Source organism: Anolis carolinensis, chromosome 4, assembly GCF_035594765.1.
Source record: "Anolis carolinensis isolate JA03-04 chromosome 4, rAnoCar3.1.pri, whole genome shotgun sequence".
Taxonomy (NCBI): Eukaryota; Metazoa; Chordata; class Lepidosauria; order Squamata; family Dactyloidae; genus Anolis; species Anolis carolinensis.
The window spans coordinates 135,317,450-135,750,629 of NC_085844.1; the positions used below are offsets into that span (position 1 = coordinate 135,317,450).

At 40.6% G+C, this 433,180-nt stretch overlaps 3 protein-coding genes and 2 long non-coding RNA genes across 19 annotated transcripts in view; 2 read left to right on the forward strand and 3 right to left on the reverse strand.

The window, feature by feature from the left end:
- Positions 1 to 51,251: 51,251 nt before the first annotated feature.
- Positions 51,252 to 347,824, reverse strand: LOC100556634 (protocadherin alpha-C2). 15 transcript variants are annotated; one of them, XM_016993064.2, is made up of 5 exons: positions 169,958 to 173,390; positions 112,957 to 113,015; positions 108,477 to 108,562; positions 53,472 to 53,573; positions 51,252 to 53,033 (listed from the first exon to the last, which is right to left on the reverse strand). In XM_016993064.2, the coding sequence occupies exons 1-5, from the start codon at positions 172,382 to 172,384 to the stop codon at positions 52,993 to 52,995; spliced, it is 2,715 nt and encodes a 904-aa protein (XP_016848553.1). In that variant the 5' UTR covers positions 172,385 to 173,390; the 3' UTR covers positions 51,252 to 52,992. The 15 variants fall into 15 exon arrangements, with proteins under 15 accessions (XP_016848553.1, XP_062833918.1, XP_062833919.1 ...); XM_062977848.1 differs by lacking the exon at positions 169,958 to 173,390 and adding an exon at positions 141,575 to 158,540; XM_062977849.1 differs by lacking the exon at positions 169,958 to 173,390 and adding an exon at positions 342,637 to 347,314 and having other exon boundaries at positions 51,252 to 53,573.
- On the forward strand, positions 158,528 to 161,763 carry LOC134298270 (uncharacterized). The gene is made up of 2 exons (XR_010005259.1): positions 158,528 to 158,917; positions 159,778 to 161,763. It is a non-coding gene; the product is annotated as an uncharacterized LOC134298270 (long non-coding RNA).
- Positions 196,970 to 208,343, forward strand: LOC134298271 (uncharacterized). Its single transcript, XR_010005260.1, has 2 exons — positions 196,970 to 197,105; positions 207,752 to 208,343. It is a non-coding gene; the product is annotated as an uncharacterized LOC134298271 (long non-coding RNA).
- On the reverse strand, positions 316,962 to 317,912 carry LOC134298598 (protocadherin alpha-5-like). The gene has a single exon (XM_062979317.1). It carries the CDS (start codon positions 317,910 to 317,912, stop codon positions 316,962 to 316,964), a length of 951 nt encoding a protein of 316 aa, XP_062835387.1.
- Positions 347,825 to 432,856: 85,032 nt separating the features above from the next.
- LOC100560181 (protocadherin-10) overlaps positions 432,857 to 433,180 on the reverse strand; it is a 23,476-nt gene continuing 23,152 nt past the window's right edge. The window contains exon 4 of the mRNA XM_008109019.2: positions 432,857 to 433,180. This exon is cut by the window's right edge and continues 3,126 nt beyond it. The gene's annotated coding sequence lies outside the window, so the exon portion shown is untranslated.

Consider the following 433,180-nt stretch of genomic DNA (forward strand, 5'->3'; position numbering starts at 1 on the left):
TACAAAAGCAAAAGCTGTTAGCAAAGCTAACAGAAAGTAAACTGAAATGGCAAATCTAGCATCATAACTCTCCTTTTCTTAGTGAGAAATCTTTGGTCTCTCATAGATTTGTCCTCCTGACTTTCTGAATCAGTGAAAAGAAAAAGAATTCACTCTGATATGAAACAAATTTGCAATTAGGTTCGGTTTAAGGCCTAAATGTATTTAAGGCACCAGATACTATTGGATCTTGGAAGCTAGAAGTAGTTAGTACTTCAATGAGAGACTGCCAATGACTATAATGTGCTGTAGGATGTATTTCAGAGGAAGAAATTGGTAAAACCATCTCTGAGTATTCCTTGCCTGAGAAAAACTAATGAAATTCATGGGGCCACCATAAACCAACAGGTGACCGGAAGGCACATACATATGTATGCACACAGAAAAGCAAAGCTATGTGCTTTATATTACTGTAGTTGTGAAGACTATGGATCATATGCAACCCCTGTTCTTTGGAGTGCCCCACTTACCCCCAAATAATCCTGGCACACTTATAGAGCCTCAGATTCTAGCGAATATGAACCTGCCACCATGACATCAATACCATCAATGATTCTTGAACAAGTCCTTAAAGAGTCTGTCTGTAAGTACCTTTTTTGTAAGTACAGTAGAGTATCACTTATCCAACATAAAAGGGCTGGCAGAACGTTGGATAAGTGAATATGTTGGATAATAAGGAGGGATTAAGAAAAAGCCTATTAAACATCAAATTAGGTTGTGATTTTACAAATTAAGCACCAAAGCATCATGTTATACAACAAATTTGACAGAAAAAGTAGTTCAATATTTAGTAATGCTATGTAGTAATTACTGTATTTACGATTTTAGCACCAAAATATCACGATAGATTGAAAACATTGACTACAAAAATGCGTTGGATAATCCAGAACATTGGATAAGCGAGTGTTGGATAAGCGAGACTCTACTGTACCTAAAATGCTGTTATTACTAAAAGTTAATGTGGATTTTTCAAATCACATCATGATGTACCAATTCATGATCACCCTCTCTGGTAGATTAGGGGAATGTGGCAGAGATAATATATCTTTATTTCAGTAAGATCTTTGACAAGGTCCCTTCTTCCTTGATATTCTTGAAGACACAAAGAAGAATTAGCAAAATGTTACCTCACAGCATTGAAATAACTCATATCTCAAAAACAAAGTCAGGATTTAAGATGACCTTAGCAGATTGAAGAGGTGGAATCAAACCACTAAACTTACAATATATTCCTTTTGGGTAAGAAGAAAATCAGATGCACAATTATAAGTCAGGTGGCCTGGAAGCAATATACATTAAAATGATCTAGGTATCCTGCTTGATCACAAACCTAGCATGACAACACTGTGATGTGACTGCCAAAAAAGCCAATGCAGTTCTGGGTGGCATCAAAGAAAAATCACAGTCAGCTCAAGACATATAATAGTATTTGTAATGAAGTATGAGTTTTGTATTCATGTTTGTTGTGTTTAACTATGTGTTTGTGGTTTGGTTGGGTAGGTGTGAGACGGCGGTAGCCATTTAGTGGCTCTCCTCGGAGGCAGTTGCCATGGAGATGTGGGCAGAGCCATCTGCCGAGGGGAGGAGAAGTGAAGAGGTTTTTAAAAGTGAAGCCTCAGTCTGTGCTCTGATGAGGCACAGGGAAGATTGATTCCAGGTTGATGGGATCAAGGAGATTCAATTGTTCATTTTGAGTCGGTTTCAAATAAATTTGGTGACTTATTTAATGTAGTCTGTGTCCTGGAAAGGCACAGAGAATCTGTGATAGTATATCACAGGGTTGACTGTGGTTTGAAGTCACTGGATAGTCCAAGTTTCAGACTTTGGGAACCAATCCCAGCTGGACTCACAGAGATCCATTGAAGTAACAGTTTAGAAAGGAGCAGAGGAAGAAATTTTAACTACTTTAAGTAAAAGAAGTGATACCATTTATGTGTTTTAAATGCAATTTGTTATCCTGTATTTTTGTTTTAATTGATATATTGTATTACTGTTTTATCTTTTTATAGTGTGATTTGTATTATGTTGCCTATATTTTGTCCTATGTTGTTTGGACCTCTGCCCCATGTAAGCCGCCCCAAGTCCCTGCGGGGAGATGGTGGCGGGGTATAAATAAAGTTTTATTATTATTTATTATTATTATTATTATTATTATTATTATTATTATTATTATTATTACTTTAGAGAGTTTGATTCATCTCATTCTAGTATTGTAACTGTTAATAAGAATACCTCTAAGTGAAATATCTTTTGTAACCACCAAGCTTGTGCCTGAATAAACTTGATATTGTTCTTTTTACATCAAAGCCTCTGTCGTCTATAGACAGCACAATTGCACTACCATTTTAACACCGAATAAAGTAAAAGGCTTCCTCTGAGCTATTGGGTGGTTGAGCACTTTTATAATCTAAAGGTGTCTCTCCACACAGTGGTGGCTGCATTTCCACTAATCGGTGGCAGTTATCTTTTATTATTTGGGACATCTATTCATTATTAATTGGGTCTTCTACGTTACCCTCTTTTACAGTATTGCTTTGCACTGCTTTGATCAAACTTCACCTAGACTTCTGTGTCCAAGTCAGGGCAACATAGTTGAAGAAACATATTGAGAAGCTGGAATATGTCCAGAGGAGTATGACCAAGATGGTCAAATGTAAGAAAGATGGCCATGAGACCAAATGGTGGCCAAATCTGATGAAAAAATGTTTAAATGAATTAAGGAATATTGCATAGGAGCTAGATGAGGAATTAATTATTGCATAGATTTTCAAGGAACTGCCATTGAACTGAAGATTTGGCAATAGCTTTGAAAGCTCATTCAGAGCTTACAATTGGTATTAGTATTTACAAATACTAAATCTGGATGAAAGGCAGGTGTTTCTCTGCAACAGATTCAGCTTTAAAAACCAGAGCACCACTGTTCCAAATCATTTTCAGATGCTAAATGCTCTTTCATGTGGCAAAACGGGACATTTACAAGCTAATTGCTTGAAGAACAAATTAGATGTTGATGCCAAGGCATGAGAGATACAGATTAGATTAGCACCCCAAAGACATGTCTATCTTTGAATGGACTTCATAAAATAAAGTGTTTGTTTTGTTTTTCCAAGCCATTTGTCTCTTTACTCCATAATGAGAATTTCTAACTGTTGCCCACACAATCATTATTGTCCTTTATTGTTTTATCTTTTTCACTGTTCATCACCTTTCTGTAGCTTGTTGGCTCTTCTTCAACATTCTTGTGTCTTTGGCAAACGTCATTAATGTCTCATTAGCGGGGTTTTTTTTGTACTTTGGGCCTCCATCTGCTACACGAATTGTAGGGTCATGGAATCTAGAGACATTAAGGACAATTTTTTTGTGAATGTGTGGACTGAGTGTTAGCTTGTCCACCTGACAGAGATTTTGCACCTCCTCTGAACATAAACAGTGGCTGGATATACCTGAACACTGCCCAACAATATTACCCTTTTGTAAAGGACCATATCGTTGATGCTTCCAAACTGTCTGCACCTGAATATGCCAGCCTGTCTTCTTTACTCACACAAGTACTAGGAAAATGTTGAAAGATTTATCCTTTCCTCGTGAGGGTGTATCTTCTCCTTCCCCTCCAGAATGGTCAAATTGTTTACCTAATGATCAGTGCAATGAGCCTACTCATCATGTATGTATAAGTGTCATCATAGGTGATCATTAATGACTAGATATTATTGTTTTCCAAATGTAGAGTCTTGGTGGCAGGTCCATTAATGACTGTGAAGACCTACTCTGGATCCACAGGGTCTTTCACACTGAAGACATTTCCTGGTCCTGACAAGGATTTGCTTGCTGTGCCCTCCTTTTGGCACATTTCTTCTTTTAGCTCTATTTGATTCTCTTCAAAATCCACCACACTGTTGGTAACAGCTAACCTCTAGTTAGAACGGTCGAGAGTCAGGGCTTCCCAGTCCTCAGTCTATGCCAGTTTTCAAGGCTGGCTTTAAGCCTATCTTTAAATCTCTTTTGTTGTCCACTGGTGTTCTATTTTCCATTCTTGAGAAAAAAGTAACTGCTTTTAGAGATGGTGATCAGACATTTAGACACCATGGCCTGTCTGGTGTATGTAAATATTAATATACCATCCAATAGCCATCCATGGCTCCATAATATACTAAGTTATACCAGTTGCAAACATTTTTAGATTATGTTGCACTAAAGCAGCAACTGCAGAAACCAAGTATTAGTAGATACTTGTCATTATAAGAGCCAGCATGGTTTGTAGTAGTTTAAGCATGGGATCTCCGGTGGCGCAGTATGTTAAAGCACTGAGCTGCTAAACTTGAGGACCGAAAGGTCCCAGGTTCAAACCCGGAGAGCGGAGTGAACGCCCGCTGTTAGCTCCAGCTTCTGCCAACCTAGCAGTTTGAGAACATGCAAATGTGAGTAGATCAATAGGTACCGCTCCGGCAGAAAGGTAATGGCGTTCCATGCAGTCATACCGGCCACATGAGCTTGGAGGTGTCTATGGACAACGCCGGCTCTTCGGCTTAGAAATGGAGATGAGCACCAACTCCCAGAGTCGGACACGACTGGACTTAACATCGGGGGATACCTTTACCTTAACCTAAGCATGGGATCACAACATTGGAAATTAGAGTTTGATTCTCTGCTCAGCAATAGAAACCTGCCGGGTGACCTTGGGCAAGTTATATTCTTTCAGCCACAGAGGAAGAAATGGCAAACCCCCATGGAAGAAAACCCTGTGATAGACTTACCTTATGATAACCAAAAATCAGAAACAAGTTGAACATATGCAACAAGATTGTCATTATAAAACTTGCAGGTAACCACGAGCCTTTTGCAATTTAATATTCAATGTTTTGCACAAATGCAGTTTCAAAACATATCTTTCTTATATCCCTTGATCAATGCTCCCATTCAAGTTTATTTAGAGTGGTGGAATAATAAACTTCTTCATAGTTCTTTTTATGGGTCAGTTTTAAAAGCTCCAGCTACACACTGCCTCTAAAATCTTCTATTTACACTTTGTCTTTGCATTTTCTCTTTTCCTCTCTGTTGATTCAGCTTCATGGATATATTCTCTTCTGTGTTAAGATCAAACAATTAACACCATGTTTTCCTGTGGGATTTTCATTTCATGGCTTGATTCTCTTTGTCATACACAAATACACATTCTCAGGATAAGGCTGTGCTTCCATTTGTATCCACTTATGGATGAGCATTGGTATTGCAAATTTCTTTGCGTGACTTCTTGCATGATTATTCAAATATTGAAGGTGCTATACAAATCACAAAGGTTTCCGGGGATTATAAATAATCCAAGATTTTTTCCTTAGATCTGCAGCCCTATTTATTTCTAATTCACTGTATATATTCAAATCCGTAATATTTACTTATCTTGAAATAATCTTGAATTTTATGACCAGTCATTGCTGTACATTTCATGGTGAAGATTGCAAATGGCCCAGCAGCAATTCTCCAAGATGGTCGAAAATCTAAAAGAAAGAATCAGAGAGAAAATGAACTACATAAGGATGGGTGGTGAGGGGGGCAAGTCCTTACCACTTCTGACAGGATTGTTTTCCTTCTGATGTGAAAGCCAGATTCTCTTCACAATGGACTTAAGTCTTCAGAAATTGCATGGAATTACACAAGCAGGGTCTGAGCTGTGAGCTTCCAGTCGCCATTTCCCAACCGTCTCCTCTGTCTTTCTGCAAATTCCTTGCTCATCCTCAGCACAGTGCTGGCCAGCAGTGACACGAAATGGTTGAAAGTGGAATTGCACATGTGTCACACAAAGTTGCAAACACATTTTGCTGCACAAAGATAGCAGGTGATTTCAGCAAGCTTTCTCTTAATGCCAGAATCTGAGATCTCTTGATATAGGTATGGTATAAATATTTTAATTAATAACCGTTCTTGACAAATTCAATAAACACATAAACATTTAGGTAAGTAGCCATGATGTCCAAAAAGGGTAAATAGTTGCAGGGGTAACATTTTTGCTAGAAACAAGTAAGTGACCCCAAGTTGTAAACAAGTATTCAAGTTGTCTTTAAAAATTCTTCACATTCTTCAAGGCTTCTCTCCCAAGGAGATAAAGGACTGTTGATGTCATTGCTTTTCTATTTTAAATATTTTATTGCAATTTGAATTGTAATTGTTTATATATTGTATCAAGATTTTTGTCTTAAATGCAGTGTTGCTCATAAATGTAAAAAAGATTGGAAAAGCAATGCAAAAAAATTAAATTGCAGATTTCTTTTTTTCCCCCTTTTTATTCATCCTCAAAAATGAGTTATAGTTTTCCTTTAGCCGCTTTCTCCTCTGTAGAATGGTGAGTCTAGTAGGAATTTTCAAGAGAGGAAGCATTACTAAAAACTGTAGGGTTCTCATATGATTAGATTGGTCATATTAAATCTCCTGTTCTAGGCATTGTACCCAATACCTGTTAGGACTATTAGCTGTCCTTGATTTTAAGATTTTAATAGAACAAAGCATAAGTCTATAGCATACTGAGAACAAATGCACTATAGCACATGTGTCAGACATAAGGTCCATGGGCCAAATCTGGCCTACCATGTCATTTTAGGTGTCCTGTAAAGCTTTCAATGCCAGGGCAACAAATTACATTGCCCTGGCATTGCCCTTACAACTGCCCCTTTGGAGGTAGCCATAAGGCAAATATGGTCCTCAGTGAAAATGAGTTTTCACTGGAGGACAGAAAAGGAGAGCCCTCCAGTCTTGTTTATAAATTAATCCAATAAAGTAATGAAGTGCAAGGTTGCAAAAATTACAAATAGACTACATAACTGGAAACAGAAGATAGAAAAGCTCAATTTTATCTGCAAAAACAAGAGAAGAAGCAAATTGAAGTACAGACCAAGAATTGTTAATATCAAAAATGAGAGTCATACCATATATGCAGATCTAACTTTCATGGATCTGAATATTCACAGATTATTTCCTGCTGCCTCTGCTGCTGTCCTATGCAATTTTTAATAGGGACTTTGATTATGTTGGTGTCCATCTTAACCTTTCTTCAAGTAAGCCAGGCTTTAGTCAGCAGCATAATCCTTTATCACTGGGGAAAAATTGATATGGTGGGCGGCTTGCCTAGCTCTGCAGATGTTCCCTTGCCCACTGGCTCACTCATTGACTAGCCCAGGTGTGGACAGGAAAGGTGGGAAGAGGGAGGGAGGGTGATGTGCAAGTCTTTGGGACAAAGAGAGAGAGAGAGAGAGAGAGAGAGAGAGAGAGAGAGAGAGAGAGAGAGAGAGAGAGAGAGAGAGAGAACCATCAGCATAAGAGCAGCTGTTACCATGCCTTCCCGGTGCCCTTGCCTCATCTTGCCATAATCCCACTTCCCCAACTTTCCTCCCTCCCATCCCCTGTACCACATGCTCTATCTGCCTTAGAAGGTGGGTGCATCACCCACCCTCCCACCCCATGCCATCCCCTTCCTTGCCCCTGTGAGTAAGGAAGGGGGGGGGAGGGAATGCTCACACCTGCCATCCTCCTGCCTCTTCCCCAAGGTGATATAAATAGGCACAGAATCCCAAAGTCACCTATTAAGCAACTTGTGCACAGGCACAAAGAGAATAGCTGCAATAATCAATGCAGTGAAACAAAAAACAAGCAAAAATGTCAAACAAGAAACCTTTCTGCAAGATCTGAAAAATTAAAGGGAAATTTAAATCAAGAGTAGAGATGCTATATGAACAGCAGAAGAACATACTATATGATCAAGAAGAATAAAAATATGATTGAAACAATAAATTTAAGATATATATACAAGCACTGAAAAGTTGACAAAGTAAATACAGAAATAAGTTTAAAATGGATCCAGAATTTTTAAAAAGTAAAGTGGAAGCTGCATTCAGAGCATATGGGAGAAATAAACCACGAGGAACAGATGGTTTACCAATAGAGCTTTTTCAAACTACAGAGATATAAACCACTGAAGTTCAAACTAAAAAAAGTCAACAAATATGAAAGGCAAAACAATAGTCCACAGATTGGAACCATTCAATATGCATCCCAGTCTCCAAAGGAGTACCACGGTATACAGTAAACAGGAATACTACATTCATCTCCCGTGCAGATTATATGATACTGCCTCCTCTGCATATAAGGAGAGAGAAATCCCAAATATCCTAACTGGGTTAAGAAAATAAAGAGGCACTAGGGATCATATTGTAAACATATGTTGATGAAGTTTTTTCATCCCTTTTCAAAAATACAACCCAATGTAGTAATCCATTACTCTTTTCTTTCTTGTACTGTATGTTTATTTAATCTACTAATTACTTTATTTTTATTGATATCATTTCCTAAACAGAGTTCTAGAGGGACTTCTAGACCATGAATTGTTTAGAACAGTGGCTCTCAACTTGTGGGTCCCCAGATCTTTTGGCCTTCAACTCCCAGAAATGCTAACAATTAGTAAATTGGCTGGGTTTTCTAGGAGTTGAAGGCCAAAATACCAGGGGATCCACAGGTTAAGAGCCACAGGCTTAGCATGTCTAAGGCAGATATCTCCTAGATCTCATCTTTCAAGGAAGAACTTTGCCAGTTCTTAGGAAACTTGAAGCTTTTTGTTACCACTTGCCAGATCTGGAGTGTAAGACTAGTTATATTACAGAATGCTTCCCAATGCTTGGAATCATATATTTAGAGCCATTTATTTGGAATAACTTTTTAGGATTGTAACTGAGGAGGTCCAAAAAAGTAATATTCCAGAGTTTTATTATGTGAACTTCCCATAGTCATTTCATTGTCAACTGAAAGGTAAAGACTTCTAGATTAGATAATTTCCAATAAATATACATTTGGTTAACAAGTTTCAAGTTGTTTCTAACTGCTGCATAAGAAATTCCTATCTAAAATTGCTTCTAGAAGATTTCTCTCACTCTCTGTCTACCTCAATTAATAATGATGACCTCATGAATTTTATAAGGTTTCCTTAAGCAGGGAATATTCAGAAGCAGTTTTGACTGTTCTTCTTTTGAAATAAAACCTAAAGCACCTGGTATTTGTCAGTGATCTTCCATCCAAATACTAACTACAGCGGACTACTTAGCTTCCAAGATCAAACAGAGTCTTGCGCCTTTAGGGTGTTTAGATGTTTTGACTTTTAGAAAGTTATATCTGTACAGGCAGTCTCCAAGTTCTGAACAAAATCAAATCTGTAGGTTTATTCTGAAGTTGAATTTGTATGTAAGTCAGAACAGGTACATTTTAAAGTGTAACTTCAGGTACATATTAGCTTTGGATAGCATAGGGAAGGGTTAATGGTACACCCCTGTGGCATTTGTTTTGCTGTCTGTGCGCCTGTTCAAGAGATTCCACCTCACTTCCTGTCATTGTAATAACTTGATTTTGAAAAACTGTTGAAGAAACAAGAATTGGTGATAAAGCTTCTGTGGAGACACCATCTCCCCATGAAAACTCTTCCAGGAGTTAATTTCCCTTCCAAGGGGTAGATTTTTCTCACTTCCTGTTCTTACCTATGAGTTATTTGTAAGTCAGATGTTTGGAATTTGGGGAGTGCCTCGGAGATAGGGCAGGATAAAAATAAAGTTTTGTTGTTGTTGTTGTTGTTGCTATTGTTGCTGTTGTTATTGTTGTTGTTGTTGTTATTGTTATTATTTTCACAACAAGATGAGTCCACAGAAGACACTCTGTTGGCTGTTGAATTGGATCACACGTCGGACACTTCCCAAGTGTCCAGGACTGTGTGATGTATCGGCGAATAATGCGAGCAGATCCCAGTAAGGTGGCCTTCTGCAACTGGCAGGTGGTAATTTTGTCAGCGCCAATTGTGTTTAAGTGCAGGCCAAGGCCTTTAAGCACTGCACCCAGTGTGCTGATCACCACTGGGACCACCTTGACTGGCTTGTGCCAGAGTCTTTGTAGTTCGATCTTTAAATCCTCATATCGTGTCAACTTTTCCAGTTGTTTCTCCTCATTCCTGCCGTCACCTGGGATTGCGACATCGACAATCCATACTTTGTCTTTTAACACGATAACTTTGTCTTTTAACACGATTATTATTATTTTATTATGACACAACAAACAAGATAGATATGCTGGATTTCATATCACAAAATCACAAGTCGAACACTTCCCAAGTGTCTAGGACTGTGTGATGTATTTTCGGATGATGCGCGCAGATCCCAGTAAGGTGGCCTTTTGCAGTTGGCAGATCGTAATTTTGTCAATGTCTATTGTTTCCAAATGCCGGCTGAGATCTTTTGGCACAGCACCCAGTGTGCCGATCAGCACTAGGACCACCTGCACTGGTTTTTGCCAGAGTCTTTGAAGTTCAATCTTGAGGTCCTGATAGTGGCTGAGTTTTTCCTGTTGTTTTTCGTCAATGCGACTGTCACCTGGGATGGCAATATCTTTTCCACAATTGTGGTGTCTTGTGTGTTGTGTTCCAGAACTTTGTCAGTCTGGATTCGGAAGTCCCACAGTATCTTTGCATGTTCATTTTCCAATACTTTTGCAGGTTTGTGATCCCACCAGTTCTTTGCTGCTGGAAGGTGGTACTTGAGGCATAAGTTCCACTGAATCATGTGGGCCACGTAGTTGTGCCTCTGTTTGTAGTCTGTCTGTGCAGCTGAGGAGATGATCAATGGTTTCGTCGGTTTCCTTGCAGAGTCTGCCTTTTGGGTTATCAGCTGATTTTTCAATATTGGCCTTAATTGCATTTGTTCTGATGGCTTGCTCCTGGGCTGCAAGGATCAGGCCTTCTGTCTCCTTCTTCAGGGTCCCATTCGTGAGCCACAGCCAGGTCTTCTCCTTATCAGCTTTTCCTTCAATTTTGTCAAGGAACTTTCCATGCAATGTTTTGTTGTGCCAGCTGTCAGCTCTAGTTTGTAGTGTGGTTTTCTTGTACTAGTTTTTTGTCTGCTGTGCTTTGAGGAGTTTCTGATTTTTGACTTCAATCAAAGCAGGTTCTTCACTTTGCTTTACATATTCTGCCAGGGCATGTTCTTCTTCTTTGACTGCTTGTTTGACTTGTAAGAGTCCTCTGCCCCCTGATCTTCTAGGCAGATATAGCCGGTCAACATCACTGCGAGGGTGCAGTGAATGATGAATGGTCATGAGTTTTCTTGTTTTTCTGTCCAAATTGTCCAGTTCCATCTGTGTCCAGTTTATGATGCCAGCAGTATATCTTATGACAGATATGGCCCAGGTGTTTATGGCCTTGATGCTGTTGCCTCCATTGAGCTTGTTTTTGAGAATTTTTCTGACCCTTTGTGTGTATTCTTTACTGACCACAGTCTTCACATGTTCATGCTTGATGTTGTCCAGCTGTAATATGCCCAGATATTTATAGGCCTCTGGCTGGTGACACTTTATTTGGCCATTAGGCATATTTATGCCCGCAGGTGCCACCTTGACGTGGTGGGGGGGGGGGGCTTAACCATTCTGAGGATGCTGAAGGCTGTGCTGGTGGTAGTGTAACTACCAGCAGGTCCAACCAAGCCAGAGAGGCCTCAGCTGAGGAATGAAACCAAGAGCACCTAACCCATTAGCATTATGGAGAATCAAATCAAAACGAAGTCTATACTGGCTCAGTCGTCGCCCAGGATAAAAAGGACCGCGGTGGATGCTGCTGATTCTGGATATCCATCGACAAGTGGGCTACGGAATCATCACAACCCAAATGAACAGTCACAGAGGCGGCAGAAATATACAATGCCAGAAAACCGCACGATTATTATTATTATTATTATTATTATTATTATTATTATTTGCTGTATTTATCCAATTCAATTACACTATGTAAAAAAATTTGAAAAAAAGTCTGTTCCTGTTTTGAAAGTGTTTTCCTGTTTAATTGTGTGTCATTTCCTTTGAAAGTAGTTGTTATACTCCAGAAACTTTGTTTTAGAGGCTGCCACAAATTATGTTGAATTAGTTAAAAATCTGTGAGATATTCATTGAAAAACTATAGCAAAATGTGCTGCAGGATGTCCCGCAAAAACAAAGTTTTTGAATAATTTTTTCCACGTTTTTATGATAGAACCAATTAGGAAATTACATTTATAACCCAGGAACAAAAATCATTTTTATTTTCTCTGTCATACTTACATCCTCCTTTGAGCCACCAGAGGGCAGACTTCCCATTCCATGCAGCCTGCCTGACATCATCAGAAGAGTCAAGGGACGTGCAAACTCCATTTCTAAATGAGAAAAAGGCTGCTGGAAGTGGCAAAACGAAATGCAAACAGAGGAGACAGACCGTGCACAACAGTGACGAAGAGCCACCTTTCACAGTTTTGTTTTGCAGCAAAGGGTGCTTGCGGCAAGAAAAATTCAAGGTTGCTGAATTTTTTTAAAGCAGAAAACATGCAACTTAGAAACAGGGATATGACTATAATGTCAGGGGAAACAAATCACCTTACAGGAGACATGGAAAACTTTGGCCCATTAGATTTTTTAAAAACTTTGCCAATACAAGACCTAGACAAAATACCCACTGGTGGTTCCCCATGTAAGCCGCTCCAAGTCCCTGTGGGGAGATGGAGACAGGATACAAAAATAAAGTTATCATCATCATCATCAAAGGTGAAGTTCATTAACATCTGGCTGGTCTCAGTCATCACCTCTCTCTAACCCAGTGGTTCTCAACCTGTGGGTCCCCAGGTGTTTTGGCCTACAAGTCCCAGAAATCCCAGCCAGTTTACCATCTGTTAGGGTTTCTGGAAGATGAAGGCCAAAACATCTGGGGACCCACTGGTTGAGAACCACTGCTCTAAATGCTCTTAGATAAGCTCCAGATGACCAGAGCAGAGCTGTGACCTAAAGTGTGACAAATGCAATTGCTCAGCTAGAGACGTTAACAACTGTTATCACAAAATTCAGCAGTTTATATAGTGAAAACATTCAACTGTTATTTTTTTCAAATTCAGTTCCAGATCCTATTCACTGTTTTAATAGGAGCAGTCGTGTTCATGTTTCATATCAAGAGGGAGAAGTAAGGGATGAGGGGTTATGCTGAGGAACTAGCCTGACATCACCAAAACCTCTATATTTCCATTGTCCATTCTACCGTAGTCTGTGTTCAAAAGCCAGTCTTCTTTAGTACACAAAAATGTACATAATCAAAAGCCATTTTTATAGCAAAGGAATTTCATAAACAAATAAATAACCTGCTACATCACTATTATAGTTTGATGAGGACCCTTCCTCTTTCAGGGCTCATTAAAGAAGCCAAAAAAAAAAAAAAAAAAAGAAAGAAAGAAAGAAAGAAAGAAAGAAAGAAAGGAAGGAAGGAAGGAAGGAAGGAAGGAAGGAAGGAAGGAAGGAAGGAAGGAAGGAAGGAAGGAAGGAAGGAAGGAAAGAAAAGAAATCGCTTTGAATGCGATTTCCTGCTTCTTAGCGGGGGGTTGGACTAGATGGCCCGTGAGGTCTCTTCCAACTCTACTATTCTATGATTCTATGAAAGAAAGAAAAACAAAAACCTACAACAGCCCACACCAAACCCCATACTATAGGGACTGTTACTCTGCCTATCCACTTTGGGTGCTGCTCTGACTAAAGGAAGCAGTTATAGAAACCGGGTGCCCCATTTCTTCTCCTTGCTTGCAGTTCAATAACTCCAACTAATTACAATTGGTTTTGCTCTACAGTTTTTATTGTGGTAAAGCTTCTGGACCATGCGATACTTCGGCTCACTGATCTGCCCTGAGGTCAGTACTGCTCAGTTGCTTGCATTGCTCCCAGAAGAATTAACATTGCATGAATCCTGCTTACTCATATTCTTACCAGGGTGAATCATATTTCAAAATATTTGAATGTCATCATGACGATATTATTAGGTATACAGAAATTCAGTCTGTAAAAACATATGTGTTAAATATTTACCTAAGAATTCCATACATTTTCCGGCATTATATTTTTCAGCAGGATGTGATTTACAAAGGGCCATTAGGCTGCATACAGATGTATCTGTCATGAGTGGAGAGTTTACTATGGATCAACATCAGCACCTCTTAAATGTACTTTTTTGGACCAGAATCTGAATCCCCCAGCAAATAGAGACCCTGGCCAAGCTAAACTGAATGTTTCTGTTAACTACGTACATTTTCGTGAGTGAGATACCTTCATACTGCAAAACTATACCATTATATTCCGGGGAACTATAGTTTATTATTTAGAATTCTCAATCAGAGAGCTCTAGTGCCTCACCAAACCTACTAAGGCTCCATAGGATGGAACCATGGCAATTAAAGTGGAATTATAATGCTTTAAGTGAGTATAGTATGAGGGGATGTACTGCCATGAGAACAGAAGTCCATGAATAATAGTGAACCCTTTCAAAATGAACAACTTCTACTGGAAAATACCATACAGTTGTCCTAAAAGACCTAGAAAATTCTAATGATGGCATATTTTGTTGAATGTGAGTACATGAACCCATAGACACTGTTTCTGGGGTTTTTTGGGTTTTTTTTGGGAGGGGGGGAAGGCCCCTGGTGGCACAGTGTGTTAAAGCGCTGAGCTGCTGAACTTGCGGACCAAAAGGTCCCAGGTTCAAATCCCGGGAGCGGAATGAGTAGATCAATAGGTACCGCTCTGGCGGGAAGGTTACGGCGCTCCATGCAGTCATGCTGGCCACATGACCTTGGAGGTGTCTATGGACAACGCCGGCTCTTTGGCTTAGAAATAGAGATGAGCACCAACCCCCAGATTCGGTCACAACTGGACTTAGCGTCAGGGGAAACCTTTACTATATACAGTAGAGTCTCACTTATCCAAGCCTCGCTTATCCAAGCCTCTGGATAATCCAAGCCATTTTTGTAGTCAATGTTTTCAATATATTGTGATATTTTGGTGCTAAATTCGTAAATACAGTAATTACAACATTACTGCATATTTAACTACTTTTTCTGTCAAATTTGTTGTATAACATGAAGTTTTGGTGCTTAATTCGTAAAATCATAACCTAATTTGATGTTTAAGAGGGTTTTCCTTTATCCCTCCTTATTATCCAAGATATTCGCTTATCCAAGCTTCTGTTGGCCCGTTTAGCTTGGATAAGTGAGACTCTACTGTATTTAAGACATACACATACACAACATTTACAATTCCCACCACCACCACGAGGATTGTAATCTTTTACATACTGATCTTTTTTGAGACGATCCTTCTAGATTTACATACTATATAACATTTGTATCCAATTTCTTATGGCCTGATCTCTAGACTTGCAAATAAATTCCATTATGTAATCCCTAGAGTAATTGTGGGACTATTCAATTTAGGACATACAACAAATCTCCAACCAGCAAATTGTTGAATTTGTTGAGACGATCCTTCTAGATTTACATACTATATAATATTTGTATCCAATTTCTTATGGCCGGATCACTGAACTTATTCATAATGTAATTCTTGACCCGGTTCTATCTCCAACTAGCAAATTGTTGAATTTGCTCCAAATCAACTCATTATTATGGGGAAATGTGAAAACACCTGCCGCCTGGAAATAAATGTGCCATCCAGAATCTAATCTGGATAATTTCTTTACAACAATATGCTTTACGAGATTGATTCAAAGTCACACTATTAAAATTCGACATTTTGCTTCCTAATTATGGTTCAGTTAATATTTTTCTGACACTTGAAATAGGCATTTTGTGACACTTTAAATGAAGTACAAAACCTAGGTTTGTAACATTCTGCGTTTTTCTCTGCTCCTGCGGCATCAGTTTCAAAAGGATGCCTTTAGCCTTGCACGGAATAACTCCAAGGCAGCATACAGGTGTCTAGTATTAATAAAAGGTTGAAAGGAAATTAAATACGAAGAAAGAAAATTAGATAATCAGTTAAGGAAAGGACAGTGACATTATACAAGGATAAGGTACCAAACCGAAAAAAGATTACGAGAGAAGAAAATAAGTAGCAAACGTACAAGCAGTCAAAATTCAAGCAATGTAATGAAATGGTTTAGTAAGCAAATAAATAAATTTTAGACAGTGCATATAAGAGAGAATGGCGTACTTACTCAGATTGACTCACAAATGTAGCTTACACATAAACTTTTCCTTCACAGAACTGTCACCTGGAATAAAACCTGGATAGAAGTGCTATTAGTTTTCTGATCTTCGTTCTTCTCATTTTGCTTTGCAAAACAAATTACTGTTTTTATCACTGTGGTATTCTTTTTATTGTCTCTTTCTGTTCCATCCCTCTACACCTGTGATGTTCTGCTTGCCCTCTCTGTTTATCCATCTTCTGTTCACTCTGCTGGTCACAGAGAAAGGCTGGAAGTGAGGCTACACCTCTGGAGGAGGCACCAAGATACTGTTGGGTCCCTGTGGGTAAGGCACAGTTTGAAGTACGCAGATGCTGATATATACTTCAACTTCAAAAAAGAAATAAAAAGCTGAGAACTGAAAAGTAAGCTGCATGTTTTAAACATAATGGCTGAAGTCCTGTGAATGATATAGATAGGTATAATTTATTGCTGATTGTAGATAATAAATGGAAGCTCTTACGTGTGCCCGTGAGCCCAGAGTCACCCTGAAGAATGACACACCACTCAGCTTTGCAGAACAAATAATACAGGAACTTTACTGATTCCAATAGATCTACAGAACACTGGTATTTAGAATAATCCCTTTGGTTGCTTACAGAAAACAGCAGTCATAAACAGTCCTATTTCAATCCATAAATCTGCTTCAGTGAAGAATACAATCTTGGTTCTTCATCCTCTTTTCCAGCAGCCTCAGAAATAGCAAGGCCTCTTTGAGTACACAGCCATCTTGTCTCCAGGCAGTACTCAGTAAACTCACTCACTGAAACCTGTTCAAACTGGTTCTCCAGTAGGATTTGCTATGCCAAATTATGGAAGAGAGAAGAAATCCCAGAGGAAGACGATTGGCTGATAAAGGTGCTTGACATACGTAACATGGACAGGCTGACTTTCTTACTAGCAAAACATAAAGGAGAACCAATCAAAGAAACAAACTGGGACAGAATGATGGAAAACCTAAAACGGATAGATGAGAGAAAGAAGCAAAAATAGATGATAAAGGAAAAGGAAAGACAAAATATAAAGAGAAAGAAAGATAACCTCAACAGAAAGGAGAAGGAAATAAGAAGAAAAGGAGTTAGAATTTAAGGAGAAATTAAGGAAGAAAGAAAAGGCAAATTACCTTGAAGAAACTGCCGAGAAGTCATTTTTATATTCACTTTTTTAAATCTCTTTTTCTTCTTCTTCTTCTTCTTCTTCTTCTTCTTATTATTATTATTATTATTATTATTATTATTATTATTATTATTATTTTGCATTTCCTTCCTGTCTTCTCTTGACCTTTTCTCTCCTTTTCTTTTTTGCCCAATTAGGGGTTTTTGCTTTTTATTATTCTGTTAAAACTAATAAAGATTATTTTATAAAAACAAACAACTGGTTCTCCAGTAGCAGGACAGAAAAAAGTATCAAATCAAATTCCCAGGTCTTTTGCAGGCTCAGCCAATCGGCTTCATGCACTTCATTTTCCAGTTAACACATACATCATAGTGTCTTTGCAAACCATAACATAACTGGATTAGGTAGAAGTTGTGATGGTGCAATGGTTAACCCTTGTGAACTGCTGACCTGAAGGTTGGGTTGCTGACCTGAAGGTTGCCAGTTCAAATCCACAAGATGGGATGAGCTTCCTTCTGTCAGCTCTAGCTTGTAGGGACATGATAGAAGCCTCCCAGTAACACATACTGGTATCCCCTGGGTAACGTCTCTGTAGAAGGCCAATTCTCTTACACCAGAAGCAAGTTGCCGTATGTTCTCAAGTCACTTCTGACTTGATAAAAATTTGATTAGGTCCAGGCTATCAGCCACACCATGGCTCCCAGACAATGAATGTCATGGTGGAGATGACTGAAAGTCAATTTTTTTTTCTTTTTACCACCCTTCTTTCCTTACCCAGATCACTAGTAAATTTGGGGTTTTAAAATATTTCTTTTTTTGCTTTTTTTCCTCTTTTTTCTTTTGTTTTCTCTCTCTTATTTTGTACACTTGCAGTAGTATTAACTGGTCCTACCCCCACTCCCCCACATGCCACACTTTTTATATATTATAAATATTAGAATGATGCATTCTTAATGAATAAAAAGTATTTTTTAAAAACATTACAAACTTATATATCATAAGTATCTCAATAGTACAAAAGGAAATATAGGTGATTTACACTCCCATTGAAATTATAGGAAACTGTTAATTCCAGCATTTTAGACACTGGTGTTTTGATTTATTTTACATCAAAACTTAAAGAGATGAATGGAATGGGACAAAAGGATGAACAAGTTCTCCCATTTAACCAAGATTAGAGCTTTTCCAAGGGACTTCTGCTTTGTTCCTTATTATGACAGATTGTTTTTCTTTCATTTTCCTGGATGTTTGTGGGCATGTAGAATGTAGGCTTACATTAAATGATAAGGGACTAAGATATTAAAGTGAAGATGAAAGAACAATAAGAAGATATTAGATAGAATTTGGTTTGTGTCAATAGCATGGGGAGCTGCATTAGGCTTAATAGATTCTCTCCCTTGTACATATATACACACATACCCATACACATATCCAATTTATATGGACACAGCATATTATTTGAGAACACAGAAATGCTGGACTAGTCTAACAACCATCATGTCAGATTACACAGAGAAGCCATTGAAATCCATAAGCATGTGAACAACTTCAACAGAAAGGAGGAAACCATGAAAATGAATAATATCTGACTACCAATATTAAAAAACTCTAAAACCAGGACAGTAAATAAAGAACAACACTCAAAAAACAGGGAAATTCCAGACAGGAAATAATCAGGGCCAGATAACACCTTCCAACAAAGGATTCCCCCACGCAGGAAACAGCCAGGCCTTGAAACTGCAAGGCTTTTCAATACTAATCAAGGTGGCCAGTTGCAACATTCACACTGGCCTCCAACAGACAAGTTCTTTCTCCCACCCTGAACATTCCACAGATATAACCTCACTTGCCTAGTTTCCCCACCTCACAACCTCTGCCATAGATGTGGGCGAAACGTCAGGAAAGAATGCTTCTGGAACATTGCCTTGCAACCCAGAAAACTTACAGTAACCTAAATGCACACTATTGAATCTTAGCCAGCTGAAATACGGAAATATATGCACCTTGGATGTGCCTCACACATGCTGTATAAATCTGGCTGACCTTCTGTTTGCGAAGGCACGATACATTAGAGCATAAATTGGGCACAAGTCTGGAGAGGGGAGGAGCAGCAAGGCAGTGTATTCCTGTCAAAAATATATACATTGACCTTTCATAGTAAGGAGAGTCCACATATAAGGCTGTGTGTTTGCATCCGCTGGAGGAAGGAAGGAGGACTGGACCTGCAAGAGCACAGCATGTGGCCATGGGAATAATGTCCAGGGTGGAAGAAAGAAATTTTGTCTGTTTGAGGCAGGTGTGAATGTTGCAATTGGCCAACTTGATTAGCATTGAATAGGCTTGCAGCTTCAAAGCCTGACTGACTCCTGCCTGGGGAACCCTTTGTTGGAAAGTGTTAGCTGGCCCTGATTGTTTCCTCTCTGGAATTCTGAGTATTGCAGCCAGGCTTTGAAGCTGCAAAGCTATTCAATACTAATCAAGGTGGCCTATTGCAACATTCACACTTGCCTCCAATTAAAAAAGAGTTCTTTCTCCCACCCTGGACATTATTCCACATACAGTAGAGTCTCACTTATCCAACACTTGCTTATCCAACGTTCTGGATTATCCAATGAATTTTTGTAGTCAATGTTTTCAATACATCGTGATATTTTGGTGCTAAATTCGTAAATACAGTAATTACTACATAGCATTACTGCTTATTGAACAACTTTTTCTGTCAAATTTGTCGTATAACATGATGTTTTGATGCTTAATTTGTAAAATCATAACCTAATTTGATGTTTAACCTTTCCTTAATCCCTCCTTATTATCCAACATATTCACTTATCCAACGTTCTACCGGCCCGTTTATGTTGGATAAGTGAGACTTTACTGTATATATAAACCCCACTTGCCTAGTTTCCAACAAGTCTCACAACCTCTGAGGGTGGCAGGTGAAACTATGGGTGCAACCACACTGTAGAATTAATGCACTATGGTTCCATTCTAACCAGCATGGCTCATTCATGAATCATAGGAATAATAATAATGATAATGATAATGATAATGAAAAGTTACAGAAAATGAACATGTCAAGCTACTCTGGGACTTCCGAATTCAGACTGACAGAGTTTTGGAGCACAATACTCCTGACCTCATGATCGTGTTAAAAAACAAAGTATTGTCGATGTTGTAATCCCAGGTGACAGCAGAATTGACAAGAAGCAACTGGAAAAGCTGACATGATATGAGGATTTAAAGGTCAAACTGCAAAGACTCTGGCACAAGCCAGTAAAGGTGGCTAAAGACCTTGGCCTGCACTTAAACACAATAGAGGCTGACAAAATTATCATCTGGCAACTGCAAAAGGCCACCCTATTTGGATCTGCACGCATTATTTGCCGATTTATCACATAGTCCTAGCCACTTGGGAAGTGTCCGACGTGTGATGTGTGATCCAATACAACAACCAGCATAGTGATCTTGTTTACTGTGCACTAATCTTGTTGTGTATCTATTATTATTATTATTATTATTATTATTATTATCATTATCAGTATCAGTATTAGTATTATTTTCTGGGTTTTTTAAATTGTTGAGTTAGATTGTGTTTCTGATTGGTTCCTAGTGTGCTTTACGGAGATGATGTTAGCAAAGACCTTTAAAAATGAGTGTACATCTGATTAGAATTCATCATGAAAATACGCAGATAGTATTATGATAATGTAATATTTTGTTATACCGTAATTTACTGTTACTTAAATTAATTAAATGAAGAGCCAGAATATTGCATCAGTGGATGGATGAAGAGAAACAGTTGTCTTTTAGCAAATAGATCATGCAGGTCTGTAGGAAATTACATCAGTTATGATCAAACAAATTTATCAAGTGAATTAATGACTTTCATGGAAAGGCAGGATCTGTTACTCATATAATTTCTGTTGGGAATCTAAATGTTGCATGTGGTTCTGCTTCAGGCCACGAGAGGGTGGGCTTTGCATTGTTTTCTTCTTTACTGCATCAGAGAAGCAAGGAACCTGAAATGGATTCATAACCTCCATTTTCACAGTGAACTCAGAACAGTTCTTTCTAGCAATCTCCATCTTGCATCAGATTCGAAGGTTGCAATCCCTACCCAAATGCTAACTTGGGAGTCAGCTCTGGTGAATCCAGAAGGACTTGTCTCTGAGTAAACATTAGCTACATACAGAATCAGATCATTAATGTCTTGGAGAGGCGGGTAATGTGTACAGTGAATGTATTCCTACATATTAGTATTTTTTGTCAAGCAAAACAATATAATTATTTTCTTGTGAAACAAGCAACCATGATGTATGAAGCTAACCATCTTGGATGGACTGTGGTGCCTCAGACTGGAATACATTTACAAAGGGAGTATGAACTTCAAACCAAATTAGATTTACTAAGAAAGTGGGCCAGGTGGAAAATAATATTTTTCAGTTTGTCTCTGACTGCTGCAAGAGAGGGCAGTAGAGGTATAATGGATTTAGTTCTAGCGTTGCTTCAGTGACTGTTAAACGTACAGGCGTTGCAGATTCCTGTCAATTTATAGGGCATATCAATAAATACTCTTTATTCTTGGGGAATACACATTACTTACTAATGATCCTTATAATATAAAATGACACCAATAGACGAGCAGGCAGAACACTTACCTGACTTTACAGCTTCACCATCCCTCTATTGTTTCAAGTGAAGGGCATTCAAATGATTCATCACTTCGTCTACACTGGGAAAATGCCAGAAAACTATAGATATTATTCTTATTCTTGTGTCAATAATGCCTTTTCATAACTGTCACAGGTTGCTTGCAATTGACCACAAATTAGATTTGGATGCATTCTGCTGTAAATCTGTTCATATACCAATGGAAGCATCTCGAGCTCTGAGGATTCCCTGGGAAGGAATCCCACTGGAGCACTGCAGCACACCCAGATACCTGGGAGTTACTCTGGACCGTGCTCTGACTTATAAGACGTACTGTTTGAATATCAAGCAAAACGTGGGTGCTAGAAATAATATCATACAAAAGCTGACTGACACAACCTGGGGATCACGGCCAGACACAGTGAAAACATCGGCCCTTGTGCTTTGCTACTCTGCTGCTGAATATGCATGCCCAGTGTGGAACACACATCACCACGTTAAAACAGTCAATGTGGCTCTTAATGAGACATGCTGCATTATCACAGGATGTCTATATCCTACCATTGGAGAAATTATACTGCTTAGCCGGTATTGCACCACCTGATATCTGCTGGGAAGTAGCAGCCCATAATGAAAGTACCAAGGGAGTGACATCTCCGACCTATTCCCTGTTCGGATATCAGCCTGCAAGCCAACACCTTAAATCAAGAAATAGCTTCCTAAGATCTACAGAGATACTTGTAGGAACAACTCAGCAAGCGGGAGTCCAAAAGTGGCAGGCTAAAACCCAAACCCTAAATCAGTGGCTGATACCAGATGAGAAACTCCCCTGGGCCCACAGAAGACTGGGTGACTTGGAAGGCGCTGAACAGACTGTGCTCTGGCACACGAGATGCAGATCTAACCTTAAGAAATGGGGCCACAAAGTGGAGTCCATGACATGCGAGTGTGGAAAAAAGCAAACTACAGACCACTTACTACAATGCAGTCTGAGCCCTGCCACATGCACAATGGAGGACCTTCTAATAGCAACACCAGAGGCACTCCAAGTGACTAGCTTCCGGTCAAAGGAAATCTAGTATAATGCCAAGTTTTAAATACATTATAACTGTATTCTCGGTTCACTTCTCACACGATAAATAAATAGTGAAAGAATATGAAGGATTGTCCAGGGTCATGTCTTAATATCACAACTTATGTTATGGCAATCATCTATTTTATTTCTTGGAATCCAGTTATTTTAGATTTCTGTGAATCCATCTATTTTGACTTTAGAGTAGCCACTTCAACTTGGAGAACAACTCATTGGCCTGGATTGAACAAGCCTACCACTCACTTAAAAACCGCGTTTTCTTTTTCTTTCTCATTTAACTATCCTGTCTTAACACTGACAAACTGTCTGCTTCTTGTGTTCTGTATTTACATGACATTTTTCTCACATATCACAGAGAAGCGGAGGGGGCAGGCTAAAATGTTGACAAGTACCCAAGAGAGAAGACAAATTTCCAGGACTAAAACTTTAAAAAGCCCTCTTCTGCAAGCAGTTCTTGCTTTTATTTATCTTAATCCAAGTTGGTAACTGAAAAAGGTGACTTCAGCCTCCTGGAGCATGGAAGATTTGGCCAGTGCTGACCAATGAATCTATTTTGGGATTAAGTTCAAGCTGTAAAAGGGTTATCCCAAAGTTCAGATCAGATCAGATCGTCATCCCACAGACATGGAGCCTATAGCTGGACTAGGATCAACAAGGTGCTATTCAGCACATTGCAACACAAAATCGCTTAGAATCATAGAATCCTAGAGTTGGAAGAGACCTCATGGGCCGTCCAGTCCAACCTCCTGGCAAAAAGTGGGAAGAAAGCATTCAAAGCACCCTCAACAGATGGCCATCCCCTCTGTTTAAAAACCTCCGAAGAAGGAGCCTCCATCACACTCCAGGGCAAAAAGTTCCACTGCTGAACAGATCTCACAGTGAGGAAGTTCTTCCATGTGTTCAGGTGGAATCTCCTTCCTTGTAGCTTGAAGCCATTGTTCCGTGTCCTAGTTTCCAGGGCAGCAGAAAACAAACTTGCTCCCTCCTCCCTAAGACATACCCTCACATATTTATATATGGTCTTCATCATGTCTCAGCCTTCTATTCTGCAGGCTAAACATGAATATTAAAACCCATCTATTACATTTATAAACCAAAAGCCTTGTTTGATCTGGTGCAAACTGACACATTAGGAAAATTCTGAAAATAAAAAAATTCATTTGTCCAGTATAATTATTTGTAAACATTTGTTGCTGAAAATTTGAGGTTTTTCAAGGACCCGTGGACATTGATGCCTGGCAAGATTCATTAACTGCAAATGTTTCTAATCAGGAATCTCACCAGGTTGAAGACAAATGACAGATGTGTTTATTCAGTCTGTGCAAAAGTGACATTTGTACAGCAACGGGTGCTCAAAGGGGTCAAGCGCAAAGCATAAGCAAAAAGCAGGCATCTTAATACATAGGGGTTCTCATGCATCAACATTTCTACATTTTGAAATTCGCTCCCATCTCCCCCATTGGCCAGTGCCAAGAAGCCGATGGGCATTTCCCAGGCCTCAGATTGGTTGAGAGGCAGGACTTAGTCAGTGCATGCAGTAATTGGAGGAGGTGGTGATGACATGGCTGGGGATCCCCTCCCAGTGGGGCAGGGAAACCCTGGGGCTTCCAATGGGTCAAAGGATGTGGTCTCTGGGGTGGAGAGTGTCAGAGTAATTGCAGCGCAGCAGTAGTTGGATGGAATCAGTGGAACGCAGAACGAAGAGACACCCAGAGACTTTAGTAAAACTATATACAAGTTTTACTGTAAGCAGTAATAATCAAGACAAACAGACTTGCAGACAAACACAGGACTTGACTCAACTCAGAACTGAACTGATGCAATCAATAAGCACAAACATTTGTGTCTGGACACTCCCCAGTTCCAGCCACACATCAAGGTATCACAGCTTCTTAGTAATTAACTCTTTCCAGACTATAGTACCCTCTGGATGATGCAATCAGTATTCAATACAGACAAGACACAAATTTCATTTAAACACTATCAATACACAAAACCCACATTAACAGAGAGGTCTCCAGGGTGTCCACCCTGGGTGTGTAGCAATGGAATACTGAAGACAATGAGGGTCTGAAGAGATGATTGATAGGATTATGTAGATACCGGGTCCTGGATGCAAAGACAGTGAGTACTGCATTCTCAGACATCTTCCCATGCTGGTAAGACAAAGAAAAAGTCCCAGAAATGTCTATTGCTGATAGGAGGGCAATCAAAGTTTCTGCCTAAATCTTTGTCCAGCGGATAGCTGAGATCCCTACAAGAGAAGTTCTGGGTGGCAGGCGGATGGCCTTCCGCTGGCATGTAGGAAGAGCCTTTGTCCAACAGATTGTATCTCATCTCTGGTTCCTACACAGAGTGTGGAAAGAGTATCTGGGGGGTTTGAGATTGCTCAAGAGGTTATTAAAGAGCTGTGGCTGCATGCAGGGCATGAGAGGTTATTTGCTTTATTCAACCTGTAATTTTATCCTAAATTTTAAATCTCATTCTGCCCATTTGATTTTGTTGTTTTTCAAATGTTATTATGGAATTGTAAATTTTATATGCTATCGTCTGTTTTAATGATTGTTATTTTGGTATAAATGTGCATTTGTTTTGGGATTTGGGTGGGATTGGTGTTTACTTATGTGTGTTGTATGGTATTGACTGTTTACTGTTTTGTTGTTCACCACTCTGAGTCCATTCGGGGAGATAGGACGATACATAAATAAATTATTATTATTATTATTATTATTATTATTATTATTATTATTATTATTCATTCCTCTGTGCTCATGCGCATATTCGCATAGAAAAAAAGGAAAAAGAAAAGAAATATAGATAGTTTGTATAATGGAGAGTCTGGAAATGGAGGTACATGACACATTGTAGCAGTCTGCAACTTGCTTTGGATGTGAGTGAGTGGGGCCATGAGGAGATCTTCAGCGGGGTTCCAGATGATCACAGATGCGGACTGGCTCGGGGTGAACAGCTGAACTAGGATGCGTACATGCATGGGTGGGTGGTTGTGACTGGTTCCGGGAGGCTTGAGGTACGGTGGCCATTGCCATTCATTTGACCCTCCGTCCCTGGAGAACTATAACTCCTTTGCGTTGACCTATCTCTCTCTTTTATTAGGGGTAGGGGTGGACGTGTTTAATAACACAATGAAGCAACAGCACAGTGCCCTAATCCATCTACAAACTAGAAGTCAATAGAAACAAGTTACCATGGATCTGTACCTGATGTGTTCGAGACACCAGAAAACCTCCATGCCATGAGCTCAGTAGCCAAGTTCAAGCCAGTGAAAACATCAAAAGGCCTTTTGTGGGAGGGAACTCTGAAAATGCAAGCTGGCTCGGACTGTAATGCCTGGAGGCTGGACGAACTTTCTGGATTTGAAGGGGTGTGGGTTTGGGATTGAAACTGACAAGTTACCCATGTTGTAACTTTGCTTTATAGTAGTAACATAGCATTAAAGAAATTTCCAAGATTTTCTTGTGAGTTGAATTTAATTGCTACCAAGGTTCTGCAATCATCACACAAGCATGGAAAACATATCCATGTTCTATATGATTAATATTACATACATTTTCAGTTATGTACCATGCAACCCCTTACCTGTGGATCTGATACTCATGATTTCACGCATCCAGATTTGAAAAAATAGTCACACACACCCCTTCCCAAAGTGTTTGCAGATGTCTCTAGGTTCTCCAATGCAATTCTATGACATGCTACCAGTCAAAATATAGAGTTTGCTATTGTCCACAGTTTCAGGCATGCACAGGGGGCCTTGGAACATATCCCCCACAAATATGTGAGGTTGTAGTGTATATGACTGCCTTTCCCATCCAGTAACATGTGCAGAGCACTAATAAAACCAGTGATAGTTGTAGTAGTAGTAGTAGTAGTAGTAATCTTTATTTATATCCTGCCACCATTTCCCTGAATGGACTTGGGGTGGCTTACAAAGCACTCCAGGAGCCCCGGTGTCAAAGTGTGTTAAAGCACTGAGCTGTTGAACTTGCAGACCGAAAGGTCCCAGGTTCAAATCCTGGGAGCGGAGTGAGCGCCCGCTGTTGCTCCAGCTTCTGCCAACCTAGCAGTTCGAAAACATGCCAATGTGAGTAGATCAATAGGTACCGCTCGGGTGGGAAGGTAACAGTGCTCCATGCAGTCATGCCGGCCACATGACCTTGGAGGTGTCTACGGACAACACTGCCTCTTCGGCTTAGAAATGGAGATGAGCACCAACCCCCAGAGTTGGTCACGACTGGACTTAACGTCAGGGGAAACCTTTACCTTTTTTTTACAAAGCACTCCAAGGTGCACATATAACATACAGCAAGTAAAAAAAAGGTACATAAGTATAAACAAGTCACATAAAATTATAACAACAACCCCTGTAACACATATAAGATAATGCTTATATGTGTTCAGAAGAAGCAGTATGAACTTTGCTCCATCCCTCCTTCTGTCTTCCCTGCTGTTGCTGTATTGCAGAGGTGACTGGACCTGTTTAGGTTCAGTGGTTGCAAATGTGCATGACTGAATTGAGACCAAGGTGTATATGCATAAGATATGAGTTGTCACTAACAATTAGATCACAAGGCTGACATCAACTTTGACTCATTAGAGAAATATCCTTTTCATGTGATGACTTGAAGTTCTTACTGCACTGGCCTCATAAATAAAATCTCCAACCTTGCACTATTCCCTACTGTAGAGCTTGTTTTTATGTATCACTGAGCCCAGTGCTGAGTTGGCAGCAAAACCTCAGACTAAGAGCTTAGTACCCAGCAGAGCATTTACCGGTAAGTCCCCATTTTAAATTTTGCATGAAGCTGATGCATGGTTTCCTGGCCATAATCAGATTGAGAGAGGATTCAGGATTCATTTCAGAAGAGGCTGCATTTGCAGAAGCCAACCCGTTTGTGTTATCAAAATTTGAAGTGGCTGGCTGCTGTTACAAAGTATGGGAGGAAACCTGGAGATAACTCCAGCCAGGCAATAAAAGAGATAGTATTGTCTGAGACAGCATGTTGTTCCCTTTGATGGATCTCACAGAAAAAAAATATTGACTTATCTCATGGCTATCCATGACTGACTATAGAATTATTTGGTTCTCTATCCACACCCTGCTTCTCCAATCCAGTTGTCTTCACCAATGTTATCAATATTGCTGTGATGCAAAAAGATGCAAGTGTGCCACTTGGCCAAATGTGTGGAATTACTAAAGAGAAAAACATTTGCCTTCACTAAGTCAATGTAGTTTAAGAGCAGTGCAAAATACCCAATGATACATAAGAGGGTACTTTTTTTTGGTTTTTTGACACAAGGATCCAGACCAACAAAATCAAAGTATTTCACAGCCTCCCCACTTTTAAGTTTATAAAAGAGGCAAATGGTATTTGTATGTCCTTCTCCCAAGGGCAGGGGTCCTCAAACTTTTTAAGTGGAGGGTCGGCTCAGGCTGTTGGGGGGCTAGACTATAGTTTGGAGAATGTACTGATTCCTATATACATTGCATATATCTTATCCGTAGTGCAAAAAAACCCATGAAAGACAACACAATATTTAAAATCAAGAAATTTTTTCACCAACATAAACATATTAGTGTTGTGCTTTTGTATGGAATTGCTGTTCGTTTTGTGCAGTTTCATTCGTTTCGTCTCATTCTCGTATTTTTCTTATGAACAAACAAACGTTTTCGGACCATTGGCTGCTATGGGAGTGCTTCCGAGGCCTCATTTCCCCCCCCCCCCCCACCGGCTCGGTTTTTGGACTAGAGGGGTGAAAATCGCTACACACAGAGGACATTTGAACCCCTTTTAGCCCACCAACTTTTAAAACATTTGTGTTTTCCCCAGAGTGTTGTTGTTGTTGTTGTTATTAACACCCATTGACATATCAGCTGTCATGAGGAAGCAGCCCTCTCCCAGACTCAGATTAAGGTCCCAGAATAACTGTTGTTCTTAATATTAATATTAATATTAAGACCCATTGGTACACATCATATGTAATGGGGAAGCAGACCTCTCTCAGACTCAGTATAGGGTACCAGAGTAACTATTGTTATTTATATTTATATTATTATTAATACCCATTGGTACACATCAGCTGTAATGGGAAAGCAGCCCTCTGTCAGTACCTGCTTATTGTTACAGGCCGAAACGAAAGGAAAACAAAAGCAAGCACGATGACTCTGTGGCTTTCATTTTCGTGTCGCCTCTCGCTTCCTACAAAAATGTCGTCATTCGTTTTGTGTAGACAAATGGTCAACATAAAACGATAGCACAAAGGAAACGAAGGAAAAACTTTCATGCACATCTCTAAAACATACTCGTATTTCAATGGGAAGTATGGGTCTGCTTTTGGATGATGAAATTGTCAAGTTAATTAGCATTGTTGTTGTGTGCCTTCAAGTCATTTCAGACTTACGGCAACCCTAAGTCTAAAGTTTAGGACAGGAGCCAGGTAAATGACCTTGGAGGGCTGCATTCAACCCATGGGCCTTAATTTGGATCAGGAAAACAGGCTGAAGCAAAAGAAATGTTGGGAGTTCCAAACCTGTGTAGTTTAAATCTTCCAAATAGTTTCTTTTCTTCTTTTTCGGGGTGTGGGGTGTGGAAACTATTTCACAATAGGGAATTGAACCAATTGATCTATGGCATCCATCGTGGCCCCTTGGGGAGATAGGGCGGAATATAAATAATTTTTTATTATTATTTATTATTATCATGGGGAGGTGTCACAATGGTGACTATAAGATGCAAATTGGAATGAGCACAATGCAGTTTTACAACTGGTTACCCCTGTGTGAAATAAAACCCTAGAATTTCCAAAAAAATCCCTAATTTAAACAGAGGAACTTTTATCTCAACACTTTCCAGCCTCAACTGTAAAAAAAGAATCTTTGGGTTCAGTTATTTCATTATCATTCAGAATCTGCTGTAGTGCTGTTTATATGTTTGTGTGCACAAACAGAAGTCCTCACCGACATGAATTCAACAGTATAATCTAGGCATCCACTGTTCTCAATATATACATTGGAAGTAGCCTAACATAATGTATGTGGTTTGGAGCTCATCCCCATATGATGTTTTTAAAACTCTCAGCATTCTGTACTAGCAGAAGGGCCTAGCTATCAGGGTCATTTCCATGTGGGACTTCAGAGCACAACCTCTAGTTATTCAAAGGAGCAATGAGTCTTTTGATATTCTACAATGAGAGAAGAGCCTGCATTGCCATTATTGCTAGTGTGTGTTCAATAACTCTACTAACCAAATATTCATCTCATTATTTGACAGTTTCATAAAGAATGCTGCGCCAGATTGTGTCACCTGATAGCTCCAGAATTGGACCGGCCGCGTAACATGCCTCTGAAACCTTTGATAGGACGTCCAAACCACTTCCCACCATCTTCTTAATTTCCATGATGCAGGCCATTAATTTCATGGATTTTTTCTGTTCAATCCAACACATCTGGGAAAGTTACCATCAGGCACAAGATTTGCACCTGTTGCATGTTCACGACGGCTTTGTCTCTCAGAAAAAGACTTGGTACTATCATGTATTCTCACACTTTGTGTGGCCTTTCACAACTTTACCTAAAAGAAACCAAACAAAAACATTTCCATATTTTCTTGAGTCTAATGCCCCATCGAATTTCATGTGTATCTCAATTTTCAAAACCTAGAAATCAAAATTTAAAAAATGTGACAAATGTAATGTGCAGCAGTTCTGTAGAAAATGTGCACCCATTTCAGAAAGAGTATCTCTCCAGATACACCAACTCCTACAGCATTCTGGAAGATGGCATATATAGGGAATGCTCAACTATAGATGATTTGGAGGTGAACTTGATAATGTTGATAAAAAAGATCCCCAGGAGACAAAAAGAAGATTGTGGTATAGCAGATCCCACAAATTATCTTTAAAGTTACCATAGAGGAAGGAGCAGGGGATCTCAAAAAGCTGTTTGTGTATGTCTAAACTTTAGATTGCTTTCAAAACGTTTTCTCAAGTTGACTACATTTTCTTAAGTTGTGAGTTCATCAGCACTAAAAAAAAGTCGTGGTGGTGCAATGGGCCAGCTGAACTGCTGACCTGGAGTTTGGGTTGCTGACCTGAAGGTTGCCAGTTCAAATCTATGATATGGGGTGAGCTCCTGTCTGTCAGCTCTAGCTTGTAGGGACATGAGAGAAGCCTCCCAGCAAGATGGTAACACATATGGGTGTCCCCTGGGAAACGTCTTTGTAGACAGCCAATTCTTTCACACCAGAGGCCACTTGTAGTATGTTCTCAAGTTGCTTCTGACACCATAAAAAATCCAACACTAGATTTGGCCATCTGATAACACTATGTAACATGATTTTTCTTCCTGGATTATAAATGTCTACTTTCTAATTAGTTCTATCATAAAAACATGAAAAAGGTATATTAAACTGCAAAAACTTTGTTTTTGTGGAACATCCTGCAGTTCATATTGCTATGGTTGGAGATCTCATTCAGTTTCAACCAATTCAACATAGTTTGTGGCAGCCACAAAAAACAAAGTTTCTGGAGTATAACTACTTTCAAAGTAAATACTGCACAAATAAACAAGAAATAACACTTTCAAACCAGGAACTGAAAAAATTCAATTTTTGATACATAGTGTAATCATTTAGAACCCATCTTCATATTAAATTGCACCAAATATTGACCCCCAAGCCCCACCTTCAACTTTGATTGTGCTTCATGCTGTGCTTGCAATGTTATTGCCTAATGCCTGTGATAAAAGTTCTAGTACTTTTAATTAGTTACAAATCCTAGTTTTTCAAAATGTTGGCTGCATTCCTATAATATCCGTTTCAGAGGAACCCAAACGCAGCCTCTGATGTACGGAAATCAATGAAGAGAAAGAGTTGCTGGAGATAAAGAACTTAAAGGAAATTAAATATGGGGAAAGAGAGTTTAATAAGTGTAGCCTGGGGAAAGGGAGATGAAAGGATAAGGTAAATGCCCAAGAACACACAAAGCATGTCAACAACAAAAAGAAAAGGGAGGGGCTTGGCATATGGAGTGAGACAGAACTAGAAGAGATGGTACAAAATGACTCGGGCCACAAAAACTTGCAGGCGATGTATGTCTAAATGAGAGGTGACACATTTAGAATTTGGCAACACTTAGGTATGAAATGATTATTGGGAAAAAAAGTCATTGCCCAGTGGAATAATTTATAGTTCAAAGGAAGCATGACAGGAAGCCTATGACCTTCTCTCCTCTAGTGCTATTGTCTTCATCAGCACTTTATGAATACTCCTTAGCTTCCCGTATGCCTTAATTCTGAATCCACCACTGATATATAATAGCACCTTCTGCCATCCTTCCTTTAAATCTCTTTCCCAAGCCCAGCCTTTTCTATGTGCATATTACTATTATGATTAGGATTAACAAACAGTTTTGAACTGATGTTATCATTTGAAAAAGTGAAGCACTGGCAACATTACCAGTGTACTTAAGAAGTGCGATGCTGTTTTTCTCTCCAAATTTGGCCTACAAAACCTCTTGTCAAAGCAAACCAATACAGCTTGTAGCTACTTTTTGATGGGTGGGGTATGTGGAATGACTAGACGTTTCACAACATTTACTTCGGATGAATTCGGATGGGATGAAAGCTATGATAATTGTGCCTGATAAAATAATAATAATAATAATAATAATAATAATAATAATAATAATAATATAATAAACATTGCATGGAAAGTTCCTTGACAAAATTGAAGGAAAAGCTGATAAGGAGAAGACCTGGCTGTGGCTCACGAATGGGACCCTGAAGAAGGAGACAGAAGGCCTGATCCTTGCAGCCCAGGAGCAAGCCATCAGAACAAACGCAACTAAGGCCAAGATCGAAAAATCAGCTGATGACCCAAAATGCAGACTGTGCAAGGAAACTGACGAAACCATTGATCATATCCTCAGCTGCTGTAAGAAAATCGCACAGACAGACTACAAACAGAGGCACAACCATGTGGCCCAAAAGATTCATTGGAACTTATGCTTCAAGTACCATCTCCCAGCAGCAAAGAACTGGTGGGATCACAAACCTGCAAAAGTATTGGAAAATGAGCATGCAAAGATACTATGGGACTTCCGAATCCAGACTGACAAAGTTCTGGAACACAACACACCAGACATCACAGTTGTGGAAAAGAAAAAGGTTTGGATCATTGATGTTGCCATCCCAGGTGACAGTCGCATTGACGAAAAACAACAGGAAAAACTCAGCCGCTATCAGGACCTCAAGATTGAACTTCAAAGACTCTGGCAGAAACCAGTGCAGGTGCTCCCGGTGGTGATGGGCACACTGGGTGCTGTGCCAAAAGATCTCAGCTGGCATTTGGAAACAATAGACATTGACAAAATTATGATCTGCCAACTGCAAAAGGCCACCCTGCTGGGATCTGTGCGCATCATCCGAAAATACATCACACAGTCCTAGACACTTGGGAAGTGTTCGACTTGTGATTTTGTGAAACGAAATCCAGCATATCTATCTTGTTTGCTATGTCATAATAAAATAATATAATAATAATAATTTTATTTGTATACCCCGCCACCATCTCCCCAGAGGGACTCGGGGCGGCTTACAGATATAAAACAAGCATACAGTGGTATCAAATACAAAAGCACACAAATAAAATTAAAAGGCATAAAATAAAATCACAATCATTGTAAGGCACATGTTAAAACACAGCAATAAAATCATAAAATGAACTGGGCAAAGTGCACTGAGTGAAACTTGTAAACATGAAGGAAGTTAAGATGCTTTAAGATCATGGGGAGAACCTTAAACTGGGTGAACCTGGCGTTTCGGCAGACTTTTCCACATGCATGGATTCAAGGATTCTGTGATTATTTTTAGATGTATCTTCCCATAGGTAATGTCGTTTTAGGGCCCTTCCACACAGCTGAATAAAATCCCACATTTTCTGCTTCTGACACGATAAAAAAAAAATTAGCAACATGGGGAAATTGTCATTTTTTAAAAAATAACTCTTCCAAACAGCTTTTTTATCAGTTCTATTCTGTTATTCCTCTTTTAATAGTACATAGTTCTCCCCGAAATGCATGTTGATATATTCAGAAAGCATAAATACAAAGAGGTACATAATTATGTTGATATTTAAATAATGTTTGTGTTTTATATGTGATTAATTAGGTATATTTACAAGGATCTGAAAGCCTCCAAACAAAACTGTGTCCACATAAATTCATCTATCTTATTATAAAGATGCATAATAAATATTATATTGATTTGATAGTGTTAGGCTTCTGTAAATGCAAACAGGAGAAACACGACAAAAGCTCTCAATGTGGATAACTGAGAAATAATAACCCAGACAAAATGCTCAATAGAATTGCTCTAAAATTATGGGCAGTAAAACAGAAATAAGTATAATTATTGTCGCCCATGTATAGAAAAATTGCATACAGTTCACTGCAATGCCATGCCACATCATTTTTTATCATCAACAATGACCACCTGAATTTGTGATGTGAAATATATATATGTGCATGCAAATCAGGCCTCAAAAATCCACGGAAAGAAATCTGAGTCTTGGCAGAGTAGGTACTTAAAAATGAGAGCATTCGAAGATTAAGCAGCTGTACAAAATTAGAAAACCTCATCCTAGAATCCTACAGCTAGCGCCAGAGGAAATGGGGCAATATTAGCATATACACGGTGAATATCTGTGGTAACTAAAATCAATTACAGAGTATCATACCTAAATGTTTTGTATGAAGAGGACAGCTATGCCAACCTCAGGGTCACGATGATGCAGGAAGGACGTGGTCAAAACAGCTCTGGAAGAGGGGCCAGCTGGAGAGGCCTGATTTAATTAAGGCACGTTAGACTGAGTGGGATTCACACATGAAGGATTATTCTCCGCAAATCTGATAAAAATATTGCAATATACTTATAAACAGGAGAAATGAAATTGGGGATCTACATAATCACCTGACATTTCAGACTAATTTGATACAGTGGTGTATACTAGTTCATGTAAATAGGAAGTATTTTAAAATATATTTTAATGATGTGAACTTTTAAAAGTCTCCATATTCTACTGGATTTTGACCATGTGCCCATAGGAGAGAGTATATATTGGGTACATGGTAACGGCGCTGCATGCAGTCATGCCGGCCACAGGACCTTGGAGGTGTCTACGGACAACGCTGGCTCTTCAGCTTAGAAATGGAGATGAGCACCAACCCCCAGAGTTGGATACAACTGGACTTAACGTCAGAGGAAACCTTTACCTTTACCTTTTACATGGTCAGAATCCAGTACTATCCTAGCCTTCAGATTTCCATATCAGTGTTTCGATATGTATTTATTTATTTATTTATTTATTTACAGCATTTATATTCCACCCTTCTCACCCCGAAGGGGACTCAGGGCGGATCACATTACACATATAGGCAAACATTCAATGCCTTTTAACATAGAACAAAGACAAGACAAACATAGGCTCCGAGCGGGCCTCGAACTCATGACCTCCTGGTCAGAGTGATTCATTGCAGCTGGTTTCAGCTGGCTTGCTCTCCAGCCTGAGCCACAGCCCAGGCCCCGATAGGTATTTGAGCATGGATTATATGAGGCTGAGTGGGGTGAGAGACATCCTCTTTCATCTGTTTATGCTTAGAAATGGCTATCATCCAAATGTACACATTTTGCACATTTTTGCTCTGGTCTAAAGAACATTGTGTTGTTGAAGGCTTTTATGGTCATTATCACTAGATTGCTGTGAGTTTTCCAGGCTGTATGGCCATGTTCCAGAAGCATTCTCTCCTGATGTTTCGCCCACATCTATGGCAGGCATCCTCAGAGGTTGTGAGGTCTGTTGGAAACTAGGCAAGAGGGGTTTATATACCTGTGGAATGTCCTGAGTGGAAGAAAGAACTCTTGTCTGTTTGAGGTAAGTGTGAATGTTGCAACTGATCATCTTGATTAGCATTTAATGACAAATAGTGGTGCAGCGGATTAAACTGCTGAACTTGCTGATCGAAAGGTTGGTGGTTCGAATTCGGGGAGTGGGATGATCTCCTGCTGTTAGCCCCAGCTTCTGTCAACCTAGCAGTTCAAAAACATGCAAATGTGAGTATATCAATAGGTACTGCTCCAGCGGGAAGGTGATGGTGCTCCATGCGGCCATGCCGGCCACATGACCTTGGAGGTGTCTGCCGGATCTTCGACTTAGAAATGGAGATCAGCACCAACCCCCAGAGTCAGACACAACTAGATTTAATGTCAGGGGGAAACCTTTACCTTTACCTAATATGCTTTGTCCAAATTGATTCAACAAGTGCTCTGCTATGGCTGTTTGGTCTGCGGTGTCTTTCACGTTCCTTGATTCGTGTTTGAGCAATGCTGTGTTTGTTGGTTCCTATGTAGACTTGTCCACAGCTGTATGGTATACAGTAGATTTCTACAGAGGTGAGAATCAAGGAACACGAAAGGCCCTGAAGAGAAGACAGAAATGCTGGACCACTCTAACAACTATCATGTCAGATTACATAGAGAAGCCATTGAAATCCACAAGCTGTAGACAATTTCAACAGAAAGGAGGAAACCATAAAATTGAACAAAATCTGGCTACCAGTATTGAAAAAACTCTGAAATCAGTACAGTAAATAAAGAAGAAAACTCTGAAAACAGGGGAATTCCTGACAAGAAATAATCAGGGAAAGCTAGCACCTCCCAACAAAGGACCTCACACAGGAAGCAACCAGACTTTGAATCTGCAATGCCATTAAATGCTAATCAAGATGATCAGTTGCAACATTCACACTTGCCTCAAACAGTTCTTTCTCTCAACCTGGACGTTCCACAGATATATAAACCCCACTTGCACCTCTGAGGATGCCTGCCTCAGATGTGGGCAAAACATCAGGAGAGAATGTTGTTGCAACATGGCTATACTCACAGCAACCTAAAGAACATTGTTTACATGGGCAAACATTCCCTCTGGATTCATCGTCATCGTCATCATCATCACCATCATCATCACCATCATCATCATCATAGGCTATGACTTGTGGCCAAGTATGATTGTCTCCCAAGGGTAGAGTCTTGGTGGTGGGTCCATAAGTGACTATAGAGATCTATTCTGGATCCACATGGTCTTTCGCAGTGAGGACATACATTTCCAGATGGAAGGTGGTCCCGACAAGGGTTGTCTTGATACGCCTCCTCTTGGCATGTTTCTCTTTTTCGTCCACTATGCATGACTCTTCATAATCCACAGCACTGTTGGTGATAACTGACCTCCAGTTAGAAAACTCAAGGGCCAATTTTGCCACTGGTTGATTGACTGTATGATGTTTATAACAGCCTGGTACAGAGAAAAAGCAGGTTAGTCCCAGAACCCAGGTATACCTTACAAATGACATGTTGTACACTCTAGGTATCCATCTTATGAGCATGTTTATTTCACACAATATATCATTCAATACATCATCATACATGGAACCATGTGCTGTTCCAATATGATCTGCAAAAAAACACAAGCAGAACACCTGTAATGGCACATAGCCTAAAAGACTCAACTCTACAGCCAAAAGTTTCCAGTTTGGATTTTCCAAGACCTTTTTCAATGGCTGACACAAACAGGTACTACCTAAATGCTATTTTTTTCAAATTAAGACTGTTGTTCATTGAAACCTTATTTTGAACATGCACTTTATAAACACTTTTGAATTTGGCCAATATCAACACAGCTCTCCTCACAAATACTTCCCAGATAACACAAAGAAATGAAAAATGGCAGTGATGACTAATCTCCTCACTTTATTTCACAACACTATTATCAGCTTCAGTGGTCACTTCAAAGGACCCTAATATTTAGGAGGAAATTAAAAGGAAGCTCTGCCTCCTATCTGTGCCAAAGATCACAGGCTTAGAATCATCATAATGAAACTCTTCACTGTGTGTTTATACAGCATCAGTGAACTTAGTTTGGCAGCACTATAACAGTAACTTTATACTTAGACTTACCAGTATTTTGAGAAGACAGCAGCACTCCACAAAGACTGAATGTCTACCTCCTTTGTGTATAAAGAGACATAAAAGTCAGGGGAGCTAAATTATTTTTGTATCTCAATGGTCAGTCACCTGGTTCTTCTAAAGACACCTTTCCATTTTTGCTTAGCCTATTTCCCATTCTGGATGTGGGCCAGTTGGGGGGGAAACAACAGAGATGAAGGACTGCAAGAAAGTAAGGAGGGTGGGGAAGTTTGACTCCTATTAGTGCAAACCCTTTCAGTGTTAAAATTGTTGGAATTCAACCCTACACTGCCCAAGGAGTAGTTAGTTAGAATAGGCTAAGGGAAATCCCTTCCACCCTGATTCCTGAATGACAGTTGGCATGTATCTATTTCTTCTCTCCTCTCTGTTTCTGCTCTCGTTCTGATTGGTTGTATAGAATGGATACTTTGCAGGTACATGCCTTTTGTCTTTAGCTTTCTACTTTTACATCTTTGTGTGTGCAGTGTGTGTTAAGACCTATCTCTGCTTCTGTGTCAGGAGAGATGTAATGCTTGGAGGATTTCCCCTCCCTTTGAACCGTAGAAGAGATGGAGTTTAGAGTAGCTGGGAGTCAGTTCTTTACTATTAAGAAATGTAGTTATTATTTTTGATGTAAATAACCCATTTTTCATTTAAAGATTGAACTCTGGATTTTTTTTGCTTCTTAAGCTCTAAATTCTTTACAGCCACATAGTACTTCACGCTCTGCTTGCTGTGAGCTTAATGCTCAACCATAAGTATCCTGTTTTTGCATATTTTGGATGCTCTGTTGTTTTTATCTGAGTAATTTGCAGTGCAGCAGTAGTTGGATGGAATCAGTGGAACGCAGAACGAAGAGATATCAGAGACGATGGTAAAACTATATACAAAGTTTTACTGACTTCAGTAATAATCATGACAAACAGACTTGCAGACAATAGACACAGGACTCTCACTCTAGGCAGACAGAACAGAAACAGAACTGAACTGATGCAATCAGTAATGCATACACACTTGTGTCTGGACACTCCCCAGTTCCAGCCACACATCAAGGTCAACACAGCTTCTCAGCAATTAACTCTTTCCAGACTATAGTACACTCTGGATGATGCAATCAATATGCAATACTGGCAAGACACAAATTTCATTTAAACATTATCTATACACAAATCCCACATTAACAGGTTTTTGGGTAATTTTCTCCTAACACCCACAGAAAATCCCTCACAAAAATGAAACCCTAATCTCTTAATTGCTTTTATGCTTGAACTTTATAGACACATGATTAAAGAAACATAGATGGCTCCATAATGGGTTGGTGGATGTAACGAATTGACCTACCTTGCAAGGTTGGTGTGTAAAGGCAGTTCAAGGCCTTGCTTGGAAAGGCAAAGCCAGAAAAGGGGAGGAGTGATCATGTAGCTCCATATGTGGTAGTGGAGTCTCACTGGTTGATGGAATTGGGAGTTGCTTAGCAACAAGAGGTAGGCAGGGCTAGAGAGACAGTAAGAGCTATTCATCCAGAGTTAGTTCAGTTAGGGATTGGAGTTAGAAGAGTCAGGGAGTTTTGAAGAGGAAGGAAGAGTTTGGGAACTGTTCGTGGGAAACCTCTTTGAGAGAAAAATTAAATTAGCCTTCAGGGAGAAGTGCTAAGAATTGTAGTGAGCCTCTAAGGGTTAGAGTGCTTGTGTTAAGAGTCTCTGGAAGAGAGAACTCAAAGGTTCAAAAAGCCTGTTTTTATTCTTTGTGAGGGAACGTATTTTTAAGGAACTCAAGATAAAGAACCATTCTCTGTTTAAGTAACCAGCCTGTTAATTTATTGAAACCAATACGCGAAGCAAAAAGGAAGAGGGGTCGACCAAGGGCAAGATGGATGGATGGTATCCTTGAAGTAACTGGTTTGACCTTGAAGGAGCTGGGCGTGGCGACGGCCGACAGGGAGCTCTGGCGTGGGCTGGTCCATGAGGTCACGAAGTCGGAAGCGACTGAACGAATAAACAACAACATACGCAACTTTTTTATTCAAGTGCAAATAAACATCACAATTGCTATTTTTCCTTCACCTCAAGTCTTTGTGTATCTTCCTGTTCATCATAATAAAAGGGGGGCCTGTCTGCTTATTAACCATTGCTTCATAACACAGAGTTTCCCTCCATTTTTGGGCTCTTTGTGTGCTGGCTCTGGTGAGCGGTGGTATATATGTTATTGGTGGCAGCAAAGAAATATACAATATATTTAGTGGCAGCAAACGGCCTCGCCCGCCATATTTTGGCTTCACTATAGTGGCCATTACATGCTGACACAAAAGCGGGGCAAGAAGTTGGATGCAAAAACAACAGAATGTATTTGGTCAAAGATTTCATAAGTGCCACATAATTGTTTATACCACTGAAACTTAAAACGAGTAGTGTGGTTAGTCCAGTGGAGGGGAAATGGACAATTTTGCAGAGGAAAACCACAAATAAACTACACCAAGTTATTTCCATGTCAGTTACTTATCTATCCTTAGCCATTCCTCAGAGAAATTTTGCAAGCCAGTGTCAGTTCTGAGATCAAATCCCAGATGAGAGGAAACCTTTTCAGTTGGAAAAATTACAAGGAGATACTTCAAGAGTATAGCTTGGGCTGCATGCCAACCAGGCACACCAGTTACCTCCGGCCTCCCCCACCCCATTTCTACCATGGATGGTGGAACATTCTTCCCTTTCCTCCATCCATGAGCAAAAGAAGGAAAAGTGCAACACAGCTCAGTAAATAATATGATTTTTTTTCTTTTTTATTAAAACCTTTTCCGTGGACCTATAGTTGTGAAATAACAAAGCACTAGAGGATCTGGAATGGACCTAGCAGTATCTATACCCTACAAACTCTATCATATTTATACCCTTTAATAAAAGTATCAATTTTAATGATTAATGTATACCTTGTATTCATCAATTTTATTTATTTATTTATTTATTTATTTATTTATTTATTTATTTATTTACAGGGCGGATCACATTGCACATATAAGGCAAACATTCAATGCCATAACATAGAACAGAGACAGAGACAGACACAGGCACGGGCTAGCCTCGAACTCATGACCACTTGGTCAGAGTGATTTGTTGCAGCTGGCTGCTAACCAGCCTGCGCCACAGCTCGGCCTTTTAACCTTGAAACTATCTAAACTATTATATTTGAAGCACGAGCTACAAAAAGAGGTTTCCATCTTGTGACCTAAGCAATGACCCCCAACTCTGAGGGATAACAAACAATAAGATGTTCTGCAAAGTAAAAAGGAAACTATTAGTTGGGTAAATAACCAGCTGGAAGATTTTTTGGTTCCTTAATCTTTTTTTTTTCTGTGTCAGGAGCGACTTGAGAAACTGCAAGTTGCTTCTGGTGTGAGAGAATTGGCAGTCTGCAAAAACGTTGCTCAGGGGATGCCCAGATGTTTTGATGCTTTCACCATCCTGTGGGAGGCTTCTCTCATGTCCCCGCATAAGGAGCTAGAGCTGACAGACAGGAGCTCACCTTTTCTTCCCCAGATTCAAACCACCGACTTTCCGGTCAGCAGTCCTGCCAGCACAAGGGTTTAACCCATTGTTTCAACGGAGTCTCCTCCCTTAGTATGGTATAAAAGTAAATGTTTCCCCTTGACATTAAGTCTAGTTGTGTCCAACTCTGGGGGTTGGTGCTCATCTCTATTTCTAAGATGAAGAGCTGACGTTGTCTGTAGACGCCTCTTAAGTCATGTGGCTGGCATGACTGCATAGAGTGCTGTTACCTTCCTGCCGAAGCGATACCTATTAATCTACCCACATTTGCATGTTTTTGAACTGCTAGATTGGCAGAAGCTGGGGCTAACACCGGGAGTTCACCCCATCCATGGATTCAAACCGTCAACCTTCCGATCAGCACATTTTGCAGCTCAGTGGCTTAACCCACTGCACCACCATGGGCCCTGGAAAATTTGTTGGTTTCTTAGTAAGGTATCTCATTTAATTAAGTAGCAAAATAATTAATTGCATAATACCAAAAGTATTAATGCTGTAATTTCCATTTAAGACAATCAACTCATAAGCTAATCTGAGTTCTTTTCATGGTATGTACTTAGTTTTACTTGGGGAACTAGATGGTTTCAGAACGTCTCTCAATATTCCAAGATTCTTCATATAGATAATGTCATTGAGCCGGCATGATGCAGTGGTTTAAGTGTTGGACTATGAATCCAAAAGAGATCCAGGTTGAAATCCCCACTCAACCTTAGAAACCCCCTAAGTGACCTTGAGGAACTCATTTTCTCTCAGCCTAAGAAGAAGGTCATGGGAAACTCCTTTGAATCAAAGTTGCCAAGAAAATCTAGGATATAGTTATCGTAAATCAGAGTTGACCTGAAGGCACACAGCAACAGCCAACAGTTTCAATGAGTGCAGTAAAAAAAATGCCTCTATTTGGAGTCATTCTTATCCTCTCAGGGAAAAACATTGCTTTTAAAAAAGATTGCCTTTCTTTAAAGCCATTAGTATCCTCTGTTGATTCTGACTGGGACCATAATGGGCAAACCTCAGCCCCACGGTGCAATCTAGGCCAACTCTGTGCTAAAAATAACTATAGCTGTTGCATGTTGGGATTAAAGATGCAAACGGCATCATATCTAGTTTGGCCCCAGGTTGTTAGCTCATTGTTCCACTCAAGAAAAGAACACTGTCAGCATTTTAATAAACAATTATGGGTGGAGAAGCATTGCAAAGGATATATGGGAGAGGGGCATCACAATTGCATTGCAGAACAAACCTAATAGCCCACCATTGAATGGTGAAATGTTGCCATGGAACGCAACATGAGCAGTCATAATATGAAACTTTTAGTTCTGTGGATGCGTTTTAAATGAAGGACCGGGGGTCATACATGAAGTTGAGGACCCATTCGAGTGAAGTACATTTTGATGCTACCAGAATCAGCCATATTCAGTCAGTGGAAACCACTTGTGTTAGTGAGATGCCTTTAACCGCTCTGTGCCCTATAGAAGAGTGGCTCCCCAGAGTTATACCTGGCCTTTGAATTCCAGCACCTGTCAGTTTCAATTAGATTTGCTTCTTCTCAGTGTCTAGGAGTATTTTAATGCAAAGGCATTCAGGTGCTTGGAAAATGCTCAGATATTCTGAAATCATAATTCCTTTGGGTATCGTAGTAAGAGATTTTCTTTTGAGAAGGGCTTTTTCAAACCAGCACAAGAAGTGGGGGCTGAAAGGGCTCCAGCTTTGGAGGCTGTGATTAGGGGGACCAATTTTGGGGGTCAACCAGATAAGTGAGATGAACAGAAAACAAAAAGCACATTTATGCAAGGTTGACTTTTACTTTGCCCAGCCAATTAATTTTTTTTATTAGGCACATTATCTATGATCTTTTGATTCAAATTCTGCTGGTTGGTAAATAAAAGAAAATTTAAATCTTTTTAGAAAGTTCTCCTGAAAACAATTTAGGAGTTAACTTTATAGCTGTTATTTGATTCTATATATCTGCAATTTGGTATACAGTGAGATCTTGACTTAAGAGCATCCCAAGTTAAGAGCTGTTGCTCGCCTGTAGTTGCTTTGACATATGAGTAGTGTTTTGAGTTAAGAGCGCTAGCGCCAGAATACAGAGCTTTAGGGCTTCAAGGGAGCAGCCTCCATGCCTCATACTTTGGTCTGCTTTGAGAGACTGCTGTCTGCTTTGCTCTTATCTACTTTGGAAGATTGCTGTCCACTTTGTTCTTGTCCACTTTTGAGGTTGGATTGCTGTGAGTTTTCCGGGCTGTTTGGTCATGTTCCAGTAGCATTCCCTCCTAACGTTTGCCTGCATCTATGGCAGGCATCCTCAGAGGTTGTGAGGTCCTCAGATGTTGTGAACATGACCATGCAGCCCGAAAAACTTATAGCAGCCCAGTGATTCTGGCCATGAAAGCCTTCAACAACTTTAGATTAGTTTATTTTGTGTGGTTTTATTCCTGATATGTTTGAGGGAGAGAAAGCCAGAGAGGGAGGGAGGCTGGAATGAGTACAGTATAAAGAAAATGATGCTTTTGTTTCTTCACTTTGTGCTTCCTTGCCACAACTTTGTGCTTCTACCATTTTAAAGCTGATCTTTCATTTTTTTATTGTTCCATGAAAATGAAAGGAAGAGGAGAAGCAGCAGTCAGGGGGCCTGTTGTTGCGTCTTTCATGGGTAGTCAGCCTCTCCCCTCCCGACATCCCAATTGCCTCGGCACTATAAGAGGGTTTCGCGAGACCAGTCGCTCTTGTTGCAACGGTGTAGTAACGGTGGGGCCGCAGACCATATTTTAGTTCTTGGGGACGACTGGTGGTCCACGGACCACAGGATGGGAACCACAGTTATACATAAAATAGTGGCAACATGAACAAGGCTTTGGGGAAATGTGTTTGCTTGCACCACCAATTAATAATATGGTAATATGGGTAATGATCTTGCACGTTTTTTGGCATTCATCAGGGATCCTGTAACCAAACCCCAGCAAATCCAAAAAGCTTACTGTATAAAATAGGACTTGAATATGTTGTAAGATGTTGGTCATGAAACCAAATAGCAGTGGGTGCTTAGGACGCACTCTGTGTGTGTGTGTATTTGCATGTACATACTTACAAAATTAAAAAAAAAACATGTGTGAGGACAGGCAGACAGATAGATAGACACATATACACAGACTATATATTCCCAAATGGACTGGAAAAACAGGAAGCCCCTGGTTTTGTTCTTGTCTTCTCAAAAAAAAATCTAAATGTTTTCCTGTATCCTAAAGCATTTCAAGTACCTACATGACATTTCTAGGGAACACCCAGAACTTTTGTCTTATTCCCATTCTCTAGGTCGGTTTAAATTAACCCAGCATTTTCCAAAATGACATGTACCTCGTCAAAGCTGGCTAGCTGTTTTATCCCAAAATTAGCTACGAGCTGTTGCTAAGAAACAGAATGACTGTTCCCAAGACAGGAAATTCAACAGCAAGGAAAAGAGGAATGCTGAAAATAATAGAAGGTGCATAACTTGTGTAATATTACTGAAGGATTTTGACTATGGGCTTTATCAAATGAAATGACAAACTGGTATAAAAGCAGGACAGTCACCCATGGTGATGATTCATATCTTACCATGCACAACCCCTTGCCAGTCTGCCATCTCCCTATGACAAACCTGCCCATGTGTTTGATGGATAGCCCTCATCATGACATGGTGCTGCAAGTGGATTATATGAGTCTACACTGCCAGATAATTTGGGATAACCAGATAATCTGGGATCAGATCTTGGGATATAGGGCAGTGTAGATACTGCCTGAGCTGAATGTGGTGAAAACAGTACTGAGAGATGGTTGATCAGTGACTGGGCCACTTGCCATTAATCAGTTCTGCCCCCATGTTTTTTTTTTTGATATCTACATGAAGTCATGGGGAGAAGCCATCTGGAGCTTTGAGTCTGGGTGCCATCTGTATGCGGATAGTACCCAGCTCTCTCTCTCTCTCCTTTACAACTGAGGCCAAGGAAGCAGTAAAGGACTAGATGTTGGTGACTAAGCTGAAGCTTAATTCAAACAAGATGGGAGTGCTGCTGATCCATAACCTGAAATCAGAACCAAAGCTTCTTCTAGTTGGGGTTGCTCTCCATCTGAAAGATCAGGTTAATAGCTTGGAGGTGCTCTTAGACCCAGCACTGCTCCTGGAAAGCCAGTTTGTAATAATGGGTTTTGTCAAATCTCATCTTGCTATTTTCAGCCCAACTTTGGCCTTTCCGTATCCCTTTGAATGTTGCCCATTTCTTTAGTGATGTTGGCTATGCTCTTTGGTTTTCTGTCATCTGCAAATTTGATAATCTCCCCACTACATCTTCATACAGCTGACTTATAAAAATATTACACAGTACAGGATCTATGGGGAACCCTGTGGCACTCTCTTTAAAGTGTCTGAACCATTTACTGATGACTGCTGTGTACAATTTCTCAACTAACTAAATAATATGGAGCAGACATTGAATATCTTGTTGGCCCTTGTACTCACTCACAGATTAAACTGCTGAGTTGCTGAACTTGCTTACCAAAAGGCCAGCAGTTCGAAGCCAAGGAGTGGGGCAAGCTCCCACTGTTAGCCCCAGCTTCTGCCTACCAAGCAGTTCAAAAACATGCAAATGTGAGTAGATCAATAGATACCACTCTGGTGGGAAGGTAACGGTGCTCCATGCAGTCATGCTGGCCACATGACCTTGGAGGTGTCTATGGACGTCGGCTCTTTGACTTAGAAATGGAGATGAGCACCAACCCCCAGAGTTGGATATGACTGGACTTAATGTCAGGGGAAACCTTTACCTTTTACTATCCATTTATAGATTTGATAATATGGATTGATATCCATTAATGCTCATAATGAAGTATGGATCAGTTAATCTTGAAGGAGCTATTCAATTCCATTTTCACCTAACATCGAGGTGTCTATGGTTCTTTTCTGTAGGCATTTTAGGAAGCTTGGCAATAGCATAGCCACTGCAACAATCCGAAAAAATCCCCTTCTCCATGTTTCCCATTGCCGCCAATGCCTTTGGGGAGCACTTTATCTTAAACAACATCTGCTATGGGTGAACTTGAGTGCTAGTGTCACTGTACCACATGAATGTGTGCACCTGTTTGCAGCCTCTTTGCCATTGAAGAACCAGTGAAAAATGGCATTGCGAGCTGTCATTCTGGCAGCTCCCCCCACCCCCCACCCCAAAATGCATGCTGCCAAGAGAGAAGCAGGTGGGAACAACATGGAGATAAGCTCTTTTTAAAATGCTTGCTGGAGGCAAGCAACTACATGAAAAGGGACTTGGCAAAATCACCTGTGTTGTAATGCAGATCTTTTCCTGATTTCCCTCCCTGCAGTGCCTTTGATCTATCCGAAATCTCCACCCCACAAAAAAGCTCTGCATCACCCTGACTGTCACATCAGTGACATTAAAATCAGACTTGTCACCACTGTGATTTTCTTTGCCTCTTCCTTTGAGGGACTGGACAGAGAGGACATAGTGCAACCATTCGCTGTGACAGTCCAAGAGCCAGGCTTTCCTCAGTCGAACACCCATGGAGCAGAGAAGGCAATTTTTCCTTTGTGTGCTATTGACTTTATTACTTTAAACTGACATTATTCAAAATTGTTGGGTGTTTTTGTACACTGCCATGAAATTCCACACTAAGGAGTGTGATACAAATATTTAAACTGGGATAAAATAAATAACACTAATGCATTTGTATGTTTGTTTTATGTGGTCAAGGTTACTGTGTGTGTGTATTTGTGTTTCACTGCCAGGGATATGTTCTCTCCATATCAGCATTGTATATTTCACTGTGTTTTGCTTAATCTTCCAGTTTCTTCATCTTACTTGACCCTTGCAAATTTTTCAGCAGTACTTAGGATTATGAGTTTCTAAATTCAGTTTTCTTAGGACAGATGAAGAGCCTCTAGGGTAGAGCTTTCCACACTGTGTGTTAGTGCGTTGGTTGCGGGTGTGTCACTCACATAATGAGAAACCTCTGAGTCTATACCAAATAAGCAATAAATCAAATATATTTAAAAATATGAATGAAAGACTTTCATGAAATATGTTGTATCCCCATACATTTATGTAAATGTCTATCTCTCATGAGGGGTTGATTCAACCTCTGGTTTGCTAGTAAAACTGAATTACTGTGTTGTGAAATGATGGAAAGCTCCGCTCTAGGGTATCCAGGGTAGTACATCAGATGTCCTTCAGAATGCAAAAAGATGATCGCCAATTAGGCTCCAGTGAAAGTATGATATTTCTGTTTGGGACTTTTGTAGGTCTTAAGGCTCAATTAGGCTCCCATTGGTCTAGATAGAATTAGTTCTCTTATGGACTGGACCGGTCCAACATGGCCCATTGCAGACTTGATTGGCAAGTAAAGCCTTGTACTGTGCAGTGCTCTTTGATGGTGTGTTCTGCATTATCCTGGTTTCTAGGTGTCTTGAATATAGGACTAATGTAGGACTAGTGATCAGTCTCAATTCCTATCCAGCATTTCCAGGAAAGGTAGTGGGATGGCATTGGGGGGGGGGGGGGCAGAGGCCTGGATAAGTATCAACCAGCCAAGTATCCCCCTTCAACATTGTTTGATTCTTCAGATGAAAAAGGGAAAAGAAGGTGGATTGTCTTCTGGACAGACTTGAAGTTCTGGAGAAGGCATGGGTCCCTACTAAACACTCTGTATTTCCATATAAGCAGGAAACCATGGCTGAATGTAAGACTAGTTTAGGTGCCCTGGAATAAGGGACTGGTGTGAAAATGAGTGTTTTCCCTTGGGAAGTGGAAGACGTTCCAGTGGCTGCTGCTCAAGATGATGCCAGTGAGTCTGCATTGTTGGAAACTATTTCAGATTAGAGCCTCCGGTGGCCTAGGGTATAAAAGCCTCATGATTTGAAGGTTGGGTTGCTGACCTGAAAGCTGCCAGGTTTGAATCCCACCCGGGGAGAGCGCGGATGAGCTCCCTCTTTCAGCTCCAGCTCCATGCGGGGATATGAGAGAAGCCTCCCACAAGGATGGTAAAACATCAAAACATTCCCCCCCCCTTCCCCCTCTCCCCTATTGTTTCTCTTTTTTTTTTCCTTTCCCTGCCCCCCCTCTTTCCTCCCCCTCCCGTGGTGTGTTTTTTTTTATCTTATCTGTATATAGCTATATATGTGCAAAAGTATAATAAAAATTATTTTTTAACAAAAACATCCGGGCGTCCCCTGGGCAACGTCCTTGCAGACGGCCAATTCTCTCACTCCAGTTGCTCCTGACACGAAAAAAAAACTATTTCAAATTAGCCTTCTGACACTAACACCTTCTATGCAAGTTCATATAACAGGTGGGAGTCTAAAGCATTTCAGTTTGACAAGCATCTCTGCTCTAGCAGTGGATAAGTGGGCTCTATAGGTGGTCTACTTTCCATGCAACACAATTTGGGCTAAATCTCATATGTATCCTTGGCATTGTTATCCTCAAGAGGCCTATCCTCCACAATGAGGATTTAGATTTGTAGAAGGCTGCAAGGTATGGATACATCACAGTCCCTTATGGTATTATTTCAAATGTGGAGCAGATGCTTCTCTTTGGGAGGGCATTCTATAGGATAGTGGAACATGTAAACCCTATCATAAGATTTGAATTAGGAAGAATTGGCAGGAATGTTTTTGCTCACTTTTGAGATTTCATTTTAGAGAGATGAACTGAATATCCAAGATGCTTAAATATATCTTTGGATGCAGTGGATTTCATTAGTTTGGTGTATTTTCAAGGACAACAGGGTGTCCAGACGAGGCCTGAGGAGTGGGCTCAGGCAAGTTTGTTGTCAGATATACAGTAACATTCCTGGACCCCCCTCTCCCCAACTACGGTGGCAACTCAAGATAAGAATACTGATCCTACCTACATTATAGACTGTCCCTAAACCTAATAAGGTTCAGTGGTTTCTGAGAAGTTACATTGGAGAAAATCTTTCGAGAAACATTTCTTAAAATAAAAAAATGGGATATACTTCCTAAAATCAGAAAAATTGCTCCAACTGAGACATCATCTCCCGCACTCCTCCGGAAGTTCTTCTTCTGAAAGAGACTTACCAGTTGAAGAGATTCTACAGGTGACTGAAGGCAAGTCTTCTTTCTATTCAAGAGGTTAATTCAGGATCAGAGCAGGAGAAGGATAAGAGACCCCCCCTCCCCCACAGTACCATGGAAAAGCGAGGTCAAGATTCTTCCCCTCAGATACAATCAAGATTTCAGGGGAAACACATTGAAGAACAGTGTCATTAAATATAGATGGCGATCTGGGCATTGGATGGACATCTCTGCCTATAAAAGGTTGGTAAGAACACCAGAGATTATTATTAATTATTATTACTTGCTCTCAGCTTGTGGCATATATTCATGGTTCCAGACTTCCGGATTGCTTAATGGCATAATTAGAGATAGCACCAAATCACAGGTTTTAGTCAGTGGCAAAAACCAGGACCTGAGAAGAGGTCCACATATAGATCTGTTGGACCGGAGATTTCTGCCTCCATCGGCCACACTTGCTGCTTTGTCCTGAGACTTTGCAACCCTCAAGATGGCCACTGTGGGACATTTACCAGAAATTTCAGTATTTTTTTAAAGAAAACTTAAGATGTGAATATGCATATCACTGTATAGGTTCCGTTCCTGGGCTATAGGAACTGCGCAGCTATCTGTGCAGGCAAGTTTAGCTGTGTACTTGTGCCTGGGAACTATGAGGTGCTGTTCCTGACTTATACATATCTGTTTCTCATTGCTTTTATCATAAAAACTTGGGGGAAATTGATTACATGGCAAAACCTTTGTTTGTGTGCCACAAATGTCATTAAACATGTGGAGGATGAAGTTTATCTTGCCAGGATAAAGTTTCTCCCTCTAGTCAACTGTAGCCATATTTTTAGGATACAACCAATCAGGAACCAACATGTATAACTGGGAAACAAACCAACATAAAAAAATCCCAGATTTTCTGGGTGTAGGAACATATATATAGACATTTGAAGATGCATATTTTTTGGGTCAAAACCGGGGTATTCCTACAGCTGAAAATATGTGTTTTTTAGCTGTTTGTAGCAATTGCTTCCGCATTTTCAAGGGATGATGTTTGGTCACCCTCCTTTTTGAAGCAGGAGCTCCTGGGAAAGGTACTGTATGGACGGACCCTTAGATTAAAGAGACCCCATGCATTTACACCACAGCTTTTCAAATTCCATTTCTCTGGATAGCCATCATCTTAACCTGTCTTGTGTCACCCCACCCCTTCAGAGATTTACAGCTCAACCAATGAGTGTTTATTTACAAATGAAAGGCCCATAAGGATTAATGCCAGAGAAATGTAGAAGATGGGAGATAATGAGTTTCAACCCCAAAACCAGCAACTCTAAACAATTCTATTTAAAAAGTTACTCCACTGAACAGAAGAAAACTTATGTTATGGCTTTTGCTTTTGTTTTGTTTTTTGTGATTTTTTTAAGAAGGAGAAAATTATCAATCGTTATATAGTGGAGTAGGAATGTCTCCTTTGAATCCCAGCTTTATTCTGTGGGGGGAAACATAGTTAAGCATTTGAGAACATTCCTTTAAACACGATATGAAATTCAACACACACAAAAGGTCGGCTTCTGTATATTTCCATGTGTCAGCTATGCCTTTATAAGAGGAACTTTGTAACCCTCCTACCTCTGAAATAAAACCCTGTGGTTTACTGATTTATTGATTTAAGAAAGATATTTTACTTGTGTTTCAATTCATACACAAAAAAACTGGTAACTAACAGTGCTTAAAAATATTAACACTACTCCACTTGTTCACAAGCGTACAAAAAAATGAATAATAATGGATTTACATTCAACAGTAAAGCTTAATGTCCACGCTAGGTAATAGTTCCATTGACATTCACATACACAAGCACAGCATAAATATTTCAGGATACTTATAAGAGCATATAGCATACATACAGTACTTGAGTTTTACATAATAAGTGATAGTTGTAGGGTTATAAATTTATAAACTCATAGATAAGTCAAACTAAAACCCAAGGAGGTCATGTGGGAGATAATAACACCAAGACACTGCACAGAGCTAGCAGGTTAGTAGATCTGCTTGTGTGAGAAAGGGTTTGCTTCGGCTTCCTCTGATGAAAACTGGTTTACAAATGTGGTGTACTCAAAGTGCAGAATAAGTAATGCAAAAAGAGAAAGAGAAAATCTTGTATTTCTTAATGCATGCAAGAGGCAGACCCCCCCTCCCCCAAACCAGTGACCTGACAGAATAAAGCTGTGATTGGCAGATATAATACAGATGTTTCAGGCATTTTTTTTCTAAAGCACTTCAATAGCAGCAGTTATATTTTCTAATGGCTGTAAATTGACTTCAGTTTGGGTTAAAGGAGATCGATTTTCTTTTTTCTTTTCTTTCTTTTTTTTTTTTTGATTTACAGCTATATTCCCTTTATAAATAAAGATATCAAATCACAAGTAGCATAGATCAGGCTTCTTTCTTTGTTTTCTTTCTTTCTTCTTCTTCTTTTTTTGTCCTTACTTTTGCATATGTTTTATGGAAAAGACTCTGACCTTTTCAGAGACATTATGTGCAAAAGAATGTTAAATAGAGTGGAAACAAGGACATAAAGGAAACATCACAGTCTGTTACATTCCTGAGATGTCAGCCCTTCTTTCCCTTGTTAAACTCTGAGGGCATGTCTGCACAGTGGTTTCACAAGGCACTGGATGTGCCTTGGATGGAGATCCAACTCCCTGCAGTGCATGCATGCCAAGGTCTGGGTTGCATGACCAGTTCTGTCTACATAGCTGAGCAATACAAGACGTGAGCAAGGGAATAATCCCCACTCCTGCAAAGTTCCTTTTTGATATATATATATATATATGTATGTAAGAGATAATTCTCACCCTCCAGCACTGAGTCAAGAGTGTGGGAGGCTGCCATGCAGACGTTCCCTGAGGGACATCCTTGCTAGGAGAACAAAGGCCTTACTGTGGCAATATGGCCAATGGCTTGAAGAAGATATACTTCATAGTATCTCATAAAAGTCATCTGAGTGAGTCTTTTTATTAGTATTATTATTTCGCTGGAGTGTGTATATAAAAAATATATAAAAGCTCCAGCATACTACACACTAGATTTTATGGATTATGAAAAAAATCTAATTGCAAATTTTAAGAGAGTTGCCCAGGCCATACAGCATTGCACATTAATTTCCAGGAAACTTTGTTTGTGTTTTACCAACTCTTCTTGCATCGTATTAATCTGATCTCCCATCATCTAGCCATTAATCAGCACACAAGAGTTTCCGATCAGGTACAGGGTGCACAATACCAAAAAAGTTAAGCTCCCCACCCCCACCCCATAAGTGTCATCAGAACAGGATCACAGGAACCACAATGCAAAGAGTCCAACCTCGCACTGGCTGTATTGTGAAGAGTCTCCTTTTCAGCGTAGGAGAAAAGAAACTTGTGTCTGCTTTTTAGATTCTGAAAACAAGCCAGAGTGGAGAAAAAGAGTTAACACCAGGCTTAATAAAGCTTTCAAGACAAAACCTGTTAAGCAATCTAGACAGACATTGTGAATTCCCTGCAGAGTTTTGAAGTCTTGCACATACAGGGAACTGGTTAACAGTAGGAAGAAGTTGGGAGTTGCTACATAGGAGAAATCTTCCAAGATTACAAAAATTGGCTAAGTAGATTGTTCAGTATAAACCCCTCACTGGTCACTGTTGTCAGTGGTGCTGTTGCCCTTTTCTTTTTTCTCCTGAGCCTTGTTTCCCTTCTTCTTCTTCTTCTTTTTCTTGGTCTCCTCCTTCTTGCCAAAGGTTATGAAGTCACTTTTGTCAGTTTGGCTGTTTGGTGGGTCCTGGCGGATGGAGATGATTGCCGGAGATCCTGGGATAATGAATTTGTCTGGCAACTCACCGGGACCAGGCTGCTTGGAGTTGCCAGGTCCATATTTAAAGGTCCAGCTGTTGCTGTTCACTCCAGCTCCCACTGGAGGGGACACCTCACCGGCTTCGGGTTCTGGAAGAAGTCAGAAAAAACATTAGAATCCTATGACAGAAGCAGTATATGCACAATGAACCTGCACCATAGAGTACCAAGAACTTGGGTTCTTCTCAAATAAAGGTCAGAAATAAGTCCCCATTATATGCAGAAAGGATTTATGCCATTGAACTGAAAAATTAATATATTTGATATCCTCTCAAAAAAGTGAAAAATGAAAATTACAAAACAGAACACGAGGTAATGACAGTAGAAGCCAAATAGAAGCCCCATATAGTGCAGCAGGTTAAACCACTGAGCTGCTGGACTTGTTGACTGAAAGGTCTTGGGTTCAAATCCAGGGAGCAGGGTGAGCTCCTGCTGTTAGCCACAGCTTCTGCCAACCTAGCAGTTTGAAAACATGTAAATGGGAGTAGCTCAATAGGTACCATTCTTGTGGGAAGGTAGTGGTGCTCCATACAGTCATGACGACCACATGGCCTTGAAGGCATCTATGGACAATGCCGGCTCTTTGGCTTAGATGAGATGAGCATCACCACCCAGAGTCAAACACGACTAGACTTAATGTCAAGGGAAACCTTTACCTTTACTTTCCACATAATTTAGGTGTGATACAATTATTTCAGTAAATGCACAAGCTGTAAAACATAATTACCTTTGTTGCTTCGTTTCCACAACTAGAATCTCATTTTGTACATCAAAGTAACTAATTTCTCAATGAACAGAATTTTAATTTCATGGATCTTCAAAATAAGTTCTTTCCCAATGTTTCTTGACCTGTGGGTCCCCAGATGTTTTGGCCCTCAACTCCCAGAAATCCTAACAGCTGTTAATCTGATTTCTGGAAGTTGTAGGTCAAAACACCTGGGGACCAACAGGTTGAGAACCACTGTTTTAGCCATGTTATAAGTAACTCCAATTTTATATTGTGTTCCATCTTCTTCATACAGATGTCTTTGAAAGCTGCACTTCCAAAATGTGCAAGCTTGAAAACAAAAATGCAGCCACGTGCCCTATTTCAAGAAAGCTCCTGCATCAGGTGCAGGATAAGACAACTGGCTGTTGCTAGAACAATTAGTCAATTGAACATAGCTGTTGCAACATTTTCATCAAGGCATGGAATTGTAGAGTTAAGGGCCATCTACTCTAGGCCACTGCTAATGGCAGAATCCTAAGCTAAAGAATCTCTTACAGGTTAAAGTAAGAACATTTTCTCCCATGAACATCATGCTGTCAAAATTTCAGCAATATGCTCATTCCTACACTTTCCTGCACCACAGATAAAGCACTGGTAACTCTAAGCCACACAGAAGGTACAAGACTTCAAAAATCTGCATATATTAAATGTGTGGATACATGTTTGCAGCAATAGTGGAGGGAACCACTGACATCACAACCAGGACACATCGGAAAGGGATTGATGTCATACTGTGATACTAACCAAAACATACCCTTCATGAGAAAACTGGAATCAGCACTACAAATAATTGCCTCCCAGTCCAAACAGCCGTTTCTAGAGGCAATGTTCAACTAAACCAGTGTTTCCCAAACCTTGGTCAACCAGATGTTTTGGACTTCAGCAGCTAGAATCCCTGATCATTGCTTAAGGTAGCTGAGGCTTCTAGGAACTGAAGCCCAAAATACCTGGAGAACTAGAATGTGAGAATCACTGATCTACAACCACATCATCCAGGGTTGATTTTTGCGGCATACATTGGTTCCTCTCTAGTTCAGTCACAGAGCTCACTGAGTCCCATATGACAACGTACAGGTCCTTCCAGTGGGGCTCTGTGGCTAAACTAAAGCAGAACCGGTCTATAATGCCACGGCGGCCACACGGGAGGCTTCCCACATTGCATAGAGATCAACGGGGGGAAGCTTCCCTCTGTGGGATGGGGTCTAAGATAAGTCAAGCAATGCAGGGTGTGGAGCGACGGGTTCTCCACACCTGCTAGGCACCACCGGATTTGCCATGATCCATGACGATTCCAGCAGCACATATTATGAGGTCCTTAGACTGTAAGTGGGGGGAAGGAAGGCCCTTTCCACATAGCCATATAACCCAGCATATCAAGGCAGAAGATCCCACAATATCTGTTTGAACTGGGTTATCTGAGTCCACACTGCCATATATTCCAGTTCAAAGCAGATAATGTGGGATTTTATTCAGCTGTGTGGAGAGGGCCTAAATCCTCACCTTGTATGTTTCGTTTTATATTACACATACATAGTATTACATACATTTAAATAATTTTAAAAAAGCATTAAGGATTTAACAAACTGGCCGTGTAATTTACCAAGCATGTCGACTCAAAAGTTTTCTGTCTGTAATGCCAAGTTACAAGAACATAAGTGGCATCGAAAAAACATGCACCTTGGATGTCCATTTTTTGCATAAGCTGCCAGGAAATGAGTTTCTTGGATCATGGTGTTTAATCAGAGATCAGTGTAATGTGTTCCGAGTCTGGAACAATTTTACATGATCAAAATTATTTTCTTCTTTGGCTGATGAAGAGATCCAACTACATTATGAAAGCCAATTATTCATACATGTCTAAAAACTGTCTGATAGTTATTCTTTTCTTGCAACTTTGTTTTACGTGATTCAAATTAGATTTATTTTGTGCAGCTTAATTATGATGGTCTCATTTGGGGAGATGTTTTCCATTTGTTTTGCTTTTGCATAGTTTGTTAAATGAAAATCTTACTTTACTTGATGTTAATGCTTCTGTGTGCGTGTGCGTGTGCGTGTGTGTGACACAGATGCTCCAGAAGTCACTTAAACGCACAAGGTTCTGTCATAAATCTTCAGTCCTCACTTTAACATAATTAAATATTTTTGACTGCAGATTGTGTAACTCACTCACTTCCTGGGAATAATAAATCACACTGCTGAATGTTATGTTTCTTGGCATAATACAAATCATGATCAATCAATCCTCTCCTGCTGTGCAAAATGGAAACACTTATGTTCTGAATATTAAGTTTACCCTATCTGTCAGTTAATATTGCATTGGATCATAGCTTTTCTAACTGGCACCAGAAACCTTGACCTAGATCCACAGCTTTTTTGCTTTTGCATCTGAGCAGGAACAAGATGAAGTGAGAAGGCAAGAGAATAGGAAAACAACAGGAATGCAGTTCATGAGCTGAAACTGTTTGTTCTCGTTAAAGCACTATTTGTGATCTCCATTTTTATTTTATTCCTTGACATATCCTTTATTTGCACAAGTTATCTGTCCCCAATACCAACAGTTAACTGTAAACTCTTCGACGGTTGTATTCACACTGTAGAATGAATGCATTATGTCACCACTTTAACAGCCATGGCTCAGTACTATGGAATCCTGGGATCTGTAGCTTGGTGAGGCAACAGCAGTCTCTAGAAGACAAGGCTAAAGAGCTTGTAAAACTTCAGCTTTCATGATCCCACAGCACTGGAGCATGACAGTTAAAGTGATGTCAAACTGCATCAATTCTACAATGGAGAAGCACATTAAAAGGAGGGGGGCACAGTAGCTAATGAAGCTTCTATGTCAGTGGTTTCCAATCTTTGGGCATCCAGGTGTTTTGGACAATTCCTAAGAGTTGGCAAGATGGCTGTGATTACTGGGAGTTGAAGTCCAAAACACCTGGAGGCCCAAAGGTTGGGAACCACTGATCTATTTGGAATTATGGTTCCCCAACGCTCCATGCAATCATGCTGGCCACATGACCTTGGAGGTGTCTATGGACAACGCCGGCTCTTTGGCTTAGAAATGGAGATGAGCACCAGCCCCCAGAGTCAGACATGACTGGACTTAATGTCAGGGGAAAACCTTTACCTTTACCTAACATTTATGAACCCATCCTATAATATGTTTGCCATCTAGAATATCTCACTGCAAACACATTTTAATTAAACATGATATTGTAATTATTTTAGTGCCAGAGCTACTAATAAGAATGTAAGTAGAGAAGCGTGTTTTTATCATTTTCTTTTAAAAAAACTTTTCCTTAGTAATGTTAATATGGGAGTTTCATACATCTATTGTGTATGTTATTTTTACTCCTTTATCTAGCGTGATAAGCACAATAAAATTAAAACAGACACAACACCCGAGGAAGTGATAACGAAACAAGGGGAACAACCCGGGAGACCTTGTGTTCCAGTTCTTGGCGTTGTGAAGCAAACGAAGAGTTCCTTTGAATATAGAATCTGTTATCTTGGACACTGAATATTTTTACTACAATTGACATTGGCCCAAGATTCTACGCAACTCCAGGAATAATATGGACTTGGTTGTCTCTTTATGTTTATTATTTACTTCTGATATAGTATACTTTGTGAGAGTATGACATGGATATTGTACCTTTGTTTATGAAATCCTGAAAGCAATTTTGTTATATGCAATATAGTTTGAAGAGAATTACTTTAATATAAAGTTGTAGAAACCTGAATTGTATTACATTTCTTGGGATTGTTACAAGAGTGTATATACACATACATTATTGTTCTGTATTATTATAGATATTTGTGCATTATCAGCTAATTTGAAAATGACACTAAAGAGTTAGAAGGCCTAGAAATCAGAAGAAACCCGGCTTTTTGGTATAGCAATTCACCCAAAGACTATCTCAGGAACAGAGGCCACCCTAAAGCAAGACACAACATAGCAGTGGCAGCTTGTATGGGGGCAGCAGTTAATAATGGTGGTAATGGGGGCAATGGTGCATCTCCTCCTACTTTAGGTGGCCAGCGTGCATGAGCTGCCTTTGGAAACTGCAAATGATTCCTTGTTGACTTAGCTGGATTTGTTTTCACCAAGAACAACTGCACCATGCTAGGGGTGGTGGATGTGTGTGCACAAGCTATAAAACATCTCTGCACACTCTTTTATCTACATGTTTGTACAAAAGGTACCAGAGTCTCTTACTAACCACTTTATCATGCTGGCAAACTTAGCTGTCGTAGGATGCTTTCAGCACAGTTCTGGGACGGAGCTCATGGGATCCTATCAAAAGCAGCTCCGTCCCTAAACTGTGCTGCTAGAGCAACGAGGCCAGTGTGCGGGAAGACGGGCAGTGATGCTTTCCCCGGTGGTGGGGAAAATGGCACTGCAGGGCATGAGACAATGGATTCTCCGCTGCCCCACAGATTTGCCACAGTGCTCAATGAATCTCCCTGCCGTTGCCTGTGCTAGGATATCTAATGTGATGAGGTACTTAAACTACAAAAAGTAATTAAAGTTTTCTACAGGGCCTCCAACTGTATGTTCAGATTTGAGAATTTTATTTAGTGAATTATTTTAGTCAGTTAAATTTAACTGTGTCTCATTTTCACATGGATGTACACCAGTTAAATTCAAATGCTTTACAATCCACAATTCATTGTGTTTGGGTCATTTTTTAAAAAACCTCAATGTGCTTTTTTTAACATGCTCAAAATCTCAAGATATAAAACTTGCAAAATCTCAATATTAGCTGTGATCCTGAGAACAGTTAATATAATCCCAGACCAGGATCTGGCCTTGTTCCCTTACCAGTACATTTCCATGGGATGAGAGAAGAACAGCCCAGTTATGAGGTTCTGCTCCCATATATTTCCTTGGCAACGAATCATAGTGTTTTCTGCCCAACAAAATATTTGCCCTCATATAAGGTTTTCTGTTTTCCTATGTGTAGCCACATCCAGCTGAAGAATATGGTTTTTGCTTGCAATCCATTTTAAATGAAGCAGAGTAGAACAAAGCTGACAATACAGAGTGACAAGTAAAAATAGCCCCGAACTGAGATGTCTCAATAGGCAGACAAGATGGCTGCTTATTGAACGCAAAGCAAATGCCACTCAGTCAGCAATTCAGGACTTTGGCAGCAATGCCAGAAAGAGTGTTTTTCTTCCTCCACCTCTTTTTACTGGCAGAATCTCTTCGGGAGGGGTGCGGTGGTGTCATGTGCGAGCTCTTGTAGTCTCCGCACAGCCCGTAAGTCGCAATCTGTCGTTTCCTTGGAACAGGAGGGGCTCACTCTACATAATGAAAATTATATTACAAGCGCTACATTTGCTTTCCTTTAATAAATCTCTGTCACGAGAAGAGAAGTCTTATAAAATGCAAGAGCATCCCAAGGACTAACAGTTCAGACTTCACCATGTAGCTCTCTTTCTCGGCAGAAACATTTTCATCTCTGAGTGGCACATTTAACCCAGACAGCCACCATTTAATTTGGCCCCACCTTTTTCCATTCATCATTTTCCCCCTCCTTCTCTAAGGATTGTGACACCTGGTGCTTTTAAGAAGCCAGTCAACTAAGCTTTTACCGAAACTACATTTAACGAAACATATTTTGATGCCTTAATTGTTTAAGCCCAAATACAACATATATATTCGTATCATGGCTAAGGGTCAGTGTGAAGTTATTACATTATGACAAACATGCATTAAAAAAACAAACAAAAAGTATAAAAGGAAGGCTGGGAGGAAATTGCAGACTGAATCCAATTTCTCCTCTCTTGTCTTTGTTTACGCTGTGCTGACTGCTGCTTTCCCCTCTGGCTACCATGATGAATATTCACAGCTACAGAGGAGTCCTACATTCTGCAGACTAATTCTGGAACAGCAAACAGTGTGCAAAACATGACATGCTTGCTGAGAAACATGCATGTGCCTGTGCATGAACATGCATACATGTGTTGTGTCCTATGTTCTCTGCAAGCACTCTGAATGCATTGATCTTCTCCAAACCTTTTCGGTATTAAAATATAAATGCAGTCTTTCACTGTTGATCATCACAAACAATAACAAATATTGGAACTGACAGCACAGAATGAGACGGAGGCTGAAAAATCCATCTTACATCCTGCTAGTCCTAACATTGATGAACAAGGCAATTTGTTATTTTAAGCAGGAATAAATAGACTAAGGTCTCATCTACACTGATAATTTTAGATTGGTACAAGTTTGGATCAACCCGGGAGCACCTACAAAATGCACACAGGCTATTCAGTTAACCCAGGGAAACCCACTTAATGTGGCTGCATCCTGAGTTTAAATAACTCAGGGGAAAGTTATCCTGCACCAGACCTTAATTTCTAAAAAAGGAAATGGAGGTGAACAAAGCTGAAAAAGTGTAACTCACTGAATCCCTGCTTGCCTGAAATAGATTGTCTGTAATTATATATTCACTAATCCTATGCTAGTACCTAAACAGGTTTTCTAAGTGTGCTTCTCATTGATTTATTTATTATTTGTTTACCCTATCTACAGTGTTCCCTCACTTATGCGGGGGTTACGTTCCAGGACCACCCGCAAGAAGTGAAAATCTGCGAAGTAGGGACACTATATTTATTTTAACAAATATAGCATCCCTCCCTTCCTCTTTTAATGTACTGTACTGTTTTCCTTCTTGTTCGCTGAGGTGATGAGGTGATGGTGCTACCTGTGGGTGGCTGAGGAGGACAGCGCGGGCCAGGCCTCAGCCTGGGCCATTTTGTGCCTGCAAGGGAGGGCAGGCCATATGAAAAAACCCACAAAACAGTGAATCCACAATAAGTGAATCCGCAATAAGTGAAGGAACACTGTATACCCTGCCTTTCTCTACCCCGACGGGGACTCAAGGTGGCGTACATATGCCAATTATTCAGTCTAAGGCCATTCCATAGTCATTCCACATGTTCCAAATCTATTATAGCACTGCGCTATTCTCCAAAAGCCTGATCCCAGAGCCAGGTTTTTACTTTCCATCTGAAGGCTATGAGGGAGGGGTCTTATCTAATGTCACTAGGGAGGCAGTTCCACAGCTGAGGGGCCACCACTGAGAAGGCCCTTTCTCTCGTCCCCGCCAGTCACGCTTGCGAAGCAGGCAGGACCGAGAGCAGGGCCTCCCCAGATGATCTTAATTTCTGAGGTGGTTCATAGGAGGAGATATGTTCAAACAGGTAAGCTGGGCCAGAGCCTTTTAGGGTTTGATTACAACTTGACTTATTTTGGGGCAGGGAGCACACACCAAAAACAGTACCACCATATATCCTGTTGGAAAAACATTCATGAAACCAATCCTATCATACAGAGCTTCTTAGGATCTCATCACATTCAGTCGCCCAACGCAAGGGAACAGCGAGGGATTCCCACCAGGCAGCAGGGGGGGTTGTCACCCTGCACCCTACATCGCCCGCAGCATCACCTTTCCTATCACACGGGGAAAGCATCAACTGCCCGGCTTCCCCCCGTGCTTGCCCCATTGTAGGCAACAAGAACACAAGAAGCCTCCTGTGTTCTCACTGCTCCCTCGTACAATGCTTTCGCCACAGTTCGAGAATGGAGCCCTGTCAGAAGTAACGTGATGAACTATGGGTCCCAAAGGAATTTTTTTTGTATCTTAATCATCCTACAGATTTTAGTTTGCAATAGGATGGGCCCTCTGTATCCACGGATTCAACCATCCAAGGCTTGACTTTGTTATTTTATAGAAGGGACATCGTTTTATTACACCCTTGTATATCATGGGATTTCAGCATTTGTGGATTCTGGAACTAAACCCCAGCAGATACTGAGGGCCACTGTATATTACTTAAAGGTTTTGATTTGTATGTACTTGGAAGTTAGGCATTCCCTAATTGTTACTGTTGTGATATAATTGGTCCTCCGTATCCATGGCTTCAAAAAAGTGTGATTTGTATATCTATTTTATATTCTGATATACTGCAGGGCCACATAAAAAATTTTGGGCAGAAAGAGGTTGCAAGTTAAAATAAGTTTAAGAAGCCCTGCTATAATAAATATTTGTAGCAAGGATCAGTAAAAAAAAGGCTGAAATGTACTAATGTAATTTAAGCAACTTCCCATGCATAGAAATGTGGCAGAATCTATCTTCGTCTTCTAGAATTGTCAGATCAAAGTTTTAAATGAACTAAGACAGTTCAAATATGAGGGAAAAAAATTGTGTTACACAGAAAGATAATATCTAGACATAATGCAGCTTCCCTTGTGTTTTCTTATATACGGTTGTCAACTTTTGGATCAACTTGTCAAATAACAATCTGAACTACAACAATTAGCAAGGCATAATGCACATGTTCCATGTTGCTAAATGAAAGTCTATTAACACCACATGGCCATGTGGGTTGTGAACCAGGAGGATAGTTTAGTGCCTGGAGACTGAAGAGCAAGAAATAAAAATGCACCCTCGCCAGCATGGCTCCCACTAGTGAGGGGGCAGGCAACAGCAGGAGAACCCAACTGGATGGAGACCAATGGTAGCCTTCCAGTGTGGTAAACTGCCAATACCAGCAGCTACCATTCAGACCATATTTATTCCAGCACTTGGATCACAGTTATATGGAAGCCTCTTTAATGCCTTCCATTTACCTAAGGCACCTGGTTTGCTATTTGGGTAGCCTATCATGAGCTGGCTGCCAAAGGGATGCAGGTGAGGAGGGAGAAATCATGGTGCTTTTTTTAAAAAACTTTTTCAGCAGAGGAAATAATTTTTTCCACACACGAGTCAGTTCCAGGTACCTGGGGATTGCAGATATAGCAGACTGTTATTTCCATGGGCGCAGCAAATGGAAAACTGCCTTTGTAATCATGGGAATGGCTGACAGCAGAATCTGTGATCAGCCACTTAGGATGTTTGTCTTACATGTGCCTGAGAATAATTGGAGGTGTTTTCTAGCATGGAGAGACACCCATGAAATGAACTGAAATATCAGTAAGAGGATTTATTTGGGAAGTCCAAAAACCATCCTGCTTCCTCTTTCCTACAGGAGATGAGATTATGTCCTTCTTTTCCTGTTCTGTCTGATGCTGTTTCACACAATGCAGTTAGCACACAATATTAAACCCACGCCGTATTCCTTTCTTTACCTAAGGGAGGTGGGAATGAGAGTAAACAATTGAATGGTTCCTTGGAGAACCAATCCATCTGTTGCTGTAACTTTCATAGTCTTTGTTCATTCATTACCCCCACTTCTTTCTTATAAAAAGAAAGATAAATCCATCTGTGTATTGCTGAGCTAAGGCAATAAAACATAATTGTGCATCCACTGTCTGAATACAGTTTCGTGTTATGGTAGAGGATGAAATTGTATTTGTAAGACAGATAGAGAGCTCTCCAAGGTAATTTTATAAAAATACATGTCAGAAACAGATCTTTATTTTATTCGAATACTGAAAATCTTTTTAACTGTCTTTGCTTCTTTTTTGAATAAGTTTAACTCTTTGCCCCATTATAGTTTATCATGGTCTTCCCCAGCTTAATTGAACTGTTCACATTTTTCAAACTATTGTGCCTTCATAGAGCCCTTTTAATTAACTTGCCAAAAAAGTCCATCCATTAGTAGTTTAAAAATTCTACTGTTTATAAAAATCACACCAGAGTGGCTTGAAATTTGGTATTCACAATCTACTTCCTAAGACCTACAAATATGTCAAAAATCAAGATATTGTGCTGGAAACCAATTGTCATGGAAAATACTGAAAATGTCGACAACCTCTTTTCTTCCAAATTTTGAAGAAACATTACCTTTAAATGCAAGCGCAAAAAACATTTCCAAGTCACCAGCATATCTGTTATTGGTATACCAGTGGGTTAGAATTATCACCTCACTATACAGGGTGATGTCTGATTCTAGGATGTTTCACTCTATCTAGGATGGAGGCCGACGTCGGACATCCCATGACATCGTGTAACTTCCAGCATAGGCCACGCACCCAACCAGGTGAAACCATCCATGGACACTGTCTTCAGCAACACAGGATGCCCGTATTGTGCTGGTTCCTATGTGATGGGGAAAGCATAGCCCAAAGCGAGCTGTGCACGGGGTGAAAATTTGCTCTGCTGCTCCCTCTTTCCTCCCCAGAAGCCTGGTGAAGCAGGATGCTTTGCCAGGGCTTTATGAGGAGGTCATTTATCCCTTCATTAAAATAATGTCCTTCCCAAAGAGAACTCTCACACTTTAACTGTCAGTTTCTACTCATGTTTCTTACAACCTCATCATACTTACTAAAATAAGAATATTAGGACAAACCATATAGCACTAATGCACATTAAGAGCTTTCGTTCACTGGTTTTTAGGGGGATTTTTGTCTGGCTGCCACAGTTTGAAGCTAGATTCAATTACATTAAATAGTCAGTGTAGTAAAGTAAAGGTTTCCCCTGACATTAAATCCAGTCATGTCTGACTCTGGGGGTTGGTGCTCATCTCCATTTCTAAGCCGAAGAGCCGGCGTTTTCCGTAGACACCTCCAAGGTCATGTGGCCGGCATGACTGCATGAACCGCCATTACCTTCCCGCCGGAGCGGTACCTATTGATCTGCTCACATTGGCATGTTTTCAAACTGCTAGTTTGGCAGAAGCTGGAGCTAACAGTGGGTGTTCAGTCCGCTCCCGGGATTTGAACCTGCGACCTTTCGGTCTGCAAGTTCAGCAGCTCAGTGCTTTGACATACTTCACCACCCTGGTCTCCAGTCAGTGTAGATCGGGTCAAAAACTCCTTTAAACAACACAAAGACAAATTGCTCACATTCTCTTAACTGTACAAAGAAATAATTTCACCAAAAATATTTGATCTCACTGTTCAGTTCAGAAAGACACTCTCACACAGAGTCCACCACTTTTGTTTTGATTAATTAAGAAAGTTGGTCTTGCAGAACTTTTGTCCATCAACCATCAAGCTTTTTAACATGCTTGGGTAAGATTATTATTGGTCTCCTTCATCTGCAATTGCTTACCACCAAAGAGATAATTTATCATATATACTCACTAGCTGTGCCCGGCCACGCGTTGCTGTGGCGAAGAATGGTGGTATGGGAAATAAAGTATTGAGAAATTGGTGGTAGTTAAGGTCAAGGGTAAAGGTTTTCCCCTGACATTAAGTCCAGTCATGTCTGATTCTGGGGGTTGGTGCTCATCTCCATTTCTAAGCCGAAGAGCCGTCGTCGTCCGTAGACTCCTCCAAGGTCATGTGGGATGACTGCATGGAGCAGCGTTACCTTCCCACCGGAGCAGTACCTATTGATGCACTCACATTTACATGTTTTTGAACTTCTGGGTTGGCAGAAGCTGGGGCTAACAGTGGGGGCTCTGTCAGTTCCCCCAATTCAAACCTGCGGCCTTTCGGTCCAGAAGTTCAGCAGCTCAGCGCTTTAACATGCTGTGCCATCAGGGGACATTATTTCCTAAAGGTTGTGAATATGCAATATTTCTGATTGTTTTGTTTTTTTTTGTCTGTTGGAGGCAAGTATGAATGCTGCAATTAGGAAAAATGATTAGGATGTAATGGCCTTGCAGATTTAAAGCCTAGCTGTTTCCTCCCTGAGTGATTTTTTTGTTGGGAGGTGTTAGCTGGCCCTGATTGTTTCCTGTCTGGAATTACCTTGTTTTCAGAGTGGTGTTGTTTGCGATATTTTATATGCTTCTACTGTCTGTGGCCCTGAGAAAACAGAGGATTGGCCAGACTTTGATGATGGGAATCCTTTGTTGGGAGGTGTTAGCTGGCCCTGATTGTTTTCTGTGTGGAATTCCCCTATTTTCAGAGTGTTGTTCTTTATTTAGTGTTCTGATTTTAGAGATTGTATTGTTCTGTTTTATTATACCACATTAATTTTTATATATTCTGATTTTAGTGTTTTTGAATACTTGGAGCCAGATTGTATTCATTTTCACGGTTGACCGCAACACAATAATAATAATAATAATAATAATAATAATAATAATAATAATAGTAAGGATAGTAATGATAGTAACAATAATGACTTTGGTAATACATAGTGCTTCACTGCCTTCTCAGCTTCCTTTCTGGAAGAATCCTTTCTTGGGAGGTGTTAGCTGGCCCTGATTGTTTCCTTTGTGGAATTTCCAATTTCCTTGCTTTATTTACTTTCTTTATTTCTTTATTTCTTTATTACTGTCCTGGTTTTAGAGATTATATTGTTCTGCATTATTCTATCCTAGAAATTATTTCATATCAAATAGAATCTCACTTATCCAACATTCGCTTATACAATGTTCTGGATTATCCAACGCAGTCTGCCTTTTCGTAATCAATGTTTTTGTAGTCAGTGTTTCAAATTCATTGTGATATTTTACTGGTAAATTTGTAAATACAGTACAGTAGAGTCTCACTTATCCAACATAAGTGGGCTGGCAGAATGTTGGATAACCGAATATGTTGGATAATAAGGAGGCGTTAAGGAAAAGCCTATTAAATATCAAATTAGGTTATGATTTTACAAATGAAACACCAAAACATCATGTTAGACAACAAATTTGGCAGAAAAAGTAGTTCAATACGCAGTAATGCTATGTAGTAATTACTGTATTTATGAATTTAGCACCAAAATATCACGATTTATTGAAAACATTGACTACAAAAATGCGTTGGATAATCCAGAATGTTGGATAAGCGAGTGTTGGATAAGTGAGACTCTACTGTAATTACTACATAGCATTACTGCGCATGGAACTACCTTTTCTGTCAAATTTGTTGTATAATATGATGTTTTGGTGCTTAATTTGTATAACGACTACCTAATTTGATGTTTAATCAGCTTTTCCTGAATCCCTTCTTATTATCCATTATATTTACTTATCCTGCCGGCCTGTTTATGTTGGATAAGTGAGACTCTACTGTATATTGATAATCTTATATTATCTGCTTAGAACTGGATTATATGAGGCCCTTTCTTCACAGTTGTATAAAATGCACACTGAAGTGGATTATATGGCAGTGTGGAGTCAAGATAATCCAGTGCAAAGCAGATAATATAAGATTATAAATGGGTTATATAGCTGTGTGGAAGGACCTTGAGTCTACACTGCCATATAATCCAGTGCAAATTAGATAATCTGTGGAAGAAGACTCAGTGAGGCCTAAATCTGCCTGTCCCCTAACTGAAACCTGGCTGTCCCTTGGTTGCTAGGCAACGAAGTGGGCAGAGATTAGCCCTCTAAACTGGCAGCAATTGGATAAAAACAATTATTGCTCTCCCTCTAATTAGGACTTTATTTTTCTTTTCTTTTTGTTGTATCAACCTAGAGGCGTGGATGATGGGTTGTGTTGTCAAATTTTGAGGTTGGGGGGCCTGTAGTTTTGTTGTTTTGTCCACTGCCCTGATGCCATCACTCTTTTATATATATAGATGTATAAATCAACCTCATGTATAAATTGAAGGCAGATTTGGGGGGGCAAAATGATCAATTTTCATATGACTCATGGATGAGTCGAGGGTCATTCCATGGAGAGAAGAAAGCACTAATGCCTCTAGCCCCCACCCCTGGCCATCACCACTGTCATTTCCCCATACAAGCATCCAAAAAGACCAGGAGAGGAACCATAGTGGAGGGAGTATAAGAGACTGGTACTTCTTTTATGTTCTCTTAGGACAGACAGAGCTCTTGTCTTTTCCACCTAAAGAAAGGGATGGTTTCTTTTTTTCATTGAGAAGTACAGTACTCAGTGACCCGTGGATAACACTACCCAGTTTTTTTTGGGTTGACTTTTTGACTAAAAATTCTGGACTTATCCCTGAATATATAGGCTACTCACAAGGCACGGGGCTTGAAGACTCTTGTGGAATATCCCCCTCTGCAGCAGATAGCTCATGAGAGGTGACTAAAGACCACCATATGCAACAAAGAAGTCAAGTTTATTTGAGGCGGGGGGGGGGGGGGGGGGGGGGAGATTGAGAAACACCAAGTGTTCATGGGAAAGTACTGCAATGGTCCTATGGTTAGTGCAATCCCTGATAACCTTTTGGACTGTACATTGAACATTTCCGTTCTGATTATCTCTCCCTCCCCCCCCCCCCCCCCATACACACAATTTGTTGGCATATTCCAGTTAGAATCTGAGCGTCTTCTGTCTTCTATAGCTTGAAATGGCTCTATGGGTATGCCATCTGTTCTTGGTGATTTATTTTTCCCAAGTGCTTAAAAAGTGACTTCCATTTCCCTGCCTAAAACTGTGGATTCATCAACAAAAGGTCTTTTTTAACAAATCTGCCACCCTTTCATCTCTTAATACGGAGATCTTCTGTGTACTGCTTCTGCCATATTTTTAGCCTTTTTTTTCTTTAACTTTACATTTTACCCATTAGTCATATAACATCACATTTCTTGGATCTTGTAGGAAAAGCCTCTTGTTCTACCATTTTGTTATCATATTCTATTTTTAGCAATAATTATTGTAATTTTTCTCTGTACCCCTATGCACAAGTCCCTGCACAGTTACATTAAGGATTCTGAACTTATTTCTGTTGCATTTTATTTTTTGGGTTCCAGTCAGTTAGACTTAACAGTCTAAAGCTATTCTTTACATAGCCTTTTAGTTCTTTTTAAAAGTTAACACTTACTAGTATTTATTCACACATACAAATGCATAACAACATAAAGTAAATTCAAGAAGAAAAAGAAAAAAATTACAACACAGGCAATCACCGGGAACATCTGACTTACATCCAACTCCTATTTACAAATGGGGAGAGACAACAGGAAATGATAGGAAATCTACCCCTTGGAAGGGAAATTCATTCCTAGAAAAGTTATCATGGGGAAAAGCTGTCTCCACTGAAGCTTTATCACCAATTCTTCTTTCTATGACAGCTCAAAATTTTCAAAATCCAACTGTCACAAGGCCAAAACGAAGGTGAAATCTTCTGAACAGGAGCACCTATATGCTTCTCTAGCTTTACTCTCATTTTTTTTATATCACCGGTTCATATTCTATGACACAATCTGCTCCTGGTCTTGGCTCTGCAGAGAGAATGAAGCTTCTTCATCTTATGCTTCCAGTTATAGTGGGCCCTTAGTACCTTCTGGGATTTGGTTCCAGGAGCCCTCATGGATACTGAAATATATGGGCTTTCAAGTCCCATTATATACAACATAAAGTAAAATGGTGCCCCCTTATATAAAATGGCAAAAGCAGGTGTTGTGTATAGGGATATTTTTTTAAAAGCATTTCAAGATGTGTAGAGTTGAATCTCTAAATACAAGAAAATGTGGATGCTTACTAACTGTACTTTTTATAATTTCTGTCTTGGCCATCAGCTGATGTCCCCCTATACAATCATCTTTTTAGTTTTTGTTACATTTATTCCAACTCATTTTGCAGGCAAGCCTGGTTTTCCAAATCCTTCCCTGATTTTCCTATGTAGCTTGCTAATTGTAGAGTAACACCAGTTTAGTCCAGAACTTTCTCTATTGGCTTTCTGTTTCATCTGAGTGATTTTTCCATCTCATTGGGCACTAAAACAATGTCCTAATTAATGTTTCTTGATGAAAGTAATGGCTTTTAGATAGCTTGCAGTAGATCCAATTAAACGTTCTGAAAACCTATTGCATTGGTCCATAGTATTCCTCTGGCAGGCTTCTCTCAAATGTTTGATAATTATTATACAAGCTTATTATACATTATTATCCATGTGACACTTTTGGGCACTTCCACACAGCCATATAACAAAGATAATCCACAATATCTGCTTTAAACTGGATTATCTGAGTCCACACTGCCATACAATCCAGTTTAATGTGGATTTTATACAGCTGTGTGAAAGGGGCCTTTGTTAGTCATGATTTAAGTTTCTTGAATACCTTCAATATCCACTAATGCTTCTACTATTCCATGGTGGAACTGTGTGCTCCTCTGAAGCATGGGACTATGCTGATGATAGCAATACTGTTAGCAGGATCTCCCATGTCAGACAGGTTTTTGCTGTGGAGCCATGCAAAATATGCCTATTAGTTGCTAGGGAGCAATAGTAGTAGAGAGTGACACTGCTGGAGGATCTCCCAGAGACAATAGCAGTGGCACCATGGCTTTGCTAACACTTGTTAGTACTGCACAGAGAGTTGTATTATCACAAAAACCCAATCCAAACTGAAACAAGAGTGTCAGATGATAAGACTCCCAGATTTCATGGCACTCAATGAGTGACTGGGGAAGAGTTGAAGCCAACTACAAGTAGTACAGTGGCTAATGCACAACTGGACCCAAGCCAGAAGAATGTTCAACTTTTAATGGGCTCAGAGGTGAAGGGAAAGTTCAAAGCTCCACAATACGAATTATAGGAATTTAGATCATGAGGGGCATGAGTCTGGGGAAGCTAGACATAGTAAAACAAAAAAAATTATGTATAAACATTGCATTATATAGAGTGAGCAATCTAGAATGGACAGGAATAAGACGTTCTTGGGATTGTCATCATAGTGTGAAAAGAACAGACCAATCAAGACTGCCAATAGTAGCTCAAGTGACTAAGGACCTCATCACACTGACAAAAATAAGTGTCCTAGGACGCTTAAAGCCTTATTCCGGTGCGGAGCCTCATGGAAGCCATCACACAATGCTGGCTGTGACTCCGTCCCCAACCATAGTGGAATGGAGCAAGAAAACTTCTGCCCATTTTGAGTAACGCTTTCCATGTGTGATGGGTGAAGCTTTCTTGTGAGAATCCTTATTAATCTCAGCAATAGCCAGCATCACAAAATGGAAATACAATATTCAGAATTAAGGCTTGACTGTGTTGTCAAAGGCTTTCATGGCCGGGATCACAGGGTTGTTGTATGTATTCCGGGCTGTATGGCCATGTTCCAGAAGTATTATCTCCTGACGTTTCACCCACATCTATGGCAGGCATCCTCAGAGGTTGTGAGGATGCCTCACAACCTCTGAGGATGCCTGCCATAGATGTGGGCAAAACATCAGGAGAAAATTCTTATGGAACATGGCCATACAGACAGGAATACATACAACAACCCTAAGGCTTGACTAATACTCTTTCAGTGTGCCATATTTAGGCAGCAAGAAGGGGTTAATGATTCAAGGGTTAGAAGCAAAGTAGGGAGGCCACCAAATATGTTACTCTTGAGCCTTTCAGCAATCATGGTTATTATTTTTCAGAAAACCTTTGAGCCACGGTATATCATGGCAATATGATAATAGAGGAATTCTGAGGACAGGAGAAGTTGGTCAATGTTCAATGTAGAGGTAAAGACTGTTGCAAAAGAAGATTTGGTAGACATCGCTCCCATTCCATATTTTGTTTCCTTGGTATTTCAAGGTGCAGACACAGAACTCTGCAGCTGTCCTGTGAAGTCAGATCTAATCTGGCAGAAACCCACGAGAGCAGGAAGGTTATTCATCCTTCTCACAGTAAGTGAGTCACTTTGTGTTAGCTATTTTCTACTGCTTCCTGTTAGGAACCTATCTCACTAATTCTTTTTTATGAATATACTACAAGCATAAGGCACCAAATCCTATTGCAATGAAAAATAGAGGAACATTAATTAGACATGATTGGTAACTGCTGGAGAGCACACATCACATTTATTTCCTCTCCTTTCCTCCAAGAGATTCCTCTAGGATTGTTGGGGGTACTGGAGAGGCTGACTGGTTCCGAGTGCTTTCAAAATACAAATGCCTGAATATCAAACTAAGCCTAAAATCAGATTTTGCAGCTGCTGACTTTATGCTCAAAACTGTGTGAGGGGAGGAGGAATCACAATGTGCATATAAGAGAGACAGTATACAAGAGAAAGTACAAGACAGAAAATTATTTCAGTGGGGCTTAAAGATGTATGTGTGTGTGTGTGGGGGGGGGGGGGATGTGGCTGCATTATTAAAAAGACCACCACAAATGGCAAGAGAGATTCTGCTGTATTTCTCTCTCTTTCCCAAGCCCCCCTTGGAATAACATTATCATAGGATCATTCAAGTTACTTATTTATTTACCTCATTTCTACTCTGCCTTTCTCAAGGCGGTTTACATATGGCAACCATTAGATGCCTTAAAAATACATACAGCAGAGACTAAAAAATCAATTAAAATGCCTGCACCTTTCACCTACAGTGACTGAAATCTGAGCCAGTGGCCAAGATGTAGCATGGTTCTAAGGAAAGATGGTTGGGATGGGATGCGAAGGACTGAAAGCCTTCCCACCCCTGCAAAATCCACAAATCTGCAGCTTCTGTCTCTCACTAAGCTTCCTGACTACAATTTGACAATCTAATTCCCAAATTGAAATGTCTCCCCACCCTTAATTCTACGATTAAAAATAGAAGAATTTTGTCTCAGCTCTAGAAATTCATACAAACATAATCTACCAGTGTTCCCATTAAGGAATCCCACTTACTTACAATTCATGCAGGCCATGACTGGTTACGATTTAAAATAGTAATACATTTTTTCTCTCTCTCTCTAATTACTCTAAGAGCTTGCTTCTTTTTACAATCCACTATCCTAAAATGATAATCCTTTTTCCTTTCTCAATCTCTGATTTATTACGCGATCAAAGGGTCAGTCCAAGGCTGCAGTGAGTTCAGATCACATTAAAACACTGGGATGCTTAGAGACCTTAGCTTTAACTCTCATTTTTGTCACAACCCAAATGATGGCTTGTTTGAACAGCTGCCTTGTTATTATCATTTGAATGATGAAACACTCAATAAGCAAGGTTATTGCAGGTGGTAAATCTTACTACTGTGTGGCAGGTGGAGTTGTTAACTTATATACCATCTATAAAGTGCTTTACTATTCATGGCATTGGGTTGATAAATATATTTACGCCAGTGTCCTCTGGTGTACCTGTGGTTATTGACTGGTCTTCTATGCAAACCTGTTTATCTTGTATGGACATGGAAGGTCTACCCTGTTATCCAAGTGACTCTCTGAAAGTGTTAGGTAGGTTTCAGAAACATCCAGAGGAAGCAAAGCAAATGTGCAAGGAGTTGGAAGTAATTACTTCTATATATCTCACCGGGTTTTTAAAAGATCCAAAATACAATTTTGGACAATTTGATAACTCCAGCCACACACACACACACACACAGTATATATTATACATACACACACAAACACTACAGGTGTGTTAACCCTTCCCTATGCTACCCAAAGCTTATATTTATAAGCTTTGGATAGCATGGGGAAGGGTTAACACGCCTGTGGCGTTTGTTATGCTGTCTGTCCCCCTGTTCAGAAGATTTCCCCTCACTTTCTGTCCCTGTGATAGTTCGATTTTGAAAAATTTGGCTTGTTGTGGAAACAAGGATTGGTGATAAAGCTTCAGTGGAGACACCTTTTCCCCATGATAACTCTTTCAAGAGAAAATTTCCCTTCCAAGGGGTAGATTTCTCTCACTTCTTGTTGTCTCACCCCATTCTTAACTATGGGCCATTTGTAACTCGGGGACTGCCTGTATTCCAAAGTACAGTAGAGTCTCACTTATCCAACATTCTGGATTATCCAACGCATTTTTGTAGTCAATGTTTTCAATATATCATGATATTTTGGTGCTAAATTCGTAAATGCAGTAACTACAACATAGCATTAATGCGTAATGAACTACTTTTTCTGTCAAATTTGTTGTATAACATGATGTTTTGGTGCTTAATTTGTAAAACCATAACCTATTTTGATGTTTAATAGGCTTTTTTTAATCTCTCCTTATTATCCAACATATTTGCTTATCCAACATTCTGCCGCCCTGTTTATGTTGGATAAGTGAGACTCTACTGTATTTGTTCCTGCCCAAAATGCAAGATTTTTTTTTTACAGGGATACAGTATTACATGTATAGTGACAATGCAAGTAAGTGTGTTTAATCCTTCAGTTGTATTTCCACCTTCTTCTATCCCACTGGCTCCTTTTTCTGTTTCTGTTTCTCTTGTAATTTTTTTCTAGGGACATAATTGTAAAGCTGTGCTCAGAAAGATCAGGCTGTACACAATATAGGGTTGGATCTTGGAGATTGCAGAAGACAGTGGGATGCTAGTGGAAGCTTTTCTCCGGTTGACAACCATATGTTTATGGGGACTATCTTTCTAAGCATCAAGAGCGTACTGCTTCTGCGCTAAGATGCAAGAATTACTGTTTAAGTAAAGTACAAAGTGCTATTCCTATTTCTATTTCCTAGGAATGTGGGCACTGGCACATAAACAAACACATCCTGTGGGAATTGTGGCATGTAAGGAGACTGTTTATGAGTATAGTGCAAGTGTATTGTGGGTGATCTTGTTCTAAAGAAATAAACACAGAAATCACACCATTATACTTGACCACTTTAGCAATAGAGAAATTTATATATATATATATATATATATATATATATATATATATATATATATATATATATATATATGCATTGGGGGAGAAATAGAAGGAGAATCTGTGTGAATATTGCAACAACTGGAAACACATTTGGGATGTGTGAAGGTGTTGGATACACCAACATCAGAATCCACTTTACAAGCAAGACACTCACAAATGAACTGAAATGTGCCACCTTTCCTCTATTTTTATAGTCAAGAGAGCCTTTGGGTGGGAAAGTGACAAGATGTGTTAAGAAGAATCAAGATGCAACATTATATATTGCAATATAAATTGACACAAAACACCAATCTGGTTGAGCCCGTAGTCTAATGCAGACTAAACTTTTGAAAAATTATTGGGTAGTTAAGATTTGGAGGAGAGACAAAGTGAACACAAAACAAAACACTAAAATACAAAGGAAAATACTGTGTTGAAAAATGAATTTTAAAAATTGACCAGCCTCATGTATCTTAGTAAGCTTATTCGTTTTCCACTTAAAAAAAATTAAAATAATGTTGCTATTTTCCACTGTGAGGAAAATGGCAGTTATGTCTCATTTCAAGATACAATCTTCTTGCTTGCAGCAGAATTACATCTTCTGAAATAAAATATACTCTGTGCTTTGTAATAGGGTTTGCTTTTCTTCCAGCAGGAATTTACAAGGCAAAAAATTTAAACACAAAAAATTCAATGTTGGTGTACAGTAGAGTCTCACTTATCCAAATTTCGTTTATCCAAGCCTCTGGATTATCCAAGCCATTTTTGTAGTCAATGTTTTCAATATATCATGATATTTTGGTGCTAAATTCGTAAATACATAACATTACTGCGTATTGAACTACATTTTCTGTCAAATTTGTTATATAACAGGATGTTTTGGTGCTTAATTTGTAAAATCATAACCTAATTTGATGTTTAATAGGCTTTTCCTTAATCCCTCCTTATTATCTAAGATATTTGCTTATCCAAGCTTCTGCTGGCCCGTTTTACTTGGATAAGTGAGACTGTACTGTACTTGATGTGCCACACAAACACTGAAAGAATACAGGACCTGTGATTTTGAGAATTGGTTGCATGTAGAATAATTTTAGTGTCTGGAGTACCTATTTATTTCAAAGGGGCAAACTAGACCACTGATATTATAAGTTACTTTTATGAACTTTTTGAAAAATGGGAAAAAGTAAAGAGATGAAACTTCGTAGAAGAACTGTCAAGTAATTCTGTTTTAGTAAGAAAAAAACTTTTACCAAGATTTTATCCTGAATCTGGAACTCTGGATAGGAAATGTAGGCAACATTGTTGAATGCCATACCAAAGGTATGTATATGATGTTTCACACATAAACGTTACAAAAACTGTAAGTAGTTATTCCTAGGAGTTAGAAATGGGAAGCTATGCGGACGGTTTATTTCTATTGGGGAGTCACTATTGGCAATTTTCAAGTCAATCTTTCGGTTTCTTTTCTCCAAAATAATGGTAACAGTGACTACATTACCAGGGCCATTATTGTATCACCTGACATCCATCAGGAAGTAGCAACCTGTAATGAAAAGACCAAGGCTGAGATCTCCGGCCCATTCTCTATTCGGATATCAGTCAGCGAGCCAATGCCTTAAATCAAGAAATAGCTTCCTAAGATCTACAGAGATACTTGCAGGAACAACTCAGCAAGTGAGAGTCCAAAAGTGGCAGGCTAAAACCCAAACCCTAAATCAGTGGCAGATACCAAATGAGAAACTCCCCTGGGCCCACAGGAGACTGGGTGACTTGGAAGGCACCGAACAGGCTGCGCTCTGGCGCCACAAAATCTAGAGCCAACCTTAAGAAATGGGGCTACAAAGTGAAGTCCATGACATGCGAGTGTGGAGAAGAGCAAACCACAGACCACCTACTACAATGCAGTCTGAGCCCTGCCACATGCACAATTGAGGACCTTCTTACAGTGACACCAGAGGCACTCCAAGTGGTCAGCTTCTAGTCAAGGGAAATTTAGTATAATGCCAAGTTTTTAACTTTGTGATTTTTCTATACATTATAACTGTATTCTCAATTTGCTTCTGACACGATAAATAAAATATTACCAGGGCTGTTCTAAGGCAGCTGTGGAAAGACCATGACCAAGGATCTACATATGTTTCCTCCAGCTGATTTTAAACTGACCTTTCAGAATAATAATAATAATAATAATTTTATTCTTATATCCCGCCCCATCTCCCCGGAGGGACTCGGGGCGGCTTACATGGGGTCATGCCCAGACACGACAGCACAAATCAGATAAAACATTAAACCAAGCAGTAAAACTTCAACATGATTAAAAACAGTCATAAAAGTCAATATACACAATAATATTAAAATCCCGATTTGGGTCAAAAGATCCAGGCCAAGGTGCAAAGCAATATCAAGTTATCAGGGAGGGATAATTATACAGCAGGTATAATACTTAAAGTGCTGAATGAATCCTAAAAACAATCCAGAGGGTCTACTGCTTAATAGGTAAATAACATGATCCCACAAGGATCAGTCAACGAAGGCCTTCTGGAATAGCCAAGTTTTCAGGCTCTTCCTGAAAGAAAGTAGGGTAGGGGCCTGCCTAATCTCCCTGGGGAGCGAGTTCCACAGCCGGGGGGCCACGGCGGAGAAGGCCCTCTCCCTCGTCCCCACCAACTGCAACTGCGAAGTTGGTGGAAGCGAGAGGAGGGCCTCCCCCGACGAGCGAAGAGGTTGTGCGGGTTCATAGGGGGAAATGCGGTCTCGAAGGTAGGTGGGTCCCAAACCGTTAAGGGCTTTGTAGGTGATAACCTGCACCTTGAATTGGGCTCGGAAAATAAATGGCAGCCAGTGGAGCTCTTTAAACAGCGGCGTTGAGCGCGCCCTGTAATCTGCCGCAGTTAGAAACCTGGCTGCCGATCGTTGTACTAGTTGTAGTTTCCGAGCCGTCTTCAAAGGCAGCCCCACGTAGAGCGCATTGCGGTAATCCAGTCTAGAGGTAACTAAGGCATGGACCACCATGGTCAGATCTGACTTCTCGAGGTATGGTCGCAGCTGGCGCACAAGTTTTAGTTGTGCAAAGGCCCTCCCAGCCACGGCCGACACCTGGGCCTCAAGTGTCAGCGCAGAGTCCAGGAGGACCCCCAAGCTGCGGACCTGCGCCTTCAGGGGGAGTGCAACCCCGTCAAGCACAGGTTGCCACCCAATACCCCGATCAGACGTACGACTGACCTGGAGGACCTCTGTCTTGTCAGGATTGAGCTTCAGCTTGTTCGCCCTCATCCAGGCCAATACAGCGGCCAGACACTGGTCCAGTATCCGAGGGACTTCCTTGGAATTAGGTGGAAAGGAGTAGTAGAGTTGGGTGTCATCCGCGTAGAGATGGCACCGCACTCCAAAACTCCGGATGACCTCACCCAGCGGTTTCATGTAGATATTAAAAAGCATGGGGGACAAAATGGAACCTTGCGGGACCCCACAGGTCAATGGCCAGGGGTCCGAGCAGGAGTCCCCCAGCTTCACCAACTGGGAATGGCCCTCTAGGAAGGACTGGAGCCACTGCAATGCAGTGCCCCCAAGGCCCATCCCAGAGAGCCGTCCCAGAAGGATACCATGGTCGATGGTATCGAAAGCCGCTGAGATGTCCAAGAGAACCAGCAGGGTCACACTCCCCCTGTCCAGCTCTCTGCGGAGGTCATCCAACAAGGCGACCAAAGCCGTCTCGGTACTGTAGCCAGGTCTGAAACCAGATTGCGATTGGTCCAGAAAATCCGTATCTTCCAAGAATCCCTGGAGCTGGGAAGCAACCACCCGCTCCAAGACCTTGCCCAAGAATGGAAGGTTAGAGATTGGTCTGTAGTTACTAAGGTTAGCCGGATCCAAGGAGGCTTTCTTCAAAACAGGCCTCACCACAGCTTGTTTTAGGCCAGATGGAAATATGCCTTGCTCCAAAGAGGCATTGATTATTCTCACAAACCAATCAACTAGCCCTCCACTGGCTTGTTTTAAGAGCCAAGATGGGCAAGGGTCAAGGGCACAGGTGGATGCCCTCACCGCTCCAAGAATCTTGCCCACATCATCAGGCTGCACAAGCTGAAACTCCCACAAGATTGAACAGACAGATGCCTCGGTTACCTCACCTGGCAATGCATCAAGGCCGGCATCTAAGTCGGAACGAATCTGAGCGACTTTGTCTGCAAAATGGTGAGCGAACTCGCTACACCGAGTTGACGAGATGTCGGGTGTTCCCCCGACCTGAGGAGGGTGGAGGAGCTCCCCAACAACTCGAAACAACTCTGAAGATCTATTTGTTGCAGACGCGATGCGGGCAGTCGAGAAAACTTTCCTGGCTGCCCGCAACGCTGCGGAATAGGCCCTAATAGCGGCTCTAGACCGTGCTCGGTCAGATACGTCATGAGTTGTCCGCCAGCGGCACTCTAGTCTCCTTCTCGCACGTTTCATCTCCGCCAGCTCCCCAGTAAACCAGGGAGCTGGGGCAACTCCACGCAGCGAGAGGGGACGCTCAGGAGCGATCGTGTCTATTGCCCTGGACAACTCGCCATTATAACGAGTGACCAGGGCATCGACAGGATCATCAGCTTCCATGGTAGACAGATCCCCAAGAGACCTCAGGAATCTCTCAGGATCCATAAGTCTCCTGGGGCGGACCATCTTAATTGGTCCACCACCCCTGCGGAGGTTGGAAGAGACGGTTAGTCTTAAACTGATCAGATAGTGGTCGGACCATGACAATGGAAGAATAATTTGCTCTTCCACTCCGACCAAACCGTCGCCCGCAACAAAAACCAGGTCGAGTGTATGTCCAGCTTGATGAGTGGGACCCGATATTATTTGGGACAGACCCATGGTCGTCATGGCGGCCATGAATTCCTGAGCTGCACCTGTCAAGGTGGTCTCCGCGTGAATGTTGAAGTCGCCCAGCACCAACAGGCGCTGGGAACCCAACACCACGCTAGAAACCACCTCTGCTAGCTCAGGCAGAGAGACTGCTGTGTCGCGGGGTGGACGGTACACCAGCAGAATCCCCAAACTGTCCCGGGTACCCACCTTCAAGTGGAGACACTCAAACCCAGCAGATTGCGGAACGGCGCATCTGACCAAGGCGATGGACTGCCGAAAGACCACCGCAACCCCACCTCCCCGCCCTCCTGGCCTGGCCTGCTGATGCACCCCGAAACCTGGAGGACAGAGCTGGGTAAGACTAACCCCACCCAGTCTCTCTGCAACAAGTATAGCTTCTGAAATATGATGACTGACTTTTAATAATGGATTTACAGAAAAATAAAAAGCAGGCATCGCACTCCTGACTTTTAGGATCATCAGTCAGGTGCTAGGTTTTCTTTATGTACACGTTGCTCAACCCTGATCTAAGATATTGGAGGAAGACCTGTTCAGAGTCTAAATTAAACATGACCCAATTATCCCAACTTGGTAGAGGCAGTCCCAACTGATTCTCTGTCACTGCACTTTTTCAATTACGTTTAAAATCTCCTAGAGCTGATCTTTCCAAACTGTGTGTCACGACACATTAGTGTGCCGGCCGCAGTGTGTAGGTGTGTCAGACAAACATAACAAGAAACCTCTTAGTCTACGTGAAATAAGCAATAAATCATTCATACATACACACACACATACATATATATATATATATATGAGAAAGGTTTTCATGATATATGTTGTGTCTCATACATTTTATTATTAAAGTGTATGCATGTGTATCTCTTACAAGGAGTTGGTTTAAGCTCTGTTTTTTTTCATGTCAGAAGCGACTTGCACCAAGTCGCTTCTGGTATGAGAGAATTGGCCGTCTGCAAGGACATTGCCCAGGGGATGCCCGGATGTTTTGATGTTTTTACCATCCATGTGGGAGGCTTCTCTCTGATATCCCCGCATGGAGCTGGAGCTGATAGAGGGAGCTCATCCGCACTCTCCCTGGGTTGGATTCGAACCTGGCAGCCTTCAGGTCAGCAACCCAACCTTCAAGTCACAAGTCTTTAACCCACTACACCACCGGGGGCTCTATAACCTCTGGTTTGCTAGTGCAACTGAATTACTGTGTTGCTAAATGATGAATGTCTAAAAAGTGTCTCACTAACATGAAATGATTGGAAAGCTCTGACCCCTGCATCTCTCCTCCCACCTCCCTCCTTTCTCTCCCTTTACTTATGTTATTGAAAACTGAATTCAAAGTACAACACTGTTTTACATTCAATTGGCTCAGCAGGGAGAAAAGGCGGGAGGAAAGTGTTACCTTTCTCAGTAGGCTCACGCAAAAGCAAACTGCAGTAGTCCTTCCTGGCTTGTCTACTCTCCCTCATTAACCACCTTTGCTAAATTGACCACATTAGGATGTGAAATGATGGACAGTATGAAATTTCCTAACTGCCTCATAGAGAGAATTGGTATTCCTTTGACTCAGTGGCAATTATCTTAACTCCAAAAGGAACTACTATGATTTGCAGTGCCTAATGTTGCAATCTGGTTAAATCTCTGTACAGCTTGGTGTCTAACCTACTTTAAAAGCTGTTTACTTCTTCCTTTAGCCTTCTCCTCATCCACTTTTTATTGAATTTTAAAACTATCATCATTAATATGCTCTCTTTCTCTCTCTATATATATATACCCTTATTAATTAATAAGATAGGAAAACCTCTCTGTCTGTGTCAGAGTGAAATGCGGTGTTAAATTTATACTAGCTACACCACCAACCAATTAGGTGTAAGTCCCCTGCATGCATATCTTGAAATATCACCTCTGGAAACATTGTTTTGATAGATTGCACCAGCATAACCAGTACAGTGTTCCCTCATTTATTGTGGGGGTTACGTTCCAGGACCACCCACAATAAGTGAAAATCCACAAAGTAGGGGCACTATATTTATTTTAATATTTATACATTATATTAGTAGTTAGGTGGCCTTTCTCCCCTTTGCAAGCCTTCTTCCTGCACTTCTTCTTGGCAGCCTCCTCTCTGGCACCTGCCAGTTTCCCTTTTACGCATGCGTCTCCCTCTCGTTGGCATCCAGAGTGGCCCATCTGGACATCAACGAGAGGGAGGCACATGCTCAAAAGGGAAATTGGCAGGCACCGCCACTCAGAAAAAAACCCGCGAAGCAGTGAGGGAGCGAAAAGCCAACTGCAAAGTAGGGAGGGAACACTGTACTAACACAAATACAGTCGTAGAAGCACAAGAAGGATGTGTGTCTGGGGAGACGCAATTTTACTTTTATTTCTCCTACTTGCCTTTATATATAAAGATATCCTGGTATAAAGCTTATAGACAAACAAGTGAGATAAGTAAAAACTAATTATGTCATAACTATCCAGCAATTGTATTTGCTTAATTGAACAAAAGAGCCAGGAACACATTGCCTGCAGTTGTGTGTGGAAATAAATAAGACACTTCAGCTTCATTGCTGTATTCTGTTTTTGGTTTTAGTGGATGCCTGCTTGCTGATCTCTTTCTTATTCAAAAATACATTTCTGGATTATAGAATTTTAATGATTTGCAGTGCCTTTTTTCAATAGCTTGATTTGTAGTTTTTTGAGCCTGGATTATTACAAGGATAAGATGCCTCACTGCAGTAGCTCAAAAGTGCAAAGGCTGCATATAATTTTGCTCAGTTGTGACATACATGCACTAAGGATGATAAACTGGCACACTTCAAGTTCTCGGCATTGACACACATTCGGCTGTTGCTACTGTTACTACTACTGCAGCAGCCAACAAGTTAATTAATAGCTATTTTTATCACTTCCTGCTGGCACATAGAATTGTGAGTGTTTCTTCCAAAATCATGCATAAACAATCAGCAAGTGAAATTTCAACAAGTATTTGGAAATGAAGGAAACCCAGGTTTTACAGATTTATTTATTTATTTAAGATCTACCCTATTCAAAAGGACTATAGCCAATGGATATTTAAGGTTCCTATATGCTTACCTATGGATCCTTGGGCACATATTACAGCTATACATTTAAACTGATAGGGATGCCCTAAATTCTATTTATAAAAAGAAAAATGAGACCATTGTGAAAGCTGAGTTGAGAGGTCAAAATAAAAAAGTAAAAAAAGAAATCTCCTTTGAAGAGGGAAGAATGGTTTATCTATAGGGAGAACAACACATAGCATTATAATGCTTTAACGTGCAATATATGCTAAAGATACACCCAGCTGGGGAACTTAAGAGTACAGTAGAGTCTCACTTATCCAACACTCGCTTATCCAACATTCTGGATTATCCAACGCTTTTTTGTAGTCAATATTTTCAATACATCATGATATTTTGGTGCCAAGTTAGTAAATACAGTAATTTCTACATAGCATTACTGTGAATTGAACTACTTTTTCTATCAAATTTGTGGTATAACATGATTTTTTGGTGCTTAATTTGTAAAAGCATAACCTAATTTGATGTTTAATAGGCTTTTTCTTAATCCCTCCTTATTATCCAACATATTCGCTTATCCAACGTTCTGCCTGCCCGTTTATGTTGGATAAGTGAGACTCTACTGTATATGAGGAAAACTCATTAGGGTAGTGTGTCCTGATATACACCCCAGTCAGTAGAAACACACCAGTTTAAAGCATCTGGCACAGAAAAGAGTTGCATACATGTAAACAACATCAATAAATAACTGGCATTTGTTAAATCTACTCTGAATATAAACCACCTTGTTGGAAATAGCAACCTTCTCAAGCCTCCATTAGTTATATGTTGTCTATACAATATATAATTCATATTGCTTTCTGTATTGTATATGTGTATATTGGTTTGCAGTTCTTTGTTGTGGGAAGGGCTAAGGAAAAACTGCAAACCAATATACACATATACAATTTTAGGAACAGTTCGGTTTAGACTTCAGTGGGAACAGTATGCTATTGCTTAGAGACTTCATTGGACTTTCAGACTAGACAGAGGGTTTATTAGAATCTCAGAACAGAGAGAGGCTTTAGATTATGGACTGTTGATTCTAAGAATGATGCCCTGTGTTACCTACACAAACTACTTCAAATCCTATTTGTAACTGGATTGAGAAGCAAAGTACCTGTATGCCGAATATAATGAAGTTTGTGAGTCTACTTATTTTTGTTTCTTGAGAGCATGATTAAAAGGCAAATATATTTTAAGGGAGAGTAGATGTTTTTTGGGCAACTAAAAGAACACTTCTGAAACTTTGCTATACATTTACATCTGTTTTTTTGTGCACTGGCATATCTTTGTCCCTAACAAAACAAAGAGATGTCTATGTTCATCCATTTAACAGCTAAGAAACCTAATTGCTTTGCATGAATGCCATTTCCCCAAAAGGTTATGACTCTAACAGGTCATGCTTTTTACCAAGAGGTTATGGGATAATTTTTCAAAAGGGCTATGAATTCTAACAAGGTCATGTGTTTCCAAAGATCCATTTTCCAAAACCTGGTGCTTCTAGTTGTTTGGATTTACAAATTCATGTTGTCTGGGACTTGAGGAGACGTCAAAATCCCACTATACCCGCTGCCTTCTATCCACTATGATAGAGCATAAGATAAATTCAAGGCAATTATGATTGCTTGAAAAACACTGCATAAAAAAATAGCAGCACCTGGTATTTCCATACAGAATTATAGTGCATTTGACAAATGTGGAGACTGAATCAAAGTGTGTATTTTGAACCAGTGGATTAAGCTCCTCTCTCTTTTCTCCTCTCTTTCGTAGAACCACCAGGCTCAAGGGGAGTGTGTGCGTGAGGGCTACTTGCTGTGGGATTACAAGTAAGATGATGCCATCTTCTGCTTTTGTGTAGACAGCCTGGGGAAACCCAGCTGGCCACTTTGAGAAGCAAGATGCCTGCCAGCCAGACATCTGGACTATCTCCATTAGGATATTCAGTTCTTACCTTAAACTAACCAAAGTTTCCCTCAGCAGTTGGTACAGCAGACCTTTTGGGAGACTAGTCTTGCCTTTCATCCAGAATGTAACATTTGCTTATTTGTGTTATTTTGCATTGAAACAACCTGTATGAATAGCTACAAAGGTTTGGTAGTTAACTTCACTTTACCTGTTAGCTTAATCAGTTTACATGGCTGATGTCTGTTAAAGGTGGAATGTTTGAGTTGGTAGTCCTATTCAGTAGGTTTCATCTTTTAAAAAATGGTTATATTTTGATTGTTTTAGGAAATAAAGCTATGAGCATTGTTCAACTTCTCTTTTGTAATGACCCTCATGTGTCATGACTTTGGGTGCATGGGACAATGTGTATTTTGTATTTACACCACTATCAATACAAAACTATGATCTGTATTTATTCAATAAAACAAGCATAAGTGTATTTTGTACTAAGATATAAACTACCGTCATGTTGTGGGATTCATGCACATATCCAACATACATACACCACCTAGTCAAACATCCCTCCAGGGGAAGGGTGTAATATAAATAAAGTGTATTATTATTAAGTGTGTTATTATAAAAGGAATCCCGGTGGCGAAGTGTGTTAAAGAACTGAGCTGCTGAACTTGCAGACCGAAAGGTCCCAGGTTGAAATCCTGGGAGTGGAGTGAGCGGCCGCTGTTAGCTCCAGCTTCTGCCAACCTAGCAGTTCGAAAACATGCCAATGTGAGTAGATCAATAGGTATCGCTCCGTCAGGAAGGTAACGGCACTCCATGCAGTCGTGCCGGCCACATGACCTTGGAGGAGTCTACGGACAACGTCGGCTCTTCAGCTTAGAAATGGAGATGAGCACCAACCTCCAGAGTCAGACCTGTGGGGTCCCACAAGGTTCTATTTTATCCCCCATGCTTTTTAACATCTACATGAAACCGCTGGGAGAGGTCATCCGGAGTTTTGGAGTACGGTGCCATCTCTACGCGGATGACACCCAACTCTACTACTCTTTTCCACCTAAATCCAAGGAATCCCCTCGGATTCTGGACCAGTGTCTGGCCGCTGTGTTGGCCTGGATGAGGGTGAACAAACTGAGACTTAATCCCGACAAGACAGAGGTCCTCCAGGTCAGTCGTACGTCTGATCGAGGTATTGGGTGGCAACCTGTGCTTGACGGGGTCGCACTCCCCCTGAAGGCGCAGGTCCGCAGTCTGGGGGTCCTCCTGGATTCGGGGCTGACGCTTGAGGCTCAGGTGTCGGCTGTGGCCGGGAGGGCCTTTGCACAACTAAAACTTGTGCACCAGCTGCGACCGTACCTCGAGAAGTCTGATCTGACCATGGTGGTCCATGCCTTAGTTACCTCTAGACTGGACTATTGCAATGCGCTCTATGTGGGGCTGCCTTTGAAGACGGCTCGGAAATTACAACTAGTACAGTGTTCGGCAGCCAGGCTTCTAACCGGAGCGAATTACAGGGCGCGTTCAACGCCTCTGTTTAAAGAGCTCCACTGGCTGCCATTTACTTTCCGGGCCCAATTCAAGGTGCAGGTTATCACCTACAAAGCCCTAAACGGTTTGGGACCCACCTACCTTAGAGACCGCATCTCCCTCTATGAACCCACACGTTCTCTTCGCTCGTCGGGGGAGGCCCTTCTCTCGCTCCCACCACCCTCACAGTCACGGTTGGTGGGGACGAGAGAGAGGGCCTTCTCCGTCGTGGCCCCCTGGCTTTGGAACTCTCTACCTAGAGAGATCAGGCAGGCCCCTACCCTCCTCTCCTTCCGGAAGAGCTTAAAAACCTGGCTGTTCCAAAAGGCCTTCGATGTTTAGTTGTTGCTGGATTGATCTATCTGTCCATTCCATAATAGTCCCATTGTTGTTGTCTTGCCATTTTATACAGCACTTTATTGTCCATTCAACTTGAGTTTTCCTTTCTCATTTCGTAACACTCTGCATTTCGCCTGGGATCTACGAATTAGTCTCCTGTTTTTAACACTGTATCCTGCTTGTTGATTTTAATGATTGTTTTTATTGATGTTGATGTTTTTATTGGGATAATTGTTTTATTGCTTTGTTACTGTTATTTGTTTGTTTTATCGGGCCTGGCCCCATGTAAGCCGCCCCGAGTCCCTTCGGGGAGATGGGGCGGGGTATAAAAATAAAGTTATTATTATTATTATTATGACTGGACTTAACGTCAGGGAAAACCTTTATCTTTACCTTTATTATTATTAAGAGGAGGCAGAGAAGATGGCAGCAGCAGTGATGGCCCTAAGATCTCTTACATACAACTAAAAAGAGAAGGGAGTAGTAATACAGAACACAGCTATTTTTTCAATGTCTTGTGAAGCCAAGGACATGTGGGAAAGGGGACTCAGAAAATCACTGCTCCCACTGCATAAGTGTTTTCCCCAGTTACTTCTCTCATGCATCTTTTGCTTGGAATATTTCTCTGAGGAAAGCATTAAAGAAAATGAGCTGTCCACACGTGATCACCACCTCCTTCTGGAGCAGCATGAGAGGGAAATCTAGAACCACTCCTGCTATTGTCACTATGTTTCCACCTCCTCCTTCCATGGAAGAGAGTGCATGAAGGTGTTCCATATCACCATTGCAACCATTACTACTGCAGCCGCCTCCTCCTCCTCCTCCTCCTCCTCCTCCTCCTCCTCCTCCTCCAGTGCTGTCTGTCTGTCTGTCTGTCTGTCTGGATGCATTGTTATGAACCCCTGCAATTTTAGTGGGTCAACTCTTGCATGATGTAGTAGATAGCCTCTACAATCCTTTCAAGTAGTGGAAGTCTACTTCTCACTGCTTCTTTTGCCATTTGTGTCCGAACATGTGTATGCACAGACATACACACTCACTAGGCAGGTCTTTGGGACCCAGATGTGAGGAGCAAGACCTCCTTAGGGCCTTGCTTCACATGCCCAGAAATGTGGGGTTTGGTTGGTTGTAATCAAGACAGGCCTGCTTAAGTACTGTAAGGGATCCATCATAGGGGTGGCCACAATCCATTACATGCGTTTGATTCTAATTTTTTGTTTCAAATTTAAATTGTATCATAAAATATCCTTGCTGATCTACATGCACATTATTTCTCTATGCTCCTGAAGCCTCGTGACATCAACTGAATTATACCACTGAAGAGGAAAGCTTTTGACTTCCAGCTGTTTACTCTGCCATGATAGGAATAAAGATAACAAAATTAAAACTACACTAGTGATCAATATAAAAAGATAAATATGCGCATATCTCACTGCACTCTACTGAACTGGTGCTGTCTATTCTACTAGAACTCTCTTCAGGGCCTGGAGCAAAGCATCTTCCCAGTTCTGTTCACCGCATTCCTATTAATCAGAGATATTGGGGAATGAATTTTCTTTCTCAGCTCCCTTACCCTCCTCTCCATTACAGTTTAACACTATACCATTAATTTCATCTCAAAGGGTAAATGAGTATTTATTCCTGTTAGGCATTAATAATGACTTTAACAATAACTTTCCTAGATTAATGCAATTTTAATACAATGTCAATTGCATTTTGACTTCTTTATCAACAGATGTTTAGCTTTATTTTGTTTTAGCCTAGTGAATTGCCTTAGATCCCACGCCAGGAGAAAAGCAGGATATAAATTAAATAAATAAATAAATTTCATGACAAGGCAGCTGGCTACTGAGCACCCATACAATCTGTATTTGAATCCCACTATCAATTGGGTTTTTAAGTAATGCTCATTTTGATTATATCAACAATACCAAAACAGTATAACTCTACCATAACGTTCACTGTAACTAAGCACTTTGATCATGAGTGCTCCTTCCATACACCAAATACAGTTTGCAAAGTTCTGTTAAAAAATTAAGCTCCCTGCTGAAATGTGGTGCATTCAATTAACTCTCACTCCAGGACTCGGAAATCAATGACTATGGGGTGCAATACAGTAAATGTATCTACTGAAAGCTTTCTTCAAATTTCTACAGATGCCTCGGCATTCTTCTTTACCAGTTTGGTATTATGCTCCTTCCCCAAAGGCTGCAAGGACCTACACTATTCCCCTGCATAACTGCATCTGGCACTTGACCTGAATATGTTTCTCCCAATTAGGCAATGACATTCTCATCTGGAAGCTCCATTTGTATGTGGCAGACTGTTATTTCAGTACAGAGCAGCTATTCTGGAGAAGAGGAGAAAAAAAGGGGGGTACTGTCTGGTAAGTGTTGTGCGCATATATATATATATATATATATATATATATATATATATATATATATATTCTATATAGCTGAGACTGCTAGAGGTTTCAGCAGTTGATGTGATATGGAGCCTTTCACCTCTAGATCACTGGCCTCAATTCAGATGTATGCTTTGACTGTGTCATGCCTTCTTGATCTAACTAGCTATATAAAAGTCTAAGTCTGTCTGCCTGCCTGTCTGTCTGTCTGTACCAGAAAGGCTGTTGGCCCTCTGTGATGTCATTGGATTGGCTGTTGCTATGTGAAGGGTTGGCTGTTGCTCTCTTTGATGTCACTGGGGGGGAAGGTAACATGTGTATGAGGGGAAGGGGGAAAGGTATAAGGGGAGAGAAGGAAAGAAAGAGAAAGAAGGGATGAAAGCAGAGGGGGAGCGGCCCCCCTGCCCCCGCCAACCAGGCAATGCTAGGTTTATACACTAGTCCACAATACAAATGAAACAAGAATCTCACATTGTGCACAAAATGTACGCTATGAACTGTCATCTAAGCATTCCTGATTTTTTAAAAAAGCAACAACAGTAGCTCGGTTGTTGTGAGTTTTCCCGGCTGTACAACAACAGTAGCACTGCTGATTGGTGACTCCCATGTCAGTGAGCTGGTGAGTTGGCTCTGGTTTTATTTCAATGTTTAAAGCAGTGGTTCTCAACCTGGGTTCCCCAGATGTTTTTGGCCTTCAACTCCCAGAAATCCTAACAGCTGGTAAACTGGCTGGGATTTCTAGGATTTGTAGGCCAAAAACACGTGGGAACCCCAGGTTGAGAGCCACTGGTTTAAAGGGCACCAGAACTGATTTGTAAAATAGATTCAGTACCTTGGATAGCACCTTCAGACTTTCAAGTAGATCCATGAAAGCCACCAGCTACCAGTTTTCTTTTAAAGAGGACTGACTACAGAGTGACTGTTCTAAGGATCTCAACATGGATAACTGCTTATTAATAGAACTCTAAAAGCAAACATTTTGTATGGGGGAATCTAACAATGTTTCTTCCTCAGAACAGGTTGAGTATCCCTTATCCAAAATGCTTGAGAACAGAAGTGTTTTTTTATTATCTTGGAATACTCGTGATTACATATTGTAAAACTTGGACTCAAGTCTAAACCTAAAATTCATTAATGTTCCATATAGCCCTTATACACATAGTGGTCTTCTCTCTAGGTCTCCAGTGTGGCTTCTGGCAAAAGTTGACCACAAACTGGGAGTAGCGGTATACAAGTCTAATAAATAAATACATAAATAAAATAAATAAACTTCACTGGAGATTCCTAGAAATAGCATTTTAATCAAATCCATAAATAATCATATGTGCAAAAGTCAGACTCACAAATGAGGCTTTAGTATATAGTTTTATGTAGTTTATAGTGTATTCTCATTTTTGTATTTTTGCTTTATACCTTTGTTTCTTCTCTATATTGTTTGTCAAAATGAATAAACAAATCATTAAATAAATGTAAAATCAGGAGGCATCTCCAATTATGGATAGTTACGTAGTTAGTTCTAGGCTGCACTAATAGTAGTAGTATTGTGTCTTGAGTAAGAGAAGTAATAGTATCATTTTACTCTGTTTCGGTCAGACCTCAATACTGTGCTCAGTTCAGGGCACCACAATTCAAGAAGGATATTGACAAGCTGGAACATTTCCAGAAAAGGGTGACCAAATGGTCAAAGTTTGTAAGCCAAGCCCTAAGAGGAGCCATTTAGGGAGTTGGGTATTCTAAAATGAAGAAGAAAAGGCTAGAAGGTGACATGACGGCTATGTTTAAACATTTCAAAAGATGTCATATTGAAGAGGGAGGAAGCTTATTTTCTCCTGCTCCAAATACTAGGACATGGAACAATGAACTGAAATTACAGACAATGATATTACACTTAAATATTAGGAAGAACTTCTTAATGGTGAGTACAGCTCAATAGTGGTGAGCACAACTCTCTGCCTTGGAGTGTGGTGGCATCTCCTTCTCTGGAGGTTTTTAAGCACAAGCTGGATCTGTTGTCAAAGGCTTTCATTGCCGGAATCACTGGGTTGTTGTGCATTTTCCGAGCTGTGTGGCCATGTTCCAGAAGCATGCTCTTCTGACGTTTTGCCCACATCTATGGCGGGCATTCTCAGAGGTTGTGAGAAGGTCTTCCTTAGATGTAGATGAAACATCAGTAGAGAAAACTTCTGGAACATGGTCATACAGCTCGGAAAATGCACAACAACTCACAAGCTGGAAGGCCATTTGTCAAAAGTGTTTTGATAGTGTATTCCTGCATGGCAGAGGGGTGGATTTGATGGTCACTGGAGTCTCTTCCATCTCTAGGATTCTATTTGATCACATTAATTAGACATTTACTGTAGAAAAGACTATTTTGTCTGAGTATCCACCAGCCCTTGCTATTGCAAGGTTATAATAACCTTCAAGCACAGAGTCTGGCAAAAAGTCAGCCAGACAGAAATCTGTCTCAAGCACATAATGTATGATGGTGACCGTGTGTTGCATGATCAAATACTTTGAATTTTGCTTTGAGATTGCATAAAACTTCTGATTAGTTGCAAACCTGGGCATTTTGTGATAACACCCTGTTAGTAAACTTGTTTAATTTCCAATATTTGAAATGTTCTTCTTGTTAATTTAAATCAGTCATAATGAAACACTTAATTATTTCAGTATTTTGTAGAATTGTGAATGCAGTTACAGAATGAAATCTTAGGGTTAAGAGAACTGTTCTAAGAATAAAAACAGCCAGATACGGCAGGTGTGGTGGAAATGAAAACATATTATCTGATCCAAAGACAAGTGTGTTGGCATGTAGTGAAGGTATGCCAAAACCCACTTTTTCCATACTTCATAATGTGAGGACTCTCTTCATCCTAAGTTGCTCAAACACACAAGGTAAAGAATGTGCCTTCAGAACTGTGACCTTAATAGTATTTTACTTGCTTTTCTTACATTTCATAAAGGACACAAGAAAGAAGTCACCTATGATATCCCAGTGTTTTTGATGCCGGATTATCTGAAAGTTTTGCCCTGGGCAAAGACACCTACGTCTTGCTCCCACAGACCTGGAACACACACTGGGCTTGTTCCAGCAAATAGGGCATTTTGTCCAAAGGAAAGGGCTTCATAGACGTTTCAAAATCTAATATCGTTTGGGTAAAGTAAGCTGAATTCCCCAACTGGCGTTATCAAAAAGGAAGGCCTGCAGTCAGGATTGACCCCATTTTTAATGTAAAAAGAACCCAGATGCTGCTTTCAAGCTGTCTGCAACAAATGTGATATTGTATGAAGCTCTCTCGGTTATTGTGTGATGAATAAGGGAAGCGGGTGAGATAAAAAAAGCAATGAAGTTAATTGCAGTGCCTCACATAGTCACATTTCATTTCTATGTGCTTCTGCGAAAGCAAAAGGAGAATATATATTTTAAGAAAAATATTTTACAGCAAAGACTTCCTGCCACTGTATCACTGTGATATTTTTTTCTTTCAAGTCAGTGATTGTTAGCAGTTTGCCCACTTAGCAAACGTAAAGCAGGCCATGGAAGAGCAGTCTTCCATGGGCATTGGGTATCCAGCTGTGCTTCAAACATGACCTGAATTCAACCTTCAAGGGATTCAGGCTCCCTGACCCATTAGTCTCTCCGCTAAGACTGCCAATTGTTATGCCTTAAATGAGAGTGTCTTCTCTCACGGAATGGCATGTCTGCTGAACCAGGCACAGCTTAGAGGAGTCTTCCAAAGGTGCTCTGAACACTATTTGCATAAAAGATCCTATGAACAGGTCTATTAACCCTTCTTCTTACATTCTGGGGGAAATGTAAAATGAAGGGTTAATAAATGTCACCATCAGATTCTGAATGAACCATTCCTTTCCTTAAAAGATTTAAAAATCACATTAATCTATAGATATAAAATTATTTTTTCAACAAAGATACTATTTGATACACAAAGAAATGTCAAAAACAATTTATAAAGACTTGCAAGATTTCTCACATTTTCTAAAATCAGATAGGCCTCTGCTAATACTAATAATATATTTGCATGATCTGGAATAATTAAGGCCAGTGTGACAGCTTTTTTTTTCCAGGTCAGGAGCACCTTGAGAAACTGCAAGAATTGGCCATCTGCAAGGATGTTGCCCAGGGAATGCCCGGATGTTTGATGTTTTTTACTATCCTTGTGAGAGGCTTCTCTCATGCCCAGATAGAGCTGACAGAGGGAGCTCATCCGCACTCGTCCTGGTTTCAGACCGGCAACCTTCAGGTCAGTAACCCAACCTTTGAGTCAGCAGTCCTGCCAGCACAGGGGTTTAATCCAATGAACCACTGGGGGCTTTGGATCTAACAGCTGATACTAGAACACAAGGAGAACTTTGCTGAATCTAACCAAAGACTCAGGTCCCACTGGCAATGCCATTACAATGCTGACTGAATAGCATTATATGCTCATATAATTCATTACAATGCATTAAATTACATTATATGCGTCTACACTAACCATAGAATTCAGTTTAATCTGCATTCTAATGGCAGTGTAGATGGGGCCCTAATCAAATCTAGCATTTTCTCCTCACAATGGACCAGATATCTAGCAGAGGAAGGTGTGCATTAGAGGACCCCTCCACACTGCCTTCAATAGTGGAGGGGACATATGCACTATTTGCCTGGTTGTGTATGTGTGTGTGTGTCAGGAGTGACTTGAGAAACTGCAAGTCGCTTCTGGTGTGAGAGGATTGGTCGTCTGCAAGGATGTTACCCAAGGGATGCCTTGATGTTTTTGCCATCCTTGTGGGAGGCTTCTCTCATTTCCCCGTGTGGAGCTGGAGCTGATAGAGGGAGCTCATCCGCGCTCTCCCCGGGTTGGATTTGAATCAGCAACCTTCAGGTCAGCAACCCAGCCTTCAAATCATTAGTCCTGCCAGCACAAGGGTTTAACCCACTGCACCACCAGGGGCTCCATCTTTGCCAGGTGACCAGAATTGTGTCTACCAATTCTGCCTGCCAACAAACTGTAGAATGAGAACATTCCATTTAAAGTTAGCGGATTGAATTAAATTGTACTTCTTAAGCCTTGGGCAAAAAAAATGACATCTTTCTATTTCCTGCCATTCATCTCTTTGATCTGAGAGGTCACCTCTGCGAGCTCACTGTCTGACAGCCTTTTCAGAAAATGCCAGCCAAATTTTCCCAAGGAAATTCTTCTGTCTTCCAGTTGGCACATTTTCCCAGCACTGAAGTCATAACACATTACTGCTGACAAAATACAGTTCTTTCCCCCAACTAGAGTCAGCCGTGGTGATCTCTGTGCTGCCTGAGATGTGATTGTACAGTATATACACAATTTATAGGATGCTCATAAAACTGAATGCCCTTGTTGCAATAACATGAGCTTATGTGTGAATCTAAGACTGCATGCAGAAAATATTTTTGTATGCTGTGTTGCCCTAGTTATAAAGTGAAGGTGCCGTGGTTGCCTGAGTTTCAGGACTATTTTTCTCTGGTACTATCCATCCCATTAATTCATCATTCACACTTAGGTGAAGTCCAAGACCTTTATTCTAAAAAGGGAACACTAAATATTATTTTGACATCTGAGACTGAAAATCCAACTACTTGGGATAAAAACAAATTCCCAACCCATGGAGAGGCACTATTAAATCCCTGATAATAAAATAGAAAGAATATGGTTCGGCCACAACACCGCCTAGAGAAGCTAATCTACTAAAATTGATTGAACAGAAAAAGAGACAGGGTTGTTGTGTGTTTTCCGGTTTGTATGGCTTCAGAGGTTCTCCCACCCTGGACCTTCCACAGATATATAAACCTTCCTTGCTTCGTATTTTCCAATATATCTCACAACCTCTGAGGATGCCTGCCATAGATGTGGGCGAAACGTCAGGAGAGAATGCTTCTGGAACTTGGCCATACAGTCCGGAAAACATAAAACAACCCTGTGATTCCGGCCATTAAAGCCTTAGACAACACAGAAAAAGAGGCATCAGTGAAAGAAGGAACCAAAAGGCAAATGGTAACTCTGAACGAACCAGAGAAGTCCACATCTGAGATGGGTGAAACTGCTTTTGAGACAACTATCATGCAGATGCTCTGCAGAGGTTGCTTTTTTGGAAGAGTGACAAAAAGCCATTGTTGAAAAAAATCATTATCAAAGGTCATTTGGAGTTTATTTTAAAATGTAGGAAACAGAGAACATGTGAACAACAATTTTCTGGTTTGATGAAACTAAAAGTGAAGTTTTTGGCCTTTCTGAAAAATGCATCTTACAGTGCAAAGTCAACATTGCTATTACCCTGAAAACATCATCCCTATGCAAAAACATGGCAGTGACAGCATGACATTGTGGAGATTCTTTTCCTCGGGGAAACTGTCTGGATAAAAGTAAAGATGAATGAAGCCAAGTAAAGAGCAGTTCTATAGGAAATCCTGTTTTAGCCTAGAAGAATGGTACAGAATGGAACTTGCAGGAAGTTCATCTTCCTGCAAGACAATGACCCTAGACACTTGGTTAAAGTAACAATTTAGTGGTTAAAAACAAGAACTTGTATGTCTTCGAATCTGTAGAAATATATGAAACTGGGTATTTCTAAAAGCCCCATAAAATTGGCAGAAATGAAGGACTTTTATAAAGAACTAGCTGTGCCCGGCCATGCATTGCTGTGGCGAAGTCTGGTGGTATGGGAAATAAAGTATTGAGGAATTGGTGGTAGTTAAGGTAAAGGGTAAAGGTTTTCCCCTGACATTAAGTCCAGTTGTGTCTAACTCTGGGGGTTGGTGCTCATCTCAATTTCTAAGCCGAAGAGCCGGCGTTGTCCGTAGACACCTCCAAGGTCATGTGGCCATTGGCATGACTGCATGGAGCGCCGTTACCTTCCCGCCGGAGCGGTACCTATTGATCTACTCACATTGGCATGTTTTCGAACTGCTAGGTTGGCAGGAGCTGGGGCTAACAGCCGGTGCTCACTCCGCTCCCAGGATTTGAACCTGGGACCTTTTGGTTCGCAAGTTCAGCAGCTCAGCGGTTTAACACACTGTGCCATCGGGGCCCCTTTTACACTGCCATATAATCCAGTTCAAATCAGATAATCTGTATTTTATAGGCAGTGTGGAAGAGGCCTAAGTGAGGCCTAACTCTGCCTGTCCCCTGGGCTGAGTGGGTTGCTAGGAGACCAAGTGGGCGGAGCTTAGCCTTCTAACAGGCAGCAATTGGATAAAAACAATTATTCCTCTCCCTCTAATTAGGACTTTATTTTTCTTTTCTTTTTGTTGTATGAATGTAGAGGCATGGATGAGGGGTTGTGCTGCCAAGTTTAGTGTTTTTGGGATGTGTAGTTTTGTTGTTTTGTCCTAGGCCAAAATTTCATTACTCTTTTATATATATAGATAATGGACAAAAAAGAACCAGAATCCAGATGTGCAGAGGTGACAGGTGAGACCCAAGAAAACTCACAGCTGTAATTGCTGCCAAAGGTGCTTCTATCACCGGTGTGGGCAAACTTCATCCCTCCAGGGGTTTTGGACTTCAATTTCCACCATTCTTAACAGCCTCCTGGCTGTTAGGAATGGTGGGAGTTGAAATCCAAAACCCCTGGAGGGATGAGGTTTGACCATGCCTGTTCTATCATGTATTGACTCTAGGTGGTGTACGGAATTATGAAATAAACAATATATATAACGTGTTGTCAAAAGCTTTCATGGCCAGAATTATTGGGTTGCTATGAGTTTTCCGGGCTGTATGGCCATGTTCTAGAAGCATTCTCTCCTGATGTTTCACAACAATTACACTTGCCTCAGAAACAGACAAGAGTTCTTTCTTCCACCCTGGACATTCCAGAGATATATAAACAACACTTGCCTAGTTTCCAATATACCTCAAAATCTCTGAGGATGCCTGCCATAGGTGTAGGCGAAACATCAGGAGAGAATGCTTCTGGAATATGGCCATACTCACAGCAACTCAATATATATAATCTTTATGGTGTTAAATATCTTATATCTTTATGGTATTATGTATCTTATATCTATAAAGTGGCAACAATGTCAGTTCTAGTACAACAAATATAGAAAAATCAAATGTGTATGTGTGTGTGTGTGTGGGGGGGGTAAACATTACTTTTGCAAAACATTTAAAATATGCTTTAAAATGTATAGTCAGCTGCATCACATCATGCTCAAGGCACAAACAACACACTCCAATTCAGTTGTGGTGTAGTAGTCATGTGCTGGATGAGATGATGCTGTTCACAGTTTTACGCTGCCATCCCAGCAGATCTGAATGTGTTTTAATTTGTCCACTAAGCAGAAAACTAGAAGCAAAGTGGCAAATAAGCAAAGGTCAGGCAAGGATCCCTTGGTTTTTTTCATGCTATATATCTGCCTGCCTGCATAGCAACAGCTTTCCGTTTCGCTTCAGTGCAAACAGCACAGGACAATTGCCATAGCGGTTAACAAGGGCTGCAGTCCTCTTCCAGCCACTCTTTTCTCTTATTATATGCGATGAAAGGGTTTTCAGGAAGGCAGCTGCATCTGTCTGTGGCAGCAAAAACCACAAAAAATCTTAACAGAACGTGGAGTAAGCTTTCACAGACTGCAGCCCAGTTGATCAGGTACACTGGAAGAAGAGGTTTCAGTCCCAAAAGCTTGACAGGAAATGCACGTATTAGTCTTTAAGGTGCCACAAAATTCTTTGCTGACAGACTCATGAATCAAATTGAGTAAAACAATCAAAGAGGCAGTGCAACTAGAGCCTTGGTTGGGCAAACGTATTTTTTAAAATAATTGTTTTAAGCAGTTTTGCAATTGCAGGTATAGTTAATTTTAAAAAATAGAAAGAAAAAATAAAATAAAATAAGGGCTGTCTTGGGAGCAGCACGGGTGGGAAGTGAGAAAGGAAGAGAATCCTATCCCCCCCTTTTTTCATGTCAGGAGCAACTGGAGTTGCTTCTGAAGTGAGAGAATTGGCTGTCTGCAAGGACGTTGCCCAGGGGATACCCGGATGTTTTGATGTTTTACCATCCTTGTGGGAGGCTTCTCTCATATCACCGCATGGAGCTGGAGCTGATAGAGGGAGCTCATCCGCGCTCTCCCTGGGTGGGATTCGAACCTGGCAGCTTTCAGGTCAGCAACCCAACCTTCAAGTCACGAGGCTTTTATCCCCTAGGCCAACGGAGGCTCCTATCCTATCCCCTGACATTGCTTCAGTGCTGATATGCTGGCAGAGAAACGGAATGGCTTCATCGCACAGTGTAGTTAATGGAAGTGTTGCAGAATTGGCAGCTATTACAGATTTTGCAGGGAGCCCCCAGTGGTGCAGCAGATTAAACCGCTGAGCTACTGAACTTACTGACCAAAAAATTGGCAGTTCGAATCCGGGGAGCAGGGTGATCTCCCACTGTTAGCCCCTGCTTCTGCCAACCTAGCAGTACAAAAACATGAAAATGTGAGTAGATCAATAGGTACTGCATTAGCGGGAAGGTAACGGCACTCCATGCGGTCATGCCGGCCACATGACCTTGGAGGCGTGTATGGACAATGCCGGCTCTTCGGCTTAGAAATGGAGATGAGCATCAGCCCCCAGAGTTGGACACAACTAGACTTAATATCAATGGAAAACCTTTATCTTTACCTTTACCGATTTTGCCCACCATGGCCATCTGCTGGGGATAGTTTGTTTCTATTTTCCTGCAGGTCAGAGAGTTGGACTGGATGGCCCTTGTGGTCTCCTCCAACTCTATGATTCTATGATTCTAATTCTGGGGAGGAGGCAGATCAGCAGCAGGTTGCACAGACTACGTGACAGGGATGCACATATTGTCATGCAACAGTCCTGCTTCAATGATGGCTTGCCTCCTTCGTGTGATAAAGTCCTAAATCCCCTTAATGAAGGGGATACTGCTTGAATGGTGTTCTGACTATTTTATATCCTTCACTGCATCCTCGGAGTACATACAAGTAATGACTGAATTGCTGACAGAGTTCACAGCACATTCAGCATCTTTCGGTCAATGATGTGTACATAATTAAGTTATGCGCTAGAGACAGAAAACAGCAGTGCTGCAAATTGCTGGGCTCTGCCCAGTATGTGCATTCTAACCCTGCTCTATTTTACAAGGAAACAACCAAGATATGTGTGCCAAAATATGTAATGTGCCAATAATTTCAAAAATGAAATGCCTCTATGCTTTCACAGAGCCTTCTCAGAATAGGAAAATAACACAGAAGTTCCTTCTGCAAATCTTTCCAGATTTCTCAAATGTTCAAGGCAGGAAGACATACAGGAAAACAGCTACCATTTTGTTTTTAAACAACCAAACCTTGTGAACTTGGTGTTTAATTATCACTAAAGGTAACACAAAGCAGAGGCTATTTTGTAAGTTTCAAAAAATGTGCAGATACTCAATTTGAATCAGAATGAGTGTGACACTCATCTCAAAATGCTCAAAATATGGTTTATTAGTGAAAGAGCACTTTTAAAAAACATAATTAGAGCACAATTAAAAAAAACACATTTTCAGCATCTTGATTTGGATTTCCTATTTTGCCTGTGTAGTTCATTGGATATTCCCCAGTTTATGTTGTCTCTTCCCAATCCCTGTCTGGATCAGAACCACTACATGCAGATAGCAGAGTATTAACACACACTGGGGCACACTGCAAAGTGTCATTTTCAATGGCAGCTGAAGAGACAAAAAACATCTATGGACACCAATAAAAGTCCCTTCTCATTCTTTAGTTTCCTTTAATTCCTGAAAGGTTTGCATCTCCCCTGCTCATGTGTAGTGGTTCTGATATGTTGCAGAGTACTGCACCCTAATAGTGTGAAAAAGAAAATGATCCTAAACTGTACTCTATGCATTTAACATAATGGTGTACCCACTACCACATATAACTGAACTAAAAAAAAAGTCTGCAAAGGTGAACCATGTTTGTGCATGTGTCTACATTCCATATTTTTCTCTGTGATAATATTACATTCAGATAATAGATGTGTTTTCAACAAAGCAGCATTTTTTAACCTTCAGGCTGGGATCCATAACTGGATCTCAGCCCACTTTTAGTCCACTCATCCACTGCAGCCTTTTTGCTTGAGCTCCCTGCACCAGGCTATGCAGCCTTCTAACTAATCTGACAGTAGCGCAGACCTTCGAAGTAACACAATACAAGGACATTACCTCTTAATTTGAGAAGCCAGTGCTAATCATTTCCTTAATACCAAGATATGGGGCCAGGAATAATGAGAAACTCTGCTTTCCACTTCCAACAATTTAGTGCAAAGGATATTTGGGGAGCCATTTTTAGATATTTCCCCATCTTTGTAGAATTTCTTCATGGAATCATAGATTTGGAAAGAGACCAGTTTACTAGCTGTTAGGATTTCTTGGAGTTGAAGGCTAAAAACATCTGGGGACCCCAGGTTGAGAACCACTGAGCTAAAGCATCTCCAGCAAAGAGCTGTCCTTTTTTTTTTTTGGGAAGATGACCAAATTAGCCAATTGCTAGAAAACAGCTCTTGCTGTTAATAGGGTTCATCTAATGATTCAATTTCAACCATTAGAGCTGGCCAGTACTCTCCATAGCAGTAGAGAACATGGATGTCACCACTTCTCTGTTATTGGGGTATTTAAAAAATGCAAATCACTTCTGTTGTGAGATGTGTTACCATCCTAGGCCTCACTCATGTCCCCGCATGGGAAGCTAGAGCTGACAGACGGGAGCTCACCCCATCTCGCGAATTCGAGCCGCCAACATTTAGGTCAGTAGTTCAGCCAACACTAGGATTTAATCCATTGCACCACCGAGGCTCCTAAGAATATAATCATATCATCTCTCAGACTGACTTATATCCCAGGATCTGGTCCCAGATTATCAGATTTGAACTGGATTACGTGAGTCCTCACTGCCAGATAATCTGGGATAAGATGAAAATCTGGGATCAGACTCTGGAATATAGGTCAGTGTGCTCCAGCATTGGTATTCTCTTTACCAAGCTGAACATGCCTAGATCATTCAACCTTTACTCACATATATTGTACTCCATTAATTTTATCATTCTCACTGCCCTTTTTTTAATGTGTTTTCACTTGTATATATCCTTCTTATAAGAAAGTGTCCAGAACTTAACACAGTACCCTAGATGAGGCTGATTGGTGCAGAATAAAGTAGGAATATTACTTCATTTAATTTGAAATCTATGCTTCCATTAATGCAGATTAAAATAGCATTTGCCTGTTCTGTTGCAGCATCAAACTTCTGGCTGATGTTCAATCACAACATTAATCCCAAGGGCTGTGGTAGCACAGTGGTTAAAACTGCTAGCTGCAGGAAAAGCTGCTGACCAGAGGGTTAGCAGTTTGAAGCCTCGAATCAGGGTGAGATCCTGACTGTCAGCCCTAGCTTCTGCCAACCTAGCAGTTCGAAAGCATGCAATGCAAGTAGATCAATAGGTATTGACTTGATGGGAAGGTAAAAGGACGCCCCATGCAGACATGCCAGTAAAAAGATCGGAGATGTCAGCAGGCTCCCTCGGCATAGAAAATGAAACAAGAGCAACTCCCAATGGCCGGAAGTTGAGCAGTGCCTCCAGACACCGGAGATGAAAAGGGGAAGGCTTTTACCTTATCTGTATATTGTATGTTGTTTGTTTTGTAAAAAGGCATAGAATGTTTGCCTATATGTATAATGTAATCCACTCTGAGTCCCTCTGGGGAGATAAAGCGGAATATAAATAAAGATTATTAATATTATTATTATTGTTATTACAGTATTACTACTACTACTACTACTACTACTACTACTACTATTACTACTACCCCTGAGCCATGTATCCCGTCTCCTCTGCTCCTGTAAGTGTGCATTTGGTTTTTGTGGCCGGTATGTAGAATTCCCAGTCTTCTCTTCGCCAAATTGAACATTTACAACTCTCTCAACATTTCCTTGTATATTTTGTCCTGCATTCCGCTTATCATCCTTGTTGTCCTTGTCTGAACCTTCATCATTAATGCATAATGCCTCCACAATTATCCGTTATTTCCACACCAGATTAAGATCTTTTTTTTAAAAAAAAATCACATATGCATGCCGGAATGCTTAGCTTATTGCAATTAATTTGGCTGCACTACCTGAATGTTTACTACGTTGCTTTTTATATTTCTGCTAACATAGATACATCTTGTTAACAAGCTAGGGAGGCTTTATAACAGGAAAAGCAATGTATGTTTTAGATATGCTTAAGATTAAAAAAAAACCAACTTCAATATAATTAATTACATGTGACAGGCACGAATCCATAAATCAGGGATGGACAAAGCATAGCTCTGTGACCATATGTGATTTCTTAAGACTTTCTTGTGACCCTTGGCCCACTAACCCTCCCAGTCTATCTCTCCTCTGAACTACAGGAATGAACTATGTTCTTAGAATAAAATTGCCTTTTAAATGGGTCACAGGACCCACAGTGCACAACAAATATGGGGAAAGAAAATTACAATAGTTAAAGAGGAAGAAAGGAGAACAAGAAATGGGAAGGAATGAGAAAATAGAGAACAGACAGAATGGCCAGTTGGGTGGACAGAAGAGAGGTTAAATGTTACTGTTACCCTAATAATAATAATAATAATAATAATAATAATAATAATAATAATAATAATAATAACAACAACAACAACAATAATTAGAGTTGGAAGAGACCCCTTGGGCCATCTAGTCCAAACCCCTTCTGCCTTCATGCAGCAAAAGTGCAATCAAAGCACCCCTGACAGATGGCCACCCAGCCTCAATACAAGCTTGCAGACCCAGAGGTGCCTGGGTTATTTGAAAAAGACATGGTTTGCTTTGGAATGTTATGTCATATCAGTTGGTAATTTGTAACTCTATTTCTTGGGGGGGGGGGGGGGGGCGACACTCTTTCATGTTGTTTTTTATGAATGCTCCCATTAGAAAATGCATAAGGATGTGGGTGAACTGCAATCCCCAAAACTGTGGGCCAGTCACCCCAAACCCTTCCAGTATTTATTGTTGGCCATATTGGGTCTATGTGCCAAGTTTGGTCCAGATCCGACATCGGCTGGGTTCAGTGTTCTCTTGATGCGGGCAAATTACAATTCTCATATGCCAAGGACAATCACCCCCAAACCAGGCTTGTATGCACAGTTGGCCATGTCGGGTCTGTGTGCCAAGTTTGGTTCAAGTTGGGTTCAGTACACTCATAGGAATGAACTATAACTCCCAGATTTCCAGGGCAATCACCCCCAAACGCCTGTCAGCATTCACAGTTGGCCATGTTGTGTCTGTGTGCCAAGTTTGGTCCAGATCTATCATTGGCTGCATGCAATTCCTGTTTGTTGGGTGCCATAGAAAAGAGTAGGAAAGGGTTAAGGGAGAGGCAGTGGGCAGGGCATGCAAAGTCCCCACCACTGGAGAGAGAAAGGAACACTGCAATGTCTGTTGTGGAGGAAAAACAGAAAATCTAGGAGAAAATTGTCCCCGTATGAAAGCCTTTACTTGGGTGGTGGGCAGTATGGTGTTTGAGGAAGACACTGTCAGTGTTTGGATTACATGTTTGTGGTGCTCGCTATAACCTGCAGTGTCATTGGAAGGAAGTGCTTTCGGTGGCTCCTCTGCACTGTGGGTTATAGCTGTTTATGGAGATGGGAGCCTGTCTGTGTCAGTGGACACCTCCGCCACATACAAACATACACATTTTCACTTTTATTACATGTATAGATTTTCTTGTTTTGAATAGCCCTTCCATTTTTCTCTATAGCTAGTTTCTAGTTTTCTACTCAGTCCTCCATTGCTATTTGTAATATAAAAAGTATATATATCTAACAAATATATTCAGTCAGCCATGACTTATTTTAAGCATTGCTTGACACAAGACCACCAGCTCTGCATATCAGTCCTTCCCATCAAAGAGGGCACATTTTCAGAGGGAATAATGTTAATGAATTCTCTTATCCAAAGCAGTGGAATACACTTTAGAAAATGGATTCCCTCCTGCTGACACTAATGTTATAACAGTGATAGAGGAAAATCAGATATTCAATAAGTCAATAAGAGCAGGCTCTCCGTAACTGCTTTTTCTGCTTCATACTCTGGCAACAACATTTCAGCCCATGGATTTAAAAGCAGCTCAGCCATTCTTTCCCAGCTTGGAGCACTCTTTTTCCGCCAGAGTGAAATTCAGGGCATGGCATTAGCTTAAAGGGAATAAGCATCAACAGGATAAACTCTGCTCGTCTTTGCTTAGGTGAAACTCCCTTTGAATCCGATGGAAGTTTGATCCATGTAACTGAGAACAGGCTTTAATGCTAAAGGTACAGGGCTGCTGCAATGCCATGCAAATTCAGAGTGCAGCTGTGTGCAAAGAATTAAGGATTTTCTGGCTTAACGATTAACTGCTTTATCCGTCTTAAAACTTATTATGACATCATCTTTTGAAGCTCTCATTGATTAACTCACTGATTCCTTCAGCATAAAGCACTTTGGCCAAGGCTTTTGTGGGCTGTGAAATTAAGTGAATGGTTTCACAAACAACCTATTAGAAAGAAGAAACTGAGCAAATCAACCACACAAAACGTAAGAATCTGAAATTGGGATCAGAAGCACTTGATTCAGAGATGGGAAGCTGCAGTGGGTTGTGTATGGCTGCTGAAAATGAGCAGCTATTTAATGGGTGCTGAGACACAGGTGTAACACCGTGGCAGTGGAAATGACACAGCAAAACCAAACATTTGCTTCATTTGCTTTAGCGTAATTGCATGAAATGGGTCAACAGCCTAATAATAAGCTATCCTTGAATACTTTTTTTGATGGGGTGCAGAGTGAACAGCATGAGTTCATGAACTCGAGCATCAAAACAGAAAGTAGTAACAGAAGGTGCTTCTGGAAAGAGAGTTATAATTATAACACGCGATGGATGGCTCTATTTGGAAATATGACCCATATTGCTGACACAAAAAATATACAGTACCTCTGTGTTCTCCCATGACTTTGAAAACTGTTTCAGGATTGCACTGGTGTCCCGTAAGTCCCATTGAGTTTATTGGGGACCAAAGATTGTGTAGCAGTTTGAATGTTGGACCAGGACACTGGAATACCAGAGTTTGAATCCCTGTTCGGCCATGAAAAACTGCTGGATGTCCTTGGACAAGTCACACTATCTCAGCTTGAAGAAGGCAAAGGCGAACCTCATCTGAGTAAATATTGCCCAGAAACCCCTATAATTGGGTTGTCAAAAGCCAGAATGGACTTAAAGACAATAACAATCTTGAAACCCTAATATCCACATGCAAGAGTCTACACCACAGATGTAGTTATGAATATGTTCCTATATTTCTATTGGTGCAGCCTAGAAAAGCCAATGTGATTCTAGGCTGCATTAACAGAAGCATAGTGTCTAGATCAGTGGTGCTCAACCTGGGGTCCTCAGATGTTTTTGGCCTACAACTCCCAGAAATCCCAGCCAGTTTACCAGCTGTTAAGATTTCTGGCAGTTGAAGGCCAAAAACATCTGGGGACTCCAGGTTGAGAACCATTGGTCTAGATTGAGGGAAGTCAAAGTCCCACTCTTTTCTGCTTTGGTCAGATCTCACATTGATAACTGTTTCCCAATTCTGGGCACCACAATTCAGGAAGGATATTGACTAGTTGAAATGCATCTAGAGGAAGGTAACCAAAATGATTAAAAGTTTGCTAAACAAGCCCTACAAGGAATGGTTGAGGGAGCTAGGTAATGTTTAGCTTGAAGAAAAGAAGGATGGGACAAGACATGGCAGCCATGTGAAAGTATTTGAAAGGATGTCACATTGAGAAGGTGTCAACCTGTTTTCTACTGTTCTGGAGCCTAGGGCATGGAGCAATGGATTCAAATTGCAGGAAAAAGGATTCCACCTAGGAAGAACATCCTGATAGTAAGAACTATTCAGTGGTGGGATATGCTGACCTAGAGTGTAGTGGAGTCTTTTTCTCTGGAGGCTCTTGAACAGAGCCTGAATGGCCATTTGATGGGATGCTTTGTCTGTGTGTTCCTGTACGGCAGTGGGTTGGACTGGATCGCCCTTAAGGTCTCTTTAAATTCTGATTCTATATTGTCCTGGTCCTAATTCTGCAACCTACCTTAACAGCTTGCAGCAAATTCCTTCCAAAATCTACCTCAGTAGCCAACAGCAGCACTGGGCAACAAAGTTCTGTCCTACATAGTGAGGCAGGTTATCCAAGCTAATTCCCAACAGCTACCTATTGTGTCATACAAAGGACTTCATCCCATGGTGCCTCTCCAAATGTATCTATACACTTAAAACATGGAGCCCCATGGAGCGCGACAGACTGCAAGATCGTTCTGTGTCCGTGTGTAGAAATGTGTGTAAAGAAGTCTAGGAAGTGACTCCAGATGGTTCCCTGAGCCTAGAGATGAGTTAAAATGGTGAAATTTAGCTGTGATGGGAATTGTTTTCTTTTTTATGTTCCTTCGGTTTTGTAATGTTTTCCTGTGGGCGGTCCTTAAATCCACCTCAAAGATACAGTTATTTCCATTGTACTAAGGACAGCAGACAGGTAAATATTTTTTTATTATTATTAATGAGCATTTGCAATGCTGAAGTATTGCTACTTTGCTGTAGTGTATAGGAATTGAGAAATTATCTTTTTTTTAAAAAGCGAGAGAGAAACTTTGAGGAGCTTGCACTCTCCTGTGTGATGGCAAAGCAAACAGATGATTTCCGTAGAAATGGGAGAACGAAAACACGTGTGATGGATAAGTAAGTTTTCCGGATTCTTTAGAAACAAAGCGACATGAAACACCGTGCTAAGAAGACAATTTCCATAGTTATGACAGGGATCCTCCCTCTGACTGTTGTACTGCAGCTCTGTTATTTGGTGCAACTACTGCCTGTTAAAGTAGGTTTGAGAGGACATTTGCAATTCTGGCAATAGTACCGTGCTCATAAACATGAATACGAAACAGTTACAAATGTGTAAATTTAGCTTATACATCCAGAACTGCTCAATAGGATGCCAGTTCTCACCAATCAAAGCTGCCAGATTTAATACTGGGCAAGGCTTTGGCATATTAAATAATTATGATGGAGGATTTTGTTTCCACTGTACTGTAAATGGAAAACAGAATCTGCACATGCCAAAATTTCTGTGTTTTACTTTTGTTGAAGCCATTCAGCCATGTTACACTTCACTGACAGAATGTTTATCTGGTCCTTGTCCTCTTCTCACAACTACATTTAGCATTGTGCCAGTGAGAACCAGACAGAAGAGACAAATGGCACCATCAGCCTATGATCAGAATTTGGCCTTTTTTATATTCAGAATTGATTGACATTGACCAGATTATGTGCTGATGGTTCTTATTTTTACTCCATTCCCCTCTCTTCCCCCCCCCCCCTCTTCCTTACTCCACCCCCTTCCCCATACATACACACACACACATATATATCAAAAAGCTAGATTTTAATAGCATATTTTAATATTTATAGCTCCTTGGGCTTTATTTGCTATGATTGCCCCTGCATTCCCTTTTTAAAAAAGGAAGGATTTTTTAAAGTTACTAACCAGTAAACACTAGTGAGGGCTGCCACATACTGGCAATACCATTAGAAAAAGTGAAGCAGCTGTCTCAGACAGAGGATTTAGAAAATCTTAATATCATCATCATCACTATTTTATTTCTATCCTGCTGTATCTTGCCTAAAAAGAGACCCAAAGCAGCTAACAATAAAGGAGACACAACACAATAAATAGTGTATTATTTAATTTATCATATTATTGGTAGGATGGGAAAAAGTACTTGTGGAATTATCTTCTATCTTGTGTCTAAAGAATTTGGCCAGCTTTGGATGCTATGCTCATTGAGTAATAGACTTGCATTGGAGGGCAGGCACAATTTTTTCATTGCTTCAAAATATTACGTGACAAAATATTACGTGACAATTAATGGTGTTATCTACAATTATTTAATATTAATGTGTTTGTGATTTCAGATTTTTAAATCAAGGAAATGGCAGACAATATTATTATTTTTATTGAGTAATATTTTTAATTTGTCAGTCATTATTTTGGGGAGCTGGGCTAAAACACTCTTACATCTTACCTTAATTTATTATATGATGTGGATGGATTTTAAAAACCCATTAAAAACAAGGGTTCTCCAAAGAGGAGCAGAGTCCTGTGATGTTCTCATCTTCTAAAATAATAATGGGAAATCTCTTCTGTAAGAACGATATTTTACATTTTGATTTCTATGAGCAATACGGGAGGTGGAGAAGAGGATAATAATGCTTTTTTATTTTTTTATTTTTTAGTGGGGAACAAATACTTTTCTGCATTATCTATTGAGGGAAAAGATCAAATAATATATTAACAACAGTGGAAAAAGCAAATAATGTTTCAAATCAAAATTCCTGCCCAAAATAATCCCAAATCATGATGTGATGTAGGCTGCTGGAATTCTGCCCACTATCTGGTGGCCATCTGGTATTTCTTTTGCCTGTTTATTTTTTTCTCATACATGTGTGTGTGTGTGTGTGTGTGTGTGTGTGTGTGATAGATAGATGATATCGTTGAGGGAGAATACATCCAGTTTTCAAATATGCAGCAAATAGATTATTATGAACATAGAAGCAGGAATTGTGGTTTGAACCAACACAAAGAACAGCCTCTTCACAATGAAAGATACTGACTTCCCATTATCCCTTTAACATAAAATCAACGCATTCCCTCACCTGTTGTCGCACTGGACACTGTTGGCCACTGCTGCTCAGGTCCTGGTCCTACACGTAAGGCTCCTGCCTCATCCATGTGCACAGCACTAAACAATTTTACAAAGAGATTAGGTTATGCAAGTCTCACAAAACAGGACATTTACTCTTCATATGATGTCTGTTGTCCTTTTGGCCATATATTGCCATGGCGCAGAAAGGTATAGCTGCTCACACAAATTTTCTGTGACGTAAAAATATTGTTGAACCCTCTCCTGTTTCAATTTGCAAATTCTGCAACGCTGGACCTTTGTTACATGGCTGGATTCCACATCTACGTTCAGTGACATCATGTTGCACAAGTGTTGCCTGTACAGAATGGTTTGTTTCCATTAATGAGATGTGGCGTGTCTAACATGGCTGGGAAGTCACTAACTCCCAGCAGTGTTTATGCCTTACTGTTTAAGTAAATAATGAAACACTGTCCTGTCAGTTTCAAGAATCCTCCAGCCTGCTAACATTAACCAAACTTATACAGGAAACAGTCTGGTGTAATTACAGTACCCAACAGTGATTGCACCTTGTGCCTTTGGCAAGCCAAAAGGGAGAGCATCAGGAGGAAGAGCATCAGGAATCATTCTACAGAATCTTTTTCTCATGCATCCTGTGGGGAATATTCTGCTGTGAATGACTCTGGCAGACTGAGTTGTCACAAATTATTATGCTATGAATTCAAACAACAATAAAAAAAGAGATGGGTGCAATGAAAATAAATAAGCCACAGGTTCTTATACTTATTACCCCCCACCCCCACCTGCTGACATTACATGCTGACATTGCATGCATACCCACTTGATGTAATTATCTCATGGTATATGCATAAAAATGATTGTTTATTTAGTGTGTCTATTTTTGTTTGCACACTAAACAATATAGAAAGGAGATCTATTGGTCACCAGTAGTTGGGAGCAAGTGGTGATGAAATGATGACTTTCATTGGTGATTAAGAAGCACCAAGTAATATTACAACAGTTGACAAGAGCACTTCAATGAATGAGTTTGACACTGCTTTCATGAAATGAGAAATAAATAAGAATTGAATGTCTGAAAATTTTCTCCTCTGACCCCCAACATGCTTTTAGAAACTATTACATGTCTACTGAGGGTCATACTCACACTTTGAGAACCACTGAAATAAATAAAGGCATGTGCTTTGTGTAGTGTAGAGAAATCTAGGATCCAGAATCAAAGGGTCAGCTGCTCTCTAGCATTGCTAGCAAAATTTTGTCAGTTCTATGCCAATGTTATTTAAATAGAAATTAATATCTAGGTCCAATCATTCGCCTTTGTTAATTGCATATTGTAAAATATCCCAAAGGAAGTACCAAATAATTGTGTGTGCACATGTATGTGTGTGTATCCATACAATACCTTTCTAGCTGCCTTCTAGAGATGGCCCTATAATTTCTACTTGTAGACTGTCACATGGAACAAAATGCTGGATTTATATATGACAGATCAGGAGGATTTCTGTTCTTGATTAGGCATGAAACTCATTCTGGACGTTTTCCCACCAGCATTATGGTACAGAGGCTGCCAATTGTCCAAGTTGTTCCTGCAGAATTCTGGGAAATGTTATCTTCGTGACCGCGTCATCCCCTATGAACCCACCCGATTGCTGAGATCTTCTGGGGAGGCCCTCCTCTCACTTCCGCCCTCCGCACAACTGTGTTTGGTGGGGACGAGAGAGAGGGCCTTCTCGGCCGTGGCCCCCCGACTCTGGAACTCCCTCCCCAGGGAAATTAGGTTGGCTCACTCTCTCCCTTCCTTCAGGAAACAACTGAAGACTTGGATGCTTTGGCAGGTCTTTGGAGATACAGTCATTAATTAATCAGCCCCAGAGGGTTTTTAATAATCTATCCTGTATTTATCACAGTCTTACAATTTATGTGTTTTAAATGTAATTTTTTATCCTGTATTGTTGTTTTAATTGATATATTATGTTACTGTTTCATCTTTCTTATATTGTGATTTGTACTATGTTGTTTATATTTTGTCCTGTGTTGTTTGGGCCTCTGCCCCATGTAAGCCGCCCCGAGTCCCCGCGGGGAGATGGTGGCGGGGTATAAATAAAGTTTTATTACTATTATTATTAAATGTAGTTCAGGGTGGACCCTTTGGAATTCTCAGCTAGAGAGGTCCTTGGCTTCCCTAAACGACATTTTCCAGAAGTCTGCAGGAGCAAATCTAACTATTGGCAGATGATAGCCTCCATTCTACAGTATAATGCTGTTGGAAAATGTCCTAAGTCTGGTTGTGGCTACTTGTATAGTTAATTTCCCTTCACCTAACCACATGGTTGTTAGAAAAATGCATAACAGATCCAATAGAAAAGACTACCATAAGAATAATAATGATAATAAATTAAAGCAAGCATATGGAGACATACATTCATGTAGAATCAATTTTTGTTATGGAAGAAGATGATGGAAATTATGTAGACAAAGAAGGCACTTTAATGGGATACAACAGTTCAATAGTTGAAGGAATTGATCATTATTAATGAATGGGGAGGAATGTAACCTGACTGCACAAAGATATTCTAATGTGATATAAAATTCTTATTAAATCAAGTCTGAGCAGACATGTCAGCTGCTATTTCCAATGAGGCTGATGCTCTCCTCTCAACTGTTTATAAGCTAGGCCACTGGGAAGTTCATAGCTCAAGCCAAAAAGACACGGTAATATTCTCATACAATTCCCATCCATGTCAGCAGAAAAAATGGGCAGGACAATCTCGTGTCAGATTATGCCCATTAGGCACAATCATGCAACTTTGAGTGACCACATTCCAGTCATATTGCTACCCTACTGCAGCAAGGAAGAAATCCATCTTGCCAAAAGAGAAGCTGTGTGAGGCTTCAAGTTTAAAAATAATCCTCTCTGAACCTGACTACACTGGATAACTGTCAACCAGTCTCCAACATCTTTTTTGGCAATATTCTGGAGGTTCAAGGGTTTCTGGATGAAACTGGTTATTTATATGGGATGGGATGGGATGGGATGGGAGGACACCATTTTGCAGTGATTTCAGTGGTTTTTAGAGGGTTGGAGGATTTTTGTTTGACACACATAGTCAGTGCCTACAGTAGTGGTTCTCAACCTGGGGTCCCCAGATGATTTTGGCCTACAACTCCCATAAATCCCTGCCAGTTTACCGGCTGTTAGGATTTCTGGGAGTTGAAGGCCAAAAACATCTGGGGACCCCAGGTTGAGAACCACTGGCCTACAGGATCACTTTTGTCCCCCATACTATTTGGCATGTATGTGAAACATCTGGGAGATGTTATCTGGAGTTTTGAGGTTGGGCGTCACCAGTATACTGATGACACGCAATTCTATTTCTCCATTCCATCTCATTCCAAGGGAGCTATCCCTGTGTTAAAGTAGACTCTGCTGTTGGTAATGAACTAGATCAGAGCAAACAAATAGAAATAGAATCCAGCAAGACAAAGGCGCTTCTGGTCATGGAACAGGGATTCAGCCTTCACTGTCTGGGTTTTCTCCTGGACTTGACTGGAGCATGTATGTCCAGGTACCAATGGTGGCCAGGAGGGCATTTGCACAGCTATATAACTGGTGTGTCCCTTGTTTCTGTGTACCTTGAGATATCAGATCTCACTATGGTGACACATGCCTTGATTATATCCCAACTGGATTCCTGTAATACACTATATATAGTGCTACCTTTAGAAACTGCAAGAAGGGGTTTCTTACATTTTTAAAATGATGCAGTCTGGTTGCTGACTGGAGCAGGTTATGGCTGTCATATAACCCCCTTGATGAAACAGCTTAAGCAGCTGCTGATCAATGTATTGCTGAAGGTTGGTGATCAATTTCTGGGCAGAATTCAAAGCCCAGGTGCTCACTTTTAAATTCACACATAACTTGGGTTCAGATTATTTGCAAAGCCCCCTATAAACCTGCCCATGCTTTAAGATTTGCAGGGGAAACTTTCGCTCAGTCCAACCACATGAACATTTGGTGGGAACAATGGAGGTTTCCTTCTCAGGATGCTTCTATACAGTTAACTAAATTCAGATCAAGTCTGAAGCATTGCTGGCTTGGACCAGTCCCAGATTCTGCTGAGGTGCTTGCACTTCTCCATGCCCTGTGGCACCGGTGGGAACAAAATCCTTACTGTCCAGCAAAATCTGTAAAGACCTTGTTATTGATGGAGGTGTTTGGTTTTGATACAGTGCAGCTGACAGAGTTTTTAATGGGGCTTGTTTTTAAAGCTGCTTTTAGGTTCTAATGTTAACTTGCATTTTTTAAAACAGAAATTTGCTTTAATTTTTATAACAAGAGATTTTTTTTTAGTTGTATAGTGTTTTTAAATGATTGTACAATACATCATCTTGGATAACTGTGTTGGAAAAATGCAGGGTTTTTTGCAGGTTGCAAATGAAATTAATAAATAAGAAACAGCTGTGTGAGCACATACCCTTGCATGCCAGCTCTTAAAGATGCAGAATAACGCCAGTCAGGATTGGGTGGTTTTGGCTGTAAAACAAAATGAAGAAGAGATCAATAGTAATTTCCATTTAAATGCATTTTAAAAGCAATGTAATATAATCTAGAGTTCCATCCAGAGTTCATCCAAAGTTTGTACTTCCTGCCAAAGGATAACACAAATATATTCATTTTTAAAATGCAAGAGGACTGCCTAACTCTTTGCATTATTTAGGTCACAGGGATCTTTTAATAAATATGTTAAAGCAAGGTCAAGAAACGTCTTACCATCCAAGGCTGTTTTTTGGCCCCAAAGATCCAATGTGGGCAACAACAGGCTCAAAAATGAATAAAATAAAAGAATGTGAAAGTAAACAGAAGCCTATTTCTGGATTCATTTCTTCTTTTAAAAAAACTTTTGTGGGTTTTCTGACATTTGGTGGGCCCCATTGCTTTTTAAATTCAAACTTGATCCTGCTAGGAATTTGCTTAATCCTCTGATACAACTCTATGATGACTTCCAAGTGATGTATACCACAGAATCACCTGGAGGACCTAGCAAGTTCCAACAGAAATAGTCGGCCTCAGGAAAATGAACCACAAATATGGGTTCCATTGTCACAGGGGGCTTGTTATACTTTTCAATCTCATTATTTTTAGGGTTTTTTATTTTATTTTTTGCTTCATTGGCCCATTTGTAGCAACAGGGTCTGCCCTGTATGCTTGGTCTTCACTCAAGCTAACGGTGTGATGCTGCCTTTAATGGGCAATACAGTATCTTTAATAGAGGTAATTGTGATTTAAGGGACAGTCCACATATAGTCAACAACTCTTGTTACTCTGGGCACATCCAAGTCTCCTTTCCTATTTTTATCAAGACATTTTGTGCCATTTTTAAAAAGTACTGTACACACACCTATCCATCAAGTCATTGCTACTCTTAAATATACTGTAGTGTCTTTACTTAGATTTTGTACATACTCGTACAAGAAAAGATACAGCTATCTAACAAAAGTGGTAGTTTTCTATCAACTTCATCACACCAGGGAATGGATCCACTGTAAATCTGGTTTCTGACTCCTGCAGAATTCTGGGGTGTATAGTTTAGTGAGGCCCAGGACCTGCTGACCAGTTTAAACTACACACCCCAGAATTCTGCAGGAGATAGAAACTGGATTTAAAGTGGATCCATGCTCTAGTGTGATGAGGTCTGTGGTAGAAGTGATCAGAGAAATAGGGTTAGGTGGGCCTACAAGTGATGATGAGAAAGCTATAGTCATCTTTACCCACAAATATAAGGTGGAATGAGGCCCTTTCTACACTTTCTACATATGAAATCCAGATTATCTTCTCTGAACTGGATTATATGGTGGTGTAGACTCAGATAATCTAGTTTAAAGCAGATAATGTGGATTATTTGATTTGATAATCTTAATAACTTCATCACAGACTACCCTAGTAACATCAGGATCTGCCTCCTATGACACTGCAAAGTCCCAAGGTCTCAGGGTTGAACTCTGCAATTAGGTTTAGCATACACCCTGGGCTGTAGCCAATGGGCGGGGGCGGTAGTAGTTCAAACCCCCCCCCCCCCCACCTGAAAATGTTCAGGTTTTTTTTTTTTTAATCTGACTTACTCATGAATTTTAACTGATTAACCAAATCTCCATGAGTGTCCCCTGGAGTTTATCTGTCTTGAGTGTCCACTGAAGTTTATCAATGGAGCATGATTTCTAAATTATTTTGTGTTATGGAACTACTCTTCATGATTTGCTAAAAATAAGTTTCAAACCTCCCCCCCCCCCCCAAAAAAAAATAAAATAAATTCTGGCTATGGTTCTGCATACACTTGACCTGAGTTGGCAGATGACATATGGAAGAAGGAAGTCATACACCCCTCCCTGTTTCTCCCACTTTACCTAACTATATCTTCAGGCACTTTCTTCCCTACTACTCACTTTGGGCATCAGAAATTAGATATTCTTTGTTTAAAAAATTAGCATAATAGACCATTGATGTCTGATGGGGAAGATGTTCAGATTCTTACATCTAACTGTATCCTTTTATAGTAAAGCATTGGAGCAAAAGACAGCCAGTGGATGACTGAGGGCAGGGCCGGCCCAAGGTAATTTTCAAGTGTAGGCAAACAGAATTTTGGCGCCCCCCCCCCCCCAAACCTTCGGGGTGAGAAGGGCGGGACACTAGTATGGGAAATAAATAAATAAATAAATAAAATCAGGACAGTAAAAAAAAGAACACTCAAAAACAGGGGAATTCCAGATATGAAACAATCCGGGCCAGCTAACACCTCCCAACAAAGGATCCCCCTAGGCAGGAAGCAGCCAGGCTTTGAAGCTGCAAGGCCATTCAAAGCTAATCAAGGTGGCCAACTGCAATATCCACACTTGCCTCAGACAGACAAAAGTTTTTTTGCGTTATTTCTCCCAACCTTGACATTCCATAGATATACAAAGCCCACTTGTCTAGTTTCCAACAGACCTCACAACTTCTGAGGATGCCTGCCACAGATGTGGTCAAAACATCAGGAGAGAATGCTTCTGGAACGTGGCCATACAGCCTGGAAAACTCACAGCAACCCAACAATCCAATACTCTGCTTAAAAGCCTTCAGAGATATAGGCCCCATCTACACTACCATAAAAAAACCAGATTATCAGCTTTGAACTGGATTATATATGGCAGTGTAGACTCATATAATCCAGATCAATGAAGTCAATGTGGATTATCTGCTTTGATGATCTGGATTACATGGCAGTATAGAAAGGGGGCACAAACTCCTACTACACTCTAAGGCCCCTTCCACACAGCAGAATAAAATCCCACATTTTCTGCTTTGAACTGGAATATATGGTAGTGTGGACTTAGATAACCCAGTTCAAAGCAGATATTGTGGGATTTTCTGCCTTGATCTTCTGGGTTATATGGCTGTGTGGAAGGGCCCTAAGACAACATATCCCAATGTTAAGCAGTTCTCATTGTCAGGAAGCTCCTGGCAAAGCTTTCAATCTGTCTTACTTTGCACAGAGGCACCCCAAAAGAAAACACACCCAGCAAGCCCTTTCCTCCAATCTTCCCCTAAATATTCCATAACCCATCCCTCCTCACTTGTTCCACCCCCCCAAAAAAGGCCTCCAGCAATGCCTCCTTTTTGAGAGATATCACCCCAAAAAGCATCCCAGCAAACCCTCCTTGTCCTCACTGAGACACCGCAAAAGCAAGCACCGCAAACCAATCCCTCCCTACTTCTTAGAGGGCCCCCCCAAAAGCAAGTCCTCCAAAACCATTTCCCCGCAGCCCCCCCCCCCCCCCCGGCGTGCCCAGCTCACCTTGGCCCTCTAGAAGCGGCTCATCCACAGGTCATGGATGAAGGGGTTGGGCTCCTTGGCGTGGTCCTCCTCCTTGGGGGACGCCTGGTTCGACCCCACTTCCGCCCTTGGAAGGTGGGCCCAGCGCTGGGGCCGAAGGTGGGCCCAGCGCTGGGGCGGAAGGCTGAACAAGGCCCGAAGGAGAAGGAGGCAGGGGTGGCGCCATCCTCCCGGGGGCCTCAACTGCACCCCCAGGACGATGGTACCACAGGCAAGCGCCTACTTCATCGCGCGGTTGGACCGCCTCTGACTGAGGGCCCTTCCACACAGTCTTATAACCCAGAATATCCTCTTTAAACTGGCTTATCTGAGTCCACACTGCCATATATTCCAGTTCAACGCAGATAATTTTATTCAGCCGTGTGGAAGGGGCCTAAGCTACACAGACCTGCAGCTTGAAAGCACAGCAGGACAATAATCTGCAGATTTCAGTTGGAGGCAGAAGGACCTATAGTGAGGGGCAAGGAGCACCTTGCATGCAAAAATATGGTGCAACACAAAGAGCCAATTACCCTGAAAAGTACTGAAAAGGATACTGTCAGCATAGGTTGTGGCTGGGATCAAATGGAAGCCCAGAATCGATGCTGGGGCAGCCCTGGAGCAATTGGGTCAACGCTGTTCAACTTCACAGGAATGGCAGAGCTGCCTCAGAAGAAATTATCAAAGAAGACAGGAAAAAAAACAAGGTAATGCAACTCTGCAGAGAAAGGAATAAGTGGGAAAAAATGACTGCATAGAATGAAGCAGAAGAATCTATCGTTTTCTGCTGCAGTGTATACACAATGTTTACTTCCTTGCCAGAAAACATCACAAACTACACCTGCAACAAGTTCAAATTGGTATCTTTCTTGGAAGAGAAGATCAGTGTGCTACAGCTATGAGTTGTGTCTCTTCAATGCATCAGAGAGCAGGAGGATTTTCTGCATAGGACAGAGAAAGAACTGATCATAAAAAATGGAAGGAACTGCCAAGAAAAATGAAGCTGCTTGTAAGAGTGAAGAAATACCCTAGAGGAAAGTCACCATCAGGAACAGACTATACAGAAGGGATTCGAAATGAAGCAATTTCTTTCTACATCTTCGAGAGGATAGCAACAGTGAAGATGCTCAAACAGAAAACCAGCAAAACGGGACACCACATGTCAAGAATGGAGTCAAGGTAATCACAAATCACAAGAAGAAAATAAAGGTGCTGGTAGCTAGGGAATCATTGCTCGAGGTATAGAGAGACCTGTGTACCATCCTGACAAGATGAATCAGGAAGAATGCTATCTTCCTTGAACATGCATCTGGAATGTCACTGACAATGTGCCAAAACTTATCAGTACCCCCCTTTTCTGAATGCAAGTGAGTACCAATAACATAGCCAAGAAAAACTTTGAAAATATCACCTCTTACTATGAAGGTTTGGGCAGGAAACTGAAGGAGTGTGAGGCATAGGTGGTATGCTTGCCAATTCTGCCAGTGAAGAATACAAGACTGTATAGGAAAATGGATGTGCTCAATGTAAAGAACAGGCTATGAAGATGGTGTAGAGAGAGGTGTGGCTTCTGGGACCACAAGATACAGATGTGCTGCACCTCACAATGATTGGGAAGAATGCCTTGGTAGTACCATGGTAAGTCTGATCAAGAGGGCTTTACATTAAATCAATGGTGAGTTGCAGATGATAGCTCAAACATCAGTCCAAAGGCAAGCTCTAAAAACAAGCTTGTGAATGATAGAAGAGAAGCTGAGCAAGATAATTGACTCTACAGTAAAAATGACAGTAAATTAACAGGTGAAAACAAACAAAAGCTTCCAATATCTATAAACAAATGCACAAAATTTGGGAAACAAACAAGAAGACCTTAAATCAAGCAGAAATGGAAATATCACTTTATAGGCACACTGGAGACCTGGTGGGATGATTTTCATGACTGAAACATTATAATTGAAGGGTATAAGCTATTTACAAAGATGCAGCAGAACTGTTGGTGGGGTAGCATTATATATGAAAGACAACCTCAATTGTATGGAACTCTGTAAAATTGATCAGAGTGGACCAGTTTATTTACATCATTTCTATCCCGCCTTTCTCACCTGAAGGGACTCAAGGCGGCTTACAGATCTGGCAAAAATTCAATGCTGATAAAAACAACAATACAGTAAAAACAAAATAGTTTTAAAATGATTTACATTAAGCATTAATACAAAACTTAAAAAATATAAAGTGCATAGTTCCATTCATCCGAAAACTTTGTGTATAATCCTTAATCCAGACTGTGTCGAAACCATAGAAACTTGTGAGCATAGCCAGGACTTCAGCTTTTTTCTAAAACCCAGAAGGGATGGAGCCTGCCAGATGTCACTGGGAAGGGAGTTCCACAGCTGAGGAGCCACCACTGAGAAGGTCCGGTCTCTCATCCCCACCAGTTGTGCTTGCAAAGCAGATGGGATCGAGAGCAGGGCCTCTCCAGTTAGAATCGTAAAATCACAGAGTTGGAAGAGGCCACATAGACCATCCAGTCCAACACTCTACAATGCAGGAAAAGCACAACCCCCCTCCCCTGACAAATGGCCATCCAACCTCTAAAGAAGGAGCCTTCACTATACCCTGAGGCAGAGAGTTCCACTGTTGAACAGCTCTTACAGTCACAAAGTTCTTTGTAATGTTCAGGTGGAATCTCCTTTCCTGTAATTTGCATCTATCGCTCCGGAACCTAGTCTCCAGGGCAGCAGGAAACAAGATCACTCCCTCTTCCTTATGACAGTTTTTCAGATATTTAAACATGGCTATCATGTCCCCTTCTCAGCCATCTTTTCCCCAAGCTAAATATACTCATTTCCATAAGCTGGCTCTCAAATGGTTTGGTTTCCAAACCTCTGATTGTTTTAGTCACCCTCTTTTCCAGCTTGTCAATATCCACTTGAATTGTGGTGTCCAGAACTGGGCACAGTCTTATCCCCTGTGAGATCTGACCAAGGTAGAATAGAGGGACACCATCACTTCCCTATGCTATACTCCTTTAGATGCAGCCCAAAATCCCATTGGATTTTTTAGCTATTGCATCACATGGTTGGCTCATGTTCATCTTGTTGTCTACTAAGACTCCAAGATCTTTTTCACATGTACTGCTTCCAAGCCAGGTGTCAGCCATCCTGTAACTTCACGTTTCGTTTTTTTCTGCTCAAGTGTTGTATCCTACATTTATCCATGCTAAAACTCATTTTGTTAGTTTTGGCCCAGCTCTCTAATCTATTAAGGTTGTTTTGAATTCAGTTGAGAGCATCTGGGTACAATTAAATGGAGAAATAAATTAATACAACATTGTAGTAAGAGTTTACTTCAGGCCATTAAAGCAAACAAGAAGTTGAAAATTATGCTTTTCAGAAACAAGTCTCAGCCATCTCCAGGATGCAAGAAACAGTCGTGATGGAGCACTTAGTTAACCAGCAATCTACTGGGAGAGTCACTCTGCTCAGCATAGGTTCTCCAACAAATTCCTGATGTGCCTTGAAAACCAGTTTTTATTTAAAGCATAAAGAAGGAGAAAAAATGGGGATCAGCAATCCTGGATTTTATTCTAAGAAATGGTAAAAATGGGTCACTGGAATCAAAATAGTCCATATTTTATGGGGAAGTGAACACAGAATGCTAGAATTCACAACTGCAAAACAGGGCAAAGAAGAATATAATCAAACACAGACCCTAGATTTCAGGAAAGCTTGTTGGATTAGAAGTACATTCCCAGGGCGTTAGCTTCTGTTCCTGGAAAGATGAAGACTAGTTCAATTAAGACTCAGCCTCCCTTAGCAGAGTTCACAAATGGAAGCACTGAATCTCTTGGGTCTTTCTGAGATTAGTTTTAGCAAATTAAGGCAGACAGGCAGCATGCAAACTTCAGAGCTAAAAATTTTACTAATTGCCTTTGAACATATATGCATGCAGTGCCTAAGTCCTGGCTAACTGCAGGAAAGTTTCACGAAGAGGAGCAGTTCAGCAGAGCCGGGCCTTACCATCTTGAAAGAGGAGGGTGGGGGGAGTAGCCTCTTATATGCTTGCAATAACACATAGAAATTCCTCTAATCACATGCTGTGGTTCCTTAGATAAATCCCCTTAATAGGTGACTGAGCAAATGGAAAAGAATTCTAGATACAGTATGTATACAGTAGAATCATGCAGGATAGCCTCACCATCTAAAGCCCATCAGTGGAAATTGCGGTATTGTTCCATTATCCGGGAGGAGGCCACAAGAGGGTGCTAGAGAGAGAAGGATAGTCTATTTTATGGGGGAGAGTTGAGGGAGGAAAACCATTTCCCCCATTTTCACTGATTATTCCCCCCCCCCTTCCCATATTATAAACAAGGCCTGTTTCCACGATGGAGACATGAGTGGGGGCAATAACAGGAAAACAGGGGAAATGGTTCTACTTCTTCAACCTATCTTCCACCCCCATAAAATGGACTATCCTTCTCTATCTAGTACCCCCTTGTGGCCTCTGCCTGGATAATGGAACAGTACCGCAATTTCCACTGATGGGCTTTAGATGGTGAGGCTATCCTGCATGATTCTACTGTATACATACTGTATCTAGAATTCTTTTCCATTTGCTCAGTCACCTATTAATGAGCTGAGACTGGGCTAGATAAACAAAAAGAGGACTTTTCAGATACATCTGAAGCAAGAGATTTGAACCAAGGGGATTGTAGGGCTGCTGTTCAATAAGAATGACAAAATGCTAACAGACCACAATGACAAGAATGAACTATTCAGTGCCGTTTTTGTTCAACTCCCCACAGCAACCCAGCAAAGGGAACTGTGTACTTCCATGCACCAGCAGAGAGTTGGCAATATATTAGGATTGCAAATAAAGATTGATAGGGAGTTAGTTAGGAATCATATAGTTAATTCAAATGAGATGAGATTGGTAAGACCATACAAACTGCACCCACAAAATACTGAAGGACCTTGCCATTTTTAGAAAACTTGGAGAATTGGAAAAGGGAAAACATTGTCCTCCCCTTTAAAAAAAAAAAGGATCTAAGAAACTACAAACCAGTCAGTCTAACCTCAATAGCATGGAAAATATTAGAACAGATTGCATGAAAGTCTGTATGCATGTATCTTGAAGATAATGCAGTGATCAGGAGGAGCCAACATGAGTTTGTCAAGAACAAATCCTGCCAAATTAATTTTATATCTTTTTATGATCAGGTCACTAGTTTAGTAGATAGTGCAGTTGTCATTTATCTGGATTTAGTTGATGCTGTGGTTGTCATTTATCTGGATTTGAGCAAAGCATTTGATAGGCTTCCATATATTTGGATTAGTAAACTGATTAAATATGGAATAGATGAGAACACTGTTAGATCGATCCATAACTAGTTGGAAAACCATGCTCAAACAATCAGCAATAACTGCACTTCAAAACTGGAAAGAGCTCTTGAGTGGAATGGTCCAGCCTTCAATCCCAGGGTCATTTCTCTGCAATGTTTTTTTTCAATGACTCAAGATGATGAAGTGGATGGAATTCTTATGAGGTTTGCAGATTGTGCAAAATTGGCACTGTGGCTAAAAACACTGGCACACATGGACTTAATCCACAAACTAAAAAAATGGAAAGAGTAAAATGAACTTCAGTAGAGATAAATGCAGAATTCTAATGTAAACCACAAAAACCAAATACACGCTTATAGGAAGGGGGATATATTGCCCAGCAGTGCTACTTTTGAAAAGACCTCCAGGATTAATGACATAAATTGAGCATGAATCAGCAATGTGGTGTCGCAGTAAAAAAGGGGAATGCTGTTTTAGCATGCATTAATAGAAGCATAGTTTTAAAGTTGAGAGAAATAGTAGTCCCACTAAATTCTGCACTGGTCAGGCATCTATACATTAAATTCTGGGTGCCTCATGCTACAAAGGATATAGACGGGGGGACACATTCAAAGAAAGGCAATTACAATGAAAAGGGATATGAGAACAAAATATATGATAAAAGATTTTAAGAGCTGGGCATTTTCATCTTAGGGAAGAGAAGGCTACACTAGTGGTTCCCAACCTTTTTTTTTTTGACCAGGGACCACACTCCAACATTAGTAACAAAAGGGTTACGAATCAGTTTTTGGTCAACTTTGAATGTGGTCTGGTTATTTAGGGTGCTGATTCAGAAAATTACATTGGATAGATCACATCAGCTCTAGTTTCTGATACAGAACATATGCCATCCAGTAGTCGCCATCTGCTCGCCAAAAGAAAACCAGAGGTCATGAGTTCTAGGCCAGCTGGGAGCCCCGTGTTTGTCTTTGTCTTTGTTCTATGTTAAGGCATTGAGTGTTTGCCTTATATGTGTAATGTGATCCGCCCTGAGTCCCCTTCAGGGTGAGAAGGGCGGAATATAAATACTGTAAATAAATAAATAAATAAATAAATAATCTAGAGCTGATGTGGTCTATCCAATGCAAGTTTCTGAATTATCACCCCAAATAACCTGAGGAAGAGGCCTAAAAATGAAGACACCAAGGCGCCCCCCGCTTCCAGGTGCCACATGGAATGGCTCCGCTCAGGGAGAGGGAGGAGGAGGAGAAGCAGTAGTCAGGAGGCTTTTGGTTGTGCCTTTTATGGGTAGTCAACCTCTCCCCTCCTGACACCTCCATTGCCTCAGCACTATAAGAGGGTCTCATAAGAGCACTCGCTCCTGTTGCAATTGTGTAATAATGGTGAAGCCGCGGACCATATTTTAGTTCTTGGGGACCACTAGTGATCCACGGACCAAAGGTTGGGAACCACTGCTCTACACAGACACAATAATGCAGTCCAAAGCCAGCTCAAGGCAGAGAGATGAAAAATTGAGAAAACTATATTAAGTTCCAGTGCTAAATAATTACTTGTGCAATGTGCATATATCTCCAAGTTTCCTGTCATGAATTTCACAGGATTTTCTTATGCAATGGATACTTAGAGATCATTTTGCTATTTCTATCCTCTGAAATATGACCTACAACACCTGTTATTTGTTGCAGCCTCCCATCAAAGTACTAACCAAAGCTATCCCTGCTTAGCTTCCAAGATCAGATGGAATCTGGTGCATTTGCGGTATTAGGCCCTAGAAAGCAATTACTTATTTTCAAGTAAATAATGCAAGAATTTGATTGCTATTTTAAAAAGGAATCCAAAGACAAAACATCATTTGACTTCTTTATCCTGTGAAAGTGGTAAGGGGAATGATTTTCTTTTCCTGGCAGGCGTTCCTGTTAAGTGCAGCCTACTGTGAAGAGTTGATCCGAGCCACTCTGCTTGTGATGGGTTTTCTGCTGGGGTTTATGGGCTGCAGAGAATTGCACTAGATTATATTAGGCTTGCAGACTGCAGCAGATTTTTGTCAAAAGCAGACATTTTCTCACAGCCACAGAAGCGAGTATGTCAACAGAATGTAAGCCTGAAATAGGAGGAAGAAATGAAAAAAGAACCTTATGAACAAATCAAATACTGAGCTCTTGCTACAGACATCATTGCTATATCATTACTTGGGGAAATACAAATAACGAAGAGCCTCAGGATATCATAAAAGCAACATAGCTTGGAATGAGCATCTTTTTACCTCCTATTTGTAGGATTATTTTAAGCACTCCAAGATCAAGGAAATCAATTAGCCTTGCCTTGTATGCTTTCTTCCATTGAGGCTCATGGGTTGCCCATCTTGCTTGTTGCTGTGCGCCTTCAAGTTTACAATTTGTGCTTACCCTATCACTAATCCTTAGGAGAAGACATCAGTGTGACATATACTTTGGCTTAGCACACTAGTAATAAATGCACAGAATGAAGAAAACTGGCACCTGCCTCAGATCACAATTTACATTACTTTCTGTTAAGGCCAGTTCCTAAGATCATTCTTTCCAAAAGATCATCACTTTTTCTATTTAAAAAATCAAGTACAACATAAAAAAGAAATTAACTAGGGAAATGGCTGGACATACTATGAGATGACAAATGAATTTAAGAAAATGTAGCGTTGATAATGATTGTACATAGGAACTGAATGAATTATTTCCATCTGTGAAACTGCTGGTCTTCTAAACAAAATAGAGACCTTTGAGGCTGGTTTCTGTGCTCGAGGATTGAAGAGAAACCAATATAGCATCTACTTTTTAAAAAAATTACCAAGAACAGATTGCGTACCAACAGAGCTATTTCAAGCTGCTGATGTGGAATCCATTTAAATTCTAACAAAAACGAAAACAAAAAAGACAATGGCTCACAGAGTGGAACTGTTCAACATATATTCCAGTCCCAGACAAAGACAGCACTGGGGATTGTAGTGCACACTGGACTATTGCACAGATCTCAGATGAAAACAAAATGGTGCTAAATAATTTAAAGGAAACTCCTTTATATTTAGTTAGTGCCAGGTGCCTACGTTAGTTTTGGAAAAGGAAGGAACACTAATGATCATATCACAAACACACACTAGATATAAACAGACCCAAGATTTTCAGAAGAAAGTCAACCTGTTCCTTATAGATTACAAGAAAACCTTTGACTCTGTAGATCAAGGGAAACTATGGTTCACTCTAAAAAAAAGGTTGATTGGAATGTATACTCTGGACACCAGGCCACTTTCCAAACATAACATAAAGAAATAAAATGGCTTTCCATTTTTCACACAGCCTTAAATACACACAGCATGAATGTGCTTAATGAAGACTTTGAAGTAATTAAAAATCTTATATATTATTCAAAATGGAGGCTGAAGTCAAAAAAAGTAAGTAAACTCCTGAGAAATAAGACTGAGAAACAGAACATGTTAAGATCCTTGATATAAAGATATATAACTAAAGTCAGGATCCTCCAGGCTTTAATATTTCTAATATCTGTATATGATTTTGCAAGCTGGACTATGAAGAATGCTGACAGGAAAAAAATAACGCATTTCAAATGTGGTGGGAAAAATAAGTTCTACAAACCCCATGGACTGATAAAAAGATAAATGAATAACTCTCTGGGCAAATTCAGTCTGAATACTCACTAAATGCTGTTGTACTTTGAACACATCATAAGACAACATGACTCACTGGAAAAGGCAGTAAGTCTTGGTAGTAATGCTGTAGGAAAAGAACAGGACTGCACTACAGGTGGATTGATACCATCAAGGAGATCACAGCCCTGAGTTTGCAACATCTGAACAAGACAGTTGATGTCCAGGGACTTTAGAGGTCTCTCATTCATATAATCTCCCTATGCTGAAATTGACTCAATGGGAAACAGCAACAGCAATTAAAACTACAATGACAAAGCACATAAAGGGGCAAGTTCTGTTGAAAAAGAATCCGTTTCCACAAAGATAGGTAATATGCCACTAAATGTATATAGTTTATTACAATTTCAGGAAGTGACTTAGATATGGACAAGAGCTGTACAGTATACATTAGGTTTTTGACTAAAGATTACTCATTTTTCATATCACGACCTGAAAAACTGCAAGTCACTTCTGGTGTGAGATAACTGACAGTCTACAAGGACGTTGCCCAGGGGATACCCGGATGTTTTGATGTTTTATCATCCTTGTGGGAGGTTTCTCTCATGTCCCTGCATGGAGCGAGAGCTGGGACACTCTCTCCGGGTTGGATTCAAACTGGCAACCTTCAGGTCAGCAACCCAACCTTCAAGTCAGCAGTCTGCCATCACAAGGGTTTAACCCATTGCGCCACCGGCGCTCCCTAAGATCAGCAATGAAAAAGCAAAAGTAAATTGGCAGCTCTTGCAATGGGAGTGGCATCTCCCAAGGATATGTTTTGGAACATGTACTTTTTAAATAGTTCACTAATGATCTATTAATCATTCATGATAAAGGAAGAGATTGCAGTGTCATGACCATGTTTCCGATGGCATCAGCGTATTAAAGTTGGTGATAAGGAAATGGGACAATGAACAGATCCAAAAGGGTTTCTGCAAACTTTGGGAGCAGGCATGAAAATCATTAGCACAGTTCAATTAAAGTGCTGCTGCTCATGTGGAAGCTTAGCTTTATATGTTGATGGGGCCGAAAGTTGCCAGTGACTGGTCAGAAAATGAATCTTAGAGTTTCCTTTTTTATTATTTGAAGTCCTTAGGCAGTAGGAAATGCCCTCCCACAACTCCCCATTGGGGAACCAATACACTCTCTCGACCAACACCCCTTAGCTTAGTGGTGGAAGTTTCTGAACATACTGTACATAATGAAGTATTTCTTCACACATTCAAACTCTAAAAGGATGTAGAAATGGTCTCAAACAGATGGCTTTAAAGGGGATTAGGAAAATATATGAAAGCTGAATGGCTACTGGTCATAAAAATCTGACAGCAGTCTGCATTCCCCAGAAGACATTCATTTGGATGAGAAGGATTTAACCACTAATCCAAGGACTGCACATATACAAACACATGCTGATGTATGCATATGCATGGCCCTCCTGAAAGAGCACCAAAAGAGAGAGGAATGGGATAAAAGGAAAAGGAAAGAATCTTGCTAAAGTTAGGTTGAAAAAAAGTCTGTGCAATGTGCATTACATGTGGTGGGATGAGAGCTCAAACCGAGTATATGCATTTAGACCTTTTACAAGCAGATTCCTGAATGTGGGAGACTGGGGACAAAGCTTCTTCTATTCATTTGTATGCTCAGTAGTAGTAGTACCCATCTACAAAGATCTCCTGAGTCTGATTTCATGAATAACAGGCAAAATATTCACTTGCATCTTCCAAACCCTCTTTGTTATATTCACTGGAAGGCAGTATGAATCATACATTTACTACAAACAGTAATAAAAAAGTCGGGGCTTTTGAATCCATACAAGTATACTGATCATCTGTTCTACAAAATATCTACTTTCCAATAAAAGGTGTCCAACAGTTGGATGATTAATTAATACAGCTCGGTTTTTCTCCAAGAAGTAAAGAATAAATAATTGTGGAATTCCACACATTATCTGTTTAGGCATTTTTTTATCCATTATAAATTATTTGCAGAAAAAATGGGTCATGAAATATGTACAAACTCAGCTATTTATAGCCCTAATATATGTTTCATTTTCTGGGAATTTGTGCAAAAGGCTTTAAAGAAAAACACCTAATTTGACAGCCACAAATCACAAATTGACCCTTGCCCATCTTGGCTCTTATAACAAGCCAGTGGAGGGCTAGTTGATTGGTTTGTGAGAATAATCAATGCCTCTTTGGAGCAGGGCATATTTTCATCTGGCCTAAAACAAGCTGTGGTGAGGCCTGTTTTGAAGAAAGCCTCCTTGGATCCGGCTAACCTCAGTAACTACAGACCAATCTCTAACCTTCCATTCTTGGGCAAGGTCTTGGAGCGCGTGGTTGCTTCCCAGCTCCAGGGATTCTTGGAAGATACGGATTTTCTGGACCAATCGCAGCCTGGTTTCAGACCTGGCTACAGTACCGAGACGGCTTTGGTCGCCTTGGTGGATGACCTCCGCAGAGGGCTGGATAGGGGGGGTGTGACCCTGCTGGTTCTCTTGGACATCTCAGCAGCTTTCGATACCATCGACCATGGTATCCTTCTGGGACGTCTCTCCGGGATGAGCCTTGGGGGTACTGTTCTGCAGTGGCTCCAGTCCTTCCTAGAGGGCCGTTCCCAGTTGGTGAAGCTGGGGGACACCTGCTCGGACCCCTGGCCATTGACCTGTGGGGTCCCGCAAGGTTCCATTTTGTCCCCCATGCTTTTTAATATCTACATGAAACCGCTGGGTGAGGTCATCCAGAGTTTTGGAGTGCGGTGCCAACTCTATGCGGATGACACCCAACTCTACTACTCCTTTCCACCTAATTCCAAGGAAGCCCCTCGGATACTGGACCAGTGTCTGGCCGCTGTATTGGCCTGGATGAGGGCGAACAAGCTGAAGCTCAATCCTGACAAGACAGAGGTCCTCCAGGTCAGTCGTACGTCTGATCGGGGTATTGGGTGGCAACCTGTGCTTGACGGGGTTGCACTCCCCCTGAAGGCGCAGGTCCGCAGCTTGGGGGTCCTCCTGGACTCTGCGCTGACACTTGAGGCCCAGGTGTCGGCCGTGGCTGGGAGGGCCTTTGCACAACTAAAACTTGTGCGCCAGCTGCGACCATACCTCGAGAAGTCAGATCTGACCATGGTGGTCCATGCCTTAGTTACCTCTAGACTGGATTACTGCAATGCGCTCTACGTGGGGCTGCCTTTGAAGACGGCTCGGAAACTACAACTAGTACAACGATCGGCAGCCAGGTTTCTAACTGGGGCAGATTACAGGGCGCGCTCAACGCCGCTGTTTAAAGAGCTCCACTGGCTGCCATTTATTTTCCGAGCCCAATTCAAGGTGCAGGTTATCACCTACAAAGCCCTAAACGGTTTGGGACCCACCTACCTTCGAGACCGCATTTCCCCCTATGAACCCGCACAACCTCTTCGCTCGTCGGGGGAGGCCCTCCTCTCGCTTCCACCAACTTCGCAGTTGCGGTTGGTGGGGACGAGGGAGAGGGCCTTCTCCGCCGTGGCCCCCCGGCTGTGGAACTCGCTCCCCAGGGAGATTAGGCAGGCCCCTACCCTACTTTCTTTCAGGAAGAGCCTGAAAACTTGGCTATTCCAGAAGGCCTTCGTTGACTGATCCTTGTGGGATCATGTTATTTACCTATTAAGCAGTAGACCCTCTGGATTGTTTTTAGGATTCATTCAGCACTTTAAGTATTACACCTGCTGTATAATTATCCCTCCCTGATAACTTGATATTGCTTTGCACCTTGGCCTGGATCTTTTGACCCAAATCGGGATTTTAATATTATTGTGTATATTGACTTTTATGACTGTTTTTAATCATGTTGAAGTTTTACTGCTCGGTTTAATGTTTTATCTGATTTGTGCTGTCGTGTCTGGGCATGGCCCCATGTAAGCCGCCCCGAGTCCCTCCGGGGAGATGGGGCGGGATATAAGAATAAAATTATTATTATTATATTATAATGCAGACTGAATAGCTTTATTGTCTTTAGACTACCGCACAATAAAATTAAATGCCTTCCCCACCACACACCACAAAACAACAGTGTAGACTCATATAATGCATTGAACTAGATTATATGAGTCTACACTAACCATATAATGCAATTCAATCTGCATTATATGATTAGATGGGGCCTTAAAGTACTATTATTCCACCTTAACTGCCATGGCCATATCCTATGGAATCATCAGATTGGTAGTTTGATCACAAGCAACAGAGGAGCTTCCTGACTGGGAATTTTAAGTGTATCCCCCAAACTGCTAATTCCAGAATCCCATAGGATGGAACTGCAGATAGTAATGTTTGTGTGTGTGTGGTGCTATGTTTCCACAGTCACCATCCGCACCATGCCTCCGCACTTGTAGAACCTGACACAGAAACCACCTGTTTACAATAGCATCCACTACAGTATTATAGTAGGATCTACGGTGGCACAAAGGGTTAAACCCTTGTGCTGGCTGGACTGTTGACCTGAAGATTGGGTTGCTGCCCTGAAGGTTGCCAGTTTGAATTCGCAAGACGGGGTGAGCTTTAGCTCTAGCTTGCAGGGACATGAGAGAAGCCTCCCAGCAGGATTGTAACATATCTGGGCATCTCCTTGGCAACATCTCTGTAAACAGCCAATTGTCTCACACCAGAAGTGACTTGCAGTATGTTCTCAAGCCACTTCTGACATGATAAAAAATAGCCTCCTTACATATTTTGAAAATAAAATTGTTATACGCAGCAGAACCTTGGAAATACATTTTATGTGCACCTGCCTCCCACCATGATAAGTAGCCTCTCATAAAATTTAAATTGGTAGCAGAGAAAGGCAGAGGATCTTAATGGATTTTATTCTTCTTCTGATAAATATCAGTATTTATACTAAATCCCACCAGACATTTCTTCCCCACTGCAATGTTTGTGGAGCTCTGCTGTCTTATTCTGCTGCCAAAGTGAAGCAGTTGTCATAACTGTCAAGGGAAATTGGACAAGATTAACTGTAGCTGAAGAGAGCAAGGGATGAGAAGGCAAACCAGATCAGAAGACATCTATAGTCCTCTATAGTATTCCTACGTTCTACTAATGAGGGATAGGAGAGAAAGTGTAAAACATTCAAGCAATGGCACATATTTCCTGGAAGAGGCAAGCCCACTGGTCATACGGAAAGCCCAACAGTAAGATAAGATTTCTTCTCTCCTCCAAGAAATCAGTTGCAAATTCTGGCTTTAATCTCTCAGTGTTTCAGCAGTGAAGCCAAGACAGCTTGGCAGAGCTTGTTGTTCCCCTTAGGTGATTATCCTGCCCTGACTGCCCTGTTCATCCAGCAGAGATGAATTATAACACTAGACATTCATTAAATCCTGTGCCTTGATCCTTTGCCCCTGCAGTGCCACCAACAATCTCTCTGCTGCCTGCAGGATATTGGGCTACTAAAGCTGCTGAAATGCCCCAGAACATTTCTTTTTTCTTTACACATAACTAAGTCAGTCTATTTTTAAAAATCATTTGCAGACAGACAGACAAAACATGTCTAACAGGCACAATTAAGATGTGATGGTCAGACGCCACTGAAGCTAAAATGTGTGCCCTCATGGGCAGCATTACCAGCAAGATTCTCTGCACACGCTAGCACGCACACACACACACACATCAGAGCTGGGAAACTTGTTTTCGGAAAGTAAATTCTACATTTATGTTCCTAAGGCCAAAAAAGACTAGAGAGCTAAAATCATTGTGTTGTCGAAGGCTTTCATGGCCGAAATCATTGGGTTACTGAGATTATTCTGGGCTGTATGGCCATGTTCCAGAAGCATTCTCTCCTGACGTTTCGCCCACATCTATGGCAGGCATCCTCAGAGGTTGTGAGGTCTGTTGGAAACTAGGCAAGTGGGGTTTATATATATCTGTGGAATGTTCAGGGTGGGAGAAAGAACTCTTGTCTGCCTGAGGAAAATGTGAATGTTCCAATTTGCCACCTTGATTAGCATTGAATGGTTTTGCAGCTTCAAAGCCTGGCTGCTTCCTGCCTGGGGAAAATCTTTGTTGGGAGCTGTTAACTGGCCCTGATTGTTTCTTATCTGGAATTTCCCAGTTTTTTAGTGTTGCTCTTTATTTACTGTCCTGATTTTAGAGTTTTTAAATCAGAGCACCTGATGAACCAACCTGGACACAGCGTATTATTTGAGAACACAGAAATGTTGGACCACACTAACAACCACCATGTCAGACTACACAGAGAAGCCATTGAAATCCACAAGCATGTAGACAATTTCAACAGAAAGGAGGAAACCATGAAAATGAACAAAATCTGGCTAACAATATTTTAAAAAATTCTAAAAATTTTTGAGCAACACTCAAAAAACAGGGGAATTCCAGACAGGAAACAATGAGGGCCAGTTAACACCTCCCAAAAAAGGATTCCCCCCAGGCAGGAAGCAGCCAGGCTTTGAGGCTGCAAAACCATTCAATGCTAATCAAGGTGGCAAACTGGAACATTCATACCTGCCTCAAACAGACAAGACTTCTTTCTCCCACCTTGGACTTTCCACAGATATATAAACCCCACTTGCTTAGTTTCCAACAGACATCTCACCCTGAGGATGCCCGCCATAGATGTGGGTGAAACGTCGGGAGAGAATGCTTCTGGAACATGGACATACAGCCTGAAAAACTCACAGCAACCCAGCTACCATTATGTTAGGATTTTTTTTAACTCTATATTGTCCAAAAAGATTGAAAGGAATGCCTTGTAGTTACCTTTACAAAATGGAAAGGTAAAGGTCCTGTTTTGTGGTAAATAGTTCAAGACACTACTAAAATAATACATATATGGGGTTTTTTAAAAAAAATCTACAGGATTTGTGTAAAAGTGGCACAATAGTAAGTCGAGATCTCCCCGCACCCTACGATCATGTAGGTGTGGGGCATAAGAACAAAGCGCAGAAATATAGGAACAATAGAACTTAATGCTGCTTTTAAAAATAGATCTCTCTCCTGTGTCAGAAGAACCAGTTGCTCAAAGAGCTTATTGTTGAATAAAATAAAGAGGCTTGTCAAGCCCCAAAGATTCCTTGGAGAAATTCTATGCAGTCTTGGGCTTCTTATTCCAAATTATGTCATGGCACTGAATCAAAGTATCCCTCAAATAATTCCCTTCCACATCTACCCTACTCAGAAGAAACAGAGATTCTCCTGCAATGGCTGTCTATATATACAGACTGATATGAGGAAAGTTAATCAAATGGCTATGAATTGTTGAGACAGAGAGATATACATACATTTAGGACATTTTCCTTTTCAATGCTTAACCGACGTGTGCAGACCACATTGCACAAAGAATTAAAAGACAAATGACAAAGCTCCTGACATTTAAACTATCGAAGTAACTGTAAAATCACGGAAACTACCAAAAGAGTGACATGATCCCAGTTCATAAAGATAACTTCCATATTAACAAGAGGAACTACAGTAAGTGCAAACCACCGAGTACTGTATTATATCCAGTTAGTTTTAAGCTTGCCCTAAATTCTCTGGTAGCATATGGTTCTTTTAGGACTAGAAGATTCCAGACTCTATTTCTAGCTCATCTTATTTCTGCACACTTTTATCCATAATTTTATTCTGATTCAGTTCCACATGTGTTCAGTTTTTAAAATAAAAAGCCTCTCAAAACATGAATTTAAATAGGAAAATATTATTCAAAAACATATTCAAATGTGTACCTAAGTGCATAGTTTCTACTTAAATATGAATTTAAATGCATATTTCAAGAACAGCATCTAAACATACAAGGAAGGACAAAATGCCACAGCCTTTACTTGGGACTCCCTGCAGAGTGCAGGCTCTGCAATACAGGATTGTAGTAGAGGATCTGTGACAGATGGTCTCCGAGTCTCTATCTATACCTTCCAGTGAAGGAAAACACACCACCGCCCTAAGCTGTTTGTCTCACTGCCAAAAAGCTCATAGATCGGTTTCTCTCATGTTCAAATAAAATATGTTCCGCAGTAGTTCCTATTCCCTGGTACCAGTTCTGCTTCAGGAGCAATAGGGAAGGAGTCCACCTTCTCTTCTGCTTGACAGCTCTTCTGACACCTCACAAATGCTATTGTGCCTTCCCTTACACCAGCTATTCTCAACGTGTGGGTCCCCAGGTGTTTTTGCCTACAACTCCCAGAAATCCCAACCAGTTTACCAGCTGTTAGGATTTCTGGGAGTTGAAGGCCAAAATATCCACACATTGAGAACCACTGCCTTACTCTCTTCTCCAGGCTAAATATACCAAGCTCCTTCAAATATTCCTCATAAGACAGCACAAGCCTGTCACCACCCTGATTGCTCTACTCTAGATGTGTTTTAGCTTGTCAACATTTTTCTTAAAATTGACTCAAAATGAAATTCTTGCCACCATCAAACTACAGTTCCCAGGATTCTTTCTGGGAAACCATAAGAGGGAAATATATCTGCAAAACAGATATATGAGGTTGCATATTAACTCTTGCCTTGGTAACTTCAGCATCACAGAAGCCCTCTTAAGGCACTGCATAAGGCTTAAACTGAATATGTGAGCAAGGATACTTAAATCCTTCCCAAGCACTTCTGCTCCCAGTGTCATCCAGCCCAAATAATTCCTCTATACCATTTATACAGCATTAATACAGTAGAGTCTCACTTATCCAAGCCTCGCTTATCCAAGCCTCTGGATAATCCAAGCCATTTTTGTAGTCAATGTTTTCAATATATCGTGATATTTTGGTGCTAAATTCATAAATACAATAATTACAACATAACATTACTGCGTATTGAACTACTTTTTCTGCCAAATTTGTTGTACAACATGAAGTTTTGGTGCTTAATTTGTAAAATCATAACCTATTTTGATGTTTAATAGGCCTTTCCTTAATCCCTCCTTATTATCAAAGATATTCGCTTATCCAAGCTTCTGCCGGCCCGTTTAGCTTGGATAAGTGAGACTCTACTGTATATAGAAATAATGCATTTCGCAAATAATTCTGCATATGCAAAAGGCTTCTACCAAGTAACCTAGTATCCTGATCATGCCAAATCCCCAGGATTACATCAACTGTACCTTATCATGCCTGAAGTTGTCCATCTTGAAGACATACCCTCCATACTTGAAAAGTGTGGCAAAAAACAGTCACTTAATGTGCATAATACCATGGGGGGTTGGTGCTTTCTACTACATCCAACACATGGATAGAGCTTGAATTGCAAGGCAACTAAAGGACTGTGTGGCCCAAACTACATTTTAATATCCTATTCCTGGGATACTCTGGAGATACCAGTCAAGACTTTCCTATAAAACTTGCAAAGAAAAAAATATATAGCTGGTGCTAGCCAATGTAATCTATCACTGGATGCGAGGTTCCGTTTGGAAAATCCCCTTATATTTAATCTAAACCCATTCCCTCCAAGCACTGCGTATTTCCTGTTGACTTTTTCAAACTCCAAACTTCCAGCTGCCTAACTTGGAAAGGCTTTCTAAAAATCTGAACATCAGTGACATGCTGAAAGCTACTGAGGTGTGCTCAGCACTTTTTGAAAGACTGACCTTGATTTTGATTGCTGATCACGTAAAACCCTGGCCCACATCCCAGTAAAGGTGGAATGAAGGAACACAAAGTAAACAAGAAGGGATCTTTGCTTAACTACCAATTGTTACATCCTTAGAACACTGGCTGTCCCTTTTTATACTGATCTAACACGGTACAGTTGATCCTCCGTATCTATGGATTCTGCCTCCACAGGTCCAATCAACCAAGGCGCAAAAATATTCAGAAAGATAAAGCTTGATTTTGTAAGACTCTGAAAACTATGCTTTTGGGTAGGCATACTCTGCTATAACCTTCTGACATTTCAAAGATTCTCGGGCTCATTCTGGCACTCGTTTCAGTTATTCACTTTACATAAGGAACCCATTTTACTGTACCGTTGTATATAACTAAACTTAAGCATTCATAGTATCCACAGGGTCCTGGAACAAAGCCCCAATAGATACCAAGGACCGATTGTACATAACAGATGTTCTCAAACTTTTTTCCCTGACACCCCTCTAGAGAAAAATAAATATTAATGTCAGAGGCCACCAGGTACACAATAGTAGTACAGGAGCAGAGCCAGACAGAATGGTCACAGAGACAACAGTTTGGTTAGATCAGATAGAATGTTGTATTCATACCAAAATCTTGTTTGGAAATTGTTAAAATTCTGGGATTTACAAGTTGCAGAGTTCCATAAGAACTGGTACCAGGGAATTGGGCCAGGCTGTGGCGCAGGCTGTTGAGCAACCAGCTGCAACAAATCACTCTGACCAAGAGGTCATGAGTTCGAGGCCAGCTCGGAGCCCCGTGTTTGTCTTGTCTTTGTTCTATGTTAAGGCATTGAATGTTTGCCTTATATGTGCAATGTGATCCGCCCTGAGTCCCCTTCAGGGTGAGAAGGGCGGAATATAAATACTGTAAATAAATAATAAATAAATAAGCATTCCCAAGGTTTACAGGCTCAGTTCTGGAATTATCATGACTTAAACTCCCCATTTCAGTCAGGATGTGATGATTCAAGAGCAGCCCATGGAGGACTTTAAAATTATATCACTCCCAACCATTCGACCGCCACTTCCTCCTCCCCTTCACAAATGTCTTTTGAAGGATTATTGCTTATTTCCTATCATTTCTTCTCCTGTGTTGTCAAAGGCTTTCATGGCTGGAATCACAGGGTTGTTGTGTGTTTTCCGGGCTGTATGGCCACGTTCCAGAAGTATTCTCTCCTGACATTTCGCCCACATCTATGGCAGGCATCCTCAGAGGTTGTGAGGTATACCTCACAACCTCTGAGGATGCCGGCAAATACTTCTGGAGAATAGCCATACAGCCCAGAAAACACACGACAAGCCATTTCTTCTTCTCTTCTCTTTATACCCTGTTCCCTGTACTATTCCTTCCCCTCATCCTTTTTCCTGCTCATCTGCAAAGAAAATACTGTAGATTCTCCCAATCATAGCTGCCATTTGCCTGAAAAGTAACACGCAAATTCTCAATGAGTAATGAGTACTACTATTCTCAGTCACTAACTCAATGTCTTCATATAGAGACAGCATTTACAAAAGGAGTCCCCTGTTTAATATAACATTAAACTTGTGAGATTACAGCTCAGATAGAAGGCAGCACAGGTGATCCTTTATCTGCCATTGTTATGACTGAAGGAGAAGCCTTGCCCTTGGACTGGAGCATTCATTGAACAAGGAGCCACCGGATTACGCTGCTTATGCTTATGATGGAAATCGCATCTCAAGTCAAGATCTATGTCCACATACTAATACCAAAAAAATGCTGTTTTAATTTAAATACTGCAATCCCGAATGGAATGTATATGCTAAGGCTCAAGTTCTTGTGAATATGCCATCCAGATGTACTATGGACAGCTGAGAAAATGCAAAATATTTGAAAACATAGGAGAGCAAAAAAATGTAATACCTACTGACAAAATTAGATATACACTTAGTACTGGGTGCCCACTTTCATAAGGCATGATTTCGAGGAATGTGCAAAAATATGAATTGGTTAAAAACTATTTATATGCTAATTCACCAATGCTTGTCATCAATAAGTTGACAAGACACCTATTTTGATTTAAGCTTATTATCCTATGGTCACATATATCATTTCCCCAATCCGGCAATATGAGAAATGCCTCTGAAATCGGAGACCATATGTTGGTAGAATTCCACATTTGTATATGATTCAAGTCCAGAATTTATTTATTTGAAAAATAATATGGAATATAGGGAAAACTCATACTGAAATGATTTCATCTCAAAGCTTTCACTAAAAAATATTTTTGCTGATACATATAAAAAACAAACAGTTCTCCTGCTTTCAACAGAACTGATTTTACTTTCGTCAAGGTTTAGTTGTAAAGTTTTATCAAAATACTGAAATGGAAAACAATTTGTTTCCTACTACTAACATATTTTTAAAGTAATGGCTTATAGCTGATTAACAACTTTATTTGAAAATCAAATAATTAAAACTGGACTTTTAGTAAACTATTGCAATGAAGGATGTTTCTTTTCAGAAGTCTATGCAAGCATTCATGTCCTCTGCCAATATTTTCATTTCAACTCATTTTTTGTTTTGTCTTTCCTCCTCGAAAATGCATTAAATATTCTGTGGCTAATGGGTATGTTCAGTCCTGATTGGGTTGCTTCAGTCAGTATCCGTGTATTTTTGTGTGTCTTCTACCAGCACAGCAGCATTCCCCCTAAATATTTGTTCAGTCCTGCAAAAAGTTGATCTCCTCCTAGCATTATTGCCCTTTCCTCCTGCTTCTTTGTGGCTGAATTGTATTATAACTCTGGAGGCACAGACTGTGTTTGCTATTAAGGGAAGTGATTGAAAATAATGGAATTAAAGAGATGACAGGAAAATGGGGCAGGAAGAAAAGCTTAATCTTACTTAGAACCACGGTAGGATACAAATGTCCTCCTCCCAACTTCTTTTTTTCAAAATGTAGAAATGGAAATTCCAATCATGGAAAATGCTCCCCCCCCCCCAAGTACCCTGTTCTAACAGGTTTAATGTTCATTGTTGTCATGTATTATGGTTAGGAAAGTGGTACTGGTCATCCATTCTACATGTTCAGAAGTTATTTTATCTGAATTCAAACTGAAGCAATGCATTATATCTATATCATAAACTAAGTTAGAAGCTGGCATTGTAGCTTCCGTAGATTGCCTATCACACCAAGCTCATTAAAACTATCTGCGGCATAATCCATGCTATTTCTCAGCGTGGATAATGCTAATTTACTATTTAAGTCCAATTCCAAAAATTGCAACAGAAATGCGTGTAAATGGGGTCAGTAGAATATGGGGGGAAACTCATATTGAAATGATTTCATCTCAAAACTTTCAGTAAAAAATAATTTTGCTGTGTTGTTGAAGGCTTTCATGGTCAGAATCACTGAGTTGCTGTGAATTATCTGGGCTGTGTGGCCATGTTCCAGAAGCATTCTCTCCTGACATTTCACCCACATCTATGGCAGGCATTCTCAGAGGTTGTGAGGTCTGTTGGAAACTAGGCAAGTGCGGTTTATATATCTATGGAGGGTCCAGAGTGGGAGAAAGAATTCTTATCAGTTGGAGGTAAGTGTGAATGTTACAATTGGCTACCTTGATTAGCATTTAAAAGCCTTGCAACTTCAAAGCCTGGCTGATTCCTTCCTGGGTGAATCCTTTTTTGGAAGGTATTAGCTGGCCCTGAAGCCACTGAAATCCACAAGCATGTGGACCATTTCAACAGAAAGGAGGAATCCACAAAAATGAACAAAATCTGGCTACCAGTATTTTAAAAACTCTAAAATCAGTACAGTGAATAAAGAACAACACTCAGAAAACAGGAGAATTCCAGACAGGAAACAATCTGGGCCAGTTATCACCTCCCAACAAAGGATTCCCACAGGCAGGAATCGGCCAGGCTTTGAAGCTGCAAGGCTTTTCAATGCTAATCAAGGTGATTAATTGCAACATTCACACTTGCCTCCAATAGACAATAATTCTTTCTCCCATCCTGGACCGCCCACAGATATATAAACCCCATTTGCCTAGTTTCCAACAGACCTCGCAACCTAAGGATGCCTGCCATAGATGTGGGTGAAACGTCTGGAGAGAATGCTTCTGGAATATGGCCATACAGCCCAGAAAACTCACAGCAACCCAATATTTTGGCTGATTAACTTGCTTCTTACATATAAAATACATCAGTTTTCCAGCTTTCAATTGCACTGATTTTACTTTCATTAAGGTCTAGTTGTAAAGTTTTATCAAAATACTGAAATGGAAAACAATTTGTTTCCTACTAGTTGTGTTTTTAAAACAATGTCTTATAGCTGAAAAGCAACTTTATCAGACACATGAGCACATAAACTTCCGTTCTATTATTATTATTATTATTATTATTATTATTATTATTATTTAGGAGTGTTATTAAAATTAGAAGGGTGAATGTTAAGAAAATCTTTAAGAGTGAAATTAATAGTAGATTTAATGATATTACTATGTGGCTATTAGATGTCTATTGTAATAGAAATGTATTATGCATGTATTAATTTATTTTAAATTAAAAAATAAAAACAAAAAAGTAGAAGGTGGGTATATAGTGATATTTGAAGGGAACAGAAAATAAAAAATCAACAGGTAACAAGTGTGAGACTTGCAGAGCAGTTCTTGCTGTTATATGTTTAGTGTGTGTTAATAGAGTGGGTTTGTATAGGCTAGGATGATTATTTTAGATATAATTCTGTTAGTTGTTATAGTCGAGTTCTATATATCAAGAAAACATTTTTGTTTTGTTTTAATGGGGGGTATTATTCTTGCTTTCTGAATATATATCGTGTGTGTGTGTGTGTGTGTGTGTGTGTGTGTGTGTATATATATATATATATATATTATATGTGTGTGTATATACATAGAGAGAGAGAGAGTTTGCTGTAAGTTTTCCGGGTTGTATGGCCATGTTCCAGAAGTGTTCCCTCCTAATGTTTCACCCACATCTATGGCATGCATCCTCACCACCTCTGAAGATGCCTGCCATAGATATGGGTGAAATGTCAGGAAAGAATGCTTCTGGAACTTGGCCATACAGCCCAGAAAAATCAAAGCAACCCAGTGATTCCGGCCATGAAAGCCTTCAATAACAGTTGTGTGTGTGTGTGTGTGTGTATGTTTGTATTTTATATTTCTGTACTTTTGAATAAAAAATAATGTTAAAGAGTTTCTTTTATTTCAGGAATAACTCCTTGAAGATACAAGGATTTTGAATTAGCAGCCCAAAACTCTGAATTTTAATTCCAATTATTCATTCAGTGCAATATTAACATGCATTAACTGTAACTGTTGTCAAGAGAAACCACCCAGTGCAGATTCCTGTTGTCGAGAAACCATTAAATGGCAACAGACTGGTTTACCAACAGATTCACAATACATCTTACTAAAATGGAAGTAACTTAAAGTATGATCATCTTATAATTGTACCAAAGTACTAAACAGGTTTCAATTGGGCATCAAAAGGTTATAGCTTGCTATACTGTAACAACACAGTCATCTGGCAAAATGAGTCAGCATAAGAAATATGTCACTAGATTTCCGGAAAAGGAGGCAGGAAAGAAGAAGGAAGGAGAAACAATAATGAGATGTGTGTGTGGTACATGTTCCCACTCTTCTGAAAAACATGTGTAGCTATAAAATCAAATATCCTTATAGGTGAATTAGATGACTCTCCATTCCAAAACTTTATGTTAATTTATAATATGTTAGCATGGATTTACTGCTACCAATAGAGAGGTGATAGATATACCTGAAGACAAACACACACACACACACACACACACACACACACACACACCATATTAAGCAGAAGTGTAAATGAATGGAAAGTCCTGCAATCCTTTGTTGATGTACTAGTTTTGCTTTCATTGTGATTATTAGTAATATTTAATTCAGCCTTGATTCAGGTTATTTAAGTGACTGTTTCTTAAACTGTAGGTCCTGACCCCAAATGGGAACCCATATTGGGTTCATGAAAAATTTGGCAATAATAAAAGATTACTGAATGACATCCATTTACACAAATCTGTTAGCAACGATGTGCAGGATTCACAGTTGACTCTGCAAAAATTATTCAACTGTACTCCCCCAAAAAGAAAATCACCCTATGTAACAAGCCTTGCAAATGCTGATTTCTTATCAGTACAGTGTTCCCTCACTACTTCGCAGTTCACTTTTCGCAGATTTGCTGTTTCGTGGGTTTTCAATAAACTCTAAAAGACTATTATAAATCATAAAAAATTACAATTTACAGCCTAAGGAAGGGAGGAAGGAGAAGCCAAAGGGAGAGAAAAGGAGCCCAAGCGGCAATGGGAGGAAAAGGATGTGATTTATCAACACACGATTGGTTGATAAAGACTTAAAATAGTGTATAACTACTAAAATAATGTATAAATATTAAAATAAATATAGTATCTCTACTTCACCGATTTTCACTTATTGCGGGTGGTCCTGGAACCTAACCCCCATGATAAGTGAGGAAACACTGTAAATGTCTGTTTTTTGTACCATATTATATAGCTATATATCTGGGGTACCATATAACTTTCTCAGGTGGAAAGGGGTCGCATGTGGAAAAGGTTTAAGAACCTCTGATTTAAGCAACCTCACCTCACCTCATTTGGAGTGATAGGCTCACTCTTAAATACAATCAGATTTTGGGAGCTCTGTCCACTCTGTCCGGTCAGATGTCTCTCAGGCAGCACAGCCCCTGGGTGGATTCCTGCAGGGATCCCCGTATTGTAAAACATGAAAGAGTCACTACCTGAACCCGCAGTCAAGCAGGCTTTATAGCAGTAAGTCTTGGAAAGAGACCCATTGCCCCGGACTTCAACAAAATGAGGCTGAGCGTTCAAACCGGGTGGCATTGTGGCATCAAGATGGTCGTTCGATTGTTTGTACATTTCAACCGGGTACCTTTCTCGAGGAGTCCCACAGAAACCCCCACAATAGGTCTTGCCATGCAGATTGTCTTTGTGGCACTTTATCACAGCAAGGACAACAACTGTCAGGAGAAATATAAAAGAAACTGAGCTCAGAGCGACAATCAGATAAAGGGTGATCTCCGAGTAACTTCTGGAACTTCTTATGTGCCTCCTAGTGTTAGGGATTATTTGAGAAATCCGGTCTACAACAGCAACATATATGGACACAGAGGAGGACAGGGCTGGCTCTCCATTGTCCCTCACTACGATGGTAAGGTTGAAAGTGGTTGCACTGTCCTCACCTAGTTTTCGGATAGTTCTAACTTCTCCACTGTGAACTTCTATGCTAAAGAAGCCTGGAGCTGAGGCGTGGGCCAAGTGGAAGAAGAGCCAGGCATTCTGCCCAGAGTCTGCATCGATGGCTATGATTTTGGTGACCAAGTATCCGGCGTGGGCCGAGCGAGGAATCATCTCCACTGCGACAGAGGCATTGCCTGACGTAGGATACAGAATCTGTGGTGCATGGTCATTCTGGTCCACCACGTAGATGTGCACAGTGGCTGTGCTACTGAGAGGCGGCACCCCTGAGTCTTGGGCCTGGACAACAACCTGAAATTCCCTCAGCTTTTCATAATCAAAGGAACGCACGGCATAAAGGTCACCAGTGTCAGATTTAATGGAGACAAAGGCAGCAACAGGGAGCCCTTGGATCTCTCCATTCAGCAGCGAGTAGGAAATGAGGGCATTTTCATTCGCATCAGGGTCTGTGGCCTTGGCAGTGCACAGAGCAACCCCTGGAACATTGTTCTCAGGGAGATAAACAGAGTATGTGGGTTCTTCAAACCGTGGTGGGTTGTCATTGAGGTCAGAGATGTCCACTTGGACCATTTTGTGGGAAGATAGAGGCGGAACCCCTGCGTCGGTGGCAGTAATGGTAATGTTGTAGCTCGAGGTCCTCTCCCGGTCAAGGGGCTGCTGCGTGACCAAAGTGTAAGAGTTTTTGAAGGCGTTCAGCCTGAAAGGGAGCTCCGACGAGATGCTCAAGGTGACTTGCCCATTGGGGCCGGAGTCCCTATCTGTGACGCTGATCAAGGCCACCACGGTGCCCGGTGGGGCATCCTCTGAAACGGGGCTGTACAAAGACGTCAGCGCCACCTCGGGAGCATTATCATTGGCATCCAAAACTGTCACCAGGACCTTGCAGTGCCCCGCCATGGGCACGGGGCCCCGATCAGTGGCTTGGACATAGATCTCATAGGAGGAGGCCTCTTCGTAGTCCAAGGTGCCGTTGACAGTCACCTCTCCGGAGACTGGGTCCACGTTGAAGAGGCGCCGTACTTCTGGCGGGGTGTAGCTGCTGAAGGAGTACTCTATCTCCCCGTTGGCACCCTCATCGGCATCGGAGGCGTTGACCCGTGCCACTAGCGTCCCGGGAATGGCATTCTCAAGCAGCGTGGCTGCGTAGGTGCCCCGCTCAAAGGCGGGAGCGTTGTCGTTGGTGTCCAGAACTCGGACAAAGATCTGGGCTACAGCTGAGCGAGGTGGGTGCCCCCCATCGAAGGCGGTGAGCTCCAGGTGCAGCTGGGCGGCCTGTTCCCGGTCCAGAGGCTGGAGCAGCACCAGCTCCAGGAGGGCGCTGTTGCTGCTGCTGCCTCCCCGCTGCTCAAAGTCGCGTAGGTCTAAGCCGAAGGGCTGACTTGGGCGGAGGCGGTATCCGCGGACGGTGTTGGCCCCGAGGTCCGGGTCGCGCGCGCCCTCGATGGGGAAGCGGGCCCCCGGGAGAGCCGACTCGCTGACTTCCAGGCGATACTCCGGGCGCGGGAAGCGGGGCGGGTGGTCGTTGAGGTCGCGCAGCTCCACCTCCAGCGCGTGTACTTCCACGGGACGCTCCAGCACCAGCTCCAGGCCCAGCAGGCAAGGCGAGGAAGAAGAAGGCGAGGGCTCGCACAGCGCCTCCCGATCCAGCCGCTCGGCCACCACCAGCAGCCCGCGGGCCACGTCCAAAGCGAGGAAGCGCCGGCCGCTGCCCGAAGTCAGCCGCGCCCCGCGGGAGGCCAAGAGCCCCGGGTCCAGGCCTAGGTCGGCTGCTACGTCGCCCACCACCGCGCCCCGGGGTCGTTCCTCCTCCACTGCGTAGCGCAGCTGCCCCGAGAGCAGCGGCAACCACAACAAGAGCAACAAGAGCCTGGGGCCCTGCACTCGGGGGCCGTTCACTCGGGGGCCCTGCAGCGTCATGGAGGCAGGCGGGAGACCATGCGAGCGGTCTGCGAGGCCGAGGCGCCTCTCATGCCTCTCATCCCCGCCTTGCCTGGGGAGAGGAAGCTTTCCTCTTCCTCCTCCTCCTCCTCCTCTTGGCCCTTCCTTCCCCGGCGGCTGACGCGGATGCTCCCGCCGGGAGGGGCTGGCTCCGTTTCAGCACCTTGGACAGGGACAGCGCCTTCTGGGCCAGCAGCCAAGGCCAGCAGCAGGCGAGGAAAGGGGCGGGCGGGGTCCTTCAGAGCAGTCGTGCTTTAGTGTCTCTGCCCCACCTCTGCTCTTCCTCTTCCTCTGGCTTCCAAACACACCAGGAGCTGCCTGCCGTCTTCTGCTGCGTCAGAACCGTTTGACCAGGCTTCCTGGGGGGATTTCAGCGCCAAATGTCAGCGAGAGGGAGACCTGTTGCTTCTGCCAGTCGCCCGCTGGGCGGGGCAGCTCAGCTCAGTCCGAAGGGAGCCTCTCTTCGCCAAACACCACCTCTCCTACTGGCCTCCCCTGAGCACTGCTTGGAGAGGACTAGGCATTCATTCTCCCTGCTTCTCTCCTTCCCTCCCTTACTCTAGGGTCCCCAAACTAAGTCAATTGGTCCCCACCCCTTTAGCTTGCCTTAGGGCAGAGGTTCTTAACCTGTGGCTCCTCAGATGTTTTGGCCTTCAACTCCCAGAAATCCTAACAGCTGAAAAACATGCTGGGATTTTTGGGAGTCAGGGCCATAGCCAGAAAAAAAATTGGGGGGGGGGGGTTGAAACTTTTTTAGTGAATCATGAAGAGTAGTTATAATTTAGAAATAATTTAGAAATCAAAATAATTTAGAACACAAAATAATTGAGAAATCAGGCTCCATCAATAAAGTTCAGTGGACACTCAAGACAGATAAACTTCAGTGGACACTCATGATGATTTGGTTAATCCGTTAAAATTCATGAATAAACCAGGTTTTCTTTAAAACCTGAAAATATTCCGGGGGGGGGGGTTGAACCCCTAACCACCCCCCCCCCACCCCCTTGGCTACAAGCCTGCTGGAAGCTGTAGGTCAAAACACCTGGGGACCCACAGGTTGAGAACCACTGCTTTAAGGAAAGAAAGAAAGAAAGCAAAAGGGGAGAGAAAAGGAAAAATTTACAAAGAGAGTTGTGGAGGCCTTGTAAGTGAGGCCCCTCTCATAGCCCCCTTGCTTTCCCTCAGTTGCTATCTGCTTCCACAACAGCAGCAGGCGTGCCCATCCTAACAGTGTGTGTGTGTGGGGGGGGGGGTGTTATATAATATTAAATACAGGATTTACAGCAGTACAACAAATTGAGAGCATAATATAGACATAAAACATTTTTTAAAATAACTGATCATGCTTTTGACAGAAGTGAATGAACAGAAGAGAATGTACATTCACTTCTGTAATAGCCGTTTTGTATCCCTAGCAAACCATTATGTCAAAACAAATCAGCGCAATGTGTTGTCAAAGGCTTTCATAGCTGGAATCACTGGATTGCTGTGAGTTTTCTGGGATGTATGACCGTGTTCCAGAAGCATTCTCTCCTGACGTTTTGCCCACATCTTTGGCAGGCATCTTCAGAGGTTGTGAGGTGTTGGGAACTAGGCAAGTGGGGTTTATATATCTGTGAAATAATGTCCAGGGTGGGAGAAAGAACTCTTGTCTGACTGGGGCAAATGTGAATGTTGGAATTGACCAGCTTGATTAGCATTGAATAGCCTGGCAGCTTCTAAATCTGGCTGTTACCTGCGTGGGGGAATCCTTTGTTGGGAGGTGTTAACTGGCCCTGATGGTTTCTTGTCTGAAATTCTGAAATAAAGTGTTGTTCTTTATTTGCTGTCCTGATTTTAGAGTTTTTTAAAATACTGATAGCCAGATATCAATACATACTGGTATAGAACAACACTCAGAAGACAGGGGAATTCCAGACAAGAAACAACCAGAGCCAATTAAGAAGAAGAAACAACATTGGGAAAACATAAGATTATTCTGTTAAAACATACTCTAATGACTTTTGCCATAGTTGATACATGTCTTGAGAGCCACTGATTTCCTGCAGTTTTGGGGAGTGAGGACGAAGTGTGGAACCCTTAAATATATGTATTGTTATACAGAATATACCAATGCTAGCAATGATTTCTTGCAGGTTTTATATCAATACAAATTCTCAGTGTGACTTGTTTCTCACTCAGATTATAAAATGGTGACTGGATTCAGACTGCGTTTTGTGCAGTTCCCTGACTGAATGCTCTCACATTAAAATAAAACATGCCAATATAACCTCCACACAGCACATAAAGGGGAAATGTGCAGTCTAGCCTTTCCCTGACATTTACTTTTCTCACTATGTGCCCTTTTTATCTGGAGAGGCGATATGTGTTTGCGCAAATCTCACCTGTTATACAGCCCAGGCAAAGAATTATAATCAAAGGAAACATTAGAACTGGGCATATGTTTTTTTTTTCCCCTTGCTGCTGAAACCAAATAGATCCAGAATGTTTCAGGAGACTCACCATGGAGAACCATAAAATATATATTGTTATTGTTTCTTTTTGATGGATATTTTATTACCCTAAACAAACTGTAAGTCAGTCTGTTAAGGAGCTATTCCAAAACCAGGGGTACAGATACACTGAAAAAGTAAACAGATAACATGTTTGGAGGTGAATAAGGCTCTTTATAGCAGCAGAGACTGTGGATTTGCCTGACGCTGTATAGAATTTCACTGCTGGTAATCTCCTCACAAAGCTTCTGATTCTCCCCCTTTCTAAATATATTTCTAAGCCTCTCCCGAGTTGGTGTGTATTTCTTCTTCTGCATCAGACATTTTGTTTCCTGCTCCAATCCTCTTTTGTGCAGGTCTTGCTTTTTATATATATTTTCTCTCGCCTGATGCTCTTGAACTCAGTTTGTTGTGCAGTGCAGATTTTCTTTGCATCAGTCATTGTTACCTAATCCGTTTCCAACCCGACCTTTTTATTCAAATCTCATTTCATTTAATTACTCCAAGATTTTGAGTGTCCGTGACACTTTAAATTTTTGGATTTTAAATTATTGCTGACTTGGCCATTGTTTTTTTTAAAATGCATAGTGCTGTTCAATAAATACAGTAGAGTCTCACTTATCCAAGCCTCACTTATCCAAGTTTCTGGATTATCCAATACATTTTTGTAGTCAATGTTTTCAATATATCATGATATTTTGGTGCTAAATTCGTAAATACAGTAATTACAACATAACATTACTGCGTATTGAACTGCTTTTTCTGTCAAATTTGTTGTATAACATGATGTTTTGGTGCTTAATTTGTAAAATCATAACCTAAGTTGATGTTTAATAGGCTTTTCCTTAATCCCTCCTTATTATCCAAGATATTCGCTTATCTAAGCTTCTGCCGGCCCGTTTAGCTTGGATAAGTGAGTCTCTACTGTATGAGGTTGCACTGTATGTTCCACTGTACACTAAAATGGCTTTCAGAAGCCAATAAAATATGCCCACATGGAAGGCCTATTGGTAAAGCTTTTGGGGGGCTATTCTGCTTTAAATAGCAGGTTGGGAGTTCATGGGGCTCCCAACTTGCCATTCATGCTATGCAATCATCAGTGCTGCATGCACCAGACATGCATGCATCCACACACACCAGAAGCAAGGATTAGGCTTGATCCCTGGCCCCTATGGACATTTAATTTTCTATATGCCTATTTTTATACAGAGGGGCATTACCTCGAATGAACCTCAACCATCATTCTGAAGCCTGGTGATTCTCCCTCTCACTCCCCCTCCACCTGTACTTCCTCCCTCCCCATACCATGTTCAGATCATTTAGTGATCCTTATTCATTTTCTCTCCGTGTTGCAGATGAAATGTGAACAAGCTAATTGAAGCTGAATGCAGACAAGACAAAGGTAATGATGGTTGGCAGGGACAAGAAGGACACTCATTAGGGAGGATGTTCACACACCCTCAGGTCATCCAGGTGCATAGCTACGTGATGCTCCCAGAGTTATGAAGAGAGAAGGAGACATGCCCCACTCGCCAAGCTCCCTCCTTCAGCAGGTGCCAGAGCATTTCCCAGATGCATTGTACTTATGGGGTGGACTAGCTTTCGGTAACTAGGATTAAGTAGAAGGGACTAACACGTGTTGCATACGATCATATAGTGTTTATATTAGTATTATTTTATTATTATTTATTTGTTTTATCCTGCTTTTCTCCCACAAATGGGATTTAAGTATAGAAAACCATCAAACATAAATCAACACATTGCATAAAACACAATTACAGTAGAGTCTCACTTATCCAACATAAACGAGCCGGCAGAACGTTGGATAAGTGAATATGTTGGATAATAAGGAGGGATTAAGGAAAAGCCTATTAAACATCAAATTAGGTTATGATTTTACAAGTTAAGCACCAAAACATCATGTTTTACAACAAATTTGACAGAAAAAGTAGTTCAATACGCAGTAATGCTATGTAGTAATTACTGTATTTACGAATTTAGCACCAAAATATCATGATGTATTGAAAACATTGACTACAAAAATGTGTTGGATAATCCAGAACATTGGATAAGTGAGTGTTGGATAAGTGAGACTGTACTGTACATAAATATCAATCAGCATAAAAATAATCACATATATAATTATCATTAAAATCTCTACACTTAAGGCCACTGAGGTTGTCCTAACATATTAAACTAAACTGGATGAAAAACACAATCAAAACCTAAACTTTCAATGTTATCTAGCTGTAAAAAAAGATGGCCTTCTTTACAAATATCACTTAGTCTTTTATGGCCCCTCAGCCTCTGCAGAGTCTTTGGTGTATGAACAAATTGTTGAATTCCACTTCTCCCTATATAGGGAGACCCTCACTAGGGCCCGTGGTGGCACAGTGTGTTAAAGCGCTGAGCTGCTGAACTTGCGGACCAAAAGGTCCCAGGTTCAAATCCCAGGAGCAGAATGAGCACCCGCTGTTAGCCCCAGCTTCTGCCAACCTAGCAGTTCAAAAACATGCCAATGTGAGTAGATCAATAGGTACCGCTCCGGCGGGAAGGTAATGGTGCTCCATGCAGTCATGCTGACCACATGACCTTAGAGGTGTCTATGGGCAACGCCGACTCTTCGGCTTAGAAATTGAGATGAGCACCAACCCCCAGAGTCGGTCACAACTGGACTTAATGTCAGGGGAAACCTCTACCTTTAATCAAAGAGAGCCTCATTTAGCTAGTTTTCTTCATACTAGATAAACTCTCTTCTGGAGGTAAGACTAAACATCTCAGAGCTCCAAGTCTTTGGCCATATGAGCCTTGTGTGGCCGAGATAACTGTTATTGTTTGTTGTCGGGGAAGGCCTGCTTCCATGAAAAGGTTTTATGGGAACGAAAAGACCAATAATGAGGGGGCCGAGTGTACCTTTTTGGGAAGGAGTTCCAGAGCTGTGAAGCCACCACTGAAAAGGTGTCTTGTTCCCACCAACCATATTAGTAACGGTAGTGGGACCGAGAGGAGGGACTCTCCTGATTATCTCAGGGCTCATGTGGACTGATAGGAGATGTTGTCCCTCATAACTCTATATGTTATAGAGTACTGTGTTGATTTACTCACATGTCTTTTGAATGTTGAACAGCGCGCCATACAATCATGCCGGCCACATGACCTTGGAGGTGTCTACAGACAACGCCGGCTCTTTGGCTTAGAAATGGAGATGAGCACCAACCCCCAGAGTCGGACACGACTGGACTTATCAGGGGAAACCTTTACCTTTACCTTACAATATTACAGCAAATTTATATGAAATTAGTGTATAGCATATATGCCCACCATTGCCCAGGTGTCCCTCTACTTTCTCCCTTTTCCAGCTCTGAGAGGGTCTAACTTGCAATATCTCCAAGGCAACAGTGGGCAGGCTTTTTTGTGGCTCTTTTCTTCCCCTTATACACATGACACCTCTTTTTCAGTGACATCAAAGAAGGTTAACTCATCTAACAGCAGCCAATCTGCCACCTACCAACAGCCAATTCAGTGACATCACAGAAGGCCACTTTACCTAGCAACAGCCTTTGTGGTGCAGACAGACAGATAGACAAACATACATATATACATACATACACACTTTTAATTTTATATATAGAAAGATCTTTTTGCATAGAATACATTAAGTGGAATCTCATTCTCCAATCTAAGAAGCCTTGCTTCCTATTCACAGATACCATTTGTTACAGATCATTAATGAATAAGGAATACTTTGGCTATTTATCTTTTATTTCTTTGTTTTAAGACCAAATATTCCATATGAACACAGCCATCCTGGCTCAGAAATGGGCCAACTCTAGGGGGTTAAGATTTGGCAAAAGCTATTTCTGCCAGTAGAAATATCTTTCTTTTGGGAGAACTGGAGAGATTGATGTATCAGCCAAACTACCCAAATGGCTTAAATCAGCCGGCAAAAGAATCACGAGGGGCAGGAACAGAGAAGGGGTGAGAAAAGGGAGGTGCTGACATGCTAGAACCAAGTTTTCTCTAGTACAGGGACATGACTTCTATGCTCAGCATAAAGCTAGGCCAGAGCAAGGGCAGTCCTATTTGTTTCCTCCAATGTTGGAACTAGTTTGGATTCAGCAGAATGTCAGCTGGGAGTGACCCAGCAGATCGATATCTGAGCCAGTTAAGATTCTGTTCTGGAAAGAGTTGCTTTGTTTCCCAAAACATACTGGTTGCGGCGGCTTAAATGGGAATTGGCTTTCAAAGGGGATGACATTTTATTGCCTATGAATTACATCAGAGATTGCTTCTAGGTGAAGTTTCAATTCTCCTGCAAGGGAATATTCCCATATGAATATAAACATGAGAAACTGCAAGTCACTTCTGGTGTGAGAGAATTGGCCATCTACAAGAATGTTGCCCAGGGAACACACAGATGTTTTACCATCCTGTGGGAGGCTTCTCTCATGTCCCCACATGGGAAGCTGGAGCTGACAGATGGGAGCTCACCCCGCTCCCCGGATTCAAATCTTGGACCTTTCGGTCAGCAGTCCTACCAGCCCAAGGGTTTAACCTGTCAGAGTTTTATATTATTTAGGTCATTTCTTATGTGAAAATGGATAAGTGTTTGTAAGAATCATGTCCTATCCATGTATGACCAGCAGCAATCAAGACACCTGCTAAAGACTGATTGCTATTAATAGAGACTGAGTAAATCTTGAGTTAGTGAATGTGAATGTGATGGTGAAGGTGATTGTGATGGTGGCAAAGATGGTATTGCTGTTGAAAAGCTATTGGAACCAAGTGGAACCAAAGAAAGGTTTGAAGAGGTTTGAAGATGGAGAGTCCAGAAACCAGAAAGGTTAAAGCTTGAAGATAAGAACTTTTTGTTTTTGTTGCTGATAAAAGCAAAGGACTGTTTTGTATATAAATCTTTCTTTACTGAAAGACAGTTTGTTTTGGGGTTTTCTCCTTGGACGAAGGGTGCAACTTCCGCAGAAGGGGTTGAATGTTTGGAACCCCAGTTTGATAGCTGCGACATAACCCACTGAGCCATTGGGGGCTCCATGAACATAAACAAGAAAATAGAGCAACCGATTCATGTGAAATATCCCCCTCTTCTGGGTTACTCAAAACTGGCCACCATGACAGGACTGTTAGCTATTTACACAAAAGAGGGCAAGGCCAGAGGAAAATGGTAAGCACTTCATGCATTTTCAACTTCTGCCTGGGGAACCCTGCCAGACCCCAGTGGTTTGAGGGCAGCAAGCAATCCCACCACGATTAATTCATGTGAATCAGAGTAAAGATGCCACCTGCACTGATACAAATGCTGGACACTAGCCTTTGGCTCTGTACAATACAGGCCATTAGGAATCCTACCCAAAGGGCACTCACATTAAATGATTAATTGTACCACTGATTGATCTTTCGCCTTCTCACTTTGTTACTCATTTTTAACACACTTTCCACTGCTATAGGAGTACTGCCAGACAAATATAGGTCATAAGCCCATATGCCAATCAGCTTGCATTTTGCCTTATTCAAGCCAAAACGGAACTAGGCCTTTCAGTTGTTTCCATGGAGAAACACGTTTCCTTTTCCTACTGATCAAATTTAAGGCCTCTTCATTAGGAAATCTTCAAAGCTATGTTATCAGTGAGCACAGGTAATGGTATCTGCTCCTAGTATGGGGTTTCAGTATACACAGTTACTACTTCAGTCCCAAAAGCATGGGCTAGAAATGAAATCTTTTTCATTGCTGGAAATAACAAAAAAAGCCAGTGCATCCTCATCAAATTGCACAGAGCAAATGTCTGTGAAACCATGTCTGTTGTTCTTGCCATTTTGTGGTTTTCCATCAAACCTGTGGCCTCTTTTCCATACATTTTCCCTATCCTGATGGTGCAGAGAAAGATTAGTAAGGTAAAGGTAAAGGTTTTCCCCTGACTTAATGTCCAGTCATGTCCAACTCTTGGGGTTGGTGCTCATCACCATTTCTAAGCCGAAGAGTAGGCATTGTCCATAGACACCTCCAAGGTCATGTGGCCGGCATGACTGCATGGAGCACTGTTACCTTCCCGCCGGAGTGGTACCTATTGATCTACTCATATTTGCATGTTTTCAAACTGCTAGGTTGGCAGAAACTGGGGCTAACAGCAGGCGATCACTCCACTCCCCGGATTCAAACCTGCGACCTTTCGATCCGTAAGTTCAGCAGCTCAGCGCTTTAACATGTTGCACCACCAGGGCTCCAGAGAAAGCTTATGAGAGAAAAATCAGTGGTCTGAGGAGGCTCTACTCCTGCCAGCCCCCAACCACAGATAATATGCTGTTTTGCTGTTAACAAAATCTGATTCTTTTACAAATGGAAAGTTTAAAGACACAGGCATGGGCTGCAAAGGAAACTGGAAGAAACTGATATGTAGTAAATATAAGAAAAAAACAAATAATATTGCAACCCATAATCTTGCACTTTGACACCTTGATGTCATCTATTGGTTTCTGCTTATCACTCTTGAGGGCAGCGATTCAGATGCTGAAACAGCAAAGCAACCTAGGTCAGCACCACAGGCCAGCAAGGTCTATAATGCTGAGACAATGCTGTGCAAGGATACTGCTATTTTTTCACAGGATCTAGAAGACCTCAAAACTTTGAGAAGAATCTAAAAATATTTAAGGATGTACTTAGAATAAAGTTTAGTTGAGTTAACAGAGTCATGCTAAGCTCTGATATGTGACTTATAATGGTCAGACCCTGGATTATGATTTAAACTTGTGCAATTTTAAATGATATTTTTATAATTGATGTTTTAATTGTAATTGTTTTATAACTGTTAGTTTTTGGCATCTAATGACTGCTGCTTGTGAAGCCACCCTGAGTCCACCCCCACCCTCCCGGGGTGTGTGTGTGTGTGTGTGTGTGTGAGGAGGACGGGATACAAATGTATGAAATAATTAATTAATTAATAAGCTCTTCTCGAATGTGATATTCTGATGGGTGTTGCAGGACAGTTCAATGTCTACTGTACAGGCTGTTCAAGATGGGAAGGTAGTTGTGCGTATACACATGTTGGCCCCACTGCTCCCTGGACGAATGGAGAACTGTTTCCCCAAAGGGGTACTAGATACTTCCTTACACGGACATAGGATAGTTTTGCTGTTCCATGCTCTTTATATGAGAATGAAGTATAAAATCTGATAAAAAAATATGGTATCACTCTATGAAATCTTTCTTGTATTCTGTTGCTCTGCAACTAATTTGGATTAATCTTTGACTGTCTCTTAATTGCTTCTGACAATGTCTTTGAACTAGCATAAAAACCTCGTTACTTGGATATGAACTGTTTACATTACATATTTAGATATCTGTATTGTTCCATAATATTTAGTGTATCTCATTTGGATTTGTCTTCTTCTGGACGACTGGACTGTCAATGTTAACATTATTCAATGAATCTCATCTGGATTCATACGCTCATTAATATACCATAATATATTTGGACTTCCTATATCATTTGATATTGGGCTATAACAATTGTCAGTCAATACATCTTGTCTTTGTTTACAGTAGATATTAATATACAGATGCAACTTCTTCTATTATTTATCCTTGCTCCAAATACATTTTCTTATATTTGTTCTTTTGCCAGGGGGTGTTATTTGCAGATATCTTAAAATGTCATTGTACCCAAAGAAGGATATCTTTATAAGACAAACACAAGGACATGAAAACACTTTTTTACTTACATCAACAAAAGAAGGGAAACTGCAGCTTCTATTCAACGTGGTCTAAATACCAGAGTTAAATCAATTATTTAAATCTACACAAACTTTCAGATAAACAAGCTGAGCCACAGTAATCAGACTCACCAAGGTCATGGGTGGAGATTACGCTATAGCAAAAAAAAAATCTCTTTTAATGTTTTTGGGAAAAGTTAGCTACTGCTAGCAAAGTTAAATTCAGAATAAAAGAAAGACCTTTTGTAGATCAGACTAAAGGTACACTGAGGCCGCAATTCTAAACATTAACTTTGGTGAAGAAGCACTATTGAATTTGATGAGTCTTCGAACAGTATGAAAATACCTGCCCAGGGTTATGCTATTGATCAAAGAACTCTTTCCAATATTTATCAACCAGCTGCTCCTGGGAAGTCCAGGGAACAAAAAAGGCAGTGCATGCACCATACTCTTGTTTTATGGAAACTGATATTCAATTCCCAATTTGGACCCAGAGTACCAGTTCCAGTGAGCTAACAATATCTAATAGACAATACATATTTTAAGTAAACTAGACCACATTCACCATATATATCAACCTCTGCTACAGGAAGACCCATTTATAAAATTAATTATGAATTTGCAACATATAAAGTACCAGGCAACTAAAACAGATTATATACAGAGCTACCCATGTGGACAGCATGATGGGGTTTTAAAAAGTAGCAGAAATTGGATCAAAGACTAGATGAAAGGTCCTCCAATGTACCTCCTCACTCCCATAATTTTGACATTGCAACACTGTATTGCAACACCGAGCTTTCTCGGCCTCTGCTTTACAGTCTATTGTAGTCCAAGGGTGTCTAATATTTTGTCTGGGGATTAGTGGTACAGTAGAGTCTCACTTATCCAAGCTAAACGGGACGGCAGAACCTTGGATAAGCGAATATCTTGGATAATAAGGAGGGATTAAGGAAAAGCCTATTAAACATCAAATTGGGTTATGATTTTACAAATTAAGCACCAAAACATGTTATAAAACAAATTTTACATAAAAAGTAGTTCAATACGCAGTAATGTTATGTTGTAATTACTGTATTTACGAATTTAGCACCAAAATATCACGATATATTGAAAACATTGACTACAAAAATGCATTGGATAATCCAGAACCTTGGATAAGCAAATCTTGGATAAGTGAGACTCTACTGTATTTATATATAGTCCACAACATTCAAATTAGTCAACCATAAATAAATATCTTTTTATATCAAATACCTAGCATTCTTCGGTTTTGAACCACAACCTTCCAAGTTAAACTCAAGAGTAAACCAATATGCCTGTTCTCTTCCTGAGTTTGCACAAAGTTTCATTTCCCTTGTCCCTACCAATGTCACAGGAGGTATTAATTCTAAAATACAGTGAAGGCACTTTGCTGTCAGCCTTCATTATTTGGTTGCTGAGAGATATTTCAGCTGGAGAACCAAGGGGAAAAGATTGGAATAAAGCCCACACAGAGCTGGGAATTGGCAAGAGATAGGAGGAAGGATGAGCAAGGAAGTGCTGAGAGATTCATGAAAAAGGAAAGGATGAAAAGGATATACAGGAAGAAGGATAGAGAAAGAAGTTTCAAAAGAAATAACATGGGGTCACCCCAAAATAATGTCATGGGCCACACAGGGCCTGGGGGTTTGATGCCAATTGCCATCAAGTCAAGTTGATGGCTACCTTAACTACATATTACCATGTACATTAAAATAACATGTTTTCTTTTTTAAAAAGAACACAGTCTTCTAAGCATTTAATACCGATGGGATTTTAAAAGCATAGACTAACATTTCTAATTGTTCGGAGACTGATCTCTTGTCTCTGCTCCTCTTTTTTACGGGTGTGCTATATTGCTGCCCATGCACAGCTATCAAAAGTTTACTATCATTTCTCTCTTAGGAGAAAGAATATAGAGCAAGAGAGAGGGAGGCACAACCTGCTTGAGACAATGCTTTGCAATATACGTGATGTGGGGGAATACATATTTTCTCTTTCTATGTGGCAGGGACTAGTACCCATTGGTTGCAACTGTTTCTTTCTTTCCTGGTAACTAGGCAGAGATTGAGAGCCTAAATGCCCTCAAGGCACCACAGCCCATCTGAATTTGGAAGCTAAATAGGGTTAGCCCTGGTTAGTACATAAATGGAGGCCCTTTCCACACAACTGAATAAAATCCCACATTATCTGCTTTGAACTGGAATATATGGCAGTGTGGACTCAGATAACCCAGTTCAAAGCAGATATTGTGGGATTTTCTGCCTTGATATTCTGGGCTATAGGGCTGTGTGGAAAAGGCCTGAGAGATAACTTGAAGGCACATACATATACAGGCAGCAATGCCAGTTTATGAACTCTGGATTAGCTTTATGGATCATAATTTAAGTAGCACTGAACTAGAGTAGGCTAGAAATGAACATAGGTATGTGTGACATAAGTGTTTTTTATGCCCTAGCCACTCGCTTTCTATCTGCATTCCTACTATTCTTCTTCCTATCATACTCTTGAACTGTGACTCTTAATCTTCAGTCCTCCAGATATGTTGAATTTCAGCTCCAGAAGCTCTAGCCAAAATAGCCAATGGTGAAATGTTATGGAAGTTTAAGTTTAAAACATCTGGGTAGGGCGAAGGCTGAGAACCACTGCTCTAGAATGACTTAGAAACATAATGTTAATGTGTAAACAAAAGAGTAACAATTACTGTAATAATCATAACTATCCTGAGCCTTGATTGATTTATTAGCAAAACACAATGAGGAGCCCCATATGGCGCAGCAGGTTAAACCGTAGAGCTGCTGAACTTGCTGACTGAAAGTTTGGCAGTTCAAATCCAGGGAACGGGGTGAGCGCCTGCTGTTAGCCCCAGCTTCTGCCAACCTAGCAGTTCAAAAACATGCACATGTGAGTAGATAAATAGGTATTGCTCCAGCAGGAAGCCAGCCACATGACCTTGGAGGTGTATATGGGCAATGCCAGCTCTTTGGCTTAGAAATGGAGATGAGCATCAACCCCCAGAGTTGGACACGACTAGACTTAATGTCAGGGGAAAACCCTTAACCTAACTGTTTTTGTTTTAATTCTGTTTTAATGTAGATATTTTTACCAATTGTATGTTTTAATGGCATTGAATTGTTACCAATGTGTGAAGCCATTCTGAGTCCCCCTCGGGGTTGAGAAGGGTGGGGTACAAATATGGTAAATAAATAATAAATATATTCTCCCATGCGTGCACTGGACTGTTTGTCATTACTACAGTTCTTCTAGCATATCCCACCTGTTTTCTCTATCCATATAGATAACATCTGTCAACCAGCTTCCAATATTTCACAATATTATTAAATAGATGAGATAAAAAAACAGAAAGCAAGATGTATCCACCGAGTCTGCTTTCTCTGAAATAAAGAAATGGTTGGCATGTAATCAGATGGGGAAGGAATAAAGATGTTGGGAATAAAGATGTTGTTATTATTATTATCATTATTATTATTATTGACACAAAGACATAGTGTGACACAGCAAACAAGATATATATGCTGAATTTCGTATCACAAAATCACAAGTCAAACACTTCCCAAGTGTTTAGGACTGTATAATATATTTTCGGATGATGCGTGCAGATCGTAATAAGGTGGCCTTTTGCAGTTGACAGGTTGTAATTCTGTCAATGTTTATTGTTTCCAAATGCCGGCTGAGATGTTTTGGTATGACACCCAGTGTGCCAATTACCACCGGGACCACCTGTATGCCAGAGCCTTTGCAGTTCGATTTTGAGGTCCTAATAACAGTTGTTGTTGTTGTTGTTATCTAGAAGAACAGGTCCAGTCCTGCGACATTTGCTTTCATATAAGGTTCAACTTCTCATTCTGATTTCTAGGACTTGGAACATACATGTAAAGCCAAGCAAGCCAATTTGGGATAGTTATTGTATGACTGGCAGATGTGTAAGATGAATGTTATTACATATTATTTATTATTCAACTAGCATTATAGCCTTAAAATGTCTGAATACATATTTTTTCCCCCTTAGGGTACCTTTTTCACACTAGAGAACATTTCAGGGGATGGTATCTGATCAAATATAATGAATGTGAAGCCACACCAGAAACAGTATTTGTGTTAGCCTGGCAGGAGTAGGGGAGGGAGAAGGAAAGAGCTGTAGATGGCTATCAAGAGAAAGCGAGAGAGAAGAAAAGCGCATGAAGGAGACAATGAGAAATCAATGGTCAATACGAAGGAGGCTGATGATGAGAGATGAAGGGGGTAGAGATATATTTCTCACCATCTGCTAATATCGGGTGGGGTGTGGGTGAAAAAATTCTGTCTTTAAATTTGCTACAGGTGTCTCATGCAACAAAATTAAAAAATGTTCCCGTTTTGATTTATTTTTTTCCAAAAAAGAGCTTCACCATCAATGGCTTCGTTCTACCCTAGTGGAAGAAGAATCAACATACAGCATTGCAATTGCTGGAATTTCTCACAAATAATAACAAAGCTTTGGGATGTCTTTGCGCCAATTCCTGGAGGGACAATCCAGACCTAAGTAAGTACATTTTTACTAAAGGTTTAAGGAATGAGAGAGTGTATGTGTCGTCCGTCATTTCGCCCTCCATTTTGTCATTACTTCATTTAGCAGGATAAAAAATATTTTAGAAGTTATACTGAGAGATGGTACTGAAATTTCTAAATGTGGGCTAAATTCAGCACTGTTTACTCAATTTTACATGAGGCAGAGGAGTGAGCTTACATTTTGGTTTTGTGAAAGCAGCTTCGGGCAATATAACAAAGGAGGTGATTCTGGAAATATGTGGGCTAGTGTGCCACATGAAGTATCTGAAACCAGAAGGAAGAGATCGGGACACATCTGCAGTCAGTGTAGAGAGGAAAGGCTTCGGTGCTCTGCATCTTTTCCTCTCTTTGCCTGCCAGAAGAATTGTATACAAAATAAATGGTTCTATGCAAATATGATCGATTTGCATAACTCATGAAGGTCGCAGGGTTCGGCTTTTTCCATAATGCATTTGTGAGGTTGAAGCTCGGAGTGCTTGAGTGTATGACATGTTTTTGTGCCACTGTTTCCCACACCAAGGGGCACAAATTGAAGCAAGATGGCATGACATGTAGTTCAGCTCCATCTCACTTCCTCGGCTAAAAGTCTACAGTTCTATTTTTAGAGCCATGGCCTGGATTTCAGAGACAAAACACGGCAGGATCACACATTCCCTTTATTCAAGTGGCACTGAGGCTCCACAGCCCACCCAAATGATATTGCTACACTGTCTTTCTTTTTAAAAAAAATCAGCAACAGAAAAAAGAACAAATCCTGCACTACTTAAACTGCAGGATTGCCTTTCATTTCCTGCATAGTATAAATGGACTTTGCTCATTTCATCCTTTATACAGCTCTGAAGATGTGTAGAACCTAATGATGCAGGAAAGGTGGGGAAAAAACCGCAGTTCAATCATAACACTCGCTAAAAGTCTGTTGGTTAAAATGGAATTCTTCAAAGTAAGTATACTTAGGAGAGCCTCCATTAAATGTATATGGATTTCGCAGCCCAAACAGCTAATTTTTTTTTTTGTTCTCCAGAGATTCACAAAAGCCAAACATTGATCAGGGGTAACTTTTTTCTTGGCTTTATACTTCCATAAGTGCCATCACCACAATACTACTGCTATTTTATTTATTTATTTATTTCTCTTAATAGACATTGAGTAATGAGTGCTTGTATATGAGGGCAGAAACTAATCTATAATTCATGTTGCACTACATGGTTGCATATTTAATCTGTAGGAATACTTCGACCACTCCTGAAATCCCTACCACAAGAAACCGTATGGCACCAGGTGCCCAAAAATACAATGCTGTGCATGCTGACCAAAATTTTGTTGCCATATTACACATGAGTATTTCATAGAGGGAGTTGGAAATGTTTGAGAAACAGTCATATTTAGTTCAAAGGTGAGGAAGAACAGTTATGTGTATATGGTTGCTTATGGCAAGTGAGGAAGTCCGTACACATTTGGTGATGCATTCTGTAATGAAATATGGCATTTCCCAAACTAGGTGGTACTTCTAACTCCATGATTTTTTGTGTGTCAGGAGTGACTTGAGAAACTGTGAGTTGCTTCTGACTTGGGAGAATTGGCCATCTGCAAGGACGTTGCCCAGGGGACGCCCAGATGTTTTACAATCCTGTGGAAGACTTCTCTCATGTCCCCGCATGGAAAGCTGGAGCTGACAGTCGGGAGCTCACCCCATTCCCGGATTCGAACCACCAGCCTTTTAGTCAGCAGTCCTGCCGGCACACATGTTTAAACCATTGTGCCACCGGGGGCTCCACAACTCCATGATTATAAAATGATATTCCATCTATTCAATGCAAAGTCTGAGCCAATATTTAACATCTCTTCTCTCTTGCCTATGCCCGAGCCAGCAAATAAGGGGTATTTTGTAGGCGCAGAGTTGGGGCAATGATCTGTGTTGATAACAGGACATGAAACCTGCTGACCTACATGTTAGGAGAGAGAGTAGTACTTACTCTGGAACTAGGTTTTTCTGGCAACAACTCTGTTTTATTCTGTTTTATTATACTCGCCGGTAAGAAAACTGTGCACAAGCGAACCAACAATAAACACGTTTCCCATTGATTTCAGTGATAGAGATAAGCACAGGCTTAAATCTATCCGATTAAAATCAATGGAACTTGAAAGCACTTTATTTAATTATCCCTCTGCCCTTAGATGTAGACATTTTGATGTTGCGGCATGTTAGTTTGACTTCAGTTAGCAATAATATGAAAGTTTGAGTTCAAAAAAAAGATGGTGGTGGTGGTGGTGGTGATATAGTTGAAACAAGCATGAGGGATATGGTCAAGATCAAGATGTAAAAGTTTCCCCTTGACATTAAGTCAAGTCAAGTTTGACTCTGGGGGTTGGTGTTCATCTCCATTTCTAAGTCAAAGAGCTGGTGTTGTCCATAGATGCCTCCTAGGTCATGTGGCCGGCATTTGCATATTTTTGAAATACAGAAGCTGGGTCTAATGACAGAAGCTCACCCCACTCTGTGGATTCGAACCGCCAACCTTTCGGTCAGCAAGTTCTGCAGCTCAGTGGTTTAACCCCCTGCGTCACTGCAATCCCAAAATCAAGATGAGAATCAGGAAAAACATAGTTTTGGGGAAATGCCTTATATCAACTAGGACAGCACCTGCTCTTCTCTTCCCCCACTCTCCAACCACTCCATTCAAATGAAAAAGGAAGCGATTAAAAAAAAACCTGTTCAATGCTTCAGTTATTTTTCATTTCAGAGGCATGGTGTATCTATTGATGAAATAATTCCTACCACAGTCTTGAACCAAAGTAAACTTACTCTATTTATATATATAACATTTCATTCTTGTATTTGATTAATTTCTACTTGACATTGGGTGCATAAACTTTAAAGACTTGTTAGTTTATCACCTTTAATTAAGATGACATTTATTCGGGAATGCATGGTGAGGAATACTTTCTATTAAGTAACAAATGTAGTGTGGTGGTGAAGAGTGTAACATAGAAGCCAGCAAATGTTTGATTCAACACTTGATTCAGATGTGAATTCATTAAGTATAATTTTTTTCAGCCCAAATTGCCCTGTAATATGAGGGTATTAATTTTGACCAAATTTATAAGGCTGCAGTAATGAGATACACTGAAAAAAGAGAGAGGCTTTCAATTTAGCTTTGATGATGCTGATGTCCCTCATTTCATAACATCAAACATAAAATGTATTGTCGAAGGCTTTCATGGCCAGAATCACTGAATTGCTGTGAGTCTTTCAGGCTGTATGGCCATGTTCCAGAAGCTTTTTCTCTTGAGGTTTCGCCCATATCTGTAGCAGGTACTTCACAACCTCTGAGGAAGATTGCCACAGATGTGGGTGAAACGTCAGGAGAGAAAGCTTCTGGAACATGGCCATACAGCCCGAAAGACTCACAGCAATTCAGTGATTCCGCAATCCAAACATAAAATGCTCAAGCTGGTCCTTATTCTAGACTTATATGAGGATACTGTAAGCAGTCCCTAAACTCACATACATGAGAATAGTACATTGTCTTCTCTTCTCCACCAAAATACTTTTAGTCTCCCTGTTCAATGTCTTTGACACCGGTGGATCAAATACAACAGAATCTTGCCGCATCTTAGAGATTACCAAATTAATTATAGCAATTTTTTTTCATGAACTAGAATCTATTTCATCAGATGAAATTGTTTTTAAAGATGAAGAGAGTGATTTGTTCCTGAGGCACAAGTGTTTTTTCAGAGAGAAGTCTAAATAAGGAATTAAAAAGCAGATGTACTTATATGGTTTTGGGATATATGCTAATCTGAGTTTAGCAGCATCTAAGGATCAAACTAAGCATTAATTCAAAGAAATATCTAGCAGCTGCATCTTCCTTTCCTTACTCAAAACTACAGGAGATTCCATCTGGATGTGGTGCTGTGTGTGGGGAGTATCTTTAATCCTCCTCTTCAACTAAGGTCTCAGGCAGGGGACCCTTCACATTACACAGTTATAGCACTTTGGTTCCACATTAACTTTTTTTTTCATGTCAGGAGTGATTTGAGAAACTGCAAGTTGCTTCTGGTGCAAGAAAATTGGCCATCTGCAAGGACATTGCCCAGGGGACACCCGAATATTTTACCATCCTGTGGAAGGCTTTTCTCATGTCCCCACATGGGAAGCTGGAGCTGACAGACGGGAGCTCACCTCGCTACCTGGATTCGAACTGCTGACCTTTTGGTCAGCAGTCCTGCTGGCACAAGGGTTTAACACATTGCGCCACAAGGGGCTCCTCCACATTAATTGATATGGCTGCATCAAGTGGAATTCTGGGCTTTGTATTTTGCCAAGGTACAAGAGCTCTTTAGCTAAGAACTGTAAAGACCTTTAAACTACAAATCCCCAGAATCCATAGGAAATAGCAGTGGCAGTAAAATGGAATCACAGCATCATAAGTCTTTTGTGTGTGCTGTTTACATTGCCAAATAGCAACCATTTGTTTCACTGGGGTTTTCCCCCTTGAAATTACAGGCATCTGCATTCCAGGTTAGGATTGTAGAGAGGACACTTCCTATTTGCCATGCTAGTATCCCAATCTGAATTGGATTACCATGTTTATTTTTGAGTAAGGGAACAATGTCACCTCCAGATATGTCTTTAGAAAAGTGCATTAGATGAGCCTCACTCTTGAAGTGATCCAATAAATGCAGGCGCTAAGAGACCAGGCATTAGGAAAACCAAACAGTATCCCTGCCTTGAATCCCCTTCTGGCCATGTAAAGCTCCCATTGCCTTTGGAAAAGTGTCTCTCTCTCAACAGCAGCATTATCATCTCTCCCATTCTGCTGTAACACTGACCTACCTTCCAGTACTGTTTTAAGGATTGCGATAAAATAGTGTGTTGATGTACTTCTAATACCTCAAGTGGCAAACAAATGTGAGGGATTGTCCTAAACTAGCTGCACTTTAATTTTGTGAATTTAATACACAGTGGTGATCCCTACACAAGAATGAAGTCAGGTAGAACAATCCTGCATATATATTTGGAACGTGATAGCTATTGTTTTAATTAACAATACAGTAGAATCTCATTCATCCAACCTTTGCTTATCCAACATTCTGTATTATCCAACACGGTCTGCCTTGTAGTAGTCCATGTTTTAGTAGTCAATGTTTTCAATACATTGCAAAGTTTTGGTGCTAAAGTCATAAATACAGTAATTACTACATAACGTTGCCATGTATTGAACTGCTTTTTCTATCAATTTGTTGTAAAACGAAGTTTTGATTCTTAATTTGTAAAATCATAATGTAATTTGATGTTTAATAGACTTTTCCTTAATTCCTCCTTATTATCCAAAATTTTTCTTATCCAGCGTTCTGCCGGCCCATTTATGTTGGATAAGTGAAACTCTACTGTACTTTGTTTTACTTCTGCTTTGAATACCTGTACTTGGAAAATAATTCCTTAACATTCGAACATTTCTATCTCATACTTTTCAACACCTATTTAATGTTTGTCATTCTACAAATCAGCAAGTTGGTCACTGCAACTTATTCATGTCTAACATGGTATACACAGTCTTGCTTAATGCTGAAAAATCAAACAGTTCTTTGCTAAATGCTGAAAAAAACCTACTGGAAGATTCAATTTGAGGATGTTTCATTGGAAATAGGCTAGGACTTATCTCCTTGAAACTACCCCCACTTAGGGTTGTTGTGAGTTTTCCGGACTGTATGGCCACATTCCAGAAGCATTCTCTCCTGACGTTTTGCTCACATCTATGGCAGGCAACTACCATTTGCTCCTGAAGGTGCAGTTTACAGCACACCAAGACTTTCATCAAAGCTAATACGCTGGGGATGGCTTCAGGCATGATCTCATTTCAAAACTCGTTTCAGTCCACAGGCATCAGTGCATCTAATGTCCAACATCTGAAGGTAAAAATTACCATGAGATATATTTTATGATCAATTCTCCCTGGATTTATTTGTAAAATTCCTGGAGAGACTTCAAAGCACCTAGGAACTCTTCAACTGAAGTGTGGAAAGGACAAATACAAAACACAATCCTCTATTTTTAAAAGAAGGTATCATGGGTCAGGAAACGGTTTTTAAAAGATCAAAATCAACTATCTCCCCTGACTGTACTATACTGATCAAAGTCAACCCCCCACCCTGGCACACATAAATGTTGCAGTTTTCATGTCAGTAGAGCAATTACACTGTTCCGTTATTTAACCTGAACTTAAAACAAGCTGTCCAAAGTGATGAACTCTGTCCCTAAAATAAGTTTAGAACACTTGTCACATATTTAAAGTTAGGACTAAAGACAGAACAGATTCACCACCCACTGACATGGAAGACAACTGCATTTGGTGTGATTGTGTGCAATAATAAAATTACCTTCAGAGGGGAAATAACAGTAGGTGGGGACAATTTCAAGAGAAAACTGGCACAGAACTGCATCCCAGATATATTCTCAAAATATGTTTTCTGTTGAAAAAGAAATTGGCCATAAGGTGCTGATAAAGTTCTGTTTCAATTTGGGCAATAGATCCCATCTGGTCCTGGAAGCAAAGCAGGGTCAGCCCTGGTTAGTACTTGGATGGAGGACTACCAATGTATATTAGGGGCCACAGGCTTTATTTCAGAGGAAGGAACTGGCAAAAGCAAATCTGAGTATTCATTCCTTAAGGAAACCTTATGAAATTCATGTGGTCACCATAACCAACACATAACTTGCACGCACACACGCATACACATATATCAAACATCAAATTCTTGGTTCAGCAGAACAATGTAAAATTCTTGCAATGTCATCACCATTATATTACATCCATGATAGGTATACATCAACCTTTCTTCAAGGGTGAGTTTTTCTTTTTTAAAAAAAAATAACAAAACTACATGAGCAAACTGTCAGTCTAGTTCAGTGGTTCTCAACCTGTGGGTCCCCAGGTGTTTTGGCCTACAACTCCTGACAGCCAGTTACCAGCTGTCAGGATTTCTGGGAGTTGAAGGCCAAAACATCTGGGGACCCACAGATTGAGAACCACTGGTCTAGTGTGAACATTTTACTTGTCAGAATGCTAATGGTCTGCAACTGTATTGAATGCTCACAGTAAATGGGAAATCAGGATTTCACAAATATATAGGTAAAGGTAAAGGTTTTCCCCTGACATTAAGTCTAGTTGCATCCGATTCTGGGGGGTGGTACTCATCTCCATTTCTAAGCCGAAGAGCCAGCGTTGATGCCTCCAAGATCATGTGGCCGGCGTGACTGCATAGAGCGCTGTTACCTTCCCTATCAATCTACTCACATTTGCATATTTTCAAACTGCTAGGTTGGCAGAAGCTGAGGCTAACAGTGGGTGCTCACCCCACTCCCCGGATTCGAACCGCCAACCTTTTCATCAGCAAGTTCAACAGCTCAGCAGTTTAATCCACTGCACCACCAAGGGCACCATATCTATCTATCTATACACACAAATATACACACACACATACATACACATAAAAATACCTGTCATACGAGATCTGAGATCTAATTAGTCTTAATGTTCTTTGTATATAACCACTGGACCCTGTTGATCAAAAACTACACCTGTGGACTCCAACCTACTTTTTGCTCAACCTTGTTCAACAAAGGAGTAAGGTAAGTGCTTCCCATATGTCATATAGGGCGGCTCTACACTGGCAAATAATGCAGGCCAGAACCGGCATGCAAAATGCCAGTTCTGGCCCACACTGCAGCCGGGCAAGGGCACTCTGAGTTGCCTTGGTGGTGGGAGAGAGTTCCTACTGTCCAGCCTCTGTGAAGTCCATGGGTTACCTGAGTCCAGGGAGTTCAGGATGGCTGTTAGGACACCCACAGCTGTAGGTGTCTGCACTGCCAGAACACAGGGTTGCAAGATTTGGGCTTTCCCTTTTTTAAACCTGGGGTGCAACTGCATTAAGCAGCTTTCCCCATGTTAATTCAGATAAGCCATATGTAAGCCACCTTGAGTCCCCTTTGGGGTAGAGAAAGGCAAGGTAGAAATAAAGTAAATAAATAAATAACAAATAAATAATAAGCCCATGTGTATTTTGTAGCCACCAATAAGCTGATCTGACCCCACAACGACCTAAATGGTCAGTGTAGATGGGGCCAGCTCTCCCAATCCCTTTTTGTAGCTGCCAGTGCCACCCCAGGAAACATTGGGTTCCTTAGACAAAACTTTTCTTTGAAACAATTTGTTTACACTTCTTAAAAGAATCTTTGAAATACAGTGCTTTGCTAAGTTTCCTCATCTCACTTCAAAACAGCCATTTTTAGCTAAACATGAAAATCTTTCTCCCCACATGGAGGCATTTCCAGGTCATTCCAGGTCATGGTGATATTCCAAGTCATCAGATATTCATCAGTGTGATCCACCAGGAAAGGGTAAGGTTACACAACCCAGCAGAATAAGCCCCCTCCCATTCTAAAAGTAAAGCATTAAAGTAAAATTTACACCAATTTTTAGATCTCACATCTGCATTAGCAATTGTTTCACCAAGAAAAATCCATTAAAGGAAAAATATCCCAGTCTCGCCCTGCATATTGCTGTCTGGGAACATATCTATATGATGCATTTTCTAGACCATTTCTCACACATTTTACTGAAAAATAAACATTTTGACTGCTGAAATTAATGGCCAATTCTGTCTATTCATTATCAACTAAATGGTGAAATATTACTTTTTTAAAAGAATAAAATTCTAGCTTTTTTTCTTTTTTCAAATATAGCAACTTGGCCAGTTAACATGGAAATTGTTAACTGGTTAAGTATCAATGTGTTGTCAAAGGCTTTCATGGCTGGAATCACTGGGTTGCTGTGAGTTTTCCAGGCTGTATGGCCATGTTCCAGAAGTATTCCCTGCTGACGTTTCACCCACATCTATGGCAGGCATCCTCGGAGGTTGTGAGGTCTGTTGAAAACTGGGCAAGTGGGGTTTATATAGCTGTGCAATGTTTGGAGTGGGATAAATAACTCTTGTCTTCCTGAGGCAAGTGTGAATGTTGCAGTTGGCCAGCTTGATTAGCATTGAATATCCTTGCAGCTTCGAAGCCTGGCTGCTTCCTGTCTGGGGGGATCCTTTGTTGGGAAGTGTGAACTGGCCCTGATTGTAGGTTGTGTTTCTTCGTCAGTTTCCCTATGTGGGCAGTGGTTCCCTTGATGTATGGTGAGATCTTTGTCTTTGCTGGACCACTCTAACAACTATCATGTCCTATTATACAGAGAAGCCACTGAAATCCACAAGTATGTGGACAATTTCAACAGAAAAGACAAAATCATGAAAATAAACAAAATTTGGCTACAAGTATTAAAAAATTCCAAAATCAGAACAGTAAATAAAGAACAACACTCAGAAGATAGGGGAATTCCAGACAAGAAACAAAACCTCCCAACAAAGGATTCACTCAGGAAGGAAGCAGCCAGACTTTGAATCTGTAAGGCCATTAAATGCTAATCAAAGTGGCCAATTGCAACATGCACACTTGCCTCAAACAGACACGAATTCTTTCTCCCACCCTGAAAATTCCACAGATATATAAACCCCACTTGCCTAGTTTCCAACAGACCTCACAACTTCTGAGGATACCTGCAATAGATGTGGGCGAAACATCAGGAGAGAATGCTTCTGGAACATGGCCATGCAGCCCGAAAAACTAACAGCAACCCACTAGTCAAGTATCATTTCCCACCAACTGCTAAGAGCTGACTTTATAATACCATCATAGGCTGAGTGTACGCTAACATATATTTTTTTAATAATTTTATTGATGTAATTTCTAATATACTACAAATAAAATTCTACAGGGAAGAGAATGGGGCAGGAAAGTGAGTATGGGAAAGGTTTGGGGATGGGTGGGGTAGGATGGGGGTGGGGTCGGGAATAGGGTTAGTGTACACTAACACATAATGCAGTCTGGAACTGCATTATATGGGTCTCCATTGACTATATAAAGCAGTTTCAAATCCAGCCATATATATTTGTTTATTGAATAATCAATTTTTCCAATCCATGACCCTAGGAAGCTCACAAAAAGGTTGTGGAGAAAATATTCAGCTAATCTTTTTTTTTTTTAACCCGAATCAATGAACATTATAAATAGACTAAATATTTCATATTTAGTCCTGCGGAAATCTGAGGAATGATGCTCTCTCTGTGTCATTTCTTTAATCCACGATGTGCTTTATGTGCTTTTTGCCTTAACATTCCCTTTGAAGTTGACACAGTTTTGAAATCTTGTCTTTCTTTTTGCTGTCTTTGTAATTATAGCAAAAAATACTTTAATGCTAATAAAAACAATAAAAATAAAGTAACACAGTTAATGATAACATGGAAAAATAATTGAAAATCAGGCATGACATTAAAGCAGCCACCAAGGAAATGATTCTTCGTGTCCATCAGATCCACATGTAAAAATAGTGGGGCCTTCACCATTCAACCACTGCATAGTGGAACATGGGAAGTGCCCTACTGGAACAGAATGAGGGCACGTGATAATACAGTATATGCTTCTGGGAAAAGCAGAGGTAGGGTACAGCAACCCCTCCACACACACACACACACACATACACACACTTATTTGTGTACAGCAAATGACATTCCTATCAATATGGCACACCCAATCAGCTGCCATAGCTAACAGCTGTTGGCACGCATGTCCTCCATGAACTTGGCTAATCTCCTTTTAAGAAAGCCATCTAAAAATTAATTACACATTGACATGCTTTCTCTCTGTTTTTTCTGGTCAGTCCCACATCTATTGTCTAGTAATCACAGAGTTTGAATTCTAGAGTTATAGAAGAGAAACAGATATGCTATATTTGCTCTTTGTATTTTTATTCAGTCCTTTATTTTGTGAGAGACTGGGCAAAGATTCAATGTGGCATAAAATGGCATTTTCTCCTGGCATTAATATTCTCCTTTGAATACATGGCTTTGCCATACCCCCTTCCCACCATCACCAAAACAGACATTTCTGAAAAGTAACAACCCTGCTTACCATCAGAATGGCATTAAAGTGGTCACTCTTCACCTTCTGTACTTGAATACAGGATGCTGGCACTTGTAATAATCCTGCCCCCTTGCCAAGGTTTCCGACATCTCCATTGGGCATCATGTTGTTATTGCCAGGCCCAACACCCAGGGCTGCCCGATACAAGTAGGTGTGCGTAAGTTTCCCCATCCCAGCAACTTCAACCATATCTGGTGTGAAATGAGAGCTTGGGAGCATGCGCACATTGTAGCGATACTTCTCATAATCATCTGCGGGGCAGCAGCAACAGCTGCTGGAATAGCTAGTCCTACACTGGAAGAGTCGCATGGCTAGGAGAAAAATGAGGAACCCAAGGAAGACAACGGAAAGGCAGGCCAGGCCAATGATTAAATAGAAGTTCAAGCTGGACAGCTGCTGCCCACGTGCTTCCAGGCTGTCATCAAAGTCTGGGAGCGCCTGTGGGAGAGAATCGGCCAACAGGATGCCCAGGGTCACAGAGGAGGAGAGGGGTGGCTCCCCGCTGTCCTTCACCATGACTACCACTTTGTGCTTGATGGGGTCACTAGACCTCATGGAGCGACTAGTCCTGACCTCTCCAACATTGGGAGAGACCCGAAAGAGGCTGGCATCGGAAGACTGCAAGAGGTGATAAGAAAGCCAGGCATTCTGCCCGCTATCTGGATCGTGGGCCACCACTTTGGTCACCAGATAGTCAGCATCTGCCAAGCGGGGCACAATTTCCACAGCCACAGAGCTGTTCTTCACCCCTGGGTACAGGATGATGGGGGGATTGTCATTCTGGTCTGTGATGCTGATGCTGACAATGAAGGCCGCTGCCAGAGCAGGAGAACCATTGTCCTTGGCCTCCACCTGGAAATGGAAGCTCTGGAGCTGCTCAAAGTCAAAAGAGCCCTTTGCATAGACAACTCCACTGCTGGCATCAATGCCTAAATAGCTGGACAAAGCGCTGCCTTGGATGTCAATGTCCCTGAGTAGATAAGAGACCCGGCCATTCTCCCCAAGGTCTGAATCGGTGGCCGTCACCTGTAAGAGAGATACCCCAGGTTGATTGTTCTCCGTCACGGAGACTTCACGCATCTGATTGAGGAACTTGGGGGGATTGTCGTTCACGTCTGCAATCTGCACCCTTAGCGTCTTCTGGGTAGCGATGGGAGGGGAGCCCAGGTCGGAGGCAGTGACGGTGATGTTATACTCATCGACCCGTTCCCGATCTAGAAGGCCACTGGTGACCACACTGTAGTAGTTGTCAAAGGAAGACTTGACCTGAAAGGGGATGTTAGTGGGGACCTGGCAGATCACCTTCCCGTTATCACCAGGATCTTCATCAGTAATGCTCAAGAGCGCAATCACCGTGCCCAGCGAGGAGTCCTCAGGGATGGGACTGGAAAGGGAGGTGACGGTGATCTCTGGAGCATTGTTGTTGACATCAGTGACCTCCACCAGCAGTTTGGCCACACTGGACATCCCAAAGACCCCCTTATCTTTTGCTTCCACAAACATCTCCAGCAGGGGCTTCTGGACGCCCAGAGCCCCATTGACTTTGACCTCACCTGTCTGGGGGTCGATGCGGAACATCTTCCGGAGCTCAGCCGGCGTGCTGTTGCTGAAGGCGTAGCGGACTTCCCCGTTTTGCCCTTCGTCTAAGTCCGTGGCACGCACCCGAGTCACCAGAGTGCCATCGGGTGAGTTTTCGGAGACACTGGCCCGGTAGACAGAGTGCTCAAAGACGGGCGCGTTGTCGTTCGTGTCCAGGACGGTGACCACCACCCGGGCCTCGCCGGAGCGTTGAGGGCTACCTCCATCCTTAGCAGTGAGGGCCAGGCGGTGCATGGCCTTCTGCTCGCGGTCCAGAGGCCTCTCCAGGACCAGCTCCGGATAGCGGCTGCCGTCACCGCGTGTCTGCATGGCCAGCCGGAAGTGTTCCTCAGGGCTGAGCACATAGCTCTGGACGCTGTTGATGCCCTCGTCGGGGTCCTGGGCATTGGGGAGGGTGAAGCGGGCCCCGGGGGCTAAGAACTCGGCCACGCTCAGGTGGTACTCCTCCAGGGGGAAGGTGGGCGCATGGTCGTTGACGTCCAGGATCTTGAAGTGCATCTTGTAGAGCTCCAGGGGGTTCTCCAGCACCAGCTCGTAGTTGAGGGAGCAGGTGGGCTTCAGGGCGCAGATCTGCTCCCGGTCGACGGGCTCCTGGACCCAGAGGGCGCCGGTGCTGGCATTGAGTCCGAAGTACTGCTTGCCGGAGCCGCTGATCATGCGGAACTTGCGGGCGGGCAGGCGGGAGGCATCGAGGCTCAGGTCCCGGGCCAGGTTGCCCACCGGCGCGCCGCGCTCCGTCTCCTCGGGGATGGAGTACTCCACTTGGCCGCTCACGGTGTGGGCGATAAGGCAGCACACCGTTAGGTAGACCCGCATTCTTCAAGCCCGGGCTGCCTCCGCCTCACTCAGCTCCCTGCAGATCGAGGCAATGGGGACATAATCCCGCCGCCCGCTTCGCCTTCCTCCTTCCTCCCTTCCAAGCGGATGCTAAAGGGCGCGCGGGGAGCATCGGCTCTTGCCGGCGCCGGCCCAAGCCATGGCTCCCCGCCGCCGCCGTGCTGAGCCAGCGGAGGAGCCGCTCGCCGCCTTGGCTCGCCCGAGCTGCGGATGAGATCACGCGGATGGAAGGCAGGAAGGGACAGCGCTCCTCCGCTCCTCAGGCGCCGCGCCGGAGCCGAATTGTCGCACAGCGCCGCCTACAGGCCCGAGAGAGAACTGCAGCCCAACCCAGCCTTGCAGGATTCACTCCACGTCGGGAGGAGAGGAGGCTCGACGCACAGGAAGGTGGGGCCGCCTCTTGTGTTCCCCCGTTAAGGAAAACGCCCCGCTAAGCCACGCTGCCTGCATTGCCAGCTGGCCACTCCTTTACTCACTCTCTCTCGTGAGAGGCGGCACGTCCCTGGCGGGGAGGGGGAGCAAGAAAAGGGAGGCGGATCGATCGGCATCAATCGGAGCGAGCCGAGCCTCCTGGGAGGCTTTCGGGAAGAAGCGGCGCCGAAGAAAGGATGAAATGAGGCTGTGCCAGGCGCCCTCTCCCCCCGCCCTTCCGATCCGCACTGGCAATAAGACCCCCACCCCTGGACTTTCCCAAGGACAAGGCTGGAAAGAGGACGACCTCGGAAGAGGGACAATGGGCCAGGAGGCGGCAGGAAGCAGCTGCAGCAAGTGGCGGGAGGCGAAAGACCTGGCGCTTGGCTAGGGACACACCCCAGGCCAGGTTCCTGCCAACCGTCCCTTACACCTGGCATGGGCAAACTTCGGCCCTCCAGGTATTTTGGACTTCAGCTTCCAGAAATCTCAGCCATCTTACAGGTAGTTAGGAATTATGGGAGCTGAAGTCCAAAACACCTGGAGGGCCAAAGTTTACCAACTGCTTCTTAAACTGTGGGTCCGGCCCCAAATGTGGTCCCCTTAGCTCAAGACTGGGGTTCTGAAAATTTGGCACCATGTACACCTACCTGTTAGCACAGGCATGAGCAAACTTTGGCCCTCCATATGTTTTAGTTTTCTACTCCCACAATTCCTAACAGCCTCAGGCTCTTTCATTTTCCTCCTCAGTTGCTTAAGGAAAGGGCCTGAGGCTGTTAGGAATTGTGGGAGTTGAAGTCCAAAGCATCTGCAGGGCCAAAGTTTGCCCATGTCTGTGTTAGCAGCATCATGCAGTGTTTACAGTTGGCTCTGCCAAAAACATTCCCACTATCCTCCAAAAAAAGGAAATCAGTCTATCTTAGTGGTCAATCTACAGACCCACTAAGAAAATCCAACAAATGCTATGTTCAGTGAAGGACAAGAGAGATCCTCTCACCTCTGCAGGAGTCTGCCATATCCCATGCAGCTGTGGACAAGTCTACATAGAGACCATAAAACGCAGCATTGCCCAAAAACAAATCAAGGAACATGAAAGGCACTGCAGACTAGTCAAACCAGAGAAGTCAGCTATAGCAGAGCACTTGATGAACCAACCTGAACACAGAATATTATCTGAGAACACAGAAATGCTGGACCACTCTCATAACTACACAGAGAGGCCATTGAAATCTACAAGCATGTGGACAATTTAAACAGATTTTGTTCAACCATGCACATGAACAAAATCTGGCTACCAGTATTTTTAAAAAAACTCTAATATTAGGACATTAAATAAAGAACAACACTCTGAAAACAGGAATTCCAGACAAGAAACAATCAGGGCCAGTTAACACCTCCCCAAAAGGATTGAAAAGAATGCCTTAGTTCTTTGGGTAACTCCTGGAAACAGTCAGCAGATACCTGTGCAACTAGTGGGTATACGTACAACTATTGGTAATTGGAGGCCACAATTGCACTGCACTTGGTTGCAACCAAGATAGTACCAATCCTATTCTCACTCAGTGATATAAATCTTAATCCATTGATCAATTATATCCAAATTGGTGAACCCATCACATACATTCATGTAGGGGCCTCTTTTGAAATGATATAGTTGTGTTAAATACACTGGAGAGTTATTTAAATATATTTTCCCTAGGCATCAGCTTTTCTGGAGTAATTTTAGTACTTTAAAATGCTATTAATTAAACAGATTACTTTGTAAAATCGTGCAACTGAAAAGCAGCACAAACACCATCAATTCCAACCTGAAAAACACCTCTAGGATGCCTATCCAACCTCTGTCTAAAGAGCACCAAAGTCTGCCACCACCAGTTAAGATGTTCTAGGATAAAATCCACCAAAAAGCAATATTATTTTGACTAACCAAAATGCAGACAATATACCATGCAAGCTTTCAAAGTGTCACTGGCTTCTTCATGATAGAAGTCATACAAAAGAAGAAAAATGATGATGTTAGAGTCACAGGCCTCCATTTTGTCTCAGAGGTTGTCAGTTAAAATGGTCTGAAGGGATCTCAATGCAAGCAGAGATCAATCCGTGAAACGTGGTGAATGCCCATTTGTCCGTTCTAGAGAGAAGCCTCCCAGCAGCAGGATGGTAGCACATCCAAGCGTCCCCTGGGCAACGCCTCTGTAGACGGCCAATTCTCTCACACAAGAAGTGACTTGCAGTATATTCTCAAGTTGCTTCTGACATGATAAAAAAAAACTAACAAGAAAAGTAACATCTGAGACAAATGTAGCCCTGGGATTCTAACATCGTATGATTTTTAACATCTTTGCCTGATGAAGAAGCCAGTGAAACTTCGAAAGCTTACATGAGGTATGTGATCTGTCTAAAAGTAGTGAAAATTTTTAAAACAAATTTATTGAACATACATGCAATTACAGTTTATCCCCATGAAAAATGGATTTTTCATGGATTTTTCAAGGATTCCAGCATTGCTGTCACTCTTCACAGTCGAGGAGGATGTTTTCATTTGACATGCTGTTCAAAGTTCTGATTGCAGCTGCCTAGACATTTTCAACGGTCCCAAAATGATGTCATTTGTGATGGGTTTTGAGCTTGCAGAAAGAAATCACATGGAGCCAAGCCAGTCTGGGCTGTACTTGGGTGGGGAAGCGTTCAGAACAGCCTTCACCAATAAGCCGCATTGTTCTCAGTTTGTGAAGCTGAAGGAACTGGTCCAGTTTCCTCTGCATTTTTGCCCATGACAAGACATAAAAATGACCATCCACTTTTCTGCAAAGGAGCAGACCTAACTGAGGAAGGTCAAACTGTATGCCTGAATTCTTCCTCCATGGCCTCAACCCCCCACTTTCCTTCCCAGGCTTTTGTGTTCTGTAGAAAAGAAATCATTCTTGTTACCTTTGGAACAGACATACATTTTGGTTGATCAAAATATTGCTGCTTTTTTTTTTTGGATTATTACCTTTGGTGGATTTTGCTGCATAGTACCCCCAAATATATCTCCTACTGTTTTGTTAAACTCTCCTTTCTTGTAATTTGAATCCACTATTTTTCACTCTAGCCTGCGGAGCTGCAGAAACCAGGCTTGTTCCATTTTCTAAATTATATCCTTTTAAGCAGCTATCCCCTCCCTTCTCAATCTTCCCCAAGCAAAACAACTTAAAATTCCTCATTAAAAGTCATTCTTCAACCAGTCTTGCAATTCACACTCCATCTAAATACAGAAGAGGACTCCTCTTTCGTCTCAGTATGCCTCAAAATCTTAAGATTAGAAGTCAGTTGATGATGATGCCCCAAGGCTCACTGTGAGCAGAGTGGCATCTTTGCAGCTTCTTCCCGAATCTCTCTTTGCAGCATATCTCTGCGTCCAAGGTGTCCCCATAGCAAAAAAAAAAATCTGAATTGAATCTGAAAATCTCCTTGGTGTGCAACCCATCTTTCACCCTGCTCTTGCCCCAAAGGAGGAAAAGGCGGCCTATGCCTGAAAAGTGACACAAGCTCCTAGTTAGATGACACAAGCTAATAGAAGGGGATCAGCTTCCTGGCACTGGGTGACATTCAGGAAGGAGACAAAGACCTAATCTACATGGATCATTTAATGCAGTTTCAAGATGGTATTGAAAAGTGGTTTCACTGTGCAGATTATTACGTAGGTTATCCTGGAACCAGTTTGAGGCCCAGATGGTGATTACACAACCCACAGAGAACCAATACATATGTCTTTCTTTTGTGGGAAGAGCCACCTTGTTAGATGTTTGTTGTCTCCCCATCGCCAGTTTGAAGCTAGCTTTAAACTGCATCATCCCTTGGGGAGATAGGGCAGGTTATAATGTTTATTATTATTATTATTATTATTATTATTATTATTATTATTATTATTATCATTATTATTAAGTGGTCAGTGTAGGTGGGACCAAATAAGCTGAAATCATGGCTCAGTCACCAGAGCCCATCCCTGCCACTGATTGGTACCATGTGCCTTGTGTCCTGGTTCTCTTCACTGGTGGTTTTTGGCTGAACCTTGGCAAAATGAAGGCAGTTAACACACTGACTCCTTCCCCTTTATGCAGAGCAGTGATCTACACAGTAGTATCAATGCAGTTTTACACCCCTTTAACTGCCATGCCCAAGACTGAGGAATCATGTGGTCAAAGTGTGCCAGTGTCTGACAAACTACAACTCCCAGGATTCCGCACCATTGAACCAGGGCAGTTAAAGCAGTAACAAACTTCAATAATTCTACAATATACCTACCCTCTAGGATTTCCTTGAGGCAACCCAGTAAGGATAGAGAAGCAGATTGTGTTCACAATCATGTCCTTCAAAGGCTATTCTATTCTGGAAGATGCTTTGTCCTTGAGCTGTTGAATCTTGGAGTATTGCCCTTTGTTGCCTTCTGAACTTGAGATGCAGCATCCTTCTCTCCTTACCGAACAAGGTGGCTCTTCTTGTTACACAGTCTCAGCCATAAATTGGGGTTTAGTGCCACATTTCCCTCCCCAAAGGGGCACCTTTGCCAATCTCGCCTCTGCCCCCTGACTTTCATGCTTGACTCATTTAGACCGATTTCAATATGAAATCTTGGTGTGCACATACACTGTAGAACAGAGGTGTCAAACTTGTGACCCTCCAGATGTTTGGGCCTCCAACTTGCAGAAGCCCTAGCTAGCTTGTCCAATGGCTAGGAATTCTGGGAACTGAAATCCAAAATACCTGGAGGACCATAGGTTTGACATCACTACTGTAAAATTAATGCAGTTGCACCCCGCTTTAACTGCCATGGAAATTGTAATTCTACATGGTCTTTCGTATTCCTTACCAAAAAGTGCTGGTGCCTCACCAAATTACAACTACCAGGATTCCACAGCATTGAGCCTTGGCAGTTAGTGTAAATGCACTATTGAATATGATGGAAGCACATTTGGATATGTGGAAAGGAAACAACATGCAGGTCTGTCCTTGTTGTATAATGTCAGCCCAATGGGATTTCTAGTCCCGAGGGCATTTCCAAGTAGGAGGAAGAAAGCTTTTCATGTGGAAGCATTTCCTCCTTCAAACTTTTAGAAGAGCAGCTGCTAATAACAACCAAGAGTGGGAAAACTCATGTTAGATACCACCCAGTTTATTATTGTCCAAAGTAACCAGGGGTTGGAAGGGATGGAAAGAATGCCCAGAGACCTGAGTTTGAATCCCCACTCCTCCACAGAAAGTCACAACCTCTCAGCTTTGGAGGAAAGCAATGGAAACCTCCCCTCGGAAGAAATCTGGCCAATCTCAAGGACTGGTCATGTTAAATTGGAGTCGAGGGCACCCCAGACCATCAATTGCTTCTGGATTTCACATAAGCTCATGAGAAATCCCACTGAAATCAGTTCTCTTCCTTAGCATCATCAAGAAGAGGGCCTTTGCAACTACATAACCTTTCCTCCCATCTTTTCCCTGAGTCTAAAATCAGTTCCTAATGGCATCATTAGAGGTAAAGTGGCAGATTCAGTCCACTCTTTCTCACCCTTCCCAAAGCTACTTGCTCCTAAACAAATCCAACAAAGATGGAGAATTATCCCTCCTTTAGCATTTAACATTTTAACATTAAAAACTTTGGAAAAGTGTAATATATCACCTTGCTATTAATCGAACCATTTCCCCAAATTAGCACATAAAGTTTATTACCATGCCTTCATGTTGCTGCTTCTGTTTCTCACCCAGCAGAAGTGAGGAAGAGGGAAAGAAATCTATTCTGTAGCAGCACAAACATCTTTCGAGATTTCCAAATGAATTTAGCAACAGCTAATATAAACTCCTAGTCTCATCATAGAGATCAGGGAGAGCTAAGATGTGCACTCCCAGTCTGCAATCACGCTAATAAATGAATAGAAAAACCTATAAATATCATTGAAGTTAATCATATAATATCCATCCCATTCTTCGGTCACTGCACAAACTGCTGTAATCAATCAATAACGATGTTACCAGTAGCAAATTCTCATATGATATTGCGGGAACACACTTCACAACAAATACTACATTTACATGATAACCCCAATAAGTAAACCATAGTTCTTCCCAGTTTGGGCTGCTTCCTGACCTCCAAATTGCTCCAAGTTTACTACCTATCCCCACCCCTAATAATGTGTAGATTAAGTATAGTGTGTGTGTATTCTATAAACAGATTAACTCATACATAAGTTAGGAGTTCACCGCAGTTCATGAAACTGTTAATGTACCACACAGGCTCATGTGAATTACTTCATGAGGGGTTTTTTTGTTTGTTTGTTTGTTTTTTGCATTTAGATACCCCATGGTGAAAACTGGTGAACACAATTTATCAGCAGAAATGTGCACACTTCTGGAATTAAAAGAAAAAAAAGTAAGACCAATCAAATGTGCTTGTTTGACAACTTCAAAGGAAAAAAAACATTTTAAATTGCGCAGCAAACATGCTTTAGTCAACAAAGGGATGCATCCATTAAATGTCTCATTTGAAAAATGTGCACAAATTTTATAGATTTGCTTTGTAAAAAAATCCATACACTACTGGCATGAAATGCACTTTGAACTGAAATAAAGGAATACATAGGAACAGACTTGACAGGTTTGCCGATCCCAAGCAACAGATCGGCAGAATATAACTTTTTAAAAAAAGGATAAATTGTCCTAATAATTAAATTATTGTATATTGGACATTAGCTCAAAGATACCACAAGCACTGACATCTCTCCCTCTCCCTCTCCCATCTCTCTATAAGCATATTATAAATACAAACTTCTAGGAACTTATATGGCTGTCATGAAGCAAGAGCTGGTGTTCAAAAGTTAACCATCTGTCGCATGCAACCTCTAAATTTGACATGTTTTAGTGGATTTTTTGTCCCCAGAAAGATAAATTAATCAATATGCTGTAATCCAGAGTAAAGCTACCACCTAATTCTCTTATTATAAAATCAAGAGAAGAGAAGGACAACCAGAAGTTTATGTAGAGTAGGTCTTTTAATTGGCACCAGGAACCTATTACTATTACTAACAAGGACTGCTCTTAATCACAACGAAACACTTGCGTATTATGTGACCTGTGTTGCTTAAAGACAGTGGTTCTCTACCTGTGGGTCCCCAGATGTTTTGACTAACAACTCCCAAAAAATCTCAGCCAGTTTACCAGCTGTTAGGATTTCTGGGAGTTGAAGGCCAAAACATCTGGGGACCAGCAGGTTGAAAACCACCACTTTAAGACCTATAGAACACCTAATATGGAATTCCCATAAAACAAGCAAAATCAAAACAAGCAAATTCCCAAACAGGAAAAAGCACAGGATGGATATAGTGATAAATATTTCTTGAAAATAAGATCAGGACATTGAAGCATTTACAAGGCAACAAACTGGTGGACTGAAGACAAAGGTTGCCAGTGCAGTAGCATCCATTACATTGTCCAGGCCAGGAGATTACGTTTCCAAAGCCAAGAAACAGCAGCTGGCTTCTGACCTGCATTTCTCAGACGAAGCATGGGCAGCGTCTTTGAGAATCATAGCCAATGACTAGACATTTATCACAGACAGCAGGAAACAAAAAGACAAGAAACAAAGCAGAGCCAATCATTTCTATTCCTCAGAGGACATCAAAGGAAGTGCACAGATGGGATTTCTTTACATACTGAAAAAATGTGGCAGATAAATGCTGCTGTGCCATCACAGAACCAATGCATAAGGATGCATTGAATGCAGAATAATTTCACATGAGAGGACAGATTGTAGCAGATGTACTGTAAAACAACAGTATAAAACGGGTTGTGTGATGAAGCTGAAGAACGAAAGATTAAAGATACAGATTTATCTTTGCATTTATCAGGAATTGAATTCACAGATCATTGTAGTTATAAGGGAGAAAAAACATACCGATTCGGATCATCATGCACAGTTATTTTTCATAAATGTAGAAAGAGCCCCACCTGACTTGGAAAGATTGTGGCACCTACCCTACACATAAAGGACACCTTTGGGTTACAATCCTACCACCACCTACCTTAGAGCAAGTCCCATGGCATGAAATGGATGGGGTTTGGATATTAATTAATTTTTATCTAGGTTAGAAATTATCCCCCCCCCCCAAAAAAAACCCAGCAAGAGGAAAAAAGAAAGAAAAAAGGAGGAGGAGGAGAACCTAATTCTCAGTGGCTGAATGAGGAGGAAAATCAGCCTGGAAGCTTTTTTTATAGCTACCTAGTTAGAAAATACTTCCATTCTCAAACCTACAGTCAGCAGAACGTTCATCATTTCATTGTTTGTTTTGTGATTAGAGCTGCCTCTAATGACTTTCTCTGAAAACTTCCAGAATACAGTACAGCTAATGAGTCCCAAAGAACATCACAAGATCGTAGTTGAATGCAACGAAACCCATAACCTCAGTATAATTGTAGCTTCTATGTCACTGGGACAATGCATTTGTTTCTTATTTTAAACATTAAAGGACTGAAAACGAAACACAGATTCTAAGGACTAATCTCTCTCATATACATGTTGCCACCTCAAATTCAGCACCTTGGACAGCTCCCTTAAAGCACAAGCTAGCAGAGCAGACTCTAAGCCAGGGGTCCTCAAACTTTTAAAGCAAAGGGCCGATCCACAATCCTTCAGACTGTGGAGGGGCCGAATTATCATTAAAAAAAAAAAAACTACGAACAAATTCCTGTGCACACTGCTCATGTCTTATTTGTAGTGCAAAACAACAACAATGAAAGAACAATACAATATTTTAAAATGAAAACAATTGTAACCACCATAAACCTATCAGGATTTCAATGGGAAGTGTGGGCCTGCTTCTGGCCAATGAGGTAGTCAAGTTAATTAGGGTTGTTGTTGCTGTGTGCCTTCAAGTCATTTCAGACTTTGGGCAAGCCTGAGTCTAAAATTATTTATTTATTCATTTACTACATTTATTTATTACATTTATATCCCACCCTTCTCACCCTGAAGGGGACTCAGAGCAGCTGTATGTACATACAATATATTATATTATTAGCATAGCACAATATTAGCATTATATTGAATTATACCATTATACTATAATATTATATGTAATATATAACGTACTAGCTGTGCCCGGCCACGCGTTGCTGTGGCGAAGTCTGGTGGTCTGGGAAATAAAGTATTGAGGACTTGGTGGTAGTTAAGGTCAAGGGTAAAGGTTTTCCCCAGACATTAAGTCCAGTCGTGTCTTACTCTGGAGGTTGGTGCTCATCTCCATTTCTAAGCCGAAGAGCCGGCGTTGTCCGTAGACTCCTCCAAGGTCATGTGGGATGACTACATGGAGCGGCGTTACCTTCCCGCCAGAGCAGTACCTATTGATGCACTCACATTTGCATGTTTTCGAACTTCTGGGTTGGTAGAAGCTGGAGCTAACAGTGGGGGCTCTCTCCACTCCCCCAATTCAAACCTGCGGCCTTTCGGTCCAGAAGTTCAGCAGCTCAGCGCTTTAACACGCTGCGCCATCAGGGGATATTATTTCCTAAAGGTTGTGAATATACAATATTTCTGATTGGTTTTTTTTGTTTGTTGGAGGCAAGTATGAATGCTGCAATTGGGAAAAATGATTAGGATGTAATAGCCTTGCAGCTTTAAAGACTGGCTGTTTCCTCCCTGAGTGAATTTTTTGTTGGGAGGTGTTAGCTGGCCCTGATTGTTTCCTGTCTGGGATTCCCTTGTTTTCAGAGTGGTGTTGTTTGCGATATTTTATGTGCTTCTACTGTCTGTGGCCCTGAGAAAACAGAGGATTTGCCAGACTTTGATGGGAATACTTTGTTGGGAGGTGTTAGCTGGCCCTGATTGTTTCCTGTGTGGAATTCCCCTGTTTATTTACTGTCCTGGTTTTAGAGATTATACTGTTCTGCATTATTCTATCCCAGTAATTATTTCATATTAAAGAAGAATCTCACTTATCCAACATTCGCTTATACAATGTTCTGGATTATCCAACGCAGTCTGCCTTTTCATAATCAATGTTTTTGTAGTTAGTGTTTTAAATTCCTTGTGATATTTTAGTGGTAAATTTGTAAATACAGTACAGTAGAGTCTCACTTATCCAACATAAACGGGCCGGCAGAATGTTGGATAAGCGAATATGTTGGATAATAAGGAGGGATTAAGGATAAGCCTATTAAACATCAAATTAAGTTATGATTTTACAAATTAAGCACCAAAACATCATGTTAGACAACAAATTTGGAAGAAAAAGTAGTTCAATACGCAGTAATTCTATGTAGAAATTACTGGATTTATGAATTTAGCACCAAAATATCATGATATATTGAAAGCATTGACTACAAAAATGCGTTGGATAATCCAGAACGTTGGATAAGCGAATGTTGGATAAGTGAGACTCTACTGTAAATACTACATAGCATTACTGCGCATGGAACTACTTTTTCTGTCAAATTTGTTGTATAATATGATGTTTTGGTGCTTAATTTGTATAACGATTACCTAATTTGATGTTTAATTGGCTTTTCCTAAATCCCTTCTTATTATCAAACATATTCACTTATCCTGCCGGCCTGTTTGCGTTGGATAAGTGAGACTCTACTGTATATTTCTAATCTTATATTATCTGCTCAGAACTGGATTATCTGAGGCCCCTTCTTCACAGCTGTATAAAATGCACACTGAAGTGGATTATATGGTAGTGTGGAGTCAAGATAATCCAGTGCAAAGCAGATAATATAAGATTATAAATGGGTTATATAGCTGTGTGGAAGGGCCTTGAGTCTACACTGCCATATAATCCAGTGCAAATTAGATAATCTGTGGAAGAAGACTCAGTGAGGCCTAAATCTGCCTGTCCCCTAACTGAAACCTGGCTGTCCCTTGGCTGGTTACTAGGCAACCAAGTGGGCAGAGATTAGCCCTCTAAACTGGCAGCAATTGGATAAAAAAAATTATTGCTCTCCCTCTAATTAGGACTTTATTTTTCTTTTCTTTTTGTTGTATCAACCTTGAGGCGTGGATGATGGGTTGTGTTGTCAAATTTTGAGGTTGGGGGGCCTGTACTTTTGTTGTTTTGTGAATTGCCGTGATGCCATCACTCTTTTATATATATAGATAATTAATATTATTATATGGTATTATTATTATTAGTATTATTATATTGTATAACATTATAATATTATCAATATTATATGTATATACAATATATTATAGTATTAAAATGATATAAAAATATCATATTATAAAACTGAGGGCGGGGGCCAGGTAAATGACCTTGGAGGGCCGCATCCGGCCCCCGGGCCTTAGTTTGGGGACCCCTGCTCTAAGCTAACTAGCCCTGACTGCTGCTACTTTTTTTGTTTTTCAAATAAGAACCCGGGCCTCTTCCACACAGCTGAATCAAATCCCACATTATCTGCTTTGAACTGGAATGTATGGCAGTGTGAACTCAGAAATCGCAGTTCCAAGCAGATATTGTGGGATTTTCTGCCTTGATATTCTGGGTTATATGGCTGTGTGGAAGGGCCCCCAGAATGAGAGATTTGTACCAGAAAATTAGGAGCCTCCAGTGGCCTAGGGGATAAAAGCCTTGTGACTTGAAGATTGAGTTGCTGACCTGAAGGCTGCCAGGTTCGAATCCCACCCAGGGAGAGCACGGATGAGCTCCCTCTATCAGCTCCAGCTCCATGCGGGGACATGAGAGAAGCCTCCCACAAGGATGGTAAAACATCCGGGCGTCCCCTGGGCAACGTCCTTGCAGACGGCCAATTCTCTCACTCCAGAAGCAACTCAGGTTGCTCCTGACACACACACACATACAAAAACAGAAAATTGGTGGTGCAAGAGCTTTACCTTTCATTGACACTAACCTCCTGCTCCTTTTTTCTAATTGGTTCCCAGGCTTCTCTCCTGCCCATTGCTTCTTCAGTGCAAATAGTCACTACACCCCCTGTGCTAGAATTACACTGCATGTGTATTTGAGCAATATATAGTTTTAACCAGGCCTGCAATGTCAGCACAGCAGAATCACTGAATGAAAGGGAAAAAACTGTACACACAAAGATACAGTAAGTCTTTACAGAAGATCACAAAAGAATTCAGAATAGTCATTAACAGCATTTTTGCAACATCTAAATTCCTTGTCTCTGGCATTCTACCAAAATCAATCATCGTAATAATCAAGCCCTTACAAAGCCCTTGGGCTGACACAGCGGAGGCAAAGTAGTTTCATGAGAAGGAAGATCATGTGATCATCTAATCACTTTGACTTCTCCACATTCAGGACCAGGGTCCTTCAGACTGTAAGAAAGCAAGGGCTCATCCAAAGCTTTCAGCAATCTTAGGTGAATTCAATCCCACCCCCCTTTTGCCTCATCATATGCATAAAGAAAATCTAGACTGCAGCTCCATACATAATTACTCAAGGTCAAACACTATTGAAATTGGTTGTCTTTCTAACAACAGCCATTATTGTTGTTGTTGTTATTATTATTATTATTATTATTATTATTATTATTATTATTATTATTAATTGCTCACTTCTCCTTTCAGCTTGAGGTGGGATACAACATAGTTAAATATATATATATATATAATCACATATTAAAACATAGTTAAAATACAACTATAAGAGCAAAATTCAAGAGTTTACTGAGCTCTATTTGGATGGTTAGCACTGTGCTCCTTCCTATTTGGTATTGCATTGTTACAATGTTCCAATGGATATAAGAAAAATTTCAACCATGCTTCTGTGCCACAACAGCATTCTCTACCTGAGATATTCACACAAAAGAGACGTTTGCCTATGGAAGTCTGAAATCCAAGCTAATTGTCTGCTTTACTCAGGTTGGACCAAGCTGTATAATATCACCCCATTTGAGTACAACAAGCTTTTTCTTTCTTTCTAATGAATACAAAATTCTTGAAATAAATTAACTATTTGTATTATTAGGAAGCATTAGGTTTTTCCTACTGTAAGCTCTGAACATTATTTGATTCTCCAATTTAAAATTGCATCCAGAAAAGGTAGCAGTATCTATCATAGAAAAAGCAACAAGAAACCTTGTAGCATCTAAACAAATTGGAGTGTTGTGTGGTTTTCGTACTGTATGGCTGTGTTCTAGCAGCATTTTTTCCTGACGTTTCACCTGCATGTGTGGCTGGCATCTTCAGGGGATCTTGATCCTCTGAAGATGCTAGTCACACATGCAGGCAAAAGGTCAGGAGAAAATGCTGCTAGAACACAGCCATACAGCCCGAAAACCACACAATGTTCCAGTTATTCTGGCCATGAAAGCCTTCGATAATACACCGAAATGAATTCTTTATAGTATAACCTGTCAATGAAGGAACTGTCATCATAGACTCTAGTCTATAAAGGCTTATATTGTAGTATATATGTTTTGTCTTAAAGAACTGCAGGAAGGTAAAATCTGAAAACAATGTGTGACTATATGTTCTGAAACTCTCTCCTATTAACATCAGGGGACCATCTATGAATTTGTTGTGCTTCCTATGTCTGCTGAAAAAATAGCATATTTGATTTGCTAATGAAGAATAGGCAAAAAAATCAAAAGAGAAAGGAATAGGACAAAACCATAATCACATGGGCAATCCCTGCATCATCATCATCATTATCTTTATTTTTATCTCATCATTCTTCCAATATAGAGATTCATGACAGCTCACAATAAATATAAAACAATGGGTTGCTGTGAGTTTTCCAGGTTGTATGGCCATGTTCCAGAAGCATTCTCTTCTGATGTTTCACCCACATCTATCAGAAGAAAATGTTTCTGAAACATGGCCATATCGCCCAGAAGACTCACAGCAACCCAGTGATTCTGGCCATGAAAGCCTTTGACAACACAATATAAAACGATGTTAATTAAAATGCAAAGGCATTAAAATATAAATTTCAAAAACAAATAATTTGTGCTATTAAAACTTTTAAACATTTAAATGTATTAAAACTTCATACTTATCTTAAAATCCCATTCACACCAACTTTAAAAGTTCAGCTCTTGTTTGTTGGATGGCAGATCTCCAATGAATACCAGGTGCTGTAAGTTATATATCAGGCAATGGACCTGGCAAAACCACACCTGAGGATACTTTGGTTGAGAGGAGCATATTAAATTTAAGAGATCACCAAAAGTTCACAGTCAACTTAAGGTTTACACATACACAAGCAAACAAGAGCTGGACTTTGTATGTGTGAGCCTTAAGTTGACTGTGAACTTTTGATGAACTCTTAAATTTAATATGCTCTTCTTAACCAAAGTATCCTCAGGTGTGGTTTTGCCAGGTCCTTTGCCTGATATATAACCTACAGCACCTGGTATTCATTGGAAATCTGCCATCCAAATATCAGCAAGGGCTGAACCTGCTTAGTTTCAAGATCAGAGAGGATCTGGGGTCTTTAGGGTCTCTCAGCCCTGACAAATCAATTTTACATTGGAATAAACTAGTTAATTAAAAGGCCAATTATGGTTTGTCATCACCCAGCTTCTTTGATTTGGAGATGTTGTATATCAATTATGGGGACTTCATATCTAGTGCACATTTTTTGAGAAAAGAAAAGCTTTCAAACCATTTAATTTATGCAGTTTAACAATAATGAAAGGGAATGTGTTGACCCTGAAAGTAAATTAGTTTATTCCATTTCTTATAAAAATAAAGAATACTAGCTGAGTTATCTAAGGACTTATGAAAACATCCAAGAAGCAATAAAAGTGAAGTCACTTCTCATGGTCTGAAAGCTGATTTGAGGTTGAAATAGATTAATTTTTACCCAAGGTAAGTTTAGTATCCACGATTTTGCTTTTAAATATATTGCCAAAACACCATAAAGATAAAGACAAAATGTGGAAATTAATAAATAAGACATTCATTGATCACCTAGGGAAATCTGGATTATTTGTCAGAGCACAATTAAGCTGCAAAGGGAAAAATCATAAACGGGTACCTAGAAATAAATATGATATACTTACTAGTCAGCTTTTCGTATATTACAGACATGTCCTTAGCCCAGGTCAATTCATGTAAATGGTCGTCAAAAAAGGGAAAATGTGCCATAGGACATACCATATACTACACAATACTGCATCCTGTTATATAAACATATATTTCTTGTTTCATAATCCAGTAATTATAAAGCCCTGCGATTAAGTTTGCCAAATTTAACCTGTTGAATTACACAAACAGAAACCTATTTTGTTTAATCAAAGCCTTTTCTATAAACAAGGCAACCAAAAAAACAAATAGCAGCCATACCATATTTGCCAGCCACAGATATATCAGTGACTGGTTACAGATATAGATGTATCCACTGGAGAGCAGAGTTTGACAGTGGAGAGTCAGAAATTCTTTTAGGGAGGAGAATCAGAGATGGGCAAAGTACAACATGCAGGGAAGATAACAATAATTGGACAGAGATTCTAAAATATATGACAGCCGCAATACAAGCCACGATAGCCCGAGGATGGAGGGATGATACAAAATGTGATGTAGAAACCTGGTGGGCTTATATATCAGAATATATAATTAACGATTTCATCATTCAAAAGAAAAATATATATACAAATAGCCTAAAAGATCAAGACTGGTTAAGGAAATGGACTGTTCTAATCGACAAAATAGACGGAGACGAAAGATACCGCACCTTGAACCAGGCGTTCCACACGATTAAACTGATGTATTGACAATTTTGAATGGCTGTTCCAGGGGGGTGGGGGGTATGGGGGGAGGGTGGGGGTGGAGGGTGATACATTTCTAAGAACTGTTTAAAATGCCATTTAAGAAATAGTTACCTTTGGAACAATGTATACTGAAATAAGTTATGTATGGCAAAAATAGTTAATTGTTATGATGTATCAAAAAGAAATAAAAAAATTAAAAAATTAAAAAAAACATGCAGGCTGCATGCATACCCAACAGAGGATTTTTTAATTCTACCCCATCATAAAATTTGTTTGAAAATGCCCCCAAAATGACCTCTAGCACAGGGCTTATTAAACTATTCCACTCAGGACCCCTGTTCGCCCAAGAATTTTTTACTTAAGCCTGGGTTCATAGGTAAATAAAATAAGTATAAAAATCAACCATTTACTGGTGACAAGTCAGAATTTACAAGGCTTACTAAACAGGTTGATTTTCTTTTTTTTTCTTTTTTCTTCTTCTTTTTTTTGGAGGAGTACAGCTGAAGCACCTTCTGCAGAGTCCACAGCAAACACTACACAACAGATTCATGTAAATGTCTAAAACTGCCACTAGGTGATGTTCAAAAAAAGTTGCGCTAAAACATTGCATTAAAGCAGCATTTCTCAACCTGGGGGTCGGGACCCCTGGAGAGGGTCACAAGGGGGTGTCAGAGGAGTCACCAAAGACCATCAGAAAACACATATTAATTCACAGTACTCTCCAGAGGTAGGTGAACTACATCTTCCCTAAATCGCTGTCAATATCTCCCAAATCCCTCTAGTATTTTCTGTTAGTCATGGGGGTTCTGTGTGGGAAGTTTGGCCCAATTCTATCGTTGGTGGGGTTCAAGGGGCTCTTTGATTGTAGTGAACTATAAATCCCAGGAACTACAACTCCCAAATGTAGTCTATTTTCCCCAAACTCCACCAGTGTTCATATTTGGACATATTGAGTATTCATGCCATGTTTGGTCCAGATCCATCATTGTTTGGAGTCCACAATGATCTCTGGATGCAGCTGGTAAACCAAAACCAGGCCAAAGTACCTGGGGACCCACAGGTTGAGATCTCTGGATCTCTGGATGTAGGGCATTGAAACTCAAGTTCAATGCCCACCAAACTCTTCCAGTATTTTCTGTTGATCATGGGAGTTCTGTGTGCCAAGTTTGGTTCAATTCCATCGTTGGTGGGGTTTAGAATGCTCTTTGATTGTAGGTAAACTATAAATCCCAGCAACTACAACTCCCAAATGACAAAATCAATCCCTCTCCCAATCCTACCAGTATTCAAATTGGGTGTATCGGGTATTTGTGCCAAATTTGGCCCAGTGAATGAAAACACATCCTGCATATTAGATATCTACATTACGATTCATAACAGTAGCAAAATGACAGTTATGTAGTAGCAACGAAAATAATTTTATGTTTGGGGGTCACAACAACATGAGGAACTGTATTAAGGGGTCATGGCATTAGGAAGGTTGAGAACCATTGCAGTGATCTAGCATTATAACATTATCTGGCTCAAAAACCAGAGTCAAAACTAGTAAGGTAAAGGTTTCCCCTGACGTTAAGTCCAGTCATGTCTGACTCTGGTGGTTGGTGCTCATCTCCATTTCTAAGCCGAAAAACCAGCATTGTCCGTAAACACCTCCAAGGTCATGTGGCCAGCATGACTGCATGGAGCGCCGTTACCTTCCCGCCGGAGCGGTACCTATTGATCTACTCACATTGGCATGTTTTCAAACTGCTAGGTTGGCAGAAGCTGGAGCAACAGCGGGCTCTCACTCCGCTCCTGGGATTTGAACCTGGGACCTTTAGGTCTGCAAGTTCAGCAGCTCAGTGCTTTAACACACTTCGCCATTGGGGCTCCAAACTAGTCTTTGCAAAATCCCCTCTAGGGGGTGCAAAAAGGCCAGAAATATAGTGAAAATACACCATCCCCACCAGAGGGTGCTTGGAGTGCAATTTTTAAAAATAAAGATTATTTTCAGTAATAGGCTGAATGAAGGGTTAGCCCATTCCAAGGAGTCCCAGAAAGTTAATTCATCCCATAGCCTTTAGTATTAGCCCACCCCTGATTTAGACATTTGTTCAGAATGCGAATGCATTTCAAAATTGGAACTTCTAAGAAAGCTGTGCCTTAATTGAATATCCCTTTCTTTCAACTGTTTCCTGTGATCATGTTCTATAGTTCTTGCCTTATTTGGCCTAACCCATCATTTGACATCATTCTTTTAGTTCTTCTTCCAATAATTTCCTGAAACATTTGGTTGCTGTTAAAAAAATGTTCTCTGAAAATCCTGTTACTCCCATCTGCTGCTGTTCTAAACTATGAACGGAAGCACTAATTCTGGCACATTCTTAACAGTTCAAAGCCCAAGCTTCACTCTCAGCTTATGGCAGTGTTTTGAGATAAATGCAAGGTTTTGTTCAAAATAATTTTGGATTCTACTAAATCAGTTACATTATATGATACTCTTCTATGCATGGTTATCAAAATTACTTTCTCAGCAATGATCAGCTGAAGTGACTGGATTGCTATCTCTACTCTGGAATAAAACCTGTTTATAAAAAAAGAATTTTAGCGGTATGGTGGCAAAATATTTGAGGATTTTTTTAACCCATTAACCCAAATCCTTACCATTTCAATTCTTATTTTTGTATAGATTGTAGTTCAACATCAGCTATTCTTTCTGACAAGATGCTCCAAAATCCCTAAGGCAGTGGTTCTCAACCTGTGGGTCCACAGATGTTTTGGCCTTCAACTCCCAGAAATCCTAACAGCTGGTAAACCAAAGCCAGGCCAAAGCACCTGGGGACCCACAGGTTGAGAACCACTGCCCTAAGGGATTGTTTCATGTATTTACACTCTGGAAATATGGGCATCTATGGACAACGCCAGCTCTTCAGAATAGAAATGGAAATGAGCACCAACCCTCAGAGTCGGACACAACTAGACTTAACGTCAAGGGGAAACCTTTACCTTTACCTTATAAATATATCACTGGAATGAAACTTGTAATTGGTTCAGACATTTGAAAATGTTAATGCTCTTGGAGATAGAAAACTGTTATTGGTGTTGTGTGCCTTCAGGTTATTTCCATCATTCTGCTGACCTTAAGGCAAGCCTATCACACGGTTTTCTTGCAAAATTTCTTCAGAGATGGATTGCCTTTGCCTTCCTCTGAGGCTGAATATGTGACTTGCTCAAAGTACTTCAGTGGGTTTCCACAGCTGAGCAAGGATGCAACCCTGGTTGTAGTCCAACAGTCAAACTACTATACCACATTGGCTTGGAGATAGAAATCCTATACATACAAAACAAAATTAAAAGAAGCCAACAGACAGCCTAATTTGATGTGGGAAATTTGCCAAGAGTTTCCCATTCAAGCTTAGTATAAGAAACCTAACTATATGTTACATATAATGACATTTTACCATTCGACAAGTATCTGCCATATTTAGAGAAAGATCAATTTAGTTATGGGAAGCTTTTGGGCTAAGAAACTGAGAAAAAGAGGTGTGCTTTATTAATTACCCCCTTCTCCTGCCAGTCTTTTCCCACTCCCCAGCACATGAGATTCCAGAACTGTATTTCCTTTGTAAATAAGCATTTGGGATTCAACAGGATGCAGAGCAATAATGTAGGAGGGACAATCTGGAGCTAGTTAGGAAAAGAGTTCCTCAGTTTCCTTCCTTCTCTCACACTGCTATGTTTTCTCTTATTTCCATATTTAATTCAAATTCATACTAAAGTTCATGGGAATATTAATAAATTCAAATAAATCTTAAAATCTGAATGGTAGAGTGACCATTTCTGAGGTTACCAGATTGTTAAAAGACATTTGTCCAGAAATGAGAAGAAAATACATGCAGAGAAGATGAGCATAGAATACTTAGCTGCCTTGATTCTTAGCTATAAAGTAGTTATGGACTGCACAGTACGAGGCAGCTGAGAAAAGCTGCCTCATTTCTGAATAGTTGTACAACTAAACGCAGATTGTGAATAGATGAACATATGTGATATACATCAATTCACAATGCACATCAATGTGCAGCTATGAACAATGTGTGATACATATCTTTTTGCAATATGCATCTATGTGCTATGGCACCAAATATAGAACTCTACATCCATGCATAAAATGTGAAAACTTCTACTGAGCAGTAAAAGTTCATTCAAGCACTCAAAGCATAAGGTAATTTGTACCTGTTTATATCACCAACAGGATGTTAGCCACACTCAACTGAAAGAAGACTGAACCCCATTCTCTATTACTGATAAAAAAATGTAGTCTTAAAAATGAACAAATAACTTTAAAATTGAACACTGGAGGTTTTAGCAACATGTTTTACCAGATCAAATAGTGATTTAGTTTTCACCAAAGTACATTTAATATAAATGAGAATGATACGTTTTGTGCTAGATGGGGTTAAACTCTTCCTGTAGACACAGGTCCGCAGTGTGGAGGTCGTCTTGGACTCAGCACCAAACCTAGAGACCCAGGTATCGGCGGTGGCCAGGAGGGCCTTTGCATAATTAAAACTTGTGCACCAACTGCACCCATTCCTTGAGAGGTCAGATCTGGTCATGGTGGTCCATGCCTTACTTACATTCCATCTCAATTACTATAACATGCTCTACATGGGGCTGCCTCTGAACCTAGAGACCCAGGTACTCACAAACATCAGCTTCACTACTTGCAAATTAGGGAAAAATTTAATATGGATAGCAAAATAGGATTTGCAGAAGAGGACTTTTGGGAAAAATTGATACAATCTGACAAAACAATTATAACAAATATATATAACAAATTGCTTGACTGGTCTACGGAAATTGAAGAAATAAAGAACTCAATGATTAAATGGTCCAGAAACATAGGCAGACCAATACAACTAAAGGAATGGGAAGAAATCTGGGAGAATAAAATTAAATTTACATATGCCTCAGATCTGAGGGAGAATTGGCTAAAAATGCTACATCGTTGGTACATGACGCCAAAGAAACTTGGAATGATGTATAAGAAGATGGACAATAAATGTTGGAAGTGTAAGTCTAAGGAAGGCTCATACTTCCATATGTGGTGGTCCTGTGAAGAGATAATGGGATATTGGAAGAACATTCATAAAGAATGGCAAAGAATTTTTAAAATGGATTTTGCTATGAGACCTGAATATTACCTGCTGGGAATGTTCGATACAGAACTTTTTGTGGATCGAAACAAAGATAAGTTATTTACTTATTTCATTACAGCGGCAAGTATGGTCTATGCGAAAGAATGGAAGATGGATACAATACTTGATACGAAGGCATGGATACTTAAAGTTATGGAAATTAAGGACAAGGATAAATTAACATTTCTTTTAAAGGAGAATACCAGTAAAGGCTTCAAAATGACAGATTGGTCCTCCTTTGAAAAGTATTTGGAGACGAGATCAGGACTTAATAAGGGAAAGAAATAATCTTTACACATTTTTTTATATTATGGACCTAAAACGGACGAAAGAAGGACAGAAGTTACAAACTTTACCCCTTAGCTCTCCTTACCCCACCCCACTTTCCCCCTGAAAACACCCTTCCACATCCTATTTCCCCTGCCATATTTTTTTCTTTCTAGATTTTCTCTCTCTATTTTTTCCTACTTTTCTTTACCTATAATGTTACCCCACTTTTTATGTAATTAAAACTATTTTCATCTTAATAAAAATTATATATATATATATATATATATATATATATATATATATATATATAGCTGGTAGTCTGACAAGGATTTCTGGGAGTTGTAGGCCAAAACACCTGGGGACCCACAGGTTGAGAACCACTGCCCTAGATGTTTCAGGTTCAGTCTATTTTGCAGACCGCATCCCCTTGTACAAACCTGCCTGGGCCCTGGATCTTCAGGAGAGGCCCTTCTCACAGTTCCATCTCCATCTCAAGCTCGGTTGGTTGGAACAAGAGAGAAGGCCTTCTCGGTGGCTGCTCCTAAACTCTGGAACCCCCTTCTTCTTGGGGAAGCCAGAATGGCTCCCTCCTTGCTGTTCTTATATTGAAGAAGGAGTTGTAAGCCATATACCAGAAATGCCAAAGCTATTTGTTTGGCATTAATCAAGGAACATATTGCAAAGATGGATGTTTATATTTATAGAGATACTGACATAGAGAAAGTGACTCAATATGGTAATACAAAGGTGACTCACCTGTCCATGTGCATTTGGGACTAACTCCTTTCCATTCTGCACATTCCCATTCTCAGCAAAAACAGGAATGTTGGGGCTAAAAACCATGAGGTCATTCTTTGCTCCAGCCTCTCCAGCTGCGGTTGCCAGGATGTGGCTATGGCGATTTGAGTACGACCAGCTGCCCACTTCGCTGGCACAAACCAATGTGGCTGTGCCAGGTCCATACACCACTTCCTCCTTTGGCTGACACTGGCATCGCAGTGCCACGTATACTACGATTGCCAGCAGGAACAAGCTGGACACTGAGCATATAGCGATGATCAGGTAGATATTAGAATTGTTCCCTGAGGTCCCTGGACTCACCCCCAGCCTGGGAAGATGGGTATCAGCATGAGGAGCCTGGGCAGTTGCTATCAGTGATATACTGAAGGTGGCTGTGACTGACAGTGCAGGCCTACCATGATCCTTTATGAGCACAAGAATATTTTGGATGGTATTGCCCTCGGCCTCATCCAGAGTTTGTGCGGTACTGATCTCTCCACTATACAATCCAATCCTCCAGGGTCCATGTGTTGTATCATGCAGCTCATAGCGCAGCCATGCATTGTAACCCGAGTCAGCATCTAAGGCATGAATCTTGCCCACCACATGTCCAGCTGTTATGGGAACCATCAGCATGGCCAGGGCCTCCACTGGCGCAGATACAGCAGGTGAATTGTCATTCAGATCCACCACAAAGACTTGAACCGTCACATTGCCACACAAAGAAGGCATTCCAGCATCCTTGGCTTTCACCTGGAATTCCAAAAGCTTCATCTCCTCATAGTCCAAAGGTTGCAAGGCATAAAGCTTCCCGCTTTCTGAGTGAACTGAGATGTAGCTTGAGAGTGGCCAGAGTGTCTCATCTATCCAATAGCTGATCAGGGCATTTTCAGCCATGTCTGGGTCTGCGGCAGAGACTGTGAAGATGTGAGCACCAGGTGGGTTGTTCTCATTTACAAAGATTGTGTAAGAGGCCTGTGTAAATGTGGGTGCATTGTCATTTATGTCACTGATTGGCACAACCAGGCTGGTGCTGGTGGAAAGCAATGGTTCCCCTTGATCTTGTGCCATCACCAGTAGCCTATACTCAGTCACCTGCTCTCTATCCAGAGTTTCAGACAGCACCAGAGAATAATAATTTTTAAAGTTGGACAGCAACTTGAAGGGGAGCCCTGGAGGCCACAGGGAGCAGCTGACTTGACCATTGGCACCAAAGTCTTTATCAGAAATGCTGACCAGGGCCACTACAGTTCCCAGCGAGGAGTCTTCTGGCACAGGTACTGACAAGGATGAGATCGATATCTCTGGAGCATTGTCATTCACATCCAGCACCTCAATCAGAACTTTGCAGTGTCCTCTCATTGGAGGTAAGCCTTTGTCTGTTGCTTCTACTCTAATTTCACCTACTTTCATGCTTTCAAAATCAATTTCTGAACTTAATCTAATTTGTCCATTGCTTGGATCTAAATTAACCAAAGCTCCTAAACTCTGTGGATTAACACTTCGAATTGAATATGTGATGTCTTTGTTAATTCCCTCATCAAGATCTGTAGCATTTAGACTGATAAGTAATGTTCCTTTTGTTGCATTTTCAAATAGTTTTACTTGATACACAGACTGATTAAATAATGGTGCATTATCATTTGCATCCAAAACATTTATAGTCAACTGAGCTGTGCCAGTTTGCTCTGGTTTGCCTGCATCAGTGGCTGTAAGTAACAAATGGTATACATGGCTTACCTCTCTATCAAGAGACTTCCTTAAGACAAGAACTAAAGACTCACCATGCTTCTCACTGTCCTGAACATCCAAGATAAAATAATCATTTGGGCTGATTTTGTAGCTCAGGTGAGAGTTTGAACCTATATCATCATCAGAGGCTCCCTCTAGTGGAAAAGATGAGTCCGGAAGTCTGGATTCAGAAATCATCAAGATTTGCTCAGATGCTGGAAATACAGGAGCATTGTCATTGATATCCTTGATCTCTACTTCAACATGAAAGACCTTCAAGGGTTTATCCAGGATCACTTCCAGATGAACCATGCATACAGGCATCTTGGCGCACAGCTCCTCCCGATCTATCCGTGAATTAACAAATAAAATCCCATTTTGCACATTTACCTCAAAATAATCCCCACGGCCTTGGGACATCATCCGGAACATCCGAGGCATGAGCTCTTCCACTTCTAGGCCCAGGTCCTGGGCAATGCGGCCCACAAAGGTTCCATGCTGGGATTCTTCAGGAACAGAATAATGGAGCTGCCCATTCCCCATTTCCCAGGCTCTGTGGAACAGAATCAACTGCAGCATCCAGCTCTTCACCAAGGGGCACTGGTGCAAAACAGCCATAGTTAATGGTAAGTATTATTCCTTTTCTCAAAAAATAAAATAAAATTCATTCCCCTGTCAGAAAGAAATGGTAGGACAATAGCCAGTTGTTACACGGTAATATCCATGCCATCTTCTTAGGCACCCCACATAGTTGAATCTTCTTACTGTATTTCTGGGAGGGGCTTTGATCTTTGTATAGAAAGAACATTTTGATTTTTGGTAGGTAGCGACATCTTGTGACAATCAGTATAAATGCCACACAGGCTTGGATTTTTCTTACTTTTTGGATTACTTTCTAGATTACATTTTGCAATGTACCTGCAACAAACTTCTATATTTTTCTTCTACTGTTCTGTGTGAAGCTGATCTGTTGACTTTTGAAAAAAATAATTCCCACAGTTTGGAATAAACCATTGGCCAATAACTGATTAGGCTGGGAACATTGTGTTGGATCCAAACCTAGTCTACTTAGAGGACATTGTTTGAAATCAGCTGCATAAGTGAATCAACAGATCTGCTCTATCACCAAATACCAGGGAGTTACTCTGGACCATGCTCTGATTTATAAGAAGTGCTGCTTGAATACCAAGCAAAAAGTGGGTGCTAGAAATAACATCATACAAAAACTGGCTGGCACAACCTGGGGATCACAACCAGACACAGTGAAGACATTGACCCTTATGCTTTGCTACTCTGCTACTGAATACGCAGTGTGGAATACATCTCACCATGTTAAAACAATGGATGTGGCTCTTAATGAGTCATACCACATTATCACAGGATGCCTACGGCCTACACAGCTGGAGAAATTATACTGTTTAGCCGGTCTTGCACTACCTGACATCCATCGGGAAGTAGCAGCCTGTAATGAAAGGACCAAGGCAATGACATCTCCGGCCCATCCTCTGTTCGGATATCAGTTAGCATGCCAACGCCTTAAGAAATAGTTTCCTAAGAAGTGTTCCTAAGAAATACTCTCAGGAACACCTCAGCAAGTGAGAGTCCAAAAGTGGCAGGTTAAAACCCGGAACCTCCATCAGTGGCTGATGCCAGATGACAGACTCCCTCTTGGGCACACAGAAAACTGGGCAACCTGGAAGGCACTGAACAGACTGTGTTCTGGCACCATGAGATGCAGAGCCAATCTTAAGAAATGGGGCCACAAAGTGGAGTCCACAACATGGGGAGAAGAGCAAACTACAGACCACCTACTACAATGCAGCCTGAGCCCTGCCACATGCACCATGGAGGACCTTCTTACAGTGACACCAGAGGCACTCAAAGTGGCCAGCTTCTAGTCAAAGGAAATTTAATCTAAGTTTTTTAACTTTATTTGTGGTTTTTCCTATACATTATAACCATATTCTGAATTCGCTTCTGACACAATAAATAAATAAAATCTAGATTTTCATCCATTCCATTGAGTTCTGTTCAACTAAACAGACTCAGATAAAAATAATATGGTTTCCATAAGCTTTTATATTGAGGTAATTAATGGTAGAAGATTTTGGTGTTAGTAGTACAAGGACATACTGCTATTACACTAGAATTTTATATTGCCAGTTACTGGCGACTAGAATCAAACAATCACTGCTTCTTGTCACCAAATCAAAAAAGCAACCAAAATATGGCACAAAAACCATCAGATGTCATCAATCTAGACAGCAAAGTCAGAGTATATAGCAGCCTAAGACTTGATGACTCATAAAATGTACCAAAGAAATGTCAACAGCCCTACTGAATCATAAATCCAGCATCTTATCTCCAAGGTCTCACTGGAAAGCTCACAAACAGAATATGTGTAATAGCAGCATCTTCGCTGTTTTCCTCAATGATTAGTATTCAGAAGTATGCTGTCTGATTTTGAAGGCAGAATATAATTATCGTGACTAGTAGACGTTGATAATTTTATGGATCTATCTAATCTAAGATGGTGGTTAATATCATGTGTCAGAAAACTACATGTTATTTAAAGAAGTATCTCCTTTTCTCTATCCTGAATATCCCAGCATTCTTTTCCATTGCATGACCTAAGATTCTATCATTAGAGTGAGAAAAAGACACATTTCTATCAAGTTCCTCCACAACCTTCATAATTTTGCCACTTTCTTGACTTTTCTTTGAATTACATAGTCCCAGATATTATAATTTGTCCTTAAAGCTGTTCCAGTTACCTCATTGTTTTATTTGCTGTTATCTACCCTATTCCAGGTTGAGATAAGAAAGTCTGAATGTTACAGCATTTCACTTGGGTCACCATTTTCATCCAGTTGTGTTCACTTCTCTATGGACTCTTCCATGCCTGGCAGCTTCCTCTCATGTTTCCTGTAAACAGACAGCTTCTTCTCACTATTAGGTGCATAAATTTGAAGATGGCTGTTTTGGATTATGCTTTAAATATTTTATCTCTAGAAGCATCAACTATCCATTTAATTTATTTCCACACACAAAAAAGAGAGAGTTGATTCTGTTGGTTCTTCAAAATTGCTTGGTAACTTTCAAAACAACATGACACATAGAATGGGATTTGTGCCAATATTTCATTCTTGAGGTTTTAGAACAGATTATCCAGATTCAATTTGACCTCAGGATTTTGTGAGCATGGTGGCATTTTCCACCAGTATCGGTTATGGGGTACTTCTCTGCATTTTGGATACTTTAAAATCATGGTATCCTTTTTCATCATCTCTCTGGAATAGAACTTTGAGGACTGTGTTATAATGGTCTCAGTACTTAGAGTAAGGAGATGGTTGAAAGATGGTGTGGGGAGACAATTGTTCAATGTTGTGGCCATTAACTCATAAGATCCCCCAGACTTCTCCTCCATGTTATTTAACATCTATATAACATGCTAGGAGAAACTTCCAAAATTTTGAGATCTGTTGACAATGAAATATTGTTTACTACAACTCTGTTTTTGTCCTTTATAATTGGAATCTGAGCAAGGGATTTGGGATTTCACATTAGAAATGGACTAGATGAAAGCAAGCACATTGAAACTTAATCCAGATGAGACACGGGGACTGTGCTGGATAAGGTTACAGTTCTCCTGAAGAATCAGATTTGCAGTTAGGATGTACAGCTGAATTCAGTCTTGACCCTGGATCTCCAGGCTTCTGTGGTGATCTAAAGTGTATTTGCACAATTAAAGCAAGTTTTAACTGTTTTTCCCATTCTTTGTATGGTCATTGTGGTATGCATTGTTGTTGTTTCTGCTGCAGTTGTTGTTAAATACCTCCATTTGAAGTCAGATTTACAGCATATCATAAGGTTTTCCTAGCAAGATTTATTTAGAGGAAGCTTGACATTACCTTTCCCTTAGGCTGCAAGAGCATGACTTGTCCAATATCACCAAGTATGATTCAACAGGAATTTAAGCTCACATCACCCAGAGTCCTAGTCCAACACTGAAACTGTATACCACTGTCTACTTCAGATGACCCATGGCATATATATGTATATGTGTATGTGTGATATACACACACACACACATATACAGAGAGAGAGCTGTAACACAAGGCATTGAAATGTGTTCAGAAACTTTAACTGCACCATAGAACTTAAGCCAGACTGTTCCTTGGTGAAAGTCACAGAAAACACTGAAATCCTTTGTTACAATTGCTTCACTGGCTACCAGTGCGTTTCTGGGCAGAAATTAAAATATGGTTATGGCTGATAATGCACAATACAAGTTATCTGAAGAGCAGTATTCTCCAATATGAACCTCCTTGGGCTTTGGGGAAGCTCTTTTCACAGTCCTTCCACTTTTGGGATATGGCTCCTGAAGAAGAGAAGACTCCTTGGACGCTGGCTCCCTTCTTATCACTTCAGGTGTATAGAAAATGACAGATGTTATAGATGAGCATGTGTTCTCATTGAAAGGGCAATTTGCAAAATTGTTTTTATTTTTATATTGAGGAGATTATGATATGGAATCATTATATACCATAATTGTGATATATATGTAACTCTGTTACCTAATTTATGGCAAGTGAAGAAGGACATGTAGGATGTTGGAGATGAGCCTTGAAAGTTTGTATGTAATTGTTGAGGGAGATCTGTTGTGAAGCGGAATTGAAATTAATTCTTGGAGTTAAGCACAGAAGTTAAATTATAACTATGGGAGGTTAAGAGAGAAAGGAGGTAAGCATTATTTACTGCTTTGATTAACATTTGTTATTTTTGAAAAATCATCATCATGAAAAAAAAAATCCTTTGAAATCATGTTTAAGTAACTTTAAAATATTTTCTTTATCCACACACACACACATATGCATGCATCATGACTGGCTCTACTAGTGACGGTTTATATTTCAACATCCTTGTTTCTATGGTGACAGTGACACATTTGGAGTGAAGTTATAATGTCTATAGATGTTTAGGGAAAGAAGCTTGTACATGAAAGCTGAGGTATTCCCAAATATGGCACCACAGACACACAGAGCTAAGACAGAACAGGTGACCCAGGGTAGGACTGGTATACTGGTGAAGGAAATAGAATAAAAAAATCAAAGAAATAGAAAAGGCAATCCAATTATCTCCTAGAAGTTGCTTTGTGCTACTTATAATGTAGCAGGTATACTTCTATACAGCAGTTTGTGATCAAAACCTTAATCAGATTCTGTTCGCTCATTCAATAAATTATACTTCACAAAATGTCCTTCTTGCATTGACCCAATCATCATACTTACATTTAATATATGCCCCAACTAGAGGTACAAAGTATTGAGAATGAAAATCCAATGCCACACACATATGTTCCTGCCAACCCAGTTCTTTAAGGACACAAGTCAATCCTCCACTTATACATAGCTCATCATGAAAATACTTGTTTTGCCAGTTAGTTTATATTTTTATTTAAATTCTTTTCATAACAAAATGGTAGATATATCACTAGAATATTACCTATAATCAAGTGACTGTTTAATTTCTTTAAACCACTAATTATTGATGGGATTAAACAATGATATGGCATATCCTCAAAAGACAACAACTGACACAAGCCAGCCTTAAAAAAGAAAAAAGAAAAAATCTAATAGAAAACTATTATTACAAAGTGTTGTCAAAGGTTTTCATGACCGGAATCACTGGGTTGCTGTGAGTTTTCCGGGCTGTGTGGCCATTTTCCAGAAGCATATTTTTACAAAGATCAGCAGATTAGATATTTAAATCTAGCTTCATCTTACTCTATCATTTTCTTGGCGTCTTTCAAAAAACAAAAGCAGAAACATCGTACAACTTACTGAAAACAGACATTACTATATTGCTATTACTTATAATCCAAAAATTCACATCTATTTTTAAACATAATTATGCATCAATTATCCGGATACTTTGGTAGAGTAAGAAAAGTATGCCACTATATATTTATCAATTTCCTACATTATTTTCAGAAAAACTAAATGTAAATCTATAGGCTTCTAAAACTAAATCTAAAAGAGAAACAAAATGCTGTCATAGGTCTGTCGCAGCTGTATTCAATATGGTAGATAATTCATATGTTGTCACTATTTGCCATTAAGTTGACTCCATCTTATGGAAACCTTATGATAGGACTCTCTGGACATAGTTTGTTCAGAGAATGTTTGCCATTGCTGAGATGTCCAAAGTCAGATACTGTGTTTTTGTCATTGACAGGGATCCAAAGGGTGCCTCAGAGTCCTAGTCCTAGATGTTTCACCAATATTCCCACTCAAGGTTTACTAAAAATTCAAATTAAGATGGAACGATGGAAAAGATTTGGACAAAGAGTTTGAAATTTACGTTGAGCAATGATCTGAAATATTTTTATATATATAAAATGATGCAGAGATGGTATCTGACACCAGAGAGGAATTCTAAGGTGAACAAAAGAAGTTTGAGCAAATGTTGGAAATGTGAGGAAAATTTTGGGACATTTTATTATTATATGTGGTGATCATTCCCAGAAATATTGGTATCAAATCCATTTGTTAGTTGAGGAATTGTTACGGTCGAATTAGATGATCAGCTTAATAGAAACATTGGAAATCTAATAATATACATGATTATGGCAGCAAGAATTATGTATGCCCAGAGATGGAAAGTTCCAGTAACTCCAACGTAAGAAAACTGGTTTATGAAAGTGTGTCAGATCTGGTTAATCCAAGATGGATAAGCTGACAATGATGATCTAGGAGAAATACTTGACTACCTTTTAGAGATACCATATTGCTAGCTTTTAACACCCCAAACAGGGACATGCTTTTACTATTTTTTAAATTAGAAGATCGATACTAATAGTTGAAGGGTGACATTAGTGATATATTATAGATGTAAAACAGCAAAGAAGTTAAAACCGTCAGGCAGAGAGTGTGAGGCTCATAAAGTAGGCACTGTTGTTGTATGCGTAGTATATGTTTTTAGTAGTAGCAAGGATTATTGTTGTAGACTATTTTGTATTACTTCTAGTTATCTTACATATCAAGAAAAAGTATTTCCATGATTTTGTTTTTGTGGGTGGGGGATGGGTCTCTGAGTTTTGTTTTGTTTTTGTCTAGTGTTTATACCTTTGGTTGTTTATAGGTTTGTTTTTTGTTGAATAAAAATTACATTTACAAAGTTTACTAAAGATAATTAAATGTGGATTAAAAAGAATAAAACAGATAACTAAAACGTAACACAAAACAGATATAACTCACCGACCATGATGCATTCGAAGCTGGCTCCTTCATAATCCCCACTTCCCCACTTTCCATATTGGCAGGAATATTGGGGCTGAAAACCATGAGATCACTTTTGGCACCAGCTTCCCCGCTCACTCCTGCTAAGATGTGGCTGTGACGATTGGAATATGACCAGCTGCCCACCTCACTAGCACAAACCAGCGTGGCTGTGCCTGGTCCATACACCATTGCCTCCTTGGCCTGGCACTGGCATCTCAAGGCTACATACAAAACAATTGCTAGAAGGAACAAGCTGGATACTGAGCAGATTGCAATGATCAGATATATATTTACTTTGTCAACCAGGGGCTTTGCATTCTCATGTACCTTAGAAAGACGTGTGTCAGTTTTAATATTTTGGGCATTGGCCACAAGGGACACACTCAGTGTGGCTGTAGCTGAGAGTTGAGGCTTACCATGGTCCTTTACCACAATTCGCAATTGCTGGCTGACTATGCCTTCTGTGTCATCCAAACCACGTGTGGTGCTGATTTCACCACTGTATAGTCCCACCCGCCAAGGGCCATTATTTGCTTCATATAACTCATAACGTAGCCATGCGTTGTACCCTGAATCAGCATCCATGGCATGGATCTTGCCCACAACATTTCCAGTAGCCACAGGAACCAACAGAAATATGGGTACCTCCTCTAGATCAGATACCACAGGTGCATTGTCATTTTCATCCACCACAAAAACTTGAATAGTCACGTTACCACACAAAGAGGGTAGTCCAGCATCCTTGGCACTCACTTGAAATTCCAGCAACTTCAGCTCCTCATAGTCCAAGGTCTGCAAAACATAGAGCTTCCCACTCTCTGAATGCACTGAAATGTAACTGGAGAGAGTGCCATGCTTCTCATCAATCCAGTAACTGACCAGGCCATTCTCGGCAACATCTGGGTCTGAAGCAGATACTGTGAAGATATGGGCACCAGGTGGGTTGTTCTCTTTTACAAAGACAGTGTAGGAAGGTTTCATGAAAGCAGGTGCATTGTCATTCACATCACTTACTGGTACCATGAGAATGCTGGTGGCTGACAAAGAGGGCATTCCTTGGTCTTGCGATGTCAATACCAGCTTATATGAAGCCACTTGTTCTCGGTCTAGTGATTCAGCCAGTACCAAAGAATAATAATTCTTAACACTGGAGAGTAGTTTGAAAGGTATATGAGAAGGCCACAGGGAACTGTTGACTTGTCCATTGACACCAGTGTCCCTGTCTGAGATGCTGATGAGGGCTACCACTGTTCCCGACAGGGAGTCTTCTGGAACTGGGGTCAACAGAGACATCACTGAAATTTCAGGTGCATTGTCATTTAGATCCAGAATCTCAATCAAAATTTTGCAATGTCCCGATAAAGGAGGATTCCCCTTGTCTTTTGCCTCAATTTGCATTTCATAAAAATTCTTCTCTTCAAAATCCAAATTTCCTTTCACATGGACCTCTCCTGTTTTTTCATCAAGAATAAAATTTTCTTTCCCATTTGGAGGGAAAACACTACTGGATATGTATGTAATTTCTTTATTGGTTCCCTCATCTAAATCAGTAGCATTTAGCTTAATAACTAATAAACCATTAACTGAATTTTCCAATAACTGGACTTTATAAACAGACTGGTTAAACAGAGGAGGGTTGTCATTGGCATCCAGCACATTGATCACCAACTGGACTGTGCCTGTGAGCTGTGGCTGGCCTCCATCAGTGGCTATGAGTAATAAATGGTGAACAGGATGTTCTTCTCTATCAAGTGGCTTGTTTAAAACAAGAAATAAAGATGCACTGTGTTCATGATTTTCCATTACCTCTAGATAGAAATGTGGATTTGGGCTAAGTTGGTAGTTGAGCAAACAATTTGCTGCAATATCCATATCAGAAGCTCCCTCTAGAGGAAAGCATGAATGAGGAATGCTAGACTCGGCAATAGTAAATAGCTTTTCTGAAACTGGGAAAATGGGGGCATTGTCATTTATATCAGCAATCTCTACTTCCACATGGAAAACCCTCAGGGGTTTATCCACAAGCACCTCCAAATGAATATTGCACACAACACTACTGGCACACAGGTCTTCTCTATCTATTCGAGAATTTACAAATAAAATCCCATTCTGCACATTTACCTCAAAATACTCTCCCTGCTCTTTGGAAACCATCCGGAACATCCGAGGCACCAATTCACTCACTTCCAGCCCCAGGTCCTGGGCAATTCGACCCACAAAGGTGCCATGCTGAGATTCCTCCGGCACAGAATAATGAAGTTGGCCGCTCCCTATTTCCCAGGCAGCATGGAGCAGAATCAGATGCAGAAGCTTCCTCTCTGCAGAAGGGGCTTTCCAAGCAACCATGGCAAACTGAGACACAAATCCAAGCACTATCTTGTTTTTTAGGGGTGGCTGTTTTTATAAATCCTTTTTGTTAAGAGTGAAATACAGAGTTCCATAAGCTCATCTGAACTGGCATCTCTGAAATCAGCTGAATCTCCTCTAGTGGTGTTGCATCTGCCTGGTCTCTCATTGTGATCTGACTTGTACGGGTTTCATTCACGTTTGAGGGAGGAGCTCAAGATTTCCAGACTTTCCTTAGACAATAGTGACCCCTTGTGACTGTTTTTACAACTTTAACGAGGTGTTTATAATATTGTACATTTCATTTTAGCCACATTTATTTTTAAATTAAAAGTATTTAGCTTCCATTTGTCTTTTTTGCTGTTTCAATCATATTCTTTGTTTATCTGAACATTTTTCATTAATCTTCATTGCATTCATCCTCGTATATCCAATCCTTGTTTTGATTTCTTGTTCCTCGTTGCCATATACATTTACAGACAGACAACCATACAGAATCCTGAATTTTTTTGTCTTCCTCAGAAAATATAGATGTTCTTCATTCTTTAATTTTCTCATCACTCATCACATCTTCTTGTCTTGTCTTGTCTTCTCATATCTCTTCAATTTCCCAAAGTTTTAAATTTAATTAATTTATTTATTTATTTACAGTATTTATATTCCGCCCTTCTCACCCCGAAGGGGACTCAGGGCGGATCACATTATACACACATAGGGCAAACATTCAATGCCCATAAACACATCAAACAGAGACCGAGACAGACAGATACAGAGGCAATTTAACCTTCTCCTGAGGGGATGTTCAATTCTGGCCACAGGGCGGAGCAGCTGCTTCATCATCCACTCTGACGGCACTTCCTCATTCCATTTTGTAAATTAGTTAAACTTGCCTCCCCACTTTTTTTTTATAAGTGGTACTTTATTTCCTACTTGATAGATGCAACTGTCTTTCGGGTTGCTAGGTCAGCAACGAGCAGGGGCTATTTTTTTATTTTTAATTGACGGGTGCTCACCCCGCCACGGGCTGGCCTCGAACCCATGACCTCATGGTCAGAGTGATTTATTGCAGCTGCTCAACAGCCTGCGCCACAGCCCGGCCCCATTTAATCACGTTTCCTATCCACAGTCCAGTTATTACTGGCAGTACACAGAGAACCTGCCAGTCACATGACAGCAAATCAATTGTGTGAATGGATTCTCTTCCACTATCATGTCCCTGTCCTCCTTGTCAGCAGAGGACAAGACCAGTCTTTCTGTCCAGCAGGTCGTTTTCAGATTAGGAGCAGGAGGACGAGAAAGAGTAGAAGTCCCACGTAAAGGAAAGTCCCACTCAGTAGATCTGGCCCAGATGCTAATTCAGTGCTAGAGATCTGGGAAATGGAGGACGTCTCTAGATAAGAAAGTGACAGATAAGAATAACCATTGTTTTTTGAGAACACCATGGCTCTTGGCTCACAATGCATTTGGCTTGGCCAGGACCAGCTTATGACTCTTAGATTGTTTCGCAACCTGGTTATAGATTACCCTCAAAATTTTGACATTTGTTTGTTGTTTTTCTCCTAGGATTGTCAGGCATTTGTTTCTTCTCTTACTTTTGACAATGATCATCCCGATAATAATGCTTGATTTTCTTTCAATTACAGTTCAACTTCATTGCGCTTGCAGTAAAAAGGACACTCTCCTATCATCACACAGGAAGTAGAGATAATTGAAGGTGCCTCATAGCAAGCCACACCAGGTTCAACGTGCCCAGCATAGTCTTCTTTTCAAAGTCTTCAACAGCAGAATACTTTCCTACTGTCTGCTCTCTGGAGATACAGAAACTGATTTTCATACATGGGAAATATGACCTCTATTCTTCAAATGAAATGTGGTTACTCCCTTTGGGTATTATTTGTTTATTTTCTGAGTAAGATTTTCCCTGCCATTTTAACCATAATTTCTGGTTCTTTTTTATTATTCAGAAATACTATCTACTGTTTCTACATTGCCATATCATAGCACAATTTAACTGCATTGAACTGAATTATCGGAATCTACACCGCCATATAATGAAGTTCAGTGCAGTAAAACTACAGTATGTTATGAATCTGCATTATATTGTAGGTGAGACCTAAGTCTTCTGTATCAATTTAATATTTTCTGATCAAAACAATGTCCACAGCATGTAAAACAAGAATTTGTATAAAACAACTTCTCTGAGTAAGCTGGGGGAATAAATGGTTTTGTTCTCTTTGTTGTGTCTCTTTCTAGGTTCTTTATTGCTGAAAAGAGAATATGAATATTCCATATGTTAATTTGATGATCCTATAGAATACTGCTTCTTAAACTGGGTTCCAATCCCTTAGCTCAATGTTGGAATTGCGAAAAATGGCATAGCCTGCCACCTAGTGGCTGATTTATGCATTTACATACATCTGTTAGCAAAATATGCAGTGTTTACAGTGGACTCTGCAGAAAATGCTTCAGCTGCACTTCATTAAAAGGGAAATCAACCTGTTTAGCAAATCTTGGAAATGCTGGTTTATTATCAATAAATGATTTATTATCAGTAATCTTTTATACCTGTTTTATATACCTATATACCTAGGGTCATGTAAATATTGTCTGGAGATCTAATGAAGCCATTTGCCAGACAATTCATTCCTTAATAAAAGTTATGAATAAAATGCTAAAAAGTATTGTACAACTCATATTGTGGATATCACAGTATAGCTTCCAATGCTTCTACATCTTGGGTATCAATTATGTCTTTTCTGATCAGGAGAATGGCCGCAAAATGTAAAACCAGAATATTTTTAATTATTATCTTTAGCAGGGGGAGTGACTCCATTCAAAAGTGCTTCTGCTCTAATGGGCTCTTTTATCCCAGGCTTTCTTGTTTCGGCTCTTAGGAGCTGCCTGTTCAAGAAGGCTGAATAAGCAATGTTTTGGGTTATTTTCTAAGTATAAAATCTAACATAAACATTGCCTGTGCTGGCTGGTAGATCTTGGTATTTGTAGTCTAAAAAATAACTTTAAATCTATGATTTTAAAAAACTTGTTCATATCTTCTCAACACATATTGGATCATTCCATAATTTGGAAATAGGAAAATGTTTTGCTTCTACTTTGACATTGTAAAAACTTTGAAATCAGGTCCCAACAATTCACAAGGTTCTAGGGCTTTAATCTTGGAAGACTTGACACAAATATTATTTCAGTATTGAAATTCAATATCCAGTGTCCACCATATGCACTTTCCCTAATGCAAAATAAAATAAAGGGGAGAAAAAAAGTCTGTGTGTTTCCATTACCACATATGTAGAGAGTAACTAGAAATTGCATAACACAATACTATGATGTGTACTCAGACATTATGTCCAAGTACATTAAGTTGGCTTTACTCCCAGACAGAACTGCAGCCTTAGGGCCCTTCTACACTGCTCTATATCTTAGGATCTGATCCCAGATTATCTGCTTATCCCAGGTTATCTAGCAGTGGATACTCGTGTAATCCAGGTTAAAGCAGATAACCTGGGATCAGATCCTGAGATATAGGACAGTGTAGAAGGGGCCTTAGGCTGTTTATCTCATTGCATCAGTCAGTTCATCCAAAAAGTCCTGATAGAGATTACAACTACCTCTCTTTGCTTCCAATTCTCAAAGCACCTCCACCTTCTATTTCCCAAAAACATAAGTAGATTTTATTCTTTTTTCCACCAGGTAGAACGAAATTTTGGATACAGAGAGGATGCAGAGAGGAAGTCAACTGTTGCTTACAATATGATGATGACAATGACGATGACGATGATGATGATTACAGCCAAATTCAGAACACTAAAAAATCTTTCTAAATGTGTTGGGATATCCACTCAAAGAACTCCATTGTCTAATCAGATTTATTCTGAGCATGATACTTTTTTAGAAAAGAGGAGATAGTTTTCACAATCATGTTGCAGATAGCATTCCTGTAGACTATTAGGAATGTTTCTCTCCACACAAATCACATATTTTAAAATGTCTTAAGAAAAATCTACTGTAACTTTTATATTGATTCTCTGAAATATCCTTTAAGATGACATTGGACAGTACATATGAGAGATGTACTTGCTAGTCATGTCTCATTCAGCCCTTACCATGAGGTAACAAAAATGCGTCAGTCTCTATTACTCATGGAATCCCATCTATGTATGTGTCTACATGCCTTCAAGTTGTCTTGCAGGCCAATTGAAACTGATTCCAGGGACTCCAAGACCCAAGAATATCTGGGCTTCCAGTGACAGATAAAAATCTAAGTATACTCTCAAGTTATGTACTGGTCATTCAGTGGTAAAGCTACCCCATCCTGGACATGATGATTACCAATTTCCCTGGCATGAGAATTTCCAATCCACAAAGTCTCCACATGATCAGGAATCAATTTCAATCACAGGCTCTCATGCAACCCAGACATTGGTCCAGCAACAACAAAACCCCAACTGACTTAGGTGGCCAAGAAAATCTTGTAGCATTCCACAGCTTACTTATTGTGAAGCTAAATATGTCCATCAATGCCACTCTATAAAACTGGTCCTTTAGATGGGTACAAGACCACTATACAATTAGGAATATTTGGGGACCAAACTAAACTGCATGTCTGCGTCTCTGTCTTCTAGTGGATCTCTTACCTAAACTAATCTAAGGCATAATGTGCTATCTTCATTGAAACTATAAAACTGGAAGGTACTGCAGGCAATGTCTAGTTCAAACCTCTGCCAGTTGAGGAGTCCATAGCTTAAGTTTCCCCAAAGGGTGGAAATCTAATTCTACTAAACATTGAGAAGAACTTCTTGGCTGTAAGAGTTGTCTGCCAGTAGGATGGAGCAAGGGATATTCCTTTATTGTTGTTGTGAGCCTTCAAATGTTTTTTTGATGTACAGTGACCCTAAGGTGAACTTATCACAGTATGTGTTCTTGGTAAAATTTATTTCGGGGAGGGCAAGTTGCTTTGCCTCCCTCTGAGGTTGAAACAGTATGATTCCTCTAAGCCTCTACCAAAAAACTCCAAGTTATTCATTCCACTGTTAAACAGCTCTTACCATTAGGACATTCTTCTTAATATTTAGTTGGTGTCTCATTTCTTGTAATTTGAATCCATTAGTTCAGACCCTATCCTCTGAAACACGAAAAGGGGAAGTTGTTCCCTTTTTCTACAATACAGCTGATAAAACACACGTACCTTTTCACTTATCAGTCTTCTCCTTTCCAAACTAAATACATAACACTATTTATTTATTTATTTTCGTGTCAGGAGCAACCGGAGTTGCTTCTGGAGTGAGAGAATTGGCCGTCTGCAAGGACGTTGCCCAGGGGACGCCCGGATGTTTTTGATGTTTTTACCATCCTTGTGGGAGGCTTCTCTCATGTCCCCGCATGGAGCTGGAGCTGATAGAGGGAGCTCATCCACACTCTCCCCAGGTGGGATTCGAACCTGGCAGCTTTCAGGTCAGCAACCCAACCTTCAAGTCACTTAGTCCACTACGCCATCTGGGGGCTCATAACACTATTCAATTTTGAATAACACTATTCAAATGGGCCTTGTCAAGGTTTCTTTCACATCCTTCACCAAGTTTGGTTTTTCTCCTCTTGACATCATTGTTAAATGTTGATGTCCAGGACTGAACTTTGTATTCCAGATAAGTTCTCACCAAATCAGATTATAATGGCCCTTTGATTTCCTGTGATACAGATTTGTTGCATGGATTTCCCCCCCCCCCCCTTTCCCACAACCTGTATAATACTGTTTGTTTGTGTTTAGCTTACTGTCTACTAGGAAACCCTAGGTCTCTTCTGCACCTAAAAATAGATAGCAGGTAACAAATTTTCCAACATCTGCACTATTCAACATAATAAACAACCATATTATGGAAAGCCTGTAAGAATTATCGCTATGCCATGCTGCAAATCTAGGATATACAAGACTAGAACTTAACAAAATTGGTGATTGACAGTGAATCTATATTTGTACAAAATGTGAGAATTTTCTGAAAAGAGAAACCCTGTCATCAGACTGAGCCCTTGCTGATCCTAAAAAAATCTATATAATGTGGAAATCTTGGCTCATTATGAAAAAGAAATGAACAATGTGTTTACAATTAAAACATGTCACACCTGAACCTAATTTAGTAACAAAGAAAAATAAATGCAGATGAATTTCATTTAAATCTGTCAATTCCAGAATTCTAAGGGCAGCTTGGGACTCACCTCTCTAGATGAATCAGGCAGCAGCTCCTTCCCATTCCTAACCTCCCCATTCTCCGCAAAGACAGGAATGTTGGGGCTGAAAACCATGAGGTCACTTTTGGCACCAGCCTCCCCACTCACTCCGGCCAGGATGTGGCTATGGCGATTTGAATACGACCAGGTGCCTACCTCGCTGGCACAGACCAGTGTTGCTGTACCTGGTCCATACACCATTGCCTCTTTTGCCTGGCAATGGCATCGCAGGGCCACATAGAAAACAATGGCCAGAAGAAACAAGCTGGACACTGAGCAAATGGCAGTGATCAAGTACACATTGACTGTGTCTGCCAGGGGTTTTGAGGTGTCCCCTGCCTTAGAAATATGGGCATTATTTTTAATACTGAGAGCATTTGCCACAAAGGACACACTCAGTGTGGCTGTGGATGAGAGCTGGGGCTTTCCATGGTCCTTTACCACAACCAAGATTATCTGGGTGCTCCTGTCCTCTATATCATCCAAGGCCTGTGTGGTAGTGATTTCTCCACTGTACAGTCCAACACGCCAAGAGCCAGTGGTCCTTTGGAGCAGTTCATATTGCAGCCAAGCATTGTATCCTGAATCGCCATCTATAGCATGGACCTTGGTTATCATTTGCCCAGATACCACAGGGACAGATACAAGAATGGGGTTGTCTTCTGTTGGTCCAGACACTGCAGGTGCATTGTCATTTTCATCCACCACAAAGACCTGAATAGTCACGTTACCACACAAAGAGGGAAGCCCAGCATCCTTGGCACTCACTTGAAATTCCAGCAACTTCAGCTCTTCATAGTCCAAAGGCTGCAAAGCATAGAGCTTCCCACTCTCTGAGTGCACTGAAATGTAGCTGGAGAGAGTCCCATGGTTCTCATCTATCCAGTAACTGACCAGGGCATTCTCAGCAACATCTGGGTCTGAAGCAGACACTGTGAAGATATGGGCACCAGGTGGATTGTTCTCCTTCACAAAGACTGTGTAGGATGTCTGCATGAAAGTGGGAACATTATCATTTATGTCGCTGATAGGAACTAATAAGCTACTGCTAGCAGATAACGATGGAGAGCCTTGATCTTGAACTGTCACCACCAGCTTGTACTCAGCCACCTGCTCTCGATCCAGAGGCTCAGCAAGAATCAGTGAGTAGTAGTTTTTGAAGGTAGACTCCAGTTTAAAAGGGACACCAGGAGGCCAGAGTGAACAGCTCACCTGCCCATTGGCCTCAGAGTCCTTGTCCGAAACACTGATAAGGGCCACCACAATTCCTGGAGGTGAGTCTTCTGACACTGGCACAGAAAGAGAAGTCACTGACACTTCAGGAACATTGTCATTCATGTCTGACACCTCAATAAGAACTTTGCAATGTCCAGACAAAGGGAGGTTGCCTTTATCTTCTGCAACAATTTGTAGGTCATATAAATTAGCATCTTCAAAATCTACTTCTCCAATCACTCTGAGTTCTCCTGTGTTGGAATTTATTTCAAACATCTTTGTAAATTGTCGAGGCACATTGTTACTAAAAAAGTAGGAGAGTTTCCCATTAGTTCCTTCATCTAAATCTGTGGCATTTAGTTTAATAACTAGAGTCCCATTAGCTGCATTTTCTATCAGTTTTACCTTGTAAACTGACTGGTTAAACACAGGAGGGTTGTCGTTGGCATCCAGCACATTGATCACCAATTGAACTGTGCCAGTGAGCTTTGGTTTGCCCCCATCAGTGGCTGTGAGTACTAAATGATGCACAGGGATGTCTTCCCTGTCAAGGGGAGTTTTAAGTATAAGTACTGGTGATTTACTGTAGTCATCACTTCCTGAATCAAGAATGAAATAATCATTTTGGCTCATCTTATAGGTCAGCAGGGCATTGTCGCTGATGTCTAAATCAGAGGCACCAGCAAGTAAGAAACGAAAGCCTGGTAATCTGGATTCTGAAATGGTCAGATTTTGTTCCTTTACTAAAAAAACAGGTGCATTGTCATTTATATCCCTGATCTCCACCTCCACATGGTAGACCTTCAGAGGTTTGTCCACAATCACCTCCAGGTGGATGCCACAATCAACGTTCTTGGCACACAGCTCCTCCCTGTCTATTCTGGAATTCACAAACAAGATCCCATTCTGCACATTTACCTCAAAGAAGCTCTTTTGTCCTTTTGAGACCAAACGAAACATCCGAGGCACCAGTTCACTCACCTCCAGCCTCAGATCCTGGGCAATGCGGCCCACAAAGGTGCCATGCTGGGATTCCTCCGGCACAGAATAATGGAGCTGGCCATTCCCCATCTCCCAGGCTGTGTGGAGGAGAATCAACTGCAGCAGCTGTTTCAACACAGAATCATTCTGCCAGGGAATCATGGCACAGCTAGAAACAAAGTCCTCCTCTCTTTTTCTAAAAATCCCTCTCCTTGAAGGATTGTAGACTAGGACCTTAAGGTCTCATCTCAATTTGTGCTCTGGCATTCTCTGCCTGGTGATCGCTATTGTGAAACTGTCAACGCATTTTGAGGGAGGAGCTCTGGATTTTCATCTTTCCCATGCATTTCCTTAGGCAACACTGACCCCTTGTGACTGAATTTCAAAACTGTGAAGCAGATGTTCCTTTTTATGTAGAAATTTTGAAAAGGTGTAACAACTTATTAATACAATAACCATCATCTAACAGCATTGTCTAACAGCATAATTTAGTTGGTCAAGTGATCTTCCTATTATTATCAGTCTTACTTTTTATTCCTATTATAAAGTTAAATATTTTCCTATCTAGTTCCTTCAGTTAGGTTACAGCTTTGTAACTTATATGAAATTTCCCCTGCTAGAACTTTATATACAGCACTCCATATCCAGGAATTCTGTATCCACAGATTCAACAATATATGGCTTGAAGATATTCCAGGAAAAAAAAACTCAGATTTTGATTTTGCCATTTTATATAAGGGATGATATTTTATTGCACCATAGTATATAATGAGAATTCAGCATCCACAGATTTTTGCATTCATCCTTGAACCAAATCCCGTCATATATCATGAGCCAACTGTACCTTTTTCTCATTTTCATTTCTTTATTATATGATCTAGATAACTTCTAGCACATAATACTCTTTAGCTGTGATTATTTCAAGAGGAGCTTATTCTAAACAATATTTTAAAAATTCTGATACTATTGTAAAACTCTTGTGTTGTGCCCATAGCCAAGCACACTAATAATAATATCTGTAAATAAATGTACATTCGACCTTTAGTTTTAGATTATAGTGAAAAATTATCTGTTCCAATTAGCACTTTTTATTAACAGAACCCTTATTGCGAAGCTGCTCCTGAGGGTGATGGAATTGTCAGATTTCTTGTTTTACTTTACATGGGCAGGAAATCCAATCTTATTTCATTTGGATTTTAATGCTGGCCACCCATCAATTTTAAATTGCTTTGTCATTCCCAAATGGCATTGTGCATCTTTGCTTCTGTGTTTTAATTATGATATTGGTCAGAAGATGTAATTTATAAAACAAACTAACATAGTAGGTAAAGGTTTCTCTTGTCTGAAAACCACTATTTTGTTTCATGGGTACTTCCATTTTTAATAGCATTGTTGATTAGATGTTCATGAATATGACAACAGACCCAGAAATCTTATAAAGTACCTCATCACATGCAAACCCCACCCCATCCCCATTTTTAAACACTTCTAAAACAATTTACTGAAAAAGCTTCACAGAGCTTATCAAACGACACAGACAGACATCCGTAATGCTTTGTCAGGGAGCTGTTTCAGAAGAGTTAAGAAACAGGGGGTGGGGGGGACACAGAAATTGTTTTCTGAGCCCATGGTTTGTGTGGAAACATGAGAAAGCAGGGGAAGGAACACATGGGATGGGATCTATCAACTTTCTTTTTAATTAATTCCATTATTAGGAATACCAAAATGTCAAAATATCACCACTTTGCTTTTCCTGTCATTTCTCCTTCATAGTAATCTTGGCTTTTGAAATTGTGCTACTGTTTTTTAACTTTTTTTTTGGACTTCCATGATTGAGAGTAATGAGATTGGGAGGTAAGGAAAGAAGCCCAGAGAAGGGGGGTGTCTGCCTTAAGAATGATGTCCCCCATCTCCTCAAGAGTAAGTAGTTTGAGAAGAACAGTAGAGGAGTCCATGGAGAAAAATAGTATCTGCCTTAAGAATGATGTGTCTTGTCTCCCAAACAGTAAATGGATTGGAAGAAAAAGAGAGGAGCCCAAAGAAGGGGGTCTGCCTTAAGAACAATATTTCCTGTCTCGTCAAGAATAAGTGGATTGGGAGTAAAGGAGAAGAGCCCATGAAGAGAAATGGTATCTGTCTTAAGAACAATGCCTCCTGCCTCCTCAAGAGTAAGTAGATTAGGATGAAAGGGGAGGCTAAAAAAAAGAGGTCTGTCTTAAGAACGATGCCTCCTGTATCCCCGAGAGTAAACAGATTGGGAGGAAAAGAGAAGCCCGGAGAAGGGGGGGGTCTGTCTTAAAAATAATGCCTCCTGTCTCCTCAAGAGTAAATGGACTAGGAGGGAGAACAGAGGAGCCCATGGAGAGAAATGGTGTTTGCCCTAAGAATGGTGCCTCCTGGTTCCTTGCGAGTAAGGACTTTGGGATGCAGAGCAGAAGAGCCCATGAAGAGAAATGGTATAGCATGATGCCTCCTGTCACCTCTAAGTGGATGGTTGAGCTGGAAGGCGGTGATGGGGTTTAGTAATTCTCTGTCTTCTTTAAATATTTTTGCATCCATGGAGAATCCTTTAACCAAACTCCACCGCTGTGCAAATATTTGTGACCTTTTGTATCTATATCTATATACAAAATATGTATACTTTGTTCTTCCTCTTTGCACAACTTGATAAATAGACATTGTTAGTTTAGTGTTGCATCTAAACCAGAATTATTGTAGCTAAATAAACCAGGATTATACATAAGTTTTTTTTTCCAGATTTTACTGTTGATTTACAAATCCTATTTTACTTGAAGACAAAAAACCATAAACCCAGGTTCAGATTTTAATCCTAATGTATCCATGCCTACTTTGTTGATCCATTTTGTAAGTCAGTTATTGCAGAGCAGAAGCAAGTAAACTATGCACACAAACTCAAGTGTATTATGGTTTAATAAGCTTAAAGAGAAATCTTAAAGAGAAATTCCAGAGGGAATTAAAGACTTAGATGTTTAGACAAGCCTTTGAGAATGTTTAGCCCAATGGTCCACAATTATGATACAGCACAGCACTTTCATCCCATTCTCTTGTTCCTTAGCTACAACTTGCACTATCCCTTTCCCTTCTTCTTGTTTACAGTTGGCCATGTTTTTACAACAGTTGACATTATAGGTTATTGGGCACTGTTCCGAGTTCAAATTGTTGTTTTATATACTACTGGTTTTATCCTGTATTGTACTGTGTGTTTATTTTATGCATTGTTTTAGGCACTTTGTGCCATATGAAAGCCGCCCCGAGTCCCTTCGGGGAAATGGAGGTCGGATACAAAAATAAAGTTATTATTATTATTTTAAGTCTAGTCATTTTTTCAACTGGGTGGGTTATAGTAGTAGAAAATAAAAACTAAATAATTACAGTTATTGTCTGAATTCTTCTACAGAAGCACCCCAATCTTTTATTTTAGTGACAATTCATTTTAGTGTGAATGAATTCTTTCTCAGCATTTTTTTAAAAATGTCATCCTTTTCTGTTAGATTATGGCTCAAATCCAGGTACTTGTCAAACGAAGTACAGAGTCAAGCAGCAACTGGTAAATCAATACATCCCTAAATCCCACTGATCCAATGGAAAAGAAATTGCAAATGAAGTAAACATGTGTGCAACTGAAAAGATAAGCATAACATCTGAAAGCTTAGTAGCCATTTGCACTGATTGTGTTCCATCTATTCATGGGGAACATTTAGATGTCTCAACTCTTGCAGAATTTGCTCGCAAAAAATTAACTAGGTATTATCGGACTAAACATGGACAAATCTTATGCAGCAAAGTTTTGAATTTTGACCATGTAATATCAGTGATAGTTTCGACTCTAAACTATATTTGTTCAAGGAGACTAAAGCATAGGTCATTTCAAGCATTTCTTGGAAAAGGTTGGTACCACTTGCAACAATGAGCTCTATCACACAGAAGTTCATTAGTTGAGCCATGAAAGTGTATTGCAATGTTTTGTTACTCTCAAAGAACAAATTGATCAATGAAATAATTACTGTAATTTTTATGTGACATCACAGGTAATTGAATTTACAGCTTCAAGGGAAAAGTCAACTTACCTTTCAAATGCTGTAACAGTACAAGCTTCAAAATGAAACTGAAGTTACTCAAAAGCCAACTGTTGTAAGGAGAAATATGCCACTTTATTACATGTATGAAACATATTTTGTTGCATAAGCATGTTGAGTAAGGAGAAAAATATTCAAATCACAATGAAACATTTTGGACCAATGAAAATTTGGAAGATATTTTGAAAACACTGATTTCAAATAATTCCATAGTACGATAAACACTGCTGCCAAGAAGTGTAATATGCCCTATTATCTAAATGTAAATAATGAGAAAACATTTAAGAAGGTATTCAAACTTGTACAACATAGCAAAGTATTTTTAACATTAATGTGATCTCATGATAAAAAATCTTCCACAATAAGTGACTCGATATTAATTGAAATCTCTTTTATAATATGGTTTATTTACAAAATAGTTTAGTGATTGGACAGTAAAGTGACAAAACTCTATCGATGGCCTGAAGAAGTTTAGCCTATTTTAATTTTGACCCCTACCTTCTACCAAGTTATGTATGTCTGCTCTAAATCAATCAAGATGTGTGTGTGAAAGAGTATATTTCATTATTTAAAGAAAAAATATTAATAAAGTTAATGAATGAATTACAAATTTTACAGCTAAAACTGTACCAAGGCACCGGCTGTTCTTACTATAACAACAAAAAGAAAAGTGTATGCTAATCCATGTGACTAGAATACACGTGGTGATTATTTATAGTCAAATTTAGCTCAAGAAATAAGCTACATAGTTTTCTATCCCTCTTGAAAAAAGCCTCCGATATGGGCTAGAAATAAGTCAGAGTTTAAATACATAGCAGAGGTGAGTTTTGAGTTATGGACGACCATGTTCACAGCAAAATCATGCCCTACACTCTTTGTACATACAGACACAGCCCAAATAATCTGTCTGATAACACTAAACCATCATGCAACTTTATAAATATAAATCTTTTGAACTGTTTGTTCAAAACCAAAGTGAAAAATTCTTTCTACCTCAACCATTTTCCTAGGGACAACATGGTATCAGCACAGAGAAAAACAAATTATATTGTTGACAGCCATATCTAGCAAATGAAAACATCGCATGTGAAGACAACAATGTACTTGAAATCATAACACATGGTCCTGATTGATTTCCCTAGACCTCTAGGTGTTGTTGGGCCACAACAGTTGTAGCCAGCATAGCCATTGGTGAGAAATGCTTGAAGTTACAGTCAAATGTACCTGGAGGACTGGTGTCTGCCCATTCCTGTCACAGACCAGTTAAGCCAGACTAGAGTTTTCTGAGCTCCTGGTCTCATCCTTCCAACTGCACCAGAAAAGCATAGATGTGACTCTAAAATTTGCACAGATTGTTTCCCATGCCACTAAACTATGGTTGAGTATTGCATCTGAAAACAGCCTCTAACTTCTTTACATCTGTTTATGCTTTTTGTTTGCTCAATTTTTTCCCCCAAACATCCTTCATTCTGTACAAGAACTGTTACAATAAGCCTGCATAGAAAAACCATGTATCATTCAGTGGGAAGAAATAAATAATACCACAATAGTCAGTTGAAAACAGATCATGTAGATGACAAAATTACCATCCAAGTACTTTTCCAACTACTTTATGTTTTAATTTTTGTAATTATTGGATTAAGTAATAAGTTTATCTAGCATGTCGCCTATTTAAGATGTCTCCATCTGTTGTCGCCAGCAAATATTTAAACTATGGATCTTATTGACACTTGCTTGGGTAATCTTTCCAAAGTGGATTAATCAAATTCAAGGCATAGGTCTATCACACTAGCCAATGATCCTATAGAAAAAGTACATGTCCAATGGAAACTCATTTCTGTGGTATCAGATGACAGGAACAAATAGCAGGTCGGGATGTTTCTTTTTGATGCCACTTGTGAGAATCCCAGAGTGTACTGCTGAGCTGAGGCTGTAAGTATCATGCAATAGACCTGTGTTCAGATTATTCAGAAATAAGATGGGGAGGGGAGCTGGCTAAGTTCCCCTGGAGGATGAGACAGTAAAGAAATAACTTTTATTATCACTGACCATAATGTCCCTATTTATTGCAACCTCCTGGGAAAAAAATCATTTTGTGGAATAAGAAAAAGGCCTTCTCAACAACAAGAAGTCATTACATTGAATTTCCATTCAATATACACATGTACATCAGAAGAAAATGGAAAGATGGAAAAGTTTCTGACATTTACCTGTCCAGATGAATTCGAAATCATTTCCTGTCCACTCCTCACCTCCCCATTCTCAGCAAAGACGGGAATGTTGGGGCTGAAAACCATAAGATCATTCTTGGCTCCAGACTCTCCGCCTACTCCTGCCAGGATGTGGCTGTGGCGATTTGAATAGGACCAGCTGCCCACTTCACTGGCACAGACCAGTGTGGCTGTTCCGGGACCGTATACCATTGGCTCCTTGGGCTGACACTGGCATCGCATAGCCATATAGGTGAAGACTGCCAGCAGGAACAAGCTAGACACTGAGCAGATAGCAATGATCAAGTAAATGTTAGTGCTCACAGGAACTGGTTTTGGGCTGCCTCCTGCTCTAAAGTGGTGACCATCAATGTGCATGGTCTGGGAATTCATCATCAGGGACACATGCAATGTGGCTGTGGCTGACAGCACTGGCTTGCCGTGATCCTTCACCAGCACCAGCACAGTCTGGCTGCTACTGTCACCCTCCATACCATGCAATGCCTGTGCAGTAGTGATCTCCCCACTGTATGCGCCCACCTGCCAATGATTGCTAGTTGCTTCAAGAAGCTCATAGCGGAGCCATGCATTGTAACCTGAATCAGCATCTAAAGCTCGGACTTTGGCTACTATCTGTCCAGCCACCAAAGGTGCCACCAGCGAGATGGGAGTGTTTTCTGGCTCAGATACTTCTGGTGCATTGTCATTCTCATCCACCACAAAGACTTGTACTACAACATTGCAGGACAGGGAAGGCAGCCCAGCATCTTTTGCATTCACTTTGAACTCCAGCAACTTCAGTTCCTCATAATCCAGGGACCGCAAGGCATAGAGCCTTCCACTCTCAGAGTGCACTGAAATATAGCTTGAGAGTGGCAAGAGCTTCTCATCCAGCCAGTAAGTGACCAGGGCATTCTCAGCCATGTCTGGATCTGAGGCTGACACAGTGAAGATGTGTGCCCCAGGTGGGTTGTTCTCTTTCACAAACACTGTGTAGGAGGGATGTGCAAAAACTGGAGCATTATCATTCACATCACCAATGGGTACCACCAAAGTGATACTGGCTGATAGTGAGGGCTTCCCTTGGTCCTGGGCTGTTACAAGCAGTTTGTATTCTACAACCTCCTCTCGATCCAGTGGCTCATTTAGCACCAGAGAGTAGTAATTCTTGAAGGTAGACACCAGCTTGAAAGGGAGCCCAGGTGGCCACAAGGAGCAGCTTACTTGTCCATTGGGACCTGAGTCCTTGTCTGAGGCACTGATCAGAGCCACCACGGTCTCCACCGGAGAGTCCTCTGGCACAGGCACTGACAAAGATGTCACTGATACATCTGGGATGTTGTCATTCACATCTATAACTTCTATGATGACATTGCAATGACCAACCAGGGGAAGAAATCCTTTGTCTTTGACTTCAACTTCAATGTCATACAGATTGGTATCTTCATAGTCAACATTTCCTTTCACCCTAATTTCACCTGTATCTGCATCTATACTAAATATGTTTTTGACACTGGAAGAAACATGTTTGCTGAAAGCATAGGAAATTTCCTTATTCGGTCCCTCATCTAAATCTGTGGCATTGAGATTAATAACTAAGGTTCCTTCCATGGCATTTTCTAATAATTTTACGTTATAAAAAGATTGGTTAAACACAGGAGCATTGTCATTGGCATCCATCACGGTGATCTGAAGCTGGACTGTGCCTGTGAGTTCAGGCTGGCCTCCATCGGTGGCTGTCAGCACCAAATGATGGACAGGGACTTGCTCTCTATCCAGAGGTTTCTTTAGCAGAAGCACTAAGGATTTGCCACGCCTGTCATTGGTTTTCTCTTCTACAGCGAAATATTCCGTGGAGCTGAGCCTGTACTTCAGCTGAGCGTTGGTCCCAACGTCTCCATCGGAGGCGCCCTCTAGAGGGAACTGGGCGCCCGGCAGGACGGATTCAGGGATGCTCAAAGCCTCCTCTCCCTCGGAGAAAAGCGGGGCGTTGTCGTTCACATCCTTGACCTCCACTTCCACGTGGAAGACCCGCAGGGGTTTGTCCAGGATCACCTCCAAGTGAATGGTGCACAAAGGGCTCTGGGCGCACAGCTCCTCCCGGTCGATGCGGGAGCGGATGAACAAGGCCCCGCTCTGGGTGTTGACCTCCAGGTAATCCCACTGCTCTTTGGAGACCATCCGGAATTGCCGAGGCAGCAGCTCCGCCGCCTCCAGCCCCAGGTCCTGGGCGAGGCGGCCCACCAAAGCGCCGCGCTGGGCTTCCTCCGGCACAGAGTAGCGGAGCTGCCCGCTCCCCGCCACCCAGCCTCCCAGCAGGAGAGCCAGCTGCAGCAGCCGCACCGGCGGGACATGCATGGCAGCCCAGGTAGGCACCGGGAGCCTCTCTTGTGAGCCAAATGGCTCTGGGCTGCTTGGGGGGGAGCCGGGCAGGTCTCTCTCTTCCTGGTGCGTCGCCGACGGGGAGGATTCTCCTCCAGTCCAGCAGGATCTGCTCCCAGAAGCTCACTTTTGAGCCAAAAGCTCCCCCTTGTGTTCAAAACGCTTGCTTTCACGGTATTTCACTGGAATCTAATAAGCCTAACCAGCTAGGTAGCGTAGTGGACTAAAGCCTTGTGACTTGAAGGTTGGGTTGCTGACTTGAAAACTGCCAGGTTCGAATCCCACCCGGGGAGAGCGCGGATGAGCTTCCTCTATCAGCTCCAGCTCCATGCGGGGACATGAGAGAAGCCTCCCACAAGGATGATAAAAACATCAAAACGTCCTTGCAGACGGCCAATTCTCTCACACCAGAAGCAATTTGCAGTTTTTCAAGTCGCTCCTGACACGAAAAAAAAAAATCCTTCATATGAATACAAACATGATGTCTTTTTCCCCCCGGCATAATAATTCTGGATGTCTATGATGCTTTGCCTTCTTCAAATAGTCAGGAAATGTCTGCTACACCCTATGGGAGATCTAATACACCTTAGGGGAGATCTAACATAGCAAATGTTATTTCTGCTGTCAAAGGCTTTCGTGGCCAGAATCACTGGGTTGTTGTGTATTTTCCAGGCTGTATGGCTATGTTCTAGAAGCATTCTCTCCTGACGTTTTGCCCACATCTATGGCGGGCATACCTCACCACCTCTGAGGATGCCTGTCATAGATGTGGGCAAAACATCAGGAGAGAATGCTTCTGGAACATGGCCATACAGCCCAGAAAATGCACAACAACCCAATGTTATTTCTATGAGAATATTAGCTTGAATTGACATCCAAACTTTCCAAATAGGAGCACTGATATATTATTCTAGCCTTTTTTGTTGTTAATTCATTCAGTCACTTCAGACTCTCCATGATCTCATGGACTAGCCCACACCAGAGCTCCCTGTCGGACGTGGCCACCCCCAGTTCCTTCAAGGTCAAGCCAGTCACTTAAAGGATACCATCCATCCATCTCGCTCTTGGTCGGCCCCTCTTCCTTTTTCCTTCCATTTTCCCAAGCATCATGATCTTCTCCAAGCTTTCCTGTCTTCTCATGATGTGGCCAAAGTTCTTCATCTTTGCCCCTAATATCCTTCTCTCCAGTGAGCAGCCGGGCATTATTTCCTGGAGGATGGATTGGTTGGATCTTCTTGCAGTCCAAGGCACTCTCAGGATTTTCCTCCAACACCACAGTTCAAAAGCATCTATCTTCCTTCGCTCAGCCTTCCTTATGGTCCAGCTCTCTCACCCATGCGGGGAATACAATTGCTTTAACTATGCAGACCTTTGTTGCCAGTGTGATGTCTCTACTCTTCATTATTTTATCAATATTGGTCATTGCTCTCCTCTCAAGAAGTAAACGTTTCTGATTTCCTGGCTGCAGTCTGCATTTGCAGTAATCTTTGTGCCTAGAAATACAAAGTCTTCCACTGATTCTAGCCATTAGAATCTCAAAATATAACCGTTACAGTCTCATGGAATCTTCTCTTTAATAGTCATTTTTCTAGTGTAAGCATACTTTTGAAAAAATTCTATCTCCTTGAAGTTAGCTAGATCCATAGATATAGCCTGAAGTTCTGTCTTTTATTTCATCTGTATCAGAGGACTTCACTGAACCATTTGTACCATAGTACGAAAATACTGACATTATAATAATGTTATGAGCTAAGGTGGTACGTGGATTTATTTTTTTATACTCTACCTTTCGTCAAATAACAATCTGTTGTTATAGAATAAAATTTCAGAAGTTTGCTTACAAACTTTTATCACTTGTTGAATTTGGCTTCCATCTTCTCTATCAAGTTGCCACAGGTATTCACAATGCAAGTCCAGAATGTAATTTAGATACAAAGGATAATCCGTAACATTTAAACATTTCCATTCTTGTGACTATATTATGGAAAGCCAATATGATATATTTGAATGAACTGGGAAAACCATTCATCAGACGATGTGCAGCATTAAGCTGGATTTACACTGCCCTATATCCCAGGATCTGAAACCAGATGATCTGCTTTGAAATAGATTATATGAGTCTACACTGCCAGATAAACTGGTATATGCAGAGAATCTGGGATCAGATCCTGTGATAATATGGCAGTGTAGATCCAACCTTAGACCATAAACCAGCTGTCAACTTTACTTACCTTCCAGGGTTATAATATGTTTTTTCTTGAAATTGAAACCGTATATTGCTTCAGAATTTTGTCACTAATTCTGGTTTTTTGATCAAGGAAGTTGATGGTTATTTTGTTATTAATTTTCAACATGTCATGATTGTAATGCATGTGTGCACATTGCCTGTTAAATAAAAAAGTTAGATTTTAACCTGAAAATAATTTTCATTTTACAGTTTGAAGAGACAATTGATGGCATAGTTACAGTCTTCTCAGTTTAGCCCATCCATCCACTCATAAAAATCTGACATCAGAGAAAAGCCTACAGTTGCTTGCTTTAAAAAAAAAACACACTCAAAGATGCCCAAACATAAGTGAAGTATAAAAGTATTACACCTAACTGCAAATACTTACATATTTAAAAATAGAAAAGAGTGCTCGAAACAGACATCTTAAACATAGGTTTGAAAAAAACAACAAGAGGGATAATACGGTGAATAACCCTTTTCATAAGACAACTGTGAGGTGCTTGTAGCTCATGTACTGTCACTTACAGTGGATGATACAGACAACCAAGTTCTCAAGTGTCTAGTGTTTATATAAGTCTAATTACTTCATAAGATATTCCACTCGATCACATGTTGGATTTTGTAAAACAAATGCTCAAGCACATTCATAACAAAATATTCAAAGAGCAGGTCATCTGGGCTAGTTTTAGAAATGTGTTGGTTGTGATTTATTGTGGTCAGAGGACCACAAGTAGAAATAAATGAAACCATAATCTTAGTTATAAAAAAAAAGTCAGAACAACACAGAATACACATTCAATGGAATTGTCAAATTGATTTACCTAATGTAGAATGTGTTTGTTTTGCACTGTTTGACACAATCCTTTCTTAACAAGATTTGTTATAGAGGTAATATGTGTTGTTCATCTTTATTCACTTCTTATGCAAATAAACACAGCGCTGCTATAAAACATTACAAAAAGAAAAAAGAAAAAACTCACAAAAACTGTCATTCAAGTAGATTCCATCTAACATCTAATTATGATCCCTTAGTTCCTTTTAAGTTATATACAATGTAAAAGAGCCAATGTGTTATAGTGGTTTGACTTTACTCAACCATGGAAACATATTGAATTCTCTTGGAAAAGGCACATTCTCTCAGTCTGTTCACCATAAGTCAAATTCAATGAGCACAACAACAAACAAATAACAAGAATGAACATACAGTGGAGGGGACAGGTATTGTGGCAGCTGGCTCCATCTTTGGTCTGTATGTTTTCATGTCCTGTCTGTATAAAACCTACGTATGTTCAAGCTGTAGCTGTATGAACATAAATGGGAGCTCTGCAAAACATAGCAGATAAAGCTACATACATACAGCTTAGATATGTGCAAACATGCTATGCCTCCCATTTTTACGAATTTTATATAATCAGTCTGTTGCGTTAGCAGATTGCCATTTTGAGGATTGGGTTTCTACACACTATTTAAACATGAATAAAAACTATCTGTTCTTCATCACAAACGTAAGCAAAGAAAAAAGAGGAGCTTTAAAAGTCTGCAGCTGTTGTTAAAGATAAGATTTATGAGAAGAGATTTCTTTGAGAAACTGAAAGAAATACATAACTCATTGGATAAAATGACAGGAGATGTGAACCAGAAAGTTAATAATCCAGAGTCAAGAAGCCAAAAATGAATGAATTATTTGATGAAAATATGATCAGGATGGGAGGTTGGAATTGAGTGATTTCACCAAAATTTGATAAAATATCTGAGAAAAAAATAAAGAAAATCAATGTAAACTCCTAAAATTGTTTTTATTATTATTTAATTGATAATTTTTCACTCCAAAAGCATAAAGACATAAATGCCAAGCAAAGGATTATACTTTTTCTGAGCAAGACATAATTTGTTTTCCAGAGCAGATATATCTTTGATAGCCAAATCTTCATGTCATAAAATGAAAAGTATGACAATCCTACCTGTTACAATTGCAGACCATAATCCTGTTGTGCTAATTCTGACTAACAGAAAAGGAACATTTAATTGAAGATTGAATGAATCACTATTGTATGATGAGAGAGTAATTGCTGAGACTGAAAAAACATTGAAATAGCAGAAACATTTTGAATCTGCAAATAAACCAGGTCTGAAATGTGAAATGCATGCCTAACCTTGGTATGTTAAAATAAAAACAGACCCAAACTTCAACAATCACTTCATAAGGAGCCATTATTATGAGTGTGGGGAAAATATATATACAAAGATTTTATTCATAAGTATCTTTAAGGTGTTTTTCACACAAAGCTATGTTTGGAAGAGAATTTCCTTTCAAAGAGAAAGAATTGACTTGTTGATATTAAAAAAAACAATCAATATAGATTAAAGATGAGAGAGGGGTTAATGATAGATGGTTTAAATATATTGTGGTTTATTCATAGACAAATGATAGAACTATTATTGAATTTTGAACTACACCGTACCATTTTATCTTATTGCCTTATGTGTTATCAATGGATAGAAGATACTTTCACATTAAATTGTCAACTATCTGAAAAGCACTGGCAACAGGGATTAAACATTATGATGTGTTATATGTGTTTATAGCTAAAAAGTGGTCTTTTGTCACCTCCATTGAAGATTCCTTGTCTAAGAAAACCTGATGGAATTCTCAGGTTTGCAGTAAGTCAACAGGTAACTTGAAGTCATGTATGTATGTATGTACATACACAACTATTCAAAGTGCATACATAGTAGAGTTAAGCTCCATCCAACTATTTTTCAGTGTTAAAGAAATTATTCTGTGTTAGAAAAGAAAACCTACCATGAATAATACTAACCGTTCCACAAAGGAGGTCTTGCTGTTTCCCATTCTCAGAAGAAGCAGGGATGTTAGGACTGAAGACCATGAGATCATTCTTGGCTAGAGCCTTCCCATTTACTCCTGTCAAGATGTGGCTGTGGCGATTTGAATAGGACCAACTGCCCACTTCACTGGCACAGACCAGAGTAGCTGTTCCAGGACCATATACCATTGGCTCCTTAGGCTGAAACTGGCAACGTAGAGCTACATACGTGATGACTGCCAGCAGGAATAAACTGGACACGGAACAGATGGCAATGATCAAGTACAAATTGACAATGTCTGCCTTAGGCTTTGAGATCTCATCTGTCCTGGGAAGGCGGATATTAGTTTGAATGGCCTGGGCACTTGTCACTAGTGATACACTCAGTGTTGCTGTGGTTGATAATTGAGGGTTGCCATGATCCTTTACAACTACATGCAGGTTGTGATTTCTGTTTCCCTCTGCCTCATCCACAGAGCGAATGGTACTGATTTCACCACTATACAGGCCCACACGCCAAGGTCCACTATTTCCTTCATGCAGTTCATAGCGCAGCCATGCATTGTATCCTGAGTCGGCATCAAGAGCATGGATCTTACCCAACATGTGACCAGCAGACACAGGGACCACTAGAAGAATAGAGTTGTCTTCTGTCTGCCCAGTCACTGCAGGTGCATTATCATTCTCATCCACCACAAAGACTTGAATAGTCACATTGCCACACAAGGAGGGCAGCCCAGCATCTTTGGCATTCACTTGGAACTCCAAAAGCTTCAGCTCCTCATAATCCAATGGCTGCAAAGCATAGAGCTTCCCACTCTCTGAGTGTACTGAAATATAACTTGAGAGTGGCAACAATTTTTCATCAATCCAGTAGCTGATTAAGCTGTTTTCCGCTATATCTGGATCAAAGGCAGACACTGTAAAGATATGGGCACCTGGTGGATTGTTCTCCTTCACAAAGACAGTGTAAGCGGGCTGCGCAAAACTGGGCGCGTTGTCATTGATGTCACTGATTGGCGCAACCACAGTACTACTGGCTGACAATGATGGGTCTCCGTGGTCTTGTGCCATAACCATCAATCCATACTCAGTATTATGTTCCCGATCCAGGGGCTCAGCCACTACTAAGGAATAGTAATTCTTGAAGGTAGACACCAGTTTGAAGGGAAGGCCAGGAGGCCTTATAGAACAGGTCACTTGCCCATTGGCCTCAGAGTCCTTGTCTGACACACTGATGAGGGCCACCACTGTCCCTGGTGGGGAGTCCTCTGAGACTGGCACTGAGAGGGATGAGACTGACACCTCTGGAGCATTGTCATTCACATCTAACACCTCAATGATCACTTGGCAATGCCCAGACAATGGAGGATTGCCTTTATCGTCTGCTACTATATGAAGATCAAATATATTTCTTTCTTCAAAATCTACTGCTCCAATTACTGTTATTTCCCCTGTATTTGTATTTATGCTAAAAATATTTTGAACATCTGGTGCTACATGTATAGAAAATGAATAGGAGATTTCTCCATTAGTTCTTTCATCTAAGTCAGTGGCATTCAGTTTGATAACTAGTGTGCCATTAGCTGCATTTTCTACCAATTTTATCTTATAAACTGACTGGTTAAAAACCGGAGGATTGTCATTAGCATCCAGCACATTGATGACCAGCTGGACTGTACCAGTAAGTTCTGGTTTCCCCTCATCATTGGCAATGAGTAGCAAATGATGTGTAGGGATCTCCTCTCTGTCTAACTGTTTCCTCAAAACAATTGCTAAGGGTTTATTGTGGTGGTAATCTGTTTTTTGTTCCACACTGAAATAGTCATTGGGCCTCAGCTTGTAGGTTAAAAGAGCATTAGGACCAATATCAGCATCAGAAGCTCCCACCAATGGAAATCTGGTGCCAGTTGATGTAATGACTTCTGCTATGCTCAAAATTTGTTCATTTCCAGAGAAAATAGGAGCATTGTCATTTATGTCCCTGATCTCCACCTCCACATGGAACACCCTCAGGGGTTTATCAACAATCACCTCTAGATGGATGGAACAATCAACGTTCCTTGCGCACAGCTCCTCCCTGTCTATCCTGGAATTCACAAACAAGATCCCATTCTGCACATTTACCTCAAAGAAGTCTTTCTTCCATCCTTTTGAGACCATCCGAAACATCCGAGGCACCAGCTCACTCACCTCCAGCCCCAGGTCCTGAGCAATGCGGCCCACAAAGGTGCCATGCTGGGATTCCTCCGGCACAGAATAATGGAGCTGGCCGCTCCCCATCTCCCAGGCTGTGTGGAGGAGAATCAACTGCAGCAGCTGCTTCATCACAGACTCATTCTGCCAGGCAACCATGGCAAGGAGAGGAACAAAGCCCAGCAATGTCTTCTGTTTTATCAAAATCCCTTTCCCTGGAGGATCGAAGAACAGGATCTGATCCGGATTCGTGTTGAGGTAATCATTTGAATAGATTTCAAAGCTGAAGCATTCTCTGTGTGATATTGCTAGTGTCAGGCAGGGTTTTCAGACACTTTCAAGGGAGGAGCTCTGGATTTTCAGTCTTTCTATATCTTTCCTTAGGCAACAGTGCCCCCTTGTGACTGACATTTGAAATAGAGAACTAGAAAATTAAATTCTATTAAATGTTGCAATCATCTCAGATCTTCTATGTCATTTTTATGTACTTTCGGTCTCAAAGTTCTGAGCAACCAACTTTTCTTCAATGCTGTTCATGATCTCCTTGCTCTATATCCTGTAATTATAATTTCCACTAAACAGCCATGTTACTTTTATCCTGAGAAGGTTCATTACTTGATATCCAAGCAATCTTGCATTTGATGAATCCATGCGATTCTCATGTCCAAGCTGCTCAAACAAAATGTTCCTGTTTTTCAGAGTTGATAAACTATTATTTCTAACAGCAGGGTCCTCTTCTTTTTCTTGTTGCTGCTGCTGCTACTGTGTGATTTAAGTCATTCCCAATTTATAGTCATCGTATCATGAAACCTCTTGACAAGATTTCTTCAGAAGGGGTTTACATTTGTCTTTCCCTGTGACCGGGAAAGTGCAGTTTACCCATTGTCACCCAATGGAGTTTCATGGCCAAGCGGGGAATCAAATCCAGATCTCTAGAGTCACACTACATAATACTGGCTCTCGCTGGGGTCTGCAAACCCTCTGAGAGCTCTGGGAGCTTGGCAAAGGACAGCCACCAGATGAGTGTGTTACAAGATAGACAGCAAGCACCAAATAGCAAATGTGCATGAAACATTCTGAAATAGAATGTCAGAGGGTGCATTGGCTTAATCTCTTGCCCTCCCACTATTTTTCTACTTTAAATCACAGTTGCCCAAAATCAATTACACTTCCAGGAGAGAGAAAAATACATAGCTACCAGAAGTTATAGTGAAAAGGAAAAAGCATCTGGTAAGCACTTCCTTCGTTGTTCCTCTGCTTATAAGAAAGAGAGAGGAAAGAGTTTTTTTAAAACCTGGAGAAAGTTACACACAGCAGCATAAAATACCTAATTAAGTTCACAGAAAGAAAGGAAATATCTTGGCACTAACAGAATAAATTTGAAATGAATAACAACTTATAATTGTATGCATATATGAAGCATGAAGGAGTCCCCGGTGGTATAGCAGATTTTTTATGATGTCTATCTTATATGGTCTTCTATTGGCAATTGAATACTTCGCATGTTGGAATGCGCCCGGAGTCCTCTTCGGGACATAAGGCAGTATATAAGTATTATTATTATTATTATTATTATTATTATTATTATTATTATTATTTCGCTGAGCTGCTGAACTTGATGATCAAAAGGTCGGTGGTTCAAATCCAGGGAGCAGAGTATGCTCCAGTGTTAGCCCCAGCTTCTCCCAACCTAGCAGTTCGAAAACATGCAAATGTGACTAGATCAATAGGTACCGTTCCGGCGGGAAGGTAACGGTGCTCCATGCAGTCATGCCAGTCACATGACGTTGGAGGTGTCTACAGACAACACCAGCTCTTCAGTTTAGAAATGGAGATGAGCACCAACCCTCAGAGTTGGACATGGCTAGGCTTAATGTCAGGGGAAAACCTTTACCTTTACCTTATGCATGCATGGATTTAAAGTTGCAGTCTTACACAAACTTACATGGAATCATTATCCAATGCAAACAATCTCAGTTGAAGTTTTTTTACTTGTTCTACATGCTTGAGGAAATTCAGCTGATATGAAACCTCTTTCAAATGCTGACAGGAACTAATGAATTCCCACAAATACATGTGTACAATAACCAATTCAGTCACCAAGGTTTCATTTTTCTCAATATAAGCTCTTAATGAAGTGTTGGTAGTAACCAATGACCTACCTGGAGGATTACATATTTCCAAAACATATGACTGCATCAGATAAAATTGCTATTGTAAACATGGAGATATACCCCATAATTTTTCCTTAAAATTATTACAAGTACAATATAGTCAGTTTCAGTCTCTGACAAGTCAGCAATCTGGAACGAGCAAGTTATCAAGAGTATTAAGTTCATATATTGTAAAAGTTTGTTGGAAATTTCCCAGGGAAGACTTCAACTAAAAAAAAATCTCAAAATATGAATGATTGAAGAACAAACTATTACTCATTTCATTAACATTATGTGCATCTCACATTGCAACCAGAGAGAAGTTTATGAAGGGATTTTCAAAAATAAACTACAGACATGGTCACTGTGACAGTGATTACTGTATATCACATTAGCTGATTTAATAATGTCTTGATTACTAATTATAAATATGCATTTCTATGTAAATATTTCATTTTTGAAGTCCATGATGTAACGAATATATTGTAACATGATTTTCCCAAACACATTAGAACACAATATTTTACATCTTCTTTTGGAGATTGTAAAGTCAAGCTATTTTCCAATACATATCTGCATGAAGTTTACATCTAAATAAAGATGTACAAGAATTCACCTTTTCCTGATACCATTGGCCAGAATCCAATTACTGCAATACCCTAATAGTTACACTTTTTTTTGTATCATCCAGTAGTCCAAGACAAGGAGAAATCTATGAGCTCCAAGCAGACTTCTCCTCCAGTGCTAGTCATCTTGCTTCTCCTACTGCCACTATCTATACTGATCTAGTTATATTAGTGCCAGGCATGTGGCGGGGAGGGGGGGGGCTTGAGGGGCTTCACCCCCCCCCCCCGAAATTCTCAGGATGGTCCGCGAGAAGGCCTTACATTTATTATTTAAACTGCTATGTTTATTCGTATCATGATCTGATCACCATGCTCAATATATTCCATATGCATGGGGGTATTGGGATAACGATACAAAAGTTTTTCTAGGCTAGATCCTCTCTCACCCAGACTCAGCCCCCCCCCCAACCAAAATCCCAGCCCCCCCCCCCCCCCCGAATCCAAATTCTGGCTACAGGCCTGATTAGTGCAGTTCACAAACAGGTCACTGGCCTTTTGGAAGACATTGTATTACTGCATACATTTCAAGACTTCCACAAACATTTAAAATAAGACTATTATATCAGTTTCCTTTTAGGAAGCTGAAATCTTTTCCTTAACATACTGCAACTCCCTTGAAAGTTCGATTTGACCTAATTAGATTTCTAATGTTTCTAGGCCACTAGAAGAACACAAACAACCATGTCCTCATTCTTTGTGATTTTTAACTCAACAGTTTTACTTCTTAATTGTTATCATACCAATGCAATTACTACACACTGATTTAGCATATTAAAACATTGAAAAGAAGAGGAGAGCAGAAAAAGTCCACTTCACTCAATCCAAAGCCTTTTCAACAGCTCTAAAGACAACAGTGCAATAATTTCAAAATAAAAGTAATAGGATTTGTTATTTTTGTGGAAAACGTGGACACATCAGGAAAAATTGCCTCCTTGAAAAGGGCAAAGGCCATTCATCTAGCAAGCACAGAAATGTTATTTCTAAAAGCAATACAAATTCCTCTGGACCTGGCCATCCAAATCAGAAGCCAAGTTAATTTGCAAAGGGAAAGATGTCCCATTTCGCATGATGGAATTATAAGACTCTAATCTTACTGCAAAGTTTGCAGTCACATGATTTTGAAAGTGCAAAAGAGGAGTTAGAGAAATATATTTCAGAGAAGAGAATAGTGTTTTCTAATAAGTTATTCACAACATTATAGTTTCCATTCCTAAGTTTCATGCAGCAGTACAGACATGATTTTTGTTTTATATATTCTAAACTACATTGTTCCATCACTTACGACAGTATTTTGTAGGAGTAAAGTGGAAAAGGGGCGAAAATCACCAAAGAAGAATTCAAACTAATAGCCAACTCCTGTAGGGAAAAAGGTTCGCAAGACTAAAGCGCAAAATGAGCTCAGGCTTGCCAGGGACATTAAAAACAACAAAAAAATGTGTTGTTTTTGTTTTGTTTTTTTGCTTATGTCGGTAGAAAAAGGAAGAACAAGGAGGCGATAGGGCCTCTGCAAGGAGAAGATGGGATGATGGTGACAGGTGATAGGGAAAAGGCAAAACTACTTAATGCCTTCTTTGCCTCAGTCTTCTCAGAAAAAGAAAGCCATCCTCAACCTCACCAACATGGAGTAGATGAAGGATTAGGGGAAATCCAACCCCAAATAGGGAAACAAGTTGTTCAGCAATACCTGGTAGCTCTAAACAAATTTAAGTCCCCAGGGCCAGATCAACTACATCCAAGAGTATCGAAGGAACTAGCAGAAGTTATTTCGGAACCACTGGCAATAATCTTTGAATGTTCTTGGAGAACGGGAGAAGTCCCAGCAGATTGGAGGAGGGCAAATGTGGTCCCTATCTTCAAGAAGGGGGAAAAGAATGACCCGAACAATTACCGTCTGGTCAGCCTCACGACGATACCAGGCAAGATTCTGGAAAAGATCAGGAAGTGGTCTGCAAACACTTAGAAACAATTGCGGTCATCAGTAATAGTCATCACGGATTTACTAAAAACAAGTAATGCCAGGCTAATCTGATCTCTTTTTTCGATAGAGTTACAAGCTGGGTCGATACAGGGAACACCATGGATGTAGCGTACCTGGATTTCAGTAAGGCCTTTGACAAGGTCCCCACAACCTTCTGGAAAACAAACTAATAAAATGTGGGCTAGACAAAACTACAGTTAGATGGATCTGTAATTGGCTAAGCGAATGAACCCAAAGGGTGCTCACCAATGCGTCTTCTTCATCTTAGAAAGAAGTCATGAGTGGAGTGCCACAGGGTTCCATCTTGGGCCCGGTTCTGTTAAACATCTTTATTAACAACTTAGACGAAGGGTTAGAAGGCACGATCATCAAGTTTGCAGATGACACCAAACTGGGAGGGATAGCTAATACTCCAGAAGACAGGAGCAGCATTCAAAACAATCTTTACAGACTAGAGAGATGGGCCGAAACTAACAAAATGAAGTTCAACAGGGACGAATGCAAGATACTCCACTTAGGCATAAAAATGAAATGCAAAGATACAAAATGGGGGACGCCTGGCTCAATAGCAGTACATGTGAAAAAGACCTTGGGGTCCTTGTGGACAACAAGTTAAACATGAGCCAACAATGTGATGCAGCTGCTAAGAAAACCAATGGGATTTTGGCCTGCATAAATAGGAGTATAGCATCTAGATCCAGGGAAGTCATGTTCCCCCTCTATTCTGCCTTGGTCAGACCACACCTGGAATACTGTGCCCAATTCTGGGCACCGCAATTGAAGGGAGATGTTGACAAGCTGGAATGTGTCCAGAGGAGAACGACTAAAATGATCAAGGGTCTGGAAAACAAACCCTATGCGGAGCTGCTTAAAGAGCTGGGCATGTTTAGCCTGCAGAAGAGAAGGCTGAGAGGAGACATGATAGCCATGTATAAATATGTGAGGGGAAGTCATAGGGACTTGTTTTCTGCTGCCCTGGAGACTAAGATGCAGAACAATGGCTTCAAACTACAGGAAAGGAGATTCCACCTGGACATCAGGAAGAACTTCCTCACTGTGAGAGCTGATCGACAGTGGAACTCTCTTCCCCGGACTGTGGTGGAGGCTCCTTCTTTGGAGGCTTTTAAGCAGAGGCTGGATGGCCATCTGTCGGGGGTGCTTTGAATGGGATTTCCTGCTTCTTGGCAGGGAGATGGACTGGATGGCCCATGAAGTCTCTTCTAACTCTATTATTCTAAGATTCTATGATTCTGTGATTACAACTGAATATGGAAAATATACTTTACATAAATCATTTTTCACTAACTAATTTTCCTGTCCATTCTTTGAAGCTAAGCAGGGTCATATCCTGTTAGTATTTGGATGAGAAACAACTAATGAATAGTAGGTGCTATAGGCTATATTTCAAAGGAAAGAATTTGCAAAACTACATCTTACACTGATGTTTTGTCTTAAAAAAAATCTATTGAATTCATGGGTTTCTCATAAGTCAATGGACAATTTGAAGTCACATACACAAACAATTATTTCAAAGGTATTGTTATAGAAGTTAAGTTCATTTCAATTACTTTTCAATATTACAGAAATTATACAATGTCAGAAAAGAAAACCTACCATCAAAAATACTAACCGTTCCACAAAGGAGGTCTTGCTGTTTCCCATTCTCAGAAGCAGGAATGTTGGGACTGAAGACCATGAGGTCATTCTTGGCTAGAGCCTCCCCATTTACTCCTGTCAAGATGTGGCTGTGGCGATTTGAATAGGACCAGCTGCCCACTTCACTTGCACAGACTAGAGTAGCTGTTCCAGGTCCATATACCATTGGCTCCTTGGACTGAAACTGGCATCGCAGAGCTACATATGTGATGACTGCAAGCAGGAATAAGCTGGACACTGAGCAGATGGCAATGATCAAGTACAAATTGACAATGTCTGCCTTAGGCTTCAAGCTCTCATCTGTCCTGGGAAGACGGATATTGGTTTGAATGGCCTGTGCACTTGTCACCAGTGATACACTCAGTGTGGCTGTGGCTGATAGTTGAGGCTTGCCATGATCCTTTACAAGTACTCGCAGGTTGTGATTCCTGCTTCCCTCTGCCTCATCCACAGAGCGAATGGTACTGATTTCACCACTATATAGACCCACACGCCAAGGTCCACTATTTCCTTCATGAAGTTCATAGCGCAGCCATGCATTGTATCCTGAATCGGCATCAAGAGCATGGATCTTACCCAACATATGACCAGATGACACAGGAAGCACTAGAAGAATAGAGTTGTCTTCTGTCTCTCCAGTCACTGCAGGTGCATTATCATTTTCATCTACCACAAAGACTTGAATAGTCACGTTGCCACACAAGGAGGGCAGCCCAGCATCCTTGGCATTTACTTGAAATTCCAAAAGCTTCAGCTCCTCGTAATCCAAAGGCTGCAAAGCATAGAGCTTCCCACTCTCTGAGTGTACTGAAATGTAACTTGAGAGTGGCCATAGCTTTTCATCTATCCAGTAGCTGATTAGGCTGTTCTCAGCTATGTCTGGGTCAAAGGCAGACACTGTGAAGATATGGGCACCTGGTGGATTGTTCTCCTTCACAAAGACTGTGTAAGAGGGCTGTGCAAACCCAGGGGCATTGTCATTGATGTCACTGATTGGCACAACCACAGTACTGCTGGCTGACAAAGACGGGACCCCTTGGTCTTGGGCCATCACCATCAGTTCATATTCATCCATGTGTTCCCGATCCAAGGGCTCAGCCACCACTAAGGAATAGTAATTCTTGAACGTGGACACCAGTTTGAAAGGGAGGCCGGTGGGCCACAGGGAGCATGTAACTTGTCCATTGGCCTCAGAGTCTTTGTCTGACACGCTGATGAGGGCTACCACTGTCCCTAGTGGGGAGTCCTCTGGGACTGGCACTGAGAGAGAAGAGACTGACACTTCTGGAGCATTGTCATTCACATCGAACACCTCAATTATCACTTGGCAGTGCCCATACATGGGAAAATTGCCTCTATCTTCTGCTACAATCTGAAGATCATATACATTTCTATATTCAAAATCTACTCTGCCATTCACTGTTACTTCCCCTGTATTGGAATGTATCGCAAAAATATTTCGAACATCTGGTGCTGTGTGTGTAGAAAAAGAATAGGAGATTTCCCCATTCTTTCCTTCATCTAAGTCTGTGGCATTCAATTTAATAATGAGTGTTCCATTAGCTGCATTTTCTATCAGCTTTACCCTGTAAACCGACTGGTTAAACAGTGGAGGGCTGTCATTGGCATCCAGCACATTGATGACCAGTTGAACTGTACCAGTGAGTTCTGGTTTCCCCCCATCAGTGGCTGTGAGTAACAAATGATGGGTAGAGACCTCCTCTCTGTCCAATTGTTTCCTTAAAATAATAGCTAAGGGTTTATTATGGTGGCCATCTGTTTTTTGTTCCACACTGAAATAGTCATTGGGCCTCAACTTGTAGGTTAGAAGAGCATTAGGACCGATATCAGCATCAGAAGCTCCCTCTAATTGGAACCTGGTGCCAGTTGGTGTTATAACTTCTGCTATGCTCAGAATTTGTTCATTTGCAGAGAAAATAGGAGCATTGTCATTTATGTCCCTGATCTCCACCTCCACATGGAACACCCTCAGGGGTTTATCAACAATCACCTCCAGATGGATGGAACAATCAGTATTTTCAGTACACAGCTCCTCCCTGTCTATCCTGGAATTCACAAACAAGATCCCATTCTGCACATTTACCTCAAAGAAGTCCTTCTTCTGTCCTTTTGAGACCAAACGAAACATCCGAGGCACCAGCTCACTCACCTCCAGCCCCAGGTCCTGGGCAATGCGGCCCACAAAGGTGCCATGCTGGGATTCCTCCGGCACAGAATAATGGAGCTGGCCGCTCCCCATCTCCCAGGCTGTGTGGAGGAGAATCAACTGCAGCAGCTGCTTCATCACAGGCTCATTCTGCCAGGCAACCATGGCAAGGATGGGAACAAAGCCCAGCAGCGTCTTCTGTTTTCTCAAAATCCCTTTCCCTGAAGTATCGAAGATCAGGATCTGATCCGGATTCGTGTTGAGGTAATCATTTGAACAGATTTCAGATCTGTAGCATTATCTGTAGTATGATGTCGCTAGTGTCAGGCTGGGTTTTCAGACACTTCCAAGGGAGGAGCTCTGGATTTTCATTCTTTCTCTGTACCTTTTCCTAGGCAACAGTGACCCCTTGTGCTTGAAGTTTGACATGAAGAACCAGATGATTACATTTTATTAAATGTTGCATTCAGCTCTTCCTCTTTCATATCATTTTTATTAATTTTCATCTGCAAACAAAGCTCTTATCTTAATTGCTTATATGACATGTTTGCTCTGTAGCCAGTAATTTTAATTTGAGCAATTTTAATTTAAGTGTGGTATCTTCCAGGGATGTGAAATTTCTTCAAGTGCTGTTAGGCCAGAAATCAACACTTGATATTCAAGTAATCTTGCATTTGAGTCATTTTAGTTTCTAAGCTGCTCATACAAAAAGTTCACATGGTTCAATTATGGTCAATAAGGGAATCAAACCCTGATCGCTCGAGTCACATTCAGACCACTACATAATGCTGGCGCTCGCTACAGGTCAGCAAACACTCTGAGAGTTCTGGGAGCCTGGCAAGGGACAGTCACCAGATGAGTGTGTTACAAAATAGACATTGAGCACTAAACAGCAGGCGTGCATGGTTGAGTTTCTGAAACAGAACATCAGAGGATGCATTGGCTTAATCTGTTGCCCTCCAACTATTTTTCTTCTTTAAATTGCAGTTGCTCAAGATCAATTACACTTCAATGAGAAATAATATAAAGCTACCTGAATGTATCGTGAAAGGGGGAAAGGTATCTGGTAAGCACATCCTCAGTAAATATCTCTCTCTCTCTCTCTCTCTCTCTCTCTATCTATCTATCTATCTATATATGTATATAAATGTATATAAATGTATATGTATGTATATATAGAGAGAGATAAGTCATATAGATAGATTGCATACATAAAGTAAATATTTCATCTATTCATACTAGAATTTTGAAAGTTATATTTTATGAGTTTGTTCTATTACACTATGTAACAAAATTTGAAAAGATTTCTGCTCCTCTTTTGAAAGTGTTTTTTCTGTTTATTTGTGTGGTACTTACTTTGAAAGTAGTTGTTATACTCCAGAAACTTTGTTTTTGTGTCTGCTACAAACTATGTTGAGACTCAAGAAGATATTCATTGAAAAACTATATCAAAATTAGCTGCAAGATGTTCCGCAAACGTTTTTGCAGATTAATAAACCTTTTCCATATTTTTATGATATAACCAATTAGGAAATTACACTTATAACCCAGAAACAATTACCGTCCAGTCAGCCTCACGTCGATACCAGGCAAGATTCTGGAAAAGATCATTAACAACGTGGTCTGCGAACATCTAGAAACAAATGCGGTCATTGCTAATAGCCAACACGGATTTACCAAAAACAAGTCATGCCAGACTAATCTGATCTCTTTTTTTGATAGAGTTATGAGTTGGGCCAATACAGGGAACACTGTGGATGTAGGGTACCTGGATTTCAGTAAGGCCTTCGACAAAGTCCCACACGACCTTCTGGCAAACAAACTAGTAAAATGTGGGCTAGACAAAACTACGGTTAGGTGGATCTGTAATTGGCTAAGCGAACGAACCCAAAGGGTGCTCACCAATGCGTCGTCTTCATCATGGAAAGAAGTGACAAGTGGAGTGCCGCAGGGCTCCGTCCTGGGCCCGGTTCTGTTCAACATCTTTATTAACGACTTAGACGAAGGGTTAGAAGGCAAGATCATCAAGTTTGCAGATGAAACCAAACTGGGAGGGATAGCTAACACTCCAGAAGACAGGAGCAGAATTCAAAATGATCTTAACAGACTAGAGAGATGGACCGAAACTAACAAAATGAAATTCAACAGGGACAAATGCAAGATATTTCACTTCAGCAGAAAAAATGGAATGCAAAGATACAGAATGGGGGACGCCTGGCTTGTCAGCAGTACATGTGAAAAAGATCTTGGAGTCCTTGTGGACAACAAGTTAAACATGAGCCTACAATGTGATGCAGCTGCTAAAAAAGCCAACGGGATTCTGGCCTGCATCAATAGGGGTATAGCATCTAGATCCAGGGAAGTCATGCTACCCCTCTATTCTGCCTTGGTCAGACCACACCTGGAATACTGTGTCCAATTCTGGGCACCGCAATTGAAGGGAGATGTTGACAAGCTGGAAAGCATCCAGAGGAGGGCAATTTTAATTATCAAAGGTCTGGAGAACAAGCCCTATGAGGAGCGCCTTAAAGAACTAGGCATGTTTAGCATTCAGAAGAGAAGGCTGAGAGGAGACATGATAGCCATGTACAAATACGTGAAGGGAAGTCATAGGGAGGAGGGAGCAAGCTTGTTTTCTGCTGTCCTGCAGACTAGGACGTGGAACAATGGCTTCAAACTACAGGAAAGGAAATTCCACCTGAACATCAGGAAGAACTTCCTCACTATGAGAGCTGTTCGGCAGTGGAATTCTCTCCCCCGGACTGTGGTGGAGGCTCCTTCTTTGGAGGCTTTTAAGCAGAGGCTGGATGGCCATCTGTCGGGGGTGCTTTGAATGCGATTTCCTGCTTCTTGGCAGGGGGTTGGATTGGATGGCCCATGAGGTCTCTTCCAACTCTACTATTCTATGATTCTATGAACAAAAATTGTGTTTTTCCTTTTCCATAACAAACAGCCTTCACTTATCTATTCCAGTAAGGCTTATCAGAACTTCTATTGTTCTTATATCTTTGAAAAGAATCCAATCAATATCACAATGTCTACACTACCATATAAACCTGATTATCAAAGACGATAATGCACATTATCTGCTTTGAACTGGAGTATATGAGTCCACACTGCCAGTTCAAAGCAGATAATCTGTATTTTATATAGCAGTGTAGAAGGCGCCTCAGTTCACTGCTGAAATTCCAACGATGGTACGGGATTTTCCTTTTGACATTGCTAGATTGCCAAATCATGACAGTTTATTGTCTCAGCAAAAGCCATTTGTATTTTGGTTATGGTCAATATTTGTTTTTCCATTAAATGCATGTGTACAATAACCAATCTAGTCATCAAGTTTTCGTTTTTCTCAGTATAAGATGCAGTCTAAACAAAGTGTTGGTAACAACCAATGACCCACCAGTAAGAGTAACTATTTTAAAATAATTTCACTGCATCTGATAAAATTACTATTGTAAACACAGAGATATACCTCACATTTTTTTTCTGTAAAATAATTACATGTGCAATATAGTCAGTCTCTGCAATAAATCAGTATAATCAGTCATGTCAGTGATATGAAGTGAGCCAGAAATCAGAAATTTCAAAAGCTCAGAAACCACACAACACCCCAAATATTCAGTGTTAGCAGTTTTTCATCTTATTACTTTAATGTCTTGAGATGTACTGCCATTTGAATATTTTAAATTATATATTGGAAACTGCCCAGGGAGGACATCAACTAAAAAATAAAAAATAAAACAACATTTTGAATGTATGAAGAATGAACAGTTATCAATTTCATTTGTCCACTTCTCAACACAACTAGAAAGCATGCTATGAAGATATTTTCAGAAATAAACAACAGACTTGGTCACTGTGGTGGTGATTCCTGTACAAAAAGTGTTTAATTTACATCACTCTAGTTGATTTAATTGATGCCATGATTATTAGTGATAAATATAATCATCAAGATGAATGATGAAAGGAATGTATTTAACATTATTTTTCCAAACACATTAGAGCACTCTATTTTACATCTTCTTTTGGTGTTTATAAAGTGAAGCTACTTTCCTATGCATATTGAAGTTTACATCTAAATAGAGATGTATAAGAATTCACTTTTCCTGATAAGATTGGTCAGAATCCAATTATTGCATTAACCTAATAGTTGCACTTTATCAGGTATCATGCTGTAGTGCAAGACAAGAAAAAAAAAATCTATTAGCTCCAAGCAGACTTTTCCTGCAGTGCCTGTCACCTATTGTCCCCTCCTGTCACTAACTATACTGATATAGTTATGTTCGTGCAGTGCATAAATAGGACACTGGCTTTTTGGAAGACATTTTATTGTATTACTGCCTTCAATTCAATACTTCCACCAAATTTGTTAATAAGACCATTCTATCAATTTCCTTTCAGAAAGCTTAAATCTTTTCCTTAACCCATTGCAATTCTCTTAACACTTTGTTTTGACCTAATGAGGTTGCTAATGTTTCTAGGCCATTAGAAGAACATAAAGAACAGTGTCCTCTCCTTTGTGATTTTTAACTCAACAGATTTTAATCTCTAAATCATTGTTATGACTGTGCATTTACCAAAATTCAAAACATATACTCAAATAAAAAGCTGGAAATGAAGTAAAAAAAAAAAAACCATTCCACTCCACTCAATCAAAAGCCTTTTCAACATATGCAAGCATAAATACGCTGCCTTTTATTATGACTATTCAATACTTGTTCAGTTAAAATAATCTGCTTTCATAAACCAATCCTAAACTGAATATATTATGAATTAAAATAATTGCAATATACAGAGGATGAAGGATTTTAAACAATATACAATAGGGAGGATTTATCAAATTGCCAGAATTTCAGAGGTTTCTATTTCTGCTGCCACCAAATATGTAGAGGATTCAAACTCCCTACTTTTATCGAATGCTGCCACCAATGCTTTATTCAGGAGCCTCTTCTATATTAGGATGTTTGAAAGAGACATGTGACATTTTGTGTGAGAAGAAACAAGAAATGGTTATTTATTTGTAGTTTGAACAGTAAAGATGCATGATGGTTTCATTAACACTGAACAGTATAGATGCTTAGCGGTTTCGTTAAAATCTTATGGTTTTCACTTGTAAAGATGTTCATATAACTTGGTTTCTGTGTACATATGTTCCTTCACCAAGGAAACACAAACAGGACAATTTACTTTTAAATTCACTTTTCCTGGGATTTAAACAGCAGTGCTCTAGACCATAGAGCTCACAAAATATAGGTCTCAGCCCTTTCTTTCTTAAATGCTTTCCCTATATTTCCTCAAAGAGGCTTCCTTCTCAAAACACAGTTCCCAACTGATTGATCTCCAGTTCTTTACATACGTAGAGGAAATATCAGTAAATATAACAACAAAAATGCATTTTACCTGGTTGCAATATATAAATGGAATAGAACAAAAAGTTGAAGATCAACTATTTTTATCTTAACCTCTTTTGTGTATCATCATGCCTTCTCTAATAAAAACAGATACAGATAAAACATGGTATTATGATATGTTCAGCATAAATCAGCCAGTATATTTAAAAGAATGGATCCAAGCCAGAATCACTAGTTATGACTTAAGCATACAACGAGTTACATAGCTGTTCAGTTGGAGACAATTATTTCAAAATTACTGTTTCAACTAAATTCAAAATTATTGGTTTTTATACATTCCATTCATACTGACAGAATTATTGAGTAATTCTTGTGATGTCTAGAATCTAGAAAACTAGAGGGAAAGATGTATTTTAAAACTTTACATTGAATCTTTTTTTCGTGTCAGGAGCAACTTGAGTTGCTTCTGGAGTGAGAGAATTGGCCGTCTGCAAGGACGTTGCCCAGGGGATGCCCGGATGTTTTGATGTTTTTACCATCCTTGTGGGAGGCTTCTCTCATGTCCCCGCATGGAGCTGGAGCTGATAGAGGAAGCTCATCCGCACTCTCCCCAGGTGGGATTCGAACCTGGCAGCTTTTAGGTCAGCAACCCAACCTTCAAGTCACTTAGTCCACTACGCCATCGGGGGGCACATTGAATCATGAAGGAAAATAATGTGCATGGCTAAACTGTGAAAGAATGTGAACAGCTGGTGTACCCTCAATGGCTTGTTCAACAAAAAGTTTTATAGCTTTAACAAAGAAATAGAATGAAAATATTACAATTACTCATTGCTTTTACATGTAAAGCACTAGTCGCACAAACCATTGGAAATTAAGAAAGCTTATGCACAAAGTGGTTCAAATGGTCAATGATATCAAAAGTAAAGCTTTTTGGTCAAAATGATTGGATCACATTTGTGAAGCAATGGGAGCAAGTTTTAAAATAACTTTTATTGCAGACAGAGATTTGTTGGCTCGCAAGATGTCAAATCCTTTGCCATGTATATGAACTGAGAGAAATGCTGCTTAATTTTATGAGGAAAATCAACAAAATGAACTCTGCAATCTAATTCAAAACAAACTTTGAATCTTGCTTGGGAAGATTGATAACATAGTTTAACATTTGAACAAAATAAACACCAGTATGCAAGGAAGGGAGAAAATATCTTAACATTGGTAGTTAAAATTTGTGTTACGAGAGACAAAATAGCTATTTGGAAAAGGAAAGTGAAAGAAGAAAATGTTGATTTCTATTCCAAAACTGCTGAATGCAAGCTAAAATGTGATATCAGCTCACTAATTCTTAATCACTTAACATTGTTCAGAGAGTAAGTTCATCACTACCACCCAAATGTTAAAATCCAATGTCAAGAAAGAAAACCTACCATGGATAATACTAACCGTTCCACAAAGAAGGTCCTGCTGTTTCCCATTCTCAGAAGAAGCAGGGATGTTGGGACTGAAGACCATGAGGTCATTCTTGGCTAGAGCCTCCCCATTTACTCCTGTTAAGATGTGGCTGTGGCGATTTGAATAGGACCAGCTGCCCACTTCACTTGCACAGACTAGAGTAGCTGTTCCAGGTCCATATACCATTGGCTCCTTGGGCTGAAACTGGCATCGCAAAGCTACATAAGTGATGACTGCAAGAAGGAATAAGCTGGACACTGAGCAGATGGCAATGATCAAGTATAAATTAACAATGTCTGCCTTAGGCTTTGAGAGCTCATCTGTCCTAGGAGGGCGGATATTGGTTTGAATGGCCTGGGCACTTGTCACCAGTGATACACTCAGTGTGGCTGTGGCTGAGAGTTGAGGCTTGCCATGATCCTTTACAAGTACTCGCAGGTTATGACTCCTGCTCCCCTCTGCCTCATCCAGAGAACGGATGGTACTGATTTCACCACTATACAGGCCCACACGCCAAGGCCCACTGTTCACTTCATGAAGTTCATAACGCAGCCATGCATTGTATCCTGAATCAGCATCAAGAGCATGGATTTTACCCAACATGTGCCCAGCTGCCACAGGAACCACCAGAACAATAGAGTTGTCTTCTGTTTGCCCAGTCACTGCAGGTGCATTATCGTTCTCATCCACCACAAAGACTTGAACAGTCGCGTTGCCACACAAGGAGGGCAGCCCAGCATCCTTGGCATTCACTTGGAACTCCAAAAGCTTCAGCTCCTCGTAATCCAAAGGCTGCAAAGCATATAGCTTCCCACTCTCTGAGTGAACGGAAATGTAACTTGAGAGTGGCCACAGCTTTTCATCTATCCAGTAGCTGATTAGGCTGTTCTCAGCTATGTCTGGGTCAAAGGCAGAAACTGTGAAGATATGGGCACCTGGTGGGTTGTTCTCCTTCACAAAAACTGTATAGGATGACTGAGCAAAAGCAGGTGCATTGTCATTGATGTCACTGATTGGCACAACCACAGTACTACTGCCTGACAAAGATGGGAGCCCTTGGTCTTGAGCCATCACAATCAATCCATATTCAGCCATGTGTTCTCGATCCAATTGCTCAGCCACCACTAAGGAATAGTAATTCTTGAAGGTAGATACCAGTTTGAAGGGAAGGCCAGGAGGCGATAGAGAACAGGTCACTTGCCCATTGGCCTCAGAGTCTTTGTCTGAGATACTGATGAGGGCCACCACTGTCCCTAGTGGAGAGTCCTCTGGGACCGGTACTGAGAGGGAAGAGACTGACACCTCTGGAGCATTGTCATTCACATCCAACACCTCAATTATCAATCGGCAGTGTCCAGACAAAGGTAGATTGCCTTTATCTTTCGCTACAATTTGAAGATCATATACACTTCTATCTTCGAAATCTACTTTTCCATTTACAGTTACTTCACCTGTATTGGAATTTATACTAAAAATCTTTCGAAAGTTTGATGCTACATGAGTAGAAAATGAAAAGGAGATTTCCCGATTAGTTCCTTCATCTACATCAGTGGCATTCAATTTGATAACTAGTGTGCCATTAGCAGCATTTTCTACCAGCTTTATTCTGTAAACTGACTGGTTGAACACAGGAGGATTGTCATTAGCATCCAGCACATTGACTACCACCTGGACTGTACCAGTGAGTTCTGGTTTCCCCCCATCAGAGGCTGTGACTAACAAATGATGGGTAGGGATCTCTTCTCTGTCCAATGGTTTCTTTAACACAATTGCTAAGGGCTTATTATGGTTGTCATCTGGATTCTGTTCTACAGTGAAATAATCATTGGGCCTGAGCTTGTAGGTTAGAAGAGCATTAGGACCAATATCAGCATCAGAGGCTCCCTCTAATTGAAATCTGGTGCCAGTTGCTGTTATAAATTCTGCTATGCTCAGAATTTGTTCATTTGCAGAGAAAAGGGGAGCATTGTCATTTACATCCCTGATCTCCACCTCCACATGGAAAACCCTCAGAGGTTTATCAACAATCACCTCCAGATGGATGGAACAATCAGTGTTATCAGCACACAGCTCTTCCCTGTCTATCCTGGAATTCACAAACAAGATCCCATTCTGCACATTTACCTCAAAGAAGTCCTTCTGTCCTTTTGAGACCATCCGAAACATCCGAGGCACCAGCTCACTCACTTCCAGCCCCAGGTCCTGGGCAATGCGGCCCACAAAGGTGCCATGCTGGGATTCCTCCGGCACAGAATAATGGAGCTGGCCGCTCCCCATCTCCCAGGCTGTGTGGAGGAGAATCAACTGCAGCAGCTGCTTCATCACAAGCTCATTCTGCCAGGCAACCATGGCAAGGAGAGGAACAAAGCCCAGCAATGTCTTCTGTTTTATCAAAATCCCTTTCTTTGAAGGATCGAAGAACAGGATCTGACCCAGATTTCTTTTGAGGTAATCATTTGAATAGATTTCAAGGCTGAAGCATTCTCTGTGTGATATTGCTAGTGTCAGGCAGGATTTTCAGTCACTTTGAAGGGAGGAGTTCTGGATTGTCCTATCTTTCCTTAGGCAACAGTGACCCCTTGTGCTTGAGGTTTGAAATGGAGAACCTATTTTTATACTTTAAATCACAGTTGTTCAAGATCAATTTCACTTCAATGCGAAATAATATAAAGCTACCAGAATGTATAGTGAAAGGGGAAAATAATCTGGTCAGCGCTTTCTCAGTTGTTCATCTGCTTATGAGCAAGAGAGAGGAGAGACTTCTTTAAAAGTCTAGAGAAAGCCACACACAGCAGCAGTACATACTAAATTAAGTCCACCAGGAGACCAGGTTCAAATCCTTGCTTTGACACAGAAACCAATGGATGCCCTTGGGGAAGTCACACTCTCTCAGCCTCAGATGACATCATAGGCAAAACCTTATGGAATAAATCCTGCCACGAGAACCCCATGATAGGCCTGCCAAGTCAGAAATGACTTGGAAGGCACACAACAACAAATTTATTTTTATTCGTAGTCTTTTTAGGTATACAGCATTTTTGGTTATATTTTAATACAGCTGCTGCTTATTAATGATCTTATTAGAAAATGCATAATTGTATAATGGGACCATTTATAAAACCATATAGGGGATCAGGTGCAATTTCCATTAGCCCAAGGCCTAGTCAGGTTGCAACTCCTATTAAGCCTAAATCTAGCCAAGTGTTACTCCCATTACCCCATATCTGGCAGGGCAAAATTCCCTTCAGCCCCAAGTCTGTGTAGTGTTGAATTCCATTAGCCCTAGATTTGGTTGGTGAGTGGAACAGAGATCTCACACTGTCCTGAGGTTTCTGCCACCCTTGATGCACTGACTTGGTTTTGAATCATTGTTCACGCTGTTTGGTTATCCTACATGTTGGCAGTAATTTAATTTTCTTGGCTTTGGGGGGAACTTGTCTCATGGTGGTGCGTTTTTAGGCATTCTGTGGTCACCTCATGTTATAAAAGATGTGGAATTATTAGTCTCCAAGCTGAAGCAGTACTTCCTTTCACCCCACAGTTGCCCACCTTTCACCATGAAGTCAGGGAGTGTAGAAGGTGATTTAGTTCACTGCTGAAATTCCAATGATGGTTCAGGATTTTTCCTTTGACACTGCCAGATTGAGAGATTGGTTTATCATCCCAGCAAAACTCCTTTATATTCTGGTTATGACAAATATTTTGAACAAAAATGATTTTAAACCTTGATATTTAGATACTTTAGAAGGACATACAGTTATACAAGGGGCCCCTGGTGGCACAGTGTGTTAAAGCACTGAGCTGTGGAACTTGCGGACCAAAAGGTCCCAGGTTCAAATCCCGGGAGCAGAATGAGCGCATGCTGTTAGCCCCAGCTCCTGCCAACCTAGCAGTTCGAAAACATGCAAATGTGAGTAGATCAATAGGTACCACTCCGGCGGGAAGGTAACAGCGCTCCATGCAATTATGCTGGCCACATGACTTTGGAGGTGTCTATGGACAATGCCGGCTCTTCGGCTTAAAAATGGAGATGAGCACCAACACCCAGAGTTGGTCACGACTGGACTTAACGTCAGGGGAAACCTTTACCTTTACTTTTTTACAGTTATGCAAATATACAACTTTTCTGAAGTTAAAAAAAGAAAAATGAATATATGACAATGTAATATAGTGAATTCCATGTATATAATACTAATTTTCTAACAAAGGGAATTGATTTCCATGGATTTATAGGGCAGCAATTAAAACTAGAAGAATATTTCCAAAGAACTGGAAAAGAATATTGAAAGAGTATTGGATATGAGAAGATATGACAACAAGTCTTGACATCAGATGACAAAAGAATGTATCCGCTTTGCTATAGAGGACATTTTGAACTTTTAAAGTTTTAAATTATGTGTGGAAGATATGTATGTAACAATTATAACAAACATTTTTTGTTTCCGCGATCCCCTTCCGCTTCTTCAGGGATACAGCAGATATTTATATAACTCCAATTTACTAGCTCCACAACCCCCACCCTCCTTTCTATTTTTATCTTTGTGTGTGTGTGTGAACAATATTATGTGTTTCAATTTTTATTTTTTTTAGGTATAATAATAAAAAAAATTATCAAAAGTATAAAAACAACAACAATAGACTAGATAGCATTTCAAACAAGGTGGAAATAGTGAATAACAAATTGGGAAATTGATTCCATAAGTTTGACCAATTAAATGCTATGCAGCAAGACATGAAAAAAAGAGCTAAGCAAAGTAAAATATAATGGTGGATGGAATTAAAGACACACAAATTCAGCATCAAATAAAAATAGACCAGCTAGAATAACAACAAACCAAACAAGAAATGCAAATGAAGCAAGAAAGTATACAATTACAACTAATGAATTATCTTCAAAGGCAATTTTTATTTAGACTAAGGGGTATTCTGGAAGATGTTCTGAATTTAAGAAAAATGTTGACGGGAACCTTTGCAGAAATGCTGGGAATTCAGGAATTGAAAATCAAAAGACAAACAGACCAGACTTTTAGGGTGAATTCCAAATACTCTACGAGGAATAAAATCCCTAGAGATGTTATCATAACATTTGTCAAAATGAGTTTAAAAGACACGTTCTTTAAATGGCGCCTAAGAGATCCTATAAAAACAAGCAACAATCAAATTAGGATTTTGAAAAATATATCTCCACAAATTATACAAAAAAGGAGAAACTGCTTTCTTACAGACAAACTCAAAAAGTAAAACCATATTTTCTTAGATGATAGTAGAAGAAATCCTGGTGACCTAAAAAGAACCAAGATTTTTGTTTAATTCAGTGATGAAGACATAGGAATTCTACAAGAAAAATAGAGATGATTTAGACTGACAAGCCACAGCCACTACACCAGGCATATCAAACATGTCAAAAATATAAAGGAGAAGAACAATCAAATAAAGAACAAAAATTATTATGAAGATTAACTTAGCAATTAGATCAGATTCTAAAACAAAGGGAAGAAGAAGATAATGAAGATGAAGAAAGACAAGAAGAGGAGAAGCAACAGGCAAAGATCCAGACCAAACCTCAGGATATGACAAACTTGGAGAAACTCACCCAATATAACAATGTAGAAGTTAAAAATCGTTTAACATAAATAGACTGAACTCACCCAATAAAAGACATAAGATTGTACAATACCTGAAAAACTTTCAATCGGATATAATGGCACTACAAGAAACACATGTGAAATTGTCAGAAAATACTTGATACAAAAAAGATTGTGAAAAATTCATAATATCAAACAGAACTAAGAAAAATGGACTATTATTATATATTAAAAAATATGGTGACCTTAGCTAATGAAAGAAGACTGAAGGGAGGTATCAAATGGTGATGATACAAGCAGGAGACAAAAAGATCCTGATAGTTATGTATATGCACCCAATTCATATAAATCAAAATTCTTTGACAAAATAAATCAAGAATTAAAAGAAATAGAATATCCAGATCTAATATTTCTAGGTGACTTCATTGCAGTAGTAGACTCAACCTTGGATCGAAAATCAATAAAGACTCCACAAAAAGGGAAGGAAAACTTCTAAAAAACCTTCTAGAATTTGCAGAAAGAACTTGGAATAAAAAAATTCATTTTGAGAATTGAATAGAAATTAAGAAGACTATACTTTTTTATTCGACAGACATAAAACTTATTCAAAAATCTAAATGATATGGGTTTCAAACAGTTTGATGCGACTAGTAGAAAATATGGAGATACATCTGAAAGTAATATCAGACCATGTTGCGATCTCAACTGAGATTAAAATTCCAAAGAAACGCTTTGTTTGGAAATTAAATTAACATTTTAAAAAATGTGCAAAAATTAAAAGAAGAGATAGAGATAAAATAATTTTTAAGATGAATGAAACTGAAGGCATATCTACCAATACAATATGAGATACACTAAAAGCCTACAGAGTAACACTAATGAAATTCAACATTCAAGAAAGGAAGCAAAATCAGAAGATCAACCAAATACAAGAAGTGATTAAGGAAAAAGAGAAAGTAAAATCTATCCTTCAGATGAAAAAATAATTCAAGAATTGAAGCGATTAAGACTTCAAGCATCAATGTTATTAACATATCAAGTCAAAAAGAAACTAATATTTGCTAAACAAAAATTTGCTAACAAACCAAGAAAATGATGATTTGCAATCAAATTTTAAAAAGAAAGGCAAAGAAAATATATAACCTTGGTGAAAAGAGAAGGCCAAGAAATTCAACAGAAGGACAAAATCATACAAGAATCTCACTGGTTTTTTCAAAATTTATACAGTAAAGGAAAAACATATTTGCTATTAATTAAGACTATCTACAAGGACAAAAATTACCAAGTTTAACAAATAAAGAATGCAACACCTTGAACGTTGTGATTATGTTTTATGAAGTCACAGGAATAAGAAACCTAAAAGACAATAAGGCTCCAGGACCAGATGGCTATACAGCAATAATCTACAAAAAAAAATTGGAGGATGAACTAGCTCCCTATTTGCACAAACTAATGAATTTAGTTATCTAAACAAATAAAATAATCAAATCTTGGAAAGAAGCTACGATAACAATTCAAAAAGCAGACAGAGATGCCACCTTGGTCCAAAATTACAGACCAATTTCATTGCTAAATGTGGATTACAAAATTTACACAAACGTACTGGCCGACAAATTTAAAAAGATACTGAAAACTTGGATCCATGAAGTTCAAGCAGGCTTTCTCCCAGGCAGACAAATTAAAGACAATATGAGAATAATTCTAAATGTAGTTGAATATTTACAAGCACATAAAGAACAATAAGGAGCACTGATGTTCTTAGATGCAGAGAAAGCATCTGATAACATTTCAAGGACTTTTATAAATGAATTATTATTGGTAGTAGATTGCAAAAAAAATTAGAAATGGAGTAAAAGCTATTGATTCTGAACAAACTGCAAAAATACAGATAAATGATGATTTTACTCAAAAAATAGAAATGTAGAAATGGGTTAGATAGGGATGCCTGCTCTTACCTCTCCTTTTCATTTCAGCAGTGGAAGTACTGGCTAGACAAATTAGATCAATCACCAATACAAATATGGAGCTATATTATGATGCAGCAGCTTGGACATGGATCAAAGAATGGATTTTCTTAAAAAATAAAAGATTACTAACAATTGAAGGGACAGATTTAAGTTACATTTGGCATACATACTTAATCTATGATCAAATGAAATCAAGACTCTAACATCAAATAAGAAACTCACTGATGAGAATATGGAACAAATATAAAAGATCTCTTTACAATAAAATACCAAAGTGGATGAAACCACAAGAAGCATTTCCACTATTAAGAACATCAAATAGAAATTTTGTCCTAAAAACAATTATTAGAAAAAGGGACATCACATAAATGTAAAACAAAAAGAAGATCCAACAGTGACATTGTTTCATTATAATTAACTTCAACAAAGACTTTGGCTAGACAAAAAGAATGTGAAAATCACTAGAATCAACTATTACTTACAAAAAATACAAATTTGTAAACTATGCCAATATCTTTTGAAATACTTTATGATTGACGAACAAAAGAACTCATGATACAATAGGCAAAAAATATAAACCAAACAATAAAGTTAAAAGAATGGGAAGAACTTTGGAAGAAATGACTAAAATTTACAAGAAGTTATACCATAAAAAGAAATTTCTACAAAATGACATAAGATGGTATTTAACTCCAGAAAAACTACCAAAAAAGATAAATAAAAGATCTGACCTATGTTGGAAATGTAACCAAACAACTGGAAGGCAAAAGAATTCTGGATTAAAAATTCGAAGAGACATGGAAAGTATGTTAAAGAATAAAATTCCACTGAGCCCCACTCAGATTGACAAAATTATTGAGTAATTCTTGTGTTGTCTAGAAATTCCAATGACAATTAGAGGGGAATATATATTTAAAAATTTACATTGAATCATGAAGGAAAATAATTTGTACAGCTACATTGTGAAGAAATGTGAACAGTTGCTGTCCCCTGAAAGGCTTGTTCAACAAAAGGTTTTATAGCTTTACCAAATAAAAAGAATGAAAATAATACAATTACTCATTACTTTTACATCACAAAAAACTAGTCATACAAACCATTGGAAATTAAGAAAACTTATGGACAAAGTGGTTCAATGATCAATAACATTAAAAGTAGACCTTTTAAATCAAAATTAGTTGCTCATATTTGTGATGAAGTGAGTGCAAAGTTTAATTATTTTTTTTTACTACAGACAGTGATTTGTTGGTTCACAAGATGTCGAATGCTGTGAATACAAATTGAGGGAAATAATGCCTAATTTTATGAGAAAAAGCAGCAAAATGAATTCTGTAACCTAATTAAAAACAAATTTGATGCACAAAATTGGTGTATCTTGCTAACATATTTGAATATCTGAAGAAAATAAACACCAGTATGCAAGAAAAGGGAGGAAATATCTTAACAGTGGTAGATAAAATTTGTGCTAGGAGAGGCAAAATAGCCATTTGGAAAAGTGAAAAAATAAAATTTTGAAATGTTTTCCAAAATTGCTGAATGCAAGCTAAAAGGTGATATTCGCTCATGAATTGTTGACCTTTAACATTAGTCGGAGAGAAAGGTCATCATTACTGCCCAAGTGTTAAAACCCAATGTCAGGAAAGAAAACCTACCATGAATAATACTAACCGTTCCACAGAGGAGGTCCTGCTGTTTCCCATTCTCAGAAGAAGCAGGGATGTTGGGACTGAAGACCATGAGGTCATTCTTGGCTAGAGCCTCCCCATTTACTCCTGTCAAGATGTGGCTGTGGCGATTTGAATAGGACCAGCTGCCCACTTCACTTGCACAGACCAGTGTGGCTGTTCCAGGTCCATATACCATTGGCTCCTTGGACTGAAACTGGCATCGCAAAGCTACATATGTGATGACTACCAGCAGGAATAAGCTGGACACTGAGCAGATGGCAATGATCAAGTACAAATTGACAATGTCTGCCTTAGGCTTTGAGCTTTCATCTGTCCTGGGAAGGCGAGTATTGGTTTGAATGGCCTGGGCACTTGTCACTAGTGATATACTGAGTGTCGCTGTGGCTGACAGTTGGAACTTGCCGTGATCCTTTACGAGCACACGCAAGTTGTGATTCCTGCTTCCCTCTGTCTCATCCACAGAGCGGATGGTACTGATTTCACCACTATACAAGCCCACACGCCAAGGTCCACTGTTCGCTTCATGCAGTTCATAGCGCAGCCATGCATTGTATCCTGAGTCGGCATCAAGAGCATGAATCTTGCCCACCATGTGCCCAGCTGGCACAGGAACCACTAGAAGAATAGAATTGTCTTCTGTCTGCCCAGTCACTGCAGGTGCATTATCATTCTCATCCACCACAAAGACTTGAATAGTCGCGTTGCCACACAAGGAGGGCAGCCCAGCATCCTTCGCATTCACTTGGAACTCCAAAAGCTTCAGCTCCTCATAATCCAAGGGCTGCAAAGCATATAGCTTCCCACTCTCTGAGTGAACGGAAATGTAACTTGAGAGTGGCCACAGCTTTTCATCTATCCAGTAGCTGATTAGACTGTTTTCGGCTATATCTGGGTCAAAAGCAGAAATTGTGAAGATATGGGCACCTGGTGGATTGTTCTCCTTCACAAAAACTGTGTAAGGGGGCTGAACAAAAGCAGGTGCATTGTCATTGATGTCACTGATTGGCACAACCACAGTACTGCTGGCTGACAAAGATGACACCCCGTGGTCGTGGGCCATTACCATCAATTCATATTCAGCCATGTTTTCCCGATCCAAGTGCTCAGCCACCACTAAGGAATAGTAATTCTTGAAGGTCGACGCTAGTTTGAAGGGGAGGCCAGTGGGCCACAGGGAGCATGTAACTTGTCCATTGGCCTCAGAGTCCTTGTCTGAGATACTGATGAGGGCCACCACTGTCCCTAGTGGGGAGTCCTCTGGGACTGGCACTGAAAGGGATGAGATTGACACTTCTGGAGCATTGTCATTCACATCCAACACCTCGATGATCAATTTACAGTGCTCAGACAATGGAGGATTGCCTTTATCTTCTGCCACAATCTGAAGATCATATACACTTCTAGCTTCAAAATCTACTCTTCCACTTACAGTTACTTCTCCTGTATTCGAGTTTATTTCAAAAATCTTTCGAAAGTTTGGTGCTATGTGTGCAGAAAAAAAGTAGGAGATTTCCCCATTAGTTCTTTCATCTAAGTCAGTGGCATTCAATTTGATAACTAGTGTGCCATTAGCTGCATTTTCTACCAACTTTATCATGTAAACTGACTGGTTAAACACAGGAGGGTTATCATTAGTATCCAGCACATTGATCACCAACTGGACTGTGCCAGTGAGTTCTGGTTTTCCCCCATCAGTGGCTGTGAGTAACAAATGATGAGTAGGGATCTCCTCTCTGTCCAATGGTTTCTTTAAAACAATTGCCAAAGGTTTATTATGGTGGCCATCTGTTTTTTGTTCCACACTAAAATAGTCATTGGGCCTCAGCTTGTAGGTTAGAAGAGCATTAGGACCAATATCAGCATCAGAGGCTCCCTCTAATGGGAATCTGGTACCAGTTGGTGTTATAACTTCTGCTATGCTCAGAATTTGTTCATTTGCAGGGAAAACAGGTGCATTGTCATTTATATCCCTGATCTCCACCTCCACATGGAACACCCTCAGGGGTTTATCAACAATCACCTCCAGATGGATGTAACAATCAGTATTATCAGTACACAGCTCCTCCCTGTCTATCCTGGAATTCACAAACAAGATCCCATTCTGCACATTTACCTCAAAGAAGTCCTTCTTCAGTCCTTTTGCGACCAAACGAAACATCCGAGGCACCAGCTCACTCACTTCCAGCCCCAGATCCTGGGCAATGCGGCCCACAAAGGTGCCATGCTGGGATTCCTCCGGCACAGAATAATGGAGCTGGCCGCTCCCCATCTCCCAGGCTGTGTGGAGGAGAATCAACTGCAGCAGCTGCTTCATCACAGGCTCATTCTGCCAGGCAACCATGGCAAGGAGAGGAACAAAGCCCAGCAATGTCTTCTGTTTCCTCAGAATCTCTTTCCTTGAAGGACTGAAGACCAGGATCTGATCCAGATTCGTTTTGAGGTAATCATTTGTATATATTTCAAGGTTGAAGCATTCTCTATGTGATATTGCTAGTGTAAGGCAGGATTTTCAGTCACTTTGAAGGGAGGAGCTCTGGATTGGTCTTTTTCTATATCTTTCCTTAGGCAACAGTGACCCCTTGTGCTTGTGGTTTGAAATGGAGAACCAGATCACTAAATTATATTAAACGTTGTAATCAGCTCTTCCTCTTTCATGTCATTTTTATTTATTTTCCTTTACAAACAAAGCTCTAAGCAGGTACCTTTCCTTCACTGCTGTATATGACATTTTTGCTCTGCAAGGAATAATTTTAATTTGGAGTCTAGGCTGATTCCAATAAACATCCATGTAATAGTGGTACTGTATCTTCAAGAGCTATGGAATTTATATACGTGATGCTAGGCTACTTCATATTTAAGTAATCTTGCATCTTGGGGAATGCATGCAATTTAATTTCCAAGCTGCTCAAAGTAAAAGTTCATATGTTTCAAGAATGGCCAAGCAGGGAATCAAACCCTGATCTCTAGAGTCACACTATAGAGATCAGGCTCTAGCTGCGGGCCAACAAACGCTCTGAGAGTCTGGGAGCCCAGCAAAGGTCAGTCACCCAATGAGTGTGTTACACGATAGACAACGGGCATTAAACTGCAGATATGCATGACTGAGTTTCTTAACTAAAATGGCAGAAGATGCATTGGCTTATCTTTTGCTCTACTTTAAATCTTAGTTGCCCAAGATCAATTACACTTCCAGGAGAGAAAGCAATAGCTACCGGGACTTGTAGTGAAAAAGATAAATCATATAGTAAGATCTTCCTATGTTGTTCCTCTGCTTGTAAGCAAAAGAGAGGAGAGACCTTTTAAGAACTTTGGAGAAACCACGCACAGCAGCATGAAATACCTAATTAAGTCCACTGGGAGACCAGAAATCAATGAATGTCTTTTTCGAAGTCACACACTCTCGGCCTCAGAAAAATTTGTAAGCAAACCCCTACTAAACAAATTCTGCCATGATAGGTCTGCCAAGTCAGAAATTACTTAAAGGCACACAACAACCAATCTATTTTTATTAGTAGCCTTGCTATTAAACAGATTTTTGAGTATACGGCATTATTTTCATGTTATATTTTAATGTCATGGAACCCAGTTACAGGGCTTTGGTAATTCAGCCCTGCAACTGGGAGTCATAACATAAACAAGCACCTGGCAGAAGAAGATAGAATACGCCTGGGAACTGGGAACCGAAAGTGTAAACAATTGTAATTGGTTTAGTGTGTGAAAATGGTAGTAATGTGATATTGGAGGTGGGGCTTGATGATGATATTTACGTGTGGTGTTACGTAGCATCAAAAGTTATAAAAATAGTTGTATGTAAACATTAAGTCATTCTTGACTTTTCCAAAGTCATGTATTCTTCAATAAAGATTGTGTTTGAGAGCAGCTATCTTTGATCTGCGTTCAGACTGATCCTTTGGAGTGAGCAGGACAATTAAGTCAAGAATTCCAGTTCTCACCCTCCTGCAATTTTGCAGTGAAGTGAAAATGAGCAGGGAAGGAGATCAAAGCCATGACGGAGCAAAGGGGCCTCCGCTGGGAGCTCAGCCGTTGGCGGGAGAGACATTGCAAGCCATAGCTTCCTCTACGGGGTACCCCAAGCCGGACGGCGTGACTCAGAGGATTCCCAGAGGGGGAAGAGGCGCTCCGGCGGCGGCAGAAACCAGTTGGGGATCTGGAGGAAGCATGCCGGAGACCGTGGCCCTGCGGCTATCCATCCTGGAAACTCATTTATCCAGGCTGTCGGATACCGTGGGGAGAATAGTGCCAATATTGGAAGAGAATCTCCAAAAAGAGCACATCCGATATGGCACCGAGAGAGAGCCAAGCAAAGGAGATGATTGGAGCCAGAGGGGACAGCGAGCTTCAACGCAGAGTCCCGCGGTGGCAAGGGACGAGGAATATTGGCAAGAGCTTGAGTTCCGGGACAGAATGGCGCGCGAAGTGGAGCGCCAGCAAACTCTGGGAAGTCTGAGGCCGCCAACCCCAACAGAACTCCCAACCCTCCGAATGGGAATCGGAGTAGAAAGACCACTGGGGCCAGGGATCGGGTCCAGTGGATTAGCAGATGAATGCGGAGAGCAGCAGGAGATCCAGGAAGAGGAGGAGGATGTGCCATACGACGAGGAAAGGCGAGATGCGGGGGCTACAACGAGGCCAATATGCGGATGGGGTGAAGGGCCGACAGCGGCGGCAGGATTTCGGGAGCCGCGCGGAATGACCACCGGAGTGGGGCGCGGCGTATTCCAAGGGGCCATCCAAGGAAACCCGATGCAACCCTTCCCCATGCCTCCCAGACAACACCAACGGGCCGCTGAATGGATGCCAAGAAGGGAAGATCTCAAGCTAGAATACGGAGGGGAATCAGATGAACTGAACTTTTTTCTAATTAGCATCAGAGGATACATGGAAGACAACGCACACACATTTCCCTCCGAAGCAAGCAGAGTTCGAGCCATCGGCAACACACTAAAGCGAGGAGCGGCCAGCTGGTATGTGCAATTACATGCCAGACGCGACCCATGCCTGAGGTCGGTGCCCCGCTTCCTCGCCGCGCTGGAAACCCGGTTCAGAGACCGGCTAGAGCAATTGAGGGCTCGAGACCAGCTGAAAGGAATAAAACAGAGGGACAAAACGGTGCCCGAGTACGCAGAGGAATTCCTCCACCTCGCGGAAAGGGTCCCGGAGTGGTCTGAAGTGACCAAAGTGGAATTGTTTAAAGAGGGACTACGCCCCGAGATTTTCAGCTGGGCAGCGCACAGAGACGACCCCGAAACGCTACAGGGATGGATTCAACTAGCGGGGCGCGTTGAATCCACCCTGGCCCAAGTAAAGCGCTTCAGGAGCAGCGGCGGCCAGCAAAGACCGGTGGCGAGAGGTCGAGGAGAGACGAGGAAGCAGGAAAGACCCGGAGGGAGGCCGGGGATTCCCTCCAGAGGAGATGACAACAAACCTAAACTGGGATGCTTTGTGTGTGGGAAGACGGGCCATCGAGCGGCAGAATGCTGGGCCCGGAAGGGGGAGCCGCCAAAACCCTCAAAGCCCAAACCTGCAACCGGGAGGCGTGCGGAGGAGGAGGTGCAAGCCCCAGAACCCTCAGAAAAATTGGTGAGTCGGGACAAACGCATGATAGTAGTGCCAATTTGCCTCTCGGGGCTGGAGAATCGGGCCACCTGCAAGGCATTTGTGGATTGTGGTTGTTCCAGGAATATTATAACTCCGGAATTAGCAGGAGCGTTGAAATGCCAGCAGATGGCGCTTGACTCCCCAATTGCGTTTTCTCAGCTAGACGGCTCAGTTGCAACTGGGGAAGTATCTACCAAGGAAATACGGGAGGTCCCATGTAAGATAGGCAAATGGGAAGGAAGAATATCCTTTGTGATAGCCCCTATTGCCACATACCATGTAATATTAGGGATACCATGGCTTGAGCAAGCAAATCCTGAAGTAGATTGGAGAGGAAAGAGTCTAGCATTTAAAGAACAGCAGACACAATGGGAGATAAGCAAGATTGCAGAAGAGGAGGACGAGGGAGATGAAGAAGGTGAAATAGACCCACAGCTGTTGCCACCTGAATACAGAGACTTTGTGGATGTGTTCAATCAGAAAGAGGCAAGTAAATTACCCCCCAAAAGGAATGTAGAAGTAGAAATTGAAATAACCCCAGGAGCAAACTTACCAAAGCCAAAAGTGTATCCCATGTCTGTGCAGGAAAAGGAGGAATTGAGGAAATACATTGATAAAAACCTGGCGCGAGGCTTCATTAAGCCATCCAATTCCCCTCTCGGGGCCCCAGTGTTATTCAGGAGAAAGAAAGACAACTCCCTAAGATTGTGCATTGATTATCGAAATTTAAATGCAATTACTAAGGACAATAAATACCCTATGCCCTTAGTAAAGGATTTAATCACCGTATTGAAGAAAGGGAGCATATTTACTAAACTTGATTTAATTGAAGCATATCATAAATTACGGATCAAACCGGAGGATACTTGGAAAACTGCATTTTCCTGCGCATTCGGCCATTTTGAATATAAAATTTTGCCTTTCGGTTTAAAAAATGGAGGCGGCTGCTTTATGCAGCTTATAAATGAAATACTACACCCGTTATTGTACAGAGGGGTATTCATATTCCTTGATGATATCTTGATTGTATCTGAAGATAAGGAAAAGCACGTAAAATTGGTCCGGGAAGTGTTGCAGAAACTAAGAGAAGCAAAGCTGTACGCAAAACTGTCCAAATGTGAATTTAATAAAACTCAAATTGACTTTCTGGGGTATCGGATATCTCCAGAAGGGTTAGCTATGGATCCAGCTAAAGTATCAGATGTAAAAGAATGGGGAGTGCCACAAACAAGGAGGCAATTGCAATCGTTTCTGGGTTTTGCAAATTTTTACAGATCCTTCATAAAAGGCTTCGCACAAATAACTGCACCCCTTACTGAACTTTTAAAAACAAAAGGGAAAGGGGAGACAGCAAAAGTAAAAGCTCCGGGCGCCAAACTAAGTTGGACGCCAGAATGCCAAAAGGCATTTGAAACCCTAAAAGAATGCTTCACAGAGGGACCCATTCTAAAACACCCCGATATCAGGAGCCCGTTCATAATCCATTGCGATGCATCAGACTGTGCGTATGGGGCAGTACTATTGCAAAAGGATCAAAATGGGAACTTAAAACCCTGTGGATATTTGTCCCGGAAGTTCAGCGAAGCTGAAAAATGTTGGCCGATATGGGAAAAAGAGGCACTAGCCATACTAAAAGCCTTAGAATGCTGGCGGCACTTTCTCGAAGGAAGCGGAATCCCATTTGAAATTTGGTCTGACCATAAGAACCTCCAGTATCTAAAGTCTCCTCGAAAATTGTCCCCCAAACAGATTAGATGGGCACAATACTTCAGCAGGTTCGATTTCCAATTAAAGTTTTTTCAAGGGAAGCAGAATGTCTTGGCAGATGCCCTTTCACGCATGCCTCAACACGAAGGAATAACCGCAGCAAAAGAGGGAACAATATTCTCTGATAAACAATGGGGCTTAGCTGTCAGGACCAGAGCACAAACCCAAAAAGAGAACACTGCTATGGTTGAACTCGGCGGGGAAGATAATTGGGGAAACGAACTGAAACAGTCTTATGAAGGAGACCAGTGGATCACATCCAATGCAGAACAGGGGGAGCAAAAGGGAGGATTTTGGTTTGTGAACAAGAAACTGTATATCCCAGCAACATTAAGGATCAAGATTTTGCATCGTTTTCACAACAACCAGAGCGCTGGTCATACAGGAATTACAAAAACAACAAAAGCAATAGCAAAACATTGCTGGTGGCCAGGGATGAGGAAGGACATAAAGAACCATGTGGTTCAATGTGATGATTGTGCCAGAAATAAATCGAGAGGAGGGAAACCAATGGGATTATTACAAACAGTAGCAGAGCCTACCAGACCTTGGGAATGTGTAGCTATGGACTTTGTGGGGGAACTACCAGTTAGCAAAGGACATCGTTATATTTGGACGGTATTAGACCTGTTTTCTAAACAGGCCCACTTTATAGCACTGCCGAAATTACCATCAGCCGAGAAACTAGCTGAATTGTACATAAACCACATTTACAAACTGCATGGATGTCCCAGTAGAGTAGTCAGTGACAGAGGAGTACAATTCACAGCGAAATTTTGGGAAAAATTCTTGGAAATGCTAGGAGCAGAAAGGAGTTTAAGTTCTGCTTTTCACCCCATGACAAATGGAGCGGTAGAACGTACTCAGCAGACGCTTGGGCAGTTCCTTCGAATGTACTCTAACATGAGACAAAATGACTGGTCTCGGTGGTTGGCTTTTGCAGAACTAGCTTTTAATTCGACTATACATTCAGCAACAAACAAAACCCCCTTTGAAGTAGTTTACGGGTATGAAATACAGCCTCTGCCCCAGCTGCCAAGATGGGCAGAGAATGAGGGAACAGAAGGGGGGAAATGGAAAACACAAATGATGGAATGCTGGAGTCAAGTGACTGCATCCTTAAAGGAAGCACATAAAAAGTATAAAGTGTTCGCAGATAGGAAGAGGGTGGAAGGTGATAAATTGGAGAAAGGAGATTTAGTGTGGTTAAGTACCCAAAACATCAAACTGGGGCTACCTTCGAAAAAATTGGGCCCTAAATATATTGGACCATTTAGAATACAGGGTGTTATCAATGAAGTGACTTTCCAGTTGGCATTGCCAAAAAGTTTAGGGAAAATACACCCTGTTTTCCATCGTAGCTTACTGAAAAAATATATGGGTACTTTGGACAAAATGGACACATAGAATTATTGTTTTATTTCAGATTTGTGACGAAGAAAGAACCGAAGAGGAGGGCGAAGAAAAGGAGGGCACCATGTCATGGAACCCAGTTACAGGGCTTTGGTAATTCAGCCCTGCAACTGGGAGTCATAACATAAACAAGCACCTGGCAGAAGAAGATAGAATACGCCTGGGAACTGGGAACCGAAAGTGTAAACAATTGTAATTGGTTTAGTGTGTGAAAATGGTAGTAATGTGATATTGGAGGTGGGGCTTGATGATGATATTTACGTGTGGTGTTACGTAGCATCAAAAGTTATAAAAATAGTTGTATGTAAACATTAAGTCATTCTTGACTTTTCCAAAGTCATGTATTCTTCAATAAAGATTGTGTTTGAGAGCAGCTATCTTTGATCTGCGTTCAGACTGATCCTTTGGAGTGAGCAGGACATTTTAATATGGATGTTGCTTATGGATTTTATTAATGGACCTATTCAAAAATGCATAACTGTATAATGGGACTATTTATAAAACCATACAGGGGATCAGGTGCAATTTCCATCAGCCCAAGGCCTAGTCAGAATGCAACTCCTATTAGGTCCAAATCTGGCCAGGTGTAGCTCCCATTGCCCCATATCTGGCAGGGTGAAATTCTCTTCAGCCCCAAATCTGTGCAGTGTTGAACTTCCATTAGCCCTAGATCTGGTTGGTGAGTTGAACAGAGATCTCACGATATCCTCAGGTCTCTGCCACCCTTGATGCACTGGCTCTTTCCCACTCATTTTTTTAGTTATATTTCACACTGTTCAGTTGTCCCACATGTTGGCAGTAATTTAATTTTCTTGGCTTTTGAGGGAACTTGTTTCATGGGGGTGTGTTTTTAGCTATTCGGCAGTCACCTCGTGTGATAAAAGATGTGGAATTATTCGTCACCACGCTGAAGCAGAAACTGAAGCAGAACTTCCTTTCTCCCTCAGGTCCTGACCACACCCGGCTGGTTTAGGTCTCCATGGCAACACTTGAGCAGCCTCTTGGGGTTGCAGCTGGCTTGTTCCCGCTCATTCCTCATCACATTGCTTTCCTCACTCACAGTAATTGTACTTTCTTTACTTTTGGAGTGACCTGCCCCTTGGGGTTTTTTTTTATAACCTCACTTGATTAAAAACACACACACACAATTACAGTTTTTGGCACACTGAAACACAAATAAGTACTTTCAGCCTTCCTCAGGCAGGTCAGACTTCTTATTGGGCTGCAACTCCCATCATTCCCAGTGTGCCTAGCAAAGAGGTAAGGATGTTTAGAGAGGCATCCTGATAAGTAAGTTGGGCTATCTGGCTAGTTTGAAGGAGAGCTATGCCTTCAGTTGTGGCTCAGAAGAACATGGTCTCTGGATGTGGGTGAACTTCAACTCCCATCATCTTATGCCAACCCCCCCCCCCCCAATGACACCAGTACTTTTTGTTTGTTTGGACCATGATGAATACATGTGCCAAGTTTGATCCAGATCCATTATTAGGACTGCAACTCCCACAAGCCTCTATCATGCCCCTTTACACCACCAGTATTTTAAGATGGATTATGATGGGTGTATGTGCTAAATTTGGTTCAGATTCATCTCTGGTAGGACTGACACAACCCTTTGGATGTGAGTGGACTATATCACCTATCATCTTCTTCATCCACCTCAAACCCCACCAGCACAGGTCCTCTCAGGGAGGGCTATGCTTCCCACAGGTGTAAGGAAAGTGTCACCAAGAGGAAGCTGTGAGTGGGGACACAGATTTTGCCTCGCTGTCACACTCTTTTCACCACAATGCCAGGCAAAGTGGGACACTTCACTTGGTCTTTGTGATGCAGCTACATTGAAAACATTGACTACAAAAATGACTTGGATTATCCAGAGGCTTGGATAAGCGGGGCTTGGATAAGTGAGACTCTACTGTATTAGTTCACTGCTGAAGGTGAAGGTACAGGATTTTCCTTTTGATATTGCCAGATTGCCAGATTGGTTATGGTCTCAGCAAGAGTCCTTTGTATTCTGGTTATGACAAATATTTGTTTTTCCATTAAATGCACATGTACAATAACCAATTCAAGCATCAATTTTTCATTTTTCTCACTATAAGCTCTAAATGAAGTGTTGGTGACAACCAATGACGTACCTGTAAGATGAACTATTGGAAAATCAACTGACTGCATCTAATAAAATTAATATACGCCTCACAAATTTTCCTCAAAATAATTAAAAGTGCAATATACTCAGTCTCTGTAATGGATCTGTATAATCAGGCAAGTCAGCAATATGGAGTGAACCAGGAGTATTTTTTTAAAAAGGTATTTGGTGTTAACAGTTTTTATCTTATTACTATGGTTCTTTAATGTTTTAAAATGTACTTCTATTTGTATATTTCAAAATTATATATTGGAAACCATCCAGGGGGGAATTCAACTTTAAAAATCATTTTTTAAATTAATGAATGACAAACCATTACCCATTTCATTAGTTCACTTCTCAATGCAACTACAAAGAATTCTATGAAGATCTTTTAAAAAAATAAACAACAATCATAGTCACTGTGGTGGTGATTCCTATACAAAACATGTTTAATTCACACCACTTTAATTAATTTAATTGATGCCATGATTACTAGTGATAAATATATTAATTGTATGTAGGTCATTCATCAAGGTCAATGATGAAAGGCGCATATTTGATATCATTTTCCCAAACAGATTAGACCACAATATTTTACATCTTCTTTAAGTCTTTATAAATTCAAGCTATTTCCTAGACATAGATAAAGTTTACAAGAATCCACTTTTTCCTGATAATATTTGCCAGAATCCATTATTGCATTAACCTTATCATTGCACTTTATCAGGTATCATCCTGTAGTGATAAATGAAGAATGATCTATTAGCTCCAAGCACACTTTTTCTGCAGTCCCAGTCACCTTGCTTCCCTTCTTGTCACTGACTATACAACCTCATCACATGGGGAGCATGCCCCACATGTCGTTTTTGCATATTGTTTTGCCAGCTCCCAAGTGGCATTGTTTCCCCCATCACACAAGGGGAGCATCACCCAAACAAGGCAGAAGTGTACTGGCTCCATTGGAGCCTGTACAATATGGGAAAGATTCCATGTTTGGGTGAAAGGCACATCCAGAAGTTAACAACGTTGTGTGATGGCTAACTCTAAGAATCCTAGGAAGCTTATTTTCAGCAATGTGATGAGGTCCATAGTTATGTTAGTGCAATGCAAAAAGAGAACATTTGCTTTTTGATAGGCATTTTATTGTATTGGCACACAGTTCAATACTTCCACCAAATTTGTTAATAAGATCATTCTATCCATTTCCTTTCAGGAAGCTTAAATCTTTCCCTTATCACATTGCAATTCCCTTGACAGTTGGGTGTGACCTAATGAGGTTGCCAACGTTTCTACATACTTAGCACAGTCCAAAAACATATACCCAAATAAAAAGCTCCACTCCACTCAATCCAAAGCCTTTTCAACATATACACATAAATACACTGCCTTTTATTATGACTATTCAATACTTTTTGAGTTAAAATAATCTGTTTGCTATAAAGCAAGCATGAAAGAATGAAATAGTTTTACAGTTCTCCTTTCCCAGTTGCTTTAAGTATGTCGAGGAAATATCAGTAAATCTAACCACAAAAATTTGAATTTTTACCTGGTTGCAGTATATAACTGAAATGGAACCAAAATTCAAGATCAACTATATTTCGCTTAATCACTTTTGTTTATCATCATGCTTTCTCTTTAAAAAGTAGATACGGGTAAAGCATGGTATTATGATGATATTGGCAACATAAATCTGCCAGTCTATGTAAAACAATAGATCCAAGCCACACTCAGTAGTTAAGCATGTAAAGAGTTATATAACTGTTCAGTCTGAGACAAGTTATTTCAGAACACAATTAACTAAATTCAAAAGCCTAACTTTAAGGACAATTATTTTAAAAGTTGATAAAAATCATTATTACACAGTTATTTTATTACAAGTATTTAAATTCTTTATCAATCATTTTTTCTTTCCAACAAGGCTTTTAAATCTATGTGAAATAAAATCAATAGAAAGAAAGAGCAACAAGTAGTATTTAAGATCAATTTAAAAGAGTTCTAAAATCCATAAATATTCCTATTATTAGACCAAGAAAAATAAGAATATTTAAGAAAGTTGTTGATGACAATTGTTGACAATTCACTTAAGAAAGTGAATTGCCATCAGGGATAAGTGAAGAATAGAAAATATATTTTACAATTAAAAAAGCAATTTAGGGACAGATGTACCTGGGATAAAATTCCTTCTTTCAAAAAATGCTGCTAGTCCTGTTTCTACCACAGTCTACCACAGTCCCAAAACTTCATTAACCAATCGTTTAAGTTTTGATTGAACTGTGTAGAAAAATTGTATATTTGACAGTTCAGGGACCTCATAATACTGATGCCCCCCCCACACACACACACATTTTGTTCTGTTTAGCCAGCAATCACCAGCAAAAGGGAAGGCGTGCATGGCGCCTTGTAGAGACCCACTTCACCCATCAGACAGGAAAAACTGGGGCAACGCACATTGGCGCCCTGTCCCTTCTTCCATCAAATGGGGGAAAGGCCGAAAACAATGAGTAGCCCCATCAGAGCTACCCAAAACTTGATTAACTTACCATTTTACAACTCTTCCTCGCCTCTTTGGCCATCAATGTGGCAGGGCCACGATCTGTGGCCAAAGAGGAGTAAGGGGCCAAAAACCCCTTGTGTGATGAGGTGGCAGATTTTTGTTGTTGTGTGGCTTATGTTTCTTAATAAAACTTGATGTGAAATATATAGATAATAGTATATAATTTAGTGTCTTCATAGGTTATAGGTAATGTATATCAAAGTTTTCCAAACTGTGTATCATGACATGTTAGTATGTAGAGTGCAGTGTGTACGTGTGCCACATGAATGTAACAAGAAGTCTCTGAATCTATGCGAAATAAGCAATACCAATGTGTATGTATTTTTATGCAGCGAAGGTGCCAATTAGTCTCATGCACTAGGATTGTCACCTTGACGTGGTGAGGGGGCTTGCATGTTCCAATGAACCTGAGGGCACAACCACTGGAGTCATGCACTCCCAGGAGTGGCCACAGGGGAGGATCCAGACCAAGAACAATCAGAAGACCCAAAGACCTCAACGGCGAAGCAGGCGGAGGATAACATGGTACATGTTACAACGGCTGTGAAGGCAGAAGGCGGCTGCAACAGACTGAGAAGCCACTGTCGTTGTGTAATCACACCACTGCTGAGACCTCACTCTGTTAAGACTGTGTTGACCGGCCATGCACCGACCTCCACACATTAAAAAAAATCACGCACAGGCATCTTCCAAGGAATAGAGCACCATCATCCTTGAACTAAAAGGGATGACATAAGAAGACTAGTATATTCCCCTTCTGCCATATCAGTGTATACGCACCACTGTCGATGGATCATATAGCTACTATGCAGTTTGCATAATTGGGTCAAAAAAGCTGATTCTGCATCACTTCTGGTGAAATGGCCACACCTTGAGGTGACACGTATGTGAACATGTTGCTTTTACATGGTGAAGCACTAGTTGTACCATCCATTGGAGATTAATTAAGAAAGCTTATGGACTAAGTGATTCAAATGATCAATGACATTAAAAGTAGACCTTTTAAATGAAGATTATTTGCTTATATTTGTGAAGAAATTGTGATATTTCTTCACAAATAGGTTTTAAAACTTTTACTACAGACACAGATTTGTTGGTACTCAAGATGTTGAATGCTTTGCCATGCATACATATTGAGGGAAATAATGCTTAAACTTTATGAGGAATATCAGCTAAATGAATTCTGCAATCTAATTCAAAACAAATTTGAAGCAAAAAATTGGCATATCTTGCTGACATATTTGAACATCTGAAAAAATAAACACCAGTATACAAGAAAATGGAGAAAATATTTTTTACAGCAGTAGATAAAATTTGGGCTTGGAGACACAAAATAGCTATTTGGAAAAGGAAAGTGAAAGAAGAAAATTTTGACTTAACATTGCTCAGAGGGAAAGTTCATCACTACCACCCAAATGTTAAAATCCAATGTCAGGAAAGAAAACCTACCATGAATAATACTAACCGTTCCACAGAGGAGGTCTTGCTGTTTCCCATTCTCAGAAGCAGGGATGTTGGGACTGAAGACCATGAGGTCATTCTTGGCTAGAGCCTCCCCATTTACTCCTGCCAAGATGTGGCTGTGGCGATTTGAATAGGACCAGCTGCCCACTTCGCTGGCACAGACCAGAGTAGCTGTTCCAGGACCATATACCATTGGCTCTTTGGGCTGAAACTGGCAACGTAGAGCTATATACGTAATGACTGCAAGCAGGAATAAGCTGGACACTGAGCAGATGGCAATGATCAAGTACAAATTGACAATGCCTGCCTTAGGCTTTGAGATCTCATCTGTCCTGGGAAGGTGAATATTGGTTTGAATGGCCTGGGCACTTGTCACTAGCGATATACTGAGTGTTGCTGTGGCTGACAGTTGAGGCTTTCCATGATCCTTTACAAGTACATGCAGGTTGTGACTCCTGCTTCCCTCTGCCTCATCCACCAAGCGGATGGTACTGATTTCTCCGCTATACAGACCCACACGCCAAGGTCCACTATTTCCTTCATACAATTCATAGCGCAGCCATGCATTGTATCCTGAATCGGCATCAAGAGCATGGATCTTGCCAACCATGTGTCCAGCTGCTACAGGAAGCACTAGAAGAATAGAGTTGTCTTCTGTTTGCCCAGTCACTGCAGGTGCATTATCATTCTCATCCACCACAAAGACTTGAATAGTCACGTTGCCACACAAGGAGGGCAGCCCAGCATCCTTGGCATTCACTTGGAACTCCAAAAGCTTCAGCTCCTCATAATCCAAAGGCTGCAAAGCGTAAAGTTTCCCACTCTCTGAGTGAACGGAAATGTAACTTGAGAGTGGCCACATCTTTTCATCTATCCAGTAGCTGATTAGGCTGTTCTCAGCTCTGTCTGGGTCAAAGGCAGACACTGTGAAGATATGGGCACCTGGTGGATTGTTCTCCTTCACAAACACTGTGTAAGCGGGCTGTGCAAAACCAGGTGCATTGTCATTGATGTCACTGATTGGCACAACCACAGTACTACTGCCTGACAAAGATGGGACCCCTTGGTCTTGAGCCATCACCATCAATTCATATTCAGCCATGTGTTCCCGGTCCAAGTGCTCAGCCACCACTAAGGAATAGTAATTCTTGAAAGTGGACATCAGTTTGAAGGGGAGGCCAGTGGGCCACAGGGAACATGTGACTTGTCCATTGGCCTCAGAGTCTTTGTCTGAGATACTGATGAGGGCCACCACTGTCCCTAGTGGGGAGTCCTCTGAGACTGGCACTGAGAGGGATGAGACTGACACCTCGGGAGCATTGTCATTGACATCCAAAACCTCAATGATCAACCGACAGTGCCCGGACAATGGAGGATTGCCTTTATCTTCTGCTACAATCTGAAGATCATACACACTTCTATCTTCAAAATCTACTCTTCCACTTACAGTTACTTCTCCTGTATTGGAGTTTATCTTAAAAATCATTCGAAAGTTTGGTGCTATGTGTGCTGAACAAAAATAGGATATTTCCCCATTAGTTCTTTCATCTAAGTCAGTGGCATTCAATTTGATAACTAGTGTGCCATTGGCCACATTTTCTACCAATTTTATCCTGTAAACTGACTGGTTAAAAACAGGAGGGTTGTCATTGGTATCCAGCACATTGATGACCAGCTGGACTGTGCCAGTGAGTTCTGGTTTTCCCCCATCAGTGGCTGTGACTAACAAATGATGGGTAGGGATCTCCTCTCTGTCCAATGGTTTCTTTAAAACAATTGCCAAAGGTTTATTATGGTCGTCATCTGTTTTTTGTTCTACACTAAAATAGTCATTGGGCCTCAGCTTGTAGGTTAGAAGAGCATTAGGACCAATATCAGCATCATAGGCTCCCTCTAATGGGAATCTGGTGCCAGTTGCTGTTATAACCTCTGGTATGCTCAGAATTTTTTGGTTTGCAGAGAAAACAGGAGCATTGTCATTTATGTCCCTGATCTCCACCTCGACATGGAACACCCTCAGAGGTTTATCAACAATCACCTCCAGATGGATGGAACAATCAACATTCCTTGCACATAGCTCCTCCCTGTCTATCCTGGAATTCACAAACAAGATCCCATTCTGCACATTCACCTCAAAGAAGTCCTTCTTTTGTCCTTTTGAGACCAAACGAAACATCCGAGGCACCAGCTCACTCACCTCCAGCCCCAGGTCCTGGGCAATGCGGCCCACAAAGGTGCCATGCTGGGATTCCTCCGGCACAGAATAATGGAGCTGGCCGCTCCCCATCTCCCAGGCTGTGTGGAGGAGAATCAACTGCAGCAGCTGCTTCATCACAGACTCATTCTGCCAGGCAACCATGGCAAGGATGGGAACAAAGCCCAGCAATGTCTTCTTTTTCCTCAGAATTTCTTTCCTTGATGGACTGAAGAACAGGATCTGATCCAGGTTCCTTTTGAGGTAATCATTTAAATAGATTTCAAGGCTGAAGAATTCTCTGTGTGATATTGCTAGTGTCAGGCAGGGTTTTCAGTCACTTTGAAAGGAGGAGCTATAGATTGGACTTCTTCTATATCTTTCCTTAGGCAACAGTGACCCCTTGTGCTTGAGGTTTGAAATGGAGAACAAGATCATTAAATTATATTAAACGTTGCAATCAGCTCTTCCGACTTTGTGTCATTTTTATTTATTATCATTTTCAAACAAAGCTGTAAGTTGGCACCTTTCCTTCATAGCTGTACATGACATTTTTGCTCTGCAGGGAATAATTTTAATCTGGCGTCTAGGCTGATTCCAATAAACATCCATGTAAGAATGGTATCTTCAAGAGCTCTGGAATTTCTTCAAGTGATGTTTGATATTTAAGTAATCTTGCATTTGAGGAATGCATGCAATTTTAGTTTCCAAGCTTTTCAAAGAATGGCCAAGTAGGAAATCAAACTCTGATCTCTAGAGTCACACTCTAGAGATCAGGCTCTTGCTGCGATCAGCAAACACTCTAAGAGATCTGGAAGCCCAGCAAGGGATAGTCACCCAAAGAGTGTGTTACAAGATAGACAGCAGGCATTAAACAGCAGGCGTGCATTCCTGAGTTTCTGAACTAGAAAGGCAGAGGATGCAATGTCTTAATCTGATGCCCTCCAACTATTTTTCAACTTTAAATCTACTTGGCCCAAGATCAATTACACTTCTGGAAGAGAAAAAATAGCTACCAGGACTAGTGAAAAAGAAAAGGCATATGGTAAGCTCTTCCTCTGTTGTTCCTCTGCTTGTAAACAAGAGAGAAGAGAGGTTTTTTTAAGAAGTCTGGAGTAAGCCACATACCGCAGCATGAAATACCTAATTAAGTCCACTGGGAGACGAGGGTTCAAATTCTGTCTTTGCAACAGAAACCGATTAATGTCTTTTTGGAAGTCACACACTTTCAGCCTCAGATAAATTTGTAAGCAAACCCCTACTGAACAAACCCTGCCATGATAGGCCTACCAAGTCAGAAATTACTTAAAGGCACACAACAACAAATGTATTTTATTAGTAGCCTTGCTATAAAACAGATTTTTGGATATATGGCATTTTTTTCTTGTTATATTTTAATATGACTGCTGCTTATGAATTTTATTAACTGGCCTATTCAAAAAATGCATAACTGTATAATGGGACCATTTATAAAAACCATACGGGGGATCAGGTACAATTTCCATCAGCCCAAGATCTAGTCAGGATGCAACTCCTATCAGGCCCATATCTGGCCAGGTGTAACTCCCATTACTCTCATATCTGGCAGGGTGAAATTCTCTTCAGCCCCAAATCTGTGCAATGTTGAACTTCCATTAGCTCTAGATCTGGTTGGTGAGTTGAACAGAGATCTCACAATGTCCTGAGGTCTCTGCCGCCCTTGATGGACTGGCTCTTTCCTACTCATTTTTAGTCATATTTATGCTGTTTGGTTGTCCCACATGTTGGCAGTAATTTAATTTTCTTGGCTTTTGAAGGAACTTGTTTCATGGGGGTGCATTTTTAGCCATTTTACAGTCACCTCGTGCGATAAAAGATGTGGAATTATTCATCACCACGCTGAAGCAGAAACTGAAGCAGAACTTCCTTTATCCTTTAGGTCCTGACCACACCCGGCTGGTTTAGGTCTCCATGGCAACACCTGAGGTGGTTCGTTCCTGCTCATTCCTCGTCACATTGTTTTCCTCACTCACAGTAATTGTACTTTCTCTGCTTTTGGAGTGACCTGCCCCTTGGGGTTTTTTTTTTATAACCTCACTTGATAAAAACACACACAATTACAGTTTTGGCACACTGAAACACAAATAAGTACTTTCAGTCTTCCTCAGGCAGGTCAGACTTCTTATTGGGCTGCAACTCCCATCATTCCCAGTGTGCCTAGCAAAGAGGTAAGGATGTTTGGAGAGGCATCCTGACAAGTAAGTTGGGCTATCTGGCTGGTTTGAAGGAGAGCTATGCCTTCAGTTGTGGCTCAGAATAACATGGTCTCTGGATGTGGGTGAACTTCAATTCCCATCATCGTATGCCAACCACCCCCCCCCCAATGCCACCAGTATTTTTGTTTGTTTGGACCATGATGAATACATTTGCCAAGATTGGTCCAGATCCAGATAGATTGTTAGGATTGACATGACTCTCTAGATGTGGACGGACTGCAACTTCCATCAGCCTCTATCATGCCCCCTTACGCCACCAGTATTTTAAGATGGATTATGATGAGTATGTGTGCTAAGTTTGGTTCAGATTCATGTCTGGTAGGATTGACCTAGCTCTCTGGATATGAGTGAACTATAGCACCCATCATCTTCTTCGTCCACCTCAAACCCCACCAGCACAGGTCCTTTCCGGAAGGGCGATGCTTCTCGTGTGTGTAGTGAAAGCGTCACTAAGAGGAAGCTGTGTGTAAGGCCGCAGATTTGTCTCACTGCCACACTCCTTTCGTCACAATGCCAGGCAAAGCAGGACACTTCATCTGGCCTTTGTGATGCGGCCATTAGTTCACTGATGAAAGTCCAGTGAAGGTACAGAATTTTCTTTTTGACACTGCCAGACTGCCAAATTGGTTTATGTCTCAGCAAAACCCTTTTGTATTCTGTTTATTACAAATATTTGTTTTTCCATTAAATGTATCTGTACAATAGCTGATTCAGGCATCCGTTTTTCATTTTTCTCACTATAAACTCTCAATGAAGTATTGATGACAACCAATGACGTACCTGCAAGATTAACTATTTTAAAATCATTTGACTTCATCTGATAGAATTACTATTGCAAGCAGAGATATATACCTCACAAATTTTCCTCAAAATAGTTATAAATCCACTATACTCAGTCTCTGTAATCAGTCTGTATAATCAGACAAGTCAGCAATATGGAATGAGCCAGGAATCAGAATATTTTCTTTAAGTATTTGGCGTTAGCAGTTTTTCATCTTATTACTATGGTTCTTCAATATTTTAAAATGTACTTCTTCTTGTATATTTTTAAATTATATATTGGAAACTGCCCAAGGAGAAATTCAACTAAAAATCATTTTTTAAATGAATGATTGAATGAAGATAAAACCATTACTCATTTCATTAGTCTACTTCTCAATGCAACTACAAAGAATTCTATGAAGATATTTTAAAAAATAAACAACAGTCATGGTGGTGGTGATTCCTGTACAAAATATGTTTAATTCACATCACTTTAGTTGATTTAATTGATGCCATGATTACTAGTGATAAAGGTTAATGATGAAAGGAACGTATTTTACATCATTTTTCCAAACAAATTAGACCACAATATTTTACATCTTCTTTAAGTCTTTATGAATTCAAGCTATTTCCTAGACATATTTATGTGAAGTTTACAAGAATCCACTTTTTCCTGGTAATAATTTCCAGAATCCATTAATGCATTAAACTAATAGTTGTACTTTATCAGGTATCATCCTGTAGTACAAAACGAGGAACAATCTGTTAGCTCCAAGCACACTTTTCCTGCAGTCCCAGAAACCTTGCTAGCCTTCTTGTCATTGACTATACTGATATATGACCTCATCAGATGTGGGAGCCTGCCTCTCATGTCGTTTTGCCATGTTGTTTTGCCACCTCCCAAGTGGCAACGCTTCCCCCATCACACAGGAGGAGCATCGCCCAAAAAGGGCAGAAGTGTGCTGGCTCCATTGGAGCCTGCACAACATGGAAAGGCTCCCATGTTTGGGCGGAAGTGTCCAAGAATGGTTCCACTCCAGTTGGGGGTGGAGCCACAGCCAGAAGTTAAATTACGTTGTGCGATACAGAGGAAGGCCGAAACTAAGACAAGTCAAACCCGCATTCTGGAGTTTTGGAGAGCTGACTTCCAAAAAATGAAGGAAATACTGAGCGGCATTCCATGGATGCCAATACTAAAAGACAAGGGAGCTAAGGATGGATGGGAGTTTTTCAAAAGTGAAATACTCAAGACGCAAATGCAAACAGTGCCAACAAAGGAAAAAAAAATAAGACAAGTGCGAAGAAGCCAGAATGGATATCCAAAGAACTTCTAACTGGGCTAAGACTCAAAAGAGACATGCACAAGAAGTGGAAACGGGGAGAAATCACCAAAGAAGAATTCAAATGAATAGCCAACTCCTGAAGGGAAAAGGTTCACAAGGCTAAAGCCCAAAATGAGCTCAGGCTTGCCAGAGACATTAAAAACAACAAAAAGGCCTTTTTTGCTTATGTTTGTAGAAAAAGGAAGAACAAGGAGGTGATAGGGCCTCTGCGAGCAGAAGCTGGGGCAATGGTGGCAGGGGATAAAGAAAAGGCAGAACTACTTAATGCCTTCTTTGCCTCAGTCTTCTCACAAAAAGAAAGTCGTTCATGCAACATGGAGTAGATGAAAGATTAGGGGAAATCCAACCCCAAATAGGGAAACAAGTTGTCCAGGAATACCTGGCCGCTCTAAATGAATTCAGGTCCCCAGGGCCAGATCAACTACATCCAAGAGTATTGAAGGAACTAGCGGAAGTTATTTCGGAACCACTGGCAATCATCTTAGTTCTTGGAGAACAGGAGAAGTCCCAACAGATTGGAGGAGGGCAAATATGGTCCCTATCTTCAAGAAGGGGGAAAAGGACAACCCAAACAATTACCGTCCAGTCAGCCTCACGTCGATACCAGGCAAGATTCTGGAAAAGATCGTAAAGGAAGTGGTCTGCAAACGCTGAGAAACAAATGCGGTCATTGCTAATAGTCAACATGGATTTATCAAAAACAAATCATGCCAGACTAATCTGAAGTGACGAGTGGAGTGCCGCAAGGTTCCGTCTTGGGCCCGGTTCTGTTCAACATCTTTATTAACGACTTAGACGAAGGGTTAGAAGGCACGATCATCAAGTTTGCAGACGACACAAAACTGGGAGGGATAGCTAACACTCCAGAAGACAGGAGCAGAATTCAAAACGATCTTGACAGACTAGAGAGATGGGCCAAAACTAACAAAATGAAGTTCAACAGGGACAAATGCAAGATACTTCACTTCGGCAGAAAAAATGGAAATCAAAGATACAGAATGGGGGACGCCTGGCTTGACAGCAGTGTGTGCGAAAAAGACCTTGGAGTCCTCGTGGACAACAAGTTAAACATGAGCCAACAATGTGATGCGGCTGCTAAAAAAGCCAATGGGATTCTGGCCTGCATCAATAGGGGAATAGCGTCTAGATCCAGGGAAGTTATGCTCCCCCTCTATTCTGCCTTGGTCAGACCACACCTGGAATACTGTGTCCAATTTTGGGCACCACAGTTGAAAGGAGATGTTGACAAGCTGGAAAGCGTCCAGAGGAGGGCGACTAAAATGATTAAGGGTCTGGAGAACAAGCCCTATGAGGAGCGGCTTAAAGAGCTGGGCATGTTTAGCCTGCAGAAGAGAAGGCTGAGAGGAGACATGATAGCCATGTACAAATACATGAAGGGAAGTCATAGGGAAGAGGGAGCAAGCTTGTTTTCTGCTGCCCTGCAGACTAGGACACGGAACAATGGCTTCAAACTACAGGAAAGGAGATTCCACCTGAACATCAGGAAGAACTTCCTCACTGTGAGAGCTGTTCGACAGTGGAACTCTCTCCCCGGGGCCGTGGTGGAGGCTCCTTCCTTGGAGGCTTTTAAGCAGAGGCTGGATGGCCATCTGTCGGGGGTGCTTTGAATGCGATTTCCTGCTTCTTAGCAGGGGGTTGGACTAGATGGCCCATGTGGTCTCTTCCAACTCTACTATTCTATGATTCTATGATTCTATTATTCAAAATGAACAATTGAATCTCCTTGATCCCATCAACCTGGAATCAATCTTCCCTGTGCCTCATCAGAGCACAGACTGAGGCTTCACTTTTAAAAAACCTCTTCACTTCTCCTCCCCTTGGCAGATGGCTCTGCCCACATCTCCATGGCAACTGCCTCAGAGGAGAGCCACTAAATGGCTGCTGCCGTCTCACACCTACCCAACCAAACCACAAGCACATAGTTAAACACAACAAACATGAATACAAAACTCATACTTCCTTACAGCGACTAATATGATTAAGGGTCTGGAGAACAAGCCCTATGAGGAGCGACTGAAAGAGCTGGGCATGTTTAGCCTGCAGAAGAGAAGGCTGAGAGGAGACATGATAGCCATGTACAAATATGTGAGGGGAAGTCACAGGGAAGAGGGAGCAAGCTTATTTTCTGTTGCCCTGGAGACTAGGACGCGGAACAATGGCTTCAAACTTGAGGAAAGGAGATTCCAGCTGAACATTAGGAAAAACTTCCTCACTATGAGAGCTGTTTGACAGTGGAACTCTCTGCCCTGGAGTGTGGTAGAGGCTCCTTCTTTGGAGGCTTTTAAGCTGGATGGCCATTTGTCAGGGGTACTTTAAGTGTGATTTTCCTGCTTCTTAGCAGGGGGTTGGACTGGATGGCCCATGACGTCTCTTCCAATTCTATGATTCTATGAAGGGACTCAAAGCATCCTAGGAAGCTTATTTTCATCAATGTGATGAGGTCCATAGTTATGTTAGTGCAATGCACAAAGAGAACAATTGCTTTTTGATAGGCATTTTATTGTATTGGCACACAGTTCAATACTTCCACCAAATTTGTTAATAAAACCATTCTATCCATTTCCTTTCAGGAAGCTTAAATCTTTTCCTTATCACATTCTTTATCACACAGTTGGGTGTGACCTAATGAGGTTGGACTTAGCATGGTTCGAAAGCAAATGCCCAAATACAAGCTCCACTCCACTCAATCCAAAGCCTTTTCAGCATATACACATAAATACACTGCCTTTTATTATGACTATTCAATACTTGTTGAGTTAAAATAATGTTAGCTATAAACCAAGCATGAAAGAATGAAATAGTTTTACAGTTCTCCTTTTCCACTTGCTTTAAATATGATGAGGAAATATCAGTAAATATAACCACAAAATTTGAATTTTTACCTGGTTGCAGTATTTAAATGGAATGGAACCAAAAGTTCAAGATCAACTATATTTGTCTTAACCACTTTTGTTCATCATCATACTTTCTCTTTAAAAAGTAGATACAGATAAAACATGGTATTGTGATGATATTGGCAACATAAATCTGCCAGTCTATGTAAAATAATGTATCCAAGCCAGACTCAGTAGCTAAGCATGCAAACTGTTTAGTCTGAGACAAGTTATTTCAGAACACAATTAACTAAATTCAGAAGGCTAACTTTAAGGACAATTACTTAAAAAGTTGATAAAAAATCATTATTACTCATTAATTTTATTACAAATATTTAAATTCTTTATAAATAATTTTTTTTCTTTCCAACAAGGCTTTTAAATCTATATGAAATAAAATCAGTAGAAAGAAAGAACAACAAGTAATATTTAAGATCAATTTAAAAGAGTTCTAAAATCCAAAAATATGCCTATTGTTAGACCAAGACAAATAAGAATATTTAAGAAAGTTGTTAATGATAATTGTTGACAATTCATTTAAGAAAGTGAATGGTGATCAAGGGATAAGTGAAGAATAGATTTTATTTTATTTTTTACAAATTAAAAAAACAATTTAGGGACAGATGTGCCTGGGATTAAATTCCTTCTTTAAAAAAAAAATGCTGCTTAGACCTGTTTCTATCACATTCTACCACAGTCCCAAAACTTCATTAACGATTTCATTTAAGTTTTGATTGAACTGTGTAGAAATATATTTGACAATTCGGGGACCTCATCATACTGATGCCCCACCCTTTTTTTTGTTCCGTTTCACCAGTAATCACCGGCAAAACGGAAGGCGTGCATGGCGCCTTGAAGCAACTCACATCACCCATCAGACGGGAGAAACTGTGGCAACGCACTTTGGCGCCCTGTCCCTCCCTCCATCAGATGTGGGAAAGGCCGAAAACAGCGAGTAGCTCCATCAGAGCTACCCCAAACTTGATTAACTTACTGTGGTTAGGAAGGAAGCATTTTAAAACGCTTCCTTGACACTTTGGCCATCAATGCGGCAGGGCCACAGCCTGCATCATTTGATGGTGCTCCGCAGGATTCATGGCCAAAGAGGATTAAGGGGCCAAAAACCCTGTGTGTGATGAGGTGGCAGATTTTTTGTTGTTGTGTGGCTTATGTTTCTTAATAAAACTTGTTGCGAAATATATAGATAACAGTATATAATTTAGTGCATACATAGGTTATAGATAATGTTTATCAAAGTTTTCCAAACGGTGTATTGGAACATATTAGTGTGTTGAGTGCAATGTGTAGGTGTGTCACATGAATGTAACAAGAAGCCTCTGAATCTGTGTAAAATAAGCAATACCAATTTGCAAGCATTTTTATGCAGCAAAGGTGCTAATTTGTCTGGTACACTAGTATATTCCCCCTACACCATATCAATGTGTACATATCACTGTCAAGGGATCATACAGCTACTATACAGTATAATCGAGTCAAAAGAGCTGATTCTGCATCACTTTTGGTGATGCAGCCACATATTGAGGTGACATATTTGTGAATGTGGGATTGTAGTCTCACTTTATCACAGTGAGAACGGAGTGCTAGTTTTGTTATTTACATGTAGTACAAATATAATTTTATCTTTCATGCAAATTTATTCATTACATTGAAGTTGAATTACCCATAATATGGATAAGTTTCTAATTAAGAAAAGATGGTGTAAATCAGATTTGCGCTGAATAAAATGTAACAGCTATAGAAGAAAATAAGACAGAATCAACTGTTGAACAGTCTGTGTTAGTATGTAAGAAGTGTAAAGGAAATTTTTCAAACCTTGGTTATACAGTTTTGCATGATTGGAAGATGCATTTAAAACATGTCCAATGAAATTAGGCTACAAATGAAGGATATGTTTCAAGATCATATGATCTTTATATTGCAATTAGACAAATGGGTTAACAAAATTATTGGTTTTATAAGTTCCAGTCATACTGGCAGAATTACTGCATAATTCTTGTGTTGTCTAGAACTTCCAATGAGAACTAGAGTGGAAGATACATTGAAAACTTCATATTGAGTCATGAAGAAAAATAATTTGCACTCCTAAATTGTGAAGGAATGTTAACAGTCGGCATATCCTCAATTGCTAATTCAACAAAATATTGTATAGCACTAGTAAAGAAAGCAAATAAAAATATTACAATTATTAATTGCTTTTACACAGCACAAACCATTGGAGGATAATTAAAAACATTATGGACAAAGTGTTTCAAAAGTAGACTTTTAAATCAAGATTATTTGTTAATATTTGTGAAGAAATTGAGCAAGTTTTAATTTTTTTACTACAGACAGAAATTTGTTGGCACTCAAGATGTCGAATGCATTTCTGTGTATACAAACTGAGTGAAATAATGCTTAACTTTATGAGGAAAATCAAGAAAATCAATTCTGCAATGTAATTCAAAACAAATTCTTAATCTTGCCTGGGAAGGCAAATCTCTTGAAAACATAGTTTAACATTTGGATAAAAGAAACTCTAGGATGCAAGGAGAGGGAGAAAATATATTAAGAGTGGTGGATAAAAATTGTGCTAGGAGAGACAAAATAGCTATTTGGAAAATGAAAGTGAAAGAAGAAAATTTTGACTTAACATTGCTCAGAGGGAAAGTTCATCATTACCATCCAAATGTTAAAATCCAATGTCAGGAAAGAAAACCTACCATGAATAATACTAACCGTTCCACAGAGGAGGTCTTGCTGTTTACCATTCTCAGAAGCAGGGATGTTGGGACTGAAGACCATTAGATCATTCTTGGCTAGAGCCTCCCCATTTACTCCTGTCAGGATGTGGCTGTGGCGATTTGAATAGGACCAGCTGCCCACTTCACTTGCACAGACCAGTGTGGCTGTTCCAGGACCATATACCATAGGCTCCTTGGACTGAAACTGGCATCGCAGAGCTACATATGTGATGACTGCCAGCAGGAATAAACTGGACACTGAGCAGATGGCAATGATCAAGTACAAATTGACAATGTCTGCCTTAGGCTTTGAGATCTCATCTGTCCTGGGAAGGCGGATATTGGTTTGAATGGCCTGGGCACTTGTCACTAGTGATACACTCAGTGTGGCTGTGGCTGACAGCTGAGGCTTTCCGTGATCCTTTACAAGTACTCGCAGGTTTTGACTCCTGCTTCCCTCTGCCTCATCCATGGAGCGGATAGTACTGATTTCTCCACTATGCAGGCCCACACGCCAAGGTCCATTGTTCGCTTCATGCAGTTCATAGCACAGCCATGCATTGTATCCTGAATCAGCATCAAGAGCATGGATCTTACCTAACATGTGGCCAGCTGGCACAGGAACCACTAGAAGAATAGAGTTGTCTTCTGTCTGCCCAGTCACTGCAGGTGCATTATCATTCTCATCCACCACAAAAACTTGAATAGTCACGTTGCCACACAAGGAGGGCAGCCCAGCATCCTTTGCATTCACTTGGAACTCCAAAAGCTTCAGCTCCTCGTAATCCAAAGGCTGCAAAGCATATAGCTTCCCACTCTCTGAGTGAACAGAAATGTAACTTGAGAGTGGCCACAACTTTTCATCTATCCAGTAGCTGATTAGGCTGTTCTCAGCTATGTCTAAGTCAAAGGCAGACACTGTGAAGATATGGGCACCTGGTGGATTGTTCTCCTTCACAAAAACTGTATAAGATGACTGGGCAAAAGCAGGTGCATTGTCATTGATGTCACTGATTGGCACAACCACAGTACTACTGGCTGACAAAGACGGGAGCCCTTGGTCTTGGGCCATCACCATCAAGCCATATTCAGCCATGTGTTCCCGATCCAGGTGCTCTGATACCACTAAGGAATAGTAATTCTTGAAGGTGGAAACCAGTTTGAAGGGGAGGCCAGGAGGCCATAGAGAGCATGTGACTTGCCCATTGGCCTCAGAGTCTTTGTCTGACACGCTGATGAGGGCCACCACTGTCCCTGGTGGGGAGTCCTCTGGGACTGGCACTGACAGGGATGAGACTGACACCTCGGGAGCATTGTCATTCACATCCAAAACTTCAATTATTAATTGGCAGTGGCCAGACAATGGAGGATTGCCTTTATCTTCTGCCACAATCTGAAGATCATATACACTTCTATCTTCAAAATCTACACTTCCACTTACAGTTACCTCTCCTGTATTGGAGTTTATGTTAAAAATCTTTTGAAAGTTTGGTGCTATATGTGCAGAAAAAAAGTAGGAGATTTCCCCATTACTTCTTTCATCTAAGTCAGTGGCATTCAATTTGATAACTAGTGTGCCATTAGCTGCATTTTCTACCAATTTTATCTTGTAAACGGACTGGTTAAAAACAGGAGGGTTGTCATTGGTATCCAGCACATTGATGACCAGCTGGACTGTGCCAGTGAGTTCTGGTTTTCCCCCATCAGTGGCTGTGAGTAACAAATGATGAGTAGGGATCTCTTCTCTGTCCAATGGTTTCTTTAACACAATTGTTAAGGGTCTATTATGGTGGTCATTTGTTTTTTGTTCTATACTGAAATAATCATTGGGCCTGAGCTTGTAGGTTAGAAAAGCATTAGGACCAATATCAGCATCAGAGGCTCCCTCTAATGGGAATCTGGTACCAGGTGTTATGACTTCTGCTATGCTCAGAATATGCTCATTTGCAGAGAAAATAGGAGCATTGTCATTTATGTCCCTGATCTCCACCTCCACATGGAACACCCTCAGGGGTTTATCAACAATCACCTCCAGATGGATGGAACAATCAGTGTTATCAGCACACAGCTCCTCCCTGTCTATCCTGGAATTCACAAACAAGATCCCATTCTGCACATTTACCTCAAAGAAGTCCTTCTTCTGTCCTTTTGAGACTATCCGAAACATCCGAGGCACCAGCTCACTCACCTCCAGCCCCAGGTCCTGGGCAATGCGGCCCACAAAGGTGCCATGCTGGGATTCCTCCGGCACAGAATAATGGAGCTGGCCGCTCCCCATCTCCCAGGCTGTGTGGAGGAGAATCAACTGCAGCAGCTGCTTCATCACAGGCTCATTCTGCCAGGCAACCATGGCAAGGAGAGGAACAAAGCCCAGCAGTGTCTTCTGTTTCCTCAAAATCCCTTTCCTTTAAGGACCGAAGAACAGGATCTGATCCGGATTCGTTTTAAGGTAATCATTTAAATAGATTTCAGATCTGTAGCATCCTCTGTATGATGTTGCTACTGTCAGGCAGGGTTTTCAGCTTCTTTGAAGGGAGGAGTTCTGGAGCGGCCTTCTTCTATATCTTTCCTTAGACAACAGTGCCCCCTTGTGCTTGAATTTTGAAATCAGCTTTTCCTCTTATATTGTTTTTATTTATTTTTATTTTCAAACAAAGTTCTGAGCAACCACGTTTCCTTCATTACTGTACGTGGCATCCTTGTTCTATATCCTTTAATTAAACTTCAGAGTGTGAACTGATTGTAATAAACAGCCAGGTAAATTTGGTATCTTTAAAAAATGTGAAATTTCATTAAATGATGCTATGCCAGGGACGGCTTGTTCCCATATGACCACTTGATATCCAAGTAATCTAGCATCTGAGAACTCCATGCAAGTTTTGTTTCTAAGCTGCTCAAAGAAAAAGTTTGTGTACTTCCAGGCTGATAAACTGTTACACTGAACAGCAAGGTATTTGCTTTTATGTGCCTTTAAGTTATTCCCAATAATGAACCTACCAAAAGGTTTTGTTTTGTGTTTTTTTTTTGCAAGATTTCTTTGGAGGTAGTTTGCTTTTTTATTTCTCTTGTGCAATTTTCCCAAGGTCACCCTGTGGGTTTCCATAGCCAAGCAGGGATTCAAATCTTGATCTCTAGACTCATACTCAGACCACTACATAATGCTGGCTCTCACTGATGTGCAACAAACCCTCGGAGAGCTCTGGGAGCTCAGCAAGGGGCAGTCACCAGCTGAGGGTGTTATAAGGTAAACAACTGACACTAAACAGCACATGTGCATGGCTGACGTTCTGCAGTGACTTAATCTTTTGTATTCCAACTATTTGTCTACTTTAAATCAGAGTTGCCCAAGATCAATTTCACTTCAAGGGGAAAATGATGTATAGGTACCAGAACCTTCTACTTCAGAGTGAAAAGAAAAAAGCATCTGGTAAGCTCTTCCTCAATTGTTCCTCTGCCTGTGAGCAAGAAAGAGATGTTCAAAACCTTTTTAAAAGTCTGGAGAAAGCCATACACTGGCATGAAATACCTAATTAAGTCCACTGGAAGACCAGGGTTCAAATGGATTTATTTATTATTTATTTCAATTATTTATACCCCGCCCTTCTCACCCGAGGGGACTCAGGGCGGCTTACAAGTGGCAATTGATGCCGTTACACGGATATACAATAAACTAAAATGATTAAAACAGTTAAAACAATCATAAAATAGTCATAAAATAGTCATAAAATACAATATACAAAGTTTAAAACAATGCAAAGTGCTTATGCCATTCATCCACCAGACGTTATACAAGAGCCGTAATGGATGGTCTGGGGGGAGTCACCCTCTCTTAGCCTTAGAAAAAGTCATAGGCAACCACTACTGAACAAATCCTGCCAAGAAAACCCTATGACAGGTTTGCCAAGTCAGAAATGGAACCAAATATAAAATCATAGAGCTGATAGGGTGGAACTCCCATTAGCCCAAGACCTGGGCAGGCTGTAACTCTCATCAGGTACAAATCTGGCCAGCTGTAACTCCCATTACCCCCAAGTCTGGTGTAACAAAATTGGCATCACTCCCAGATCTGTTTGTGTTGAGTTTCCTTTAGCCCTAACCCGGGATAGCCAGAAGTTGAGAGCCTTATGCTGCTCCAAGGCCTCTGCCACCCTTGGTGAGCTGACTCTTTCCCATTCATTTTAAGTCATTGTTCATGCTGTTCAATTGTCTCACGTGCTCAGAGTCATTTATTTTTCTTTGCTTTTGGAGGGACTTGCCCCATGGAGGTGCACATTTTAGGCATTCTGCAGCCACTTCACTTGATAAAAGACTCAGAATTAGTCACCAAACGGAAGTGGTATTTCCTTTCTCCTTCAAGTCAACACACCCGGCTGGTGTGGGTCTTCATGGGAACCCTTGAGCAGCCTCTTGGGGTTACAGCTGGCTCTTTCCCACTCTTCATCACTGTTGTTTCCCTCTCTCACAGGGTGATTTGTCCATTTTTTAAAATAACATCATTTGATGTTTAAAAAATCACACACAATTGCAGTATTCGCCACACTAAAACACAAAACATACTTTCTGTCTCCCTCAGATGTCTCGGGCTTCTTCTTGGACTGCAATCCACAGTGTAGACTGAGCTATCTGACTGGTTTGAAGGAGAGCAGTGCTCTCAGTCATGGATCGGAATAACACAACTCTCCAGATGTGGTTGAGCTACAACTCCCATCATCCTCAGTCAAATCCCTCCCAATCCCTCCCAAATCCCACAAGTATTTGTGTTAGCCATGATGACTATGTGTGTCCTATAGATTGCCTACATGATTAGTGCAGAAGACATTTTATTGTATTGCTGCATAAAATTCAAAACTTCCAACAAATGTGTTAATAAAATCATAACAATTTCCTTTCAGGAAGTTTAAATCTTTTCCTAATATCATTGTAAATCCCTTGAGAATTGAATATGATCTAATGAGGTTGCTAACATTTCTAGACCATTAGAAGAACACAAATAACCATGTCCTCTTTTGTAATTTTAGCTCAATAGATTTTTACCTTTGAAATCATTATCATGGCTGTGCATTGACTACATACTGACTTTGCATAGTTCAAACCCACAAACCCATAATAAAACATTGGAAATGAAGAGGAAAGAAAAAAAATCCACTCCACTCTATCCAAAGCCTTTTTGGCAGATACATTAAGTTCTCTTCTTTTTACTATGACAATTCAGTACAAAGGCAACATAGGGACATATATATTCTGACATATTGATGATCAGATTTTTAAAAAATGTCTGATACTGAGGAGATTGTGCAGTATCTTTACAAGAAAATTATGGTGAAGCAACTTGACAATGTGACTCATTACCTAGGAATGCAAATTGAGAGAGAAGATGGAAGCGCTTCTTCTGAATCAAAAGCAGAAAATCCTGGATATATTAAGATACCTTGGATGGTCAGATGCAAAACCAATAACTATGCCAATGGAAGTCAATTCTTGGAAGAACACTTCTCAAAGTGAACCATTACCAGGTAACAAACTGTACAGAGAAGCTGTTCAAAAGCTCTTATACATTCGCAGAATCAGCAGTCAGAACATTTCAGTGGCAGTTGGAATCTTATACAGAAAAACCAACGAATCACCCAAATGTGATTTAATTAGTCAAAATATTGGCAAGATGTTTGAAAGGAACAAAGGATCTCAACTTATATTGCAAGCAATCCTAAACGGAAAGGATATGTGGATGCTAACTAGACTAACAATGTTAGTGACCGAAAATCAACAAGTGGATATCTGTTTTTCTATGGAAATAGAATGATTGATTGGACAACTCAAAAGCAAGAGATAGTTGCAGCATTTTCTACTAAAGCAGAGAATGTCCCAGCATCTGAAGTATGTAAATAGTTGAAATGGCTACAAATGCTGTATTTGGTCTTTGGAATAATTGAACTGACGCCAACTGAAGTTTTCGAAAATGACCAAGGATGCAGGAAGATATCTCAGATAGAGAAGATCAGCCCTCTGCTCAAACTGTAGACACAAAGTATGCTATAATAAAGGATGCACATGAAGAAAGATTTCTTACACTGGAATACTGTACTGCCCAATGGGAGAAATGATTGCAGATATTCTCATGAAGCCATTACCAAAAGAATGTCATGAAAAATTGAAGAAGATGAATCTTGTGGACTTGTGAGGTTATGGTTGAAGAAGGGGATGTGAGTTTAATCACATCTTATCCAAGTCTATAGTTCTCATCAAGAAAATAGATAGGCAGAAAGCAGAATTAGGCTAGGGAAGATCTTCCACATTATCCTCCCCGAATGCCTTTGCCCGCTCTGTCTTTCTTACTCTTTTTTCCCTCCTCCGATTGCATTGATGGTGTAGAATGTTATTTTCAGGTTGCATACTTTTTGTGTTAAGCTTCAAGACCTCATGCTCTCCAGTTCCTCCTCTCTTAAGTCTTTGCGTGAGAGTTCAATGCAGAGTGTAGTTTTTGAGACTTTCCTTTTGTTTGCTATTAGATTAAAATGGAGATTGAACCAAATCTCTATTTAGATTTAGACAGTCTAGACCCCCAACTTTTATGTCTAGAAAATGAAGTTCTTTATATAATAAACCTTTTGAAACTTTAAGGTAAACTCTGCTGCTCATTATTGCTTAAGTTCAAGAATCCTTCTGCCGCACCGTCGTTTCCTGCTATGTGAGAGTAAGCTACTCTGCTGTGTGCTTTTGTTTGGGGTAAAATTCTTCCCTCTTTTGAAAAAAATGGCATTAAACCTGTTTCTACCACAGTCTACCACAGTCCCCCAAAATTCATTAACCAATGAGTTTTAGTTTTGATTAGTATTGTTATTGCTAAAAACTGTGGGAAAATATATTCAGCACCCCAGGGGTTATTCTGTTGTACAGTTTGTGTTTCTTATGTAACATCATGTGAAATATATAGTTAATTATAAATAATTTAGTGAGTACACCATTAATAGATAATGCATATGATGAAGTGTATGGATTAAAAAAATAATATTAGAACTTCAAAACTAAAAACACCTAAACATATCATCTTAAAAACAAAGAAAGGCAGCAGAAACAATAACATAACCAGAATTTGCCAGAACTGAAATGTCTAGGCAAACAAAGGGTAATGAGCTTGCACTGAAACAATAGCAGCATTGTCATATGGCATACCTCCATAGAAAGGATATTCCACAGCTGAAGTGTAACAACTATGCCTCTTGTTGACACATAATGTACCTGATGATCTTGAAGATTTTCCCTTGAAAACCTTATATTTCAGGCAACTTACTATAAAGTACGGTTGGGGAACATCTGGCTAATAGGGCACATGTAGTTTTCAGTACCCATCCAGCTTGCAAGCTTCTTCTCTTGTTATCTCAGATAACCATAACTGCAAAACTAGCAGGTTTACTCACTTCGGCAATTGTAAAGTGTTATACTTGTGAACTATTGAATTGAATTATGTTTAATTTTGGGGCTATGTTGCATTTAGCAATTAATCAATAAATGATATCACTTTGATATTTATACCCCATGCTCCATGGTCTCTCTCTGTGTGGCATGCAAACAAAATCAAATTAACAGTTAAAAAATAAATGTGAAACTATAAACATAATTTAAAAGGCTAAAATAATAAATACAAATTAAAGAAGCCATAGTACTTATTATAAAACATTCAATAATTATTAAATTACAAAATAATGTTTAATTATGTACTATTACAAATATAAACATTTTAGGGTGTCTTTTCAATATTTCATTCGAGAGATAACATGTCTCTATACTGCACAGTACTATACATTCTCGGATATCAAAACTGTACAAGAAAAAGATGCTTCCATTCAATCCTATCACTTGCTTTCTCTCTGTCTACAAATGCTAGAAGATTTTTTTGCTGTCAGTTGATCTTCTGCCAGTCGACATGAATTTCATAGGATTTTCTTTGGCAAGACATGCTCAGAGGTGACTTGCCTTTACCTTTCTCTGAAGTATACAACATGCAGCACCTGGTGGTCCCTTTTGGTCTCCTATCCAAGTACTAACGAGGCCTGACCCTCCTTAGCTTCCAAGATCAAATGGAATCTGGTTCCTCCAGGGTATTCCTGCTCTGCCCACTATAAAATATTTTCTCTATGTATGTAGCATAAAACAATACAAAATACTTTAGTAATTGTTCACCTGCAGTCATGTATTCCCATTTAAAATCAAATACAAATTGTGAAACTATGATTAGCTTTTTGGAATATATGTTTATAATAAATATATCAACAGATGTTCATGAACTGAAGTCCTATTTTGAAGGCTGTAAATGGAGGAAAGTTTTGCTTAAATAAAAAGGATTTTCAGTGTACATTATAAAAGGAGAAGGCAAGTTGCATCCATTCCCCCTTCCTACCCTTCTGGTTCTCTGTACTCCCAATTCTAGTCTGGAGAGTTCGAAATCCCATGAATTGTATCAGAGGTGCTTCAAGGGAAGAGGAATTTGGCAGAAATCTTCCCTACTCCATTCAGAGGCCACTTCTAATTGAAGCGAACTGAATGCAACGAAGTATAATTCCCTCATCTGTGCATAGACATTAAAAGGAACCCTATAGAACCTTGAAACTTACGTGTCTAAGTAACTTTGCCCAAAACAGCAGTCAATAAAGCATGTAATATCAAATATATGAATAAGAAAACCAAACTCCTTACCTCTTTCACTGTAAATTGAGTTGTACTAAGTGGTACAAGCACAAACCCCCAATCAATTGTAGAACTCCTATTTTTATCCTAGTTCTGATAGCAAACACAATACCTGACCACTTATTCAAGCTTTTTCATGACCTATTGCAAAAGATAGTTTTCTTTAAGGATGTAATAGTCATTCCTATGGATGTTGCATGAGCGGTGGCACAACCCATTATAACTTCCTTAGGTTTGGTATTCCTTAGACTAGTGTGGATTGTGCAAGCAATTGGTGCAATAGCCTGGCAGAACACCACTCAAGGATGGTGAGTGAATCTACAACCATGGGGGAAATGAATCTAGATTTTATTGCCACACCTCATGCAGTTGAGCAGGAGCTTTATCAATGTTGAACTAGTAGAACATTTGACAAAACCTCTGAAAAATTCTTCTCTTAGAGTAATATTGGATATCACCCAACTTTTTTTCACAACTCTTTGGGATTTCATGAATTTATTTGTTGATGGTCTTCTGAACTGTCATTGTATTCAATCACTTATTAAACTAAGACAGCTACCTAGTAAGTGCAATGGTCCATTTTGTTGATCATACCATTTCCCATCTCACCCTACTGACCTCTCCATCCTCTCCGCAATACATTCCACCAGCATTCATCACAAGTTCTTAGTTTTATTGCTTAATTGCTTTAACTTTGTTATACTCTTTAAGGGTCGAGATATGGGGGAAAGGGGGCAAACATTAATATAAAGAGCTATGTACTGTGTTAACTATCTAGTTACATTGCATTAGACAATTGCGGTATTCGCCAACACTATCTTTTTCTTCAATATTTTCATATTAAAAAGAATATCAGAGTATTAATTTCAGTGATTTTAAGGAATATATATAACTCACCTCTGCAGATGAATTTGCAACCAGTTCCTTTGTATTCCCAACATTCCCATTCTCCGCAAAGACAGGAATGTTGGGGGTAAAAACCATGAGGTCACTTTTAGCACCGGCTTCCCCACTCACTCCTGCCAGGATGTGGCTGTGGCGATTTGAATAGGACCAACTGCCCACTTCACTTGCACATACCAGTGTTGCTGTGCCAGGACCATATGCCATTGCTTCCTTTGCCTGGGAATGGCATCTCAGCACGGTGTATATTACAATCACCAACAGGAACAAGCTGGACACTGAGCAGATTGCAATGATTAGGTAGACATTGACATTTTCCACCTGGTCCTTTCCATTCCCTACTTTTCTGAGAAGATGGGCATCAGCCTGAATGGCCTGAGTGCTTGCCACAAGTGAAACACTCACTGAGGCTGTGGCTGATAGCACAGGCTTACCGTGATCCTTCACCACCACCACCACAAGATTCTGGCTGACACCACTGATTCCTGATTCATCCAGGCCACGTGTAGTACTGATCTCACCAGTATAGAGCCCCACGCGCCAGGGTCCATTGTTGTCATGTAATTCATATCGCAGCCATGCATTGTAGCCTGAGTCAGCATCCAGGGCACGGATCTTACCCATAACATGTCCAGCTGTCACAGGGACCACCAGCAGGATAGGATTCTCCTCCAGCCCAGATACTACAGGTGCATTGTCATTCTCATCCACTACAAACACTTGAATCGTTACATTGCCACACAAAGAAGGCAGGCCAGCATCTTTAGCACTCACTTGGAACTCCAAAAGCTTCAGCTCCTCATAGTCCAAAGGCTGCAAAGCATAGAGTTTCCCACTTTCTGAGTGTACTGAGATGTAGCTTGATAGTGACCACAGCTTTTCATCTATCCAGTAACTGATTAAGCTGTTCTCAGCCATATCTGGGTCAGAGGCAGATACTGTGAAGATGTGAGCACCAGGTGGATTGTTTTCCTTCACAAAAACTGTATAGGAGGGCTGAGCAAAAGCAGGCGCATTGTCATTGATGTCACTAATGGGAATTGTCAAGGTACTGCTAGCTGATAGTGATGGAGTTCCTTCATCCCAAGCCTTCACCACTAACACAAATTCAGGTACTTGCTCCCGATCCAAGGATACATCAAGAACAAGAGAGTAGTAATTCTTGAAGGTGGATTTTAGCTTGAAGGGGAACCCAGAAGGCCACAGGGAACAACTCACTTGTGCATTGGCTCCAGAGTCCCTGTCTGTGATACTGATCAGTGCCACTGTCGTACCAAGAGGAGAGTCTTCTGGCACTGGTACAGACAAGGACTTGAGTGAAAGCTGAGGAGCATTGTCATTCATGTCTAAAATCTCTATCACAACTTTGCAATGTCCAGCCAGAGGAGGATTGCCTTTATCTTCTGCTACAATTTGGATTTCCCATAAATTAGAATCTTCATAATCCAATGGTCCAACAACTTTAATTTCACCTGTGCTGTCACCTATTCGGAAGATGTTTTTAACTTTGGAAGGAACAAGGCTGCTAAAAGAATAAGCAATGTCTTTAAAACTCCCTTCATCCAAGTCTGTGGCATTGAGTGTAATTATGAGGGCGCCATTAACTGGATTTTCTGGCACTCTGACTTTGTAAACAGATTGATTGAATAATGGAGCATTATCATTTACATCCAACACATTTATCACCAACTGGACTGTTCCTGTGAGTTCTGGTTTGCCACCATCTGTGGCTGTCAGCATTAGATGATGCACAGGGACATCTTCTCTGTCTAATGCTTTTTTCAATTCAAGCCCAGCTGACTTTGTTTGATCTTCATTTGTAACTACATTGAGCTTAAAATAATCATTTGGATTGATCCTGTAAGTTAACAGAGCATTTGTCCCAATATCTGCATCAGAAGCACTCTCCAGTGGAAAGGGAGTATGTGACAACCTTGCTTCTGCTATAATCAATGTTTGCTCAGTGACAGAGAAGACAGGAGCATTGTCATTTATGTCTGCAATCTCCACTTCCACATGGAAGACTTGCAGGGGTTTATCCACAATCACTTCCAAGTGAATGGAACACAAAGGGCTCTTGACACACATCTCCTCCCTGTCTATCCGGGAATTAACAAACAAAATCCCATTTTGCAAATTGACCCTGAAATGGTCCCCATCACCTTGGGATTCCATCCGAAAAAGCCGAGGCACCAGCTCACTCACCTCCAGCCCCAGGTCCTGGGCAATGCGGCCCACAAAGGTGCCATGCTGGGATTCCTCCGGCACAGAATAATGGAGCTGGCCGCTCCCCATCTCCCAGGCAGTATGGAGCAGAATCAGATGCAGCAGCTGCTTCCTCACCAGAGGGTCTATCCGCATAATAACCATGAAGATTTTCAAGTAGGATGCTTCTTAAATATTTGTTTTAGATGTAGCTAATGTGGATAGTCAAGAACACCAGAGAGTACCATCTCTGATAGTAATTTCTATAGCTCTTGTAAATGCAGCTGGATTTCTGCGTTTTTAAAGGAGGAGAGCTGTACTTTGAGGTTTCAGTGATTATTTAAGCAATTGCTCCACCATGTGAGTGAGTATGTGAAGTGCAGACAATACCATGTTTCCACTTTTTGCCAACTATTTAAATGTTTGCTTTATTTCCAGGAAATCACATTTTTATTGACAAACTTTTAAAAAATCCATTCATTTTTTTATTAACCAGTTGTTTGCTAGAAAGCTGAGAACCTTTAAACTACTCTGAAAGTCTTGGAAGAAGTCTGCAATAAAGCATAATGTATTTGGGACCAAATCTCTGACACTGTGGTTGCCCAGAACCCATATTATGTTTGTTGGTACCGGGGAAAGTGACAACAGTGGGCCTCAGAAGCTATACTGCAGAAACACCTGCTTTCTTCCAACATTGCATTTGTGTTTATAACATGTAAAAAGAAAAGGATTAGTAGGTTGATGGCATCTCTGGGCGGCTAAATTATCTTTTCAAGATTCAATTGTAAATATTATGTATTATCAGTGTGTATTGCTTTATTTCAGATAAAATGAAAAAAAATATAAATTTATATTTGGATTGAAAACATTCAAGTCCTTAACCACAGGATAACCACATGTTGGTATTAACATTCTGTTAGACCAGTGCCAATGCACTTCACAGAATCAGAGTTGGAAGAGACCTCATGGGTCATCCAGTCCAATCCTCTGCCAAGAAGCAGGAAAATCACATTCAAAGCACCCCCAATAAATGGCCATCCAGCCTCTGTTTAAAAGCCTCTAAAGAAGACGTCTTCAACACAGTCCAGGGCAAAAAGCTCCACTGCTGGACTTTCTGCTTTTTCTGATCTTCTGAGGAAGAGGGGCGCAAAGAGAGAGACCTACACATGTATCTTAAGTTCTAGGTACTGACTCCCCTTTCCCGTACTCCATTAGACCTCTCAATTGAATCTGAACCTTACTTCTGATACATTTTTTAAAGGAGTGGATAAGTAATTATTATCATTTGCCACAATGGACATCCATATCTTGCACGCCCAATGCAAAATAAGGAATACTGCAAAGTTATCCTTGCATTTGCTACAATTCATCAATATATGGTTGTGTGCTGTTTACTTGCAATGTATTATAAGTTCCTAATAGAAGAGTGTGGTATCCAGTCAGCTGTGGTCTTCTCCAGCATGCCATTTCGTTCTCTTGCCTACATTTCTAGTTCTTTTCCAGCAGTCAGTTTTCCACAACCGCTGAGCATGTCTCACTCTTCACAGGATAGTTGGGATACTCAACTACTTCTTGCTGTCTCCTTAAGTTTTTTTTTTCCCAGATGGCTTGCATTTTTGTAAACCTTAGTGCAGGCTATGCTATTTCCTTCATCTTATTTATCAATTGCCCATTTTGTGTCCATGCTTGTCTGCAGTCATAATTGATGGCTGCTTCTGGATGGCTAAAATAATCTCTGGTCTCCTCTGCAAACCAATTTTATTTCTGACTAGCTTATGTACCCTGTCCAGCTGTAACTTCCATTACCCGCAGATCTGGTGGGATACGATTCCCATTAATCCCAGATCTGTCCTGTGCTGAACTCTCACTAGTCCTACATTTGGGTGGGTGGAAGATGAAGGTGTGCTCCTAACTTGTTAGGTGGGTCAGGTTTTTTGTTGGGGTGCAGCTCCCAAGCCATGTAGTGAAGGGGTAAGGATGTCAAGAGATGCGGGTTGCTAACTCATAGAATCATAGAATCATAGAATAGTAGAGTTGGAAGAGACCACATGGGCCATCCAGTCCAACCCCCTGCTAAGAAGCAGGAAATCGCATTCAAAGCACCCCCGACAGATGGCCATCCAGCCTCTGCTTAAAAGCCTCCAAAGAAGGAGCCTCCACCACGGCCCCGGGGAGAGAGTTCCACTGTCGAACAGCCCTCACAGTGAGGAAGTTCTTCCTGATGTTCAGGTGGAATCTCCTTTCCTGTAGTTTGAAGCCATTGTTCCGTGTCCTAGTCTGCAGGGCAGCAGAAAACAAGCTTGCTCCCTCCTCCCTATGACTTCCCTTCACGTATTTGTACATGGCTATCATGTCTCCTCTCAGCCTTCTCTTTTGCAGGCTAAACATGCCCAGCTCTTTAAGCCGCTCCTCATAGGGCTTGTTCTCCAGACCATTAATCATTTTAGTCGCCCTCCTCTGGACGCTTTCCAGCTTCTCAACATCTCCCTTCAACTGTGGTGCCCAAAATTGGACACAGTATTCCAGGTGTGGTCTCACCAAGGCAGAATAGAGGGGGAGCATAACTTCCCTGGATCTAGACGCTATTCCCCTATTGATGCAGGCCAGAATCCCATTGGCTTTTTTAGCAGCCGCATCACATTGTTGGCTCATGTTTAACTTGTTGTCCACAAGGACTCCAAGGTCTTTTTCGCACACACTGCTGTCAAGCCAGGCGTCCCCCATTCTGTATCTTTGATTTCCATTTTTTCTGCCGAAGTGAAGTATCTTGCATTTGTCCCTGTTGAACTTCATTTTGTTAGTTTTGGCCCATCTCTCTAGTCTGTCAAGATCGTTTTGAATTCTGCTCCTGTCTTCTGGAGTGTTAGCTATCCCTCCCAGTTTTGTGTCGTCTGCAAACTTGATGATCGTGCCTTCTAACCCTTCGTCTAAGTCGTTAATAAAGATGTTGAACAGAACCGGGCCCAGGACGGAGCCCTGCGGCACTCCACTTGTCACTTCTTTCCATGATGAAGACGACGCATTGGTGAGCACCCTTTGGGTTCGTTCGCTTAGCTAATTACAGATCCACCTAACCGTAGTTTTGTCTAGCCCACATTTTACTAGTTTGTTTGCCAGAAGGTCGTGGGGGACTTTGTCGAAGGCCTTACTGAAATCCAGGTACGCTACATCCACAGCATTCCCTGTATCGACCCAACTCGTAACTCTATCGAAAAAAGAGATCAGATTAGTCTGGCATGACTTGTTTTTGGTAAATCCGTGTTGACTATTAGCAATGACCGCATTTGTTTCTAAGTGTTCGCAGACCACTTCCTTAATGATCTTTTCCAGAATTTTGCCTGGTATTGATGTGAGGCTGACCGGACGGTAATTGTTTGGGTCGTTCTTTTTTCCCTTCTTGAAGATAGGGACCACATTCGCCCTCCTCCAATCTGCTGGGACTTCTCCCGTTCTCCAAGAACTCTCGAAGATAATTGCCAGTGGTTCTGAAATAACTTCCGCTAGTTCCTTCAGTACTCTTGGATGTAGCTGATCTGGCCCTGGGGACTTGAATTCATTTAGAGAGCCCAAGTGTTCCTGGACAACTTGTTTCCCTATTTGGGGTTGGATTTCCCCCAATCCTTCGTCCATTCCGTGTTGCTGAGGTTGAAGATGGCTTTCTTTTTCTGAGAAGACCGAGGCAAAGAAGGCATTAAGTAGTTCTGCCTTTTCCCTGTCGCCATCACCCCATCTTCTCCTTGCAATGGCCCTTTCGCCTCCTTTTTCTTCCTTTTTCTACCAACGTAAGCAAAAAAGCCTTTTTTGTTGTTTTTTATGTCCCTGGCAAGCCTGAGCTCATTTTGCGCTTTAGCCTTGCGAACCTTTTCCCCACAGGTGTTGGCTATACGTTTGAATTCTTCTTTGGTGATTTCTCCCCTTTTCCACTTCTTGTGCATGTCACTTTTGAGCTTTAGCTCAGTTAGAAGTTCTTTGGACATCCATTCTGGCTTCTTTGCACTTGTCTTATTTTTCTTCTTTGTTGGCACTGTTTGCATTTGCGCCTTGAGTATTTCACTTTTGAAAAACTCCCATCCATCATTAACTCCCTTGTTTTTTAATATCGGCGTCCATGGAATGCCGCTCAGTAATTCCTTCATTTTTTGGAAGTCAGCTCTCTTAAAGTCGAGAATGCGTGTTTGACTTGTCTTAGTTTCAGCATTCCTTTGTATTGCAAACTGCAGGAGCACATGGTCACTTGCCCCTAAGGATCCAACCACTTCAACTGTATTGATCAGGTCTTCCACATTTGTTAAGATTAGATCAAGAGTTGCTGATCCCCTTGTTGCCTCTTCTACCTTCTGGACCATAAAATTATCTGCAAGGCAAGTGAGGAATTTGTTGGACTTTGTACTCTTGGCCGAGTTTGTTTTCCAGCAGATATCGGGATAATTGAAATCGCCCATGAGATATAGTATCTCTTCTTTGTGCCTGTTTGGTCAGCTGTTGACAGAAGGCTTCATCAAGTCCTTCATCCTGACTCGGAGGTCTGTAGTAGACACCCACGACAAGATCTTTTTGAGTCCCGGTTCCCTTGATTCTTATCCAGATGCTTTCAAGCTGGTTTCCCGGATTACAGTCTTGCATTTCTTCTGCAACGTAACTGTTTTTGACATATAAAGCTACTCCCCCTCCTCTCCCCTTTGTTCTATTTCTGTGAAAGAGGTTATAGCCCTCAATGGTTAAATTTCAGTGATGGGAGTCATCCCACCAGGTTTCAGTGATGCCTATGACATCGTATGTGTGGTGCTGTGCTAGGAGTTGGAGTTCGTCTTGCTTATTTCCCATGCTCTGAGCATTAGTGTAAAGACATGTAAGCCCCTGTGACCTCCCCTTGAGCTGTTTATTTGGGATTATTGTGCTCTCTGTACTTGGTCCTTGCTGTGTTTGTGCAGCCCTCCGTTTAGCCTTTTGGCGGTTCCCTGTGGTCGTGGGTAATATAGTGTTCGCCAGGCTGTTGTTCCCCTCCCCCAGTGGATCTAGTTTAAAGTGCGCCTGATGAGGTTTGTGAGTCTGTGTGCAAAAAGATGTTTTCCTACTTGTGTGAGATGCACCCCATCGCTTGCCAGTAGTCCATCCTCTTGGAAGAGTAGACCATGGTCAAGGAAGCCAAAATGCTCCTCTTGACACCATTTTCTGAGCCAGTTATTGACCTGTACTATTTTTCCGGCCCTTGTAGAGCCATGTCCTACAACGGGGAGGAGGGATGAAAAGATCACATGTACATTATACAGTTTTAGCTTTGTTCCCAGAGCTCAAAAATCATTTGTGATCTTTTGAAAAGTATGCCTAGCTGTATCATTGGTACCTTCATGAATCAACATAAGGTGGGGAGGGTGATGGGGCTTTAGGAGCCTGCTGAGCCTCTGAGTGATATGGTGTATTTTTGCCCCCGGGAGGCAGCATGTTTCTCGAGCCATCCCATCCGGTCTGGAAATGATGGCTTCCGTTCCTCTAAGGAGGGAGTCACCTACTACCAAGACCTGTTTCCTTTGAGGATTGACAGGGTCCCTTTTGTGCAAGACAGTGTGTATGTCCCCTGAAGAGTGTTCCTGTTGAAGTGAATCATGTAGGTGTAAAGTGTTGTCCTCCTCCTCAACATCCCCAGTGCATTCATCAATGACAATCCATTGAGATACATCCGAGAGCCCATTACTCTCCCAAGGATGTTCCTGTTGCTCCTGGTCTATGATTGGGGATGGATCATTTGCATGATTACATAAGTGTGACTGTGGTGATGCACTGTCCCCGTCAGGGCTATCCCCTGCGCATTGATCCAGGGTGGTCCACTGAGTGGTATCTAAGAAACTGTGGTCCTCCACAAGATGTGTTTCCTGATTGTATGTTAATGATGTAAGAATTTCAAATCTGTTGTGTAAATGCAGCTGAGTAGAGGAGTTCTGCGGAGGCTGCCTGGTCCTGCGTCTCCTTCTATGGGTGACCACCTTCCAAGCCTGAGGGTTGTCTACCTTTGAGTTGATCTCCCCATAAGGTTCCTGATCATGGTCTTGGTGGTGTTGGTGTGATGCAGGCTGCAGATCTACAGCAGCGTGTTGTGCAGTGTCCAAGAAGAGCTCGAGTGCCTGAATGTCCTTAAGGGTCTTAATACGGTGCTCGAGCTGTTGGATCCTCTGCTCCATCAGAGTCATCTGTTTGCATTTGGAGCAGATGTAGTTGTCTAGTTTTTGTGTGAAAAAGCGGAACATGCCACAGCTGGTGCATGTGATGGGAATGTTTTGCTTTTGTTGCATCTCTTGGTGAGCGTGGTGGCCAAGTGGGATCTTTGTACAGTTAAGTAATATGCACGCACTTTATGTGCAGACTGCAACAAACCACCTCTTTGTGTATTTGTTTATGTTGCTTTGTTTCCTGTATGTACTGCAAAGGATAGTTAGTAAAGGTGCCTTTTTGGCAAATAAACACTGGCAAATAAACCTTTCCCAGAAACTCAATTAACAGGGGACAATGCCTGCTGTCAATCAACTTAAGTACCTGGCTCTCTTTCAACACAACAGTCACACAACAGTTAGACTTTGACCACAGGAGCCAAGCCCACCCTCAGTTTAAAATCTTAGCCAAATCTTAGCCAAATCCTACCTGAAGCCAGGGAGCAAAAATGTCCTCCTGCTGCCTCTGCTTCTGCAAGAACCAACTGCCCTTCTGGGATCAGGCTCTGGCAGAAACTCACACTGGCAAATAAAGCTTTCCCAGAAACTCAATTAACAGGGGACAATGCCTGCTGTCAATCAACTTAAGTACCTGGCTCTCTTTCAACACAACAGTCACACAACAGTTAGACTTTGACCACAGGAGCCAAGCCCACACTCAGTTTAAAATCTTAGCCAAATCTTAGCCAAATCCTACCTGAAGCCAGGGAGCAAAAATGTCCTCCTGCTGCCTCTGCTTCTGCGAGAACCAACTGCCCTTCTGGGATCAGGCTCTGGCAGAAACTCACACTGGCAAATAAAGCTTTCCCAGAAACTCAATTAACAGGGGACAATGCCTGCTGTCAATCAACTTAAGTACCTGGCTCTCTTTCAACACAACAGTCACACAACAGTTAGACTTTGACCACAGGAGCCAAGCCCACCCTCAGTTTAAAATCTTAGCCAAATCTTAGCCAAATCCTACCTGAAGCCAGGGAGCAAAAATGTCCTCCTGCTGCCTCTGCTTCTGCAAGAACCAACTGCCCTTCTGGGATCAGGCTCTGGCAGAAACTCACACTGGCAAATAAAGCTTTCCCAGAAACTCAATTAACAGGGGACAATGCCTGCTGTCAATCAACTTAAGTACCTGGCTCTCTTTCAACACAACAGTCACACAACAGTTAGACTTTGACCACAGGAGCCAAGCCCACACTCAGTTTAAAATCTTAGCCAAATCTTAGCCAAATCCTACCTGAAGCCAGGGAGCAAAAATGAGTGAACCATCTAATTGGTTAGGAAGAGACAAATGCCTTTGGTTGTGGGTGGGACTCTTGCAATTTTCTGGATGTGGCTGGATTTGAAATCACATTATTCGCTATCATGCCCCCATGTTCCCAACATTATTTTAAATTGGATCATGCTGGGTATGTCTGTCAAGTTTGGTTCAAATCCATCATTGATGGGATTGATATGACTCTCTAAATGTAGATGGACCACAATTCCCATCATCCCTCCCTCATTGATAGGATTGACATATCCCTCCAGATATGGATGGACTACAACTCCCATCATCTTATCAGTTCATGCCCAAACTTGCATGCACACTGGCTTTATCAGGAGCTCATTCCAAAACAAATTACTATGAGTAAGTCAATAGTCAACAGTCAAAAGCCAAGAAGCTAGATACAGGAATCCTTGAAGGTCAAGATGGGATGTCCACAAGTTAAGTTCAAAATCAGAAGCACAAAACCCAAACAACAAACAGGGAAATGTGAGCCAATGCCAGGATCCAAAGTTCACGAAGCTGAATTCGTTATTCCTTTGAAGTCAACCAAACAAGCAACAGCTGCTACAATAGTGAGCATTTTTCAGATAACCTAAAAGACCTGCAACCCCACCACCACCACCACCACCACCACCACCACCACTCTAAGCGTGTGAGTATGGGCCCTTCCACACAGCCATATAACCCAAAATATCAATACAGATAAACCACAATATCTGCTTTGAACTGGGTTCTCTGAGTCCACACTGCCATATAATCCAGTTCAATGTGGATATTATACAGCTGTGTGGAAGGTGCCTTAGTTTAACACTTCTGAAACTTGCTGAAATAAGTTTGCTTCAGCTTCACCCAATAGGGTAACACAGACTGCTTTGTTACCCTATTGCTTCATCTGAGGGCTCCTCTTCAGCAGTGGCTAAGGTAGGCATAACAGACTGATGGAAGCTGCTCCACCACATCAAACAACTAGTCACCCTCGCTACCTGAACCGGCCATGACACTACCCATATTTTAAATTGGCCATGATAGACATGTCTGCCAAATTTGGTCTAGATCCCTTATTAATATCCCCAAACTCGGCTAACATTTTATGATTTTATGATTCTATGATTCTATGTTGGGTACAGCTGTCAGGTTTAGTCCAAATCCATCAGCAGTGGGATTTACACATCCCCTCCAGATGTGGGCAAACTTGCATAATTCTCTGGCAAACACCCCTCTCACAACTTGGCACCATTACTCAAGTGCCACACAATGAGTAAAAAATTAGAAGCTAATGAGTTTGAGGTTTAAATGGATTGCTGGTAAGTTGTATTCATATTTTATTGACTTAAAAAGAAAACATTTCCTGAAATTTAGAGGGGTGGGGTTAGTAGCTGGACTGATTTCTGAATTAACCAAATATGAGCCAGGAAAAGTTCAAGCAGTAGTTATATTTATAATCATTATATTTACGATGTATCCTGATAGCTTACATTCACTTTATATCCAGATACTTTACTATAGCTTAATATTATATTGTAAATATTCTGCATCCAGTCAGTCACTCAGAGAACATTATCCACAAAAAAGGAAATGTTATGGCTGTGAGTACTGTATCGGTTATTAGCAACATCTCTGTCTTCTGTAAGCTCTAGAGAAAAGGAATGTAAACCTAGTGTGTGAGAGAAAATAGATAACCTTAACAGGTGCTTCCTTAGACTAAATTATGTTCTAAATAATTTATAGTTATAAAATAATTATTATGTCCCTGAAAATTCTAGTATCATATCACATAATTACTCAAATATTTTCCCTTGTTAATTTTTTCAAGATTCTCCCAATAAAATTGTCATTCTAGTCTATCAAAAGCCTTCTGAATATCAAATAACATCAAAATCATTGGAATTGCTTCATACTTTAGTTATGAAGTTAAAATACATGGTTTAACATCAAATTAATAAAATATATTTGAGAATAATCAATATGATTTTAAAAGTCCTGGTCTTTGGCTTTTATATGGATAACAAGATTCTGCTTTACTCACATATTGATAAATGGCACACCCCAATTTCAAAAACACAATTTGAACAACACCCTGAACACTGTAATCATGTACAGAAGGCATGTCCATGCATGAGGTTTCCAGGTTATTGTGCTTCTCAATTATCTTAGGGCTTCAGTCATGTGGAAGAGCTCCTCAGTTGTTGGCATCCTGCCTACAAATCCCTAAGTCAACACAAGGACATCCATAATGTGCTCAAAACCTTTTATTAGGGCAGAAGTATGACTCTACTCATTATCTTGTGAGTAAAATGTGTATAATTTGGACTAACAAATAAAATGGGATTCACAATTTTGAAAGCTTATGATTTTTCTGCTTTTGTATATGTATAACTCACATATGTCCAATTAGAATTTTTAATAGTTTTACAAATCAATTACTTGAGGAACGCATAAAAGAAATTAATGGTATTCTTGTGTTGATAATGCTTTGTAATGATTTAATAGGTGCTTGCCTCTTTGTTGTTGGTTATACAGGTTATTGCTCTTATTCTGGAACTTGCAATTTTTTAGGAGTTATGTTTCTGATTTACATAGGTGTCATTATAAAATAAAACAGAACTGTAACAAAACCTTAGTCCCAACTACAGGGTAGCAATAATTACAGATAGATGTAATTGACTCGATAAATGTGTCATTGGTTTATGGATTTTTAATTTTGTTGGCTACTTGGCCAATATGATTACCCCAGAGTACTCTAAACCATAAGTTCAAGGTGTTCATCATAGAACTTCTCTCCCCTCCTGTCTTCAGAAGTGAAGTGAGTTGAGATCAAACATAGGGACTTCTCAAATGTGGCATATTATCTTAAAAGCATCAATTCAAGGTGCAGGATATTACCTATAAAGCTCTAAACGGTTCGGGACCTGCCTATCTTCGTGACCACGTCGTCCCCTATGAACCCACCCGATCGCTGAGATCTTCCGGGGAGGCCCTTCTCTCACTTCCGCCCTCCTCACAACTGCATTTGGTGGGGACGAGAGAGAGGGCCTTCTCGGCCATGGCTCCCTGATTCTGGAACTCCCTCCCTAAGGAGATTAGGTTAGCTCCCTCTCTATCTTCCTTCAGGAAACAACTGAAGACTTGGATGTTTCAGCAGGCCTTTAGAGATACAGTCATTAATTAATCAGCCCCGGAGGGTTTTTAATAATCTATCCTCTATTTATCATGGTCTTACCATTTATGTGTTTAAATGTAATTTTTTTATCCTGTATTGTTGTTTTTATTGATATAGTATATTACTGTTTTATCTTTTTTATATTGTGATTTGTACTATGTTGTTTATATTTTGTCCTTATGTTGTTTGGGCCATTGCCCCATGTAAGCCGCCCCGAGTCCCCACGGGGAGATGGTGGTGGGGTATAAATAAAGTTTTATTATTATATTTTATTCCCCAGGGAGCTCATCTTATGATGAATATGGTGCCAAGTAAATAGTAATTTATTTGCCCAGGTCTTTCAGTATGTGGTGTACCTAATTTTAGTCTACTGCTCCATATTGATTACTGCTCATTGGTTTTTTTTCCTTATAATTTTAATGGTGAGCTATGCCTAGAATTTTAAAACTAAAATGTTTTTAAGGAATAAAATATTTAAATACTAACACTGGAAAATCCTTACCTTTCCTAAAACCATAGCAATCATTTTTGCTAGTGACAGAAATTAAGAGTACAATGATATATTACCGTACATATGATAAAATTATCTTCAAAATCTATGACTCACCTGTATGGATGAATCACAAAGTACTTGTTCCTGATTTTCACTGCCTGGAGGAGGAAGAATGTTGGGACTAAAAACCATGAGGTCATTCTTGATGCCAGCTTCACTACTCACTCCTGCCAGGATGTGACTGTGACGATTTGAATAGGACCAGCTACCAACTTCACTGGCGCATACCAGTGTGGCTGTGCCAGGGCCATACATCATGGTTTCCTTTGCCTGGGATTGGCATCGCAAAACAATGTAAACTATAACTGCAAGCAGAAACAAGCTGGACACTGTGCAGATAGCTATTATGAGGTAGATGTTGACATTGTCCACCAAGGGCTTTGAGCTCCCTCCCATTCTAGGCAAGCGGGAATCAGTCTGCATGAGTTGGGTGCTTGCCATTAGTGACACACTCAATGTGGCAGTGGCTGACAACACTGGCTTGCCGTGATCCTTCACCAGCACCAGCAAATTCTGACTGCTGCCACCAATTTCCCCCTCATCAAGGATACGAGTAGTACTGACCTCACCACTGTACAACCCCACTCTCCAAGGACCATTGGACCCTGCATGTAGTTCATAGCGCAACCATGCGTTGTAGCCTGAGTCAGCATCCAAGGCATGAATTTTGCCTATGACATGCCCAGCCATTACAGGGGCCATCAGCAGGAGAGAGGCCTCCTGTGACATAGATATAACAGGTGCATTGTCATTCTCATCCATCACAAAGACTTGCACTGTCACATTGCCCCGCAAAGAGGGCAGCCCCGCATCCTTAGCGCTCACTTGGAATTCCAAAAGCTTTAGCTCCTCATAGTCAAAGGGCTGCAGAGCATAGAGTTTCCCACTTTCTGAGTGTATTGAAATGTAGCTAGAGAGTGACCAGAGCTTCTCATCTATCCAGTAGCTGACCAAGGCGTTCTCAGCCACATCTGGGTCTGAGGCAGAGACTGTGAAGATGTGAGCACCAGATGGGTTGTTCTCCTTCACAAAAACTGTATACGTGGTTTGTGCAAAAGTTGGTGTGTTGTCATTGATATCACCAATGGGTACTTCCAGGTTGCTGGTGGCTGACAGGGATGGTGTCCCATGGTCTTGGGTTGTTACAACAAGTTTGTATTCTGCCACTTGTTCCCGATCCAAGGCTTCAGCTACGACTAGGGAATAGTAATTCTTAAAAGTAGACACTAGCTTGAAGGGGAGTCCAGGGGGATGCAAAAAGCAGTTTATTTGCCCATTGGTTCCAGAGTCCCGATCCGAAACACTAATCAGGGCCACTACCGTCCCGGGCTGGGAGTCTTCTGGCACTGGTACCGACAAAGATTTTAGTGACATCTCGGGAGCATTGTCATTGACATCAAGCACCTCAATCACAATACTACAATAACCAGTCATTGGGTTACTCCCTTTATCACTTGCTTGTACTTGAATCTCATATTGACGAGTTTCCTCATAATCCAATTTTTCTTTTGTTCTTATTTCCCCACTTGCAGAATTTAAAGTAAACATACTTTTTAATTTAAGAGGCACACGATTCTGAAATGAATATGTAACATACTTATTGCTTCCTTCATCCAAATCTGTGGCATTTAATTTAATCACTAATGTTCCACTTAAAACATCCTCAGCCATTTGGACCTTATACACTGACTGATTAAAAGAAGGCGCATTATCATTTTCATCAAGCACAGAAATCACCAGCTGCACAGTGCCACTGAGCTCTGGTTTCCCTGCATCTTTGGCCATGAGTAGTAAATTATGAGTAGCCCTGACCTCTCTGTCTAGAGAGGTCTTTAAAAGCAATCCTAAAGACTGGCTTTCATCATGGTTTTTTTGCACATCTAGAGTAAAGTATTCATTGGAGCTCAATGTATAGGTGAGCTGAGAATTGGAACCAATATCAGCATCAGAAGCTCCCTCCAGTGGAAAAAACGATCCTGGCATTCTCATTTCTGAAACAAAGATATTTTGTTCCTTTTGAGGGAATATAGGAGCATTGTCATTAATATCCTTGATTTCCACCTCTACATGAAAGACCCTCAGAGGTTTATCTATAATCACCTCCAGGTGAATGATACACAAAGGGTTCTTGGCACACAGCATCTCCCTGTCTATCCGGGAATTAACAAATAAAATCCCATTCTGGACATTTACCTCTAAATAGTCTCCATGGCTTTGGGACTCCATCCGGAACAAGCGAGGCACCAGTTCATCCACTTCTAGTCCCAGGTCCTGAGCAAGGCGGCCCACAAAGGTGCCATGCTGAGCTTCCTCGGGCACATAATAATGGAGCTGGCCATTTCCCATTTCCCAAGACATGGTAAGAAAAAATAGCTGCAATAGCTGTTTTCTTGCTAGCCAACACTGGAACAAAATAATCATAGCGGTGGCAGGTTTTATCCCTGCTTTTAAAAAATTAAATCCACTTTCTGTCATTCAAAGCTGAGGGAAAAAATCTTGTTGTTATGCTGCTAGATCCATCCTGTTGTCTCTAAATGTCTGCTTCTGCTGGAAGGGCTGGGAGGGGCTTTGATCCTTTTATCAAAAGAGCATTTTCATTTTAAGTGGGCAGCGACATCTTGTGACAACTGGTATCAACAACACACACATTTTCTTTCCTTTTTTAGAAAAAGGTATTCATTTCTTATCCAGTTATTAATTGAATTATACAATTCATATGCAATCTGCTCTATTATTGTTCCATGAAAAGTTAATGTCTATATATTACTATATTGTCTTTTTTAAATGCTAGGCATCCAATCCATGGGCCAAAAATATAACATCCAAAAGTAGACATGCAAAATAAAATTACGATTTTCCTGCTTCTTGGTAGGGGGTTGGACTGGATGGCCCCCGAGGTTTATTCCAACTCTATGATTCTATTATTCTTAATCAAAATTTGATCAGGGGTCTTTAGGGCTGCTGATGTTGGCAGGCCTTTATACATTGGTATGATTTTAATAAGGCTTCAGAAATGCCTTTTTATTTCTTCTTTGCTATGTTTAGAAAGGACTGAGCCTACACTCTGGAGACTACAGTCACAGCATGAGGTGGCCTAAGTGTACTTCTACAGGAACGAGATCCATATTATTCAAGCAAGATGGCCAAGCTACATCCTACAAATAAACACTGAGTGTACTTGTAGGAAAGTCCAGATTTTAGTTATCTAACGTTGGGTGGAATTCCTTGAGGATCCTTAGTGAGGAAGACAAAATGTAGACAATCCTCATCTGTTGAGTCCATTAATTAAAGTAGCTGAGCCACATCCTAATAATGAGAAATCTTGAAATCCAAGAGGTTGTATTACAACTGATGAAGCCTAGAGATGTAAGCTGCAAGATGCTCTTGACTCTGTCTTGCACTAAATGCCACTTCAAATGAAGTTTCCTCTGCAATGAATTCTGGAACCATTCTAAAAAGGGTAAAGATTTCCTCTGACATAAAGTCCAGTCATGTCTGACTCTGGGGGTTGGTGCTCATCTCCATTTCTAAGCCGAAGACCCAGTGTTGTCCGTACACACCTCCAAGGTCATGTGGCCGGCATGACTGCATGGAGCGCCATTACCTTCCCGCCGGAGCGGTACCTATTGATCTACTCACATTGGCATGTTTTCGAACTGCTAGGTTGGCAGAAGCTGGAGCTAACAGCAGGCGCTCACTCTGCTCCCGGGATTTGAACCTGTGACCTTTCGGTCTGCAAGTTCAGCAGCTCAGTGCTTTAACACACTTCACCACTGGGGCTCCGCAACCATTTTATACAGGCACTATAATCCAGTTAGGAAGTGGACTAAAACAAAATGGTTTCATTGTACACAAACACCCCAAGAACCAGTTTGAAACTGGGATGATGGCCACAAAGATCCACCAACTGCAGATTGGAACAGAACCCAGGAATCACAGTATCTGCAGCCATACATCCGCTGGAAAATTCATGTCTGTACAGAATCAGCGCTGTGGCAGGGCACAGGAAATAAGGTTTGGAAAGGAAGAATTTCTGTAAGAATTGTGGTGAGTAATTGTTTACCTTCCCACCAGATGTGTTTCACCATTTTTTTAAAGTACCTCAGCGCTGATAGTGTCTGAGCAGGAGTTCACATTTTCCAGCACCAGTTTTGAGCCCTGCATGGCATATAATCTGATCAACTACAGTATATTATCTTGCACGTTCTAAACTTTCTGATTCGTTTTTAAATGTGATTTTCTGGCCTGACGTGCACTACAGTACATTTTATGGACACCCCGTCCTCAAGCCAGCTTCAAACAGCATCAAAGGACCTCATCACCTTAAGATTCAGAAGCAACTTCTCAGCGCTGCCAGCACACTGCCAGCACAGAGTCCACTTGAGCCCATCAAATGAAAAAGGACTACTTCCAGTGGGGCTCTGTTTGGCAGGCCGCTAGCAGTGCTGAGAAGCAGAGCCCAGAAATTCCTGGGATGTTGGTGTTTGTGCAGGTGCTGTACAGCGAAACCAGTTTGTTGAACAGTCCCAGAATTCATTGCAAAGAAAACTTCATTTGAAGTGGCATCACATGTCATAGAAAGGGATCTTACAACCAGCAGCAGTAGGAGCAAGAAGCCTCATAGAAGAAGCCAGGGAAAAAGCAGGAGGAAGCTGAGGACAGCAAGGAAATGTCATGGGCAGGGATCCCATGACCACTGATGGTAAGGGCACGAAGAGTTACACTGCCCCACAGTTTTTCCCACTGTCCCTCAGCTTCTGAGGACAATGTGAGGACATCCATAGTGTCGCTGTAGAACTACCCCTAGTCTTCAGCTTCATAGACCGGGGTCTATACATGTATAAATATTTGTGAAAGTTTGGGGGAAACGATCCCCTGTTATCTTGTGTCATTGTATAGAAAATTCAAGTCTATAGTTCTTGTAGTTTTTTTAAATGTTGTTTATAAAAAGTTTGAAAAATCCATGTGAAACATTCTGAAACTTGATGGGCTAACCATGATAAATGTTTTCTACCACTGTAGCAAGTTTCACCCCAATAACTGTAAAAATGAGGGATTAAGGAGCCCCTGAAGTTCCCCACTTGTGCAATTATAATGAAAAAGTAAGGAAAATTAGTTACTGTTGTTATAGTAACGAAATTTTCACTAACAATATTTTAGAAACACTTTAGAAATGAAACACCAGCACCCCCTAATTTTGTAATGACTTTTGAAACATTTTTTATTGATTGCACATCCCTAATCAGAGATAGTCCACATTTGGACTATCTCTAGATTCCTTCCCACTCTGACAAAGTGGCCATCAGCCTGAAAAACTTTGCTGCATCATATCAAGGAGATACTCAGTGTGACTGTAGCTGACATTACAGACTTGCCATAGTCTTCCACAATCAGCAAGAGAGCTTCTGCTTCATCCAGGGCACTTATGGTGCTAATCTCACCACTGTAAAGCTCCACTCTCCAGGTGGTACAACTACCCTCATGAAGTTCATAGCATAACCATGCATTGTATCCTGAATCAGTATTTACAGCATGGATTTTGCTCACCACACATCCAACAACCAAAGGAATCACTAACAAGATGGGATCCTCATGTCTGAGATTTGAATGAATGAATTTATTTATTACAGTCACAGACCAGGCAATTGTAACATTAAAATGTTAAAATCAGAGATTTTTGAAACATTAAAACCAGACATTCAACACATCCAGCAGAAAGTCAAAGATATACAACCAACATATTCAGCTTCCAATTTTAAACATATCCATGACAAGTCTCAAACATGTGGGGATTGATGCATGGTTTACAAGTGACACTTGATTCAAATCTGTGAAAATAGATATTAAAATGTATAGGTTAAAGCATTATCCACCAAAATCATCTGCAATCTTTCCTGAAATAATAAAGTAAAGGGATCACAAGCTGCTAAATAGATTTAGATTTCTTTTGTCTGAAAGATAATGCTCAAATATTTGAAAAAAGTAAGTTGTTTAATAGGCTAATTACCAATCTGCCATCTATGCCTCACCTTTTTCTAGTAAAAACCATAAAATTAGATTTGGAGTAATTAATTATCAGTTGTTCAGTTTTACAATATGATTCCAGGGTTCTAAGTAGGTGTCTTAATCCTACACAAGAAAGAGATAGTAGAACTGCATCATAGGCATATAAAAGAATGGGGAATGGCATATTTGCAAGATTTGGGGAATGTGCATCCCCTTTTTCCAGACTTCCAACTAGCAAATTAATATATAAATTAAATTGAATTAAATTAAATAGATGCAAGTATACACCCTTGCTTTACTCCATTATAAGTTTGAATTTTGAATATAACTCTCTTGCTCCTCTGACAACAAGCTATTTACTGTAGCACACCTATACTAAAGACAACTGACTCTTCACAGGCACAACCTCCTTTATCTGAGAACTACAGAAAGTTTATTGGATACCTACAAGTTTTACTTATGATGTATTAAGCTTATATCCAAGTTGTTATGCAGTTGTTAAGGGGCCGGGCTGTGGCGCAGGCTGGTAAACAGCTGCAATAAATCACTCTGACCATGAGGTCATGAGTTCGAGGCCAGCCCGTGGCGGGGTGAGCACCTGTCAATTAAAAATAAAAAATAGCCCCTGCTTGTTGCTGACCTAGCAACCCGAAAGATAGTTGCATCTATCAAGTAGGAAATAAGGTACCACTTATTAAAAAAGTGGGGAGGCAAGTTTAACTAATTTACGACCTGGAATGAGGAAGTGCCGTCACAGTAGATGATGAAGCAGCTGCTCCTGCCTGTGGCCAGAATCGAAATCCCCTCAGAAGAAGGTTAAATTGCCTCTGCGTCTGTCTGTCTCGGTCTCTGTTTGATGTGTTTATGGGCATTGAATGTTTGCCCTATGTGTGTATAATGTGATCCGCCCTGAGTCCCCTTCGGGGTGAGAAGGGCGGAATATAAATACTGTAAATAAAATAAAATAAAATAATATGCAAGCCTTACAGTCTTATATGACCACAATACATGCTCTAGTATATGTCCACTGCATTATTTGTTTAAGAACTACATCCTGTTTGTTGAATTCTATTATTTTGTTTAATTCATCCAAATCTAAACATTGCCCAGGGCTAGGAAACAAAAACCTTTCCAGTTTCTCAACCAAACCAGTGTAGTTGAAATTATTAGAATCAGAAATTTCAATATCACTGGAAAAATTTCACTCTGCAAAATAGAATATAATTTATAAAATGGAAATTACATATCCACATTTTTAATGTTGACTCTTGCTGAATGAAAAGGGAATAGTTCTGAATCGATGTAAAATTTGTTCTTAAGAATGTAAAATAATTATATGGCATATTTATATTATAATGTTAATTGTTTGGTGTCAACAAGTTTGCATTTTTGAAAACACTACCCATATTTAGCAAATATTAAATTTGCTTGCCATACATTTTCCGCACTGAAAATTTAATTACACTAGCAAAACTTCATGCATGCAATAAATATTACCCAATAAAATAATAATATAGGTAATTTTGACTGCAAAATTTCTAGCTAAATGTAAATATCATCTCCTTTCTGATATAAAAAACGGGACTCTAATTTATAATAGAATAAAGGTTATATTTACACCTATGTATCTGATGGATATGTTTGATAATTATATTCAAAACCTGATGCACTGGAGATCATGATTAATAAAGGAACATTATGTGTGATACTACCTGATCTCTATTTCGTTATTTTATATCCTGAAATTACACTATTTGTTCCTATACATAAAGATACATTAATGTTCTATTGAAATAATTATATCATCTGCATATAATATACACAGAGATACTATTCCACTGAAATGATTACATTGTATATAATGTATATATAATAATGTATAATGTATATAATGTACACCAAAATACCGATTTCTCTAATTAGCTATAATTTAAAACAAAATAATAGAAAGAGCAGTACATTTTTCTTGTTCTTTTGTGTCAGAATTATTGCCAGTTGGCCAATGATTATTATGTATAATAGCCTTAAACATATTAAATGCCCCCATCACTTCATTTCAAAGAAAGAAAGGCCATTCTATTCTATCAAATGCTTCTGTGGCATCCAAAAAAGTAGGATAGTTGGTCTTTTTCATTTATGTGTCTTTTGTTAGCTATGTTTAAAGCTTTTCTTATATTTGCATTTAGTTGTTAGCCATCTGAAAGCTTTTTCAGCCTCTCTTACATACTTGTAATTATTGCAAAAAATGTTTTGTTGTTGTCCACATTTGACAGAGAAAGCCTGTAAAGTATATTCATACATTTAATCTGTGTTTCTCTTCTTTAAATATGAAAACTATCTACGCTTAGTTTCAGCTATCAAGATTTGCACAATTCTACACAATACAGTTTATCCCTCTGAAAAATGTTACTAAAGGGGAAATCTCATAGCTCCCTCCTCTTTATGCTCTCTCAAAACTCCGGGAGGGTACCAACAAAGAAAGACTTTGAAAATATATAATGTCATCTGAATTGAGCATTTAATCCTAAATCAAAACACAGTAACACTTTTACTTTTGTTCCAATACATTTATAAATTGTCCTCATGCCACCATGTTTTACGTCAAGTGATGTGTGGATGGCCCTATCAACACATGGAGGTCAGAGGATGGACCAACTGGTGTGCTCCAATTACATGTATTTATTGTTTCCAGTTTATAGAACTCCTACAGATGAATTGAAGCAAGCAGAAGCAGAAGAGGGAAGTAAGGAAACTACAAACTTCAACTAGCTCCAAAATTACCAGACTCCAAAGTTTTTCCTCAGACTATAGTCAGAAAAAATACCAGTCTATTTCACTGAGACTCGTTAAAGTAATTTGTTTAAAAGTTTATTCCACAGCAGAGGAGACCTAGACCTCATATATATAAAGCTCACATACTGGCTGATAATGTCTCCTTTTCTTTTTATCTAAGATAGATTTTTTTTAAAAAAAAAAACAGTAGCTGAAAGAATAATGCAAAGTACACCAAGCCACATATGGTTGGAAATGGTTGTGTATATATGTCTTAATGTCCTTCATACACTTGAACCAGCTTTGTTTTCAGGGAGGAATGACTTGTAACTGCAGCCAGGGTTACAAGAAAAAAATGGACCAGGTGATTCACATATCACAACTAAGGGGAATGAATGCTTCCCTTTTAATAATTTTCCATTTAGGGGGAAGTAGAATTATATCAAGGTATGCAGAAGATCGGGAGAATATTGGGAGGGTGTTGTTCTTTCAAGGCCTCATTTCCATAAAGTTCATAGAGGCACAACATTGAGAAATATATATTGTCCTATGATGGCTGTTCAAATAAATTTCCATGTTCAAATACTGGAGACAAAGATTTGAAGGTGGAGCCGTTTTTACTTCCATGAAAGAGGGTTCAAGCGGGAAGTAAACTGGTTTTTGGAATTTGATCCAGAATTTGATTCTGAAATTCTGCAACATTTTTTCCCCAATGTGCTGGTAGAGGGGGAGAGATAAGCTTGAATTTATATAAATAGCAAAGATGGGGATTCCAACCTAATTTTCCATTATTGTTTTATAGAATCTTTCTATCAATGCATATTCAGTCTATTTATGTACTGAGCCTATGTCAAAAATTAACCATCATAAGAATGAAAGTATTTTATTGTTGTATTTACTAAGTGCAAGAGACGTTTCCCACATCAGAATGAGAAAATACATGCATACGCCACATTTAAATATCAAAATAATTGTACAGTAGAGTCTCACTTATCCAACATCCGCTTATCCAACATTCTGGATTATCCAACGCATTTTTGTAGTCAATGTTTTCAATACATCGTGATATTTTGGTGCTAAATTCATAAATATAGTAATTACTACGTAGCATTACTGTGTATTGAACTACTTTTTCTGTAAAATTTGTTGTATAACATGATGTTTTGGTGCTTAATTTGTAAAATCATAACCTAATTTGATGTTTTATAGGCTTCTCCTTAATCTCTCTTTATTATCCAACATATTCGCTTATCCAACATTCTGCTGGCCCGTTTATGTTGGATAAGTGAGACTCTACTGTATGTTATTTCCCAAACCAAACCCAAAGGAAGAAACATAAACATTTGACTGGTAGATGTACCATTCCTGGTGACATTGTTGCACATAATATCTTTAAAAACACCATGCAAAGATCTTACCAATCAAGTTATTACAATTCTAATTAATAATCTTAAATTAAAAGTAATGCGGGTTCCAAACATGAAGATTCAATATGGGTGAAAACATTATTTAGGGGGAAATGCAAACCTCTTCCAAAAATGAAAAAAAGAACTATTAGTTTTAATATGGTTGGAACCGAATTTCAAAATTATGTTATGTAAGTGTTTTTAACAAATTATTTAAGTCGAAAAAGAAGTTACTGACCGTTGCACAGAGAAGATCCTGCTGTTTTCCATTCTCTGTAAAGACAGGAATATTGGGACTGAAAACCATGAGGTCATTTTTGGCACCGGTCTCCCCACTCACTCCTGCCAGAATATGGCTGTGGCGATTTGAATAGGACCAGCTGCCCACTTCACTGGCACAGACCAGTGTGGCTGTGCCAGGACCACACATCATGGCTTCCTTAGACTGACACTGGCAACGCAAGGCCATATAGGTAATGATGGCCAGCAGGAACAAACTGGACACCGAACAGATGGCTATGATGAGATAGATGTTGATGTTCTCCGCCAGGGGTTTTGGGCTGCCTCCCATTTTAGGAAGACGGGCATCAGCCTGGGTAGCCTGGGCACTGAGAACTAGTGAAATGCTCAATGTGGCTGTGACTGACAGTGCCGGCTTCCCATGATCCTTCACCAAAACCACCAAATGATGGCTGCGGCTGCCCTCTGCCTCATCCAAAGAACGTGCAGTGCTGATCTCCCCACTGTATGGGCCCACTCGCCAAGGGCCATTGATTCCCTCAGGTAGTTCATAGCGCAGCCATGCATTGTACCCTGAATCAGCATCCAAGGCATGGATCTTGCCCACCACATGCCCAGCTGATATAGGGACCACTACCAGTGTGGGGCTCTCCTCAGATGGCACAGTCACGGCTGGCACATTGTCATTCTCATCCACCACAAAGACTTGCACTGTCACATTGCCACACAAGGAGGGCAGACCTGCATCCTTGGCTCGCACTTGGAACTCCAACAGCTTCAGCTCCTCATAATCCAAAGACTGTAAGGCATAAAGTTTCCCGCTCTCTGAGTGCACAGAGATGTAGCTTGATAGTGATTGAAGTTTCTCATCCAACCAGTAACTGACCAGGGCGTTCTCATCAATGTCTGGATCTGAGGCTGACACTGTGAAAATGTGAGCACCGGGTGGGTTGTTCTCCTTCACGAAGATTGTGTAGGAAGGTTGAGCAAAGATTGGTGCATTGTCATTCACATCACCAATGGGCACAACAAGGCTGCTGCTGGTTGACAGTGATGGAGTCCCTTGGTCCTGGGCTGTGATTATTAGCTTGTACTCTGCATCCCGTTCCCGGTCCAGCGGCTGAGCCACCACCAGACTATAGTAATTCTTGAAGGTGGCCTGAAGCTTGAAGGGTAGTCCAGGAGGTCTCATGGAGCAGGTGACTTGTCCATTAGCCCCAGAGTCCCTGTCTGAGATGCTGATCAGAGCCACCACAGTCCCTAGTGGAGAGTCCTCGGGAACTGGCACTGATAGTGACTTCAGTGACATCTCAGGGTTATTGTCATTCATATCCAAAATCTTGATAACAACTTTGCAATGTCCAAAGGATAACCACCTTTATCTGTTGCTTCAATTTGAATATCATATGCCGCACTCTCTTCAAAATCCACTTTTTCTTTGAGCCTAACTTCACCATTATTAGAATCTATGTTGAATTTTTCCTTTATGTTATGGGCAACAAGGTTGCTAATTGAATAGGATATTTCCTTGTTAATTCCATCATCAATATCACTTGCCTCCAATTTAATAACTAGTGTTCCAATTGCAGAGTTTTCCAATAATTCAACTTTGTAAACTGACTGGTTAAATGAAGGTGCGTTGTCATTGACATCAATCACAGAGATCACTAGTAAGATTGTGCCAGTAAGTGCTGGCTCTCCATTATCTATAGCTGAAAGTAACAAATGATGCTCAGGGGATACCTCACGGTCCAGTGGGTTATTCAATGTAAGAACTAAAGATTTACTATGCTCATAATTCCTTATCTCTTCCACAGAGAAATATTCATTGGGACTAAGCTTGTAGGTGACCTGACCATTGGTACCAATGTCTGCATCAGAAGCTTCTTCTATTGGAAAATGGGAACCTTTGACTCTTGATTCTAAAATAGCTAAATTCTGCTCTCTGACAGAAAAAGCAGGAGCATTGTCATTTATGTCTGTAATCTCTACTTCCACATGAAAGACCCCCAGGGGTTTATCAACTATCACCTCCAGATGAATGGTGCAGATTGTGCTCTTGGCACAAAGCTCTTCCCTGTCTATCCGAGAATTAACAAACAAAATCCCGTTCTGCTCATTTACCTTGAAATAGTCCCCTTCCCCTTGGGATTCCATCCGAAACATCCGAGGCATGAGCTCTTCCACCTGCAGCCCCAGGTCCTGGGCAATGCGGCCCACAAAGGTGCCATGCTGGGATTCCTCCGGCACAGAATAATGGAGCTGGCCGCTCCCCATCTCCCAGGCTGTGTGGAGGAGAATCAGATGCAGCAGCTGTCTTCTCACCATTGTAGAGTCTCCACACAGAACAACCGTCTCTGAAATATTGGATATAATTCCTCTACTTTGTCGTATATCTTTGTAAAATAAATTATAGAAGACATAGCATAGCCTGGTAACATCCCTTTTGCCCATCCATTTACAAGAAATAATACTCTCTGATGACAAAGCAGAGGAAGGTTCTTTTCTCCTCCTTTTATTCTCAGGAAGATATTCAAGCAGAGGGCGACATCATGTAACAAGATGGGTAAATACAGTTAGCTCATATCTAGACTATGGATTTTTTTTATTTGGTTTGATGTCTTCATTTGTTTTCACTGAATTGAGATCCATATATCAAAACAATATTAAAGCATCATTTTATGGAGAAATGCCTTTAATATGTTTATCAAGCACATTTTCCATTTTCTGATAATAGTGATAATTTCTCTAATAGCCAGTACAACTGGTATTTTCTATAGTGACAAATTATAACATTGTTTATTTGTTTTAAAGTTATTTGAGAACTTTAAAAATGTTCTTGTTTCAAAATGTTCAATCAAAGAAAAATGTTGGTAAGAATTAGATGTCTTGCCCTTTCATTTGAGGATAAGAAACATGTGAAGTTAAGTGACATTTCTTCTGGAGTTGACTTCCCTGTTTATTTTGTGAATTTCTAAAATACATGTTGAATTTAAGTAAGAGATTGAGAACTGTCTTCAGCCACCAATCTTTACAAAAAATGAGAAGTGCTTCCTCCTCATCCTGATTTGAGTGTTTTGAACATTCAGTTTTGCATGCCAGAAGTAGGATTGTGTCCTTGATATGCTTTGTTATCATAGTTTTCTACCACATATATCAGTGATGAGCAGAAGGTACATTATACTCTTCTCATAGTCTCGTACACTAGTGACGAATATTTTTGTTTATTTATTGTGTCAGAAGTGAATTGAGAATACAGTTATAATGTATTAAAAACACAAACAATAATTAAAAACTTGGCATTATACTAGATTTCCTTTGACAAGAAGCTGGCCACTTGGAGTGCCTCTGGTGTTGCTGTGAGAAGGTCCTCCATTGTGCATGTGGCAGGGCTCAGGCTACATTGTAGTAAGTGGTCTGTGGTTTGCTGTTCTCCACACTCGCATGTCGTGAACTCCACTTTGTAGCCCCATTTCCTAAGACTGGCTCTGCATCTCATGGAACCAGAATGCAGTCTGTTCATTGTCTTCCAAGTCACCAGTTTTCTGTGTGCCCAGGAGGGAGATTCTCTGCCGGTGTCAGCCATGGATTGAGGTACAGGGTTTTAGCCTGCCACTTTTGGACTCTTGCTTGCTGAGGTGTTCCTGCGAGTATCTCTGTGGATCTTAAGAAGCTGTTTCTTGATTTAAGGCATTGGCTTGCTGGCTGATATCTGAACAGAGGATGGGTTGGAGATGTCAATGCCTTGGTCCTTTCATTACAAGCTGCTACTTCCCAACGGATGTCAGGTGGTGCAGTAGCAGCTAAACAGTATAATTTATCCAGCAGTCTAGGGCATAGACATGCCGTAATAATGCGGCATGTCTCATTACTGACAAATTAAAAATTCACTGACTGCTTGTTACTGGGATTTTTGAAAGAATGCTCGAAAAATGAACTTTTGTTTAATTCAGCATGTCACTTTTTACATAGTTGAATGTGACTGCTTCCCTGTTATAATATAGTAAAGATATATTGTGTGTCATATGTTTTAAGAGCTTTAATACGTACTCATACATGGCTGTGTGCACAAACTTTTAACGAGTACTGTAATACGATAACGTCGACATGGTCCGATTTAAGGCTGAAGCATGAGGTTTTTAGACAAATTGATCGAATTTACATATGTTTTAAATGTTATAATGTATTTTAATGATGTATTTTTATAGTTTTAATTGATGATATGTACTGTTTTTGCTTTATTATTATGTTCTTGGCATGAAATGTTGCCAACTGTTGTAAGCCACCCTGAGTCCCCCCGGGTGAGAAGGGCGGGGTATAAATGCTGGAAATAAATAAATAAATAAATAAATAATACTCTTTACCTGTTCTGATGTATTAATTTGTTGTAATTGGAATGTATTTTATGTTGTTGTATTTTATTGTACATTGCTGGGCTTGATCCCCATGTAAGCCGCCCCAAGTCCCCTCGGGGAGACGGGGTGGGATACAAGAATAAAGTTATTATTATTATTACATTCAAATAGTGATAATGGATTTGAAAGGATTTTAAAGGAAAGTAACTAACCATACAAAACTAAAACCACAATAAGAAATATGGAATTAAGAACCACCTTCAACGACTAATCACTGCAAAAAGTGAGAAAGCAGGCAGCTGGAATATGTCAGAAAGATGCTGTAGGAAGACTGTCACTTATATCTCCCTTCTTGTATCCAGAGGGCGAATAAAATGATCAAGAGTCTGGAGAACAAGCCTTATGAGGAGTGACTTGAAGAGCTGGGCATGTTTAGCCTACAGAAGAGAAGGCTAAGAGGAGCCATGATGGCCATGTATAAATATGTGAGGGGAAGTCATAGGGAGGAGGGAGCAAGCTTGTTTTCTGATGCCCTGGAGATTAGGACGCGGAACAATGGCTTCAAACTACAAGAAAGGAGATTCCACCTGAACATTAGGAAGAACTTCCTAAATGAGAAAGAGAGCTGTTCAGCAGTGGAACTCTCTGCCCCAGACTGTGGTGGAGGCTTCTTCTTTGGAGGCTTTTAAACAGAGACTGAATGGCCATCTGTCAGGGTGCTTTGAATGCAATTTTCCTCAATTTTCCTTTTTCTTGGTAGGGGATTGGACTGGATGTCCCACAAGGTCTCTTCCGGCTCTATGATTCTATGATTCCTCATGTTTCATACTTCATACACATTTCCAAATGTTTCTGAACAAGGAATTTATTTCTTCATTCATGGAGTGTTATGTGTCTACAAAGAGGTTTCATATATATCAAATTTGAATGTAGGTATAATATTGTAAGACAGATGAATTCTTCAGACAGATGGGTCCTTAAGGATGTTTCCACTTTTTATCAATTTAATCAAGGATGGAAAATGGAATGTCGGTGAATAACAAAGGAGATTTAAAGATAGGCATGAATAGAGGACAAAAAGAAGAAATGTGCAAGAGGAAAGAGCACCAAGCAAACCCTTATCGGAACCTCCTTGCATCTATAAATGTATATCACACTGCAAAAGACCTTGCGGATGCAGAATAGATCTATACAGTCACTTACGGACTCACTGCCAAGACTCTATCCTTGGAAGACAATCATACTCAGCCACGAGTAATAGCCGATGATGATGATTATTATTACGATTATGATGATGATGACTGTTTCATAACAAGAAAGGCAAAAAACCCAAAATATTGTAATACAAAATTAACAAAAAGAACAAAAAACAATCTAGGTATGGAAACTGCAAAAAAATTTCTCATCTGTCTTGGTTTTCTTAATGCACTCAGCAACTGTTAAAGGAATTGTTCATTAAGTTAGACTAATCACATTTTCTCTCTTTATATCCAGCACATTAATTTTTTTAGAGAGAACATGTTGTAGCCAACTCAATCTGGTTAATTGCATCAGATCATAGAATCACTAACCAATGATTTTCAGTGGGTCTTATTCCATGTGCCAAACTGCAACTTAAATTTCATGGGTTAGTAATAACATTCATGATACTGCACCAATGTATTTTGTTAAAAAAACTTTGTGCCATGGATATCAATGAAACTTGAGTACACAAAGCATAAGGATGCTTCTTAGCTACCCTGTTTCCCCTAAAATAAGACATCCCCAGAAAATAAGACCTAGTAGAGGTTTTGCTAAATTGCTAAATATAAGACCTCCCCCGAAAGTAAGACCTAGCAAAGTTTTTGTTTGTAAACATGCCTGCCGAACAGAACACCAGAGCATGCAGGATCAGTAAATGTACATACCGTAGAGTGTTGGACATGGAAATAATGGTAGTAACAAGAAATTCTTGATAGGATTCACAGTTTGTCTGGTTATGCTGGTTTGTGATGACAACTACTGTACAGTATATAATAAATGTTCTTTTTTTTTTTCAACAATAAATGTGAATTTTTCTTCATGGAAAAATAAGACATCCCCTGAAAATAAGACCTAGCGCATCTTTGGGAGCAAAAATTAATATAAGACACTGTCTTATTTTCGTGGAAACACGGTAGCAACCTTCAACAAAAATATTTTTTTAAAATTGCTCCTAGTAAGACAGTTACAAGACATTCTTTGCAAATACTGGGGGAATTTCCCCAAATCGTGAAGGAGGAACTAAAAATATTCTACAGAATCATATCAAACAATCAAGCAGATATGTTGGTCCCTAGATGAAAACAACACTCATGATTCATTAGGGCAACCAAGATGTCACAAACATGTGCAAGCTTTTGATCTCTCTCGAACTCTTTGTCCAACAAGGTGCACAAAAAAAATTAGTGTATGAAGAAGATACAGGAAAAAAAAATCCTGCCGTGAGAAGTGCAGCTAAGCCCAGTTCCATGATAAATATGGTAGATAAAATGATTTACCTGTACATGTGTAAATATCAGATATGCAATGCATACTGGATGAATAATGAGCAGGCACAAAGGTGGTTGCAAATCATCCCAATACATCGTTTACAGTCAGACAGAAGGGAGGTTGGGATCTATGGTGATCTAAGTAATCAAATATAGATGTCATGCAATATGTTATTCGGGGGGGATAGTGATACTGCTAAAGCAGGGCTGTTCAAAGTGGCACTCTGCAGACTAATAGGCTGGGGACGTTATCATATACTGATCTAGGAGCGTGTTTAGGTTCACAATCTTATAGCAGTATATGAGCATGGTTTGTGCTATCTGCTTACCGCACTACCTCGTAAACCATTCATTCCTACCCTTACTTTGTCCTTCCTCGCGCACCTCCTTTTTTGAAAACTGAAAGAACTGTGCAATTTGACATCTGGATCATCACAAGACTACACCATTTTGAGTTTTTGTTAGTATGAATTTTTGCAGTTGTGCAGTAATGCTTTTCTAGTGTGCTATGCATGCATTCATCTCTCTACACCTCCCGTCATAATAAATATAGATATCAATGTATTGCAAATCCCAGTCTTATACAAATTAGTTTCTGCAGCCAGGGGATGAAATAGCTATTAATGCTAACCCTGGCTTTTGGGAGTGGGAGTGGAGCCTCAACAGCAGAACTTCAAGGGTTTCAATCATCAACAATGTTTGTCAGTTTGAATCCAGGACACCACATCCCAATTAAGGATCAATTAAGGATCAAGGCCATCCTACTTAACAAATTGATGCTGTTAGCTCATGTGTGAATGTAGCTGTACACACGCAGTAATTTTTCCAAAAATATCTTGCAATATATCACACACGAAGGGAATGCCGATACTACTACAACAAGAAGAAGCAAGCAAGCAAGATAATGGCCAGAAAGAACTACAAAATTCTGCAATTAGCAAGAGGAGCAATTCATGGCAGTCCTCCATGTCTGCTTGCTGAAAGCTGAATGGCCAAAGTTTCAGAAAAGAGGTGGAGCAGAGAAAGGTTAGAGCTACTAGACATCCATACCATCATATGGATTCCTTTAATATCGTGGCATTGACTAGAGTCAATGCTGACACACAGTGCTTTTAGGAGCCTATTCACAAGTTTCCATGGTGAATTAAAACATACTGCCAAACATAAAGGAGGAAACCTGGAATACCACTGGTATGCCACAGTATCATGCATTACATTGCATTACTATATACTGTTAAAAAGCCCCTAATCCTCATATAATAATGTCCAAAGACACAATGAAAAAGTTGTAGCTAATGGCACAAATATGGGTAGTAATCCCTGTCATGCTGGAAATAATTGCACAAAAAATATTATTAGTCTGCTACATTAGATGGAACTAAAATAAAAATGTTGTTCTGCCACATCAGATGGTCTGAGCAGTACTGCTCTAAAGAGTCTTCTCCCTTTCCGACAGTGTCATCCCATACATGTTTGCCCAAGATTAATTACCACTGTGTTTAATGAGGCTTATTCCCAGTTAGTATATTGGTTAAATGGTTGAAATAGAGAACTATGGGGAGAGGGCAAAACTGGACCAAACAACAGGAATGAAAGAAAATAAAATTGATCCTTAAATCAAGTTTTCAGGCTGAGGAAAGTTGTGGTTTCATTGTGAAATGACATGTATTCCCCACAGCATTTCTTTTGATCTAATTTGGCTAGTGGAAAAACGAGTCTCTAATAAAAAACAAAGCAGAATTCTGCCTTCATTTGTATTCTTCTATGTTATCTGAAAATAAGAGTAATTCCTTTATGCTATACGTACAGGAATTTCTGAAGATTCAAGAGCAATCTCCACTCTCCTCTTGAACCGTGATGCTTGCCTCTAGTTTTTAAAATAAAACTCTCTCTTTTTTCTTGCTTAAAATATATACAGGTATGAAATCATATTTAAATGGCAAATTGAAAATCCTAAAGATGTCTAAGGTCACAATGTGCAATTGGAGGAACAAAAGGAAAAGTCCTGATGCCCACAAGAAAATTAAGGTTATGCGGGATAACACTAGAAGCCCTGAGTTTGTGTACATCAGTTCCAATCACCAGATTAGGTGAGGTACTTGTAAATTTAAAGTTTATTTCCTGATCCAAATCTGGAAAAGAAACCGAAGAAAATGAAATTAAAGTAAATTTTAAACAAGGTTGAAAGGAATTATAATTATTTTCCAATATTTTCATAAGTATATCACTGCCATTTTAACTGAAAAAATTGCACGCAAGCACACCCCCAATAACTGTAATTCTACAAACTCACCTGTACAGATGAATCTGGCACCACCTCTGTCATATTCCCCACTCCCACCCCATTCTCTACAAAGACAGGAATATTTGGACTGAAAACCATGAGGTCATTTTTGGCCTCAAAACAAAATAAATTTTATAAGATGGAAGCACTACTGATTTCCCATACTTTTAAAACATTCCCAGTGCTCCTTGAGATGCAATACCTCACCTCATCTCAAAATAAAATGGAGAATTTTAGGGACTCACCTGTCCAGATGAATCAGGGACCAGCTCTGTCATAGTTCCCACCACCCCATTCTCCGCAAAGACAGGAATGTTGGGGGTGAAAACCATGAGATCATTTTTGGCACCGGCCTCCCCACTCACTCCTGCCAGAATATGACTGTGGCGATTTGAATAGGACCAGCTGCCCACTTCACTGGCACAGACCAGTGTGGCTGTGCCAGGACCACACATCATGGCTTCTTTAGACTGACACTGGCAACGCAAGGCCATATAGGTCATGATGGCCAGCAGGAACAAGCTGGACACTGAACAGATGGCTATGATGAGATAGATGTTGATGTTCTCCGCCAAGGGCTTTGGACTGCCCCGAGTTCTAGGAAGATGGGCATCAGCCTGGATAGCCTGGGCACTGAGAACTAGTGAAATGCTCAATGTGGCAGTGGCTGACAGAGCTGGTTTCCCATGATCCTTCACCAAAACCACCAAATGATGGCTGCGGCTGCCCTCTGCCTCATCCAAAGCACGTGCAGTGCTGATCTCCCCACTGTATGGGCCCACTCGCCAAGGGCCATTGATTCCCTCAGGCAGTTCATAGCGCAGCCATGCATTGTACCCTGAATCAGCATCCAAGGCATGGATCTTGCCCACCACGTGTCCAGGTGATATAGGGACCACTACCAATGTGGGGCTCTCCTCAGATGGCACAGTCACGGCTGGCACATTGTCATTCTCATCCATCACAAAGACTTGCACTGTCACATTGCCACACAAGGAGGGCAGACCTGCATCCTTGGCTCGCACTTGGAACTCCAACAGCTTCAGTTCCTCATAATCCAAAGACTGTAAGGCATAAAGGTTCCCACTCTCTGAGTGCACAGAGATGTAGCTTGATAGTGGTCGAAGCTTCTCATCTATCCAGTAACTAACCAAGGCATTCTCTCCTATGTCTGGATCTGAGGCTGATACTGTGAAAATGTGAGCACCGGGTGGGTTGTTCTCCTTCACGAAGACCGTGTAGGATAGTTGAGCAAAGGTTGGTGCGTTGTCATTTACATCACCAATGGGCACAACAAGGCTGCTGCTGGTTGACAGTGATGGAGTCCCTTGGTCCTGGGCTGTGACTATCAGCTTGTATTCTGCATCTTGTTCCCGGTCCAGAGGCTCAGCTACCACCAGAGAGTAGTAATTCTTGAAGGTGGACTGTAGCTTGAAGGGTAGTCCAGGAGGTCTCATGGAGCAGTTGACTAGCCCATTAGCCCCAGAGTCCTTGTCTGAGATGCTGATCAAAGCCACCACCGTCCCTAGTGGGGAGTCCTCGGGAACTGGCACTGATAGTGACTTCAGTACTATTTGAGGGCTATTGTCATTCACATCCAGAACTTCTATTAGCAGTTTACAGTTCCCTTCCATTGGTGGGTGGCCTTTGTCAATAGCTTTTATTTGAATTTCATAGAAATTGACTTCTTCAAAATCAAGTTTTCTTTTCAACCTGATCTCCCCCGAATTCTCATCAATTTCAAATGTGGTTTCAACCGTTGAGGGCAATGGTGTTTTAAAGCCATAGATCATGTCCTTATTAAGCCCCTCATCCAAATCTGTTGCTTCTATTGTGGTGACATGAGTCCCAGTTGCAGAACTTTCTAGTAAGCGCACTTCATAAACTGACTGATTAAAAACAGGCCTGTTGTCATTTGCATCCAGCACAGTTATTATTAGTTGAACTGTTCCTGTGAGTTCTGGTTGACCCCCATCAGTTGCTGTAAGCAATAAATGGTGTAAAGGGGTATCTTCTCTGTCCAAATTCTTTTTTAAAATAAGCTCCAAGAACATGCTTTTCCCCTGCTTATTCTGGGTTTCAAGAACAAAACATTCATTTGGGCTGAGCTCATACTCAATAAGGGCATTTTTGCCAATGTCTGCATCAGATGCACTTTCTAGAGAAAAGCGAGAACCAGATGCTGTTGTTTCTGATATAAAGAAGGTTAATTGGTTTACAGAGAAACTAGGAGCATTATCATTAATATCTTTGATTTCCACTTCTACATGAAAGATTCTTAGGGGTTTATCTACAATTACTTCTAGATGAATGTTACAAATAGGGATCTTGCCACATAGCCTCTCCCTATCTATCCGAGAATTCACAAACAAAACCCCATTCTGAACATTTACCTCAAAATAGTCTCCATCACCTTGGGATTCCATCCGAAAAAGTCGAGGCACCAGCTCACTCACTTCCAGCCCCAAGTCCTGGGCAATGCGGCCCACAAAGGTGCCATGCTGGGATTCCTCAAGCACAGAATAATGGAGCTGGCCGCTCCCCATCTCCCAGGCTGTTTGGAGCAGAAGCAGATGCAGCAACTGCCTTCTCATCAAGTAGCCTTGCTGCCACTCATCCATTGTAAATAGTCTGCATGCAGAACAGAAAGGAATATACACTCCCTTGTTTCCTTCTGGTCAAAACCAGATAGAATGTTGTACAATTGTAGTTTAATTGTTCTGTTTTGTTCCAAGATCAAACAGCCATAGTGGTCAATTTCCTTGCTGCAGGTTTCAGCACAAAGAAAGGAGGAGCTGACTTGCCCAGCTTCTCTAACACTATTTTTTATTAAACAGCGACACCCGGTGACAGAAGTTTTAAATACTGAAACCACTGCACTCTTGTTATCTAATGTGTGACTTTTTATTTTAATGTAAATCCAGGTTTACCGAATATATCCATAAAATAAATATTGCATTATGCTCCAATGCATTCTACATCCAACTGTTCTTGGGAAAAATATATACATTGTCTGCATTTTGATGGAAACACAACAATGGCCTTGCCATGTGAAGTTAAAAGGACATTTCAAAAACAAGTGTATTAACTCACTTTCCCACTCAGTTCTCATTTCTGACATGGTGTTTTGTTCCACCATTGTTTCACTTCATAATGTAGGATCATGTTGGATCATGAGCTGTTCTATATTTTACCTATAATGTATTCTTTTGAACTGCTTGGGGACCATTTGGGGTTTCAGTGACATAGGAGTCCATTTCCATGATGTGGTCCCATACTGAAAATCACACCAAGAATGCAAAATGTCTACAGGACAGTAGCATTAACATCATTATTTTTATTTTTATTAGTACACAGCAAACAAGATCACTATGCTGACTTTTGTATTGGATCACAAGTTGGACACTTCCCAAGTGTCTAGGACTATGTGATGTATTGGCGAATAATGCGTGCAGATTCTAGTAGGGTGGTCTTTTGCAGCTGAAAGATAGTAATTTTGTCAGCGCCAATTGTTTTCAAGTGTTGGCCAAGGCCTTTAGGCACTGCACTGTGTGCCAATCGCCACATTATTATTATTATTATTATTATTATTATTATTATTATTATTATTATTATTTGGTGGTGTTGTTGCTGTTGTTTATACCCCACTTTTTCTCTCCACAAGGAGACTCAAAGCAGTCAGAAAAGTTTCACTGAACAGGAAACATATCCCTGCACCCCATAACTTGCCCTATGTGGCTCTCAGTGCAAACCTAAGATTCAGTGCCAGTGCAACCCCACCACTAACAGATTAGACAATGATCCAGAAACAAAAATTTTCCCCAACAGACCTACTTTGTGATTTGAATTAAGCTCCACTTTGTGTTGGTTCTGTGTCACATATTCCACTACAGCTGCAGATGAGAATTTCCACCACATCCAAAGATCAGATGGGGTTCATTTTCATACAGGATACAGTTTAAGATAATCTCTGTGAGATTTCCCTCAACTATTTCATGTAAATATTAAACAGCATAAAGAACAAGGAGGGACATTTTGCATAACCCTATAAGCCTCCAGCCATTGCTAGAAGCAGAAGTCATCCTTTTCTAATTTTTGGACTTAAATGGCTGCAAAATCATTCCCTATCATCTAGCTGCTTACCATACTGAAATAACACCTCTTCCCGCTTACGCACTTTTAGCAAGAGTCAAAGTTATGGGAGAATAATATGACTAGCAGTTGTTTAATGTTGCTTTTTACTTTCTACAAAAACTTCTACCATGTTTACTAAACCATCCAATATGCATATACTTAGATTACTTTAATGGCAAATGATTGAGCTATAAAACAGGATAGTCTCTGTTTGAGGTTCTGCATTTGAAATTATCGTGAGCTCAAATGTTTGCTTAGATAAACCACCTATATCAGTTTAAGATCTTTGTCTAGAATACTGAGATATAGTAGACTCTCAGTTAACCAGAACTCAAGCAACTAGAATTCTCAAGCAACTGACATAAATCAGTACTTGATGATGAAACCTAATCATATTAATAGTGGAGTGTGATGCAGCAAAAGCAGTCAGGGACTTAATGAAAAGCCTGATGGAATTATATCAGCACAAACTGTGTGGAAAAATCTATCAATATAAATATAATCTCAGTTTATGATATAAGTAAAGAGGCAGAAAAGGAAGAAATTGAAAAAAAATCTACACTGGCATCTGGTCATGTACAAAATAGTACATGTTAACAAAAATAAATAATTGAATGCAAAAGAAAAAAAGAGTAAAGCCAAAAATTCTTAAATAATTTGTTCTACTGTTAAGAAGTGAGGCCACTGAGCAAGTTACTGACTTTGGTGAAGCCAACGGTTTGTTCCTTGAAACCACATTTATCAAGTAATTGAACCAATGACTGTATACAAGTTGAACTCAGAAAACAGAGTATTGGAAGCAAAATATAGACAAGTTCAGTTCTCTAATCGAAAACAACAAGAGTGGATTTGGCACAAATCAGACTATTAATATCAAAGAGTAATGCTAAAGAAGAGCATTAAACTAATCATTGCACCAAACCATAATATAAAGAATGTCCCTAAAAAATTTAAAAACAGCATAAAAACAAATATTAAATATACAGCCTAACTGACTGTAAGCTAGAAGAAATCAAATCAAGAGACATTATTAGTGAAGAATGCAAAAGACACTACCTGTAGCAAGAAATAAAGAAAAGCCTCACTAGATGATTGATGAAACTCTTCAAACTGTTTAAGACAGATGAGAAGCACAAGTAAAAGATGACAGCAACAGGAGCAGAATCCCAAATCTTGTCTTGAATCTGTTATTCAAGACAGAGTGAACTAATTTAGTAATTGGACGCTAAGAAATAGAAGACAACAAAAAAGAAAGAAAAAGTAATATCTTATAAGATTTAAGCAGTCAAATTGAAACTTAAGCTAAAGGGATGATGAACACTCAACTGGGTAACACAGTATGTGATCTGAACAAAATAAAAAGATCATTTACAGAAAAAGGTGGTGTACTTCTGACCTTCCTCAATAAGTTCTTGTGGGAGAAGTCATTACCTGTGGATTATTAATGGTTCAGTAGCGGCACTATTCCAGGCAAGGAAGAAGCAGAGGTTTTTCGTTAAGACCCAATTTCTGCCTCTGATGTTCTGCCAGGGCATTTGCCTTTGCCTCTGCAGTCAAAGGAAGGAGATAGGGATCAGAAGAAAAAATACACATCACAACGTGACAGCTGTGTTAAACCCACAGCAAAAAGGAATGCCTTAATTTCTGTTTTTAAGAAAGAAGATTCCTGGCTGTTGAATAATTAACTCCCATCAGTATTAGCTTCTATTGTCAGAAGACATGAGTAATCTAAATTTATTATCCAGAGTTAAATGGACTGAACCTAGATACAGCTGTTGCAAACTTCCCGACAGTGCTGATGAATTTTTCAGAAAGACTTTTAAGAAATGCTAAGTCTAATAAATTTTATGGGGTAGATTGATTGTAACAGCTAATAGTATACATACCCAACAAAGGGTTAAAGCTTTGTTTGACTTTGAAGCCAAAATAAAAGAGGTTTACCAAGATGAAGATACTGGAAGTAAATATTTGAACTTCTTGGAGTATAATAGCTCACCTTTCTAGGGGAGGTTAGTAACTTAGCAACAGTAATCAAAAAACAACTGAAGAAAGAAAGAAAGAAATGTACTCTACTGCCACCTTGTGTTCGGCTATAATGATTTAACAATTCAAAAGGAAAACAATACCAGACTGGTTCGATTCAGAACCAACTGAATTAATCCAAATTTTGGATGAATTGAGATTGATGAGAAAAGTATTAACAGCAGAAATGAAAGAAATATATTACTCTTTTTAAAAGCTCACTGGAGAACTAATTAAAGCAAACCAGAACTTAGTGAAACTAAAATTCAGAATCAAGCAGCAAAGTCTTAGAAAACCCTTCTGGAAGCATTAAAGAAAGGCTTCAGTGCCTTTCTACACAGGCTCTAAAGTCCAAGAGAAACTGGGATAAAAGGGGGATGGCTAGATGACACTGGCCAAAAATCGCAGCATCAGCTGAAAAGCAAGGCTTTAAAAAGGTGTGTTTAAAATCTGAGATCAGAATCAAAATGTGTATATTAGCATCACTGTATGGCCCTGCACTCAAAAAAACATGGGGCTTAATTGTGATGTGCATGTTGGCATTTTAAAATCCCAAAACAGCTGATGAGGGCTGTAAACAGATGGAGCCACGGATACACAGGTGGCTAAATGGAAGCACAAATGGAAAGCAATTCCCATGAGAACTCTCTGCAATCATTCCTTTATTCTCATATTTATGATATTAAACAATGCTTGAATTTACACAGTGGGCACCAGTATGGCAGGCATGTGACCCCCAAGGGAAGCGAGGTTCAAGAGGACAAACGTAAAGGCAGGAGAGTAAGGAGAAATAATGACAAAAAATCTGCTTGTGTGTATATTTGTATATCCCCTTCAGCACTTATGAGATCCAGTATATCTTGAAGAGTCAATTAAAAATTAAAAGAAAACTTCTGGCGGATGCCCCTTGTCCATCTTGTGGATTTCTAAAATCTCCTACAACTTAACCTGTCAGGACTATTTGCCGTGACTGACAGCTCCAGACTTGCTTTCAGGTACTGTGTTTTTAAACCCACTTCTTTGTCCTGCATTGTGAGGTTGTCTGGAAGGGCCCTCAGCAAAGAGATTGACAAGATTTATCAACAAATCCACCTTGAGGCCAAACAGAAAAATTGAATAGACATGCAGTTGCTAACTTTGCAAGATGGCAGATTCGAGACTGGGCTTTGCTGATGAAAAGTTGTTGTGGAAGTGAAGAAGAAGAAGAGGATCTCTTGGATGGACTGTTTCTAGATGGAGAGCCATCGGGAAGACTGAAGCTGAAAGCTTTTGATAACAGCTGATAAAGATTTATAAACTAATTGAGATGGATACATTGATTAGGCTGATAAAATATGAATATTTGTTTAGCTTTAAAAGAGAATTGGTTTGATTGATATGTTCTAAAAATGTGCGGGGGTTCACTATTTTTGAGATCTATGAGCTAATAGTATATTATTACACATAGAAATATACAACATTTCTTAAAGGAAGTGGACTAGTTAGAACTAAAAAAACAGCAGACAGAGATTTAGAGGTCTATAGAATTGTCTTTATGTTTGTTTGTGTTGTTTTAGTATATATGTTAAGTGTGTATGTCTGTGTATGTTTTATTTTTTGTGTTTATATGTTCTGTTTTCTTGCATAGTTCTTTTTAAAGTTGTATTAGTTGGAAAGTGGATTACTTAGAAATTAGGTTAGTATGGATTTTTAAAGTCTAACTTAATAATGTATTTGTTCACTGTATTACTGTTGTATTATGCCTTTTTCTTTTATATCAATAAAAAATAGTAGTAAAATAATAAAATAAAATCCAGACATATATTTTATTCATTTAATTTTACCCATAATTGTCAATTACACATTAAATGTTAGCATAAGACATAGTATCAAATTAAGAACTGATGTTTCAAATGATTGTTTCACATTGATCAAACAGATTTAGCTTTAGCACACAATAGACATGCCTTCTCCCTTGTAAAATTAAAAAATGAAAAGGATATATTTCTATTCTATTCTATTTTTCAACATGAGGTACATAAAAAAAACAACCTTATTTTGAAACCAATATATCGTATGCGGTAGGCTGGATACCAAGCAGGAGAAAGTGTGTGAAAGTTTGTATCCTGACAATATGTTATAGTGTGATACCTCAGGCACCTTTGGCCCCTGACCCTGTGACTATTGCTGACCAGGACGAAGAAGACTTTGGTTTTCTTCCAAGTCAGCAAGATTCAATTCCTTTTCAGATGCCTTCTATTGACATTGCTGAACCAGCACCAATTAAGGATGCCCTTGAAACAGTGCCGGCTCTCCCAGATTCTCCAGACGGGTTAGCGTTTGATCGCAGGGCCTTTTTGAAAACAGAGAGATCGCAGAGACAAAGCTTGAGGAGAAGTGCCAGATTAGCGGAGCGTGGTGACTACGGCTAAGCTTAGTTCTTTTGGGATGAATTAGGGAGTCAGGCACCTGGCACGGTGACTATGGCAAGCTCAGTTCTCTTGGGAAGAATTGGGGAGTCAGGCACCTGGTTTGGGGGAGCTTATGAACTGCAATAAAAGTATTGCGCCGGGAACTTTCCTTTGCGGTGTCAACTTTACTTCTTACTGAGAAGCATCATCGTCTCTAGCTCTTGAAATCCAAGCGGTCTGAAGGTGCTCTTACTCTTGAGTAGACCGGGCGCCGGTCTACCTCCTTGCCCTAGTTTGGATTGCATTTCAGCTCCTGCACATCCAGTTCATGCCTTGCCCTGAAATCCTGCTTTTGGACATCTACTCCAGAGAACTCTTCTTGCCACTTTGCTCCTTTTCCCCATTCAATACTCAAGCCGAGTTTGACTGTGTTTCGGTTTCTGGATTTTGGACTTTAATATAAGACTTTCACTTATTGGACTAATTTTGATCTTTCCTGAAAGGTCAATTGCTTATTCAACTTTGCTGCTTATTTCCTTTTGGAACTTTATTTGCTTTAATAAAGATATTATATTGTTATTGGCCTCTGTGTTGGTTTTTAGTGCTCTCGCTGCCTAGGGGTGTAACATATATCATAAAAGGAGTGGGGAGCATATTGCTATCTCTCATCTTTGACTCATATTCTATACCCCCTTCCATGATATAATAAGTATGTATTAAGAATATCAATATTTCTGAATACTGTGTTCCCTCACTTATCATGGGGGTTACATTCCAGGATAACCCGCAATAAGTGAAAATCTGCAAAGTAGAGACACTATATTTATTTTAATAGTTATACATTATTTTAGTAGTTATACACTATTTTAAGTCTTTATCAACCAGTCGTTTCCTTCTCCTCCCGTTTCCGCTTGGGCTCATTTTCTCTCCCTTCAGCTATTCCTTCTTCCCTTCCTTAGGCTGTAAATTGTAATTTTTTATGATTTATAGTATTATTTTAGAGTTTATTGAAAAACCACGAAACAGCGAATCTGCGAAAAGTGAACCGCGAAGTAGTGGGGGAACACTGTACAGCCAAATCATTTTACAAATATTTTTCAGCAAGAGTATACCTCTTTACTTTAAAGACTGAGTTCTCACAAGACAGGTTTCATGAATTCATTTCCAAAAATCTTTTCAAGTTGCTATTCCAAAAACACTAGATATTTCAAGATATTTGGAGGATATCAAGGGTTAATCAAGAAGAGGGCTGGAACCTCTGTTGCTTTAAGATGTTGTAAGATGTGGATTTGAATACAAATAAATGATGCTCAATGAAACCAACTGTTGAATACTTTGAAATTTCAACCTCTTGTTAATTCACACTATCTTTAAGGTACTTCTCAAAATAGTGTCCTTCCCTTCTCTAAAATCTATCTCATCAACCGTAGGATTTCACAGGTATGCTGTAGTAGATGCAGAAATATATCCTATTTTTTCATGTACAAGTCTAAAACTTGCAGTCAAAACATCAACCCAAAAGACCTGGTCAACATATCCCGGGTTAAGGTGAGAGTTGCACCTTAACTCGTATTTTAAAAGGAACTATTGCCTTTTCTGAGTACAGTGGGGAAAAGCAAGAACCTAAAAGAATCACCATCATTTTACTCTTTCATCAGTGGAACTATTTGTGTCCCTTTTTAATGCCTGGATGAGGAAATGGCAGTGGTGGTGGTCAAGGATGGTTGCTCCCCTGAGTTGGTATTGGTGCTTTTCCCTCTTCATGGAAACACCGTCAACTTATCCATAATTTTAGCTTCAAAACCTTATATATGAGGTCAACTTATACATGAGTATATACAATAGGTAGGTATCTTCCAAAAGATATAGATTAATAATCTTTTTTTATTTTCTTGAGAAATGCTTTATATCATGAACAATAAATCTACATAATAGTAAGAAACTACAATTTTCCTAGTTGAAGCAGCCAAATAAAAATCTGCCTTATAAAAATCTAACTACTTATATTTTAGCTGCAGTCATGCTGACTATCATGACAAACTGCAAAGATACATGGCGACCTAATAATAAAAATTGGTTGAGAAATGAAAATGCATACTTTCAAAATCAGCAAAAAGCTATCTTTTTGATACAAGAATAGCAAGAAGCTGTGGCAAACATAAAACTTGGTAAAAGTGTGGTATGATTTCATTATGTTTGCTAAACCTGCAAATACATATGTTTGCTCAGATATTGAGAGAAAATAAATTGTAGCTGGATTAATATAAGATGGAACTCTCTTTTTAATTGAAAAGTTTTTTAAACACTTTGGAGAAAAAAACACTACGTAATACCCTGGTGGCACAGTGTGTTAAAGTACTGAACTGCTGAACTTGCGGACCAAAAGGTCCCAGGTTCAAATCCTGGGAGCGGAATGAGCGCCAACCTAGCAGTTCGAAAACATGCAAATATGAGTAGATCAATAGGTACCGCTCCGACGGGAAGATAACGGCGTTCCATGCAGTCATGCTGGCCACATGACCTTGGAGGTGTCTATGGACAACGCCGGCTCTTCGGCTTAGAAATGGAGATAAGCACCAACCCCCAAAGTCAGTCACAACTGGACTTAACGTCAGGGGAAACCTTTACCTTTACTTAACGTATTTGCACTTATCTGAAATACAAATATCATGCTACTTCTGTGCATATTATCCTATAAGCTGCAGCTTTGCTATAGATGACAAAAATAAATTCAAAATAATAATTAGAAAATCCAAATAGACACGTCCAGACCACATTTTAGACAGTTTGGAAGTGTCCAAGAGACATTAAACACTAGACACAAATCTCCACTCCAAATGTAGAAATAAGATTATTAGACATAAATGAAAATATACTATAGAAATATGGATAAGAAAAAATGTTCACCAAAGTGAAGAGACTCACTGACCATGGCAGAAAGCAGATCCTGCTGTTTTCCATTTTCCACAGGGATGCCAGGACTAAAAACCATGAGGTCACTTTTGGCACCAGCCTCCCCGTTCACTCCTGCCAAGATGTGGCTGTGGCGATTTGAGTAGGACCAGCTCCCCACTTCACTGGCACAGACCAGTGTGGCTGTGCCAGGACCATACACCATTGGTTCCTTGGGTGAGCAATGACATCTAAGAGCCATGTATACTATGATGGCCAGCAGAAACAAGCTAGATACCAAACAGATGGCAATGATGAGGTAGATGTTGACATTATCCGCTCTGGGCTTAGAGCTTCCTCCCATTTTGGGAAGGTGAGCATCAGTGTGAATAACTTGAGCCCTTGCCACTAATGACACACTCAGTGTGACTGTAGTGGATAATGCTGGCCGGCCATGATCTTTAACCAACACTAGTAGACTGTGGCTGCTGCTGCCCTCCATATCATCTAGGGCACGTATAGTACTGATCTCACCACTATACTGCCCTACCCGCCAAGGTCCTTTAGTTGTCTCATGCAACTCATAGCGCAGCCATGCATTGTAGCCTGAATCAGCATCCAGAGCATGGATTTTGCCCATCACATATCCAGCCATGACAGGGGCCACCAGGGTGATATCTTCAGGACCCGAGACTACTGGCACATTGTCATTCTCATCCACTACAAAAACCTGAACCGTCACATTGCCAGACAGGACAGGAAGCCCAGCATCTTTAGCATTGACCTGGAACTCCAGCAGCATAAGCTCCTCATAATCCAGTGGTTGCAAGGCGTAGAGCTTCCCACTCTCTGAGTGGACGGAAATGTAGCTTGACAATGACAGAACCTTCTCATCTATCCAGTAGCTGACCAGGGCATTCTCAGCCACATCTGGATCAGAGGCAGATACTGTGAAAATGTGGGCACCAGGTGGGTTGTTCTCCTTCACAAAGACTGTGTATGAGGGTTGGGCAAAGGCAGGCGCATTGTCATTCACATCACCAATGGGCACAACTAGGTGGCTGCTAGCAGACAATGCTGGAGATCCTTGATCTTGAACTGTCACTATTAGCTTGTACTCTGCTACCTTCTCTCGATCCAATGGTTCAGACAGTGTCAGGGAATAATAATTTTTGAAGGTAGATGCTAGCTTGAAAGGGAGCGTCATGGGCCAAAGGGAGCAGGTGACTTGCCCGTTAGCCCCAGCATCTTTGTCCGATACACTGACGGAGGCCACCACTGTCCCCAGTGAGGAGTCTTCTGGAACTGGTACCAACAGGAAAGTCACAGCCACCTCTGGAATATTATCATTCACATCCAGAATTTCTATTAAAACTTTGCAATGTCCAGACAAAGGGTAACCACCGTTGTCTGTTGCTTCTATACGAATTTCATACAAATTAGTGTCTTCATAATCCAGTTCACCATTCAATATAATCTGCCCTACATTTGAATCTATCCTAAACATAGCATTTAATTTTGATGGATTAATACTACGAATAGAGTATGTAATGACTTTATTAATACCCTCATCCAGATCAGTGGCATTGACCTTCACCACTGAAGTCCCATTGGAAGCATTTTCTAGCAGCTGCACCTTATATATTGACTGGTTAAACACAGGAGGATTGTCATTCACATCAAGCACTGTGATCAGCAACTGAACTGTGCCTGATAGCACAGGTTGGCCACTATCAGTGACTGTAAGTAATAAGTGATGCACAGATAGAGCTTCCCTGTCTAAGGGTTTTCTTATTAGTAAGCCTAAGGAGTTATCATCACTGTTTGTCTGGAAATCTAACATGAAATGTTCACTGGGACTGAGGTGATAATTCAACTGGGCATTTGCACCAACATCAGCATCTAAGGCTCCCTCGAGAGGGAAAACAGATCCAGCAAGCCTTGATTCTAGTATGAACAACTTTTCCTCTTTTGTTCTGAAAACAGGGGCATTGTCATTAATGTCCTTGATCTCCACTTCCACATGGAAAACCCTCAGGGGATTATCCACAATCACCTCAAGATGAATGGCACAGACAGGGTTTTTGCCACATAGCTCCTCCCTGTCTATCCTGGAATTCACAAACAAGATCCCATTTTGTGTATTTACCTCTAAATAATCCTTGTGCTCCTTGGAAACTATCCGGAACATCCGAGGCACCAGTTCACTTACTTCAAGCTCCAAATCCTGGGCAATACGGCCCACAAAGGTGCCATGCTGGGATTCCTCCAGCACAGAATAATGGAGCTGGCCGCTCCCCATCTCCCAGGCTGTGTGGAGGAGAATCAACTGCAGCAGCTGCTTCCTCAACAAATAGTCTCTCCAAATAACACCCATTTCAGCTGGATTCCTGTAAATTCCCCTCTTTGGGGATGTATCTTTGAAGGGAAATGGTAATCCAGCCTGCTGTTGTCTTCTCTGCTCTGTCAATTTCGGGTCTTGTCTATTGTCTGATGATAAAAAAAGGAGGAGCTCTTCTTTGTGTCTCTGTGAGGTATTGAACAGTAAAGAGCGACACCATGTGAAAAGATTGAAAAATGCAATATTCTTGTAATATTTTGTCTGAAGATCTTTGTATCTGGTGCTTTGCATTTGTCTTCTTTTCCTGCATTTCTTCACATTCAAATGAAAATGTTTGTGCTTACCATTGCATTAAACATGAGAGAAAAGCATACATTAAAATGTGTTATGTGGGAGTGGACATTGCAATTTACTCGCATTAGCAAACTTCCTTCTTAAAAGGTTTCACACACACACACATATATAAATATATATATGGGGGCCGCGGTGTCGCAGCAGGTTGAACCGCTGAGCTACTGAACTTGCTGACCAAAAGGTCAGCAATTTGAATCTGGGGAGCATGGTGAGCTTCCACTGTTAGCCCCAGTTTCTGCCAACCTGGCAGTTCAAAAACATTCAAATGTGAGTACCGTTCTGGCGGGAGGGTAACTGTGCTCCATGCAGTCATGCTGGCCACATGACCTTGGAGGTGTCTATAGACAACACCGGCTCTTCGGTTTAGAAATGGAGAGAGCAGCAATCCCCAGGGTCAGACACAACTAGACTTAATGTCAGGGAAAAATCTTTACCTTTACCATATGCCTTTCTTAACTGTAGTTGTTTTTATTCTTATCAAGTAAATATAGTTCTGTTGAAAAGGAAGAGGAATCACAGCATTGTTTTGGAGGACAGTATACAGAGCACAAAATTTAAGTATTAATAAGTATTTAATAAGTATTATGAGCGCAGCAACAATCAATCAAACCATTGACCAGTCAGTTCAGTATTGTCTATACTGGCAGAAAGAAGGAAGCATCACTCTGAAATTGCAAGGAGGGACAGCAAGATTCAAAACCAGTTGAAAGCCTACAGACACAGGCACATTGCTGTTTTCATATCAAAATTCAATACTCAGTAAGCATAGCCCCATATTCTAAATAAAATATATCTGTCGAATAGCCATATGGGATGCACAGCAAAAAGCATGTTTGCTTTATTCTAGAACACTCTATAGAATTAGAGAACTGAATAGAATTATGGAAGTGAAATGAAAGGCCATCCTTTAACAAACAAACTGATTTCTTTGCTCAGGTGATATTTCCAAATGAAATGTATTCTCTTATCCAGATTGTGCTGCAGAAATTACTGTCTCTTACCTGGAAGTAAATCCATCTTAAATCAATAGGATTTACAACAGAGTGGGCATGTACAGAACTGCATTCTAAATTCTGAATTGCTTTCATTTGCATCCAAATATAAAACTTTATTTCACTTTCTTCTTTCCCATTATTTGAAAATTGTTAATTTTCATATGTGTCGAAACTCAACTCACAGAAACCTTCAGACTTTGTCACAGAACTTGTAGCAGAATTTTCCTTACCTTTGAAGCCCTTCTTGAGGGACATTTGTTCAGAATTTCCCCTTAACCAGTTCTTCACAGGACAGCCAAATGTTTGCATACAGTCTTTTCTTTAATGCAATCCAAATTTTCTACAATAATATCACACTGCTCACATTTTCTCCCAAATTTCTCAGTGTATACTTTCGCTGATTATCTTTGTGCTCTGTATATCCTTCAATATGAATTTTGACTTTTTCCTTAAATTCCAATTTTACAAGTTCTTAAGGTATGAGGAAGAACACAGAGATGTGGAAGGGTTGAATAATATTTTCCTTATTTTGGTGTATCATGCAAATCCCTCAAATACTGTAAACACAGATTCCTTTACAAGTTAAATGCAGCACTCAGTGTATCATATAATCTGGAGTCCAAAAAATTATAAATATATTATATTGTTCTTCGAAACTACTAAATGCTAATGTACTTTGATTACTCCTAGTATGACTGGAAATAACTTCACTTTCTACTGCTTATCAAGCACATTTAAGTCAACATCATTGCTCTCTTGGCAAATCTTGGTTGTTTTTCACTGCCAACAAGTCAGCTTCGACTTATGCTGACCCTATCAAAGAGAGACCTCCAAGTCACCCTGGATACAGCTACATCGTTAAATTGATGCAGTTTGACACCACTTTAACAGCCATGGTTGAATCCTATGGAATCCTGGGATTTATCATTTGGTGCAGCACCAGCACTCTTTGGCAGAAAAAGTTAGAAGTCTTATAAAACTACAACTCTCATGGTTAAATGAGATTGAGCCATGGTAGTTAAAGTGGTATCAAAATGCAGTCATTCCACAGTATAGATGCACCCTTTATCATCAATAGTCATGCTCAGTTCTTGCAGACAGCCTCATGTCTTCCTTGATTCAGGACCTTATCAGATGGGCAAGGGTAAAGCATGGGACAGCGGGGGAAATCGTGGGGCAGAGGAGGGAACTGTCAGGCTCCGTTCCCCTCCATCAGGGTCTGTGGTCTTTATTTCCACACAGTTTCCCTGTCTGTCTCCACTTCCTCTTTGGATCCTCTTCCCTTCTTCAATGAGGAGTTGGGCTCCTCTGCTGCAATGCTGCCAGCATGGAGTCTCACGGAGTCCCGTCGGATATAGCTCTGCATCATGAGATGGGCACCATGGGATTCTGTACCATCAGCGGAGAGAAGCGGGGAGAAGATGCTCCTTCCCTGCATCTGATAAGGTCCTGAGTCTATCCACTTGTAATATGGTCTTCCTCTTTTCCTTCTCCCTTTTACTTTGCCTTTCATCTATGAATAGCATCACAGACTCCATTTCTTCCATTATATTTCTAAAATGTCTTCTGCAGAAGATATATAAAATAATGTATTTTGAATGGCAATATATTCTGGAGAAAGTATTCAAAATAGATATACATATAGCTCTTTTCATCCAGTTTGATTGGCCAGTAATGTCAATTGGGGTTTGAGCCCACTTGATACTAATGTATAAAGGATATGATCAAGCTTGAATACGTCACCATTTTTCCACAATAAGATTCCAGGGAACTATGAACTTTTGTACAAACCAGCAATTTTCTTTCCAGTTGTTTTCATTGCCATGACCCTTTCTATAGAATTTCGCATTCTTCACAATTATGCCTTATAGATGCTTTGATGACTTCCCTTCTTCAGCTTTGGTTTCAATGTTAGTAGCAATGGGTTCTTGCAATCTCATTATAGAGCATCCTTGGAAGCACCTTCGATTCAATCATGGAATCATTTGGTACTTTGTCTGTTGGTGGGTTTGCCTGTAAACAATATTACCAGTAAAATTTTTATAAGGTTTATTGACCCTTCGGCCTACTGTTCCAAACCTGGAATGGCTCGCTTTGTCTAACATATAACAGCCTGGGAAACCAAGGTTCAAATCCTTGCTTGGTCATGGAAACCGCTGGGCCATGGCATAGTCTCTCAGCCTCAAAGGAAAGCAAAGGCAAACCCACTCTGAAGAAATCTTGCCAAGAAAATCCTGTGAGAGAGTCACCTTAGGGTTTCCAATGACTTGAAAGCACACAACAATGACAACAAGCATAAAAATGGGAGGATGAAAGTTTTATTATCATTTGGGATCTAATATTTATTTCAGTTTTTCACTGATGTTGCTCAGGAAATGAAAAGCAGCTGAATAACCGGGGTTCAGTTCTACTGCCTAAACATGATTATTGAGAGATCATTTCAAATTACATCTGTGTCTTTCATTCCTCTCTAGTAATGTTCTTTCCTACTCAAATTCCAATATATTGTAAATCTGAATTCCTGCCTTCACATGGCTGATTTGCAACCAAAGCAATGTTTCCCTTTTGCTGCCCAGAAGATAGATGAAAAGATCTCAAACCAAAATAAATTCTATAAAATGAAAACACTACTGATTTCCTATACTTTCAAAACATTCTCAATGCTCCTTGAGATGTAATACCTCACCTCATATCAAAATAAAATGGAGAATTTTAGGAACTCACCTGTCCAGATGAATCGGGGACCAGCTCTGTCATAGTCCCCACCACCCCATTCTCCGCAAAGACGGGAATGTTGGGGGTGAAAACCATGAGGTCATTTTTTGCACCGGCGTCCCCACTCATTCCTGCCAGGATGTGGCTGTGGCGATTTGAATAGGACCAGCTGCCCACTTCACTAGTACACATAAGCGTAGCTGTGCCAGGACCATATACCATTGCTTCTTCTGTCTGGCCTTGGCAACGCTGGGCTACGTACAAGATGATCACAAGGAGGAACAAGCTGGACACTGAACATATGGCAATAATCAAGTAGATATTCACATTCTCTTTTAGAAGTCTTGAACTACTTCCTGTCCTAGGTATACGAGTATCAGCATGGACTACTTGTGTGTTCATCACAAGAGATATGCTTAGTGTAGTGGTGGTTGACTGCGGGGGCTTCCCATGATCTTTGACTAGCACCAGTAGGGTCTGGCTACTGCTGCCCTCTGCTTCACCCAGAGCATGTCTGGTGCTGATCTCACCACTGTACAGTCCCACCTGCCAGGGGCTATTGGTCAACTCATGTAGCTCATAGCGCATCCATGCATTGTAGCCTGAATCAGCATCCATGGCATGGATCTTGCCCACTAAGTGCCCAGCCATGGCAGGAAGCACCAGCAGGAGAGGGCCTTCCTGTAATCCAGATACTGCTGGGGCATTGTCATTCTCATCCACCACAAAGACTTGCACTGTTACATTGCTGCATAAGGAGGGCATCCCAGCATCCTTGGCTCTCACTTGGAACTCCAGCAGTTTCAACTCCTCATAATCCAAAGGTTGCAAGGCATAGAGCTTCCCACTTTCCGAGTGTACTGAGATGTAGCTTGAGAGCGGCCAGAGCTTCTCATCCAGCCAATAGCTGACCAGAGCATTCTCAGCCACATCTGGATCTGAGGCAGAGATTGTGAAGATATGAGCACCTGGTGGATTATTCTCCCTCACAAAGACAGTGTAGGAAGGTTGAGGAAAAACAGGTGCATTGTCATTCACATCACTGATGGGCACCACCAGGCTGCTGCTAGCTGACAATGATGGCTCCCCTTGGTCTTGGACCACAACCGCCAGTGCATATTCAGTCAGCTGCTCCCGATCCACAGGCTCGGCCAGCACAAGTGAGTAGTAATTTTTGAAGGTGGACATCAGCTTGAATGGAAGTCCATTGGGCCACAGAGAGCAGTTCACTTGTCCATTGGGTCCAGCATCCCTGTCTGAGACACTGATCAGGGCCACCACTGTTCCTGGTGAGGAATCTTCGGGCAATGGCACACGCATCAACTTCAGTGACAACTCAGGTGCATTGTCATTCATATCTAAAATTTCAACAAGGATAGTGCAGTGTCCAGACAAAGGAGGGCTACCTTTATCCTTTGCCTCAACTTCGATATTGTAAACAGAGATATCTTCAAAATCCACTTTCCCTTTCACCCTGATCTCACCTGTGTCAGACTGGATGCTAAATATATTGGAAGGGTCGTTATTACTGAAAGAATAAGAAATGTCTTTATTTATTCCCTCATCCAAGTCTGTTGCATTGAGTTTAATAACCAATGTTCCATTCAACACATTTTCTAATAACTTTACCTTATAAATAGACTGATTAAATGCAGGTGCATTATCATTGGCATCCATCACGGTTACGTCAAGATGGGCTGTGCCTGTGAGTTCGGGTTGGCCTTCATCAACAGCAGTGAGCAATAAATGGTGAACAGGTATTTTCTCTCTGTCAAGGGGTTTGTTTAAAACAAGCACCAGTGGTGAACTGTGCTGTTCATTTATTTTCCTTTCAATAACAAAGTATTCTGTGGAACTCAGTTTGTATTTGAGCTGACCATTAGAACCAATATCTGCATCTGATGCTCCATTCAGAGGGAATCGTGTACCTGGCAGTGTTGATTCTGCAACACTGAGAGATGATTTACTTGCTGAGAAAACAGGAGCATTGTCATTTATGTCCTTGATCTCCACCTCTACATGGAAGACCCTCAAAGGTTCATCTATAATCACCTCCAGGTGAATGGTGCACAAAAGATTCTTGGCACATAGCCTCTCCCTATCTATCCGAGAATTCACAAACAAAACCCCATTCTGAACATTTACCTCAAAATAGTCCCCGTCACCTTGGGCTTCCATCCGAAAAAGCCGAGGCACCAGCTCACTCACCTCCAGCCCCAGATCCTGGGCAATGCGGCCCACAAAGGTGCCATGCTGGGATTCCTCCGGCACAGAATAATGGAGCTGGCTGCTCCCCATCTCCCAGGCTGTGTGGAGGAGAATCAACTGCAGCAGCTGCCTTCTCCCCATTGTAGAGCTTCCACATGGAACAATCATCTCAGGAATATTTCAGGTAATTCCTCCCTTTTGTGATACATTTTGCAAAATATTTTCCAAGCTGCTGGTACCCTTTTTGTCCCTCCAATTTCAAGCATCAAATGATTCCTGATGACAAAGCACAGGAGGAGTCTTTGTCCCCCTTAATGATATTTGAGCAGAGAGCGACATCATGTGACAGGATGGGTAAACACAGTTACCTCATGGTATCAGCTTGAGATTTTTAATGAGATTTTGATGTCATTTCTTTATTGAACAGAAAATCATCTTCAAATAAATTAAATTAATATTGTTTTACTGAAAAAGTATTTAATAGATTATGTATTTATTTACTTGTAGAGGGCATTGGCAGCATCACTGTTTAGTTACTGTATAGGATTCGTATTAATATTTTCTCCTTCTTCCAAGGAACTTGGGTGATCTGTGTGGTTCTTCTCCATCTCATCTACACAATTATTTATTTACTATGTTTATATCCCACCCTTTTTACCCCGAAGGGGACTCAGAGTGCCCTATGACAACCCTATGACATGACAACAACCCTATGACATGGACTAAGAAATTATAATCACAAGGCCTCTTAATTCCTGAAAGTGGATTTCAGTCTAGATCTTCCCAGATATAGTCTGGCCCTGTTTAACATATTCCAAGTCTGAATACAGAAAGTTATATAAGTTAATTCTCTTGGAAATTGAGATAATTACACTCCTTTAACGCTCTTTTATATATATGGGAAGAAGGGACGTTTTTATCTCCAAGCTTTAGAGAGAGAGAGAGAATGATGTTGGAAATCCTGTTTTTGTGGCATCACTAACCAAACCAGTATGGCAATCAGGTTGGCCATAGCCAATAGCATCATCTAAGGGCAACAATGCAGCAGGAATTCAGAAGCTCCCAGGTTCAACTCACAGCATCTCCCAATTAACACTCTGAAGAACTGCTGCCCATCAATATATTTGCACTGTGATAATTGTGACTGCTTTATCCTTCTAAATAAAATCATCTTCCTGTCTGCCTGCTTATATGTTATTACATGACATAAAAACAGCTGGATAGATTTTCACCAACCTTGGAGTATATGATTGGGGTGATCTGGTTTAAAATATAGCTTAAGTGACATACAGGAAATTGACTCTAGAGAGACTATAGAGTGCACCACAATTATTGGGATAAGGGTTTAGGGGGAATTTTGTTGTTGTTCTTTTTCATTAATCCAAAGTAGTGTATTTGGTGGCCTAATCAGGAGAGCCATGTTCTCTCTAGGCAACAAAAACTAGTATGCAACACAAAGAATCCTTGAGTGCTCAGAGAGACAGCCACTCATCTCTCAAATCATCAGTGCCAGTGGTTAATAATTCTCCTGAGGTATTAAAACTAATGTATTTATGAATATGTGTGATAAGACTCCCAATGCAAAAAGCATTTTGGTGTTTAGATAATTTGCTAACCTTGCTAGAAGCTCATCACTGCATGTATGGAAAACTGACCATGATCTTCATTCATGCCATTTTAAATTCTGGGATAGAAACAAGACAAAGTATACATTATTAAATAAAATGAATCCTCTAAAGTTTCTATTTCCTTCATCCTGCTTGGGAATGTCTAGTGTGATCTATGACATTATACCTAAGATCCTACACTGTTCTTTCTGTGTCTCAAATCGGCATAAGCTTGTCCTTAGGTTGTTAGTTCCTCACAAAAGCAGGTTCCTGTTCCTACAAGGAATCCAGTCTTAGTTCTGCCAGATCAATCAGTATGTATATCTTAGAACACAAAACTTTTGGTATCTGTTTTTCTCAACAGTCAGTTCCAGGGGGAAAGTGAGAGATAAATAAAGAGAGCCAATCAGTCAACCAAGCTATTGGATAGTTGGCCAAGCAAAGTAACATCTTTAATTTAAATGGCCTGTTTGGCACAGTGTGCTTGCATGTTTGTTCCTATGTGCTTCTATTTAATTATGATATACAGTATTAATTAAATCTGATGTACATGCTCAGAACATCGTTCTAAAATTTAGAAACAAATAGTACCAAAACCACTCAACCATTTTAATGGCAGGAGAGAAAATTCAATATCTATCTTGTGCCAAATGCCAAATTGAAAATGGATGGGTAAGTTTCCAACCTTGCTCCCCATTTTGTGTCTGAATGCCAGCTCAGCATATGCATGTTTTTCATATCTTCTTCCAGGAATTTTTTTTAAAAAACATAATTTTAGATTACTAAGCATTCAGAAGAACAGGTTTGATGTAAGAATCAGGATGTCTTCTGCAGGAGAAAATCCTACCTCACCAACATTTTGAAAATTTTTCAGATTTGTGGCAAACATATAGGTGAAAATAATTTGATAAATATTATATAATTTCATTTCCAACAAGTTTTTGTAAACCACTATGTCTCCTCTTAGTTATTTTTTTCCTAAACTAAGGAAAATGTGAAGATCTAGAATGATTCTGCTGTCTGGAAACCAAAGGTCAACACTGAGATTTTGATAAGACGGCATTTTTCAACCTTGGATTACCATGGACCAGAATGCAGCTGAGTCAAAGAACTCTATCCTTGAAAAAGAATTCAAGATACCCATGCATTTTTTGAGACTAGCAAAGGATTTCTTAAATGACCTAATCGATTGCAGTCCTCATTGTGTATGGCCTTATCTTCTCATTCAGTGTCACACCGCGACTGGGAATCACAATTGTAACCAATTTCCTCTTTTCCAAGGAATGTCCAAATCAGGGGCACCTTCCTCTTGCAAGATGAAATCAAGTGGGTCTAGGAATTAGCTTCTTTTATTTATCTCGGCAAGAATAAAATCATTTCTGGAAACTTACCAGAACAAGCAATTGAGTTCTTCCCTGAAAAACTTAAAGGGGTGCATTACATATAGACAGGAAGGATTTGGACAGAATAGCCAAGACCATTTCTCCTAAGTTCCCAGCTCATTCTTGAATCTCTTCTTTTTCAATGAGTTTATGAACAACTGCTTTCCAAGTTGGCTAATAGTCATTCCAGAAATTACTGATTCACTTGAGGAATATTATGTTAGGACTCTTCGTCAGTACTACCAATACCTTTCAGAATAGAGCATATGTGATATGTGAGCTTCCTCAGCTGAGTGAAAATCTCAGACTGAATGAATTATATTGTTCAGAAACAGGAGACAATATGGCAGAATTATGAGCAAGTATGAAGCAGTTCTTTGTAGGAACTCAGATCAAAAGTCAGAATTCTGTCTATTGTGAAAGATTGCAACTGAGAACCTGTGCAGATCAGGAAAAAGCAGATATCTTTTTGGAAAGAGGCATAATCCCACTCTGGAGTGCTCTTTTTGTCAACGTCTTTTCAATTGAAATAGCACCTCTTCATCTTTCCAGAGAGACAGCCATGTTCTGACATTCAGTCCAGTTCCAAATAGCAGCATTCTGAATTCAGTGGGAACATATTCTTCTTAGACAGTTTCTGCTGATCTGGAAGTAACTATCCTTCAACATGTTAAAAGGGCAAGTCCATGTTAAAATTGCTGGAAGGATTTATCAGAAAATGTCCACTTAAGGCATGATCATATGATTTTCTACCCTCTTTAAACTTTATCAGATCTAATACAATTTCAGTGTTGAACTTCACATTTTTATTAGTATGTTTATCACATACTTATCGATTCACACCACTCGTCTTTTCATGCATGGCTTGAAAGATGTTAGTAGACACTCCACAGTATCATTTGTCCCAGTTTCCAGTCTAAAGTGTCTACAGATCCCTTCCACAGTTAGAACACTGACGTCATTGCAGTGGTGCTTCTCCAATTGCTTCTATATTTTTGTCCATATATTTTGCATTTATCTGAAATTTTTGCCCAAGTTCCCAAGAAAACCGATAATGTTGATATTCCAAGCAAATACAAGACCACTGTCAATCAAATTCCAAAAATAATGCTGATATTGTGCCAGACATTATGTCTTTGCTGTTTATCAAAATTAAGTGACAAAAGGATTTGTTTTAATATCTGAAAATAGGGCATTCCCTAATGCCACTTCAGATGGCGGAAGCTACATTTCCTTTAGAAGAAAACTAGGAATATTACCATTTACACTGAGGATTTGTATGTCCAGATATCACAATGCAAGAAGATTTTCAATTCCAAGTTCAACCATCAGCACTTCACTTACTGTCTGCCCATGCAGCTCCTCCATTGTCCACTATCATGCACTTTGCTGTAGACCCAGATGATTTCTTGCATTTAACAACACAATAGATGCACTGTGAGCTGTCAGGACTTTTAGAGCTATCCCCTCCAATGGATAAAATGGCAACAGCAGATTCCACATCCTCTCAGATCAGCAGGTAAGCTTTTCTGGTAAAAGGCACATCATACTTGCAGCAAAATTTAGATTTCGAACCTTTATTTCCTTTTTTTGTAGCTTTGTTTCAGTAAAACTGCTCTCAAGAAAAATACAAATGCGTAGCAATGCTGAATCTGCAATCAAATTCCACAAGAATATGTTGTTTCGCTGTTCCTTCAGCTGGAATTCTGAGTCACGAGATGATTCACTTTGCTGATTATTTCTTCCTAGCCATGGGCAACAGCAACACCTAGCGTCCATATCACCACTGTGCTCTGTATGTGGCAGATAGTGGTATGCAACTGTTCTCTGAATTGTTCATATGAAGTCACCAAATTTAGACTAGTTTGAATGAGCAACAGTATGCTCTGGCACCACAATTGTGGAGCTGGTTTTATGGATCCCCTACCCTATGTTTATTAGCAGCAAGCCTTGTCAGATTATGTAATAATTCAATTATTATTTTTTTTAGAATGCCTTTGGCAACTCTCAGTGACAACTCTCATGTCAATGAGCAATGAATCCACTCCAGGCTTTGGGTTGCTGCAAAGGATCTGTCCATTGTGCTGAACCTATTTTCAGAGGGATATGATTCAGCCCTTTGGATAACTTCCTTAAAGACTAAACCTGCAGTGTATTCATACTCCCCTCACCACATAACTTTCTGATATATTTAGTTAGTCTAATCATACATGAAAGCTTTTTATGTTATCATTTTAGTTAGGGTAATCTTGAACTGAACAGATATAATTAGCAGCTAACCTGAACATGTTACTGAAACTTTTTCATTCACTCAGGGAAGGGAAAAAAGAACGACCCAAACAATTACCATCCGGTTAGCCTCACGTCGATACCAGGCAAGATTCTGGAAAAGATCATTAAGGAAGTGGTCTGTGAACACTTAGAAACAAATGCGGTCATTGCTAATAGTCAACACGGATTTACCAAAAACAAGTCATGCCAGACTGATCTCTTTTATGATAGAGTTACGAGTTGGGTCGATACAGGGAATGCTGTGGATGTAGCGTATCTGGATTTCAATAAGGCCTTCGACAAAGTCCCCCATGACCTTCTGGCAAACAAACTAGTAAAATGTGGGCTAGACAAAACTACGGTTAGATGGATCTGTAATTGGCTAAGTGAACGAACCCAAAGGGTGCTCACCAATGCGTCATCTTCATCATGGAAAGAAGTCACGAGTGGAGTGCCGCAGGGCTCCATCCTGGGCCTGGTTCTGTTCAACATCTTTCTTAACGACTTAGACGAAGGGTTAGAAGGCACGATCATCAAGTTTGCAGACGACACCAAACTGGGAGGGATAGCTAACACTCCAGAAGACAGGAGCAGAATTCAAAACGATCTTGACAGACTAAAGAGATGGGCTGAAACTAACAAAATGAAGTTCAACAGGGACAAATGCAAGATACTTCACTTCGGCAGAAAAAATGGAATGCAAAGATACAGAATGGGGGACGCCTGGCTTGACAGCAGTGTGTGCGAAAAAGACCTTGGAGTCCTCGTGGACAACAAGTTAAACATGAGCCAGCAATGTGATGGGGCAGCTAAAAAAGCCAACGGGATTTTGGCCTGCATAAATAGGGGTATAGCGTCTAGATCCAGGGAAGTCATGCTCCCCCTCTATTCTGCCTTGGTCAGACCACACCTGGAATACTGTGTCCAATTTTGGGCACCACAGTTGAAGGGAGATGTTGACAAGCTGGAAAGCGTCCAGAGGAGGGCGACTAAAATGATTAAGGGTCTGGAGAACAAGCCCTATGAGGAGCGGCTTAAAGAGCTGGGCATGTTTAGCCTGCAAAAGAGAAGGCTGAGAGGAGATATGATAGCCATGTACAAATATGTGAGGGGAAGTCATAGGGAGGAGGGAGCAAGCTTATTTTCTGCTGCCCTGCAGATTAGGACACGGAACAATACCTTCAAACTACAGGAAAGGAGATTCCACCTGAACATCAGGAAGAACTTCCTCACTGTGAGGGCTGTTCGACAGTGGAACTCTCTCCCCCAGACTGTGGTGGAGGCTCCTTCTTTGGAGGCTTTTAAGCAGAGGCTGGATGGCCATCTGTCGGGGGTGCTTTGAACGTGATTTCCTGCTTCTTAGCGGGGGTTGGACTGGATGGCCCATGAGGTCTCTTCCAACTCTACTATTCTATGATTCTATGATTCTATGATTCAGGTTGCACTATTTAACAAAAGTATATACTGCATGTACCTTGATTAAATGTGATTATCATGTGACACTGATATATTATGTGTATGATAGATAGATAGATAGATAGATAGATAGATAGATAGATAGATAGATAGATAGATAGATAGATAGATAGATATCGAGAGAAAGCACTTTATAAATCTATGCCTTATTTTCTGAAATTAGCTGATTGGATTAGATTAGATTTTTTTTGCCCATTGCTTCTTTTGTTGTTTATTCATTCAGTCGCTTCTGACTCTTCGTGACCTCATGGGCAAGCCCACGCCAGAGCTTCCTGTTGGCCGTCCTTCGGCACCCCCAGCTCCTTCAAGGTCAAGCCATTCACTTCAAGGATACCATCCATCCATCTTGCCCTTTGTTCCTTCCATTTTCCCCAGCATCATTGCCTTCTCCAAGCTTGCCTGTCATCTCATTATGTGGCTAAAGTACTTCATCTTTGCCTCTAATATCCTTCCCTCTTCTTGCGGTCCAAGGCACTCTCAGAATTTTCTTCCAACATCACAGTTCAAAAGCCTCTATCTTCCTTCGCTCAGCCTTCCTTGTGGTCCAGCTCTCACATCCATAGGTTACTTTGGGGAATACTGTTGCTTTAACTATGCGGATCTTCATTGCCAATGTGATGTCTCTACTCTTCACTATTTTATCGAGGTTGGTCATTGCTCTCCTCCCAAGAAGTAACCGTCTTCTCACTTCCCAGCTGCAGTCTGCGTCTGCAGTAATCTTTGCACATAGAAATACAAAGTTTGTCACTGCCTCCTCTTTATGCCAGTTATCACTCAGTCTGGTTGCCATAATCTTGGTTTTCTTGATGTTTAACTGCAACCCAGCTTTTGCACTTTCTTCTTTCACCTTGGTGATAAGGCGCCTCAGCTCCTCCTCGCTTTCAGCCATCAAAGTGGTATCATCTGCATATTTAAGGCTATTAATGTTTCTTCCAGCAATTTTAACTCCAGCCTTGGATTCATCAAGCCCCGCACATCACATGATGTTTATAGGTAGGGTTGATAGTATGCAGCCCTGCCATACTCTTTTCCCAATCTTGAACCAGTCTGTTGTTCCGTGGTCTGTTCTCACTGTTGCTATTTGGCCATTATACAAATTCCTCAGGAGACAGACAAGGTGACTAGATATCCCCATACCATCAAGAACTTTCCACAATTCCTTATGATCCACACAGTCAAAGGCTTTAGAATAGTCAAAAAAGCAGAAATAGATGTTTTTCTGAAACTCCCTAGCCTCCTCCATTATCCAGCGGATATTGGCAATTTTGGTCTCTGGTTCTTCTGCCTTTTCTAAACCCAGCTTGTACATCTGGCAACTCTCGCTCCATGTATTGCTGGAGTCCGCCTTGCAGGATCTTGAGCATTACCTTACTGGCATGTGAAATACATGCCACTGTACGAAAGTTTGAGCATTCTTTAGCATTTCCCTTTTTTGGTATGGGGATATAAATTGATTTTTTCCAATCTGATGGCCATTCTTGTGTTTGCTGGCATATGACATGCATCACCTTGACAGCATCATCTTTCAAGATTTTAAGCAGTTCAGCTGGGATCCCACAAAGGATCATTACCTTGACATGGTGTTGGAGCTTGGGCACCTTGATGATGCCATGAGCTAAACCATGAAGGGGCACTCTAGAAGGGAAGGTCATGGCAGAGAGGTCAGACTAAATACGATCCCTGTGGAAGGTAAAGGCAACCCACCCCAGAACTCTTGCCATGCAAATTAAATGGATCAGTACAACCAGAGAGATGGGACTCCCAGGTTGGAAGATGGTCAAAATGCTACTGGGGAGGAACAGAGGAGAAGCTCAACTAGCTCCAGATGTGATTACACAGTTAGCTCAAAGCCAAAAGGAAGGCTAACGGCCAACGGTGCTGGAGGTTAACAAAGAACAGCACATTATAGGAACCTGGAATGTAAGATCTATGAGCCAGGGCAAATTGGACATGGTTATTGGTGAGATGTCAAGATTAAAGATAGATATTCTGGGGATCAGTGAACTGAAATGGACTGAAATGGGCCACTTCACAACAGATGACCACCAGATTTACTATTGTGGACAAGAGGAACACCAAAGAAATGGAGTAGCCTTCATAATTAATAATGAAGTTGTTAAAGCAGTGCTTGGATGCAATCCAAAAAATGATAGAATACTCTCCATTCAAGTTGAAGGTAAGCTGTTTAACATCACAGTGATCCAAATATACACCCCAACCACAGCTGCTTAAGAAGCAGAAGTAGATCAGTTCTATGAGGATCTGCAGCACCTACTGGATAACACACCAAAAAGAGACATTATTTTCATTACAGACGATTGGAGTGCTAGGGTGGGCATTCAAATGACAACTGGGATCACAGGCAAGCATGGTTTGGGACAACAAAATGAAGCAGGATGTAGGCTGATGAAATTTTGCCAGGAAAACTCAATGTGCATAACAAACACTCTCTTCCAACAACTTAAAAGACACTTTATACATAGACTTCACCAGATGGTCAACACTGAAATCAGATTGACTACATCCTTTGCAGCCAAAGGTGGCAGACATCCATCCAGTTTGTGAAAACAAGACCTGGAGCTGACTGTAATTCAGATCATGAACTTTTTATTGCACAATTTAGAATCAGACTAAAGAGATTAGGGAAAACACACAGACCAGTTAGATATGATCTCACAGCTATTCCAAGTGAATATGCAGTGGAGGTGAAGAATAGATTTCAGGGACTAGATTTAATAAATAGAATACCAGAAGAACTATGGACAGAAGTTCACAACATTGTTCAGGAGGTGGCAACAAAATACGCCCCAAAGAAAAAGAAAACCAAGAAGGCAAGATGATTGTCTGCTGAGATACTGGAAGTAGCCCAAGAAAGAAGGAAGGCGAAAGGAAACAATAATAGGGGGAGATATGCCCAATTAAATGCACCATTCCAGAGGTTAGCCAGAAGAGACAAGGAATTATTTTTAAACAAGCAGTGCATGGAAGTGGAAGAAGACAATAGAACAGAAAGGACAAGATACCTCTTCCAGAAAATTAGAAACATCTGAGGTAAATTTCAGGCAAAATTTGGCATGATCGAAAACAAAGATGGCAAGGACCTAACTGAAGCTGAAGAGATCAAGAGAAGGTGGTGAGACTATACAGAAGATCTATATAGGAAGGATAATAATATAGAGGATAGCTTTGACGGTGTGGTGAGTGAATCAGAACTAGACATCCTGAGGTGTGAAGTTGAATGGGCCTTAAGAAGCATTGCTAATAACAAGGCAGCAAGATACAACGGGATCCCATTATTTCTACTGGGGTAAACAAAAATACATACATAGTATGTTCACTGATATGACCTGTACAAGATGCAGGAAGGAACAAGTTCAGTAAATGATAAAGATGTCGGATGAAATTCTGCTCTATTTTAACTTTTGTGCATTTTAGTTTAGAAAAAGGTAACTAGCTAAGAAAGGACTGAGGTAAATAAGCTTTATGTAATGTATCGCCATGACGCATCTGGATGAGCACAACCTTATTTGGATTGTGTGATTTTTAATTGATGTTTTAATGTTTATGTTTTTAATTGGTTAGGATTTTAATGCATTTGTTTATTTATTGATATGTATATGCGGCATCTAATTGTTGCCTTTGTAAAGCCGTCCTGAGTCCCCTTCGGGATGAGAAAAGCAGGGTACAAGTGTGGTAAATAAATAAATAAATTGGTGTAAGAGTTTAAAATATTGTAAACTATCCTCTAGGAAAGTGGTTTCCAAATTATTTGGTCATGGAACCCTTCAGAATACTTTTTTCCCTGCAGAACCATAACTTTGTTCCTAAGCACTGTGAACCCACAAAGGTTTTCCTTCTTTTATCTCCTCCTATTTTCTGGGTGTTTTGTATGATGTAGGTTTAGAAATAAAGAGATTCAATATTCATTTTTAAAGCAGAGGTACATTGGATTTCAATGAGATCCTCATACTCTGGCACAAAGTTTTAAAAACCATTTTATAGATTTTTTTTTTTTTTTTTTTTTTTACAGAACCTCAATGATGCTTCTATGATACCCTAGAGTTCTGTAGAATGCAGTTTGGAGACCACTGCTTTAGATTTGCTCCTGCCTCTCAGTCATTTTGTTGTTGTTAACTGCCATCAAGTGGATTTCGACTTATGGTGACTCTATGAATGAGAGATCTTCAAGTCACCATATCATCAAGTCTTAGGGCCCTTCCACACAGTAACATAACCCAGAATATCAAGGCAGAAAATCCCACAATAACTGCTTCGAACTGGGTTATCTGAGTCCACACTGTCATATATTCCAGTTCAAAGCAGAAAATGTGGGATTTTATTCAGCTGTGTGGAAGGGAACTTACAGATACAAAAATCTGGGTTTCTTGATTGGATCTCTTCACTTAATGTGGTCTTCTTTGGGACCTACAGATTACGTAAAGATAAAGATTTTCCCCTGACATTAAGTCCAGTCGTGTCTGACTCTGGAGGTTGGTGCTCATCTCCATTTCTAAGCTGAAGAGCCGACATTATCCATAGACAACCCCAAGGTCATGTGGCCGGCATGACTGCATGGACAGCTACTACCTTCCCACCTATTGATCTACTCACATTTACATGTTTTCGAATTACTAGGTTGGCAGCAGCTGGAGCTGACAAAGGGAGCTCACTCCGCTCCCCAGATTCGAACCACCGACTTTTCAGTCAGCAAGTTCAGCAGCTCAGAGGTTTAATCCACTGCACCACCAGGAGCTCCTCTTAGATTAAGTATTCCTTATTCAAATTGCCTGTGACTAGAAGTATTTTGGAATTTGCAATTTTAAAAATTCCAGAATACCAGAATCTGGCTATATATACAGAATGAAACATCTTGGAGATGGGCCCTAAAGATACCAATTATCTTTCACATATACCTAATACACATAGGGTGAAGGTAATTTTATACAATATTGTAAATAATTTTGTGCGAGAATTGTCTACGCAAGGAATTGGAGACAAAAAAAGATACCAGACATAAATGACTGGATAGTAAAACTAATGGAAATAAAGAATATGGATAGACTTTCATATCTATTAGCTAAACAACAAGGATTACCAAAGAAAAGTACGGATTGGCAACCTTTACTGAATTTTTTGGTAAAGGAAAAGCATATCAAGATAATATTAACATAGAAAGGTTGCAACATAATAACAAGAATAAATATGGATCATAGGGAAGCTATGATAACAACGAACAATAGATAAATTGGGGAAGATCCCCTAAATGCTTACATCCAATATAGATAAAGATGGAAGTCAAGGAAATCTTCAGCACTCTTTTTTTTTTCCCCTCTCCCTTTTCTCTTTTTTCCCCCCACTTTCCTATAAACCACAATGTTCCCCCACTTTCATTGTACTCTTTTGAAAATACACATAAATAAAAATTAATAATAATAATAATAATAATAATAATAATAATTTTGTGCATGAGACAAAGTTTGTGTGCACTGAACTATCAGAAAGCAAAGGTTTCAGAGATCTATTTGGACAATTTGGAGTCTGAATTCCAAAATTCTGGGTAACAAAGCTTCTGTATCTCTTGGTTCATTTGCATTGTCTCAATAAAGTATTTTCATAGTTTAAAAAACCATTCAAAAAGGGTTTATCATGCCTCCTTCTGCTTTTCCAACCTGGGAAGTTTATATTTCAACACCGTCCCTTGCTTCAATTTGGATTGCCTCATCATAGGATTTCTATGGCAAGAACTATCCTAAATAATCTGGGTTTTGGCCACAAAGCCTGGCCACTTCAGTGGTCACTGTAAGCTCTATATTATTTATGAACAAGTATAAAAGAACCAATTCCAATGTAGATCCTTGTAAAGCTTCTCTCTAAACCAGGGGTCCTCAAACTTTTAAAGCAGAGGGCCGGTCCACAATCCTTCAGACTGTTGAGGGGCCGAATTATCATTTGAAGAAAAAAATGAACAAATTCCTATGCACACTGCATATGTCTTATTTGTAGTGCAAAAACAGCAACAACAACAATGAAAGAAAAATACAATATTTAAAAATAAAAACAATTTTAACCAACTCAAACCGATCAGGATTTCAATGGGAAGTGTGGGCCTGCTTCTGGTCAACAAGATAGTCAAGTGAATTAGGATTGTTGTTGTTGTGTGACTTCAAGTAATTTCAGATTTTGGGCGAGCCTAAGTCAAAAATTTATTTATTTATTATTTATTTATTTACTACATTTATATCCTGTCCTTCTCACCCCGAAGGGGGACTCAGAGCGGCTTACAATTTATATGTATATACAATATATTATATTATTAACATAGAACAATATTAGCATTATATATTACTATATTGAATTATACCACTATATTATAATATTATTAATAATATTACATGTAATATATAATATATAATTAATATTATTATATGGTATTATTATTAGTATTACATTGTATTACATTAGAATATTTCTATCAATATTATATGTATATACAATATTATATTATTAAAACTTATATAAAAATATTATATTATAAAACTGAGAGCAGGGGCCAGGTAAATGACCTTGGAGGGCCGCATCTGGCCCCCGGGCCTTAGTTTGGGGACCCCTGCTCTAAACATCCTGCTACTGTGAAAATTGACCATTTATTCTTATTCTCTTCTTTTTCATTCAACCAAATATGTTAAAGCCACATAATTACACTTAAAATTAGAGATTCTTCAAGATCAGAAATCCCATAGCCCCAATTAGAAAACTAAATAATGATTGAAATATAGTTATTAAGGAGGGAAATGTAACTATTGTCACACATCTAGAAAGTTGTAAACAACTATAATGCATAAAAGCTATTCACTGTCAGCATGAGGAAAAAATCTAGTTACCAGGACATGTTCCCATATGTTCATACTCTGTAAGACTCTATCCATGCATAGAGTGATAATAGAATACTCCAAGGCTTTGTTTGCAGGAAACCACAGGCAATGTTACCCCTACCACATCTTGGAAGGTTATTATAAGATTATTTAATTACTGTTATAATTACAATTTCAAAATAGTGTGATAATTGCAGTTTTAAAATGCTACATGCTGCCCACACACTCTTGCCATTCATCTTATTATCATGACAACACAAACAATGTGCAAACCTGCACTTGACTCATACGCTATTCCTCTTCTAGCAATTAATTAACTGAACTATAGAAGTACCATAAGTAAAACATTATAGTTACTAGGCTTGTCCGATCAATGGAAAAAATGTTTCAATTCTCGTTTCTAAAGTAGGGGGTGCCGGCTCCTCGATATAGAAATTATTTCTTAATTTTTCACCCAAAATTTTCGGATATTTCCGAAAATTCGTAATGTTTCTAAAATGTTTCTAAAATGGCGGCCGCGCATGCGCAATCGCCAAAAAACAGGAAACCGGGGGGGACTTTTCTGGGGGTCTCCCGCCCTCATTTCTTGAGCTATTCTCATCAAATTTGGTACAGTGGGAGAACACATTCCACACTCTTTGCTCAACAAATTGCAGAATGTTTCCTGTCTCCTATGATTTTTGGTGAATTTTCATAACTTTTTATAATAACTTTTTTCAGTATTTGAAGAAACCTGTTCCTGGTTTGAAAGTCTTATTTCCTGTTCAATTAGGTTCTTATCACTGTAAAAGTCCCTCTTCTACTTGTGTAGACTTTGGATTAGAAATGCAGCACACGCCAAGCAATGCCTTGACAGGATTGGCAACGTCCTTTGGAAACTATAAATTGCCTTTGAACCTTTTGATCAATGGTGCCACTGGCTGACCTTGTGATTGCAAAAATGAAACTCTGGCTGAGGACTTTGGATTAGAAATGCAGCACACGCCAAGCAATGCCTTGACAGGATTGGCAACGTCCTTTGGAAACTATAAATTGCTGTGGACCCTCTATTGAATCAAATCAATGTCTGACTTTGTGATTGCAGAAATAAAACTCAGCCCAAGGCTTGGGAATAGAAATGGAGCGTGAGGGAAGCAATGCCTTGGCGGGTGCCCCACGTCCTTTGAAAACTATTTCTTCCAATGTACCCTTTAGGTTTGAAAACAATGTGTGTCTTTGTGATTGCTGCAATAACACTCAGCCCGGGGGCTTGGGATTACAAACGGAGCGGGAGGGAAGCAATGCACTTGCAGGAACGCAGACGTCCTTTGGAAACTATTATTTTCAAGTTCCCCCCCTTTCAGGATTGCAAAGAAGGGTTGATGTGGTGATTGCTAAATTCCAAAAAAGAAAACAGAAAGGCAAAGGGACTCCCTCTTGAGTAGAAAAGTAAAGCACCCCAAGCTCTGCACTTGCAGGAACGCAGACGTCCTTTGGAAAATAAAAGTTCCCTAAAGCCACAGCAAGGACTCTGCCACAAGCCCCAAGCCAATTTCCCCCCAAAAAAACACAATATCGAACCAGCAACAACAGACAGACACTCTACCCCCTATAGCCAGAACAGTCACTTAGCCCTCTCTCCCCCAAGCAAGCAAGCAGCTTCCCAGTGCGCGCGAACCACCCTCTCTCCTCGGTATTCTAGCCCAGAATGGCTTGGCTCAGTTGGGGAGGGGATTTTTATAGAGATCCTCCACGTGGACGCGGAGGACGCTAGCCCCCACCTTTTTCAGCCATCGTGGAAGTCTCTGATTGGCCAGGGAGCGGTAGCCATGTTAGGCTGCGCTAGGCTCCCATTCATGTTAGGTTGCAGAAACAAAAAAAAATTAATTTTTTTTTTTAAAAAAAAATTTTCAATTTGGAAGGAAAAAATTTAATGAAAATTTTAAGAAACAATTAGAGAATGGGCCAACGATGGTTCGAATTACATTCCCAGTTGCGCCCAGGGAAAACGTTTCAATACTCGTTTCAAAAAGCGAGAACAATCCGAAATAATTACGAAACGAGAAACATAACGAAAATTTGGACAACCCTAATAGTTACACTTCAAAGAGAGTGAAGTCATCCCTTATTAAGTTATAGCTCTAAAATGAGGCAAAAAGATTTACAGCTTCAATTTCCTAAGGCAAAAAGCTGAAATCAAGGACAGGCCTATCCAATATCACACAGATGGATTATTAGATTGTGTTCATATGTTTGAACTGGAAAATAATTGTGTCTCAATGCATGTTGAAAGAGCACAACACAGATGTAGTAGACTAGCATAGCTTTTCTGAATTACCTCCTAAACAAATATTATGCATACACCACAATGGTTGGTACTAAGGTAAAGGTTTCCCCTGACATTCAGTCCAGTCATGTCTGACTCTGGGGGTTGGTGCTCATCTCCATTTCTAAGCCGAAGAGCCGGCGTTGCTGGTAGACACCTCCAAGGTGTCCAAGGTGGGGGACACGGAAAGAGCCTCCCCGAAGATTGAGTGAATTCAGTCGGGCGTCCCCTGGGCAACGTTTCTTGTAAGCGGCCGATCTTTCCAAACCCAAAAGCATTGGATGAATGGATGAATACCAAAGGTCTTTATCAAGACCATTGCTAACGATTATGTCTATTAATATAGAAGGTTTGTCACTTGCTAAGGAAGAACTATTAGCCAAAATGTCTGAGGACATTTCGTGTGACATCCTATGTATACAGGAAACACACAGAGACAGCACAATGAGAAGACCAAAAATTCTTGGAATGCAACTGGCAGTGGAACAACCTCACAGACAGTATGGCAGTGCCATTTTTGTACGATCTGGTGTAGCAATCTCTGCAACTTCCCTCACAGAAGTGAACAACATTGAAATCTTATCTGTGGAACTTGATAGTTGCACCGTATCATCACTCTATAAACCACCTGGGGCTGATTTCTATTTTACACTCCCAACCAGTTGCCACAGTCATGAAGCCCATTTTGTTGTGGGAGATTTCAATAGCCACAGCTGTGTCTGGGGCTATGACAAAGATGATAGAAATGGCGAAGCAGTTCTAACGTGGGCCGACAATAGTAGAATGAGCCTCCTTCATCACAGTAAATTACCACCATCATTTAATAGCGGCCGATGGAAGCGTGGTTATAACCCTGATCTGATTTTTGTAAAGGAAAGCATAATCCACCAATGCATCAAAAGGGTATTAAACCCGATACCTAACACACAACACAGACCAATATGCTGCGTAGCATATGCAGCTGTAAGACCAAAAAGTGCCCCATTCCGCAGAAGATATAACTTCAATAAAGCTAACTGGACAAAGTTTACAGAGACCTTGGAAGCTGCTATTTCTGATATAGAACCTTCTATAGAAAATTATGACCTGTTCATAGAAGCTGTGAAAAGATCCTCAAGGCTCTCAATCCCTAGAGGCTGTTGCACAAGCTACCTACCAGGCCTAAACGAAGAATCACTAAATCAGCTGCAAGAATATCTCAGATTATTTCAAGAGAATCCATACAGTGATGGGACTATAGCAGCAGGCCAAAAACTATCTATAGCCTTAGCTAATGCTAAGAAAGACCGTTGGATAGAGCTGCTTGAGAACCTGGACATGTCCAAGAGTAGCCGAAAAGCCTGGCAATTGCTGAGACGCCTAGATAGTGACCCTCTGGTCAACCCTGGACACGCGAACGTGACACCAGATCAGATAGCTCATCAGCTAATTCAGAATGGGAAAACCAACTGCAGCAGAATAAAGATGAAAATCAATAGGGTGCCAGAACTTGAAACCCACCAGTTGTCTTCTCCTCTAAACCTGAAAGAACTCAGAGAAGCCATCAAGCAATGTAAGACTGGTAAAGCACCTGGCCTAGATGACCTGATGATGGAGCAAATCAAACACTTGGGTCCAAAGCTGAAAACTGGCTTTTGAAATTCTACAATCAATGCCTGGCACACAAACAGATTCCCAGAGCATGGAGGAAAACTAAGATAATTGCCATCTTAAAACCTGGTAAAGATGCCTCCAATGCCAGGAACTATCGACCAATCTCCCTCTTATGTCATCTATATAAAGTCTATGAGAGGATGCTATTAAATCGACTAGGACCTGTTATCGAACCCAAGCTTATTGCACAACAAGCAGGTTTCAGACCAGGGAAAAACTGTACAGGTCAAATTCTTCATCTGACTGAACATATCGAGGAAGGCTATGAGAAAGGCTGCATTACGGGAAAAGTCTTTGTGGACCTTACGGCAGCCTATGACACGGTGCAACATAGAAAAATGCTGCATAAAGTCTACCATATCACCCGGGACTTTGACTTTACAAAAACTGTCCAGACCCTCTTAGAAAACCGCAGCTTCTATGTGGAGTTTCAGGGCCAGAAAAGCAGATGGAGGAGGCAAAAGAATGGTTTACCCCAAGGCAGCGTTCTTGCAGCGACCTTACTTAATATCTTCACGAACGATCAGCCACAACCTCCACTCACAAAGAGCTTTATATATGCTGATGACCTTGGCCTTACAACACAAGCGAAAGATTTTGAAACAGTTGAAAAGCAACTCACCAATGCCTTGAAAGATCTCTCCAGCTACTACAAAGAGAACCACCTGAAGCCTAACCCTGCCAAGACACAAGTGTGTGCTTTCCCCCTACGTAACCGCGAAGCCAACAGGAAACTGAAAGTTACTTGGGAAGGCCAAGAGCTCGAACACTGTTTCCATCCTAAATACCTTGGTGTCACCTTAGACCGAACACTAACATCTAGGAAACACTGCATGAACACCAAGCACAAAGTAGCTGCACGCAATAATATCCTGCGGAAACTGACTGGCAGCGCATGGGGAGCAGACCCACAAGTAGTAAGAACATCAGCCCTGGCCTTGTCTTTCTCAACTGCAGAGTACGCCTGTCCTGTTTGGCACAAGTCTGCCCATGCGAAGCAGGTGGACATAGCACTGAATGAAACATGCAGAATAATCACAGGATGCCTTAAACCTACACCTGTTGATAAACTCTACAAGTTAGCTGGCATTGCCCCTCCTGACGTGCGACGGGAAGTTACTGCTAACTGTGAGAGAAAAAAGGTCGAACATTGTGAAAGCCACCCACTGCATGGCTATCAGCCTCCTCCCACCAGACTCAAATCAAGGAAGGGCTTCATGAGAACCACCACTCCTCTTGATGTTCCTCCAGCAACAGCAAGGGTGTCCCTCTGGGCAGCTAAACCTGGCAATTCTAACTGGATGGCCCCCCATGAGGGTCTTCCTCCAGGGGTAAACCAAGAATGGGCAACTTGGAAGTCCCTGAACAGACTCAGAAGTGGAGTGGGCAGATCAAAAGACAACTTGGCAAGGTGGCACTACCTGGAGGAATCCTCCACCTTGTGTGACTGTGGAGCTGAACAAACAACTCAGCATATGTATGCTTGCCCACAATGCCCTGCCTCATGTACGGAGGAGGAGTTGTTTTAAGCTACAGACAATGCGGTTGCTGTTGCCCGCTTTTGGTCCAAAACTATTTAGTTGCTTGTGATTTCTTTTTTTTCCCCATCATTTTGAAATGTATTTGTTGTACAATGCTTTTGACACGATTTTTTTTTTATCTCCAAGGTCATGTGGCCGGCATGACTGTATGGAGCGCCGTTACCTTCCCGCCAGAGCGGTACCTATTGATCTACTCACATTGGCATGTTTTCGAACTGCTAGGTTGGCAGGAGCTGGAGCTAACAGCAGCCGCTCACGCTGCTCCCAGGGTTTGAACCTGGGACCTTTCGGTCTGCAAGTTCAGCAACTCAGTGCTTTAACCCACTTTTCCACCGGGGTTCCTACAGAGGCTAATACTACTAACTAATGATAACATTAGTTAGTCGTATTGAAGTGACTGGCTTGACCTTGAAGCAACTGGGTGTGGTGACCACCAACAGTGAGCTCTGGCGTGGGCTGGTCCATGAGGTCATGAAGAGTCGGAAGCAGCTGAATGAATTAACAACAAACAACAATGATAACATTGATAACCCTTTGAATGAGAAAACTTCAAGTCACCGCCATCAAAAGCCCTGCTCAGAATTTGCAGACCCACCTTTGGCTTCATTGATTGAGTCTCTTCTTCTATTATGAGGTTTTTCTCTTTTCCTACTGCCTTCTACCTTACCAAACATTGCTGTATTTTTTAGTGAGACACATCTTCTCGTGATATGTCCGAAGTATAACTGTCTTAGTTTAATCATCCTGACTTCGAAGATGCGTTCAAGCTTGAATTGCTTTAGAGTTTGTCATTTTAGTAATCTGAGGTATCTGTAGAACTCTTCTCTAGCACATTTCAAATGAGCTAGTTTTCTTCCTATCAGCTTTCTTCACTGTCCCGGTTTCACAGTCATGCATGCAAACTGGAAACACAATGAATGACATGGATTACCCTAACTTTAGTAAAAAATTATATTTCTTAACACTTCAGGATCTTTATAGTTATACATTTAATTATATATCTTGGCTAATTTCTTCATAGCTGCCATTCTAATTCCTGCCTTCTTTTCATTTCTTGATTTTTCCATTTTGATCAATGACTGAGCCAAGATACAGTGTTCCCTCGCTTCTTCGCAGTTCGCTTTTCGTGGACTCGCTGTTTAGCGGGTTTTCAATAAACACTAAAATAATATTATGAATCATAAAAAATTATGATTTACAGTGGTGGTGGTCTCGGTCAGGTGCGGGTGGCGGAGTGAGGCTGAGAAGGAGCCCAAGCAGCAGCAGGAGAAGAAGGAGGCGGCGCCATGTTCCTCTCCCTCTTTCTTCCCTTCCTTCCTTCCTTCCTTCCTTCCTCCCTTCCTCTCTCTTTCTCCTTCCTTCCTAAGGAGAAGCCTAAGGAAGGAATGAAGGAAGGAGAAGCCGAAGGGAGAGAAAAGGAGACAGAAGCAACTTCATTTTTGCCTCACAAGGCAGCGGCACCAGCAGCAGCAGCGGAAACACGCATGCATGTGCTTGAGAGGAGAGGAGAGGAGGGGACAGAGACACTACTTGCCAAGTGAGATTGTAAACAACACAAATATATTTCTACTGCACAGATTTTCATTTTGTGCGGGTGGTCCTGGAGCATAACACCTGCGATAAGTGAGGGAACACTGTATAGAAATCTTTCATTATTATCAGGGTCTTCAGAATCTACTTTAAAGTTAGGTAAATCATCTGTGTTGTTTCAGAAGAGCATCTTTATGTAATTGCTCATTTGTACATTTGTAATAGCCTTTTTGTAATGATTTCAATTGTATAGAGCACTCTGACATCTTTCAATATAGGCTGGCTCTATACTGCCATATAAAATCCAGATTATCTGCTTTGAACTGGATTATATGGCAATGTAGATCCAGCCATAGATGCAATTGCAAAGATCTCAGGCAGGGGGGAAATCTTTTGAAATCCCACCGCTGCCACCAAATTGCAAAAATGTCAGACAGGGGGAAAACTTTTTAAATCCCACCGCTGACACCAATTGCGGAGATGTGGAGATGGAGGTCATTTTTATTAATTAATTATATTTATATTATTGTTATATAGTTTATATCCACTGCCACCAGTTATTAAAGATGTTTTATTTAAAAGCTGCCACCAGAGGTAAAGATGTTTATGATGCGGCCACCAGATGTTAAGAGGATTATCAACTCTTGCCACCCTCTTGAATGCTAAATTCTTGTACAAATGGTTATCCTTGATCGGTTGCATCCGCATGGGTAATTTCTCTATATAGCCTCAGGGTTCAACTCACTTTTGGGTTCTCCCCCATGTTCTTATAGCACTTTTAACTTCCTCCATGTTTACAAGTCTCACTTAGTGCACTTTGATCAGCCCATCCTTATGTTTTTATTGATGTGTTTTAACTTTGTCTTATTAATGGTTTGATTTGAATCGTATGTTTTAATTTTTCATTTGTGCGTTTTCGGTATTTGATGTTTTTGTATGTATACACTTTTGCATTTGTAAGCCGCCCTGAGTCCCTGCGGGGAGATAGAGGCGGGGTACAAGAATAAAATTATTATTATTATTATTATTATTATTATTATTATTATTATTATTATTATTATTATTGGAAGATATAGCCACTGGCTACTTAGAGAGGAGACATTTAAAATTTTATTTTTCTTCTTTTTTGTTTGCTTTTGATGGTAATATAGATTTCAGAGACTGAGCTGTTAAAAAAAAATAACACGTTCATTCAGGCACAAACTTAATGGTTACAGTAACTTCTTTAGAGGCACTTAGATTAACAGTTGCAATGCTATATTGAGATGTTTCAAACTTTAAAATACTACTTCCTCCTTTACTGCTTTAACCTGCAGTCACCCTGTGAATTTCAATCACAGACTGTCTGTTCCTTATCTGGAAACAGACTACCTTAAAATAAGTTACCAAACTTATTTTAAACTGACTCAAAATCAAACATTTGAGTCTCCCTGATTCTCCAACTGAGAATCAGTCTTCACTGTAATTCCTCCGATTACAGACTACCTTAAAATAAGTCACCAAACTTATTTTAAATTGACTCAAAATGATCAACTGAGTCTCCCTGATCCCCTAACTTAGGATCAGTCTTCTCTGTGTCTCATAAGAACACAGACTGAACTCTTTTTAAAACATTCCCTCCTTTTTCTCCAAATGGCGGTTGGCTCCGCCCTCGTTACTATGGCAACCTGCCTCAGAATGCTGAGCTGGCTACCATCCCACACGCACTGGTAACTCTAATACTTACCCTTTCAAACATAGTTAAACATAACTTTTAAAACGCAATTAAACATGACATCTGTAAACTAAAAAAAATCACACTTCTTTACACGATATAAATATTTTAATATAAAATATAAGTCTTCATGTTAAAAACATCTCACTTTCTATTATATTTTGATCTTCCAAGCACAGTAAATCACAACAGAAAGGGAAATGATCTCAGACAAGATAGAAGAAGAAAAGACGTCAACACTGAAAGTTCTCAGATTTGAGTCAAACCTAGACCTCTTCTACACTGCCATATAAAATCCAGATTATCTTCTTTGAACTTGATTACATGGCAGTGTAGACTCATATAGTCCAGTTCAAAACAGATAGTGTGGATTATCTACTTTGATAATCTGTATTAAATGCAGTGTAAAAAGGGCCCTAGAGGTGAACAGGTTTGTCCCAAAGACAGACAGGTAAATACAGGGTGGGTGTAAATGTTGATGATCTGCCAGATCAATCCCACTGATCGAAACACAGCAGATCAAAACAGGAATGGAAAGATCTCAAACAAGATGGAAGAAGTATTGTAGCTCAGCAAGTGTCAGAGGATTTTTCTGATGACAGGTCAGAGAATGAGGGGGATTATGGGTTTCAAAGTGAGGAGTCTGTGAGTTGCAGGCAGATGAGACTGATGTTGTGGATTCCTGTGCTCATTCCCAGGCAACAGGGGAAAGTGAAAATTCCAGTTCCTAGGCAACGGGGGAAGTGACAGTTCCAGTTATCTTAAGAAAAGGCCTCAGGCCAATGGGGTGTGTTCCTAGGAAACTAGATTAGGCCTGAGAACACAAGGAGTGAAAAATAGACAAACGAGATATTCTCAGAGAATCCGAGATAAAACCTTGAAGGCCAGGTGTCTTCGGCATGATTTCATGGGTGCCTGGACAGGCTTAAATTAAGTGGTGTGGGCTTCAAGCCTCTCAGAGGAGACAACATTGCCATAAGGCATGGCTCTCCTGTCTCTGCTCTCAAGTCTATGAATCAAGTATTCTCAAGTTTCCTGTTCTGGTTCATGCCTTTGTTTCCTGGAAAGGTTTACCTTGGAAAAGTTCCTGTTTTCATGTTTATGGATTTATGTATGAAGAACTACTGTGGCTTTTGGTTGTCTTGACTTTATGTACTTTGGCATTTTTGGATTACTGCTATTTTGTACCTTCTACTGACCCTTTTGGATTTGCCCTTTTTCCTTTTATTTTGCTTTCTTTAATAAATATTTTAGATAGAATTATTAGACTCTGGTGTGGTGCTGGGTAAAAAGGTGTTTCAGTGCTAGAGTGCAACAAGAAGACAAGAAGTCAAAGTTTAATGTTTGCAGACATGAATCAAACCTAGAGGGTAACACGCTTGTCCCAAAGTAAGGCAGGCAAATACACAGAGGAGTGGGATAAATATTGATAATCTGTCAAATCAATTCCACTGACTGAAAGTAGTTTGATTCCCCTCAACCACAAAAGAGTAGAGAAGAAAAGAGAAGGAAGGAGAATAACAAATTCAAAATCTACACTGCCAAAAAGAGTGGTGTAGGAAACATGTTAGCTTGGGGCATCCAAAAAATGCACCCAGGCTAATGCGTTTTAACCCAGGGTAAACTTTTTGATTCAGCTTGACCCCAGGCTAAAAAAACATCAGAAAGATACAAACCTTTGCTGGTGCTGTGGCAGTGAATATTGCAATTTCTGATCACTACTCACAATCCCAGATGATGTCCCCACATCCATCCCACGCTCCCTGGGCTCAGAGAGGTGAGATGGTCCTGCCTTCCTGCCTTCTATTCCCTGCCCCCATTCCTGTACGAAAAGAATGGGTGGGCAGGGAGGGTCAGAATTCCACCCCATGCCCAGTGGTGCCAAGCTGGTATCAGCACAACTGCACTATGTGGCTGGTTCCCCATCTCAGAGACAGAGTATCACAGCCACACGATGACAGAATACAACTCTGAATCTGCATTTTTAATGCTGGTTGGAGCAACGTTGTGTGGCTGTGTGGAAGGGCCCTTAGATACCCAAGGAATATGACATTTTCTTTGATACTGAGGATGCAAGTAACCTATATTTAGCTAGTTACTTCCCAATGTCCCCTCTACCAAACACTTAGGGCCCGTCCACACAGCCTTATAACCCAGAATATCAAGGCAAAAAATCCCACAATATCTGCTTTGAACTGGGTTGTCTGAGTCCACACTGCCATATGTTCCAGCTCAAAGCAGATAATGTGGGGTTTTATTCAGCTGTGTGGAAGGGGCCTTGGATGTACATAAGAGACCTTTTCATCCTTGAAGATTTGGTGGCGCGCAGCAAGTCAGAACCATTGAAATTCTTGGCCCCAGTGGAGGACTTTCTCTGCATATACAAGAGATGACAAGGGGGGAAAGCCTTGCACTCCCCCTCTTTTCCTCCTGCATTCCTCATAATCATCCATCTTTTCCCCACAGTTGGTGCTATTTGTATCTTTTAAAAACCCACATGTTTTAATGCAAAGATTCATTTAACCCATATTCCCGTTTGGCTCTTTAGTAGCCAGTAACCAGGCAAGAAGCCATGAACAGAGATTTCCATGCTTCATTATCTAGATACATGGCTTTAATGGGGCCATTGCCACCAGATGGGTCTTTAAGCGCTTTACAAGCAGCCACGTTCACAACGTGGAAGCTTGCCAGGCCTGAGAGAACTGAGTAGCATTGAGGTAGCAACACACATTCCATCAGGAAGGGTGCATGCCTTTGGGCTCTGTGTATCATCGATGCTTGTATCACTCAGTTGTTGTTATATGCTCTGTCAACCAATATTCTTCCACACAGGATAATTGCTGTTTTGGGCGCCTGTATATATGTGTAGCTTTGCTGCCCAGCAGTTCAATTCCCCGTGAACACTAAACCCTTTCTGGACTTTAAGTACAATGCCAAAAGATTCAAAGCACCATTAGGATTAATGCTGAAGAGCAGATGGTTTATTCACTCATTTGGACTTCTCTCCTTTACAGATTGTGTGCAATTTATTAATAACTTGCCAGATGCTGGAGCATTTTCCAATGCGCAGATTATGTTCAATGATTGTTCAGATTTGGTATTGTGCGTTGGGGGGGCTGCTAATTTCATTTTAAAAATCATTATTTTAATCTGAACTCTAGTTTATCTGACAGATTGTCTTTTAAAAATATATTAATGTTAGCCTGAAGATCCTATTATAATGATTCAAAATATTATTATAGCAAACCAATAATAAGATTGAAAGCAAACAAAAAAAACATATTGGGGTCAATAGGAAATCTATTTAAGAAATGTGACTTTTGTCTAGACTGAAGTGAGTGAAGTGTGGCACTGGAGTCATAAGTGGCATCCCAAAGGCTGTATTTGAGGCCATTGGCTACTCCAGATTACATACATGCCCCAATATGGCATTAAAAACAAGAACAATAACCTTTGCGATATAAGCTACACACTACTTGTCATTATATGGCAGTTCACAGTTCTAAAATATTGATGCTGTGGTTTGTTTGTATGGGCCCATATATGGATATTTGGACCCATATATGACTATTTGGGCCCATTTAATTAGCCTAGTGTTGCACGGGGATAATAGATGTTCATGTCAAAGGCAGAAGGGGGGGAAAGCAGTAATATTTCTCTATGAAATTCTTGTGTAGAGAAGAGGCATAGGGAGGGATGACTCTGGCTCCATATACACTGCCATAGAATGCAGTTCAGAATGCAATTTCACTTCATCGAACTGGATTATATGGCAGTGTACATTCATATAATCCATTTCAATGCAGTTAAGCTGCATTCTGTGACAGTGTAGATCAGCATTTCTCAATCTGGGGGTTGGAACCCCCGGGAGGTCGCGAGGGGGGTGCCAGAGGGGTCGCCAAAGACCATCAGAAAACACATATTTCTGATGGTCTTAGGAACCCCTGTGGCAGAGAAGTCTGGAGATCTCTCCGCCTGTCCCCCTCTTCCTTTTTAGAAACAGATGGCAAATCCTCCCACCAAAATTTTTCTCCAGTTCCAAAATGTCCAGCATTGCAGAGAGTAAGACACTGAAAAACTTCAGTGAGAACTTTTACATTTGCTGTTTTCACATTCCTTTGGAAACATTGCCTGTCCCTTTACACTGTTCCCTCGCTACTTCACGGTTCACTTTTCGCACCCTCGCTGTTTTGCGGGTTTTTAATAAACACTAAAATAATAGTATAAATCATAAAATAATATTATAAATCCCTTATAAATCCCTCTTTCTACTTCCTTCCTAAGGAGAAGCCTAAGGAAGAGAGAGAAAAGGAGGCTGAAGCAGCTTTGTTTTCGCCTCACAAGACAGCGGAAGCGGACGGGAGCACACATGCTTGTGCTTGAGAGGCAAGGAGGGGACAGAGATGCTATTTGCAAACAACACAAAAATAGCGTCCCTACTTCACGGATTTTCACTTTTCACGCATGGTCCTTGAATGTAACCCCCGTGATAACTGAGGGAACACTGTACTTGCATCTCTAACCCACAATGCTAAATGTTTAATTTAAGTTTTAAGTTACTGCAAAGCTAAATATTTGGGAACTGAAAGGAAATTTCATTTGGGATGCAAGATTCTTATTTGGTGGAAAATACCTTCATATCCTCCCCTCCCTCCTAACTGCATTATATGAGTCTACACTGCATTATGAGTCAGTGTAGATGGGCTCTTGTCCCTGTTGGAAACCTTAAAGGAGTGGGAATAAAGCCTGTGTCATTGAGGGATCTAGTCAACTGACCAAGTACGAGTTGTGAACCGCTTTGAGTCCTCCCAGCGGTGAGAAAGGCAGTATATAAATACAATAAATAAATAAGTTCAGTGTTGATGTCAACGCTATATCCTTTCCAAAGAAACATTTAAATACACATGCTGGTTGAATGGCAATGTGCAAAGAATTGTTTCATGCAGCCTTTCCCATGGTGATTGCTTCTCTGTGAAAGAAATACAAAGACTACATTGATCTAATCACTGTAAGTAGAATTTGTTCCTTGCCAATTAATGCATTGAGGTGGCAAACTGTAGGTTGCAACCAACATATACCACTGTCTTTGCCTGCTAAGGCAAAATTATGTCCTGAAGAAGAAGTTGAGTGATGCAAGCTTGCCTTAGCTGCCAGATAGCTTGGGATTTATTTATATGGGGATCATTATTATCCTGGCTTCTCTAATTGCACTGCAAAACAATGACACCAAGGAGGACATCATTTAAGACACTTTACCAAACCATGCTGGGCAGAAAAACAGAGGGAAATTAAAGTAGTTCATCATAAGAATTGTCATCTTTCCTGATAATTAGACCTTCCTTGGCAAATTCCAAAGGTGAGGTCAGAGAGCAGATGAATAAAGAGGCTTAGCTGAGCATCATTTGGGAGGCTCAAGGGAAGACGAGGTTACTTAGTGTGAGTAAAGGTTACTTTCCCCATGTCAGAAATATATTTGAGGTGGGCAATGAGATTTGAAGCAGCAAGGTAGCTCATAAGGAACCTTTGCTTTCCCCAGCACTGTATTAAATATTAACGAATTGAGTAAGCTTTCCCGTCGACTACACATATTGCAAAATAAAGGAGAGTACCTGCGAGGCTTTTATTTATCCTACTGAATAAACCAAAGATGTCTCACAGAGGGATGCTATGTAAATGACTTTATCTTGGAAAATAATCCCACATGGGGCACTGGCTTTGGGGAAGCCTCAATATCCTCTTAATGCTTTTACATCTTCAAGGAGCATTGCAAAATTCATGTTTCCTATTGTTGCAGATACATTTAAAATAAGAGTGCGGTTTTGATTCAACATGAAAGGCTTGGTGCAAAGATTTGTTGAGTGGGCTTTTCTAGAATACATTAGTGGATTTTCGTAGTGGTGGATTTTAGGATAGGAGGCTTGTAGGCGCAGGCTTGTTTAGGGCATATACAGCTGGGATTCTGTATCCACAGATTCCCCATCTAGAGATTCAACCTTCCACGGTATGAAAATATTTTTAAAAGCAAACCTTGATTTTGCCATTTTATATAGGGGGCACCATTTGCCTACATCACTGTATAATAATATCATAACTTTATTTTTGTACCCCACCTCCATCTCCCCAAAGGGACTCGGGGCGACTTCCATGGGGACTAGCCCAATCAACATAGTTAAAATATAACATACTAAGTACATAGACAATAGCATATAATTGTATATAATGAGACTTGAGGATTCACAGATATTCATGGGGTCCTGGAACCAAACCCCATTACTTACTAACAGCTCATTGCAAAGGGCTGGCAGGAGGAAGGACTGTGTGAGGATCCGTTATCAGTTTGAATATGAAATGGAAGTGCCATAAGATGGACTGCAGGGAGGAGAAAAAGCATCTTAGTAGAAGGCAAGGATGATCATTTTAGGTCAAATACAAGATCAGTTTTTTTCCTCATCAGTTTTCTTAATGTAAAGCAAACTAGATGTGAGAACGAGAGCATTAAATATTGGGCTGCTAAACCCTTGCAGCTCTAGCTAGTTTTCTGTTCAGAATCCCTCTTCCCAAACTGCTATTTTGCACATTGTATAGCTAGGGGATGCATATTTTGTGAGATATTGCATTTCTCTAATATGAGATACATACAGTACTCACAAAACCCTTCTAAACAGGGCATCCCTTAAACATGATTGAAGGTATGGACCTTATCACAGGAAGGTTAGAGTGCATGTTTGTGTCTGTTTAACAGATTCCACTGCTTATTGTACAATATCATTGCAAACCTATAGGATTTCAGGTTTCCCATCTGTTGTTTGGCTGTGCCGTCATGGAACTCCATAAATAAGTTCCTAATAATGTGTCATTCCAGTGCTGTCACTAGCGCAATAGGTAACTAGCGCTTTTGTGGCAATATTAAGTGCATCAACATGTTGTGGACATAACTTTTCTCTGCTCCACTTCCCTGTCCCCAAGCTGTGGCCATTCAACGTCTGGCAAATAAACAGCAAAGATCTTTGGTTACATTGTCATTAGTTGCCCCTCTGAGTCACGGTGGCTCAAAGGGTTTAAACTAGGGGTCCCCAAACTAAGGCCTGGGGGCCACATGCAGCCCATTGAAGCCATTTATCCAGACCCCACAGCGGTGGCTCTCTCCTCCTCCGTTGAGGAAGGCGTGTGCGGTGCAAGGGAGGAGGGAAAGGCGCACGCCTTTCCCACCACCTCCCTTGCCTGGTGTGCGCCTTCCATAGCTTTGCTTGTTTATAATGGTATTTTAATTATTATTTAATAATTAATTATTAAGGGGTGCTTTGCTTGTGCTTTTGGTGCACAAAGGCAGAAGGGGATTGGACTAAATGGCCCATGGGGTCTCTTCCAACCCTCTTTATTATTTTTATTATAATTATGATTATTATTAACAATGCGGCTGTATTTGTTCCTGTTTTGTTTGTTTTTTTTACTTCAAAATAAGATATGTGCAGTGCGCATAGGAATTTGTTCATAGTTTTTTAAAAAAACTACAGTCCGGCCCTCCAACGGTCTGAGGAATCGTGAACTGGCCCCCTGTTTAAAAAGTTTGGGGATCCCTGGTTTAAACCCTTGTGCTGGCTGAACTACTGACCTGAAGATTGCTGGTTCGAATCTGCAAGATGAGGTGAGCTCCCATCTGTCAGCTCTAGCTTGCGGGGACATGAGAAAAGCCTCCCAGCAGGATGGTAACACATCCAAGAGTCCCCTGGGCAACGTCTCTGTAGACAGGCAATTCTCTCACACCTGAAGCGACTTGTCTCAAGTCACTTCTGACACGATAAAAAAAAGTTGCCCCTCCATTTGCCAGGTATAGATATAATATAGAATTTAATTGAAAATGCTTTTTCATTTGTTTCATAAGCATTCCCTTTGTGTGGGATAGTTTTGGAATGTACTGCTTCATGCATTCAACTACATTAATGTACATGCTATCAGTATTCAATTGTTAACATGATTGACTTTCTAATGTGGACACACACTTCTAGGACCTCATCACAGTTACGATTTAAGCATCCCAGAATGCTTGCCAGCCAGTTGAGAGATTGATGGGCACACAGCCCATCACACGACATCCTTCAACTTCCAGTGGAGGCCCTGCCTTCAATTGGCATAGAAGCAGCCTAGGGCACTTCTTTGTCAACATGGGAAGGCTCCCATATCGTGGAACCAACATACTTCTGACCTGGTTGGGCAACACTTCCCCTGTGTAATGGGGGAAGCGATGGGTAGAGCAACAGAGTCACCCCGCATTCCTGCTGTTTTGCCACACTTACTATGAAACGGCACACAAGGGGAGTGTGATATGGTCCTAAAATGAGTTCAAGGCCCGCTCGGAGCCTATGTTTATTTGTCTTTGTTCTATGTTAAAAGGCATTGAATGTTTGCCTATATGTGTAATGTGATCCGCCCTGAGTCATTCTAGATTGAGATGAACAAACACTGCCACCAATTGCAACCCTTGGCATTCTGCTGTTGTGGCACCAGAACCCTTAAACCAGATTTGGCACTGCGCAACACCGTGGCTGCAAAAACTTCTTTTTTTAAGGCTGGAATTTACAACATATTGTCACCCACTGGAATCAACAATGCATCCATATTTAATATGGTGGGTGATACAGAGAGATGAACACATGCAGGAGAAACAGAAAAGCAGTGCTGTGCAATCCTGAAATGGCATACTAACAAAAAAAAGGCAAATTCTCACAACAATGAGCCAAATATTGAAATTGTGCAGTTCTTCCAGTTAAGTTTTTTTTAAAAAGGTGCATGAGACAGAGCACGGTTAGGGAGGAGTTATTTATAGGATGATGAGGTAAGCAGATAGCACAATATGTATTGAGAAAGCATTATTATGGGGATTGAAAGGAAGAAGGAAAATGCTCATGTGTTCCCCTTTTAATAGAGAACTGAATTGCTGCCTTAATAGACACAAATACAACATAGTGTGATAATGTCCCATATCGGAGAATGAAGATGATGAGCAGCATGCGAGACATGGCAAAGCTAATTCCCCCTTCCTTGATGACACTCTGATTGTTACAGCATTTTGTTTTTAAAACTCTCTTCAGTGGCCACATGTTCCCACACCACTTATCTGGAGCTAGTGTTTACTGAGAAAAAATAAGAGGGAAATGGTCTTTGCCTTTTTTGACACCTTACTTTAAATGTGTTTAGTTTCTTTGCTGGCATTGCTGTTGTCTTCATTCATTCTGACTTCCCCATTTTAAAATAGTAAACAAAAGAACAACTTTCCTCCTTAAATAAGGATTTGTTCCTTAGCATTAAATGAAAGTAAGAGATACACAGCTTGTGGGTTTATGTGAGGGCAACGATTCTTTCTTGATCACACACTCTAAATAGAGACCACCTGCATGCAATCTTGTTTAGTATCAGCAATAAACTCTCCAATTCTGGTTAAATAGGTGGGAGACAAACATTGGCAACATGGAATCTAGTCTGAAAATTGGGGAAGAACATTTTAATATGATTGAGTTAAATCTCCCAACTTTGTCTCCTCTTTGGGGTGAGATGGTGTACAAGGATTTGCCTAAGTCAGAAGTGTCAAACTCATTTTCTTCAAGGTCCACATCAGTGTGATGGCTACCTTCAAAGAGCCACTGAATCCATGGATACAGAGGTCCATTTTTTTAACATAGTGATCTGTGTTCTTTAGCTTTTATCCAATATGGGTCCCTAGATGTTACTGAATGACAACTCCTATCACTTGATTATTTGCCTCAAGGACTGGAGATAATGGGAAGAGCAACCCAACAGCACTTGTGGCTCTGAGGTTGGGGAAAATTACAAGCATCATATTCGTAAGAATTGTCACTAAATTAAAACTCCACTATTCTGACTAAACAATTCTAAACTGCAGCCTTACAGATATTACTATATCACAACTCCTACCAGCTGTAGTCATGATGTCTAATGATGAGGAGTTGTAGTCCAGCATCTGGAGGGCCACACAAAATGACATGGTGAACCAGATTAGGACCACAGACCTTGAGTTGAGACATGTGGCTTACGTTAAAGAATAACTCCTTATATTTACCTCGCAGGGGAGACATCATGCTCATGAAGGTTGTTTTCCCAGGGTGAGACTCATCCATAAAAAAAAGAATAATAATCTAGTATGGAAGTGAGGTTTTGAATAATCTAGGAAAGATTTAAAAATACTTGCTTTGACCTACTCCCTGCTGTATATATTCCCTATTGGGCCTCTTTGGTTCATCCCCTTCAAACGCACCAAAATTTAATGCCAATATTATCTGGGGGGTTGTGCCTACCGTTGCTATAACTCCAACTGTGGCCCTTTCTACACTGCCATATAATACCGACTATCAAAGCGGATAATCCAAATTATTTGCTTTGAACTGCATTATATGAGTCTACACTGCCATATAATCCAGTTCAAAGCAGATAATCTGGATTTTATTTGACAGTGTAGAAGGGACCTGAGTGTCTTGAATAGTGAGATATCAAGAGGATTTATCAAGAAAATTACTCAATTGACAAAATGACCTGCAGCCACACAAACTTATACAAGGTGTACAACAAGAAAAGGACTTGGTCTTCTTTTTTAGAACACAACAAGTAGCTTTACTTACATAAGTTGTCCATAATCAAACACAAAGTCGAAAGAAATGGAGTGAAGAAGAAAGATGACTATAGAGTCATGTAGAAAGAGAATTGGTGAGATATAAACCTCACAAGCAGGAAGACATCATAATGCAAGCTAACCCCTACTAAGTAGGTGAATGAAAAGCAAGGTTTTCCATACATTTCATGTTGGGGACACATTTTAAAAACATTTCCTGGCACAGTAATTCTGTTTTATTAGCAAACTGGAAGTTAAACCCCTTATACAAGAGATATGGACACATACATAATTGTAATAACAAAATGTATGAGGACAGAGCGTATCTCATCAAAACCTTCAATTTATATATTTAAATATATATCTAAAATAATAACATACATTTGCAAGACATTCTTAGGGGAATATACTAGTGCACCATATTAACAGGCACCTTTGATGTGTATAAAAACACATGAAAGTTGATATTGCTTATTTCACATAAATTCAAATGATCAGCCACTGCCAAAAGTGACAGAGAGTTTCATCTATGCTGATGATCGTGCCATCACCACTCAAGCAGGGAGCTTTGAAATGGTTGAACAGAAGCTTTCCGAAGCTTTAGCTGCTCTTACTGCCTATTACAGGGAAAACCAACTGATTTGTAATCCATCTAAAATGCAGATGTGTGCTTTTCACCTTAAGAACAGACAAGCATCTCGAGCTTTGAGGATTACCTGGGAAGGAATCCCACTGGAGCATTGCAGCACAACAAAATACCTGGAAGTCACTCTGGACCATGCTCTGACTTACAAGAAACACTGCTTGTATATCATGCAAAAAGTGGTTGCTAGAAATAATATCATACAAAAGCTGACTGGCACAACCTGGGGATCACAAACAGACACAGTGAAGACATCTGCCCTTGCGCTTTGCTACTCTGCTGCTGAATATGCACGCCCAATGTGGAATGCATCTTACTACATTAAAACAGTGGCTGTGGCTCTTAATGAGACATGCCACATGATCACAGGATGTCAACCCCCTACATCACTGGAGAAATTATACTGTTTAGTCAGTATTGCACCATCTGACATCTGTCGGAAAGTAGCAACCTGTAAGGAAATGACCGAGGTATTGACATCTCCAGCCCATCCTCTTTTCGGATATCAGCCAGCATGACAATGGCTTAAATCAAGAAAAAAGATCTACAGAGATACTCGCAGGAACAACTCAGCAAGCAAGAGTCCAAAAGTGGCAGGCTAAAACCTGGATCTTCAAGCAGGGGCTGATACCAGATGAGAGACTCCCTCCTGGGCACACAGAAGACTGGGCGACTTGAAAAGTGCTGAACAGACTGCACTCTGGCACCATAAGATGTAGAGCCAACCTTAAGAAATAAGGCTACAAAGTGGAATCCACGACATGCGAGTGTGAAGAAGAGCAAACCACAGACCACTTACTACAATGCAGTCTGAGCCCTGCCACATTCACAATGGAGGACCTTCTTACAGTGACACCAGAGGCATTCCAAGTGGCCAGCTTTTGGTCAAAGGAAATTTAGAATAATGCCAAGTTTTTAACTTTGTGGTTTTTCTATACATTACTGTACTCTCACTTCTGACATGATAAATAAATAAAGGTTTCTTGTTACGTTCACGGAACACAACTACACATTGCAGCCAACACACTAATGTATAGTGTTACACAATTTGGAAAGCTCTGATGTAAAAGTCGCTAGCTAAAATATTGGGATGTGTGGGCAGCTACCTTACAGGATGGGCCACCAAAGTGCAGGTGCCAGGATTCAGCAGGTTCCCCTTGCAGAGAAAACGTAGTGAATCCTTGTGGACAGGATAGAGTGAGCAAGTGAGCTAGTCTTGCCCAAGGAACAGGGTTTTCCTGCACTTTGGTTCCTGTGGCTTTTGTTTGTTCTTTATTTATTTATTTATTTATTTATTTATTTATTTATTAGACTTGTCATAGAATCATAGAATCATAGAATAGTAGAGTTGGAAGAGACCTCATGGGCCATCCAGTCCAACCCCCTGCCAAGAAGCAGGAAATCGCATTCATAGCACCCCCGACAGATGGCCATCCAGCCTCTGTTTAAAAGCCTCCAAAGAAGGAGCCTCCACCACAGTCCGGGGGAGAGAGTTCCACTGCTGAACAGCCCTCACTGTGAGGAAGTTCTTCCTGATGTTCAGGTGGAATCTCCTTTCCTGTAGTTTGAAGCCATTGTTCCGTGTCCTAGTCTGCAGGGCAGCAGAAAACAAGCTTGCTCCCTCCTCCCTATGACTTCCCCTCACATATTTGTACATGGCTATCATGTCTCCTCTCAGCCTTCTCTTCTGCAGGCTAAACATGCCCAGTTCTTTAAGCCTCTCCTCATAGGGCTTGTTCTCCAGACCTTTGATCATTTTAGTTGCCCTCCTCTGGACGCTTTCCAGCTTGTCAACATCTCCCTTCAACTGCGGTGCCCAGAATTGGACACAGTATTCCAGGTGTGGTCTGACCAAGGCAGAATAGAGGGGGAGCATGACTTCCCTGGATCTAGACGCTATTCCCCTATTGATGCAGGCCAGAATCCCGTTGGCTTTCTTAGCAGCCGCATCACATTGCTGGCTCATGTTTAACTTGTTGTCCACAAGGACTCCAAGATCTTTTTCACATGTACTGTTGTCTAGCCAGGTGTCCCTCATTCTGTATCTTTGCATTCCATTTTTTCTGCCGAAGTGAAGTATCTTGCATTTGTCCCTGTTGAACTTCATTTTGTTAGTTTCGGCCCATCTCTCTAGTCTGTCAAGATCGTTTTGAATTCTGCTCCTTTCTTCTGGAGTGTTGGCTATCCCTCCCAGTTTGGTGTCGTCTGCAAACTTGATGCTCGTGCCTTCTAACCCTTCGCCTAAGTCGTTAATAAAGATGTTGAACAGAACCGGGCCCAGGACGGAGCCCTGCGGCACTCCACTTGTGACTTCTTTCCAAGATGAGGACGACGCATTGGTGAGCACCCTTTGGGTTCGTTCGCTTATCCAATTACAGATCCACCTAACTGTAGTTTTGTCTAGCCCACATTTTACTAGTTTGTTTGCCAGAAGGTCGTGGGGGACTTTGTCGAAGGCCTTACTGAAATCCAGGTACGCTACATCCACGGCATTCCCTGTATTAACCCAACTTGTAACTCTGTCGAAAAAAGAGATCAGATTAGTCTGGCATGACTTGTTTTTGGTAAATCCATGTTGACTATTAGCAATGACTGCATCTGTTTCTAAGTGTTTGCAGACCACTTCCTTAATGATCTTTTCCAGAATCTTGCCTGGTATCGATGTGAGGCTGACCGGAGGGTAATTGTTTGGGTCGTTCTTTTTTCCCTTCTTGAAGATAGGGACCACATTCGCCCTCCTCCAATCTGCTGGGACTTCTCCCGTTCTCCAAGAACTCTCAAATATGATCGCCAGTGGTTCTGAAATAACTTCCGCTAGTTCCTTCAGTACTCTTGGATGTAGTTGATCTGGCCCTGGCGACTTGAATTCATTTAGAGCGGCCAGGTGTTCCTGGACAACTTGTTTCCCTATTTGGGGTTGGATTTCCCCAAATCCTTCGTCCATTTCATGTTGCTGAGGTTGAAGATGGCTTTCTTTTTGTGAGATGACTGCAAAGAAGGCATTAAGCAGTTCTGCCTTTTCCCTATCCCCTGTCGCCATCACCCCATCTTCTCCTTGCAGTGGCCCTATCGCCTCCTTTTTCTTCCTTTTTCTACCAACGTAAGCAAAAAAGCCTTTTTTGTTGTTTTTAATGTCCCTGGCAAGCCTGAGCTCATTTTGCGCTTTAGCCTTGCGAACCTTTTCCCTACAGGTGTTGGCTATACGTTTGAATTCTTCTTTGGTGATTTCTCCCCTTTTCCACTTCTTGTGCATGTCACTTTTGAGTTTTAGCTCAGTTAGAAGTTCTTTGGACATCCATTCTGGCTTCTTCGCACGTGCCATATTTTTTTTCTTTGTTGGCACTGTTTGCATTTGCGCCTTGAGTATTTCACTTTTAAAAAACTCCCATCCATCGTTAACTCCCTTGTCTTTTAATAATGGCGTCCATGGAATGCCGCTCAGTATTTCCTTCATTTTTTGGAAGTCAGCTCTCTTAAAGTCCAGAATGCGTGTTTGACTTGTCTTAGTTTCAGCCTTCCATTGTATCACAAACTGCAGGAACACATGGTCACTTGCCCCTAAGGATCCGACGACTTCTACTGTATTGATCAGGTCTTCCACATTTGTTAAGATTAGATCAAGAGTTGCTGATCCCCTTGTTGCCTCCTCTACCTTTTGGACCATAAAATTGTCTGCAAGGCAAGTGAGGAATTTGTTGGACTTAGTGCTCTTGGCCGAGTTTGTTTTCCAGCAGATATCAGGATAGTTGAAGTCGCCCATGACTACTACATCTCTTCTTTGTGCCTGTTTGGTCAGCTGTTGACAAAAGGCTTCATCAACTTCTATATCCTGGTTCGGAGGTCTGTAGTAGACACCCACGACGAGATCTTTTTGAGTCCTGGTTCCCTTGATTCTTATCCAGATGCTTTCAAGCTGGTTTCTCAGATTACAGTCTTGCATTTCTTCTGCAACGTAACTGTTTTTGACATATAAAGCTACTCCTCCTCCTCTCCTCTTTGTTCTATTTCTGTGAAAGAGGTTATAGCCCTCAATGGCTACATTCCAGTGATAGGAGTCATCCCACCAGGTTTCAGTGATGCCTATGATGTCGTACGTGTGGTGCTGTGCTAAAAGTTGGAGTTCGTCTTGCTTATTTCCCATGCTCTGTGCATTAGTGTACAGACATGTAAGCCCCTGTGACCTCCCCTTGAGCTGTTTATTTGGGATTATTGTGCTCTCGGTAATTGGTCCTTGCTGTGTTTGTGCAGCCCTCCATTTAGCCTTTTGGCAGTTCCCTGTGGTCGTGGGTAATATAGTGTTTGCCAGACTGTTGTTCCCCTCCCCCAGTGGATCTAGTTTAAAGTGCGCCTGATGAAGTTTGTGAGTCTGTGTGCAAAAAGATGTTTTCCCACTTGTGTGAGATGCACCCCATCACTTGCCAGTAGGCCATCCTCCTGGAAGAGTAGACCATGGTCAAGGAAGCCAAAATGCTCCTCTTGACACCATTTTCTGAGCCAGTTATTGACCTGTACTATTTTTCTGGCCCTTGTAGAGCCGTGTCCTACAACCGCTTGTATACCGCTACTCCCAGTTTGGCTCGGAGCGGTTTACAGAAATCGATTAAAACAATACACTTAGCTTTAAAATAACAATAAAAAACAATAAAAACAACAATAAAAACAACAATAAAAACAGACATAGCCCCGAGTTTTTCACCCATCGAAAGCTTATCGGAAGAACAAGGTTTTGCAGGCTTTCCGAAAGGCAAGTAGGTCTTGGATAGTTCGGGTTTCAACTGGCAAGGCATTCCATAAATGAGGGGCTACAATCGAGAAGGCTCTTTGCCTAGTAGAAGACAAATGATGTTAGGGACTTCAAGCAAATTTTGGTCTTCAGACCGAAGTAATCTCTGGAGTTGGTAGGGGGATAAGCGGGCCCTCAGGTATGCCGGCACCAAACCATGTAAGGCCTTAAAGGTTAATACCAGTATCTTGAAAGTAATCCGGTACTCAATCGGTAGCCAGTGCAGCTGTTGTAGAATTGGGGTGATACGCCACCTCGCCGGCACCCCGGCGAGAAGACGAGCCGCTGCATTTTGCACCAGCTTCAGTTTCCGGAGCACTGACAGAGGAAGGCCAATGTAGAGGACTTTACAGTAGTCGAGCCTTGAGATGACCGCCGCCTGGATCACCGTAGCCAGGTTGTTCCTAGATAGGTAGGGAGCCAGTCGCCTAGCCTGACGTAGATGGAAAAACGCAGATCTGCTCACAGCAGAGACCTAGGCCTCCATTGTGAACAGAGGGTCCAATAAGACACCAAGACTTTTTACAGAAGATGACGGACGTAGTGTCTCGCCATCCAGGATAGGCAGCTGGATCTCCCTCCCACCCGGACAGCCCAGCCAAAGGATCTCCGTCTTCGCTGGATTCACCCTCAACCTGCTGGCACGCAACTATCCAGTAACGGCCTCAAGGCACTGAGGGAAACTATCGGGTATGGAGTCCGGCTGGCCCTCCATCCTCAGAATGAGCTGTGTGTCATCAGCGTGCTGGTGGCACTCGAGCCCAAAGCTCCGCACCAGTCGGGCAAGCGGTCACATATAGATGTTAAATAATAGAGGAGAGAGAATAGCTCCCTGTGGGACCCCACAAGTTAGCAGAGACCACTCGGTCTTCATTCCTGAGTTGGGTTTATTTTTTACCCTGCCAGCACATTTTGCCTTCAGTTCTCCTTCCTCCTCAGTCCCTTTCTCTAAACACAGTTAGAATATTTAGAATATTTCTTGGAATATCCCCCCCCCCCCAAAAAAAAAAATCACTCATTGCCATGCAGAGAACAGAAGGCAGGAAATATGAAAGCTTCCTACGATGTGGTTTGTGCTACCTCCAACTGCACTGCTGTGCTGTTGTCATTAGTGTCTCTTGTACCAATTCTCCAGCCAATACTGAAATTATGATAGTTGCTATCCCAAGTCTGGTTATGTCTTCGGACTCCTTAATCAAATAAACAGGCCTGGCATTTCCAAGTCCCTTACATTCCGCATGCCTTTGGAATTTGTTTTATAAATAGGCAGGATGGGGCTCAGAGATAGAAAGCCGTGCATGATTAGCTCTTGCTCTCTCTATCCTTTTCATAAGAGGTCCTTCCACTGACAGCTTGCACATTTGACCAGAAGGGGGAAATATAGTTCCAGTGCTTTTAATACATATAGGAACACTCACTGTGCTATACAAGCAAACACCCAAAGTTAGTGTTATGCAGTGTTGTGTTTGTGAGCTTCGGGTTTTGCACGAAACATGACAGAAAGAGCTAGCAAGCAGCTCAGCTTATGAGCCAGCAATTTATTTCCTTCCCCAGTATGGTTACCATGTTTACAAATCATTTCTCACCAGTTTGCAATTACCTCCGAAACCCTGGGAATGTCTTCCCCCTTGACATTGGGCAGAATGAATGGCTTCATTTGCATCATCTCAACTTTAAAACTTTTATTTTTCCCCCTTCCTCCCCCCCCCCCCCTATTTTTCTGCTTCCTCTTATAATTCAGGACAAAATTAAACTAATAATTCTAAGTATATCTGTACATGTTAAGGAGATGCTGGCATTCGGGAATAAACAGGCAGAGAGATTCAAGGCTAGTTCTCCCATACAAAGGACGGATGTGTTTTTGGCTTGCAACATTTCACACTTCTGAAAGAATATGCAGACCTGAATGCCTCTTTTTATGACATTTTAAATTCTAGCTGTAGGCAGCACAAAAAAGTCATAACTGTCTCTCATCCTCAATCTGATTTCACAGCCTGATTTGAAAGGGGGAAAGAGATTATAAAACCTTCGTAAAGTAAATCTCTAACAAATGGCTTCCAGGATAGTTTTCTCCTCCCTTCTTTTGACAACTAAATAATGTATTAATTAGCAACTTCTCTATAGAGAGAAACCTTCAAAACTGTATCTGTTTAGCTGTGTTGTTCAAACAGATCACTGTAACCCTTACAGGTAGTGTAATATTATCTGAAATATTCCAACTATACACTTCAGCAAAGCCCAGCTTGGAATAATTAAAATATATGTTGTCGAAAGCTTTCATGGCCAGAATCACTGGGTTGCTGTGAGTTTTACAAGCTGTATGGCCAAGTTCCAGAAGCGTTCTCTCCTGACATTTCACCCACATCTATGGCAGATGTTGTGAGGTCTGTTGGAAACTAGGCAAGTGGGGTTTTTATATCTTTGAAATGTCCAGGGAGGGAGAAAGAAATCTTGTCTGTTTGAAGTAAGTTGAATGTTGCACTTGGCCAGCTTGATTAGCATTGAATAGCCCTACAGCTTCAAAGCCTGGCTGCTTCCTGCCTGGGGGAATCCTTTGTTCTCCCACCCTGAACATTCCACAGATATATAAACTCCACTTGCCTAGTTTCCAACAGACCTCACAACCTCTGCGGATACCGGTCATAGATGTGGGAAAAATGTCAGGGGAGAATGCTTCTGGAAGATGGCCATACAGCCAGGATAACTCACTGCAACTCATCATTAAAATAGTCTGAAATAACTGAATATCTGTAGTATCTGGAACTAAATCTAATTACTTGGAATAAGCCTCACTGATTTCAATGAAACCTATGCCCAACTGAGTGCATTTGCGGTTTACAGAAGCAGAAATCCAAAGAGTTTTAATCCCTTCAGCGATCTTTCATAAGAGAACAGATTAGCTCTGATGTGAGACAAGATTGATATCGAGCCTCTATATAGATCTATATTGCAAATAAATTTCGTAGCACTTTGCATGGACTTGCAGGACTCCATGCAAAGCCATGCCTCTTACATCAAATTACTATGAATATAAATGTTCCTGTTGAATATGCAAGTGAAAATAAAAGGAATATGAAATAGTCTGAATAGGCTGCCTTGATTGAGATTGCGCTGAACAGAACGTGAAAGAGGTATAGGGGGAAAAACGATTCCTTATGGTGAACAGTAACTGTGCCACTGTTTTGTAAAAAGAAATGTTCATGAAAAAGCCATAACATTTGACAGAGACACTTTTCATCCAGATTAGCTTTCCACAAAAGAGCTAGACGTGTCGCACAATACAAAGAGAGGAGAACTTGCAGGCCGACAGTTACCAGTGTCTCCAACAAAGCAGTTTTCTGCATCTTAAACCTCTTTTAGTATTACAGTGTCCGCAATCTGGATTGATTGTACTGTGGTCATATACATGAGTTCATTTAACTTCTGTGGTGTGGCATAGACATTAGTAACAGTAGAAAAACTGTAATCCAAACCATGCTATCTGCATTAAAGTCCACTTGTGCATCTACCCATATATATTACAGTGTAAGAGTCTATATTTGAATAGTTCTTTCAAGGGGTATATTGGAATTACTATAAAAAGAAAGAATCCTCAGAAAAGACATGGGAGGAACGTACTTATAAAATACAAACTTCCTTCTTGTTCAGTTTCATGAATGCCCACCAGCCCAGGATATAAGTTCTCTTATGCCTGTCAAATGGCAAGGATAGTAAAGTAAAGGTAAAGGTTTCCCCTTGACATTAAGTCTAGTCGAGTCCAACTCTTGAGGGTTGGTGCTCAGCTCCATTTCTAAGCCAAAGAGCCGGCATTGTCCGTAGACGCCTCCTAGGTCATGTGGTCGGCATGACTGCATGGAGCGCCATTACCTTCCCGCCAAAGCGGTACCTACTGATCTACTCACATTTGCATTTTTTCGAACTGCCAGGTTGGTAGAAGCTGGGGCTAACAATGGGAGCTCACCCGTCCCGCAGATTCAAACTGTCGACCTTTTGTTCAGCAAGTTCTGCAGCTGAGCAGTTCAACCCACTGCACCACTGCAGCAAGGATTAGCACCAGGATTTGATTAGGAAAACAGATGAGGCATAAACACACCATTCCAGAACATCTATATCATACTACTTCTTTCCCACGTCTTCCAATCCTTTAAATTCATCTGAATCCCCAAGACAGCCATATTTTCCTCCAAATGTATTTGCTTGTATTCGTTTTTGTTGTGCTTGCTCTTCCCAACTCTTCTTTCCTCTGACAAACTCTGGGCTGTTCAAGCCTTGCAGCTGGTGGTAGTCTTTTTGTTTATGCATTGATTAAGCTCTGTGTATGAATGACTCATGACCATTGCAAACAATTTAGGAGGAAACTAGGGCTAATTTCCAAACAAAATAAAATTAGAAAGTTGCACGAGCTATGTATCCCTTCCTCTCCATGGCAGCCATATTGGCAATATAGGTTGAATACCCCTAATGTGAAATTTTGGGACCAGAAATGGTTTGGATTTGGCGGGTGTTTTTTCCCCCCAGATATTTGAATCTCTTTATTTGCATACACTTACATAAAAGGATATATTGGAAATGGAACCCATGTCTAAGCACTAAATTCATTTATGTTTCATACATATCTTATACACTGAGCCTAGAAATAGTTTTATGCATTTTTGATAATATTGTTCGTGAATCAAAGTTTGTGTAAACTCAACAATCAAAAAGTAAAAACGTCCAGCTGGACAAAGTGGCCATCATATAAAGAACTGTTGATAAACGAGGGTAACTCTTGGAGCTTAAGAAAACATAAAGATATTAAAATAAATTACAAAGAGATCACAGGGCTCCAATACCTACAAATTAAAGAACATTATAACTTAGACAAAAAACTTGGATTGAATGAAAAGGAAGACTTCCGGGACAATATAATGCAAACAGAAAAGAAGTTAATTATGAAAATATATAACAAATTGATGGATTGGGGCACTGAATTGGTAGAAATAAGGAATTCAATGACAAAATAGGCAAGAAACATTGGAAGACCAATAGTGATGAAAGAATGGGAAGAAATATGGCAAAGAAAATTAAGATTTAACTACACTACGGACGTAAAGGGAAATTGGCTCAAAATACTCCATAGATGGTACATGACCCCTAAGAAACTAATGTACAAAAATATGGACAATAGGTGTTGGAAGTGTAAAGATAAAGAAGGAACATACTATGGGGAATATACAAAAAGGAAATTATCAAAGACGCTAATAAAGAAAAATTACTTACATATCTTGCAACAGCCGCAAGAATGGTTTTTGCAAAAAGATGGAAAACAGAAGAGTTACCAACCAAGGAGATCTGGCTAAATAAAGTTATGGAAATAAAGGACATGGATAGGTTAACTTACCTATTAAAGAAGAATAATGTTAGAGGCCTAAAAATGACAGATTGGTCACCTCTAGAGAAATACATTAAATGTTTTATCAAATTTAAAAGAGGAAATAAAGACAATGAACCAGACACAAAAAGGGAAAGAAAGACGAAGTACAATGGAAAAAGGACAAAACATGGAATTTGACTGAAAGGAAGAAGAATGGAAGCCACACACACACTCTCCCCTACCCCTTCCCCTTTTCTCTCTCCCTTTTTTGCTTTCTTTTCTCTCTCCTCTCATATCTTTTCTCCCCCCCCCCCCATTTCCCTATTTTTTGTTATTATGATTTTATTTTGAATGAAAAGCTTTAATAAAAAACATTTAAAACAAAAAAGAAAGTAAAGATGTCCCTATCTTAGCCATCTAGGTAAACAATTGTGGGGTAATTTGGATTATGGAATTCTGGATAAGAGATGCTTAAACTGTAACAAGTTGTTAAATATCCTCATTACAAAAGGATCCCTGGTATTATTATTATTTTATTATGACACAGCAAACAAGATATTATTGTTGTTGTTGTTGTTGTTATTATTAGTATTATTATTATTATTAGAGAACATAAGCTATTAGGAAAATATGATCATAACCTATTAGGAATATATTCATAACCTCTTAGGATTATGATACCAATATGGTTAGATATTGGTGCAGAGTAGCAAAAATACAGAAGTCTAGGGGTTTATGTGAGCAGAGGTGCGAAAAAGACAAAATAGCCAGCCTAACTGGTTCTATCATAAAAACATGGAAAAAATTTATTAAACTGCAAAAACTTTGTTTTGGGGAGACATCCTGCAGCACATTTTGCTATAGTTTTTTCAATGAATATTTATAGAGTCTCAACCAATTCAACATGGTTTGTGGTATAACTACTTTCAAAGTAAGTAATGCATAATTAAACAGGAAATAATACTTTCAAACCAGGAACAGCAATATTTTCAAATTTTATTGCATAGTGTGATTTAGTATTAAATTCATAAAAGACCCCAAGGGCCATCTAGTTCAACCCCCTGCCATGCAGGAACACACAATCAAAGCACCCCTGACAGATAGCCACCCAGCCTCTGCCCCAAAACCGCCAGAGAAAGAGATTTCACCACACTTCGAGAATAGTTTGCTGACTGTTTAGAAGCATTCCCAAAAGGCTAATAAAATATAGTAAAATATACCGTAAGTTAGATAATATAAAAATACTGTTAAAACATCATAGCTATCAAATTATAGCCACTATATTTTCTAGAACAGTAATATGGCCCTAAATCCTACCTATTCATTACACAGGAAGGACCTTATCTCACTAAGGTGAAGAACCAACACAGTAACATGATCCCTATCATATGATGTAGTGCAGTTTCCATTGTCTGTCTACTACCTTTCTGCAATTGTGCCATAATGCCAGGGCTTAACTTGTGAGTCCATGTTTTTTATTTGAAGTGCCTTCTAGTAACTTCACAGAGAGCATTCCTTAGAAGAAGCAGAAGAGCAAAACATATTGCTTAGAAAAAGATTGAATAAAACATATTGATGGTTAGTGACATACTATTTTCCTCAAAGAGACAATCATAGCAGTTCACTTTAGAATTAAAACACATAAAGGAAGCCAATAGTATAGTTGTGTGAACTCAGGCCTAAAGTCGTGAACCTTTCTAGTAAAGGTAAAGGTTTTCGCCTGACATTAAGTCTAGTCGTGTCCAACTCTGGAGGTTGGTGCTCATCTCCATTTCTATTTCCATTTCCAATGTCCATATTCGAGAAATGTAATAGGGGAAAATGCAGTACATTTATGATTTATGATGAATAGCAACTCGGAAAACAATAGTAAAAATAGCACAGATTTCATTTTGAATTCTACTTCCATGTAATTACAGAAGAGAAGTGCTTCCACACTGTTTAATAGTATAACATGGAAAATTTCTAGAACAGCTGGAACTGCAGGACTATCTGTTTTTTAATCATACATAATTCATATCTGGAAGAGATCAATCTGGGCTTTTAAGGAGATGAATACCCAGTTTCACAGCTTGTAATAGTCTAAGCATTCCAGGACCCTGCAATTGTTTATTAGTGTACTGTATTTAATCCAAATATCCTGCAATTGGTGGTGGTACAGAGAGTTAAGCTGCTGAGCTGCTGAACTTGCTGACCGAAAGGTCAGAGGTTCGAATCCAGAATCTGGGGCTAACTGATGCAAATGTGAGTAGATTAATAGGTACCATTCTGGCTGGAGGGAAAACAGCACACCATGCAGTCATGCCAGCCACATGACCTTGGAGGTGTCTACAGACAACGCCAGCTCTTCGGCTTAAAAATTGAGATGAGCACCAACCCCCAGAGTCAGACATGACTAAACTTAATGTCAGGGGAAAACGTTTACCTTTACCTTTACTATCTTGCAAGAACAGAAATTTCCAAAATAATGACAAGTGGAAAGGTGAGGGTCATCCTTGCTGACAGTGAAGACAGTAACTGCATCATGTATACCTACATGTTCCTTTCTGTTTTGTCATGCAAACTGTCACTGTGTGTATGTCTATAGGCAGCGTGGAGCAATACTGTAGCTTTAGCCTTTCCCTTCATCGTTATGTTGCAGCATTCCACTAGAAGGCACTCAAATTCCATGGCAATGAACAAATGCAAAGCAAAAGGCTTGGCTTAGAAAGATCATTATTTTTGTTTTTTGGTTTTTAAGATGGGAAATACTTCTATCTGTCAATTAGTATATCTACCCAGAAATGATACTGACAGATAAAAGGATAAGAACTGAACTTTTCAGATATCAGTAGTTCAAAATTGGATATATAAACACGTTAGGGTGGGTTTTGAGGGACTTATGTCCTTGCAGTACCAGTATTTGGGTCTAAGTAGTTTATATTTCAGATTAAATCAGAGTCAAGCTAAAGAAGAACATTAAACCAACCATTATGCTGAATACAACTTGAAGAACATTGCCAAAGAATTAAAAGATAATGTTAAAACATAGATTTGCATTATTAAGCCCAATTAATAGGAATTCTGCACCGAAGCCAGGGATATTATCAGGGAGAAATGCAAAAAGACACTACCTGCAGCCAAAACAAAACAAAAATGCTAGAAGCCTCAATTCATGACAGATGAAGCTCTTCAAGCAGTTAAGGATGGTCAAGAGGGCAACTAAAATGATCAAGGGTCTGGAGAACAAGCCCTACGAGGAGTGGCTTAAAGAACTGGGCATGTTTAGCCTGCAGAAGAGAAGGCTGAGAAGAGACATGATAGCCATGTACAAATACGTGAAGGGAAGTCATAGGGAGGAGGGAGCAAGCTTGTTTTCTACTGCCCTACAGACTAGGACACAGAACAATGGCTTCAAACTACAGGAAAGGAGATTCCACCTGAACATCAGGAAGAACTTCCTCACGGTGAGAGCTGTTCAGCAGTGGAACTCTCTGCCCCAGACTGTGGTGGAGGCTCCTTCTTTGGAGGCTTTTAAGCAGAGGCTGGATGGCCATCTGTTGGGGGTGCTTTGAATGCAATTTCCTGCTTCTTGGCAGGGGGTTGGACTGGATGGCCCATGAGGTCTCTTCCAACTCTACTATTCTGTGATTCTAAGATGCAAAATTAAAAGATGACAGGAACAGAGATCAGAAACCGGAATGTGTGCAGAGACAAAAAGAACTCTTAGAATATCCAATGCAGAGCAATAGAAAATGATAACAAAAAAGGTAGAACATGACATTTAAACAAAGAGGGGGTGTTATATTGCTATATCACATAGGAATAAAAAAACCTGATGGAAACAATACACTGAAGAGATAAAAGGATGATAGATTCATTCAAGGAAGAACCATTTGACCATAAATCCCCAATTTTAGGAAGAGGTGAAAGCTGCACTCAAGGCATATAAGAGAAATAAATCACCTTGAATAAATGGCACACCAATGGAGCTGCAGAGACAGAATCTACTCTAGTTCTAACTAAAATCTGTCAACAAACATGGAACACGAAACAATGGTGCACAGGCTGGAAATGCTCAATATACATTCCAATCCCCAAGAAGGGGAACGTCAGAACCAACATATTGCAACAAAGACTTTTACCATATATGGAGTGAGTTCAGGAAAAGAAGAGCCTGGCATCCTGTTAGTGGCATACAAAGGTCTACATCCTCCTTACAGAATGATAGAATCATAGGATGAAAAGCCTATCCCGTCCAACTCCCTTCCATGTGAGAACCTGTATTTTATAATGTGTTATATGAATACTGATGTAAGTTAATAATAATTTTAACTGATTTATATTGCACTGTATAATTTTTATATATGCGTTTTATTGTAAGCCTCCCTGAGTCCCCTGTTGGGTGAGAAGAGCGGGATATAAATATTGTAATAAATAAATAAATAAAACACATGTCTTTTTCTTTTGTCATTGTGAAGATTTTGTTCCCTAAGTTTCTTTAAAATGACCAAAGCCTACCATAGACTTTCCACTGAGCCCCCCCATTGTCATTCCATGGCTGGTGGAGAGCACTGGAGAATGTTTGTCTATGTTCTCATTTTTTAGGAAAATAGCAATCTCCATAACTTTTTGGAAATTGTATGCTCTTCGGAAAGGCATGTCCTTGTTAGAAGTCACAACCTTTCGAAAAATTATGCCATAACCTTTTGGAGAAATGGCTGTTGAAATGACTCTCAGCTGTAAAACTGATATACCTAGGTATCTGTTTGAACTTTTAGGAACAAAGATATACCAATGCACAAACACACACACACATATAGCAGAGTTCATTTTGCTGCCCAAAATTATCTACTCTCCCTTAAAATATATTTGCCTTTAAATCATGCTCTCAAGAGACAAAAATAAGCAAACTTCTTTAAAAGTAACATAGTTGGTTTACTCACAAACATCTTGTATTCCGCATACAGGTACATTGCTTATCAATCCAGTTACAGATAGGATTTGAAGTAGTTTCTCTGTGAAGATAACACAGGGCATCTTTCTTATAAACAACAGTCCAAAGGATCTCTCTAGTCTGAGAGTCTAAAAGAGTCCCTGTTTCTACACTGAAGATCTAATGGCTTCTGTACAACATTATGTAAATTTTTCCCCTGACATTTAGTCGTGTCCGACTGGGGGTTGGTGCTAATCTCCATTTCTAAGCCAAAGTGCCGGCATTGTCCGTAGACACCTCCAAGGTCATGTGACTGGCATAAATGCATGGAGAGCCATTACCTTTCAACAGAAGAGGTACCTATTGATCTACTCACATTTGCATGTTTTCAAACTGCTAGGTTGACAGAAGCTGGGGCTAAAAGCAGGAGCTACCTCCGCTCCCCAGATTCGAACCACCGACCTCTGTCAGCAAATTCAGCAGCTCAGCGGTTTAACCCACTGTGCCACCAGGGGCTCCATTATGTTCCTACTGACTTCTAAAAGCACACATCTGTTTCTACTGAAGTCTCTACACATACATATTTCTAAAATGGAGTCTGAGTCCTGAACAAGCCCAGATCTGATCACATGGTCTGCAGCCCCTCCCACAACAAATAATTAAGGAAAACTGCATACCAATAACACATATACAATACAGTAAGCAATGTGAATTATATAGAAAATAAATAACTAGTGGAGGCTTGAATAAGATTGCTATTTTCAACACCCATAGCCAGATACAGAATGATTAGATGTGCTGAGGCATCTGAAGGATCCTTACAGATCTCAGTCACATAATTGCTAGGGACACCAGCAATAGATTAGTCTATGAGGCACTGAATAGCTATCTACATCATAGTTCCACGTGGACTATTATTATTGTTGTTATCATTATTAACTTTATTTATAACCTGCCTTTCTCTCCATGGGGACTCAAGGCGGCTAACAATCCCACACTTTAGAAGTTTTAAAAGCACAATACAAAAGTTCTAAAACAATAGTACAGTGTGGTAAAACAGATTAAAATTTAATAAATACACTTAAAATAGCCTTTAAAACTCCCCCATCCCACCCACAACCCTCTCCTATTATGCTATCCTATGACATGTAGGATCTCAGACATAATGTGAATAGCATTATGTCTTGAATAGCAGAAGGTACACTCAAAGGGAATGGTCTCAGGAATGTCTTAGCACAAAATCTTGCCAATGTATTAGGAACGGGCTAGCAGTTGTCCCCTGTCTATTGTAACAGATGCAGTTTCCTACTTCGACTGAAGGACACTTGAAATTTGTCATCTTATTCTGGATTCTGTCTGAGATTACCATAATGAGGATGATGATGATGATGATGATGATGATGATGATGATTATTATTATTATTATTATTATTATTATTATTATATTACCCACCACGCCTTACGACTCCAGGTAGGACACAACATTAAAGCAAAGAGATAAAACACTATTAAAATACAAGATACACAGAGTTAAATGCAGGTTAAAATGCACTGATAAATACAGATTACAATTCACAAGATAAATTGACTGGCTAGGCCTGCCAGAAGAGATGGGTCTTCAGTTGCATCTTAAATTCTAACAACTTTACCAACTTATTATCACCAAAGTTCCCAATTTATGACAGTAGCTAAACCAGACAGGTCGAATTAACTGTACACTACTTTAACATTTTGGATATTTACATGGGAAGGAACAAACAGGTACTATTTCAGGCTATTTATTATAAGTATTAATACACAGAAATATATAAATACATATACATTCTCTGCAAAGAGAAACACAAACATAGCAATGCCTGCTCTGTTATATTTCATAACATTACATGTAAGGCAATGCTATTTCATTATACGATATATAAAACACTTTATATTAAGTCATAGCCAGTATATGATATTCCTCAAGAAACATTCATATATGTATATCTCCCTGTTCACCTCTTTAACAGATTAGACATATATGGTAAGAACATCACCCTTCTAAACCCGTTACCATGTAATATTCTCCTTGTATCATCCTAATTAAGCTCTTTCTAATCACATAGTTTTCCATAGTGTCTGCTAACTCATTATACAGACACTTGCTAAAGGCTTGTACATATTCACAATCTTATCCCTTATCATATTCTTAGCCATTTACATCTGTTTGAGAAATGTTACAACTCTCATAATCATAGGCTATCACTTGTGGGTGAGTGTGATTGTCTCAAGGGTAGAGTCTTGCATCCATAAATGACTGTAGAGACCTATTCTCGATCTGCATGGTTTTTCACAGTGAGGACATACATTTTCAAATGGAGGGTGGTCCTGACAAGGTTTACTTGATGCGCCTTCTTGGTGGCATGTTTCTCTCTTTTGCCCTCTATTCGTTTCTCATCAAATCCACAGCAGTATCGTAACAGCTGACCTCCAATTAGAACACTCAAGTGTTAGGGCTTCCTAGTTCTCTGTATGTATTCCTTATTTTTAAGGTTAGCTTTAAGTCCATCTTTACATCTCTGTCCATCGACATTATGTTTTCCATTCTTGAGCTGAAAGTAAACTACAGTAGAGTCTCACTCATCCAAGCTAAACGGGCTGGCAGAAGCTTGGATAAGCGAATATCTTGGATAATAAGGAGGGATTAAGGAAAAGCCTATTAAACATCAAATTAGGTTATGATTTTACAAATTAAGCACCAAAACATCATGTTATACAACAAATTTGACAGAAAAAGTAATTCAATACGCAGTAATTTTATGTTGTAACTACTGTATTTATGAATTTAGCACCAAAATATCATAATATATTGAAAACATTGACTACAAAAATGGCTTGGATAGTCCAGAGGCTTGGATAAGTGAGGCTTGGATAAGTGAGACTCTACTGTAGCTGCTTTGGGAGACTGTGATGAGGCATTCAAACAACATGGCCAGTCTAGTGAAGTTGATGGCAGAGAATCATTGTTTCAGTGCTGGTAATCTTTGCTTCTTCCAGAACATCTGAGTTTGGCCTTCTGACTTCCCAAGAGATTTGCAGGATTTTTCAAAGGCAATGCTGATGGAATCGTTTCAGAGGTTGAGAGTGACTTCTAACAGACTTCTGTCTAACCCAGACCTGAAAGGGTTAAACCATATAAGCCCTCTTATGCAAAAGTGAATGTACACTACCCCACTATCCCAGGTTTATCTGGCATCCAACATTGCGTACACTAGATCAGCCCTGGGATGGTTCTCATAGTAAAACCCCTCCCCAGCTGCCCCTCAGTGGCACCAAACCAACCCTACCGGTTGGCCATTGCCTGTGGTGACATTAGCCAAAGTGACTGAATGACAAGGGAATAGGGAGAGGAGGAATCATTGTTTCCACTACCCATCCCTTTCCCCATTCACCTCACCCAACATCACAATAGATGGCAGATGACCAGTAGGACCCATGTTGCAACCAGAGACCACCACAACACAGAGGGTAGGAGGGGATGGTAAGTGCCAGCCTGTGTCCCAGGGTCGCCAGAGCCCAGGGAACATGCTGTGGCAGTGGAAACAGTTTTAGCCGATTCCTTCTTGACCCAAAGTTGGGGTCCAGAATTCAGACTATTTCCCAACTTTGATTAACATAGGGTAAGCCCACATTACATTGGTCTTGCCCCACATTACCCTGGATCAACTGATCCAGACCCATTCTGCAGTAAGTGGTCAGTGTAGATGTGCTCCCAGTCTTAATTGAATTGACCACATATAAGCATATTTCTCCTAACTTCTAGAATTTTGGGGAAGCATATAGGGCCTCTGGTGGCTCAGTGTGTTAAAGCGGTTGCTGAACTTGCAGACTGAAAGGTCCCAGGTTCAAATCCGAGGAGTGGAGTGAGCGCCCACTGTTAGCTCCAACTTCTGCCAACCTAGCAGTTTGAAAACATGCCAATGTGAGTAGATCAATAGGTACCGCTCCAGTGGGAAGGTAACGGCGTTCCATGCAGTCATGCCGGCCACATGACCTTGGATGTGTCTACAGACAATGCCGGCTCTTTGGCTTAGAAATGGAGATGAGCACCAACCCCCAGAGTCGGACATGACTGGACTTAATGTCAGTGGAAACCTTTACCTTTACCTATATCGGGCCTATCAGGAGCTTTTCTCAGGAAGGCTACATATCACCTTCTCTTCCCATGGTGGAGTAACCTAGGGCCCTTCTACACCCATCAAGAGTTAAGCTGAAGCATCCAAACAGCACCTCAGGTTAACCTGTATTATGCTGGAGTAAACTGGGACTGGATCTACACTGCCCTACAGTCCAGTATCTGATCTCAGATTATCTGTTTTGAACTGAGTCTACACTGCTAGATAATCTGGGATAAGTAGATAATCTGGGATCAGATCCTGGAATAAAGGCAAGTGTAGATCCAGCATGGGATTTCCCAGTTTACTTTGGATTATTAAAACACCTCAACAGATCTGGACCTTACTATTGAAATGCTGGGCCTGTGGGCATTGACTTGCAAGACCACTTTCCAGAATTTCAGGGGTCAACCTCCATTGCCATCCCGGTTCTTCAGGCTCCAAGAGCCCAAAGGAGCTGGATGGCACCCCCACCCTCCTTTCCCAGCCCCCATTTGCCCCCTAAACTTACCTGACTACGTGCTCAGGACCCTAGAAGAAAGCTTCTGACACATTAAAATGAGGCAAAGATATTAAATACATAAGTGAATATGTATTTAATATTCAATACTGGAGAGAAGAGAGTGTGTGGGGTCAAGAAGGAAACAGTTGAAGTATAGATTGACCAGTGAACTGTTAATACATATGTGAACACAAGTACACAGTTTATCTTTTTATTGTTGTATACAATGACATTCAGTCCTTTGACACAACCAAAGCCCTTTTCTTGGGACTCATAGTTTTGCAGCACTAGCCTCCTAAATGGCCATGCTGGAGAGCATGAGAGATCTGATGACATTATCTACCAAGACTTTGACATCAATATGTATCTGTGAATGGGACATTACCAGAAGTTTCTCTGATTCCACACCCTTCAGATTCTACCAGTTGATTTCATCAGCTACAGAATCATATTGGGAGATGGAAAGTTATCACAACATAACTGTGAGTCCTGAGCATGATGATTAGAGAGCTATAGCTACATGGGGCAAAGTAGGATCATGGCCATTGTGCTAAGAATAAAGATATATTAATGAAAAAATGAATTCACATTTTGTTTCTACATTATCTGTGTTTAAATTATATTACTGCAGTACAAATGCCCTATATACTCTAAAGACACCAGATCCTAACTGATTTTGGAAACTATGTCATGTCAGGTCTTAGTGGATGGAAGAGCCCCAGGAAATACCAGGTACTATAGGCTGCATTTCAGAGGAAGGACATGGAAAAACCTCTGAGTATTCCTTGCCTAAGAAAACTCTATGAAAATAAAGAGGTCACCAGAAGTCAACGGGCAATTTCGTGGCACATACAGAGTAAAAACTTTACTTGAATGCAAACGCCAATCCATGATGTTCCTCTTTCCACTGCCACCTTATTCCTGTTTTTGAACTTACAAGAGAAGGAAAGAGCTGCATTAAATTTTGAAAGCCCCATTTTTCACACACCCATTAAAACCGAGTAAGATCAACAAGAAATACACTCTAGAAAGATTCAGGAAGCAAAATTTGATATCTAAGTATAAATTGTATGTTACACCCACCCAGCAATATATACACATAATCTATCTATCTATATACATAATAAAAGTGAAAATGTGTATCTGTATATGTAGCAGGGGTGTCCACTTACACAGACAGACATCCACACCCACAAACAGCTATAGCTCACACTACACAGGAGACACTAATGGCCCTCCCTCCAGTGACATTGCAGGTTATAGTGAGGGCCACATTCCAGTGTTCCTGTTCTCTTTGCATTGGTGTGGAATTTGCATGATCCCATCCACTGCCTCTCCCTTAACCCTTTCCTACCCTTTCCTATGACACATAGCAAACAGAGCAGAATTAATTAGCAACTGAACATACTGGAGGGTGTTGAGGGGCTAACTCAACATGATGGAAGTTGTAGTTCACCCTGCATCAAGATACAGCAATATGACCGCCACTGACAATAGACCTGGGCCACATTTCGCACACAGAACCCCCATGACCAGGTTTGGGGGGAATTGACCTTGATTTATAGGAGTTGTAGTTCACCTGTATCCAGGGAGCACTGTGAGCCCAACCAATTATGGATCTTGATCAAACTTGCCATGGATGATGGGATTTGCAGTATCACCACTCGCTTCCAGAGACCACTGCGACCCCCATGAATGATTAACCTGGACCAAACTTGGCACACAGACTTCCCATGACCAACAGAACATACCACAGGTGTTTGCGGGTGATTGACCTTGGATCTGGGAGCTATAGTTCGCCCTTCTCCAGAGATTACTGAACCCCAACTGACATAGCCAACTGTGCATCCAAGCAGGGTTTGGTGGTAATTGACCTTGGCTAATGGGATGTATAGTTCATCCATATTCAAAAAATAAGGAATCCAGCAGGTGAAAGATCTAGGTACACAGATCCAACATGGCCAACTGTGAATACTGGTGGGGTTTGGCAGTGATTGCCCTTGGTATCTGGGAGTTATAGTACACCTATATCCAGAGAGCACTGAACCCAGCCAACAGCTAATCTGGACCAAACTTGGCACACAGAATCCTGATGACCAACAGAACATGCTGGAGGCATTTGGGGGGACTGGCCCACCCAGGTAGGAGCTATAGTTCATCCTGCATGCAGAGAGCACTCTGAACAGCATTGATGACAAATTTGGACCAAACTTGGCACACGGAACCCTGGTGACCAACTAAACATACTGGGTTTGGGGACGGCTGATCCACCCACATGGGAGTTGTAGTTCACCCTGCATCTAGAAAGCATTCTGAAACCCACCAATGACAGATCTTGTCCTTTTTCAAATAACCCAGGCATCGCTGGTACCCAAGCTTGTAAAATACAGAATTTATTTATTTCATTTCAATTATTTATACCCCGCCCTTCTCACCCGAGGGGACTCAGGGCGGCTTACAAGTGGCAATTGATGCTGTTACACTGATATATCTATTATATTAGAATTGTTATTATTATTATTATTATTATTATTATTATTATTATTATTATTATTATTATTATTATTATTGAAGCAACTGATAGTCTTCCATCTGCTCAGCCAACAAGTAGAATTTTCCTATCCATTCTCAGAAACACTTCACAGAATTAGGAAGTTCAAAATGTGTATTGTTTATTTTCTATTGCTTCCCTGGGGGGGGGGGCATCACTCAGCTGCTGTACGGGTCCCTTTATCCCCTTTATGTCCTCAAATAACCTCCAAAACTTCTTTCGATTTTTCAGGTGTGCCTCTTGAAAGAAAGAAAAAATAGAAATCCTATGGCAAAATTGGAGAAAAGTCATTGTGCATTCAAAACACATTCAAAACACATAAAAAGCATTTCATAAGCAAATCAACCACCTAGGAATACCACCACTCTCAGCAATGCCAGCGTTAAAATGATGCTCCACACTGAATGCAGTGTTTATCTTGGTGTTTATGGCTGCTTTTATTGATTGGCAGCAATAGTTGTACTTCATTAGTGTTCCAGCTGTTTCATACCTATAGGAGGGATCTTCATTATTCGAGCCAAGAGCAAATAGTGGATGCTGCTCCGCTTCTTCCTTGATGTCTGGAACAACTGCAGAGGCGGCAGCACCTGGACAAAGATAGATAAATCCGTTAACTTTTCCATTTAAATCAAGCATCACAAACAACCATAATCTAATCATGTACCAAAATAAGCAAAACTCCCTACAGCTATTTGCAATTGTTAAAAACCTGATGTTCTTAAATGTTACCCTCACATGCATGTACAGTTTCTTAAGTGGATCTTGCGTTTTAAATATCTTCTTGGATGGAGTGAACTCAATGTGAAATAATTAATATTGAAATCCTCCTTAACCACCATAAAAATAACTCAATTTAATTGTGTGATTATTAACTAGCGGAAATGGTTTAAAGGACTTTTCTGGGTAGCTGTTCTATTCCTTAGAAATAAATACTGTCTTTTTTAGCTGTCCAAGTTGAGTGCATCTATTCACAATTATGAAAAGCATTTTAATATGCTATTCTCTACTCCTTTGGCAAACAAATACACTTGCTAAAATGGTTGTGTGTGTATGTGTGTGAGCACACACATGTATCATGCTTTATTTTCCACATGTTCTTTTTTCCATAAACCTCAGTAATTGGACAATTTGTTACGACGATTTTAATGTTTCATAGACTTTAATTGTTTCAGTGGTGCCACCAGCTGACTGGAGCTCTATTTTTAGTGGGAAAGAAGGATTCAAGTTCCAGTACAAACAAAATAATCCTGATTATATGGATCCTGTTTTTGGATCAAGCCACTTGGAAAATACGTCCTTTCAACTATCTTGAATATCGTTCAGCTTCAGGGGCTGATCCCAGTTCCAGTATTATGAGTAAGGAGTGGGAAACTATGCTCTGGGGCATTGTGGAAAATTAAAAGGGCACCTGCTACTCATCTAATATTATTTGGAGCACTGCTGCTGCCACTGGGATCTGTTTCAGGTCACAACAGAATTATAACCATGTCCCGCCAAAGGAAGAAAACAGCTTGGTCTTTTTCAGACCACCTTGAACTTTCATCTTCCCAAAGGGCTTCTCCAGCTGATCACACAAGGAAGCTTGAGGGGGAGGCACACTGGCGCCATCTCCTCGTCCCTGATCAGCCTCCTCCAGCAGGCCAGAGAGGCTTTCAGCTTCAAGGGCACATGCTTGAGCCTCTCTTCTCATCCGCTTGATTGCAGAAAGAAGGCAGCTTGTAAGAAAAAACACCAATACTCACACACGCACCACACACATATCACAAGTCTGCCTACAAGTGGCAAGATAGAAGTCTTCAATATAGCTGAAGGAGATGTTGGAGGTTGTGCACATGCTGGAATTATTTTCCCGCTGCTTATAAAGGGATGTCTGTTTTCCCCAAGCTTCAAATCAGCCATGCAAGGATTCTGGAGTACAGAGATGAAAACCAAGTACCAAAAATGTGGGGGAAAACAAGGAAAGCCACATCTAGGGGTGGGTCGAAAAGGGGAGCTTCGGGCTCTTTTGGAAGCCAATACTGGCCCCTAAATCCTACTGCTAGCAGAGCCCTGACTTGAGCAGATCCACTTTTTCTTTTGTGTCAGGAGCGATTTGAGAAACTGCAAGTCACTTCTGGTGTGAGAGAATTGGCCGTTTGCAAAGACGTTGCCCAGGAGACACCCAGATGTTTGATGTTTTGCCATCCTGTGGGAGGCTTATTTATTTATTTATTTCTCACATTTATATCCCGCCCTTCTCACCCGAAGGGACTCAGGGCGGCTTACAACAGTGGCAACAATTAGATGCCCATACAAACCAATATAAAACAGCACATAAAACAGTTAAAACTATTAAAATACATTATTAATTAAAAATATACATTTCAAACATAAAATCAGATCCGTTCTTCCTCATGCTTTGTCTATAGTTCATTCCGTGTCATTGTCACCATTTATTGATTAAAAGCCTGGGCACACAGCCATGTTTTTAAGGTTTTTCTGAAGCCCAACAGGGTTGGAATTTGATGCATCTCTCTTGGGAGGGTGTTCCACAGCCGGGGAGCCACCACTGAGAAGGCCCTGTCCCTCGTTCCCACCAGCTGCGCCTCCGAGGCAGGTGGGACCGAGAGCAGGGCCTCACCAGATGATCTCAATCATGTCCCTGCATGGGGAGCTAGAGCTGACAGATGAGAACTCACCTCACTCCCCAGATTCGAACCACCAACCTTTCGGTCAGCAGTCATGCCAGTACAAGGGTTTAACCCATTGCGCCACTGGGGGCCCCTTAGCAGATCCATTGAATCCATTGGTTTACCTCTGTGTAGCAATTGATTCAGCGGGTCTCCTCTAATCAGAATAGCCAAGAGGATTCCAGTATGGGTTTCAATACAAGACACAAAACAACTTGGGACCTCTTCGTATGTGCCACCAGAATAGCTGAGGATTGTCACTGATTGCAGCCATTGCAGAGACACCCATGCAGCGGGCATGGGAAACTGTCACCCCACACCTTGCACAGGCCTGGCTTCCCCCTACCTCATCACATAGGGGAAAGCATCAGCCAGCTGGTTTGACCAGTAGATTTCTATGAAAAGACAGGATGCCTCCCTTTTTGTGTACATTTAATGACTTGCTTGTTCCTTCACCTTTGCCTTAAATACCCCATGACACACTAGTCTCCCCCATGGGTGCCCAGGGTTTCCGCAATCATCAGGTCCCCCTCGGCACCCACGGATCCCCTCTGTTCATGCCTCCCTTGCCCCGCGGATACCGGACCTCTGTGTCTTTCGCCGCAGGCTATTTTGTGGCAGTGACTGAGCTTTTTTGGCAGTTTTGCCACAGAGTCACCCCAGAAGTACTTCTCCGGGGTGCTATGAAAGCCGGCAGGCTCTGTTCAAAACTGCTAAAAACCTGTCATCGTTGCCGAAAAATAACCTGTGTGAAGAGGTCCTAGATCAGTGGTTTTTGGCCTTCAACTCCCAGAAATCTCAACAGCTGGGATTTCTGGCAGTTGTAGGCCAAAAATATCTGGGAACCCCAGGTTGAGAACCACTGTCCTAGATGTAGGCTGTGTCGGCAGCAATCTGGATATAAGTGTGTGGCAATAGCTTTGACGAAGCCAGCTTTGATTAGCATTTGTAAGTTTCATCAAAGGTTCCTATTTTTAGCGGGAGATGTCACTTAAGCATAGAAATATTGAGTAAGAAAGTGCAACATAAGGAAGTGATTCCGAGTATAAAAGAAGCATCAACATCACTGAGTGATGAGAAAGAACGCAGAGATGAAAGCAGTATTATTAGAACAGATAACGAGAGTTGCAAAAGTGACACGTAATATTTAAGAAAAGTACTGGAAAGGCTAATCTAGACATACAAGGTAGCAAAATGTTTGTGACAAGGCCGACCACACATTAAGAAGCAGAACGAGGTGGCTGTCTTGGGAAGCAGGTTTGGAGCAACGTTAATAAGCGGCAGCATAGCACTTATTTCAGGTGGGTTGTGTATGAAATGCTATTATTTTTTATAAATAAGACAATATGGTTGTAATCCTGACAAGCTCTTGTTCAATATTTCACCAACAGTCCATCAGTCCACTAACCTATCTACTGATGCATTTGTCAGTCATTTTATAATATGTAGATGTAATAAATAGTGTGACCCACTGAATCATCTCATACCAATTTAGCAGGGTTGGCATTCCTAATCTATAACATGCTGAAATGCCTAGCTAAGAGGTGAAAAGACAAAGGTTTTCTTACCAAATTTTTCCGATATTCCAGCCATACTATTTGGGAAAGATACGTATATAAATACACACATCTGCTTTGTTTTCCCCATGATCCCTTTCCACTAGACTCAATAACTGGACCATTTTTGCTGTTTTAAATTGTTTTTAATGATGCCGCTAGCTGACTTGAGCACTATTTTTAGTGGAGAGGCAGGATTTAAAATGTAATAAATTTTAAAAATGAAACTAAGCTTGCTGTGCCTCATGCTTGACACTTATAATAATTGCCATTATTTAGAGTGCATATATGATTCAAACCAGAAAAGATTGGGCACCAGAGAAATTGTAACTCTATGTAATTTCCTGTCAGATTGCACCAAGCAATTTTTTTTTGTTGCATTTCTCCGAATCAAAATCCATTCTCCACTCAAACATTGCCTTACCTATGCCTATTTCCCATTTACATTAACATACTCCCTACCTGGCACCTCGCAATTTGATTTTGCCACTGTACTTGCCTGAAAACGTGTAATCTTATTTTGGAAGCTAATCAGGGCCTGACCTGGTAAATACTTGGACGGAGAACCCACAAGGAACACCTGCAGTCCTTTCACATTCTGCAATTATAGCACTATGATTCCACTTTAACTGCCATGTTTCCATTCTATGGAATCCTATGATCTGAAATTCATGGAAGGGTATTTATAACTCTCAGCCTTACCAGGTATGCAATAACGGCAGTTAAAACTGAATCATGGTGCTCTAATAGTGTTGCCTGAAAACGTCCTAGAAATCCTGGGTAATATGTTGTCAAAGGCTTTCATGGCCAGAATCACTGGGTTGCTGTGAGTTTTCCAGGCAGTATGGCTATGTTCCAGAAGCATTCACTTCTGACGTTTCGCCTGCATCTATGGCAGGCATCCTCAGAGGTTGTGAGGCCTGTTGGAAACTAGGCAAGTGGGATTTATCTATCTGTGGAAAGTCCAGGGTGGGAGAAAGAAGTCTTGTCTGTTGGAGGCAAGTGTGAATGTTGCAATTGGCTACCTTGATTAGCATTAAAAAGCTTCAAAGCTTAGCTGCTTCCTGCCTGGGGGAATCCTTTGTTGGCAGGTATTAACTGGCCCTGATTGTTTCTTGTCTGGAATTCCCCTAGCACTTGATGAACCAACCTGAATACAGCATATAATTGGAGAACACAGACATGCTGGACCACTCTAACAATCACCATGTCAGACTACACAGAAAAGCCATTGAAATCCTCAAGTACAGTAGAGTCTCACTTATCCAAGCTAAACGGGCTGGCAAGGGCTTGGATAAGCGACTATCTTGGATAATAAGGAGGGATTAAGGAAAAGCCTATTAAACATCAAATTAGGTTATGATTTTACAAATTAAGCACCAAATCTTCATGTTATACAACAAATTTGACAGAAAAAGTAGTTCAATACGCAGTAATGTTATGTTGTAATCAGAGCCAGCCCTAGGTATTTTTCAAGTGTAGGTGAACAGAATTTTGGCGCCCCCCCCCAAACCAATCACTGAAAAATAAAAGCGTTGGATAAGCGAAAATGTTGGATAATAAGGAAGTATAAAGGAAAAGCCTATAAAACATCAAATTACATTATGATTTTAAAAATTAAGCACCAAAACATCATGTTTTACAACAAATCAATAGAAAAAGCAGTTCAATACATGGTAATGTTATGTAGGAATTACTATATTTGCAAATTTAGCACTAAACATTGAACAGGGATATAGGGCAGTGTGGACTTAGATAACCCAGATAGCCCTCAGTATTAAAAAAAACCCTCTAAAATCAGGACAATAAATAAAGAACAACACTCTGAAAACAGAAGAAATCCAGACAGTAAACAATCAGGGACAGCTAACTCCTCCCAAAAAAAGATTCTCCCAGGCAAGAAGAAGCCAGGCCTTGAAGCCACAGGGCCATTAAATGCTAATCAAGGTGATTAATTACAACATTCACACCTGCTTCAAAGAAAAGTTCTTTCTCCCACCCTGGACCTTCTACAGATATATAAACCCCACATACCTAGCTTCCAAGTTCCTACAGACCTCACAATCTCTGAAGGCCCCAAAGGTGGGCTTGCGTGGTGCGAAGGTGGGTCTGCGCCGGCCGGAAGGCCCAGCGCGGTCACTGGAAGGCCCGAAAGAGAAGGAGGTGGAGAGTGGTGCCCTCCTCCCAGGACGATGGTGCCCCCGGGACGATGGCGCCACAGGCAAATGCCTATTTCGCCTTATGGTTGGACCGCCTCTGGTTGTAATTACTGTATTTACGAATTTAGCACCAAAATATCACGATATATTGAAAACATTAACTACAAAAATGGCTTGGATTATCCAGAGGCTTGGATAAGCGAGGCTTAGATAAGTGAGACTCTACTGTGTGTGGACAATTTCAACAGAAAGGAGGAAACCATAAAAACTGACAAAATCTGGCAACCAGTATTGAAAAACTCTAAAATAAAGACAGAAAATAAAGAACAACACTCAGAAGACAGGGGAATTCTAGACAAGAAGCAATCAGGGCCAGTTAACACCTCCCAACAAAGGATTCCCTCAGGCAGGAGTCAGGCAGGAGTCAGGCAGGCTTTGAAGCTGCAGGTCTTTTCAATGCTAATCAAGGTGATTAACTGAAACATTCACACTTGCCTCCAACGGACAAGAGTTCTTTCTCCCACCCATGACATTCCACAGATATATAAACCCCAGTTATAATAGCTTTATTCTTGTATCCCGCCCCATCTTCCCTAAGGGACTCGGGGTGGCTCACATTGGGACCAAGCATAATAATAAACAATAAAATACATCAACATAGGTACATTTAACTTATAATGTGTAAAAGCAAAGCATTCGATAAAATCAATTTAAAACAGCTCAATAAGAATAATAACTAATAATAACTTTATTTTTATATCCCGTCTCCATCTCCCAGAAGGGACTCGGGACTTGAGCCCAACATCAACATAGGTTAAAACACACTCCATGAATTAAAACAATATGACAAAATAAATATAAAACGACATAAAACACATCAAATGCTTTAAAAACCTAGACATAAAATACATGTGCAGAGAAAGAAACTTGTGCAGAACTCTAGATAGGACTCATAAATAGTATAAAGGTAATCAGGAAAGGGCGAATGGGCGGTCTTATTAAAGCACTGACAGCCTATAAAAATGAGGAGTAGTGATAAAGTGCAATAAGACATTGTAAACAAGCTGTTGTATCTGGCAGGTTTGTTCACTCACCACCTCTGAGGATGCCTCCCATAGATATGGGTGAAATGTCAAGAGATAATGCTTCTGGAACATGGTCATACAGCCCGGAAAACTCATAGCAACCCAGATAAAACAGAAACCCACCTGAAAGCCTGGTGAGCTGCTGACATATAGAGGTGACAGCAATGGGCTGGGAGGACCAACCATCTGGGTAAGTGTAAGGCTGCTTCCTAGAAACATATATAATTAAATGTGTTGTCGAAGGCTTTCATGGCCAGGATCACAGGGTTGTTATATGTTTTCTGGGCTGTATGGCCATGTTCCAGAAGTATTCTCTCCTGACGTTTCACCCACATCTATGGCAGGCATCCTCAGAGGTTGTGAGGTATGGAGGAACTAAGCAAAGAAGGTTTATATATCTGTGGAACGTCCAGGGTGAGAGAAGAACTCTTGTCAGTTGGAGGCCAGTGTGAATGTTGTAGTTAACCACCTTAATTAGCATTGAATAGCTTCATCTCCTGGCTTCCTCCTGCCTGGGGGCATCCTTTGTTCAGAGTCGTTAGCTGCCCCTGGTTCCCATGTCTGGAACTCCTCTTTCAGAATTTTCAGAGTGTTGCTTCTTATTTACTGTCCTGATTTTTGAGTTTTTTAATACTGGTAGCCAGATTTTGTTCATTTTCATGGTTTCCTCCTTTCTGTTGAAGTTGTCCACATGCTTGTGAATTTCAATGGCTTCTCTGTGTAGTCTGACATGATAGTTGTTGGAGTGGTCAAGCATTTCTGTGTTCTCAAATAATCTACTGTGTCCAGGTTGGTTCATCAAGTGCTCTGCTATGGCTGATTTCTCTATAAATTATAATTAAAAATATATGCTACAAATGGAGGAAATACTATTCGGCAATCAGTTTGTTTCCCCCCTTCTTCTGTCCCCATTCATTTCTCCCCTTGCTGTCACTACTGTATAAAGGAATGAGGAGGTAAGGAGAAGAGAAAGCAAACTGATTCTTGAATAGTAATTCTGATAATAACCAGATGAAATAGAAACAGTTGAGCAAAAGAAAGAGCTTGATGGGGCTGGCCATTCAGCACAGCTTCCACCTTTTGCAGCCTGCTAGAACGCCTGCTGCCTGGTGACATTTGAGAGACAAGCACAATGGAGGTGCTCTCTCCCCAGCTAGACGAAGATGAGTGATTGGCTGTGTCTTGATTAAACATCCACTGCGAATCTCCTGCGATGCCCAGCTTCACACCAAACAAGAAAACACAGGCGCTGAAAGAAGTAAAAAAAAAGAAAAGAGAGGCTTGTGGCATCTTACGGACTAACACATTCCTTTATGGCATATGCTTTCATGTGCTAGAGTCCATGTCAACAGATGTGTGAAATGCCAACCCAAATTGCGGGTACACATGTTTTGTGGAAGAGTTGTTAGCAGTGAGATCAGAGCGAAATGCAATTCAGGGAGTGCAGCCTGTGATAATTATGTGATTAAGGATAACCATTCACAAAGCAGTTTTGGTGATGAAACATCCTGGCACCAGCAAGAGAATCAATAGATGTGGTGGGATAAAAACCCATTATTTCCATTCATGTCACAGGTGATGGAACTGGACTTCTTGATTAATTTAGCAGTTTCCTGTGGATGTCTTCTTTTGAAGTTCTTTTGTTCAGGAACAGCCACCTTAAGGTCAGTGCCAGCAGCCAGGACATCTGGAATGAATACTAAGATGCAAAACACCACAAAGATGCAGTCAGTGTGTGTTAGTGCTGATTAGAATGATTGAATGTGGGCTTCTGTCTGCATATTCTGACAGCCATATCTATTGTGCAGTTCAAGATCCTATTTTTTCTGATTTCCCTGCTCAAATGTGTTTGTGGCCTCTATTGGAACTAGGGCCAGTGCATGCAGTAAATTTAAACATATCCTCTAGCTGTTTTTAAAAATTATTTTTCAATCTCTTTGTGTAGAGGTTTTGAAGGAGAAGTTTGTGCAAATTTATTTTTTGCCTGTTACAAGCCCTGTAATAGGAGCTCCCGATGGCGCAGTGGATTAAACCCTTGTGCTGGCAGGACAGATGACTTGAAGGTTGGGTTGCTGACCTGAAGGTTGCCGGTTTGAATCCAACGCGGGGAGAGCACAGATGAGCTCCCTCTATCAGCTCCAGCTCCCCATCAAGGGACATGAGAGAAGACTCCCACAAGGATGGTAAAACATCAAAACATCCGGGCGTCCCTTGGGCAATTCTCTCACACCAGAAGCAACTTGCCGTTTCTCAAGTCGCTCCTGACATGAAAAAAAAAAGCCCTGTATGGTGGGGGCAGGGGTATAAAAACTAGATGGGGACAAAGGGACCCAATACCACTCAGATGGAGACCCAATACTAACTAAGTAGAATAGAATCAAAATGACATATTTCACACCTCATATTAAAAGAAAGGAGCCTCTGGTGACGCAGCAGGTTAAACTGCTGAGCTGCTGAACTTGATGACCGAAAGGTCGGTGGTTCGAATCTGGGGAGCGGGGTGAGCTCCTGCTGTTAGCCCCACCTTCTGCCAACCTGGTAGTTTGAAAACATGCAAATGTTAGTAAATCAATAGATCATGAATTTACTTTTTAGCTTCATGATTTTCAGTGTACTGAAATCTGATTCCATTTGTGGACAAGTAAAGGACATGAGGCTTCAGTTGCAAAAACTGGGCATCCTCTACTGAACTTGATCCTGATCAGTAACATTAAGTATGCAGGTCTGTCAAAGTTGACTCTGTTATCATATCAGCCAGGCTGAAGCCAGAGGCGGTTCAACCACCAGGCCAACTAGGCAGTTGCCTGTGGCACCATCTTGTTGGGGGCGCCATCGAGGCAACTCCTGTCTCCTGCGGCCTGCCTCCGCAAGGTATTGAACTGCTTTTTCTGTTGATTTGTTGTAAAATATGATGTTTTAGTGCTTAATTTGTAAAATCTTAATGTAATTTGATGTTTAATAGGCTTTTCCTTAATCCCTCCTTATTATCAAACATTTTCGCTTATCCAACACTTTTATTTTTCAGTGATTGGTTTTTTTGGGGGGGGCGCCAAAATTCTGTTCGCCTACACTTAAAAATACCTAGGGCCAGCTCTGGCTGAAGCCACCGCCCACCCCCACCCCAAAAAAAAAACAGAGAAAGGTGTCTTCCGCATCTACCCTTAGCCACTGTGCCAGGGATCCCAAAACCTGAAGGATTGACAGTGGACACATTTGAAATTCTTTTAGGGGACACTATGGACACACTTGGGAAACTACTATCGAGGTCATTGTGTTGGCTAGTCGCAAAAAAATCATTTTCTAAAAGGCAAAATAGCTAGCTGTGATTAAGAGAAAAGTAACATATTCAATATCTTGAATACAAAGCAGATAATGCTGGTCTGAGTGATAAGAAAGCTGGGCAGTTGCCCTGGATGTCACAATAAAATAGTAGTTAAGATACTGTTTTCATTAAGCTAAGGCAAAGGGGAAGGGCAGGCCCGTAGCCAGGATTTTGATTCGAGGAGGGGGCTGAGTCTGGGTGGGAGAGGATCTATCCTAGCAAACCTTTTGTATCATTATCCCAATACCCCCATGCATATGGGATATATTGAGCATGGTGATCAGATCATAATATGAATAAACATAACAGTTTAAATAATAAATGTTATTTATTTACTTTCATTAACAAAATGTTTAGAATACTTTTTGACTTGTTTTTTACTTTACAGCAACGGTCTTCTTTTCTTCTCCCCGGCCATTTTGTCAATTACTTTTTCTGGTTTGATAGTGATGTCACGATGGATGGAAATCATTGCTAGTCCACTAAGTCTCTGGTCTGTCATTGAACTTCTAGATACACTTTTCACTCTCTTCATGATTGAAAACGATCTTTCCACACTGCATGTCGTTACTGGTACAGTAGCTAACACAGTCAAAAGGAAATTTATTGACCGATAGCAGGTTTTGTCACACAGTTCCAACACTTTAAGTACCTCAGTATCTTTCTTAATTGATGGTGTAATATTACACCATATTATGTACTCAGCCTTGACGGAAGCAAGTGCTGCGTCATTTTCAAAGTATTCTGACAGTTGTTCCAAATGGCGAACTTTGTCTAGACCTGAAAACCCAGGGAGGAGAACTTGGAAACTGGTAAAAATGTCTTCATTTGACATGAACCTTTCAGTAATGTTCTGTATGAGTGAATCGATACATGGTATGAACACCAGAACTCTGAAATAATCTTCTACAGAATTAGTCCCTGGATTTGCCCAATGCACCTGTCTTGAACTTTGCCTTGGAATAGTCAAGTTGCTTTGAAATATTTTTTCAGATGTCAAAGAGTTTTACAAAATGATCTTTTGCATCTGCTCTCAAAATATCTAAAGACTTTAACAGTGATTTAGCGTGGTTTATGGCAGATGCCATATCAAGACTTTTTTCCTGAAGAAAAATGGATAGGGGCAAAGTAGGGCTGAAGAGTTGTTCACAAACAAACAGGCTAACAATGAAATCATTTTTTTTTTCAATTGGAGTCAACAAGTTTGAAGCTGAAGAGATTTTCCATGGTTTCTCTGAGATTTCTTCTGAGACAACTACAATCGTCTTAAATAGTTCAACGAATGTCAGTACACTGTCATGCTTCTCAATGAAACGAGTCTCACATAAATGTGTCAGTCCTTTTTTTCTTTTTTTCTGGCACATGAACGCTAATATTAATCTGCAAAACATTGTTAGCACTTGAACTGTTTCTGAAGAAATTTGTTATTTCTTTTATTGTTCCAAGACAATTTCTGACAAGAGTTTTAAAATGTATCACTCAATGCAAGGTTCAGTGGATGAAGGCTGAAACCAGGGGCACCTAAAAGGAAAGAGAGTGCGCCAAGGGCCCAGGCGCGTACCAGTAAGGCCTTCTCGCAAACCACCCTGAGAATTTCGGGGAGGCTGAAGCCCCTCAATCCCCCCCCCCAGTACATGCCTGGGGAGGGGTATCAGTCTTCTACCCTTTTCCCAAAGTTCTGTGGGTTATTTGAATATCAGACACAGAAATGAACTTCCTGCAAGTTTTAAACTTCCATTAATTCGCTTTAAATCAGATTGGGCAATACAAAGACTCTGGCTGGACACACAGCTATTTTGAAATGCCTTTCACAATACTCAATTGTACACACTTATGGCAGTTCCACTTTAAGTATGCTGGTTACATCGTGAGGATTTCTGGAACTTGCAGTGAAGAGAGGAGTAGAGTTCTCAACCAACGAGTTTATTTTGCTCCCTGTACATCTTACTACAACCCCTGGATGCAGCCATGGCAGTAAAATGATGTCATAATGTAAAGGACCCTGATTAATCCATCCCTATGACTGAATTTGCCATAGTGACTGGAAAAATATTTTTCTTTGTCTGAAACAAGATGCACTAAGAAATATTACTACTATTGAAAACAGGTCTCCCTGCACCCTCTTCCACTCAGGCTCCATTTTTCATGTGACTATATGACCAAATTCTATGTCATTTCAAACAGGGTCTGAGGAAGGAAAAGTTGCCCAGGACCTGCACACATTCTTGTAATGGCCCAAACTGACAGAAAACAATATTATTTTGAAACATTGTCAGATACTATAAGTTGGGTAGCTGCAGCATGGTGTCACTGTAGATTTGGTGGCAGGGCTGGAAGGCACTCTTTGCCCAGGGCTTTACTTATCCAAGGGTCAGTCCCGAAGGGAAGAGGTGGGTTCACAGTTCCAAAACTACTGTTTTGAATTATGACTGCTTGCCACTTCATGTTAGGCAAACAAATAATGTACAGAGACAAATAACTGGGTCAAGACAATGTATTACAAGGCAGAGGTTTGGTCTAAGCCCCAACTGCAAAATCACATATTTACAAATTCTCCAAAGGCTTGGTCACAAAGCCATATTTTCACGCTCTTACGGAAGGTCAGGAGGGAGGGGGCTGATCTAATATCCCTGGGGAGGGAATTTCATAGCCGATGTGTCACCACTGAGAAGGCCCTGTCTCTCGTCCCCGCCAGTCGTGCCTGCAAAGGAGGCAGGACCGGTAGCAGGGCCTCCCCAGATGATCTTAAACTCTGAGATGGTTCATAGAGGGAGCAACATTTGGATAGTTAAGCTGGGCTAGAAACTATTTACAGCTTTATAGACTAAAGCCAGCACTCTGATAGCAGACTGACAGCCAGTGGAGCTGACACAACAAAGGGGTTGCATCAGCAACCTGTACGCCACTCCATTGAGCAATCTGGCTGCCGCTCATTGGGCCATTTGAAGCTTCCAAACAGTCTTCAAAGGCAACCTAGAGCACGTTGTAGTAGTGTATTTGAAATGTAACCAGAGCGTGGACTACCGTGGCCAAGTCTGACTTCCCAAAGTATGGGCGCAACTGGAGCACAAGTTTTAATTGTGCGAATGCTCCCCTGGCCACTGCCAAAACCTGGGGTTCGAGGCTCAGCGAAGAATCCAGGAGACAGAGCCCGAAAGACATACAACAACCCTGCAATCCAGGAGAACTCCCAAGCTGCGAACCTGCATCTTCAGGGGGAGTGTAACCTTGTCCAACACAAACTGTAACCCTACAACCTGCTCAGCCTTGTGAATGACTGAGAGTACCTCTGTCTGGTCTGGGTTCAATTTCAGTTTGTTCACCCTCATCCAGACCATCACAGCTGGCAAACACTGGTTCAGGACCTGAACAGCCTTCTTAGTAGCAGGTGGAAAGGAGTTATAGAGATGAATGTCATCTGCGTATGTTGACATTAAACTCCAAAACTCTGGATGATCTCTCCCAGCTGGGAGACAATATTGAGCCCTGAGGAACCTCACATAACAATGGTTGTGGGACCGAGCTGGTGTCCCCCAACAACACCTTCTGGGAACAACGCTCCAGAAAGGACTGGAGCCACTGCAAAACAGTACCTCAAGACCCATTCCTGCCAGGTGTCCCAGAAGGATACCGTGGTCAACAGTATCAAACACTGAGAGGACCAGCAGAACCAAAAGGCAAACACTCCCCCTGTCCAATTCCCAGAGTAGATCATCCACTAAGGCGAACAAGGCTGTTTCAGTTCCATGCGCCGGCCTAAAGCCAGACTGCACATCCCAACCAACCAGCCTGAAGAACCTAACCTAACACTGTCGGGACCAATGGACACTCAGGGCGGCAGAAATCCTTTGTTTCAAATTTCTGTCAAGGTCCCACAAATATTTCTGTATGCTTGCATTGAGATATGTCAGTCTTTAGAGCGCAGACTCTACTAACATCCACTTTGGCCAAGGTGAAATCAATGCCTCTGATTTGACTTTCAACCCGTCTGTTTCTTATTGAATCCTTTGGGAGCTGATACACCAGGCCCTGCGGTTCTTGCGGTAGCTGAAACTGCTCAACATACTTCCCATGGCACAAATATATACAAAGCCAGGCAAACTACACTGTCCAAACAAAAACCACATGCCATAACAACCAAAGCACAAACTAAACGTGGATACATTCATAGGCAAAACACACTCCAAACAAAAAAACAAAGCGCACACGCAGCATGGACAACAAAGCAGCCTCCTCCTTTGCTGCCAGGAGATTTCCTTCAGCCCTCTGCCCTTTTTCTTTTTCTGCATGGCTGGGAGGGAAGGACTTCATCGCCAGTCAGTTTTGTTTTCTATAAAGGTCTCTAAGCCCTACATTGGGCCAGAGGCATTTTTGAAAACAAAAATAATGCTGGAGGCTGACATGTCATTTTGCAATTTGACAATCTCCTGGTTTTTTCTAACTAATCTTTCAATTATATATATTTATTTTAAAAACCAAAATCAAGAATAGATAGAAGTCTTGGGGTCCCCACACTGGGATCACCAGCAAACCTACCAATCTTTTTTTGGAACAGGGGAGAGAACAGATTCAGGAGGCTTCTCTTGAGTCCCACAAGCTAGACATCTATCTCTCGCCATAGTCTTGCAGGTCACAGCTGTCCTTGCAGCCGGTGTTGGCAGCACTAGAAAGACCCAGGCTTACACCTGCATTTCACATAAATGTAAGGGAGGCTGCAGTGAGGTCCTTCTATAAATAACTGACAGAAATGATGGGCTCTGACCATCTACTTTCTGTTCAAGAAAAACTGTTGAAATATTCTGAAGTGAGTAAGACATATTTCAGCTGTGATTATTCTTGTACAACATGTAGAAAAACAGAGCAAATACAGACAGCCTATCATTTCCTTCGGGTTCAAACTGCAATTTAACCCCAATTCCTCTGTTTTCAGATGTAGCTGCCATTCTCCCATCCCTGGCAACCCAGCCTATATGAAATGCTGCTGCCACATCTAATGTTTCCCTCAGCTGGCAATTGCTTCTCCTGGTTCTCTCTCCTTATCTTTTCTTTATATATAACAACATTTTTTCTCTGAATAAGTGAAATGTGTGATAAAGGACTGCAGTAACTATTTCATGCTATTTTCCCATTGTACACATTATTAAAATGAGCAGCCTTGATATGATCAGAATACTTATATCCTGACCTTTTCTGGAATCCTCTCACTCCCGTTCGTTATTTCTTTCTTTTTCTCTCTCTTTTTTTACCTGCTGCAAATATTCCAAGCAAAAGAGATGGGGAGGGGGAGAAAAGCTTATCACAAATGCCTCCGGACTCTTTGAATGTATTTCTGATGGCTGGCTGCACAAATATTTTATTTTTCCATTCATTTAGCATGAACTTGTTTGCCCTGTTTCTTGGGACTGAAGCAGCACTTTGAATTCCAATCGCTGCAATAAAAATGCTGCTATTGTTTAAAGCATGTTTAAAATCTATCATTTATTTAACTGTAAGATTTGTACATCATTGAATTTCATGGGAGAAGAGTCATTAGGCAAAGCGAAGTCTGCACTGGAGGTCGTGTTTAATTTATTTTCTGGGGCTTGATTTGTGCTCTTTGAACAAAAATGTCATAAGTTATTCAATACACAAAGGTGTCTACTTTCATCTCACAATAATTAGGCTGATTAATTCGTATTATCACTAACAAGAAACATTCATTCCAGCACAGTGCACACTGCAAACAGAACCTGTGACATTTCCACCACTTTAGACTGAAAATGCATTATAGGCAAACTGGGAATTATAAGATCTGTTCTAACAAAGGCTGCATTCAACGTTTTGTCTTAGTAGACAATGTGGGATGTGATATTTGCAGCTGAGCAGAAAATAAAAGAGGTAGAAACAGCAATGTGGGGAAATCATACCTTACCATTACCCAGATATTAAATGTAAGGCTAGCTTATCAGGAAGAAAACAATTATCAGCACAAATTTAAATACAGAGTTCAAAAATAATTAAGAAAGTAAAATGAAATGATTAAAGGTAAAGGTTTTCCCCTGACATTAAGTCTAGTCATGTCCAACTCTGGGGGTTGGTGCTCATCTCCTTTTCTAAGCCAAAAAGCCGGTGTCATGTGGCTGGCATGATTGCATGGAGCGCTGCTACCTTCCTGCCAGAGCAGTACCTATTGATCTACTCTCATTTGCATGTTTTCGAACTGCTAGGTTGGCAGAAGCTGGGGCTAACAGCGGGAGCTCACCCCGCTCCCCAGATTCAAACTGCTGGCCTTTAAGTCAGCAAGTTCGGCAACTCAGCAGTTTAACCTGCAGTGCCACCGGGGACTCCAATGAAATGATTGTCTATCTTTTTTTCCAGATAATGTTTAGACTCAGAGACCACCATAATGGAAAACTATCTGTTAATGGCTAGTTATGAAAATTCCTGAGACAGGACTAATTTCAGATCTCACATTCCATAACTTGTGGTGCCGGGGGCAAAAGGGACAGTTCTTTCTCTCAAAATATGTTGGAGCTAAGCATGGTTATCAATTTGTATGTACAAACTCTGATCAAATGGAGAATAAGGGACATCTTTTATTGGTTTCAGATTATTTCAAGTTCACATCTTCTTCACACTATTTCCAACCACACAATTTGTGATATTAGGATATTGACATTTATGGAAGCAGTTGAGACTGTTCCTATTGATACATATGGTCTAAATTCCTTCCTCCTACATCCTTTGGCTCTTGCCACATTTTAGTTGTCCAGCTAGAGTATTGCTTGGAGAGTTATAGCCACAGATGGCTCCAAAACTAAAATGTTATAGTTCTTCTACTATTGCCAAAAGAAGTGTGATGATAAAAACATGTCCAAGCTATTGCAGTGTCACAGATTTGTGTTATGATTCATATATGTGATTTGAAAACAAACAAATAGCACCTCTTACAAGTTTGTTCTGGATCTTGGTAAGATGCAAGTAATCACTAAGTATATTGGAGTGATCAGCAAACAGAACTTAATAGTTCAATTAACAAGAAAAACATTTCAGCTTTTGCCCTCCTCAACTGCATAAAATAAAAGTGAGCTTGTAGCCAAAGTGGCATTTTAGAGAATTTCAGCAGTAACATTCAACACATGCTTAATGATGTATTATCCTTTGGGCTGAATCCATATGGAGTTAAAGTCCCTGAATCCATGCATCCAGAAATTTTCCCTTTTGGCTAAAATACTTGAATGACAAAGCACCGCAATTACATACAGGAACAAATCAAAGAATCTGATGATGGTCCAAATTAAAATATTTGGCCTCTTGCTGCTCACGCTGTCAAGATTGCAGACTTGTGATTCCTGAAGCACGTACATAGGTCTGTGGATATTTTCCTCACACACTGCTGACGGCATCCTGTATGTCTGCATTCAGTCACATAAATAAGATTACAGAGCTAGCTGGTGATATTTTGTTTGATATAGTACGTATTTGCTGCAAAAAGAGACCATTTCCTCAAGGTACATAGGGGGATGCAATGTTTGGAATCACATGAGTGCTATCCAGACTTGCCCGCTAGTGTTAACAGAACAGCCTTTACTAATATTTTTTGTGACTGTTTGGGAACTGTAATGGAAAGTTCACTAATGGTTCCAACAAAAAATCCAGAATTTGCTAACAATTACCATATGATAGTTGGCAGATCCTGGACAAAATCTACCACTAGTGGAATGCATTGTTGGTTGTAATTTGACATGTATCCCTTGTGCAGATTTTCTCTTAAAATGAAGGTTGTTTTCCTGATGTTGGCAGTGATGACATGATATTGTACTATTACCCAATAATATGATGGGTGGGGGGAGGGAGAGAATGTAGCTTTGCACATTTCCATTTATACTTAGTCTGCATCTGTCTTTTGATAGTTCTATTGTTTAGCTTATTTTTGGAAAGTGGAAGTCTCCATAACCTTTTTGGAGATTTTATGATCTTAGGAAAGGGATGACCTTGTTAGAAGTCACAACTTTTTGAAAAATGATGCCATAACCTCTTAGTAAAAAGCATGACCTGTTAGAGTCATAACCTTTTGGGAAAATGCCATACATGCAAAGCAATTAGGTTTCTCAGCTGTTAAACTGATGCAGATATGTCTTTGTTCTGTTAGGGACAAAGATATGCCAATGCACAAAACACGTGTGTGTGTGTGTGTGTGTGTGGATATATATATATATATATATATATATATATATATATATATATATATAGCAGAGTTTCAGAAGTGTTATTTTTTAGTTGTTCAAAAAAATTTACTCTGCCTTAAAATATATTTGCCTTGCTCTCAAGACACAAAAATAAGCAGACTTCTTTAAAAGTAACATACAGTAGAGTCTCACTTATCCAACATAAACGGGCCGGCAGAATGTTGGATAAGCGAATATGTTGGATAATAAGGAGAGATTAAGAAAAAGCCTATTAAACATCAAAATAGGTTATGATTTTACAAATTAAGCACCAAAACATGTTATACAACAAATTTGACAGAAAAAGTAGTTCATTACGCATTAATGCTATGTTGTAATTACTGTATTTACGAATTTAGCACCAAAATATCATGATATATTGAAAACATTGACTACAAAAATGCGTTGGATAATCCACAATGATGGATAAGTGAGTATTGGATAAGTGAGACTCTACTGTACTTGGTTTACTCACAAACTTCATGTATTCAGCATACAGAACAGTAGATGGGAAGCAACACTCTGAGGGCAGAGGAGCCCCAAGGACAGCTAATGACTCTGAACAAAGGATGCCCCCCCCCCCCGGGCAAGAGACAAACCTTTCCAATGCTAATTAGGGTGATTAACTGAAACATTAACGCTGGCTTCCAACTGACAAAGGACTCTTGTCACACCCTGGACTCTCCACAGATATATATTTACCTTACTTGCCTAATTTTATCCATGCCTCACAACCTCTGAGGATGCCTGCCATAGATGTGGGCGAAACGTCAGGAGAGAATACTTCTGGAACATGGCCACACAGCCCAAAAGACATACAACAACCCTGTACAGGTACTTTGCTTATCAATCCAGTTACAAATAGATTTGAAGTAGTTCCTCTGTGTAAGTAACACAGGGCATCTTTCTCATAATCAACAGTCCATAATCTAAAGCATCTCTCTGTTCTGAGAGTCTAATAGACCCTCTGTCTAGTCTGAAAGTACAATGAAGTCTCTAAACATACTGTTCCTACTGAAGTCTAAACTGAACTGTTTTTATTAATAGAATCTGAGCCCTGAACAATCCCAGACCTGATCATATGGTCTGCAGCCCACAACAAAGAGTTAAGGTAAAATTGCATACCAATACACACATATACAATACAGTAAGCAATTATATACATAAGAAATAACTAGTTAAGACTTGAGAAGGTTGCTATTTCCAACACTTATAAATGCCTTCCTTTTTCTGTTGGAAATTGAATACAATCCCCACGAAATACAATAATCACAAATACAATCATTCCAAAAAGTAACAGAGATAATTAAGAGTCCACTACTTAATCCCATCCTGCCCCTAAACAAGTGCCTGTCATCAGTGATGGACTGGATGAGGGCTAATAAATTGAAATTAAATCCAGACAAGACAGAGGTACTCCTGGTTCGTCATAAGGCGGATCAGGGTGTGGAGTTACAGCCTGTGTTGGATGGGATTGCACTCCCCCTGAAGACACAGGTGCGAAGTCTGGGGGTGTTCCTGGACTCATTGCTGACCCTGAAACTCCAGGTGTCAGAGGTAGTCAGGAGTGCCTTTGTACAATTAAAATTTGTGCAACAGCTGCACCCATACCTTGAGATGCCCAATCTGGCCATGGTAATCCACGCCTTAGTCACATCCCACTTGGACTACTGCAACACTCTCTACATGGGACTGCCTTTGAAGATAGTTCAGAAGCTTCAGCTGGTTCAGAGATTGGCAGCCAGATTAGTAACAGGAGCCCTGTACAGGGAGAGATCTACTCCCATGTTGGGGCAGCTCCACTGGTTGCCGGTCTACTTCTGGGCTAAATACAAAATGCTGGTTATCACCTTTAAAGCCCTAAATGACTCGGGTCCAGGTTAGTTACCGGCCCAGGCACTGCGGTCAGTGAAGGAAGCCCTGCTCTCGGTCCCACCCCCATCTCAAGTATGGTTGGTGGGAACGAGAGAGAGGGCCTTCTCCGTCGCCATCCCACACCTCTGGAACTCCCTTCCTAAAGAAATAAGGCTGTCCCCCTCCCTCCTCTCCTTCAAAAAACCAAAATACCTACTTCTGCTCATTAGCATATGGAGAGGAGGAGGATTAATTAATGAGAGATCACTTCCATATCTTGAGTGAGAACTATGCTGTATCTGGGCTCTGTTAGTCAGCCCATTTTACTACCATAAAATACATAATCCAACCCACACAACTGTATTGAACTTCAGTTGGTTTTGTAAATTACTGTGAACATTTATTTAGATTTTATGTCACTATATAATTTTTTCTGATTCTAACTATATTGGTTTAATTTATAGATGTTATGTTCAATTCACTGATAATTAGGTTTAATTTGATGTTAAGTTTTTAACACTGTTTTCGTATGTAGGGTCTTGTTGGGATTTTATGCCAATGTCTATCTGTTTTATGAAGGCATTGAATGTATGCCGTTGTTTGTTGGAATCCGTCTCGGGTCCCTTTGGGGAGATAAGGCAGAATAGAAATAAAGTTATTATTATTGACACAATGACATAATATGACACAGAAAACGAGATATATATGCTGGATTTCATATCACAAAATCACAAGTCGAACACTTCCCAAGCGTTTAGGACTGTGTGATGTATTTTCAGATGTTTGTTGTTGTTGTTGTTGTTGTTGTTGTTGTTATTTCCTCATATCTTCCAGTACAGTGCCTCAACATCACAATAAACTGTGCTACTACTGTCGTCATGAGCCAGACAGAGATGTCTTCCAGCACAACAAATAGGTCACTCATTTCTTATTGCCTGAAAATAGCAATTGCATTAGGCAAACTAAATAAAAAGGTAGAGAAAGTATGTTCAAAAGCAGCACTTGGATAGCCCAGTTGCACAATATTACTAATGTGTTTGGGCCAGTCAAAACAAGTGCTCTTAATGTAGTCACATAGGTAATATTTGAACATTAGGATCTTCTTTTAAAATACCATACCACAATGACTTACAACATACCGGTAGTAGGAAGAACATGGCACAGCCTGAGTATTCAGTAGCATGGCAACTGCATTTGGTGTGTCTGGTTTGTGTGCCACCACAACTTCAGTTCTGCATGATGTTTTTAAGCTTGCTCTTCAGCAAATGCACATTGCAGGATCACTCTATATTTAATTTCCATCAGTCTTCACAATATTTCAGAGTAGCCTCATGAGTTTTGTATATCCCAGGTACTAAGAGCAAGTGCATATGGAATGCATTTCAGCACTTGCTTTGGGGAGGGATATAAAAATAAATGGATTGTAGGGCTAACATGTTACATTTTTAATCAGACTTTTCCCCTCTGGGAGATCTTTCAAACATAGAGATATTTTAAATATACACGCCAAACCCTGGTTTGTCTTTCAAAAAAAAAAAAGATGAGTCCTGGTATAGCAATCCATTTCTACCGAGGCTGCATCTGCCTTTTGATAGTTTCGTTGTTTTTGCGCTGGCTTATAAATGCCTTCCTTTTTCTGTCGGAAATTGATTTCCTAAAGAATGCAATCATCACAGAAAGTAACAGAGACAATTAAGAGTCCACTACTTCCTTATATCTTCCAGTAACCAGAACTGTCTTTATTTTTAAGCAAGAAAAAATCCCACCAAGGTCAGAGTAAATTGATTCTATGAGCTTGTAAAGGTTATGGGCATTTAATCATTCTTCAAAGAAGCTCTTTTACACCTTCCTTTTTTCCTTTATTTATAGGCCATCTCAGCTTTTCCCGAAGACTATGAGGGGCTTGTTTTAACAGCTATGCCTCTAACACAGACAATAGACCTAGTACATCTTTCCGAATCCTTACGACCTATCGCTTGCGAAAGAACAAAATATTAAAGAGCCCGGACTGCCAAATCTCAAGAGCCATTAAAAATTCCTGCATTCATTAAATTATGATCATGCCCCTTCTTTCTCTCCCTATCTATCCCTCATCTAATGACAACAGACCTGCCTAACCCAGAATATGACTGATGTGCCTTCCATTCCCTGGTCTGCCATCTAACAGAGCTCTCCCTCGCTGCATCCCCTTAACCTTTTCCATCCGCATAAAACTCTACATCTTACCAGTAGAAATCCACAATGGCCACACTCACTTTAACCTCACTGCCCTCCCCCACTTTTTAACTCAAGTGTGTTCTGTCATTATCTTTTCCCTCTCCAGCCTAACATGCTGATTTCTAGAAAGTACTTTTTCAAACACTTCAAGTATGGATTTCATATGTGATTTCTAATGATTTTTAAATAGCTACTGGCCAAACTATGGGTCCCCAGTGGCGCAGAGTGTTAAAGCGCTGAGCTGCTGAATTTGAGGAACAAAAGGTTGCAGGTTCAAATCTATGGAGCAGAGTGAGCGCCCACTGTTAACCCCAGCTTCTGACAACCTAGCAGTTTGAAAACATGCAAATGTAAGTAGATCAATAGGTACCGCTCTGGCGGGAAGGTAACGGCACTCCATGCAGTCATGGAGTGCAGTCCACATGACCTTGGAGGTGTCTACGGACAACGCCAGCTCTTCAACTTAGAAATGGAGATGAGCACCAACCCCCAGAGTCGGACAAGGCTGGATTTAATATCAGGGGAAAACCTTTACCTTTACTACTGGCCAAACTGAGTTAGGGGTTTTGGAAGTTACTGTCCCCATTCCAGATAGACCTTTAATGCGAACCAAAAGCAATCTTTTTACCACCATGAAGCAATCAAAGTTCTTTTACGTGTGAACATGAACATTATTTCTCTGTCCACTCTCCCCACGTCATTTATATTTCACACTCTCTATTGTCTTCAGCATTTCACAAGCTCCTTCCTCTTGAATTAGTATTTAAAAAAAATATTAAAATGCTTGACCTGATTAGCATTTTTTTAAAAAAGCTCTCCAGCCACTTGTTGATCATTTCAACAACCTTTCTTCCGGAAGACCCAATCAAGCAAACAGACTGTAGACAGTCTTCTAAATACTGCTTCATCATATGCATATGAAAATTACTGTCCTTTCTCTTCTGTTTTCAGTCCTTTGATAATAGTAATTTATAATTTTGGTTTTGCCTCTTTTCCCCCCAAGTGTCACAAAATGAGTTGATATTTTTGGGGAGCTTTCTACAATGGCCCTATAATGTTTCCAACAGACCTCACAACCTCTGAGGATACCTGTCATGGATGTGGGCGAAACGCCAGGAGAGAATGCTTCTGGAACATGGCCATACAGCCTGGAAAACTCACAGCAACCCAATGTTTTTCATGTTTTTCTTGTTAATCGCTTTCAGTTTGGACTGCATTCATAAATAGTTTCCATGAGAATTGTTTGTCTCACTTTGCATCATTTGCCATTGCTTGTCTGATGCAGAGCTTTGAAGTGTTATGTTTCAGACTGTAACTCCCAGAATTCTTCATGGGTTCCACCTTTCTATCTTATAAGTCAAAGTATGTGTTGGTTGGTTTGTCTGTTTATACCATAAAGACTCCCATATGGCTTGTTGGATCTGGACCAGACTTGGCACACATACCTTTCAATATCCAACTTAACATAATTGAGGGGGTTTAACCAAAATAAGAAACCCTTTCAGGCCCATGGTAGTGAGCCATGGTGGTGCAATGGATTAAACCCTTGTGCCAGCTGAACTGCTGACCTGAAGGTTGGGTTGCTGCTGACCTGAAGGTTGCTGGTTGCTGGTTCGAATCTGTGGAATGGGGTGAGCTCCCGTCTGTCAGTTCTAGCTTATGGAGATGTGAGAGAAGCCTCACAGTTAACACATCCCAGCATCCCCTCAGCAACATCTCTGTAGATGGCCAATTTTCTCACACCAGAAACAATTTGGAACATGTTCTCAAATCTATTCTGACACAATAAAAAAAAGACCCAAAGGTGAGGGAAAGAAAAGTAACTAAGTGGGTTAGCTGTGGCTAGGTGAAAGATTGGCTGATGCTAAGTGAAGTGGCACTGTTTGATATCACTGGGGAAGAAAAGGAGAGAAATTGCTTGACTGCTGCTAAGCTAAGGAAGGAAGGCGGACGAGAGGAAGAAGATGCATGAGGGAAACAGAGGCGGGAAGGAAAGAGCTACAAAGATAACTTTTCCAACGGAAATTGCCAGGGCATTGCCATGGAGACATTGTGAGATAGACCTTCTCAGAATGGGAGAAGGAATAAAGCAGGAGAGTAGCAGTCCCATCAACACTCGGGCAACACCAGGTATATATACTAGTTCAGTACATAAATACATATGGCAGGTCTGAAAACCCATCAGGAATGGAAGCAATGATTTGGAGCAAAATCTGCTGAACGCCTGCAGCATTCTTGGGTCTTGTTGCTTCATTGCTGACCTCCTCAAGCAAATGCTCAACATTTTTACAATGTCATTTCTATAAGGACATTCAATCTGTTTTTATTACTCCCATTGTACAGAAGATCCCAGGCATAAATGAAAACATTTTATAGAGGATAGGGACCCAATGATCACTTATAGAGTGGTTAAGTTTTGTGCAGCAGCCATAAAAATAAGGAAACAGTTTGTGGGCTATTTTAGCAGATGAAGTTTTAATTTGCTCAATTTTTTTGGCCATGGACCTTCTGCTTTTAATGTTGTGAATTTTGGTTTTAATGTTGACACTTTTTTAAAAAAAACTCTTGTTTTTAATGTTGTAAAGTTTTAAAATTTTATACTCTTGGTCTGTGACTGTAACAATACAATTCATTCATTTATTCATTCAGTATTTTCATCATGTACCTTGCCTGTGTTCAAAAAGAAGAAAACTTATTGGGTTCTTTTTGAATTCTTGTCTTAATATTGAACCATGCCTAATTCACTTATTTTATTTTGTGTTTTATTGTTTACTGTATTTTTGAAAATATATATTTTTAAAAAATCTAAAGAAAAAAACCTCCCAGAATCCTCTAGCCTGCACCCATGTTACTTGGGGTTTTCAGGAAGTTGTAATCTATAATATTAATATTTCTAGGCTGTAGTGATGTTGCTTCTTCCCTGAAATTTTCTCCAGTCCCTGCCACCCCTCCCACTGCTTTACAGCTGTTTGATACCAATAAAGTTCTGGGTTCCTGGACCTCAGGCTACCAATGCCTTTGGAACATTTTACTTTCAAATCAGAACAATGTAGGTTAGCTCTGAAACCCTTGAAGTTGACACACAGAAGTTATCATGAACTCTGACTTCCGAAAAGCTATGCATCATAGACTGCTGACTCTTTTTATCTTCCACTTAAATAGTATCTGTTTCCTACAAATTTCAAAGTAGCATAGTAAAAAAAACCTTTGGTTTTGTTAGTGGTGTTTTGCTGCTGATGCTGTTTCTAGATCATCAACACTCTGGAGCATCAACACTGATTCACTGCTAACATTCTTACATGAAAGGAGGGCATGCTTATTTTTTTTGCTTTTGCTAGGCCATTGCTGCCAAGCATTGAAAAACTTCACTAAAATGCAACTGATGGGGGAAAAATAGTAATCTGTTCTATTTTTCTATTTGCGTTTTATACCCAAGAAAATGTCACACTGGATTTTCAATACTCGGTTTTCAGTAGAAGACCAAACATGCAATTATGGATATGTTTCAAATCTGTTATAACCATGGAGATAGTGGCTGGATTCCTCTTGGTGATTAACACTAGCATAAAGATTATGTATTTTGTGGATTGTGCAAATATCTCCTTGCATAAGTCTTCTTTCCAGGATGTGCAATGGCAGATGTATGGCATATAGCAGCAACTCCACATACTTCCACTCACAACAGGTACCTTCTGTCAATTAGTGCTGCATTACAACAACATCTTGCTTGGAAAATGGTATTAATAGTTCCCTTGAAAATCTGGAAATTTAATTTCTGAATTTGGCAAAATGCAAATGTGAATATTTTGAGGACTTTTTATTTCAACTGGCATTTGGTAGTCAAGGCAGTGTCAATATAGGCACTTAATATTAATTTGTCAGTTAATATTTCATATCTCGTAGCCAGCCCTGCACTGCTGTAAAGTTTATTTATAGCTGGTGGATCATTGACCAGTCTCCAATGGGACTAGCTATGAAATAAGCAGAAGACTTCCACGGATAAGCTGTAAAGACCTACAGTGCAATATAGAAGAAAAATAAAGCAGTAGGGAAACAGTAATGCTTTCATAAAATTGTCATGATAACCTAGTATAGGGATAGATAGTAAGGGATAGATTAAACACACATAGAGGCAGCCTGGAAAACCAAATAATGCCAAGGTGGGTCTTTGGGTATTTCCCATTTATTTTTTTATTTTTCAGTGCCAGTGCAAGGATTTGACTAGTCCTAAGAGGCAATGGCTTCTCCAGGCCTCAGTCAAGTCATGCACTAGTTTGCCCACCATTTTCTGTCTAACCAAGGCAGTGAGTGACAAGCAAAGGAACTCAGGCTGGAGAAACCACTGCTTAAACCAAGTCACATTACTCACTTGCAACCTTGGGAGGCTACTTTGAGTCTCCTTTGTGGAAAGAAAAAGTGGGATATAAATAAACATAACAATAATAAAAATAATATTTTTTTCATGTCAGGAGGGACTTAAGAAACTGCGAGTCATTTCTGGAGTGAGAGAATTGGCCATCTGCAAGGACATTGCCCAGGGGGTGCCCGGATGTTTGATGTTTTTACCATCCTTGTGGGAGGCTTCTCTCATGTTCCCACATGGGGAGCTGGAGCTGACAGAGGGAGCTCATCCGTGCTCTCACTGGATTCAAACCAGCTCTTGTAGCCCAGCTGGAGATTGGGCCCATTCAGCCAGTGATTGTCCCTGCACCAGCTTTGCCAGAGGACTGTGGGTTTGGGCCTGAGATACAGCCAGCTTTGCCAGAGGACTCTGAGTTTGGACCTCAGTTGCAGCCAGAGTCTGTCCCAGTGGATTCTGGGACCAGAGACAGAATGGTTGCAAGCAGGCATTTTGAACCACATTCCTCCCAGAAGTCAAGGCCAGATCACCAAGATGGACATTCTAGTTTAGAGGAGGATAATGAGTTTGACAGGAGAGCAGCGATAACTCACCGGAGGAGGGAAAGAGAATGTTTGTGAAGAAGGAAACAATTGTTTTTGAAGCACTTTAATGAGTAGTTTTCTCATGAGAGCAAGACCTTGGGTTTTCCTTAAAATGCCTTGTTTTCTCGGCCACAGCCAGAGGTGGCAACTTAGCTTATTCAAGAAAGAAGGATCTTTGCTCCGTGTTCCTGTATCTTGCTTCAAGTATCAGCCTTGCCGTGAATCCAGTGGAATATTCCACTGACTTTGCTGTTTGGAGTTTATTCCAGTCGAGACCTTTGCCTTGAGTTTCATCTTTGACTTTATACCTTGGAACTAATCCTGCATTTGAGTCTTGTTTTCCTGTGCCTTGTTTGTGTATCATCATTGACTTCATACCTGGAACCACCTTGAAATTAATCCTGCACTCCAGTCTTGGTTTCCTGTGGTTATCCTTGATTCATATCTTAGGAAATAATCCAGTTTTGGACTATGCTCTTGGAGTGGTTTTTATAGACTCTTGTCTCATGAACTTTAAGTACCTTGCTCTTTGGGATTTAAACCTAATTTACTGACTCAGAATTATATTTTGCTTTTACTTGCATATAATCATCAATAAACAACTTGCTTGCTTATATTCTGGGGCTTCAGTGTGGTTTTGAGGTGCCTAGGCAGCCTAGGGGTGCAACACTGACAACCTTCAGGTCAGCAATCCAACCTTCAAGTCAACAGTCCTGCAGACACAAGGGTTTAACCCATTGTGTCACCAGGGGCTCCAATAATAATAATAATAATAATAATAATAATAATAATAATAATAATACCCTACTTGGATTTGCACGCATTATTCGACAATACATCACATAGTCCTAGGCACTTGGGAAATGTCCGACGTATGATCCAATACAAAATCCAACATAGTGATCTTGTTTGCTGTGTACTAATCTTGTTGTGTGTCAAACAACAAAAATAACATTAATAACAATTTCATTTAGCCTGTAGCTTAAAAGCTTCTCACTTTCTTTCACAGACTACAGATGGAAAACGGGGAGCAAAGTCAGATCAGTTGATCTCCCCACCCTTCAGGGTAGAATTTTGGCCTGAATGGGCTACCCTTGTGGTTAAACAATGTCAAGCAGCCGTACTATGATGGTTAAAGTCATTTATCTCAATAAAGGACTGGAAGAAAGTCACCCAATGCCTTTGTCGTTTTGAGGAGACCCCTGACAAATATTACTTACCTGTCATGTGGGTTATTCTTTCTGTGCTGGTTTCTTTTTTCTCCTTACTGCCCTGCCACTGCCAAATCATCAACTATACTTATTCTCTGCCACCTGGTGTCTTGATCATGCTTATCTCCTCCCCACCCTATCCAGACAGTGGTGGAAAACAGTCCCTTCTTTTTATTTTATTTTTACCATTTAGTTATGTGTACATGTCGAGGACTGCCTGTTGTCCCCAAATCCAGCTGGATTCATCACCATCTTTTCTCCAGCTATGCCAGCCCATGACCACTTGGGAGAAATGGTGGTGGGGGGCTCAGCTGAAGCAATGGCAGCAAGGACCTCACTACATGATATGTTAAGTCTGTCTAAATGTTAAGAAGAGAGGAGTATATTGTGTTTTGACAAACATCAGCTCTGATTACCCATGTCCATGCTTTTACTGTACTCATTGTGGCTGTCAACTCCCTTCAGTTGCTTCCAGTATCTCTTTTAGGACATAGTGAAGGCTATAGAGTCCTACACTGGCAGCCCAAGGCCAGCCCTAGTGGACTAAAAAGTCCACACACTTTCAGCTCCTACATGTAGGTTTCAGTTTCACTAGAAGCTGCCCCTCTAAATCAGCCTACAAAGTGAAGCTCACATCCTACTTCATGTTCATATGATGGACAAAGTTATGTTTCTCAGTCATCTCCTGTCTTATGAAACAGACTGTAGTGCAGAGAGAGGCAAAGTGTAACCCAAAGGACACATGATGTACCCAGGGCTCCCAGATCCCACAAAGTTACCTCTGAGGAGTGCAAAGGGTATTTCTATCACATAGAGGGCCCTTCCACACAGCCATATAACCCAGAATCCCAGGACAGATAATCCACAATGTCTGCTTTGAACTGGATTATCTGAGTCCACACTGCCATATAATCCAGTTCAATGTGGATTTTATACAGCTGTGTGGAAGAGGCCTTAGAGACTCCCGGAACACTACAGAGGTAAAAATTTTCATGAAAACAGTATTTATTCTCAAATGCTTTCTGGGAAATTGGGGGCTTTTCCATCACATTTCAGGGCCACTGAGCCAATTTAGGCCCAGGTAAGGCCCTTTTTTAAACAAGAAGTGACATGATCATTGCCTGTTGTTTAAAACGCCCTTTTGACCAAAGAATGACCATAGAAAGCCACAAAACATGGAAGAAATACCCCACCCCCTTGCCTACATAATGACTTCTTAAACTTTTCCACTCGGGACCCCTTTGACCCAATAAAATTTTACGAGACCCCAGGAATATAGGAATACAAAATAGATATAAAAATCCAACATTTACTGATAGCAAATCAGAATCTACAAGGCTTGCTAAATAGGCTGATTTTACTTTTTATGAAGTTCAGCTGAAGCATCTTCTACAGAGTCCATTATAAACACTGCACAATAGATTTCTGTAAATATCTAAAACAGCCACTAGGTGATCTCTAGAAATGTTTTTGGGACCCCAACATTAATCTAAGGGACCCCATTTGAGGTCAGGATCCACAGTTTAAGAAGCAGTGGCCTAAAATGTGTTAGGGCACTGGTTCTCAACCTGTGGGTCCCCAGGTGTTTTGGCCTAAAGCTCCCAGAAATCCCAGCCAGTTTACCAGCTGTTAGGATTTCTGGGAGTTGAAAGCCAAAACACCTGGGGACCCACAGGTTGAGAACCACTGTGTTAGGGGCAATTGTGTGAGGGGGGTTATAGTGATAAGTACAGTCTTCCAAGTTTTGGATGGGTCTAATTTGGCTATATGGAGAGATTTCCCATCTCCACAGAAGGTTTGAAAGCCATCCTTGGATGAAAGCAAATTGTTGCTATCATTTGTCCAATTTAATTACAATTGTCTAGTTCTCTATGTGTGAAATCCATGGATAGAAAATATATACGTAGCAGGCTGCCCAGAAGGTATGGAACTAGGTCAACTTAAACTCTAAAAATGTAAGTAAATGTTTACACAGGCCCTGCTTTAACCTGAATTCCTTCTCCCTTTGAATATTTCCTATGCCAAAAGAGGAGCAAGCTCAAGGAACACCGTTTCCCTCCTTTGAGTCCTATTGGCCCCCAGGCTGTGGGCGTAAACATATTTTCCACCCAGAGGCATCCTTAACATTACTCTTAGTGCCCCAGATATGTACTGAGATAGCTTCACTCATAGTGAAAGTTAAGCAATCTAGGCATTTGAGGTCCATCATTCTGTAATAAAGTCACCCAGCAGGGATTGCAGGAGAGGAGTAAATTTCCTCTTCTCTGAAAACTACAAGATGAAGTAGTTTAATATGGCTTACATTTGGGACCATAACTGCAACACATAACTGCATTTCAAGAGTGCTGTGGAAAGCTTTGAGTAAACTGCAGCTCTCTAGCCATACCCTCAAACCCAATTCCAGTCCCTCCCACGGCCCCCAATTCCCCACCCCTGAAGAAATCAAAAACCACCCTGGCAGTCATGTTTGCTATCTGGTGAGGTGGCAAAAAATATCCATTTTGGACTATTAAAGAACACTTTTATTGATATAAATAAAACATTGTGTAATAAAGTTTTACCTGTTTGAAAAGAATTCTTCATGCACGGCATGTATTGTTCAGAAGGCAATAAGCTATCATTGAAACAAAAATAGTAGCAATTGTTTCTTTCTGTGATATGGCAGACTTGTCGACACAGTCTCCCTCCATACAGGCTAAAATGTATTTTATATGAAAGATGATTTCCACCTATGCATTATCTTAAATAGGCCTGTCAGTCTGAACCGTTCAGTGAAAAACTTGCTGCTCACATGAGCCCACCTTGAGAAGAAGAAGTCTTGAGTCTAAATTGGAAGTGTCTACTACAAACACATGGGCACCGTGTGTATCTTGAACAGAAGACCAAGGATAGCCTCGAGTTCAAATTCTTTGCCGATTCTTTGTTTATATCCCATGTCAAGGGGTGCATAGGATGAATGCCATTTGATACAACTTTAACAGCCATGGCTCGATGCTATGGAATTACAGAGCTTGTACTTTTAGTGGGACATTATTTGGCAGAGAAAACTAAAGACCTTGTAAACCTACAACTCCCGTGATTTGATAGTATTGAGCTATGGCAGTTAAAATGAGGTCAAGTTGCATTCATTCCTTGGGTGATGAATCTCTGGGCATGTATGCAGTTACTAAGCAAATAATCTGACAGAGGTTGATAGACAGAAAATTACCCATGGTTTTTTATGTTGTCTTTGGTCCTTCACCAGGCAGATC

Coding starts and splice junctions, on each gene's coding strand:
- LOC100556634 (XM_016993054.2), bottom strand. CDS start 144,118: ATGACGCTGCAGGGCCCCCGAGTGAACGGCCCCCGAGTGCAGGGCCCC. Junction 113,016..141,574: donor AGCCTATCACTCCAAATGAG/GTGAGGTGAGGT, acceptor TTTGTTTTACAG/CCAAAACCACCCAATCCTGA. Junction 53,574..108,476: donor AGTGTCCAGTGCGACAACAG/GTGAGGGAATGC, acceptor GACTTCTTCCAG/AACCCGAAGCCGGTGAGGTG.
- LOC134298598 (XM_062979317.1), bottom strand. CDS start 317,912: ATGGGGAGCGGCCAGCTCCATTATTCTGTGCCGGAGGAATCCCAGCAT.